Below are 562,866 nucleotides of genomic sequence, written 5' to 3'. Positions count from 1 at the left end.
AGTGTGTCGATAAATTAGTCAAAGTTGGGTGCATGTGTTCTACTTTGGACCCCGAGACAATGTGAAATAATTTTATGTCTTTTGAGGCAGCTTTTGACACATTTCCTTCGTATACCTGAGATGGATTACTTTCACTGAATGTAAACCAAGAGGCAATATTTTACCTATGATACTCAAACTTTTTACAATAAAGTCCTATGAAATAAAATCACTTGTACATGTCTTTATTTATTATTATTGTTTATTTTAGAGGGGGAGATTTTTTATATCATAAATTATCTGTCAAACATGGAGTTTGTTTTTATTTATTTAAAGCTACATATGGTGATTTTTGACCAGAAAAATTCCAACACAAATTTATGGAAACAAAGACCAAACCAGTTTATCAAGTTGTTACCGCTAACCTATTAGCAAGCAAACGCCTAATTACATACTTATTTGAATTCATGTTTCTGCCCAATCGACTCAATTCCAACATTCACTCTCCTTTCAGCTTTGATTTGTTCCACAAACTCCTGAGGAAAATACCCAGGTCTTAGCCTGTTGGATGATGTTCCATTTTCTTCACGAGTCACTTGTTTATTTTGGCTCTTGTTCATTTAGTGCTGGGTGGGTAGCGTACACAGTTAGTTAGTCTAAAAACAGATGGATACAGTTTTATGTGGGTGGTTGGTGAAAGCCACAAGACTCAACCGCACAGTCTATGTGGATGTTTGAAAAAAAAAAGTTAAAAAAAGGTACAAGATTCATAGCTGCTGAGTCAGGCAGTGGTTTTGACACTGTGAGAGGCCCTTTGACGTTACAAGGTTTAATGTTAACATCAAAATATCTGTTGATGCAGTTTTGCCTGGCAGAAGTCTCTAGACAGGTTGAGAAATTTCTCTCTTTCAAGAACTGTCATGAGGAGTTACTTACTCACTTTGATGGTAATAAAAACTGTCTGTGCCACACCTCTGACAGGTGGGATAAGTTCTACTACAGACCATGCAACCTCACTGTCCACAGGGTGAAATAAAACCAGACTTGCTTCTGGAGGTTCACCAAAATAAACCAGCTGAAACAAAAAGCATCACCAGGCCAAAACCTCACACAAACAGTTGTGCATTGCATTGGAACAACCACTTTGAGGCTCAATGAAAAATTCAACGAGGCTATCACTTAACATTTTCCACCTTAGAATTGAAACCTATTCAGAAAACCTCTTTCCAGTGTACGGGTAAAGAGGAAAGGCACATGTAATGCCCATTAACATCCCTGTCTGATATTTTAACACCTGAGGTTTCCAAAGTATTCATTTGTGCTGGTTCATTACTTGTGCTCAGCACCAGGGAGTCCATTTGGCTTTACAAAGCTGTCAACTCTAATAAAGTGGAACCATGTAGAGCGGATTAATTTCATGGTACGGCTCTCTCCTCTGACCTGTGTGTAGATACATACGAGGAACATGAGACATGGTTTGGATGTGGACCAAGAGGTTTAGAGGGTCAGAGTTGGATGTTTGGGCCTTTTGGGCACATTCAAAAATGATTATGGGATTTCTACACTGTGCTTACTCAGCTGAGACCCGTTCATGATGGAGGTGGCAGACACATGTACAGAATGTTTATTAATATGTGTTTTAACTGACACAATGCCGCTCTCATCCAGCTCAGCTGAGGAATTTGTAGTCTTTTACAACAGGAAAGAAAAACCAACCAAACACAGAGAGGCCTTGGGTCAGTGTGTGAAATGTTCTTAATAAAGTTAGATAAAACATAACAAGCCAGTTGTGTGTAATAAAATGTGTCCAGTGGGCCAATTAGAACTCCAATCAGGCATACACTGTCCAACTGAGTCTAGTAAAAGCACAGATTGATGAAGACACATATCAACAGAAAAAGCAAACCAGTAAATTTTGACCTAAATGGCACAGGACAACTGGACCTCACACACAGTTCAAGGAGACTGTGAAGGATATGAGATGGAGTGCACGGCACTCTGCACACTTATTACATAGTAGGTCATACAACCCCCTTGGAAGTTTTTAAGTTTTATTGTTTTACAACATTGAATCAAATTAGATTTAATGTGAGACAGAAAAAGAGCCTTGAATGTGTCTACAAAGTGATCTAAATTAACTGCAAATACAAAATCTTCAGGATGAAAGTCATCACTGGTGCAGCTAATTGGTTTAAGAAGTCAGGTAATTAATTAAATAGAGATCACCGGTGTGTTGTCAAGGATGATCAAAAACATGTGTTTCTACTGTAATCATACAGTAGAAACACATGTTTTTGGAAGGCCCAACTTTTTCTGAGAAAAAATAATAATAACCTACACCATGAAGACCAAATCTACACTATAGATCTCACCTTGACATTAAATGATCTTTCTGTGTTGATCAGTGTCCAAAAGGCCCTATTAAATCTGCTTTGATTCAATGTTGTAAGACATTAAAACAGAAATATTTTTTATAGGCACTGCGTAGCAGATGCATTGGTCTGTATGGTGAAGCAGAAACTCTTTAGCCTGCATCATCCAATTATCTTTAAAAAAAGTTATGGACCTTCAATGACTTTTATTGACTTAGACTTTTAACAAAAGCATCCCTTTTTTTCTAAAATATTTTCTATATATGATTGTAGCCACATAATTGTATTTATTGTATGTATTTATTAGTGTAGATTCTGTCTTACTTTCTCTTTGAGGATCAATAAAGTATCATATAAGGCTAATCATTCATTGTACCTTTGACATATCAGAACACAATGCCATGATGAGGACAATAGACTTTTTAACATATGTAAATAAAATAAATAAGGAGTATGGATAAGTGGATTTAGAACAAAAAAAAAAGTATGCTCTAGCAAAAGGGGGAATCTGTAAATAAAGCATACTATTCTGTGTCTATTTGGGGATCTGTCTATTTGCTGCAAATGAATTCACCTCATTAGATTGGTTGTGTATCAGATCTGACTACATAAAGGAGTCTTCTGATAAACATATACAGGTGGTCTAGTTTGGCTGCCGGTGTAACATTTTAACACCAGAACACTGTGGCATCGCATTTAGTCAAAACTGAACTTGTGTTAATCACTTAATAATCAATTAAACGGAAAAGCCTATGATTGACAAAATAGAAAATACAATTAAAAGATAGTTTATAGGGAGGCAGAAAAATGCCGCATTTCCTCAAATAAAAGATGGTAGTGAATTAAAAGTTGGGTCCGATAACGGCCGGTGGCATGGATGACAAATACAAATGAAGACCAGGCCAGGGAAAACCCAAGGGTGGATAAACTCCTGGAGCGTGTCATATAATGTGCATGCCAGTTAAGCATAAAAAGTAGTTACCTGGATGTAACTCCAGTGCTCCAGCCAACTGTCAAGAGAGGGGAGGGGGACGGAGGATTTAAATAGGGGGATAACGGCACATATTTTAATAATACAGCAGTACAGCAGTAACACTCATGAGAATGGGTAACCAGGGTAACCAGGGTAACTTGGCTAAGCCAGTGAGCATCTATCCACGAGCATGTCTCTACAGCTAAGTGCTGCACTGCCAAAATGTTCCGGGTGAAACTCAAGCACTAGAATTATTGTTCCGGACATCAGAGTAAGTGGATTACCGGTAATACAGTAACAAAAATTTAACAGAGCAATCAGAAGCAGACCAAACAAGAAGACTTCATACTAAAATATGAGCAAATATACTCATCAAACAGAGGGAATTAGAATTAAAGGCCTCTCTTTACTATAAGCCTGCTTCCAATAAAGGACTGGTACTCTCTTCAGTTGAGCAGAGGGTGCCAACCACTATCAAGCCCTGGCCACTGTTTGAGAAAATACAGTATTACATTATAGATCCACATTCAAGGAATGTAAAAATGCAAGTAGGTGTGGTGACTTTAAACTTGAAACTCTACTGTTTGCTTACTCTGCTTTGGCACCTGCAGTGAATATGATGGTCATCTAATCACTGGAACTGTAAAGAGATATTTCCTGTGAATCTCCTCTCAGCTTGAATCAAGCAGTAATCACATGGAAACAGAACTGCTTTGCTCAGCACACAGCAGCCTTCAAATCAAATCACCTGAGACAGAAGACATAACCAGGTTGGACAACAAACTGCGCGGGTGATTTGGTCCTGGAGGTTGTGGGTAATCCGGTGTGATTTGAGGCTCTTGACTGTACATCTTTGAACAACTTAATACGCAGCCGGCTGAATGGAAGTTAATAGGAAACATGTTGGCTGCAAAACCACATGGGACAGTCTTGTATGTGTGTGTGCGTGTGTGTGCGCGTGTGTGTCGGTGGGATAGGTTAAGAATCTGAGAGCAATTCTTTCAGTTTCCTGAAGAAACTCACAGTATGAAAACAAAGCCAGAGGAAGAAGATACTAACATGATGTTTCCTGCTCAGGACATGTGGACATGAACCTGATGTGGAAAGAGAAAGTCAACATGAACACACACACACATGCACACACACAGACATGGCTTAGGAGGCAAAGTGTGTCACCAATTAGTTTGAGAGTTGGTGGTTCAATTCCTTGCACACACTAATCACACGCTAATCCCTATTTGCTTCCCATGTCAACTCACCACATGTTCAGTGCAGTCCATTTACAAAACTTGAGAAAAACTAATATACAAAGCTGTGAGAACTGAACAGCCTCAAACACATGCAGGAATATGTTGTCAGCCATTTGGTATGGATGTAAAATTTATGCTTAGAATGAAAATTGGAATAAGAAGACACATACAAAAGCAAGCACATGCACATAAAGTTGTGACTTTCAAAATATAAATATAATATCTAACTTAGAGACAATTTTCAATTTTAATCCTAATTTTAAATAAAAATGTTGGTATTCAGCTGTGGTCAAACTTTAATTTGGCACAATGTGTTCACACACATCAGCGCAGGCTGTTGTATTTATGTTTTTTCCTGTCAATGTTACTTTTTTTTGCTTATGAAACTACACAGAAACATATGAGACTGTAGCAGACAGCACAACTGGCTAACCTCACCTACGAGGTAATTAAAGAGGTATTTATGTAGCACTTTTATAGAAAAGCGCTTTATGAGTTTGGCCTGGTTATCAAGAGCTTGCCCAAAGAACAGGATTAGCTGAGGATCACACCAACAACCCTGAGATAAAGGGACAACCTGCTCTTCCTCCTGAGCCTCAGCTGCTGCAGCGTTGATCACTCAGTGATCTCTTCATTCACAGGCGCTCGAGCCCCTCAACGCCCTGACTGTGTGGTGACCCCTCCACACACATGCAAGCCATAGTAACCCCCCACAGATAAGCACCTCCAGGCCCAAACACATGAACTATCAACAATCGCCATCAACAAACACGGGGTCAAAAAGACAAACAAGGTTTGAGGTGCGTACAGCGATCACTCTTTTTTTGGGGGGGGAGTGAAAGGCATTGTGGGGGAGAGAAATAAGGATGAAAGAGTTCACAGTTCCTGCCGCTACAGAAACCACATATCCCACAAGACATTTCTTCTCTATCAAACCGACAGGCATTATCGTAAACAGCTCCAGGGGGTTTTGGAATGTCCTCAGATCCATCATGGCCAAGTGTTCAATGTTTCCCTAACCTCACAGTGGAGAAAAGGGTCACGGTCATCGCTATTGGAAACAGGTTGATCACTGTTTCCATATAGGCAAATCCCATATGTTTGAATGAAAGACAAGCAAGAGCAGAGAGGGGGAAGAAGGAGAGAAAAAGATAAATATCAGCAATGAGTCCCAATTGTTCCATAGCTGATAATAGGATGTAATGCATCTTAGTTTATTAGCATATTCTGAAAAAAGTCTGAGCAAGAATGAGGCTGAGGAAGAGGAGAAACAAACGGATGTCATTATTCACGGCTCATTCTGGAAGACATCACGTACAAAAGGCACACAATGATCCCCGTTTAATGAGTCATTCCTCTGTGCAGCAGGACGAAGCAGACTGTGTCTTTGTTGCCTGGTTATCAGACGCCTCTGTTGGCATGTAACAGACAAGCATCATTAACTTAGTGGAGAGTTGACTTCTCAACTATTTCCTTTTGTAAGGAAGTCATGTCCTGCAGGCAATTATCACTGAACCACTCTGATTCCACTGCAAAAAAGTATCATCTGCGAGGGTTTAATAGAGCTGTTGATGAATACAAAAGAATCGTTCAAATTTCATGCATGGTCCATTTTGGAGCAAACATTTCCATTAAGCAAACAAGCAGAGTCACATTTTCCTCACAAGACAACAAATAACAAAGTAGAACTTGTATCTATTATGTAACAAATAACAAATAACAAATACTACATATTACCAGTGGAACATCACTCAGTACATTTTTACAAAAGTACAAATTTGATGTATTTGTACTTGACTTTTTACATTTCATGCTACTTTATACTTTTACTCTTACCTTTCAGAGGGAAATATTGTACTTTTTACTCAACTACATTCATTTGATATCTGCAGTTACTATTTAATTCACAGATCAGGATTTTACGTACAAAACATATGACATGCTTCAAAAATACGATGCACTATTACAGTTTAAACTACCCAGCAGTGACTAAAATAGCTCAGATTAGTTCCACCATGACCAACTACTAAAATGCTAACTAGACATTAATGTATCAGTAATAATAATCCAAAAACAGGCCTTTAATATATCATAGTGTAACACTCACAGGAGCCATTTTCTGCATTATGAGTACATCTACATTTGATACTTCTATTCAATTCAAGTTTACCGTCATTATACTTGCGTACAACAAAATATAGTTTTGTCATTCCAAGATAGTACAACCAACAAAAAATGTAGTTTTTTTATTTTGCTAATGTTATTTACATACTTTCACTTTAGTGACTTGTTCAATGCAGGGCTTTAGCTTTAAATTAAGTATTTTTATATCATATGAAATATGACTTACAATAAAAAATATGATCACCATAAATGCTGAACAGAGAGATTCCTTAATCTGCATTTCAAACATGTTTTTCTTGTTTTTGTTTATATTTATACATGACATGAGAACTTTTACCAGTTTTAGGGATTAAAGCCTGACTGATATTAGATCAAACCTCTTGAGACATTTTTTATAGTGTAATCATTTCAGAGCCAGGCCTTTGAAAGAGACATTTCTCTGCACTCTGATGAACCACAGAGAGCAGAGTTCAAGCAAATCCGCCAACGTTTCACAACATCATAATTTGCTCCCCTGATTCTGCTTTCTCTCAGCTTCCTAATTGTTTACCATTACTCTGCGTGTATCATTGTATTCACTGTCTGATGTGTCATGTGTTTGAATTTTTTAACACATCTGTAACACTTTCTGGTGACAGAGGAGACGGTGTGAATTTTCTCCTTGGTGCTTTAGGAAGCTCTCCATCACTGGGGTTTCTGTGGGAGAGCAGACAAAACAAGTCCTTTTTACCAAAGAATTCAATCTTTCAGCAGGTTTGAGGAATGATGATTTGTTTTTAAGAATTTAATTGCAGTGGTATTTTGAAACATTTGGCTTTCCCCTTTATATATTATTCTGCATTCAAAACAGTATTTGCACAAGAAACTGCATCGGAAACATGTAATGTTTTCGTTTTACAGGTACAACAAAATCATCAGACATTGCTTTGTGTAATTTAGAAACATTTTGTAATCAGAAAGCTTTTAGTGGTTTGGTCTCAAGTGAGATCTGGTTTAAAGCCAATGTAAATGAATGATAATGTTACCAAATGTGTCAGTTCCTGTAAAACCAGCAATCTGAGCAAGGTAACGACAAGCTTTTCCCATCTGCACAGTTTGTAAGGCTTTGGCCCAGAGTAGAGAACAAACAAGCTCCCAACATTTTCTTTTTCAGTAGGGTTACTTGAGTAAGCCATCAGATTATATTGGACTGGACTTTCCTGGCTGACCCTTGAGAGGTTAAGTTTTTCTCATACCCAGTATGAAGTCCAGATCATGAACTTTCTCTACTTGGGAAAAGGGCAAAGTGAAATCCTCATATGTGTTTCATAAGTCTGTGTCTCCTATGGCCTCATTTCATAGGTGTGATGTTAAATACGGTGTATGGACACATGGGCGGGACACAAACACCAAAGAAAGTGACCAAACACATATAACTAAACTTCTAGTCTCATTTGGACATTGCAGACATGGGAGACACTGTACAGAAATTCTCATGGCTCAGACAGGAGACAGGGTCACTCAGTGTGTTAGCCAAGAATTCAGACAAATCCTCAACCACTTATTCCTATGTGAACTTGAACCATAATTATGTAAATATAAATGAATAAATCTTACATGGATTCCTTTGGCATTACAGCTGTCTTCTGACTTGTTCCAAGAGAGGTAGCAGTAGCATCAAGTTAAGAGATTCAGGCTTATTAACTGTAAGGTCACCAGTTCAAATCCCCAGATGGGCTGAGAAATGTGGATGGGAAACATACTGACACTTTTCCATTTCCTCAACAACAATACTCTTAACCCCCATCTATTACAACAGAGCTGGTCAGTAGCCAAAATGTGTGTTGTACAGGGCAGCTTCCAGGTGTGCATGTGCTGAAATTAATGACCTGCAGGGATCACAAGAATATTTCTGTGATTTCATTTCTGTTCCAGCTCTATATTTTTATTTCTAGACTCCACTAGAGTAGTTTTGCATGATTCACAGTTCAAAAAGCTCCTTCTTTATCTTGTACTAGCCCGTTATGCAGACCCTCAGTTCAGCCTCTGTCTGAACAGGCCGTTTTAGCTCCTGTCCCTTTAAGGCCCGCCTCCCAATGCATCCACTCTGTTCTGATTAGCCATTTTCAGGAAGTGTGTCGAGGCGCTGCCGTATCAGGGTCATGTTGCTGTTGCTGTTGCATGTTGCTTTTAAATTACTAAATAATTGGAGACTTTTATTGTGAGGAATTTACAGGAAATGAAAGTGTTCCTCACTGAATTAGCAGAGCTTCGTTAGCGGCGCTAAAAACCAGTCGAAACAAAATATAAAACAAAAAACATATGGAGATATTTGGAGCTCTTTGTTCAGCAGATCAGTTAGAAATAATGCAGAGAGAGGAATAGTACAAACAGAAACAGCCACAGTGATGATGATGTTTGATGAAGAGCTGCAGATAAACAGAACACCTCCAACAAGTAAACTAATCATTATACTTTGCTGTGCTGTGTAATGGAAAAACACTCACAGTGCTGATTATGCCCAAAACAATGGAAAAACATCATAATGTTAGTGGACCGGGGCACTGAACAGATGAACATATATAGAAATCCGTCAGGAACCGACATTGGCTTGGGCTGAAAGTGTCACTTCTACGTACGTTTACCTACGTTTATTGTGACACTTTGGCCAGTTTAATATGAACATTCACCATTGTAACATTATATATGATTGAAAAGAAAACCATAAAAGGTCCCCTTTAAGAAGCCCTGCAAAATGAATCTGTATGTGCTGTTGCATCTTCTATGATGCATTTAACAAAATAATTATTAATCATAGTGCCATTACAAAACACTGAGGAGAACCACACACATTTACATTTTAAAGCTTTTATTTGTGTTTATTGCCCAATGCTGTCACTTATTTGAGCCAAAATTCCAAATTTGAGCCAAGTGTGACAGGCTGAGACATCTGTCAATCAAAAAACACACCTCCAAACATACCCTTAATTAAGTCTGTTTTTTGATGAAACTATATTTCTTAAAACTCATACTATGGAGACAACATAAGCTGTTGAAAGCCAAAAGAAGGCAACATAAACTTTTCTTGACAAGAGGTGGAAATCATGAATCACTTTGTTAATTCAAATCATTTCATTTGGTCCAGATTTGTAGTCACTGACTCTGTAGTTTGTTCACTTTTTTTGCATCACCATTCAAATGCACTTCAGAACATAGTTACTCAGATAGCAGATTTGCTGTGGCCCAGATCCAGCTCACAGCCAACACTGTTGGCACTTTCATCCGGCCCACGTACCATGTGGAATGATGACACTTCAGCGGTCCGCTCCTGTTCCCAGATCTGGACCACAAGCAAGCTTTACATCACCAAAGAACAAACCAGATAAACCAGACTGGCCCACATCCAGAATACACATACCTGAGAGCACCGCATCTTTACCAAAAAAGTTCCACATGTTGGGATTTGGGATATTTGGGCCATATTTGCTATTTTACATGTGGGCCATTTCATGTTCACATCCGTTTTGTCCAGGCCAGAAGGTGGCCAGCGGTGCCGCATCATTGCCTGAAGTGGCCCACTTCAGTATGGTATCTGGGTGATGAAGTATCACCATTCGTATGGCCTGATGTACAAGGGTTAATTTTGACTGTCTTCAGTTCAGTAGTGCAGCAAACCCAGCAACATGACACTTCAAGATCAAACTATCTCAACTCATTGTCTGTGGATTTCATTTCACACCACATAAAAGACTAATGTCAATACACTTGGCAATTGGTTCTCCATCTACAGGGTTAAATCTCTATCTAAATATTCTCTGGTTGTCTTTTGACTTTACAGCAACAATGCAGAGGCACCTCCTTACATGGCAGCCAACAAATGTTAGCTAAAAATAAAAAAAGGGCATTTCCCTCTTTTGGCTTCACCCCATGTCAAAGAGAAGAGACATTTTCTCATGACTGATGGCTTGACAGTTTTATATTATAGACATTAAACTGACAACAAGTGAAATACATGGACCACTGGCCTAGTTAGCCAGCCTTGATTGATAACATGGAAGTACCTCCCATGAGAAAAATTTGTTCACCAAAGGACCCATTCAAAATACATAGCCACCCACATACAGTATGTACATGAACATACAGTTGTAAATACACAGCAGCCTCATTTTACAGTGTAATTTTGGGGTGCAGAGTTTATCAATTTGCAGGTAGTGGACAAATAAGCCAAAGTGCTCACTACGGGTGGGAAAGTACAATAAAACGCTACAATGAACAGGAACTGAGCCGTGACTCCCTTCTGCAGCGAGATAGGTCACATGATTTGACAGCCAGAGAGGGATGTCACATAGGTCGAAGGTTGTGGAACTACCTTGGGTGGCATAGTTTAGCTTTCCCCTGCAGAATCCTCCCTCAGGGAGCCATGAGGAGACTTATAATAGATGTGAATACGGCAAACACATGCTGAGCTCCGAGTACCCCGCTGTGACTTAAGTCTAAGCACTATTCCCCTGTTAAACATCACACTGCACTGGGAAAGAGCTGATGAGAGATTTTGATGATGAATGTATACATTTTATGGCAGGCACATATAGTCATGGGAGACTTGCAGGACATCTCCATGTTAATGTTAGGTTTAGTAGAGCTTTATTTTACATTTTATATCAATTTCCTAGAAATTTTTGTTTAATTTTCAGGTATGTAATGGTTAAATTTTAGGACATTTTACAGAAAGGGTGGTGCAATTTAGTACAAATTATAAGAAAAAATTAAAGAAGCGTTAAGTTGGTTTATATTTGGGTTCATATGTAATTGTTAATTAGCAAAAATCCTGAATAAATTAGATTCTTAGCAGCCACTTTGATATTTTCTTAATGATATTGTCCTTGCTCCTAAGTGTCTGTAATACTGGATGGAGTTAAGTCACTGAGTCCATTTAAGTCTTCAATTATTTATACAGTGCTTTCAACAATACATGCTTACAACAAAGTACTTTTTAGAGAACACAGGACATAAACAAAACAATTATCATACAATCTCTCAGATATTGAATAGACATGAGGGGAGGGAGTCTGCAGGCGGGGTGAGGTTGGTCTAAAGGGGATTTCAGGAGGCCACAGGAGGCCACTAAACCAAAATAAAGCCTGTTGCTTTCCCCAACCCGTCAGTGCTTGCTCTGTCTTCATTAGATTGCCTGATAGCCACTTAGCTTATAAACAGCTGGTATATCCATAACTCGAAGCAAGGGCCGTCACTGGGGCTAGACAGAGACAGTATTAGACATGGCCCACTGTCGCCATATATAAAGCACTTTGATAAATTTTAGGGAGGACCAGATTAGGTTGGGAACAGCAAATAGAGATGTAAATCTGAATGAAAAATTAGAATTCAGGGTCTCGACTGCCTTAGCTACTAAAACAGTGCATTCTTTGTTGGAGAAATAAGGTCTTTTGAAGTTGAGATATGCATCAGAGTCGTGTGTAAGTTTGCATGGTGAGCAAAGATAGGATCTGGAAGTGTGTGAGTCCAATAAGTAATCTGTCCTTTTTCTAAAATGGGACTCGCTGTGGAGTATTGTCCTCAGCTGATTATAATCATAAATCTTTTACTTCTACTGAAACATTCGAGATATATAATATTGTTCATACTGTTTAAATGATTCCATCTGTTTGTGTTGCTGTGCTTGTCACAAGCATCAATTATCAAGTTGCCAGTGGTTGAGTATCACATCTGGGAAGCATCAGTTGCAAATCCAGAGGTATTGTATTGGTCAAAGAGCCGGTGCACTGAGATGACCATCAAGGGATGAATAGATGTCCAAGTTGTCCTAATCTTTAGATTTACTGGGGGGAGCATATCAGCAGAACTTTTAATAAAATGTACATAACCTTTAATCGACAGGGTAAAGCTGTTGTATCAAGAGTTGTAAACATCAGTATGTACCTCAAATGTGACACCTCAGGTACATTAACTATATATATATTTAAAAAAATCAGAACATGTTTGAGCCAGTTGAGCCTCTTTCTATATTGGCATGTTATTATGTTGTTTTCCATGTTTGTATTCCATAAATCTTTATTCTAGAAAACACTGTACTGATTCCTGTTTTGTGTCATAAAGCAATATACACAAAGCAAGAATTATTGTAATGATTTTTCAGGGAATATGTATTGGCACACAATTTAAAATGCAGGAAAACTGTTGCCAATCTTATTCAATGATGTCCTCCAGACATTTTCAAGATTATTAAGAACCCTAACCTTTATTAGATAGGAGAGGCACACAGGTAACAAGGGGTGAGAGAGGGGTGTGACATACAACACAGGTCCCCGGCTGGGATGTTGCAGTAATAGTGGTGTTATGTGTTATCATTTGTCTATTAGGAGCTTCTTCAAACATGTTTGAAAACAGATAAAAATATTCTGATATGTTTTTCAACTGTCTAGTTAAATATTCCTAACATTACATCTACTCCTTCTCCATCTTTGAGCAATATCTGTCTCTCAAAATCTATTAATATGTAAATAATGTTAATTTCTAAAGTTTAACTGCTGGATGTGAGATGTTGTTCTACTTCACTGAAATGTTCATTCCCATTCTTCTGTACACTGGAGGCTTCAACTTTGCACATCACACTTGTGTTTGTTGTATTTTGACCACGTTTGGCCTCCAAACTAGCTGTGATGTCACAAAATCATGCTCATATGTTAAAACTCAGATCTAAGGTGAGCACAGAGACACTTTCTTACTTCAGCAGATGAATGTTGAAAACAGCCCTCTAGGTCAAACTCTGCACATACATCATTCTGCACAGTGAAGCTCAAATATCAAAGTGAAGAAATAATAATTCAAATGTCTTAATAAGTACCAGCAGTGATCAGTTACTGGTGTTAAAATGCTACCACTATTAAAATACCACTAAACAACTTTTTCTAGCAGCAGCTTGTTTTCACCAGCGCTGCTTCCCAGGCCAATTACACAGTGATTCATGTGTTCTGGTATCTCAATTCAAAGCAAGGGGTCTTCAGACACTGGGGAGGTTAGATGTGTCTGTGTATACATGTATGCATGCGTGTGTGTGTTAAGCATATTACTGCCAACATGACAGGGCGTTTAGCCATATGTTGGGCGTCTGCCCAGGCCTCAGTGTCTCCCTTGATGGGTCTGTCAACAGAGCATGACTATTCACGCCACATGTTTATCTGTTGGCTATGGAGGGAGTGATCCCCTCCGAAGAGTGAACCCAGTGTTAAAACGTCATTAGTCTTGATTAGCTATCTCTGTAAATATTCATTTTAAAATGAGTAAAACCAAATGCTGCCATCTGCTCTGGCAACTGTTGACCACAAAAGTGAATCAAAACCTTAAATACAGAACAAACTACTCGCAGGCTGTCTATACAAGAGACACACTGTAGTATGAATGGAGGGCCAGTGGGGGAAATTTTCTCAGGCTAGAGAAATAAAGGCATCATTGGCTGGTTAGCATCATTGTGGTTCAGATATAAACAAGAGGAAATGGTTTGGAAATTCTAACAAATCACCAAAGAGACAAAAAGTAGAGAGGATGAGTAAAAGATTGGTTGGTTGGATGTTAGAGACCACTTTTAATTGGGGGGTCCGAGCAGTTTCCTGCCTTGCATAATGGTAAACTCCATCCCGGGAATACTTCTGCCAATAAGTTATACATACAAAGTTAATTTTAGATGCACTTTAGACAAAGGACAAAATCAAAGATAGAGGTCAAATACCAAGCAGAGATTAAAATGAAGAGAAACAATAAAGGTACAGTAAAGTATACAAGAACACATGAGATAAGTTGGTGTGCTTTTGGACTGTTTTTACCCACGGTCGTGCCATGCTGCTGTGCCAAAGTAAGTATGCACTCCTGACACAGGCTTTTCAAATAAATAGTTCAGCAAGCCAATTCAAACCTCTTAACATGTTAACAAGACAAGATCAATTATTTTATTACATCAAGTACAACATGATAAATGTTTAAATAGATTCCTTTGCTTTCTGGTTGTTATTACATGTATATGTATGCTATGTCAAATATAAGTACTAGTAAGAGAGTTTGGGGATAATTGCTGAATAAACTTAAGCTTTGACATAATGAGTTTTCTCAGACAGATTTCAAGTAGTGAGTGGTTTGGAGAGCAGCAAATTAAATGTGCCCTCACTTTAAGTGTTGTGAAACCCAAAGCCAACATTTCTCTCATTTTAAAATCAAAATGTGTCTAATAACATTGATATTCACATTAAACTTTACCGTATACCTACACGTGGGAAACCTTGAGTGTTGAATCTGGGGCAGCGAAACTGTGCACTTAAATTGACTCTCAAATATCATGAGCACTACTTTAACTTTGCTCTTCATGATCTCAAAACACTAAGGTTCACAAAAGCAGCTTTCTTATACAGCATCCTTTGTTCCTGCTTCTCCTGGGAGTGCTGCACCCTGCTAGTTAATGCAAAACCACTTTATTCAAACAAAGGGCTCATATCCACTGACGGCAGATACATCATGTCAATTCACCCCGGACACTGACGGAAAGATCTAAAAACTAAAGAGGGTCAAATTAAATTAAAATGCATTTGCTGAGGATTGTTCAGGGGGAACTGGGATGGTTATGTTGACGGTATGTAACACATGCTCTGCAGAAATGTATATTTGTCTTCATGTATAATGAGAGACCATGTAAGTAATTCATCATGGTGCATTCCTGTTAGCCGTATTTGTGATTGTTTTTGATTGAACTGACTGATGTAAGGTCACCTGAGGATCGGTGCTGGAGGGTGTAAAGCCTCAGGGAAAAGTTCTGTTCACTGTCAGCCACAGTGAAGACAGCAAAGCGCTCAAAGGCCAAAAAATGGCCTGTGGTGGTACCCAACGTTAGTATACTGGTCAGCCAGTAAGATAAATAATAGGAAGTTTAAGTCTGGAGCACAGCTTTGATTTTGAACTTCTTTATATTACTTTTTACACTATATGCAGCTCACGCCATATAGAGGTGTTCAGTACATGTGCAGCACATGTGTGAATCTGAATTGAACTGACTATTCTGAATCATCGTTATTACTGAACAATCAGTTTCTTTTAGCAGTGGAGCTCCCCACTGGTGACTGAGAACGCTGTGGTCAGTTCAGCCATGATACACAGTCTTTTATTTTTTGTTAAAAGGTTACTAAAAGTCCATTAAAGCCACACAAACGATATAATGTGATAACTGTTGCAAATAGTTTGATGCTGAACTATTAACCTTATAAACAGTACTTGTATTAGGCTAGTTTTATACTGAATGGAACAAAACAGCTTGAGTCAGAAACCAACTGAACTAAAGACAGAATCAGCGGTGACTGTCATGGCGGTATAAACAGTGATGTTTTCACTTACTGATCAACATGATGAAGTGTGTTTGAATGCTATCACTTAGCTTGGAAAAAGTGACTAGGAAAATTTGAACTGATTCGAATGAAATTTGTATTTTCCACCACTGACGTCATAGAGAATCTGTGCTAGCATGGCTAATTTGAAATGGTTGTTGTTGTTGACCAAAAAAAATATCTTAACTCAAAGTCAACTTAATTTTTTCCAGAACTTCCAACTCTGTCTCATAGTCTTCATCCGCAGATGGCGATCGCTCAGTTGACCTAAGTATGGAAGTTTGGTCACATGATAACAAGTCGTCATAGGTCAGGGGAGAGGGTGACGTTTGGCATCAGATCTTAATCTTTCCGTGACCATCCACTTTGAAGAGATGATGCTGATTCTTTTTTTTGGCAAACAACCAAGGTCAAGATTGAACTTTCATGGTCAATGGTTTATGTAGCTTACAAGAAAGTCTCCTCAATGAGTCAGCATTAAAAAACTTGGCAAAAATTGACTTAAAATGACCAAGATCTTAAGAAATTAAATGCATTTTTTGAAGTAGGATGTAGACCTTTTCACTGCAGCAGAATCAATTATTTCTTGTTACTTTAAAAACTGCTCACCTACTTAGAGAATGATGTTTGGAATCCATTACAAAGTGCAACAGAATCCACTATAATCCAATATTATTATTTACCTTTCCATCAAACACTAATTTTGATTATATATTCACTAGGTTTTCACCCTAGTGTATAACGATGACTGTTGATTTTACCAATGAGGATTATCACAATGTGTGTATAGTCGATGAGGAATCACATTAAATGTCCTCTGAAGACCCAAGTCCCCCTTCAAAAAGATGACATATTAGTGCTCATGACTGCTGTGTGATCAACAGGGGATTGCTAATGTCATAGTAAAAACAAACCTCTTTATCATGACTGGAATCTATCACTAACACTTTGCCTCTGTTTGGACAAACTCACAGCCCGTGAACGGTGAAACTACGTAAGGCCTATGGAGTGTTTCCTTTCCTCATCAGGACCAGATGGCATCAGCCATTAGTTAAGAACTTGATCTCAGCTGGAAAATGTTGGATTTCATGGTCAAAGCCTTTGCCTTATGAGACTTAGCTACCTACAGTTGATGTCAATACAACACAGATGCTCTTTAACCCATGTATAATAGTCACATATTGAAAATAGTAAAGATATGCATGCCCTACAGTGCTTATCATAGAGATATTAATGACCTTTGGAATAATTTTCACAGAAGCTACCTGACCCATAAAAAGAAGGTGGTATTAGGCGAGATGAAATGAGCCTAATGTGTGTTGAGGGTGCAAAAGAAAATATAAAGCATGCCTTAGTGGAGATGGAGGACAAAATAAGAGCCTTTCAGATGTTGATCAGCATAACATATGAAGCTATTAGGGAGTTGTGTGGGTCTACGTAGCTTGGAGTCCAGGCGTCTGCTGCCAGCTGAGCAAATAACACCACAGGAGGAAAGCAGAGGGTCAGAACATAGAGTGAAGGTAGATAAAAGACATTTATATTGATTGTTTGCATTAGTAGAGATGGAAAGGTGGATGGAAGACTGGGTGGGCATTATTCCTACTGTGTAGTGATCATACACACTACATGGCCAAAAGTATGTGGATGCCCAAACATTACAGCCATATGTGGATGTTAATCAGCTCATTCCAAAACCATTAATAAGCTTCAACTCTTCTGGGAAGGCTTTCCACAATATTTTGGAAACTGGCCACAGGAATTATGCTCCCATTCAGCCACAAACGCATTAGTGAGGTCAGCCACTGATGTTTGGTGATAAGGCCTGGCCTCCAGTCTGCGTTACGGTTCATCCCAAAGGTGTTGAATGGGGTTGAGGTCACAGCAAACTAGGAAAACATTTTTTTTATGGACTTGGCTTTGTATACAAAGGCGTCGTCATGCTAAAACAGGAAGGGGTCTTCCTCGAACTGTCATAAAGTTGTTTCATAAAATCCTAGAGTGTCCAAATACCTTTGGCCATATGCGTAAAGAGATTGATTTAAGGCAGAAATGAGCAAATCCATTTTCAACCTGGCATAGTTTTGTTTATGATCTTTGCAACATATACCTACAGTATATCACATAGTTGATCAATATCAATACTCTAGATGGAATATTTCTGTTTTCATTAAATAGGACATTATTCACTCAAGACATATGCTGTATTTATTATATGTACGGTATGTAAATCTTTAAAACCTTGCAATCTTGCAGCTCTTTTATTGTTGCAGTATACAAGTAAAATCAATATGCAGTAAATAGATTGATGTTCCATAGTTCCAGGAAGACTAGCTGTGCTTTAGGGCACAGCTAACGGGGGTCTTAACATGAAGCAGGGTCATGATAAAAAAAGAATAAGTATGGTCAATGTACCCTCCTTGGATGAGTAATCATGATAGACCTTTAACACTCAATTAACACAGTTATCCCAGTGATTTTTTGAAAAACAATAACTCATGACCCATCATATTACCCCATTGAATTTATTTTTGGAAGATGAGGAGAGCATGTACAGTAATAGTGAGCATGGTGGATATGCCAGTACAAATATCATGGTAATTTGACATGTAAATTACCCCAATTTACGTTCTCTGTGAGGTGAGAAGACTGTATAAACATACTATTCTGAATCCTACAGAGCTGCCAAGACACAGTGGCAAAGTATATCTGTATTTATAGAAAAACCACTGCTGGAATTTAACCAGATACTGCACTGTACAATTCAACAGCACACATATAGTATAAGATGATGATGAAACTGGAAAGATATGCAGCTGACATTTCATGGATGGTGATGCACAGGACATGGCCAAGGTCATGTCATGGAGCTTGAGAAGAGAAGAGAAGAGAAGAGAAGAGAAGAGAAGAGAAGAGAAGAGAAGAGAAGAGAAGAGAAGAGAAGAGAAGAGAAGAGAAGAGAAGAGAAGAGAAGAGAAGAGAAGAGAAGCACACAATAGGAATGAAAACAATCAGAGTCAGGTAGAGTTGCTTTGAGTTCAGCAGAGCAGAGTTAGAAAGAGTAGAGTACAGTAGAATAAAGTTATATTTTCACCCCCATCTACTCTCAATGTGCAGACAGAGAGTCTGTTTACCTGTACAGTGTTTACAAGAAAACCTGGAATCCCCCTGCTGAACAATAAAACGTGGACGTGTGCATGTGCGAGTGAGCTGTGTTTGTTTGTGTGTTTGTGTATGCGCATGAGTGTGTGCCTACAAGTAAGTAACAGCGCCTGTTCTCTGACTGCATCTCTAATTCATTTAGGTGTGACCGGCTCCGTTTGGAGTCGTGCCTCCTGCTCTCTCCCGGCTCCCCTCCCTGTGCTGGGCAGCGAGGTCGAGAGAGGGAGCAGCCCTGACCTCCGGCGCTCATTGCGGAAACAATGGCGACGCACCTCGGGTGACAGCGGGAGACAGGAACAGGCACAAACACAGGAACCGTCCATTCTGCCACTGAGACGGATCTGCAGAGCCCTGAGAATCTGGAGGAGGAACTGTCTCTCTCTCTCTCTCCCTTACTCTATTGCTCTCTCTCCCTTTCTTGATATGCCCTAATAAGACAAAAAAGTGACACACTTGCTGATTGTATGCTGTTATTAGCCAGTGGTCCCTGAGGGAGAGGCTCCGAGCGCCACAGAGTCGTAGAGGATGGGATAGAGATATTTTAGGATACAATGATGGTCTCTATCAGCTCACATACCTTCCATAATGCCAATAATCTAGGAGCAAAATAAATTCAAAAATAAGGACAGGTTTGTTTGTCAGAGGTCTTTACAGTAAACATGAGACAGAAAAACACAAAAAAGAAAGGTAGATCGAGTCTATGTGCCCTACACATACAGTATATGCTTGCACGAATGTAGATGGAAATACCAGACAATACCCTGTCAGTCCACAGAAGAAATAATAAATGATAGGCTCCGGTTGATAGTGAAAGCAGGGTGTAATCTGTGCTGAACAAATGAGCCTTGAGTTTGCACTGAAATACCAAGATTGTATCTGATTCCTTGAAAATATAGCAGATTGTACAAATCAACTCGACCTGGACAAAAACTTTGAGCACTGAGAAGGGAAACACATCATGATAATTGTGATGAATTTAAAGCCTGAGCTTTACTTTATTACACCATCCAGCAGTTGTAACTTATTTATCACATGTGCAGCTTTATGAAGAGGTATAAATGTCATACATTAATCATTGCTGTATATTTTCTGTATTACTGCAATATTCTTCTTCCCAAAGGTCACAGGTATTTAAGAGAGATGATATTGGAAAAAAGAATTTGTTCTCAGCTCATTTGTCAACAGCTTAAGACGTTCGCTTTGGGAACAGTTAAAAAAGTGTCTGTAGTTTTAGTTGCTGTCTCAAAAGTAATGAGGTATTCATTTACACATGAAGCATTTCCACTCGGTCCTTTCAGCAATCTGTTGCACTGTCTCATTACTATGGGTTCTGGGAGAGCCAATAGGCTTTTGATGGATTATCCTCTGGCAGAGATTTCTCTCTATAGATGTAAGATAACTAACAGTAAGTAGAGTGTAATGTAAAGTGTGCACTGATAACTGACCTTGCTGCAATGAACTCTGGATAAAACAGGAGCTGACAAAAACAAATGACACATAGCTTTCTCTTTCTGTTGGAGGTTTATCAAAGCTTTTTTGTTGAAAATGTATTTATCATGCTGATGAGAGTGTTGAAACTGAATCAAAACAGCAAAGTTGCAGGCGGTCAAATCAAAACAGTGACTGGAAAGACATTAAAACAGTCCATAAAGCAAAGAGTAGAGTTCGGTGAGTACTGGTGACTCTTTTCAGATTACAAATTTGATTGATTATTACACACAGAAATATTGATAAGTGCAGATTTGGATAACATCCACACCAGATGGAGATCATTTTTAGTTGCAGGTGCAGAGAACTGGTTTAAGACCAACATTTTAACCAATAACTTTACATTGTCATAATGAAAACATGGTTACATTCAGGTATAGTTAAGGTTAAGGTCAGACAATGAGGAGTCATGAACAAGGTTGAGCAAAAATTTAAATTTTCATGCACACACTACAATGATTAAAGACAAATACTGTGCTTCATTTTGGTGACAAACGTGCCACTTTGTTTTTTTTATTATTTATATTTGGAATAAAATGAAGGGACAGGGTGGATCACTGGGTGGCAAAAACAATATGCTTAAAAAAAAAGAAAATGCAGCCAGGCATAATGTCAGCTAAAAATGTATGCTGCCATATACTGCACATATTGTTTCTGTGCTATAGTTTATAGCCTATAAGTGACTTATCTTCACAGTCTATTTTCACTGTATGGGCCATAGCATCTCATAGACTGTAGTTTACACAATGGGTCCACTGATAATGGTATGATTGAGCTATAAACCTGCCAAATGTTGATATACATCAAAACACTGACTTCCTGTCTTGCTCATTGTGCAGGTAAGTACTTAAAGCCTCAAGGGGCAGCACTACAATAACTGACCAGATTACATCACTCCACACCGAGAGGGCACCTAGCACCCCACACCACGCTCACATCCGACTGCTACACCCCTCCCTCCGTCCAGTAATGTGGCATTGTTCAGTATTGATGAGATTGACCTTGAGGAAATCCCCCACAGTTCTACAGTGGAGACTGTCAGTCTGATGAGTGCTGCCAAGGTAAACACAGCTAATTAGCCAGTCAATCATGTCCATATGCATCTGACACCTGTCTAATGAGGAACCAGGTTTCAGCATTTGGGAATGTAATAATGGGATTGGGAATGGCACTGGGAGCCTTGCTGACATAATGTCGGGAGCAGAGAAGTCGTCCTCCCTCCATCCTGTATTAGTCTCTGTGGCTGAGTCTGAGCCGCTCGTCTCTTTTCAGCAGGAACCCCCCACTGGGTGAGGAATCGCTTTCAAAGTATTCAAATGTGTAGTGTGGCCTCTATAGGTCGGGTGTGAGAACCTGTCCTGCATGCTGGCCTCGATGTGTTTTTTTAGTGAGGGAAATTATACAACAAACATTCAGTCCAATGAGGGGAAGTACCGCCCAGCATCTCAAATGGGTACAAACGTTGTACATTTTAACCCATGAGCTTTGCTGGGTTCCCTGTATGTTGCCTACAGGTCCCATATCATATGCATTTTGAGCACTTAATTGGTCCTTATAAGGATAAATGGAGCGTGTATTTAATCCAGTGTCATCTGGGAATACTGAATCCAAAAAGGCTGTGCACACGTTATCTCTTTCTCCTTAAAAGAAATCAATTTTTCAATGTTCCCTCAGTGCTTTCTAAATATTCAGACACAAAAATAGAACATTTTCTGTTGTGGATTCCCTGGTGAAAGAATGCTGCTCTGTTGGGGGGAAAAAAAGAAAACTTGGTACCAGTTCAAAGGAGAGAATATTTGGGCTACGTGAATCAAACTAGGAGACATTTCACCCCTGAACACAATGGATGTTGTGATGCAGATTATCCATTGTCTATTGTCAGATTCCCCTGGCCTCACCCTGTGTTACCCCACAACATATCCCCTCTACTATTACTGGAAAAAACATAGGGTGAACCAGTGAATCCCTAACTCTTTTTGTTTTTAAACACATCCCACTACCGAGCGCTTTGTCTTGTCTTGGCCTGGGTTGCCAGGGTGGTGGGACTCAACGCTATGTAAAAACAATTGATGAAACAGAAGATGGCATGAAGCGTGTCCAAGAACATGGCTTCCCAAACTAGTGGGGCTGTACGGAGCACGTCTCCCTCTAGTCCTCCTTTTTCCTTTCCTTCAAAAGAAAAGAATCCTTTCTTTCTTGTTTCTCATTAGCTCATGAAAGAAACTTGGATGGATGTGGAAAAAAATTCACATCCATCCAAGAATTTGATATGATGCATTGTAAGCATTTTTCTTTGCAGAGAAGCAGCACAGTTTAAGATATTTAACAGAATGTGCTGGATCTGTTTTCCTGTGAATATTATGAATACTCTTTTTATCTCTGCCAGGCATAAGCCTGGAGGGGATCATGCATTTGGTTGTGTGTGTGCATGTGTCCATGTGTATCTGTCCACAGCTAATCTCACATACTACTGGACCCGTTGGCCTTATATTTTTGTGCACGTTTATGACTGTTTAAGGACTTCTCGTGGTTGCGATGATTCAAAATATTTGGAAAACCTATTGTATAACACCATTGACTGCTGACGCCTCGCTCCTCTTAAGCGGCCAGTTGGGGCTGCAAGTGATCAACAACTGCTTCAGTTTGGAATCTTGTTTCCACTAGAAACAACCAATCATGTCTTGTTGCCACGTTAGATCAACCAGTGCCAAATTTCAGTACCTTGAGAGCAGGTTATGTTGTGAATTCAAATAAATATTGATAAGATTCCTTTTGAGCCCATCATAAAGCTTAGACTTCTGTCTTTTTACATTTTATGATATGCGTTATGACATAGCAAAAGGCCTTTCTTGCAATTGGCTAGGCTAAAAACAAGGCTTATTTAGTCTGTTGTAGGCCATATTTTGGCCTTTATCGTGGCTCAAAAACTGACATCCATAGAAAAGTTTGGTCTCATCTTGAACCAGAGCATGTGCAGATTAATTCCATATCTGATATGTTATGATTTACCAAAGTTAGGCACAATACGAGATGAATAAATCCCCACTTTGGTTATCTTGGCCGCCATCTTGACTGCACACACCTGGCGGAGATCTGCACTCTACTGAGTGCACTCTTCTAGTTCAGTATGTGTTAGACTTTAGTTTCATTTAACTTGTCTGTTATTTCTCTGATAATATTTCCAAAGTATCTATGATTTTGTGGGACGTATGGGCAGTTTGCTATTTAAAAATATAAAGCCTACGTGTTTGTACAGTTTAACTGTATGGTCTACAGTGTTGCCGCTTTTACAGACTTTGCTTATGTCTCATTAGTTCAATAGAAACCTTGAGACTACCTTGCAAGTAAGTGCGTGTTTAAATTTTTTAGTTACTTATTCCTCAATCCAACTTTCATAGGAACATTGTGTTTTACATGGTCCAATATGTGCAAATTGAATCTGGGCAATTTGTATAGTGGTGAGTACAACATACAGAACTGTAAGACTGCTGTACTTATCAAATAACCCAGACAAAGAGCTGGGTGTATTTTATATAAGCATGGATCAGTTGAATTTCCTGTCTTTTGTGGCTTTGGACCAAATGTAACTGTTTTCACATACAGCATAGGATTTCCCATCAATAATATATAAGGTTTCTAATCAGACTTAAGGTTTGTCCCAGCCCCATGTGTTTTAGATTTCCTTGGAGACACAGTGGATCACAGATATAAAGGGGATCAGTGAAGTTGGGGGTTGGAAATAGCAAATATCCTACATTGCAGAGCTAAGGAGAGCATCCTCCTCATAAGCAGAACTTTCTGAGTTACAAGAAAACAACTTCACTGATAGCAAAACAAACATTTTCTATTATTATTAAATGGCTAAAGGACACTATATTCAACATTCAATTTTGCTTTAATTGTTTTTTCATATAAAATATGCATGTTCAGCATGAAAACAGATCATTAAATGACATGGGTTACATTCAAAAGCAACATAAAATTGTAGTCCCTCGCTGTTCAAAATAGCACACCCTTTAGCACACCCTTTTTCATAAGAATTGTCAATGCACTGTAACAATCAAATTCCTGTTTCATGGCTATGAGTCAGCCTGCAGAGCTCAGTTTTTACTGTAACTCCCCAGTTTAGTGAAATTCAATTGAAACACACAATACAATATGGCTATTTATTTCCCTTGTCTCACACGTTCTCTCCATCCTGCCCTCCAATCCACCTGCACATTCTAACGAGGTGATTGCAGCACTCAAATACCAAACTATGATCGCATCACATGCCTGCCTCATGTATACGCTTTCCTCTCTTTGTTAACCCACTGCCTCGCACACACAGAGGCCTGGGCTGTTTCCTGCCAGCAAATGCAACAAGGTATGTTTCTAATTATAAACCTGATCCAAGGCTAAGCCCACTCTCTGCAGGCCACCACAGCTACCAGGATTTATAGTACGAAGGTCCAGGCTCCCACCCCTGAAACCCACCAGAGACGCAAAGCTGTTCACCTTCTGAGGTTATAAATCAGACAAGTATGGCTGGTAGCTGCGGGTGTATTGCAAACCGATAGTGTTATGTCCTGCAGGAGGTGAGAAAACAAATCTGCTCCTTGCCCTCTTGTTAGATAAATGTGTCACTTTAACACCTTTAGTCCTGTTGGCTTCTCAAATTTGCCTGAACGTCATTATCTTCAGTAATCCATCTCACATTTTGTAAATAAAAAGTTAAATCTCCAGCCTTTGTATGGCATCCAACGTCCTGCTTAGAATGAGGGTGAAAAAATGTATGAATGGGAATCAATCAGCAGGTGCAGAGTCCAGAAATGTCCCTCAGTAGCTTCATGATATGTGGGATCCATGCTTATGAGCTGTATGTCTGCTACAGTATATGCCAAGAAAGTGGTCAACTCTGAATATATTAAAAAACACAATGGAGTTGGACTTCTTGTTATAAAGGATATGTTGTATTTTATGTGGCAGAAATAGCTAAGATCAATCAAATAATTTACTGCCTCTTTGAGGAGTTGCACATGAGCCCTATCAGCATGCAAACAACACATTTCTCCAAGCAACACTTGTCCATGCCTTTAAAGGGTCACTGCAGCACTTATTAACAATGGAAAATTTGCTGTGTTCGTCATTTTCAGCACATAACTCTGTCTAATTAGGGAGCACATTTATTAAAGTAATACATCCACATTTATTATTCACCTCCTTGCTGAAAGTGTGATAAAAAAGACACCTCCCTTGCTAAGTATGAAGCTAGCAAGCATAAAGACTAGAAACAGGGGGAAACAGCTAGCTTGACCCTCTCCTCACTCATATAAAGTTAAATAATTAATATGTTGTATCTGTTTGTTTAATCTGTACAAAAAATAATGCAAGTAATTAAAAAATATCGTAGTTTGACAAAGAGCTGAGTTTAGAGTCATTGGTAGGCGTATATTTGATCTTTTGGCAAAGACTGTTTCCAGTCTTGATGTTTCACTAAGCTAATGGACCTCTGGCTCCAACTCTTCACTTAACACAGACATCAGGGTACTATCAACCTTCTTGTCTAACTCTTGGCAAGAATGTGAATAAAAGTACTTTCCAAACTAACCAACTAAACTGACAAACTAATCCTTCAATGTCCATTCACTGAGAAAAAACGTACTAATCCACAGTAGTGATGCAAGACGGATGTAAAGCAGAGATGTAGATAAAATAAGTCATTAAGTCTGTTATTCATACCATTTGTTTTACGGCATATTGTTCATTAATGTTAGTCAATGAGGATATGATCCATATATTCTGACCAAGGCAAAGTATCAATGAAAAAAGGCAACGCCTGCACATTTACTCCAAGCCACAAAATTTAATCTGGACAATGTTTTGATCCTATTCGGATCTTCATCAGGTCAGAATGTTTGCAGGTATTACTTTTTGCATTGATAATGCTTTCTAATAGCCTTTCACCTACATGATGTAGGTGTAATTACTCTCCTTCAAGGCCAAGTATCCCAAGTACTTAAGTACAATTTTTTTATACTTTGTATAATTTTCACTGAAAGAAGCAAATAAAAAAAGTCAACCACTGTTGCTGCTTTTGCCACAAATAAAGACTCTGCCGATCTAAAATTTTACCTGAGCTAAATGAATCCAACTCTGGATTATTTTAGCCTGAGCCTTCTGATTAATGAAAACAAGAGGAAATCCTTTGCAGACAGGAAGGTTTCCCTTTTGTGTAATAAAGATCCAAAATATTGTGCCAAAACAATCTGGAATGTGGTAAACAATATAAGGGAACAAACTACCTGCATGATAGATTTGTGATTACCAGGATCTGGCATAGCTGCACACTTCATCATACCAACGTCATGTAAACCCTAAGGGAGCAATGGCCTTAGTTTAGCATTTGTAGGGAGTGATATAAACATGATGGTATCCAGGTTGTACTGTGACAAATGCTTTCTTGGGAAAACACAAACGGTAAGGCGTACTTAGAGTATTACACAGAATTTGCGTGTGCCTTCCTATATATTGTTAATGATTAATGAGTCAGAGAGCAGCAGCCAAATTGTTCATAATCACAGGAAATTGCATTCAGTATAAAAGCAAAATCACTTGTGCAGCAATGGAGTTGAGGTCAATGCAATATTGTTGATCATAGGAAGCTCGTCTCGGTTATTAACAATGACAAAAACAAACAGAGGTGGGTCTGTAGTTGAACGTTGTGGAGCAGGACAGCAACAAGTAGAAGTGGGGTTTTCCTGCAGTGGAGCAGAGCTCTCCAGGGCCCTTCAAGACATGAAAGAAATCCACAGAGCTGCCAGAATCCCATTCAATACACAGAGGTTTTGCAGAGGAAAAAAAACTCCACCACCAAGACCTTTGTTCCTTTGTTATTGTTCTCAAGTGTTCTTCTGGGAGCCCATAGGTGAACTGAGGGTGTTCTTTATCTAGGGTGTGATTGCAACCACACAATAACAACCAGTTCAGTCTCAATCTGCTGGATGTTTTAGTAGATGTATAGATTAACAGAACACAACACTGTAAACACAGGGCCATGGGAGGACATAAAATATGACAGTGACATGTAAACCATACAGTTCCCGTGCATTATCAGTCGGTGACAGAGCAGGATATGTATTCATGTCTTTGCATCCGTGGCATCATGCAGAGGAAGGAATGAATGACAAAAATGACTCAGCGTCACAAACAATGATGAGGGATGGCAGTTATAGATAAGGGTAGTTGCTGCAGATTTTAGTCAAGTTATATATTATTCCAGCACATAATACTTATATATTAGTTAAAGGGAGCAAGGCAACAGTTACTGGCTGGAAAATAATCACCAGTCCAGCTTATGAAGTAAGCCAACAGACTACTGCTTCATCTGCATTGCTGACATGGGTTACTGACTTCTGTGCTAAATTAAATTGTCTGTGTGGGCATTTGATGCACATTATAAGTACATTACATGGAGTTTAGTGCCATCTAGTGGACATACTACAATATGCAGTTCTGTGATACCAGAAATTGAATAAATTGAACTACAAGCAGACCTGTGAATGTAGGTATGGCCAGGAGTCATAGGTTTGCATTTTGAGAATTACTACAGCAGTCAACTCTGCTGACAACCACAACTTCAACCAGAAAGGAGGAACTAAGTGAAATAAGATGAATAAGAAAGATAATGTTCTTCAGTATGGAGGAAAATCTTTGGCACTGGAAGTCTTCTATTGTTTGACTTATTGTAGGAAGCATTTAACAGCCAGAAGGCACAAGTGTTCATGCCTGACCCCTTTTCCTCGCTCTTCCTTCCTCTCTGATCCATTCCTCTTCCATCAAGTCCAACTGACCTGAGGGGACCAAGGAGTCCCACGACAGAGCAGAGAACTGCCAGTTTGTCAAAGATTTCCTCAGAGGCCGCATCAAAAGGGAGCTGTTTAAGGTTGGCTTCCAAAGCATCTTGCATTTTTGTTATACTTAATAATTATAAGTCCAACTTCTAATGATTGGAAATGGTATTGCCAAAGAAATGTGCAGATTGTTGGTTGTAAAACCACATTTCACCAAGCACTATTATTTGATATGTAACAATTCCAAATTAATTATTTTTTGTTCTATTGGGTCTGCAACTCCTATCTGTGTGTCATTTGGGGTTTGTGTGTATGTATTTAGCATAGCTACGTAGGCGTGAGTCAAAACTTTTTCCAACTTAGAGAGAAGTAGGCTGTAAATGCGTCAACTGAAACTCCTTGACAAACTTTTTTTTAATGCTTTAGACATGATACTAATATGTTCCAATGGTTGCATCTTGTTCTATGCCTGCGAAAATCATATTTGAGATCGCTAACCACAATATTTGAGATCACTAACCACAGTTTTTAATTAAATTACATTTGGAGAAACTGGGCTACCATTAGAGTGCTGAGTTTGTTGCCAAGCCAGCTTAACTACTCTGCTGTATTTGCAGTCTTTCTTTGTTAAAGGAAAACACTGCCAATTTTCAACCAGCACTGTATCATTACGATGTGGATAGTATATACAAATGAACAATGTTTAACTTCCTTCCATGTATGCAAAATGCGTCATCTGGCGGACTTTGGAGATCTGCCTTAAACTACAAACTTCATCTCCTCATTTTCAGTAGTGGTGCCTTCAAGGACGGTAAAATGTGGGTCTCCCTAAGCACTCATGTCTACCATGTTTCTAGCGACAGGGAAAAGCAGACACTAAAATATAATACTAATAAATACTTTAAAATATCAGTATATTAGGAAGAAAACCATTTTCATGATACAAGGCTGCTTATAATAATACTGCACTGCTGAATCAGCCACAACAGAGTCTGAAAGAGGAAGTGACACCCCGGACTGGAGCGACGTTAATGTTACAGCCACAGCTAAGCTAAACTCAGCTGCTACGTTTCTCTGTGATTCAACCAGAAGAGCTGAACCCAACACAAAAAAACAACTAGCTTTGCAATATAATGTCGGAGCAGAGATGTGGCGCCACTATTACAATTTATGAGACTGAATATAGTGCTGTGTAATAAGACAAAACAGAGTGGGGAAGAGGAAGTGCCCACTGGACTGAAATTGACTTCAGCTGGTCAGTTTCTCTCTGATCCTAACACTAACACAAACAAACAACTAGCTTTACAATATAATGTCAGTGCAGAGATGTGGCGCAACGATTAAAACTATGAGGCTGAATACTGTGGAATCAGACAAAACAGACTATGGAGGAGGAAGAAACCATGGGAGCTGTACCAGCATCACCTGTGTAGCCGCGAACGGTGGCTGCACCATCGACTGGTGACCAATGAGGATTGTCAGGTAGAATGGAAACAGAAAACCCTGCTCTTCATTAAATGAACAGACCTGAGAATGGAGTAAGTGCAGAAGTGGAGCAGTTGTTTTGGAGCAAGAAGAAATACTGCTTGTTTTAGATGGTAATTTCTGGTAACTGGCAACATTACTGCCTCGTTACTACTTCGGACCAGCAGTGGAGCATGGGTTGGATGTCAGTTTCACAATGTGTTGTCATTCTGTGGAGACTGGAATCCCCACCTCTGCCATATTCCTTTCAATGAGAGTACTAAATATCAACATTGTACATTTTCTGTTGTACATACATGTATCGATGCATGGAATGGATGACAAAAATCATGTGATTGTTTTAGCTATCTCTAGTTACATCTTTCCTTATCACAACACACCACAACTCACAAGCTGGACAACATTAAAGGACCAGTTTGTAAGATTTAGTGGCATCTAGTGGTGAGGTTGCAGATTGCAACCAAATGAATACCCCTCCCCCTAACCCTTCCCGTCCAAGTGTGTAGGTGTACCTATGGTGGTCATCTCCGGTAACAGCAACATTACTGCTACGTCACTACTTCAGACCAGCAATGGAGCGTAGGTTGGATGTCAGTTTCACAATGTGTTGTCATGTGTCACATGTGTCCGTCACAAGTCTGTTTAAATGTAATCTCTCTTCTCAGCACAAAACATAATAAGCACATGCAAATAATTACTTCTGTCAAACAGTCAAACAGTATTTGCTTCATAATGGCTACAGTATTAATTTTGATTACTGTTGAAACAAAGCAAATGAACATCATGTTATAGTCATACGATACGATCAATACAAATGATGCCTTGTTGCTCTGATTAAAGAAAAGGCAGCATTATGTTACGCAAAATGTTGTCGTATTAAATATAATGACAATAAAGTTTCTTATGTCTTCTTTTCACTGACCTCCACATTGCACATGCTGCTTTTGGCCTCTAACAGGAAATTAAGTTTTTCTTTTCTTTTTTTCCCCACGCACTTCACATTGAAGTGTGAAAGCACCAACACAGCTTGTCAAGTGGTGGGAGTCAAAACTGCCCCACCACTTGACAATAACATAACTACATAATATTCTCTTTAGTGGATTTCAGAAGTTTAAGCTTAGCATCGTGACATTCACATTGTAATATATTTGAGTTAATGTGGTCCAATTTTAAACATCCAACTCCTTAATCCCTTTATGGGTTATGTACCAGTTCAGTGGTACATACAGTTGGGGAACAAAATTACTGGATTCAAGAAGGTTCTGTACAGTATGTTTTCAGGAAGTGACCTTTTTGGCTTCATGTGCCACTGAGCAACTTTCATAGGAATGAACGAGGCCTTGCCTCTAACTCTATCCAGTTCTCTTTATACATCCATGATCTAGCTTCATCAACAGCAGCCCTAAACAGCTGTGAACGACACACTCCCTCTCACCTGACATTCAGTCACACCTGATTTTCATTAGTTCATCACTTGTCGGTCCAATGGTTTTAAGTTCAACAATTCACCTTACCATTCACATCACAATGCTTTCCGTCCTGAAATGGTCTAGCCAACGTCCTGTCTGACCCGGACGTCTGTCAGATGTCAATGATCATCAAAAGTATAGCTTCTTGTATATAATCTAACAATTTGAATTCTTAACTCTTTTAATTCCATCTGATGCATTTTTCTCCAGTTTCCATCGAGGCGCTGCAGCAGGCTAATGCTAATGCTAACTCCAGAATGTAGCCTAAACAGCAGCAGCTGCCAACAATCCTTGTCGGAACTCTGTGAGGAAAACAGAGGCTCTAAAACAGTGGACTCTTTATCTACATGAGCGTTATAGAACATATACACCAACATAAATGCAAACTTACCCAACAGCATAATTTAGGTGTATGGAGTCTAAGTAGGGTATAACTGTGTTTGTTTACTGTCTAATAAAGAACATATTTCTGGTTTTTGTCTAATTTGATACAAAGTACAGCTTATTACGTCTTATCAGTGTACTGTGAAATAAGGTGTGACCGTTAGGTGGCTAATTAGCGATAGCCTACAGCAATTTGGCTAAGCTAATTAGCCAGCTAGTTAGCCAAACTGACGAGGACATTAGCATGACAAAAAAATAACTTACCTCAAGTTGCTTCTTCAAATTAGACGTGGAGTCTTTGATGTGGAAAGCAGCTTGGTTGATGGCAAGCAGAACTTGAATTGCACCGTATATTGCTACGTTCTTGATCACGTGTGTAAGTAAAGTGTTCTTTATATTTCCGTGCTAAATATGCATCACACCTGACATTGTCCTGGCTGTATGTCTCCTCTGCCATTGTGCTGTGGTGTGTGGCAGGTCCACTGCATGCGCACAAATTCTTTCACTTTTTAAAAAAGTGTTTATGGGAAATGCTTGCTTCATATTCATTTTGTAGCAAATTTAAAAAAAAAAACGAATAAAGTAATCCCTTCAAGTAATCTATTTTTAAAGACAGTAACTGGTTACCACTAATTTAAACTGTAACTGTAACGGAATACGGTTCCTCATATTTTGTATTTTAAATACATGACACTGTTACTTGTATTCGGTTACTCCCCAACCCTGGTAAAAGAACAGCTAAATTTTCTTTAAAAGGATACAGCTTGCTAAAATCAAAACCCACCATCTTAAGAACATGCAACACACAAACATGCAAGTTACAAACACACACTAATCAATTCAAGCATGTGAAAATCACTGGAAATTCTTCAAAACTGACAAATATTAACAGTGACGGTTTACACATATACTTTGAACATGTTGCTCAGAAATGATTCTGCACTGAAAACTTCAAGTCAGAAAAAAAGTTTTCTGAAAAGACATTAGCTAAATGTTCTTAATGTGCAGATCAATCACATAAGCCAAACCAAATCTTGCTTGGCTCAGTAAACTCATTGTCAAGCGAGCACCAGTGAGCATCAGAAACACAAAAGACATCACCATTCTGTATCTACTTATTTCTGAAAAAAAGAAAAACGCTTTGATGGACCCAAGTCTATTTCACATCTTCAACTTTTATTTCAGTTTGCGGTACTGTAAATGCGTTAATTTTGCAAGTTTTACTGTTTTTGAGTCTAGTTTCAATGTGCAGTTTTCAGGCCACAAGACGGCAGTCAAGCTAACAGGTTGTGCTGAATGAATGAATTTAGGTAAAAAGATGCTTATTAATCATTATTAGCAGTATGGTATGTAGAAGTTGTGTCAGGGGCAGGGATTCAAATGTCGCTGAATCCTGATTGGTGCATGGAAGTACATAACATCACGTTTTTTCAACTGAGACCTGCTCACTTCAAACCAGTGACAAGTGCAAAGAGGAAAACGAAGAAATAAAGAAATCTCTCATGTGCAATCACCAAAACTGATAAAGACTTTGGCACATTTTGAGCATCCAATGGAAATGGAGTGTGGACTTTTACTAAAATTAAAAATGTTCTGAAAACTTTTATTTAGTTTATGTCTCAACAAACCAAACATCAGTCGAGATAGTTTTGCAAATAGTGGATTACATTCCATGACAAATAGACAACATTATTGGCAGGACATAGCCATAAAGTAATCTAGCCCATTACAGACTGAAAAATAAATACTTTGGAGATGATCAAGGAACACTTAACTCTCTGGTCTTGGTCTCAGATTATCTGACATGATCACGTTTTATTAACACCATGGAGAAAAGCCTGGCATTGGGAGGCCTTGGTGGGCAAGTTAATTAAGGCTCACCCATACAGAATTAAGGAAAATGTTACAGGTATGTCCTTTTCATGTATTATGGAACACATGATATAAATCTAATCTAACCTAAACATTATTTAAGCAATGCCAGGTATGGTATAAATTTTCTAACACAGAGTATGCTATAATTGCATTAGAATGTGTATTTCAATCAGCATTTAAAAAATGTAGAAAAAAATTTGAAAATATACCAGACAGATATGTGAATATGAAACTAATTAGGAAGAATATGAATAAAACCAATATGAGCCTTGACAGCAAATGCAGGTTCCTTTCTGTAGATAATAATGTAACCATCACGTTCTGTAAAGAGTGTGTGGAAATGTAATATTAATTGTAAAATTAACAAAACCTAACCAGTAATTGCAGTATATGGTGTGTGTGTTTCATATACTTGCACACTGTGCGTGCACATTTGTTTGCATTTTTATTGGGCGTGCTGTCAACACAAGAGGGTATTGTGGCTTCTCACAGGAAATGAGCTTAAACCCTGCTAAACAAAAGACATGTATACTATATGGCAGCTTTGTTTCAGTCTTGCACATGCAAACTGATTCATCAGTTGTGGTAAAAACCAGTCCCTGCTTGAAACTCCCTTACCACTGTGCAATGGCATGAATAACTTCAGGCCCCTTTAGTGGACAGGACATAAATCTAATCTTGAAGGTATTGGACTCACCAATAACAATTATAACACCATTACAGACTCTATCAAGAGTGGCTTAAAGTAGGTTATTTATAAAGATATTTTTTATTAGTTCAGAATTTTTCATGATGAGGGGCTACATCTCTGATCACTGGCTGGAAGAAAAGGACTGTCTTAGGTCAAGGTTATGTAAATCCATCATCCAAAACACATGGCAGGCATCTGTACTTCAGAGGAGCTATAGCTTTACCTTTGCAGAAACACCTGCTGATCCCTGTACTGACTGAGGACAAGCATATAGACCTTAAAGTGTAATGAATACCTCAATTGTCAAGTAGTTCTGAAACTGCATAACAGAACTGTTGATTCTCTGTTGCTATAGTATATGAGGCCAAAAAGCAGTATTTGGCATATTGACACATCAGACACATTATTTTTTTAATCATTTTTTGCTTTTCTTTTGCTTTAAAAATTCAAGTACTGTTGTCTGCTTTACACACTATTCACAAGACTCACAATATGTTTGATTCTGAGTCTGTGGTTTTGATGTGTCAGCAGTTGCACAGGTGAATTAATTCGTCTTGCATTCACAAATACTACATATCACCTGTTTCATTAGACAGTAGTTTTAATTGTTATATAGAAATCCTTTATGTATAGGTATATACTCTTCTTATACTGCCTTCTAATTTGCTGCAGTTTGAACAGTTAAAAATGACATGGTGAAGGTGGGGAATGAGTCAGCTGGCTTGTAGAAACAACCACATTTCCTTTGTTAAGCCACAAAATGTTCCTTGCAAAACGTTCCATCTCCTTGACAGTAAGGTAGCACACGCAGCAGACCGCAGTCTGCTACGTGTGCAGACATGACTTTTCTAGCTGCTGTGGACAGGTATATATACAGCACATATGTGACCACTAGTCTTGAACACATGCAGAGGTCCTGCTCTATGATCAAAACCTTTGATCTGAGGGATTCACTTGGCACTCAATATTGAAGACCGGTGAGTTGATCTTTCTAGACTACTTTTGATTCTAAATTAAAACTTGTGTTTTTCAGTGAAAGGAAAATAAATAATGTATTTTGAATGTTTGATACATTTGTGATACAAGTACATGGTGAAGTACATTATTCTTGATGTAAAACAAACGTTTGTGTTTTCCTAACTGCAGTGATGAAGGGTAACAGGCTGACTCTTGCTCCTCTGTGTTGGCTCCTTGGCTGGATGCTGCTTGTGGACTCTTTCAAGGTGAGTGGAGCATTCTGGGATTAGTTCCGACGTGCTGTTACATATTGTGAATATCAGTAGACATTACTAAAATTTGACAAATTTTAATGTTTACAGATTTTTGTTTTAAACAAGTCACTCAAGCTTAATCTGAAGGGATAACAGTTTATTAGAAGTTGGATCTCATTTTCATAGGTTTTGTCATTGTTTCTATTGATTGATGGCATTATATGACATTAAAACTCATTAAGTTAATGGTTGAGATCTTGGAACACAGCAAAATCTCTGTAAATACTCAAAGTCAGATGACATGAGGAACATTAACAGTCAGACAATCACGCAGGTTTTAAACTAACCTACAGGTTAGCCAAACCTATTTAGAAGAAATAAGTTCTGAGATCTCAGCAATTAAGTAGGTGAGTACAATGTTATCATAACTAATAGAACTGAACATTAAACCCACAAAAGTGAGATCCAAGTTATGATTAACCAGGGTCCTCCTTTAAAACTTCTAAATTGAAATTGAATAACTAAAATCTTGCTTGTCGTCCACAACCTCAGAGCAGGTGATTTCCTGTCCCTGTGCATTCTGCAGTTATGTATGCTCCACAAGATTTAAAATAGGATTTTGTTTGAGAAAGTAGCTTTGTAATGGTCTCCTAATGACTTTTACTTCAAGGTTGTTTTTTTTTTTGTTTGGTTTTTTTTTGCCTTACCTCACAATGAGTTTTGTGTTCACTCACAATAGATTTTGCATTACACAACCAATTTAGGACAACACTCCTAAAGAGTGAATGGAGAGATTATGTGACATTTCACATTATGCATTTATTCATTGTTACTCCATACTGTGTCTGGTTTATGACCTTTCCTTTCATCGTTCTCTTCTTTCCCCTGTAGATCAGTGTTATCCTCACTCTACCAGAAGAAAACCAGGTCATCCCAATGAGCATGGCTGAAGATGCTGTTGATGACATGTACTTTATGTGCAACAAAACTATGTTAGAAAGGATCCATGAAACATACTTTGCTAAAGAGAACACTGAAACATTTGCAAAGGTCTGGAAAAAAGCACAAGGTTGTGCAGAGCGGAAACTAAAAGAAAAAGACAAGGAGGATGAGGCTTTAACCATTAAACATATGCAAGCAATATGTGTTTATACCACTGGATATCAAAAGTTTCATAAGACGTTCAATGATGCAGTCCAGAGCAGCAGGAGCACTTCCTTCCCATTTCACTCCTTACATTACTGGCTGACATCCGCCATACAGATCCTCGGTAAGAATAAAAAATGTCACACCACTTATCGTAGAACCAACGCTGTGCTTAGTGGTGAAGTCAACCAAATAGTTCGGTTTGGTTTTTTTGCCTCCAGCTCTTATGACACAACACTGACCCGTTTTGGTACGAAGACCTGCTTTAAAATTACAACCTGTTCAGGTGCTTTCCTGAAACATTATTCTACTGTTAATAAAGAAGAGCAAGAGGTGCTCATACCCCCATATGAGAAATTCAAAATAACTGGGAAAAAGACGGGTGTATCTGAAGGTCTACAGAAATGTGATGTTGTCTATATCCTAGAAAGCACAGGAGTTCAAAGCAATCAAAACTGCAAAGCTGCATACTCATGAGAGACCAGTGTTTCTTCTTCAGCTGGTGGAGCAAAGTGAAAACATTTAGTCTTGTATTGCAAACTGTGTTCATTTCAACCTTTTAAAATCCAAGCTCATTACCATATCTAATCATTTTCCTTAACCCCCTACATTCATGCTTGTTTGTTGTTTTTTCCTTACTATTGCAGATATATATTTTTATGCTTCCCCAAAATGCTATTCAAAAACAGGAGCAACAACTCTGTACAATTTCTAGAAGCCATTTGTGTCTGCATTCTCACTGTAACAAATATGTTTGTTTTTGTTTTTTTCTCATGAAATCAATAAATTTGTCATACAGCAAAAATATTGATTTGCTTTTGTTTTGTTCTCTTAATTGATAGTCAATCTACTAACTAAAAGGTGAATATCATCTGGATTCATATTCACATAGTATGTTATCTTTCCACCTCCTCAGTGTCACCAACAGTTCCTCTTAAGTCTGATTCACAGAGCTGCTGAGAGCAACTTTCAGTAAAGAACTGAGAGAACTCCTTACCAATGAGAAGGAGTGACGTTGACCCTGTTGCTATGGATGACATCATGTTTCATGAATGAACTTAATCACTGCAGTGTTTGACTGACAGGTTACTGGTCTGTGTCAGCAATACACAGGAGAGAAAAGAATAAATTAAACTGAATTAAAACAAAAAAAAATCATCCGATTTACATGAAATTTACATGGTGTGGTCAACACATGATATACAGCAACATGGTGTATAATAAGTGGGTGTTCTCTAGCACCACCTGGTGGACACAGTGAGTGATAGTTATCTCCTACATGCAATGTCCAATATTTATGAAAATGTGTATCCATGTCAGTTGCCCTCTGGTAAATGTATTGCTGCATTAATATTTCACTTATGTAGTATTGCCTGCAGGCAACAGGAAGTGAAGCCTAAATGACACATAGTTCATCAAATGTACACACAATTTCCAATATGCCATCTCCAGCACCACGTACTGCACACAGGAAATGACGTTTTACCCTTTCACACAGTGTCCGATAATCCTGAAAATTTACAGCCGTGTTAACAGACCTCCAATAGTGATACCATGGCTGCTGCTCCCTCCAACACGCACAAGGTGCGAGGACCCGTTTATCACCGCTTTGCAACTCTAATTACATGTTATGTATGTTATGTTTGCTGTCAGCCATTAGTCCTCAAGTGGTAGAAGAAGCCTGTGGTGAGATAAACAAAACAAGACATTCATTGTTTTCAGTCCAACAATGCAGTTTATGAGTTGTGTGGTAGTTTCACAATGTATTACCATCCTCCATCGTCAGATTCGTTAAACACAGATTATTTTCTCTAGGCATGACTGATTTTGATGGCTGCAAGTTTTTTGCACATTAGGTTTCTGACTTATCCAAAATGACGGCAAGAAAGAGGATACTGATCCACTGTATTAAAGATGCAAAATGTTCAATTTGAAGAGGCAACACAAGTCAACTACTGCATAAAAAAATGCAGTCTCTAAAAGCTGATTAAGATGACAGAGATGATTTCTATCTGAAGACGCTCTGCAGTTATTTCTCATAATTTATAGGCACATCATTGTGGGACATAACTACTTATGGACAGTTATGGACAGACTGCAGATTGCATTAAACAAGGCAGCAAGAATGGACATACAATGTGGATTTGAAATTGGAGTAAGTGAATTGAATCATGGGAGCAGTGAGAAAACAAAACACTCAGTTGCACTATTTGGAGAAGCATGAGCTGTATTTTATCATTCTGATATTTGAGTACTGTTGAATCAGAGAGAATTTGCTTCTTTTGATAAGCACCATGAAATTAAATGGAAAATACTTTCATTGAGCATTAACACTGCTTTTCTGACACAATATAAAACATTATATTAGTGGGAGTGGGACACCATTTTGCATAAACTAAAACTAACAACACATGGACTGCATGAACACTGCATCCTTCTCTCACAGATTGTTAGGTTTACGGTTGGGGAAAGGTTTTGGTTAAATACTGAAAAATGTCCCATTTGAACTGAGGCATGTTACCACAGCTGTAGCTATAGCTTCCCTTTTCAACCACAGGGGGGCACCAGAGTCCACATAGTATTACCCAGAATTTGCCAAGAACAGAGCCAACACACACAGTGAGTGCCCTAGCTGTCAAATGACCTTCAGATTTGAGTTTTGCAAGCTACATTTTGCTCAGTGTAGTTCACTCACAAGGCATGTTTTTTTTCTGAAAAACATCCTTCCTCAAAGATTTTGGAAAAATTGAGCAGTTTAGTCTGGGCTGTTACATTTAAATGCTGATCCTTCTTTGCTGCAATAATACTTGTTAGTTAATGTAATTGTAATAACCCTTCAACACAGTGTGACACAGTTCAATCCAAATCAGAGCAGTGGCAGATTTTTGAGATCTTAGACCAGAGTATTGTATGACATACAGTGATTTTCAATAATATTGTATTTTTTAAGTTTCCATTAAAATGTTGCATATATCATATCATATATCATGGGCCTGTGTTGTGAATTTGAGTGGCAATGATGGTTGTGTGCTAAATTACCTCCCAGACTATCATGTTTTGCAAAGAAGTGGAACCTTGACTGCTTTTCTTATTTCATATTTTATTCTTTGCTCAAATCGAAAAACACACAACGGCAGTGATACCATTTGAAAAGTATAACTGCAGGTTGGTTCCCTTGCCTTCATTTTTCAACTATGAATAAATTGCTCTGGCTGCTGTCATTCAGTTTAGGACACATGGCCTCAGCTGCCCCAACAGAGCTGCAGCTTTAAGTCTGCAAGGTAGCAAAAGTACACTTTACACCTGTCAGTACTTAATATTATATACAACAATTATTAGCAACTAGTGTGCAGCTTCTAGTTTAATGTGCAACAAATTATTATTTTCTTTTTCTTTTTCTTTCTTTCATGAAGTACATTTGTCATATGGCAAAAGCATAAGCGGATTAACATCAAACCATCTTTAGTCAAATTGATTGTACACATATACAGGTTTTGCATGGCACTGAATTAATCACGGACATAATTTGGTTACTGAGGATTATATGATGATAGCACAGGTTTTGTGGATGATGTGATCAAAGCTGGAGCGCCAACTGTACAGTTGGGAATCAACTTCAACAAACTCGGAGCAAGACAAGGTTTGTGCTTTCCAATTTCTATACTTTATTGACCTTTTTATCTCTCATTTTGTCTTTTTTCATCAGTTTTGTTTTGTTTTTTCATACAAAAATGTGTGTATCCATCTTGTTAACTGTAGATCGTAATTATAATCAGTCTTAACACCTTCAGAGCTTTAGTGCAGACTAGTTTTGATAAGGTAAACCCAACATAATAGGCATTTTTTTAAAAAGCAATTCTAAAAAAAACACTGGGGTATCTGCAAATAAATGAAAAGAAATTGCCCCTCTTCTCTCACAAAATTAAGTGTATACACAAAAAATAACTTTCCCCTTGATAAATAGAATTAAGAGACCCCAATGATCTATTATAGTCAATAGGAAATAATTCAGAATTAAGTTAGTCAGAATGTTGTACATGCACTCCTTACAACATTTTGTTTTTTCCACATACTTTTCAGGAAACATGCAAAACCTCACAACTTTTGATTGTGGTTTCTGTATGGACTCTCTCATCTTGTGTTTTACAATTCTCCCCTATATCCTGATCTCTCTGCCAGCTGATGGTCTGGTGCTGTGGCTGATTTTGAATTTTCTCCAGTCTTCTGGACAGACAGGATGGAAGTGTCTGGGTTCCACTTGGTCATCAGAGAGCTACTTTTTGAACTCCTGTGGCCAACTTTCATGATGATGCGTAGAACAGTCCCTTGCAGTGGTACACCCAGTGTTGTACCTCAGGTATAAACCCCTTAGGTACAAGATGAGCTTTTGTTGTGTTATCTGGCTGCAATCCATCCTGATTTCTGTAGTCCCAATGTTCTTGTGCATTGATGATCCAACATCAGTGGGCCTGTACGCAATGTCTTTTTCTTCTGTCTTATTGTCATCTCTTTCTGCTGCTTATCAATTCTCAAGGCTCTAAAGCAGCCCTCGCCAGGGGAAGGAGAGAAGGAGGGATCTAACATGATCAAGAAAAGGGCTTTCAATATAGTCTTGATCTTCCAGGTCACTGCATTTATTGGCTATGTACCATTGATCACTACAGACTTACTGAATGGGAAAATAGATATGGAGACATGATGTATCGCAAAGACCTTAGCTTACTCTTTAATGGTTTGGCTTCCTCCGCAGGGCTGGGAAAACACCTAGTGATATGTTATGTTATTGTTGAGTAATTTTTTTCAACTTCACTTGAAATTGCTGTCCCTGTCAATTACAAATCCCAGCACACAGCTGTGAGCATTGTAGTGCTTCGTTGACACTTTGCCTTTAAAATGGAAAAAGTGTGAAAACATCAGCCCAAATTTGAGATTGTATTACTAAGAAACTGCTGTGTGTATATTGTAATGCACAGTTTTCTTTATTTGTAACTTATTTGTAACCTTTTGGTATCAGATGAGCTACTCTATGGGCATAGTAATTTTGAAATAAAGTACAATAATGCACATTTCTGCATTTGCTTAATATTTATAAGTCAGTGGTACATCTATCATATCAGAGAACTCAGATTCAGATTCAAATAGATTTTCTTCTGTTTATGTGTGGAAGATATACTGAGGGACCACAAAAACAGAAGTACATTATAGTGCAGTATAACAGCCCTGCAGTAAATACTACCATAGATTAAATGTTCAGTTGTTGTGCTAGTGTACATCAGTTGTTTATGTGCTGACTATATTCTGTGGCTGTACTCAGTGGTAGTGGTGAAGTGCATTCAACTGAAAGATGTTTCTAATTTTTGGTCAACTTCATATGGATAGAGAAGCAAAAATATTAGAAACAACTGATAATATCTCGCAATCCAATACAACACAAACTACATATTCCAAAATTAACACAATTAAAATTGGGTTGATTGTCAAAAAAGGTGGTATTTGAGTTAAGTGTACACCACTGTGCTACACAGGTGCCATCTATTCATACTACATACTGTACTAGACTTTCGGGCTAATGCAGTGCAGCTGTATAGACAGGAGTCCCAAGGTTATCAGTAAACATAGTTCTGATAAAGCTTAACTTACAATGAAAAGGACCCGAAAATGAGGTGACAGATTTGTGATCTTCATTGAACTGGAGAAGTTGGCAAAGATGATGCTTGCATAGGGACTTGGCCTCCTCAGGTTGGAGTAAAATACAGTAGTAGAGAGAGTACAGCATGATTGATGAGGTTGCTAACATATGCAAAGTGATTTGGCTTAGTGTGACTGTAAATGCTCTTTATAAGGAAACCAACCCCAACCCTATGGAGGTACTTCTGTGTCTTTATTATGCAATAAAACAAAATAGGTTTGCAATCAAAAAATATATATAATCGCAAGTAAAATAAATTTGTGATCAAAATGCCGATCAAAAAGTTTTGTTTTCAAATCCAAAAGTTTTGTTTGCAATGATAGATGCCACTAAATTTTTAAACGCCGCACTTTTAAGTGTCAGAAATACATATTTTTATTAAAGTTTTTTAAAAAAAGGTTTGGCCCATACAGTGTAGTTGCATATGAGGCATTTGCATGTTTTAAATTATGGATTTCATGTTCCAGCTCATTTCAGCTTTACTGTGAAGAAACACTTGTGAGCTTTACATTAGACAGACAAATTAGGCCACAGAGAAGGAAATCAATATTAAGTCATAGAGGGGTAAACCAGTGAGCCAGAGAAGGTGTTCAGGCCCTCGATGTTCCCACATAGCTGCCTGCCACTCAGCAGCTCTACATAGACCTGGCTTCCCTGCTGCAGTGACAGGAGTACTGTCTGGGAACTACTGTCTTCTGAATCCTCCCTGTTGTCCTCCCAAATGGATGCCACCACCTCCCCGTTTCTCATGAGTTGCGCCTTGTAGTACATCCTGTCGCCAACCATGCTCATCTTGGAATAGACAGTGTAGGAGAAGGAGTACAGCCCAGAACGAGGAGCCGTGAATGTACCTGGAAGAAAGGCATTTTTTAAGTTGAATTTGCATCAGACACCTCTGCGTTTTCACGATTGCAATGAAAATGCAAATTTCAATTAGGGGTAAACGGAGAAGTAACTCCAATAAAGTGAAGACGTAACATGAATCATGGTTGGACAACAGTTTCATATGGTGTTGAAATTACTGCTTGTGAGCGCTCACCCAGGGCGGGGTTAAATCCATTTCCGTGATTTAGGTTGATGACATCATAAGGAATGGGGTTGTTCCTGGTGAAAGGTCCGAAGCAGTTTGTTCTGGGGCTCAAATAGGCGGTGAACGCAACCTTTATCCCCCCTGAGACAGAGGCAAGCCAACAGGAAAGGAAAAACACTCTCATGTTCTTAAGGTGTATGTGTAACTTTGTCCTTCTTTTCATTTTGTAATGTACAGTTTTGAGGTTCAAAGTTGGAAACAGCAGTTGACAGAACAATCTCACCTTGAGGTCTATTTAGTAGCTATTCTGAAGCTTTTGATCATATCAAAATAATCCTTATCACCAAATGTAGTTTGTTCAGTTGTCGTGGCATTATAGATGTTTTCTGACCACTAGGAGGACTTCTCCAGCCTGGTTCTAGACCTCTGAGGCCCAATCCCAATGCCCCCCCTAAACCCTGAACCCTCACAGACTTAATTGATGTCACCTGGTAAGTGATTGAGTGTGAGGACTGCAAGGGCTCAAAATGGTTTAAATAGGAATGGGAAAGCACATATCACACATATCACATTACCTGTATGATTATGGGTTTGGGACTTTTTATTCAATACTTTATTACTATATTGACATGATCGATTGGAATTTGTCTTAGTGAGCCCACTTAAACAAAAATAGAAAAAGACAAAAATAATAAAACCACTCACTCATAAAGCACATAATACATTAAACAAAGTATAAAACAGATAGCTAATATCCAGCTCATAAATAATAGTTTGTTTACTGTTTTGTTTTGGGTTTTTTTGTTTTGCTTCTGGGCTTCCCCTGGTAACCTTGTATTTAATGCTGATTTAACGTCTCAGCGCTATGAACTGTGGGTAATTCCCTCAGGCATAGTCTGCTGAAATGTGGATTTACAGAAAGTGTGCAAAAAGGGCTCAAAATTTCTGTAGGAGAGCCTTCATGCTCTTCACAATTTGACAGTGGGACAGTCCTAAGCCCTCGCAGACTTTGCAGGAACATGCCTCAAAATCCGTGAGTATGGACATCGGGAGATTTAGATGTTCACCGATTCAACTAGCTCTGGTGTTGTGCCTGCTGACAGCTATTCCTCCACTTTAGTACAACAGCTGACTAACCAGACTTTAGTAGGTGGGATTAAGAATTCATAATTCGATTCATCATCCTCCTACATAGCAATCTAGCTACATTTATTAAAAATAGTGTCAGGAAATCGACAAGCGTGGAAGAACACAACTGTAGAAGCTGTTTTAAGTCAACTTAAAGAGATGACAACTCTTAAATCAACCAATAAACATATTTCTTTGATCAATGTAAAAAAAATAAAATAAAATACTAACAGTACTTAGCAACCACTGAGGCAGTCTTGTTGTATTGACTGATAATGCTGTAGGCCCAACATGGTCACTTGCTACTCATTGGTTAGGGCACAGCCAAAAAAATTACACCCCCCACCCAGAATTTGACAAACACAAACAAGTCTTTAAAAAACTCAAATGGAAATTTCAACAGCTACAATTCCATGAGGTGAGATTGTTTTGTTAACATCCAATTTCTCAAAACCAGTTTCTTAAATAAATGATCAAAACAACATAAATAATTTATACACAGCTATAATGATATGACTATGTGAATTATAGCATCTTGATTGTGTGGACTGTATCTACCAGTGTACCTATGACTTCAAGGATGCTGTCGCCCAGCTGCGACATGCTCTTCGACAGGTCCATCACCCTTAGGAACATTTGATCCTCTATTTCCTGGAGCTCAGAGCTGGCACAGCAGCAGCCCCGCTGGCGCTTGAACGCACACTCACAGTCCCACTTTGTGCATGGCAGCTCCCCCTCCCACGCTACTACAAACGTGGAGGGAAGGAAAGGAATAGTGTCATTGATCTTGAAATCAGATGCTGTATTGTATTTGTATATGGCTCACACTCCATAGACAAAGATAAATATATGCAGTATGTGCATGTATGTATATGTAGCTTTAGCAGGCAAATGATGACATCTGTGCATCAAAATAAGATCTACAGGTCTCACTGGATGAATTTGCTACAATATCAATTTCCAAAATATACAGTAAAAAAAACATATTCAACATAGATTGTGATGGGGACACAATACGGAGATCCTTTTCTCTTTCCTCCTCTGTACCTGGCCGGCCAGATCAAATATCTCTGTCACCTGTCCTCAATGTGCAATAAAAACTCTCCTAATAAACATTTTTTGACCATGTAAACTTGTACTTAAAACATATTTGAATAACAGTTTAGTTTACCTGCTGCCGCTCGTAGGCTGCTGATAGTGTTTTGGGCTCTCATGCTGTCCCACAGCAGGCCCAAGACAAACAGAGTGCATAACATAGCTCTCATCTCACAACACCAGGAAATGTCTGCAGACAGAAAAGCTTATGAGAATGAACATTGTTAAAATTATTTCTTTGCAGTCACTTTTATTTTTACAACATTTTACAGACAATGTAGGAATAACCTGGAAAGTGATTTGTTGTAATTATGCAGCGCAGTAAATGATTAACAAAATGTCTCAATCAAGTAAAGAGTTGCAAGTAAGTCAAATTTTCCAATCTGCAGATATTGATACATGTATTGATTTAGAGCACTATTATGTTTCACAAAGTGTGGAATGGATTTCATGTTAGGTCATACCAGAAATTATAAAATGAACTTTTCTCCACCTTTGCAAAATATAGTAAACAAGTTGACTAAAATACAGTCAGTTTTAATGTTACAAGAACATCCTGCAAAAAACTGCCATAACAATTTTATTATTGTATTTGTCTCATATTTTTGTAAAAATACTTCACTCACTGTAGTACCACAAAGAATCTCAGATCTCACAGTCTCTCCAATCTGTATCCACGTAAAATCTTTAGTCCAGTGTTTAAACCACCAATAATCCTTATGAGCAATAAAAGACAAAAAAAATGTAAAAAAAATAGTGAGGACCTGAGGGTCGTGCAGCGGTGTTCACAATGACAGTTTGTAAGAGATGCTCCTTTTCAGGTCAGTTATATTTCCAGATGGGTGGAGAGATCTCTGTGTCCAGTCACCAATGTCTCCAGTGAACTTGTGATCTGTTTCCCTAACTTTGTTCCCCTCCCATACACACTTTCACCCCATGGGCTCCTCTGGTTTGGTGTGACCTGTGAGGGCAGATTTCAGCAGGGACCATCCTGGTAAGCTCCCCAGTGTATGTCAAAATCTCCTAAAGATTGTATCTAATAGAGCCTGTGCTGGTTAATAGGTCAGTGGTGTCAGGTTGGCTGATAGGATCGCTCAGTTTGTTGTTTATGATAAGCCAGCTCTTACCTGCCTGCTTCATCATCCCTCTGCACCTGTTACTCTATTGGAAATGGATGACATTAGATCAAAGAATGCCCTAGTTCAGTTTAGGCTTTTGTTTCAAATGTTTATGTGTGTGTGTGTGTGTGTGTGTGTGTGTGTGTGTGTGTGTGCATGAATGTGTGTATTACTTTCTGTCAACTGCAGTCAAATGAGGAAGAAGAAGAAGAAGTGTTGAAGAACTTGAATATTGACACCAGGCTTGTTTTAAGAAGTTCTAAAAAGTCTTTGTGAGCGTGTTAAGACTGTTTAGCTTTTTAAACTCGGTAAGGAGAGTTGAAAGATCTGTTGTAGACGTCATTACAATCACCAAATTACATTACTGCATGAGACACTATTTAGGGTGACGTTACTGAGCGTCACAGTAACCTCACCGGGTTTTATAATATGTAGTTCAATGGGTTAAATCTGTGATCTTCTGTATAGCTGCTACTGTACAGGGTAGGATTCTTTGTTCTCGCAGCACAAATATGCTGACAACAACCCTGTAAAAACTGATTTCTTTATTCTAATGTATGTACAATGGTGCTAGAATTGAAAGACTTGAAAAATGGAACCTGTACATTCTTGATGTAAGAGAGTTGAAATATCCACCAAAAAAAATGACAAGACGTTTCACCGTCAGATAGTCAGAAGAGACATGAAATATTATTTTAAAAACTGTTACTATACAGCTCCACTATGTGTTCATTCATTCATAGGGAATGTATTGAGATCTCAGTGATTATGAATCATGAGTTGAGCATGACAATACGGAGAATACAGGCTCTGTATTATGTAATTCAATGCCAGTATTCACACAAAACCCAGGCGATGCTTATCAGGTCAGGCCTATAGTGTGAGATATAGAAGAGGAAATCTATCTTTAAACATGTGGACCATATAATAAGCATTTTTAAATGGTCCCTATGAATCCTCCATAAATGCCATCAGTTTCACATTACAAGGAGCGTTTATTGTTCTACGAGGACTCTTTATGTTGTGAAACTGAATCCTGGCTATTTCTGGAAATGAGCAGCGTTTAGATGAAGGTTATTTTATGTCAGAGAAGCTATAACCTTCATTGCTGTAAAGAGTAATTCACTGAGAACATAGAAATTGTTTTATTTTCTGTTCCTGTAAAGCCAGCTCCTGTTACAGTTTTTTTTAATATAACCTATTATATCAGCTCATGCAGCAAAATGTGTGACAGGAACCAGATTAGTCGGTTAAACACAAAACCCATGAAAGTCTACAGTGTTATGTGTAATACGGTTACAAAACAGACAAGAATGGGTATACTGTGTATCGCACATAAGGTTGAGTAGATACCACACAGCAAGTTGGTTTTGAGAAGATTATATTGTACTCACAATGATGTCTTATAATATTTCCCCAGATACTGTATGATCAAATAGTGCAAAATAAGGATTTTCTTATATCATCTTATGTCATTTTATATCAACACTCCAAGGTCCACTCCAAGTATAATATAATTATATATATATATATATATATATATACATAAGACCATCAAGTTGGTGCATTTTGTGATATTTATTTATGTTTTTATTCACTTCTCTTTAGATGCATTTTCAGCCTTTCATTCTGGAGAGTATCCTATACTGTTTAGCTTCATCAGCACAGTATAAATACAGTCTTGCTTGTTACATTTTTCTATGTACGGTACTTGTAAACAAAACTTTCATTTCACAATATGAATAAATTACATGGCAAGAATTATAATGGACACAAATTGGTCATGTAGCAAAAGGCACTGAAAGATAAATTGATAAGCTTAGCAGGATCAGGGGTGACTACTGAAGTACTGTCATATCTGAGACCAAATTGCATCACAGCACATTATATCAGAGCATTCAAGCTAGCGGCTACATCAATAGTAAGGCACACTGTTAATCTATAGTACAAAGCAGAGTTAGTTTCTATAAAGCATGCTTGGCAGCAAGTATAATTTGATCTTTTGATCCCATAAAATTACTGAAAATATACAGAACACTAACAGTCGTTCATGCCCAGACTCATTATTTTATGTATTTTAAGTAGTTTCATCATTTTTGGATTATTTTCAGGACAAAGTTTCTTTAAATCTCCCATCCTGCTTGGCACTTATGAAAACTATGAAACTCCAATTAGTTTTTTTGTTGAAATGTTTTTTCATGAATCCAATAAGTGTTATGATCTGGCCAACTGTACATAAATATTTCTTTAAAAAATAGAGGAGCCAATGAATTGATTCAGTTTATTGATGAAACAAAGTTTTCATAATCTGTCAACAGGATTATGCTTCTTTCACTTTGTCATCATAAGTGCCTTTGCCCTTGTAAGCAGACACATAGCCACTGGTGTCGGGGATGTTTTCACGGCCAGCTTTTCCTTTTCCTTTGCCTGAGTCATCGAACCGCTCCTTGTGCGATCCAGTGTACTTGCTGGTATCGGTCAGTCTGTCCACTGCAGCTGCCTTTGCTGCTTTCTAAAGACGGAGACAAACAAATGTTAGTATTTTCTACATTATAACAAGTTTATCCATTTCAAAGTGTAGACATGATAATTTAGCAATCGTGTACCTGGACTCAAACCTCCTGTGGCCTTCACAATAACTTTGGAGGGATCCATACAAGGGCGCCAGCTTGTATCTAATCCCACAAGCACTAGTTAGCTGCTTTGTGTTTGGAATTATACCGCCACTGTGGTGCAAGCAAGCTATATATAATCCCCGCACTTCTGAAATGAATCTAGCGCCCCTGGATCCACAGGTGCAGTCCCTAGATGACAGGTACTTGGGGGTAGTAAAGTGAGTATGTAGTGGTTTATGAAATACTCACAGTGATTCCGACATTGGCAGGCTCCTTCCCAACAATGAGACCGTAAAGCTGCTGTAGCGCCTCCTCTTTGCTCTTGCCTTTAAAACGTTTAGGAGCTAACTCCATCAGGGCCTGGTTGAACTGCTCAAATGTGACCACACGAGCCGACTTTGCCCTGAGGAAACACACAGTGTTGCCAACTGTTTTGAGGAAAGGTTATGTTTTGTGCTTATTTGCATATTAATATAATGGGATGGGGTAAACAAATTATACGCAAGTTGAAAAAAAGGGCAACGCTAAGTAAAAACATTGCACAAAATCCCCAAACTTTATTAATGTACTTTATAAACATACAGGAATGAGAGGTAAAAGGAGAGACTGGAGGGAAATGACAGAAAGAACCAGAGTTTCAGTCCCACAGTTGGTGAACCTTACAGTTAACATCTGTACAGTCAGCTAACTGGCTTTTTAGGGCAAATAAAAACAGACTGCAATGGTCCAGCTGTAAGATTAACGCGAATAAGAAGAGGCAAAAATTCACTTTGCTTTCTGTCACAACTACTGAAGGGACAAATATTTGGCCTGTAAGTGACACAATTTCCAGTCCAGTATGCATGTTTATTTCAAATCAAAAATGAAAACATATCTAAATTAATTAAAATTGATAATCATACAATGATTGACACCGACACTGAGCTTTTCCTACACTGTGTGGAAGTTGGAGCTTGAATAAAAATCTTACTTGACTTTGCTGAAGACGATGTCAACATCTGTGGTAGTGACGTTCTTGCCGTCAGTGATATGGCAGTCTTTGCAGAGCTTAGCGAAGTTCTTGCCGTTCATTTCCTTCCCCGTGGCCTTGGTGTCACCGTGGACTGCAAACTTCTGGAAGGCGGTTTCCACCTCTGCCACAGACACTGAGCCCTCAGCCATGCTGACAGACACACACACAATATACATGCATCTCTGGTCAATTCAAAATGTTGTGTTGAAACTTATAATGTTCAACATATGGTCGCATTGTCTTAACTCTAATAACCCTTCAAAAAGTGATGACTTACTTTGAGTGATGTTCATTTACTTTGTGAAGTTGAAGACCTAACGCAAATTCGTAATGACTCCATTAGTTGATTGACTGCCTGCCTGCCAAGAAATGTCTGCAGTGATGATCAGTCTAAGTGAACATTTTCTCTCTCCCTCCCTCTCACACACACACACCCACACACACACTTTTACATCCATCACTGTTATGCTTGTATTACTCAGACTGCTCTTAGGCCCATTTAATTCAATCAGCTCAATTTCCAAATGGCTGCTCTGGTGTTCGACCATATAGTGAATGAACAAACACTCTCCTTCTCTTTCGCTTCTCCTCCTCTACTCAGTCTCTCTCTCACACACACAAACATACAGACACAGACTTATTTAATTTAATTGTTACTGCTGCCTGGTGGTCAAGTTAATTAACAGTGACATAAAAAAGATGATTTATAAGTAGATTTTTATTAAAAGAAAAAAATATTTGTTTAAAGGTTGACATTTATACTAAGATTGAAATTTGGTACTTTTTTACATAGCAGAGAAAAGTGCATCTCGCATGCTTGAAATAGCAGCTTGCATTAAATTTTAAATTCACTGGGGTGACATTTTATGGGTTGGCAGCTGGATAAAAAATTTATCAACGGAGAACTGTAACAGGCATTAAACCACAACGACAAATAGCAAACATGTACGTAAATAACATTGTGGAACCAGTGCTGTATTTATGCATAGCTACTTTGGGGAATAATCCTGAATTTCCTGTTACATCTACAAATGTCTATATAAATATTACAAATTAGTTGTCATAAGACATCTAATCCTATGATTTGTTTTCTGCTGCCATCTGTTGCCCCTTTGTTACATACTAGGACAGTGATGCTGAAAAAGAGAGAGAAGAAAAGTGTACCTGCTGCCGTAAACAGAAGGATGCGGTGTAAATATTCAGGAAAATCCTGATTCGCGTACAGCTGCCTGACCTCTTTTCGTCGTGGTCCTCCTCCTCTTTCTTCTTCTCCTTTCTCTTCTGTCTCTCCTCCTTCCTGCCACTCCCAGGCTTTCTCACAATGACGACAGAGATGGAGAGATGCAGAGAAGCAGGAGGAGAGAGGAGAGAGGGGAAGGGAGGAGGGAGAGAGTACCAACCAGCACAGTCGATGACATCATAGGCACTCAGCCTCTCTTGTGTCTATTCAGCCTCATTTAGCTCTGCCTCTCTGTACAGATTTGCTTCTCTGGTGAGAGTTATCATGTTTTGTTTAATAATTTTTATTATTTATTTTGTGATAAAGATAATTATTGTCTCCATTCTCCCCAGCAGTTGTTGTTGTCATCAACTTAACTCACAGCTATCTGCCACGCTCATTCTCTTTTGACTCTTTTTCCGTTTCTCCCGCCCTCTTGCTTTCTCTCTCTTACCGCCATTGTCACAAGAGCCCTCTTGTCTGGACGAGGATGAGAGTGACCCTTCAAAGAACAAAGAGTACTGACAACGTAGCTGTCACATTACAGGAAAGATAGTCCCGTTTTACAGCTTCATATACAGTAAGTTGAACTGAATATCAGACCAGGAACAACAGAGCACATTTGTACTTTTAGTGCACAGCAGTATGTTGCATTTACTAAGTGCAATTTTGAAAGTGCATGTCAAAGAGATTGTTCTGATGGGGAAAACCAGTTTGCAGACAGTCCTGCCCTGGAATTTTCCACACATGAATATAAATGTGGGATCAAGAAAGTATACAGTGGTTGACTAGCTGATAGTAGCCTCATCACTAACTCCATTATTCCTCAGAGCAATATTGTTAATTTTACTTTTAAAGGCACATTATTTGCTGAACTATTGGAATGAAAGCAAATTAACTTAAATGCTGTACTGTGTAGTTTTAGTAGTGTCTACTGATGTGAAAGTAATAGAGAATGAAAAAAGGTCACCTTGTACCAACTTTGTAAATAAAGTCCTGATTCTAAATATATAACTATAATATCAATTTATAATTTCCAAAACCATTTCAATTTTAAATTTCTATTTCCTATGCCTGCCACTTTTATGATATGGCAACTCTTTTTGTCATGTAATGCCATATCCATCTTTTCCAGCCATTGTTCTCAGCTCCTCCCATCATTCCTCAGCACCTAAATTACAGATGAAAAGTATATGTTTTTCAATTTACTGAAAACTTATTAGTTGAAAAGATAGATAGAAAAAGATTTTTTTTCTTTCCTGGGTTTACACAATAATTGCTAAACTTAATATCATCAGATTTAGTTGTTGTGTGTTAGTCTGTCAATGAATCAATAAAGGAATGATAACTCTTGTGATTTATGCCTTTAAATAAAAATAAAATTAAGACATTATATTACTGTGTCTGCATTGTACACTTACACTGCAGCGTTTTCACCTTGCCTTGCTTTGTGGTATACCCACACACTGAGGCTCTGTACTTTGTTCACAGGATAAACAGAACAAGTTGTTTTGACATCATGCGCCATCATGAAACTCACTGCCCAGTCAAATGGAAAGCTGAGGGATATGTTGTTCCCTGGGAAAGGTCACAATGAATGAGAGCAGAAAGCAATGAGAGAGCAGCATCAAGGGCTCAGTTCATGTTAGCTAATAGCAATCATGGAACATGTTGATACTTCTTTAAATGAGATACAAAATTCTAAACTTTAAGTAACCTCAAAAAGCTTTGTGAAATCAATCTTAAATACTTGACATGGAGCTGTAATTAAAACCTCCATGTTAATGCTGGATATTAGCTTTTAAGGTATTCATTCATGTTCCAGGTAGTCAACAATAGTTTCTATTTTGCTGAGAAGTGGACTTTAGTGTGTGACATAACCTGAAATTCCTGCCTCATAAGCAAATACCATCATGGTTGCAGACGAGTACTTTCACTCAGATGATAGAAAAAGGTTCTGTGGGAAGACATCACCTGTTTGATTACAGTATAAACAAAGCCTTGCCTTTAAATATCAGCAGAAAACAGCATTGTCTCTGGTTTGAGAGGATCACAGGCGCTGGTAGTTGGACCCTCTTTGGACCTGATATTGACTAACACTTGACTTTCCATCGCCTGGCAAATTCTAGAAACATCTCAGGGATTCACAAATTGACTAAAAGCTGATCTGATTCTATTTCTTCCCATATTTGCTTCCTCCAATAACATCATGGCTGAGTCTAGTTTCCCTTTACCACCAGAAGCCTATTGTCCACTGTGTGTGGATGCACTGAGAGACCCGGTCACCATTGGCTGTGGTGACACTTACTGCCTGGAGTGCATCAAAATCTACTGGGACCAGTTCGACCACATGGGTGTGTACAGCTGCCCACAGTGCCGCGCAACCTTCACGCCGCGGCCTGTGCTGAGACGTAACCTGCCCGACGTAAACTACGAGCCTCGGCGCCAGCTTCCAGAGCTCACTCCTTTCCCCTACATGCACCGGGAATCCTTCTGCGATTTCTGCGTCGGCCGTCGCAACAAGGCTGTCAAGTCGTGCCTCATGTGCCTGGCGTACTACTGCGAAACGCACGTCAAGCCACATTATGAGTCATCCACCTTCAAGAGACACAAGCTGGTGGATGAGACGGGCCACCTGGACAGGAAGATCTGCCCCCAGCATGAGAAAGGCCTGGAGCTCTTCTGTCGCTCTGACCAGATGTGTATCTGTGTGTTATGTACTGTCAGAGAGCACCGCAGCCACAACATTACCTCAGCAGAGGAAGAACGCACCGAGAAACAAGTGAGTCTGAATTGTCTGAGTCATCAATATGTCTGACTGATTTTTAAGGAGAGTCTATATTCAAATTGATGTCACAGACTAAAAATATGTCTTGTTTCCTTAAGTAACTATGATTTACAAAAGCTTGTCTTCTTATTGTCATGTTCTTCCATCAGAAAGTCCTGGTGGTCACACAATCTGAAGTCCAGCACATCATTCAGGAGAGGATGAAGGAGCTGCAGGAACTGAAGCATAATGTGGACGTTCTCAAAGTAAGATCAGCCGTAATCAAACATAAATGATTGTGCTTGAACATTGTAAGATCTAATTGTGACATTGTCTATATGTGATGAGATACAAATGTGACATTCAGGTGCAGAAAGTATCCTGATATGGCACCATCCAGTGGTAGTATCAAGAATGACACTTTAAACCTTCTGACAAACTGACTTTATCTTTTAGAGTTGCGCCCAGCGAGCGCAAGCAGAAAGCGATAAGACGTTCCACGAAATGCTCCAAGCGGTGGAGCGCTGGAAGGCTGAAATCAATCAGATGATAATGGCCAACATGCAGTCAGCTATGTCACAAGCTGAGGGCTACGTGGACCGTCTGGAGCAGGAGATACTGGAGCTTCAGCGCAGAGATGCAGAGCTACGACAGATCCTCGAAACAGAGGACAACATTCACTTCCTGCAGGTGCTGAAGGATCATACATAGCCGCACGAAATATTACCATTCTTGTCTTAATACTTGTCAAGGAGTACCACATTGTTGCAATAATTTATACTCTTTCAAATTGAACCCCATATCCACACATTCAGGATCCCAGTAAATTGCTCACAGCACACTCATGTTTTTATACATAAGATGATAATACAGTTTGTGTTTCTGACTTGTTGACTGAAATATGGAGCTCTTTTCTCTCGGTGAATAGAATTTTCCAACCCTGTGCGTTCCTCCTGAGGCCATGGTGCCCAAAGTGCTCATCAACCCTCAGTTCTCCTTTGGTGAGATGAGCAAGACAGCCACAGAAATGAAGGAACATCTGGATGACATCTGTAAGAAGGAACTGAGCAAAATCTCCAAGACAGGTTTGTTCCGGCCTATTGTATTCAAAAAAAGATATTTTTACTGTAAAACTATAAAATGGACGAGTAACGTAATGTTGTATCATCTTCACAGTTAGTGAAACCCCTGTGTACATACTTTTGCCAAGAAATGGAGACAAACGACTCAAAGGTAAGTGTCTGTCAACTGAAATATGAACAACTTTCTTTAAAGCACACATGAACATTGATTCGATTTGATTTTTTTGGTGGACAGCAAAGGAAATGGAGATAGAAAGTTTTTCAAAGGCATCTCATTTGATTCATATAAGTATTTGAAAATAAACAATAACTTAAAATGCATCGCAAATTAACATGTCTCCATGTTTTCCACATCTAAACAGTTCCTGGAAGAGTGGATTTTCAGGAGCCGAAAACAAGACAAGACTTTTTGAGATGTGAGTATTGTTTATGGTTCAGTGCATAATAAAATACATTAAAAATTTGTTAACGTTTCTTATTTATTAATTGCATTTATATTTATTATATTTACAGACCCTGACACATTGAGTGAATGGAATGGATGATTTTTTTTTCTTTGTTGATCAGTGATAAAGAAATGTTTATCGTGTGTGTCTCTCTTTGCCCAGACTCCTCTAAGATGTCCTTCGATCCGAACACAGTCTACAAAGAGCTGGTCCTGTCCGAAGGGAACCAGAGGGTCACCCGGAAGAAAACAGTCCAGTTTTATCCAGATCACCCAGACCGCTTTGACGGCTTCTCCCAGGTGCTGTGCAAGGAGCCCCTGACTGGCTTCAGATTTTACTGGGAGGCAGAGTGGAACGGGGAGTTTTCCATTGGGGTGGCCTACAAGAGCATCAGTCGCAAGGGGAAGAATTCACACAGCCTGCTGGGCTACAATGACAAGTCTTGGAGTCTCCTCTGCTCAGACTCAGGCTACTCAGCTTGGCACAACAAAGTAGACCGCGACCTTCCTGATTCTCCCAGGGCTACACGAATTGGTGTGTACCTGGACTATGCAGGCAACACAGTGGCTTTTTACTCAGTCTCAGAGACGATGGAGCTTATCCACAGATTCAAAGCGCAGTTTAGTGAGCCTTTATATGCAGGTTTTGGTGTGGGCTCCTCAGTTACCCTCTGCCAGCTGAAGCAGAATCCAATGCCTTACTAAGACGAACTAACAGGAAAATTAACCATTGTAAAGTGTACAGTACTCAAGTATGAGAAAATTGGCTGAATATAGACTGTACAGTGAAATGTAAAGTTATTTTATGCAATATTCAATTTTAAATGCCTCTCTGACTGTCTCAACAAAATTTTTTACAAGTTTCACAAAGTATGTACCGCACAGTTGCTGCACTATTAGATTGCACATATTTATATGCTGTGACCACACACTGAATGTTCTTGTAAAATATGATGATAATGCTTCAATGAATGTTATTTCAAGGCTATAACTTAAGATCTGTATGCCAATATGTTCATCTATATGTATGTTGATTTAATATAGGTACTGCAGATAACACAGTAGCGGTAATGCAATCCTGTAGCACTAATAACAGAAGACTTATAATCAACTGTAGTGTTTTTATGAGCATTAGTATGTTGTGGCTGAAATAATCTGCAGACGGATGTCAAAATTATTCATACAGTATGTGTATGTTTGTATATATGTACAATAAAAAAAGCAAAAGTCTACATCTTGTTTCAACATTAACACATTTTTATTGCCCTACAGAGAGCAACATTCACAATTAAGATATGAAGCAATAAAAAAATACCTTTATAACATTTTATATAAACTGATATGAGTAAATCTGTTATTTAGTTACTCAACTAAGACATTAAAATATGATCATGTTACATTATTAACACCTGCATTTTTAAGTAATTGATTTACTGTGTTTTATTGACTTATTTCTCTGATCAAAACAAATCAAAAAGTCTTCATGATGAGAGCCTTAATGCTTATAGACAAATGCATTTACTGGACAGTTTCCCCACCCGATACAGATAGAGGGGAGGTGGGAGAAAACTTGTTATCACAAAGATAAAGACATTTACAGAGTTAGCAGCAAAAAACTGGGATGTCGATATGGTTCCCATCAAGGATAACACAAGTGCCATCGGGAGCTGAGACACAATTGTAACCACCAGATTAATCAAAATGATCTTGAAAGCCCTTTTCTTCATGCTGTTACCCCTGCATTTGTCCCTCTGCCCTTCGCGTGGCCTCGGGCGTTTCAGAGCTATAAGAACCAGCAGAAAGCTATCAGCAGAGAGAGGAACAGATACAAAGCTGCTGATTGTAAATTGAAAGCTATGCCAACAATGGTAACCATGATCACTGTTAGCCAAGAAACACAGCAACATGCCACCCTGTACGTCAGAGGTTTACACCTGAGGAATGTCACAGGATGGATGGTTGCAAGGTACTGTTACAGGCAGATATAACTCTGGACCAAGGGTCGCACAATAAAAATACACCAGAGAACTTAAAAAGCTTTTTGAAGACATCGATTGAATCGCAATTGGCCAGGAAATAGCAAATGCCTGAGAGACAGAGAAGGCTCTCCATCATAATCTGGTTGAGAGGGATGAAATCAGAAGCTATCTTCTCTCTTCTTCCCCTCAGTATAAGCCACAGGATGTAAACATTGGTGGGGAGACCAAAGAGAAGGTTTGCTGTTCATTTTCTTCCTGATGATAAACACAATATCCTAAACCACTTCTGTGATGCAACAGTTTCAGCACCAGGATGGAGGCATGTTATTTACATATTATACAACACATAGTTCTGACCAAGCATTTAGAATGTGCTCAAATCAGCATGACAGCACACCTAGTCGTGCTCAAATGAAAAAAAGCCTCATCACTAACCCCTGGGCCACACTGGATGCGTGAGTAGCGCGTGTGCATTGCGGAACCTCTTGCTTTTCATTTCGGCGCCCATGTTAACAGCTTAGAGCGGCCACACTGTTGCAACAAAATTTCCATTTTATAGCCTGTTTAGTAATTGTTGTTGTTGTGGCGCATTTGATTATGCCAACAGTAATCTGAGAGGTAAGAGCAGCAGGTGAGACTATTTTCATGTCAGTGTCAGCCGAACTCTGCATCAAGTTTGAATCCAAGACTGTGTAGCTTTAGATTAAAGAGGTGAATTTGCTGGTAAATTTTGTATGTTTAGTATGTGTCACTGTGCACTGCCTCTCAAGTTGTTGTAAAGGCTTGCTGTTGAGTTACTGAGCAATCTTTACCTTGTATTAAAGGACAGGTCCACAGTTTTTCAAGTCTGTCTTAAAACAACAGTCAGGTGACCATATGAATACTCACTGTAATTATTCCTCCTGTTCATACTGGCTATTAAAAGATCCCCTTTAAGTCTTTTTAGCATCAAATTCCCTCTTTGTGTTTCCTCGGGCAGTGTTTCCCTTTTGAGCTGCAGGTGGAAGGATAGTAACAAAAAGAGGAACTTTGGCACTAAAAAGACTGTAACGTTGAAATATATCTACTTGATTTGACTCATTTGGATGACTGAAGTTTCATATTAGCTTCAGAAGGAGACTGGTGGATTTTGACCCCCATCATTTACATTGTAAGTGCATTATGAAGGGATCTTCCAATGGACAGTATGAACAAGAGGAATTATTATGGCAAGAAAAACCTATTTCAATGTTCTTTTGGGCTCCTGACTATTGTTTTAAGACAGACTTGAAAAACTGTGAACCCGTCCCTTAACATGCCTGGTAAGATGAACAAAGTAAACATTAATTTCTGGTTATGACTTCTGAAAGATTTCTTTTCTTCTTTAGAGGCACAAAATGAACACTACCACTGCGGAGAATGGTTCGTCAACCCACCCCTCTGTTGTTGAATATGATCATTTGGCTTTAAGCAAGGCTGCAATTTCAGTTAACATCGTCCTGAGTCTTCCATTAAATGTTTAAGTCACGTGGCTCATACTGACCGGAGCCAGACAGACTTTGACCTCAGATAGCTTATGTTATTCCCATGTTTAGAAGCCTTCCTGTTCTCACTCGGCATCTCTTTACAGCCCGTCCTGTCTTCCAGTGCTGCATCTGTGTTACTACAGTGAAGAGAAAAGCCTTTAAAATCATGTCACTGATCATGGTCTCCATGGCCATTAATTTCTTTTTGTATGTGGCTGCTATTCCACTGCAATGTTGCTTGACATTTATTGAGTTTACCTGTGCTGAAACCATTTGCATAAGCTTAGCTTTAGCAACTGGGTTTATACAACCCCTTCTCTACCTCCACAGGAACGGAAAACTTACCTGCTTCAGGAACACTTTTTTTAAATAAATGTGTTATTGTGAATATACATTCATTATATATATACATTCATTTTTATATGTGAGCACCTCTGTTGTTCTCTTTTTCTTTTGTATTAAAACTGCTTTAACAACAGTCTATGCTCATGACTCAAAAATGGTGTAAATTAAGCTGCCTGTAGTCTACATTGATTCTCATTGTGACATCTTTCTTTTTTAGAATTAAACAAATTAACAACATTTTTTAAAAAATCATATACATTTCTTTGATAAGATTTCATGCATGGCAAATAATGTGAGGATGTTGTGAAAGGCTTGATTCATTTAACAATCAGTGCATTATAAAGAGGAAGAGGACAAAAAGCACACATACAGCCGAATCAATCCACAATGAGGTGCACTTGGCCAGGGAGGAAGGGTTAAATGCTCCAGGTTCCAGTTGCAGAGAGAAGTTTCTTGTTTTGGGACTGCTGGTCTTGTTATATATATATATATTGCTTTCTATAATATTTGTGTGTGGAAACTATGGTATGATTCAAGTTAGAGAAAGATTGCGGTTGTGGGAAATACATTATTGGTTAAGGTTAGGTAACTAAAACATTTGGATAATATTGGAAAGAGCATGTTTTTTTCATATTTTAAAGGAACATTAATAGCAGGTCTGTGATGGAACATGAACCCTGGTATCCTGCATGTAAATCTGTTGATCCCCTGCATGTAAATCTGATGTCTTATACCAATAACCAATCCAAACTCCACACCCTTCCACCTCTTTTGTCTGTAATGTTTTGATAATCTGTTGATGAATGAGTGACAGGCTGATGTATTCAAGCATCATTTGCATGTTTAGCTACTAGAGAGACGAGGCTGGGCAGGAGATGCAGTACAGACATAAGGGGCCCTATTTTAACTGAACAAGTGCAACGACAAGCGAAAGGTAGTAGAGCGTCACGAACACACATCACGACAAATCTGCACCCAAAATACAGATAGAGTAGGTTTTTTCATCAGTTAGTTACTATAATAACAAAAGAAATAAAAACATAAAGGAACTGATTTGTTGAAGACATTTCAACAGTAATTATACTGTATCTCACCTTGTACATGTTCACATAGTTTAGTAGCCTGATTAATGTTACACAATGTGTTTCAAGGATAAAACATGAGATGCTACTTTTGCTAAAAAGAAAACTGGAAAAGAACCCGACGTCTCCCTCATAAAAAAGCTGAATATCGACTTATAACCGACCGGTCTGATGTGTGTAGAGGTGTGTGTGGTTATATTGTAACAGCCTGGTATTATCAGATGGTTTAATGAAGGTAAGCACAGTTAACGGCACTGCGCTCTGGAGGCTGCAGATTTATCAACATATCAGTCATGCTGCCTTCAGATGGATGGATTTAATGAACTGAAGAAGTTTTTCTTTTTCATACAGTAGTAGTGTTTAATTGAAATACATTATTTATAGTCTATTTTAAGCATTAATCCGTTGTTGCAGCAAGTATTTAGTTTGATCCTGCTGATAAAATCACGAAAGCAGCAGCGGATTGACATCTTGAGACGTCTGCTTTGAGCGCGACATCCAGGACCAAATTTCAACTAAAATACTACAATTGTCTTCATTTGAATGAATCTCCCACCTGTCTGCGCCCCTCCTCCCACCTGTGCATCGTCACCAATATATCAGACAGATGCACAGAGCAAGTGCTGCTTGAGCTGGTCGTTGCCCGAGGACTTCACATCAGATATGGTCATTGATATATCTGCACTGAACAAACAGGAAAACAGAAATAGGAAAAACTGTGTATTTATTTCAGGTAAACATTCAAATATATTTCATTATTATTATTATCAGTTTCAGTTTTGACTGTGGATTTGTTCTCATTGTTTTCTTTTTCTGCTTTCTGCTCAAAGACTTGATGCTGAAAAGACTTTTTGAACTTTTTGAACCAAACTTCACGGAAAATGAACTCAACAAATGCATCTCCGTCCCCTGATGTCAAAATTCTAACCATCACCTCAAACACCATCAACTTGGTGCTGAGTCTGCCCACCAACAGCTATGTTGTGTGGCTGATAGCGACCGGAGCAGGGGGCACACTGGTGGCAGAGTTCTTCCCGCTCAACCTGGCTGTGTTTGAGATTCTCTTCTGCTTATGTTCTCTTAGCAACCTTCTCAAATTCATCATCCCCTCAATAAAAGTTTTTGCAAGATTTTCAAATGGTTTCCTGTGGTGTGGCCGCCCTATACTGCAGTGTTGTATCTGTATAGAGCAGTTTCTGGCCGTGGTGCATCCTGTGCTGTTCCTTAGGTATAAATCATTGAGGTACAAGGCAACTTTCTCTGGTGTGGCTTGGGTGGTTATCATTGGATTGTCTGTATTTTACATGGTCTCTCCCTCGACAAAGCATTTTGTTTTTGTGAGTCAGTGTGTGCTTTTAACATTGGTGATGCTGTTCTGCTACTTTGCAGTCCTTGTGGCTCTAAGAAGAGCTGGACCAGGGGAGGGAAAGAAGAAGATGAACAACATGAAGAGAAAAGCTTTTATGACTATCTTAGTGATCATTGTGTCATTTGTGGGGACTTACCTCCTTTGGTGTGTTGCTATTCTTCTTAATTTGAACAGCTGGTTTTCATACAGTAAGAAAATGTTCATGAGAATTTGCTCTTTTATTACTTTTGCCACTGGGTTTGTTCAGCCGCTCCTTTACCTGCGAAAGACTGGAAAGATTTCTTGCAATAAAGCTGTGTGAGTTATGTACATGTTGAGCTTTTCCAGACATTCATGATAGTCTGTGTATGGATGTTCTTTCTTGACCACTAGGAACAGTAATCTTATTACTGACGATTCTGGAGTGATTTATAGTCACCAATTGATCGTTTTTGCTTTAAATTGAAAAAACGAAATGTTTATTTTATTAAAAGGAGATAACCATGAGCTAGTTGACCAGTTTGTGTTTCTATCTACTTAATTTTTAATTATATTAATACCAATTGAACCTTTTTTTTTTTACTAACAATCTCTGACATATATTTTAATTATTTTTCACTTCTTTTTTCAATTTTTGAATTTCATTATATCTCTATATTGTGGTAGTTAAATGACAGATGAGTCACGTGCCAATATTCTGTCAATAAGTATGAAAGATTGTTTATATATACTGAATGTATAAATGGTTGTTATTTTGCTCAAATAAAGTAATTAGAAGTATTTTTGTTGTTGTTTTGTTTTGTTTGTTTGTTTGTTTGTTTGTGTTTGCTTTTTCAAACAAAATAATGGACAACTGATGACAGTTCTGCAATTTTCTTTGTTTCCATAATAAGAAAGTTTAGATAACAGACAGTTACATACAGTAGATCTGACTTGAGAAAAGCTGAAAGTGCAACCAAACACAACTGATTGCCTTAACTAAGTTATTTCACAGCTATTCAGTTTTGATGTGGAATCACTAAATCAATGATAAAATGTTCAAAACGACACACCAAACAGATAGCAGAGCTACAAAGTGTGATGTTGGTGAGTCATCTTTCTCTAAATGCAGACTTTGTTTGTTCAGGACAAAGTCTGAAGTTCACTGTTTTGATTTGTTTCTTCCTGTCGGCAAGGAAGCAAGTGTCCATATCCGACATCACAGTTTTAATTGAGAAAATACAGAGTCTGTTAATGTGGATGGTTTCTCACTGTTGCAATGGCACTTTGTGTTTTAGGCCTGTAGGACTGGTGTGTTTTTAGTGTTGTTTTAATGTATTAGAATGAGCCCGTATTGATTCTTTATACTATTTAGCCTCCTCCTCTCATTCAAATTCCAAACAAGTGTGGCAGTATGAATTATTTGCCACTGGGTGGCACTGTTTCCTTTCTCTGTTGGTTTATCAGTTCATTCTTTATTTAAACATGTTAGGTTATGCTCATGAGTTGTTCTTTTACACAAAAACGGGTGGGTTGCTTTTGTTCAAAAGCCTATTGTCAGTATGGTTTGGTTTGGTTTTGAACAGTAATGTCCTGTAAAGAATCACAATCTGGTTGTCTCCCAATATATATATCCTTTTTTATCAGTCGTGGAATCAAGCAGAAGTGTTGTGTAATGAATACAGTCAGTATTTGCAGGATTTACGTTTACACACATCCAACTGTATCTCTCGCACTTGGTTTTTAACCCTTGTGTTTTGTTCAAACTGGCTTTAATTCCTCATTTTTATGAACCCACATACCCCACTGCTGTTATGTGTAAAAATGATAATTAAGTTACAAAATCAGACTCTTTTTTTTTTCCTTTTTCATATTTTTTCTTATTTTTTTCTTTCTTCAATATATAGAAAAATATCAACATGGTAATCCCTATAGCACATTTGATGAAGGTGATGAAAAATTAAGCCTTGTTATTACACTAAATAAGGAAATATTTCATGTTTTTTCTATATATATAGTAGATATGGTATATGGGCTCTGTATTAACAAATCAATATTCCTTTTGTTTGCCAAAACAAAAGGAACATCACCATGTAGCATGTGAGACCTGTGAGACCTGACAGACATTCAAATAAACTCAGTGCTGTAAAGTGCTATATAAATAAAGTTATCATTTAGTGACTGAGAGGGTATAGTACACTTTTATAGTACACAGTTGCTATAATAAAAGGAAGTCACATATAGGGTGTCAGATCAAGTTTTCTCTACAAAAGTAACACTAAACGAGATTCTTGAGATTTTCTGTGTTAATTGTTTGATTCTTAGGGACCATGTTTGACTCTGTTACCTTCCTCACTGCTTAGCAACGCAATTAGGAGGTAGGAAGGAGGTCATTAGGTTATAAAGGCTCCTTACCGTCTTTATTGCCTTGCTTTATTTATTCAATCACTAACTTTTAAGTCAAATGTACATTCAGTACCTCCCAGGCTTAATTTGAATGGGTTTGGAATCTGATCAAGGAAATGAAGAAATGAGGACTTTTAGTTACCTTAATTTATAATCCTTAATATGGTGCATTCTAATATTTTATTTGACATGTTTTGGTAACATATACTGTAAGTAAAATATGTGGGATTGCTGGGAGATGTTTGCTCCTAAGCATGTGACAATCTCAAAGCACATCTTGTCTCCTAATTTGTCACAATGGGGATACAAGCCCAGTGAGCTGGAGGTAAACAAGCCAAAGAGAGTCTCCTTGTTTTAAACATTTTGATTGACGCGGCTGTTCACTTTACGGAAACCAGTCTGTGGTCTGAATGACCACCAGAATGTGGTCTGATAGTTAGATCTCTGGGTTCAAACTGCCTTATTGAAATCAAGATATACTGTATGTTTGGTTTATCCAGGGGATAGACAGAAAGAGGCATGGCCTGTTCTTTCCCCAGTGTGGTGGAAGGTCTCCTCTTTTTACGCTTCCATTTATTGTTGTCATGTCTCTGCTTCGTCCTAGGCCTGTTTGAACTTACTGTCATTGTTTTTCTCATTCACTGTTTTCACTTCAGACTTCATGTCATCTTTGCAACAACTGCACATGTCATCAACAGTGTTTTGCACCATGTCCAGCCAAATGCAACCATTTGATCCAGGTTCAGCAGAGTGCTATAAACAAAACGATAGACATCATAACAACTGATGATATTGTTTCATTATCATTTATTTATGGATATCAATACATAGCAGTAACACTTAAGCCAGCCATCATGTAGTATATACACTACATTTGCAATTCCTGTTGAGATTCCATTGTGATTAAAACCACTGCCGTCACAGCTATCTTCCACTTGCGTAGAACCTGCACACACAGTTGTTAAAAAAAGAAACTCTGTTGAGTCAAACCAAAGCGTCCTTTAATATGTGATCAGGAGAGCACAAAGCACTGTGAGACTGTGACAGCAGTCTTCACTGACTGAGAGGACAATACATCAATTATAGTAATTATAGTAATTATAATAAGACAGCTCATTATTGTCATTCAATGGAGACGGTTTTGCAAAATAAACATGTCCATAAAAGGAATTTATGAGGGCTTCTCTTTTAGACTGTAAGCTTAGAGTAGGGTGAGACATCCAGAGCATATGACAATCCAAAGTACAACTTTTCTCCAAATCTGCCAGCGGTGGGATAGCAACCCATTAAGTTGGAGGTAAGAGAGTCAAAAGTCTCTTTGTTGATTTTACGTTCACTCTACGAAAGCCAGTCACTTATCTTTCGGCTTAAGGTCTTAGAGCATTAAGAATTTGAAAGCCATCGAGTGAACGATTTCATCTGTAATTTTCCACCAGCTTTGCATGAGCTCAAGCAACTCCCATGGGCTTTCTCATGTCTGTCATCAGTGTATGGCATTTCTAATCACAGGTGTTCCACAGATTCTGCACATTTTACATGTCTATGAATCATGCATGCAGAAAAAAAACTAAAGATTTTAGACAAACAAGCACAGTTTGTGAAACAAGTATATTTTATTACATTTTGTACCCTTTTTTTTTTACACTTTTGACAGGATTTTTTTAACCATTGTTACAGATATTTAAAGAATACATTTTCATAAACTCTTCATCTCCGGGTATTTGGGACTTCCAAAGTTTATTAACTGTAACTGTATATTAAAATATTGGCATTTCCTGTGCATAATAACAAAATTGTCAGAATATCACTATGCCTTTATTTAAATCTACAAATCAATATACAAATAAATTTTTGAAAATTACGTGCAATCACTCATCAGGTGCAACTCAACATTCAGTATTATTTGCATTTTTTTTATTGATATGAATTGTTTCTTAAACACTTGAGACTGGTAATTTTAGAAAAGAGCACAATTCAAAGTGGACAGAGTTTTTCCTATGCTCTTCACTTTATAGACCACCTCACATGGAAGATTCTTCCGGTCAGATCTCTTCTCTATCTTTGTCACTTTAAAGACCTCATAAGGAGGAATTAAGGCCTCCCTTTCCGACTCTCCAAGCTTAGAGTACAGCGAGATGTCCGCTCCGTAGCATGTGACGATTTCAAAACATGTTTTGTCTCCAAATCTTTCAGCACTGGGGTACCAACCCATTGAGCTGGAGGTAAAAGAGCCAAAGCGAATCCCCTTGTTGACAACATCTTGGCTGAAGTAGCTGTTGACTCTACGGAAGCCAGTCAGACATCGTTCTGCTTCAGGTTTACGAGCGTTGAGAGTTTGAAGGGCGTCAGTCAGGAAAAAGTGAAGTGTGTGATACATGAACGTGGTCTTGTACTTAGGTTTCTGTGTCCGCACTGCGTTATTGAAATCCAGATAGATTTTTGGTTTATCGAGGGTATAAATATAAAAAGCCATGATCTGTTCTTTCCCCAGTGCAGTAGAAGGTTGCTTCCCCTTTTTACGCTTCCATTTTTTGTTATAGAATTTCTCTGCTTCAACCCAGGCCAGTGTGAAATTCATGTCTTTGTTTTTCTCATTCGCCAGATATTCATTCTTGACTCTGTTCTCCATTTTGTCTTTGCAACCAGTGTACATGTCATCAACAGCGTTCGGAGCCAAATCCAGTGGAACTTGACCTTTTAACCCAGGTTCAACAGAGTTCTGCAAAACAATTTTAGCAAGCATGAGGAAAAAATAGATAAGTTTACCTACAGATGTCAGTACAGAACAGTCAGCTTGTACAGTAAACTACCTTTGCAATTCCTATAGAGGCTCCATAAGTCATTAGAATTGCCATCCAAACTGCCATCATTGCCATCTTCACCAGCCACCAGAGACCTGCACACAGAATACCTCTTTCAGTAAACACAGTTTGTTTGTTTGTTTGTTTGTTTCAATAATCATACCTGACTCATTGTTGAGTAATGAACATTCCTCAAACACAAAAACAATGAAGTAAAACTTGTTTGGATAGATTGAAATCAGCCTTGAAGTGGACTTCAACCCCTTTTTTTTTTTTGACGTCATCACTTGCATTCACAAAGTAAAAGCATGTATTTCCGGGTTTGTTTGGAATCTGATCAAAAACTGTGAATGTTAAGAGAAGAAATCAAGACTTTTATTCACTTACCTCAGTTCAGTTCTCACACACTGTAGTGGTTCTTTGGTGACATGTGAAGTATTAGCTTGTGTGTGTCTTTTACCAGCTGCAGGTCATTCCAATCAGGAGCAGGACCTTCACAAGGTCTTTCTCAATACAGAGTACATTCAAACCATTCCTCTTTGATTTTAATGAAGCATATGGGTTTGTGTGTCTGGAAATAAAGTGGTTTCAAACTAATTTAAGAATTCCTTAAGAAGATTCTGAGCAAATTTACCATTGTTGAAGCAAAACTATCCGTCTGCATTACTATAATAACTCATAAACTTTCAAGTCTATTTCATGGATGCAGGATAAATTCTTTCAAGATGGATCAAATAGTGAATTTTAATAGAACTGTATCAATGTCCTGTATTTTTTAATATTTAGAAATATGTTAAAGGTTGGACATGGGGGTAATTTTGATATATGCAGAAACATAATCTGTTTATTTTGTTTGTAGAACTGTATGTGGGAATAGACACAATGAAGGCACAACAGGACTCCACACACTGGACAGAAAAATGTACAATAGAGATACAGTATGCAGAGAGGGTCCATATACTGTATGATGTGTTTATTAAAACAGCTAAAACAACACCACAAATATTGTTCATTAATGACATTTTAAGTGTGAATATCAGTGACACATTATTAGTGGGTGATAAATTATAATATTACATTTCATACAGTAGTGTACATGTTGAAATTGGAAATGTAAGGCTATGATAGAGGGATACTTTTCTGTGTATTCAAGCAGTGCTTCAAAATTTAAAAATCCAGGTAATTTTTTTTTTTTTTTTTGGAAAACGCTCTCTACTCCTGTTAGAAAATGCACCAATAAAACATAAATGTTCAGGTATGAACAGCCAACTTGTGTCTTCTTTCTGAAATTTGTGAAGCTGCAAATGTTCAAAGATTCAAGATCAAGCAAAGATTGTTCAAAAATATTTTTGTCTACTCCTACTGGTACTATTATATAACAACCAAAGATGAGTTTCCTCCATGGAAATTTCCCTACTTTGATATTAGTTATAATGGTTTATTGAGCATAGTGTGTCCTCTGAAAACAAAGCCAACACCGGTATTATCTTAACTTTAAAAACAACACTTCTGAAGTCTCTTGATGATGTAACACCACAAGATAAAGTGTTCTTTCCTGTTTGATTCACTGGATAATTCTCCATATCACCATAATGATCACCAGCACCAGAAGAGTTCCCAGCACCGTAGCCACAAAATGCTTTTGCCTCTTTTTTATGAGAATTAAAGAACTTATTATCCACAGTATTATACATGCTGACATCGTCACAACTCTGCTTACATGCCAGCGTGTTAAAACAGCTCCAAAATATGTTTCCATTTGTTTTTCATTCAATTTACAATTTAAATCTCGCCTTGGTGTTTTAGTGCTCTGTAGCTTGTAAACCACATTGCACCACTGGTCATTTGTCAGGACATCAGTGATTTTGAAAACCTCATAAGGAGGAATCAAAACCTGTCCCTTTTGGTTTTCAGCAGAGTAATATGTTATTTCAGCACCAAAGCATGTGTAGATCTCAAAACAGGAAACATTGCCATTAAAATCAAACGACTGCTTGCTTGAAGTTGCCCAAATGAAAGTACCAAAACGCATGTTGGTGTTGATGACATTGTGGTTAAAATTTTCCAGTGATCTGTGATAAGTGATTCTGCAAGATGTTTGATTTTGACGCAGAATGTGAATGGCGTCTGTCAGGTAGAAGTAGAGGTAGTTGAACTTAAAGCTGTATGTACTGTATATGTGTTTCCCTGCTTTTACTGCTTCGTTGAAAAGTTGTCGGATTTTTTTCACTTTCGTGTACATGTACATAGCTACAGCATGGTCTTCTTTCAGGTGCTTGTGTGCAGGTTTCTTTGCATCTTTTTCAACGGAAGCCCAGGCTAAACTGAAGTTTCTGTTGTAGTGCCAATCAAACACACCAAACAGGTCGATCACAGAGGCTGCTTCGGATCGGCAACCATCATACATGTCATCAATGGAATCTGTCGCCATATCCAGAGGTAAACTATCAGTTTTTGTTTTCTGCAATAGACAGATAAGAAATAGCTACAGTGAGCGGAATCAACAATTTGGTTATATTCAGTGTGTAAACTGTACTATATTATGTGCATCTGAAAGAAAGTACTGTTCTCTCACCTCAGCAGGTTTCTGGGGCCACCAGGGTATTAGAAATGGGTCATAATACAATAGTAGCACCACCGCCAGCATCACACAAAGGATTGCCCAGTTTCTAAACTAAAGAGATATATATGTGTTTTACAAAAATACATCAGACTGTTGTATTATTTAACTATTTTCATGTACATCAACTCAGTTTGTATGTTTAAAGCTGCAAGTACTGTACAAGTGGCTGCAGTGTAAAAGATAAATGATACAATATCAACTATAATCAGGAGCCACACAATATTTTCTTTGTTCTCTGATCCATCAATAAAAATCCTCATCATGTCCGTCAACAGTGTATACAATCTGATTGGCTTACCTGTCCTCTGTCAAGTGCTGTCAACAGCATGTTACTGTATTCTTTTGAGGCAAAAAATCAAATGAAGAGAGTGCAGATGCAATGTCGTTTGCCAGTAAGGTGGTTCCAGCTCACAGGATTTACAGGTGCAGCCACATAGAATTTCTTCTACACTCTTGTTTAAAGCTGCCGGAGTTAACATCTTATCTTGCATTTGATTTTTTTCACAGTGTTTGATAAGAAACCACATGACAAACAGTTTCTACATTTAATTTTATTACAGACGTTTACCTTTTCTTCATATTATCGTGTTGGTGTTTGTGTGTTCATTCTGTGCAAATGAAACCCTCGCTTCACATTGGCTCTGTCATTTCATCGTTTGCATTGCCATAGGGAGGTTCCACATGTGGTAACAGTAGTAAATCCTGTTTGGCAGCTCACTCAGGTAAAAACAAACAAAGGTAAGTCATCAAGTTGCAAAACACTACAAGCAGAGACTAACACGGAAGATTTATTTATCTATTTATTCTGACAAAGGCCTTATTACGAGAGCTCATCTTCACAGATAAAAGATGAAACTTTACCATAGTGCTGCTCATGATGTGGTAAGTTATACAGCAACACAAAAATGTAACATTTTCAAGACTGCTACTTTTCAAAATGTTAATAATTTACTAAATTTTGTGGTTAGGAGTCAATAACCAATCAAATCATTTTGATAATATTGCCAAATCTTTATTTACAGTTGAGCATGATACGCTATGATGAGTCTTACAGGGATAGTCACATTTTAAGTAGTATATATTTTGTTATACTGTATATATTGCATTATGTTATCTACCTTCTATTATCTACATTTGTGGTGCTCAATTTCAGTGTATGCCGCAGACTTTTGTTCCTCTAAGAATAAATGAGTCACACCTGGTCAGGTAGAGGTTACAAAACACAGCATTCAGAAGTGCTTCATTCATTTTCATCCGTTGATATATTTCCCCTTCATGAGCCTCCCAGTGATGACATATGTATAAGAAGTGAGGCACATTGTAAATGAACAGAAGGTATATACATTTTTAGTTTAGGAGACATAACATTTTGCGTGAAACCAAACACACTCTAATCTCATTTCCGCGGTGTTAAATGGCATATTTCTTCTGTTCCAGATGTACTATGCCTTCCCTGCAGAGGCAAGCATGTCAGAGAAAAATCTTATCTGCATGTGCCATTACTTCTCTTGTTCTTTTGGTTGGGGCTGTTGATGTTTGTTGTCATATATCAAACATTCAACTGGCAGGATATTGTTGGAAAGGTATTTAACACTTTGTATTATTTAACAGTATATATTTGATATGAATCAAAATATTTAGATTTTGATATCTAAATAAAATTAGTTTGACTAAAAATGTTACTTTTAATTAAATCAAATTCTAGAGGACCTAACTATAATATTATAACAAGAACAAAAACTGCAATTTTCACATTTCTAAGTATGCACTATTAAAGTGATCCAAAAAATCTGATTGGTTTGTAAGGGAAAACAGTGATGTGGACTGATGTGGACATACTGCCATCTGCTGGATAAATGCTGAACAATCTGTTTCTCTTCATTTCAGGATTCTAGTCAGGATCTGTCTTATGACCAACAGTGATAACATGTATGATGACTGCAGAGCCAAACCTACAGTTGTGACTGATAAAGCCATAACGATGAGACGGGATCCCAGTACAAACTTCAGTCGAGCCTGGAGCGATGCGGAGCGAAAAAGCCAGAGAGCCTGCACACAAGTACATGGAGAAACAACATTCAATTTCCATATACATGCAGCAAGAACTGAAATACTCAGTGGTGAAAAGGAGACATCTCTAACAAACAGGTTCGCTTCAGCTCCTTCATGTTCTGACAAGTGGGACTTAACAAGGAACCCTTCATGTTTTGAGGTATACACATGTTTACTGAAGAGCAACCTGAACTGTGTTTATGATAGAGACAGCAATACATTGCATCCAATATCTGCATTACCAGCAGATGGATTATGGCCCATTTTCATCATCACTTGTGTGATTATTGTATCTCTTCTGCTACCCTTTGTCATTGTTAAGGTGTTAGAATACCAAAACTGCTGTTTAGAGTATTTCATCTAATGGCACTCACTACCCTGCTGGATTTGTCATTTAAAGGGCAAAATTCAATGTTAAATAAAGATTGTATTGTTTTTTTATACTTTACTGTGTTTGTAACCCCCAATCATCATGCTTAATTGTTATAGGAGCAATAGTAAGAACTACAGTCAAACAAGAAAGACAACACAAAAGAAAATAAAATAAATGAATAAATAAAGATGTGTTCTTAATATAGTGATGCCCAGTAAGTATTTACATTCCTTATCAGGAAAGACAGAAGAGATATATGTGTACTTGTACATACTTACACAAGCATATACATCTGTGTTAGCATGCATATTTAAACTATACACATAGTTATACTGTACACATTAATTTTATCCATTGCATCAATGATTTCATTGTATGTAGTGAAGCCATTTAGCCTATAATTTTTTCCATCAGTTCTTTCCATTTTTACCATACTTGAGCTTCCCTTTGCCTCCAATTTCTTGTAATTACCTTTAAAGAACTTATTCTCAAAACTATTTCCCTTAGAAGGTGCAGATGAATTATACTTTTCATACTTACATGCTGCTGCGTCTGTACCTCCTGTTTGAGTCAGAGACAAACTTCCAAAATGGCATATATAGCTTCTCACTTGGAGGGTTAGGGTTAGGGTTAGGGTTAGGTTTTTTAAAAAAATGGGAATGAGGCAAGTCATATTTAATTTTAGGTTCTTCAAATGACTTTATGCATGTATTATCTAATAGTTTTTCAAATATGTCTGACCCTTTTTCTGTGAAATATTTCACCCTACTTATTCCGGATCAAGTCAGGGTCAAATTTCTTCATCCAGATGATGATGACACCTGACTGTATTCCAAGTCTTCAGTGTATTTTTCACCCACATATTTTCAATTTTTGATTGTGATTTGAAATTTTTAATCAGAAAATGGGTAGTTCTTATCATGCCTTTCATACTAATTGACTCTACTGATCTATATCTGGATTGTGTTTTTTCCATTATCCAGGCCCTAATAACTAATATCTATGCTGCTATACAATAACATTGTAAATTATTGAGAGCTAACTCACCTTTCTTTGACATTGTATCCCATTTCTTAAATGTAGTGGAACTAATGATCTAACTAACTTCCATCTATCTATCTTTTGTTTGTTTTACATCTATATCATTTAGAGTGTAATAGTTTTGGTATTCTGATTCCTAAACATCTAATATACAAATTTTACTTCTATGTTTCTCATTTCTGTATATTAAGATCAAACTTCCAACTGAACCCCTTGATACATAGTACATTGCTTTCAGTCATTTAATGAAAACTGGATGAAAACCCAACCTTCTACATGTTTCGATCAAAAAACTCCAATGTAGCCGATAAAAAGCTATCTCTGCAGCAAAAATCAATACCTGGATATTACATTTATTTGAACGATCTACAACAGATGGATGGTCTTGTGAGCTTTAAAATGGGCAGAAATCACATTGTGGCCTGGAGCGGCACTGACTGAAATTGCTATGTTTTAAAACTCCAGGCATAGAAAAATATGGTTATAGTGTTAATCACAACTAACATGGCATATTTACTAAGGGTGTGCCCGAATACAAATAGGTTATTTGGCACAAATTGTGGGTATTTATGAATATTTATTTTGTATACATATTTTAAAAAGTATTTGCTTTTGGGAAGAAAAAAAACATGTCAAATACCAGCACGCAGGTCGGTTACATCACTATCTCAGTCTCTCTCCCCTGCTCCGCTGTTATGTCTATCAGCAGGTCTCAACAAGGGAAGTCACATCCACCTGCTACATGATGCACATTTCCTAATTTGGACATCACTCCTGGAGTTGGGGGTGTTCTTCAGGGATAAAGCTGAGCTACTGACACACACTAAAGTGCTCTCAAGGGACTCTCCACAACCTGTTGATCCCCTTCTCCTTTCCACAAAGTTAGTTTGTAAAAAAAATAGGCAATAAATGAAAAGTGCAAAGCATTAATTGCCTTTGACATTCTTCCGTATACATTACACGCTGTGTTGTCTCAGTGTTATGGGTGTATAAATAGGTAGAGGTCTGTCCACAATGAGTAAAGTTTTAGTGCAGTAGTCAGCGCAGTGATCTATGGTCTGGGAGACTCCAGTTCGAGACTCGGTGAGGGGACCTCCTTTGTAAGGTAGTTTATTCATGAACACTAATTGTAACACTTTAATTTCCTAAAATTAAAAGCGTAATAAAAACAAAAACAAAAACAGGATTTTTAAGCCTCTTTCCACTTTTATTTGACTACAAATACAAATAATTTTGCTTTCTCAACAAATATAGATACAAATACAATTACTGGGCTCTCTGCACATCCCTAATATTTACAATGTATGTATTTAGGAAATTTTCATAATTTCATGAAGTAATATTTACAAATGGTGTTCATCATTATCTTATCTTATCTTATCTTATCTTATCTTATCTTATCTTATCTTATCATTATTAAGTCCACATTTCAGACTTATTCTCCATGTTGTAATAAAGTGTTTGTTATTGAATTCACAATAGAATTTAGTAGAATCTAGCAGAACGGACTTGGCAGAAATGGAATAAAACATTCATAAGTATGTTTTAATTAGTGTATAATCATGTGAAAATAAGAATCATTGCGTTTTTGTTATCTCAGAATGAACCCTTTATATCTACATAAGGAGCAGGTCCTCTTCCACAGAGGCTGCCATCTTGTACTGCCATGTTTTTACAGTAGCCCAAAACGGACAAACCAAACACAGGCTCTAGAGAGGGCCTTTCCCATATTTCACAAGTTTCGCAGCCACAGAAGGTTCTGCCGTGTGCTCAGAAGGAGAGGGTGAGGGGAGGAGTATTCAGTTTGTTGCAATGTGCAACCTCACCACTAGATGCCACTAAATCTTACACACTAGTCCTTTAACAGAGATTAATTTTGTTTAATCAAGAAAACAAAAACAGATAAGGATGGCAGATGGAGATACTGCCAGACTAACAAAGGAATTGTTAAATTAACTATACAGAAAATCAAAACTCCAACGTAAATTGGTGCAAGGGGACAGGGAATCTCCTCGCTGCCAGAATAGAGCAGGTCTTTTATAACCTAACGGGAGACAGTGGCCAGCTGCCTCCACTTCCCTGATGGCCTCCAGCTCCACCCAACCAGAAACATTTAACACTAAAACACACACACAACACAGCAACACCATAACAAACACAAGCAATGGCAGCCCTGGGGCGGCCATGGGGCCGTCACATTGTCAACATACTGACAGCTTCTAGTGTGTTGCAACTCACAGCAGCAGTGTTGGGTGTGGTCTGAAGTATACAATACGCAGGGATTTTTTTTTTGGAGAGCTTTCGCAAAAGCCAATAATTTTTCACAAAGACGCAACATAATGACACATTATTAGCAAGATTTCATTATAGCAGTATTAAATTGCATCGTTAAATAAGCATTGTAGACCAAATCACTCGTAACTCAATGGTTGAGAATGTTTAAAGGCAAAATAAAAATGAAATAAAATTTGTAAAGAAACATCAGTAAATGTTAGTAATATCTAAAAATATCTGTGAGGCATATCTTAATATCTTTGAGGCAACATTTTACTGGTGGTAAGTACAATTAATTTTCCTCCAAAATATGACTACCATCCCTATCACATGTTGAGTGGACCCTCCTCACTCTTCACTTTGCTCCTATACTCAAAAGCACACTTGAACACAGGCTATCAGTATTTGCAGGACAGTGTTCAACACAAATGCTAAGGAATTTTACTGCACAGGTAAACCTTTGTGATCAGCATACACACACGCTCAACCAAAGTTTCACAATCACTTGTGCGTGTAGTCCAACACAGTTGAAAAATTCAGCTCCTTTAAAATGTCAACAGCCTTTTTGAGGGTGTGGGGAGCTGAAAGTATGCAAACATGATGGGCATAAACAGAGCGAAATTTATCTTCTCATCTATGTTGTTTTAGTTTGTGCACAATGACTCACACATACTGAACATGTCGAACGAATGTTACTGTGGAAAATAAATGCACTGTTTGAGCAGGATTTTGGAGGTTGACATTCTTAGAGCCTGTCCTTCCAAGAAAAATGACCCTATAGATTGTAAATGCAGTCGCCAAAAACAACCTACCAGGTTGGATGGATGGCTAGATAATAAGTTAGATGGCAAAAAATGGCAAAAAAAGTGGACATAGCTGCAGGAAACCGCTGTCCACTTCCCGTTTCCAATCGCAACTTGGGGCACTTTTTTAAAAAAACGTACCCAAAAAAGGTTGCCTAATTTTAAGGAAATAGTAACCACATTTCAAGTAAACATTTTAACACAAACCATAATCTTCCCTAATCCTAACCAAGAGTTTTTTGTGCCCAAACCTAACCAGACCTTAACCACAGCCTTGTCACATCATAAAACATCATTATTTTTTAACAGTGATTTGTAACAGCATATTACACTCCAAGGGGTTGTTCTGGAGTGCAGCTACAAACGACTTATGTGGTCATTTAATTCTGTACCATCAGAATAATTTGAAATGTGCTATAATCACATAAAAATCTACACATAGTAGCTTTAAGATAGATGTAGAAATAGTACCAGTCAAAGGTTTGGATACGCTTTCTCCCTCAAGGTAATGGGAAGGTGTGTCTGAATCAGCGATTACAAAATACTGGCAGTTACATCAGTAACCTCCGATGTAATTTGTCGAACTGCCATATTGTGCAGAGTGATATTAGTCATTTTAAGGCCACATTTAGGTGGAGTCTAAGAAATGCTTCAGCTCATACTGAACAGGTTTTAAGTTTCTTGCGAAACCTAGTATTGGGAAATCCTGAGGAAAAAAACTAGAGCTGCAACATCCCCAGTGAAAAAAAGCCATGAGAATCAGTTTCTTGCCCCACAGTGGTGGTTATTGCCTCATTATTCAATGACCTTGACCCACTATGAGGTTTGTGAGACTAACATAAATTTTCCCAAAAATGAAACATTTCTTTTATTACAGAAACTTCAGTAAAGGCAAATATGTGACAGAAAATGTGTTCAGGCACAACAGATGAAGGACTTTGGTTGCACCTTGTTGGGAATAGTTTATGACCATGATTGTTATGCCTGCAAGAGAACAAATAACGAGTGACAAATCTACACAAATGCATCATCAACAAAACATTGATAGTATTGATAATATCAGGTCTGTCAGAACAATGTATGCAATGTAACACAAGCACGCCATATGCGGGCATACTTCCACCTTTGCTGTGGGCTGATGATATCAAAGAACAGATGCTATCATAAGAATGAGGTGTATGGGCAGTATTGCTGCCATTTGTTGCACAGTAACAAAAAGCTACATTAATAAACACAAATATCTCATTTTATGAAGCCTTTATCCATATTTGCTTATGATAAGAGATTAATTCATTTGTCCCTCTGAATTATTGTAAAGGTATTCCACAGGGGCAACACTTCAAGACAGTGTTTTATCTTGTTCTGTTCTAACTACACTTTGTAGACTATATTGGCCACTGTGTGTGACCATGTATCACTTTTAGTCTGCTGAAAATGAATGTGTTCTTTTGGTTTCAGAAACTCGGGTCATGTGGGTCCTCATCACCTCTTCAAGGCTGTCTTTGTGGGTAAATCTCCATGACAGATGGGTGTGCTTTGAGAGAGGCAGGGGGAGAGGAAATGGCATTTACTGAAGACTGTGTGTATCAGCTACTGAAACATCAGTTTACCTACATATTTTTAATAATGGCAAATCATTGATAAAAGCTGTTATTGGAGCTCAGTATTTGAATCTTCTATTGATCATGTTTTCCTTCTGTACTCAAAACCTTTGTTTGTTGGCTAGATCTCTGTTTTTTGAACATCTTTCAGTGAAGCATTGGCAAGTGGATCTTTACTGATTTCAGTGGTTTAACATGGTCTAATAAAGGCAGCGTGGTAGCTCATTGGTGAACACCATCACAGCACAAAGGTTCTGGGTGTGTTTCTCAAGTCAAGTCAAGTCAAAATTTATTTAGATAGCACATTTAAAACAACCACAGTTGACCAAAGTGTTGAACAGGCTTAAAATACCAGAAACTAAATGACAAATAAGAATAAAAGAAAACAATAAAAATAATAAACACAATAATAATAATAATAATAATAATAATAATAATAATAATAATAATAATAATAATAATAATAATAATAATAATAATAATAGTTTCGGCACAATAGAAGATGAAGTTAAGGGGTCAAACTCAACTTCTATTGAATGCCAATGAGAAGAGGTGAGTCTTCAGCAGTGACTTAAAGGTCTCTAGGGTCTGAGCAGTTCTTATATGAATAGATAAGCTGTTCCAGAGATTAGGGGCAGGCACTGCAAAGGCTCGGTTTCCTCTGATTTTGTACCTGGATCTCAGAACATCCAAGAGCATCTGGTTGGTCAACCTCAGTGCTCTAATTGGAGTATGATGATGCAGAAGATCTGCTAGATAAGGTGGTGCCAACCCATTTAAAACCTTAAAAACAAGCAATAAAATCTTAAAATGAATCCTGAAATGGACAGGAAGCCAGTGGAGAGACGCCAATACTGGTGTTATGTGATCACACTTTCTTTTTCCAGTTAGAAGACAAGTGGCATTTTGTACTAAGTGCAGACGATGAAAAAATGACACCAACATACAGAGAATTACAATAGTCTAACCAAGAGGTAATAAAACTATGAATAACTCTTGAAATCTTTAGGAGAGAGATAGGCCTTTATCTTGGCTAAAAGTCTTAACTGAAGCTAGTTTTGACAACTGAACTAATCTGTTATAAAATTTGAAGGAGCTGTCAACAATCACACCAAGATTCCTCACAAAAGATTGAGTGTAAGAAGCTAATGGGCCAAGAGTACCATCAGAGTCATCCAACATACCAATCCCAGTCTTATTTTCCTTAAGACTGAGAAAGTTTAGATCCATCCAAGTTTTGATATCTTTTAAGCAGTCCAGCAAAGGCTGCACTGAATCTTTACTTTTTGTTTTTATAGGCAGATAAATTTGTATATCATCAGCAAAACAATGAAAAGGAATATTATGTTTCCCCAAGGGCAGCATATACAATGAAAAGAGGATGGGGCCCAAAACGGAGCCTTGAGAGACCCCACAAATAAGTGGGGCTGCAGTCAAAGAATATTTTCCTAGGTGAACCAAGAAACTCTTTGTCAGGTATGATTGTAACTGTTTGAGGGCAGTACCTTTGATACCTACACACTGTTCAAGATGTGATAAAAGGATCCTATGATCCACAGTGTCAAAGGCAGCAGTCAGGTCTAAAAGCACCAGAATAGCAGAGTTCCCTGAATCAACAGTTAAGAAAAGATCATTAAAAACTCTTAAAAGAGCTGTTACAGTACTCTGGTGTGGTTTAAAACCAGCCTGAAACATTTCATAAATGCCAAGGTTATCTAAAAATGTTTCCAGTTGAATAAAAACTACTCTCTCCAAAACTTTAGACAGAAAAGATAGCTTAGAAATTGGCCTGAAGTAAGAGAGAACAGAACAAGATTTTCCAGATTTTTCTTTTTGATAAGAGGCTGCACTACATCATGCTTAAAAGCAGCTGGAACACACCCTGAAATAAGAGAGATATTTATCAAAACAAGAAAACTTGACCCAACAGTATTAAAAACTTATTTTAGTAGACAAGAGGGAATACTGTCTGGGGGCATTCCCATAAAATTGCTAAGGAGACTTGAAGCTTATCCTTCCTCTACTTTCTTTCAGCTCATCTACATGCGTGTCTGAGAGCGCGGGTAGTATTTAGCCATGGCTCTGAATGTGGTTCACACACATGAATCATCACAAAAGCCATCCAGGGTATGAAACATAGAGTCTTTGAAAGCAATAAAAAACTGCAGTGAAGGTTAATCACACGCAGGAGCACAAGTTGTAATCCTATTCCTTTAAACTCTTGGGCAACCCAAAAGCTCATGCACAAGAGTTTGAAGGAACAGCACAATTTTTGGAAAATATATTTTTTTGTTTTCTACAAGAGTTGAGAGGATCAATGTAAATCTCATGTCTGTGTGTGAAGAACAGCTGGAACCAGGATGTGGGTAGCCTAGCTTAGCATTAAGAGTGGAAGCCAGAGTAAAAAAAATAGCCTGGCTCTGTCCAAAATGAAAAAAATGAGAGAAAAAACATCTACCAACACCTCTAAACTCACTAATTCTTGTTTAATTAATTCATACAAAAAGATAAATGTAAAAATGACAATTTAACAGCTTTACAGAGTCTTCTTCTTACAGGGAGATTCCATTGTGGTACCACTGTGCCAGCACAAAGAACTACTCCAAATCTGTGTTCACCAATTGTATCTGGCAACCTGCGCTGCAATTGGAAATGCTGGACACAAGGGCTGAGCTGACTGATACTAAACTGTTGATTGTTGATAAATAATTACAGCACATTAATTGCCTCTAGAATCACAAATTGTCATTTTGACATTTCTCTTTGAGTCCAAATTAAACAAATGAGATAAAAGAGGTAATTAGCGAGCTTTAGAAGGTGGCGCTGGGCGTATTTTTTTAATTTTGGTGAGAACCAGGCTAGCTATTTCCTCCTACGTGTTGATGGGTGGATGACATGACAAATGAATCTGGGGTTGCTAAAACAAAAATCATATTCGTAATAGAGTACATGAATGTTGTGACGAGTACAGTCACACCCATGTTCTCATGCAAACAGATGCAAAATTCACATGCATCCTGCCTGTGATTTTTGCAAGAACTACTCTAAATCTTCAGGAACTATTCCAAATCTGTGCTAACCAACTGTATCTGGCAACCTGCGCTACAATTGGAAATGCTGGGCGTATTTTTTTAGTTTTGGTGAGAACCAGGCTAGCTTTTTCCTCCTACCTGTTGATGGGTGGATGACATGACAAATGAATCTGGGGTTGCTAAAACAAAAATCATATTCGTAATAGAGTACATGAATGTTGTGACGAGTACAGTCACACCCATGTTCTCATGCAAACAGATGCAAAATTCACATGCATCCTGCCTGTGATTTTTGTAAGAACTACTCTAAATCTTCAGGAAGGCTGAGCTGACTGATACTAAACTGTTATTTGTCACTAAATAATTACAAAATTAACATTAACATTAATTGCCTCTAGAACCACAAATTGAACATTTTTACATTTTTCTTTGAGTCCAGATTAAACAAACAAGATAAAAGAGGTAATTAGCAAGCTTTAAAAGGTGGTGCAGGGTGTACTTTTTTAACTTGGCTGGCTATTTCCTCCGTGGAGATGGGTGGATAACAAGTCAAATGAATCTGGGGTTGCTAAAACAAAAATCAGATTCGTAATAGAGTACAAGAATGTTGTGATAAGCACACTCACACCCATGTTTTCACAAAAAAACTTGCAAAAATCCCATGCAGGGTGTGTGGGAGTTCTTTGTTGGAACTCTATTCACCAACCAAATCACTCAAGCGAGACGTAACTAATCCATAAGAGGAGGGAATGAGGGCAAACTCTCACTGTCTCTCAAATACAGCGGTACACACACACACAGTCATACACACATACTCAGACAGGTTTCAGATAACACAGGAAACACATAGGTCCACACACAATACAATCTACCTGTGCGTACATATTGGAATACTGACATAGTTAAGACTGAAGCGGTGCAACATCTGAATAAGACTGCTGGTTAAGTGCAGAACACATTAAGGTAAGTAAAATTAATTTGTATCATTTGTATATTTTTAATATTTGCATTAGCAGTGATCTTACACATATCACTTTGTAACTTTTGTTTTAAAATTATTAGTGTTGTCCTTTTTTGACATATGTTCTTCAGATTAAATTAAATTAACATTTACTTGAAAATATTTAAGTGTCTGAATACATGAGATGCTGTTAGTCGTATTTTCATGGGGATCATGTTAAACATTTTTGAAATAGAGATTCTCATATTTGACTGAATTATATTTCATTGTGTCTATGCAAGCTCTAAAATTTACAAAAAAAAAACTTCTCAACATTTAATGTATGAAATGTCTATTTGCTATAATTTTTTGTAAACATTTTTAAATTTCCTTTTTATTTTGCCTCTAGCTGCTGTCTGTGCTGATTGTCACTTTCCCTTTCTTCCTTAGGTGTTTTCATTTGTTGCCTCATTACACCTGGCTTACTGCCAGTAACCACTCTGTACCTGACTACACACACAGATAGATTACCTTAATTCCCTTATTTGTGTTCAGTTGATTTGTGGTGTGGGCAATAGCATTAGAGAGAGTTAGATCAGGTGAAGGTAAGAGTTGAGAACAGGCAGAAAGAGGAGGGTTTAAAAACAGTATCCATCCAGATTTCTACTTCTTCCAACTTCACCCTCCTTACCCTCCTGCTCTTCCACCACCATGACTGCCAGACAGACAGTCATGCTCCTGGTGGCAGTGGTCCTCTATTTCCCAAGCCTTGCTCACAGCTTCCAACCACTTATATTTAATGAGAATTCCATCACTCACCGCCAAATCACGGAAAGGGCGGTTCTCCGAAAGACAGCTGAGGTCTGCCGAGACTTTGCTGCCTCCGCAGGACAGGACTTCAGCCTGGTTGTAAGTTGGAAAACCACACTGAAACACAACAGGAAGGACTGTGGTAGATTTACATATCTAGGTTATATGTTTTGCATATTTCAATTTAGAGACATGAGTTCAATCATATGTTTTATGTAACACAATGTTTCCCCTCAGGAGGTGAGGGTATCAAACACACAGTCAGTTAATTAGGGTCAACTACTTGCACCTGATGCTGACAAATTATAAATAAATAGATAAATACTGATAATTACGGCTGACTTTTGAACACATTATCTCATTCATTGGGACAACAGGGACATTACGACAAGGGACATTATCTCAGGTACTGAAGTTGTGATGACACTAGGGGGTAGACTTTTTTGCTTTTTAACAACCTGCCCTCTTTTTATTTTTAAAGACCACAGGGACACAAAAGTAGAGTGTTAATGTTTTAAACAGTCAGTTATTTGTCTCTTCTTTGTCTCCAGATTGATAACAGCCTTTCAGCTGGCAAGGTACAAAGGGCGTGTTCCTCTGTAGGCACCTCCACTCTCCTGTCCACTGCCATCTTCCAAACTTCCATTGCCCAAATGTACTTTGCAAATGCAAAGGTGGACGTAGAGTTTATACTGAGTGACACGCACCATTTTGTTGATGAAGCCTTCCAGGGAGGACGGGATCTCATCACAGAAGGTACACTTCATGTGTTGTGTTCCTTCATAACACCTCCATAATCCAATAAACACGATATTAGAAAAAGTATATTGGATCCTATATTTAGGATGTTTTGAATACAAAGGCTCAAATGTAGTTTTAGAACAACTTGTGGTCAGTTTATCTGCCACAAATAGCAAATGTGTAATATGCACAAACCACAGATGGCTAATATCACTTCAGTAGCCAGACAGTTTTAGATATAGCAGAGGAAGAGAATTAAATAATCTGCTGTAAATAAATGAGAAAAGTCTGCGGTCCCAAATATCAACAAGAAAAAATAGATATAATCTGCTTAGAGTCAGGTATAGTGAATGTGAAGAAGACATTTGGACAAAATTTCTATAAATGATTTTACTCTTTCACTTCAATCTTTCCTATGATAAAAGATTTCCCAACAATGACCAAACCAGACACCAAAATAAACATGCTTAATTAAGGACAATCTGATGTATTTTAATAAAATGTAATGGGATACTTATTTTAGTATAAACAGATGACTATATTTTCATATCTTGCCTAGTGCAGCTTTTGCTTGCACCTAACTCTGTCTTCTATTGTGCTGTTAAGGTGTGTCTTATGTGAAAGCCAGTGTGAAGCTGGAGAACTTTGCTGCAGGGAGGTGGACTCTTGGACAAATCTGTCACCCCCTACAGGTGAGGGTGATGATTTTTTTGAGGGATGGTGGTGCCATTTCTAGAGGTGAGAGGCATGATCAAAACAAGTAATGGTGGTGTTGTTAATAATATGTAATGTTTTGTGTATTAAGGACTTCTACAGCCACAGCAACTGGGTGGAGATGGGGAACACTGTCCCTTACAGCACTCTGATCAGACCTGACCAACCTTTTGAGAACCTGGCAGGTAGGATACCACTGACTGGTTTCAACAGAAACTCTTGTCCACAAAGACTCTTGCTTGAGCAGAATGACTGTATAGGCTTGAGTGAGAAATCACACAAGACACATTGTCACCTTATCTGTCACCTGTCAGTTAACAAATACCCACCCTGCAACGGCTCGTAACTCACAAATCCACATATGAAAATGGACACATTATTACTCAAAATTTTTAGCATGTTTCACTCAACACCTATAGCTTAGTAAATACACTATATGTTTGCATTTACTTACCTACGTCAAACACATCATACATCACAAAAAAGTCCATTAGTGATACATTTGAAATATAATCTATCACACACATTTGTAAAACTATTGTTTTTCTTTCAAACGTATTTTCATTTATTTATAATTATATTAGGGTATGTTTATTTTTGTCTCATTTGCTAAATTTGCTGCAGGCCCAGATACTCCAACCTGTAGAAACTGTATAAATGGGAATTGTGATGACAACCTTCTGCCAGAACTACAGCAGCAGGGGCTTCTCACTACAGGCTACTTCAGTTTCTTCTCCAGATCAAAACCTGCAGGTAACTTAAAGGAATTGTGTAAATTTGTGTTGTGTTCCATGATTAGTCCTCAGCTAACATATCTATGCTAGCAATATTTATTGATGTTTAGCTTCCACTCAAAAGAGAACCAAGTGATACAGTAGTAGTCATCAGATATATTAAAAATGTAAGAGCTGGCCTAGAGCAGGGGACCCCCATTATTAAACCATCATTAAAAGGTGTATTGTCTCACATGAAATCTCTCCACACCTGAATAAAGTTTAAAACACCTCAGCTTTGATATTGTTAAAATATTCTCCCATGATCAGGTAATCTTGCTCTCCACTGATAATTGATTACATCTCTGTCGTCCCAATGAATGTGATGTGGGGTGGTACAGAATCTAAGCTTGTATTTATCTCTCTGCTCAAAGGTAAATGCAGCCATGGAGGTTCATTTGACCAGACAAGCAAACAGGACCCAGTGGGCGGCATCAATAAGGATGACGTTACATCCGATCATGGCTCACTTCACCGCAAAGCAGCTAATTTGGCTGTGGATGCCACTATGGAGCTACTGGAGGACATCAGAGTAGCTGTCGGAGACAAGAACTTCCTGCGGTATGACCCAAATTCACCTTAGACAGGCAGTTGCAGTTATATGTATAGTATGATAGGTTTTTGAAGTTCTGGTAACAAAATTAAATGATAATCACTGATTCCTGGCAGTGTGGCTCCCAGCAAAATAATCCAGATAAGATAACTTATGTTTTGTCTCTTGTTCCCGCAGATTGATGGGCCTCTCCCAGTCCACTGTGCTGTGTTTTGTCATTGACACCACAGGCAGTATGAGCGATGACATAGCTGAGGCTAAGAGAGTTTCCTTTGAAATCATTGACAGCAAGAGGGGAACCATGCAGGAGCCCTCTGCCTACATATTGGTACCTTTCAATGACCCAGGTATGTAACTCACACAGAGGTACAGTATTTGTAGTTCTTTATAGAGAAGTATGGACTGTTGTTGTTGTTTGAGTGTAATTTACTCATGCATATGCTGCCTCTGACTCCATTTAGGTGTCAATTTCTTGCTTTCATATGAAGTAGGCTTAGTTCCATTGTAAATATGAAAAAATACTGTAAAACTACATATTTACCATTGTAAACTACATGTGTATGCTTAATGTCACAGTAGCCACAGGACACTGCATATAATAAATTGCATGATTGGAATCACTTATCTATTCTATATCCAGGTTTTGGACCTCTAATGAAGACAACCAATGCAGACATCTTCAAAGACAGCATCAACAAGCTGACTGCTAGTGGAGGAGGAGACATCCCAGAGTTGTGCTTGTCTGGACTGCAGGTGCTGATACAATGATACGAATATGATGAACCCTTATGCAATAATCAAATGTTCAATTTGGACAAGTAACAACACATGATAGGATTCCACTTAATGTTACTAACCAATAAAACTGAAGTGTTGCCCAGTCATACTTATCACTGAACAAATTGATGCATAATTGAACAAAATCATTTCTCATTCAAATTTATCTCATTTCTAGTCTAATATTCTAATGAAAAACTGCTTTTCCTGTTTTATATGTGGCCAACAGCTTGCCTTGACTGCGGCTCCACCCTCCTCTGAGATCTTTGTCTTCACCGACGCTCCAGCTAAAGATGCTCATTTAAAAAGCACCATCACTGCCCTTATAGAGAGCACCAAGTCTGTGGTGAGAGCCAATTCCATCACCATTCTTGCTCTTCAAATGTCAATGCATCCGATAGAAAGAAAGAGATGATAAAACAGTATTTAGACTTGTGGGCTCATATAAACATGCTGTAAGTCACAAAATGAGTTTACTTTTATGGTAAATAGTGTTATTCATGTATCATTCTTATATGACCTTTACATTCACATTTTTTATCTATCCTCACACTTTTAGGTCACTTTCATGTTGACGGATGTCCTCCCCAGTCGAAGGCGCCGCAGAGACATTGGGGGTGCGCCTTCGCGCTCAATGAGCCAATCAGATGCCCAACTGTACCGTGACCTAGCCCAAGCCTCTGGAGGTCAGGCCATTGAGGTCACCAAGTCAGACCTCTCTGTGGCTACAAGTGTTATAGAGGATTCATCAGCCAGCGCTGTGGTAAGACTTTAAACAAAAAACTCATGCCTGACTGAAGACGGTACTGTATGTGTATAAATGTGCCGTTTCTGTCCCTTTCTCTTCCAGGTGACAGTTTTTCAGGTAGTGAGGAATCCTGGAAAGCCTGATAGTTTTACCTTTACTGTTGATGACTCACTTAGGAACATGACCGCCTACATCACAGGAGCCTCGACTCTCACCTTCAATCTCACCAGCTCCACAGGTGTTGTTATTGTCTCTCAAATTAGGACCCATTTTGATTGCTACAAAACTCATTAGCAGTGGGAAAATCTGCTTTTGATAATGGTAGTAATGTCTTAAATAGTGCTTATTGACATGCTAAATGTTATAGCAATTAACATGTTTCCTTCCCCACCAGGTGTATCTCAGAGTTCCAGTCAGTCTAGTGGTCCTCTGGCATCTTCCACCACAGCAGGAAACTTACGCCGTTTACGCCTCAACACTGACAATCAAACAGGACTTTGGGAAATCAGTGTTAACTCTGATAACCCCTACTCTGTTAAGGTCATAGGTCAGTAGTATGGTGGAATTGAAGGTGTTAATTTAATGGTTCAACCAAAACATCATTTATTTTGCAGGTCTCTGTCTACAGCTGTATATGCTATTGTGAATGGTAGCACTACTAATCTGTTTTGTGTGTGTACATCAGGTCAAAGTTCAGTGAACTTCATTTATAACCTTGTGGAAGCACATGTGGGAGCCCATGGGGACTTCAGTCTGAAGGAGGGACGCCCTCTTTCAGGTCAGAGCACTCTTTGGTTATTGTTGTCTTCAGCATAATCTTTAAAAGACTGATCATTAGACTTGAAAATCTTCTTTTACATTCCTGAAAATCCTTGTGAATGAAAACCCATCAGCCCTGCTATTCTGTCTGTTTCAGAACCCCTCGGTCTTCTTCAGTTGTGTACATTTTGTTCAGGTCTAAATGATACTCACCCACTTTATTCTTCTTGTCAAACCTTTCAGGGGGGAATTCTAGTCTCATGGTGTCTGTGACAGGAAGTGACACAGTAAAGGTCACAGAGGTGACTCTGTTTGACAGCTCAGGGCCAACAGAGGTCAACGGATCATTGCAGGCATGTCATGTGTTACACTTGATAAACTAAGATAACCTAACCTAGTACTTACAAATACAGTGAATACTTTATATCACTGCTTACTGCTCACTACATTTTCCAACAGGTGATTCTCATATGTTCTTATATGGTATATGTCCTGAATGCACCGCCAGAGTTTAAAAGTGTTTGATAAAGATTTGGCTGGCAACAAGATGGGTTACAGAGATGAATTACCTGTCTCAAGCAGGTTTTATGTCTATAGAAGTTGATTTTCATGCTGTGTTGAAATGAACTGGAATTAGTTGTTTGCCTGGAATATAGGAACTTTAGATAAGCTTTGGATGACTGGCAACTGATGTATTCATGTCTTCAGTAGTTAAAAGGTTAACATGAAACCTTCTGTGTGATTCTTTGACCATTCTCATTCATTTCAAGACAAAACATGGAAGGAAATTTGAATAATTTGTGGCATTTTATGATACAGTGGGCACAGTTTAATTCACAAAGTAGGTCTGCAACATAAGAATGTTCCTAGTCACAACTAGTTGGCATGTTGTAGACTTTTGCAATATTGGCAAAGTGATGAGATTGCAGACAGTTAGTCAACAGTAGTCAAACTCTTACTGTTGTGTTCATCTCATGTTCCTGTCTATGACAACATTTGTCTTTCTCTCTGTTCATCCACAGGAGTTAGGAGGTGGTAACTTCCTGGTAAGTTTCAGTAATGTACCAGCAGGTGAGTTTGTTGTTCGCCTGAAAGGACAGGACAACAGCTCCACCTCCAGGTCAACAACAAGCAGCTTCCAGAGGCAGGCCTCCACACAGATCAAGACCTCCAGCATCTCTATTACTGTGAGCTCAATATCTTTGTTTTCTGTCTCAGTGAAGTGAATATTGTACCAATATGATTATTATTTGAAAAGCCAAATCCCTAACACTACTATGCTTCTTTCAGCTCCATGCTCAAATCAATATCCATCAACATATCATCTTGTACAATATGAAAAGAAATGTTTAACTATCTCTATCTGCTTTTCTTACCGTCATCCTTTGCTGCCACCTTTCCAGGTCCAAGCCAACAACACCAACATAGAACCAGGCTCCACCATCTCCATCCCTTTCACAGTCACCACAACGACCAACGGAGTTGTTAACGACACCGCAACTGGGACGTTGACTGTGCGAGCAAACAATGACCGCAGCTATGCTTCCACTTCACCCAGCACCATCACCATAGAAGCAGGCAGTGGAGGTAAAGCCAACGGTACTGTAACCTTAACAGCGCCAGCCAGTGCTGCGTCAGGAACAGATGTGACCCTTACTATTGAAGCAGAAAATGCAGCTGCCACTGACATCAACTACGCTGTCCTCAGGTTTTCTGTTGCTGCCAAGGTAAGAGAAAAGGATAAGGAGCTGGTTTAGTGACAATTAAGAGCCTGATATGAGTTTTGTACACAAATATTGGCAAATTAGTCAAAATGAGTAATGGTCAAATATATATAATGTATGTTGACTGCAAACAAATGAGACCAAAGGACAGATGCTCATGTTTTTTTTTTATTTGATATTACTGTCACCAATATTTTGTGGTTACACTAAGTAAACTAAAGTGTCAAAGTTTGGCATAACAATTATTCATGTTAAATTACCATTTATAGCTGCTTAAATGAATTGCCCAGGTCTTATTGCTGTTTCTGTGCCTCCAGGTGACAGATATTAACCGCCCAGGGTGTCAGGTTGTCAGTACATCAGCCAGCTGTCCATTCTCTTCATCGCTCTGTGCTTCCTCCCGCTGGGAATTCATCGCTAACCTCACCGATGGCATCAATGGGACCGGCATTGAAAGAATCACCATCCGAAAAGGGAATGGTACCCTCAACACCAGCACAGCTGTTGGAGCAGGGGGCGAGAATGTTACAGTGGCTACCTACAGCGCCTCCTGCTGTTCACAGGATGTAGAGCTGGCTGCTGTGGACAGAGTAGGAAATGTAGGCACATGTGTGGGACAGGCGAGAGCAGTTACCACGGCTGCACCTGCGACTACAGCGTCTGCAGTTAACACAACATCCACTGGAGGGCACTCTTTGAGCATATCACGTTTTCTCTGCATCAGTGTTGTGGTTTCTCTCCTTTGGAGGTGAAAGGGATGAATGTAATGTAGAATACACTGATAACATGAAATTGTAGCACATTATTTCACATGGTTTCATTTGGTGTTTAAATTTTATTACCATTGCTGGAAGGAAATAGAACATTTCCTGCATTTCTTCAACTAATAATTTCTTGATGTATAAATAACTGTATTTTACTTTGCTGCCTTGTATTTTGGATGTGTGAAAAATCAGTATTGTACTTTGAAAGATTTCTTTATATTCTTGGCAGTGTGTAGATTTGCAACACATTACAGCCATCATAGCTGAGAGGTGAAGCCAGTGTAGAAGTGCCTAAAGCTGAATTTTGTGAAATTACTGCTACATGCTCATGAAATCTCAGACTATACTCACTGGAAAGTCAATGGGCTCATCAAAAATCAAAATTCTCCAACCTCTCTCTCACTAATAATAATATATAGTAATAATGATAAGTTTGAGGGTTTCTTCTGATGTGTGGCTTTGTGGCAAATTTAAAAATCCTTGTTGTACAATGGGAATACTAAAGCTTAAATAAAAGTGTGTTCTTATTGTTTTCCTTAACTGAGAGCTGTAGTGGTTGCCGTTTGACTGTAGTGATGGTGGTGAGCAATAAATACTGAAAACTTCCCAGCAGAAAAATCATGACATCGGACAAGATATGTCAAAAATATATCAATAGTATTCACTGATTCAGGTTATTGTAGAGGATTGATAGTGTGTGTGGGCCACACAGGGACAGGGGAAAAAAACAACCCTATTAGTCGTAAATTCAGTCGCCAAAAACAACCTATAGTTACATTTGAGTGACAGACGCCATCTAGCAGCCATAGTATTTATGGTGACACAGTTCAGATGATGTCTACATAAGGTGACTTGCTTATTAGGAAGAGGCAGGTTGGGTGTAGGGCTAGATAGACAGTTAGATGTCAAAAAGTGACGATAAATGGACATAGCTGCAGGACACCACTGTTTGCTCCCCATTCCAACTGCAAGTTGGGGCAGTTTTTTTTAAAAACCATAACATGGTGTTTAGTGTTACCATGACAACAAAGGTTGCCTAACATTAAGGAAGTTGTAACTATGCTTCAAGTGAACATTTTAATGCAAACCATGATCTTTCTGTGGCCAGAGCAGGTGGAGTTTTTAAAATAGTGTCGACTACACCACCTCGGGGAATTTCACCCCAAGGAAATTGCTGAACTTAACCACTTTGAGAAAAGTTCAAATAGGCTCAAACAAACAAACAAACAAACAAACAAAAGATGAGATTCCAATAACAACAATTTTATTAAAGTGGCAGTCAAGAGCCACAAACTACAAAATGCAAAATAGCACTGTAACCAGTAACACCAAACTACATGCAAATGCCCCTCAGTGGTTAACTGTAACTAAAACAAAGCAAATACCCACACATCACACACAGTTGTCCAAATGGAAGGCACCAAAACTAAAGAAAGAAAGGCACCAAAAAAAAAAGAAACACACACTGCTTATATTATGACAGTGGAACAAGTAGCATTCCCAGTGTCCTGCATGGGCAGCTCAGTTCACTCCCAACTAAACTGAGCGTGGAGAAAGCCACGGAGCCAAACTGGTTGCAATGCGGAAACAAAACATCCAAAAAAAACAATACAAGTAAAAACCGGTCCATATACCGACAATGATCGCAGAGTGGAAGTGTGGAAACAGAGAGACAAAACAGCTGATGAAGAGATGTAAAGACAGAACAAAACAAGCTGTTGTAGAAATGTAGATCTATAGAGACAGCTGATAGAGTGATGTAAAGACAGAACAGCAGTTACCCATGGAGTAGGGGCCAGGGGTTTGGAAATGGCCACCCATCATAGTCCACAGCCTGGCTTCAAAAATGCCTGCAAAGTGCATGACACACCAACATTACCAACTGAGAACTACACCTGAATTAAAAGTAATGCAAACTCACGTATACATACCAAAGAGACTGAAGGTGCAGCTTTCTAGCAGCGGGAGGTTGAGCTCAATCACTATCACAGCAGATCAGAGACCAAAAAGAAAAAGTTACATGTAGCTGGAGGCCAAGTAAAAGTGGCTTAAAGTTAATGAAATAAGATTAAGCCAGCCTACCTTGACTAAGACCAAGCTGCATTAAGCAAGGGCTCAAAGTGAGGCGATATTACTCCAGGTATGCAGCCAGGAGACAAGCAGACCATGCTGTAAAATAAAGGAGCAGAAGCAGATATGATGCCAACGGCACACACTGAACGTGCAGCACAGGAAAACTAAAAATATACACCTTACAATTGCTGGGAGACCAGATCGTGAGGAAACACAGCAGACACGCCAGTAACTAACACCAAACTGTGCACATGCCAGCCACACGGCAACCAGGCTCCAAAAAGAGTTAAAAATGTCCATCTGAGGAGCAGTCACCTGCCTAGATATATATCGCTGAACAGCGCCACAAAGTAATTAGAGCACAGATGAATCATTGAATCCAGCCCGTTAAGTGGGCCGGAAGTAAAAAAAGAAAAACCTAATCTGCCACATTTCCCTAACCAAGTGGTTTTTGTGCCTAAACCTAACCTGACCTCGCACCATAAAACATCATTTTTTCACAGTGATTTGTAATGGTTTTGGAATGCAGCATATTATGCGCCATTGGGTCGATCTGGAGTGCAGGTACAAACGACCTACGGAACCGTGACAAATAAAAGTGCATGAATAACCAGGATGTGGTTAGCCAAGCTTAGCATTAAGACTGGAAGCCCAAGGGAAAAAAAACCTGGCTCTGTCCAAAATGAAAAAATTAAAGAAAAAACATCTACCAACACCTGTAAACTCAGTAATTAATGCACTGTGTCTTGTTTACTTAATCCATACATAAAGAGAAATGTAAAAATGACAATTTAACAGCCAGCGACAGTGATAGTACACAACTTTACAGAGTCTTCTTGTTACAGGGAGGTTCCCAGGTTTGGTACTGTTGTGCCTGCACAAAGAACTACTCCAAATCTGTGCCCACCAATTGTATCTGGCAACCTGCGCTACAATTGGAAATGCTGGACACAAGTGCTGAGGTGACTGATACTAAACTGTTGTTTGTCGATAAATAATTACAGCACATTAACTGCCTCTAGAACCACATATTGTCATTTTTACATTTCTCTTTGAGTCCAGATTGAACAAACAAGATACAAAGGTGTAATTAGTGAGCTTTAAAAGGTGGCGGTGGGTATATTTTTTTAACTTTAGAGAGAACTGTTTCCCCCTGTGTGTTGATGTGTGGATGGAAAGTCAAATGAATCTGGGGTTGCTAAAACAAAAATCAAATTCGTAATAGAGTACAAGAATGTTGTGATAAGCACACTCACACCCATGTTTTCACAAAAAAACTTGCAAAAACCCATGCAGGGTGTGTGGGAGTTCTTTGTTGGAACAACCAAATCACTCAAGCGAGACGTAACTAATCCATAAGAGGAGGGAATGAGGGCAAACTCTCACTGTCTCTCAAATACAGCGGTACACACACACACAGTCATACACACATACTCAGACAGGTTTCAGATAACACAGGAAACACATAGGTCCACACACAATACAATCTACCTGTGCGTACATATTGGAATACTGACATAGTTAAGACTGAAGCGGTGCCAACATCTGAATAAGACTGCTGGTTAAGTGCAGAACACATTAAGGTAAGAGTGTGTAAAATTAATTTACATCTTTTGTATATATTTAATATTTGCATTAGCAGTGATCTTACACATATCACTTTGTAACTTTTGTTTTAAAATTATGAGTGTTGTCCTTTTTCGAGATATGTTCTTCAGATTAAATTAATCTTTACTTGAAAATATTTAAGTGTCTGAATACATGAGATGCATATTTTCATGGGGATCGTGTTAAACACTTCGAAATAAAGATTCTCATATTTGAATAATATTTCCTTGTGTTCATGCAAACCCTAAAATTAAAAGAAATCTCACATTTAATGTACTATTTATTTAATATTATAATTTGTTTCTTTTTGTTTTACCTCTAGCTGCTGTCTGTGCTGATTTTCATGTTCCCTTTCTTTCTCAGGTGTTTTCACTTGCCTCTTGTTGCCTGATTGCACCTGGCTCACTGCCAGTAACCTCTCTGTGCCTGACTACACCAAGAGATAGATGACCTAAATTCCCTTACTTGTGTTCAGTTGATTTGTGGTGCGGGCAATAGCATTAGAGAAAGTCAGATCAGGTGAAGGTAAGAGTTGAGAATGGGCAGAAAGAGGAGGGTTTAAAAACAATATCCATCCAGATTTCTACTTCTTTCAACTTCACCCTCCTTACCCTCCTGCTCTTCCACCACCATGACTGCCAGACAGACATTCATGCTACTCGTGGCAGTGGTCCTCTCCTTTCCAGGTCTTGCTCACGGCTTCAAACCACTCTTCTCACTTTATGGGAATTCCATCACTCACCGTCACATCACGAACAGGGCGGTCCTCCGAAAGACAGCTGAGGTCTGCCGAGACTTTGCTGCCTCTGAGGGACAGAACTTCAGCCTGGTTGTAAGTTGGAAAACCACACTGAAACACAACAGGAAGCACCGTGCAATGTTTTGCACCTTTCTATTTAGAGACATGAGCTCAGTCATGTTTTTCTTTTGTTCCAGTATACTACCACAATGTTTTCCCTCAGGAGGTGAGGGTATCAAACACACAGTCTTACAGAAGTCGGCTTCTTGCACATGATGCTGGCAAATTATAAATAAATCGATAAATACTGATTATTTATAATTATGGCTGAATTTTGAACAAGGGACATTATCTCAGATACTGATGACTGTCTTAAGGTCTACCTTTCTGTCTGTGCAGAAGTTTTTAGAACAAAGACCATAGTGACACGAAAGTAGAGTGTTAAATGTTTTAATCAGTCAGTTATTTGTCACTTCTTTGTCTACAGATTGATAACAGTCTGTCAGCTGACAAAGTGCAAAGGGCATGTTCCTCTATAGGCACTTCCACTTCTCTCCTGTCAACTGTCATCTTCCAAACTTCCATGGCCCAAATGTACTTTGGCAACGCAAAGGTGGACGTAGCGTTTATGCTGAGTGACAAGCACCATTTTGATGATGAAGCCTTCCAGGCAGGACGGGATCTCATTACAGAAGGTACACTTCATGTTTTGTGTTCCTCCATAAGACCTCCATAATCCAATAAACACAATATTAGAAAAAGTACATTGGATCCTATATTTAAGATGTTTTGAACACAAAGCCTAAAATGTAGTTTTAGAACAACTTGTGGTCAGTTTATCTGCCACAAATAGCAAATGTGTAATATGCACAAACCACAGATAGCTAATATAACTTCAGTAGCCAGACAGTTTTAGCAGAGGAAGAGAATTAAAAAATCTGCAGTAAATAAATGGGAAACATCCACGAGACAATTCAACAAGTTAGTAGTCCTAAATATTAATAGAAAAATAGATATAATCTGCTTAGAGTCAGGTGTAGTGAAGGTGGAGAAGACAGTTGGACAAATTTCTATAAATGAGAATAAACATGGTCAATTAAGGAGAATCTGATGCATTTCAATAAAATGTAATGGGATACTTATTTTAGCATAAGCGGATAACTATATTATCACATCTTGCCTAGTGCAGCTTTTGCTTGCACCTAACTGTCTTCTATTGTGCTGTTAAGGTGTGTCTTATGTGAAAGCCAGTGTGAAGCTGAAGAATTTTGTCGCAGGGAGGTGGACTCTTGGACGAGTCTTTCACACCCTACAGGTGAGGGTAATGATTTTTTGAGGGATGATGGTGCTATTTTTGAAGGTAAGAGGCATGATCAAAACAAGTAATGGTGGTGTTGTTAATAATATGCAATATTTTGTGTATTAAGGACTTCTATAGCCACAGCAACTGGGTGGAGCTGGGGAACACTGTCCCTTACAGCACTCTGATCAGACCTGACCAACCTTTTGAGAACCTGGCAGGTATGACACCACTGACTGGTTTCAACAGAAACTCTCGTCCACAAAGACTCTTTCTTGAGCAGAATGACTGTATAGGCTTGAGTGAGAAATCACACAAGACACATTGTCACCCTATCTGTTACCTGTTAGTTAACAAATACCCACCCTGCAACGGCTCGTAACGCCCAAATCCACATATGAAAATGTACACATTATTACTCAAAATTTTTAGCATGTTTCCCTCAACACCTATAGCTTAGTAAATACACTACATGTTTGCATCTACTAAATTTGCTGCAGGCCCAAGTACTCCAACCTGTAGAAGTTGTATAGGAGGGAATTGTACTAACAACCTTCTGCCAGACCTGCTGCAGCAGGGGCTTCTCACTACAGGCTACTTCAGTCTCTTCTCCAGATCAAAACCTGCAGGTAACTTAAAGGAATTGTGTAAATTTGTGTTGTGTTCCATGATTAGTCCTCAGCTAACCATGAATGTGATGTGGGGTGGTACAGACTCAGAGCTTGTTTATCTCTGCTCAAAGGTAAATGCAGCCATGGAGGTTCATTTGACCAGACAAGCAAACAGGAGCCAGTGGGAGGCATCAATAAGGATGACGTTACATCCGATCATGGTTCGCTTCACCACAAAGCAGCTGATTTGGCTGTGGATGCCACTATGGAGCTACTGGAGGACATCAGAGTAGCTGTTGGAGACAAGAACTTCCTGCGGTATGACCCAAATTCACCTTAGACAGGCAGTTGCAGTAACAAGATCAAATGGTAATCACTAGCGGTGTGCCCGAATACAAATACGTTATTCAGCAAAGCACAAATAGTGGGTTTTTTCACGATTATTTGGTCGACACAGGTCGGTTACATCACTATCTCAGTCTCTCTCCTCTGCTTCACTCCCGGAGTTGGGTGTGTTCTTCAGGGATAAAGCTGAGCCACTAACACACACTACAGTGCTCCCAAGGGACTCTCCATAACTTGTTGATCCCCTTCTCCTTTCCACAAAGTTAGTTTGTAAAAAATAGGCAATAAATGAAAAGTGCAAAGCAATAATTGCCTTTAAAGTTCTTCCCTACACGTTACACAGTGTGCTGTCTCTGTGTTATAGGTGTATAAATAGGTAGAGGTCTGTCTGCAGTGAGGTGATGAGTAAAGTTTTAGCTCAGTAGTCAGCGCCTTCATCTATGATCTGGGAGTCTCCAGTTTGAGACTCGGTGTGGGGACCTCCTTCGTAAGGTAGTTTATTCATGAACACTTATTGTAACACTTAAAAGCACAATAAAAACAAAAAAAGGATTTTTAAGCCTCTTTCCACTTTTATTCAAATACAAATAATTTTGCTGCCTCAAAAAATACAGATACAAATACTGGGCCTTCTACACACCTCTAGTAATCACTGATTCCTGGCAGTGGGGCTCCTAGCAAAATAATCCAGATAAGAGAATCCCACTAATAGCATGCAGAAATACGTTTTGTCTCTTTTGTGTTCCTGCAGATTTATGGGCCTCTCCCAGCCCTCTGTGCTGTGTTTTGTCATTGACACCACAGGCAGTATGAGCGATGACATAGCTGAAGCTAAGAGAGTTTCCCTTGACATCATTGACAGCAAGAGGGGAACCATGCAGGAGCCCTTTACCTACATATTGGTACCTTTCAATGACCCAGGTAGGTAATTCACACAGAGGTACAGTATTTGTAGTTCTTTATAGAGAAGTACGGACTGTTGTTGTTGTTTGAGTGTAATTTACTCATGCATATGCTGCCTCTGACTCCATTTAGGTGTCAATTTCTTGTTTTCATTTAAAGTAGGCTTAGTTCCATTGTAAATATGAAAAAATACTGTAAAACTGCATATTTACCATTGTAAACTACATGTGTATGCTTAATGTCACAGTAGCCACAGGAAACTGTATATAATAAATTGCATGCTTGGAATCACTCATCCATTCTATATCCAGGTTTTGGACCTCTGATTAAGACAACCAATGCAGACATCTTCAAAGACAGCATCAACAAACTGTCTGCTAGTGGAGGAGGAGACATCCCAGAGTTGTGCTTGTCTGGACTGCAGGTGCTGATACAATGATACGAATATGATGAGCCCTTATGCAATAATCAAATGTTCAATTTGGACAAGTAACAACACATGATAGGGTTCCACTTAATGTTACTAACCAATAAAACTGAAGTGTTGCCCAGTCATACTTATCACTGAACAAATTGATGCACAATTGACCAAAATCATTTCTCATTCAAATTTATCTCATTTTTAGTCTAATATTCTAATGAAAAACTGCTTTTCCTGTTCTATATGTGGTCAACAGCTTGCCTTGACTGCGGCTCCACCCTCCTCTGAGATCTTTGTCTTCACCGACGCTCCAGCTAAAGATGCTCATTTAAAAAGCACCATCACTGCCCTTATAGAGAGCACCAAGTCTGTGGTGAGAGCCAATTGCATCACCATTCTTGCTCTTCAAATGTCAATGCATCCCATAGAGAGAAAGAGATGATAAAACAGTATGTAGACTTGCGGGCTCATATAAACATGCTGTAAGTCACAAAATGAATTTACTTTTATGGTAAATAGTGTTATTCATGTATCATTCTTATATGACCTTTACGTTCACATTTTTTATCTATCCTCACTTTTAGGTCACTTTCATGTTGACGGATGTCCTCTCCAGTCGAAGGCGCCGCAGAGACATTCAGGGTGTGCCTTCACACTCAATGAGCCAATCAGATGCCCAACTGTACCGTGACCTAGCCCAAGCCTCTGGAGGTCAGGCCATTGAGGTCACCAAGTCAGACCTCTCTCTGGCTACAAGTGTTATAGAGGATTCATCAGCCAGCGCTGTGGTAAGACTTTAAACAAAAAACTCATGTCTGACTGAAGACGGTACTGTATGTGTATAAATGTGCCGTTTATGTCCCTTCCTCTTTCAGGTGACAGTTTTTCAGGTAGGGAGGAATCCTGGAAAGCCTGATAGTTTTACCTTTACTGTTGATGACTCGCTTAGGGACATGACCGCCTACATCACAGGAGCCTCGTCTCTCACCTTCAATCTCACCAACTCCTCAGGTGTTGTTCTATTTCACACAGGCTCCGCCCTCTACTGGACTCTATGGGTAATACTTTCCTCCAATCACACGCACGCAATCACCCACTGAAATTTGCATGTACTTAGCCGGCCATTCAGGACACACCTACTGATTACGTGTGTCTCATACAGTATAAAAGGAAACGTCTCACCACAGCTCTCATCCTTCTCACTCCAGTGATAGCGAAATCAGCTCACTGATCTTACTTCTCTATGGATGGAGTCGCTGCTCTAAGGACATTCCTGCCCGTCATGCCCCGGTCTAATTACTGCCGCTGACGGGCATCTCTTCTGCTTCAAGTGCCTCGGACTCAACACCGGCAGCAGTGGGACCATTTTCAGCTGTCTGACATCTCACTCTGCTGTGATGAGAGGGAACCAGAGCTCAAGATTGATCTCGACTGACACTCTCCAAGCGGCTTCACCAATGGATGATGACAACAACATCTTGTTTGTTTTTGCAACATCACTGACCGGAAATCCACCACCGACTTCAGTTCGCCATGATTTCCCGCAGAGCGTGTAGAGCTCTCCCTAGCCCCCTATCCTGCCAGAACCGGTCAGCTGGCTTCGTGAAGGCTTTTACAGCCTGGCTTGCCCAGCTCATCCGGCTCAACCTGCCTTTGTTTTGTCTCCTTTCCCACACATTTGGCAGTGTGTCGAAGTGTCCTGGAAGGAGCCGCTGAAAACGAAGTCACCAGTAGCGGGACTGGTTTCCTTCCTGAGAAGGAAGTCCATCTTTCAGTGGAGTAGACTCAGTTAAAGACAAGCGAGGCTTGTTATCCTTCATCCTCCTTCTGCAGGGAAGGTGAAGAGTGCTGGGTTGCACCGTGATCTTCAGATCCAGTAACGTGCTTGGTTGAACACAGAGAAATCTCTACTCATCCAGCAAGGTTGAGATTGTGTGGTCTAGTTACAGTCAAGTACGTAAGGGAGTTACTTCCTTACATTAGCTGGTGAGGAGCTGGGAAGCGCTGTTCAAGTAGCAGCTTCGGTATTTATACCCTCAGTGATATCACAGCGGGGAAGAGGAAATCTGGCGGGTCTTGTCCAATGGGAGCCAAGAGTTTGACTCTGCCAGATTTCACACCTAGGCCTAGGTGTGAGTTGAACAGAGCATGATGGGAGTTGAAGTCCATTTGAAGACCCTTTGTTTGATTTGGCACCTTTATTTCTTTGTTATCAGGCTTTGTGACTGTGTGCAGGCCTGCCTTTGTCTCATGTACATATAGTATGAGGCCCTACAACAGAAAAGACCTCCTGGGACCTCCCATAGCTCCAGATGGGCTTTTTGGGTTGTTGCTCAGTGCTTCAATAGGCTGGATGAGGAGAAGACACAGCCGACACAACACCACAACAAGGAGGAGAGCATGCAGGCAGAGTAGAGCACTGCCAGCCCCTGCCACTTTAGTCACCTCCCAGACCACCTCAACGGAGATACTGCAGCACTGGCCCTCCCATGTCCACGACTGGCTCTTTCGATACCAGCTCCCCATGGGCCAGTCTTCCATTTATGGAAGGTTTGGCGAGGGAGAGGGTTGAATCAAAGTTTCACAGCTTCCTGGCCGCTGCCCCCAAGCTGGCCACTTGTCCTCTGACACGGTTTTACAATGAGTGGCGTCACAACTGCATGTTATTGTGTCCATCTTTCCTACTCATGACAAACAGAAAGAGTTTACTCTGCTTACTTCCTGGTTCCCAAGAATACGGGAGGTTTCAGACCTATTTTGGATCTTCACATTCTGAACCAGTGTATTGCCCAAAAGACGTTCTGCAAGCTAACCATCAGGAGATTGCTGGATCTGGTTCAACCAGGTGACCATCAACCATCACCACCATCAAGCTGAAAGATGCTTATTTTCACGTCGAGCTGGCACAGGAAGTTCCTGCATTTTTCCTTTCAGAGGATAGCCTATGAGTACAACAGGCTACTGTTTGGCTACTCCCTGTCTCCCCGCACATTCAGCAAGTGTGTGGATGCAGCACAACCAGGGCATGAAGGTCTTCTTTACCTAGACGACATAATTGTCATGGCCAAGAGAATGGGCCATTTTCCACACAGCCAAGTTGGTGCTGCACCCAACCTGATTAGGCTTCGCCATCAACTGGAAGAAGAGCATCCCCCAGCCATGCCAGCAGGCGGAGTATCTGGGAGTTGTGCTTGACGCCAACCTCATGTCAAGAGGCGGCCCCCAGTCCGGGGGAGCGGAGATGGTCCTGTTTGCCAGTCGAATCACCACCCACTGCCCATTCTGGTTCTCCCTATGCTCCAAGATGATCCACCCCTGGGGGTGGACACGTTTGCACACACACCTTTGCCAAGGAGGCTGCTTTACACCTTTTCTTCCTCTTTGTCTCATTCCTCCTCTGCTGGAAAGAGTGTCCCAGGAGGTGTGCTCAATAGGCGCGGTGCCCATGTTGGGCCAACTTCTCAAGGTGGCTCCTGAGCTGGACATGCTGATGTGGGCTTGACTGTCTGCTCAGGTGGTGCACACCATCCACACAGTGAGAGCAGGATCCACTATTGCCTGCTCCTATGAGCCACTGGAGTGCTCCTCTCTGAAGGCATTGTCATTCAAGACAGTTTTGCTGCTTGCACTTACCTCAGCTAAGAGAGTGAGTGAATTGTGTGCCCTGTCAGCTCACCCCAACTGTCTGGTGCTTCGTGGTAACCACAGCAGTGTTACTCTCAGACAGAACCCCTCCTTTGTTCCCGAGAACATGAGTTCATTTAGGTCAAGAACTATGTTTGGGAGGCATGTCAGGGAGGCAAAATTGCATCTACTGTGTCCAGTACATGCAGTGGTATGTTATGTTGAATGCACGGCCCCCTTTCAGCACATGGACAGCTGTTCATGTACTATGGAGAGGGAGTGACCAGTAAAGCCCTATCCAAGCTGTGTGGCTTTGTGAATACATTTCTCAAGCCTACAGGCAGGCAGGTAAGGACCCCCCACCATGGCCTAAGCACATTCCACGCATGTTGTAGCAGCATTTATGGCCTTATTCAGTGGGGTGAGTGTCAAGGACAAATGCACAGCAATGTCTTGGTCTATGCCTTGTCTGTTCATAAGGCTCTATCTCTTGGACTTGACTCCTTTTCGAGGTCCGGGCTCAAACAAGCAATTCAGGACTTGTAAAAAGGGTGGTGTGAGTGTCAGATGTGGTACACCTGACCCCACCTCGGGCAATACACACCTGCATTCGGGGAATGAGATGTGCAGGGTGTCTGTTGTATGGTTTTGACCCGTGCGAGGTTAAGCCATGGTTACACCCAGTTTCATGTTCATGTTAACTGGGCTGGGTTGGGCCCCCTACTGCTCTTCTTAAGCGGCTGGGATTATAAAGTAATAGGAGGGCTGCGGAGACTAACTTATAGCCGGTCAGCTCAGTGAGGCAGTCTCATGACATGTCGCGGCAGGGCAAACATTCAATGGGCTCCACCTACTGTACCCATAGAGTCCAGTAGAGGGTGGAGCCTGTGTGAGATCGAACGAAGGTTATGATTTTGTAACCCTAGTTCTATAAGCACAGGCAGAGCCCTCTACCTATAGACCCTAATGCTCCTATGCCATATGCTGAAGTTGTTTCAGGATGAGAGCTGCAGCGAGATGTTGCCTTTTATACTGTGTGAGACACACGTAATCGGTAGACACATCTTGATTGGCCGACTAAGTACATGCAAGTTTCAGTGGCAATTGTGTGCATATGATTGGAGGACAGTATTATCCATAGAGTCCAGTAGAGGGTTCCACCTGTGCTTATAGAACTAGGGTTACAATATTGTAACCTTCATTATTGTCTCTCAAATTAGGACCCATTTTGATTGCTACAAATCTTGTTAACAGTGGATTCATCTGTTTTTGATAATGATATTAATGATATGCTAAATATTACATTTAACATGTTTCCTTCCCCACCAGGTGTATCTCAGAGTTCCAGTCAGTCTAGTGGTCCTCTGGCATCTTTCACCACGGCAGGAAACCTACGCCGTTTACGCCTCAACACTGACAATCAAACAGGACTGTGGGAAATCAGTGTTAACTCTAATAACCCCTACTCTGTTAAGGTCATAGGTCAGTAGTATAGTGGAATTGAAGGTGTTAATTTAATGGTTCAACCAAAACATCTTTTATTTTTATTATTATTTTCTGTCTGTATTTGTTTTGTGTGTGTACATCAGGTCAAAGTTCAGTGAACTTCATTTATAACCTTGTGGAAGCACATGTGGGAGCCCATGGGGACTTCAGTCTGAAGGAGGGACGCCCTCTTTCAGGTCAGACCACTTTTCGTTTATTGTCATCTTCTTAAGCGTAATCTTTAAAAGAATGATCATTAGACTCTCCCTGCCTCGAAAATCCTCTTTTACATTTCCGAAAATCCTTGTGAATGAAAACCCATCAGCCCTGCTATTCTGTCTGTTTCAGAGCCCCTCGGTCTTCTTCAGTTGTGTACATTTTGTTCAGGTCTAAATGATACTCACCCACTTTATTCTTCTTGCCAAACCTTTCAGGGGGGAATTCTAGCCTCATGGTGTCTGTGACAGGAAGTGACACAGTAAAGGTCACAGAGGTGACTCTGTTTGACAGCTCAGGGCCAACAGAGGTCAACGGATCATTGCAGGCATGTCATGTGTTATACTTGATAAACTAAGATAACCTAATCCAGTACTTACAAATACAGTGTATACTTTACATCACTGCTTACTGCTCACTACATTTTCCAACAGGTGATTCTCATATGTTCTTACATGTTATATGTCCTGAATGCACCGCCAGAGTTTAAAAGTATTTGACAAAGATTTGGCTGGCAACAAGATGGGTTACAGAGATGAATTACCTGTCTCAAGCAGGTTTTATGTCTATAGAAGTTGATTTTCATAGTGTGTTGAAATGAACTGGAATTAGTTGTTTGCCTGGAATATAGAAACTTTAGATAAGCTTTAGATAACTGGCAATTGATGTATTCATGACTTCAGTAGTTAAAAGGTTAACATGAAACCTTGTGTGTGATTCTTTGACCATTCTTTCATTCCATTCATTTCAAGACAAAACATGGAAGGAAATTTGAATACTTTGTGGCATTTTATGATACAGTGGGCACAGTTTAATTCACAGAGCAGGTCTGCAACATAAGAACGTTCCTAATCACAACTAGTTGGCATGTTGTAGACTTTTGCAATATTGGAAAAGCAATGCGATTACAGACAGACTCTTGTTATTGTGATATCATGTTACTGCCTGTGACAGCATTTGTCTTTCTCTCTGTTCATCCACAGGAGTTAGGAGGTGGTAACTTCCTGGTACGTTTCAGTAATGTACCAGCAGGTGAGTTTGTTGTTCGCCTGAGAGGACAGGACAACAGCTCCACCCCCAGGTCAACAACAAGCAGCTTCCAGAGGCAGGCCTCCACACAGATCAAGACCTCCAGCATCTCTATTACTGTGAGCTCAATATCTTTCAGTTTTGTGTCTAAGTGAAGTGAATATTGTACCAATATGATTATTATTTGAAAAGCCACAACCCTAACACTACTATGCTTCTTTCAGCTCCATGCTCAAATCAATATCCATCAACATATCATCTTGTAAAATATGAAAAGAAATGTTTAACTATCTCTATCTGCTTTTCTTACCGTCATCCTTTGCTGCCACTTTTCCAGGCCCAAGCCAACAACACCAACATAGAACCAGGCTCCACCATCTCCATCCCTTTCACAGTCACCACAACGACCAACGGAGTTGTTAACGACACCGCAACTGGGACGTTGACTGTGCGAGCAAACAATGACCGCAGCTATGCTTCCACTTCACCCAGCACTGTCACTGTAGCAGCAGGCAGTGGAGGTAAAGCCAACGGTACTGTAACCTTAACAGTACCAGCCAGTGCTGCATCAGGAACAGATGTGACCCTTACTATTGAAGCAGAAAATGCAGCTGCAACCGACATCAACTACGCTGTCCTCAGGTTTTCTGTTGCTGCCAAGGTAAGAGAAAAGGATAAGGAGCTGGTTTAGTGACAATTAAGAGCCTGATAAGAGTTTTGTGCCAAATAGTACTCAGTATGCGACTATTACAACATACACATAGTTTTAAACACAAATATATTATTGGCAAATCAGTTGTAATAAATAATGGTTAAATATATATAATGTATGTTGACTGCAAACAAATGAGACCAAAGGACAGATGCTCATGTTTTTTTTTGTTTGATATCACTGTCACCAATATTTTGTGGTTACACTAAGTAACTAAAGTGTCAAAGTTTGGTGTAACAATTATTCATGTTAAATTACCATTCATAGCTGCTTAAATGAATTGCTCAGGGCTTATTGCTGTTTCTGTGCCTCCAGGTGACAGATATTAACCGCCCAGGGTGCCAGGTTGTCAATACATCAGCCAGCTGTCCATTCTCTTCATCACTCTGTGCTTCCTCCCACTGGGAATTCATCGCTAACCTCACCGATGGCATCAATGGGACTGGCATTGAAAGAATCACCATCCGAAAAGGGAATGGTACCCTCAACACCAGCACAGCGGTTGGAGCAGGGGGCGAGAATGTTACAGTGGCTACCTACAGCGCCTCCTGCTGTTCACAGGATGTAGAGCTGGCTGCTGTGGACAAAGTAGGGAATGTAGGCACATGTGTGGGACAGGCGAGAGCAGTTACCATGGCTGCATCTGCAATTATAGCATCTGCAGTTAACACAACATCCACTGGAGGGCACTCTTTGAGCATATCACGTTTTCTCTGCATCAGTGTTGTGGTTTCTCTCCTTTGGAGGTGAAAGGGATGAATGTAATGTAGAATACACTGATAACATGAAATTGTAGCACATTATTATTGGTTTCATCTGGTGTGTTTAAATTTTATTACCATTGCTGGAGGGAAAAAAACATCTCCTACATCTCGCTCATTAGCTAATATTAATTTCTTTTATTAATTAATTTAATTATTGTATTGAACTTTGTTGCCTTGTGTTTTGGATCTATAAAAATTGCATGCTTCAGCATCAGTAATGTACATCTTTGAAAGATTTCTTTATATTCCTGGCAGCATGTAGATTTGCAACACATTGCAGCCATCATAGCTGAGAGGTGAAGCCTGTGCCTGAAGCTGAAATTTGTGAAATTACTGCTACAAAAATCTAAATTCTCCAACCTCTCTCTCAACAATAATAATAATATATAGTAATAACGATACATTTGGGGGTTTCTTCTGTGTTTCTGTTATGTGTTTCTTTGTGGCAAATTTGAAAGTCCTTCTTACTGTAACAAATTTCCCTGTCAAATCACAGTAAACTACTGGCAGCTGTGGTCGCCAGTATTTTAATGTTGTTGTTTTTTTACAGTATCCCTACTGTAATTTACTTCAACAGTTAATTAATGTAAAATTATTGGAGTATTCTGCTGTAGAATATGCAGTTTACAGTTTGATAGTATATCTAAGCCTGCTAGTAATATACTGTATTTTTATAGTGTTGCTATTGTAATCTTTAACAGTTTCTAACTGTAAATGTTACAGTAAACAACTGAAAGTTTTCCTCTTTCTAGCACAAAAGAGGATGAGACAAGTGACAGCTTTATGGAACTTAAAATTAATTAAAGGCTCTCAAATATGGCATTGTGTTTGAAAAACTAATTCTCAAGGTTCATGCCCTGTCTCGGAGGTCAATGTAAAGCTGTTAATTATACTATCCCGAGCAGTCAGCAAAACTTAGTCATGAGTCTAAACAGCAACTGCTTTGCAAACTACTGTTCAAAAAAAATATAAAAGCACAAAAACGTGGATTGAAAATTCAATTTGTAATGCCTTCAAATTTCCCTAGTTTTAATCGGCAGAGGGTTGGCATCAGGCTTCCAGGCTCACAGCTCACTGAGTGAGAAATGTGCCTCTGAATATTTCACATGTTTAAAACACATGTGAGTTATCACATGTGAAACAGCACTTCACATGTGATAACTCACGTGTTTTTTTTTCGTAAGGGAAAAAACAAAAATGAAAATCGAGGACAGAGTGAGAGAAAGAGAAACAATTGAACGCCAGAGGGAAACATTTTAAAGAAGAGGGAACTTATCTCTATTACAGTAAAATTGAAATGCTGCATATTTCTGAGTTTATTTGAATTTACAGTAACATTCTGGTTAGGGGGTTGCCAATAGATTACTTTAAATTCTCACTGTATTCTGTAGACAGACAGTAATTGATAATATAATAAATAAATCTTCAATGCCATTAACATTAGAACTTTATTGTTCTGTGAGCAACAGGCATCTGCTTAAAATATGAATTAAGAATTATGAAAATTATGCAAAATAAGCAATAAACAATTTAGAAAGGATATAATTAAACTTTAATTTAAAAAGGGCAGTGTATAAATATTGCTACTATAAAAAAAAAAAGTTAGTACATTGTAAAAAAGGATTTGAGGTTTTAGCTACCTCAGCTCATTTTCCTAAGTCAGTTCAACTAAAATGTTCAGTGAACTTGAAATATCAAGTTAAACTGTGCCCAACTAATCAGTTCAATCAGAGTAGTTCAGGCAACATGGATTTCTTAGTTGTCTCAACTTTGGCCCCTGCAAAAATGCATATAAAACCCCACACAGTCATCAAAGGCTGTCCCCTCTTACAGCGCCATGTGCCACAAGAAACTTCCATTTCGGATGAAGAGTTTGCAAGGTAAGAGCAAACTTCTACCCTGCTTGTTTTTGTTAAAATGCTTGTTAAATTAATTTTTAAACAGGTAAACTAGATAAATGTTACACAGGGTTGTCAAAGTAAACCGTGCAGCAGCAGTTTTAGTAACTTAAAAAGCCAAACATTGTTTACGGCTAATTTTAGAACTTGTGTGATTTTTAGCTCTAACTGTTTGATAACGTAGCTAAACTACAGTATGTGTGTTAAGTGTGAATGTATAAAGAGAACTTCTCTTTATACATCCATGGTGTAAAGGTGTTACCGGTGTTAGTTATTTTATACGTATTATTAGTTACTTTATACATTTTATATTTATATATTTTCTGAGTGTTCCAGAGCGGTTATGTTCAAGAGCACAAATAAACACGCCCACACCCCTCACACCTCCGCTTGACCCTGCGGCTGAACACCACACCACCTGATTTGGTCTGAATATGGCCATACACGGTGTTTGCGCATACACAGATTACATTACTTTCTCACCGTGGTTTTGCTATTTTATAGACATAAAACCCTATTAGTTCATTTTCACATATCAGCGCCCACATTCATCAAATTAAAAACTTTAAAATTTGTAAAATACTGAGCGTGTTATCAATAATTAGTTGGACGACAGATGCTACAATTATAAATTGAAGGTGTCTGCTCCATGACCATCTGCAGCAGCAGAGTCATAGCACAGACTAGCAGAGTGACATCTGTCCCCCTTCCTGCTAGCTGTTAGTAAGTAGCTGCTCTCATGTCTCCCAGGTTCTCTGTGTTTGTTTTGGGCAGAAACTCTCCCACTTTCTGCCTGCTCAGCCTGCTCTCAGATGGTAGACGGGCTGCTCCGGTAGCTGCAGCCTCACCGTCACACTTGCTATGATGGTCTTTCTGGCTGCTCCAAGCATATATATGGCTCCAAGCACCGGCACTGTGACAGCGAATAGACACACATCAAAATCCAAGCGGTTAACAGCTTGCTACTGTAGGTAGCAGTGTAGTGATAGCATTTCAATATCAGTATTTTGTGTTTATTGATTTGGTCTGTTTTTCTTTTTGCAATTTAAATTTTAATCAATTTTCCCAACTGCAGAATTTTACATTTTAATGGCCTTTAAGAGCCAAAGCCAACCCAATGTCGACCTCTTTGCTGAACCTAATACACTTATCTACTGACCTGCTGCACTTAATTTTCCTTTTGGATTATCCAACTCCCTATATATGTACTGTCATACTGACCTACAGAGAAAAATCCAAGCAAATCTTAACTTAACTTTTATTACACTACCCAATCACTTACCTTACTTTCCATGGTCCTAAAGGACACTATTAATAGAGTAACGTAGTTCCATGTTGTAATGTAGTTCTATGCTGATATGTACAGTATGTAAACCATATAGATATATCTCATGGCTCAGCTTGTGTATGTATGTATTTTATCGGTATTTTATGTTGGAAACCACTGACAAGTCATTTGTTTTTCTCATTACAGATTAGGGCAGAGTTTATATGCCTGGTTCCTACTGATGTCCTCTGGTCTTTCTTTGATGGACTTGAAAAGTATGTCCCAAGACTGCTTGAAATGTACAGGGTGCATCTGTATCTGTGCAGTCTGCTTCAGCTCCTTGATGTACAAGTAAGGATAGTCTGATTTTTACCCAATCCTTTGATCACAATTTCTCAACCATCGACAAAAAGGTAGTGATAAATTTACAATTTTTATGAAAACTTATTCAACATTCACTGTTAAACTTTCAGTGCAGAACTTTTATATATAAATGAATGTCTGTTACATTCAAGCCCTTGCTAAACAGGTTCAATGCTAATTAAAAAAAATTAGGCATGTTTTCAATTTATATCTCCATTGGTCTGGTTTTGGGAACAGTGATACAGCCTACTACTAGACCAACAAAAAATGACATTGAATATCTATTGTCTAATAACTAATATCTAGATGTCTAAAAGTAGGATTTTCCTATTTAGTTAAACTGGTACCATGTCATTTGGTGTTATGCAGAATGTATCATCATGCTGCCTTTGTTGCCATTGTGTCTTCCCCAACATAGGGTGGTAAATTAAGTTTAACATAGGGACAGTATATGCTTTTGTCGATGTTGCTGTTGTACTGGAGGAGCACATCATTCTGCACGAGCTAAGAGATGTCATTAATGCCTTTGCAACACTGATGGGTCTTCTTTACTGCCTTAACATAGATTATCCCGAAAGACTGAAGACTGAATTCTATAAATTTTAATATACAAACACTCAAAGACACACTCAACACAAGGCCTATGATAAAGTGAGAAAGGTCTATAAAAGTCATAGAAAAAATACTTGCACGTGTTTTAAAAATGTTAATGTAGAATGTTGTGTGTATGTACATTTTGTTCAGTAAAGAGACAATCTTAAAAGTTTGTGCAATTTAACTATACCACTTCAAGCAGTAAGCTTTTATATTTCACAGTTGCTCCTTTTATACCTTAGCAGTTGTTCTTGTATTGTAAAAGCACAGTACTAAGGCTATTTTGAATACAGTTTTATTAGATAAATGTTAATAAGTACAGAAACGTTAAATATGTGGTATTTCTCATAATATTCAGTTATGCCTCATGGTAAGTGTTTTAATATGAGGAAGATTCATACCAAAAAGGCCACTGTCAGTTTTGAAATGAAATAAAATTCTCAATGTTCTTTGATGTTGATGAATCAATTTTATGTTGTACTGTTAGAAGTAGTGTAGTGTTAGTAGTGTCTCCTCAAAACCATGGCAACAAACTAAAAGTCTTAAATTGCATGTCAGAGACTGCCCCTTACCAAACGTGAAAACACCTGAGACATAAAGTGTAACTCCTTCCAGATTATGGTTATAAGTGACTTATCTTACCAAACTGGAACTTGACCTTGGATCAAACAATTGGGCTGAATACCAAGGCAACTAATACAGAGGAAATAAGTATTTAATCTATACAGAATCCTATGAGAAAAGTGCTTGGTGAGAGTAACCTAGAGGTAAGAGAAGTGGACTTCTGAAGAAAAGGCCATCCATTCAAAATCCTTAACTAGCCGGGAAAATCTAACAATGAGAAGTTAAATGCTAACAAAGTTAAATGCTGTCCCCTTCCTCACCAATTACTGTCACAATGCCTTTAAGCAGGCAATGAAGCCCTAATTGCTAAAATGGAGCTACTCACTGGCCAACACTGGAAGCCTATCATTTTTTAAATTGTTAAACTTTTTTTCTAATGGAAAATTAACTTAACTAACAAACTCTGACAAAACAGTCATTTTAGAATTAAAAGACTATGCCAATTTATTATCATACTTCTTACCCAGCTCCAACATTCTCTCTGCAATCCGAAAAATACTGTGTGCAATATAAAACTGTTGTGCTAATGCTTCAAATGGGCCAGCCCTCAATATATTGCTAACTACAGTACAAAACCATGTCACATAAATACAGTAGATTAGTGATGAAAATTGGCTGCAAATTAACAGCAATAGCTTACGGTGTACATATACTAATGTGTTGAAGTGTATTTTCAGACTTACAGATTTTAAAATGCTTTTCATGACTGCCTAAATAAACTATCCAGGTTTTGTTCTGCTTTATGATTTGAGTGGTACCACATTCAAGACCTCATGTAACTACAGCTAGCCCTGTAACTTCAGCTGCAGTCAACACTGTATCCACCAGATGGTATACTTTGAGCCTATCATACTGTCTCTGGATCAGTGTTGTGGTTTCTCTCCTTTGTAAGTAAAATAGATAAATGGAAATGGTACCACATGGATCAAATACTCTCTGAGAAAATCACGACATCTTTTCATCAGGTGTGTTTAAAATGAATTACAATTTTTTACAGGAAATACCATATTTTTTATTTTCTTGAATGAAATCATTATCATAGGCATCTCTTAAACTCTTGTTGTAAAACAAATTAAAGTAGTAAGCTAATGTAAAAGTGCCTGAAGCTGAAGTTTCTGTAATGGCTGCAAGGTGAAAACTCATACTATATTGAACTCAATGGAAAAACCATCCAAACATCACTTACAAATCAACAGTCATTATTTTTTCCGTAACTGTAAGTTTGGTGTACCTCTCAACTTGCCTTGTCTACTTAAATGTAAGTTTGTGAGAAGTTCTTTCAAAAATCAACAAGAGAAATTACTTTGAAATGAAAACACTGTGACAGCAACAGAGCAGGAGTGGTTCTGCTGTCACACTCTAGTATAGCTGTGCAAATACTGTATGACATACTATAACCACTGGTACATTTACTTAGACAGCTGTAATTAAGTACAATTTTGAGGTTTGTGCTTTGAATATTTTCATTTTGTATTACTTTATACGGTACTTCCACTCCTATACATTTTCAGAATGAAATATTGCGCTTTTTACTTCACTACAATTATCTGACAGCTAAAGTTACATTCGGATTTTACATAAATAGCATATGATCAGCTAAAATTTGATGCATCATTGTATATTTAACTACCCAACAATAAAAAAGCCATTAAATTTAGCTTAACCCCCACCAGTTACATCATTAAAATTATCACACAACGATGCATCAATAATAATAATCCCACAATATAATATTCCTCTCTAACAGGGGCTATTCTACCACTGATTGATATTCTATGTACATGTTGCTACTGATACTTTTGAACTTCTGCTTAGGTATAATTTTCAATGCACAGCTTTTACTTGTAATTGGATATTTTTGCTGTGCAAATTTACTATTTTTACATAAAAAAAAAACATATTATTACAGCCTCGGGCACTGATTATAACATCATACTGTAATGACTTGCAATTTTACTTTAGCCATTTATTGACAGGAAAGAAAAATACACCTGAAAAAAATTTGCCCAAAAATACATCACTAGTAGCCGGGCCAGATCCATGTTGAGTGAAGAATATCATCAGCTGGAGGTGAAAATGGCAAAGCATCTGGCTTAACAAGGGCCTAAGTTTCCATAGAAAACCATTCATTCCCTTATGTAAAATATGCATGGTGAACAGAATCAACAATAACACAGTTGTAATAGCTAGTAAACTTTATTTGTCTATTTCAGAAAAGGTAAAACAATAATTACAACGAAGAACCAAATGAACCTCAAAGGGCAGTAAAAATATAACAAATACAATAATAGTTAAAGTGGAAGAACTCAGAGCGACTTCCAGCAGCCGAACAAGAATGGCACTTCTGTGGCCTGTTTCACAAAGCAGGATTAATGAAGAAAGCTAGAACCACACCATCCTCTCTCTCTCTCTCCAACACAGACTGCAATGCTGCATTTGTTCCTTGTTTGACTGACTTGAGCGCAGTTTTCCAGCTAACTCAGTGATTCTGGTTAGTGAGACAGGTCCCAGTTATCAGGAGACAGCACGACAGCCTGGCCGAATGCTAACTGCATCAGGAGGAGGGGAGAGAAGTAAAAAGCTTGGTCCTTTTATCCAAAGAAATAATGATTAACTAATTTCGATTTTCCTTCAAACAATACAGCAACCACAAAATCATAGTACAGCAGGTTTACTACAAAAAAAAAAAAGAAACAGAAAAGCCAATCACCTCTCAATTAACATGGCAAGTACACGTCAAAGCAGCCACCCCACTAAAAAAGAAAAGCTTCATTTTGTTTTACAACTTGTACAAATAATTTTGCCCTGCAGGGTCAACGAAAGCAACTGGGGAGTCAAAAGTGCACCACTACAATGAGGAGTCTTGATATTTGATTGAGAAGAGTAAACTTAACTGAATTTAGTATCCTCAAAAGATGACAATGACTTCATAGATACACAAACATATTAAGCCTACTCCTAGATTAAAACAAACCTTTAATTCATTGTCTGTGAAGTGTGTGTCATCCTTATCACACAAACACTACAGAATATCCTTCTATCTGACTATCTGAAATCTTTGAGCACATTCATGCCACATCAGTAATGTATCTCGGAACAGATTCAATGTAAGAAACCTACTATATTAGTCGTTGACAACAGTATTTACAATACCTAATATGTTACTCTTTTAAACAGAGCAGAGCTTAATGTTACACAATTGGATAGTTTGCATTATTTTTAATAGCCCATGGTAGATCAAACATATCCCTGGATCTCTGTGTTCCTGACAAGAGAAATGGTCAATACCAGAGTTGTAAGTATGTATAATCTATACATAATAGATCAACAAAGAGGGCCAAGATCTGGTATATAACATATTTATCCTCAAAAGGCAAAAGACAAAAGCTACAGTTACAGATAAATAGCTACAGTTTGTTTTGTATTTTTTAACAAAAGCAAGTGAGAAACTGTACATAATATTAACAATATTTTATGGCAAGACCATTGAGGACTCTCCCTTCGAAGTCACTATGCTGTATTATAGGACTTTGGTCCAACAAACCAAACAAGACTGTAATATAACACATTCCTTCATTGTCAAATAAGGTGTCAAAGACTGGAAAGTGCAAAATGCATTTGCGCTGTCAAGTTAGAAGTAATTGGTATGAATTGGGGAACAAAAATGGACTAATTCCTGAAATATAATGACAAGTTAGCCCTGTTACTCGAAAGTCTGATGATGCTGTTTGATATGATTCATTTATCTGATTATGTTGTAGGTCAGCTACTGTATGTGAGGCTATAGGCCCATTTTCATTCTTAGTTAGAGATAGAAAACAGGCAAAGAAATGCAATGACATTGTGTGTTTCTATAGCTGAAATATTTTGGTATACATACATGTAGGTGACGATGCAATTGTTGCATGCAGAGGCACTGAGTTGAAAGAGTTTTTTTTTTTCTTGAAAGTTGAGTTTTTCTCTGGGCATGCTTACGTTTCACTCAAAATCTGCTTTTCTTTTATACAAAATTAGTACAGAGCTTCCAAAGTTGGCATTCACTTTTTTCATACAGTTGCATCACCAAATATACTGTACCAATCCATCCATTTACTGTATATACATAATACTTCACATATGTATATATGCTATGAACATTCCATGCAGCATATAAAAACCCTTTCTCAGAATAATAGCATTGTATGGAAAGGGGGGAATTTTCCATCAAAGAATAACTTGCTGTCCTCATATAATTGTTTCTGCCGTAGGGTTTTAAATGGCAACTAGCAGTACAAGCCCAGCACGAATAATGGGCCACTGCAAAGGATGTTTCGGTTTCAAAATCATTTTCCGTGCCCACCAAAGCACTGGCTCAGTATTACCAACCAGCTCTGGCAACGTAAAAAGTATCAGCATTTCTGCTATGCAGCTAACAAAGCACATACTCAAGTCAGCTTGATGGACGTGCCCTTCTCCTCAAATCAAGCTTTGAGCTTTAATTACCTCCACTGTGCAAAAAGACCAGTCAATGCTTAAGAACTCCCCAAAATGGCCTTTTTTCCTACATATGATATTAAAGTGATGTGCTGATTTGATAAATTGAGTCACATTTATGTAACATGAGATGTCCAGCATTAGTTTCAGGCAACATTTTTAATTGTTATACTGACCTCTCAGTCAACTTGAATAAGATATATGCAGTAATAAACAAATTCAGTTTGAGTATCATTACACTGTCATGCTAATATCGCAAGTGCCGATATAACAACAGCTTAACCTAAAATATTACCCCTAATAGGCAAATGTTCCAAGGTTTCTGATGTGTAAACATTCCAAGGGTTAAGTAGACTGGTAGAGTACATACAATAGTTGTTGTATTCTAATATCTGTGGAGGTATAAAATGTGGCTGTTTGGCAACAAGCAGGGAGAGAAAGGAACAGTAACATCCCTGCCTTTCCAAAGTGTGAGCCCGGTAGAGTAGGGGAGACCTGAGGTGTAAATTCTCTGATTGTACTGATCTTGCATCTGTTGTGTAATTGGAGTTCGGGAGTGAAAGGATGGGTGCAATTTGATCTGCAGGCCAGCCTGGATGGCTCAGGAAAACAGTTTTAGGTGGTTCTTTTATGAGAGTACTTGGCTTTCTGGTGTGTTTTACTCTAACATATTAGATCTACTGTGCTACTCTAGTTTGTGTCTTTGATTTCATTTCTAAATTTAATACATAAAGCCATTTTACAGACTGAAAAACAGGGCGATACTCATCAGTCATTAATTTGCGCACACTGTCAAAACTAATAAACACCACTGGCTTTGTGGTGCTAAGGCAACTACTTCATAGTTCAATAGCCTAAAGCAATCAGCTCCTCTGATTGAAGAAAACATAACTAAGGAAACACTGAGAATTTATTAGTCATGTAACATAAGGGACTGCTGCTCAACAAAAATAAATATTGATGCTCTTTGTCTTGATAAGACATCACAGGTGGTTGTTATAATAGATGAGATATGTGGTGGGCTAAACTCACAGGAAGAGGAAGTAAGCCACGTCAGGGTGGCTGAGCCTACAGCTGCCTGGGTGGTATCAATGACACTGATGAAGAGTTCTAGAGTTATTGTTGTGTGTCCAGAATTATGGCAGGACTATATCATTGGATATGGCTAGAGAACTTGAACGTCTGGGCACTGGTGTTTGGAGGTTAGACTAGTCTCATTGGGCTACTAAGACATCGGGGTAGGGGGAAATAAGTAAAGCAAAGGGTGGGGGAAGACATTCCAAGGTCCCTCTACTGTTCTCCCATCTCAGCAAGATTACAGTTGGAGGAGGGTGGTGCGGATGATTGGAGGTGATTTGAAACAGGTAGTGGGCTCAGAGCAGAGCTCTGGGATGCGCCACTTGGGACTGGGTCGGGTAGGGTAAGGGTTTCTGGAGCGGACTTTTTGCGGGGACGGTCCTTGGGGACAGAGAGGGACTCAGGCGCATCAGTGCACATGGGGGTGGAGGGGGCGCTGGCAGGGCCGGTGAGGGCACAGGAGGACAGGGGCGTCTCGCTGATGGAGATCGATGGTGGAAACATCCCAATCTTCTGGTTGGTGGCCTCCTGGATTGCGCGCTCAAACTCTCTCACCTCATCCATTGTCATGTCTGGATTGGAGAGAGATTGGTTGAGAGCAATGAGAGGAAGATATTGGAAAGTGGATAAAACTTATAACTTCTGTAGAAAACTTAGAGGGTTAGAAGGCTGGAACTGTAGCTCGCCATAACCTGTCATTAATGGAGCCACGGGTATACCAAGAAAAAAAATGGTCAGTACAATGCTAAAAGGAAGACATTTATAAACCACAAATAATATTTTTGTCAGCTCACTTCATGTTTTTTTAATAATCAAGATGTTTATACTGTTCATTTGTGTTGCCTCTAGATTTTTTCAAACCAGGCAGGTTAAGCAAGTACAATACAGCAATTTGAATCATATTCTTGACACATTTCAACAGCTCATCAATTCATGTTTGCATAGTTTCATTCATTGTAGCACAGAATGAATGGAAGTGTAGACAGTTATATGCAACTGTGACTGCCTCAGGGGAAAGTCATCAATGGTTCAAACATGAGAGAGTGGCAATGAGGTAAAGAAACAATGAAGAAGACACATACGCTCGCTTTGTCATGGATCTGTATGTCATCCAGTGAAGATGGGTTTGTTGTGGAATGCTCTTGCTGCTCATGGCAAACTTTGATGTTGGTTTTCTCATGCATTTTTCTCTCGTAATTCCGCACGTCATCCAAAGTCATATCTGGAAGAAGGGGGGGGGGGGGGGATGGAACGAGGGTCGAAATGTTGGTAACTCCTCTATAATGGCACTCCAATTGAGTGACAAGTGGGGAAGGACAGGGTTAGGTGGCAAAGGTGCATTCCGTGGGTGAGTATAGTGCTTTTAATGGATGATTAGAACTTTTTTCAAGTTAAAGCTTTAGACGCCAAAGTGCTAGCTTCCCATGAACCACAGCGTCTACAGGAGACAGCTAGACTAATCCAAGCCACACCAGGAAGAAGGAGGGTAAGGAAGGATGAGTTCAGGGACGTTTCAAGATTAAGCAAAAGCACGAATAATCCAGACCCAAAGAAAAGGTTGGATTATTGGCAGCACAAGAAAGCAACACCTGGAAGGGTTCTCATGTATAAAGATTGAGAGAGAAGTGGTATAAAGGTAGGAGAGAAAAGGAGAGGAATACGTTTCACGGCAAAGATAATGAACTTGTTATCTGTACGCCCTACAGCTACAGAAAAAGCTCAACATTCGAGAGTCAGTGGATGTGTTGCAGCTACTTATGGGTGCAAACAGGGCCGACTCTTGTGCAACCAGACTCTCAGTGAAACAGACAGAGGCAGCTTTCATGTTTCAGTAAGTGCATTACGCACTGATGTAAATTTCCAATTATTCCTTTATATAATTTCAGCCAATTCACGCAAATGTGAGTGAATGCAAAGCCAGGCATTTTGCCTTGCTATATTTGGCTTCAATGTGAAAAATAGTGACAAATAGAGTCAATAATAGTGTAACAGTTAAATGAATTTGTCTGCTTGAATGAATATGTATCAATTTCTCTGACATGAAACATGAAAGGGTGCTGTTTAAAAGTTATTTTTTATCATACAGGCTTCGTTTAAGATAAACACTGGAAACTAGAGTAGTGTTGTTAGTGGGTTAGTGGTTACACCAAGAGGAAGATCCATGCTGTAGGAGAATGAGCAGGGCTGGCAATGACAGGGTTAGATACAGTGGTGCAGGTGGAGTGACTGTACATGCACACTGATTGGTCAATGAACAGTAATCACACAATAGTGATTTATACAAGTATATAATATATATAATATGAAATGTAACACTTCAAGAAAGGTTGTAAATATATGTGCCTATAAAACCTCTGTGAAAGGTTTTATTGGATTCATAAAATGAAGATGTTCTATACAAATGCATATAAGATGTGTAGACAATGTAGTCATGATAACTTGGTGAGATTAAATAGTTGATGACTGACAGACTGAAATGTGCCAATGGCTGTAAATTAGCAGGAGTGTGTAGACCTACCAATCCACTCATCCACCCAGGCAAATGCCTGCCTGTGTCCCAGCAGCAGCACATCCCGAATCACCTGTAAGATAACACCGTGACAGTCAGAAAATAGTGACTAACATAACCGACATGATCTTCTTTGTTATTCAAAGTTTTTATTCTTGTTTAACATCAAAATATTCAAGATTCAGACGTTGGACTCATCTAGTCTTTGGAGTTTAAATGAGATTTTTAGCTCAGTGGCAAAAGTAATCCACCAGCACAGAGTAGATCAGCACATTGCAGAGCTACATATAAATAACAGTGACATGATGGTATTTAACAACAATGAAAAGATATGAAATAATCACCTATTTCGATTTAACAATATATCCAATTGGCAACCAAGAGATGAAGCAAACATGTTGAACTAGTCACAAGTTGTGACTGATCATGTATGCTGCCAAGTATGTGTTTAGTTTGTTTGTTAGTTTGTGTTTAGATTATTGTCTTGTTCCATTAAACTAGACATAAAAAGGTGCATTCTTTGAGACATTCAGGGCAGCACAGACAATAAAAAACTTCAGTCAGCTGAAAAATGCATTTTATTCATTTTTGTGTTTGGTGTCTGATTGAATTTTTAGGAATTTGATTACAGGATATCTCTGGTGATATTCTCAAGTTTTTCTGTTGATCACAAATCAAATGACAAGACCAGAACCAAAAATGAACTGATCCTACTAACAAGTACTGCCTGTGTGGCCAAAGCCTGATACAGCTTACTCATTCATTTTTGTCCAAAAACTAATTAAAATCTCATCAATGAGCCACACTGTTGCGCTGGGTGATACGTTACTTCATTACAATGAACATTCATCCCATGGCTGAGCTCTCACCTTATGTACAAACTGCTCCACACGTGTCTGCAGACCCCACACCTCAAACTTGACGGTGACCAGTTTGTATGAGCACATGATGGGATCCTGGGTGTCCCTCCATCCCTCCTGAAGCACACCCCGTGATGTCTTCTCTGACTTGAAGTATCGCAAGTCCTGTAATGATTTAAAATGAACACACACACACGTTTAATGTTTTAATAATTAACTCAAACCTTCAGGCATCAATGTTTCTGAACCTCAGCGGAGACAGACTTAAGGGAGAGCCTAATATTAGAAGCATGCTTGTATTAAATAAATTCACATTAACCCCTCCCAGTCCTTGGAGACTCTCTATCCGGGCTCATTAGAGCTGAGGCAAGTTGTTATCAAACAGCTCTGATGACAATTATCAGCTCTCTCACTTCACAGACTCTGAAGTATGAAAGGCTTTCAGACTCCAGATGCATGCTGGGTGAGATGGGAGAGGCATTTAAAGGAGCCAGTGCAGCTGCTAGACAAGTGGGATTGAAGTCTCAAGTCCCCAGAGTTTGTTTTGGAGTGACTGTTTGGGCTTCAGCAACAAATTTAACAGATAATATATCAACTATATTATTATTTTCCTTATGAGGATCCTCACAGGGATAAAAGGACATTATTAATGAATTATTATAGAATATAAAACAGTTTTGAGACAGAGAAAACAATCTGACAAAGATCACAATATGACAATATTTAATCATCTAAATAACACCGTTTTACTGATGCGTCTCCAGATTCCTTACACTTCATCCAGTGCTGTTCTGTTCTGTTAATGAGCTGTTGCTGTTAATGAGCATCGACACACATACACACCCACACAAACTCACCTCAGACTCTTTATAGTAGCGGTCGGGGATCTCATCATAGGCGATGTCGATGAAACACACCTCCCTCTCCTGATCCTTCAGCTCAGTGTCGAAGATCTGGAAAACAGCACGGTTCAGTTTGCCAAGTCATACTGCAGTCTGAGGCTGCCAATCAGATCAGTCTAAATCAAACGTGCACTTCAGAAAATTGGTATTTTTCAAATGACATCATCAGATGTGTCAAGATACTGCATGTGGCTAGCAAACCTACTTGCTTGACTGAAAAGTTGAAAATGGTTCACATGAACTAAGGTTTGACTGTCACTGTGTGTCCCCTCATCACCCCACAAGCCACTAAAAACACATTGTAATTGTTTACACAACCAATAGGGGGTGCTCTATGTTCATGTCTTCTATTTGTTACTTCGCTCTAAATGAGACAGTGCTGATAGCGATTACTGTGTAATATGTTGACAAGAAAGTCAGTCAGCTGATTGTACAACCTTCTTACTTCATTTTTAATCTTTTTAACTTATTCTTTTTTCATATTGTCCAAATTCATTCTGCTATTTGAGTGTTTTTGTCTGTTCTCCTGTGAAACACTTGTTGTGTAAAGTTCAGTACAAATATAGGTTATATTTATCATTTTATTATTCTTATAATTCTTTTTTTAAATAGTTTTTGATTAAATGGAATGTTCCAGCTTAAAAGTATACATTTTCACATTATCACATGCATCCATCTATCTGTTTATCCGTCGTCATAAACAGTCATAGTGAATGCAATCTATTAATATACATTCACACTCATAAATACACACATATACATAAAAACACACACACACACACACACACACATCATACACACACATATCTCCTGAGACCTTCACTCTCTGCCATATTGCCGCGAGGGAAAAATCTGTGCGCGCAATTAGAGTGAAGATGGAGGCCACAGGCTTCATTTGATGGATTCGTCTTTAGTTTAACTGAAGGCAGACAGCTGGGAAATTTAAATGAGTAAGACAGTTTTCAAGAAACAGATAAAAAAAATATTTTATGTTCAGGAATTCAGGCTCCTACCAAAAGTTTAAGATACATATTCCTCTCTATGTCAAGATCAAGACATTGCTGATGTCACACATCGTGGGCTAGATACAGCAGTGTGGGGTGATCACCACTACCAACACAGTGCTGCAGTTCCCTCCGCCATTCCAATCGCATTCTTTTATGTTGAAGAGTTTGGTATTGTTGATTTAAATATCAGGAAGCAGAATTCCCCTCGTTAATCTTTGAGAGCGCCCACAAAGAGCAGAGCCTATTCTCCTCGAATCTAATACTGTAAAAACCATTTTGCTACAAACGGCCGTGTCAAAGTGTCTGTGACTGAAATGAGGTAATGTTTGATTTCTGAACATCTGTAAATCTTAAGTTCTCCGTCATGCCTTATTGGCCGGAGGTTTGAAAGCTATCATCAGCCAGTTTCCTTTCTTTCAAATGAGCAGTTGCTTGTGTCACTCTTCTCAAAATTCATTATTTCCTGGGTTGTAAATTAATTCCTCAGCAGGCAGGAGAGGTTTTTCAGCAGCTGACAGTTGAAAATTAGTTTAAGTAATAATGTGACTCTACAGGGGCGTCATTCTCTCCTCTGTTGTAACCTCCCTTTCTCATTGGGAGTTGATACGACTGGAGCATTTGACATAAACATCTTGGCTAACGTAGCTTCTGTTTTTATTATTTACATCATCATCAACTTTATCAGTCGCTACATGCCCTGCCATCTTTTTGGAGCTTTGCCACCGACTGAATGTGAACTTTTTCTCTCCACAGATATATTACCTTCAATACATCTCCCTCTTTCTCCCCCGTCCATCTCTCTCTCTCTCCCTTCCAAGGGTTCATTCTATCATTTGCAGTGTGGATGTGCACTGCTGGCACAATAATGGTGATATGTCAGCGTGCATGAGTGTAGCCGAGCGACAGGAACGGAGACAGGGATTGAAGGGAGAGGTGGACGAGAGGAGAAACCGAAGAGGTAAACAATGAAAACGAGATAATGGGACGGAGGGGAAGGCATGAGCGAGATAGTGTGTAAGACGAGATGGATGGAGTCACAGGGGGGGGAAGAAAAAAGTGGAAACGCAGACAGAGACTGGCAGAGAGAAGGAGGGAGGAAGGAATGATAGTGAGGAAAGGCGATAAAATTGGAGAGGAAACAATGGATTGTGTAATTAGAGATGAGAAGGAAAGGGGAGTGGACAGTTATGCATCACTTAGTAAGATTGATTTATAAATGAATGCACCCATTAAATGGAAAAATCCTTTATGGTAAAATATAAGTCACTGCAGCTGGGAACATCTTCAGTAGCCCTCTCATGTATATGTCAAAACAAAAAGAAGAACTTTAATAGACACAACTTATGTACGCAGCCCTGGAAAGGTCATGCTGGTGGTACCTTTGCGTTAGATTGCAACATTTTGTGTTCTCCCCGATCCACAGGAACCTTTTATATGTCGGGCCGGTTCCTGAGAGAGTTATAATACACTGCCAGGTTCGGGTTACACTCTGCAGATGTTGCAACAATCCAAGTTACAGCCTACAGTCTACATCACAACCACTGCAGCAGCAGCAGCAGGCCATAGCACAGTGTAGAAAACTAGATAAACTAGCCCCCATTAGTTATCTTAACTAATTAGCTGCAACGTATAAACTTGCAGCTTCACCTGCCACAGCTGAGGGTGTTGCTCTACATATCAGCGGGTTGCAAAACAAGCAAAACATTGCAAGGGAAGTAATTTAGGAAAAAAAAAAATCCCACTGTGACTTTTAAAAGGGGCTCTGTACTGATGTGTTTGTTAAAAGGAAAACAATATACTAATGACTTTTCCAGTGCAGAAACAAAGAAAGAGGCTGAGAATGAAAGAGTGAAAGAATGAAAAGGGAGAGACTAATACAGGGAGAAGGCCAACAACTAACAGTGAAAATCATTTAAGGAATGGATTGAGGAGAGGAAAGAAGGATCTCGGGCAGTGTGGACTTCACTAGTTTTAAGTTAAGTTAAGTTTGCAGATCTGCAGGTGTACACATGAAATCATAGTTCATAAGTATCTTTAAAACGTTTTGAATGCTCAAGACATGTACAAACCCTGCGAGCGAGTGATGCAATACATCATCCAAATCTGACGGCCCGTGTTGTATCATGTGTGATACACCGGTAAGAGAAAAAGAAAAGTGAAAAAGTCAATTATGTTATAAAAGTTGAAAATGTACACACATGTGTCCTGTGTGAAGTTCAGGAGCCCTTTGAGAGATTACACAGTTCAACATGTGCCTCAGGACACATGTTGTGAGTATGAGTGTGTGCGCACGTGTGTGTGTGTGTGTGTGTGTGTGTGTGTGTGTGTCTGACATTGGATAGTACTGTGGAATTCTGCATGTCATGTGCTGTTACTGCACCCTCCATTGAAATGGTGCAAGATGTCCACTCGCACTCCCACTCATTTCCTGACCACACATGCACGTCTTCCCCTCCCTCACTTGCACCGTTCCCCCCCCCTTTACCTTTCTACTCTCGGTCTTTTCCTCTCGGTAAGTTTTCCCTTCCTTTCTTACTTTTGTGTCTTAGCTGTTCTTTTTTTTTTTTAAGGCCTACAAACCCACACACACTGTAAAGACACCTTGACAGATGTATGTTACACCATTAGAATGCACATGGAGGGAAAGCACGTTGTTATATCAAATTTTCAAAACAAAGCTGCACTCACAGCTGGATTCATATTATTTCACAACATTCCTTTAGAGCAAAGACACGTCATAAACTCGTGACCTGGTTATACAATGTCATAAAACATGCAAGGCCTCTGTTTGCTTGCCTTGAGGATGTGACACAAAGTAGTGCAGCTGTATCATCAATTGTGAGTGTGTGTGTGTGTGTGTGTAGACGATGAAATCTATGTGGTGCTTGTTATTTCGCTCTTATCCACAGGCTTCTCAAACTGTCTGGCATCTAATAGAATAACACACACACACATGCACAGAGGAACACACACACTTGTGCAAAACAAAACTGTGATTTGTCTTAGTTTTACCCATGAAGCTCATTTGCTTTCGGCGATTTCTGTTCTTTATATTTCATTAAAAAGTCTTTGATCTGTCGCCTTGTCTTGTCAAACCAAACAAGCATCAATCCATAACATCGCTACATGTCTAATGCACACTGACAGTCTGTCCATTTTTGTCTCCTCCTGTGCTTTATGAGTACATGTGTAAACTATTCTGAGACACATCAACGTGACACTCGAGCCAGAGCGAGCCATTCGTCCGATATACAAATGGCAAATCACTGACAATGTGAAGCAAAATATGAAGACACTGTAAAATAAACCTGCTGGTGGGCCCGCCATGATATATTTCAAGCAATTTGTCTGTTGCACAGTACCCTGCCATTCGTCTTCCTCACTGTCCAGGCAATGGCAGCCTTTCATTTGATGACTAATGCCCCCATAAACTGGAGAGTGGAGTAAAATATAGAGAGAAAGAAAGAGAGTAGGCCAACAGCCCAAATGAAATTAGCTGTCCAACAAGTGGAGCAGTTTTTGGCAGACTCTCAAAGCTCATGTATAGTTGGCTTTATGATACGAATGGATCGCACAGAAGCGTCTATGAGTTGCCAAAATTTGCTCGGATGGTTTTACTCATGTAGCCTCTGTAGAGGTCTTGTTTACTACCATGTGTCTGCTATGTCAGATTTTGTGTTTTAAATTGATGTATTTTGGTGTACAGATTTCTGTATAGCAGTGTTACAATTAATGATTGGCTGGCCTGATATTAGCTTGTCACAGATATATTGGTATCGGCGAATACGTTGGCTGAAGGGAAACAAGAAGAGATGTTTGAGATAGTTTAGACAAAGTGTCACCAGCGAGCACTGACAAGTTTATTTTTCAGCTGTAGAATGTCACGTCCAGCACATACCTTCATCACAATTCCTTAAAAGGGATGTTTTTTATGATTATCTGTTATTAAATATTGTTAGGATGTAGGATGTCTGTCACACATGGTCAAAGTTCCAAAATTTGAGATGAACGTATATAAAACGCTTCCTGCAAGTCAAAAGCCAGGGTTTCAGCCTGTTCTGAACACTTTGTTTGCAATGTTACCTCTACTTCCTCCTTGTTATGATCATCATATCATAGTTGAACTGGCCATTGGAAGCACCAGGAGAAATCCCAGTGGGCCGGTAGCACTAGGTCAAAACTTAGTTTATGGTTGGACCATTTATGAAACACTAGAGCACTTTTAATTTGAAAGGATGGATACAGGAAGTGGTGACACTCGGCCGAGGCGACTGAGTGAAGTTACACCATTGGTTGGCCAACCAATGGTGTAACTTCACTCAGTCAGTCAGACTTTCATGTATATGGGCTGCAGTCCAGCCAAAAACAAGAGCAAGAAAGATGCGTCATCAGCTCACTATTATGTGCACAATTATGCACCGGCCCAGCCCACATCCTCCTCCTGGAAATGTGCCTCATATGTCCCCTTTAAACAACTAATTTAAGGCATCCTTAAATGTTTATGTTATATCTTTATGTTAAAAAATTAACAATTGGCCAATATAACATTATTAAACTCGATTAATCTCTCAAATATTAATAACAGCCTCAAAGATCTTGTACTGGTCGTGCTATAACAGGATTGCCCACTGAACCCAGTTGCATGAACTGTCACTGATTGTGCACTCCTCGTCAGAGCGTACAGTATCATTGAAAAAGACAAGACAGTCACACAAAATCCCAAGAATGGCCATTCAAAGCTCCTTTCACGAAAACAAAGTGTACTCACGTTATCATTGCATCCTTTGTTGTCCTCGTATTTTGTCTCTATGTGGATGGAGAACTTGGGCAGGAATGAGCACTGTGAATAAAAAAGAGAAATGTGTACAATTTGTAAAGGAAATTAGAAGCAACTAATCTACATAACACATCATGTCTATCTTTGTTGTTTTCAGATTCTTTAAAGTATAAATGCAGAAGTGGTGGACAGAAAGTAACGACTCGTTTACCTCCTCCTGCTATAATGCAGAAGTGGTTAGTTGGTGTGGTTACTTTATGTTGGAACTGTATTCTATGGAAGAGATGCTACTTTCAACACTACTGTTTGAACTTTCTGTCTTCCTGTATAGTGCAAAACAAAAACTCAAGACTGTGACAGAACAATATTTCAATTTCCATCTCCTTGTCAAAAAATGACAAAAGCAAAAACAATTCTTCAAGACTTTGTGAGTCCTTTACTTAAAAAATAATCTCAGCATGGGTGTATTTACACTGACTCATACATGATCACAAGATGCTCCCACACATAAACAAAGACAATATCGAGCATTCTGCCGCTGTCACAACATTTTCCTCTTCCCCACCCTCATCCCTGCACCCTAAAGCGGTGTGACTCATGCCGTCGACATTTCTCACTCTGCGTTACGGACGTGCCGGAGCTAAGCCTAATTGCTTGTGTGTCTTGTGTCGTAAAACTGTGTCAGCTTGTTCTGCTACGGCTTCATGTGTTTTCAAGGGTTAATCAAAGGTCACACAGGCAGTTCTGCTTATTAGCACGGACATGCCCACTGGTGTGTGTGTGTGCGTGTGTGTGTGTGTGTGTGTGTTCAGGGATATAATGAGTTGTTTTGATCATTGAAAACATAAAGATGCAGGTTTTTCAACTAACAAACCTAATCCCTTTGTGAAAAAAAAATTCTGTAACAGCAAAATACTGGAGCTACACTTCAAACAGCAGCAGCAGCAGCGTGCATTAAACAAATTTCAAAAAGCTTCTAAAAAGGATGAACCACAAAAGCTTCAATATATATACATTTTTTGCATTTATAGAGCGAATACATTTGTATTATTTGACACATTATCAGTTTGTAGATTCTTTAAACTAAAAACAAGCTGACTGAAATGTATTATTCTTATTGTGGAAGCACTTACGGGGCTTTAGCAACAGACAGACTAAACACAAGCTCTCTCTAACCTCCACATGCACATAAACACAAATATACACAGACATATACCATATCTGTTACTATCATGAAGGAAATGTCTGCACTGAAAAATTTTGCTGCGAAGCTTTTGCTCAGAAATATTGTAGCAAAGTCACACTAGTTTTCACACTTAGTTTCTCAAACATCTATTGTTTTTGTGAAGTCACTTAGAATGATGAACCAACCAACTCTGCAGACCTCAACGGTGTTTTAACATCTTTACGCTCATTCTTTTGGTTTTCCAGGATGCTATTGTACCATTTGGTCGAGTCTTGCCACTTTTATCAACCTGCTTCCACAGCAGGCATCAATTTTCTCTGTGATAAACCCACTGTACGCTAACCACCCAGCACCAAAGAGCAGGCAGAAAAGCTAGCGGCTAGCTGGTGAGCATAGTGGAGCATTTAGCAGGTAAAGGGCAAGGTATTTTCCCCCTTTAGGGGTTTCTGTGTAGATAAGAAGACTGTTTGCTAACACATTCACCATAACAGCTTTATAAAGGTGATAATATGAGAATGTTGTGTTCACAGCTTGTTCCACTGCACCCACATAACCAAAAAAATCAGTTATTGCTGCAAATGTTACGCGCTATATATAAAAGGCCCTACAAAATTTCCACAATGGAATGAAAAACTAAGTCCACAGTCAAATGCGGCAGTCTCCATTTAGTTTCACTTTTTAATGTTATGTAGGACTGCAGTTGAGTAAAGCAGCTTGTGTCATGTGTGCATCCATAGTTAAAGTGAAGTGGATATTCTTCTTTGAGCTACTTTTGATGATCGGATGTCTTACTTTTATTTCGTTTTTTTTGCACCCACGTGCCAGACATACTGAAATCATAAAGACATTTGAGTATTCAATGTATTTTCTTATATTTCTTCTAACCTCTTCGATTAGCTCCAAAGATTTCTAAAAGCTGTCGAGTCATGTCAATTTTATTTATGTAGTGCCAAATCACAACAGGGGTTATCTCAGGGCACTTTTCACATAGAACATGTTTGACTGGTTGTGAAAAAGTGTGTTTTGCACTCTGTACTCATTCTCACAAATAACTCAAATGCAAAAAAGCAGACAGTGAAATATGAATAGATACTTACCGTGTATTCTACAGACATGCGGTGTAGGTGGGTAGACACATCATGGACATCAGGTTGGAGCAGAAGAGGAACAGAACAGAAACATGGTGAGTTATACATCCTCCTCAAATTTTCAAAAGGCCAGAAACTGCCAGCATGAAGTAAAACTGACTATCACATATGATACCTCATATCACCCCCCTCCTCAGTGACTTGCTACTGTCCTTTCTCTAATTTGCTCTCATCAAAAAGAAATTCCCTTTCATCTATGTTCCTCAGCTTGTAACACTTCTCCCTCAGATCAGGATCATTAAAGCATCATAGAAATATGTTCCGGGCGCTGCAGCTCTAATCGTTGCACCACTAGTTGCTTGTAATATTGGCGATTTACAAATTAAAGCTTATTCCACCATTGCTGCGATCGTTGCACGTAGTCAGTGTGAGAAGAGACCGTTTGCTTCATGACTTCAAACTGTAAACATGTATAAACAAAAAATGTCAGCTTGAACACATTTCCATACCACTAACATGTTTGCGTTCTCACATCATGTCTTCACACATCGTGATGATGAACAGAAAGCTGCAATAGTGTGACTGACAGTGTAACTGGTGCGTCATCACACATATGTATCCGGTCATCTTTAAAAAGGTCCCACAAATGTGAATCTAGTGTTTTTTTTTTGTTTTTATGACCTTGGTGATAAAAAAGATAAAAGGTCATCTTTTATTGATCCCTGTTGCAAAAGCCTCCCTCCTCTTTTTGCCCAACATTTCACATTTCATTTACATTTTTCTTAGGATGCTATAAAAGCTCTTCTTTTGCATCTAGTTCAGGATGCATTCATAGTTAGGTCATGCTGTGATAAAAACATTCATGCTGTATGTCCTTCAGAAATTACATACGGAGTAGCTGAAAACTGAGCATCAAAGCTTCCTGAATTATACAACACATCTCTGAAGTTGCGTAGGGACTGGATAGGGTGGAGGCGTGTTTTTTTTAAAACATATGTTTAAAAATGCAGTGGGAATTAGCAATATCTGACTGACCGGATGCTAGTAATGGCTCTTCTTTATGCATCTTGAAAACCTGCATCCTTTCCCACAACTCCAACTCCATAAAACATCAAGTCAAGTGTTTGTACCCAAGTTGTGAGAAGCTGACCTTTCAAAAAGTGCTTTGCTATGTTATTCCAGCTTGAACTCCATTTCTACACCAAACAAATGTTTGTGTTGTAATAACTAACCGGATTAGAAATGATCGTGTGTGTGTGGTGAGCGAACATGTGCGAGATCAGAGAATCAGAAGTTGCATCACATTGATTGAATGGACTGTCCAGCTAAAACTCTGTGTCTCTGTGTGTGTGTCTGCTAACACGCTCACCTGTTATGGTGTAAGGGTAATAGTTCCATGCCTTCTCCGTCACGTAGAAGATTTTAGGAACCACCGCTCGAGCCCAGCTGGGTAATTTACTGTGGAGAGACATTGAGACAGAAACAGATGAGGAGGTGCTGTGAGCATGTAGCAGCAGCCAAGTAGGGACGGGGGGCGAAATTGCTTCCAATATTGTAGCAATCATCAAAAACTTGTTCCACTTGTGAAAGGAAAATCTGCTCACAGTATAGATTACTGAAACTGAGGGAAGATGTGAGCAGAGAGCTTCCTAAAAGGCTGGGAACACACATTTTTCTGCACATGAGGCTCTATGTTATTCGAGGACTTTACTGAACATACCTGGAACTAAAGACTGGAAACCAACAAATGATCTCATATCTTATAATCCTGAGTTTCATACGTGTTAGTATTGAATGTAATTTTAGAGGACTCAGTTTGATCTGCTAGCATTTGCAGGTTAAAACGATAGGTTCAGATTTTGTCTTAAAACAATACTCAGATGCACATGTGTACATGGAAATCATAACCGGTTGCTGTGATCGTTCATCCTGTTCATTCTGGATGTTACAGGGTCTTTTCTTAAAGCAATTTCAGTGCGAGTGATATCTACAGTGCTGGTTTTGTGCAACCTATTATTTCACTGTCAAAAATATGATCTCTGGAAGCTTGTATTTAGATATTTCAATACTTTTTGTGAAGAGTTGAAAGAGTTCGTTTTGTTGCATTTAATAAAATGCAGAAAAATAAAAGTTTTTCTGCTTTCTTTGTCATATAATATATTGAATATGTTTGGGTTTTGGGGAGAATTTTCTCATTGTTTTTGATATTTCATTGTCTACTTCAATCAACTAATTGAGAAAATAAACAAACAAGATATAATGTGTTAATTAATGAGCCTTGGAGGGGTTTGTAACCTGATATTTTTTACCTTTGGACATAGCCAGGCTAAATGTTTCCCCTTGTTTTCAGTCTTTATGCTAAGCTAAACTAACCAGCTGCAGGCTTTGTATTTAGCGTACAGACATGAGAATGGTATCAATCTTCTCATCCAACTCTTGGCATGAAACTCTAATCCTCTATTCCTCTAGTTGCAGCCCTAGACTTGGGTTATTATCTACCATGTGCTCATTGTTCATAGAGGTACAGTGTACTGCCAATATGTGCACTCAGAGGACTTTGTGTTTGCATGTTTGGCATTCTCTGATCTTCATCTAAAGTCTCTGCTAAGACTATAACTGAGGCTGCATTGAGAACTCATAAGACTTGTCAAATACACAAGTACACAGGCTTTCATGTAGTCTGCCTTCATCTCCACTTCCTTTGATTGACAGAAAAAAAAAAAAATTCTTAAGAAGGACAAAAATGGCGCCCACTGCATCGTGACGGCTGCGAATAAAAACAGCCTCCGACGGTCACATTGTGTGTATTGGCAGACTCTCTCTCTCTCTCCCAACAAAAGAGACTGACACTCCTCCTACACCTCCATCTGTTGATTCTCCCGTTCCCTCCTTGTTCTTTTAAAAAATCTTTGCCAGTTATCTGCTGCGACAGAGTCCCTGTTGCCAAGTGTTCAAGCGTGTAAGCGTGGTGGGTGGGTGGCTGCCCAGTTTTTCACGCAAAAGCTGGCATTTGTATTTAGAAAAAAAATAAAAATAAAAAAATAAACTAGTTTAGTTGAACTCATCCAAGGAAAGGCAACACTTTATTCAATCATAAAATCAACCGTGCCCTCTCTACTCTTAATGAAGGTTATTGACAGAACAAGCTTGGAATCAATGTTCAGGTCGGATGGGATCGGGCCAAATAGTGACGTACAGCGCTAGGCAGATTGTGAGGGCTAATGGGGTGGTTGAAGCGTGACAGAACGAGTCCAGATTGACTTCCCTGCTGGTGAATCAAAGCTAAATGTTTAGTCGTTGCAGAGCCAGATGGATAGCCAGTTGAATGGGGCAGCACAGTAGTTAGATATGATAAAATCACTTTGTTCATTTCATTAATTATCTTACTTGATTTTACAATATATGATGTAATCGCACAAATATTGTTTAATTTACTGAATTTCATCAACATGTCTTAGTTTGGTTATTTTCATATGCTGCGGATGTTGTTTTTTTTCTGCTTTGTGTATGAAGTTTTCCTCCTTTTTTGCCATTCAATAGTGAGTATTTTTGATTTGTAACAGAGATGGATACACTACTCTAAATCTCTAAATGTACCGCTTTCATTTAACCTCCTTCAAAAACACCTTCATACCTTGAAACCCGTCCTAAACTGTGCACAGACAAAAATGGATGTTGTTTTCGAATGCAAAAAATATTGACTATGGTAGTTTTGAAATTTGTTCTGTTAATAACACCATAATAGATAAATATCTAGGTGTTTGGGTTGATGAAAAACTTCATTTTCCATATTGACATTTTGTTATCAAAGCTAAGATTGAAATTGGGCTTTCTTGTTAGAAATAAATCTTGTTTTCCTTTTATTCACAAGAAAAAGAATTGTTGAATATATGTATTGGATTACGGGGATATTATTTATGGGCAGGCGGCCAGTTCCACTCTCAAAACCTTTAGATGCAGTATATCACTCCACATGAAGATTCATTACTTTATTACTTTATAGTTATGGGACACACCATTGTCTAATTTACCAAAAAAAAACTGGCCTGTCTGCTCTGTCAACGAGGAGGGATCAGCATTTGTTCCTATTTGTTTACAGAGCTATTTTACAAAAGCCTCCACATCTCTCAGCCCTGCTCTCTTGAAATGTTGGTAGCCATTGTACCTGCTCACAGATATAGCTATAGAGTTAGGAAGATCTGCTTTCTGCTACTGTGCCCCACATACTTGGAATATACTTAAAAAAATAAACTTCAAGTTGACCTCATTAATACTGCTGAGTCAATTCCATGGTTTAATTGCTAATTTTATTGATTGTAATTGTTATTGCTTTTAATCTTTTAATTGTTCTTATTGTTTTATTTTATTTATTAATTTGTTTGTTTATTAATAGAACCTACACAGGAATAAGAGACCGTGTCATCTGCGTAAAGATGGAAGTTGCGATTGTACAATGAAGAGATAATATTGTTTATAAATAGTGAATAAGACTGGTCTAAGGACAGAACCTTGGAGAACTCCCTCTGCAATGGGGAGAAATGAAATGAGGACTGCAGATTACCTATTTTGACCCACTGTGACCTCTCAGAAAGATCATTTTGAACCCACAGGCAGCTAGCATTGTTAAAAAGCCAAAGAAGAAAGTTGGTGTAAAAGCAGAGAGTGGTCAACTGTTTCAAAAGCTTTAGTTAAATCAATAAAAATGGTAAATGGACTGCATTTATATAGCGCCTCTCTAGTCTTCTGACCACTAAAAGTACTTTACAGTGCCTGCCAACATTCACCCATTCACACACACATTCATACACTGATGGCAGAGGCTGCCATACAAGGTGCCAACCTGCTCATCAGGAGATATAATCTAATCTACATTTATACACACACTCACACACTGCCTGGTGCAGCCATCAGGAGTAATTTGGGATTCAGTATCTTGCCCAAGGACACATCGACATGCAGACTGGAGGGACTGGGGATCGAACTGCTGATCTTTCCGATTAGCGGACAACCGGCTACCTCCTGAGCAGCACAGTGTTGTTTGTTATCCAATGCTGAGATTGTTAATAACTAAAGAAAGTAGCAGAAATAGTGCTATGCTTAAGCCTGAAACCAGACTGAAATGGAGTTAGCATGGAAAGCGAAGAATTAAATTATGTGACTCAAATGTTTTTTGTAAGACAAGATAATTTTGAGATTGGACAATAATTATTCAATTCAGATTTGCTACCACCTTTATGGAGAGGAAGAACATTGGCAGTCTTCCAAACTGTAGGAATGATGCCAGAGGTAATGCTACGATTGAAAGTTTGAGTTATATATATATTCAGAAATTAGCTGTGCTGAGAATTTCAAAGCAAATGCTTTCAGTTTGTCATCACCCGTTGATTTCCGCGCATCAATATTGCATAAAGCATCAGCTCCCATCCTACTGGAGACAGGAGATAAGCTTGAGTGGTTTACTTCAGCAGTAGCATTAGAGAAGGATGACCTATGTTCTTCCACAAAACCGTTGGGACCAACACTAAAACGATAAGATGCAGCAAAATGATTTCATGGCTATAAGTTATCTGAGTAAAGCCATTAACAACATAGGCAGATAGAGGAGTGCTGGTATTGTTAGAGGTAGATTCAACTATTTTCCAGAATTTACTGAGGTTATAAAAGGAATTAGTAAAGGACTCAACTTTCTTAAGGCAAGCCAATGACAAGAGTCTTTGGTGTGTCTAGCCAGAGCCTATGCTTTGTTTAAAACTGACTTAAAAACATTGGTAAAATAATTTGCAGCTAGATCAGGATCAGGGATTATGAAGGTGTCAGTGATTGGACTGGAGTAAAGGTCATGTAGAAAGACCTGGTCATTAAAAGTGTCTTCTGACCATTATGTGTGAGTTAGTTTTCCTCTGTTTCACTTTGCTAATGCAAAGAATCAGGCAGTGCTCACTAACACCAAGGTCAAAAACACCACAGGCAGGAAATTTCTCTGGTCTGTTTGATCATATTAAGTCAATTATGCTTGACTTCTGCAGTGGTTTAATGGACTGGAGGATTAGCACCATCAGGACTTTATTTCAACGACCAACTCCTAATATTCCCTTAATGGCAGTGGATGGAAACACACATTAATTTGCAATTTCTTTTGCAGATTTTCTGGAAATTCAATTAAAACTAAACTAGCTTATAACAAGGGAGCTTTTTCCCTTTTCATAGCAGGACTCAAGCCAAGCCAAGTGAGTGTTATTTATGCATCATCTAGTGTCCCCCCCCCCCCAATCCTGAGATTAACATTTTATCTTCATAGTGTCAGCTAGTCTGGAAAGGTCAAATGCCTTTTTCTGTGTACGCTGCAGATGTAAATGGACATGAAAGCAGAGTTTGGGTGGTTTGGATTCACCTTCTCTCTATTAAAATTCCTTCCATGTGTAAAGAGAGTTTTAGTTAATCTGTTGAATTTTGTAAAATTTGGTCATATATCACAAAAACAAAGTTTAATACAGACCGTTCAGACTTAAAAACACAGTGGAGACTTAAAAAATGCAGGTATGGTGGTTGTAGAACATCTAAATCTACTTTTTAATTGGTGCAAAAAGACAATAGTCCAAGCCTTATCCATTATACAACGACTTCAATGATTTCTCTCGTGTTCAAAGCCTCAAGCAGGTGTAAAAACATTTTCTGTGAAATTGAGGAACTTGTTAACAAAATGTTTCATTCATGTCCTTACTTCTCTGATTCAATGAAGAGCAAACTGAATGAAAATACCTGAATGGAAACCCAATTTGCCTCTTTTTTGCTATGCCTGCCTTCTTTCTTCCTCTGCAGAGGGGAGCTATGCTGACTCAACATAATTAGTTCCCCAGCATAGCGAACGCTGACACAGGTATTTGTGCCTCAAACAAATGGCCTCCAGCATCTCTGCCGCCCCTCTCTCTCTCTTTTCTTACTCTCCCGGCCCTATTTTCTCTCATTCTGTCATTTCCTTTTCTTCTCTCTCTCTCTCTGTTCTTCACACATTCTCCACCCTATTCTCTGTCTTCTCTCTTTGATTCCTGCGAGTCTTGTTTGTGTTCGTTTTCTGTGCTGTTTGTGTAGGGGTCACACATTTATTTGCATGCATACACAAACACACACCCACACACATATACACACATAACAGTTCCAGACAGAGGCTCACAGGATGCATCAGTATGGTTGATATAGCTGTGATGGATAAGAAATTCAAACAACAACCTGCAATTTACATCCTTATCAAATGGCTGAATGTAATCTTAGTCTGTTGATATGCAGATATCCACTATACTTTGTACTTTGACTTGTACACTTTGGGAAAGGTCATGGCTAAGTCCTGAAATAAAAGAACAAGTCCCCAGTGGTAAACAATCAGATTATGGACCAATGATATTTTTTTCATTAACTTATAAAAACCTTTTAAGTAGCAACATGAAAAGTCTTAGAATAATGCCTTTTATCATGAATTTACTGTTGACATTGTCTAAGTTTCTGTAGGCAGTGTTCCTCTCTAACCTTTTAGCCATGGTGGCAAAACAGAGGAACTGTTTTGCCACCAATAAACACAGCATGTCATGTGGGTCAGAGGAGACATAAAACTTAGAAGCTGCCGTTAAAGTGTAAGGGGAAACCCTGACGCCATGAATTAAACACACACACACAGACAACGAAGTAGCAGAGACGTGTTCGGCTGACCTGTTGAGGTAGACTCGTTTCTCTGTGAACTGTCCTTGGCCGTGTGTCGGGTCTTCGTAGGGCTCGTTCTGGACGACTTCCACCCCTTCCCCTCGATCACTTTGCTCATGGCTGTGTTTACTGATCATGTACAGCTGCCCGATCTGGTACTGGAGGACAAAACACACAGAGAGGAAGGATGAGTTGCTATTATTTGGCAACAGGAAACTTTTATACATTAGTTCATAGCGTAACAGGCAGGAGACGTACTGCAGTCAGTACAGATGCCCAGATGTTCATAGGTCAAGTCGAGTGTCAGGTTGAGAAAACAAACTCACGACAACATCCTTTTAATGGCTGTTCAGGAGCTTTCCATTATATCACATGGTCTTCATTAGCAGATGGAGTTTGCCCGGTTTGTCGTGTAATTGTAAACGTTCAATTTTTTTTTTCTCTGAGCACTTAAAAGGAATTCTTGTCTAGATGATCACCATGTGCACTGCCAAAGCCCCAGAACAGTTACTAAATGGATCTAATGAGATTGTTTTCTCATCTGTTGTTCCAAAGGTCAAGAATGAACTTTATACCTCAAGTTTCAAGTGTTTACGGTCTCAAGTACTGAGTCACCACAGTCTGCATCGAGTCTTGAAAGACATTGTGTAAGTGTTGGACGTCATTTAAATGGAACTAGTAATGAAACACAGACTTTGCGCCGCAGAAACTGGCCTGCTTTTTTTTATAGTTAATTTTTTGTTAGCAAATGTCAAAAGTGGACTTGTAACATTGAGATACATGAATATCAAATGCAAATTTGTGTACTTGTTTGTGCAACAAAGCCATTCATTTACAGATTACAGATAGAGTCAACTTGTACGTGACTTAAGCTTTAATTATATTGTCATCAGCTGAAAAAATTAACACCCTGTCTGAATATTATACAATACTCTACATTCCACCTGTACCTTCTTATTTTTAGTCTGAATACTTCTCATTGCTTTGTTATTGCGCAAAATGGTGACAGGAAGTATATTTGTTACTCAAAACAAGTAAGTACAGTTCAACTGTGCATCTTTATTTCTGCATGTGGGAAACTTGACTCCATGGCAACGGAAAAAAAACAATATTTAGTTGAGTCTGACCAAGAATCGCCTGTCTGCTTGGCCCCGAGTCAACTCGTCCTTTATTTATTGCCTCATTTTCTAGATTTAGTTGTGAAAAAGGTCAGAAAACAAACTAAAGTCATGTCAGCTTCCCTTACAATAATACTTCTTCAATAAAAAGGCCAGACTCACAGTTCGCTACCTCTATTTTAATGAATGTGACAGTGTTGCATTTGTACACATCAGACTGTGTTCGGTTAATTTAATACTTGCCGTGCAATTTAATACTTGTCAAGCAATAAACTGTGGACTGACTTGAATGAATGAATGAATGAAAGAAACTTTGAATGAAATTTTTGATCCCCACAGAGGAAATTCACTCATTACAGCAGCTCAGAATTAGAAGGAAAAGAGTGAGTGAGTGATAAATAAAAACTCAAGTTTATCCAGTATACACATATATACACTATACACACCTGTCACATACACAGATATGACCTGCAGTGGTAATACACACATGGTTTGTTGCACTGTACTAAAATATTGCACTGGATATTGGATAAACGGCGTTGTCAAAGACTGACAACAGCTTGACTAACATCCTCCTCTCACACACCTCTGTGGAATCAGTCCAGGACAGAGCTAGACCTCTTAACCGGTTTATTGAGTCTTTTTCTGTCCCTCTCCATGCTTCCACCTCCCCAGCAGACCACCACAGTGTCATTAAATGTTCTTAATGTCCTGCTCGCTCCAAAAAAGACTTCACTCTCCTCAGCGTATGAAGACAACTTTGTCCCTTGAAGGTAACACTTCTGTCCACTTTTGATCTTTAATCTTCAAACTCTAGCTAAATCCAACCCTTCTGTCACTGACAAAAAGACCCAGAAAGGTAGAAGTAAGGATATGGAAAGGAATGAATGATTTTAAAGGATCTGAGTGAGAGTGAGCATCAAAGGAGGGCAACTTGAGGAGTTATAATGAGAAGGATGGGCTGAAGTTAAATCAAAGACGGAGAAAAGAGACATAAATTTTTGACAACAGATTAGAAGTAGGAGGATGGGGAAAATGAGGAAACAGAACAGAAAAAAAAAAAAGATGGCTTAATGATGGCCGGTGATGCTTATAATCCTTTTATCTGCAACAGGCGGTGAACAAGTGAAGCAGCACTCTGCTTCCTGCTCAAACACCATATGCTTTCTCTTCCCTCTGTGCTCCTCTCCTCCACACATGTGCTTCAGTTTTTTCAGTGGTAACGAAGGCAAGCTGAATCAACTATATTCCCCCGGATTCCACACTCCCTCTTCTCCCTGACCTTTACCTGTCACCGCTGTTGGCTGAGCTGTGAAACGCTGTCAGAGGAAAATGTGAGGTGCTCACCCAAATCAGCTCCCACGAGGGGGCACGAAACGGTGTCAGCACCGAGCTGCTGTTGCGAGTCTCTGATGTATTTACAGGTACTTGCTAAAATAAATGAAACAATCAGGTCATCAGATCAGGCCTGGTGGAAAGATGCAAAACCGTGCAGCTACACACACAACAGATCCTATCGCTGGGGATTTGCATAGCTTGGGCGAAAATTGTCAATGCGCCATGAAACTCAATAGAACAAACAACCAAAAAAAAGAGAAACAGTAAAAAACAGATTGTTGCCTGTGGAATTCGAACAATTACTCAAACCCTTACACTCTTGCACTATTTGTGAGCCACATAGTTACTGTTGTTGTCTAGTTGTTGTCTGGATGTACATGTATCCATTTTCACACCTATTTGACTACACATAATTAAATTAATCAAAATTACTACACTGAAAAAAAGAAAAATCCATCACCTGGTGAAACAACATTCAATTTCCAATTATCTTTCACTATAAATCACTATACATGTAAATTCTCAGGATCTCTTAGTGTTCCATCGAGGTGTAGTAGTGATGGTCATTATTATGCTCAGCAGAGCTTTCATTGGCCAATTCTCCCCGAGGCACAAAGCTGTAATCATCCGAAAATTAGACACTCCCACCAGAGTGAATAGGCTTAAACATACTGTAGGACAAGGGTGATGAATAAGAATAGCTTCTGATTTATTTTGATTAACGTAAGCACGGGGGGGGGGGGGGGGGGCTGGTGGGGATGGAGGGGGGGTGATCTGCCCTTGGCCGACGGCTCTGCGTCCTCTGAGGTAGACGAGTTTGACTGTGAAACTTAAACAGGGGCAGCAACGCAATGACTCACTTCCTCTGTATCTGTTCGCTCCAAGTCCCCCCCCCCCACCCGCTTGTCAAAGGCATCTCTAGACAATAGTATACGTGTAAAGATTGCAGTGTCAGAGAAGGACACACACATTTAAGAAAGGAAACATACACACATACCAAGACAAAACAAAAGGTTGTTCCGACACAAAATCCCCTGATGAGAACGCCTGACTCAGCCACACCTTAAGATCAGAGATGAACAGTTATCAGGATGTGCTGCGACCTTCTGCTACAGTGAGACATGTTATATAAAAAAATGTTTTCCTTCTATTTCTTGACACTTTCTCCCACTGTACGACGTGTTTTTCAGGTGTTTACTGCTACAAGTTAATTACACAGTGACGGCGATGAAAAGCCACAGCACCAAAGAGAAATCTCTGCAAGTCAAGTAGCTTATTAATCAATCAAGAGGAAATGTCACTATTTTCTATCATTTCACTCATTAAAAAACACCAAGTTTTATAGTTGCAGCTTCTCAAATGTGAGGAGATGCAGCTTTTCTGACAATAAGCTGACTATCTTTGGGTTCACGCCTGTTGTTCAGACAGAAAAGCAATTTTAAGAGATGACTTTCAGCTCTAGTTTTCCCTATTTTCTGATGTTTTGAAGACAAAACAATTCATTGAGAACATAACCATCCAATTCATTGATTATGAAAGGAATTGTCAGTTGGAGGCCCCCCCCCCCCCCCGCCGCCTCCTCTATCCACCTGATGCATGTAAGCTCAATACTCACTCTCCTTTTAGCTCTGTTTTTGGTCTCCACCAGCTCCTGAGGAAATTATCTGGCTCTTTAGCTGCAAACCTTTGACTGGTACTGTACATGTGATCAATTGTTAATATAAAAATATTAATTACAGCCACTTTAAGAGCCACGTGCACAATGTCCTACACCAACGTGAGCAGCAGTAAGCGGCAGAACACAGAGCCAGCCACTGAAGTAAAAGTTCAGTAAGTGCAGTGCAGTGGAGGACTGTCAAGTTGCAGGATTATGAAACGCATCACCTAAAAGGACATTTTGAGTGTCGGCAGATTCAGAGCTGGAATGACCCGTACACAATGTGAGGCCCGGCGCAGCACAGCGAGTACTACAGCTCTGAAATTAATGACCAATCTTCACGTGTTATAAAACACCGGACCGAGTGTAGCCGCATTCGACAAAACAAGTAACTACATTTATTTAACATGAATAGTCTGTGATCGGACTTGAGCAACCTACTGGTTTCATGTAGTCTGTCAGCAGTGTATTCACTTTTGAGACAGTTCATACTAAGTCACAATAAATTAATTACAGAGAATGTCAAGATAGAAAATGCACACGTTTTCAAACATGGCCGAGGTTATAAAAGCTTATGTAATTCAGTGTTTAAAATGAAAAAAACACCCTGGCCATTTGTGTGTTAATTTATTAATGCAGCATATAACTGAAGCTGAATGAGCTGAAATTATTACATCACCTCTCTTATCCCTTAGCGAGTATACAGTAACAGCCAGAACTGATTGCACAGCAGGCTCTTTTTCTTTCACCTTCCACCAATTCAGTTTCTTTACTCCTTTAAACAGCAGCCACATCTGCTCCATTAATAAAAACTTCACCTTTTTATTGAAGTCTCAAAAACAAGGGCAGCATTTCTAAAAAGACAGCTCTGAGCTGTGATGAGAGCAACGGTGCCATGTTGAGAGCAACTGTAAATAATGCAGATGCTCTCCACATACTAAATGAGGGAAGTGAGTGATGTGGATTGAGAGACACTGAGGCAGAGGACGAACCAAGGGGAGAGGACAGAGGACAAAGTTGCAGAAAATGAGAGAGAGAGGTAGAAACGGACCAAAAATAAAGACTTGGGACACAGGGTAGCAGAAGCAGTTAAGTGTGACAGCCTGATTTAATGTCCGTTTAGACTAGAGACGTCCTTTTCCACTCGCTTTATCACGGATAAGCTGTAGCAGTTGTCATCTTCTAAAAATGTCAAGGATGTACATATATTATCTAGGCTTCTTATGAAGGCCGGTGTGGTCATTTGAAATGTTTGAGAACACCATGATGAATGTATTCATCCACAAACAGGCCAAAATAGAGCACTCCATATTAGGGAAGGTTTGCACAACAACAAATAAAACCTTGTACTAACTGTTTGACTAGCCCTGTTATTTTCCCCCCATTGAAACAAAACAGGCAATCACTTCAGCAAGCGCTGCGGCAATGAAGTACTACTCACTCGCTCTCTTGTCTGGAATCTTCACAGCGTGATCGATCATTTAGCTACATGACGCAGCCAGCACAAAGAGGCCAGTACTTGCCTTGTCTTTATTCGATTTGTCTGATGACAAGGCACTCTGGTTTGATGGTGCTCGTTAATCAGTGTCAATAAACCAGAGTGTGTTGTCATCATCACCCCCTATTACAGGGTTCTGGTCTAGGTCGTTGAAACCCAAATCCACAAACGGAGAGGGCTGCATTCTGATAGGTGTGAAATCACAACTGCCTACTGAAGTGTCTCTACTTGCAAACAGCTTCTAAACAAATCTCTGAATGCAACTTGTGTAAAAGCTCGCTTTGCTGCATCCTTTTGTTGTACAAATAGAAATGAGAAACAGAAAGCATAAAGACTCAATAGTTGCCGCTTTAACAGCCTGTTATCCTGCTGGCTTAGAGATTTTTTCATCATCATCATCATCTGGGCTCTTTGTAAAGTGTTAATACCAGTTAAGTATGTAAGAAAGAAAAAATTTCTTCTTTCAACCTGGTGAAGGCCACCTGTTCACGAGTAGGTGTGCCTTTGTGAAACTAGATCTTTAGCATAATAGACGTTTGTGGGCAAGTTTCATTCACAAGCGTGTTGTCTTGTTATCCAACAGTAAAAAAGAAATATTTCACATTGCAGAACTTCTAGTCTATAACAATTCAGCCTGAAGGGATCATGTACGTCTGTACCAAATTTCACGGCAATTCATCTCATAGTTGTTGAGACAATTCACTTAAACCCACAGATGTCAACTTTATGGTGGCCAAGGAAAAGTCAGTAGAGGTCTTCACTGGTTCAAAATTCATTTCCAATAAAGAGAGACCCGACCCAAGGGGGACTGAGCCAGACCTGAACATAAACAGGCCCGATCCAAGATGTGGTCGGCCCGAACAGAGAGAGAACACAAACACCAGCGGCAGACTGATGCGCTATCAATTAATTCAATCAATTAACAAGCAGCCGCTGTGGGAAAGAGCAGCAAAATTATTATAATAATGCCTTAAGTAGAATATAAAGTCATAGAAATGAAAATAATTTGTATTTATGCTTCAAACACAGTTTTATAACCTATAATAACATGTAATCCTATTCCACCTGCTGTACCAACTGGGTGATGTTCTAACCTATTTACTCTGTTTTATTTAATATGAATTTATGATAAATGTAATATCTGTGAATTAAATTCCACAGCAAAATCTTCGGACTGATGTTCCTAAAATAAGTTCAGCAGAGACCAGATGATCAGAGCTGAGCAGCGTACACTAGGCTCCGTTTGGATCCACTCAGGTATTGGACATATTGACATACAGACCCAACCCGATTAGACTCGGGTCTTGGGTCAGGTCTCGGTTCCTCAGAATCAAGTGGACCCATGACACCTGAAGTGTTCCTATTTAATAGCACAGACCTCGCCCGTCAGTGAGAATTCACTGCATCCTCACTCAGTAAAGCCTTGAACACAAATAATTCCAGCCGTTATCAAAATACTACTGCTCACATCTTAAAAAGGGCTTAAAAAGGTCTAGACTGGCTGTCAGACAGCCAGACGTGCTTCTAGACTGGAGAAACACGATACGAATAACCAACATAGCAACGTTAAGCCGTATAGATCAATAAGTGGTCTATCTGGACTCCCTCAGCATTTCTGTGCAGTCGATAATGCTACGGCACCATCATGAAGGAAGCAGAGTAGTGAGGTGAAAGAGGACTCATTGCATGGTCTCGTAAAGCTACGGTGCTGATGCTGAACGACGGAGAGAATGGAGATTAGAGGATGAGGGAGAAAAAAAAGGATGGACAAAAGAGGAAGTGAGTTAAAACTAAGTAGACAAAGGGATAGAGGGAGTTGATAGAGAAGAGAGGATAGGAGGAAGACAGAAAGGAAAGAAACATTGGAGAGGGAGAGGAGGAGGTATGATTGGTGGTGTAAACGTCACTGTCAAAAGTTTGGACACACCTTCCCATTTGTCTGAATGAGAAAGCGTGTCTAAACTTTTGACTGGTGTTGTATATCATCATTTCCAGGCCTCTGTGGACAAAAGACGGGGAGAAAAAGTTCCAACGAGACCAATAAACCAAGACAGGCAAGAATGATGGAGGAAAGAGAAGAATCATTTTCTGTCCACTGAGAGATGACCTCCCTCATTATTCAGTGCAACAACACTCTTTAAAAGATATGGAGCTCAAGTGCTCTGGTTTTACTGGCACAATGATGGTAGCATTTCAACTTGGCTTTTAATTGTATATGGAAATGGGACATTGGCTGAGAGCCAAACACTTTGCTCCATTTGCAACCATTGAATTAGTTTAGTAAGAGTAAGCAAAGAATAGAATGACTTCAATTTATGGCTCAGATGCAGAGAACAGCTAACTAAGTGTTTTGTTGTTTTGTTTTTTTTTCCTTTACTTTAGCTGCACTCCATTTGACTGCTGGTGTGTCACTTGTTCTATAGCAGCAAGGACAGGAAACATATTGAAACAGAGTGTAGGAGGGATGATAGTTATGACTGTGAATCCCCTTCACAGCTAATAACCAAACAGAAGCAGGTGGAATATATAAATATGCACTGTAAAAAGGAAGTTTACAGTTAATTTACATACAATGTGCAGTAAAAATTTCACATAATTTTACACACATTTCACATTTTTGATGAATATTTAGTTTTTTAGGGTCTATAAATTTATAGTTAATGGCTGTTTTTACAATAAATAAAAATAAATTCAACATTTGTTATTCAACAGCATGACTGTATTTTTTTTACAAGATTTTATGATTATAAACTCATTAAACTAAAGCTTCCTGTTATAAATAAGTCAGTGCCAGTGATCATATAACATGAATGTATTTTTACAAGGTTGTGTTAATAAAAATACTTTAAAAATCCCCTCAAGACATGTATTAAGACATAAAAATACACTGCTTGGAGCGATAATGTGTGTCTGATATGGGGTTTCCACAAAAAAAAAAAAAAAGTATAATTATCACATCCTTAAAATGACATCTACTCCCTCTTGCTCATAAGAAATTCCAAATGATATGAATATGTAAATATATTTCATCTCTAAAGTTTAATTGCTGGAGACAAGATGCCTCCTACTTCACTGTAAAGGTCATTCTCAGTGTTTGTGCGCTGGAGGCTTCAAGTTTCCACATCACACTCACGTACGTTGGCTTCCAAACTAGTCGTGATATCACAAATCATGCTTGTAGGCCCAACCCTTAAAATCAAATTTTCAAGAATACAGAGAAACTTTCCACTTTCAGCAGATGAATGTGATAACAGCCTTCTAGTGTTAAACTCTGCACAGCGAAGCTCAAACATCCAACTGAAGAAACAAGAAGAAAAACATATTTTTGAGTGGAAGGGGACTTTAAAAATGGAAAGTGTTGGCAGGAACGGTACAACCTGTGTGTGTTTACCAGTCTTTCTTATTTTACCATACGGTGGTTCTTGTGGTATTTTGTTTACTTGCTGTCGATTCAGGTCAGCATAAGTAGCATATTAAAAGTTGAAATGGTGTGAAAACCACACCCATCTGGCAAAAAACAGCACTTTTAAGCATGTGTGGATATGAACACTCCACTGGATACTACAAAGATGTCCAACTATAATCGCACTGGTGACATTTTTAAGCTTGTCTTTAGATTACATGTTGAATGTTGTGAGGATATCCTGGTTTGCTGACCTTCATTATGTAATTCAGAGTTGACATTCCATCTGATAACCCTTTTGCTTTGTTTTGTTCTGTTTTTCCTAACTCTTATCATCACATTTAGTTGCTCAGATAGGATTTTTTTTTCACTGATATTTCTAGAGTTAGGCCAATCAATCTGTCCAGCATTTCATCCAGCATCACATTTTACTGTGAAAATCTACTAATGTAAATGCCATTACTCAATTAAGCTGCAAGTTTTACCAGCTAAAAAATACACAAACACAGCTAATTGGTTACTTTTAGGGCAAATTCTGTTTTACTTAAGGGAACAAAATTTGCATTCACAAATGAAACATATTGTGATCCAACACAAGCAGAATTGCAAAATTGAAATATGTAGCATTCACAACCAGAAAGGTCCAACCAGAAGGAGCTAGCTACATTTGCCAAATAAATAAAAGTAGAAGAAGGAGATGTTCCTCAAAACAAGGTTAGCACTTTCTATTCAGTTTGTGAGTATTTCACTAATTTATTACAGATCACTTTCAAAGTTAACCCTTAGCGACACAGGATTAATGACCTTCTGCATACAGAGGTCCTCGACATTAGGCAGAGACTCTTGTGAACAACAAAAGTATCGGTGAGGGCATAATTAACCTACACTCAAACAGCACTGCTCCTCAACAGCCAGGTCAGCACACCTCTCTATCTGAATGTCAATGTGAAGTAATAGCTACACTAATAGCTCTGCTAATCACTGTGCTCCACTTGTAGGAGGGTCATATTCATGCCCTCTAGGAGCACTATGGCAGCCCAACAGAGAGACCATTTTGTGTTGGGCAGGTACTAAAACACTGACAACTTGTAAGGGCAACTTTGAAGGGAAAAAAAGAAACCTTTCACGCCCCAAAGCTCATGTGATTGTAATTGCTCAATTTCTGCCTGAAAGAGTGAAATGGCTATGGAGATGACAGCGAAAGCATAAAAATAGTCCTTGGCTCACAGTTTGTATAAATGAGCTCAGTGTGCTATCCTTGGTTACCGAGTGACTGAGTCTGTGTGGGAGACGTGTACTGTATGTACATAGTGCTATTATGGTCACACACTGAGTACCTGTAGAAGTGCAAGGAGAAAGGTGGGCTATTCTTAGATTAATGGCTATTTTAAAAACATGACCTAAGTAGATATTTATTCTTTAAGACATCACTAATAGCAGTCCACACGTGAGGAGTGTTAGACCAAACATGTCTACATGGAGATAGGGTATAAAGAAGAAGTACTAAAGGTTCCAATGAACCTGATGAAGATAAACATCATAAAGTTGTTAATTAAACATCTTCTAATTGTTGTATTAGGCTGAACAAAAAGCAAAAGTAAAAAAAAAATGGTGTGAGTCACTGCGTAACAAAAGAATAGAACCAACTACATACATAAAGCACATGTACCAAGCATCCAGTTTGCCGTTTGCATGCCTGTAGTTGCAAACCATCCAGGCGGACAGAAATGTTGTGTAGGCCCAGGATTGAAGCTCGGGCAGTTCATGACACCCATTAACGAAAACAAATGGGTAAATAAAATTCTGGGGAACATCGAATAATGGGAGAAACCTGACTCTTTGTTACTTCCCTCGACTAATCAGCTCCTCCCCTCTCACCCCCACAAACACTCAGCCCTTCATACTGATGGATGGCTGCATTAACGGGGCAATAGTGGCTTGGGGGGGGGGGGGGGGGGGGGGTTGGTGGGTGTGTGGACAAAAGGTATAGGACCGATCTGAGGAAACAACTGGGAACATGAAGAAGAATGAAGCTTCTGTCATGGTTGAAACCTACCAATATTTCTTCATGATTATGATTCACTTTTGGCATCTACACAAAAGGTGTCCAGTTTTTAAAAAGTCTGTTCCCACATGACCTGACTGTTTTGGATAGATGAGAGTTTTTAATCGTAATCTCCAACAACAGCAGCTAGTTAGAAAATGGGGGCACCACAGAGAAATGGATTAGGAATGATGGATTTTAAAACTTTTCATGAGACATCCACTCACTTTTATTCAATAAAAAATGTAGCTAGGATAACTTAAACGCATAAATACACGACCCCATAATGCAGGCACAGCTATGGACACTTCACTTTGCAGTTTGATTACCTATGAAAAACAAAAAAAAAAAACGCAATCTTCTTCTTCTATTCTGTGCACATTTAATCAACTGGGTGGCAGTGTGCAGTGCACTGGGCTGCTCTCTCCAGATAAGATTATCCTTCAGCTGTAGGCCTGGCAGTCAATAAGAGGACCAGGAGTGCAATTAGTGAGTGTGTGTATGAAGGCAAGAGAGAGTAGAGAGAAGGGGCAAATGAATAAGACAGAAAAAAGATAGTAAAGATAGCAATTGGGTAAGTAAGAGAGAAACAAGACAGAAACAAGTTATCGGTGTTGGCCAATCTGAACAAACTGAGCAACACAAATGCAAGAAATCAACATGCAGGACAGAAGAAACATCTCAGTCCTGTCCTCCACAAGAAACCTGATGTCTTTCCCACATTCCCTGCAGGTACACATGGTGGAGTGAGGGAGAATTTACAGTTTGTTTGTGAAATAGAAAGTATGTGTTTGACAGTAAAAGAAGACATTGGTTGTGTTACAACATGCTTATGAAAGAAACACACATGCAAAACTGGTTTAACTGATGAAACAACAATGTCTGGTTGGAAGATAGTTTTCTAATGTGCTTCCAATCTCTGTTCTTGACATTTGATTGTTTTACTGATGATTTTAGTCAAAGTCGCCCTTTTATTTGGGGCAGTCAAACAAATTGCTACAGTATACGTGAATCAAAAGCTTAAGAGCTTCTATTATGGTGATTAATCTCAAAACAGGAAGCCAACTGTGCATTTTTTTTTACACTACAATAATCAATGTTCATTACAGGCCGATACAATATATGTATAGACTGTAAGGTAATTACTTTTTATACAGCAATTTGCATTTTACCATTAATTTGGGGTCATCAGGCAAAATTGACTAAGACATAATTAGGGCTGTAACTAATTTTTTTATTATCGATCATTTTATCAATTCATTTGTTGATTATTTTCATAAGTAATCAATTCATTGTTTAATCTTAAAAAAAAAAAAATCAGAAAAATGTCCATCCTGTTTTCCCAGAGTCCAGGGTTACATCTTCAAATGTCTTGTTTTGTCTGACGGTCTAAAAATAGTTTCTGATCAATTTTCTGTTGACCATCTAATTGAGAGATTAACCAATTGTTGGCAGTTCTTCACATATTTGGTTTTATTCCATATGTGGGGAAAAATTCTTATGTATTACACCTTTGTCTTTGTATTAGATTCAGCATAAATATTGTCTGATAGCATATATAGTACACCATATAGATTTATAGTATACCATATAAGCTATTACACAATATTTAGGCTGCTGATATAGGGAAAAGGTATTGATACACTTAAAAACAGAAAGCACAGAAAACTGTTGAATCCCGCAGACTATTGATTACTTGTCAAAGTCAATTCAAACACACACAACTCCATTTTAGGGTCATATAACTGCTGGAATATCAACAAAACTAATTTCAAATGGTTGTATATTTATTCGGATGGCTGCTATCTTGACCTTTAAGTGAAGCAAACTGTGCTGATGTGTCCACCTGTGACTCAACCTGATACCTGTCAGCTTCAAGTTCCTGCTAATGTGGGGATCAAGTGCTGGCCAGCTGAGCCATACACCCGGGACGCACGCCTCGCCTCGCCTAAGACACAACTATTTATCACCTGAGCTATTATTATTCATCATATCATCACACATGCGAACAGGCTTGCGCGCACACACACACACACACACACAGATTCACAGTACACATTTATACATACAAATCTAATGCCATGAGTCAGATAGATGGATGTTTTCCTGCGACTAAGATGTTGGGAGATGACGACATGATGACTGAAGAATGGGAGGAGACACAGAAGGAGGAGAAGAGGAAGTATCATTCAAGTGAGAGTAAAGTTTAATCCTGTATTTAGATAAGAATGTATTTCACTGAGGATTTAACCCAACAGAAGTGTCAAAAACCGCAAAACAAAGCAAAAAACAAATGAAAAAACACTGATTATTACATTATTATACCATGCTTATGGAAAGTACTTGACTCTGATAATCTCAGATAACTCAGATAACTACACTACCTACAGGTTGGTAGGTCTACATGGAGAATAATACTGGAAGCCTGCTGTTCCAGGAGCAGACGCTGAGCATTTTAGACATGCCAGGCAACTTGGCTGATACTTCCACATTAAAAGTTCCCTTAATACCTAATTAAAATGTTTGATTGTCAAGGAAATTGAAGTGAAAAATGCTAGTGATATCAGAGGAAGTCGAGTCAAATCCAACAGACTGTATGGAGCTGTGCTAGAACCCTGTTAGCGGTTGCCATTGAGGTGAAGGTCGCGGTAGTGTGCTATGAATTGCAGATCGGAGCCCACAGCTGCTGCAGCCGGTGTGTGTCACAAGAGAGTGGTGTAAAGAGCACTCTGTAACATGCCATCATGGTGTGTGTGTGTGTGCAAGAGGAAGGGGGGGCTGAACATATGCTCTATGCTCTGTGTGTTAACCGGCTTTGTCTTTTCATAGTGGGCAGATATACATACTGTACATTGACTGCTTGTGTTGTTTGTGTGTTTGATCTGTAACCCACTGCATACCCGCCCTCCTCGAGCACAAACACAAAGCACTCAACACCTTTTTCCCCCCTCAACAACCTTCATTAATCAGCCGCACAGAAACAGAATTTGGCAGATTTTCTGAGTAATTTTCACAGTTTGAGTGAATATTTAATTGACTGTATTCATTAACTGAACGCTTAGTATGCATTCAGAACAATTAATTCATGCCTGCCTGCATTTGCTAAAAAAAAAAAAAAAAAAGAGATGGATGTGGGAGACCTTTGGGAAGAACATGAATGGAGGTACGCGGTAGGTCAAAGCAGCCTAATTAATAGCCCACTGCTATCCAACTGTACGTGGGTTTCAATTTCATTGCTGAAATGAAAATGAACATTGCGGAATAGTTACAGATAAATTACATTTCTTAACAGTTTTGTCATTTCCAATTAAAAAAAAAAATCAGGTTTGAACATAATGATGAAGAGTGACATCCAACTGTTTAGCATTTCCTGCTGACTTTTACTTTTACTCCATAACACACTAATCAACAGTTTCATTTTACCTTCGGAAACACTTGTCAAACACAAGTTAGTGGAACAAGCACTGCCTGAAATAGGCAGAATGGATCTGACATGCAAAGATGTTGGATGAAATTTCAGTAATCTGGGAGAAAACGGGATCAGTGAACAGCTGGGAAATGATGTAAAGGGTTACTCAATTGTTTTTTTATTAACACTATAGAACAATAACAACATCTGGAGGAGTGCAAATAGTCATCATTGCTAAAAAAATACATCCATTAACACATATGGAGGGTCCCGAGAAGACATTCTTCAATTTAAGTGCCAAAAAGTTTGAGAACGGTTGTATATTGTAGTATATGCAGACGTTATAAGATAAAAACATCATTCAACAACAATATTTTGTGAATTGTCAATATCCCCTATAAGAGCTGCAGCTGTCTCTGTGGGAGCTTGTTAGTGGAAATCATCTCATGATGAGAGCTCTCAAATGGACTCATCTCCATTTCATGAAAACATGTTTAATTGAAATCTTATTGAAGGGGCAACAATGATTATGCTGCAGTAAGAATTTGGCTCGGGTGCCGGGTGCATTGTGATTCGAGAAGAGTGTGAAAACGGAGAATGGGCTAAAAAACATTTAAGCGGGGCTCCCGTAGAGGAGGAGCAGAGCCCCGAGCCCATTAAAAAAGAAAAATGGATACGAGGACAGAGGGAGACACGAGGTAATATGAAGAGGGAGACAGGACCCAGCCAAAAACAGAGTGAAGACAAGGAGAGAGGGAGGTAATGGAAGATAGAATAAGTGAGAGAAAGGGACTTAGACCAAGACGAATGGCAGGAGTGATGGAGCGAAAAGGAACCTGAAAGACGGACGGCAAGAAAGAGAGACTATTTAATGAATGGAGAGAGAATAATAAAGAGAGGTGCTCTACATGAAGGTGGCAAACAGTGAGGAAGTAAGTATTTTTTGTGGGGGAGAAGAGAGAGGAAATGACAGAGAGCGAAGACATTGTGTGGGAAGGAGTAGATGGGAAGATGAAAGAGTAGGAGAAAGACTGAATAAAGCATAAAGGGGGGGTATGTAGAGAGAGGGGGCGGGGGGGGGGGGTTAAAGGAGAAAACCAAACCAAGAAGGAAGAAGAGGAGTGATCCTGACTGTAGATCCTCCCTCCTTGTCCTCGCTGGCCGACACAGGGACTGTAAATCCCCCCGAAATTTGAGAGGATGTAAACAAACCATTAGCCCTGTTCTACCGGAGGGAAAGCTATCCTCCACACACACACACACACACACACATATACACACACACACATAAGCATGGTACACTGACACACATGCAAACAGGTGCGAATGTGCAGACATGTTCGCCTTGGTGGTACACGTATGTAACCGAGGGGTGAACGCCGCCTCGCAAGAGCAAACACACATGAATACATACTGAACATACGTCCCGTACATATAAACACACACACACACACACACTACCAATACAAGCACTCCACATACCTTCTATTCCAACCCTCATATTTTTGCGAATGGGACCATATTCTTGGGTGGACGCCCATTATAAAACCTCCTCATGTCCAGCCACTTCTGGACTAAATGACTCACAATTTGTCCTAGAACACAGTGGGCCACCAGCTCAGAACACAATGTGTACCCGTCAATCAACAACACACACACACACACACACACACACAGCGCACATCGTGCCCTGCTTGATTCGTCTAAAACGCTTCCAATCGAGTCCCATTTTAATCATTTCCTACACGTGACTTCTTTTCCCCTTTTTTCACGGTCATCCTCGAGGTATGAGGACCGAGCATCTGTTTGATGTTTAAAAACAAAAAGAACCCAAAAATACAACATTTTTGATGTAGTCTTGAAGAAGTCTTGAGTAGACAAACAATGTAATAAAGATGCTGTTTCTAAATGATCTCAAATAGATCTTTGACATTCCTGAAGTGACATCATATACAGATATAACTGCAATAAGCTAATATCGGCCGATATATATCATCCTCGTCAGTGTAGCCGTCAGACTGAACAACAAATGTTAGGAGAAAATGTAGAATACGAGGAATAAATGAGTAAAATATTTGTCTTTGGTGTTGTTAACTAATCAAACAAACCTAAAAACAAGTCCTCATGTCACCGCTTTTATAGGATTTCTACTCAGGCTGGAATATTTAGTAGAAAACATCAACCAAGAGGCAACTACCAAAGCTGTGATTTAGATGGAGACAGTGGCCAAGAGTGGCCACCAAATCCCATTAAAGAGTCATAAAGCCTGGTGAAGAGGGGGAGGAGGAGGAGGAGGAGGAGGAGGAGGAGGAGGGGATGTCATGGGAGCACTCAGGCAGCCTGCTTGCCATGCGCTGAAGGCTATTATATGCTTTTACACAACAAAAACACCTCTAAGCAGGCTCTGTTCAGTTATGTCTATGTCTCAAAGTCTCTCTCACTCAACTCTAATCTGTCATCCGTCTTTAATCTCTCACTTCATTCGCTCCTTTAATACGTCCATTCACTTTCACCCTCTCTCATCCTCTAATTTCTCTTTTCACCCTCGTGCCATTCCCCAGGGCTCTCTGACTTTCAATCTGTCTTTCAATTTCACACTTTTTTTTTTTTTTTTTTTGCCAAAACACTCCCTGAGTTTTCTCTTCCCGTCGTCACTGTGACCACAGATGGTCAGATTTCTCGGACATGCGATCGTGTCATGAATGAGAGATGAGATGAGGAGAATGTGCCAAACTAAGATATTTTCTTTCTTTTCTCTTTCTTATTTTCTCTTCAGGATTGAATTTAGACTTTCACGCGTCTCTGTGAAGTAGCGATTTAGAATACGTGAGGTGTGAACACGTGCGGCCACTTGAAGCACTTCCTGTCCTTCATCTCACTGCTTTAGAGGTGCTCACACACACACACACACACATGCACACAACAGAAAAACACACACCCACACACACAAGAAATGTTAGTGCAGAGTGACCACAGCAGGCAGGAAACAAAGAGAGCTTGGACTGAGGACAATGCACCACGGTTGCACGAGGGCTTGCAAGTACATGTGCACTTGGTGGTTTTTTTTTTTTTCAACCTCCTTTCCTCCACTTGAAATACGTCATACTGGTCTTTTTTGTAATAATAACCACTCTCATCACCTCTGGGACTATCTACATCCTCCCCTTCAACTTTATATAATGCTGTGGTTTTCACTAACAAAGGGATCTATTTTTGAACACTCAGAGAGCGTCACACCTTCCGCTCCAAGTATTCACTCTCAAGTCATGACGAGGGTTTTTAATTAGTGCAAAAAGCAAAAAAAGTTGTGTGTTTGTTTTTATCCACAGATGTGATCTGAACCACCTGGGTACGTGTTACAAAAATGATTTCTCATCATCATTTGGGGTGACTCCTTAATTTAATTAAAACATGGTGTTACTATCAAACATCACCTCGATCATGACTCCACTCTGAGGTGATGAGAAACTTGTGATAAATGGCAGTCATAGCAAATTAAAATTAAAAGTGTTCCCAGCATGCCTGGCATGTAAGCCCAGTTATACACTCTGGAAACATATACCATACACAGTAGGACTTGATTTACAGGCTGAGAAGCACATACAAAACATACAGAGTCACAGGCTGCAGTATGCTGGTATAAAGGCAGGTTGTGTGTGACCTGTGCAGAATGTGTGGGGAAGTGTGTGAATAACAGTGTGTGTGTGTGTGTGTGTGTGTCTTTTAGTTTCTAAAAGCATCTTTTGAGTTTATCAATGTAAGAGCTCGGTGCAGGAGTGCGGGTGAATGGTTTATATCGCACAGGGAAGCTGTGAATGACGGAGTGAGAGAGTGAGTGAACATAACTTAAATGAAAGGTCAGGATGGGTGAAGGCAGCTTTGATGGGAATCCCCGCTGGGATATGTGTGTGTGTGTGTGTGTGTGTGTGTGTGTGTGTGTGTGTGTGTGTGTGTGTGTGTAGCAGGGCCGCTACTGTTCTATTTTTAGCCGGGCTGGTTGAAGTTTGACTTCATCATCAGGGACTAAGGGCAGTCAATTTTCCTGTCTCCTCCTCTTTCCTTCCTCTTTGTCTTCCTCCCCTTTCTCTGGATTCATGCCTGTATTCTCTTACCCTCTGCTTCCATCTTTTTTTTTTACATTTCAACCTGGTGATTAAAATTTTACACTATCATTTGAGAGTGTATCGGGACAGGGAGAGCTGGAGTGTTTCAGAAATTCTCCGAGGAACTCATCGACCCGGATGAACAGCTTAATTTACTGTAAAGTCGAGCTTAATGAGGGGAAACACATAATTATTCCAATTATATCCAGACTTTCGATATCACAAGTGATGAGAATAAGTTGGATCAGTCTGCTGGATCTATCTGATCAAGTCTGGGCTGGTCGCTGGTTTCTGACCTCTTGCCTTCCGATCTAGTCATTGCCAGTTGATAGTGTCCAGATCATCTGTTTAATTTTTTAATGAAATCAGGAAAATCAATAGCCATGTTTGATCTTTTCATAGCAGAGAAAGCAGAGGTGAATAAATCACATTGATACTGGCTTCATTTCTATCCAGTGGGTCACAGTGCACAATAGTAGGGTCCTGGAACTGCTAAACCTAAATGAAATGCAGCCATTAATAATGTCAGTAATAACACCACCTGTGGTTTTCTTGCTACAACTGGTCCAAATGTCTGCTGTGCAAAAGCTAATAAAAGCTCAGTCAGAGTAAAAATACTGAAAACATTAATCATGAAGATGCTCTCATCTCCACTACTCTGCATTTTTTGAATACCTGCAGGGTACTCATTTCACACATGCTCATTCTCATCAGTCTTAAATATGACAGCAGAGTGAACACAGCTGAAATTTATGTAATGAATGATGGGTAACTTTGACAGCCAACACAAACAGTAATACTAACTATTGTACTGACTAACTTACTCATAAATCCGACCTGGAAAACAGCCATCAATACGCACAAGATGGCGCTGTTCAGTGGCAACATGGTGTCTGTTGTTTGTGTGTTTTCGTGTGGATTACATTGAAGGCTTGCTCAGATATGGAAGACTGGATCCACTACACATCCAAGACAACATGTTCAACTATCAACCAGAGCTGAACTTTTATTCAAGGAGGAGCTAACGCCAGCCCCAAATGCCAGCTATGGCCGAGGAAGCATGGCAAAAGAGCTGGCACGCTGGTTTAGCTTAGGAGACAGAAACATCGCTCCCTACTGCCGAGTATTTTACCCTCTAATGGACGCTCCCTGGTTAATAAGCATGATGAACTGGCCACCCTTATCAACAGCAGACAGGATACTGCAGACTGCTCCATACTGTGTTTCACTGAAACCTGGCTGAACACGGGCATCCTGGACTCTCTGCACCAGGAAGGTTCTTCTCTACACCGAACCAATTGCACCAAGGTGGAGGTGTGTGTTTCTTTGTGAACGAGAGGTGGAATACGGACACAACATTGATCTCACAGGCCTGCCCTACAGTGTTGGAGACACTCGCTAATAAATGCAGATCATTTTACCTTCCAGGAGACTTCACTTCTATCATATTAGTCGCTGTTTACATAACTCCACAAGCAGCAGCAGCAACTGAGGCAGCCCAGCAGCCATCAGCCCACATAATGGAAACGGAAAACTCCTACCCAGACTCGACGGCGCTGGTACTCCGGGAGTTCAACCACGTTAACTTAAAGAGGACATTGCCAAGGTTTAGACAGCAGATTCATGCGCCCACCAGGTACTGGATCAATGCTATAGTACTACTGCTAACGCCTTTCATGCTGTAGGTTGAGCTCCCCTTGGGCAGTCAGACCATAACTGGATCCTTTCCATCCCCGTTTACTGCCAGAGACTGAAATCTGTTAAACCAATGACTTAAGTAGCAAAACAATGGTCTTCCCAGGCAATGGGTAGTCTATCTGGACGATACTGATTGGTCTGGTTTTCAGAGTCATGTCATGATCTTGATGAATATACTGATGTGGTAACTTCCTACATTAACTTCTCTGAACATGTGTGTGTTCCATCTGAGAGCGTGGACTATAGCTCTGCTTTTAATACAATCTTACCTACAAAATCTTTTGATAAGTTATGGCAACTAGGAGTCAATTACTCTTTATGTCATTGGATTTTTGATTTAATTAACAACAGACTCTCTAAAACCTGGTGCGTAAACACTGGTGCCCCTAAGGGTTGCGTACCATCACCTCTCCCGTATTCATTGTACACAGCGTTTCACGTTGTGACTCTGTCAAAATGTTTAAATTTATTGATGACACAACAGTAATAGGGCTGCTTTCAGTCAACAATGAATCAGCCTGCAGGAATGAGGTCTTGCCTCTGGTTGACTGGCGCTGTCTCTACAACTTGGAGCTGAACATCTCCAAAACTAAAGAGCTGGTGGTGGACTTTCAGAGAGATGGGAAGGCTCTCCCGCAACCGACCATCAATGGCCTGGAGGTGGAGAGAGTGGACAGCCTTAAGTTTCTCAGATTAACGATCTCCTCCTGTCTGAAATGGGATGACAACTCGATCTCGAACTCATTTGGGGTGTCCAGAGAGGGGATGCTGCAGTTCGTCAGAGCTGCAATAAAACATGTTCTCACCTTTTCTATATCTGTGTGGTATCTGTGTGGTATGACAACTCCGCAGCTCAGCAGACGACGCAGCTAGACAGAATTGTTTGCTCCGCCTCAAAAATCATCAGCTGCAATCACACCCACATCTCTGACATCTACGAGAGACACATTCAGCGCAAAGGTCTAAAAATACTACAGGACTCCACGCACCCTGCCAACCCCCTCTTAATAACTCTCCCCTTAGGAAAAAGACTCAGGGCCATCAAAACGTAGACATCCCGTTTCCTCAACAGCACTTACTGCAGAACCATTCAATTACTAAATGGCTGCCCAATTCTGCATCAGCACTTTACAGAAGCAAAGCACTAACTACTACTGTATTTTAAAGCACCAGACATTTTATTCTTATTTTGCACTAAACTTTCCTCTTGGACTGTTAATATTTTACATGCACGGATGTATGTAATGTTTTATGGGATGAGGGTTATGTGTTATGTGTCTTGCCTGTCATGCTGATTGTTTGTTGTTCTGTCATGAGCATGCTGAGGCAAATACCTAACAACTGAGTTGTATGGCTATAAAGTATTGAATCTTGAACTAACTTCATTAGCCGCAGCGGTGTGCTCCATGCTGTGAGCAACACATCCTCATAATTAAATGACAATATAGATCTACAATTCAGCTAGTAAAAAAAACAACCTATAGTTAGGTTTACGCCATCTAGTGGCTGTAGTAATGCACTCCAGAACAACCCATAGGACTGTAAAATGCCGCTTTCCAAAACCATTACAAATCACTGTTAAAAAATAATTATGTTTTATGATGTGACAACGCTGTGAATAAGTTCTGGTTAGGTTTAGGCACAAAAACCACTTGGTTAGGGTTGGGGAAAGATCATTGTTTGGGTTAAAATGATCACTTGAACGTGGTTTATACTTCCTTAAAGTTATGCAACCTTCGTTGTCGTGGAAAAACTGTGTTTCTGACTCGCAGCTAAGTCCACATTTGGCTATCAAACTATCTAGCCATCCACTCAACCCGCCTCCTCCTTATAAGGCTAAATCATCTTATCAAGTCACTTCCCCAGGTCATATTTACTACAACCACTAGATGGCGTAACCATAAGTATAGGTCTTTTTTGCCAGCCTAAATTTTAGACCTATACTCTCATTGTTCTTGTGAGGACTGGCTGCTGTGACACCTCGGTGAAAAAGGTCTTGGTGAAAAGCTGTACAGTTATATTTGTACAGTTTTTCATGAGATTTTCATGGCATGTTACATCTTGGAATTGTCATTTCCGAATCACAAGGACTCACAACACTGTTAAAACACTCCCTTTAAAATGTGTTTATTATTACACTGAAAAAGTAAACTTTCAAGCACAAAGTAGTGTATTTCTACAAAGTAGTAAAATGACTCAGGTACACATAATTGAATAAATTATGATAAAAAAATAAACACCTCCAATGCACACTTCAAACAAATGCAGCCATTTACTATTTAATGTGATAAACAGAAATTTTAAACAGTGTCATTAGTCCATGTGAGGCAGAAAATACAATGACAGTTTATTTAACAAGAACAGTTTTACACACTGATGTCTTGGCTTTGGGCCACAGGTCTCATCAGTGTCCCGCTGTTCATTAACCAAAATACAAATCAGAGTAGCCATTAACTGCTTACTCCATAAATCAAGGACAAGTTTGAGACACACCCCATGCGGTATCTAATTGGACCAGCTGTGCAAACATCTGCAGGACAGGGTTATTTTAGGATTTGGTGTAGCCAACTGCGGTAGCTGACCTCTCTCAGCCCAATGGAAGTGAAATAAAGACTGTCCGTCCCTTTAGAGATAAACTGCTGTGATCGTGTCATGTTGGATAGAAGGGAGAGATTCTCATTCACAACCTCCTTCACACCTTCAGACAACTCAAGATGGTGATTGCCAGTGTTACTGATGAAGTGCAATTTATACATTGAATAAAGAGTTAGCAGTTGAACTACAGGTGGATGATAGACAGTTTTGGCTGTGTGGAGTTAAAAAATAATTAGAATTTACTATTTGACTCTGAACTCATTATTTAGTGCCAATGCAAATATATCAGAGCTTTCAGAAAAATAAAAGATTCCCATTCATAATTGTCATGAGCAGTATTTACAGATCAGAAACTGATAAATACAGTAGCTTCCATATGAAAAAACCACCTCCTCCTCCTGACCTCTCCGTCAACTCTCCTCTGTACCTTCTTCAATAATAAACAGGCAGGTGTGGTTGTTCATACATACGTTTCTATCCTTTCCCTCTATATCATTACACACACACCCCTCCCTAACTCTTCCCCTCTAACTTTATCATCCGCTGACGTCTGTGTCACCCTCTCATGACCTGTGCATTACTGATGCACTGATGCAATGTACTTGTGAGTGGCACGCTATTGCATAATGACAGCTCAGATAGTGTTACTGTCCATGGTGGTGTAATTCTACACGCTCGAATGATTCTCAATGTAACGCAACAGCACCAGCCAGTCAGCTGAGGTCGATTTCGCACCAGCCGTGTGCTCACAATCACTCCTCTGGCATCAAGCGCATTATTTTTGCAGTAAGGAGAGTAAGGAAAAGACCGTTTTCATGTAAATGAATAGTAAAGTGTTTGAACCTCCTGAATGAGTTTGTGGTTGATTAAAAAAAAAATGACAAAAGAACATTTAAAACACTGTATGTTTGGCTGAATACAGAACAGCACTGACATAGTGCTTTATTGATATCCAATAATATATAATTGATTTTTTTCAGGTTGTGAACTTTATGAACCCTGGTGTGAAACAGGCCTGTTTACAACAAAAGGTCTGTCAAGTTGACAAGCTGAGAGAAATCAGAAGTTTATTATTGGGAAGTATTTATGACCCATAATCTATACAAATTTTACTATGTGGCCAGGGTTGAATATTGGTTCAGAAAGACTATAATATTATTTGAATAGATTAATAATTACACGATAATTGAATCGTCATCTTGCCCACATTGTTAGATATCAATAAGACTGCAAACATTTTGCAATTCTGACAGTTTTGGCCTCATAGGTATCCTAGTTGCCCAAAGTCCTTTAAAGAAAAAGAACATAAAAATATAACATGAAGCCTTAAACCCAAATCCAAAGGGCAGAGTAGAGGACATTTACTTAGGTAAAGTAACACCACTAAGGAGTCACTACAGCTAATCTCTATGGACATATGGGCTGTTCACTCGGCTGTTTATGCACCCTTATCACAGCAAAGCAGCAGTCACTGCTGAGCCAAAATTAATTCAACCGTTCTCCATCACAGATGGTTTTCAAGGGTTCCATAAACAGGACAGCGTTACGTGGGCGCAGGTGTACCGAAGCTGTGTCACAAATGGTAAGCTGTGTGAACACATGGAGATGATGGAGATGTATCCTGAGTAACTAAAGTCTAAGTGTTCTTGAGATAGGAATCTAATCCCCCAAATGCTCCAGAAAGGCTGTCGAGTGATGAACAAGCCTATGGGCTCTATTTCCGTAGCGGTACAAAGTCTAGTGCAAGAAGCACATGACATATTGGTATTTTCCTGACTTTGAAATGTACTTCGGCTGTCCTTCTGATATTTTTGTGCCCAGCACTGCAGTGCACATGCCACTGAGGCAACAGATGTTGGTATTTTGGTGAAAACTTCTAACTGAGGATCAGGTCAGGTTTCCACTGTCAATATCACCAAGTTGATGATGTTGGTGAGAGGATTTACCACCACACACTTAACACTGTTCACGTCACATCTGGTCATTTCTAAATTCTGCTGGTTTTATGAGTGACATCCTGAGAAGCAATGGATGCACAGTTCACAGTGCTCAAAACTTTCTCTTCAACTGTATTTATCACGACAGCAATGCACCAAACCATCTGATCTGCACTGGATACGTCATGAATACGTCTTTAAAAAGCAAATCATCTGCCTCTTCCTCATGTTTGTGTGTTGCAACCAAACAATCTTCCTACTTGGAGAGGTCAGTCAGGATTTTCCTCTCCATTTCACGAGCCCTTCCTGTCATGCACAATTGCAAATAGCACAGCTGTTGATGAGGCAAGAAACCAGTAAAGGATAATTATCACCACACCCTTCCAATTTATATCCCACTGTACACAACCACTGATGCATATTGTGCTTCACTTAACGAAAATACACTTTCACTAACCTTGAAAATATGATCCACTGCTTTGCACTGGTATATGCATCTGCACCGTTAAAACAGGGGCCTGTAAGTGTGTATGTGACAGAGACATCCTGAAAAGCTGAAACCCTTTAGAGAAATGTGTTCTTAGTGAAACTACCCATTACTCAACTGTGTTTACAGCAGTGGATATTCTACTTTTTTTGTTCATTTTACAGTCAAACAGTAGCATTAATAAATAATCCCACATAAACTCACCAGCAGCAAATGTAGAGAACAGACTTTTGGCAAACTGTCGACCTGCCAAAAAAGGATAAAACAAAGCCGCCTCCATTTGCTGTAACTTAAACTAAACACATTAGACTGTCTCATCTGCATTGTCTTTTATGTCGTCTCGGTGTTCATATCAGGCAGAAGACAAAGAAATGACTGAGCATCACTGTTAAGCAGTTTCTGAGGAGCTGCTGGCTGCTTCTCATGCTTCAACATTGGTCTTGTAAAAGCCCATGTTACAGATTGGATTAGGTTTTACTCTTAATGAATGCACTGCAGTTCTCTTGGATGAAGACTGAGAGTCACTTTTTTTTTCCAGGCGCCTTGTTGCCATGAAACGCCACCTGAGTTTAAATGGCACCGCTCCCGTTGAAGTAAAGCACTAAATGCTCCAGAATTCAAATAAAACGCTACAAAGATTACTGATGAGAACGCATTCATTCCATTTTATTTAGCCCATGGAAACAATTCTCTTTGAATCCGTTTAATCTAATTTTGTGCTACTTCTAGCTGTTGTTCACATGAGTGGCATGTGATGATCTTGGAGCAGCCCCTCTGTGCATTTTAGGCTCGTGTAACTTTGTCCAAATGTATCCCTGTTGCCACATCTATGCAGCAATGCAGTTGACAGATAAGGGAAAAATACCACTGTGCACTTGTTAAAGGCAAATTCAATCACACATTCACACATACACACACAGTCACAAGGACTTTGTGGCGCTACCAAGGCAACCAAAACACAAGAGCTAATTATAGTTATAGCTGTATACTCTGGGACACAAACTCATACTCAGGCACATACACATGGACAAACACACGGAGCAGCTGGGTAATTTATCTTCAGTGAACTGTCGATGAATCCACGTCCTAAAGGGTTTCGTCTCAATGGACATCATGTTTAGATAAAAATTAACACACCTGCTCATTCTCATGGTATGTAGAGGTGCGGACGTGTGTTGGGAAAGGTTTTCATGATTGGGTGCATGAAGGAGTAAAAGTATGCCAAATTTTGTTTTATTTCAGTAATGGTCCTGATTTACACACATCTGTTTCATCATCACACATGTACAACTGGGATACATGCCGATAATTAGATATTATTTGAAACTAATATCACTCCACTAGAAGTCTCTACCCGATTATCAAGCGTCTGTGTTGCAAACAGGCGTCTAAATATAGCTCCTTTATTTCAATGGAAGCAACTTTTGTATAAAGAAATGCAACACGAGGCCTTGTACTGAGGAAAGAAGTGAGACTCACTCTAGTAAAAAAAATAGCTGTGGAGATGTCAGCTATAAAAAAAAAAAAAAAAAAAAAAACAGTCTACAACCAAAATGTTGTGATGAATATGTTACGAGACAGAGTCTTGGTGTTGGTGTCTGGAGAACACAAATTTATCACTGAATTAATGAGATGGATCTGGTTGCAAGGTGTTAATGCTAACTAAAAATCAATGCCAGCCAAACAAGAGGAGATGTAAATCGGAATGAGAGCTTTCAGTGAGCAGATGATTGTGAAAACAACATTTCTTCTTCACAGTGAAGCTCAAACATCCAACAGAGGAAACACTTGCCTGTCACTGCTACCCAGAACCGGAGTGCAAGCTAGCAGAATTAAAAAGTTTCGCCCTATTATAATTAATGTTACGAATCTGATGTTCGAATTTTTATTACTTATGTAAATGCTTGATATGATGGACTGCCTTGTGCATGTTTGCATCTTTCTGTTTCTTATGAAATAGACTATGCAAAGTGTTTTCATCGAGATGCTCTGCTATATAGAAAGGTTCATCACCTGTTCATCGCATTTGCCGAGTCACACTCGTTCCGGTAGACAACGCCGCTGCCATCTTACTTCAGTAAATAATCAAATTATTTCACAATCTTAATAAACAAGTATCTGCTGTTGTGGAATTAAATTGGGTAACTTTTTTTATGATACCAGCACAAAATACAGTACACTGCTTTTTCTATTAAAAAGATGAATAATATAAACATACCTAGAGGCTTTCTGCAAAGTGTGCAGGGAAGATTTCAGTGTGTGCGCGCTGAGGATATACAACACACATTACACCGCCTAACTGACACAACAAACAGTGCTCTCAGTATTTTTACAACAACCCAGAAAATAGTTCAATAATCAGGCTTCTGCTGTTGAATTCGCAGAAGTATTCCCCTGGGTGTTGCACCGACAATCATTCTGCTCTGTGGTTTGTGGTCTGAAGCTCGCCGGGGAAGAGAGAAGAGAGGAAGAGAAGCTGAGAGCGACAATTAAATATACGATTAGCTATTGTGTAGCGCTAAACAATTCTCGGAGCAAAAAAAAAAAAGAAAGTCCTGCATGTTTCATCAGCTGCGCATTCCTGTGTTCTGCCTCAGGACGTTTAATTGGTCTTTTGAAGGATCTTGCTCACATGTATCTATAAATAAACTCTCTTTATTTCTGCAAGTGAATCTCTTTCTCCCCGGCTTTCATTATCTTCTCTCTCTAAATCCATAAGTTGACCTTTTCTAGCCTCTTTCAACTCCTAAATCCTTTTCCATCCCTTCAAAAACCTGAGCAGCACACACTGTAAAAACACCCCCTTTTCCACCTCTCATTAAAAATACAATATGCAACAGTTTTGCCTTGAGGTATGATGTCTAATGTTAGTCTTCTGCATCAGTTGGTCAAGTTTCCATCCCTGCACTTGTCAATCATCTTGATTGGCTGAAATGGTGTCTCACCATTGGCTAAGATATCTGGAATATCTAAATGCACCACATGCAACAAGGAAGCAGAAAGGGGAAAGCTACTGATCTGTGATTCCCGTACCTTGGCAAATACATTGGTGGGTTTAAACTCTAAACAGATATTAATTATGATAGGAAGATTGATGATTTATCTACATTAGCCGTGTTTTTTCTATGTAAAAAAGTACTTAAGTTGTGCCCTTGTCATCTTGATATCAGTTCATTACTGCTTGATACTGCTGGTTCATATCACACAACCTTGACAAATACTGTACGCATAAGCAAACCCACAACACACATGCAGATACACAAACACATCTCTCTCTTGCACTCCCACATGCCATTGCTTATAGCAATGAGCAGCTGCATCATGTGCCCTGCAGATGCTCTGCACTAGAAAGAAGATAAGGGGGCAGGGCAAGGAATGTGAAAATCTTTCTCTCTCACATGTGCACGCGCACACACACACTGCCACCAGAGGTTAATGGTGTAAGAAAAAAAAAATCATCTGGAAGAAAAGGATAGACGTACTTCACATGACACAGTTGGTTAGCTGGAGGCTCAAAGAAATGTAGTTGTCAGCATTTCCTATAGATGTGTGCGTGAGTGAGAGGGAGGGAGTGGTGCCAAGGCCAACCACTTGGGCTGTAAACACACTTCAGTACCTTGGACAGCTACAGTTTCCTCACAGAGGGAAAGTGGGTACAGTCATTCATAACCTGCGTCATAACACTGCATTAACTTCCTCTAACCTGTACATGACCCACTATCACATATCTGATCAGTTTTTTTATTTTTAAATGTGTTATTTGCTAGATAAACAGTAATAACTTCAAAAGCTACACATAATCAGCAATTATTTATGGAAGGATAAATCTACAGCGCTGTATTCCAATGAGCTTAAAGCTCAAATTGAAAACATTAACACTTCTATCTATACACACAAGCTAGGAGGACAATGTGCTGCTTACCAGGAATACAACACATTTCTGCATTACAGAGAGAATCAGTTTGATTGCACAGCTATTACCAGATGACCTGTGAGTTCATTGAAAAGCAGCAGGTAATTTGCTTTAGATTTGGCATGGCAGATGGATAGAGGATTACAATTGTGGATGGATTGATAATAATTAGAATTACAGAGCCTGCCACTGTCAGTCTAATCCTGTTTAAATTGGACTCAAGCCTGACAGTCTACTGTTTGGCGCAGAGTGTAGCTAAACAGCTGCTGGGGGAAAAAAAAAAGACAGTAGAAATGTGAATCCTCTGGCAGCAGAGTGCTGCGCTGGGTGAAGTGCAGTCATGCAGTTGGATTAAATGAGTAAGGGGATAGTAAAGTAAAACATGACATTACATTGATGGATATCTTATATTAAATGTATCAATTAACAGAATCCTGAAGCGACGAGCAATGTAGCTGTTTTTAAAGCGCCTTCCTGTCTTGCTCTTAACATGCTACTGTTACCAAATACAAGTACACACACACGAACGGTGTGGTGAAAGGCATTCTGGGAAAAGTAGAAAAAATAAACAATTTGAAGACATGATGAAAGTTCTTACAATGTTTGTGCTGAAACAGTCAAGTATTTGATAAGTTGAGCAACAGAAAAATCAATGTTTAAAGTCCACCTCTGCTCAGAAATGTGTTTTTCCTCCTTCTTCTTCCTTCAGTTGGATGTTTGAGCTTCACTGTGCAGAATGATGTATGTGCAGAGTTTGACACTAGAAGGCTGTTTTCACATTTATCTGCTGAAGTTTCTCTGCACTCACCAAAGATCTGAGTTTAAAGGGGTCGGGCCTACGAGTATGATTTGTGACATCACAACTAGTTTGGAGCCAAGTATTCAACTTATGTGGAAACTTTAAAACATCCAGTGCACGTACACCAAGAATGGAAGTTCCAGTGAAGATACATCTTAAAACATGTCTAGAGGGGATCTTTAACATCAATCTTTTCTTATTTATCTAACAAAATTGCCAAATTTTTGGTGGTGTTTGCTGCACGTCTCTTTTTAATATCCCTGAAAATGTACTATCTTTTCATTTTTGGTCTGTTGGCTGCAGAGAGGGCTCTGGGCACTTGGACATGGACAGTTTTTACAATTTAATGACATTTTACAGACTAAATTATTCCTTCATTAGTCAAAAAATAATATTCAGAATATTCATCAATGCAAATCATCATTCATTACAGCCCCCTTTAAAAGTATATTAAAACATTTCATCAAACACTGCCCCAGAACACACAGAGCAGCACAGACTGATGATATCCAACAGGGTGAGAGTATCTGTGGGGAAGCAAAAGCATACTCGTGTTTCTCTGTGGGATCCCAGCATACACATTTGTAAAAAAATAAGCTTCTATCGCAGCGTGCATCTTTGTGAATGTGGGCACAGGATATGTTGTGTGTAAAGAGCAGGAGGTTGTTTTAAAAATAGGTCTGTACGTATGATAACACAGGCCGTCTTTCTTTAGCTACACGCTGTTATGCTTCGATGTTCCCTGTGGAATTCAACAAGGACGTGTCAGCAGTCATCGGCGCCGAGAGGGGAAAAAGTGCCTTTGAAAAATATGAGACAGGTGGGGTCTCGGGAAGGTAGTGAGTCGAACGGTGATAAAGTTCCTACAGACAGTGACACACAGCAAGATGGACACAAGCAAACGGCAGCACAGTATAGACTCACATAAGGATGCCACAGTCACGCGCTCACACATAGACATTTTGTTCTACCACTTCAAAACTATTTCTTCACTTATCCACACTTCTAGGAAGAATTTTGGATCAATAAATACAAAAAGAAACAGCAACCATGAAGGCCTACATTCTTATCCCAGTGCTGCATTATTAAAAAGGTTTGGTTGCCAATATTTGGCAACCATTCACCAGACATAAGGTGTTTGTTGCTATGTTCAGACAGTGATAAACCATCATTACATCTTATTGCGTATGTTATCTATCCAAGACAGAAACCAACCTGTTATCTGGATGACTCGACAATCACTTGACTTCACAATATCTCTTTAGCCTCCTGTTCATTTCTCTCTTTAACATCTCTTGGGTTGTGAGGCCATTATGGGCAACGTGCATGAGCAGGACTGCTAAATAACAACATTGGATTTTCTATAGTATTTGTGCCATTTATGAGAAAGGGAGAGCACACAGAAAGATGCAGAGAGGAAGAGCAGAGAAATGATCCGAGCTGACCTATTCATACTTTTAAGCTACAACATCTCAAATTGTCAACTCCATTACAAGTCACACCGCTTTGGCAATGGAGCTATAAACACATCAAACAGTACAAACAAATCAACTATAGAGTAAGGAATAAAAATGCCTGAAAGCACAAGAACAGTGCAAGCATAGAAATTCAGTTTGGCACTGTGTCAACACAGGAAGTAAAGCGTTTCCAAATCGCCCCTTCTTTCTTTCTTCATGATTTTCCGGGAACCAGCTGATTGGAGGTTGATGGCGATTGCCATGGTGACGGGTAAAAGGTCAGAGGTGAGGAGAGGTACCACGAAATGAGTTTGAACATCAAAGCGAGGACGCAGAGAAATGCCATTACAACAGCGAGCAGCTTTTTGAAATGTTTTGGACCATTACCTTGAACACTAATCATCAAAAATTCTGAATAATAAAACATGTAAGGGTATGCACACTACTGCAAACCCACATACACACACACAGACCAAATTAATGGCAGTCAGCAGAGCTACAGAATGCCAGGAATGTTTAGCAACAAGATAATTTTCTCCCTTCCCCGTTTTCCAGATTTCTCAGCTCTGACTAGACTCATTGTTAGTTGCCTTTACTCTAACAGGCCACTCAGAGGCAAATGTTTGTCTGTACGTTGTGGGTTAAACTACATCAATCCCATGACCCCAATTAAGTCCAAATCCTCTAGTCCGAGTGATTTAATCTGGGATTTTCATGTTCATTTCCATCAAATGTATCAGACACATGATTATGTGGAAAAACAAAAACACAGCAGTGACCGTGACTCATAGAGTATCATTCGCTCTCAGGTTGCAAAGTTAACTTCTGAATGCACCAGCCAGTTCTTTTCCAGTTTCCTTCTCTTCAGCAATTACAGAAACATTTAATGGAACATAATGGCTTCCTTTCATAGCAGTAAAAATCAACCCTAAAAGTTACACAGGCTTCATTTCTATTAAAACAGGTTCTGCAACATTTAAAAACAGGGCCAAAAAATAAAATACTTCCTGAATGTAAAAGGAAACATAAAGACCACTAATGTATCAGATAATAGCAGCCATATGCATGCAAAACAAAGAAATACTTGACAATATTTAAATTAGATGTGTAGCATCTGAGCATGTGCAGCTGGGGACCTTTGTTGCATGTAACCCCCCCCCCCAATCACTTCCCCCTTCATTTCCTGTCAACTATCCATTACCTAATATAGACAAAAATGCTCAGGATACTTTTAAATAGTGACTTATTGTATACATGTTGGTGTGTATGTCGGCATATAAGTAACAAATATAACATATAAACATGCTAAACTAGATTTGAGGTCATTTAAAAAACTATAAAATGGTCCACTCAGTACTCTCACGATATGTCTACGTCTGTCTATTGATTTTGGATATCGTAATATCATGATATGGCATAAGTTTTGTATTCTCTTGGTTTTAAAGGCTGTATTACAGTAACTTACCAGACTGTTCTAACTGTTCTATCATTTGCCTTTATCTACTTAATCATTATATCCATTTTTGTGAAAGCACCAATAGTCATGTTTACAATATTGTTACGATATAGATATCAAGGGATTTGGTCAAAAATATTGTGATATTTGATTTTGTCTATATCGCCCAGCCCTACCACTCAGTATGTATCTTGGTCACAAAAAAATAAATAAATCAAAGTTATGCTTATCTAGATTGTTCTGTGTGGTTTACGCCTATGTTTTTAAAAAATGACTATTGGCCCAATATATCATTTTTTATCAGTACTGGCCTCAAAAATCTAGTATCAGTCCAACTATACTTTGAAACAACAATTGGCAAAAATGCCCCAGAGATTCTTTCAGCTCTGGCCATGACTGAGGCAAATGAGCCTTTAGAGTCTCCAGTGAAATAAAAATGACTTTGTAAAAACCTCACTGCGAATAGCTTGAAGCTTTCTTGGAACTTAACATAGTAAAAAAGTACCGTGCTGATACGCTGGTAGATGTATGTGTTTCAGTGAGTTCATTCAGTCAGCCGGTGCAGTCTGGTGTGGCAGGACAGGCTGAGGGTTGCAGAGCCCGTATGGCAGGCTGACACGGAGGAGAGTGTGTTATTAAAGCAGTAATGGGCTCTCCTTTACCTCACCACCTGCAGGTAGATCAATAGAGCTCTCCTTATTGAGTGTCCATTGCAGCGGCTCCCTGAGGGAAGATGACTGTGTGTCTGTGTGAATGTGTGTGAGCCAGAATGAGACAGAGAGACTTGTGTGTGTGTGTGTGTATGTGTGTGTGTGTGTGTGTGAGTGATTGGGATGTTTTGTGCGCATTTCTCTCAGCTGTCTCGGAGTGAAAACTGATGCAAGAAGAATCTCAGACATTTCCGTCAAGCCGCAGCGAAACATTGCTGAGTACAGAGCCCCTCTGACATACTGCTGAGTAACAGAAAAATAAAAAAATAAAAAAAATCACAAGTCTGCCTCCATTCCCTGCTGACCAGTGTTTCCCCCAGGGACTCACAGTGGATATGCCACTGAAACTCCACTGAGACCTTGTGACTCTAAGATTATCCAAACACAGGGTAGTCATGTGATGTTCATGAAACAAATCTGACCATTAAGGATCCACAGTGAGGTCTGCATGCATCGAAATAACTGACTGGTTGGTAAAAAAAGTCGACTCAAAGTGAAGAAACTCCTTAAACGTACATGAATCAATATTTGAGAACATGAAAAAACAAACAACTAAATATTTCAGCTTGTTTTGCATCTTTGTTTCAGTTTTCTCACCCACACACATCGTTCAAATAGTCAAAACGATCGTAGAAACGCTAGAACATCTCTGTGCCACCTTCTGTGTGCTGAAATCACTGCAGCCATTTTTTTCCTGACACTTTAATGAGACAGTGAGAACAACAGCTAATTTCAGTGTAACTTAAGCTGCCATTATCACAGGGGGACAGACAGTACAGACCCTGCAGAGGCCGTTTCCACAGACAGGCTTACTTGTTGAGAGACAAGAAGATTAGGTATGCCCTCTTGAAGACATGGATGCATTTGCACCTTTTCAACATCTTCCTCGAATGCATCTCCAGCCACCTCCTGAGGAGGTTTGGATTTCAATCTATTTCCGACGCTTCTTGGATGCATTTACACTGAGCCATGTGATTCGCCGAGGTGTATGATTCGTCAGGTAGCCAGAAACGTGACTCCTTGTTCCATATCTGCTGGATGTGTAAATACTCAGCTGTTTGCTGTTAGCATCGGCCGTAACAACATTATAAGCCTGTGAGATGATGGTGGCTGCGTATCTGTCAGCTTGTTTTGATGTGTTGCTGCCTCTGATTTGCTAAAAGATCATTTAATAAAAAGTTCGCTCCCCTCTTTCAGGCACATTTCATCCACTGAAGATATGAAGAACGAACAGTCCTGCTGTGATAAGGTCCATATATGGCATCGACAGGGGAGAGGGAGAGAAAGAAAAGGTGCACTGCCACCGAGCAGACCGCTACTGGAATAAATGGATTAAAATGGACTGTAATGAACTTACGCAACTAAACAGAACTGCATTACAGGTCTGCAGAAGGCCGTTTTTCTCTGGAGGAGTGGAACTTGGTGTCCTGTGTGTGTGTGTGTGTGTCAGGAAGAAAGAGAGGAAAAGAGAAAGCAGCAGAGAGAGAGAGAGAGATGAAGGCATGAGGTGGTGTTGCCAGAGATGTAGCCAAGACAAGACAAGACAAGAAATTTCAGTCCTTATAAATCACTCAAGAGACATTTATTACTTACGGCTCGGCATTCAAAGCCAGCGGGAGCCTGGGATCGCTTCTACAGAAAGGAAATGTTGGCTTCGGTCCCGGGTTGAGAGGAGAGTTTTTAAATATTTGAAAAACTGTAACTTTTGGAGATGTCTTTTTATGCTCAGTTCAAATAATTATACACATTATGAGACCAGTAAGAGCTTGTTCAACCAGTACCTTTTTACTGGGAGGATTTCAGCTTCTTGTAGTACTTGTTTATCCGGATAAAAATAGCATTTAATGTATTCATGCTGCATTGCTGTCAACTGTTCAGGCCTTGGAGGAATTGGGAAACAACAGCGCTACTCACATAGGAGTAGAATTGAAGATATAGTGTTGATCCAGAGAGAGTGAGGGAAACCCTTAACGAGAGCGCAGCGACAGCAACGAGCCCGGATGTGACGTTTCTGGCCTTTAGGCTCTTTATTTGCGTAAAAGCGAGGACAATAAAAAAGGACAAAGAAGGGGAACTTTCCGCATTTTCTATCTCACTCCAGGAACCTGCGTCAGCCGATAGGTCGGGATTCTCAGCTGTCTCCTCTTTGTTTGGACAACAAGCAAAAAAAGAAGCTGAGTCATCAAACCACTTAAAGTGTTCGGCAGACAAAACGGCAAACAGCTGGTGCAGTTGACTCAACAGGTATAAAAAAGGGGATTCTGTCTGACTGCTCTTGACCTTCTGTCTGTCGGTGTTTCTGTAGCTAAAAGGAAAACTAACTGTGTTTCCATAACAATGCCGCTGACACGGACTATCGATCCAAGGCCAAACACACACACACGGCACAGAGGAGAGAATCAGACAGGTGCGTAGTCCAAACAATATCAAAAAGGAGAACAGAGTACATGGACTAGAATATGGAGAAAATATGAATTCTGTGTCAAAACACCAAGTGAGGATTTTCACTAAACACAACACAGGAAAAACCGAATGTCTGACCTTTGACCTGTGCGAGTCACTCACACACGCAAACCACCGAGTATCTGCAAACACGCTGCAAAATACGGGCATGACATTTCTGTTTTGGGCTAAAACAAAAGGCAGTGATGCAAAAAGGAAAGATTTTTTTTTTTTTTTTTTCCACCACAGAGTGCAATTTCCCTCATTTCCACTCAACAAGTAAACAAGCCGACAGACTCCAAGACTCCACTGTGTATACATACATGTTTGACACTGAGATTTCTTTGTGGTCGCTGCTTGCAGGATATGCGACGGATGATGTTTATATGAGGGTTTGAAACACAAGAGTGGGGTTTTTGAGACCAAATTTAGCAATGTGTACAACAATATTCGATGATTTTGACACGAGGTCTACGATCATGGAAAATTCTGCTAAACGGAGTTCAACCTCACAACTGATCAGAAACAACATCAGCAGTTTTAACTGTGAGAAAAGTCTCCTATCATTCATATAATACATCTTTGTGTATATTACAATATCTTTCATCAGTTTTACAGTGTGTTAAAAGGCTACAATTGCAGTGCATACACTCTGGTTGTCTGGTGCTACATTGAAAAAAGTTGATTTAATAAGATAAGTTGTCAATTATTAATTGAGGACTCTGTCATTATGTAGGTTACATTAATAGTTGATAAAGTCTTTGGAATAAATCAACAAAAACTCTCTCACACACATACAAAAAGCTTCACACGTACAGTATGTGCTCACACCCATGTGCACTCATAACAGATTTTCCATGACGTTGAACCAAACTTGCGGCTTCGTATATGTGATCTTAAATACGAACAGCGCATCATAACTTCACAGCTCCCCTGTTTCAGTTTTAGGCTGCATGATTGCATCTGACAACCACAAACAAACCGCACACAGACAATGATCGCTGAGAGCATATATATCTTCATTTGTTTTTTTTTTTTTGTGTTACGGACAGCGAGCGACTGATGTGGTGAGTAAAACCTCTCGAGTCTTTTTAGCAGCACCTGAAGCGAAACCTTTATCGTGGCTGCAGCTTTATATCGGACTTCCCGGCATCACTTCTCCTTTCTGAAATCTCCCTTTCCACGAAGGCGAGATGAGTGCCTGCTGTGTTTGTGTGTGTGTGTGTGTGTGGGGGGGGGGGGGGGTTGCCATGCAAAATTCAGAACAAGAAAGGCTCTGATGGATTTAGCTGCTACCTGTCAGACAAAAGACACATTTAGGGTAGAAGGAGTTGCTTCAATGTGCTGTTTTTTCCAATTTTCATCATTTTTAAACCCATATTTGGTATATTTGGTGCATTTCAGGTGAAGAAGAACGGAGGTCCTACAAAGGGAGAATCAAGTTAAAAGCTTCTCACATTGTTGTACGCAGGACAACTACTTCCTCACGAGTTCAAGCCCGAGTCAGAAGGGCTGCAACTCATTTTCATCTCTCTTTTTTCTTCTTCTTTTCTTCCTCCTTTCTCCGTCCTTCCTTCCCTCTTTCGCTCAGAGAGCGGCGAAGCCACCCAGTGAAGGAAGGGGAAGGTAAACAAACAGAGAGGAGAACTCGCCGTTCAGCCCTCTGGATCGGTTCCCACATCCCTGACCGGCTGCTTGCGTCAACCATCTGCAAACACGCTACAAATGTGCTTTTCACACACACACACACACCCGTGACCAGGGTCAATCCAAGACGCACATACAGCACATTTATGTACAATGACGACCGAAAGGTTAATATTAATCAAACTACGCATGCAAGTTAGCCAGAAAACTCCCAAAAGGATACAACACGTTATCAATATGAAGTTATTAACTGACATAATTATTAGCTCGCTTACTTCTGCAGTTCACTATCATCCAATTCCATCAGATATATCTTAGTGTTAAAAGATTAAGTGTGACGTCAGTGACTGGTGAACGGTTGTCATTGAAAGTATTCAGTGTTTTTACACTTTGGCTTCGCTGCGTAACGCACTGAGAACATTTGTCAAGCACAAACCAGTGAGCCCCAGAGGGTGCCAAGTGTGATCAACTTCACAGTCCCAGTGAAAAGAGGGAATGCAAAACGTCCTCTATTAGGGCCTCTTGAGTGAAGCTTGCAGAAAATATGCACCTCAGTCCACTTTCGCCTCCCACTGACGTCAAAGCCCTATTAAGACCGAATCAGCCCAGTAGCGATGCCTCTCTCTCTCTCTTCCCACTTTATTCTGAGGAGATCACTCAGCTTTTTCCAAAATATCTGCCCGGTTGAGTCTTGGCTAGTGCGCGCGAGTGTGTGTGTGTGTGTGTGTGTGTAGCTCTGTGTGATGACATCACTAGGGGTACAGAGGGGAAGGAAGTTGGAAGGAGAAAATGTTTGGAGTTAAGACAAGACACAAGACAGAAGCATATCTTTCTTAATTACCCAGAAAACATTCCTGTCTGGGAGAGAGGTTAAACGCTGGCTTGGCTCAGTTTAACTAACGTCTCCTTCTGTCTAACTGACGAACCCTTCGATTAAACTATAGCCTTGATCATTAGCAGCCTATAACGTGTGCTACGTTTCATATTGTGATCCACAAGGTCAGATTCAGCAGGAAATCTACTGTGTTGCTATCAGGACAGAACAAGGTGAATTACTTTATAGCAAAAAAAAAAAACAAAACAGGAAAAGGCGTCTGTTCCTCTGAGACAAACACAGCTAAAATAAGTTTGTCACAATTAGAGAAGACAGAGCCAAGGGGAAGCATATTTGGGAGAAATTACTCCTAATATGACGACAGCAAACTGCTTGTACTCTGCTCACTTGTGATAATCTAAAAAACATTGAACAGGATTCCTGCTCATTTACATTCAAAAAGCAATCCTTGTAACTCTTCTGTCTTCTTTGGTAGAATGAAAACTGAAATGCAAAAAAGACATTTAAGAACATATTTCAATACTCTGTTTAATAGCAAACATGGCTTCCTTGTTTTTGATACTGGGGCTATAAAACAGGGTCATTTTTCCTGAACAGCAAACAGTTGAAAGAGAATAGTCTTAGTCAGCAAACTGACTATGATGTCAGTTACAAACAATATACCATATACCAATATACTATCTAAGCATGCCATGAGCTAACATTAGCTACAATATACTACTGGTCAGGCATATAGCTTTGAGCACACTGACCTGAGCCAGAGTTCATTTTATTGCTTAAGAATTCAACTTTTTTTTTTTTGGTAATGAAATGAATGTGTTATTTCCTCTTTTAAACCATCGATATGTGCAGAATCATCTCAGTGAAACAACACTCTCTCTATCTGCCTTTCTATCCGTCACTTATCCCGTGTGAAGTTTGCTGTGTCTTGTTTTTTAATGAGCCTTTTTTGAATTCCCAGATAACTCCGGCCAAAAGCTTTAGTGTGACACTGCTGCAGAAACTAAAAGCAGCCAACAGAAGCTGCTGGCTGGTCTTTTGATGTGCTTAGTTGAACTGAAATTGAACACATGCTGGTAAAAGTGACGTAGTTTGCAGAAACACTTTGCTCAGATGAGATGGCAAAATATGAGATAAAACCTTTGAGGAAACAGTCACTGGAAAGCAAACACTCACACACCCACATTAACACACACACACAGAGAGAGGAAGAGCGATGCCATATAGAGGTCAAGATGGAGACGAAAGGTTAATCTGAGCAGGGAGAAGACATAGTTTTGTACTTTTCTGTGTGTATGTGTGTGCACGTGTGTTTGGATGTAGTATGTATATGGACAGTTATATCTATACTCCTGTGTAAGAGTAGTATTGTATACTTTCTATGCAATACTCTCCAGAAAAGGCACCGTGCACAAGAAGAAAAGGATTCAACATCCCCCTCCGGTGAGATGTTTTGGCTTTTGAAAAGGATCGTCCTCAGGAGAGAAAGATGTGGGATGAAAGTGATTCATATGCACAGAAAAACATGCGAGCGTGTACACTGAGGGAAGAAATGTGCGTAGGAAGTGATCGGCGATGTGTTAGCAACAAACAAACCATACATTTTTGGTTAGAAAGCAACAAGCGAGAGTAGAAAATAAAGAGAGACGGAGTAGAAAATAAAGCACAGGGTGATTGATTTGGGATGTCAGTGACTGCACGTAGCCTCCAGGAGCTACGGAAAAAAAGGCTCTGAGCTTAAAAAATTACAAGGAATTCAATCAGCAGGAACAAGGGCTGCACAAAAAAAATAGACACTGATTCTAGCTTCTGTAGTTTTTTTTTCCAGATTCTGAAGCTCCCATCCCCCCTTTCAAATGCAAAAAAATGCAAAAGTGTTGATTGGTTTGTGTATCAGATCACTCTACTCTTGCAGGATACACATATACAAAGAATAACCACATATAAATAAGGGACAATAAAGTACACAGAATAAAATGAAGTCATTGTATGTGATTTGTGGATTTCCTGAGGGGTCATAAGAGACAGGCGGACTTAAACTGGAGCTGAGCGAGCCGCTTGTTAAGACCTCTTTAGGTCTATTTAAAGAGCCGGCACATCTGCCCCCTGTTTGCCTTTCCAGGGCTGTAAAACCTGGAAAGTGAAAGGAAGGTGAACCGTGATGGAAGCGAGAGGTTAGATAGTCCTTATGGAGATGCACACTTAGATTGTTTGCACCGCGGACTTCAGATAAACACAACGGGACTTGTGCATACGGATCAACCTTCTCGAGTGTTTTCTCTCTTTTCTCCCCCTGAGCTGGTACACTTGAGACGGCTGTCAAGAAACATTACGCTGTTGTTACGGAAACTCGGTGAAACTAAAGCACACACACAGTAAGAGACTTAAAGCTGCAGTTTTCACCTCAGTGGCCCCCGAACAGCATCTGTTTGAAATTTGAGGACTTTGATACCTTGAAATCCTCTATTACACGACACGAGTCCACTGCACACAGCTCGCACATGTCCGCCGAGGAGGAGGCTCGTACTCGATGCTTTATAATCGAAGGAGGAGGAGAAAACAAACAGGCTTTTTTTATTTTGATCCTTAACTTTTCACACCAGTGGTCGGTTCATGATGAGCTCATACGGCATCCAGCCATTCATCACTAGACACTAATTTATACAATGAAAATGGTCTCCAACACAAACAGAAACCACCTCAAGATGTTGGTTATTTTTAATTGATTCCAGGTCAGATCCAACAATTCTGCTTCTAATCAAACCCTGCTTTTCATCTCTCGGGATATTATTTAAACAAATTCAGAATACTGTCAATTTTGGCATTTAAAAAAGTTGAAATGACCCTGTTTCTGTTTCGCTGTGGGGTCGATGATTCCTCTAATGAGGGAGAGACGGGAGCTAACGAATCCCTCTGTCATCAACACAGAACTCCACTTTGTAGAGACACTTCAAATTCTTGCTGCCTCATAACACACATCACAGTGCCTATTGGAGTATTTCATAAGTTTTTCTACTTTAATCTCAGATGTCACAGCTCTAGAAGATCGGCCCCTCTGCCATCCAGAGATCAAACCAGTGGCCCCAGAAGTCAAGAGTTAAACTCTCTCATCAGTGTGTTGTCAAACTCAGTCGGACTGCAGCGTCTCTCAGCTCGGTGGTCTGAGAGGGATCATAAAGGCTGCACTCATGAGACGCAGAGACAGAGGGTTACTGTCAGTCAGACCCACTCTGGGGTGAGAATCCTGTCCGTTCACACACACATTTCTGACTGAGCAGAGCTAATCAGAGTTCTCAGAGTAAAAAAAAAAAGGAGCATTATGACTGAGAATAAGGGCTTCGGGACATCAAACATCTCAGGATGTGACATTCAAACACCAAAGAAAAACAGTACGTTACTCTGGATAATTGGCCACCAGATCTGCCCTTACTTTGACGGTCTGACAAATAAAAGCTAAAAAAAGAAGAAAGACTTGATCCTTTTGTAAAGGACGAGGTGACTTTGCCTTCTAAGGATTACTATAATTATGTTTTTAAAAAGAACCCCTGGGAGTGGAGGGATCCCTTTGGGTCAGCGATGTCATGTGCGACCCTTATTACACAGTCAGGTGATTCAACCATCACTTCACATTTCAAGTCTCTCCTAAAGCTGCCGTAAAGTCTTTACAGGCTCTCGCTCTGGTGAGAAACTGTTGGAGGACCTCGGTGGAAAACTGCTAATCTAAGACCGTGAAATTTTAATTTCAGTGTGTGAGGACATTTTGATACTAGTTCCAATAAATAGCTCCAGAATACCTCATCCTGGTCAGGATCTCTTCAAAAAAAAAACAAAAAAAACAAAAAAGAACATACCTTTTATCCTTTTATATAATTGAATGTCTAGAACCTTCAATATGATTAACGCTCCTGTTATCTTAGTGAACAGATAAGTACGTCTCTCTTGTTGTTTCTCCAAGTATTATTCCTCTCCTCCCCTACGCTTCTCTGTGCGCACACACACACACACACACACACACACACACACACACACACACACACACTTCCTTTAGTCAATACATCTTAGCAGGCATTTTTGCTCCCTAATCCTCTAAATCACACTACAAATCAACCACGGTTGGGGCTGACTCAGTTGAAGAGGACACTAAAATGGGGAAAAATACACACACACACACGCTACACACAGGCTAGTACACACACACACACACGCTACACAAACACACACACACACGTGTACCAATGAGGGGGAAAATCAATCCTCACTCTTATTTTCCAGAGGAAGGGTTGAGAATGTGACTTCCCTTTACTCATCATGTAAGGGACAGTAATTCTGCCATGACACACTCAATATCTCTCTCTCTCACACACACACACACTCGCTCGCTCTCGTCCTATCGCTCTCCCGCCAGAGGCCAAGACCGACTGAACATCCACCTTAACTGCGAAGCTATTAAGATAAGATGTGGAGTTTATTAGCTTCATTTCAGCAGCTTTATTCAGTGACTTGATGATCTTGGTGTTCTTTCACCACGATTCCCCCCCCCCCTGTGGAAGTGACAGAGGAAATATTGACCTTAACATCTTTCTCAGGCTTGTAGAACACCGAAGCCCAACGAAAACCTTGTATTTGTGAACCTACTGGGAACAGAGACAGACGCTGACATCGGTGTAGTTCTGAATCTGTACAACTGCCCTCGAACGGCTGTCGTTAGTGTCATTGGGTTTTATTTGGTAGATGGTTTTACCGTTGCATGCGCAATGATATCAAACTTATCATCAGTTGAAGGCTATGTTATCTTTCATTTCACATCCGGATGAAAGCTCCTACTATCTATTAGTCTATTAGCTGAAATATTTCTAATTAACATAACTTCGTTCAAAGGTATTGAGAGATCCGTGCACCGATGACTCTTGGTGTCTTTGTTCTCCTGATTTAAATCCATTTGCTGCTGCTGGCAGGCTAATTGCTGCACAGCAGGTTGAGCCATCAAGATATTAAAAAAAAAACACTCTTTGGCTTCCCAATAGGAATCTTTGGAGAAAAACAGAGTACTACCTTATGTGACGTTTAATGGACGCAGCTAGAGACAGCTGTAATCTTTTATTAGATGATTCTTAAACATGGATTAGTCTTTGAACAGAACAAGTACACAAAGCTTAATCCTCATATTGCTGAAACACAAGGGGGATCATATTCTACAAGAACTGAGAGTGTTTGTCAATTAATCGTTTAAAAATCACTCTTCAAGCAAAAATGCGGAACCGAAACGATTAGTCGATTAATCGATTGACAGAAAATTCAACTGTTTTGATTTTTCAAGCCGAACATCAGCTGATTTCACCTTCAGCTGATGAGGATTTAATGCTTTTCTTTGTCATACGTGATAGTAAACTGATCAGCTTTGGGTTTTTAGGGCTGTTGGTTGGACAGAGTAAGATGTGAAGATGTAACTTTTGACTCTGGAAAAAGACATTTTACAGATCGAAGAGTCAAGAAAATAATCGGCACATTAAGACAATAATGAAAATAACAGCTGCAAAAGCATGAGGGTTTGCAGTTTTCTCTGTTTTATATCATTATAAATTGAATTAATTTGAATACTTTTTGGGTTTGGGGGGTTTTTCTTGGGCCATGAGAAATTGTGATGTGTCATTTTTCACTATTTTCTTACAGATTAATTGAAAAAAAAAGATTAACCTAATAAAAAAAAAAAAAAATCATGAGTTGCAGCTCTGTATTCTATATTGTCTGCTGTAATGGAGAAAGAAAAGAAATCCTCAGAGACGTTTCACTTGCATGACCGTTTTAAAAATTCATTGTATTTTAAAAAGATGATAAACAGAAATCAAACGGTTGCAGAGAAAATGCAAAGTGATAGTCGACCACCTGAGAGCAACACATCAGTAATGATGTTTACCTTCAATATCGACACAGTCTGTTTAGTCTCACATTAATGTGTCAACGCTGGGACACTAGAATAACACACTGCCAGGCAATGATTGGTGCTAAATCCCAGGCTTGAGAGAAGGTAAGACTCCATCATGTGCCTCATTATTTGACAGTTATCCTAGGGATGGTCTAACACTATAATCACTATAATCCACTCCGCTATGGGGGTAATGGTAGGGATGGATGGCACTGGTTACCATAGAAACCAGAGATGATAATGAAGTGTGTCAGCATATAGCTATCTATAGCCTGTCTAATTTGTGTGTATGTGTGTATGTGTGTGTGTGCGTGTGTGTGGGCTGAACTGATAGTTCTTCCAAAGATGCGTTGCACCTGTGTGTGGGCTGGAGGCATAGCAGCACAGCGTGATGACCAGTGTGCGCAGCAGTGTATTCTTATCCTAAGTGTAAAAAGTATCCTTGGTAACACGCGGCGGAAGCGAACCTTTCCAAACTTTCTAGCAGTGAGCATGAAACAGCCGTACTTATGAATCACAGTCGCGTTTTGTTCACACATCGGCATTGACGAACCTAAAGACTCGAGCCTGACCTGCTTCTATTTACATTTATTCTCATGAGATCTTTTTTTTTTAAAGCTATTGGAATTACAGTGGCAACCGTTTTAATGCACCTGAGAGCAAGCAACAGTCTTCCTGACTCAGTGTTAAAGAGCTATTTAGAAACCACTGGCTGCATGAAACCATAGATGACTTTCTTCTTCATATTTCATACAACTACTCCAGCTTCTTGCCACTTTCGTCTACCTTCTTTCTCCTTCTCTTCACTTTCCATTTGCATGTATTTTACAATAAGTAGATCTCATGAAAGCATCTGCCGGACCTCATCATCTCCATCTGTCTGCCCTCATCCTGTCTCTGGTAAATCTCTGGTAAATCTCTCCTCCTCTGCCTCTCATTCTGCTGCACTTGTATCATCTATGTCTCTCCGTGAAGTTAAAGTGAGGACCCGGCAGCTACCGTACAAGTACAGGTTGTAAAAAGCTCTGTGCCTGTGAACACGTACACACGGACAAATACACACGCAAGTGAAACTACAGAGGGTGAGAATAGACCACCAGAACATTAAATTAAATTTCATCAACTCACACTTCATAGCCTCCAGCGGTAAAAGCTGGTCAGAAATGAAGGCAAACGCTTAACAACACAGCCGAAGCCCTAATCAGCATCAGAGCACACAGTACATGGAAGATACCTGCCCGCTGATAGCGCGGCCAAATAAACACAAGGCCACTTTAAAAGTCATTTTCCCGCTCAAGTGATAGCATTATCAGCGCGACATTTGCTGAAGTAATGGAGATATTACGAGCCTGAATCAGGCTTTGAGCACCACTATGTTTTTATATGGAACTTGTGATAATGTTTCTCTTCTGTCTCTTCAAAAGAAGGTCATATTCTGGGCTGACCAGAGGATAACAGTCCAATAGGAAGTCTTTGATGAAAACAAAAATTGGGCACTGGAGACCAGTAGTCCTGGGTAAACCTCCACATGTAAGTGAGCAGCCTAAAGCAAAGAGAGAAAAACACTGTAGCAGCTACGTTATGATAGCATGTAAGTTATTTTAAGCGACCAAAATTGGAACGATTGAAAAAAAATACAACATAAAAGTCATATAAAGTAAGTAATTGAGCAATATATTAAATTTTAAGACACAATGTGGCTTTAAAAGATAGTGGCATTGTGTACACTCAGGCAACATTAGTCAGTTCCCCGTTCTTTTGTATTGCTAGATCAGCAAACTGTTATCTATACAAGGCTTTATGGCACCATATGAACAGTGTTTATTGCCATGCGATGCTATAAATACAATCAGGGACTACCATCAGGGGAAACAAAACAACCTCCCAATCATAATAGCACTCATAATCTCTATTTCTAAACAATTTCTCTGCATCACAGCCGGAATCCATTTTCACTTATTGCTATGTTTTGTTGTATTGTAATCTCTAACACTTTATTCTGACAGCAAGGAGATGTGTTAACTCGGTTTATTGTGTTAGAACCTCCCATCCCCCCCCCCCCCCCCCCCCCCCCCAACCCATTCTGCCTTTGACAGGAATCTGTTCAATAATTCATGAAACACAAAGCGATTGAGGAAATTCTATTGTGGCAGGACATATAATAATGGGATGGCCTGCGGAGTGATCACCAGTCAGTTAAGGCTATCGCTGCTTAATGCAGAAGTTGTTTTGGAGGGCAGAACCCCCACTGAAGACCGCGAATTTGGAGTCATTAGTGGGCAAAATGATTTCAACAGTGAAAAATTACTATCAATCAATTTCAATCATTTAGCCTTTCACAAACCGCCAGCTTCATAGTTGATGGCTCGCTTCTCACTGAATGTGGATCACTCAGGATGCTCCAATTGTGTGAAAAAAAACAGATATAGCATCTGAGAGGTTTCTCGCACGCACACACAAACACACACACACACACACCAATGGACTGAACCAGAGTGAGGCCGGCAAGTGGGAAAATTGCTGGCAGGCTGTGCTCAACAACTTGGTAACAACACCAAACATACATTATGTCTCTTTAAGCCACAATATCTCCGTAATGAAACAATGATTCTCAACAGTTTCACCAAGACACAAAAGAAATAACCGTTAACATCCTGACTTCTTGTAGAAACCAGACTAAAAGCCACACTAGCAGCGCTTTGAGGCTGTAATGCTCATTACACACTAGAAAACATGATGTTGGGTGGAAGAAAAATGAAGAGAGCTTTATATCCTTACCACTAGTGGGACAACATGAAATGTTTGGAGGATGCCATTAGAGGAGAAGCCATACAGAAGTCATTTAAGGACATCTCAGCTCTACATTGTCAAAATGATCTCAGCTTATATCAGCCTGAGCTGCATCCCACTTTAAACTCAGCTGTGCATTGAGCAGAATGTTAACGTTAGCATGTTAGCATGTAAGTTAACAATGAACTTATTATTAACATGCTAACATTAATATGTAAAATTTAGCATGTTAGCATGATAACATTAGCGGTCTAAAATGCTCCCAGTTTGCTAACTAGCTAATGTTTAGTAGATAGCCTAACCTATACCATTTTCCATGTGAGTGTGTTTATGGTTTATAGTTTAAATCACGGACACACCTTATATTTAATCAAACATTATCAATCAGCAGATGAATCGATAATGAAAATAATCTTTAGTTGCAGCCCTAACAAGACATACTGCCAAAAAATGTTTTGGGCAGTGTAGAGCTATTTTCAGCCCCACACTAGTCTGCTCCTATGTGTGAAGCTATACTGTCACTGTACGTATGCACAGCTGGGCACTGCTCACACAGACAGCGAGTCTCCACAGGTGGAGAACTTCACAATGATCGATGAACATTCAATATCGCACATGACTAGGTCTGTTTTTCCTGCGTGTCTCCACACGGTATTATTAATACAGAACATGCATATCATAGGCTATCATGACTTCATCATCGACTCACCAATAGTCCTTCATTTCTGATGTCGTATCACTTTACTGAGGGAAAACACAAGCTTGCTGCCATTGGCACTGGCTTATCATTCCACACGTCACTGCTCAAGAAAAAAAAAAAAAACACATCCAGACAAAAAATAAACTATTCCATGTAATTCCTGTCATCATTCCTATCAGAGTTGCTGAACCACATCCTGTGAAATCTCCTCTGATAAACAACAAAGAAACGTGTGTGGAAGACACTTATAGGTGCTCGGCTGAGTGCAGCAAATGAATTTCTGTAATGTCAAGTACTGTAAAGAGGCTGTGAAGCCTCATCTTTCACATAATTCCATTAACTCACCCTCATCTTCTATCCAGCCTCTCAGCCTTTTTCCATATTTGTACATATTAGGGTGACATTCATTTTATAAAAACAAAAAGGTCCATTTGCAATTATACCGAAAATTAAATATGAGACCGATCCTTCAAATTTCTTGCTCGTATTGATGTGCAACAAATAGATAAGTGGAAAGTTTTGTTCTGATCCTAGCGTGCTGTTTCACCTGTTCCTGAGCTACAGCGTGAACCTGCTGTGAAGTAAACAACAGTAAGCAATTTCAGTGAAGACGTCCGTATTGAACGGAGTCTCAAGAATCTGCAGCTTTGTTGCTATTTTCAGCCTCATGTTACAGATTTAGCAGCCGTGATAGGTAGAAAACAGCACTTATTCCTCCTGATATTTATCGGTGCAGTAGAGAAAGATGATGGAACATTTCTTTTTCTCCATACTTTTCCAAAAAGCCATCATCAAGCTTTTTTTCCCTCTTTCAGTGTGTTAGGAACCAGCGTTACACCTCATCAGCTCATCACTACTGGAGAGGTGGATACCGCTATCAAGTGCAGGTCAGCTGCGTGGTTTAAAAGACGGAGACAATGGTGATGTGCCCTGTGATGTTTGTTTGTGTGTGTGTGTTACTGTTAAATAATCGAAACAAGCACACTTATACTCAAAGTGTGGGTGTGTACAAGAGGGAGACAAACAGAATTTGTTCCACTGATGAAAGTGAAACAACCTCTCCCGACAGTTGGAGAGGTGTGACCGTCTCATGAAACTCTCATGTTATGAAACAGCCTCTCTGACATACACTTACACAGTCACACTGACACACACACACACACACACACACACACACACACACACACACATAGCCATCTAGGAAATGAGAATGGGCCTCATTGGTGGATAATGGTCCATCACAACCCATGATGGTTTCCTCTAGAAAAGTAAATGGCAGTAAATGGGATGTTGATTGAATCACAGCATTGTCATGTGTACCAGATGGCAGAAAGGCCTTGCACCTTACCATGACACCAAAGAAACAAATAGTATCTAACAGGCCCCATTTCCTAAACAAACCCTGGAGTGGATGAAAGAGGTCTAACCATAAAGAGAGAAAACAATGTTATGAATGTAAAAAGCGGCAGTGCTTGTGAAAAACGATGCGGACATTGTGTTACTAGCTTCTATTCTAATGGCTGCGAGCCATCATAGCACTTTAATGTCATCTTTAGGCTCAGTAGACGTCCTATAGATGGCAGCGAGTTGGTATAATGAGTGAGGAGATAGTCCTTCAAATTACCGTCTCCTCACTTAAACCCAACTGTCGAGCCTCAGCGTTGGAAAACATCCACCTAACTGACCACAATCCCTGCCCTCCCTGTGTGTATGTGTGTGTGTGTGAATTCTCATTTTACACACCTTCATATTACATTTCATTACATCACCCTTTCTAAATGCAAGAACACCCAGCCCTCCAAGGACACTGTCTTCTTTAATTACCATGCCTGAAAAAAAAAAAACAGTTTGATTTGTCTGGAAAGAAACCTCAATGTCCTCACTGAACTACAGCGAGTTTGTTCTCACTGCTTTTCAGCTCTCCCGGCCTGTGGATACATGAAATTAACCGCTGCCGTCATGGAAACATGCTCAGGGATTGAACAATGGCAACCAATCTTGTTAGGGGGTCCTTATTAAAAGGGTTTTTTTTTTAACAAACCAGCAAATGAGTTTTTCTTTTTTTTTTTCATCCCATGTGAATGAAGTAACCAGGAGAAAGAGACAAAACAAATGAAATCATCTCATGTCTTTCACTATACTTTAAAAACTGTTTTCATTCACTTACTGTTAAGCTGTGGAAGGTAGCGTTGCATAAAATGGTTCAAACGGTCAATGTCATGCTTGAGAGCTGATACAATGTCTGTACAACTTGTACAACATAAACACTTGCATGAATATCTATGACAGATAAGCCCTCCTGGGCAAAAGCACAAAATGACAGTTTCCATTCCTATTACAGCGGTTCATGGGTCCACAAAACTACAATGCAACTACATCAGGTGTGTGCCAGCTGCTTTTACACTAATTGTTTTTTGGTTGGTGTGTGTGTTATCATAACTGGATAACATTAGCTGACCAGAAGCAGGTGTGCAGCTTGCACCGCACAGCGCAAACCCCCGATGAGGCTTTAGAGAGATGAATGAGCTGTATGTGCTTTTTGGAAAAGTGTGGAGTGCACTACATTAGAAGATATTCATTCCCCCTAAATCAATTCTGGCAAGGATGAGACATGCAGAGATGCTCATGCCCCGAAAAATGCCAGTGTGAGCCAGCGACCCAGGTGTTCTTGCTGCAGCCATCCATCCTTCCATTTATACAGTCATCTGTCCCAGAGGCAACTCACCCGTTCATCCATATTACCTGGTTAACCTTCATTCAAACACAGAGTGGAATCAGAGGAGCCATCTTTAATTCTGGGGTTGAGCCACCTGTTCTGAGGTCTACTGAAAATAGTGTGCACGGTGGTTAAAAATGGTTACACTTTTGGGTTTCCGGTGCGTGTGACAGCCTAGACCCAGAAAAAGATGTTCTCAGAGCAGACTACAGTCTACACCACCTCATCAAACAGACATTCAGCCGATGAGTGCGACCGCCTGTCAACTACCTGAGTCAAATCGACTCAAAAAACAGGGTTAATTCAGCTTAGAATGGGTGTCTTTTTCACCGGCCTTCTCTGAATGTCATTATGCTTTGAGGCACAGAAAAAAAAAACAGAGGCTGGCCTTTTGTGCTGAAGACCTGCTTCAGTTTTCTTTCCCCCCCCTGAAGGTAACCATGCTGCTGTGAAAACCTTATTCAACCTTATTCCCCCATGAAAGTATCCATGGTGCTGTGAAAACCTTCTTCACACACACACATACACACACACACACACACCACCACCGTCTGGGTCTTTGTAAGTCTGAGCACAGTTTCAAGCAGTTTCTGGAGCTCTTTTCAGCACACAGACGAAGCTATTCGAGCGTGAAATCGAAGTTGCCATGAAAATTTCAGATTCATCGAGCAAGAACACGTTAAGGGTGAATACAGGTCCTGAAATCAGATGTGCTGCTGGAGGCGCACGGTGACTCAGGTCAGCCGGCGGTTGGGTGATGTCAGCGTTTTTTCTTGCGAGCTTGAAAAAAAAAAAAGGGCACGTCAGACAAAGACAGGGGAGGTGTAAGCGAGAGATACTGCAGCAGAGAAAGACACAACGGTAGACAGACTGACGGACGGACGCAAGAGAAGGATACATCTGTCTGTGTCTGCTGTGACGCATCACCTCGCTATCCTTTCCAGGGGAAAAAAAAAAAAAATAGGCGCGGTGGCTGATGAATGGCTGTGCTTACAGGAGAAGGAGAGAGGAGAGGAGTTCTCCCCCAAAGACACTGGAGAGGGGAAATGATTATTTCTTTGCTAAGTGTTTCTGGTTGGAGTTACATATAAATCTGAGATGTAACTTCAAACTAATACTAAAAAACACAGAAGCTACACTGAGACGACTGAACTCCTTTAATGTCATCCAGACCTGAAGTTCTTGAATCGGCATGAGTTACACTGAGTCATCTTTGCCCTACTTATTACACAATGAAGATAACATGTTAATGGGAGCAAATGTTTTCATATGTCAGATGTCTGGGCTTTTACAACAAGGCTTAGATTTGTATTGTTTTATCAATTTCCAAAACTTTATTCCACCAGACTTTCCACACATGAAAGACCTTCCTCCAGGGAGAAATAAATTATGTTGGTAAATTTGTGTAACTGTAAATCATAAAGGCATGAAAAGTAACAAAAAACTGCCTTTGAATGCACAACTTTAAAAAGAGTAAGCTGATCCAAATCACAAACTCTTTTCTAGAGTTCAAGGTACCATGAATCCAAATATATTCAGTATACTAGAATATAAAACAATGAAAAACATTAAATAATCACATTTGAGAGACTGCAGACAATGATTTGTTGCCTGGAAAATGGCTCAAAGGATTCATTGATTATTAAAGTTCAATGTTTTATTCAAGGTTTAAATTTTTTATTGTCATTCCAACACATTGTACATGTAAAGGAACGGAATTCACATTATTCAGGTCCTGGTCCGATGAGATGTATATAAAAAAAAAAAAAAAAAAGTATGAAGAAATGACTTTTCACTTACTTACGTCTAGGGGCGTGGATTGGTGGAATGTAGAAATGGAAAGCAGAGGTATAAAGGCGGGAGGGAGTAACAGGCGAAGGGGATGACTAAGATTCCGGAGAATCAAGGTTCACGGAACGACTCACGCAGTCTGGTATTACTAAATGATTTCTTCGGTGCGTGTTAAACTTGTATAAACACTGTACGGATAGTCTGTCCGACATCTGCAGTAGTAAGACTGTGATGACGCAATTCGGCAAAGCAGCAGACAGTAATCTCTTCCCAGAGACAATACACAGAGAGACGTGACCTTGCATGTCCCCGTGACTCCGAATCTAAGCGCACGCACACAGTGTATTAGTCCGAGACCTTGGGGAATTTCAAAAGAAAAAAAAAGAAAAATCTCCCACAACTTCCCACATTACCCCTACTCCTCCCCTCATCTCTTTCCGTCCGCTCTGCCATCCTTTCCCCCCTCAACCCCTCAGCAGTCAGCCCTAAGTAGTTTGTCCTTAATCACCATCCATCCGTTCCACCCGTCCCTCCCTCCTTCCTCTGCCCTTGGACAGGCAGGAAACTTTGATACAACTTTAGAAGACGAGGGATAACGCTCGGCTCAATGTGTGCGGTCAAGATAAGAACAAACCCCCACCTGACACGTACGTTTTTATGGATGACAGCTCTCCTTCTCATTTGCTAAAATATGTCAAACTAAGACTGCTTCTTTTTTTTACAGTTTGACAAAAACAAGGTAAAAAAAAAAAAATCTGCACCAGCTGGTGAACAGCAGGTTGTATTAGCTTAATCATAAGTTTGATCTGTATATTACAGTTTCAGTGTGACGGAAGTCTCTTTCTCAGTAGAAAGTTATAGCAACAGGAGGTTGCAGCAGCAGCAGCAGCAGGCGGGGATAAAGTAAGGCCTAATCTCCGATTCAGCAATTGTGCGTTCACGAGTATAACTGAAGAGATTGACTTGACTCTTTATTCGAGTGTTTCAGAACATCCCAAACGTACAGCTGATACAGTGGTAATCCATGTATTAACAGACGTGTCAGTTTTGGAATGACAGCAGCAGCATCCAATCCTGTGTTTTGAATTTTGGCGGTGGGAGGGTGACACTTTTGTTCAAATTTGTTCACAGATTGCAGCTTTAACCCGACTGCTCTCGTGTTTTCGTAACAACCATCTGTTCACAAGTTCGAGGGATGTGACAAGAGAGCTTTCTCTCTCTCTATTCCTTCTGGGCTTCCAGATGTAAACTGTGCATGAAAAACAAAGCGTGATGTCACGTTCGCTGCAAAGGTATTCGGCAATGGATGCAAGAACGGCGTGTGTGTAATATTCTCTGGTTGTGTCAGCGTATGTGGAAAGATGGTTAGTCAGCTTTATGAAACACAGTTTAAGTTACTGAGTTCTTTCTTCAGAAACAGCATTTCCTTTTCTTGACCACAGGGTTTTATATAAGTTTGTGGTGTAACGCCTTTTTCACTGCCTGTTGATGAGAAAACATCACATGGGCAGTGGCGACAAGATTCTGACGTTCACTAATGTTTTCTTATTTGGGATTTGTTCAGAATCTACGCACACACAAGAGCACACTTATGCACATTTGAGAGCTGACATGTTTGTGGAAAATAATTCATTATTGCATTTTCTTCAATTCTACAGTTGTATAATATTACAGGATTTAAATTATGGTCTTCTAAAATAAAGAAACACTACACTAACACTTCAGTTCACCACATCAATTATGCTAATTGGGAACCATTCCATCCAATATTCATTGATTGATCATGCTATTTATAGGCTCAAAGTAGGCCTGTTTCTGCACCATAGGCCTACTCGTGCAATGGCATATTTACTGCTGCTGCAAGATGTTGCAGATGATGCCCTGAGGAGGGAATGCATCCTCCAGAACCATATAGATCTATTTGCAGAGAGTGACAAGTACCTCTTGGGATGCTTTAGCTTACCGAGAGCTGTCCTCAAGGAGCTTTGCAATAGCACTGCGGAGCCATACCAGACGGTCTAACCCTGCACCACTACATGTGCAGATACTCTCCACCTTGGGCTTTTTAGCAACTGGGACATTTCAGAGGGAGCTAGAAGACAAGGTGGGTATAACACAGGCATCCATCAGCTGTACTCTCCTGTGAGTCGGGAATGGAATAAATCACAGGCCACACAATACATAAAAATTCCCCTAAACAGAAGAACAAGTCCCAGTCCAGAGAGGATTCCATCCCATTGCTTGTCTACACAACACTATCGGTGCAATAAACTGCACACACGTGCACATTAAAGGCATCCTCTCCAGATCCGTTCCCATATCTCAACCGCCAGTAATACCACTCCATAAATGTATCCGCTACTCCCAGAACCACCATCTGAATGTGGACCCCTGCTTCCCAGGAGGTGCATACGACTCCTACATTTTACAAAACAGTTCTCTAGGTATGCACCTCCAACAAGGAGCTGCAGCAGTGGGCTTCTATTCCTATAATGACTTGTTTTATTTGGAGATGGAGAATATGCCCTGGCCACCTGGTTAATGACACCAGTCCCCAACCTCAGACTCACCAGGGGGTGTCCTTCAATCAGCAGCACGCACACACTCGCTCCACCATCGAGCGCATCATTGGCATCTTAAAAGGACACTGGATGTGTTTGGACACAGCAGGTGGCACGCTGCTTTACAGACCGGAGAAGGTGTGTATAAAGAGAACAGCTGAGAAATTGTGTTTTATTCTTGCAAAAATCATTGGAGAGCCTACAGACTACTTCAGCCAAATTCTATCACAGTTTTGTTGCATTTTATAATCTTCTTTTCATCATTTGAAGTTTTGTGGGATAATCATGGCCTGCTGTGTATTGCACAACATGGCCATGAAACATGGTGTACCACTTCCCCCTCAGCCACCACAACAACAAGAGGATGTGCGTCCTCACCCACTCCTGGGACCAAACAACAGACCTGCTGTCCAAGTTCAACAGTAAATCATTGCTTGTTTAATTTGACTTTTACAGTGTAATGATTTATAGCTTACAATTAATCTCAAGAAAGAAATCACTTAAAAAAAAAAAAAAAATCAAACAAGTTTCAGTGCATCTTTATTTCTTCAAGTGTCTGGGAGATTGTGGCCAGCGTTGAGGCTTTCTGTGAAAGCGTTTGGACCGTTCTCTGAGATCAGATATGGGGCAGCTGAACGGGAAGTTCATCTGCAAATAAATGATAAAAATCAAACCACTGTAGCAACCTTTTATTTTTTATTTCAATTATGCAATGTTTGGTCTATACTGTAAAAGCAAATGTTTAAATTTTGAATACAAACTGAGCACTTAGGTAACACTTTGCTTTGAATCACCTGCTTTTAGGGTTTAACATACTGGTGTTCACATGTTCCACGGTTTTACAGCTACGGCGAGATCAAACGTACCGTCAGATTGTATTAATTCTGAAACACTAGCTTATCTTCTGATTCTGAGATGGCCTAGGAGATGAAACCACTGACACGGGGCCCAGGTCTGTATCCAAATACTCAGCTGACGGCACACCCGAGAGTGCTGTCTCTCCAATAATGACCCCTATTGTATGCGCCGGTCCAGCTCAGCTAACTCTAGGCAAGCCTGTCCCCCTCCAGTGGTCAGTATCTCTCTTCTGTGTTTGGATCTCAGATTTGAGATCAAACCATCAGTTGTGCGCCCTTCTCCGGATACAGCGTTCACTGAATGAGTAATATCATCACATGCATTTTTTGTTTTCCTGTTATTTTATATCTTCTACTGATGGTACTAAATATAGCAGTTCATTTGATGTTCACTTCCTGTAGCAGTACCTCAACTTCAGACCTACTGAAGATTTTTTTTTTACGTTTGGAATCCGGTGCTCCACCCTCAACTTTTCTTTTCAATTTCAGTGTGTGATTTCCATGTGCACACAGCCTTGCAGTCTCATGCCCTTTTATGGGTTGACTGGTCGGGCTTTTACTTATGCTTATTAGGATGTGTTTTGAATTTACAAGGACAATGGGATTCATCATCATAAGAAAACAGGTGCAAAAAAAATCTGCATTTTAAGAACACGTCGTGAATCTGACGTAGACCTTTCTCGAGGACAAATTCGAGAAAAAACATAGGAAGTTATTGGTCAACGAGGCCCAATGTTCTTATGTGCAGCCTATGTTGCAAAATGGAGATGCACCTCATTCCACTTCAGTGAGAATCCCTCTACACTTCATTGAAAGCCTGTACCAGCCCCCAGAAAGTAGGCATCAACATGATGCAGTCATCTGTAGTTTACACATGTTGCTGTGAGAAACCAGAGTGCCCAATAAAAGATCTGAAAGCAACCAGTCACTTTTCTGCTTTCATCTCTCCCCCTCTTTTCTAAAAATAACTCTGTTCAAATCAAAAAAAAAAAAAAAATGTCCTAGCACTGCTATTTTAGGCTTTAATATTGTGTTTCTTCCGCAAGGACCAAATCTCATCTGGGTTTAGGATCTTAAGATATAAAACTGAAAAGATGTCAGCGCTGCAGAGAGACCGTTATTCCACCAGGCCCTCAGCTATAAGAAAACCTGACGACGACGACACCCACGCATCACAATACAAGCAACGGAGATGAGTACGAAAACAATGACATGAGTGATCATTGAATAAGGTGCTGTCCTGTATAGTACGACGAGCATGCCGGGACAAGAGAGCAATCATCTTCAGCTTCTAATTTTAGACTGAGTCGTGAGACCTCATAGACAAATACGCTGAATACAGACAATGGTCCTTTCTGTCTGATATCAATCAGTACGACTATTAGTATGAAACACCACCGCTCTGCATTGTGTTAGAGTGTGTGTGCGTGTGTGTGTGTGTGTCTGAACAAGGCTGAAAAAGGATCAGAGCTAGAGTGCTTATTGCTCTATAATGTGTCTGTGGTGCTGAACAGTGAGGTAATAGTGATAGATTTTTACTTTATATACATCCAGACATGTTTCAGGGTGTATGTAAAACACTTTGAATAGTAATTTGTGTCTGTTATAGTTTTTCCACAAAAAAGGCAAATTATCTCCTTAAAAAACAAACATCTGTTCCTTCTCCCTCATCAAAAAAAAATCCCAGAATCAAGAGATATGTGGCTTAAAATATATTTCATCTCTAAAGTTGAACTGCTGGAAACAAGATGTCTCCTACGTCACTGTGAAGTTCATTCTCAGTGTTTGTGCACTGCAGGCTTCAAGTTTCCACATCACACTTGCGTAAGTTGAATATTAGACCAGAATTGGCTTCCAAACTATTTGTGATGTCAAGTCATGCTCTCGGGGCCCACCCCTTAAAATTGGATTTTCTATAAGCACTGGAGGAAACTTTACACTTTCAGCAGATAGATGTGAAAACAGCCTTCTAGTGTCAAACTCTGCACAGACATCATTCTGCACAGTGAAGCTCAAACATCCAACTGAAGGAACATGCAGAAAAAACACATTTTTTGAGTGGAGGGGGGCTTTAATTGTTTCATGGAGTCATTAGTGAACTGACTGTTTAGTATCTTTTTAAAATAGGCTATATTAGGATTATTAGAATTTCTTTTTTTCTATGGGAGGGTGTGTTTAAAACAAGTAGTCTAGTCAGTTTAGGCTAAACAGAATACTTTAAAAGGACTCCAGTGAAATGTTAGACTTTGTAGTAACAGAGGGAGAGAAATAGGGAGAGATGAGAGAATGGAAGCGCTTCTTCAAGTTCACCTGAATGTATTCACACACTTCATGTAAACCTCCTGCCGCCACATGTAAGGAGCAGCAAACCCAGCGGGTTTAGCTGTCAGAGTCGTCTGAAGTAGCGGTCAAAGTGACACAAAGACTTATAGAAAAAATTGGTAGGAAAACTCACCTCCTCCACTGTGAGGGGCATGCATATCCTGTACTCCTTCAGCAACATCCTCCCCCCTCTGCGCGTCTCTCTAGTATGTATTCACAATGTGTCAAAAAGCAGCCAAGTAAACGTTCCCCTCCGCCGTCCGACGGGATGTGTGTGATATCTGCGGTCGTGTCAGCGCATGTGGAGAGATGGTCAGCCCGGCTTATGAAATACACCCCAACTTACTGAGCTCTTTCATCGGAAACAGCGCTCACTCTCTCCGGCGGGGAACGTGAGAGCAGAGAAATGAGCTGGGGCTTCAGGATAGTCCCCTCCTATCACACTGACGACGAGTCAAGCCGCGCGCACGCAGCGACGAACCAGACCGGAAAACATGGGATTCGGGGCTTCAGAATAAGAGCGTGAAATTTGGAGAAAAAAAAAAAACACAATATACAATATACAAATCTACTTGTTACCCCGGTTATCTATTGTTTTTATCTTCACTTCTATTTTCAAAAAACACGTTAAATTGGGCAGAATATTTCACCTGAAGCTAGCCTTTATTCAAAGCTGGATTGCCACCCGAGATCCAAAAGGGACCCCGAAGGCCTCAGGTTCAGTGTGTATAAGAAATTTGGAATTAGGACTGCTATTGTCTTATTTTTGGGCCCTGTGTAAAAAAAATCTAGTTTCAAAGGACCAGTGTGTAGGATTTAGTGGCATCTAGCAGTGAGGATGCAGATTGCAACCTACTAAATACCCCTCCCCCTCCGCTTCCTAGTGTGTAGGAGAAACTATGGTGAACTTGAAAAGCCCCCTCCAGAGCCAGTGTTTGTTTTTTTTTTCCATTCTGGGCTACTGTAGAAACATGGCAGTGCAACATGGTGGGTTCTGTGGAAGAGGACCCGCTCCCTATGTAGATGTAACGGGCGTATTCTTAGGTAAAACACAACTGTTCTTAGTTTCATGTGATTACACATGAATTAAAACATACTTATGACTATTACGTTCAATTTCTGCCAAGTCCGTTCCACTAAATGCCACTAAATTCTACACGCTGCACCTTTAATGGCTTTGATATTTTAGTTTACAATGTGCTCATATTCCTAAATAAAGCTGTGTTTGATCAATTTGACAAAAAACTAAGATTCCAGAATAGGAGTGCTGGTTGCGCCAGGGTTTTTGGGAATTTGGAGGCGGCAGAGATCCATATAGCTTCCCGCCCATGGCTGTGTCCTGGAATATTAGATTTTCCTAGTGGCAGTGCCCTTATTTAGTTTTGTTTCAAGATATGGACACTAAATTATTTCTATTGGGAAGAAATAATCTCACCCAATTGTTTACCCCCCTTGTTGAAATTGTTTTGTAGGACTGAATAACAGACAATTACAATATGAAGAGTTGCTGCAGAGTAGTGAAGTAGTGATTATATTAAACATATTTGTATTTGTATTATCTCTTTAGACTAATAGTGCAATTAATTCCGCATTCATTTCTAACGGTAGTACAATTATTCAGGCATAATAAAATAACCAGGAATAAATTGCATTTGAACCTGATCTGGTCCACAAAAGAGTCATAATGGAGCATTGAATAGCCGACTCTTTTCATGATATAGCTTAGTTAACATTTGTCAAAATGCTATAGCTTATCAAAGCTATCCACACAGGCTTAGAACATTAAAGAACATTTTTACAACCAACAATTTCATTGGGCTGCAGATAGCCCACTCTGACATAAAAATGTCTTGAAATTAGTAAAATGTTGAATATGCAAGTTTTAACAATTGCCAGTGGTGGAAGAAGTATTCAGACCCTGTACTTAGGTAAAAGTACCTATCAGGCAATGTAAAAATACTCCATTACAAGTAAAAGTCCTGCATGAAAAACTCTACTTAAGTAAACGTAGCTACATAAGTACCAGCAGCAAAGTGTACTTAAAATATTGCAGTAAAAGTAGTGGTTTGGTCCCTCTGACTGATACATTATTATATGTTATATTATTATCTGTATTCAGTTTTGGATCATTTAAACATTTATTGAAATTAAAGCATGTGAGAAGTTTGGAGGGAAAAATCACTTTTTGGTGGAGCTGTTAACAACTTATAGACATCTGACATGTGACCCCGACTACACACTACTTTTTATAAGACGTCAAAAGCCAAACCACCGGTTTCATCTTTAACACTGTGTCCATCGTGTCAAATCTTCATCTGAAAAGTAACTAAAGCTGTCAGATAAATGTATATATTTCCCTCTGAAATGTAGTGGAGTGGAAGTATATAGTAGCATCAAATGGAAAAACTCAAGTAAAGTACAAGTATCTCAAAATTGTACTTAGGCACAGTACCTTAGTAAATGTACTTATTTATTTTCCACTACTGGCAATTTGAAGTTTATGTTTAAGTTGTACCCTATATCCTCACGTAAGTGGTATAAATAAATGATTGGATTACATTGAAAAATATTTTGAAAAGTGTTTGACCGGATGTGCACTGCCGTATGACGACTGCCTTCAAGACACCGTTAGAAGTAATGTTCAAATTGCTGACAATGAAAATGTGTTAATTTCACATCGATGTCCCGTGAAAACCTCATGTTGTTGGTTTCACTATCTGAAGCTTTAAAGTTTAAACATATTTCTTGTCTCTGCAGATTCGAGGAGGAAATAAGGCAAACCTCTCTGCTGTCTCTCCCTCTGCGCGTTAATGCAGCTCGCAGAGGAATCGGAAAATTTAAGTGGTTAATATAACGTGACATAACACCCCCAACGCCCCCCCTCCCCTCCCTTTCCTCCCTGTGCTAGAGCCGCTGAAATACGACGCGGTAGTTGTTGGAAACATCGTTCGGCTCAACCACAGCACAGGAAACCTTACTGCTACACGCCCCCTGCATCTAAGTAAACCCCTCACACACACACACACACACGCACACACACGCACATACACGCACATACACGCACACACACACCTCATTTCAGAGCGCTTGTCATGGGTGTAAGAGTTAGACAGTTGGACAGTTTTATACAGTTTCTGTTCTTTTGACTCTACATCAGCACTGTGGATTTAAAATGAAACAGTAATAAGGTTAACGCTCATCCTAACAACATATTTAACATATAAGGATTACTGTAAACTACTGTAAGAAACAACCATCATTGCAAAATAGTATGTAATTAATGTCATAAAAAAGCAGATTATTATTAATATTTTAGGAAAGTTACAGTTTGTATATTGTTTCTTCTATACAAATTGCAGCTTTTATCCCAAGTTCAATCTTTCCACAACATCCAACTTCAAAACGGGGTACCTACCTCTGACGTCTGCAGGTGTCCCAGGTATTAGGTTAATGTGCTGACTGTTGACAAGTGTATCAATCAGTCTTTTTTTTTTTTTACACATATCCTACAGTTCTACTCTATTTTCGATACAGACTCCTACAGTAGCCCTTCACCCAGGAGAATGCAGCAGGATGACAAACGTGGGCGTACAAATAGACAGGGCAGCCAAGGCATTTCTATGACTGCACAGTGAAATGTTCTTGACGAGCTGTCACTCGACCTCAGTCCAGTTGAGCAAGCATTTCACATACTGGGAGTCTTAAAAGGAAAGGCCCCTAAAACAAACAAGGAGTGGAGATGACTGCATATAGGCTGGACTAGAGCATCAGGGAACATACAGTTGTGTTATAATTATGTGTACAACTTCTTTCTTTTTGTTCATTGGTCCATTTACTTTAAAATTTGGAGACAATGTAAATAAAAAAAAAGTGAGAATTCATGATTTGTTTGATATAGATGTATCCTTCAGATTAAAGATGTACTTTAATCTCTTAGTCATTGTTTTATTTTAAAATCAAAGTCCAGAGCCAATACAACAGAAATATATGCAAATGATCGCACCATGTACAGATAGTACTACTGTTGTTCATTCAGGTGAATGATTGATAGAATTTACATGTAGTAAGCAAATAAAAATGACATCAGCTGACATTGTTGCAAATATTATTCACACCCTCTGTTGTCAAGGCCTGGATATTGCACAGTTTGGGATTTCCACTTGTAAAGAAACAATAAAGTTAATAACACAGATGCTGCTGTCCGAGTATGAAAAAATACTTACTTGCTTAAAGAGTACAGCTAAGTGACAAGTGAGACAAGCCTGTATCTGTGACGGCAGCGCTCTTGTGAATCAAAATAGTCACACTTCTTCTCTTTAGTCCCCTTTTTGCTTTGTCGAAAACAGAGAGAGAACAATGTAAACCCCTCTAATTAAAGTAGGAGTTGTGCTGCTGGCTTCATTGACACCTGTGATTTATTTGGTTCTACTCAGCAAAAAATTCACGCTCATATTTCTGTATTGAAGATGCTGACAAACAGTGTTTTGCGCTGTCAGCAAGCATTCAGCGTTTCCTCCCTAGAAATATATTCATGCTGCCAGAGTAGCAAACCCTGTGAAACAGCGTTTGAATTTAAACACCTAATCCTCAAACTGTGTGAGCAGCTCCTTAATGGTCACCCTCATTATCTACTACATTGCTGCCTTTACATGAAAAAATCATTTGCACAAGAATTTAATGAATAAATTATCTAATGCAAATAAGAGATCTTTGGTTTCACTAATTGTTTGTGTGATGCACAATAATGGAGAAAGACCACAAAACATAATGACATTAATTAAATTAAAGGCTATCTCCCTTTTACATTAGTGTAGCTGACAAAGGGAGAAAAAAATGGAGTTCTTAGTTAAATGTGAAATTACAAGCAGTTGTTTGGGGATAATCAAACAACAAGGATACAATAACATTTACTTCATGTATTTCCTCAGGCAAACTATTCCAAAGCCTTGATTGACTGACTGACTTGGCTGTTTAATGATTAGTCTCATTAACAGCATGTCAGTCTTATATTAAAGCTTTCCCATGTGTGTCCTTCAGAATGATCTAACATTGTGTAGCAGTGCATTAAATGGACATTATGCATTACATTAGTCACATATTTCAATTTAAGAATTTACATAATAGGACTTTGGAAAGCTACCTTCATTGCCACAGAAATGTAGCAAATAGCAGAGCGCCACACAGACCTCGGGAAGCTATTATTAATCAACTTAACTATATTCAAACATTTGGTTTCAAAACAATTATGGTGTGCTAATGGAGGCAAACACAAAACCTTATGGACTACAGCCACGCTGTCACGATTGCTTGTTATATGGGCTAGCTGATACAATATAAAGGTCTTACTGGGTTACCTTGTCAGATACAGTACTAGATATGTTGTACTAGACCACATAGATGGTTTCTGTAGAATACTGTGCAGCCTACACATGTCAATGATGGCTGTGTGGTACATCTTTGCATGTTTTTTTTATTATTATTTGTTAATCAAATAATAATCAGACATTCTTTTTATTCTAAAGTCTGAGCTAAACCTGATTTTCTTTTTTTAAATAGCAAGTAAACAACTTCAAGATAGGTGAAAAAAGGGGGAAAACCAAAGCAGTTGTGAGGTCCTTGGACGTCTTAAGGTGCCAGCATTGCAAAGACATCCTAAGGCGTCTTGAAACTGTCTATGAGTTTTACAGACATGTCTTAGATGAATAACGAATATCTTAAGACATGTCTTAAGATATCTCAAGACACGATGAAAGCTGGATGTGCAATCAAACAATGTCTTCATTCATTTTTCTCTGACGTGTAACACAAGAAAGAGTCTTTTAAAACACTATGCCTGTATTTCATTCCTGACTTTCTGTGTTTATCTTAACCTAAAACCCTGAAGCTTAAGGGGGCCATAGGACAATGACGGGCTTTCATGTGAGTGGTATCTCTGAACCAACTACCCATGACCTAATGATGACCTAACTATTTCAGTAAGGTCTATGTTGATTGGAAAGGGGATTAGAGCCTGATGCCATCTGAACTGCTGCGTCACATCAATAATACCAAACAAATCAGTAAGACCTGAAATAGCTGAATAGGCCTGCCTCTGTCCCACTTTTCAGCAGAGAAGTGAAAACATTAGCAGGGGAAACATTCAGTTTATATTTTGCCTCAGTGTGTGTTGTGTTGGGAATGATTCTGTCTGTCTAAAAATAGCAAATTAAGGTTAAACCAGAACCTCAGATGCATGTTTGATCTTGGTATCAGCCTCTTTTTGTCATCAATCGTATTGAGGAGATAATATTGATGGTCATGATGGTGATGATGGCCATTTGAGTCCTCTTCAGCTGAGCTCTTCCTGATGTTTTTGAAGCCTGAAAAGTGTGCTCAAAGCACTGAGAATATTTTCATACCTCTGCAGTCAAAGTTCTTGTTCTATATTTGATTTTCCTCTCGGTGGATCCGAGTCATGTTCAGTTTTTCAGGCCTCCAAGGTCTAGATGCTGAGCCTGCACTGGAAAGTGATTCAGCTCAGGGCTTAGGGGCTTTCTCTACCATGAGCAGGAAAATCACTGACCCACATTAGCTTTATTTATGGGGGCACTGGAGCCTTTCAAAGCAGTGAACTGTGTGAAGTGAGGAATGCACAATGCAGACATTAAAGGGACACCTACTGGTGGATTGTAGTTATTGCATGCTGTATCCATTCATATACTCAACGCTCATTCACAAAGTGTTTCATTCACTGATTGACGCGTGCAGGACAGGTGTAACACTTCCAGAATTTGTATATGTAATTATTGTCTTCATCTTGTTTTTACTGTCAGTCTCCTCTTTCATCAGCATCACTGTCATCATTGCCACAGTACTCCCATATGTTTGGTTTTTGATTCAATTGGAGCCCTATGTGGGAACTCAAGGGTGATAGGACGCAAAACATCCACCAAATAACATGCACGTATTCCTCCACTTCATCATCAAAATCGTCCTTGTCATCACTGAGATAACAAAAAAATGCAAAACTGAGTTTTAAATCTTAGTTTTTGCCTTTCTTTAGTTTCCTCATATCCATTCATCTAAACTTTTCATTACTTCATTTTATGTGCTTGCAAGTGGAACAGTTATGTCAAAGAGGATAGTGTCTTTCACTTTGTGGATAAAAATAAGGTACCTCTTTTATTTTACAGTTATTGGCTCATTTATTTCAGCACTGAATTTTAAAAAAGCATTTTTCTTACTTTGTCTTGAAGCCTGATTTACAAATAGGATTAAAGGTGATGGGAGAGGTGACTAAAGATATCAACTGCATGTCTACAAATCTGAAAAATACAAATCCACGTGTTCAAACTTATTAAAATGTGCAGTGTCATCAAAAGTCATTATTAAAATACGTGTAGGTCATCATTACAGGGGCATTCATAGGATGTAATGTAGCCTACATATCTATGGTAAAATCACAAATTTAACACCATTCTTCTCCATCTCAAGGCCAAAGAAAAATCCTAATTGATCCTAATTCATTTAACATTAAATGCCACAGACTGTATATAAAGTATACCGTATATATTTATATATTTGTATATGTATATTTGTTTTATCTGGACTATATTATTTCTGACTATTTTTAATATCAGATTTTTATTTATTTATTTTTATTTTTATTTTTTTGCAGTTTACTACTATGAAAGGTTGTTTTCAGTGGTTTCGTTTATGTACTTACACAGTCAGCATTTGATTATGATGCATTCATATGATTTGATTATGACTGATAAAGACACATTGACCAGCAAATTCACGGTGAAACGCAGGCTTTTGAAACGGGTGATTATTTCGGGGGTCCTCTCTGGGTCCTTCAGGCGCCCCGGACAGCTGTTAGGTCCCTCCTGATTGGTCACCTTTCTATTCCGTTCATTTGACAAGCAAAATAGTGCTTGGCTGAGCTTTGGTCTTAAGAAAAGAGTGAACCGCGGCACATTATCTTCGACTCTACACAGCAAACATGTCTGAGGAACGATCTGAAAGATCCGATGGAAAGATTGTGAAGATGGAGATCGACTACAGTTCAACTGTAGACCAGCGTCTCCCGGAATGCGAGAAAATGGCTAAAGTAAGCGGGCTGTGAAGGAGGCCAGCGCCGGCTGAGTCATGGTGCATTACAAGCAGTGTGTTAGCATCTAAGCTAACATGTAACGTTACTCGCTTTAGCGCTACCCGGACACCTCTTATAGTCACTATATGAAGCGTAAATGATTCCTCAGTGTTTGTTTTTTTCCCATTTCACCCATTTTTTGCTATTATTCCCACATGCACTGTGTTTATAAGCTCGCTAGCATGCTAGTAATCTTAGCAGTCTAGTCATTGGCAGCATCTTCTGCTAACTTGCTAGCCCGGTGTTGGGGTTTAACTTAACGAGTGACCGTGTTACCTGATGACTTTTAGCCTAATGCGTTTGTAGTTGTAGTGACGGCAGCTCTTTAAAACACGAACATAGCACGTAGGTGTCCTCCTAAAAGCCTTAAATTCACTTAAATTGAATCTTCATTCAGTATCTATTCGTCTAGTCCTTTTTGTCTTAACGTTACAACAAAAAGCGCTCATCTTTCTTAAAGTTACTTTGTGGGGAAAAATGTAGATTCACAGAGCAGCTAACGTCTTATGAGGAATTTGACACTATTATATAAGTTAATTGGTTGAATATGGGCCACATTCCTATTGATGATAACGGCATAAAATCCTAAGATAGGCTATATAACTGCACTGCCACTTTATAGGTTTAACTGACGCTAAGTTTGTGTGTTTGTCTGCTGTAGGAGGGCAAGCTGCAGGAAGCCGTTGAGAGCTTGTTGTCATTGGAAAAGCAAACCAGAACGGTAAGTGTCTCTGTAAGGTACCGTGTCAGTATAATCTATAGATAGATGGATATTACTTTATTGATCCCTGAAGGTGTCTAATTTCCCTGTACTTAAACTTTTACACCTGTGAAATTGAGCCCCAAATCAGAATATAATCATCAGCCAAAACAAGCCTCATTGTTATATATTCTTATTAAAAATGTAAAATTCAGAGAAGATCTTTGGTCATGCTTTAGTCACAGAGATGTCCTGTAACCCTGAAGCAATCCTGGGTCCCCAGCATCAATATCTAACATGAAAGAAAAGTTTAAAGAGTTGTTGTATTTATTAAATAAACAATGAACATATGTAGGTGTGTACACATGTGTTGTAGCCTCTGTTTTTACTTATTTGCCTTCAACTCCTGCTCAGGCATCAGACATGGTGTCCACCTCCAGAATCCTCGTGGCTGTGGTCCAGATGTGTTATGAAGCAAAAGACTGGGATGCCCTGAATGAAAACATCATGTTGCTCTCCAAAAGGAGGAGTCAGCTCAAACAGGTAAGATACCTCTTTTTACCCCCTGATGGCTCATTTCTACCAGTGATGTCTGAACATATTGATGTGGTGCTCCCCAAAAGTAATTTTGCAAGCTTCACTATCAGATACCAAACAATGTTGTTTTTGTGCACACTTGTCTTAAATATTCACACTGTCTTCTACTTTGAAGCTTTGGTCTTTCTCCTGAATGTTAGGAGTTAGGACAAGCCACTAAATTTAGAGGCTTTTAAACAAACATGATCACCTTGATGCAATTCTTTGTCAGGCTCTTATTACTGAGACCCTAATTCCTATTTGTGATCTGCTCTCTGTCTCATCAGGCTGTTGCCAAGATGGTGCAAGAATGTTACAAGTACGTGGATACCGTGACCGATCTGACTATCAAGCTGCGACTGATCGACACGCTTCGCACTGTGACTGCTGGCAAGGTCTGGAATATGTTTTATGTGTAAAGGATAACCATAAGCTAGAGACTCTTTATTTGTAATCACTGACGTTGTTCATCCTTCATGCAGTAAAGGAAACAATGGCATTTACTAAGGTTTTTACGCAGTTTATTAGGGTCTGTTTTACTCAAGATCTAAGCCTCCTTCTCCGTGTTAATACACCAATCATGTCCTCCTCACAGATCTATGTGGAGATCGAGCGTGCCAGGCTGACAAAGACTTTGGCCAGTATCAAGGAGCAGAGTGGAGAGGTCAAAGAGGCGGCTTCCATTCTTCAGGAGCTGCAGGTAAGAGACTGATGGGCTTTATTTGTTTTCCATGTTAAGATGAAAGAAAAATCAGTAAAGTGTTAGTGGGAACAAATGAGGACACATCTATGTTTGAAGATGTTTAAAGAATTTTCTATTTATCCTTTATTTAAAAGGGACCTATCATGCTTTTCCTTATTTTCAGCAGTCATATATAAATAAAATGTTGGATGTGCATATAAAAAATGTAGCCAAAGTGTTGAATAATGAGGTAAACGTATGTAGAGGTAATCCCTGAGAGCAAAAGCAGCTTCAGACTGCTCTGAACGCTTGGTTTACATGGTTCTCTGCTCCACACACAGTGTGTGAGTTCATTGCTCTGCTAACATTATGGCGTTTTTCCACTGTTTTGGGAGGAGTCACACCGAGCCATGACTCAAGTCAAGCTGGCATGCAGCGATTGGTCTTCCATTACACAGCACGCAAAGTAAAATAAGTTTTTTACCTGTTGGAGGTGTTTTGGTCATCTGCAGCTCTTCATCAAACATCATCATCAGCACTGTGGCTGTTTCTGCTTCTACTATTCTTCCCTGCATTATTTCTAACTGATCCTCTGAACAGAGAACTCCAAATATCTCCATATGTTGTTGTGTTGACTGGTTTTTAGTGCTGCTAATGAAGCTCTGCTAATTTGGTGAGGAACACATTTAATTCCTGTAAATTCTTCACAATAAAAGTCTCCCATTATTTAATCATTTAAAAGCTTTTCATTTGAGGCAGTAAAGCAGGAAATGTTGGGTTTGCATTGGCGGTAACTTAAGACAACTTTGATATAGCTGCCCCTTGGCAGGCTTCTGGAAAGTTGGCCAATCAGAACAGAGTGGGTTCACAGGGAGGGGGGGTCTGCCTGAAACAGAGGCTGAACTATGGGGCTGCATACAGGGCCAGTATAAGATAAATAAGGAGTTTTTTGAACTGTGAATCATGCAAAGCTACTTCAGTGCAATGGCAATTTTAGGGGGTGGCCCGGGGGTGGCTACGGCATCAGCCAACCCTGTGGCCAACCCAGATCTGATAGGTCGTTGGTTAAGTTCATCAACACAATAATGCGGGACAAACACCAGTCAATCAATGATGACAGCTGATGAGCTGATTTCCAACTACTACAGTAACGGTGGGACTGAGGCAGTGAGAGCTCATCTCTTGTCAGCGGACTTTTGACCACGAGTCAGAAAAAAAGCAGATCTTGAATCGAAAGTATGAGCCGGCCGTCAGGACACAGGACTCGGTTCAAAGTGACCGCAAGCTGAGCAAACGCCACGATGATATGAATAACACGCTGGCAACTGTTTTAAGTATGTTTTGCACAGATATGAAACATATAATGGGACTGTCATGGTGACAAAACAGAGTAAACTCCTGTAAATGATGTGGACGTTGGTTTGGGGTCCCATAAAATGTGAGTTTGAATGTACAAATGGGGCCGGGATCTGTGTATGTGCTGGAAGGATTAGTGTTTTGCACTAGCGATTAGCATTAGCTATAAGCATATATAATTCAGTCTAATGTGTGTTAATAGATGGCATTAATGGCAGTTTTGATACAACAAAGCCCATGAAATGTCTAGTTTATGTACACCAACCACAGCAGTTTGTTCAGTTTTGTTGAATAGCATTTTACTGTCATGTAGGTAATGTTAAAGGTAATGGTAGAGCTGATGCAAGCTGAGCTAACACCACAGTGATATGAATAACGTTGCCCACAACTGTTTCAAATATGTTTTGCACAAGTAATCCCTGTGGGTCGATGTATCGCACCAGTTTGGACACATATAACATATTTATACTGTCAACCAATGTGAAAGTCTGCAGACATATAGAGACGGCCACTTAGCAGCAGTGTACAGTGGTGTACAAGATCACCACAGCAGTAATAAAATGTAAAGCACAATGATATACAGTATCCAACTTTTTTGGACACTAGTCAGGTGCATGAATTGCTCAGAATTTTTTTGTCCTCCTGCTCAGGTGGAGACATACGGCTCCATGGAGAAAAAGGAGAAGGTGGAGTTTATCTTGGAACAGATGAGACTTTGCATCGCTGTCAAGGATTACATTCGCACCCAGATCATCAGCAAGAAGATAAACACCAAATTCTTCCAAGAAGAAGGCACCGAGGTAAGAGGCAGCGCCAAAAAAGTTGTTTTGAACACTGTGTCTTTAGAAGTTGAGTTTGAGCTTTAATAAAATACTGTAATTATTCCCTCGCGTCGGCTTGAAAGCCACTGATTTAAAAGCATTCGGTGACCTGTGTTCACTTTTACAACAGGAGTTTAGAAGTTGTTCGGTGTAACTGAACGCTGTGAATTTTCCCTTTTTTTTTTTTTGAACAACTCAGGAGTTGAAGCTGAAGTACTACAACCTGATGATTCAGGTGGACCAGCACGAGGGCTCCTACCTGTCTATCTGCAAACACTACCGGGCCATCTATGACACCCCCTGCATCCTGGAGGACAGCAGCAAGTGGAAACAGGTACACAGGCTTTCTCTCAACGCACCATACTATGTGACTATGTGTGTGCAGAATACAATTAAAGATTTACATTTTTTACTCATTCAAACTTTGGTGATAGGAAACGCAGCGTTCTCACCAGTTTATCGAACACGGAGAATTGAAGCTTTTTCCTGTTGTGTAATTGGAAAGTGTTTCCAGTTCACTACTTAAAGTTCCTGCTTTTGAGAATCAATTATGATCAAACTTCATTCTTTTGAACCATATTTCTGCACATTGCCATGATTACAGTGGAACCAGTATGTTTATTATTACAGTAGATCACTGTGTAACCAACTCTGTCTTAGACTTTGTGATGATAAATGCTGCGTTTTTTTTTTAGGAGGTAGAGGTTCGCCTTTAATATTGGCTTAAAATCAAGGCATCTGCGCACACTGTGGTTATGAAGGGCTTTTCAATCAGACCAGCACATATCCAAGATGTGAACATCCTTTTGATCAGTGCTGTTTTCCATGAACTGTGAATAGTTGGCGATATCTGTTCCCAGACTTTTACTTTTGCTTTTGCTCGTTGCCATGTGAGTGTAACTGTGTCTGAGAACCAGTGAACGTCTGTTTCAGGCCCTGAAGAGTGTGGTGCTGTATGTGATCCTCTCCCCTTACGACAATGAGCAGTCAGACCTCGTGCACAGAATCAGCGCGGACAAGAAATTGGAAGAAATCCCTAAATACAAGTAAGATATGCTTTGTCCTCCCTAGGCCTGTTGGCTTCACCATAAATAGAGTAAACAGTCCTCAGACTTGATCTTAAAAGAGGATATGCATCACTTATGACAATGTATATCTCTATAGGAAGGCATTAACACAAAGGAACCTTTTTAATATTTAATATTCCTCTTCCATTCGCAGGGACCTCCTGAAGCAGTTCACCACTATGGAGCTGATGCGCTGGGCCTCCCTGGTGGAGGATTATGGCAAAGAGCTGAGAGAGGGCTCGTCCGACAGCCCCACCACAGACGTCTTCTCTTATTCAGAGGAAGGGGAGAAAAGGTGGAAGGACCTGAAGAACAGAGTGGTGGAGCATGTAAGTCCAGGAGTCAAGTGTCGGGGTCCTCTCACTCGGAACTTGTTGTGGCAGTTTACCTCTCGCACTTCAACGGGGAAAGAGAACAACTTGCGACTTAGTGTTGTCACACTTTCTTTAATGCTCAGAGCGCGGTAGACTCACACTCAATACAGACATACAGCTTGTGACTAGTCTATGTGTGATTATACCCAAACAGACACGGCAGGATGTGTTTCAGAATAAACAGATGTTCTTTGTTTCTCTTTCACACAGGAACATGCTGTTGTTCAGACGCACAAACATGATTTCTGTGACTATCACTAAGCATTTTAACATTTCACAAGCATTTGTACATATTCATCTGTAATTTTCCTCACAAACTTGACACCATGCTTGGCATCAGGGAGAGTCAAATTTATACGTTTTCTAAGATATACTCAGCTGTATTTTAGTTATCCAAACCTACGCTGCAACATTCAAACTCACCCTGTGCAGATTCAGTGTCTAAACTGGCAGACATTATTATGTGCAATAATAGAGTATATTCTAATTAGATTGGTAATAGATGGTTGAATTTCACTCATGAATATTTTTTTTTTTCTACTGTCGCTGTTGATGTGACCTGAAAGTCCCCGTGTTCTATCCATAAATAATTTAAGCAATTATTCCGCTGCAGATATGTATATTTATGAAATTATCTTCCTTTTCTCCCCCAGAACATAAGAATAATGGCCAAATATTACACCAGAATCACAATGAAGAGGATGGCTGGACTCCTCGACCTTTCCATTGACGTAAGCACAGTTTTTAATAATTGTCTCTTGCAAAATGAAGCTCACGTTTTTACAGCACAGAAAAGAAATCGCTGTCAGATCAAACGGTTTGTCAGTCTGTTTTTGTCTTTTATTTTGTTTTTTCTTTGGGTAAAAAGGATGTATTATGATGGGTCGTCTGACATGATGTCTGTTCTGCTAAAATATATTCATCAGGAATCAGAGGAGTTCCTCTCCAGCTTAGTCGTAAACAAGACCATCTACGCCAAGGTCGACCGTCTGGCTGGAATCATCAACTTTCAGAGGCCCAAAGATCCCAACGACCTGCTCAACGACTGGTCGCACAAACTCAACTCTCTCATGTCTCTGGTCAACAAGACCACACATCTCATTGCCAAGGAGGAAATGATCCACAACCTGCAGTGAAACAAGAACAAAGTGCATTATTTTATGTTTTTTGGTTCATATTTGTTGTCTTTAAATATACAGTATATTGGCGGACTGTGAATGCGGTGCAACACATACACACAACACCCCAACTATGTCCTTTTTTTTTTTTTAAATTTTTTTTTACTGTCAAGTAAAACATCGACAAACGCACGAGCACCTCCCTTCTTTGCATACCTCTTGTTGTCATTTACAGACTGGATCATTTCCTCCCTTTTTTTCTCATATATTTAGTTCCTAGATTATATCATAGTCGACCATTTCTTTGCTGTTTAAAAAAAACCTGGGTGAAAAACTTTTAAATGTATACTTGGCGATATAAACAATAAACTCCTCACATTTGTGTAACAGATGTATGTAAGTGTAATATTTAACCTGACTGGGATACAGTCTCTAATGACAAATATTAAGGTCCTTGTAAACACGACTGTATCACAACATCCATGTGCTCTGTGTAAACGCTGATGAAAGAAGTGACAGAAATCTGAGGTTCACACATAAAATCCAATACAACTGAAACCATGAATATTGATGATGAGATTTTAGTTTAGCAGTAATAAATGGTCTTTGTATGCTGTTACTGTAATCTTGACTTATGTTTGGTCCAATTGCTAGTTTAGTAGTCTCTTGAGAAATTGACTCTTAAGTTAATGGAGTGTTTCAGTTCTATTGTGGTGACAGGACAACAGTTCACTGGTAATACTGGTGATCAAATTTGAAACACTTGAACGACAATGAAAGCTTGTATAATGTGGTTTTACAGTAACAAAGTGAGGCATTACAAGTGCTTGTGGATGCATTTCGCCTATTATACAATTTTTACTTTATATTGTCGTATAATTTTTTGGGTATAACGGAGCACAGTTTCAACAGCTCAGCCTTAGGCAGCCTGGCTCAACTCCCTCTCCTGTACATGCCAGTCAATTAATCAATTAATAACATAACATTTTTTATAGTGGAATTACAGCATGAGCTCCAAAAGAAGTTTCGACCGTCACCTACAGGCAGGTGACAAATTCAAGGAAATAAATGTGTGTAGAAATAAAACAAATGCAGATGGATATTATTGTTATTATGACAGAAAAAGTTATCTGATGGAAATATGAAACCTTACTTGAAAACAGGGCCGCAACTAACAATTATTTTCACCATTGATCCGTCTGCTGATTATTTTCTCAATTAACTGATTAATCTTTTGTCATGAATTGTCAGAAAATTATGACATGCACGCTATAACTTCCCACAGCTCAAGCAGATGTATACAAATGTCTTGTTTTGTCTGACCTACAGTCCGAAACCCAAAGATACGATGTTTACGGCCATATATGGTAAAGAAAAGCAGCACGTGAGAAGCTGGAGCATTTGGGAATTTGGGGTATTTTTGCTTGGAAAAATTATTAAAATTTTCAAAATAGTTGCCAATTAATTTTTATAGATCAACTAATAAAATGAATGCTTAAGTACACCTGCTTTCATTAACAATTTAAATTTCAGATCAATCTGAATTACACTTTTGAAATATCAGTTTGTTACCCAGTTTTCCGTGTGTCGATTTAAAACGCAGCTTGAATCTTTATCATTTGGGATTTCTAATTCCCCACATCATTTATAACCCTGCAAACACACACACCTCACACACTATTGTAATACCCATTGTTATTGAGTTATTATGATTTAATTGACTCTGCTTTTCTTAACATTTATATCAGCCTTACTGATTCTCCTGTCTATTTTAGTCATTATTATTAGAATATTAGGGAACTTTTAACATTTTCTTGAAATTATTCTTAATCATATCAGTCCCCACACTCTCAGACCACTAATAAACTATGTATGTAGGCCTTTTTGCTGTTTGGTTTGAAAATGCATGGATCATTATGGATAATGTCAGCCTCATCACTTGAGTGGCCCCACCAGGACTCTCCAAGTTGTGCTAAGAGACAACTCATACTGCATTGATCACAATGAGTTTAATAGGCTTGATAATAATTGGGTGGTTGAGAATCCATGTATAACAAAAGAAAAACAGTTAACTGTATCATTACCTTTGGTTGCTCAACATGTTTGAAGTGGAAACAGAACAAGGTTTGGCTTGAAGAATTTATTGCCTCATTTTTCTCAGTTCTCATGCCAACTTAAGCCACCATGGCTGTGGGGCAAAGGTGCGCACAGAGCAAAATGTCTAAGTTGTGTTTTTCTAAATGTCATTTGTACAAATAAACATTTTTTATTTGTGTACCTCTATTTTTTCCATTAATTCAAAAACGATGTTATCGAAACGCACAGTAAATAACAATCCCTCAGACAAACAGTTTGTGACAAGGAAGCTCCCTGCCATGAGATGACACACACACGCGCGCGCACGCACACACACACACACACACACACGCGCACACACACCAGTCCTCTCAACCTTCAGATCAGTACATCCCACTATGCTTTGCGATGGTCTGACAAGTGGATCCAAGATGGCGTAGAAAGTAAAGCTAGGTAAGTGTTGACTTCCCATTTTCAGACCTTTCAGTTGCCTCTTTCACCGCAAAGCCACTGACACGAATCCCCTCCATAAATCATTAGGATACTGACGAATGCTTTGAGTTCATGCACGGATAACAGTACGATGTCATATCCATTATATGCGCCTAAACACCGTGGCAAAATTACAGGCCCGAACCCGTTTTGTTTCGGCGAACCTAGCTAGCTAGCTAGCTAGCCTGCTAACATGAACAAACCAGCCTGCTATTCTTGCTGTGAGCTTGCCAGTTTGGTGCCAGGAAAGGCCGTGTTTTGGCTAGCAAGCTAACTGTTAGGTACGCATACTCTGGTTAGTGGCAACTCTTGTTTACCCTGTGCAAACGTGAACGGTAAGTTAATAAGCACAGTGGAGACATTTTTCAGGGTTTTGTAAGTTAACGCTGCCGTCATCGTTCTGACTTGCAACAGTCACAACAAGTTTACCAGACAAAACAGCTAGCTGGAAGTATAAGCTAAAAGACGAAACAAGTCATTCCCAACGTTTGTGTTTTTAAGTGTATGCTGTCTTGATAATCTATTGATTTGGGCTCAGAGAAATTTGCAAGTTTTGTAGCCGTGTTTCCTACACATTGCTGCCAAATAACGTTATGTCAGGATGGTAGCAGGCGATTTGTTTTTACCATCCAGAGCTAGAAAATCCGCTATTTCCTCCAATGTAGTGCAGTTTAAACAGTAGCCTCTGTAGGTGGGATCCCACAAATAAACACTAAAAAAATAATAATTATAAAAGCGAAACAAAAAAAACAAGTAGGAGTCCACTCACTGAAACCCGCCAAACTATTTGTTGTTGCCCCCAAAGAAGCGACTGGCTTGCAAGCTCTGAACATTAGGTAACGTCTATATACGTAAGTGTGAAACGCTGCCTAGGTTTTTAGACTCCTCACGTAATCTCTTATTTGAAGAAATGACTGCTTTGATATTAGATCTATGTTTGGTTTCATCTTTGACCCTATTTCTCCATTTCCCAGAAACAGTCCTTGTCTGCTTACCCAAGCAATTTCAACCCTCATTTTGCATGCTGCACATACCGTAAACATTTGCAAACTAGATTTTAATGATTGTGTTGTTCCTCAATGTCATAACATAGACACATCTGAATATGTATTAGTAACCACTATGGAAATAATACCATAACATGACTGTCCGTTCGTGCATTGCATATATTTCAACTATGCACCAAGTCCACTTTCCTGCATGCACCTTAACTTTATGTATGAACAGGAGCTGGACCAGTGTTTCTTGTTTAAGAGAAGCTTTATGTGTCATTATGGTATCACAGGTGCAGTGGCGTTTTATTATAACTAGCTAGTTGCTATATGTGCATAGGATACACTGACATGTAGGCTACACATAAAATATAGTATTGTTCCTCATCTGAATATTTGAACTTTTAGAGGAAGTGAACTCAGCGGCAGTTCACTTTTTTTCAATGTAGAAAAAAAAAAGATTATGGAGAACAGCGGATACTGTACATGAAGCACCAAAGTGTCCACTGCATAGGACTTGCATCATGCTCAGTTTGGTCAAACTCATGTATTGTCTGTCTGAGGAGATGCACAGTCTTCAGCAATACTGGATTTAGGGAAAAAAAAAATATTGTGCAACGTGGTGCAAGTGTGTTTGATTTTTGTTGGCCTCAGTGTTGATTCTTGGTGGAATAAAAACTGTTAAAACCTATAATAAATGCACCAATTTCGGATTTAGCGTGCGTCATGTGTGCACCTTTATATTTACTGTACATCAGCTGAAGAATTTATCTGTATGTTGTGGTCCTAACAGACAAGAACAGGGTGACTCAGAGGCAGTGCCAGTTGGGCTAGCGCAGCTGTTACAAGCATAGTTGCCTGTTGCTGGTTATTCAAGAAGTAACTATCTGAAACACTCGTTGAAGGGTTAATATGCTGTTTATAACAAAATTAAGACAAAATGGCAGATTTACTCAGTTTTTCCTCAGTTCTGACACATGAAATGTCCTGTGAATGTTCTTTTGTTGAAAAGCCAGATTTCTGCCAGGAGGTGACATTCTCTGTGGTTTGATGTTGTCATCATGCTGCGAATACAGCTTCAACATACAGTAGTTGTCTACTGTGTCACTTTCAAGGACTAGCAGTCACAAATGTAGCCCAAACTACTGGGCCAGAGGCCACAATTTCACTGTTCTTTGTAAACCAGTCGTCATCAAAAGCTGAGTCCCAGGCTGAGGTGAGTGCTAGGATGGAAATTCTGCATCAGCTAATTGATGTGGAATTTTAATTAGCAACCAGAAGTTTGTTTTTCCAGCCATCTTTGCACATAATAACCATAATGGGGCTTTTGGGGCAGCATTTTTTGTGATAAAAGGTCTTTTTCTGCCAGCCTGAGATTAGCTGCAATGCAACTGGTGAAACCAGTGAGGTGGAAATAGGTCCAAAAGTTACTAGGCAATTGGCCAAGGTTGAGATTTTCGTGGCCTTGGTGTTCCCCAGCAGGTCATGCTGTACCCTACCCTCCCTATTCTGATCTGTGCGGGTTGGTGTGTAGGAGGTCACGCTGCTTCTTTTAATCTCAGACTGAGGTTTAGATTCTCATGCTGTAGCCTGCTGCTTTTTTGTTGTTTGGCAAAGCTTAAACCTATTAATGAAAGATTGCTGGTGCTAAAGAGACAATAGTTGGATATTGGTACACATTTCCAAGTTTGCTAAAGAGGAAAATATTAGAATCTCCTTTCAGATCAAACCAAGGACCTTGGATAAAGCAGATTTTGTATCAGTGTTAAGCAGTCATCGTACATTTGACCAGGCTTCATGATTCCTCTCCTGAACAAGGCTTTAATATGTGTCTGACACTGCTTGGCCTCAGTTTTTGTGGTAACTATTGATGTAGAGTTCATACAGTGTAATGCTTAGTAGGCTTGATCTTTGTCTTGCCAAGTCTTGGCAAGATGAAGATGCTACTTAGTGAATTGCTTTTTGTTGCATGTGATTTGAGTGTTGCAGTAATGGGGTAATTGTGGTTATTGGAACCCAATTTTAAGACATATTACAATTACAAACCTTCCTAAAAGTTGTTTTTCAGTGGAGGTTTGTCCGGGTGTCGGTGAAAAGCTGCAGAACTATTTTTGATTGAGCTGTCAAGTTTTTTCTGACAGTGAAAGGTCCCTCCTGTTGAGTTTTCAGACACTCGGCCTAAACTTAAAAACTCCTCGGTCGACATTGACAGGTCCAAAAACCGAGACAATTACACGTTTTGTTTTTTAGATGTAGTCTCTTGTACTAGTTTCAGCCTTATGTGCAAAAAAAGTAGCTCGATGTTGTATCCTCCCACCACCTCCTACAACCACACACAGCCTCCTCCTCCACACAGCAACAACAAGACTATTCCTTCTTACACTTGAATATAAGCGTGTGTTATGATGTGAATTTATCAGTAACACACTCCTTTTGAATCCCGGGATGGTGGGGCAAGAAAAAAAAAAACAAAAAACCTCACACACAACTGTAATTAGAAGAAGAGGAGGAGGACAGCAGGTGCACTCCAGAGGATGCTGGCGGTCCAACACGGCCTGTCGTTGGCTTTGTCGAAACATGTTGAGACTGACTACCGGCCATGCTGATTTTCATTAGTGTGATGCGTTAGGCCGAGCCTGTATAAGTCCTGGCTTTGCTATTTTTTTTTTTTTGTTGACCGTATATGCAGTATACTGAGTATTGTGTGCATTTTTGAAAGCGGTTATACATAAAGTGAAATCAGTAGGTATATTCAACAGAAAAGTATGAAGAAATCACAGTGTAATTGGTTGTAATATACATACATTTCATACGGATCCACATGAAAAGAAATAATATTTGCTTGTCTAATTCAATCGGGTGGCGATCAGTCGGTCTGTTGGCTTGCATCAGTGCAGTTGAGGATGATGTGTTATATAAACTATGACAGCAGTAAATGATGCTCAGAATCACAGTTAGACCGCATATTAGCATGTACATTACTGTTGGCACATAGTAGGATGTTGACTGTGTGGCTATGAATATCACAACACACCCATTTTCTTCTCCATACCGCCCAACGTGTCATACTGTCTAGTCTCAATAAAGTCCTTTATATTTTGCATGATTATTTATGATAGTGCCCTCAGTCTAAGCAGTCAGACTATGCCAGGCGGTTGACTTCAGAGCTTGAGATGATAACATAACGCCTTACACTTCTCATATGAGCGCTGCTTTTTCCCAGCTGGTTGTAAATGTGTTTTAATGTACACTGTGTGAGACACAGAATATAAGATATTTAGGAGCAACCCTTAGGGGTTTTATCTTCTCCTCCTGTTGATTTGACACAGATCAACTACATGAGGCTCCTGGTGAGCAGACATCCACATCCACACGCTACAGCCAATAAAAAAAAACAGTTTCTTTTGGGTAGAAACTAGAAACTAGGGCTGCATCTGACAGTTATTTTAACGATCGATTTAATCTTCCAATTTATGAATGATTTGGTGATGCGAGATATTTAATTTACGATAAATATTAAATATTAAAAATAAACAAAACAAAAAAAGCTAGAAATGTTCGTGCTTGAGAAGCTGGAATTACAGGATGTCCTTGTCCTGTAAGTTTTGAGAAAAAGATCTTTCATCGTGTAGCTTCCAAGAAAAATAATCAGATTTTTCATATGTCTCAGCCAGTTGATTCGAGTCTAGTCGGCAGGGAAAGTCCTCGTCAAAGTCAAGATTGAACTGAATTATCAAGTGATCATCATGGCGGTCATTGTTCCTGGAGGGAGATTCTTCCCATCTCGTTCCTAAAACCTGAAGAACTATTGACAAATTGTATTTGACACAGACTTGACTTCGTTCTGGGTGACTTGTGTAGTTTTTTTTAATGCCTTTGAGTGAAGTTTACAGTGAAGTGACTGGTGGCAATTAGGTTTGGTAAACTTTGAGATGTACAAAAACCTATACTCTTTACTTATAAACAGTTGTCACCTCACCGGACAAGCACTGAAAGATGCTTTGCTGTAGCTCCATGACATATTCATTATCATTTACTTTAGTTTAGTGTGTGTGTGTGTGTGTGTGTGTGTGTGTGTGTGTGTGTGTGTGTGTGTGTGTGTGTGTGTGTGTGTGTATGGAGTTTGATTGTCAGCTGAACAACAAGTGTCAACAAATGTCCCACTACCCACTAGACAGAAATAGAGTGGAGCCTTCTCTCTATTTCTCTGATCTCCCCTTCTCTCAACATTTCAAATGATCTCTCTCTCTCTCTCTCTTTCTTTCTCTCTCTCTCTCTCTCTCTCTTTCTTTCTCTCTCTCTCTCTCTCTCTCTCTCTCTCTCTCTCTCTCTCTCTCTCTCTCTCTCTCTCTCTGGGTGAAAGTGGTAATTAAAAGTTATTAAGTTAGTTTCCTGTAAATTCCTCCTTGAAGTAGAAATTCAACGATAAGCCAAGGCCGAGTTGCAAAGCGAAGCAAGCGAGCAAAATCCGGATGTTTTTCACCAATAGGTGCGTGTGTGGGAGTACTGTTGTTTTTATTTTCTCAGATTGTATAACCTGATATGCACTTACAGATGGTCAGTATAAGTTTGACCTATTTTCATGTCCACACACACACACACACATACAGTGAGCATGCATGCTTAAGGTTACAATGGAAAAACAAACTTGTCTTGTTGCACACTGCCTGATGTCATGGACAGAGAAGTTGATTTTGTGAAAATGACCCAGTTTTAGATTAATACAGCACATATGAAAACCTTTTCTGTTATCTACATCATTTCATATGATACACCATTTCAGTTCCTGTGGAAAGAACAATGTTTCTTATATGCTAGTGTTATATTTCCTGTGTGTTGTGCACAATCTATAGTGAGAGACGTGTCTCGAACGCTCGCAGAGAGCATCTCTTCATTCTCAGCATGAAGACAATTGAGTTTTGAACTAATGGTTATAATATGTGGTGCATGTTGCTGAACTGCAGGCAAAGGGACAAAGACAAAGCAGCTCTATGTCAGAGTTCATATCTTAAAACTGTTGACTGTTGTTTTTTTTGTACGACCGCTCGCTTGCAACACTATATTAGGAAAGAGTTTGTGTAGGATGTGTAAGTGTAGGAAAGGATTACTATATATAGACTGTGTTCTTAAACATTTAATCAGCTAGTTCTCTCTTTTCCTAATACTGGTCATTTGTTCTGTCAGAGCATGATTCACAAAATTCACACTTCACTTTGACACATTATGATGGTGTCGTATTTTATATTTATTTTTAATACAGCCAAATTAAGTGTCTAAGAATGGATTTCCATTTCCACTTTCAGTCACAGCATTCAGTGTCCTAAAAGGCTAACATGGAAGTATGTTCCATTTAAAGGACTGCTAATCCCGTTCTACGCTGCAGTTTTGTAGACATGATAAGCACCTTCCTCCTCCCTACATCGGCTGTAGCCAAATCGAGTAAAATATGAAAATTATGTGAAATTGTCCAACCATGCTTCCTGGAAGATGTTCACACTATGTTTTTTCCTTTTTCTGCTTCCAGAAGTTTTGTCCCTGAGTCATGGCGGACAGGAGAGCGGAGAAGTCATGTGAAGAAGCCAGCAGATCGTTAACCAGGCGGGAGTTCGAGGCGGCAGTCAGCCACAGCACGGACGCCCTGGTGGTCCTCGCACCCCAAGCCCAGTCCTCCGGTGCCCCTGTCTCGCCGAGCCCTCCATCCCTTGTCGTCGTCGCCTCCGGACCCCTCCGCAGCCGTGCCCTGCTTTACCGCATTGCTGCCTTCCTTCAGCTGGTGAGGACGGTGGTGGTCCAAAAGCATTGTCGTTGCTTTAGCAAGCATGCAACCTATTGTCCAAGTTAACTAAGTGGCTAGTGTAGCCAAGAAGTGGTGGGGGGGGGGGGGGGCAGCATGCCATGATGAATCAGACTGCTGCTCTGAATCTTATGTGCAACTACATTTTTTTTTTGTTAAAGAAATATTCCTGCTGAGTGGATTTAGTGTTCGAGGCTCCTTATAAATTATCTCCTGTTTGTATTTGTGTCGTACGGAGGAACAAAGAATAACAACCACATGATCTTTTTGTCCTCCTCCTTTTTTGTGGCTCGCAAAATTCTTTCCATTGACCATTATACCAGGCGGTCACAGTTACATAATATGTTTATTATAGATTGAAATTTTCAGGGTTTTTTTTTTTTTTTTTTTTTTTTTAGAGCAGAGATGGTTACCTTTCTTTGAGAAGTATAAACATAATTTCGAGGGCTAATTCAGCTCTGTCACATAACCATCACCAAACAGAATATAATTTCCTCCCCGAGCCCCTAAATTAATACATTACACCGAAATTACCGAAGCTGATCGTTATGCTCAAAATTCACTGTCGTACTTCTAATCACCGGGTGAATTACCCAGAGAAGAGAAGGTTAGAAATGAGAACAATAAACCTTACTTTTCTCCTCCGCAGTTCTGTTATGTTATCTTCCCAGAGCACTAAAATTACACCAGTTACTTAAGCCCTAAGATTATGGAAACTACTTAAGTCCTATAATGATAGTGTGAGGGACTCCGCTGTGAGCCAAAGATAGCCATTCTTGGAGCTTATGTGAAGCTTTGACCCTCAAACATAAAGTATTCCCATTTGTTATGGCATCATATTTCTACTCTCTTTTTTTTTTTTCTCCTTTTTCCAACAGAAAAACTATGATGAAGCAGATGAAGACTGCAAACATGGTGAGTCGTGACTTAAATCGGAACCATCTGCTGATATTGTATTGTCTGTTTTTTTTGTTTTTTTTTTCATTATGTGGTAGACAAATATGTGTTGTTAGGGTCAGCGAAGAATTTTAAACATGACTTGGCCTCTTAGTAATTGAAGAAATCTTAAATTTGGGTTTATTTTATTCAACTTTCAGCTTGAATAAAACATACAAAACCTGCGAAAAGTGAAATTTAACATCTTCATTTACACAATTATTAGCTACACCCCGATTCATTTCATTCTTTTTCTAGACAACAGCTTATAACGTACAGTATATTGGAAGAAACTTAACTGAAGTGATTTCATCCTCTCCCTACCTGTTCCCTCCTGTGTTCTTCATCCTATCCCAGTCCTGGCAGAAGAGATTGCCAGGGGAGACGGTTCGCTACAGGCCAGCTTGCGCTCCATGCTGTTGGATGGCAGCCTGCAGGAGGTGGCCAGCATCCTCTCTAAAGCCTTGTATGGAGAGCCAATGGTATGATTAATGAACAGTGTATACAATATATATACATACAGACAGTCAGTTTACACATAGACTGATGATTAAAATGTCCCGCCGAAAATTCTGCTTGAATGTTATGCTATGATTTTTCCCAACGAGAAGGAACACAGACGTTTTCAGGGTTTAAATGTTGATGAATAACGACCTCAGAGTGACCTGAGACGCTCCAATCATATGAGATACGGTGCGATCGATGGTTTAAGTTGTCATGTTGCTGTACTGGCATACATAACATGCAGGATCTTCATCATCATCATCAAAATGTGTTTGTAAAGTTATAGTGGATTTGTGAAATAAGCCTAGAAATAAGAATTTGGCAGCATATGGCCTATAAAAAAAAAAATAAGTGAAAAGTGTTTCAGACTCATCTAAACGTTTTGTGTTCCACAGCAATAAAATTTTTAGTATTGGAAAAAAAGTTTTCGATAGACGTGGGTCTGTCATATTTAAAGATTTATCCAGGAAAATCCCAGGAACACCAAAATTTAGGAGCCAAAATATGCAAAATTGTCTCTTTTTTTCTTGCTAAATGAAATCATTATTACTATACAGGAACCTAACGTTGGAGTCCTCAGGGTTTGGATCTAAAAATGGGCCCCGTCAAAATAAAAGTCTAAGATGAGAATCGGTGTAATGCCGTAGCTGTAACACTGCTACTTTTTTATGTTACTCCTTTTTCCCACTTTTCCTCCCGTCCGACTTCTCCCTCCCTTTACTTATCCTGACCGCTGTCTTCATGCATCAACACTCAGTACTGCTGCCAAGGTGCCTCCTCCAACTCTGCCTCACTCCACTCTGCTCCTGTTTGCAACAACTGCTTGTCCACCCCAACACACACACACACACACACACACACACCCACGCACAGAAAGGTTTAGTTTGGTCCCAAGGTCATTCACTAGTTTATGAGTGAGGACAGCGCTGTTTACACGGCAGCTCGCCCTCTCTCTCTCTCTCTCTCTCTCTCTCTCTCTCTTTTAGAGATACACAAATAAACACATTTTTTGGACACACCTTTCACTGTTTATATTTTCCTCTCTGCCAGCGCCCATCTCTTTCTTTTTACTCCCACTGGTGCACCGACATTTTTGTGTTGCTCTTTATCCTCCCTTTCTTCACATTTCACTGTAAGACCTTATGGTTGAAGCTATTCTGCTGTACACATACATTCCAACAATTTCACAGTGTTTTCATTCTAAAAGTAGATAAAATGTTTCAGCAAAAAAAAAAAAAACTTTTTCTCATGCACACACAAGACGAGCCCTTCAGAATCAAAGCAATGAAACTAGAGAAGGAATTTTTATTTGCCACTTCATTCTAGGATGTGATGTGATGTTGGCACTACAAACATAATGTAGGTTAGCTGTCCTGTGGAGTGTCATGCAAGTGTGTTGTCATTTGGCTATTAAGGTTCAGCCAAAACCGAATATTTCTTAGATTTCATTCAATAAATGAGTGACACTTCATCTCAATATATTTTTTTTTTGTCATAAACGTGATTCACAGCAATCAGGTATCTGTATATGCATTTAAAAACCTGAGTAAAGAAGCTCTGCTGGTATTTGTGCTTAAAAAAATGAGACCAGAAAATGGTCAGTAGTTAATTAACAAGAGGCCCTATTAGACATATCCATATATGTAAAAATCAAAAACATACCTCGTCACCTGGAACTGAAACTTTTTGACATAACTACACTTTGACTGATTAACCAGATCTGCCCGTTATAAGGGTCAGACGACAAATGAACGTCTCTATTATGGCTTTTTGATATTTTAAAGTAAATACACTCGTATCAGATTTTGTGGTGTCAGGTTCAGTTGCTGGTAGGAAATCTATCACACAGATGATCAATTAAATTGAAAATGGCTATTTAGATAATGCAGAACATACCGGGATATAAGTTTTTGTCACATGTTTCCTTGATGATTTAGCAGTTGAGGAGTTTTCAGACAGTGAACGGTTGCCACGGCCACAAACCTGTACATCTAGGCTGCTGCTGCCGCTGCTATCCACCTACTATCATAACACAGACTGATAGAGCGGGTTGTAGCTTATATTAGAGGAAATGGCTAGCGATATACAATAATCTAGGACACTCCTATACCAGTCAAATCAGCTTTTGTTTCCCCTCGCTGTGGTTTCTGTGGTCGCCATGGTCACACGGTGAGCTTTTTCTGTGAAAAAGTTGAGCCATCATAAACTCTGACGACTGCGGTGTTTATGTTGAAAACAATGGAGGCTGTCTTTGGGTAGATTAAATTTACTGATGTCACACTAGTTGAAGTTTCAGTCTCTCACTGGAGAAGACAAAAAAAAAAACCATGTGGTTGTCGGTATAGTGCAGAATGCTGATAGATTTAGATACGTTTCATTCATAAACAAAAGCATAACAGTGTATTGTTGTAATGAAAATCCTATTTTTTTTCTTTCTTTCTTTTTTTTACAGAACGGCATTGTCGCAAAAGACCTGTCCAGATTAAAAATGCTCTTTTCAGAAATAGAGGTGAGTGCCTGCGGTTGTGTGGTTACTGTCCTCCTTTTGTTTCATGCTTTTTGATGCTTGTAGGTTTCATAGATGATGCTTTAATGCTCGCAGGCGAGAGTCATAAAAATGACTAATGGCCTGATTCCAGCACTAACTTAATTGCTCGGTGCTCCTCTGTCCTGCTCGTACCTTGTTGTGGATTTATTACTCATTTGTCTGTAATAATTCCAGCGGTCCAACATGCTCGTATGCGGTATGTTAGTAGTTGACATAAGACTAATATTCTCTCTGCCTCTACCTCCACCTACCCCCCCCCCCCCCCCCCCCCCCCCCCACCCCCCCACCCCCCCCCCCCACCCCCACCCCGTCTTTGTCCCTGTCAGGCAATAAATAGGGAGATGGCACCAGAATACACAGATGACCAGGAGGAAGGTGAGCATATCTATAGCATGATTTCTGTTTATCTTTTAACTTGAGAGTCATTAGAGCTGCAGTGATTCGTCAAGTAGTCGTCAACTATTCATTTAACCGCCTACTATTTAGATAATCGATTAATCGGTTTGAGTCATTTTTATTTTCTCTGATTCCAGCTTCTTAAATATGAATATTTTCTGGTTTCTTTCGTCCTCTTTGACAGTAAACTGAATATCTTTACGTTGTGGACAAAACGAGACATTTGGTGACGTCATCTTGGGCTTTAGGAAATACTGATTTTATAGACCAATCAACCAATTGATTAATTGAAAAAAATAATCGTTAGTCGCAGCCCTAAAGATTCCTGCGCATGTATTTAAGTACAGTAGATATTATTAATGCTTAGAAAGCCTTAGCTTAGCCAGCTGGCAGCGTGAGCACATTCTGAACAGGTTACCAGCTGGCTGAAGCCCATTCTGTGGTGTTCTTGAAAGCTTTGGCTCAGTGTCGTATTGACCGCTTGGCTGTGTGTGTATTGACAGAGGTCCAAGATGGCTGGCAGTTCCGGCCTCCTCCCCGAGGAGTCACCAGCAGCGAGGAGTACACCCTCTGTAAAAGGTAAAACAAACCGCCCGGTAGTTTGAACACAGGTGTTTTTTTTCATTGTGTTTCTCATACAGAATATTGCAGTAGAATATTAAAACGTCCACCGGTCTGGATTATGTGAATGATCGTAAAGTGACTAATAAATACACTGCAAGTTGATTGTAAAATGACCAATATAGCTTTCAGAAAGTAATGATGGTATTCAGTTACACTCAAGGCTATAAAATAATGATTCATGGTAAGTTAACTGCCGTAAATTTGTAATTTGATCTCTCTGCACTCTGATGAGAGCCTTTCACAAACATTAGTATACATCAGAGCCTCACACCTCGTCCTACGCACTAACTGTACTGTACGTCCCTCCTCAGCACCACCAGCACTGTGAATGTAACGTTATTGGGTTCGACAGTTATACTGGTCTGCTGTTATGTCAAGCTGGCGTCGGCTGCTAGTCGGCTGTCTGCATAATATCCCTGTGATTGTGTCAAATACATACATGTCTGTCATAGGTTCAAAATCCAAAAAATATTGAATTTACTATCATATAAAAATATCACATTTGAGAAGTTGCAACAAGCAAACGTTTGGTTTTCTTACTGAAGTGATTTATTTATTTATTTATTTGTTTGTTCGAGCACTAGTCGAGCACACTGTCTGCTCTCTCGCCGTAGGTACTTGGAGCAGGGTCTGTGTCGGTACGGGGCCCAGTGTACGTCAGCCCACTCGCAGGAGGAGCTGATGGAGTGGCAGAAGCGCTACGCGTCACGCCTCATCCGCCTCAAACAGCAGCAGGAGAGCAAACACTTCACCGAAAACTACATGGAAACCCTGATAGAGAAGTGGATGAACTCCCTCTGCCCAGAGAAAGTGGTGAGTGCCTCCGCGGCGCATGAACGCTTGAAAAAGTGGCTCCATGGGTAGAAAAACGGCGTTAATTCCGTGCCAGGGTCAAGCTTCACTTCTTAGTAGAACCTTCCAAACATGAGCGTGTTTGGTACAGTGTTGGGATTTATTAAACAACTTTTTATAACCCTCGCTCTATTAAATCAAGAAGGGCAGCGGCAACACGCTAGTACAACCCAGTGAGTAGATTTTTGTATATAAACACACACCAAACGTAGCCAAGTGGTATTTTTTAACTTTTTTTCTGTGTATTATTAATTCATAACTGAAAATAATGAAACGATAGACATTTAACACTGTATTATATTTGTTCAGCAGGAACTTACTGACTTTAACTCCCTTCGGATTTCAGATTTATGACATTAAATATGTTCCTGAACCACTGCAGCTGTATTGACCACAAACAGATAATAAAGACTTGCAAGACTAACACATGTTTTTAAGGGTGGCATTGAAGGAGACACATTATACAAGCCATTAATAACACTATAAAGCTCTTAAACTGGCCCATGACCATTGTGTGTCATGCACTATGTGATACAGACGAACTTTTCCAAAGGCTGCATTCCTTTCTCTATAATGATATAACTAAGCATGTTTGTTTTGTTGTTTTTTTTCCTTCCTTCTAGCTAAGTGACTGTTTAGAAGGAGTGAATGTAGAAACCAGCTCCAGCCTCTCTGTTACTGTCACCACCAAAAAGTCCTCCCACTCCTGGACCTTCTCCTTGTTGTGCAAGGTAGGATGAAGCGTTGAGTAGCAAGCATGTGCATATTCAAATCTTTTTTCTATGTGTAACCAGACAAATAAAGCAATATTCTGCACTGTTTTAATCATCTTTTGATTATGTCTGTCTTATGTCTAGCCGGCTAGAAAGCTCTACCGCATCGCCCTGCTCTACGATGCCCACCGACCACACTTCTTCATCACGGGCGTGTCTGCTGGCGAGCGGCTCCAAGCCCTCCCCAAAGGCTGCCAAGAGTGGACTCCAGGAGAGGAGACAGCAGGTATGTCGTATATCCATATGTCGTGACCAGAGGAAGAAGTGCTTTTCCTTGCTTTGTTGTTCCTGTTTTTACACATCTGTCGTCACACGTAATTAAAGTCAAAATTATTTGAACTTAAACCTTCATCACTTGACCTTTGATCTTTCAAAACTGATATAGAGACATACAGAGTGTGTGTGTGTGTGTCTGAGTTTCAAGATATATATATATATATATTACCTATTTCCACACAGAGGTAACTGACTGTATGTGATAATATATTGGCATTCTTGGCACTGACGCTGCACCCACACCAGCAGCAAGCCGCAGCTCAGACTGTTTATTGTGTACTCAACCTAGCATGTGTAAACAAGTCATCAAAGAACATCTGTGTTTACACAGTTTGTGCATAAATTAATGTTTTTAGGATTGTATGACCTAAATAGGTTTTTGTGATTCTGTTTTGAGCTCTTAATGTTCCTGTGCTGAACAGACTTTTTTTTACTCGGTCATATTTGATCCCAGAAAAGGCTGTGAACTGTCTTACATAATACAAATTTAAGATACTGAAACATCTTGTTTACAGCACATTTCAAACCAGTTTTCTTGTTGCTTGCATTGATCTTTTGTTTCATTCGCAACCTTTGTTTCTTTTCATTTTGCTCAATGTCAAAGTTCTTTACAATAGATTACAAGTAATTGAAATTCTGACGTACGTACACTTTAAATAAACTTTTCCATTGTGACAGTGGCAGCAGACAACGGCATGGACCACTGCGTCTACAAGGTAGCGGTGGGCTTCAGCACAGAAATCTTTGGTACCTTCAGACAGACCGTTGTTTTCGACTTCGGCTCAGAACCTGTGCTGATGCAGCGGATCATGGTGGATGCTGCTTCTATCGAAGGTATGGTATCGAAAGTCTTTGAAAAGTTTCATCAATGTATATAAAATGATATAATAACATTTTATGTGGATGTTTTAATTTCAAAATATTGTCCATCCATACGTCCAGTATACTGTATATCTAAACATATACGTGTTACGTTGCTGTCAAGATATAAATTGTTAACTGGGGTTATAATAAACAGGTGAAGAAACTGACTTAGAACCGTCTTAAACATAAACCAAGATACATCATTGGTTGTTTTTTTCCTCTTTACCATTTGAAGGTGTAGTTATAGCAGACAGTGCATCTTATGTATCATAATGTTTTCAGGTATTTTGTTAGATAGCTCACATTGCAGAGGGAAGGTACTTGGGGGGGGGGGGGGGGGGGGAGTGAGACAAAGATCTCTAGCCAGATTAAAACCGGGGCCGACGCTGCTACACAGCATGGCTATTTAACCATCAGGATGTTTCAAAACTGGTATTTAAGGGGTTACAGTAATTAATGAATTTCAACCACCCTCTCCTCCTTTTGTTTTTCAGACCTAGAACACCTGATGGCGGCCAGGCAGCAGCTCTTGATGACTGCGAAACGCTGGGACTCTTCCTGTAAAACCATCGTAGAATTCAGTCCCAACGAGACGATGGCCGAACTGGAGCGCAGCCTCCTTTCCCGCTATCAGATCCCTCTGTCGGCCGACCAGCTCTTCACCCAGTCAGTCCTGGACAAGACTCTGACCAAAGACAACTACCAGGCCCGACTGCACGACCTGCTCTACATAGAGGAGATTGCACAATATAAGGAAGTTAGCAAGTGAGTATACAAGTTTTCATAAGAGAGATTTTCCATAAATTCTTATCAATAAAGCCAGAACAATACTGATTGATATTTGAGAGTTTAAAAGCATCTACTAACGATATATCAGTTAAATTATAACATTAAGGATTAGGAAAATTAATTATTATAACAAACATATTGTATATAAATACCGCACACCTCTAAAAATAAGTCGAGCAAATTTCTTTTGGTTTCATTTGTTGCAGACTCAGTAACACCCTGCTCGGTGATGTTACACATGATATGTTTATATCTGCATGTGTAACTACGTATGATGCTAATTTAAAACCATAGCCCGGCTATCTTAACGTTGACAGCAAGAACTAATGACGGGTGCAAATGCTAAACTCGACTCTTGACAGTACAAGGGAAGTATCACGTTGCAAGCTGATTACTTACCGCAGGGAAAAGTAGGAACTATTGCATCAATAAAATAAAATAAAAATGTCATATTAGAAGTGTCAAACAAATTTAAAACACAATTATATTTATCAGAGTTTGTCAAATGTATCTTTTAAATTGAAATAATTCAATTTAAAGGTCCACCTGCTAGTTTTCCTTCCTAGAGCTTTTACCAGGACCTTTCAACACTGGAATGCAGGTGTGCAATCACAACAACTGGACAGTCAAGATAAATGTCAGTGACTGGTCAGACCGGTCTACATAATGGACCTTTTCTTTCAATTTAACCGCAAATAGCAAAACAGTACTCTAAAGAATACAGTTTAAACAACTGCTTACCTTACTTGACAACTACTAAACTGCTGGTTATGCTTTTAATGCAGTTTTCTCTTTAATATATTTTATTTATTGACTGTTTTTTTAAATCTGACTATTGAGAATAAATAGCAATTATTCCAGTATATTTAGGGTCGGGTGGTGTAAATGTTTTCTGTTATGAGATGTCAACCTACCACAAGGTGTCAGACTTGATCTTCATTGTGAATTCTCTGTGTGTGTGTGTGTGTGTGTAGAATATGTATCTCACACACAGTTTTACTCACAGTGCCATTTAATAACTTAGGTGATTCCTCGGAGGTAGAGCAGGAAAATGACTTCTCTAGAATGGGCACAGACCTTTTTTTTTTTAATTCCTTACCTGACGTTCCACTGGTTTAGTGTGAATCTGATATCAGAGTAATGGTTTAATCCCATATTCTGTGAAATAAATGCAGAGCTCCCTCCCCCACTACTCTATATGTTTCATCTTTCCTCTTTGGCTCTTAATTTGGTCTTGTCTGTGTGTGTCATTTGACTTCATCTCAATTACCTGCAGTTTGAAATGTTCTTTTAATCTGTTACATTTCCAATGTGCATATGAATAATCTCTCTGCCTGTTAAACCATCTATGTTCTGGCAGATTCTAGTGCTTTTTATGGCTGATTCAGTTTCAGCAGGAGGTTTCTAGTTAAATGTGTATTCCCCATGGATCTGCAAATGACAAGCAGTCTTTAAAAGTGTCACTTAATGCAACCTAGATGTTTAAAAACAACTATTCTCTATAAGGATAACACTCTGAATTATCTCACACTAGATTTATTTCTTGCTTAATAAGAGTGACATCTTCCCATTGGCAGTATTTTATCTTATTATCTAAAGTGAACATGGAGTTAGTCATGGAGCACCAAGAGAGCTTCTCTATCTTTACTTTCTCATTTATTTTTTATTATTTTAATTTGATCCCCTCTGAGAGTATAGCCAGATAGCTGATGCAAACCCCCCCCTAACAAGAAACCTCAAGAGCTCTTTTGGTTTGTTCCACCACTGGTTTGTAAATAAATGCAGACTGTGTTAACTTATTTGCATATGTCAATCACCCATCAGAGTTCATCACCAATATTGCTTCCTGTTTCATCATTTCAGATCCAGCAGAGCCCAGAGAGTTGTTTTTTTTTCTCTGAAGGGCCATAATTTCCTACTTTAGAAATGCACACACTGCCAGATGCAGACCAGTGTGAGCTTCAGTGCGAGTCATCAAAAGTAAAACATGTTTCACAACGCATTTCCACTACACCGTGCTTAATTCACTAGATGTGTTCGGCTTTGATAGCTTTTTTTTTTGTCGGATTTGCTCTGAAAGGCCGACATTAAAAATAATTTTCCTGCTTTTTAGGTTCCTCGCTGGAAAGGTTTTTAGAGAGGTGGTCATCTTTCACCTTCACAGATCTAGGCTCCCATTAACAATGTATAATTATAGTTTAAATGTCCTGCCAATATCAGTGCATGGTGTACAGGACACTGCGGGTCTATTTTGGTGAAGCAAGCCACAGAACGCTCCCGAATGCCCAAGGCACACAGTACACGTACAGTGCACTTGGAAATGTGGCGGGACTTAGAACAAACCTATCATCATAAATTAGCGGTGGTTTTGTCTGGGATCGGTTTGGCTTCTTATCGTGTTTAAAAGCTGCCCTTTTTCTATGTGATGCACAGTTTGGCAATTGAAACGAGAGTCCAGACCAGCTTCTCTTAAAGGACCAGTGTTGAGGATTTAGTAGCATCTAGTAGTGAGGATGCACATTGCAACAAAATGAAAAGGAGTGTGAGAATCGTCAGGGTTAAAATGTCTGCAGTAAATGAAAGATGCATCTGTACCACAAGACAAGGAATTGTAATATTTGTACTAGTTTATCTTTTTTTTTTCACCAAATGTCCATGTGTGTGTGTCCCCCAGGTTTAACATCAAAGTGAACCTCCAGCTGGTCACCAGCTTTATGTTGACTGGCATCTCTGTTGGAGCCAAGTATGCCCAGAATGGACAGCTCTTTGCACGTTTCAAACTCACAGAAACACTGTCTGAGGTAACTGGATCGGCTACAATGGCGACCACAGTACACATGTGCAATATTGCTTAATGCTTTTTCACTGAGATGAACTGTAACTATTATTTGGTGGCCCTGGAGCCCCAAAGTGGGGTTTCTGTTAGCTAGCTATCCTGAACAGCGTTTTCATCTCACCTCAGGACACACTGGCTGGGCGATTGGTGATGACTAAGGTGAATTCAGTCCTTGTGCTGCCTTTTGGCCGTGAGGGGTTCACCAGCCAGCCACCACCTGGGGTCAAAGAGCGTGTTTATGAGGCTGTGATTGAGGAGAAGACCAAGGATTACATCTTCCTAAGGATCTGCAAGGACTGCTGTGAGGAGCTTGGACTACTGCCTGACAGAGAAATACAGGTACGGGCTACACTAAAGGACAAAGAGAGAGTGTTGTGGGTGTTTTATTGAACAGATATTCAGTATGAACAGCCTGCAGCCTTCAGTTTCGATCTCTTTTTAACCAACCACATTTGAAAAGTGACTTGTGTTAACTTTAATAGATTTATTCACGTTTGGGTTGAAGCTCCACTACATAAATGAAGGCCCTTAAAAAGTATTAAAAAGTCTTAAATGCCATTTTCCAAGGTATTACATTTACATTTTATAGCTTGTTTTTAATATATATATATATTTGTCCAAAAAGGTTGCATGCTAAAGTTTGCCTGAATTGAATCATTGTGTAGGTATGTAGTGGGATTCTGCGTGTTTATGGAATCCCACTGGATTTGATGTCGTCTGTAAAGGTCAACCGCGCGATGGCCTCCTTACTCCTGGTTGTTAAACAATATAGTTGACTAATGGAGAAGTGTAAGTACAAATGGTACAAATGGTGAGAGGATAAGCCAAAATTATGGGACACAAAATGCAGGTCTCTACCCAACACCACTGAAGCTCCAACTACAGCCACCTCTTCATCATCTAATGTCACCGCTGACCTCCGAGTGATGATGGCAGCCACTCCAGCGCTGCAACAAAACACCAATCTCTCAACTCCAATGACGGGATTACAGATATTTTTCAAGCTATGTTCCCAGATTCTGAAATAGTCTATGAAAAACGACAAAACCGGGGAACATAGTCGGATTTGGTTTAGCCTCATGAGGAGTTATCATAAAATAACTGTTGACAAAAATGTCTGTTTAGTTGCGCTACCTTAAGGCTCTTTAAAACGGAGATCCCGCATTATAGCAGTAAAGAAGATCTGTCCGCCTTTGCTTTTTTACACCGAACCAAAGCCGACATAATGCTGCCCCCGTGTGTGCTTTTACATGGCATGCCGGCGTGACGTGTAACACGAGTGTCAGCTCCCTGTCCCACAGTGCTGGCAGTCCCTCACACAGATGTTGATCCAGCTATGTGACTACCTCTGTAGCGCAGCATTCCAGCCTTCAACAGACTGTGTAAAAGGGGCTTTACAATAAAAAAGGCTATATAGTAAATGTAGTGTGTCACTAATATAACTGGTTAGAACTCAAAGTGGCGATGAGGTCTTAAAATGTATGGAAAGGGTCTTAAAAAAGGTCTTAAAAGGTATTAAATATATCTTCAGGATTCCTTGCTACCAGATATTAGATAAGACTTGTGGATTGACAGCAGAACAGAGAGGGCAGGTGAATGATTTAATTTAACATGTGCAATTTTTTTTGTACCACATAAGTCAGTTAGCATCCAGCTTGCAATTCTTTCCACCCTGATGTAATAGCCTTGGAAAAAAAAAAACTTTAGCAGGATTATAGGTTAACCTATTAATAAGCATTTTGACAAAATGTTACTGGACAGAAGAAGAACGTCTTTCCAGGAAAACGTGTGTGTGTGTGCAATGACTGCACTGTTCGTCTCAGGTTCTGCGGTTCTGAGAAATTTTCCTTTTTATTGAATGACTCTACCTTTGGCAGCCTCCGCTTGATTTTTCTCTCCCCTCCGGTCTGAATGTCGGCAGAGGAAACAAGGTTCTGTGTTAACAGTTATCAAAACAACCCTCATCCTATCACTGTGGGAACATAATCTTCTTATTCTGCATACGCTGCTACCGCCTGCAATTTAATTTTCCTATCTCCTCTGTGGGTTCTTACAATATTCAACACAGCCTTGATGTTTCATGTGCATCTTGCTCTCGCATATCTCAGACTTTCCTGCTCTTGTGTTTGTTGTTTATTTCACTTTCTTTCTTTGTTCTCCTTTCCTGCACTTTCCTCCTTACTGTAATCACACTCGCTTCACACTTCCTTCTGATTTTCACACTCTTGTCCCAAAGGCATCGTGTACTTTACAGTATACCTGTTAGGAGTCTGCATCTGTCTTTAACATCATTAGGACCTGCAGATAGCTGACATTCAACTGGTCCAAGTCAAGAAATTAAATAGAAATGTAAACGGACCAAGACACTAAGGTAAAAGTGGTTAGCCATCGTGACATTTTGGTGGAGGTGTTGCAGTTGCTACTGTCCTTCCCAGTCTCCCAGTCTTTCTCACTGGGAAAAGTCTCCATAAGATGATGTTGCCACCACTATGGTTCACTATATGAATGGTATTGTTCCAGAAAATAAAACTACCTAGTTTGTGACAATAATTTTAAGATCTTTTTCTTTCTTTTTTTTTTTTCTTGAGATGCACTTTGATGTAACCCTAACGCCCTGATGCCCTAACCCTAACCCAAGCCCTAATCCTAACCCAAGCCCTAACCCTAACGCCCTGATGCCCTAACCCTAACCCAAGCCCTAACCCTAACGCCCTGATGCCCTAACCCTAACCCAAGCCCTAACGCCCTGATGCCCTAACCCTAACCCAAGCCCTAACCCAAGCCCTAACCCTAACCCAAGTCCTAACCCTAACGCCCTGATGCCCTAACCCTATCCCAAGCCCTAACCCTAACGCCCTGATGCCCAAGCCCTAACCCTAACCCTAACCCAAGCCCTAACCCTAACCCAAGTCCTAACCCTGATGCCCTAACCCTATCCCAAGCCCTAACTCTAACGCCCTGATGCCGAAGCCCTAACCCTAACCCAAGCCCTAACCCTAACCCAAGTCCTAACCCTAACGCCCTGATGCCCTAACCCTAACCCAAGCCCTAATCCTAACCCTAACGCCCTGATGCCCTAACCCAAGCCCTAACCCAAGTCCTAACCCTGATGCCCTAACCGTAACCCAAGCCCTAACCCTAACCCATTCAGGTGGACATATATGTATGTATGTATGTACTCAGTTACATTTATGGCAGGTGGACACCATTTAATGTCAAGAGACATCTCAAAAAAGAGTTAAGAACAGAATGTGACACATGCAAATAAGCTTTGATTTAGAATCTTAATTTTGAAGCAGTATGAGTATCAAGCTCCAGAGCAGCTGGAAAGATCGTCTTGATTGGTTGAATTTTAAAATTATTTAATTTGAGCTCTTGTGCTTATTAAAGTTTCTGCAAGGAACTTTAATTTTGTGTCAATTTTGACAGCCCCATGTGAAGAAAAGCAGTAATAAGGCATTTAGAGGATAGAAATTGACCGCTGTGTTGCCTCTTGTGTCAGGTGGAGCTCCAGTTCCAGTTGAACAGACTACCACTGTGTGAGATGCACTATGCCCTGGATCGCATCAAAGATAACACCATCCTTTTTCCTGACGTGAGCCTCGTCCCCACCATCCCCTGGAGCCCGAACAGGTATTCAACCACGTACACAATCACACACCGTCTTCATCAATATCTCATCCTGTTACACAATATATATTTTTGTTAATGTTTATGTTGGAAAAAACAGGATTAATTGTTAATACATTGAAAGCTTTTATGATTTTTTTCACCTCCCTCAGGCGAGGTGTCTCATTCTATTGATTCATACGTTACTGCCTTTAAATGATGAAAAATGTGAAGCAATTAAATGAAGTCAGATAAACTATTCTCTCTGAACAAACCATTTCATGTTCATACTGCTGATGGACAATCTTTCATATTGTTTTAAAAGGGAGGAATTGGCACAGTATACACACACATTCATGCATGGTAAATACCGCTAATCCTAAACACGTTTATTACACAGAAACTTCTTTAATACTTGCACATCATATTAGCTTGACAAATACCCTCACAGAGGGGACGCCGCATCAATTTGAGAGTTGACCGAATATCCCCTCGCCTTGCCGACTCGGTGGCCGGCACCTCCTTTCAGCTTTAGATATCTCTCTCTGAAGTTGAGACAGGTGAAGCGGTAATCTTTATTGACTCGAACCAAAGTCAAATATAATCCCCCCGTGATTTCAAGGCTGCTGCTTTATCTCTGCTCCAGAATATGATTGATGTGGACTTTTGTTTTAATTGGAATTTGGGTAAGTGAGGGTGTTTCATTGAATGTCGGCCAGGGAGTTAATTTAAGTTGAAGTTGAAGCTCACAGTTTCTTTATGGTCATGCCTTAAAACTATACTAGATTTGTTTTTTTTTATATAAATACTCATTTTGGCACTTTAACTGCAAAGTATTCTGAAGTCTACCAGTGGATGACGGTTTGAGATTGCACTGTGGTACTGATTTGGCCGGTGTGTTTTAGCAACCTACAGCCAAATTTATTTATCTGCAAGTTATCCTCCACGGTGGTAAAACGTGTGTCTTTGCTCACAGCTTGCATCAGAGAATTAATTTCACTTTTTGAATAAATAAGCCTAATAAGCAAGCTGTGACAGCATTACTTAGCATTAATAGGCGAGCTACTATGCCTCTCACAACAGTCAGTGATTGAGAATTAACATGTCCTAATTAGTCATGTTAAGGTAAAGGTATAACCCAAACAAAATATAACTGGAGCCATATATATATATATCCTTTATGATTCTACACCAGAACAGTCTGATACCAGTATAGCTGTCTGCCAAAAATGCAGTATAGAGAGTATAGAGAAGACTGATATGTTTATCTCGCCCTCCGTTCTCACTCGAGGAGAAAATATAATTGGTATAAAAGAGTCGAGGCTTTTTGTCACTCCTAACTGTACCCCTTGATCTCATCCATTCATCTTTGTAACACACATACACACACACAAAAGACCACGTCTCAGTCGGAGCTCAATCAGCTGGTGTCGGTGGATTCACAGCTTTTAGAGGATGCGGTCTTCGTAATGAGGACCGTGATGCTAGCAGACAAACACATTCGCTACAAACACATTAATTAATTCACACTTTCACAAGTGTTTGAAATCACATATACGAGTCATTCCCTCCTACCCATCTGTATTGTTTGAACACATATACCCACCTCTATGTATTATTTAATAAGGATTTGTCTGTATTTTTATCTGCTCTGTGCTGCCAACGCACTGTTTTTTTTGTGGTGGCAGAATATCAATGTGTTTTTTTGCTTTTTTTTACATCCTTTCTGCATCTCCTTTGCCTTTTGGATGTTTGTTTGTTATTAAATAAATAAAATAAGAGGGAGTTTGCTACATGTAAACACACAACAAACTGTAATTTATCTTTCACTTTATTGTGACCTGTGCTGACCTGACCTGCAGGCACGCCAGCACGTCTCCACTACTGTAAATGTCAAACCTACACATGAGTCAACTGCATAATATAATATATTCATAATAAATATATTTACACAAGGTAATTTTTCCACTATAGTTAGACAGACTGCTGCTTGCTGGCTCTCAGCTTATAGTCTGTTTTTCTGTCTTTTGATTGGTTATGTATGACTTTTGCTGAACTGCCGTCACTTCTTACGTATTCTTCGCCCGTGTCGTTTCCCTCTCGCCGTCTCTCTTCTCGCCTTTCTTTCCTGCGCTTCCATCTATCCCGTGTCTTTAACACATCTTTGCTCTTTCCCCTCTCCCTTGTTCATCCACCCACCACACCTTCTCCCGAGTGACACAATGTCATTTGTCATCTTGAGTCTGTGTGAGTGTGTGTGTGAGCATACGTTTCCCATCATCCAATGCAAGAATTTGTCTTTCTTACTCCTTCTCTGTCCCGCTGAAGTATGTTTGTTGTAGCTACTGTAGCTACTTTGACAAAACAACATAATTATTCTAAGTTCATTTCATTAAAATTTTTCTGTCTCCTCCCTCCGCCCTCAGGCAGTGGGACGAGCAGCTGGATCCCCGTCTGAACGCCAAGCAGAAAGAGGCCATCCTGGCCATCACCACCCCCGTCACCATCCCTCTGCCCCCGATCCTCATCATCGGACCCTATGGCACCGGCAAGACATTCACCCTGGCACAGGCTGTCAAGCACATCCTTCGCCAGGACCACAGCAGGTCTGTTTGTTGTTTTTTTTTTTTTTTTTTTCTTGTTTTACAACCCCAAACCTCCCTTCTCCTTAAATTTCTCCCGTCCTTTTTTTCATGGTCATGGTTTTGATCTTGATTTTATTTAAATGTGACAGTACTTTTAAATAAATATGGTATATTTTGGCCTTCTTGTTTTGTGTTTCTCATCTTCAAAAAGTCTTTATCCTACCTTTTTATGAAGTTTATAATGGTTAGTTTTTGTTGAAATTGTTTCAGAGAGGTGCTGAATCAACTTTATGGTCATAATGGAGACTGACTTTGATGATGTATTGTTTTATTCTGTGAGGAGTTTTTCATTTTTAGTGTACCCTCGTTGATATAAACGGTGTAGACAAAAATAGAAGAAGCATCTCTTCGTATGATATTGCGGACTTTTCTTTTTTTAGCCACATAACATAAAAACTCATATATGAATCTTATCCCACAACCTTGACATCACAAACCTCCCTCTCCACCTTGTAGGCTACTTGGCCCCTAGGTGGTGAAAGAAAAGAGAATGTCAATAGGGAAAGGAGTGTGTGCATGAAGTTTGTGTCAGCGGTAAACGCTTCAGATGGTAAGAGAGGTCAGTCAGAGGGCGCGATGGAGATGGTAGGGGGGGGGGGGGGGGGGGGGCGTACTGGGGTGTGCGATGGCCTCCGTTTTAGCTCCGGGGCAGTGGCAGCCTTGGGTTTGACATTTAAAGATTAAGAGAACACTGAGCTGCAAAGCGTCAAGCTGTGTGTGTGTTTGCACTGTGTGGGCGTGTACATACTAGTGTGCGTGTGCTTTTCACTGGAAGGCAAAGTTTTGCTGGTCATTTGGATGAATTTGTGTCATTTGTGGTGGATGCACATGGTTAGTTTGATTATGAGTGCATTTCTTTGGCTAGAATGGATGTTCATGCAAACCATAATATGATCAATCAAGTTATGCCACCACAACAGGCCACACAGCGTTGAGTCACAATAAAACATTGCACAATTATTCTCCATTGTCATTTTTCATCATTAGTGAACTCCCTCACTGTGTGCAGGCACCCACAGGAGATCCTGCAGTTTCTTGTGTTAGAAGCAAAGCGATGTAGCAAAAGCACATAAATGGTTCCTCGGTCTTTATGAAAAATGAATGCAATACCTCGGACAGTGTCCCCTTAACACACGCTAACGTTCTGTTTCTTAATAAGGGAGAGAGGCTCGTATATATGTAATGTAAAAGAAAAAAAAATGTCCTTGAAAAATGTGTAGCAATGTAATATTCATTCCTCATTTCACTCTGAATACATTTAATATTCTATGTTTAGGATGAATTATAGATATTTTAAAAGCCGAGACAAGGGAAAGTGACCCCTCTGGACTAGTGCTGCCTGCTCATCATACTGTTGAAACGGTGATGAAGACGTTGTATAGACCCCGGTCAGGTGTACCCGGTATGCTCAAAGCTGTCTCTGCAAATCTGTCGCTATGATGTTTAACAGACATTTAAATGGATACCTATAAAAGACAGTTTCACACAGCTTTCACTTTGAATAAGTGTATAAAACCTCACTGTCCCCCCTCTTAACATTGCAACTGCAGGCCTAAAAGCTCCTCCTTGTAAACGAGCGCCGTGTCAAATAAATCTTATATTTTATGTTTTATAGTATTAGTCGGGTGTGAGATGAAGAAAGTGTGAATGGAATACAACAGATGTTCAACAGGCCAATGTGAACCCGTAGTATAATGAATATTTTCTTATCAGAGATGAATATTTGATTCAATCTCTTGAGACAAAAACAAAACCCTGAAGCACATCTTGATGTTAGAAAAACATTTTTGTATTCTGGTGATATAAATGAAAGAAAACCAGCGACTGTGGGTCATAGTTTGTATCTCACATTGTCTGTCTTTTGTCTCTACAGGGTCCTGATCTGCACCCACTCCAACAGTGCAGCTGACCTTTACATTAAGGACTACCTTCATCCTTATGTTGAAGCAGGCAATCCGCATGCCAGACCTCTCAGGTGAGGAAGCACACACCTACTTAAAGAAGATGTGATGGCTTCATGTGCCCTAAAGCAAACATTACACATATAAAGTTTGTTTGATTTTTATGTGATAGAGCTGCTGCAATATTTGATTTTGAGAGACACTGGTCAGGTTCATGTGGTAGCTGTAATTGTGTCATTACAGATCCACAATGATAGTATATGCAGTAGTGGCATTAAGACCCCCAACTGACCCCCAGTTGACAAAAAATGAAATCCTGAAAATACACAACTTGTCATACTTTTTAGGCCTACAGATCCCCAAAAGCACACTCTTGTCTTGGAGTTAAACACATTCATGCCTCAAAGCAGCCCACAGTTTGTTCACTGTCAGCCACAATAAAGCCCCTGATCTAGTCATTTCTTTGGTATACAACAGTAGAACACCAATACAAATGATAACATATACTGGCCAAATACCAGACAAGTTCAGGTTTTGAAACCGCCTACAATAACGTCTTGAAATTAATATTATAATGTATTATTGTTTGAATTAATATAGCCAAAAAGAACCAGTTAATGTCAATTTTTTTTGGATCATTCTTTGGACTCCAATTCAGTTAAATTTGTATTCAGTGGCCTCACTGTCAGCTGAAGCCAGCCAAGCTACAAAGCATCTATATGACACTCATGCATCTATACATCAACTGGATTAGCATTATTGGAAAGCCTGCAGTCAGAATGATAATCCATATTATACAGATTGTTGAGTGGCTGGGCTGTTTTTTTGCCCCACAGCGGTGACACAAGCAGATACTAGTCTGACTTTGGAGATGTGACCTCAAGAACACCCCCTTTCTTTTAGAATTACACCTGGAGGCAACAAACACACACACACACACACACACACACACACACACACACACACACACAACTTCTATACACTGCATCAGTGACTTCTAATCACATTTCAGTACCCTCAGAGGTCACAAAGGACAGAAAAGCAATGTCTGCCTTGACCAGCCAGGGCTTAATAGGACAGCTGTGTGTCTGCACATACACAAGAAGCCTCGGGACCATATGTGCAATCAAATGACTTGTTTCACATGAGCAGACAGTCTGATTTCAACCGGTTCCGGTGTGAATTCCTCCATAATCGCTGTAGCAACGTCTTCACTCAGCTCCCCTTGTCTCTTTTGGGGATGAGCGGACGCAGTCAAGAATAAAGACCCTGTATGAATATTTAGCGCCCTAGAGTGGGAAGGGTACTGACCAACGTCCCAAGAAAGCAATCTGTAAAGACTTTTCCTTCCTAGCTGTATTTGGCGGTGAGTTTGCTGCAGACCTGAGATACACAGACATATTTGTTTCTCTTTACCGCTCACATAAAGAAGAATCCATTCTGTGCTTATTCACCATTAACTTTTGATTAACCAATTTCCCGTCTGATGTTTATCATTCTCGCAAAGTACACATTAACAGTGCCACTTCTTTCCTCTGTCTCCAGGGTGTACTTCAGGAACCGCTGGGTGAAGACGGTCCACCCAGTGGTCCAGCAGTACTGTCTCATCTCCAACACACACATCACTTTCCAGATGCCCACAAGGGAGGACATCCTCAGGCACCGTGTGGTGGTGGTCACCCTCAGCACCTCCCAATACCTCTGCCAGCTTGACTTGGAGCCTGGTGAGTCATATGAGCGGATACTTAGTCATCTCAAGGATAGTAAGGCCGTCATCTTTAGAAGCATTCATTTTCTAGAAGAAATGGTGAACATCTGTTAGGGTTGCAGACGGATGAAAGAATATTACAGTATCTTCATATGTCTGGTGGTAGCAGTCACAATGAGGACCTTAATCTGGCACTGTTTCCAGTGTTCAGATAATATTTGAAGACTGAGCTCGGACTAATAGTCTGTCAAAAGGCACATGCTTAATTAGGAAAACACACAGAATACACCATAGACCAGAAAAATGGACACTGTTATACAGTTAACCTCTTAACATCCACCGGGTCACTGGTGACCCGCTTAAGCCAGTTGTAATCGGTAGCATCACACAGTAATGAGTAAAAGCAATTGGCACAGTTTGGCCAATTGGAGATAACTGGAGAGGTTCAGGGATACCAGTGACACCACACACTAAAAACTCCCTAGCTCCAATAAGGTTAGACCTAGAGGTCTGGAATTTTACACATGTTGACAAGGTGTAGAAGGTATGTGGTGATTTGCATGGTTCTGGCATAAAGCATGTCCTAATTATTGTTATTCAAATATGACTCATTATAAACGAGGACCAAAAACACTTTTTTGAGCCTTATTTGAACTGGTGTAGTTTTGTTTGTGTTTTAGCCAGATGCTAAACAAACACATTTCCAGAAACTAGAAGATGTCACTAATACATGCATCATGGCCTTACAGTTCTCCTGTTATAAGCTTTTCCATGTGGGTGTGCCAAATAGGTGAAAATTCTATAAAAAGGGTGGATGTTAAAGGATTAAATACAACAATCTGTAATAATAATTACTCTTATTAAACTCTAACTATAGTTTCTGTGTCAGAGAGAGGCTGATTCATATTCTCATATCTTCCTTCTCTGTACAGTATATGTACATTAAGTGGACAAATATAAGAAACACCTTTTAGTATAATCCAGTCCCAAAAAAATCACCAACTATTTACCATATAGTCCGCTATATTTACTCTCCACCGTTTTAATTTAGTATCTGAATTGTGCAAAAAATCTAATCTGTACGCTACTCTCAGCTAACAGTCCTACAATGTGATGCATTTTATAGATGCAACTCTACACCGGTCAACGATGATGCAAAATGATGAAATGTATTACTCACACGCTATTGAACATATGTTATATAGGAAGTAGTGAATGAGTTCACAAGGGAGTGATGTTGAACGCAGCCAGTTCCACCAAAAATTGCAAAAATTTCCCATAAAATTGAGTCAACACAGAAAAACAATCAATATAGTCTCATCAAAAGGTGAACATTTTGAGTAAGGTCAATGATATATTAATCCAATTTAAAAAAATATATATTAAATGTACACAAATGTTTACACAAAAGATTATAACTATCTTCTGAAAAACACACCTCAGTGCTCTCAGTCTCCTGCTCTTTGGTCATCCCCGGTGACTGATCTCCAGAGTTGTCAGGGGCGCAGCATTTAGAGAGGGATGGAACTCATTTAAGTTGTGTAAAAGACACGGAAAACAAACCAATTTGTCAGCGCAGGCTAATAACTGCCTCTAATGTGTCAGCGGAGGGGGCTTTGTCTGTTGCTTGGGAACACCATCTGCCTGTTTTTTAATGTACTTTACATCATTAGCCTCCTCCCCACGTTTCATCTCTCCCCGCTCTCCTGGTGTTCAACGGTGATGAAAATCGCTAGGAAATGAGGCAATTGGGAGCCGACGAGTCTACTAAGTAGCGATAACAAATCCTCCATCCCAAACACACAGGTGCCCCCAAAAGGATGGTTAGACTGCTGTCTGTTTTATGTTTGGTTTGTTGATACTCCTCTTCCTCTATGGCCTAGACAGGGGATCTGGCATGTGGATACTATACATACTTGAGTTTATGTGTATGAGTTTTGCTTATTCCAGCATTGTTGACCCAGGAGACCCAGGAACTTAATTGTCTGCCTATGTAAACGGTTGAGCTGCACAATAACCCTGTATAAAGCTACGCTAGTGAAGATTTCCTTCCATAGTTGAAAGACACATGAATCGGGTCGCCCACTCGTAGGTGTGACCTCGGAAGTTTTCGGCTGTGTTGGTCCCCGAAAAAGAATCTTTACAAAAAGAATAAAGCTGTCCAATGACTGAGAGTAAAGCCCTCTGCACACTACATCTGTTATTTCCTCTGACAATGTCGGAAGGTAAAAATATACATAATAAAATGTGATAACCTCATTGAGTAAGATTGTATATATTTATATCGTTGAGGCCGTTATGTTTACACGTCCAAAACTGTCTTCTGTTATGATTTGTGTGGGAGCAGTATCAATTTCTGCCTTTTTTCCTGAAGTGTTAAAAGCTGAAATGAAGCAAACTCCATATTTGTGAATGAAAATCAGCTGTCATGAGGTACGAGATGTTTTTTTTTTTTTTCTGGATGATATTTAGTTCTATGTGTGAGTCTTACCATGCTGCTAGCTGCTGTTCATTATCAGCTGCGCCTATGTAATTGGACAGTCACAGGACAGTAATACAGTGATCTTTTAATGACTATAATGTCACATTTAATTATTACCCACCATAGAAACAGAATACTGTAAATGAGCCAATTTTAAGGTTCAGGAGAGACGCGGGCTCTTTTTGAAGATCATGTGCGCTGGAGCTCAGGTGAAATGTGATCTATAGCTCGTACTGTAAACGATAAGGGAACGTTGTTATCTGAAATTAAGTTAAGCTCCTAACGTGGTCGCATTGTGCACCAGAGCACATCCAAGAACGACGTCAGATGTTCCGTCACTGCTTTGAATAGGATCGGACTTCGACAAAGCTTTCAAACCTGATTTTTTTTTTTTTATGAGTTAGCGGTACCTGGATCGACCCATTCACACTCACAGACGACAGATATTTCAAGTCGCTCTTACAGCGTGAAAACGTTCGAAAGAGACTGTGAAAGGGTGAATGTGAGAGACTGGGTGTGCGAGGTGAAGGAGTCGCCATTTATTATTAAATGGTCATCTCTTCCCCTCCCCGAAATCACTTCTGCAACACACGGCCTCTGATCTCTTTCACCTCTGCTTATTATTCCTCCTCCTCCTCTTTCTCTTTCACCGCTGTTGTGTCCGAATTCAAACACCATTATTAGCCCGATGACGGATAGCAGCTACAGAAATGTAATTTGGAGCTCCGGTTTAGAGACAGGCTCCCTAAGGCGAGCAGCTATGTCCCAGGTGAAACATTAAACACCATATTCCTTCATGTCTGCCTCACTCGCTGCTAATAAAGACCATCTCTTCTTCATCGGGAGGATGATGAGCAGGTTAGCACCTTGCACAGCAGCCTCTGTCATCAGTGTATGAATGTGTGTGTGAATGGCATGTAGTGTAAAGTGCTTCGAGTGGTCAGAAGACTAGACAGACGTTATATAAACGCAGTCCATTTACCATCTCTGCCTCCCTCCTAATCTCTGCTTCCCTGCACGGGGAAACATTCCCATTCGTAACGACCCACGTACATCATTTGTGAGCGTTTATTTGGCTGTTACATATTCATGTGGATCGAAGTAAAAGAGCAAGCAGGCAGGGAAGCAGTAGGGATCCTGTTGACTACAGTTTATAGGAGGGGTCAAGAAAAGTGCCTGGCCTCAATAATTTAAAAATGCGATACAAGGGGAAGCACATTCACATGACTTCAAGTCCCTTCGGCTGCATTGTTAAGCAAGTCATATTCTCTGCAGTGATGAAAACCAGGGGAAAAAATGAAGAGCTCAAAGCAGGCTTGACAATAACGTTTGAGAATATGTCCCTGCCAGCGTTTCATTGCTCTGGACACAATGAAACACGGCGCAACTTGGATGTTCATTCATCCTGGTATAAAAACTAGTCAGAGATTACTCAAGTGCACATTTATAAGTACATGCTTGTTATTCCAGGCTTACTCGTGCGTAACATTGCGCATATTAAATGCCGTCTTCGCAAGTGTGACCGCGGCGTTAAGCAATCTTTCTTTATCATCGAACAAATCATCACCGTTAAAGGAGATGATTACAAAGCGGAAAAGGAGGCAAATTCCATATTTTGTCTGTTTTTTAAGTACACAATCCATCCATGCATGCCTCTTTTTGAGTATGCTTTTGTTTTGTACATCACTACTTCATAAGCTCTAATAGATAAACTCAATTATACACATTTTTGCAAATATGGATGCAGAAACATCAGGCAATTGTAACAAAGTCTATGCCTTTTTTTTTTTATCAGGAACACAGTGGGGGGAAGAGTGCCAGCATATTCTTCAATGAGGTGCACACAGTTCAGAGAGAGAGAACACTGGTTTGAGGCTTTATAGTCGGAGGGGAGAAAAAATCAATACGTTTTGCAGGCATTTGTTCAAAGGCAGATGCTAAGGAGTGAATGTTGCCTCGAATCAAATCGCTCCACCTCTTTTCTTGCCAGCCAATGTTTCTGTTGTTTGTTTACTTTTTTTTTTGACAGCGCCTGAGTTTATTTTGTTATTTCAAAACTGTCATATTTCATATCTGCATTTACTTTTACCATTGAAATGGTGTTAAAGCTTCAGAGGCTGTTTGCTGGTTGTTATTCAGCCTCTCTCTCTCTCTCTCTCTCTCTCTCTCTCTTCCCCCGCTCACTGCTCCAACACTCATTTGCCATGCCGTTTCATCCCCTCCCCTCATACTGCCGAGCACCGTTTGAGGTTTTTTTTTTTAAAGCAGCGTTAGGCTACTGTTCAATCCCTTTTCCAAGTGTCCACAAAACCTCGCCTTTGGTTTGCAGGGCTGGTTTTAAAAGAGGGAAGAGGAAAAACTGACTGAGAGGAAGGCACATTAGTTACAACAAGGGTTTTATTTATCCCAGTGAACAAAATAATTGTTCATTAATGTGCCAGTATAACAACGGTAAAAAAAAATGTTGCCAGGTCTGGTTACTGGCAAGATTTGATTCACTGGGCTTAGATTTTATTTTGATGCTCAACGTGGCAGCGTTTTTATATATGAATTCATAATGTACATCGTCAGACATTAAATATGAGCAAATGATGTTGGCATGTTTGTGTTGCTGCAGTATTTCAACACTTTTTTACGCCTTTTATAAGATAGCAATGGTCGAGAGAGATGACGGAAATGATGGATGGTGTTGGGCAATAAAGGTGGCGCATATGCTTGGAAGTTGAGTCTCATTTTTGTTATCAACAGGATATTGAAGTGTGCATTTTTGGAGCGTTACAACTGTATATTCAGCATATGTTTACTTCAAGTAAGTTAAGCAAACTGATGTCTGTTTTGTCAGGGCTGTTCACTCATATCCTCTTGGATGAAGCAGCCCAGGCCATGGAGTGTGAAACCATCATGCCTTTCGCTCTAGCTAGCAAGACCACCCGCATTGTGTTGGCTGGAGACCATATGCAGGTAAGTAACGAGAGTAAAGAAGTTACAAAATGTCTGTTTCCATTCAGTTTCCACTTTTAAAGCTGCGAGTTCCTATAATGGAAAGAAACTCATCATCAGATGCTGTAAATGCATGGTTCACTCTCTTTCGGATTTTTTTTCATGTTTCATGAAATAAATCAAAATGAAATACTTAGGAAGGATGCAATACTCGCAGATGGTAGCTACGGTATTTGTGTATTTGCGCTTGGCTGTGGATTAGACTCCATTCAAATACAAAAGAACAGACAGCAGCCACTGTAGAGCTGTGATTCTGAGACCACTTCAGCCACAGATAACACAAATACGAACTCACGTCAGTCAAGCTTTCCGAGCCAAACACAAGGATTTAAAACCTTATTTCCTCCTCTCCTGGTTTTCAGACAGCGCGCAGGATTACCAGTATGCAGCGGATGAGGATGAGGCAGGAGTCTACCATGCAATAATTGCTTTAATTATTTGCTCTCTCTGCTATTTTTAATGGGGCCTAGAAAAATGGATTTAAAACACAATGTACACTCGTGTATCCATCTGTCTCTTTGTCTCCTTCGACCCGTCTGTCCTGTGTAACAGTTTAGTCATTCTACGGCCCAAGGACGGATATTATCCTTCATACAGTGTTTCGTCATCTCCTCACGCTCTCCCCTTCTACTCTCACTGTAACCTCCTCCGTTCAGCAGCGGAAGAGGCAGCTGAATAGTCAATGGAGGGCTGAGGCCTGTATTGATCGTTTGCTTTCTTATTGACTGTGCGGGGCCTCATTAAAGCTAGCTGACCCTCTCCCGCTGGCAGCCTTAAATTAAGATTCAACTTAAGATACATCGCTGTCTCGTACATGGCAGCGGTCAGCAGGGAAAAAGTAAATGAGTGTGTGGGTGTGTATGCTTTTGCCTAACCTCATTCGAATCAAAGCGCTTTTGGATGATGGTCACAAATGTGTAGTTTGGTACAAATTGGTCAAATGCTATTTTGCCAGTATTGGAGGAGATCTGTGACTAAGACTAGATAGTGCATATATACCGCAAACAAAATTGAATTTGGCATGTTTTCAAACTGCTGTCAGATGTAGGACCGTAAGTAAATCCCACCATAATCACTGCGACTGAGGGTCTGTTTGTTTATTGACATACGCCACAGATGGAAGAGATTGCAAGTCACGGTGGGGAAAAAACCACCGCTTCTCAAAACATAGAAGTTACCTCAACACAAATCAATAACCTTTGGAGTATACTACAATATTATCCACATGTACGTCTTTTGTTTCTGAGGGATTGTTGTCGACCATCCTGTCGAAACAAATAACAAGTAACATGAAAATAACCAGGAGAGTTTAGATGTAGATATGAAATTTTAAGCGCATAAGATATCTCATAGATCTGACTTGTCAAGCTAATTTGCAATCAAATGATGTGTTCGGTCAAAATGGATAAACTTGCCTACATGTGTGCTACACGGTTTGACACCACAGTGTTAGACTGGATTGATGCAGGATACTACACTGAAATTCATAGTTTTCTTTGAAACTAACTCTGCTTTCCATCCCTGCCTTCCTCTCTTTGTCTTCTTCTCTGTCTCTTGATTTGCAGCTCAGTCCGTTTGTGTACAGCGAGTTTGCGCGGGAGCGTAATCTGCACGTGTCACTGCTGGACCGACTGTATGAGCACTACCCCCCTGAATACCCCTGTCGCATCCTCCTGTGCGAGAACTACCGCTCCCACGAAGCTATCATCAAGTAAGTGTGAACTCTCGACGCACCGGCCTCGTGCCAAAACTGTGGGAGGAGAGACTGAAAAGGTGGAGGAAAGACGACACACTATTCATTTCACACGGAGCAGGTCTAGACCCTTTAATTTACAGAGACCCAACAATTCCATCATGAGCGAGCACTTGGCGACAGCGGCAAGGAAAAACTCCCCTTTAACGATGTTAAAAGTTGTAAACTTTAATTTGTTTCACCTTTTGAGGTTAGTGCAGCCACATGCACTGACAAGTCAATGCTGTGTGTTGCTGGGTAACGTTGGATTCGTGCTGCAGCAATAATAGAGGAAAAAAAAACCCACAAACAAACTGATACATAAAGCAGCAAATGGACATAATCAGGTTTTGAAAATGCTTACTGGTAGCACACACTGTATCCAAAATCAGGCTGTGGCATGAAAAACAAAGCCCATTACATCTTTAAAACCCACAGATCTTTAGACAGGTCCATCGTTACAAACTCATGCTTTGAGAACAAACAATGGTCATACAGACTGGCTGAATTACAAGGAAATGTGTATAAAATGTATATCAAACATTATCAGTTTTGTTTGGCTTAAATGATCCTCATCAGTGAGACTGACTGAGCATTCGGCCTCTTCATTCTTCTTTGTATCAGGTGGACCAGCTCTGCTTATAAATGTCAAAAAACAAAACATGTCCAGCACCAAAGCTTTTCAATTATCAGTCATTTCTGGGGGTTTTTTGCATGTCTGCTCTGCTTCCCTTTCTTCTTTTCTTCTTACCTTTTCCTCTTTCTTCTCATCCTCCAGCTACACGTCAGAGTTATTTTATGATGGGAAGCTCATGGCGAGTGGGAAGCAGCCGTCTCATAAGGACTTCTACCCTCTGACCTTCTTCACAGCCAGAGGAGAAGATGTCCAGGAGAAGAACAGCACTGCCTACTACAACAACGCTGAGGTATTGTCTAACACAAAGTATAGTATGAGTGTTACATACCTCTCCTATATTTCCATAACAAGTGTCAAAAAAAAGCTGATTATACAGCAGAAATTATTATTTAATGTGGAGTTCTGCTTTATCAGTGGCTCTGAAATGCCTGACCAAATATGAACCAGCCAATAATAATAAAACACAAGTTTTGGGCTGAATGTTGTTGGAAAAATTGAGATCCGTCAAATATTATTAGCATTGATATGCACTATTCATGCTTCAAGGAAAATTTTAAAATTACTCAGGTAACAATAACTGCATTGCTGCAATACCGCGGTCATGTGATGCCTGTACGTGCATTGTTCATTTGGATATTATTATGTTATAATAAACATAATTTAAATGCGTATATTTCAAACATCACATTCTGTTTTTCCACATCACCATGATTCGGAACGTCCTCCGTGTCTTAATTATAATCGAAGATGAAACTCATAAACCTAATTAGGAAACCAACCAAGAGCTGCATTTGACATCCATGATGCATGATACACTGACTGTCCTAGCTTTTGATTGGTTCCTCTCTCTAGACTCCCTTAGTTGTGGTCATTTGCTAAGGCTGACCTTTGACCGTTCGCTGACACATTCCAGCCAATTAAACCACGGATACTTCTTGATTTTTGTTCCCAAACTGTCAGCGACGCCAGATGAATTACCTCGCATCTCTTTGATACAGCACCCATGTCAAACCGTTAACAACATTATCATAATCTTGCGGGATTAAAACGCATTGAAAAAAAAAAAGCGTGTCCGTTTGATTGTCGTCGTGTCTTTCTCTAGTGTCTTTGAAGGGCTTAGCTTCAAGCGGAAGACAATATTTCCATGACAGTTCAAAGGCCCCCCTGGCAGTACACTAAACCTCTGAACAGGAATGGAAAACCTGCTCATACAACAAAGAAACAACAGAGAGTCAAAATACAAACTTGCTTTAATAACTAATATCTGGGCCAACTCTTACTTTGATGTGACAAAACAAAGGGCGCAAAAAGTTACTCAATGTGACACTGAAGTACAACAACTTTCTTACTACATTTCCCCAATAAGATAAAGAGATATAAGTTGTTTTATTAGGTTTTAATGAGGTGGATTTACTTACTGTATATTCAAGTCTATTCAAAGGTCTCACTTAGTCACCTCTCATCTATGAGAGCTAGAAAACCAGAACCCTTTTCATCATGTTGCTCCTCTTTCTAGGTGTTTGAGATCGTGGAGCGGGTGGAGGAATTGCGTAAGAAGTGGCCCGTGGCCTGGGGGAAGCTGGACGAAGGCAGCATCGGAGTGGTGTCGCCGTACGCTGACCAGGTGTTTCGCATCCGCGCTGAGCTGCGAAAGAAGAGAATGCATGAAGTCAGCGTGGAAAGAGTGCTCAATGTCCAAGGTGAGAAAAAGTTTTAACCATCATGCTTTGTATCAAAAAGATGCAATTGCACCTACATATGTGTGTTTACTTACTGGACCAAACACCAAAGCTACTGTAGCACCACATTAATGTTTCAGTAGATTGATATTTTGAGATGGAGAGATTTATTGAATGAGGAGCGGCAACTGCTGGTCAATTAATAGATTAATAGATTAGTCAACAGAAAATAAATCCACAACTATTTTGATCAATATTCAGTGGTTGCAGATTCTTAAATGTGTTGTTTGAAAGCATTGCCTTGAGCTTCAGGAAAATGTTTCTCTATTTTCTGACGTTTTATAGACAAAACAATTAAACAATTAATCGAGAGAATAATTGGCAAATTAATAGATAATGAAAATAATGAGTAGTTGCAGAATAATTCTTCATTTAAATTAAGATGCACAAATTATTCTAAGTCACTGGCTCGAAAACAAGGAACCTCTTTATTTATTTTGTAAAACACCTGCTGTTTAACATCATCATGACCACAAACCTCTGACACTGATCTACTAGTTATGTAAGTGATATAAATCACCTTGTTCATATACTGCAAATGCAACAAATGCAGGTTATTGTAATTATTTCTGGAAATAAATTTAATTGTTGAAATTGTAAAGGAAAAAACAATACAAAGGGTACAATTTGTATCAGTTAACTGTGTTTAGTTGGTAATTGATTGTTGATATTGTTGATCGCACTCGATGTCTCAGAATTGAGGCGCTCTGTAACGCCTCAGCTGTGATTCTTCAGCTGTCAATTACTCGTGTGCTATCAGAGGCCGTCATGGTCAGGAAAATTAAAAACACAGCAGTTGCAGAAAACAAATCCAAAAACTTAAATCCCCAAGTGCCTCATTAATATTTCTCCATGAAGTTTGTCCCGAATGTTTCTGTGTGAGATGATGTTAGTATCAGTCTACAGACAGATTGATGCTTCAAATGACAGCTCCATCACTCTAAACACAAATCCCTTTGTAGTTATCAGTCTTCATATTACACTTCTTATCTTCAAGTCTCAAATAAGGAGAGTGTAAGGACTTCTTCTACCAATCTCTCCTCTGCTTCAGTCTAATGCAGCTGCTTTCCACAGGTCATTAACTCATGAATCACACTTTGCATATGTGGACAAACACAAGTTAGAGCTTAGATTTTGAATTGAACACACATGGATGATGTTTGTTTATGTGTTATATCAACAGCCTACAGAGTCATAAAATAATAATTACTAATAATAATTGATTTTATTTGAGCAGCACTTCCCAGAACACTCAAAAACAACAACAACTTTTGTTTGTAGGTAAACAGTTCCGGGTGCTGTTCCTCAGCACGGTGCGGACGCGGCACACCTGCAAGCACAAGCAGACGGCCATCAAGCGTAAAGAGCAGCTAGTTGAGGACTCGACGGAGGACCTGGATTATGGATTTCTGTCCAATTACAAGCTGCTCAACACGGCCATCACCAGAGCCCAGTCCCTGGTCGCGGTTGTGGGAGACCCCATAGCACTGTGCTCTGTCGGACGCTGCAGGTAAAAACAAGCATTTTTTCAATGGTGAATTTACAGTATCAGCCGATAGGAGCACCACACTTCACAAACGACAAATACAGATGTGGGGAACGACATGCGACTAAGGTTCCTGGTTGGATTTGAATTAGTTAATATAAAGTTTAAGAACAATTTACAGCATACCTTTAAACATGAGTTTCTACAAGTATGCAGTTTTGGTGAAAACAATTCTCTGATTGTTCTCATGGCTGTATTTGTCAAAGCTGACTGCTCGTTTGTTGCATTTCTGCTGGGAAATTATTGTTGTGCTCTTTGTTCTTTTGGTTCTTGCTTTCCAGCTACTCACCTGCACTACACATGCTTTTTAAAACAGGTTTGATCTTTTATATTCAGCCCCCAAAAGGAGTAATTTGTTACACATGCCAACAGAAAAAAAAAATTCAACAACATAAACCATGAAACACTCAGTCCAAACAAAAGATAAAGGAGAATAGAAGTAAAACATATATCCATCAGCTGTTTCCCCTTTTTTTGTCCCTTATTCAGGAAGTTCTGGGAGCACTTTATCTCCATCTGCCACGAAAACTCAAGTCTTCATGGCATCACCTTCGAGCAGATCAAGGCTCAGCTAGAGGCCCTGGAGCTCAAGAAGACCTACGTCCTCAACCCTCTGGCCCCAGAGTTCATCCCCCGCGCCCTCAGGCCCATGCAAGGCCACCACTCTTCATCGCAGGCCCTCCATCCCCACCATCATCCACATCCTCAGCACGCACAGCCCACCTCCAACAAGCAGGGTCCACAACAGCAGCAGCAGCAGCAACAGCAGCAGCAGTCACCTCCTAAGGTAAGGAGTTCCTGATCTGCCTCTGCTGTTTCTTCTATAAAGACAAAGTGGTGAGATAGACAGTAAAGACAAAAGGTAGGACATTTAGTGTTTTGAAAAGGTTAAATGTCGTAGGGTTTCGACGTTGATGTAACAGGTTCGGTAATTGCTTATCGGTTTGCAGGTCTGGTAAACAAATTAACAGGAATAAATTGAGTGCTTCTTGTTTTTAGAGAGGAAAAATGATAAAAGGTTTGCACATCCAGGCACAAAGCATCTATCAAAATAACTCGGTGTAATTTTCACCACAGGAAATTACTTTATGGCCGTTCATTTTAGCTCCAGAAAAACAACACAGATAGGAAATTAGCATGGCAGGGTTGGTGAAAGGATTCGTCGTTTGATTGTTTAGCTCAGGCTTGAAATGTATTCGTGTATCTGTCTGTCCTCCCTGTCTGCCCTGAGGTAAAGGTTAACGAAATCACCACTGCTGCCATCACCCACTGGGCCTAATGAGCCACAGCTCCGCAGCAGCAGCAGCAGCAGCTGGCTTTAGGGACACACATACACACACTTCCTCTCTCTCTCTCTCTCTCTCTCTCCACAGTCATACTATGTCGCTTACAGCCACACTGCACACACAGACATTATTGTACCAGTATGCAGTATATAATATTCTGTTTCTTTCAATATGTGTAACATGTTGCTAATTTAAAGGTCAGACCGATCCAGGCGTCTCTGTCCACAGTTGATGCCAAAATAATCCATACTAATGTAATTTAATATCTAAATGTGTAAAGATGGATGAATTCCCAAACTACCATAGCGTCTGATACAACCTGTGCTGTTTGGTTGGAGGTTGTTCCCACAATGCAACAGATCTATGGTGCACTAGTACCTCACTTTGTGGTTTGAGTCTCTAAAATATTCATCCACACTAAATATGGACTCGAATCAATTATTTTGTAACTGTATATCGTTATTAATTCATATATCCAATACGTAAAGATTATTCACTATTCTCGTTGATCACTGTCCAAAAATGCTGATTAAAGCTGTTCGATTTGGTGGTAAAAAAAACAAACAAAACAAAAAAAAAACCATGACGAAGCAAGCAGCATGTTCACCCTTTGTTATCCGTTTTCTCAGATATATATGCTCCAGTTCACTGCAAAGTAGGAAATGCTGTTCTGTGACACAGATGGTGTTTTGGTGCAAGACTGTAAGCCAGAATGTTGGTGAAATATGTCTCATATTAAACAACTTTTTTTGTAGTTTCAGCCTTAGTGTTGTTTTAAATGGGAAATGATTTATGTACGATCGCCACTTTTTGAAAATAATTACTTATATTTAGACTTTTGTTGGTGTTGTTTTCTGTTTGTATCATAATTGAAAATCAGATCTAATGCTCGGGGTGCTATTGAGGGTGGATCACCCCGAGTCTGGACTACTGTTACACTGTCTCTCTAAAAAGATTCAGAACGCTGCTGCTAGAGTTCTCACTAAGACCAGGAAAGTGGATCACACTGATGATTCCAAAGTACTACTGTTGGTTTATAAAGCACTGAATGGTTTAGGGCCTAAAAAAACATTTCTAATATGTTGTTCAGTATGAATCATCTAAACTAAACATGGAGAAGCAGCTTTCAGTTTTTATGCTTCACATGGTCTGCTGCTGTTCTCTTAAATCAAGGCTGAAGACTTTTCTGCTCACTGCTGCCTTTTATTAAATCTAATTTGAGGCCTTTGATTCATATGTTGCACTGCACTGTCATTTTTATTCCCCTGTTTTAACACTTTTTCTATTTTATCTACTTTTTATTTACTATTTAACTCTTTTTAATTGTATTTAAATATCTTTTTATGTTTCCTCGTGTTTCTCATACATTTTGACTTGATGCCTTTTATGTTTTATGTAAGGCACTTTGAATTGCCCTGTTGTTGAACTGTGCTATAATAAACTCTCCTTACCAAGTATCAGCTCTGATTCCCAATTATGAGAATCTCACTTTTCATTCTCAGCAGACACCTGCTGCTTGTGAAAATTGATCATATGAGACAAATGTTCAGCGACATCCTTTAGGTCTTCACCACTATTCAACTCATACTTCAAATGTTCTTCAAAATATGTTTTGCGTCAGTGCATCTGTCACTATTTCAAACAACCACAGTAATAAACCATGAGCACCAGTTCAGTCTTGTGTATCTGGCGTTGCTTAGTTAATGTTACGCCCAAAAATAGCAGCCAAGCGAAGCAGCTTCTGCTACATTATCTAAGACCTTGGTCACTTTCAAGAAGGGGATCATGACTGCATTTTGCAGAGACTGGATTTTATATTAGACAGTGTTGTACTTAGTCATTATATCATGCCAATACTAATCATGCAACGTGAGCTGAAATCCTTTTTTCAAGTGGAACAAAATTTTTGCAAACTCTCTTCATGATGGTGGAGTTTGGCTGCTCCTCAGCTCAAGCTAGCAAACTCGCTCCCTCGCAAGTAGCCTATAGCCTCATAAACATCGGTTGTACTGTGTGTAATAAAGTGAAACTGGCAGAAAAGGAGGCTTTGACAGATTTGACTTAGTTTACTGAATTGACAGCACATGGACTTAATAATAATGAATACCAGCTTTATGTAACATCAGCATAGCAACATGGCGAATGTCATTCATTTCTGCCTCCTCCCACTGTCAGGAACTATCAACCGGGAGAGACCGCGTGTCACAAATCCAGTCACTGAAAGAGCACAAAGTAGATTGTTGTGTATGCATGCTTGTAATAATTAATAGTTCAGCAGCTAGGGTCCACCTAAATCCAGGTATGGGGGGATCTCATGTGAGCTCAGTGTTTGTGCATATGTATATATATATATAGGTGCTTGCGTGTGTGTCTGTGCGTGCCCCTGCATGATTAATTGTTCTGCTATGTGTACATTCATGGATGTGTGCTCAGACTTTATGTACTCATACAATAACAGGAGCTTTATTGTGAAGCCCCCCTGGAGAGAAAGATTCTCTCTGATAGGAGGAGAGTAGCGAGGGAGTTTAGTTATTGTTACCCAGTTTTTTTTTTTTTGGAAGACATGTTGACTTGTTGTAAATCTTTGGATATAAAGCAGCCAGGAAAGTGTAATTCTACTTGGATTTGTGCTGTTGATTTAGATAAATGACATCCAGTCTGTGACCTTGTAGTGATCTGACTGCTCCTCTGCTACCAATGATGAGCTTTACTGCGAGAGCAGAAGACGCCTGCATCACTCAGTGATATTATAGATCCATATAGCTCATTCTGCTGGCCAGCGTAATTCCTGCCACCTCCTATCACTGATGAGTTGTTGCTCCTATAGCTGTTGTGACAGATGTGGGACAGTCAGGACCGCACTGACTGCTGTATATCCAGATCCTATATATCTATACAGTTGCTCAACTTGTGTATTTACACCCCAACCCTCCAAGACCCTCACCCACTTTCTAATGATTCTTTTGTCTTACAGGGGAAACATGCAAACCACACAGAGCATCTTCCACCTGAAGGATATGGTGAGTGTTGACTACTGTCCGTTTTGACTTGTGTGGATTATCTAAATATTAAAGGTTCCATCATGAAAAATCTTTTTCCTGTATTGTTATGTCAGTTTTTCTATTACCTGTCCTCAAGTGGCAAAAGGCAGAAGTATGGTTTTGTTTTTTTCATATCCATGTGTGATATCCAGTCCTTTCTCTTGCTTTAAAGTGTCAATTATTATCCATACTGCACTCTGGGGAAATTACTTTTGGAAAACTGTTAGTAGTACTCTTTATGGCTTTTTACTCTTTATGGTAGATCTAATTTACAATTTAGGAATCTGGCATGGTTTTTTTGTCAGTTTTAAAAGGCCTTTAATTTGCAAGAATCCAGGGACCTGCAATATAAAAATGGTCCGCTCTAGCTTCTCCCAGATGTGCAAACAGTTGTATTTGAAAGGGAAAACATTGTACAGAAATGTCCCCTCCAATATAACGCAGCACTGTCAAGCTGTATCCACTCACTCTGTGCAAGCATATTTACCAGGACAGGGTTGACATTGTTTACACATACAAACATGCATAAAAATAAATTCCATCCACATAACATATTTGTCCTTATTATGTTTTTATATTATGGTCAAGTTTCACAACAGAGCAACAACACAAGCCTGTCTATTGTTTTCGTTTTACTTGTATGTGTCTCTACACACATACAAACGCACATCTCGACAGCTTGATATGAGCCAGTCTAATGCAGCGGCCCAGATGGATGCATGAAGGCCTGAGGCTATTGAAGCCAGCAGAGCGATGCAGCCTTGAACAACACAGCAAGGAGTTGTTAATACGATGTTTACTAGGGAAGACAATCAGCCGCTTACAACTGCAGATTGTCAGCCAGCTACATTAACCTAAACTGGGAAAAAAAACTGAATAAATTCTGGGCAAATTACTTCATTTGGCCCACCATGACAAGATTAATAGGTTGGCTATCAGCTATTTATATGGTGCTTTTCTCTCTTATATAATCACACTGCGAATTATCTAACATTCTCCTAACCAATAATTAGATAAGCTCCGTGCTTGTGTCTTGCCTGCTGTAAATGTGTCACCACATAAAGGTTAAGAACCATTTTACTTTTAACTCGTATTACTTTCCCACCTTCTCTCTTTGCAGTCCAACCCAGCCCAGCTGTTCTGATGGGAAACCCAATTCGGGCATTCACACCACCCTTGGGTGGCACACCAGCTGGCATGGGCAAATCACCCAGCCCTGTTCAGAGAATAGATCCTCATACAGGCGCCAGCATCCTCTATGTTCCAGCTGTATATGGTGGAAACATGGTCATGTCCATGCCCCTGCCTGTAAGTTTTACACTTCTAGTAACGTACTGATACATAAATGTGTAAGCCTGGATACCAATGTGAAAAAAAAAAAGGCCAAAGTAAATAACTTATATCAGCTTCTGCAAATGATCCTTTCAAACATTTCTTTTTTTTTACTCAAAGTGTAAAATTGCACCTTTGAGAATACGTGTAAAATATGTGCATATTTTGTCAAAAACCACATTTATTTTACAATGCAAGTTCACAGGTTTTTTTTCCCTCCGTACAAAGTTGCTAGCCAAGGTTAATTAACATTCCACAGTAACAGTAAGCAGCTTCTGTATTTGCTTCTGATTTATAATTCATTGCATAAAGCATAAACCCACAACCTTGATGTAATTTTTTAAGCAGGATTCATTGCAGCCAAGTATTGAAACTTGTTGGTGAATTCCATGGACTATACACATCTGTACAGTTTGAGATGAAGTAGAAAGCAGAGGTTTTTTAATATTCAGATGGACGTACAAGAGTCAGCTACTTTTTAAATGCTACTGTATTAGCATCAGACTATTATTGAAACAATTTAGTGCCTAGAAAAAACCACTGTAGTAAACTGAAATATTACAGTATGTATTTTAAAATGTCATTTTGTTTCTTTTCTTGTTATGGTCCATAATTTCTTGCACAAATAAACTTGAGTAAAAAGTATGTATAGATATGATCATTCAACCTTTTAATGCAATGATTCACACTTCCTACATGGTTCGTGCACATGATCACGTGCACGAACCAGTGACCGTGTATAGTGGATGTTATTAACCAGTCAACTAATATGGCTTATGTAATAAACCATACTAATTGTAAAGTAAAACAGGAAAAGCAACCTGGAGAGTAACTGCCATGTAGTGATTTGAAGGATTTTGGTATCTGCCTTTTATATGTCACCATTATCCATAATGTTCTGTCCATAATCCACAGTATGCATTTACCCCCTTGTCCTTGTCTTTGTTTCCTCTAGTTGCCTTGGCCGGGTTACCAGAATCGCTTTGCTGTGGACCCTCGCATCATGAGCCATCAGGCAGCCATGGCCTACAACTTTAATCTGTTGCAGGCCCAGAATCGAGGCTCTCCCATCCCTTACAGTGGGGTGGCCCACCCCTCTCCTCTAGGAATGGGCCAGCCCAGCCCTGACAAGGAGCTACAGGCAGACCCCATCAGAAATGGTATGCCTTGATTTTAATTCCCATAAACCACCACAAATCATAAATGACTGCAATTCCATGCCCTGAGATAGAGAGAGGTAACTATATAGAATAGCCAAGCATATGATACTAAGTTTGTTGTTGAATTTGACTTCTTCATAGGTAAGTTAGAAGGATGTCCAAAGTCAGAGCAGAACCGTCTTCAGACACCAGAGAGGAAAACCACAGACATGAAGGAGAAACAGGCAAGTTTTTGACTTTTATTGGTTTAATTCATTTTTTTTTCAACCAGAAGGTACTATTTTTTCAAAAATGCATTGCCAAAAACTGGAAAATGTATGGTAACTGACCAATCACAGTGTCTTTGCTCATGGTGTTTGGCTTTATTCGTTTTGGTTCCAGGGAGATTTAGACACAGGCCAAAGTCGAAGTCTAGACTCGCAGACAGACGGGCTGGTTGGATTTCCCAATGCGCTGCTCCATCGAAAAGACCCCTCAGCTGCCCAAAGACCCCTCAACTACCACCTGGCACCACCCAACCCAGCTTTTCCTCCACATCCTGCCAGTGGGAGAGCCTTCCCCCCACAGTATCCAGTCTCCAGGCTTCCTTATCGGGTCAACCAGCCTCAACACCCAGGGATGGCCCAACAGAGTCAACAGCAACAGCTCAGCCCTGCCTACACTGGTGGTAGCCACAACGCTTCCTTCTTCAGTGGCCCCATAGCCCCTCATAGGGCTGTCCAGTCTCCCACTCTGGATGGGCCGGAGTCTGGAGGGGTGGAGGAGATGAGTAGGACTCCAATGGGCCACCCGGGGGGCCACCACCCAGGTCTATCACAGCACAACAGGGTCAACAGCTTTGGCGAGGATGGACAGGATGGAAGCCTGGGTGATAGTTTGGGTGAGTGGAGCACCAGCATTTTTTCCTCCGTTAGGTAGAAATCTATCTCCTAGAGCTAGCTTTTAAAATAATTGGAAGTGTTGAAAGAAATAGTTTCAGATTCTTTGATATTTCTGTCTGTTTTATTGGGAAATTTGAATCAAAAGTACTAAATAAAGACGAAAAAGACATTCGATATGTTTGGAAGAATTGATCTGATTTAGTTTGTAAGGTTTTGTTTTCTTAGAGGCGAATCAGTAGCTGCCTCCGCTCGCTCTAAAAGTAAGTCCAGGTGCATTGTCACTCTCATGTTCGCCCCTGTAATCACCTGGTGTTAAGGGGGAATAAAGGGAATAAACCTAATGTTGTTTAGTTCACTACTCAAGCAATGTTTTCTTTGCCAGTAAAAAATACATTTTCTCTGATTAGCATGTGAGTTGATTGGATTAAAGAACGATAACATAGCCCATTACATTAACTTAAAAGGCAATAATGGAAGTCAAACCAATGCTGCTTAATTAATTTGCCTTTTTAATTTTTCCTTGTTTTGTTTTTTAATTATCTCAGAATAGGAACGATGCTCGTCGGAATAATACGAACTTACAAACGGTCGCTGGTTAGCTGAAAGTTTAATTAAACCACTAGATTCGGTCATGTCGAGTCATGTGCATGTAAACATTTCTGCCCATATATACATATACAGTATGCACATGTTTTGTACATCTCCATCCTTGTCATACAGTTCCTGATTGGCTGAGTAGTGGGCGTAATAACAGGAGAGCATGAAGACACATCTTCAGCGTTAAAGAACTATTAGTTCTTACTTGATGCAAGTGATTGAAGTTATTGCCTTGGATGTCCTGACTTAATACTTGGCTTCATGGACTCTGCTTGCAGTGTCCCACACCTTTGCAGAGTTCTCCTGGGCAGCAGTTTTAAGATGAGCTCCGGAGTTCCTAAACATAGTGTGCAAGCATTCAAGAATAGCTCTTTTTCTCCAGATATGGAAGTTTGATTTACCTCAGCAGGACATCAGACTGCCGAGATGGGGAATCTCATGCAGTGTGGTTTGATCTTACTAGGAGACTTTCTATCAGTCATGGACACAACTTGTCTGCATGACGCTCAACTCTTCACTTTACTGATGGATCCACTTTAGCTCCCTGCTTGGCGCTGCAACTGCCACCACTTCCTTGTGCCTTTGGCGAGTCTCTGTTCTGGCTTTTTTTGCATGCTGTTTCCCTCCAATCTGGACTCCGATTCAACCTCCAACCACCACAGGCGCCCAGCTGCCTTCCTCAGAGCAAACTTCAATTTGTTTAGTCCAAGAAGAGAAAGTGCTGCTACGGCATTTAGTAAAATCCATCTATTTTTTACTATGATGACTAATCTTGTTCCCAGGATTTTATTCATGGAAAGGGAGAGCTTATCAAACACATAAACTCGGACACACATTTCAGCATCTTTCCTACGTTGACTCATACACTAATTAACTCCTCTCTGTACTGTACCTTAGGCCCACAGAGCCACAAAGACAATACCAGTCACTCTAAAACTAACCCCATGGTTTCCCTTTCAGACCTCCAGGGTCCCTTGGCTCTAGAGGCCCTGAACCAGCAGCAGCAGCAACAGCAGCAGCAGCAGCAGCAGGCAGCCAGGCTCGGCCAGTGGGGAGAGGCAGCAGGTCCGTTCCTTCCAGGCAGCGTTGCCTTCCCTCTGCCCCAACAGATCGCCCATCTCGCTCAGCCCGGCATGGCTCGTTTCCCCCATCAGCTGCTCCGGGCAGCTAGTTGGGGCCTTAGTGCCAATATGGAGGATGAAGCTGTTCCTTCTGTTCCCACTGGGCCACCTTTCACCAGGTTAGACTGAACACCAGTTTGTATTTAAAGTCATTCCCGTGATAGCTCCAGCTGCATTCTTGCTAAGATGCTATTGGAAAAAATAAAATTCTACTCCTTTCAGCTATTTGAAGATGCATAGAGACTAAATATTTAAGATAAATGACAGTTTTGTGTAAAGAAGGTCAAGATAACTACTTGAACCTGGACTTCCCAAATTTGTTTTCATTTCCCTGCTGTTGCATAATAACATGATACGACATTGAAGTGTAAAGAAATCCGTTTTCAATCCCCAGGTACCCGGGCCTCTTGAGAGAGATGCCCCCACAGGAGCAGCCTGAACCCAGAGAAGCAGCTGAGATGCAACCCCCACCTCAATCTCGTCTCCTCCAGTACCGCCAGTCCCAGTCCCGTACCTCAGGTGACCCTTCATCCTCAAATCATGCCGGCCCTTTTCCATCAGGACCTTACTCCCATGAAACCGGTCGTGATATCCTTAACGACAACCTTCTCAACAACCCAGCTCTGCAGCAGCAGCATCACCCGGGGAACCCCCTATACAACACTGGTAGCTACCCACATCAGCCACCAGCCCACCCTGCCAGCCCCCCTCCCTCCCAGGTCAAATACCTTCTGCAAGAGGCCCAGTGGTCCCACGGTGGAGCTGCATCAGTGAGCCCACCGCAGCAGAACCACCTGTTAGGAAACCAGGGCCACGGCCTTCCTTACGGACTGCCCATGATGGCTCACCCCAGCAGGCAGGAGCAAGTCCACTTGATGCAACTTCACCATCAGCACCAGCAGCAACAACAACAACAACAACAACAGCAGCAGCAGCAGCAGCAGCAGCAACAACAACAGCAGCAGCAGCAACAGCATCAACATCAACAAAATCAAGGTCCAGACCAGGAGACCTACCACTCACTGTCCCCCAGAACATCAGCAGCCACAGCCCTTCACAGTGTAGATGAGGTAAGAGTCACTCATAACAAGAAAACTAAAATCTCTACACGAAAATAAAATGGCCAAATTAGAGGAGCTAGTTTGTATGCTTGAAGGAATATGCCCATAACATCCTGAATAGTGTTTTGTAGTATTGAAATGACATCAGCTCTGACTTAAGACCTGCTTGTTCAACATATTTGCAGTTACGGGAGTCGTATGTCCTGCAAAACATGAAGAGGATTTTAATTGTCACATATCTGCTTTAAAATACATTAACAAGATAACTTTTCTATCACTTTCTACTTGTCTGACACTTACTGTGAAGTAGGAAAATCAGGCATCAGTTGCACACCCTTCTTAAATACCATAAGTGGTTTAATTTGCTTCTATACCGTATCAGTGTGTAAGCTTTATAATGTGATTAGTCTGGTCAAATATTCAGGTTACATGCAGTAGAGATTTCAAAGTTACTGATAATATCAAAATTATCTTTTGCTGGCAGGCAAATTGGGATAATTAGGGGATTAAATCACCCAAATTTGATTGGAGATGCAAAATGAATATTCAGATTAGTAGCAGAAGAAGAAGGTGGATCACATTTGTGACTTTGCGACTGCGTTTACTGTGAGAAATGTATTAAAACGATTAGTTGTTTGCTGGGCTAAAGCTCATCTCAGTGTTATTTCTGTTAATGGCAAGAATGATTTGATTTAAAAAAAAAAAAAAGATTGGAAGTTGTGCCAACAGATACTTGTGGGCTTTTATTTTAAGGTCACATATCCTGTCTTCCTGTCTCCTTCTCAATCTCTCTCTTCCTTATCCAACTTTACCGTCTGTCCAGTATGAACCCAGAGGTCCAGGTCGGCCTCTCTATCAGCGCCGCATCTCTTCTAGCTACCCAGATGAATTGTCTCCAGCCAACACCCACAATGCCCTGTCCCATCAGCCCCAGCCCTGTACATCAGACCCCCAGGACCACCCCCATCCGCACATACAACATCATCAGCACCCACACGCCCCCTATAGTTACCCCCCACATGACCTCTGGCCCAGTAACGGCGGGGGTCCCGGTCCGTTCCAGAACATTCCATGTAACGGAGCCGGCACACTCGCGCAGCACCGGGACCTTCTAGGTAGGTATCACTGAAAACGCCGTCGTTGGGCTTCTTTTTGAGTTTTTTTGTTAATCCTAAAGGACTAAATGTTCTGTAAAAGTCTCATTTTCCTCTCCTGTCTTTTTTTGGGGGCACCTCTTCAATCATCTCCGTGGGTCCCGCAGCTTCTAAGGCCCTTCGTCAAACGGAGGAGCAGGTGAAGGCCGAGGCCACGGCAGCACAGCAGACGCACCCGCACTCCCTCAACTCCCTTCAGCACCTTGGACAGTTTCCTCCTCTCATGCCCAATAACAAGCAGCAGCAGCAGCAGCAGCAGCAGCAGCAACAACAACAGCAGCAGCAGCAGCAGCAGCCGCCGCCTCCCCCGCCACCGCAGGCTCCCACGGAGCCCAACCAGGGTGCTCCGAATTTAAGCAAACCACCCACCATGTCCTACGCCAGCGCCCTCCGTGCTCCACCCAAACCCCGAGCTGTTCGCCCCGAGCAGGTCAAAAAGAACAGCGACCCGCTCTCCCTCCTACAGGAGCTGAGTATAGGAAGTTCAATTGGTAGCAATGGGTACTATTCCTATTTCAAATGAGTGTCACCTCTCCCACATAATGAATAAGTTAAAAAAATATAAAACTTTAAAAAAAAAAAAAAAAAAAAAAAAAAAGTAAAACTGTTTCTAAAAAAAAAAACAACAAAAAAAAATAGTGCAAAGTGCATTTACAAATTGTTTCTATCAGTAGGTTTGTTTTCTGCATTTTGTTTCATTTTAACTTTTTATTTGTAACAGTCATCTTTTCTCCTGTTTCACATATCTGTGAAGAAAATAAGTATATATAATGAATGCATTACTGGTATATATACATACTCATTATGTATATATGAATATATACTTATATTATCTACACTTGTATATGTACGTAATGCTAAAAAAAAAAAAGTTATAAAAAAAAAAAATAAAAAAAGGCGAGATTTGGTTGACCACTTAGCTACCTGCATATTTTTACCTTATTGAAGTTGGTTTTTGTTGGTTACTAAATACGTATGTTGAAGTTGTTTTTTTTTTTTTTTTTTTTCTCCCCATTTTGTATTCCTCTGTTTTGAGTGGACGTTATGTCTTGATTTTCATACTACTGTAGTTGTGGTAACAGACAAAAGCTAAGTGGTCAACTGACACAGAAACTACATGGAACAGTGTATAGAAGTAGATAAATTTTCCTCTAATCTGTACATATAAAGAAAATAAATGACTGAATTGTATGCCACAGACATGTCCTTAAATTCCTGTATCATGCTAGCATTTGCATTATGATTGCTTTTCCCTTCGTTGGCTTCTGATCATTAATTCTTAGACATTCTTACCTGGGAATCGCCTTCAGTGATTTTTAGTAGTAAATGTGATTTTATTTACTGAAAAATAACAATACAAATATTGATTGCATATGTTTTACTTTTCACCACAATGTCTCATCAGCAACAATAGATACAGTGTGAAAAATGTCAAAATAGCAACGACCATGTCAATTCATCCTTTTGTTTGCTTTAAGGATCAGAGAAAACCAGACATTGCTTTCTGTGATAAGATTATCCCGAACTGCTTCGCTTGTGGCCGATGCTCATTTTTATTTCTTATTTGTTTGTTTTTTCCTTCTTTGAGAAAGTCATTGCATTGTGACCGTTACTTTTCAACTCGTGTCGAATGGGTTGTCAACAAAATCTTCACCGGGGAGATTGTTTCAATAACTTCTGGGGATATTACACGTGTTGTTTGTCGCTAACGAACATGGAGTTTGTTTTTGTTTGTTTTTTTTTTTGTTTTTGTTTTTTTTGAAAAGGTTGCAGTACTCTGAGGGTTTGTGAAAGTGATGAGAGAGAGAGAGAGAGTGGTGTGGCATGATAGGTAAGTTGAAACTGAGGGTGTGATCAACACTGCCAGTCAAACATTTTTGAACACATGTTAGTATTTTTGGTTAAATCTGAAGTATAAATATGAAACTGTAGATTCAGAGAAAATCCCCTGAAATTTGAAAACGCAAGTAAAAAGGTGTGAAATGCTTTTTTGTTTTATCGGAAATGACCCGGATCTTGGTTGCCGTAGCAAACAGTCGACTTTTTTATCCTTTTAACACACAGTTGGTCTCACAGATGTTCGACAGTCAGAGATTTGACCAGTTTCTAAAAGTCTTTTGGTAGCGTAAAACCAGATTGCCCCAAAGATCCTTTTGCCATTTTTCTCTGCAAGACAATCTCTCCATGTAATATGAATCTAATAACTTTAATAACTCTAATAACCACTTATCTCTTTCCTGAGCTGATGTTTGCTATCAGTCCCACCAAAAAAACATCGATCATTTCCCATAAAACAAAGCATTTCCTCCAATTCTTCATCATATTTTTTCCAAGTCCAGGGCATTTAAAGCAAATAGTTCCCCATTCCCCTTTAACACACTGCTTGATATTTAAAAAAAAAACAAAAAAAACCTATAAAAAGCAACTATTCAATAAGCTGTTCAAAGATGTAAGACTGATAGTGTGTCAGTTTTTAGACTGTGCATCATAAGAATGAATTGGTAACGTCATGGAAGTTGTTCCTGGTCATTCAGAGAATTCAATTATCCACTTTTTCACTCGGATAGGTATATTAATATTACAGCAGTAGATGGATCTCATTCTTTTTGATTTAATTGGAAAAAAAAAAAAAAGCTCTGACCATGCCTTTCATCTACTTTAGCCACATTTTTCCCCTCTTATGTCCTTAAAAAAAAAAAAAAACATCTTATAGTGTAACACAGGAACCTTCATGATTGCGTTCCAGTCAGTAAGTTTCTTGTTATTAATTGATTGAGGCCACACAATTACACGCACATGAATTTTACCGCTCAAATACCGAAGCCCCATGTAGGTAAAATATTTTTTTAAAAAAGATGCTGATAAACTAATATCTGCCAATGTTTTTTTTTTTTCCTTTTTATGATAAAAAGCAATACTGGAAACAGTCATCCAGTGCTCGGTCCTGTTATATGTAGTTCATGAATTGTTAAAACTCCACTGCCCCGCCTGCAAATTGGTAAAATTATTAAGAAAAAAAAAAAAAAAAAATCATCCCGCTGTGTCATAACTTTCATATATGACAGTTGGTGACTTCCTTTAGATGTATTCTGGACAGTCAGCGGAGAGCCTCATGCAGCAGCTACGGTTTTATTTCGAGTTTTTTCAACATTGTAATTCAGAGGTCCAGATTTTTTGACTTAGCGGAGAACAACACATACTTGTAAATATGCATTTTCTAGGTATTTACAAACAAGAACTTTGGGAGCGCCTCAATTTTGTAGAAGCTGTTCAAAGAAGAGGTATGCCCTTTTTAATTATGCAAATTCACAAAAAAAAAATAATAAATAAATAAATAATAATAATTCTAGAAATGGACAACAACAACAACAACCCAGTTGGTAGTTGCAGCCTCTCGTAACTTTTTAGATATTTTTTTTTTTAAGATGGTGTCCGGCTGATTTGACAAAGAGGAGAATTTATGTTGCAGCTGTAACTTTACTTCACTGTACAATACATATTTTTAAGTATATGTTGCTGGATTTGTCCTGGTTCTGTTTTCTCATCACTTCACAGCTATACAACAATCAACATGGATTTTTTTTTTTTTTTTTTTTTTTTTTTTCAAATGTGAAGACTCTTTTTTTCTTTTAATGCATGTTGAGATGACCAGCTGGTTTTTAATCCCTGTTTTTATCAGTTTGTATTGATTTGTGGATGAAAAAAAAAAAAAAAAAAGAAGCTTTTGTTCAACCTACAGAGTCAAATTTTGGTATATTATTTGATGTGTACGATAACTTGTGACATTATCAACAAAACTATTATAATATTTTACTAACATGTCAATCAAATATGTAATGGTCATGTAAGTTCTTTTTATTTTTGTTTTCCGCGGTTATTTAGCAGGGCGAAAGCTGAGGTTGCTCCCTGGTGGTGTGCGTCGTATTTACAGAAGCTTCGTACGTGTTCATTTCGGGGGAAACAACAACAACAACAACAACAAAAAAAAAAAGTCGTTGGCTAATCTCTGAAGTCGTGCAATACTAATATTTCACCGCTTCTTCAGCTACACTTTTATTTATTTTTTTAAAGCAGAAGAGATTGAGCCAAAGACATTTTAAAGGGATTTTATTTTACAACTTTTCTTTACCTGCTCATTTATTTTTATTTTTTTCCGGCCTTGTTTTTTTTTTGTCCCGTCAGGAATTGTTGTTTTCAAAAAAAAAAAGAAAAAAAAAAGAAGAAAAATCAGTTTGACAGGAACCTCGCTATGAAATTAAGTGTCTTTACACTTGTAATGAAGTTGGATTTGCATCATATATCACCACATGAATTTGATATCATCTTGAAAACATTGTGTTGCCTTTTTTTTTTTTTTTTTTTTTTTTTTCTCAAAGAAAACAAACCCAACTTGTGTGTGGCACATGTGAAGGGAGCAACCTTTTGCCCAGCCAGTAGAGAGCACTGTGTTCAGCCTTCTATAAACGCCACATCTCTTCCTGTTATCTGTTTGCTCTCCTCTGTTCTTCCCTCGCTGCAGTGAATCAATGGCACACCTGTTCACCCAGCCCCCCCCCCCCCCCCCCCCCCCACTCCTCCCCCTCCTCTCTCCTCCTCCCCCCTCCTCCTCACCCCCCCCAGTCCCATTGGTTCCTCCCTCGTGGGTACAAAAATAATGAATAGATCTGTTTTACTCTTCTTCATTTCAATTGGTGGTGGTTATAATAAAGGATTTAGACTGTGTTTCAAAGGTTTATTTTTTTTTTATTTGTTTCTCTATTAAAGTGTTTTTATTGAAACTGCTGGAATTCTGTCTTTTTTTTCCCTGATCATCCTCTGCTGGAGAAGGTTGCATTATAGAGAAGCTTCTCTGTCTAACCTGAATATATCAGCAGGATCAACGCCAGTATCAAAGCGTTTTACCAGACGGTGTTTCCTTGCTGAGTAGAACCAGAAAGAGGGATTTTTTTTTTTATACTAAAAAGACCAAAATGTTGGAAGATTTGCATAACTCTCACTGCTTGATTCAACAACAAAAGCTTTCCACACTCTTACCTGGAAAATGACGTCTCAGCAACAACAGCCTGTGCTTTCATCCACATCCACTCACCTTCGCACGTTTTTTCTTTGGTACAGAAAATTTCACAAACACATCAGAGCTTTTCAAGATTTAATTTTCATTACAAAGTTATAGCATATAACAAACACACACACGAGATCTACTGCATTCCAAAACTTATTTCATTGCAAGACAAAGTAAGAAAGACTAAGAACGTACAAAGTTCATGTTAGCAGTAGCCATTACTGCTGATTTTACCGTCTTTTACCTAATTGTTTCAAGCGAAAGTCACAATCAAGTCAAACAATATGTATTAAGAAATAAACTAACTGGACTTTTGTCCTGAACAAGCTCAAGGCATGGATGCTTTGCAGCTCTCACAAGCTATTTACTGCATAACAGAGCGGTGAAATCCACCTTGACGTTACACCAGGTTCTGCACAAAAACTCTGTTAACTGCAGAACTGCTCACCTGTATTTCATGGGCAATGCCGAGTATAAACAAATGTCTGATTCAGAGACTTAAAGTGTGCCAGAATACCCACAGCTGCTATGTACAATACAACGCAACCTCGAGATCATACAGAAAAAACATGCAGAGCCTGAAATTTCACAGCATTTTCTATCATGACACATTTCTAAACCTGCTGCACCAACTGAACAGCTGTTGATGTTGATTGTTATGTCGCACGGTCTCGGTTGCACTGTGGAGGCCTACAGGTTATACTGCTTCTCAAACCCAACTGAACCAAAGCAGCTCAAACAAGCCATGTGTCGCATTTTCTTTTAGTTCTAAAACAAAACAGCATGATGTTTTTTGAGGGGTTTTTTTTGCAAGTCTTCAAGTCTGAATGTTCTGTCCTTTCATGAACCTCATAAAAAACCCCATAGTTCTCTCTACTAGTAACATGGAGGATAAAAAACCAATTTGCAACACGTATCAAATAGGTCGTGACACGTGAAAATGTGATTTTCTTTTTATTTTTTTTATTTTATTTTTTTTCAGTTCGGTTTGGGAAAAAAGTAAAAGGCCTTGTATGTGCACCTGCTAGAACTGAACCTTTTCCAACATGATCATTGCTGCAGACTGTGCGGGTGTTTAGCATTCAGTCTGACACACACACACACACACACACACACACACACACGCACACACAACCCTGCTTTGTGCTTGTATTCTTCTCTAAATCATTAATTTACCCAAGAACTTTGTAATGTAATAGATATCTTATCGTTAAATTTTCATTATAAATTTTTATAAATACACAACTTAACATTTTAATATACAGTACATATATATATATCTTGAGCTCTCTTACTTAATTGCCATTCCTTGTAAGTAAGTGATTCCTTGAGTGATCCCATACAAAAAATAACAGACAAACATTAGATATGTACAAGATATCATACATAATGCAGCACATATATAGGACATACAACTGTATGCACTATATTCTCAAAATGCATATAAATCTAAAATATGATGTATGTTTTTTGAACTGCATAATGATGACATTTGGTGGACCAAACCAGACCAGGGTCATGTAACAGTGACATGTGAGCAATATTGTGTTGTAGAGGGAAAAAAGTAAGCGTACTGAAAGTACTTACAAATTATTACAAATTGTATTTATCTTATGTTTGCTCTTTCTGTGAAGCATAGTTGTTTTAAAGCCACAGGTCAGATTTGAGTCCTGATCTCCATCATGAACCAGGAGGTGTTGTTTATTTTTACACTCTGATTGGACATACAGGATAAGGCAAACATATGAAACTGCCCATGTTCAAGTCGCCGTATTATGGTCGGTAAAGGTAAATTTACCATCATGGCTATGGTTGATCCACACAAGAACCAGTTCCTTATGGGTGGCTTTTTATGGGCCTCTTGTTCTTGAAATGAATCTCTAACATCTGTACTTAAAACAAAAGACACAGCCGCTCACATCCTGCATTTACTGAATCTGTCTTGTCTAGCTATCACTCTGCTTGATCCGGCTCAGCGTCCATGCATGTCTCCCATGGATTCCTGGGCATCTGGGGCATGGAGAGGATCAGGAGGGCGATGCCGCAGAGAAAGAGGAGGACAAAGCCCACGCAGGCGCAAGCGAAGGACCAGGCGTAGTAGTATTCGATCCAGATCGTGTCCTCGCTCTCGATCATGCGCTTGACTGACTGACGCATCACCTCCAGTGAGATGAAGGAACACAGTCCTGGGAATGTGAGAGAAATGTGTAAACTCCTAACATGACAAATGATGTGACCACAAATTCAAAATGAGAAAAAAAATAACTGATCCCACCTGCAAATGCGAAGAACATGCCAGCAGGTTTGAGGAGATAGTCTCTTCCTTTGCCTTTACCGGTACATGATCCCACCAAACAGAGAGACCCCAAGATAATGAAGGCCAGACTGAAGATGGAGATGGCCGCAGCGGAGATGTTGTACTCTGGAACGAAGGAGACCAAGACTGTTAACATGATCTGGCTCATAAATGCATAAAATTTTTAATTAAAGTATTTCTGAGCATTTTTGCCTGTATTAAAGCGTCAGCATTACAGAGATAACATGAAACGAAGGGAGAGAAAGATGGTGAATAACATGCAGGACTCAAACTGGGCACGGTGTGATTCACAGCAAATGTTTTCAACCCCCTTAGGCCACCGTAAGACTGCACAAATGCTTTAATCAGACAAGAAACCAAGGTCTGAATGTGCAATTAAATGTTTTTATTTAATTCATAAATATAAAGGAGTCATCTGGTGATTAGGATAGCACATGAGACACATCTCAGCTTCTACAATCAATAAGAAGACTTTGCTTTAATAAGCAGTGATGAATTATTTAGTAGCCACATGCGCTTCCATTTCAAACTGAGTAATACATGCAGTAATACAGGGACTGCTATGTACTTGCCATATATTTGGGCAGTTTGGCCTTTTGAAATCAGGCTTTAGTTGTTGTTTAATATAAAAAAACACTGTATGTGGATAATTGGGAACATCTAATTTGTTGTTTAATAGCTTGAAGCCAAAATTACTGCACATTTTGTCTAAACTTGAGCCACTTTTGACATTTTTTGTCACACCCTGATTTATTTTATAGTCGTGGGACAGTATGTTATCCTGGATTCTTTACAAATTAGCTGGTTTTGCACACCAAACAATTCCCTACTACTGTATGTTGTTGGAAATAATCCATGCATTTAACCAGTCGTTCGTGTCAGGTTACGTTTAAAAGATAAGGTTGACCTTATTCTTTATTTTTCATGCTGTGAACAAAATCCGGCTTTGGCTACACAGGCAACGCTTGTTAGAAGAATCAATTAGATTAGACTTATCCTTTTATGCTTTTTGCTGTAAATTCAGTCATCTTTACGTTTACAAATGTACTATATGAATGTAATTTGGTCCTTGTGTTCACAGATAGAGCGTGTCTGTTTAACAGGAACAGCAGCTGGTTTGTTTTTCCGAGCAGAGAGGTGGATAGGACGCGAGGCCTTTGATCTGCCGCCTGTTCGCCTGAACCATGCCCAGGGGAGAGGCACTCTTCTGAGGGAGAGAGCCTTCATCTTGTGCTGGCAGGGAGAGGATGGGCCGTACCCTGAACATTGTGTGTTCTCTGAGGTACTGTGTGTGTCTGTGGAGCTTGTTGGCTAAAACAGTCTAAAACACCAAAGTTTCTTTACACCAAGAGCGAGGTAGACATCAAAAAGACACCAGCGTTTCAATTATACGGGGCATGTCATTAGATTACAGGACTGCTCAGTCCTCAAAAATGTGAGATTACATGTGAAAAAGGTCAACCGTCTAATTCACTAAAGACCGATATTTGAAGCACAAAAGCTGTTTGGTTTTGAAGTCATAGTATTGCAGCATATGTGCTGATTTTGATCTCTGTGAAGTCGTGTTATATAGTTTTGTTTAGTTTTGTGTATGTACATATCGTATATGTATGTATTCATACTGTCCATCCACGTGCATGTTTGTGGGATTATTTATGTGTATTTACTGTAGAACTATGTAGATATAGATTTTTTGGGGGGAAGATTAGAGGGAATGAGATGAAATGAGATGTCACATTAAAGTTTTTGGTGGCATTATGTTGGTAAAATGTATGAAGAACCAGTCCTGAACTGGCAATGTTTACATTACACTTCATTTATTTCTTACTGGCAAACTCCCTATGGCAGATAGAGACTAACTGCGTGGATGGATGGGCCTGTGGTGACATACATTTACTATGTTCATTCAACCTTATGCACCATTATGGTATAGCCAAATGGCTCACTCAAGAGTGAATAATACAACAGGGCACTTAGGTCAGTGCTGCAATCATTCCAGCAAACTTGCAGTGTCTCGAGGGCTAGCCAGCAGCACTGGGATGCTGCATATATATATATATATATATATATATATGTATATGTATGTGTGTGTGTGTGTATGTGTGTGTGTGTGTGTGTGTGTGTGTGTCAGAGGATGGGGGGAGGGGTACCCATGAATGCTTGCATTAGCCGCTCTGAGTTTAGGGTATGTGGGTATGTGTAACTTAATGCACAAGTCCATCCACACTTACACCCCAATAACTGAGTCTGACAGTGCTCCACATGCGCTCGGCCCCCTCACACACATTACATGGAAGGGCTGTCATACAACATGCATTGGCTGGATTCACAACAGCCATAGCTGGAACGGGAGGGAGGGCTGGCTGAAATGAACACAAACAGCTATGAATATGTTGACTGTGCTGCACGGTATGTACTGGACTGTCTTGGACTGTTGCTAAGGCACTGAGTGTGATACTCTGTCAGCCTCGTGCCAGAAACACACTGTGAATTCTGGAGACTATGACCCCAGCTTGTGACCATCAAAGAGAAAACAAACTCCACCAAAAAGTAGTTGCAAAAAAGTATTAGTATATCTGTCAAAATCTCACAATTCTTGACATAAAATGTCCAAGATACATTATCATACTGTAACAAGACTATGAGTCTATAGTCATGCCAGCAGCTCTGTGGTGTTGTACCTAAAATGTCATTGTGAATGAAAATGGAAACATGCTGATGTTTAGCAAGAAATAATGATGATGTTTACTGTTTTAGTTTAGCATGTTAACAGCTGATGCTGTTGGGAACAACATTAGATTTGCAAGTATTTGGTCATAAACCAAAATTTTGGAAAAATTGAATTTTTGATCTGATGATAGAGAATCTACAGTTGTTGAGACATTTCATTAAATACCAAAAATGTCAACTTCATGGTGGCACAGTCATTAGGCTTCATCCTCTAGACACATAATTTCATGGCGATCCAGCTAGTAGTTATTGAGATATTTCAGTCTGGACCAAAGTGGTGGACTGATAAACCCGCCATTACCATCTGAAAAATGTAAATATTTCATAATGCACTGTGATATATGGGCTCTTTTTTCCAAAGCGAAGGTCGGTTCACGCAGTGCTACCAATTATGATCTGTGCAGACACAGCCACAGTTGGACATAAGGTTGAGAAAGTCAAAGGGAAATCCAATTGCCTGTCACTTAGAACTTCTAAATGTCCTATGATGTGTTTGGTCATTGACAGATGGTCAAATATATCTACTCTGACATCACTGGCTACGGTCAGAAATGAAACATGATTGAAAATCTGAGCTCACAGACAGCAGAGCAGCAGAAGGTGAGGTCAGCTGGGAAACTGTGAGGTAGTCGGTTTGGCTGGTTTGATGTTCCACTTCACACAGACTGGGATTTTACAAAAAATCTCTCTTTTTTTGTTTTTATACAGCACAGACTGAAAGTAACCAATAATGGAAACTTACCTTTTTGTGTTTTGTATTCAAATATCTCAGCATCCTGCCCTGGAGTGAAGTGCCTGAAGTAAGTGCAGTTTTCCTCTGTGAAAAGAAAGAAAATTAGGTTAAGATCATAGTTAGACCTGCATTCATTGTTTGTTTTTTTTGACCACTTGGATGCAGTACAACGAACTGTAAAAACAACACTGACATATCATCACCATATAAAGTTGATATGGTGAATGTTGTAGCAAACGGTTGCCTATTTACACATTCAACAGACACGGAGCAACATTAGCATTCATTTGGAGTTGTGTTTGTGTCCATCTGCAATCTCTACTCTTAAGTTTCTTCAACTCTTGAAGGAGATATCTGGCTCTTTAGCTGCTAAATGCTGCACTATGTTAACCAGCCAGTCGTTAACTTTTGTTTGTCTGCCATTTGACGCTTGGCAGGTGCTGGAAATGGCACTAATGACAGTGGTGACAGTGAACTAAAACAGAAAAGCTACTGACCGTAAAACCAAAACAATGAGCTGAAGATGCTTCAACACTCACACAGAGCTGAGAGGAACTACAGAGTTGGATGACAATTCACAGTGGGATCTAAAACAATGATGATTTAATGATTAAAACTTGATTTGGTTTTATTGATCTCTATACACTGTTTGAAAAGTTTGACTTTGTCTGATTAACTTTCATGAGATTAAATTTAAATTTCTTTGAATGTAAATACATTCTGAAGCAAGAGAACCATCAAGTGGAGGAGGCATGACTGTAATAATTAATTAGCTAATTAAAATTGCATCAGAAACTTAACTTAACTTTAACCGTTCTCAACTCTAGTGACCACTTTCAATTGTGTGTGGAAGATTAAGATGCCTAAATTCAACTGAATTTTAGTTGCTGGCGAATTGGCATATAAACCAAATCATTATCAAAGTTGTTTCACCTTATCATATAATAAATAGCTGACAATGGTGCTTCATTCATTTTTATTTCACAAAATAATCTGAAGTTGTGTTTTTAGGGTCATATCACTCAACCTCTGGACTTTTTCACATCTCCCTTCAGGCTTTACCCCAAATACTTCCACATATTGCACCACTGCTATATCTCGGTTATATATCTCTATCACCCACCTCTCACACTGTCTCAGATCTTGCTCACTTTGTTTCTCCAAAAGCATCTCACAGTTTGACACTCTGAGGATAACGTTACCACTAAAATGGTTGCGTGATGCTGTGCAGACCCTGGTCTGCTTTGTGTGGTTTGACTGTCAAAAGTAAAATTGGTTACAGCAGACATCACATTGACTTTTTTCCTGGACAGATGAGGTGTTAAACCTTGGGGATTTGCACAAATAAAGGCAGGCCATTTTATGTGATCACAGGGTGGTTTGGTTGAATAAATACTCTTTGATGCTCTGCCAAGTGTCTAACTAACCATTTGAATCAAGTTTAGAAACAGGCTTGGTTTCCTGTCATATCTTCATTACATCTGACTTATCTCATACCACCTGCTTGCTGTTGGGGTTTCAAAATGTATACATGGTACTTGATCACACACTTACAGGGCAGCTCACACTTACATGTGAGACTTTACTTCATGTAACATGTGTTTCTGAAAGCAGAAGAATGTCTTGGCATTAAAAGGAAACATGGCGATGGTTCAGATTAACGCTGATGTATGTAACACCAGGCTACTATGACACTTTATCTCACGCTAAGTCAAGTGCACGTAAGTGATCTTGTTTATGTTATGTTATGCATGTGAGGTCTCAACTCACACGCAATTTCCTAATTCCTGTTTCCATACAGTCTCACCATGGGACATCCATGAAATGCTTTCATGTGGAAATATGTAGTACTGCATGTTATCATATCACAGTAAGAGCTCAGTGACCCATGCTGAGACGGTAGATCATTTCATTCTGTCCCCTGGAAACCATGAAAATAAGCTAAAAGGGATGTCAGGTGGCTCTGTAAGGAAATAAAAGTAATTTGATATAATGGGAAAAAACAATATGTCTGAATCAACATCACAGTATCTACAAAAACATCCTTTGAAATTAGAAGCTTTCAATGCTGTGTACCATATGGTGTGGACCCACATACAAAAAAGATGTTTTTATGAATGAGGACAGGGACTGGCCATCAAAAAACCCCACAGAGGTTGTTACTAAGCAACAAGCTCCAGTGTTTTTCACTGTGGAAGGCACATTATGATAGAGGCTCATCAACTACAGTATTTGTACTTCTAAGTCAAACCCTGAATTCAAAAGGCTAAAGAGAGGCTAAAAGATATCTTAGAACTTCATGCATTTCCCATAACGGTGAATATTCATGTTTTTAACAAAAATGCAAATTCATCCCTCGGTCTGCCTTTGCTGTAACACAACACAACTCTTTCAGTAGCAGGAAACACGGTCTTTGGCTGAGCTAAGATGTCTTTTTTAGGTCTCGGGTTGAAAAGTGTAAGAACTCCCGGCAGGCCAAGTGGCTCTTCCTTAACTAAATCCATATCTAGTTTATTATGTATTTTTAAGTGGAGCTACTCAGCATTTATTAGGCCTTGGAGTGGATGCTTTGAGCTCATTATCTGTATCAAGCTTTATTCCCACATGTGACCGAGTGTGTGTTGGCTAATTACACCTTTTTCTAACATCTTTATAGTGCAAGCTCCAACAAAAATATAAGGACAAGTTGGTGGTCATAACATGCTGCCACAGGCGCACACACACCGCCGCACCACTTGTTGTTGGTTGTCATCCTACTAGGCCGTGCTGACAAGCTCTGCAAAGCCTTTCTTGTTCCTAATAGAGTCATCTGTCATCTCTCCAAAGATCAGGTGAGGACATTGGATTAGCAATATCTCTGTACATTTTCATGCCACAGCAGCACCTTTTATAGCTTTGAAGTCCACCGTCAATATATTTTGTCGACGGCAGGAGCTAAGTCTGGCCCAGATCTCTGAACCTGTGCTTTTACTTTGTCAGTTGTATTTGGCTGTTGTCATCATTCCTAGGTCTATCACTTCAACTTCAATTATGTTGATGCAGGGTCAACACAAGTGTATATGCCACCAAAATTACATTTACTGTAGGAACATTAGTGTCTTTTGGTCTTAATGTTAAACTTTTTTTGACAAATCATGCACAAAATGCATAAAAACGGAAAACTGACTATTTTTAAACATTTCCCCCTTGATACCAGTCAGGCTCTCGACATTTGAGCACTCACACTCTATATGAGTGTTAAAGACATCATTGGCACTTCTTCATCCCCATATAGAGCCTATCCCTGGGTTGGTATGTCATTTGAGTGCTAAATACCAGTGGTTCCCCTTGCTTTTCGGACTATACATCCCACCCCTTGGGATTGTGAAGTAATTTGAGTGTTTATGTAGGCTGCATGGCAAAGGGAAGCTGTGGGAAGGTCTCGTGGGAACAGTGTGGTGAGACAGCAGACCTTAGAGCTATGCCTGACTCTACCAGACGGCCCCGTCAATCAGAGCAACGCTGGACTTGGCATGAGCATTTGACCCTCACAGCTTCCACCCAAGACAGCTGAGTATTTACATGGCTTATATTTATATCTATAATGGCTGCTTGCTGAACACTTTGCACAGCATTATTTTAAAAAAAGTCATATGATCATCTTTGTCTGTGTAACGGGAACCATGGTGAAAACATAATAGTAATTGCTAGTCTCTGTATAATGTGACATTTGAAACTTCCAAAAGGTCATCAGAGCACAAAATTCCAAATGTTTTCCAGTTCCTTTAAAAACAGGAAATATGGAGGAGATCTGATGCTGCTTATGTAAAGCTCACTGCAGCTCAGAAGACCAACATAATATGAGATTCCAATTTGAAAAGAAAGCAACTCAGATAGCTCCTAGAACTAAAGTAGCCCTCTGGTAATTTCTGACTTGGATGAAACTTAAGTTTCTTTAAGCTGAAACGACAGAAACTATAAGTCTGCAATACACACGTAAGGTTTTTCTGGGCTCATCTCACCGTCTGAGCTTTGTCAGAAGTCGACTTAAACAAAGACTCAACCCAATACATTCCAGATGAGTGTGTCACAGTGACCGCCTTCACACACTGTATTAGTGCTGCTTTGGATCAGTGTTTGACAGCTCTCTCAAGATGTGTGGCTATGATAAACAATAATGTTCCTCACCAAATACAGCTATTGTGCCTGGAGGAACGGCTGCCAGGGCGACCTTCACAAATCACATGGATGATTTGTTAATAAGAAGTAAATGGCTGGTAAAAATGGCTTTAATATAATATGTATGTGCAAACTAAAAGAAAAAAAATCACAGATAAAGTCTTCATTACTAGGAGGGTTTGCCACTTGTCATTACAAGCTGATGAATTCGATGCATGTCTGGGTGGGCTGAGCTGATTTTGTATATTCAGCACATGCCTGCGATGCCTGCAGAGATGAACCACCCTGAGGCATTTCATCTGCTCCAGGAATGGCCTGCAGACAGTGTTCGGGATACCCCAAAGTCTAACAGTCACCATCAGTTACAACATATTTTCTGAGTTTGTAAGCCGGACAAATTCGGTGGAAAGTACCCGTCTTAATTACATGCACTGATATGCAGGGTCTAGTAACAATAAACAACCAGATAACAATCCCTCAGACAACAGTCAACTTGCTAGCAGAGTTTCCACCATTTTACAGATGAGTAACTCTCACCATAACCCATCGACATTTGAGTCACTGCTACTCAAAAACCACTGCTTACATCCATTTTATTCAGTTACAGTCTGAAGAGCATCTGTTATCACACAAAGTGTTTTCCGAGACATCCATAGCAAGGTAAGCCCTTGTCAGGATACACATGACAGTTTAGCTGACCACACTATTTCAACATCATTAAGGGCAGTGAAGAAGTATTCAGGTCCTTTTAAAAGTATTAAGTGAAAACACACTCCATTACTAGTAAAATTATTGTGTTCAAAGCAGCAAATGGCCACTTTTAGACTATTGTAGTACATGTTATATTAAATTATGGGACTATTGTTACTGAATAAAAACATTTAAGCAGCATTTTAATATTGTAACTGATTTTACTTTACATACTTAAAGTACTTAATTCTAAAAAAATGTAGCATATTTTATAAGCTTATCATACGTTTTGTATATGAAAAAATCAAAATCTGCAAAGTCACAAGTCAGTCATATAGTAGTAGTAATACTCAGGTTACAAGTAGAATTTCCTCTAAATGATAGTGGAGCAGAGGTATAAAGCAACATAAAGTTGGAAAAGTAACACTTTATTTTATGGGTCCTGTATTTCTTTAAAAAAAAATTGTTGATATCAAGAGGAACTTTTTGTGATCTCAATCACAAAACTGATTGAGATCCATTTAAACTCAAGTAAATATTTATTTATTTTTTGAAAACATGATCCATATTTGTGTGCTGTTTGTAACTTATAACTACACAAAAATATATATATTTTGCAGTTTTGAGTGCTGACTACAACGTGGTTACTTTGTTTACATTAATAATTAATTGAAATGAATGGAAAGTATACCAAACACTTTCTACATTTCCCCTGTAATTGGTACCTAATTACATTGTACTTCCAATTAAGTTAAATCTGAATTCATTCCTCAAGAATTATTAGGAAACTATGTGACCTGTAAAATAAACTGTTGTTAATGGAAATACTCAAGTAGCTCAAAATTGTCCTTTTAATGCCATTTCACTTAGAATGCTCTATAGGTTGTCTGTATATGTCTGCAGGCTGTACACCAGTTGTCTTCGCTAATAAACACATTTTTAATCAGGAGCCAGTGCAAATCAGATATTTGGTCTGTGAAAATCTGCAGCCAGTTGGCACTCCATGGCACATGCTTGGCCCTGTCTGATTGATGTCAAATACTTCATGTGGTCTGGTTAATTCTGTACAGCTAAGTGATAGCCAAAGCATCCTCTTGAGGCCTTGTCATGGAGCCTGATCTGCCTGGACGTTGATTCCACCCTCACCCTGTTGTTTGCCCCAAAAGAAGTTGCAGTGCGGACCATCGCCCAGCTGACTGTGACTCTATGACAGACCTGCAAACCACCATGATAGCTCAAACAAACCCTAAACTCAGACACAAATGCCTTGTTTAGACCAAGTCATTGTCATTGGAACACAATGGAAAAAGTAGTATTTTTCTTCAAGTGTGATTCTGAAGTCAAATCAAGCAGTGTCAATACCTCAAACTGTTTCAAAAAACAGGTGGTTACATTATAAAAACTAAAGCACATAGCTTAGAATTGGTTCTTTATTCCATTTCACAAGGTAGTTATGTAAGTCTATAATCTCATATGTCTAACGAACCTGCATCAGTAGCTCTATTCTTAGAAGCTTCATGCCTCATGAGCACCAGGCTGGGTTGCATAGAGGCATCTCACAGTCATAGACAAAAATATTTGTACAGCACAAGACCAAACCTTTTAGTCTAAATGGTACAGCTGAAGAAACAAAAAGTGACATGTACCTTTTTAATCTGATGTTATTTCATCTGGCAGTTACAAAAGCTTTTGCTCAGATGTTCTCTTACCTCCAGGCAGGCTGATGGGTCCGCAGCCATGCGCCTCGTCGTAGTTTTCCGAGCTGATGTAAATGTGCTTCTTGCACAGCCTCCACAGGCCAAAGTGGGCTGCCTCGCAGGTCTCATTGAGTTTCTCCACCCGTGGGCTGAGAACTGCCCAGTGGTCCGTTACCACCGCTGTGAACATACAAGCCATACCCACCAGCAGCACGAAAATGGCAATCTTTATCTTTGTGCGCTTGTGCATGACTCCAGGTGGTGAGATTTCTGCTCAGTGAATATTCTTCCCCTGATATAATGAAAAAAAAAAATCTAAATTGGATGTTGTGCAATATGGACTCACTGGTCTGTGTCCCAAAGGCTTCTTTCCTCAGTGACTGCAGCAAGCTTCCTAAAAAAATCTCTTTTCTTTTTCCCTCTCCGCCTAAGACCAGTGTCTTCTCTCCCCCCTGTCGTAAATCTGTGCCTCTGGTTCGAAGGGAAAGGGGCCAGACTGCTCTGCCCTAGTTTCAAGTCCCCTTTTTCTCACTCACTGTGAGTGGCTATACAACTGAGGGGAAGCAAGTTTAGACATACAGCTGTTGAGGTAGATCAGGAAATTTGATGACCCGACCAACTGCCATGGTGGGCAATGGGCGTGGAGGCTGCGGCAAGTGTCGCTAGGTGTTTTGGGGAGGGGGTCAAATGCTATAAATGTGACTGGTGAGTCAAGTTGTCAGGCTGTCTGCTTATCCGGTTACAGCGCTAGTGGGTGGAGATGCGTAACGTACCATAATAAGTGGACTCACGTAAACAGTATTCTCTAATCCATATTTACACATCAAGAGTTTACATGTAAACTTTTCAGCACTGTGGGAATAGTTTTCCCTGCTCCCAGTTTCCATCCATCTACAGAGGCTGTGTGGCTTTCTGTCTCACTCTGTCTGTAAACTATTTATAAGGAGACTGGATATGTTTATAACAAGCAGCAGCTAGGTTTCAGAAGTCAGACAACAGTAGCTTCCCTGATGAAACAATACTGTTTTTAATAATTCCTGTTAGGATGCCAAGTTGACATTTAATTTTGTATGTCTCACCTAAGCATTGTACTCAAAATGGTTTATATTATTAAAACAAATTTTTCAATTAAGATGCTCAATGTTTCATCTCAACAGTGCCAAGGTAAAAACCTTCAATATCTCTGCTCACTTGTGTGAACATCTTGACAGAAGTGCATAAGGACATCCACTGACCATTATTTGTCTACAAATAAAATTTTCCTGCTACAACATATAGTTTATTTTGTTGTACTAGGGAATATTAGTTGGATTAGCCCCAAGTTATCTTAAAGGTGAACTAAATACATAGGTGTTATGCCATGTAAATCCCAACTTGACAGCAAACGAGGCACTGTGTTGCATGGAATATACAGACAGGTACAGTGCAGACAATGGGCCACATATGTGAACCTCATAGTGGATCTAGAGGAAAAGTCAGGGGATCACCAGAGTCAGAGGGATTCATCCTCTGGGGATCATGAATGTCTGTCCAGGATATTTCACTGGATAAGTGAAAATGTATCCAGTGAAACTTCGACCTGCTGCTGACACAAGAGGAAAAGTCAGGGGATCAACAACAGGAGCATGACTGTCTGCACTGACCAACATACTGACATTGCCATCCCTAGAGCTGTAACACAAGTGTGTCTAAAAAAAGCATCATCTTTCACAAGTTTTAGTGGGCATTCAAACCAAAAACAGCCTTGTGTTCAAATAAGGCGAGGGGCTGCACTGGCAGGGGGGCGTGTTGCTTCAGGTTATGGTGAGATGATTTAAAAGGCTTATCAGAAGCCAAATCACTGCAGTGGTTCATAACACTCTTATACTGTTTACTGGGTAAACAGCAGAAATATGCTGTTTATGACAAAAAGTAATCCACAACAGGAATGTGCACATGTGTTTGAATGGCCACCACAGCATCTAGCCAGATGATGTCGAGTTGCGTTGTCTCAAAGGTTAAGCTAGGTTAACCTTTTTTTTGCAGGATGACCTTACATTTTTTTGCTGAGCCGCTCTGCGTTTGCACCTGCTGTGTTGCTGGACTAGTCTTGTTCAAATGAATGAGAGGGCTCTGTTTTTTCTTGCAGAGCTACAGTTAGTCTCTGCACTTTCAGCTGTGTATAAAGGCAAAAAAAAAGCCAAACAATAATAAATCCCCTGGTAATTTAAAGAAAATTCATATTCAGATAGTGTTATAACTCATCGTTCTATAAGGTTCAATACCTATCTGCCTAGTTTGCTTCAGTGATAGTAAGGAGAATATGCTTGAACAAGCTGATGTACTTCACACAGCAGAGAACCATTTCATTTTTGATGGTCATAGCAGCGCAAAACCCTTTTTATTCTGAGTCACTTAAACTAAACCCTCATGCTTACCACAGATGTGTTAGATAGCTGCTGGTATCAGGCTACCAATACTGTAGGACCTCTGTATCTCAGCATGGCATCATCTACTCTACATCTGGACACCTTAAAGAAAAAAATTCAACAAACAACAAAACGGTCACAGAGCAAGATTACTGATAGCTGTATTTTAAAAGATTTATGGGGCTTTAGGGTGTTGTACCAATCAATCAATCAAGCTAGTCTATATACTGTTCTTGTGAAAGCATAACGGAATATTCTTAAGGTAATGAAACTAAGTGGAGGAGAAAAGAGACAAAAAATGTACTGCAGATGATAAGAAAACCCAAAAAGGTGTGCTAATCCCTTTTAACTCCCCTACAGTAAATCACAGTGGTACATCTCTGTTTATCTTTTTTAAGCCTTGGCCCACTTTGAGTCTCTTTATAAGAATTGTGACCCACTTCCCTCCTGTGTGAAGACAGGCGCCAGTGAAAGTCAAAAAGTAGAACTTGAAAAACCAGTGCAAACCTGCACGCGCACAGATAGATTAGATTAGATTAGATTAGATAACTTTATTAATCCTCATAAGTTTGGTCTCCCATGCACAGTGACAAAAGACACACAAATCAGACAATATATGAAAGTCTGCCACAACAACTAATACACAGACTAACAAAAGGAAGTAAGTGAAATAATATCATTGTGGGGGAAATAACCGTTCCACAAGTCATTATCTGATCATTTTCTATTCTGGGAGCACTAGTTCTTGACCTGTCTATTTCATCTCTTTGTCTACTGAGGTTGGCTAGGACATGCAGCTGTCTTGATAAGGCTGGCTGTCTCCTATGGTAACCAAGGTTAGGTGGAGATACACTGTGCTTTGTGCAGTCAGTCAGACTGGTTTCCTCTTTGAATGCATCGCAAGTAACCCGTATACAGACTATGTGACTTCAGTTAACTTCAATCACTATATTGTCTTGTTCATAGTTCAATAACCAATAGAGGCATAAATGTGTGAAGAATAACCTTATTTGGAGGTAGTAAGGGCAAGGATTAAATACTATTATCTGGAGGTAGACTGCAGAATTGAGTAGCATTGCAGTGTTTCACTTGTACTGTAACTCTGTAACTCTGTCCTCATCAATCAAGCTTCAATAAATGTTCCTGCGTAAGACATCCCGATCTCCTGACAAGCTCTTCACTTTGGGTTAACCAGCCCCAGCAATTTCCTTGACAATCATCGTGGTTTATTAAAAACAGACCCAGGTTTTCATTTAATGCTAATGAATCGATAGCTGTATCAAAACTTGATCACTGGAAGTCTCAATCAAGATACTACCTTCCACTGTACCATAAACTATATTTTGCCTCCCAACTGTGATAGAAACATCACAGTGTGCAGTAATGGACCCATTGCAAATAGTCTAGTCAATGCAATAATTATATGTATCTTGTTTTCAAAAGGATTTTTGAAACCATTGGGAGCCTATGACTTTAGGGAAGGTGACACAGTGTACGGTTTGCACTGTCACCTTACAGCAAGAAGATCCTGGATTCAACTCTGGCTAGCTGGCTCTGTGTTAGTTCTGTAATAGAAGGTGTTCTGCAGAGTGTGCCTCACGTCAAGCTGGGATACCTTTACTTCCTTTGAGCTAAATTTGGGATAGAGAACACTAATGTGAAAAACAACTGTACCTTGGCTTTCTGCTTGATGAAAATATCTTTAAAGGGTCATGCCCCTGAAGTGCTTCGTAAGCCTGATTTATAGAGGGTGTATTCATGAGTGTGTGAGGACTTACCATTGGCTTACCATTATTTCATAATAGTAAGCCAAGTAATTATGTATCAATTTTGATGTAATTGCTATGTCCCTATAATTTAAGCTGAGGTATTATGAGATATTTTATTTGATATAAGATACAATATATAAAAATATACAATTTTATTAAGTTTTACCTTGAATTTATGCAACTTAAACAATCTACGTGTTCTACAGTGTTTCAGCAGTCATAAACATTCTTTTGATCAAATGTTTACTGATAAAATAGTGTGGATGCGTGACTCAGTGTCTTCAAGACACTGAATTTATGTGTTATATCTTTAATGGGCAGTTAGTTAATATTATTGAAATAAAAACCTTTGTCATATAACAAATGTAAGTTAGCCTGTTATGTTTTATCACTTTTACTAATTCATTTTCAAGTTTGTTAATGACAGATTGAGGTTTAAACTCATCATTTCTCTTTTTATCTATTTTTTTATTGATTATCCATTGATTGTTATTTGCAGTAAATCAATACTAATGTACAGTACATCACTGGATGTTGGAATGCACGTATTACTGAGGAGATTAGAGAGGAGGCAGAAGGATAATCACAGGTTTAAATTTGAAATCTTTTACTGCAACAGTGTGTGTGTGTGTGCTTGTGCGTGTATTGAGGTGAGTGGGAGAAGTGCATGTATGTGTGTGTATGCTTATACCTATGTTTCACACCACATAAACAATCAGTGAACCCTTAATCAATCCAGTTCTTCCCACAGCTCACCATCATTTTGAATGATGGCACTGACATAATGACATCCGAAGGAGCTACAACCCCTGACCTCATGGACATTGGCTGCTTCAACCTTTGACCTTTGTTGCATTGAAGCAGCCACAGTGGAGCTGTAAGTGTAAACCTGAGTCCTCGGGAGGCTTCTCACACTTCAGATACCTTCCACTTCCAATAACATCATCCTGTGGACTAATTGTGTGGACAGAACCTGAACCACTGAACCCTATTGATTGTAATCACAGAGGACACAAGGCTACATTGATTATGGCTTATCATGACTGTTTCTCAATTGCAGGGATAACACCCTAATGTTAAGGTTAAAAGACACATTGATCACTACCTGGAAAAGCTCATGTGTATTTTAAATCACAGTGCGGTCATCTTTGGTCTTAGTTGACCTAAATGGCTTTGTTTTGGCTTTTGCAAGGTTAAGAGGTGTTGATACATCCACATTTGATGGGTCCAGTCCAGCTTTAAACTTGAAGTATATCAGTGTTTATGAACATTCTCTACAGACCTAATATGTGTGTAAACCATGTGAAATTCATAAATTGGTGATGTAGTGGTTTAATTCCATGTGCCAGATGAAAGACTGCCAAGAAGCAGGATGACAAGACCATTTTGATAGAGCAACTGTTGAGCTACTGTTAATTTAAACATTTTCTTTGGACTTAACTTGTGGCAAAAATTGAAATTTGAGAAACATTCTAAATTGAAATGTGTTTTGGAAATGTATTTGCAACTATCAAAGAAAGCAAAAACACATTGATTCTGGTTCATGATATGATGAACTTTCTTTGATACTTTTTAAATGAGAGCGTGGCTACTATTTTGTTTTTCCAGCTGTTATGAAGATGTAACATACAGCAACCAGCCATGTTTTGTTTTCTTGTGTATTGTTAATCCAGAGGCCTCTGGTGTGTGACATCCTCATTTATAAAAAAAGTTAAGTTTCTGCAGAAATAGTTAAAATGTACTATGTTCACTTTTAGGTTACTGATTGAGTTTGCACTGCGCATGAACATGACAGGAGTTTGAAAAGTACGGTAATTGTTGAAAGTCTTTCCTATGAATTCTTAATAATGAGGGAAGTACATTATCTGCTGGAGCTGTCGCCTGTGACATGACACTGAGATAAGCCGTCAGTTTGAGTTAATCCTTATTGTGTTGAATGGAAGCTGTGAGTTCTGCTCTAACATGATGTATTTCGACACAAACACTGGCATTGGAGCGCACCATTCTCATAATATAGTTTGAACATCATGCAAAATAATGACTCAGATAATGAGTCAATATAAACAATCCTACACTTTGATTGTTGATCCAAGATTTGTGTTCCTTCTCTTTGCTGTTGTGGGCCTGCATAGTCTTGGTTGTATTTGATAGTGAGCAATACAAATACACTTTGTTGTTGTTATCACGGTAATAAGAGAAATAGCATAATAATCAAAGTAAGACTAATTGTTTTAATGTGCTTTAAATCTTAGATTTTAGGGTTATTTCAGTGGATCAAGCCCCTGAAAATGTGTCTTTAAATCTAAAGTATTTTGCCATAATATCAAATATTCAATGATAAATGTACAACAATTAAAGTAAAAGACTGAAAAAACATGGTTAGGTCTCATTTATAAAGAGTTTAAGTCTAAAAAAAAACTAATCTGTTTCATCTGGGTTGAGTGAGTGTCATTTGATCAGATTTGATTGACAGTGCTGGTAACACAAAATGCAGAAATGTCTTATATGTGAAATAACTAAAATTAAAAACAGTATGTTCATGTAGGATCTGCATCACTCATAGTAAGAAGCTGATTGAGAAAATGTGATTTCAGGGACTTTAATACGAACAACCTTCATGCATTTTAAGCAAATCAAACAGATTTCTTTAGATTATGTTTCACTCTTTTGAGTAATTTTATTGACATTACAAAGCAAAACAAAATATTTTCAGTCCTCTCATAGGAAGTAAAGACACTTTTACAGGCATTTACAGGCTTGGTAGTACCATACATTATAGATAACTGATATATGTTGTTATTTCACTGAAACACAGGTTTGAGTGTTTATGGAGCACAAGAGAGAGACAGATAAAATGATTTAAGAAAACGCCACTCTGCACCAATCTCACATTTATGACTTTTATTACAACATTTTTTTCATCTGTATTCTAATCTCAGACTTCAAATTGGTGTCATGGTGTCACTCTTTTCCGTGCCAATTTACTTTTGCAATGTTGAAATCTTTAATTTCATCCTTTCAGTTTATTTTTAATATTTGTATGTGTCAGTTTAATGAGGGAGAAGAGGTGCAAAATTGTTCCACTGATGGTGACAGCTTCTTCTGTTCATCAGCTAAAGAGTTGTTTTACCGTCAGTGGCGTTTGCTTGTTAATAGATAAATTGCATTTCTGTAGATGTTGTAGAATAATTAGATACATTACACTGCACCATCATGATGTGATGCTTTTCATGTGTCATAGCAGATGAAAAGGGTTACTGTAAGCTCCGACTGCTCCTGGCCAAATGCGGCTTTAGGACAGTGACAGATGTCATGCTAATGGATGCCTGTGGTTCCTGGATCGGCAGTATTGCATCAATATCAACAGGGAGCAAGGAATCAAGCCCCCTGCCGGGAAAAATGTCAGCCATTTTAAATTTTCAGAAAGAACTTGGGAGGAGAGAGAGCGCCTGTGGAGAATTTCTCAGGAGGGAATCGCATCTGGCTTTCACATTCATCCTGTAACCTGTGAGTACATGTTGAGCTAATAAACAGTATGAAGATCACATAATATTAAATTCACATGTACTGCTGATGAAACAGTGATTCCCTCATAGAAATCAATCAAATATCTCTCCAAACATCAGCATGGTGTATGTTGTTGCTCTCACCACAAGCGACATGCTCACAGTTAATGACGGTGACATTATGACTGACATTCTCTGTGAGAAGACACACACACTGGTTTCAGAAAAGAAAATAAGCAAATGTGTGATGTTTTCTCCTGTGTCAGATAACACAAAAATGTTTTTCTCTGTCTGTTGAATATCAGGAAAGCCAACAGGTTAAGTCATTAATGTTAAGAAGTCTGGCGTCAGTCGATGTCTCTAATTTATACAAAATTGATTCCCAATTTGCATATAAATGGTTTTAACATTTACACCTGCCTATTATAGTTGTAATTTTGTTAGTCCAACAATGAACTTTCATCAGCTCTCCAAGTGTTATTAATATATCTTTGAGTAGCTTTTAATTACTAAACTTGTAACTCCTAAATTGCATTTTAAATAAGCCAGTGCTGGCTGTTTATGTCTTGTTATGCAATGGTTGTATCAGGTTAAAGATAGCTGAAGTATACTGTATCATCTACGTCAGCATATTAGGTCACAAGGACAGAATCTGAGTTGACACCGCAAATGGTTATTTTATCCGTCCTATAAAACGAGGTGCTGATGCTAACAATCACATAACTAGTTCTGTGACTGCATTTAGAGGTGACTCTGCCATTCTCCCTTCAATTACCGGAGAGGATATTTCACTGGCGCACAACAGGAGGGCCTGGGCGCGACTTTATTGTGGATGAAAATATCAGTGAGGGTCCATGGCATTCAAATTCACAGGGCTTAACAGCCCGGGTGATGGACGGAGGAGAGGGGGGTGAAGAGGAGTTGCTCAAATTCAGGGCTGGAATGGGAAACAAGGTCATCAGACACAGTTTGCCATAACATAGATACATCACACACATGCAGAATGAAAATAAGTTGATTCTCATTCGAGGCTTCCCCCCTCTCCAAGTCAGTGACTTGAATGACAACTGTAGCTGGGAGAGCAGAGAATTTGCAGAGACTACACGCCCTCTCACGGCACTGTTTGTTTATACACGCATGGCAACCGCCGTGTCACTGATTCACAACGCAGCAACCAAATTAAACCGATTCTGACTGCTGCTAAAAATATTCAACTGGGAAACAAACCATGAAGCTGACATGGAAACCAGTCGAGCGTGTGCTATACCAAGAATGAGTAATTTGAACTTCTACTAGCCCGGCACACATACACAACACCCATTTTGCTCAAGCTCGTGCTTGGAGACAAGAGGACAAGCTTTTCCAAGTCTGGGTGAGCATTTGGGAGCCTGTTAGTTCAATCAAGCATTAAGTTGGCTGATGCCGATTTCCTTTAACACCCTGTGGTTGCCCGACTGTCTGCCACGCAGTTTCATAGCAGAGCATAACAGGACCATCAACCCTGCATCATTAGCTAAATACTTCTCCTATGAGCAAAAGCAAAAGGTGTGAAAAATGCGATGAGTCGCCTCCATCGACCAACTCCCGGTTCATATGTTGCATTAAAAACACAAGCAAAGTGAAGTTAACTGTAATTACAGAGCTGAATTTTTGAAGGTTTTGTCTGCTCATTCATTATTTACTGTTGCTGTTCTTTAATTCTATTGAAATAAAAAACACAGTATTTTATTCTGAGCGTAGAGCGCTTTGACCAAAGGTACTTTGAGACCTTTGTTCTTGAGGAAGAGAACAGAGGACTAACAAGATCTGCATAAAAATGTAGCTGTCAGTGCAATTTTCCAATATCCATCATGCAGCAGTCCAGTTCTTAAAAATCACACACAGAATTGTTTCTTGTTTGATGAAAATTGGTTGGTGATGATTGGTTCCCCCCACAATTCTTGCTACTTGTAAATACTTTAAATATGAGTTCTGCATCAACTACAGCTGTATTTTTTTGTGGCATGACTGAAAAAAAATCTGTATCAGACACAAACCCCTCTGAACACAAAGGCAGTAAATACAGAAACGAGAGTCGTATTAATTAACAGCAACACATACAGCGTGATCTCACCTCTGTTTTTACACACCAACTGTAACAGTCTGTCTGGCTTTAGGTAAGGAAACCAAAACAACTTAAACATATTATTTCTCTCTTATAATAAGCTCTACGTCGCTAAAAGTGAATTAATTTGTTCCCTACACTGTCCCTGAGCAAACAGAGAGCAAACTAGACAACACTTACACATCATGTTCTGACATTATTGTGCGTCATTTTTCTTGATACATATTTGCAGAAATCCATATTAAAACTACGAATATGTGTCGTCGTGTGGCAGTGTTTCAGAGCCGTTACACACACATTTCACATACTGCAATGCACATAGTTATCACATGACTCAAATAGAAGCTTGAGAGAGGTTATTGAGATACAGTAAAAGTATTTAAATGGCAGTTGAGAAGGCTTAAGACTATCAAAGGTGTACAGGTTAAGTTAGCACCAGTTGTGTTAAGGTAAACCAATACAAGACACAAATACTCTCAAAAGTTTATACAAACAATCACATAAATCACTTCATTGTAGCAACCACTTTGTCAAACATATTTTTCATTTCAGAGTAATAGAAAGAAAGTTTAATTTATCATACTGAGTATCAAGTCTATAAAAGGTTCCGTTTATCAAGCAAAGTCTTATGTGGCTAACCTTCAAGTACATTTTTCAGCCTCTCTGTGAGAGTAAAAGTCACTTTTTTCAAATAGTAGGTGTCACATTTTAGAATGAAACTCTTCAAATATTGCTACAAAATGTCTGCATTCACTTTCTAAAGAAGATACTGAGCCGTATCACAAAAAGTATCAGTTTTCCTTTTCCTCCAAATGAAACACAGATTGGCACTTTTCTGTCACAGAGGGACGCAAGAGAACAATTTTGAGTTCTGACCTTTCAACAATGTTGAATAGCCCCAGGGAGGAGCTGTCCTTTCTCATCAACTTTACAATATCTAAACGTTCCATCAAGCTTATTGTTTTATACAAACAACACACTCTCAAGCTCATACCGGCGTGGTCCTCCTGCTCACTCCATCTTTAAGATCTTTCTGGAAGCAGTTGTGGACTTGCAAAAACCCAGAGTCCCTCTCAGGACTGTAGGGCCCCGCAGTCCCACTTCCACCCTTCAAAGGGTCCCTGCTGAGGGCGTACAGAGATATATCTCCCATGGGCAACCCCATCCCCAACCCTCCTCCTCCGCTGCTTCCTCCGCCAATCTTCATTCCCACTGGGGAGGGCTCACGGGACGGGTCAGTCGATCTGGAGCTGGAGCGCGAGCGCCTTCGTCGGTAGCGGTAACTTGGGATGCGAGAATATGGCGAGGAGGAGGAGGTGGTTTTGATGAAATCACGTCTGGCTCGGAAGCGCGTCTCTTTGTTTTTCTCGATATATATGTTGACAGCAAGAACGCCCACTGACTCGGCCACGATGAAGGAGAGGGCGCCGAAGTAGAAGGACCAGCCGTAGTTGTACTGGTTTTTCTTGTCCTCGTCTTTCTTATCACTGGGATCGCCGGCATTGCTGGAGATGTAGACGATGATGCCAATGATGTTGCTCAGGCCTGAAGAAAGATAGAGGAGGTTAGGGGCTCAAAAACAACATAAAAATACACACCCACGAAAGACATAAAATTACATTAAAACACAAACAATTCTATAAATAAATAATAGCAGCTGTGCAAAGATGCATTAAAAAGTAGTGACAGTCTATTTGGCCTTGTTTAAAATGAATATTGCAGTGTGAAACCAAACTAACAGTTCAACCAAACTAATTTCACAGCTGAAAAACAAGCAGCTGATGTTGTGCAGAAGCGTTAATGTGTCATTTCGGATAACTAGCGCAATGTGTGCACCATTAAAAAAGGCACCAACACAGTACACCAGAGCTGACATCACGCTAGCTTGCAGCATGACAGAAGTTAGTGCTACCAGTTGGGTGGCGTTTAATTGCAGCCCAGCTGTCACTTTAACATGATGTGCAGCAGGTGAGCTTCCTAAAACTGCTGTAGATTTCATCAGCAGATTGGAGACGTGGTACAAGCCGCTCGCCACGTCAGTGCAGCTACCCGTTAGCCTCCTGCTAGCAGACTGCGCTCAATCACGGAGCTGAACTGATGCAATGTGTACTGTAGCACAATGCTAACGATCTCTCTATAAATGCAGCTCATGGAGACATTTTAATCATTCACAATCTAATAACGTCATATCTCACACCGCTACCTTTAACACCTGAGAAAATCATTTTTACAAGTTAGGCCTCTTAATTATTGAGTGGAAAGAAAGACGTTTCCATCATGACAACACAACTTTCCTGTAGATTTTCACCATTCTTCCAACATTCCTCTTTGCATATGAAATTAGAGCTGTGGGCAATTCATTTGTTTCACCATGCATGTATCTCAAAAACAACAAAAAATTCCAAAGGCACATATGTTGTATTTTTTGTTGAAATACAGAAAAAGTTTGTATATGTTAAAAAGAATGAGGCAACAAAACTTGTCTGCCTGTTCCTTCATTTACATCCCTCTCCTCTTTTCTATCTGTGACACCACACCGAATATATTTGTTGTCGCCCCAGTTTGTGTGTTTTATCTGTGGTGCACTGTCACTGTCAGCCTTGTCCTACCTGCAGCCACAAACAGGATGCCGGCACTGAGCAGGATGTTGTTCTTGCTGCTGTAGATACGTCCAACCCCGACACACAGGCCACCCAACATGAGCAGAATGGTGCTGAGGATGGGGAAGAGGCTGGAGGCACGCACTATACCTGTGAATATCAGATGGAGAGACACAGCTTGGCCTTAGTGTCAATACAAACGGGGAAACACAACACTTCAAATATATAGCATGAGAGCTAAGCAGTAAAAGCAGTAAAAAGTTGTAGAATTAGTCACTGATAACATTAATATTCACTCTCCTTTTATCTCTGTTTTAGTCTCCACCTACTCCTGGGGGAAATATCTGGCTCTTTAACTGTTAAATCGTCCACTATGTTCACCAGCTTGCTTTGTCTGTCTGTTGTTTGGTGCTGGGCAGGTAGTGTACAGTGGGTTTATTAGAGCCTTTTCACTGAAAACAGCAGGTGGGAACAAGGTTGATGAGAGTGGCGAGAGTGAACCGACACATTACAGCTGCACACTGAAAAACCTCTGCAGAGTTAGAGGGGAACTGTAGAGTTGGGTGATAATTCTTTATGGGTTCTTCATTACAAGCAACACCTTTCGCATTGCCTACAGTAATTACATCCTTTGTTAATTCAAAAATATTGATTAGAGCAGCTTTAATTGTATCGTATTCATTAAAATGCACTGTGCTTTAACATAAGAATTATGTGTCTAGCAGAATTACTTGTAGAGGAAAAAAGGGAGTGAGAGAGGAGCGGAAACTACTTTGAGTCTAAGTGATGAATACTTCCACAGATAGAAAGGCCTGCTTAGCAGACGCTCTTGCCTTTCCATGACACTAACCAAGTGAGTGCAGGCTTTAATTTTCATGAGCTTATTGAAATTCATCAATACAAGCAACAGCAGAGATGGGAACAGTTGCTTAGGGGCACAGGGGATAAACCAAATGTGGTATAGCGAGTGAGGCTGATCTTAGACCTCAAGCAAAATGATAGTTTAGACAATTTTCAGTCTAGTCGCATGAGGTGACTTTTTCATGAAACTACCTTGTCCAAATGTGAGATGTGCTCTTACGTGGGTGAAGTCATGTTTTAGACAAGCACTATTACACAACAGCATCCAACACACTTCATCATCTCTTTAGCTCCAATTACTGTCATGACATCAGGCTTTTATGGGGGAGGGATAGAGATGTCATGACACGTTAAGTACCCTCGTGATAACTCCATCACCCCTTGGAAAAAAAGAGGGCGGATTAAGGGTTGAAGTGTTTGAAGATGAAGATGTTGCATTGACTTACGTAAGATGTACTCTGAGCTGTCTGTATCGTAGTCGTTATCCTCTGGAAAATGATTGATCCGAAAACAGCTTCCTTTGTTGATACCTGGGGAGAAGCCAAAAGCACACCGTGTGTGTGAATGTGACAAATGGCAATATCAACCAACAGTTAAGAGAAAATACTGTGTCTTGGAGGTCGACGTGCTCCAATTACGATAGAGGTATAAAAGGAATTACGTGCTCATCATCCACTTCCTGAGACAAATGAAATGTAGAAAATTGGAGTCTCTCTTTTTTGGTAAAGAATATCTAAATGAATGCTGATCTGTCCTGTTTCCATCTTTAACCATGTCAGAAACCATTTGAGGACAGGCTGCTCTGGATCTGTGGTTCTGAAGTTCTCGAGCCCTCGGGCACCTTCCATTCAAAGTCTCTTCACTGAGAACATCTTCCCTCCACTTTTAAGAGAATAAAACATTGGAGCATTATGAATATTGAAAGGTTAGACTTTGAATTAAGAGTCTGACGCTTGATTTTTTTCTCACCACATCCCATCATTTCTGTCTTTGTTACTGTGTTAGCTGCTTTGGAGATATGCTAGACACCTGCAGATGTATCAGTCAGACATGGTAATCCTCCACTAAACACATAAACTAATCCTAACCCTAAACACAGCATGGATTCTCACTTCACTATGCAAAAGAACTTTTGTTATTCTTTGTGACAGTGCAAAAAGTTTGACAAAAGACAGTGCTGACATTTTTTTTAGAAAATATGCATTTCAGAGGAAAACATTCTACATACTTCATGTTGAAATTTCCTAATTTTGATGGTAAGATAAAAGTCATGCTGCGTCATGCTACCTAAGCCAAATAGTGCCTCTAGCTGTTGGACATGTCCGGGTAAATCAGAGGAATTCCAGACAGCTGATGTGAAAAAAGTTAACACAGGAAACCTAGAAAAGCTGATGTTATCCAAAAATGTTATTCCAGCCAATGGTCAGGCTTTCACTTTCTCAGTATAACTTCTGTAAATTGACTTTTGTTTGTATACTGTACATAATAGATTAAAGATGGATCCAGTGATTTGTTTGTATAAATGAACTGCAATTACATCATCAAGAAATCTGAAGTTTTACATATTTCTTACTGGACAAAAGTCATCTATCGAGTTTACAGCATTTGACTGTTCTGCATATTAGCCTTATTTAGAGGTATTGAGTTTTTGGCCACTAGTAGTTCTGTCAATTTTGTGACAAGCGTATCCCTTGTTTTTATGTATCACGTAAACGTTCATGAGCATTCAGGTGATGCGACGCAAGGTTTTACGCTACAGCTTCAATGATTAATCAATTGATCGATTAGTTGATAGAAAATAATCAATTATTTTGAAAATCGAATAATTAAAATGTCATTTTTCAAGAAAAAACTGCATCACATTACTGTAAATTAAGTATTTTGGGAGTTTTGAACTGTTGGTTGGACAAGACCTTGAGGACATCACCTTAGACTCCAGGATGTTGTGATGAGCATTTTTCACCATTTTGTAATGTTTTATTGACCAAATGATTAACTGTAAAAATAATCGATTATAAAAATAATCATTAGTTGCAGCCTTATATACTATTCTGCAAATTGACAGACAGTGGCAGTAATGCACCAAGAAGTATAGCGATGCGCCTTCAAAGGTATGGAAGAAGAAGAAAAATGCGTTAAACAGGTTTGTTCTTCATCAATGATACATACAATGTGTTTTGGTGAGAAACGGGGAATGTAAACATAATTATGTTTATTTAGAAGAAAACTCCACCTTTAAAGCCACTTACAGTCTGTGTGTGGCCTACTGTTGACATTCAGCCCCACCTAAATGTGTTGTTGCAAACAGCTCTAAGTGGCATTCCAGTAATGTTTGGGGGATGTTCACCATTTGCTGTGGGTGTGTCCCATGGTGAACTGGGCTGTGACTACAAAGATCAAAAGCAGTGTTAACATCGGCTTATTAACTGCTCTCACTTGCTGCTTCTTTTATGCCTGAGTGGTAGACAGCTCAACAAGATAAGTGACACATTTTGGGCTGAAAATGTTTTATGAGGTAGGAAATATATTTACCATGTATGTTAGGCCATCAGGATGCAAACAATGTGAATTAATGAATGTAAACAAAAGACTGTATAAAAGCATCTACATCTTTATTGTATGTTCCCAACTTAGTACATTGACATGATTTCATTTAGTCATTAGCACATTGTTGTCTGCAGATTTTACAGTCTTTACAGTCAATGTCTCAGACTGCTAGGAAAGAGAATGACTCAGTCTGTCTTTTTTTTTTTAACACTATTACCAGTATAGATGTCTCATCACCCACTTCTCTCCCTTCTATGCCCTATAAGGTTTTCCTCTTCAACCCCCTCTCAGTTTCCTTTTGATTTTTTATGTACCAAGCACCCTCTTTGGATTGATATAGATGCACAATCACAGTGATAAAATGTTCAATATACTGAATATATGTGTGTTTCAAGATCTGTTTCAGTATAATTGGATGTTTTTTTTTCCAACAGGTCTAGGAAGAAGCAGTAAAAGATAGCAAGATTTTTTTTTAAGTTGTATTTTTTAAGATCAAACAAAAAGTGAAGATGTCAAAGTAAAATTACTCTATCAATAAATAACACACAGAAGGCCGGCAAGTTAATAATGAGAGGGATGACGGTGAGAAAGATAGAGAGAGAAAGAGAGTGAGCTCAGTAGGGGAGGAATTTCCCCAGAGCCTATCTGTCTGAGAGACCGGAGCCCATCTTTTATTACTCAGCATAGCTTCACCATGGCAACCTCCCCCCGGCAACCCAGAATCACATTTCTAGCTCCACTTCTCAGAGGACGCCTTTGACATCTTACTAATGTATTCACCAGGCTAGCACACACTCACACACACACACACACACACACACACACTTGGATGCTTCACAGAAACCTAAAACACATTCACACACAAACACAAACACAAAGTCTTGCCACAAAAGACCAGAGAGCAGCCTTTAAGATACAGAGAAGCTTGAACAATCACATTTTAAGAAAAAAAAAACAAAAAACTTGAGACGGTGGCTCACACCACATCAGCAGGATTTGTCCATTTGAAGTTGGGAAAAAATGTCTGCTTGAAACACATCATATCTTTCATTGCCACTCATGCATCTTCACTGATCAGTGGTGAGTGGCTTAAGTGAGAGTTCTTGTTTTATTTCAGCATGACTGGCTGCAGAACAAGACTTCACTTTGTCTCCTTTAAAAGCTCGTTCTCCATTATTGCTCACCTTCAGTCAACCTCCTCCTTGTTCTAAAAGACACGACACTCATACAGACGTCTGTTTGGCACGCAGAGACAAGCCTTATTTCTTCTACAAGGTTAGCCAACGTGTCCCGGGGCTTACCCATTATTTATGCCATTCATTTGACCTAATACAACCGGTTAGACTCCATCTTGTTCTGTGTCTCTTCCTAGAAGAGATTTTCTCCGAAGTGGACAATAAAATGAGTGGACAGTTAGGGCTTCAAAGAAAGCAAAGTGAAGTTAAAGCTGTGATCCTTATTCATTCCTTTAAAAAAAAAAAATCAACCACAAAGGGAAATGTATACATGGTAGACTGTAACCCAAAGAACAATCTATCCAATTTCCTATTTGTTTGAGGTCCCTACAATTTTAAAAGTAAGCCTATGATTGGATATTATCAACTCCTTTGGCCTCAGATAGCTCCAGTGGTAGATATAGGTGTACCACCAGAGAACAGCTTGGTCCAATTTCACAACAAATGTTTAGGAATACAGGCGATATGATGTGTGTGTGTGTGTGTGTGTGTGTGTGTGTGTGTGTGTGTGTGTGTGTGTGTGTGTGCTTTCAGTTTCAGCTCAGCTTCCAACGAGACAAGCAGGGAAAGAGAGGATGGTGGAAAAGACGACAGATGTTTAAGAGCAGCGTGCACTCCTCACTCTCACTCTCACCGATGATACTCTCGAGGGTTTGAAGCGCAAGAGAGGGAATTCTTCTTTTGAATAACTTTACAGGTAATCCATAAATAGTAATGCATTTTTAAAAAAAAATAAAATTCCAGTAAGAATAGAGGCAGTACAGAACAAAAGTGCATGGAGTGTGACTTCTATAATGGCTACAGCATATGAGACAGACTTCTGGGAAAGTGTTGGACCCCCACAGATCTCTTGACATGTCTCAGAGATATTGGTTGCCCCGACAAGTATTCTCTTGTGATCAATATGGAAATTATGAATGTATTTCAAATAATGATTTTCCTTGAATTATCCATCTTTCTGTCATATGCTTATAATCATCATCTCACATATCACGGCAGCATCTGTTTGGTAAAACAAGAACAAGCAAACATACACATGCAAAAGTATCACATATAGGCAACTAAAATCTGCAAATCTTCACAAAGAGAATAATTTACAAGTCAGCAACTGACTAGTTCCAACTTACAGTTGGTCATGATTGGTCCTCTGCATCTGAGGTTGTCTTTCAAAGGTACACACACATATTTACTTATACATGTTAGTTAATATGTCAGTTAAAAGGAACGAAAGAGTGGAGATTTCAGCACCAGCAGGAGTGGACAGCGCCACAGCAGCAGGGGCTGATGGAAGACGTCATTGATGACAACTTTCACGGATCAAGTGATTGACTTCATTGATTTTGCTTCTTTCTAATGAAGCGATTGCGCGCAGTGATGTGCAAACGTACCCGAATAATAACAACAACAACAAGCTGCTCTCACAACGCAAGAAGCCCATCCCAAAACTCCTCAGGATCAGGGATATGCAGCAAAACAGCTGAGAAAATGTTGACAGGATTTCATGAAGCAATAAGTCAATCCCTTGCTAAAATGTTACTTCTGAACTTATTTCATCAGTCTAAGCAATTTCATGGAGGGAGTTGCCAAGCAACTGTATCGCGTTAATGAGAAAATCAGAACAGATTATTTCATTAATACCAGGCAACATTTCTTGCTTGATAAACAAAACGTACATCATAGTCCACTAGTTTCAGCTGTATGTCATGATCAAACCGCTGTTTCGTCTTTTTCAGTGAATAATTTACGGGGGAAACTGGCGCAAACGTAGCATTACGCATGCCTTTGCGCGCAACAAGCAGCAATTTCCCTCCACTTTGTCTTGTACAATTTAACGTCCGTGTAACATTCGAAATACCATTTCATGCATTTAACAACAAAATTTTGACTTCTAATGGTTTTATATTGCTGATTTCCATAACTGTTGAAAATGCTTGTGTACTTTTTTTTTTTTACAAAGCGTTTCTGGGATTTTGACGCGGAGCTCTCATGGGAGCATTTGTTTAAATTCTGTTTTATTCCACTCACCAAACGAACAGCATCATGGCAATTTAATCAACCATACTGCACATAGTGTCACCTCCCAACCGTAAAATACCGAGTCAAAGTCAATAACCAGCAGGAGATCAACTGGCACATCACCTGTGCCAATATGAGCCCTTGTATACAATAAAAAAAAGTTTGTGAGATAACGGACACTAACTTATCAGACTGTGTTTTACCTTCGATACAGCAGATCCTCCACAGCCCGGAGTGCGTCAGGTCGCCTTTGACTTTCTTGGTTTGCATCTGGGTCTCGTCTGTGGTGACATTAGTGGTGTTGCAGATGTACGCCCGGGAGTAAAGCCAGTAGTCGGTGCCGATGGCGATGGTCATGAGGCTGAAGGCGGCGAAGGCCCCCACGATGGCCAGCAAAGTCTGAACCCTTCGGTCACACCATGCCATGGCGTCTCATAATGTGTGGATCCTCCAAGGCAGCTTACGCACACGGCGAGGAGCGCATGGTGCCCATCATCAACAGGAGAAGCGCTTGCGTCTCGCGGTTTTTCCCTCTCATTAAGCCAAGTCTCGATCCTTAACTGCTTGATTTCTGCTGCTCTTCCACCCAAACTTCAGTCGGAGTTCAATCCATGACGCCGAGTTTGACCACGATTGCAGGTTTTGTTTTATTCCTATGTCCTCATTCCTGCCACAGGTGGAAATTTCAAAAAAACAATCTGGGAACGCGTTCATCGAAGAAGTACACTTTTATCATTCATTTGAAGGAAGTTAACGATATTTATATCGATCACACACCATCATGGCTTCTTTTCAGTTTACAGTTCAATAGTAAACTGCAGGGTTTGACAAAAGATGCAGCATCGTTCATGCAGACCACACCTTCCACGGCTGTGGCCAGGCCAATGGGAGACGGCGAGTTGAACAGCCGGTGAAGAAGAAAACATTAGACCTGAACATATACAGTAATGTTAGATACCAATTTGACATACATACATACATACATACATACAATTAAGAAACAGTTAAGTAGGTCCACTCTGCAAACGACACCTCCTCCACCTATATATAAAAAAAACCCAAAACACGTACACAGAACATACACACATCATCATGCATGCAGTTCTGGGTGTCAAATGTTTTCAAAAACATCTACAAATCAAGAAAAAGATGAAAACCACCACCACTGACAGCAGAGTGGAGATTAGAGAGATTTGATGTGCGGCAGAACTACTGCAGCAGCAACTTTAAAGAAGTTGAAAGCATCACTACTGATGAAATATTTCTTAAAATCATCCATCAAAACCACTTTGAAGTTGGAGCAGTCTGCTTGCAAGATCACCCAGCTCATGCAAGTAGATAAAACAGACATAAATCTTCGCCACGAGCAGAGACGCAGATTCCATGTTCCTAAATGAATGCAGTCTTATAACGTCTAAGTTAGGACCGGGGCCTGTCGCTTTAAGCCCTCAGCTTTTCTGTCTTTTCTTTTTCACACTGACACAGAGAGAGAGAGAGGCAACCGCAGAGGGCCTGCAGGGTTTGGCCCAGGCTGTAACTGCACTGTATGTACTGTCCCATCTTTGACTGGGGGCCCTATCCTATGATCCCAGGCTCCGAATCACTTCCTGGCTCCTGCAAAGAGAGAGCAAAAACAATGCATGTATGTGTGTGTGTGTGTGTGTGTGTGTGTGTGTGCACGCACGATGGGAGAGACTAGATAAGCCCGAGGATCATGAGGGAAGAAGGAGGAGAATGAGGATTAGGAGATAAAGTGAGGAAGAAAGGAGAGAGAGGTGTGTGAGATGGATGGTAAAAATGAGATTATGATCAAGGAAAGGGACAAAAAAAAAAAGGGAGCATGCAGGATGAGTAGAGAGAGGCAGGATACGGAAAAGAGTTCACTAGTTTCACATTTTACATATTAAGACTGGAAAGCAAGTGATGAGAATGCAGTTCTGCAGTTTGAGTTGGAATACGTCTGCTGCACTTAAATCATCTTTCCAAAGGGGTGAGAGTGGGGAAGTCACAGCAGGTGAGCAGAGAGAGGCCAAGAAATGTGATCTTTCACATTACATCAGCAAACAGAAAATTTAATCTGGCAGAATAAGTTACACTGCTCATAAAGACTTTATACCACCATATATGTTATTTTCAGCAATTTTAGATGCTGCCTTGTCTCTACTGTAAGTCCCTAACCCATTGCGTATGACAAGGGTGACTTGAGAAACTCTGCAGTGTAGATTTAACTATGAATCTGAAACTCAGAACTTTCTCCTGGTTTTCCAGCCACGCTGTCCCACTTTATCTCAGTCAGTGTGTCTGTGATTCTTCCCTTCATATGCCCCATTTGGTTTGGCAGCCAAATATATTGTCCTTGGGCTATTTTTGCATCCTGAAAAGATTTTGAGTGCTGCTTTTTATTAGTACAAAGGACCTGTGGGCTTTTTACCTAGCCTGTGTGTGTGAAGTGACTGTGGTAATAGGAGTACACAGAAGTCACTGATAATGAGTTTAATTCTCATCATCGCAATGTTCCAAACTTTTTTTCTTTTTTTCCAATTTCACTTCTTCTTCATCTCTCCCATCTCCAGCTTCTCCATTGCCCCTGCCTAACTTGAGAAAGTGCCGTGGCGCAGCTTGCAGTTTCATTCTGGCAACTGATGTCTAGTCTGCCAGCTTTCTCTTTTCTCATGCTGTTCTCTTCTTCCATGCAGGTTTTGGCCAGTGCCAAACACAATTCCTCTATGACCTTGCTGAACTTGCCTTACAAATATTACAGCTTAAGAGTTGAGAGTGTTTGTTAGCTGTGGTTTATTTATGCTGCCACAGCCTGGCCTATCCAGTGAAAGAGAACACTGCTGTATGACTGCATGATGCACAGTGTTAGTGAATGTGCCAATGCGCCAGAGCTATTTAGATGGGAAATTGGGGGCCCTATCAAGGAAGTAATTGGTTTTTGGCAAAATTATAGGGTAAAGGAGGAAGCATGTGTATGCGGTTTCTCTTGAAAAGCAAATTTGAGAGACCAGAAGGGACCAAGTAAGATAGGTCTGAAAGATCAACTGAGACAAGGAGAGAGGAAATATTAAAGCTTCGGACCAGATGTGGTAAAATTTTCAGCTCCAAATGAGAGAATGAGAGAGACTGAGATTTCTTTTGCAGATAAAAACTCATTAAAGTCAATAATCCCATGTTTTTATTGTTTTGATATGTTTTGTTTATCTGACCTACAAGATTGCAAATTTACAGGTTCATACAATCTAGTTGTTTTTTCGCACAGGCTCTGAGTTAGAACACAAAGCATCAGGAAAAATCACAAGTGTCATAAGATCAGAAGTTGTCAGCCTCGTATTAAAAATCAAGCACTGCATTCTCATGAATTAATAATTTAATTAATTAATAATCCTCTGTTGTGGAAAAAACAACAAAACTTGTGAAGAGGGCGGGCCATACTCGTAATATGCAGTGTCATGTTTGTGCTTATGATGAAGAGGCTCCAGAGAACTCAAAGGCTGAGCTTAAGTCATTCTCTTAATGCATGATTTCCCTAAAATATAAACATAATTCAAGAGAATTACAGAAAACACTTGTGAACCTCAAATGGCTTAATTTAAAGCTTATAACTCAGTGAAGGATAATTATAATCATCAGTAGAAGGCTGGGGTAGTGCTGTGCAGCTCTAAACCCTTTGCTAGATGAGCGAGGGTTTAAAAATGTCCACAAAATAATGACCAGTAGGAAAGAATACCAGTTACTGTATATACCGACATGACCAGATACTGTATATCTCTTGCCTGTCTCTCTAGTGTTGTTCAGGGGTGAAATGAAGCAAACACACGGCTGCTGCCTGCTGCAGTCATCAGTGAGATGTTGTGTGTACAGACAGTGCCTGGAGCAGAAGAGAGAAATAAAGAGCATTGGGCTAAAAGAACACAAACACAGACTCTGCCCTTAGGCTGCCAGAAACTAGCTGTGCTATCATAAGCTGTAGTAAAATTTTACTGTTTTTTTTTTCCCAATTTCTTAATATTAAGGCTTTAAAGGGAAAATTCAGCTTGTTTCAACTGGGGTCTTATTTTTACAGTTTTGGTTATGATTTCTCAGTCATGTTAGTAAGATAGAGCAAAAAATGAATGGCCACCATATTTGGAGATAAAACAGAAAGTGATGGTTGCACCTAAAATGTTCACAACAATCCCTCATTGTAACAATATATCTGTGTCCATGGAAAGTTTGGCTCATATGTTTGTTTAAAACTCTTGTATTTCCCCTTTTATCCTCTTTTTATCCATGACTCTGTGTTCTCAGATCTCAGCAGTTAACTTGATAAATGCATCAGTATCACTGAAAGGATCAATGGACAAAGCTTTAAAAATAAGACCCACATAAAACGATCCTCTAACATGTGACATTTTTTAACAAAGAGATGCACTTGAGCTCGACTGTCACACCAAATGGAACAAGCTGGCACAGACAGAAGAAGGAAAACAGGAACAGGCTTTTCAGTTTTCTAATTTTCCTACCCGTTTAGCACAGAGTGGTGTCAGCAGCACCAAGGCATTCAGCCCCTCGGTGGTTTCATGACCCTCAGTGTGGACCATCTGTCCCCCTGTGCCCGCTGACTTCTCGAAAATCCTTTTAGTTTGGGTCAGTAGAAGCAAGTAGTCAGTAGGCTTTTGGGTAGTTTTTGAGTGTTATGAAAAGGGGTGCATGTTGGATGGCTGATCTTCAAAGGCTAATTTTCAAGTCCCTTGACTCCAATCAGGCTTTGAATCATGCTGCGCTACATCACTGATTAAAAGCAGGGAGTTGTCTCTGAATATTTCAGGGAGCCAAGGTGTTGTATCTTCAAATGAAGTTGCTTTGTTGGTAATTGAACAGGCAATCATTTTGGTATATTCCCATTCAAAAAGCTAAAACTGAGCAAGCAAATGAATAAATCCCATTAAATAGATATAGAATAAGACCAATTTCTTATTGACAGGAACACTGTGTACCTCTCTGCTTTCCTAATTTCTGGGTAAAGGAAGTGAATAAAGTGCAGCTGTGAGAAGATCAATATCTGTCCTGCCATCACATCACATCATCACATGCAAACAAAAGCATGTATATATGTGCAAACACTTGCCTCATCCTCATCACCGAGGCACATGTAGTTCTGTGATGTGTTCTCAGCTGTAGTGACATGAACAACAATGCATCCATAAAACTGAAAAAGAAAGAAAACAGTAAGGTTCAAAGATGCCTCTCTTTATTCTTTCTTTCTCTGCAGCTTTAATGGGAACCACAGTTGTTTATTCCACAGTGTTCAGTGTACTGAAACATTCACGGGGCCACTGTTCTCATTCACTATCAATCAGTTAAAAGATGGAAGCTGTACAAGGGCCCAATCATGGCCCAAATGTTCCAAAAGTGTGTGTTTGGTGCTCGTTAGCAACGTCCCACATGGAACTGAACCCCCTTGTTTGTCCTTGATTTTCATTAAAGCGTTCAAGTAACAGCTTGAATTTAAGCAGTAAACCCACTTCTGCTTGTCTGACTGACTTCACCCTGGGCCTTTTTCTGTTGTTGTTGGGGTTTTTTTTTCTCTCTTCTATGTTTAAAATAGATTTAGAACCATGTTGACAATTTCTAAATGAAATGATAATAACAATAACTTAATAGCACCAGAGCTCACAGTTGAAGCAATCCAATTACAACACTATATCACAAAATATGGTCACAAAAAATAGTGTTAATAATCAACACACTCATTATCAGCTTGTTTAGGCTAGTGAAGGTTGCACAGTTTTTATTTTGTCCTCCCTTTGTAACATTTAGAGTGAAGCAGCCGAAAAAATTGGATTATTAGAATTAGATTAGAAAAAAATAATTATTCAGTAATTGTTCAGCAATCTTAGTTGTTTTTGCTTGAAGAACAGAACAATTTAATTCTAAAAAAAAATGTTCATCTCTGCACAATATCTTTTAAATTCTATATATCTTGGTTACATCTTAAGATCTTCAGTTTGTTCTGGCCTTTGACTTGAGAAGTAGGGGGCTCACAGTTGGAGTGAACCAATTTGTTCAATTACTGAGTGAAAAAGAGCCGATCAGTTGCTTTAGTGTAGTTTAAAAATACACACACACACACACACACACACACACACACATATACAGTGCCATCAGATCATGTAAAGTCAAATTCATCAATTAATCACTCTTAACAAAGCAAGTAACCTAGTATATGTCTGGACCATGTATGGTCAGTGTGCAAAATTGTGGCCAATTTGCTACATGGATGGTCAATTGTAGTGTCCATAATGTGATTTCCTAGATATTAAATGTTCATCTGCAATTTTCTGTAGTGGTCCCAGTAATATTTGTTGTTAAAGTGTAATGAAGTAGCATATCACATGACATGGTTAAACAACGTTAACGTAAAAAATTAATTATAAATTTAGTTATAAATGCAGCTGCAAGAACAATATCTTCCTCTCATATCTTGGGATGTTTGATTTGAAAGAGAATTTATTTCATTTTAAATTATAACTATTCTAATTGTCTGTTAACGCTCCCCGCTCTTTCATCTGTTTTTATCTACAGATGTCTGTATATGGTCTCATCCATAAGTTTGTTTAGAATTAGCATGCTAAGCTAACAGTCCATCGGCTCTGTGACTTTCTATCTGTGCCATGACATCTTTCAGAGCACAAACACCATAAACACACCTGTCACATGCCCAGCATGGTTCTGTTAAACAACACCGCAGCTACACCTTATTTTAATACAGTCTATGGGATACACACAGCAGTACAGCATGGCTATGCTAACGGTGCTAGCCATGCTAACTAGCTGCTAGCCGCCATGCAGGCTGGTAAAATGGATCCGTTGCATATCTTTGTATTGTGGCTTAGTGCTCCTGTCAGTGCAACAAATGTCATCATTAATGAGACAGTCTGGTGAACACACAGAAGCTTGGGCGCCGCACTGCCATGTGTTTATCCTCCAAAAATCTTGTCTGGACTGAATGGAGATGAACTTGCTGTATTTACAAATAACTTTTTACATATAACCTCTTCCAAAGTTGGGGAAATTACAGAAAACAGAGAGATGGAGAAAAGAGGATGAAATCAGACAGACTGAGGGGAGAAGCAGGATGCAGAGATAGAATAAGACCATGAAAGGAGTGTGTGTGTGTGTGTGTGTGTGTGTGTGTGGGTGTGTGTGTGTGCGCACGCATGTGTGTGAAATGGACTATTGATACATTATTCATCACCCTCTTTCCTTGGTCCTGTAAAGCTAGACTCATGGGAGTTACTCTGTATTTAGATCATTATGATAATGTTGCTACAACATAATTCAGCTGACCACTAGAGGTTTTCAAAGCTATTTTAAGTTAATATTTCATATATTCAACATTAGAGTGTGTGAAATACTGATATACGAAAAGGAAGTCATTTCATTTTTTACTTTTACTACTACCTGTACTACCTGTCTGCTGGACCCAATACCATCCAACCTTCTACAGACCGTTTCCCCTGCACTTAACCCAGCAGTCACACACATCATCAACTCCTCGCTTACAACAGGTGTGTTCCCCACTGCGTTTAAGCAAGCTCGGGTCACCCCCGCTGCTCAAAAACCTGCACTCAACCCAGCCCAGGTTGAAAACTACAGACCGGTTTTACTCCTGCCCTTCCTATCAAAAATACTTGAGTCTTTAACCAAGTCTCTGAATTCCTCTCTGAGAACAACCTGTACATTTTGAATGAGTCTGGCTTTAAGCGGGGTCACTCTACTGGGACTGCACTCCTGTCGGTAAAGGAGTTCAACTCGAGCTGCTGATCAGTCCTCAGCTCTATTGCTACTAGATCTGTCAGCTGCCTTTGACTCGGTTAACCACCAAATCCTTCTTGCCACACTCACTGAACATGGTATCTCAGGATCTGCCATCTGCTGGTTCATATCTTACGTCTCAGGGAGATCTTTTAGAGTATCTTGGAGGGGAGAAGCGTCCAAACTGCATGGCTTATCCACAAGGGCTCCACCTCACTTGGTGCAATCATCCGCTCCCATGGTTCCTCATATCATTGCTTGCTAACGATACCCAGCTCATCCTATTGTTCCCGCCAAAAGAACACACATTCTCGGCTCAGATCTCGTCATGCCTTGCCAATATCTCAGCATGGATGAAAGAACGCCACCTTCAACTTAACCTCTCTATACCAAGCTCCTAGTCATCCCAGACAGTCCCTCTAAGCAACAACAGAACAGTATTCAGCTCGAATCAACCCAACTCATGCCCACAAAGTCTGCCTGAAACTTGGGTGTCTTGATTCATGACCAACTAACCTTTAAGGTTCATGTGGCCTCAATTGCTTGTTTGTGTCAGTTCGCCCTGTCCAACAACAGGAAGATCAGACCCTACCTGTCTGAGCATGCAGTACAACTACTGGTACAGGCTCTCGTAATATCATGCATTGACTACTGCAACTCCTTACTGGCAGGTCTATTTGCATGTACGTTCAAACCTGGCACGGCTGGTCTTCAACCAGCCCAAAGCAGCACGTCACCCCACTGTTTATATCCCTCCAATGGCTCCCAGTTGCTGTCCGCATCAAATTCAAAACCTTGACACTCAATTATTAAACAGCAACTAAAACAGCCCCTGCCTACCTAAACTTCCTCATTCAGGTCTACGCCCCCCCCATTCACTATGCTTTGCAATGAAAGGCGCCTGGTACCACCACCACAACAGGGTCCTAAGTCACTAGCTTTACTCTTTTCTTTTGTAGTTCCCTGTAGAGTCCCTCTCAATCCAAGAAAAGTCTGAAGACTCAGCTCTTTTGTGAACATCTCTGCACTTGATGGACTGAAAAAAAAAAATGCTTCTATGCATTGTATTCACTCGATGCATTGCCTCTGTGCACAGCCTGTTGGCATCTACATCCTATCAGACTCATACTTAGCTTTATGGCACTTATTTGTGTTGTTCTCTCCTGACTAGATCCTTGCTTGTGTTGCTTGCTAAATTAAATTGTAAATTGTATTTTGCACCACTTCATGCCTACATCCTCCACTCTGTAGCTTCAGCTAAAAGATAAGACTTTAAGACTGAATATAAGATCATAATAATTATGAGTTTTAGAGAGAGAATGAGAATTAAGCATTCATATTGATATTTGTATGGAGACACAGCCACACCAAACTGCCATCAGCAATCTGACAATTTAATGTGGTTTTAACTTTTAGTAAACGTCACAATCCTGAAAATCAAGGTCTCATCTGGCCTGATGCCACTTTTAAGTTCCACGTTAGCCAGGAAGCACACACACTGGAATAAAATACCAACTGATTATCCTGCTTTTCTCACACTATTCTTCCACAAAAATACAGTATACCACTGTGAGCAGAACCAAGCAGAGAGAACCACCTCTGTCAGCTGAGATTAATAATAACATGGCGTAAAATGAATCATTCATATTATCTGTTCTATCATTCATATTATCTGCTCTAACATCACTGCAGATACATAAACACACTGCTAATAAAAGCTCCTTTATCCTTTAATTTTTTGAGATTTTTTCCTGTGAATTCAGCCTGACCACTAATATTTTATCTGTAAGAGGAGCAGCATATGTTTGAAAAACTCATATGAGTTGTGTCTTCTGACCTGAGAGAGTTTTAGGCAAAGTTACATGTGTTTCACAGCACAACTGATAGCCATACCCCTTAAACAGAATACATAAATTAAGTTATCATTCATAAAAAGGAAAGATTTAATAAAAATGTACATACATAGATATATGCTTCTTGTATTGGAGGCATCTAACACAGGATGAAATGCACCTGGAGAAACAGCTTTATTTGGAGTTTACTGTAATGTATTCATCAACCATTGACACATTTTGTTTAATTTTCTATCTTTACACTGCTTAAAAAAGGTTTATGATTGGAGCATAAAATAGATGAAAATCCAGCATGCTGATCTGTTCAGAGATAATGAGAAATAGATTTTTGCCTCATGGTTTTAGTTAGCATTTGGTGACTAAAATGGTTAATAAAACATTAAACAATAAAAATAGGTTTTCTCTCTATGGAATCATTGTCTCATTTGCAGTGCAGTTTCTAATCTTGTTCAGCCTGTGTAATTTCCCATTTGTTACTGGCAGAGAGCTGACTGATATTGCTGATTTAAATTTCAAGACCACGTAATCTGTTCTGTTCCTGTTATAAGACTTTACAAAGACTGAAAATGAGATTCCAACAGAGGGAAATCAAATTTATATTCATAGTCGAATATGAATATGTTCTTGTATGAAAACGTTGCCACACCTGCCTTTGACATGGCCTTGTTTTAACAAACACATAAACCGCATTTCAGTGACTGTTTGACATGATCTTCTTTACTTCACCTCTTAGTATTACAGAGCATCATATACAAAGTGGTCACTTAAAACGAGGGGGCACCGGGAGCAGACCTACTCATTGAGCATAATGACTGATGATGATGATGTGATGAGGAATAACTGAAGATTTGCCACTTTACTGGATATCTAAATAGCGTTTGTTTGCTAACATTTGCTTTCTTTTTCAACATTTTTTTATATTATGCAGAAGAACTTTTGAAAGATCTGCACCTTCTGGGCATAATTTTCCAGTCAAGTGTTCACTTTCTCTTTCAAGGTTTGAAAGAGTGAGTGAACACTTGACTGTCACAAAAGCCCCCATGAGTTTTCAGAGTACTTGAACAACACTAAAGATGGATTATTCAAGGCAAAGTCAGTCAAGGCTTGTTGAGCCACTGTTGAAATATTGTTATTGTTGGAACCTTTTCTGTCCTGGTGCCATCTTTATATTGTCAGTCTTTACATAGAGCATTTGCATAACCATCCTCTATAACCATCATTCATTTATTTAGTATGTAACATTTGTCATAACTACAAAACTTTCGTTAAGTCTCAGTGTGGGAGGCAAACCACAAAAAAGAGATATTTCTCATCTCATTCCAGCAGCTGGACTAGCAGTTATGAATCTGTATTTCCTAAAATACAAACAATAAATGCTACACATGATGAATAGGTAATACAATCCCATTCACACTGTTTACATTTCAGTTTATTGGTTCAGTATTAAAACCCTGATGCCATCCTGGATTTTAACTCTTTCAAGTGTAGAAAAACACAGAAATGCTTCATTTTTAACCTCAAGCATTAGAACCCCTATGTTTAGTTTTGTAAACTAAACATTTTCACATCCAATCTCACTATATGTAAGTTTTGAAAAGCAAGGAATTGACCATGAAGCAGCAGTAAGCTGCTCAACCTGTTACCTTTTTCATCAGTTCTCATTCAACATCTCAATAAGTCTAAGATCATAATCAAAATGAAGTGTATAAAGTTGGTAGAAGGTTAAATATCTTTTAATGTGCTGCATATTTTGATGTGTGGTGAGATGTTGGACTTTCTGTTTTATATCTGGATTCCACAAACAACAGGGAATGAAAAAGTGGGAGATACAAGAAGAGAAAGCAACAAACATCTGACTCGCTTTTTCAGTCAGAAAGCTGATTCAACTTTGCCCCGTATAATTTATGAACCACTTCCCAACTGAACATCAAGTGAGAAATGGTTAGCACCTTTAAAATCTAAAAGAATCACTCTTACTCTGGAAGAGACTTAAAGGTATACAATTCTTTTTTACATGCTGTAAATCTGATCTCATGGGAAACTGTGTATCTTTACTTAAGTGACACTAGATGGAGCTGTTGTCAAAAGACACTGGACCACCTCTCATCAGCAACAGCCAATTTCTAACAGACAGAAGATTTTGTCCACTTGGGCTTTTCATGTGAAAATAATAAAACTAGTTATTTTCTTCTTGGGAAATAGACTGTTAAGAGCTTAAATTAAAGTCAAATCACTAATGAGTATTAATTATCACCAACAGTGATATTGGCAACATGTGGTTTCATCGCTGGGAGTAATCAATTTGGGGACGTGCCAGCTCATCAGGTCAACAGTTTGGGCACATCAGTACTTGATGCGGATAAGCTGTTTCCATCCTGCTGATAGCCCCCCATTACATCTCATTCACCCAGATGGATGAGTGCCAGCTCTCACAGCCAGAGCAGCGCTGGGTTCATATTGGCAATGTGTCTGAATCTCTGTGAGTGTCATCGACCCTATTACTGTCATGTGACAATACATAAAAGTATCTACTCTGTGTATAAAGTATTCCTCTCTTGTTTAAAGAGTTTTTTTTTACAGTGCAAAGTAGTGGGAAAGAAATGTGACATTACATGATGTTCATAAGAGATAAGAGACTCAAAAAAGAGATGAATGTGATCAGTAGTTGATATTTTTATTTATAAGTTACATCTTCAGTATTCTATTGATATGCATTTCAACTGTGTCTCAACAGAGGGTGACGCTGAGCTACATATCTACCATAACCGGAAGTTAATGAAAGATGGTTTTCTCATGTAACTCAGACTGTTCAATGTAACATAAAGTAATAGATTGTTACATCACATGTTGATGGCATTGTTTCCACTTCCCTAATGGCAAAAAGAAACCGAAGTGTCCACTGTACGAAGCCTATTTACTGTCCTGTGCTCTTGGTTAAGTAACAGCTACCCCACATAACTTGTTTTTATACATTTATTTTATAATGTTTTCTGTTTTCAGGGTCTCTTTTATCATGTAACTCTGAGTTTTTATTTCATATTATTCATAAAAGGGTAATGTAAATAATAAATAATAAATAGATACTTAATGAGAGAAGAATGAAAAAATGGTAATATAAGATTGGATGTTATTTTTAATTTAATGTGGCTGTAAAATCAGGTTCTATGATAAATTTCATGTCTGTATAATACAGACAGTCGACAGAAGTAACCAGTCAGACACAGTTATAGAAGATACAAACTTATTGTTTATCAAAACCTATTAGACTTTATTTCATTGAGTATACATACAATACTTCATTGCACATTTAACATCATGAAAATTACTCTGACTGTAAAAATACACAGATATTGACATTTCATATCTGACAATGACACCATCTGAATACTTTACATTTATATAACATGATGCAAAAGCTCACATTCTTAATGTGATGCAGAGGCAAAGCAGCCGTCACAAATATTGCAGATGAATCTACCCGATGACAAAACAACCATAATTTTATATTTACTGCCATCTATACAAAAATGAGTCTATATACACACTGATGATTTCATATGTACAGTGTTTTCAATAAACAAAATGTAATCGGTCTATATACTGAAAAACAGTGCTTGAGAGTGAAAGTTTAGCTTGGCGCAGTTTGTGTTTACTCGGGTTTATGTATGTTTACATGTACTGCAGGTGGAATATCATTGATCCAGTGATGAAATGTTGCATGTCGTTAATAATATGTGGAGTTCACACCATGCAATATTAAATACTAACAATAATTTTAGTAATATATGTCAAACTAACATAAAATTGTTGCACAAGACAAAATGTTTCCCTGTAATATGTTTACTCACACTTAATGCTGCATGAAATGTATATATTCAATACCTTTCCACTTGGGTAAAATATCTTCCTTGGCACACTAAGGACTGCGGTATATTTGTATGTCAAACATCTAAGAATATTCTGTCAGTACAGGGGGTAAATTAGAAAAATATGTACTGTATCTATAATTTGGGTTATTATATCTCTGTAGGAGAGGTATTTTACTATAATGCAGAAAAATCTCATTTAGCAGTGTTTCCTTCATCTCATCTTACATTCACATAGGCTTCATATGAAAATATTCTTTCATACCACCTGATGCATTCACATTCTCCATCAAAACCACAGAAACTCCATTTTCTTTACTTTGGCCTTCTCTTTTTTATCCTATAAAAAGAGTTGTGCACTTGAACTATTTGTTTTCTTTTTTTGTCCTTTTTGATTGAACACACCTTTTTGTCTTTAACTGTTTTATCTATTTCTTTTACAGGAATATACAATAATACTTCCAAAATGTACATAGCCATTAAATATTTAGGTTCAGACCTTTAAAAGGTGTGTATTTCTGGACAGGTTATGATGGGACTAGCAGCCTAAAATACGGTTGTTTCCTTTGGTGTCAATACTTAAACTTCTGAAAGGGACCAATGGAACCAAGTATTCAAATAAAATAAAAAAAAAAGAATTTCAATACTTGATAAAGACACAGTATGATTAAACCACAAATACTACAAAACTGTGAATCCTCCCACTTTCAGTTACAGCTTAAAAGGTTATATAAAAAACCCTGTGGCTAACATGGTCTCTGTACAACGGACTTAAATGGGGAACATCAGCATTTCTAGCTGTTAAGTGAAGGTCGGTGTGGTCTGTAAATTGTTTAAATTCATACTTGAAATACAGTACTTAGAGGGTGAAACACGGTAGGATGAAGTTCTCTCCCAGCATGTATCCCTGGTCAAACTAGTTTGTTTATAGGATGGTATATCAATTAAAATAATCTGTTTGAATGGTTGAAATTCACATTCATCATGTGTTTCATAAACTCTGCGCCTGAACACGAAAAAGGTTCAAGGAGTTCTAGCTCCTGACTCCACTGACACAGCATGAGAACAGCTACGGTATATCACAACAAAAAGATTTTCTGACCAAAGTGCAGCTGAGGAGGAGGAGCGCCTCGATTAATGAAAACTGACTCAGGATGTGAGTAAAATTTGTTTGTTTACACTCAAACAGCTGGTGCACATGTGCTGCTCATAGAAGCAAAATTCACTTTTATAAATTAGAAGTTTGCACAAATTGAGTATTAATTTCAGTATTATCTTATTGATTAAAGGAATTGTGGACATTTTCTAGGATAAGCAAGGTAACTTAGAGCTTTTCCTTCAAACGAAACTGAAGTTCCTGCTCTCTGGCTGAAATCACTTGCTTTAGTGTTAGCTTGTGAGTGAAAACCTGCAGACTTGCAATGATTGCCTATCTCATTCTAATCCCTACACTCTCATCTACAGATGTGCAGTATGTACTCCTGTAAAAAAAAACACTATCAGGATTATGGCAGCACTACGGGCAAATAGTTGGACTTGCTGATTGCAGGTTGAAGCTACTCAAGTTCTTCAGTTCAGATGAGCCACCTCCAGCAGGTCACCAATCACTAAAAACTAGAGGAAAAGCAGATAAAAGTAGAACTCATTCCTCTTTCAACAGCTCTCCCTGAAACATGACAGGTTAGCTGAGAATAAAGTGAACTGGCTAACCTTCAACTTAAGTTTTTCCTCCCCACAGAACCAAAAGGTGTAAATAAAAAGAATTGGCAGTAGGGAGGGTAGAGACAGTCAGGTCATAGTCAGGACACTTGAAGAGGGGGCATGTAGTGATACAAGCTGGATAATATCAAATTATTGGACAATTTTATGCCAAAATCCAGGCATATCAAAATGACCCATATAGTAGTGCTCACATAACCACTCATCGCCTGCCTCAGCAAGGTGAGGAGGACATCTGTTCATATTCTGGACACTTGAGGAGGGCAGGGTAGTTGGAGGAGTTCATCTGGAGGGAGGCCTCAGAGGAGATGGAGGAGGGACTGCGGCCACGCCCGGCCCAGGCGTCTGGATGGAGGAACTGGCCGGAGTAGTCGGAGCAGTTGCTGAGGCGAGGCCGGTAGAAGCCCTGGTGGGGCCGGTACATTTCCTCTGCTGTGTAGCGCTTCATGAACAGGTACACTGACATGACGCCTGCTGTCTAAAAGGGGAAATGAAGGAAAATGGTTCCTGATTAGTTCTGTTTTACCTGCTTTTGATCATCTACTAGATTCTGCATCATTTTCAAGGTTTGTTGTTGACTAGAGTTGACTAAAAGTAATCTAAACTAAACATGCTGTAGTATTTTTCACCATTAAGAGCATTTATTTCATTAATTGCTTAAAGGATTATTGAAGATTATTGCAAAATGGGAGTAAATATTAAATTATTTGATGATTAATATTTTTGCCCCAATAATCAGCAGTAAGAATCAACCCCCTACAGCGAACACTTGAATCATGACTCAGTCAAATGTGTTCATGCAAGCGCTCATGTGTGTATGTGCTCTATGTGTGTTGAATATTTTCTTTCTTTCATTAAATGAGATTAATAATTCTTCTGTTGATTAATTTCCAACTTCACTGCACGCAAGTCAGAATTTCACAGAAAAAGAATTTCACAGACAAACGCACATTTAACATTTTGTGAACGACTAAACTGCATCAAAAGTAACCTCCACTGCTTTGTTGAAAGGCAGGATCCATTATCCACAATAGAAATAGAATAAACACATGAATCATAGCTTATTAATCCTAAATGATCATGTTTTATGGGGACTATTTCTTACAGCACAATACATTACAGTTATTTACATCTCAAGGATTAGATTTTGCAAAATGAGGATGCTAAAAGACTCAATCTCTTAATGTTTGATGCATTTATTTTCTACCCTACAATGATTCATACATCTCTCACACAAAGAAAATTGAATTTAAGATGAAAGATTAGTGTCTTTAGCTGTTAATTTAAGCATTAATGAGAATCTAAAATACTATGTAAATCATGAACGCAACATATGAGAGATATATTGATGCTAGTGCTGTCTTTAAGCAAGTCAACCTTCCCTGGGATGTCTCATGTTGATGTACACCTGGGCAGCAAGCAGAAACAGGCCCTTGACGCACATTTTGGTTAGTTAAGAAAGCTTTAAAGGACTGGCTTTGATACCTGCTAGTGAAACCAACCATGTGAGATATATGATTACATTATCCACATTTGCTGTAGTGAAGTTACCTCAGTGAGCAGGAAGGAGATGGCAGCGAAGGCAAACGACCAGCCGTACTTGTAACTGAAATAGGCTTCGTTAGTTTTGGTCCTGTTCAACATTTCGTCATTAATATTGGAGATGTACAACACCAGACCAACTACCAGAGACAGACCTGAGGAAGGCAGAGAGAGGAGAGGACAGAAAGACAGATTTCTAATGACTACGGCTAGAAAAGGAGGATTGTATGACAACCATCTCTCTTGTTGCCATAAATTATTATGAACCATGCAACAGGTAAGAAAACAGCAACAGTACATGTCACTGTACTCGAAGTTAAATGAGTTGGAGTTGGACCAATAGCACAACATGACAACTACAGTATATATACTAATAACTATTGTCCAATAAACTATTTAAATGCAGGTTCACCCTCTTAAATGTACAGTATGTTTTAAAGGTATTTCTGTCACATTTTGTATGTGTTTGTTGATTTATTCTTTTGGATGTATGTGTGTAGAAGCCAAACCCAGTACCTGACAGGATGAAGAAGATTCCAGACACAAAGGCCAGGATGGTGCGATGGGGTCGAATGTGTCCGATGTTACTGAGTACAAAACCAATGAACATGAAGAAGAGGCTGACCAGAGGAAAGGGTGTCGCAGAACGGATCATCTCTGGAAGAAGAAACGAGAAAATTATGTTTTAATTTGTAATTTGAGATGTGCTGATTACATAATGGTTGTTACAACTTCATCCTAATGCAAACTTTTGGGTTTTTTTTCTTTTTATGCATTTTTTTATTGACTTTCTCAAACTTTTAATAGGAGTTTTCCCTGAGGTTTTCCACTGGGGCTAGTCTTACTCCTAATGGGTTTAAGACATGGTTCTTTATTTATATTAAGATGAAGTTGGACCTCCCTACCGTGAGCAAATGGTACAGTACCTCCCAGAAGTACAGGGAGTCTGTGATACTTCTCCCCAGACCCCCATTGTGTTCTCCATTATACAAAATGTTACCCTTCCAGCTAAGTGGAGCAGATGTCTAAGGCCATAACCTCAATGGAACTGGTTATTTAATTAGTTGGGTAAAGTTAGGACCTATTACAGTCTACTGTAGATATCCAGCACCACATAAACTCTTGTTTAAATGAAAAAAACAAAGTACAAGTGAGCCTTTTTTATTCACATTGAGTCTGAAACATTTGAAAATTCAGGAAAAGTTTTGGTTCTGAAGCAAAATGGTGACAGAAGATCAAATGGCAGGTACAGTCATGGCAAAGTAAGGTATTACATAGATGCTACGTACTTTAAAGTGTCATTTTCTATAAACATGAAACGTGCCATTATATATATTTACATCAATTACCTTATGCAACTGAGTTACTACTAATGCACACAGTATGTTCATTTAATTTTCCCAGTGTGCCTGAAAGTATATTTTAATTTGTTGTACACCCATTGGGCAACAAACACTTTTTAGCAATATCATTTTCTGGATTTTATTTGTTATCACGTTTTTAGAAAAAATGACAATTAACTATTAATATCACTTTCCACATAAATCTTTACTGTCTTTATTTTACTCATTTCAAGGAGTCTTCTTATTTCTTTCTCACATGTACACTTCTTCACTCACTGTGCTTCTTTCACATTCAACTTTCTCTCACTTCTCTCTTCTTCACCTCCATATCTTCACATTAATTCTCCTGTCTCCCACTTTTTAACTTCTGTTTCTGTCTTTCTTCTCTAATACAGTACTTAAAAGAAAAAAACATCTTTGGTGGTTTTTATATTAGTGTGTTGTTCATTGCATTACAGACATGATTGCTTGTGTACTGATGGATTTTATAAAATTTTATCATTTTTTATACAATTTCCCTCAATTTTCTCTACTTCAGTTAATGAGTTCCCAAAATGTGATATGACAACCGTCGGAGAGAGTTGTGAGGCATATACATGTATTCAGATGATCAACTAGATTTACCTTTGGGAGAGTTCATTATCATTGCTGTAGTTCTTCTGATTTTGGCACCAAAGAATGAATGTTACAGACTGCCGCTTGAAGGCATGAGGGATATGAGAGCTGCAGTGGCTGTCTTGGCAGAATTTCTTGCCGAAGTTCCAACTGCTTGTCTGCACACTAATAGGGCTTATGTGTATCCATGCATGTTTCCCCCTGCAGGGGGTCTACAAAATGAAAATAGCACTCTTAAATTTTTCATACACAGCTCTTATCTGGAGTGAATAGGCCATGGAAATTGGACCAGGAATAGCACAAACCACATGTGATGGGAAGATGACAGCTTAGTGTGGAGGTGTGGCTCAAGTCACACGACTTTTATTTGGGTCAGACGAAGGTCATGTAATGCGTGTGTGGACTTTAGACTCTGCCGATGACTCTACTGTTGGTCTGGAAAGGACTACAGACAGACATGCTACCTCAGTGACACATGGTGTTGCCAATTGTTTTTTTCACCTGCCTCTGATGAGCTTCACAGGAGGTTTGTAACACGTTGGAGGTCCATAGTATCATCCACAGTTCCACCCCCAACTGTGCAGGTGCCCCAACCAACCAGCAGGAGTTGAGACAATCAGGAGACACCTCACCTGGCTTCCCATCCGTGAACATGAACAATATTGTTTGATGGACTGCACCTTTCCGCTAAAGAACACTTGATATTTGCAGTGGGCACTGGAACTAAACCACTGTACCACCTGAGTGCCCTTACCTGCCACTCGAGTAAACACTGGAGACTTTAACAATTTCACAAAACTGAAGCATTGCTCATATAATAGTAAAGTGTGAACAGTTACTTACTGAGGACACTAACAGTGGACTCAGAGGTCATCTGGACATTAGTGGGCATCACATACTCTATGGTAAAACATCGACCTTTCTCCTCCCCTGGAATGAAGGAGAGGAAAAAACATATTCAATAAAATTCACATAAACCTAGAATAGAAACGAGGTTAAGCGCTTTACAGAATTGATTAAAAAGTTGATTGGTCCACTGTGACAAAGGAAAGTCAAACGCAGCAGCATGTACAGTATTTTACTAGAATACATGGAAGTCTTGTAGCCTTTGGACTATGGTTATAGCTATCATTGCAAAAAGTAATGACTGTACTTCAAAAACATCAAGTTTTCAGGAACTGGACAGGATTTATTTTCATATGCTGGAATGAGTAGACTTTCTATGATGGCTGTGAAACATTTTGTTATTCCAGCAGATTTCATGTGGGAAGCTGTTGAATGCCAATCAGAAACAACCTCACAGCAAGTTTCAAGTGAGCGAGAATCAACAACTTGTTTGATATAATACACTACTTCTGCTGTCAGTATTTGGATGAGGAACAACCAGCGTTACATGTTAGCAACTTTCTTTTTTATCACTTTGACAAACACAGGCACCAAAACACAAATACACAAAAAATACACACACTTGCAACTGATGTCTTTCTCAACACTTCATTAGCTCAACACACACTATGAAGTGTAAGATTAGGTGATATTTTGTAGTTCAGCATATGTAATGAGCTTTCATAATGCCTGTTATGTGTTGAGACAGTGCATACTGGGGGTTTGGTTCAAGTGAAACCTAAAATATAAATATATACATTAAAGGCATACTATGTAGGGTTTGCCAGTTGCTGTTTGTAAACATAACATTCAAAGATGGCCGCTCTGGCTCAATGACACCAGAGCAAGCTGATAGCACAGGGAGAGATTGGGAGCAGTGGTGGTCTTGCAAAGTAGAGAGTGAATGAAGAGAGGGAGCAGCGGTAGTGAAAGCAAAGCAGTGAATCAGATAAATAAAACGTTATTTTCTGATTGTTTCATGTTGGTTATGTTCTAAAGCACAAATGAACACACCCACACCTCCGCACAACCCTGCAGGAAGACGCCGCATTTGGTGTGAATGTGTACCGATTTGGTGTGAATGCAGCTGAAGTGTACGCTTCATCCTGTCCGTTGTGGCCTCTCTGCTCTGTGTCTGTGTGTGGACCTCAGCCCTGCCCTCGGTCAGACAGACACAGACAGTGACTTCACACCTGCACGCTGTAATTGGCTGTGGGCTACACACCCACTGCCCAAAGGTTGACGCCCAGAAATGTATAGGTATAAGTCTTTGTTTGTTTGCTTTTTCAGGAAAATCTTGCGTAGTATACCTTTAAACATTAAATCTTACTATGAAGCATTTTAATGGTACATCTATTACAATGCACACTGATAATGTTTACTGATAAACAGCTAATCCATCTTGGCTGTGTTTTGAATCATTACTCATCAATAATATAAAGAGTAAAATATGTAATGGCTGCTAATTTTTCAAGTTCTTGAGGTTCAGCTGGTTGTTGAGGAGTGTAAACTTGGCTTTTAGTCTTTGGTGTCTTATCAAATCACATCAATATGATGGATCCCTTTTGTACAGTCTGTGCACTAGTTACATAATTATGATAGACAGGCTAATATAACAGCAGACTAGACCATGTCTTTACTGCACTGTTTCATTCGATGCATTTTTAGACTATAACCAGTCGATATAACGTGTGTGTGTGTGTGTGTGTGTGTGTGTGTGTGTGTGTGTGTGTGTGTGTGTACTGTGTTCAAGACAGAGACTAAGAGGGAGAAAGAGAGTCAGAATTACAACTTTTGCTCGAGGCTCTAGTAGGGTAGTGTTGAAAAATTTTGTTCACTGTGGTGCCCCAGCCTGGCACAGCCCGAAGTTATTCTAGGAAAGAACTAGTTCATGTGATGTGTTTACTGACCATGTCAGAAGGCAAAACTGTTCTGAATGGCCACACTCGAACATGGGATGCCTGTTGTGCTTAAATGTTTAAATATGGGGATAATGGCGTTTAGTATCAGATAGTCAGTTTGAGAAAGATTCCAGCATCAGAAAGGTGTGAGGCAAGGAATTCTCCAAGGCTTTTCAACCATCTGACAAGCAGTTCTGATGGAATATACAGGTGCCTAAAATGACCAGCCCAGGTAAGGCTCAGGTCAAAATTTCAGGACCGTGCTGTTACATATTATACATACATGAGGATATAGGATCTCATAGTTGTATTCCCTATAAGCTTTCTAGTTCAAGCACTTCTTAGCGAAAGGAAATCAAGAGATGATCTGAATGCATCATGAAGAAGGCTAAAAGCATCAGAAAGTGTAACAGAGATGTAACAAGGTATGAAGGCAACCCCAAAACTGTCACTTTTTTTTCTCTTTTGCTTTTCGCACAAAGTCAAAATTTAATCTCACTGAACGAAAAATCCTTACGGTCAACATATATATAGGGATAGTGTAAGGGTAGGTCTCCCTGGAGTTTCTCTCCTCTGGGTTGTTAAACCATTAGTTTGACAGTCATGCTTGTTTTAGCAAAGCTTGTTTTTTAAAAAAATGTGGCAACTCATTAATGTTAAGTCCATTCAAATGTAATTGCAACAGAGAGAAATAATAACTGTTACTGAAAATGGTTTCATGGAGCAGACTTAAAGATGCCCTGAGGAGTTTTCTTGTAAACGAACAAACATTATGTTTCCATTGAGAGTTACTAACAAAGATACTGAATGCATTTCCTTCCTCCTAAAACATTTTCAGCGTCAGTTTTTAAAGTACTTTAAATCCTGCATTGTTTACATCCACATTTATTAACTTGGAGTCTTCTTCTTCCCTGCCTTTGCTGGTGTACTGCTGTGTTTCTTGGTGCATTGAAGCCACTTGTGGAATTGTAATAGTGTGAAACCATTGACAGGTGCATCACGCCACCCGCGTGCATATGCATGTGCATATGCATCCCAGTGTGTGTGCACGTCCTACAGTAACTGCTATTCCAGTCTTGTAATGAAAAACGTTAATAGTTGAATACATTAAACTACATTAAAATTTATGCAAATGCAATTTTAATGATGCTATGTAGCAGCTGCTGCAAAGCTGAACTGACAGTATAATTGTATGAAGGGGAGATTATGCTATAAATGTTACAAACAAGATGTACACTAATTTCCAAGGACAGTACATCCAGCTAAAAATAAATAAATAAAACAAGATGAATCTACTCAGTGTCCAGATTATACTTGATGACATGAATACTCTAACAACTAGTTCTGCTAAAAGCCTTGCAGCCAACAATAGATAGGCGGTGAAGTGCCCTATATCGGACATGATTACAGCACTCACAGTGACAGAATGTAAATGCCGGCTGTGTGGGTAAAGATCCTCTATGTGAGCTCATGCAGGAATGAAACTAGCAACACCCGATGAACTCTAACCAAAATCAATACTGACCAAAACAACACACAACCTCATTCACATTCTCTGGCATAACAGCATACTGTGATAGTGGGCAGTAATTGTTTCTGGGTCAAACACTGTGCACCACAACCATTAAGTGGGCAATAAGGCCACTCAATTGCCCTTAAAATACACAGTGGACCATTAGTTCCTTAATAGCAATTGCCTGTTACACAGCAGGAAAACATCTGTTATCTAATCACAACTGGATTGGCCACATATTTGCCATGACCGAACAGTTAATTGTGGGACATGGGTTAATGGAACATTTCAACAGAAAATGGGATAATATTGCAGGGTAACATTCAACTATTAGCAATATTTGCAGAGCCACCTTTTTTTTTTCAGGTAAAAAAATGTCTCAACAGAAATATAATTGAGAATGATAATGAGAGCATAAATAGAGTTTAGCATCTACACATTTAACAACAGTAACAGCATATTGATACAGTCTATTGTTGCCATTACCAGAGGGAGCAAGAGGGTAAGAGCAAATGTTGATACCTGGTTTACTCTGGGACAACGCTTGTCTGGAGTGTTGTGTCTCTACGAAAAGAATAAAATCTAACAGTTAGTGTTTCTTTTCGAAATCAAGACCTGCAGGCATGCCTTTGTGATGTTGAAGCTGGGAAGGAACAATATTTTGATAGGCTAAAAGGTGTTTAAGCATGCAATGTGGGACGACGTAAGGTTTTGTAACCTTATGTAATTTTTCATATTAAGTGCTGTGGTAGAAAAAAAAGATGCAGGTCAAAAAGAGGGAAAAAGAAAAAGGTCTTCTGCAGCAATCCATGGTGCCTCTACAGCTACAGAGAGTGAATCAGCCCTTGGGTAAGTCATGAGGGACGATGTCTTGCAAACTCATCTTTCAACTGAAATAAAATACTTCACACATTCAAGGATGCAGCTTAGAATTAAAGTAGAGTTCACATACAAAAGGAGAAGTACTGGTCCCATCACTGCACAGAGCTAAATGCAAAGTTAAAATACTCATGCTCCAGTATTCAAACACTAAGCAAAAACTAGAGTAGTAGTAGTAGGAAAGAAATATAGGTGAGTGAGCAAGTGCAATATAGAGTCTAGTGAATGAAGAGATTCAGGCACAGATTCACAAAAATTGGTGTGAAAGTCAAGGTCCACTTAGTTGCTTTTTCCAGAGCTTTCAACAGCAAATGCAAATGGCGTTTGCTCAGTTGTTATGGAGCTGGTTAAGTTGTCATCATGTGACCAATGTTCCATACTTAGGCCATGTGATAACCGGTGGTCTGACAACTAAATTAACTCCATGACAACTGAGCGAATTTGAATTTGCTGATGAAGGCTGCTGAAAGCCCCAGAATAAGATTATAAAATGACTTTGTCAAACTCTTTGCACCTCATCATAGATGTGACATGTGAAAATAAATTATATGTGCATTTTAACATTTTTCAATGAATTCTTCAATATAAAGATCTGGTCTAATACCATACAAATATTTCCATTACCTAAAATATTTGTGTAGAACATGCATGATCCTTTGAAAGATGGCATTAAGATTTTGCATGCAATGTTTCCACACAGAATGGCTAAGACAAACAGCAATGGTTTGTGCCACAGGGTTCCTCTACAGTAAATACATTTCTTAGTGAGTAACATGGCAACTGCATAATTATGTGCAAATGACCCTGGCACAGGAATCTTTGTGAATCTGGACCTTTCCATGGAAATTTCTGTTTGGAACTAAATTTTCAGTCTGATTTTGGAGCTCATGTCTGAACAGAAACCTTATACATCTATAATATTAGTTCAGTTTTACTTAAAACACCATACCTGAAGAGTCAAACGGACACTTCAGTATTTGCCACTAGTGATAATCAAATTAGTGGATACACAATTTTGAGCAGATCACTCTCCAGATAAGTCTTGACTGAAAGAAGATACATCTTGTTCACCTTACCTTGATAAGCAAGGGATAAAATAAATTGTTTAACTTTGTATAGGTCTTGATTTATGGCATCCATTTATTCCAGACTTCATATTAACTTACCAGCCAAGAAACAAACCCTCCAGAGGCCAGAGTGGAGGGACATGCGTATCTCTGTACTCTGGTTGAGGGGAAGGATGACGCCTTCCTCCAGGTAGAGCCAGTAGTCGGTGCTTACGGCGATCCCCAACAGGCCCAGGCCGCAAACAGCGAACACGCTGCTCAGCAACGTCAGCGCCTTCCTGCCACATAGGCTCATACCACAGCCTCAAGAGCAGAGGGCGCCGCCGGCAGAAAGGGGAGCTGAAAGAGAAAGAAAAAACATCTTTAAAAAACCAAAGTAAAGGGAAATAAGTTGTTGTGAAAACTGCCCTTGAGGTATGAAAACAGGAAGATTGGAGAAAACAAATGAGGAAAACTTCTTAAAATAAGAAAACTACAATGACTTTTTTTTTTGAAGTAGATGGATTTTTTCTTTTTGACTACATGCTGTCTCCTAAAGGAAAAGCAAAAGGAGAGAAATGTTCTGAGTCTTCAAAAAACAGTGAAACCATCATCTAATCGCTGAAATAGAATCACTTGTATATAAAGAAAATTAGCTGGATTCGAGGATCCTCTTGATACTAGTGGAATTACTTATATTGCTATCTTTCCCTAAAGATACTCACACTGGTTTCAGAAAAACTCTACATGCTATGTACCTGAAGGTATTTATTACCAACATGTTTTTAATTGCTTAAAGAACAACTTAAGCTGGAATATGTGATTAACGGCTTTGGGGGGTAACTGAGGGTTGCTGTGTGGACAGTGTGGGTGTAATATTTAAATATATTACAGTTGCTACCATAGGACTGTACACCAAACACTTTATATAAATAATTGCTGTTGACACCATTCAGAGATGAGTTGGAAATTAATGGAAAGTAATGAATGGGAATATGATAGCGAAGGGCTTTCAGCTGAGAAAGATCCCCTAGCCTCCAAATCTCTCATTAGAATTTAAATAACCACTTTATGGAGGACCAAAGGTTTAGTGAGGCGTGTTAGAAGATACATTATTTACATTTATTATTAATACATTTGTTTTAGTTTTTCAGATAATTATTTTTATTTGCTAAAGTTTCTGCTAAAACCATGCACAACTCCTAGTATCTGATAAATCCACTTCCTCTCTGTTACATCCAGTGATGCAGAAGCAGCATTGCAGATGGTTTACATTATGTGTCAGCATATGAATGTGTGCGCTCATCACACAAAACGATGGATCTGTTCGTATGTAGCCGGTGCCCACATTCGCCGGAAGCTGGAGCACTGGGGAGCTTGGCATAGGATACGTGTTGAAAAGAATTGATTTCATATAATGAGTTCTCAGTGTGCTGCCACATTGAGCGCTCACTGGAAGACTGGAAAGATGGCAAGTGAATATGTGAAAGGATTTTCAACTTTTCATAAGACTTTTTCATCTTCATGGATCAACGTCATGACTGGATGTAAAGCCTCGGGAGAACAGAGTGGAGAGATCTCCATACATCTACCAGCTCGCAGCTCAGAAGTGGTGCTTCAATATACGGGACAAAGGAGGGATAATGGAGATAATGGTTATAAATAAAGCTTTTAATAATGATACAGCAATTAAAGTTTCAACAAAAAGCAAGCCTCATGGATCGGGTTCTCATACAATAGAAAGATTCTGAGTGTTTCTTACATCTAGCCATGTATGCAATGCCATATTTCCACAACCTACAAATATATACATTATAAATACAATTGGATATACAATTGGAAAACAATACATGTTGATCAGGTAACATTATTTATATGGTTTGTGTTCAATGTAAAGAATTTATTGTGTATTTTTCCTTGTGCAAGATCATTTATAACCATGTGCTCCAGACCTCATCCCTCTAATGGATGTAAAGCCAGTTGCCCCACTTCTTAACACAAAGGGTAAAACATCCTACAAGACTATTGCTGTAAGTCCAATACATACTATTAATAAGATACATTTACAAGTTGTTGTTGCAGTTACTTTTTTTATTATCTTTTAATAGTTAGTCTTAGTTATTTTCTGTTTGAAAGTAAAAGTCTAATGAGGGACGGAGGCTGTGAATAAGCTTCATCTACATGGCCTACATACAGTACATTACACCTCTTGCATCTCTTCCTCCTATCTAACAGTGTTTATTGTGTTGTCTCTGTTAACCCCTTAACATCCACCCTTTTTATAGAATTTTCGCCTATTTGGCACACCCAAATGGAAAAGCTTATAACAGAAGAACTGTAAGGCCATGATGCATGTATTAGGTTTCATTTGACAAGTGACATCTTCTAGTTTCTGGAAATGTGTTTGTTTAGCATGTGGCTAAAACACAAACAAAATTAAACCAGTTCACATAAGTATTTTTGGTCCTCGTCTATCATGAGTCATATTTGAATAACAATAATTAGGACATGCTTTATGCCACAACTATGCAGAACACCTTATACCTTTTACATCTTGTCAACCTGTGTAAAATTCCAGACCTCTAGGTCTAACCTTATTGGAGCTAGGGAGTTTTTAGTTTGTGGTGTCACTGGTGTCCCCAAACCCCTCCAATCATCTCCAATTGGCCAAATTGTGCCAGTTGCTTTGACTCATTACTGTGTGATGCTACCGCTTACAACTGGCTTAAGCGGGTCGCCGTTGACCCGATGGATTTTAAAGGGTTAAGCAAAACCCATATTTCAGAAGTTGAAATTAAAATGCACATTTGATGCATACAATTCTTCTTTCTTTCCTTTTTTCTTTCTCTTGCTTCACATGTCAAGCTATGAACTAGTTTATCTTGGTTGTGCATGTGTGTGCGCACAGGTACGAGCATGCATTCTTGGAGTATTACTCATCTTATTTAGATGACCTGAGAATAGCAGGCAGAGGCATATTTGAAATGACATTTCTAAGATATGTAAGTATAACATCTATGATTATAGTCACATAGCAAGAAAAAATCGAACTGTCTTTTATAATACCCATATAACTTCCAATTCCAAAGTATTGTAAAAAAGAACACAAATCCAATCTGGATGATTTTTAGCTTTAGATAAGTGTCCTTTACCTGTCTCTTGAGAATGAACCTGCTTTTGAACTATGAACCATAGGTCAGCGTATTGGACCAGAAAGAGCAATGGTGATTGGAAGCAGATGGGATGAATGCATAAGCAATCAGAGTTCACTAAAGCACAAAGGAGCAGCATTAATGAGAAAGGAATATCATTAAACCTCAGCTATTCTTGACTATGGTGCAATCAGTGGCCATTCATTTACAATATCCATGTAAGGGTTCTATTTTCAGTCATTTAGCATTAAGTTACAAGTTGCAGACAATATGTATGCTTTCCACTCACTCCATTTTTTTTGTGTTTCTGTGCTCACCAAAGATCTGTTTTTGGTTGTACAGCACAAAAAGCACACATCCAAGTGCTGATTGCACCTAAAAGTGGGCTTCCATGAATAGGGTGTCATTACAGAAAGAGAAAGAAGCGGAGCTATTTAGGCTAGTTACTTTTCAAGCATCTACAAAAGTAGACAAGGAAATTGTGATGATCATCATTAATATTTATGTTACACAACATTTTGCATTTGAATCTCAAATAAAACATTCATGATAAAGTTATATATGTATTTTCATAGAATACAGGCATGATTAGACATGTTTTTCTGTGACATACAGCTTCTGAAACTTCTGTAACACCATTGCATGACTCACACTATTCATAGGTTGTTGCAACAAGCCAGATGGTTTTGACACAGACATTATTCAAATCAAGAGCAAGAAGGGGCTCCAGAGAGATTGACACCACATATGTAAAAGTGACAGATATCCAACTCGAACGCTTGAAAAAAATTGCTCTGTAATATAAATGGTTGAGGAAAGACACTGTGTAGTATAGACATACTATGAAGTTTCCACAAGATGGGAAGAATTAGTCCGCCGTAGTGTTAAACCAGAAAATTCTATCTATTTTGAGCACAATACACAATAATGACAAAGAGCTACTAAACCTACATTTGGACATTTTTTTGTTTTGTTTTGTTTTGTTTGTTTTTATTGTAACACAAGCAACTGGCTAAGAACGTTAGCTAGACACAAAACACACACACACACACACACACACACACACACATTAGCACCAGTCCTTTATGAATATTCATAATTCTACTCAATGCTTTGGTCTCTAAAGGATTATAAATGGGGACTGATCTGAGCTGAGCAAAAAGCTTTTATTTTTATTGATAAATATTACTCATTAGATGTTCAAAGCTGGGACCAACAAAAAAGCCTCGGAGTCCCTTCCTGCCTGTAAAGGGATACACAAAACAACCGCTCTCCTGCATAAACATAAGTGTTCCCTTTAAAAACCTATTTGAATCTGTGACATGAATCCGCTCCTGCTTTACATGATGATGAATTCAGCAAACATGTTCCTGTCATCTTAAAATATGTCACAATTGACCAGAATTGTTTCAATTAAATTATGTTGAAATTACAGAAATATTCTATTTTCCCGGTGTTACACTAGTTCACAAAACATTTTTCAAAAGGCAGTGATGTAATACTCAACAATACCACTAGGAGTCTAGAGGCCATGTTGATATCTGGTAATGTCATCACGAAAAGTGGGGCATTCCTCTTCTGTCTACTTTTGTTAACATGCACCTAACCTTTTGTCAACCTTAATTTAAGCTGGCTCACTGCCAAACATACCACTTTCAGCAAGAACAATCACACAAACACAGATGTCTCCAACCTTTTCAAGTGTGTAGTATGTTGAAAGACAGACCTCCAAGGTAGGGCAAGTAAATAGTTCACCTGTACTGTAACACAAAGGCCTGCAAAACACAATTATTGGCTTAAGAAAAGGATTTGCACAAGCACATGGTGGATTTTTACCTCACCTTTTCCTCACTTGACAAAGTTAAAAGGAGAATCTCTAGTTTAAAGGTAAAAAAAAAATTGCAAATACTTTTCAAAAATATATTGTCCACCTGCTGAATTAGTGAGTATGGCCCATGGCTGTGCTGAGAGCACTGAGCTTCAATGAGCTTTAATACAAAACAACACCCTAATTCGAATTTGTGTATTTGTTCATCTCTGTTGAGGGTTTGTCAACGTCATGGCATGGATCTCTCTCGTTGAGCTTATTGACCCACTTACTGTGTCTGTAAGAGCGTGGCAGTGAGTGCAATCCCTCTGGTGCCTTTGATGTGGACAGGCAACTAACACTGTGGGATTTAGTTGCTGTAGCTTGTTGCTAGGGTTGGCTGGAGGAGCCTGAGGACAATAGCAGTCCAATGGACGAGAGGAGATATGTCATCAAGCCACGGACACAGCTGGACGAGGCTGGCGGCCCCCCATCATCGGCCTGCTGAGATCTGCTATTGTACAGTTTCAGCATACGTACTAAAGGGAGAACACTGCACATGCCTACAATACAGTATGCATGCACATACGCATACATACATCCTGTTGTCAGTTAATTGTATAGAAATTCACATCCTTCACATCCCGTCAAATAGCTCTTAAAGGGCCATTTCACCAGTTCGTTAACACCATGTCAATCTTTTTTTTTAATCTGTCCTTTAAGAGGAAAAACAGATTGAAATACACCCAATAAGGGATGAGGAAATTACATTTTTCAGTCCACAGTGTCAAGTTCAGACTCTGCAACGCCCAGTTTTAACAGAGACTATCCGCCTCCTGCAAGCATATCAAGCTAGTCCTTTCATGGTAAATATTTAATGTGATTATGTGCCGACTGGAGCAAGTGTTTGATTGGGTCTTATGTTTATACATAATATTTCATGTCCAAATAAAAAACACAACAACTGAAAAATTATTTTGTGCAGTTGGGAAGAGTCTGTTAAACCTACTACTAATTTATCAAAGTTATGTAATTAATAGAAGCAGCTAGTGCTACATTAACAATTTAGCAGAGCTGTTCCTTGTAGCATTGTTGTTTTGTCCCTTAACTATATGATTCTATTAGTTAGCACTATGTCACAGAGGACATTTTTCTCCCCAAATGCTCTTATATATCAGCCATAATCTTTGACCTACGCTGGCTTCTGGCATTCGATGGAGATGTCAAGAAGTCTAATTCTGGAGAAGCATTAGCGCTCCCTTGAAGGCATGCCTACCAAAAATGTGAAAATGCAAGCTGTAGAAGCCAAGTCCCTGCTGTAGGCGAGACGACTTGTAAAGCATCATCTGGCAAAAAGCAGAGAGAGGTGGTGGTGGCGAGCTGTCAAGACGGAGAACGAAGTGGAAATTTCTTGTGTCAGATTCTCACCTCCTCTCCACATTAGAATCACGGGATTCAGGTTCAAACTAAGTCATCCAGCTCTTGACTGACTGTTAATGTTGCCACATATTTGATCACAGTTGAACCAGATGACCTAATGTTGGAGGTGTTCTCTTCCCTCAAGCACAAGACTCTAGAGCAGCACGCATCTAAACGTAGTACTCTTCTGTAATGTCAGATCATCTTAATTGGATGGGGCAGCTCTGCCTTTCATGCTGTTCCAATGGCAGTTCCCTTATGTCTTTTAGCAAATGGTTTTGGCTTTGAGCAGTGTTTTGAGCATTTTTAAAATATGCAACTTGTTCTCTGCATTTAATATCTTCTGATGAACATAAATGAGTACTAGATAAAGATAAACAGTGAAATTACATATCTTCAGTGCAAAAGACCCTTCAAAGACCTTTTTGTTTGACCAAAACTTTGCGTACATGAGGAACAATTATCTTAAACTGCTTTATTCCATGTAAACATATTTGTAGCAAAGATGGCAGACAGGTCTATTTAATCTAATACAACCAAACTGAATTCAACACCAGTGATCTCTAAAAGGGTTGACACTCCATTGATTCTGGCACAAAAAACAGTGACCCACAGAAATAGCACTAACATCCATTTACCCGTCTTTCTTATGAGAACAAGTCTCCCATTTATAAGTGCTTGACTTGGCCCTGTCGCCAGGCAACACTATACAGAGAGGCCTCCGAATTAGTCAAGCATGAACGGACTGATGAGCGAGTCCCAAAACAAGGCTTCCTATTCGGCGGTGCATTTTACATGCTGGAGTGGGGATACAAAGGAATACAGGAGAAAGACACAGAGGCACAAATACAGCAAAGACAACTTTAAGGAACATATAATATGAAACACACACACAGATCCACAAATATAGAATATAAAGAATGATAGAAGAACCATTAAAGATGCAGTGGATGCTATTTAGTGAAAGTTTCAACACAAATAAATTATACAGTATGTTCAGTTATGGTATGTATATGTTCTTCCATTGTTAGTCCACATCCAGAAGAACTGACTTTAATAATGACTACCAGAGTCTGCGTTAAGCTGCATGGTTCTGTATATTGTCAGTTTAAATTAAAACTGAGAAAGTGGATCACTGTCATGCTAGAGGGTGTGAGCACCTCTCTCAGCTGTGATCACTGAGTTTACTTTTTTGAGGATATTCCCACCAGGACGTTCTTCAGAGGTTGAGTGATCACTGAAACAAATGAAGTGCAGCTGAGAGACTAGGTTGAGGCTTTTGGGAATGTTTGTTTACTGTATTAAACAGATTTGTTTTACTGTTTTACAGTTCATGATATAAAACTAAACTGAAACTAAATGAACTTACAATTGTACTAACGATAAACATTTTCTCATACTAACTAATTTTACCATTAATTGATATTAGACAAGCTTTTATCACAGCTGTCTGGCTATTATTACACCAATAACACACTATAATATAGAATACTATACATGGTGTATAGGAATACAGCAGTCCAATATACAATTGAAGACAGTGAACATATTTCTCAATATGAAATTTGTATCAGATTTTTCTAGTAATGATGACCTGTTTGTGTTTCCATGTTGGCAGGAGTGACTAATTTGTATGAACTATGGTGTTACTGGGTTAACAAGACACACGGGTGGAAGAGAAATGGAGGAAGACTGCATGATTTCAGTGACATATGGATGTATATGGCTGTAAATCCCTTTGCAACAAAGTCTCTGGATCCTTGTGCCTTTGAAAATTGCTATGAAGCTGCACACACCAGACATGAAAAACGCAAAAATTCACTGACTGCCAGGGGTTAAATATGTGATTCACATCAGTGGTTTAGCTTTTGAAGACATGGATAGGATTCTGCATGAATCTGAAAGCAATGCCTACAACATCTTAATGATGGCATCAGTTAAATACAATGTCTGATAATAACAGCAGGGTTTAAGTCAACTAACTTTCAATTAAATCAGCTAAAGCTCTTTAAACCTCTTGAAAATCTATAAATCTATCTTGGATCTGTAAAAAAGTGGGTGGCCATAAGTATAAATGTCTTTTTGAAAGACTGGATTGAAAGTGAGCAAACCTAAAATCTTTATAGAAGTGAAACTTATTTGTCTTTGAATCACAGTCAGAAGTACCACACTATTATGTCCAGATAATGTGGACTAAATTATGTTAGTCTGTCTCATTGCAACAAGCAATTTATCATCCAGGGAGGGTGTGAGTTGCCAGAAGGCTGCCTGTTTTGAGCCTCTACAGTGACAAGAAGTCATTTTTTTCTTCTAAAATTGCAGAAAAATAATCCCATGCAGCCCACACCACTGCTGTCTAAATTGGTGTTATAACAGTATTTGTCTGGCTGGCACACCGAGAAATGGCTGTCAGCCAAGTAGGCCTGTGGGCTGCACAGTGCTGCAATTAGAGAAATCAACAAAAAACCCAGATAAATCTGAATTTTTGCAATAAGGACATACTGAAATTGCAATTGAATCTTAAACTCAGTTTACTTTTTATAATTGCCACTTCTGTATTACCACTTACATTTGATTACTGATCAGATTACAAGGTATGCAATTATAAATCTCATAACAGCAATCATTTACACATTTTCCCCTCACAGGACCACATCCTTTAACTAACTACTGATTACAGAGTGAATGTAGGCGATTACTGTGCCTCCAGCACATCTGTAGAAGTAAATCCCAGAATGTCATTAGTTTTCAGATACCTAAAACAAATGTTATATGTGTATCTTGGTCAATGGTTAAGTAAATTAGTGTGTCATATAGTCAGAATCTAATCGTTGGCTACCTCCTCTGGACTATAACCAAAGCCAGCTGTTTGCTACGCCTGCCATGTAATCTTTGGCTCGAGCACAAGTCGCTGTCCGCGGTGCTGAAACAGTAACAAACGCTCTCCTGCTGAACAATCAATATCAAAGCTGTTAGTGAGCCTTTTGAGCCAGTTGGATTCTAGGAATGAAGAGGAGGAAAACTCATCTAAACTCCGTTTGCCCACGCTTTTATTGGCGCTGTATAAACCATGTAAATCCCAAGTGGGCGTAGTGTTGAACTAATTTAAGTTATGCGATGATATCAAAAATAGATATGATTTTTTTTTTAAAAAAACATAAAATATAACCAATAATTCTTGTTCCTTAAAAATATTTTGATATCAGCGTCATTATCCCTCTAACCGACTGTAAGAAATCGTTATTTAGTCGCGCATATCACATATTCTCAACATCTCTCTTTTTTCTCCTTCTTCCCTTCCAGTTTCTTTCACTTTTCTAAATGTAAATGTGTCATATTATTACAATGCATTAGGGTCTATCTCGATTAGCTTACCACCTGCAGCCAAACACAATATTAGAAGGTTTTAATGACAGAATTGAGTTTAGCTTTGTATCTATTGTGTCTCTAAACTGTAGATTCGCGGTGGATGCATGCATGCGTTGGAGGGGAGCAAAGGATGACAAATAGTAGATAAAAACCTGTCAAAGTCAGATAAAAATGTAATTTGTGTCTCCACTCTTTCTTCAAACAAGTTTGTCAAACAAAAAAAATAGAATAAACTCCATTCTTCTCATAGAAATGTGAGTAAATTGAGGTAATTAGACGCTTCCACCCTGATTATGAGGGTAAGAAAAATGTCTATTTTGCAACTTAAATATTCAAACAAGCGTCAGATTAACATCATGAAAAGGCATGGAAAGGCATGGAAACAATAAACATACCGCTCCCTGGTATGTTTGAAACTGTCAACAGCGCGTTTCTCAAAGCAAAAAATTATTATATTATCTTCACAAAAAGCACTTAAGAACAACATGGATAAAATAATTTACCTTCACGAAGAAGACTCGTTGAGGAAAGCGATGTTCTTTCTCTGCCTCTAGTCTTTCTCCTCCTGTTTCTCCTCCTGTTTCTCCCCGGTCAGTCGGTCCGTGTTGTCTCGGGTTTGGCGCGCGGAAGGCTTGTGTGGCGGGTGGGACCCGCGGCTCGCGCACCGCGACTATCCAAACCAGTCGGCTACTGAGCGCGTGGCGCGTGGCACGTGGTACCCAGACTCCACACTCAAGCTTCTCGCCAGGTGTGCGGAGGAGAGGGGAGATGTGGTGATGACAGTTTGAATGATTTAAAATCATATACATCCCTGAAGGCTCCATGACTCAATGTTCTTTTTGCAGAAGTTAGTTTTCATGTTCACGGCAAATCAAACACTTAATCGTTTGTGCTTAATGTGATGTACATCATGCCAACATTCATAAGGTGCACTGAAATTCACAACATATGCTTAATGCGTCAAAACTCATTTATACGCAGTGCTCACCGAGTCAGCTGCTTTTTGTCCAAAATTTTAGATCCAAATATAATGTTACCAGCATTACATCACAGTTATACAGCCTACATTTTCTTTGTTTCACGGCAAAAAAATGCGACTGTGACACTGGACATAATGCATAGATCTGGATTAACCAGGCAAAGCTGGTAGCTGCCCTCAGGGCCCTGGAGTTGTGATTGTGTCATAATCTTATAAGACCTTCACCGTTTCAGTCTTATGTGTGCTTATATCTTGTATATTCCTAAGTTAATCACCACACAGCAAACCTAGCCTCCAGGTAGTATTCAAGCATAAAAAACCACACATTGCAGTGTCACAGTGTGACAGTGGGAGCAATGGGAGCACAGGTCTTTCATCTGCAGAGGGATTATTTGTAAAACAATTGTTTCTTGATGACTCAAACTAAGATTGTAATCTTCACCAGCAGGTGAATTTAATACATTTATTACAAATCACATGGATAAAGGAAATGTGGCTGCACTTCCTGTAGTTTTTTTTATGTTGCTTGTCACTTGTATGCAAGATGTTATAGTACACCATTTTAGAATTTGTTCATGATGTGCTAACATCATAGACTGTATGTCATTTTGTCAATATGCAGTTTTGTCACATCTACTGTCAGATGTTGAAAATAAGTACTTTTTTGTTGTTGTTGTTTATGTTGAAGATGTAAGAATTTCAGGAATGTATAGACTTGTACTTTCCCAAATCTCTGGATCAACCATATTGTTGTCAAACAACTGCACATGAAAAAGTGACTTGATAAAGTGATTTAGTCATGCTGTACAGTATTGTTGTGCCAAAACCACAAAACGTTTCATTTCAGCCAGTTCTGAAAATGCCAAAAAGCCACCATCACTTTTCTGTACAATAAAAGGAAATGCTTACATCCCAACATGTAACCAGTTTTCCACTACTATAGTAACTCAGTTTAAGAAAGGTGAGTGTGCATCTGTTTCTAAATGCAAATATGAACTGCAGTAGAAGCAGAAGATACAACACAATGTCTGTTTGGCTCTTCCCACATTGTTCCCCTGTCCATTGTTGAAATGGCTTCCCTGTTGAGACACAAACTGTAGTTTTGTATGGATTTTGTAAATCTGCCTTTGCAAGTTGAAGGAAAATTCTGTTCAATAAACCTAGTGTTAAACATGACAATCTCATGATAGAATATGACATGTTAAGGACGGCAAAGATTTACACAGCCTGAGCTGCTGTCAGACTGAATTTAGCACAAACCATCTCTGAGCATGTGAACATTAATTCAGTCACTTAGGAGCATCTGGCGAATCACAGTCTGACTAACCACCGCATTCTGTTCTCAGCTGATCAGAGGCAGGGGTGAATGACGAACTCGTCATCAGCTTGGCCATGACCTGGCCTATCACACACCCTCTCATTGACCTCACAGGAGGACATTGAGGTACTCTATCATCCCATTTTATATCACCTCTTCTCACACAGAAGCTCATTTCTCACACATTTCATCATTGTATACTGTTAAAGCAAACTTATTCTCTCCTCTTCCATTTTCTCATCTGCTTTGACAAATGTCAAAGCCTGAAGCAAGATTTAAGCTTCTTCAGGAACATGAGCGTTCCTGGCATCCTTTGGAAATACTCAGCCCTTGCTGACCAGAACAAGGTGAAGCAAGAATCTTGTAAAGCTTTTCTCCCATAGAATTTAAACACCACAATTGACTATTTACAGAACAAAGCATGTCTCCTCGTTCACTGCGCCTCCAACATCTTACCTTCAATGTCCCCTCAGAAAGAAAGGCAAGGAGGCCACAAGAGTTTGGACTCCTCCAGAATTGTGACCACATGCAGACTCAGAAAAACATGGTTCTGTCATTTTTTATGTTTCTGTCTTCATTTGTTTCTTCCTCTCTTTATATAACACAAACATAAATCATTCATTCAGCTTCTGTAATGCACTCCGACTTAGTCATTATTCACAAAGATGCTAATATGTATCAGACTGTAACAGTAATGCATCTGTTTTACTTCAGGCCACAAAGGCTCTCACAACAAAGCAATATGGCCGTATATATATTGTAACTTAGCTCTTGCAGTTTCATAACAGACGAAGTTATGCCGAAGATGTGTGTGTGTATCTCTGTGTGTATTCGTCTATTCGTGTAATAGAGGGAGAATCAGATAAACCAGTGGACTGAAACATATAAGTGTTAAACAAAAGCTCACACACCAGCTGGGTCCACAGTAAACACACCGCAGGGCTTTCTCTAATCAGATGGCAGCTATGCGTCGTCTGAGAACATGTGAAGAAGTGAACATACGTTTTTATTCTATGTAACCAAACTGAATTTATTCTAATCATATGCTATCCGAACTACTGATGCATGATGTCATATTCATTTCAAGTGTTGTCTCACTTGACTTTAAAGAACAATAAACATTGGGAACTTTGTCAAATAGCATCAATAAACTACAACTGAGAGAATTTTACAAAGCTTGGACTAATTGAACTGTATGGACAGTTGTGGGTAAAAACTCATATACGTCTACTGCTGAACATTTCACCTCTTCAAAATGCTACAGTAGGCACACAGTATTACTCCTGTACATGCACACAAAATATAATCTATGCAGCAGAGTTGGAATAATGCGTAAGACATTGGAGGCTTGTGTCACAAAAGAATAGTAAAAGACAGTAGCAATATTTCTACTAACGCAATGGCTGTTATAGCCCACTGTAAGAGATAAAAAATGAAATTCTCCACCTAGACACAGGAGCTGCTGTTCTCAATTGATCAGCATTTTAAGTGCATGTGTATTATTAGAATTTCTCCAGCAACCTTGGCTCCTTTGCAAACTTTTAAATGAGAAAACCTGACCGTGATATGTCACTGCAACGTTAGGTGATGCCACTGACACATCTCTCAAAATAGATCAAAATACACCTGTCTCAGTTTGGGTGAAACCAAAAAACTGCACCAAAAGGATTTAATTAGGCATATATTACAGCATACACTCAGTTACCAGTTTCATTAGGTACACCTAGCAAAAATTATTAGCATGTTGAATTGCATTGTGTTATACTGACAGGTATTTCTAATATTTTCTTGAGTATGTATTCATGCTGTTATATTATAATGTGTTAAGTTTAAGTTTTGAGTTCGACATCACAAGCGGTTCCCTCAAAGATAAAAGAAATACTATAGGTATGGACCTCATTTTCCTTTTTTTTATTTGCATTATCATACATTAGGTACAAATGACACAATCAATTACAAGGTAAGTAGCTCAGACTCATTTTAAAGGTTTCAGGCTGACAGGGGAAGAAAACAAACATACACCATTTGCAAAATACAATATATTCTTTCTTTTACAGTCTATGTAGATATCTACTGTAAGTCATTTATGTACAAAGACGTGGGAGATTATAAATGAACATAGAGAGGAGAGTAAGAGACCATGTTACTGTATGGGTTAAGAGATAAGGCATTCCTGCACATCATTGATCCTGTGCTCTTGTACGGCCAACGGGATGGCAGTTCACTTCAACTCTCTCAGTTCACAGCGAACACACAGGACACGGCGGAGAGCAAAGACTGACTACAATGAAAAGGGATGTTAAACCAGATGAATCTAAAGCGAACAAGTACATAAAAGCAGTATTGTAAGAAATGCCAATTTAAAAAAAAAAAAAAAAATCTCTCTCTCAAACCGTACATTTAAGATTATATCTTTACAGTTACTTCATTATTATCTGGCCATCCTAATCAATTAAACTAAAAACAAAATGGTGATGACATCGAATAGAATGTAAACAAAGTAAAACACCAAATACACGTGGCTCCTATAACTCCTTTCCCATGGTGCATTGGGGGGAGAACCAGTAGAGGAAAGGGTGGAATTGATGCCAACTGCGGGTGAATTACACAAGACAAATCAACTGCTTTCCTGACCTGATGGGATTTAATAGGTGGAAGAGGGAGGACATTGTCGATAAGATGATGGATTGACTTGGCCCAGGCACTGAGGAAGGAGGGACAGGTAGAGCGAAAAGAGGGCAAACAGGAGACGACAAGGGAGGGGTGGTTTAATGCGACGAGGCACAGGGGTCATCCTCCAAACAAGCCATTGTCATCTATCCTTTTATTCATTGAACTAAACCCCATCAATCACCTGTTCATTGTCCCTTCACTTCTTTAATCACTCAATAAATTCCTTTGATATTGTCTACACATTAATTTATTAACTCACTACATCATTCAGTCATTAATAGGCACAGGGAGGTAAAAGGTAAAAGCAAGCAGACACAGAAGGATGAGTCAAGTTGTAGTTTTAGGACTGTAAAGGTTATTGGCGTCAGTCAACAAAACTCTGATTTACTGAACATTTGTGTGAACAAAGTGAACACATTCATGAGAATTAGATAAGCTGAAACACTAACATGTAGTACAATGAAGGAAAATTGAGTAAATTAACATAGTTTGAAAATGAATTAAAAATACAACATGTGGAGTCATGCTATGCTGTTAAAATGGAGAGTTGAGAGCAGAACAAGAAGGACGACGGTAAAGAAGATGTATAGTATATCTGTTCAAGTTGGGAAAGGCACACGAGGGGAGAGTAAGTAACCTTTTTTTTTCATGCCCACACTGACTGTGACTTGACATATTGAAAACATTTCTATAAAGAAAGAAGATTAGGAAATGAGTCATCGGAGATTCTATTAAAGGGATGGACTTGTAAGTAGAGCTAGACTACTATGTCAGCACATACAGAGGTGCAAGTTAGGCTCAGACAAGCGCAAGACTGTTGCTGAGTAAACTCTAAGTATGTACAAGGTATATTTTCTCTCACTTCTGTGAAATTCACTGTGGATGTTAAAATCAAACGAAATGTTTTTCAGACACAATTATGCCCAAGGCTAGACAGGCTACATGGAAGAGAAATTTGAGTACCGTGTGTATTGTTTGTATGGTAAGTCAACTATCAAACTGACTGGCATTGTAAAGTGTACTGACACAATGTGCACTGGTATACTCATGACAGCATGCTATATGTTATGTGGCCAACAGAGTGTACAGCAGGTGTGGCTTTAGGCAGATCTCAGCCTGTAGACGGAAGAAGCTGCCACAAAGAGTCATTCATTTGACTACAGCTAGTGCAACGCTGCTATTGTTGGGTTCTGGCATTTCCAGGTTTGGCACATGCAAAGGGTTATATATACGATAGGAAACACGGTAGACGAGTGCACAACTCTTAGAAAAACGTGGAGAAAATATTACAAACGTTTCAATAGTTCCTATCTAAAATCAGTCAGATATGAGTTTTCCAATGTGATATATATATATCCTTTGAACATTCCTGAATTTCTTGAGCAGAAGCTGGAGAAATAAACCTCACAACATCGACAACAACTGACAAAAGCTAAAAAAAATAAACAGCGAAAGGAAAAAAAAAAAAAACAAAACAAAAAGATTTTACAAAGAGACGACAACACAACATTAAGATTATAACATAAACCCCATTAATGAGACACTAGAGAGTGAGTGGTCCCATAGGTCTACCAACGAGCATCACAACTCACCACAGATCTGCATTCAGTGTTCCACATCACCCTAAATAGGTAAAGGCAAAAGGAACAAGGGGCCATAATGTATATACTGTATATCAAGCATCTACAGAGAAAGAGTACTGATCTCGAACCAGCGACTAGGTCTCAGGAAAGAGTCGTTTCAAAAGGAGTCTATTAGTATCTATTTAAAAGTAGAATCTAACAACTGTACTGTAGATAAATGTCTCTTCTGTTATCTACAGCCCCCTGCAATCTCCCGTCTTTTTGGCAAAATCACTATTTTTCTCCTCACTTTTCCTTTCACACATGGCTTACTGTGCCAATCTGCCTGAGCATCTGAACTTCTGAATTGTGATTTGTGGGTAGTACAGTCCCGAAAGAGTCTTAAAGAGCCTAGCTGGTGTCAGATCAGCACTCCCAAGTTGCCTGAGTGTGATGTTTAATGACCCACCTAAAATTTGGCCAATTGAGATCTGTGCTTACAGTGATACTACACCCTTAATCAATTTTTTTTTTTCAAGTATGCAACACTCACAGACATTTTACCACCTTGAAAAGTTGTTACTATTCGAATTCATCGCAATCGATGTGAATTCCAGCAGACGCTTAACTCTAAACTTACGTTTCGAGCGGAGTATCACTTTTAAAGTTATAACTCGTTGAGGTTTTATATTTAACAGCATGCAGCATTTAATGGATCACGTGCATGAATGATGCCTACCGACAGCATGCAGATACACAGGGACAGTCAGACACTCATCCGGTCGACACACGATTTGCAGTCATTGAATATGATTAAAAGAAAACAAAACTAACAACAACGACAACAAAAAAAAACTTTGATAAATCTGCCAAAACAAGTCGCACAGCTATTTCTCACAACTTGCTAAATCTGGATGCTGTTAAAGAAACATCCAGCTGTTGATCTATACTGGGTACTTTCCTAGTTTCATTTTTTTTTTTACACATACAAATATTGGTTTATCTAATTAATGTAATAAAAGCACATTCAGGTGTTGGTATAAAAACTGTAACTTGCTATACTCTCTTTAAATAACTCATGATTATTTACAAAGGAGTTATACACTGATATTTGATACATCAAAATATTAATCTGATCTAATGGAAAAAAAAATATGTATGAGATCACAAAAAAAGAGGAGAACTAAACTATTTGGAAGATATGAAAGAAACAAAAAAAAAAAGGGAAACTAAAAATGATTTAACAAATAACGACTATGTTGACATACTCCTGATGAAGGATGAGTTTGTTCTCTGGACGATGAAGCGTTTTCAGAAAAAGATATTCCTTTCAGCAAAAGTGTTTCTGATTCGTAACGTCTGTATCCAAGAAACCTGACAAATGTGTTTTATCTACTCTTGAGGGCATGATACTGTGTGCAGTATAACGTTGCATGGTTAATACACAATGACATCATGTTATATTCTAGAAAAAAAAAAAAAAAAAACAGTTTATCAAAATGTCTTTACTGGTCTCGTTATGACATTTATGGGAAGCTTTGTGGGCGTATAGTGGAACAGAGACGGTGGTTAACACTGACTAGTGTTAGAAAATGACAAACTGTAAACTTTAAGTAGATATGAGAATGTTCTGCCACTGCCCGTGAACTTAAAATGATTACCGTTTACTGTGTGTCCACATAGTGTCCACAAAAAATGATTGATAAGGGAAGTATACAATCTGCAGCTCAGGTTAAGGGCTAGGAAATAGGTGATGTGTGAATTTATTTTTAAAAAACCAGGCAAAATAGGTAGATAACAGTTAAGCAAAGTTAAGTTTTGACAAATTGGAACCAACCCTGACACACTTTCATACCTGTGTGCCTCATACGGTATATTTGCGTTTTTTTTTACAGGCTGCATATTATTTCATTACAACAGCGGTTCATTCTTTAGTCGATTTGCTACGCGCACACTGGAAATTGAGACTGGCTAGAATCAAACTGTACTAAAATTATTATTTATCACCGTCACCATTAAATCAAATTGTAAGAAAACTGTAAACATGATACAGGAAACATTGAAGTGCTGTTTCAACGCCTGCACCACCTGTCCTTCATAATTGGCTTATATCACTGCCTTGTATGGGAGTTTTTCAGGTCATCACATTATATCTATATAACAAGCTGTGAGCCACTGACTAGATCTGTAGACTATACTGTTATTGAGATTTGTAAGTATGAACAGTTGCACAGGCGTCTTTTTCCAGAATTAGTTACTCCATGCCTTAAATGCTATCTTAGCTGAATGCTCCTTAAATATTCTGTTGCTTATATCTTATACAGGCATAGATTCATTCATTCTCTTAATTTCATCATACACTGGCATAGATAAATAAAGCCTCTCAGTGCTCTCTCAGTGCCTTCAGTATAAATTGCAGGGATAAAGAGGGACATTATTGTCTACAGTACATGCTCATCATTAAACTAAAGGAAATTATTTCTTGTGGTGGCCAAGAAACTCTAATCTATATTATCTATACTGGAAAATATATTGTACAGAACAAATATGCATGCCTTAGAATCCTGCTTATGAATAAAACATAAAGGTTAATGGTGTGCCTTGATCAAGTTGTGGTCAGATGTTAGGTTGGCTGTTGGTTTAAGTGGGTGGCAGTGAGCGGGGGGGCGGGGGTTCTTCAGGGAGGTTTCCACCATCCTTCTCATGCGCTGTTGTGGAGAGACGGGTGTATAAACTCCGGGTTGATGAAAGAGAACCCTGCAAACTCAGCCTGGTCGATGTTGGCGATAACCAGCTCGTCGGGGGGTGTGAGCTGGGGCTGAGTGCGAGTGAAGAACTTGTCAAAGTTCTCGGCCGCTTTGCCGCACTGTAGAAAAGAGAGACAGAGAAAGGGGAGAGACGTTTAGACACAAAGTTTATAAAAATGATGTGAAACAGAGATGTGAACTAGACAGAACAGACATGGAAAATTGGAGCGTTTGCAAAAAAAAGTGCGTGCGCGGTGCACAGCAATTCTAAAGCAGATTTTTGTTTTTAACCTCTTGGGAAATTTTGACAAATGAGCCCAAAGCAAAGCTCACACATCATCATCATAGTCATCATCAAACATCATCAATCACTACCATTGTCATCACTATTCAAATTGCTAAATAAAATCACACTGGGCTGTGCAGCTAGGCGATGTGCATAAACAATGCAGCAAGCACTATGTTTCACCTGTTGACTAATTAAAATGTAAGCGCGCCACATCAAAACAGGCCTTCCTCTTCTTCCTTATTCCTGACTTATTCCTCTTCCCCCTGGCCTACATAGAAACGGAGAACATTGACTCATGCATGACACCTGATCCCCCACTTTTACTCTATCCACATCAGATTACATGCTCTACATCTCATTCACCCTAAACTGCAAGGGACCCGATCACTGGCACAGCTGTGGAACAACAACACTTTCACAAAAACAAGGCCCAGGATTGATTCTCTGAGAGGACGCGGTGTCAGGACCTCTGCATCAAGGCGAGCTGTGTTTGCGCTGACCTCATCACCTGCTGTAACGCAGCTCTTTTATCCCGGCTCAGGTGTGATATGTACACACTTTTGTGCATTTGACCCCCAAACTGTCAATGCTAATTATGTTACAAAAGAAGGAAACGATTCCTCAAATAAAAAAAGCAACAGCGTCAAGGTGCAACAAGGTCGCAAAAGGGTTAATTAGTGTGTTCATAAGAGGGAGGCGAGGCTGTCGAGATTTAAAACGAGACATCGAAATGTTTTCATGTTTCTGTGATGGGAGGATAATCAAATTAAATCAAAGACATGGAAACGGATCATGTCACATAGTGGATTAATTAGCACTTCAGAGAACTTCTGAGCAAACGAAGGTCATGTACACGTTCGGGAGATGTGGGTGTGCATCTCGTTCTGTTGCTGCAGTGATATTCTATATGAAAAACTCTGTTTGACCACAGCTGCTTTAAAGATTAAAAACAAATGTACTAAAATGTAGTTTACATAGCGATGATTGCAGCTGCCTTTTACACTTGGTTAAGTATAACTAAAGTATACACAGTGAAGTGCTATTGTTTCATACTGGTAATAGGTTGTACTCATTCTTGTACCCATTTTGTGCAGTGCAGGGTGTTTCTGTGAATCAAGTTGCATATTGCAAATTTGATGTCAGGTCAGCTTACTGAGATTTGCATTTTCTTCACCAATTAGCTCAAGTTAGAGAAAAATAACACAGTGCAAGGTTCAGTCATCTCATGTGCTATTTTAATTGCTTTACCAGGAAATGCAAAACAGATCCTGTTGAAAAGCTACTTCGATATCTGCTAGGCTTTTCTGTCTAACATAATAACCACTGCCAATACTAGGCAATAACTGTAAGAGCTGAAAACATGGAAACCAGCTGTTTTATCTCCTTCCAAGCAAATCTAATATATGCTACTGTATATTTCCTTGCAGTAATTCTGCGCCTCTCACTCAAGGCTATCAGTGTGCTCTTAGAATTTGCTTTTGGAAGATCTGCTCTGAGTGTAATCTCTAACACAACACTGCCAGCGTGCCACGCTCCCTCTTGCATCCTTTTAAAGCAGCAGAAAGAAGATGATTTAATCTGTCCTGGTCGATTTCTGTCCTGATCTTGTGAATCAAGAACTGTAAGTACCAACGCTTTATGTGCTGTCAGTCACCTTACACTTTAAATCCTGCGACACACTGGCGTCAACATGCAAAGGCTTTAATTTGTCATGTTGAGAAGTGGTTTGCAACTGGCTAACCTTTAAAGGGCACCTTGACTTCAGATTGTGACCTTCAGGTAAGATATAGAATATTTAAAGCAGAGAATGTGAAGAGTTCTCGTCTCTTTTAAGTTATGAGAAATGAGAAGAAAAGAGTGTACAACAAGAAAGAGAGAAGGCTGCGCACTATCCTTCTCTATCCTCATCAGCTAGTCCACCTACACACTGGGCTCACCTACATGGATGCATGCATTGGCAAACACACTCACACACTCAATCATACATCTGAATACACAGAAGCACTCTTACGCTAAGACCTCGTGCTCCATTTGATAAGCTTTCGTGTTCCCTTGGGAGATACTGTTCTGCAGCTGGCTGTGAGTCTAACTGGCTCTGTGAAGCCAAATGCCATGGGGCTCTAAGAGAGGACTTGCATAGAAAGGAAGGATGATGGCAACCGTCGCACTTTTGGCACTGTTGTCATAGAAATAAATATCAGTGCATTAAACTCAAAGGTCTGTTGTGACTGAAAAGGCAATATTTCACTGAAAATTACATCAGCGATGTAATGTTCGGTGCTATTTACATACAGTACGGGGCACTGCTTGAAAGAAGCAGATTATAATGTTACTCCACGATGTGCCCTTTCTGTCCGATGACGGTTGCCCACTAAACGTGTTCAGTACATGTATGAATTAATGGTTATCAACAAATACTGAATTGCCTTTGTCACTGACTGAATCAGTAGCTTTTAGCTGTGGAGCTCCCATCAGTGGTGACTTCTCAGCTCAGCCATGATTCACAGTAAGTTACCTTCTCATTAAAGCATATTAAAAAGGTCACTAACGCTACAGAAACAATCATAATCTGATAACTCTGCTGTAAATAATAGGCTGCTGAGCTATTAAGACTTATGTACAGCGTGTGTATGGGCTAGTTTTGTACTGACTTTTCTTTTTTTTTTATGAATGCTGCTATGAGCAAAGCCCTCTTGGCATCTACTAACTTCTGCTTCACCCATCACATTTACTTCAAAACAAGCAGAGCAGAGAGAAATCTCCTCTGTCAAAGCAATAAGTGGGTCTACTACTAAATGACTGAACACCATTGGTTGCACTTTGGCCACATGGCTCTTTTTAGAGTAGAACTGACTCAATGACATGACTACATGTTTTGATCCAGTTCAGGACCTGTGTCCCTGGTTCTGGACTGGGAGATCCACACTGCTATGTCACTAGAAACAGGACAGCACATACTCCATTTGTTTAGGGAGGATGCTTGAAGAGAAGTAAGGTTATATAGACAAGACAGCCCTTGGTCAGCCATTACACATCCTTCCTTCCTCATCTTTCAGTCCCTTCCAATAAGCTTTAATCATTAGTATTAGGGCAGATTGAGCCCACAACCAACTGTGACCTGGCATTGAAACTCTTGACTAACTCATGACTAACTGGCCTTATCTACTGCTGCCCTACATTCACAGACATGACATCACTGTCTTTGTAAGTGTGCGCATGTTTGTTTTAACGTGAGTGTCAATGTGTATGTATGTACCAGCGAGTCTTTGTGTGTTTAAGGAGTGTCTGTCTGTGTTTGTCATGCAAACACATTGTGGTCTACAGGTACAGACATTGCTATTTGTTTTCTTCTTCTTCTTTTTTTTTTATTAGGGAGGCTAGACGAAACATGTCAGGTGATTTAAAAGAACTGAGTACAACAGAACATAAATACAATGAGACACAGTGTGTGTTCATATGTGTGTGTGTACGTGAGGTTTTTTTTTTAAATGTCCCTCCATGACTGTTGTTACTGACAGGTGGCGTTTGCTCCGAGCCACTACCACCCTGTCAAAGACGATAGAAGGCAGGACACACACTCTTCAAGATAGGGGGCAAATGTTGCTTTTTGTGTGGGTGTGTGTTGTCTCTGAATGTACCCTCCCCTCTCTTTCCCACCCAGCAGATACCTGATGGGTAATACCCAGCATCCTTCAACTGCTGCCTCTCTCTTGTCTACTTGTCTACATCTATCCATTACTGACCATCCTTCACTTGAGCAAAGGATGGTCACCAACGACAATCACCAGAACCAAGATGTCCCCTTCTGGATCACGATTCGGTTACTATTCGTGACACTGGGCTTGTGCAGTGTGACCACAAAGCATATGCGGGATGAGGCTGGTTAGCATGTTGTGGTCACTACTCGCAGTGCTGAGGGCTGAAAGTTTGAGATGGAGGATCACACTTGCAATGAGGACCTTGAATAGACTATTTCATAAGAGCAGCTCTCAGAAGATAAACGAAGCTGAAAAGATAAGCTCAACAAGAACAGAAGGAGAAAATGAGGTTATGAACCATGTTGTTATGAAAATCTGGACCACCGCTTTGGGAACCCTTCTGGAAGAACACAGGACTGGTCTTCCATCTTCTCATTGGTGTGATTCAGCGAAACCTTATGGGTTGAGACCAAAGCTATTATGCTGTTGATACATCATCCCGTACACAGTGACATAGTGTCCTACATGGGTTTTTGACCTACTTTCTCGCATCTTTAGTCTCCCTCTCTCTCTCTCTCTCTCTCTGCACACATACAGGCATACACGCCTCTGCACGCCAGCACATTACAAGAACACTCAGCTACTTAGGATGATAAATGAGCTCCTGCCTCCATTAAGAGTTGTGCCAAGACTCCCTCTCTCTCTCTCTCGTTCTCTACCTCTCTCTCCCTGAAGCCACAACCATCTCCCAAACATTATGCTTTGTTTTGTTGAATTGTTATCTTGTTATTAGCAGCTTATATAAGGCATCAGTCATCTGAAACAATTCTTAGTTTAAGTAAGAAGTGGGGAAGTAATGATTTTCATGAACTGAATTTGAGACATTTAATTTTGCTTTATATTGATTTATCTACTATTTAATTTCCACTGTGCCCTATTTCTTTAATGTTTCATGTGACTAAATCACTAAAACACAGTTAAACCAATGGATTATTGGTGCAGAAAGTCCTGACACGACCGACTGTGCTTTGGCTATATACACTAAAGAAGTAGAGTTAAACAGATGCAAAAGTTCATCATTTCAAATCAACAAATCTGTATTCAATGTGACTTTTTTAAACAAAATCCAAAAACCAGCAATTACAGGTTGGCCCACTTAATACATGTATCTGCATCTGTTGAGAAATGAACTATGCGGTAGATTTTTACAGAAAACATGATGGAAAATACCAACTCTCTTGACCTCAAATTAGGAAATAAATAAATAAATAACTGGGGGAAAAAAAATAAATTCACAAACAAACTGAAAACGCTCCCTCTTTTGTGTCCCGTAAGCTAAAAGAAGAATGAGACATGCTCAGATGCTCAGTCAAGTTGCAACAGTCTGTGCCTCTCGTTTTCTTACAGCTACAGTGACTCATGGACTCATCCATATTGCCATCATATTCTGTATGCTTGTGTGTGTGTGTTCATGTATCCCGTCAAGCATGTGCATCCCTTCCTTGGACGATGTTCCCGAGACTTCCGCGCGGTGACTAAGTCCTCCCACTCTTTCTTGCCCTGCCTCCCTCCCTCCCTTCATTCACTGCTCCCATCACTATCAATCAGCAGCTTTCCTGTTTGACCTACTTTTTCCATCCCTTTCCTCTCCCTTCAGCCATAAAGACGGTCGGTCATCCACAAGTGGGCGTGAAGCGTGTGCGCGTCGAGTGCGTTGTCTTCTCCAGAAATTAGCCTCCTTTCATTGCAACACCGCTCGCTGGATGTGGCATTTAAGTACGTGCTGTGTGCTTATTTTTGTCACCTGCGGTAGACGTCTGCACGGTGACAACATCCAGCGCTATGAATATGGATCAACTCTTACTGAGCCTGTGCCCTGACACTCATTCTACCGCATAGACTTTGTCCCCTCTGTGCTGTCTGAAGCCTTGGTCCAATAGATACAGATGGTTTGAATCTCTCAGCTGGGTGCAGCCAGTGTATTGATTGCAATTCCACAGCTGTCACAGGCGGATGAAGTGAGATTGAGCAGGGATAGATGCACAAGGAGAAAGGAAAGAGGAGGGGGAGTGGATTAGAGAGGCAGGGTTAGACCTAGTGAAGGGTGAGAGGGAGGTGTATAATAATAGCCATTTTTTGGTGGTAATGGACTCAGAAACATCGCTGTATTACATGACATAGTAAGATGGACGTGGTGGATCATTATAGAGTAGGCGATGGTGGTCACAGGGAGCATTCGACAATGTTTTCCTTCCCTCCTTCCATCTCGATCACCTTTCATCCGTATCTACATCTATAACCAGACCCATGCAAGCATGCGCTGTGCAAAGGACATGCATCTACCTCTCTGCAACTTCGGCGTGGACACATAACTCACAGAAGCTTTCATTTCTCTCCCTGAACTCGCTTCCCCATCCCTGCCTCCTCTACATATCAAAAAACTCGCACTCGTATGCAGCAAACAGACACACAGACATGCAAGGAAATCTTCCTCCCCTGCTCTTCTTAATCTCTGTTAACCTTCACTTTCTTTAACCTTCCCACACACACACACACACACATACATTTACTCACACACATACACACACAAAGCACACACAGCATTTCCAGCACATCCACTCAGCAGGAGACCACATGGACAAAGAGGCCAGGCTTCACCTTATAAGAGGAACTGGAGCCCTTGAGGGTTGAAACAGAAAAGAAATACTATATTTAAACTGAATATGTAAGGGACACACACACACACACACACACACACACACACACACACAAGTCACTGAGTGACCTACTTCATCTTTGTTGCCTGTTGACTCCTGTTATTTAAAGAAATTCAGTCTATATGAACTCTATATATGTGTGTGTGTGTGTGTACAGTACCAGTCAAAAGTTTGGACACAGTTTTGACTGGTATATGAGAGAGAGAGAGAATGATAGAGAGACAGGGAGAATGTGTGCGTACTCTACATGATCATGTGTATACTCCAAGGACCTCATACTGTGCAGCAAAATGTGAGCTATATGAGAAACGCATTCATAATAAATGGACGTTACATTAATTATACATCGAGATGAGAAGCTTTGAAATTACTTATGGCCCATATAACACATGTATGTATCTTACGCCTGCAGCTGCGTTCTGACTGCAGTAAAGAGCATCAAGTCAAGGCTGTATTATATTCCATATCACGGGTCACTAGACATCAGAGTGACTTCAGTGTAGGGTTAATGTACCGATCCTGTCTCTTATGCAAAGCTGAAAATTTAGAGCTGAAACCTTTAGTCCATTAATTGATCAGCGGATAGACATAGAAAAAAGTATTTTGATGTTCGATTGATAATTTTTGTTCACTTTCAAGCACAAATCGTCAAAAGACCCAAACCATTCTCTGGTTCCCACTTCTGAAATGTGAGGATTTGTTGCTTTTTCTCTGTTTTGTATGATTGTAAACTGAATATCGTTAACTGTCGGTCAGATAAAGTAAGGCTTTTGGAAAGATGCTCTTGGATGCTGGGAAACCGTGATGGATATTTTTCATTATTTTTTTGGCATTTCATAAACTAAAGGATTTATTGAGTAATCGGAAAAATGATCATCAGACTGATTGATAATGAAAACAATCATTAGTCGAAGCCCTAAAATTTTGTTTACTGTGAAGATGATACAGTAATGTTTTTATAAAACTATATAACACTGGTGTAGTTTTGCTGTCACTGAGAGCAGATTTAAATCAATGATGCTCCTGACACCTTCATGATGAGACACAGTGTGGTGGTTTACAGCGATGGTATGAGTTTCATTTCCACTTTCTGCATTCACCTTCATACAACAAGACCTACTGCAACAACACAGGTCTCATTTCCAGTAAATAACATCAGTTATTTACTATACATCTCCAGCAACATGTGGGAGTGCCAACAACACGTCTGCTCTAGAGCCTGTGTGCTGTTACTTGTGTGTGATGTTATTTTATACTGTAGCTTACAAGCCTAGTGATGGACTATAATGGCCTGCTCACTTCTCTACTCTTTAGTCAACATTTGTTGTTTTTCATTGAGTTCTATAATTAAACTGACTTGGTTTTTCATGGACTGGTCTCCCGGATGATCTGTTTATGTTGAAAAAATGATTATTCATATATTGAAGGGTTTACCTAAATCACAAAATAAGATGTTTTTTCACTTACAGCTAGTGAGCTATGCAGGTAGCTTTGATTTTATTTATTAACAGCTACAGCTGGGGGGAAACCTTTGTAAAAGTCTCTTCTTTTTCCCAAGGAGTTTTACCTATTATTAAATTTCAAGTAAATCCTGCTAGAATTATTAATACAAATACTATTTTGAAAAGGACTTAAAAGGTGCATGCCAAGTACAACAACATTATGCTCTCTTAACTTTGTTGCATGTCCTCTTCTGAATTTTTCCCATTACTGCATCAACTCCAGCTGTACACTAAAAAGTAGTGGCTACTGCATGTTCCATGTGGAGGCTAACAGAAGATGATAACTAGCAAAGAAAACCTGCTGGCAAATTCATTTCACTATTTCACTTTCGGGTATACTAGATGTCACACTGCCCTGACAGCAACATGACTGGTTTGGGGTCTGTAGCAACACCGAGCTTCAGCATGAGGACAGCGTGTGTGTGTGTGTGTGTGTGTATGTGTGTGTGTGTTGGTAGGATATGTATGTATATCAGTAAAATAAGGCCGAAAGGGAGAAAGAGGGAGGATCGGGATGGCTTGCGGTTCATTAATTTTACTGCCATAAATTGTGTAAATTCAAATGTAAAATGTCATAACATGCATATGTTCTGGTCACGCGTCTGTTTGGATTGCAAGTTTTATAATATCAACAAGAAGTATTTCCTGGGGTGATGAGTTTTAGGTGCATTAAATGAGATTGGGTGATTAATGAAAACCTTAAGGAGAAAGTCCCAACCAGAAAATGTGGTGAGCACAGATAAGGATTAGCTGACTCCTGTATATGTGTGTGTGTGTGTGTGTGTGTGTGTGTGTGTGTTTTTATTGTTTGGTGGTGGGGGTCCTTGGAAACATCTGAGCAATTTAGAGATGAGCTTTAATCAGCTGTAACAGTCAAACCAAGAGCATCATTTCTATAGAGAGGAAAGGACAAGAAATAATTATGTGTAAATCTGATCTTAAGTATTGATATTCCAAAAAGCATTATATAACTGGAAAATAACCTAGATTGTTGTGTTATGTACCACCTGTTTGAATTCTTTTAAATTGAAAACTGAATACCTAATATACCTAACACTGCATGTTGTTTAAACTTCCATACAAGCGTCTTAAAAGTTCATCAATACTTTCAAATTTCTATCACTTACAATAAAAGTGTATTACTGTACTTTTAAGTTTTAACTAGTGACTTTCCCTTTGTTGTCTGTATGACAAACGTCTGACAAATGCAACTTGAGGGCTGACGTACAAGTTGGTAAACAAGCAGCCAAGAACAAATATTCCTCGAGGGAGTCGAGAACACAGCAGAGGGACATAAAACGTCTCTTGCCATTTTGATTTGTCTTGTAGTGATAAGCGCATCTGCTCTCGGTTGTTCGGATAAATGCTGAATGTTGCATTTGTTCCCTTGTCTTGTTTATCTATATGGTGTTTGTATGTGAAAACGCGCTGCTTGCACTGTGCTGTGAGATACATTCTGTCAACAATAGACATACAAGAACGCTGTCGTTGAACACGGTGTTGAATTTGGGGACTGGACTAATCGCAATGAGGCAAAGGAAAGACAAAGGATGCCAAGTTTTCAAGGTGCATGGCGCAAAGTGCAGTTAAGTGTGCACTTTAGGTATTTTTAGGGCGATGTCTAGATGCCTGTTGGCTTTAGATGACCTTAGTGCTGCCCTTCTCCTACGACTGTCATTAAAATACTGCACAGGTTTAAAAAAAACATCATCTGCATCTCAAGGAAATGACTCTACGCTGCACTTTGCGCCGTGCACCCGCATGAGAATAGAATCCAAAGAAGCAGCGCTCCCTGTGTGACAGGAACAGATGAGTGTTATAGGAACTGTGTCCTTATTTTAATGAAGGCTAAACTCGTATGACAGAGGCCACCAATCATCTCGACCTTGGTTACAGTAATTATACAAAGCGGTATCACACTTAATCAGACTACGGGGGTAAAAATTAAACCCTAAGCAAGTTCATCGCCAACTATAAAAGTCTATGTGCACAGGACTTACTACTTTGGGCTTGAAGGGCGGCTGTATCTCCCTGTTCTGAAGGCGTTCCCAGTCGATACGTCTGAAGAAGGCGTGTTCTCTGATGTCCCTCTCTCCCTCCGGGCCGCAGCCCAGACGCTTGGATGGGTGTTTGGTCATCAGCTGTTCACAGTTATAAAAAAAAAACAATGGAGTCAGAACAAAGGAATCACAGCGGTTATTCTACTTAAACCCAGATCACGCTGTTTTTAACAATGTTGTGAGAGGACGTCAGATGATCAGAAAAAGAAAAAACTCTGTGTCGACTGCATGATTCAGGTGGAATGGAGAACATGTTCAGTTATACACAGTACATAGATTTTGGCAGAACATGGAAAAACTGTTTGGATTTAACTCTCTCAAAAGTACTCAGCGTTGGTTCATCAGGAAAACTCTCTCACTTTGTTTTCTCCCGCTCCGGTGTTCTCACTGATGTGTTTCATAATGTGATTCCGTCTCTTTTCTAGGTCAGTAAATGACAGCTAAACAGATGGGTCTGTAAAAGAGTGATATAATTGTTTTTTTTTTCTTCTTCCTCTCCCTCTGCTTGTTCTGACTTTAGAGAACTGCTGCCACTTCCAATCACACTGCAGACAACATGAGGACACAGTTTGCACAAAAGCAAACCGTGATCTTAAAGAAAAAAGTACCCACAGGAAATAAAACCAACAACAGAATTTGTCCTTGTTAAATTATGTAGAAGCCCACTGGCGTAACTTAAACATAATTGATGACATAATGTGTCAGACATACAAGTCAAAAATGAAAAGACAGTATGAGAAGAGATGAGACATGACATCTGTAGTTTAGAATAAGATAAGATTTGTCTTGGACCACAAAAACTGTGGCTCACAATACAAGTGTCGATAACAGTTGAACAAACTAAACTTACAGCTGGAGAGCATTTGAATTCTCGCTGATTGTATAAACAGAAAATGGTCTGAAGAAGGAAACAAACAGGGCAATTTTAAATGCATTAAAGCCATGTCAACTCATAAAGGAACATAATCGCTGACTTGCTACTTGGTTTTTAAGTGTGTGTATGAAATTTCACCAGTTATACTAAATATTTTGCGTTACCTCTCCCACCTCAGTGCAGGGATTTGTCCTGGTTGAATCGCTAAGGAAGATGAGGAAGTCCTCTGGAGAGGAAACCTACTGGATTTCAGTATTGACAGTCCAAGGACAAAATGACTTATTCATGCACAGGAATCTGAAATGGAAATTATCCTTCTTTTTTTTTTTAAACTGAGTTAGTTTAAATGCTTAAATAGGCTGGTTTCCATGCTTTCTAAGTGGTGAGTGTATGCGTACGTACACAGACACACAAAAGCCCACAAGACTCCAGCGCCTCATTTAAATCCCTAATCTGTGATGCACACCTTCACATTGCAGCGCAGTCACCTTCACAGTTCTCCTGCAGTATATGACATGTTTAGCAATCACGCTGTGTGTGTTTAGTGTTCTTACACAAAGGAAGACTGTGTAACCGATGTTTATCTCTCCAGCTACAGTTTCTGACTAAAGGCGGATACATACTGTTCACCTTGAGTCTTACAGCAGCCTGTCAGTCATTATTAAACTAAATTCTGTTTTTTAGTAAACTTGAAATAACTTCCTTTTACAGTCCCCTAAGTATTTACCCAGTAAATATATGATAACTTATGGTATATTATTGGGTAATTACCACTGGTAATAAGTAGGTAAATACAGAGAAACTACAGCTGAAATAAGAAAACCCTCCACTATTACCCATCAACTCAAATACCATGCAGTTGTGATCGTTTTAGCTTGGTAATAACTCAGATATAATTGCTTCTCAGGAAAGCAGGCAACCAATTCTTAGAAACACCTCCTCTATTACTCATCAATTCAACTGTAGTTATCCAAGGTTTATGTTGCCCAAGTTTTATACATCTAGAAATTAAGATAGTACTTTCCAATAAATTACTTTTTTGTATATAGTTATTGTTCATGGCTACAAATAACCCAAAGGGTTTATTAGATTTACCTTAAAGTCACCTGGTAACAACCTCCGCAGGAGCAGTTTAATATACTATAATTTACTATATATTTACCAGGTAAATACAGTAATTAGGGGACTGTGAAAGGAAGGGTTACCATGACATTTGTTCCTTGTATGTGCTCTTTATCTGAGGGTGCTGAAATCACACCATAAACGCACTAAATATGATTTAAGAGACATGACAGCATTAAACGACATGCTCAACTTTTATGAGCGTTGGATTTGTGATTTCTGCAGGCCGGCTTCCTAGCTGCAAGCCCCTCAACATACAGGCCATGCATGGGCTGAGCCAAATCTAAATGAGCAGAGTGCATCCAGCTGGCAGAGTACATCAGACAGCTGTTGACGAGGAAGGAAAAGTCATTTGCAGCTTTCTGTCTGTTCACAGGACTGTCACTGACGGTGAGAAGTCATCCTCCTGCACAAGGCTGTCACCATTAAACAGCTCACACCTTGAAATGTCCTTGAAACTGACTGACTGCTGTCCTGCCACCGTGTCAATCACACGCCCAAACTTTTTTTTATTTTTATTATAACTTGATCACTTGAATTCATTTGCATAAGTGTGACGGATAACCATCTCCTGAAAAAAAGAAAAATGCGGTGTTGACGTTTCACGGTGAAACATTTGATTATTCTATCTGCAAAACTGTTAGCACTCGAATCTCAGTGGCTCCACCGTGTCATGAAACTGTCAGCGAAGTGTTCAAGAAGTGTATAACTTTGAAGAGACCCTGCTGTTTCTGCTGAGAATGTCAAAATGTTAGATTTGACAGGACGGCGGGTAGGGAGCGAGCGAGAGTCAGGGAGACGGAGAAAGAGAGAGAATGATAAAGTAAAAGAGAAAGCAGATGGGGTCTCTAAGTCAGCAGGGCTTTCAAAACACACACACACACACACACACAAACACCTTCATCATCCTATAAAGCCCCTTTAGTTTACTGCGGCCTGAGATAACATATACATAGTGAGGCAAAACGTCTGATCCCATCCCATTACTTAGATGAATATGTATCTACATCTGTGACCTATTTAAAATGTAATGTACTGTGCGGTATGTATGTGCTCCTTCAGAATAGAAACAGTTGCAGGTATTGTAAGATAATACTCCATCTTCTGTTTGCATACAACCAATATATACTGTATAATATGTGCACAGAATCACTCTTGCCATCCTCTGCTGCTATCGTCCGTTTCTGTATTAGCATCAGTTTTCTGTCAAAATCTGTTCTTCTCTCTCAGCATCACCACTCCTGCTCCTCCCTGCACCCTGTTATTCTCCTCCTCTTCCTATCTCTGTTTTATTTCCCATAAAACAATCTTTCTCTTGTTTCATATCCTTATCATCATCTTTCTCTTTCTTCTGTGGGTCACGCTACTGGCGAGCACTATGTATCCATTAAGAGGAGGTGCTGCAGCCATGCCAGACTAAGGTCGAGACAGGGACTTGGGCTGAGACCAGGATACACACACATACACACACACACACACGTGCACACTCAGCCAAGAAAAATTAAGGAGAAAGAAAAGGATGGGAAAAGGAAAGAGAGAGGACAAAGACAAATCAGTGGAGTTGAGGTAGGAACAAGGAGACAAAGCGTGTTATTGCACAGCTCATTGAATTTGCACTGCCTCTGGACAGAAATAAAACTGACACTTTCACTATTAAATTCCTTCTACATACACACACACACGTCTCTGTTACCCTCCTGAACATTCAAAATAAAGAGTCTCTCTGAGTCTCTTCTGCTAATAAAATAAACCACTTGAGGAATGTTCCTGCAGTAATTCTCATCTTTTATTGACCAAAGAGTCCTTAGTCGAACCTCATGTCATCAGTGACTGTGAATTCATCGACAGCTGCCAAAATTCATCCATATTTCATGTCCATCAGCTCCTCTGAGGATGAACATGTATTGACATACCAGTGTTTCTTGCTGTCTTCTGAAGAGTGCATACAAAGTGCCAATGAAGGTCATACACACAGAGGTTAAAGGGCAAATGAGTGATTGTATGCAGAGTTCCTGCACATGATTTTTTCCTTGTTGTCTGTACTGTGAAGCAATAAAGTGAGTTCCGGTGAATACATTGGGTAAGTGTACTGTGTTCTTCCTGCGTCCCTTCCTTTTTCATTTTCTTTCAAAACATTCTGTTGTTAACATGAAACGAGACAAAGAGTTACTATATTCCAGTATTTGTCTGCTTGACTTGCACTGACCCACTGTACTGTTCAGTTCTCACTGTCTCTGGAGATCCAGCATCCATGTACCCATGGTAGCTGACACAGCATCTCAGGAGACTGTTGAGTATAAATACTCCTCTGTTCTTACAGAGGAGGGGGTAACTGATGGAAAACAATCTCATTGCGACTCAAAATGCTGGACTGTTTGGTTCAAAAATGATTCCCAGCTTTTTTTAAACCAGTCCTGGTAAAATGCAATAAAACAAATGACTTTAAATACAATGAACACAAACAAAGTCAGTACTGGGCTACCACAATAAATACTAAACCATGCACTGTTCTGTAGTTTTCCAGCAGCATTAATAAGTTTGTTTGCACAAATGAAGCAGAAAAAGACAAGAAATATAAGAGAGAGCTACAGTATGAAGACCTTTAATATCTTCTATCTTCTTCCAGCAGAGGTTTCTCAGCTCTCTGCTCAATCACATACATTTCTGTCAGAATCCTAGATTCAATCATTTTGTTGATACTTTGGTCCAGAAATTGTTGAGGAGTAACACATTTGTTCAAGACATCTGGTAGATGTTTTAATGTCTGGCATATTTTGCTGATTAACAGCACAGAATTTCATATTTCCTTCATCTGTGTTGCCCATTTTTGGTTATTTATCACCACTTGAAAGAACTTACTTACTGTATTTCAGTCAAACAAACGCACCAAAGAATTGACCATTTATTGCAAATGGTTATACAGTCAGATTTGATGGAAAAGGCAATCAAAGGTGGTGCTGGGAGAATTAAGCCAGTCACACTAGTGAGGAGTAAACTGGACAACAGGTTTCCTTCGATGTTTTAATGATGCATATGTCAAAGACACAGGCCCTGAGTGTGGTGAGAAGAGTCCAATAATACATAGATGAATTCCCATAAAGTATTTTTAAAAAGCTTCATTCATACAGCAAATGGATCTAGACTAGATCTGTCTAGATCTGCAAGGCTAAGAAAAGCTTTACATCAGTCTGTGACACAGTGTGTCTGTTTTTATTCCTTAAGTTGAACAAGCGGGAAGAGTTTTGTAGTCCTCTTACATGAATTTCAGTTATCTTGGCTTCAGTGAAGAGCGTGAAAGACACCGGGTTTAAAATGCTGATTTACAGGATTTTCATCCCAGACGGGAAAAGCTTCTGGGGAAAACAGTCCCTGTTAAACAGGACAGTAGATGGAAGATGTCTATTGCTTCATATCAGACAGGTGCATTTTACTGAATATGTTTGTAAAACAGAAAAAAAAGCATATCTTGATGTTGATTATGGATTTTGCCTGACAACACCGACTGATTCACTTGCACTCACCCCTTTGCAGACGGAGACAGCCTCTTTGGACAGGGACTTAGGGTAGGAAACGTTGTGCTCCATAATGGACTGGAACAACTCATCTTCATCCTCTCCATCAAATGGAGGCTGTGGATAGAAGGACACAACAATGAGAGTGCTAGTGGTTCATCCATTAAAACACAGCGGGTGAATACGTGGTTACTGTTCTGAGACCACAAACAACTTTGTACCGCTAAAAGTAAAGTGTCACCATGTATCACCGAAAGTATCCACCAGTGGTACATTTGTGTTTTTGTCTCTCTACCTGACAGGTAAATTGGCCACATTTGGTAAAAATAGTTTCCCCTACTGAATAAACATGGGATGGGAAAAAACTGGACAAAAAATTGACAGTACAGGATGCTAAAGAGAGAGAATTGAGGAAGAAATGACAGAAAACGGAGAGAAAATAAGGAAAAATGGACAATTTGTGCAAACAAGTTTCACAGGAAGACCTTGCAGGGCAAATGGAGTGGATGACCCAGCTTTTTTTTCCCCTCCTCACTGGCTGGTTATCATCAGTAACCATAATGTGGGTGTTTTGACAGTCCATAAAATGAATTATTCGTCATTTCCACTCCACTGGCCCCTTCAACTAGAGATAGCCTGTCTACGTCATGCCCCCTTTACCTGATTTCACACACAGCAGAGAGATACAGAGGAAGGGAAAATCTGAATAAGTAAAAAACTTTTCTTAATTGTTTAACAGCTGACACTTCTTCTAAGTTAATTCGGGAATGAAAACATACCCATCTACATGTTTTGCTTTGCTGCGGAGGAGCTAGCTTTTGCATTTATCTGCACTTTGCTTCTAGCCTTTTGGAATAGGGGTCTCTAAAAATATATCTTAATAAGTCATTTAGTGCTGAGGAAATCTTCTGATGTGATGAGTTTTGTTTTTTACTTTCTCAGCATCTTCAAATGAGAACATCTTTCAGAATTCTCTTGAAGCTATTTACATTAATAGTATAATGTAGAGATGAGTGATGACATTGTGAGTGTAGCCATAATAATGTGGTGATAATATATGTTAAGAAGTTATCTCTGACATGCTTTGTTTCCACTATTTGCAACCACTAGAATGTGTTTTTAGGCTGATTTTGCACAGATTGGAGACACTGTAAAAAGCTATCGCTAGGCTAACCTTTAAACAAGTCATATTATTCCTATGTAAGCAACACGTGGAGCATCTTTAGCTTCCGGCTAATGCAACGCTAATTCAACAAACCTCAAAGAAACGGAAGAAAATAAGCTTCTTTAACAGGTCAATGTAGAAAATTACAAAGGATCAAATCAATTTTCACACGAAAGCAGAGACTAAAGGGGCATAAAAGGCTCAGACAGACAGCCGCTCTGGTTGTAGGGTAGCATACAGTCTGGGGAAGGGTGCCATGTTTTAAACGTGTTGCAACAAAATATGCTGCCAGTCTAGTGCCTTCATTTGTGCACAAGTTGAGCAAATTAGATATCTAACTTTTCTGCATCAAACGGCAACCTCCAAAATATATAAATGGGCTGTTTAACACTTAAGCTCACTGTTTTTTCAGGAATTTGAATGGTGTCTTGCTACACTACTCATATCTACCACAGGGAGACTGTATCCAGCCTACGTAGAACTGCAATCACAATCAAAGTCACCCAGCTCAGGCAGCGTGAGCAAAATCTTACATCTGTTTAACCAGATCCGTTACTGAGACGGTGAAATGTTGATGAGTAAATAATACGAGCTGTGAATGTAATGTATGTAAAGAGATACCGCTGGAATCCATGCTCCTCATACCACTTCATGATTGATCAATTAGCTGCTACTCTACATGATGACACACTTAAAAAAAATCCGCAGTGAGGTTTTAGAGTACGCTGTAAGAATGTTTCCGCTAATATGCTGAACACACACACACACACACACACACACACACACCGGTCAAACCTGAGTCAATAGTAAGCTCAGCTGACTGCTTGAAAGAAGGTGAGAGGTTACACCAACTCGGATATGCCCTATGATAGGAGGAAAATGGAGGTTATGTTTGTATATGTGTCAGTGTTTATTATAAGCACTGGTGGGAAGGTCTTACGGGAGAACCACCTGAGTACATTTAAGCTGCAGCACAGCCTCGCTGCTAGGGGGACTTTTAATGCGGGTGTGAGTGATCTGTGAGAAACTCTGTGTCTGTGTAAAGTTGTCGGCATAATATGTAGAAGTTATTACATAAGCAAGTACCACTGTGTGTGTGTGTGTGTGTGTGTGTGTGTGTACACCACTCACCTGTCCTGCCAGCATTTCATAGAGCAGCACTCCATATGCCCACCAGTCAACAGAGCGTCCATATGGCTGATATGCAATGATCTGCGGAGGAAGGGAGAGAAAAAAAATTCAGCGTAACTCAAATAATTAATCTTTATCTGAAAGTAGGGCGACACAGGTAACAGTCAAACTATAGAGAATTATTTGGCTGACTAAATTGCCGTCGTAATGACCCATTTTAAAACAAGCAGAGAATGTTACACTGAAATATTTCCCTGCCTGGATTTCATAACTTTGAAGATGAATGAAGTTTCATAAAGCACATCATGATAAACTGACTCAAAACCAAAGACACTTGCCGTCCCACTGAACTAGATCACAGCATACATGTGACCACTTTGGATCTGTGGATTAAATATTAAGCTAATAACAGAATCTATGAATATTTCAGTACATTATTCATCCATTACATGTTTCACCGCTCGTCCTATAATACGTTGCCTCTGTCTGCGTTAGAAGTGCATATCTTTAGATCGCAGAGATATAGCACACAATGAAAGTCTTTCTGAAAGTAGCACACAGCAAATCTCCTCTTATGTTAGAACCTTCATCAGGTCTCCCATAAAGCAAAATGTAGGGGGGTAAAGACTGTAATGTGTAACATGTAGGTGCTCTTCTGTAAATCCATGACAGGATCATTTTAGAAAGCTTCTGCAAAACAGTCTATGGGCCTCTTCCCAGCATGGTTGCATATCTTTTCATGCACACTTGTCTCATTTTATGTGAATCTATGTGACACTGATGTTGTAGCAGTTCAGCAGTCCTAAATGATCAAATTACTCAACGTAACAAATATTGACAGGAAGCCGGTATTTGGTGCATGGGAAGGGAATCAATCAATAAATCGTTTTACAAGACACAAGAGCTTCAAAGCTACGGCGGTTCTCGTAGAATGATGTGGCTGCAGCTGAACCTGAAAAACACAGTTCACACATTTTCACGCAGACGTGAGTTCAAGATGGGAGTAAACAGCATTTCAGCCACTGTGAGTAAAACTCTTGCTGACAAGTGTTTTGCGCATTTGAAAGGGCCATCTTGACATTCACACTTTGTTAACGTCCTTTTGTTCAAACGTTCAGAGGACTGACAACACCGTCTCTTGCCTGAGCTGGTGAGTCTTGGTTAAAATGCTTATGTTTCATTTTGAGTTGTAAAGCCTTCTTGCAAAATGATCATTGATCTGGATTATATGGCTGCAATAAGTATTCCTGATGATTTGTGAGCCTCATTGAGCTTTACACATATAATGCTGTTGTGATAAAAATGTATGATGTCTGTAGCTTATATGGACTTTTAAACAATATATGCAACAAATATTTCTTATCAGTATGTCATTGACCAGTATTAGCAATACCAATGTAAGAATAAAAATCCTAATATCTCATGTCTAATATCATTACTCATAATACAGTCGGACAGTTTTATTGCAGGTACATCTACATTCAAACGCAGTAACACAGACAGAAACAAAAAAAGGGATAAAGACATGGAAAGAATTTCAACAAAAAGAGCATATAATCCCCCACTGAACAGCCGAGGAAAGCTCTTTCGACTGTGACATCTTCTCTGGCCACAAAAGGATTTCCTGTGGGTTGGTGCTTTCACCCTCTCTGACCCTGTTCACACCAATCTGAAGACGCACGTATTTACACCTCACACATACACCTATACATCTAACCTTTTCTCTGGAACTTCTTCTGCCATATAACAGCAGTTGATGCTGCCATATGCCTATAAGCAATTCAGGCTCATGTACAGTAGAGCACACACGTGCATATGTTAACACCACGCATTCATGCAGGCATGCACGCAAGACAAATGCGGAGCGGTATAGTGAGACACACACACAAACAACTTTAGGTGTGCAGCGGAAACCCTCTATGCTCTATGACCTTTGCTGAGTAATATCTGATCTCTGCAGCCCACGGACACTCCTCCAGCTCTTTAACGTACACACACACAAAAACACACATGCAGCTATGCAACATATGCATGAATGCACACACACTTACATATGAAACAAACACACCAGAACGCACAGAAATATAGCACGCACACACTCATGCGTATATATTTAGGTGTCTGAAAGGTCCTCTATCTCTCTATAACCTTCCCTGATTAATATCTGACCTCTGCCTGATCCACAGGAGCCCAAATACACACACAAACACACACACACACACAGGCGGACAAACACACCTCCAGCTCTGCACTACACTGTCATGATGCTGTCCTGAGGGGTGGTGGGAGCCGGCTGGACACGCACTACATCCACGTGTTTACCCACAGACACAGAGGCAAGCATGCGCACAAACTTGCATGCACACACATTAATGTATCTTTGAATGTCACCGTAACCGTGAGAATTATAGTAAAAGAGAGCAGTCGTCGAACAGATACATCATGTAACAGGCTGGTCAATTCTTACCAATACAATTCAATTCAGTTTCAATTCAGTTTTATTCATATGGCGCCAAATCACAACAAAAGTCATCTAAGGGAACTTTTCACATGGAGCAGGTCTAGACCATACATACAGACCATAAAAACAAAAAAAAATGTCTGCTATACTTTCTATGTAACCATACACTACCTATGTCTAATGCATGTCTGTCATGCAAAAATGTTTGAAGTGTAAAATGGCTATAAATGACTATAGTGCGGTGTCACTTTTGGAAATAACATGTTGGATGCCAAACTTTTATTGCAAAATATCTCAGAGCTGCACTCTGATAAATAGATTTCACACTCTCAACTATCAAGTTTGGAACTGAAAAGAGGTTTCATTAGACCACCGACTACATATTTACAGTCATGTCATTATTTTTCAGTGGTCATTTCATATGAGAAAGCCTCTTATCACGACGCCTCTACCCTTGACCCAAATGGACATGTTGTATGAACTTTAACTGGTCAGTTACATGTCAACAACATACAAACCTTGCATAACCTTTCACACGGTCACCTAACGCTTAAAAGCCCCTCTTGCAAAGCCCCTAAACGTCACCTCTCTACAGACCAGGAAGATGAGGGTTGTTTTACTCGTCCTGCTCGGCTGCTGCCTGTCTGAGGCTAACGTCCTGGGACAGAGGTTCACTGCTATCACATATACTCAGGATGACCCTGCAGGAGGAGATAGCTTCACTCTGCTCAGAGAGATGATGGCTGTTTTGGATGAACAAAGAAACGAGCTGCAACGTACCAAACTTCAGCTTCAGAAAGTACACGGTATGTGCGGAAGGTGGTGGGAAAGTGGATGAAGGATGCAGCGTCTTCTGTGTTTTAACTTCACATGATTTGTGTAATTAACAGAACAGACGACCGTGCTGACAGTCAGAGACAGCCTGATGGAGGAAATATGGAAACAAGTGGAAGCACTGAAGAAAGGCTACACAGGTTAAACATTTTTTACCTGTTTCGTTTCCATATGATGGGTTTTATTGGGGGTTTTTTTCAAATATGTTTATATAACTATAGTTTCTGGTTGTCTTAAATTTTTAAGTCAGCTTTTTAGGATGTTTTTTTTAATCACTGCATAAATTTGTTTCACATTTCATTATTTCAATTCTGCAAAAAAGACCACGAGGCCAGACTGAGAGTCAGTGAGATGCAGGAAGAGGAGCAGAGGAAGCAGGTACGGCAAGTCGTACGGCAGTACACAGGTAACGTAACGCTATCCACGATATGAAATGTAAGATCAAACCCTTCTAAAAATACTTATAATCAGAGCAGGAGTACCTGATGAGATAAAGAGGCAGCAAGAGAGCTGAGTTGACGCTTGAGTTGACTCCTCACTCTTAACACTCTCCCACAATGGCTGCAAGCTGTGTATTCAGTTTGCTATCCATCAATCTATTTTTAGTCACCCTAGCGGCACGGTTCTATGGATTCAAGATCCCCTTTTGCTGACTTTTCCCTAATATTTCCTCTAGCGCCATTAGGAGGCTGACCTTTTTGTTTTTTTAGACACTCATGTTCTCTACAGGATGAATTGTGATAACTTTGGTGATCCCTAAACTTTTTATCTAGCACAGTGCTATCATCAAGTTAAACTTTGAAATTGTCCAATACTTTGGTTTATAACCTGAGCCATTAGCTTGGCTGTAGAGTCTGAGTCTTGCAGAACTTGTTTGTTTCCTTTTGTTTTCATTTGTTTACTACGTAATCATCTTTCTCTCATCCTCGTTGATCAGAACTAGAGGCCAGATTGAACGCCAGTGATCTGGAGGGCCAAAGCAGACGAGTGGAGCAACTCCACAAAGAAAGTAAAGGTGATACAACAAACAAGTGAATTATTAACGAGCAAAGCAAAGCAGTTTTCTTCTCATCTCAGCTCATCTAATTTCACCTCATGTTTTATATTTGACTGAATGGTGGAAGTCGTGCAGTATTCATACCTTCATTTTTTACCACACAGAGCTGAACGCCGGACTGACAGAGCTGGGAAATAAGCTTGGAGACGCAAAGGCAGAAATGAAGGTACTGCAGACTGCTGATGAAGGTAAATGAACAACATTCATACTGTGTGATTATGTACATCAGTATGTATAAAATATATGCTGAATGAAGGTTAGAGGGACGAGTTTTTGCTTTTCAAAAATGAATGTTTTTTGGTGGAATTATCTGTGTGATTAATCATTTCATGTTTTTATTACTCCATGTAATGACCAGATCTGCAGGCCAGACTGAACGCCAGCAATGTTCAGGCAGAGACGCAAAAAACCCTGGTGGCAGAATTACAGATTGAAATTAAAGGTACACTAACGCAAATCAGATATTATTGCATTAGCGCGATCACATTGTGAGTAAATAAGTGAACAACTCGAAGCCAACGGACAACAGACTGCTGATCAAGATAAATTAATAATAATGTATTCTCTTTCATCATTTTAACTGTCAGAGTTTGAGTCCAGACTGGAGTCCAGCCTGTATTTGCCTGATTGATGACTTGAAGTTTTCCAATAGATCTGGCAGCCAGACTGGGAGTCACTGAGATCCTGAGCGAGGAGCTGAAGATCAAGACTGCAGACACAGAGAGGGAGGTGAAAGCTCTGATGACGGCGGATCGAGGTAGCCCTTCTGGTGTTGAAATGATATTTAATTGTGAATGGGTAATGAGTTCATTAGGAGTATGTTTCTCATTACCGTGATTTAAATTAGACATAACGGCTGAATTCATCCTCATCTCTTTGACTAGAGCTGAAGTCCAGAGTAGAAGCCAGTGAAGACCTGGCAAAGCAAATGAACACACACCTCGGAGTGACAGAAAATAAAGTGGAGGCACTGGAGGAAAGAAATGAAGGTCATAAATAAATAAATAAAACAATCAGTATATACTGTAGCTACTATTAATCATTTAATAACAGGTACGCTACTATAAACCAATAATGTGTTTTATCTAATCTTTGAATTCACCTCTCGATCTCTTCTACTAATCCCGCAGCATTAGAGATTAGACTGAACGCCGCTGAGATTCTTGGCCAGGAGACGAACATAAAGCTTGAAAAAACAGAAGCTGACACAGAGGCACTTAAAAAAGCCGATCAAGGCGAGCAAACTATTATTGATCCATTGCAAATTTCTCAAAGTGCTCATATTTTTGTATAGACGGCACGATATCAGGTTTTAAAGGTTATTATTTAATAATAATTGCGTTAATAGCTACAGTAGCAGTGTGTAGTTGAGTATATTGTATTGTGTTATTGCATTTTCATTACAGAGTTAGAGGCCAAACTGGAAACAAACCAAGTTATACAAGAGGTCTTGAAGAATAAGGTTGAGCAAACAGCTGCAGCAGTGGAAGAGGTGAAGACAACAATGACTGAAGGTAAATAAGCAATGACAGCAATATAGGAAGGCTACTTTTTATTGTAGCTCCACTTTCTCCTTCCAGACAATAAAACAACAGTAAAATGTAAACATAAAAATATTAATTGAGGAAGAAATATATATATATATATATATATATATATATTTAACATTCTCAATCATGATCATTTCTTTGTCAGATAAAGTCGCCTTCTCAGCTGCACTTGAAGAGAACCAAACGCACATCGGGCCATTTGACACTGAGACCACTCTTGTCTACAAGAAAGTAATCACCAACATCGGTGACGGCTACGATCACACGACAGGTAACGTATTGCGGTAACCATCTTGTGTAATCATTGAATTTATTTATGTTGGTGGACAGCTTCCTCATTGTTCACATGTGGGTTTAATGCCACATACATGCACTCAGCACAGTTCGACAAATGGCGATTGCATGTTAATATAACAATGCAGTGATACTTCCCTTTTAGCCAATCTTGTCACACTGTGTTGTTGCTTTGTGCCTTTTTGAGAATACAATAATGAAGTGAGGACTCTCCCTACATCATTTATCATCTAGTGTGAAGAACATTATTATTAAAATGTCTTATCATCCTTCTCTGAACTCCCTCTTCAGGAGTCTTTACAGCTCCAGTCAGCGGAGTTTACCACTTCACCCTATACTCCCACGCTAACGGAGGAAACCCTGGTTTTCTATTGCTGTACAAGAACGGCGAGGTTGTTGTGGGCACCGCAGAACACCCGACCGCCTCTGACGTCACAGATAACGGTTCTAACGGAGTAGTGTTGCATCTCCAGAAAGGAGACCAGGTTGATGTGCACATGGAGGCCAGGTCCTGGGTCTGGGCTGACAGCGATCGCAACCTCTGCACCTTCACTGGTTTCCTGCTGTACAGTATGCCCAGCGATGTTCCCAAAACCATCCTGTAACTTGATTAGTGCAATTTGAATTTCATGACTTGCATACAGTCATGCAAATAAAGTAAACGAAATAGATAATTTCATTTGAGTTTCATACTGTTTCTTCGCATGCAATCGATGATCCATAATATTTCAATTTAGATTGAAAATTAGCTCACATTAATTTATTCAAAGCTTTTATTATGATGTGTTTCTGATTTATGATCATTTTCTCAGTTGAATCTGAATCTTTGCTGTATATCTTTATAAAACATGAAAGTCACAACAACTGTGCACATCTGCTTAGCATGCAGCTAACGTATCAGTAACACTCCTTCAGCGAATGTGTAGAGCTCCTACAGATGAAACAGAATGAGAACGAGACCGTGACCCGGAGTGACAGCATGCTATTAAAGCGAACACATACATGAGAAAATGTGTTTAAGGCTCCACATCCTTCACGTGAAATTGAACACGCCGCTTCAGGAAGGTGAGAAGTGTTAAGCCTTAATCCTCGGCTTTCCTCAGCTCTTTAGTGAGGATGCGGAAGGATGGAGAAGGGAGAAACCCCTTTCCTTTATCTTGCTTCTATGTTTTTAATTAGCTTGTGGGTCAAAGACTCCTTGGTGAGGGAAACCTTCGGGTGAAATCCCTGGGCTACGCCTGTTCAAATCCCGCTTCCTCCAGGAATCATGACGACCTTCAGTCTGACCTGACAGCTGCCAACAAATTAGCGACGCACTCTGAAGATTTGTTTTCACATAAGATTTGCAGTGCCACTGTTGAAATATTTCAATATGTATGAGAGGGAATAAGTCTTTATGCTTTATGACAGCAAAACAGATATATCAGGCACAGATCAGACACTGTACAATACAACACAATATACTAAAACAACACCTTTGGGCAGCTCAGACATGCCACATCTGTAATGAGCAGAGACAGGCTGTTTAATACTCTACTGTTCTGCTGAGAGGAAACAGTTTTACCATGACAGGGTAAACTAGGCCAATGCTAGACAGCGACTCATTGAAGACCTACTGTAACATGGCATATTTGTTTCGCTGTGTCGCTGAGAATTGACCTCACGGTCTCTCTAGCGAAACCGTGTGCAATGAGGAATTTAAGAATGGAAAGCATGTAGACACATCAGGTCAATGTAGCAAGGAGATCTGCAGCCCCATGTCGCTTTGTGTCACGGGGATGAAAACAGAGAGGAAAAGAGACAGAAAGAGGCACAGAGAGAGAGAGAAAGAGAGAGAACTGGGAGTATGGAGGGAAGAGACTCAGATGCCATGAAAACAAAATAATGAGATAACACATTTTCTTTTCTTAAGCTTTAAACACTAAAAGTTTCAATTATTACCGTATATATAAAACAAATATTCCTGCACTGTAGCATTCTATCACAAATAGAGAAAACCAACAAGTCCTCCAAATCAAACAACCACATACGTCGTTTGACCAGAACGACACATAGGAGCGTTTTCTAATCTGGCACCCCTAGTGGCAGTAATTGGCAGTACAACATCATTTGTCTTTGTTTATGAGAAGCCAGTACAAATCACTGTTAAATAAAAATAATAATGATGTTTTATGATGTGACAACGCTAAGGTTAAGGTTTGGTTAGTTGGTCATGGTTTGGGTTAAAATGGTTACTTTGTTAAGGTTAGAAACGTGGTTTGGGTTAAAGTTAGTACTTCCTTAAAGTTAGGTGACCTTAAGGGATGATCGTTGTTGCAGTTACACTTAGGGTTAGGTTAGGGTTAGGGTTAGGGTAATAGCCTCCATTCACCCCACCTCCTCCATATGAGGAAGTTTGTCGACATACAGTATATCTACGTCATCTGAACTGCACCACTGCTCCGGGTCATAATTACTACGGCTGCAAGATGGCATCTGTCACTGAAACATAACTATATTATCTATGTCGTTTTTGGCCAATGGACCTTTTATGCCAGGTGACTGTGGCTGAGGAGGTAAAACTAATCAAAAGGTCGGTGGTTCGATCCCTGACTCCTCTTGTCTGCATAATGAGCTGTCCTTGGGGAAGATACTGAACCCCACATTGCTCCCAACGGTTGCGCCAACACCCGGCGTGGTAGCTTGCTACCATCATTGTGTGTGTGAATGCCGTTTGCTTGGCACAAATGCTTCAACAACAGAAGTTTTGGTTTTGACTAAAATCTCAATAACTATTGGAAGGGTTTCATGGTCCCCAGAAAATGAATCCTAACAACTTAGATGATCCATTAACTTTTCCTCCGGCGCCACCAGCAGGTCAAAGTTGTGAAATATCTTATTTATATGTGGACTGACACAAAATTTGGCAAAGACCTTTATGGCTCCCAGATAATTAACCCTAATAGTTTTGATGATTCCCTGAAGTGTCATCTAAATCCAAGAAGGTTGAAGAACAAGAAGGTTGACATTTTTGGTTTAGAGTGAAAAGCCTTGACTTGACATTTGGTGACATTCATTATCCCCACAGGATAGATTGTACTAACTTTGGTGACCCTTGTTCAGCATCTGTTGCATTTGTATAATACTTTGGTTTATGACCAAATACCTGCTAATATGCTATCATTTTCACTAAAGGTAGACAGGGGAGGAAAAAAAAGGCAAAGAGGACAATTAGAGTTCAGCAAAAAGCAACTGCTAAGATCAGTTTCAGGCCATCCTGCAGAGTGCTGTGCTAACGTGACGCTGCTGTGACTCGCTGCCCTTGCCACCCATCTGCAACAACACCAGTGGACATTTACAGTTTCAGGCATGGTGACCTTCGTGCTCTGAACCAGCATGTTGAACCTAGATATTCAGTTATATACTTATTTATTATGTACAGAGACGTATGTTTGTTTTGCTGCTTGCGTGAGGCTTATAAATGCATAAAGTGCTCTCTCCTTCGGCCAGGTTTCAAGTGAGGGAAATAGACAAGTATGACCTGTGCCTGACATTCCCTGCTCTCATCCTGTTTTCTTTTTTACTTAATAGTATGTAAGCCTCTGGCCAGCAGTGCTTTGCTGATTCACTGCACCACACACGTGTGCGTATGTGCCAGTAACAGAAGGTGGGAAGGAGAGAGAGAGATAGAGATTTTCTTTGTGTACATGAATCTTTATATGCAGTTTAAGAATGATTCTGAATACATTTGCAAAAAATATGTTTTATATGCCCTAATATGTGGGTGTATCCATGTTTATTTGTGTACCTGTGCTTGTGGTTTGAACAGTCTGCGTTAGTGTGTTTGTATGTGTTTGTGTGTGGGCATGGCCGTTGCTGCAGACATCTCTCCCCCCGTTAGGCTTAATGCTACATGACAGTTCTGGATCAGACTGCTAGCTATTCAAGGCTACTCTCCTCACACACACACACACACACACACACACACACACACACACATGCAAATGCACACACATACCCATGCAAACAACACACGAGCACCAACCTCTACTCCTGTAACCCTTATCCTCCATACGGAGAGAGATGAAAATCAAGTCAGTGTGGTTTGAACACTACATCGTACAACGCCGCCCTTATGACCAACACTGTTACAGGGGTGCTACATGAATATCTGCCTTGCTGCTGTCATCGGATCCCTCTGAGGATAGTGTGTGCTGTGGAGCAGATACAGTGTTCATCAGGCCATGCTTTAGTGGTCTGTTTTTGAAAGCATTTCTCAGCGCTGTATGCGCATGCTGTGGTTGGTTTCATTCACTGATTATATTAATGAGCAGCCTTGGGGTTTACATGAGCATCCTACACTGCGAGTAGCACAGGAGATGAACAGCACCTTTTTACATGTCATCAAGACGAATTGTGCAACTCTAAAGGGGGAAATCGACTTTATTAAAGCTGTTCTGCCATCATTTTTTTTTGTTCATGCAGTTCGAATAACTTTCTGCCAGAGCAGAACATGACGACCAGGTGTTATCAAGACGACAGATAACATAACATAAAGTTTATTTGTTTTGGTATCTACACACTTTGAAACAGGGCAAACTAAAGGTACAGTAAATTATAGATAAATACAATTTCATATATAGGCCAATATGTCATTACAAATGCCAATACATAACTGAACAACCACAGTATATGATGTATTGTCAGTGACGGTGTAAGATATTTATTTGCATGCATCACAATTTTACTACCAGTAGGATAATGATACAAGCTAATGATGTCCATTAAAAATAACCCACTCGGGAAAATACTTTGTTGTCCTCCACAAACGCAGCACAGCATATAAATGAACTGTCTCCGAGAAACAAATTGGCATTTTTAGCCCAGGGGCAGAGAGGATAGAACATTTATATTATCAAGCTGAGTAGTGAGGCATGTAAAATAAAAAGATGAATAATAAACAATTTCTCTTTATCACTATATGTCAGAGAAATGCAGGACGCTCGTTCTCTGTATATCTGTCAATCCCCCTGCTCTATCTCGTTTGCTGCTTCCTTCTCATTTTTTCAAAAACACTGGCTCATTGGTTGAAGAGCTGCCACTGAAAGAGCAAATTGCTCCATGATGACTCAGGGTTGCTATTCCTGGTCCTCAAACTTTGTGAGAAATAAGGAACAGTCTCATTATCCAGCAACAGAAATGGAATCACAGTACATCTCTGCATCTTTAACTACCTGCATGGTCGAGACGCCTGATGCCAAACGACTGTCTGATTTTAAATTAGTAAAATGGTCTTCAAAGTTATGAGCCTGTGTGAGAACTTTGTGGTCTTTTTGTGTCTCAGACTATTATCACACATTAATATTTTCAGAAGAAACACCAGCTGAGACTTTAATGGGTATCTAAAAAGTGTGACTTCCTCATAGACTCCATCATCGTGACACCACAAACATCCCGAATGCTGTTTTAGCCCACAGAGGAGCGAGCAGGGACGAGGACACCCGTGCCTCCCAATGCCACACTGCAGCGGGGATCAACTAGGGCGTAGAGGGAAACGGCCTGTGTCAGACAACTCAGATGTTCTCCTGAGATGCCGCAAAGAGTCATGAGTAGGCACCTATTTCTTATGTCAGTTCCAGCTTTCTTTCGCTTCTTTCCTTCAATATTCAGTTCCTCTCGCCCCTTCTGCTCTTTTCATCACAGTTAATACCTTATGTCTCCTCTGTTTTCTCTTCCTGTTAGCTTTCTTCCTCACTATCTCTTTCTCTCAGTGTCAAAGTCACTGAGGTGTAAATTCACATTAGTGTGAGCATTCCTCCCAGACAGGAGCTACCAATGACTAGCTATGTAGGTCAGAGTAAACACAGCGAAAACTGTGCGCATCTACACGTCCGTGTGTGTGTGTGTGTGTGTATGCGTGTTTGGTGACTAGCAGCGGGAATGCAATTGCATTCTGTCACATGTGTGCTGACAACCAGGGGACCCACTGCTACATAGAGATGTATTCCCTCACTTATGAGCATGTTGGCAGGTGTGTGTGAGAAAGAAGAGTGTGAAAATATTTCTCATCTCACAGCTATCTCACACATACTGAGACACAGACACGCACAAACCCACCGACACATTTATGTGTCAGAAGTGACCTCAGAGTAGTTGCTCACATACACAGAATCAGAAAGTCGGAGGGTTTAGATGAAGTTTCTCAAAAGTCGAACGCCTACGAGTCTGTTTAAAAGTCAGAGACGGACCGACGGCTGATGACAAAAGTTGAAGGGGAGCTGAATGACATCATGATTGACATGAAAATCTCTCAGCGCTCAGTGAGACATCAATCATTAGTATAAAACTTCAAGTTGAGTAGCTCAATAAAACACTACCCAATCTGCAAAGGAGCATCAGTTTACTGACAAATCAATAGCAAACGAAACCACAGCACAAATCAACACAGCTTAGGATGAGAGGAATACTAGTTACTATTTACATGTCGACTTAAAGCACATTCAGTAAGATAGGATACTTGAAGAATATTGAAAAAGTTACTCTTAGTTAAATACATGAAGCAGGTGTTGAACCTGTGAAGTCTGATTCATCTAGTGGGGTTATTAGTAGTTGATAAATCTGTCACAAACAGTTTATGGAGCACTTTCACTCGATTATCTCTGAAAATGTCATCGCTGTTAGTCTATTTTAAGGTCAGCCTCCACTTAGAGGAGTTTTTTGAGTGTATTTGTGTGTGTGTGTGTGTGTGTGTGTGTGTGTGTGTGTGTGTGTGTGTGTGTGTGCACGCGAACACTTGAGTTTTGCATGATTGGTTTCATATTGAAAGCAGATATTTGGAAGGAGGCAGAATTGTGTGCTGTCATGCATATGACTGTGTGACATCATGTTTGTGTTAACTAGCATCCAGTGTGTGACATTATATTTGTGCGCTAGCTCACAGTGCATTGGGAACAGTAGCTGCTCCCACCCCCCCCCACGCCCCCCGCTGTGTCATCCCTGGCTGGCGCATTAGTGTCAGTCTGACTCTGAACGGTCACAGCGTGTTCACCCTGCGTCCGTGGGGCGGAATTAACCTCACAGTCTGTCAGAAGGGGGTTTTAGAGAGAATCAATAACCCAACCCGCCATTAAATAGAAATAATGGCCAGAGAGTCGGACAAACTAAATCAGTTTATAAAGTATGAACTGCGGCAAGCTGCAGAATCATGTCTTTCCTGTTGCTATATTAGGTGAAAGTAAGAGACGCTGATAAATAGATTAACAGGCACCAAAATGGCGTTGAATTATGGATACAAAGCCTGGTTTCCAGATCCCATGAATCACAGGCAGTGCTTTTGTTGTTTCATCGGGGATGGTACTGCTCCTCTTTGAGATGGTTTATTTGTGTCATCATTCGCCCCAACGGCTCGGTCAGAAAGAAAACAATGGAGAAAGCCTGAGGCTAACACTAACAAGCTAAAGTGAATAAGACATATTTCGCTTTAAAGAAATTAAAGCTAAATTGAGTGTCATTTACTTTCTCAATGTCTTTACATTTATGAAGGCTGACAAAACTGAAACATGTAGTTTAACCCCCACAACGTTTTACCAGCACTATCATTTCTTGTTTCATGTGTGATGATGCAATCAGTAGGAATCTGTATATGGTTATCTCTACTGAACTCTGGGTAAAATATCAGGTTCTAAAAGTCGGCACCAAACACTCGCTTAGTCAGACTTGTGGTCTTATTTACTTATTCTTTTATGTGACACATCCTGATTGAAATGATCATTTAGTTATTGTTTTATTATATTTTATTTAGGCTTGTTCAGCTGTTGTTAAAATAACATTAAGCTTTGATGAGCTTACAAAGTTAAGTTGAGTGTTTTTTTATATTTTGTATGAAAATGTGCAAGTATGTATGTATGCAAGTAAATCAGACATCATAATGGAATGATAATGTTATTGAAATATTTCTAGTCATCAGTGGGCTTGTTGACCAACTAATCAGTCACCTTGGACTTACTACATCCTGTCCAAACGTCCTGCCATAAGTAAGGCAGGGTCAGTCCTCATTGACTGGGAACAGACCCAGTCTAGCTGATTTACAGTTGTTGCTTGCCACATGAGGTGATGAACATTCAGATTGTTATTATTATTAACAATTGTAATTGAAATGGCTAATAAATGTATTAATGTTTGTGTTTGACTGGTATCATTCAATTGTCCTTGGACCAACATTTTTAACTGAAACAGAACGTTACAATGTGTGCACCACTTTCAAAGACCACTGTATTATATGGTTGTTATCAGTCAGCAAGGACAAAAACAAGCAGAACATCTACAATGACCTCTTGTCAAATCATGCAGATTTCTTTTGAATGAAATAATTAATGCAGATACTGATTGAAACAACATTCTCATATGAACAGATGAACTTTAATGGTGAGAAAATCCATCGGGATACACAGAGACCCCAGCTTGTGCAGGTATGTTTGGGTTAAGTTTGGACTTGCCGGCAGACACACTGGGTGTACGTCTGACTTACGTCATTAGAGAGCACTTGTGTATGTATGTGAGGGTGAGCCCTCTGTGTGTGTGTGTATGTGGGTGAGTGAGTGTGTGTGTGTGTATATCTATCCTGCGGCAATGACCTTAATCTGGAGCACAAGGGTGACACAGGCTCAAACCAGACAGTGACAGAAGTGACCTAATGCAACAAAACATGCACAAGCCCGCATCTCTCTGTGTTCAGCCTTACCTCTGGGGCTATATAGTCTGGAGTGCCGCAGAAGGTGCGTGTGGTCACTCCCTCCGCCATGTTCTCTTTGCACATGCCAAAGTCAGCAATCTTGATGTGTCCCTCAGAATCCAGCATCACATTGTCCAACTTCAGATCCCTGAAGAAGTAGACAAAACATCCTTGAAGATGGTTGACTTTCTTTTAGAGTTAGATTCAGCAGGTGGATTTCATTATTAATGCCTATTACCTAACTCTAAGACCTAATGAAACACTGGGTGCTTCAGAAAAATACTATATTCACTATAGCATGACTCACTACTGCATGGTTTTTAGCTGACATTTATTATATCACAACATTTCTGATAATTAATTTAAATACAGTCTCTGTATCTGTTGCATTAACTGTGCACACTAGGTAATATTCACCTGTAGATGATTCCTTTAGTGTGCAGGAAGAAGAGACCAACAGCGATCTCTGCTGCATAGAACCTGCAATAACAACAACACATTTTACAGACTTACAACACAAGGAAACTTAACCATTAAAAAAATAGAAATCCCACTTTTTACATTATGACCATATTCCTGCCGTAGCTGCTGCTTCACTGTCAATACATACTGTAATCGATCGTGCTAAAATAATGAAGCATGCATGAAAGAAGTAAATGAAAACGTAATGTCTTTTTGACAGTAGAAAATGATTCACTATACAGTACGATTACAATGCCAGCTGCTTAAACAAATGACATGTCTTACACTGCCTGAGGTTCCTTGAACTTGCCCACTTGTTGGATATGGTACATGAGGTCTCCACCATTCACATACTCCATGACAAAGTACAGACGATCCTGTGAATATACAGAGAGAAAGAGTTAGAAAACAGTAGCGGGGCACAAATGCAAATTTCCACAAAAAAAACTGTGAAATTACAAAAACATTTCTACATTTTTATTAACTGACAAAGCCTCCCTGCAGCCTTCCCTAACCTTGCTGTCTGAGTGGTTCCGTCGTTCCTGCTACACTTTCCGTGACAAGGTGACCTAAAAAGCGCACAACAAAGCGCTTCACGGAAAAAAAAACACTCAACACAGACATCTGTCAGGAAATATTCTCTTTGTGTAATAGCGGTGGTCCGTTATGACAAGTGTGTGTGATGGTCCCTTACTAGCAAAACAAATACCAACTTTCTCACAGAGCAACGGACCCGTGCTGACAGTAAAGCTGACCTTCTACCAGGTTTAGCAAAGTGTCACTACCCACAACAAAGCAGCATGACCCCTGGACTTGTGAGGGCTCTGACCCTCGCTGCACTACAATGATGAGCAAAATGCACGCTACACCTTCTCTCTGTACCTTCTTCTTCTCTCTCATCTCTGCACCTCTCACATTGAACTTCTCTGCAGTCATTGTCTCTTAGACATAGAGGTTTTTTGGGTCACAAAAGATGCTTCAACCGTATTTCATTCTAATGGATGCTGACCTGTTGTCAGTTCCTTATGATGCTTCTGTTCTAACATCAGCTTTGGTGATGACTGAGAGTCTTTTAAATGGGAATTTTGTCTTAAATCTCAAAGCATTTGAGTAACATTGCTTTGACTGACCTTTATAGAACGGTAACAGTTTCTTACGACAAAAAAATAGATCTGCAACTGCAGTATATGACCTGCTGAAAATAGAATGAACTGTTATTATTGGGCTAAATCCACTTGATCAGAGACAAACATATGGATGAAAATAAACCAACAGAATACCAAAAATAAAAGCAAACATTTGAGACAAACATTTGAACTGCAGGGATGTCTTTGCCAGACAAACAGTGTCGCAAATCTGTCTCGCTATTGCTAGGAAAACGCTATAGGTGCAAAGTTTTGTACATACTAAGGAAGTCTGCAAAGAAACAGAGTAAGGTAGTCCCTTTTTGTATGTGGGAGAATGTATGCGTGTGTATATTCATGAATATGCTATGAGCAATGCCAAGCTGCATCTCTTCCTATTTTCTCTATCTGCCTGCTGGTGTTACAGCCTTAATCAGCTGATATAGTTCAGCTGAGCTTCTCTGAGAAATCTAACCGCTAATAGACGTTCATTTGCCATCCAGCTCAAACCAAGGGCTGGAGTAGATTTTCTGAGAGGCATTCTGATTAAGGAAACTGTTGATTTCTTTCACATTCAGACTAACATGTATGTGAGGGCGTAAAAAATTCATGTAGCTGCCTTTCTGTATATCCATGTTGGGTGAAAAATTCAGCATGACAAAAATATGGTGGTCCCTTCTGAGAGCATCAAAGTTACTATTTCCTCAATCCTGTATCCTTACAGAACAATATATTACAATTTTATCAAACCTCTTCATTGCCTAATTCTACAGTAGACAAGGGAAAGAATGCTTTTAAACTTAATTTGTCCTCTTTTACTGTCCTCTTTGTCCATCTTAGTCTGTGCTCAAGTAGCTACATGTCTCAGTATGTGCTCTCAGGTTGTGTAGCTTTTGGCATGAATCAAAGTTAATACACATGTGCATGCAAATACAGACATGCTTTTGTGCCAACACACACACACAAACCTCAGCCTTCTAATTGGGGGTTTGTTTGTTTCCCCTTTTCTTGTTTGTAATAGTACTTGTCATAAACGCCCTCTACTGCACTCTACAAGCCTTTATGACTAAGCTGTTTAGCTAAAAGCCCTTTCATGAATTAATTTGACCTGACCTGGAGTGACTTGCCCTAATGTATGTCCGGGAGCATTTTTACCTACCACAGTCTGGAAGCACGAGTGCAGCTGTGTGAGGAAGGGTGGCTTTTCCTGTTGGGCCAGGACTCTCTTTTCCACCATGGTACATTCAACGTCATCGTCCTGGATCACCACATCCTTCTTCAGGATCTTTATTGCATACAGCTCTTCGGTGGCCCTCATCTCCGCCAGCATGACCTTCAGAGTTGACAGACAGAGGGAAAGATAAAGGTAGATAAAGGTCATTTCTATGTACAATATAACATGTTTTTCTTGTGCCCTTGGATTTTATGCTCTCTATAGGCGCTTTCAGACTGGATGAACTTTTTCATAGTTCTAAGAACTGTTAGAGGAACCACCCCTCTTTTTATTGGGTCACACTGCAGGAACCGGGAACGATTGTAGTATTTAGAACACTGTTTTGAGGGACTTTTTTAGCTCCTACTTCAGGGTATGTACTCTCCCAGAACAAGAGGAACCTTGTAAGTATACAATCGGTCTTACATGAAGGTACGATCACGGCATCCTCCATCTTATTGTTGTTGTTGTATCTTGTGCAGAAGTGACGTTGCTATACCAACCGCCAGCTGGTTTACGTCACTTCAGCATTTCCATTGACGGTACGAATGCAAACTGAAAAAAAGCCCTTGACGGTATGTAGTGTAGCTCCCCAGTTGGTAGTTCCTCTCAGGGAGTGAAGGCACCTTATATAACCAGTGACACTAAGTGCTTCACTTTGTTTTTTTAGCAGGAGGAGACACAAAAAAAAAAAGGCTTCAAACCTACCTTGCCAAAGCTGCCTTTCCCCAGTACAGCCAGGAAAGAGAAGTCGCCGAGTTTGACCTGGTCCAAGCTGTTGGACGGCAGCTGGGTGGAGGGGCTACCATCCGTCTCGGTGATCACCTTCTTAGTTGGGCCTAGCTTGGCTTTCTGCACGCAGGGAACAGAGGACAAGGTGTGTAAGAGATACACATCTTAAAATGCAGATTACAGTAACACGCACACATAACGTGTACACTACTGCTACACACTGTGTAGCTGATACTATAGCACAAGATACCTAGCTGCTATTTCTTAAATGCAGACCTTATTTGAAAAAGTTCTTACATGCATGAAATACATTTAGGAGAAGTTTCTTTGTGGTGGATTCTTCTTGTAGTAAAATGACTCAACTCACTCACACTGCTCACTTACCCACTCACAGCCACGATACACTGGTTGATAAGGAGAATTCAAAATAAATGGAGTGAAATGAGATTGTCATCGTGGAGCGGATGTGATACTCACAATAATGGCTCCTTACAAACAGACACAATTTTTGAAGTATACCGTGCTGTGGCAAACACAAGGATACATTTTTATGTGTATTTTATTTATTGTCAAATTATCAATAAACTCATAAACAAATCATCTAATAATCGACCATCTAATAACATATCAACATTTAAATTAATCAAAAGCAACCTCAATACTAGCTTAATGGCTTAAAGAGGGAAAGCTGAGAATAATAAACTATTGCAGTGAGCAATACTATTCACTATCTATGAAGTTTCTTAAATTAGGACCAAAAGAATCTTCATGAAACAAACATGCTTAAAACCATTTGTAATAAGACCACTAAGAAACATTACATTAGTGTGTTGCATGTCATATGACTATTTATGTTTAAAAGTATAAATGTCACTGTTTTGTTGATTATTAATATAATGCAGGAGGGTTATTCCAGTGTTTTTTCTAGCATCTATTGCATATAGTTTCACATATTTGATGCACCTACATAACAGGCAAAACATGACTTTTAACTTATGTGTGTCTCTAAAATGTATTTCTAATGAGGCTGCACTGATGTTCTTTTCACTAACAGACAGTTACATGGCTTCTGGAGTAATGAAGAGGAAGATGTCACATTGGCTTCGCTATGTGCATGCATGTCTGGTCCAGACAAGTGTCTCTCATGTTGACCTGTATTTTTAAAAAAATTACTTACTGTTAGCACAAATCATGACACACATCTGAGAGCAGACACAAAAGACTGTAAATTAGATACATGAAAAATGGATATCTCTTGCTGCTTTGGGACAAAATTGTCTTCTATGCACTTTCCTTCATGCCAAAGTCATGCTTATTCTCCCAGTACGGCAAGATGCTTAAAGGGAAGCTTCTAGAAAACTACAGTGCCCACGTCACTCACCTCTGTAGCAGTCTGAATACCAAACAACCATCAAATACAATATACATTTCCACACATAAATGTCTGTCAGCACAAAAACACAACCAAGACTGCCATGTCCAGTTTTCAAACTCAGCCAAGGCCAAACACAGATCCAAACTCATGCTGAACCGATCCTGCAGGTGTAATCTATGTCCACATGCTACACAGAGCAACTTGTTCAGCTTCAGCAAGGACAATAATAAGATCACTTTATAATCACACTTGAACATCTCTCCAAAAAGATTTAATCTCTGATTAAAACAGACTGATCTCATTTGGCAATTTATGGCAAATGTAGACCCATTACAGCATTAAAACACTGGGTCAAGTTTCACCATCAGGAATCAATTAAGCATTAATTAAACCTCAATTCACTTTATTTCAAACTCATCTCAATAACAACTGGTGTTTAACTTGCTATGCTAAACAATGCCGAGCAGCTTTAGTGTGGTTAATGGCATCTACCATAGTCTGCTCTTAATCTGGGAGAGCAGCAGAGAAACGCAAAGCAGAGCAGACCGCACCAGATCACAGCACACCTGTAAGCTTTAGCTTTTATTGATAAGAGCCTGGCCGAGCCAAGCGAGCAGAAGCCTTACTTCCTTTCTCTCAGACGCACCTTATCTTTGTCTTCCACATGTGCTTGGTCCTGAAACCACAAGGAGAAGGGAGCCAAAAGCGCCAACACACTTAGTACACTTGTGTATAGGTGTGAACCACAACAGCTGACTAAACCAAGAGACTTAAACACGCAGATAACTGAGGGGCAAAACACTGAGTCCAGCTCATATACACAGACAGACACAAAGAAGAATATCAATGAAGATACAGGAATCATATCAGAACTATAAAGCTTGAGCTTTAGCCTTTGAACTGGTTGATTTCAATCTATAGGTAATTAAAATATCCCTTACTATGTTTACCGTGCTGCCAATTGTAATAATCTACCGTTAAGTACAAACTCCTAGTGTGGCAGAATCATAGAGAGAACGAAGAGCCAATATAACTGAGTGAAAATGACCTGACCTCTGTTATTTTCCTGATCAAGTAAAACCACATGTTCCCTTCATCATTTAGATGTTAAAAATAACTAGTTGAATATCACCATGAAGATGAAGGGAAAAACAAAACAGAACAACCACAGGTTTAAAAAAAATAAATCTGCAAATGCCAGTGAGAATCAGGAAAGTTGGTGTAAAAATCAAAACTTAAAGAAGAATCAGGGTGATAATATTTGGTTAAATAAAGAACTTATGTTACCTCGTACACTCTTACACACTAATGAAGGCCTTGTGAATTACTCACGCACACACACACACACACACACACACACATACACAGGAACACAATTGCTCATTATGCTCACTGCAAATGGTCTTACAATATATTTCAGTTCACTGCTGACATCTAGTGGTCACACTTACTGAATATTCTCCTGGGGTGGAACATTCATTATTCTTATATTAGTAACATCTGAATGTGACTGAATGTTTGATCCAAGCTTACAAAGAGATGCCGGCAGATAGAGGAAGTAGAAGATATGACAGATATAGCTTATGCAGGTTCTTAGATGAATGACATGAATGGTTGTGTACTGTAAATCCAGGTTTCACCTGTATTGATGATGATGATGTAAGTACACATAGACGTAGACAGGCAGAGTGATCCACAGACAAGACACATACAGAATACAAAGACACACATGCAGACAAATGTAGCTATGAGTTGTGATCAATATGGCATCAGGTTTTACTAACAATCCTCTGACAGACTCGGAGGAAGCAGTGAAGACACAGAAGAGAAGACTCAGATTTACTGTACACACAATTTACCAAGGGCTCAGTGTTCTTTTCTTGATTTGTGCTGAAATATCTGTGGTCCTTCTTGGTACAAAAGGGAGCAGCCTGGATTCACTGGAGGAATGTGAGTTTCCTTCTTATACATTTGCTTGAATTTCTCTTGCGAATACCAACCCCACATCCAGAACAAATTGTTAGTAAACTGGATCTATTTGCAGTAGCATGGAACCACATACAAATGATCAGACATGAGGAGAAGTGAAGGAACATGTCATCACCACAAAACAAGACAAAAGAGGAGAGGAGAGGAGGAGGAGAGGAGAGGAGAGGAGAGGAGAGGAGGAGGAGAGGAGAGGAGAGGAGAGGAGAAGAGAGGAGAGGAGAGGAGAGGAGAGGAGAGGAGAGGAGAGGAGAGGAGAGGAGAGGAGAGGAGAGGAGAGGAGAGGGCTACCTTTAGATTAAAGTTAATTTGGCAGTCCTGAGAGCAGGGGCAAGAAGGGGAGAGAGGAAGAGAGAAACTCTTGCATTAAATATGACAACGTGACACGGGATGAAGAAGCATTTGTACAGTAAGTCTCACCAAGCACACAGGAGGGAGCAGGAAGCTAAGGGAAAAAAAAGGGAGAGAACCACAGAGGGGTTTATGAAGAGGAAAAAGGAGACAGTAAAGTATTCTCCAGCGCAGAGAGTCCAAAACAGATTAAGTCAGGTGGATGAACGATTTTGAGACCTACTGTAAAGATGCAAAAACATTTAAAAGTGGTTGCATATTTGTACTGTTAAGTCTTGTGGACCCGTTACCATGACAACCCCATGCAGACAGGTGATGGGAGCTTAGACTCTTTGATTTGTATCAACACTCCTATTCTTCATCTCGTTTCTCAGTCTTCCCACCTTCCTCATCATCCTCACATGAACCTCACCTTCTGTATGAAGACCCGAAATGACCTGGTGTCATGTGACCGCTGGCTTTGTTGTTGTTAAGAACAACAACAACAACTTTTTAACTTATTTTCATTTACTGGAAATCTGTTTAAGGCTTTAAATTCACAGTATAGTGTCATTTTTTTTAATAACTGTTTTTCTCATTAGTAAAAGAACAACAAAGCTTTAAATTCCAACCTTGACCTTTCTCACATCTTGCCTTTTCATCTTTTCTTATTTTTCCCCACAAATCTCTATTTGTAGCAGGAATGTAGCAGAAAACAACCTTAAAAAGTCTCCTCCAGAGACCTGGGTTCCTCCCGAGAGGCTGAACAATATGGCAGGCAATCAGAGGGACACAGAAAAAGCTGCTTCAATTTCAGCGGGCCAGACGCAGCAATTTGGACGAAAGAAAAAGAGCACTAAGTCGTGTCTCATCAGTGACCTCACCTAAAAGTAGTCTTAAACAATGTGTGAATGTATGTGTGTGTGTGTGTTTGGGTGGCATTCAAGAGAAAAGACTTTATTATTTAATTATTATTTTAGACACTCCAACACTGTTCATACAAATGTCTTTTTACATAACTATTGGAAAGGTGCTATGATCACCATCATCCAGTATCCAACAAAGAAGAAAAACTTCACATTAATGGGCAGAGAACGATCATATGTTAGTGATTATTAAAAATAAGTTTACAATCATCACACGTCATACAGTGCAGTGATTGTTATCGAGTAAAAACAGACTGTAGTTGGGGTTCAACTTTTTGAGTCTGACAACTTGAAACATTTTTTCAAGTTCTTAAAGGAGACTAATTTCTTGCACGCTGAAAGTTTGTACAGTTAAAATAAAATCTTCAGAGAATACAAGAGTGCAGCTTTGAGATACAGAGCATCAAAGACCCAATATAACAGCTGTTATTCATTGATTAATTCATTGGCATTTAACCATAAACAGTTGAATGATTTTTAACTGAATTTTATGTTTTTTTTAGCAAAAATGTGTAAAACAACTGTCCCATGCTATCAGTCTTAACTATATTGATGATACACACTCACTCTTAACCAGGTCTATGTCCAAGAAAATGTCTCTGTAAAAAAGCACAGCACACATGACACACACGCTCGTAGTAGAAGTGAACTCTCCGACGCAAAGCAACCACAAGTTGAAGAGGACTTTGAAAACAGCACACTGTCATTTAAGGAAAGCATGTGACCATTTGATATCATTTCCAAACTTTACAGGACATGTAAACATAACAGTGAGAATAACCACCATATATATTTAACATGTTACCCAACAGAAAAGTCTCTTTGGCAGCCAATCGTGGCCAGGGAAATAAAAGCATTTCCACTGAGCTAAAAGAAAGTGGAACAAAACAATCAGCACTGAGAAACTGTAGATATAATAGTGATATTGTCTATACACCTCTGTGTCATAGCCACTCTAGACAACACGATTCAATAAGTCAAGTCAACAAACAGACGAGGTGGCAATAACTCGCAGCGGCGCGGTTACACAATCCTCACCTCGAATTTCTGCCTCAGCTCTTCATTCCCGTCATCCTCCTCTGAGATGGGAACATTGTAGTACTCCCCCTCCTCCTGGCACAGTAACTTATACCTGGAAAAAGAGAGAGAGACAGGAGGAAAGGGAAGATGGAGGGAGAAAGACAGATTAGTTCATATACCTTCCCTTCTTCTTCCCTACTAGTCTACTCTTTCACTGATCTTAACCTACTGTGGCCTGGACTCAGCTCACAGGTTTCTTTGCCTTTGGCGTATTTGGAACCATCCTTACTGACACACGTCTCAGAGCAGACACATGAAAAATGGATATCTCTTGCTCCTTTGGGACAATCCTACTGGTGCTGCAGCTTCAAGTGGCCATTAATCAATACTGCATAAGTTGTTGCCCACAGCAAAACCCCAAACTTAGCCTATGGTTTAGGTGCTGTGTTTGAGGGAACCCATCATGTAAGCTGTGATAGTGAGATGTGATATATATATATATATATATATATGTATATACAGAATTAAATTACTTGGTTATTATTGAAGAATCATTATTTTTTGAGACACCATTTGATCCTGAAGAAAAGTGAGTATTACCAGCCACAGACTGGAGCCTTCATGAGCTCTGACACGCCAAAGGAAAGGGCTCCCATGAAGTCATTCCTGGTTGTCCGGTCCCAGTCCCACACCTCCACCGACAGCCTGCGGTCCTTATCTGCAGGCCTGAGCTTGCTGCACGACACAGACGGTACACATGATCATTATGAAAAGTTCTGTGTTCAGAATTTAAGCTTCATTTACAAAACCTACGTCTACAAAAAAAATGTAAATGTCAAACTGAACTGGCTGTAAAACAGTGAAACAGTAAAATATTATCATTACAGGTGTATATGTCCAGTGTATAACATACTGTAGCCTGTAGATGACAACAGCTAATTTACTCACAAGTTAAAGGTCTCATTCCATGTGGGGTTGAGGCTGGAGCGGATGGTTTTGGTCTTCTGCTTGGTCTCATTTTTGGGGTCTGGTATGAGCTTGAGCTTGACATATGGATCAGACAGACCGTTGGGGTCCATGGGTATCATGTTTTTGCCTTCAGACACTGAGGGAAATAAAAAAAAAAAAACAATGTTAATTTGTCTCTAGAGACACAGGTGAACTTTAAATTTTGTGTCTATACGTAAGAGCAACTCTGTAAAAGCTTTTGCACAACTGAGTCTCGCTAATTGAGATAAAGCAAACCGGTCTCAGCACACCTCAAAAACACAGAGCTGCCAGCTAGCCCGCTAATGACTGATGGATTTTTTTAAATTGGCCTTGTTTGAATAGCTAAATGAACACACCGTCTTTTATCTACACTGAGGTCTTCGGTTTCTGCAGTGCAAATTGTTTTGGTCAGAAAAACAAACGCTTTATTTTAAGCAACAGGTGAACATCAATAGAATTAAATTGCAGGTGTTCGAGATCAAGCAGCATGTCATAGCCTGAGAGGATTGTCTGTGGCGCCGAGCCATACGGGGAGCAATTGCAGGAAGTGTTGTGGGAACGGTGATTCAAAATTGCAGGCTGTGTCATGCTTAAGTAGGCGAAGGCTCTCTTCTTGTCCTCCTGTATTTAGCTGTTCAGTAAACAAGGGCACACCAGGGACATTAGCACTCCATTAGCCCTGAGCAATGGAGCACTGCCAAACCTGAGCTACAACACAGCGCACAAACACACACACAGTTACACTCACGCGTACTGTGTTTATCCACATACGACGCACCCAGCGTCCCCGCTGGGAGAGGGTGAATGCCAGCCTTGCTTGGCTAAACCTCAGGCCCCCCCCAGAGACCTAGAAATCTCTCCATGTGGTCCTGTCAGTCACACTACAAAGGTGGCATGAGTAGTGACGATGCTAACTGACCTTTGACCTAGAGAGGAAAGCGTTAAGCCAGTAAGTTAAGACCGCATGAAATGGCTGCTAAACCCACTGTCTTAGCTGGAACACCCTGAATGAGATACAGTATTGATAGGATTAAGAGGGATAAACAGACAAAATCAATGAGGGATTGTCACCACTGAGTTAATACAGCAACTGTTGTAAATGGCAAAGAGAAATACAACGAGACACTCTTCACAAAAGCCACAAAAACTGTAAGATTCTCTTTGTAAGACTAGTTCATATTACGATGCTATTCTATAATTTGAGTCACCAGTAAAACCTTCTTTTTTTTTTATCACTATGGTTGCACCAATAACATCAAACGACTATTTGATAAGCCAGGAGTAAATACCTTCCAACTGTTTGCTTTTATTCTTAGCACCTGTGGTGGAGGATTTGGGTGTTGAGTGATGCTAGCGAGGTGTAAAGTTAGATGAGTGATGGAGTGAGCTGCTTTAGAGGACACACACACACACACACACACACACACACACACACACACGCTGAGAGAGAGAGAGAGAGAGACAGAGGAAGAGAGGGAGAGCATACTTGAGGTGTGGGAAGGTATTGAGCGATCTTGAGCTGGCAACCCTCTGCTTTCTCAGAAATCCAATGGGAAAGCGTTAAGCCAGTCTGCAGGCACCAAAGACTTAATGTATACTGCGTGTGAGAAAAAAAAAAGCTTTCTCTCCTCCATTTCCCATCATCCCATAAATTCAATCACAGATCACAGGTTCTGTCTGTTTCACCTACTTGACGAAACAGCAGATGGTCCCTGCTAGTCTGTACATTCACCACAGTAGTGGCTGTAAATGGGATAAATGTTTATGTGTACTGTATCCCTGGAAAAACTGCTGCTACTAGGTTGTATATCAAAGGAATTATTTTTAGTGTCACCTCTCAGTGGACTGACATGATGCACACGGGGTGATTTTACAGTGGCTAGATACCAACGTGAACATAAGAAAGTAGCGCTGATCATCAAAGTGATACAACAATACAAACCAAATAAAATGATATAGTATGATTTGGATACTTGCACGATAAATATTCCTAGTACTGAAATTAGTACTGCAAGGGTGATAGCAAATAAAAATATAAAAACAAAATGAAAAAGCTCTGCTCTGTTTTTATACCCTTAAGTATCGGTTTCAGGATTTGCGTGTGTGTGTGTGTGTGTGTTTAGGGGGGTTAATTAGTTTGCTGTGACTATAACGGGCCCTATTTTCCTGCCAGCACAAGGCCAGCGCCGGGGTAAACGCAGTCTTTATGCAATTTTCCTCGGGCGCGAGTCTATTTTTTTTTTTTTGCGTCCGTGCCTGTTTGGTAATTTCGTTCTGTTGGACGAGTTTCCCACAACAACTTGAGGAATGTTGAATCTTTTCCATGTTAATTTAAACAGCTGCAGTCGTCACACAGCAGCAGGAATGATACACATGTTTCATCTACAGTCTTTGGTTTCAGAGAGGAGCTGCGCAGCAGAGGAAACTTTACCAGTTATTTAAAATCTTCTGAAATAGTGACAAGATCAGTCAGGATTTACAGTAATTAATGTTTTGTATTTTTTTAACATCAGACTGGAAAACTCACAGATTCCAAGTTTAATAATATTGGAATGTACCGCAGTCGTCCTCCGGATGCGTCCTGAGCTCCATCAAATCTGTCTGGACAGTTTTATTAAATAAAAGTTCTAACTGAGTTTAGAGGATCTTAATATTTTCTGTCATGTCACGAGTATCAATTTATTTAGTTATTTAGTTATATTTAGTATATTTAGTTATTTAGTTTTTAGTTTTGCTACTTGCAGTCAAGTCAGTTCTGGGTATGGACATATATCCATATAATCTACATCAATATCCTATAAAGAAATATCCTTACATCCTATCAAATACAACATAATTCATGAAAACACCTTCAAACAGGTTTAAAGTAAATCCTGTTCACATTACACACAGCCAGCACAGCACGGATACCTTCACTCATCATTTAAATATTTAAACCAAACAGTGTTAGAACTAACCAGCACATTTCCAAACTGTGATTTTGTATTTGTTTATTTAAGGATATTGTAAAAGCATAAATGAAGACTTGCAAATATACAGAGGAGGAGAAAAACTGTGGAGTTTAAATGTATTAATTGTCCTACAGTATATTAACACATGAGAACACATCAGCTTTATTTTCATTCTTCCTTTATCAGCATTAATGTTGGAGGTTTCCTGAAATTTGTCTTTTGGAATTTCTGTTGCTTCACAGAGGTGAACTTTTCTCTCTCTGCCCCATTTCACCTGTTGCTACATTTAAAGGGGATGAGAGGAGCTCGTGTGATTGGTCGTTACTGAAACTTGCCCAGACTCCACCTGCTGATTCTGTATTCCTCCACACTAATAATGTATTCAGTCTCTCTTCCACATTGCGCCTTGGTTGCGCCACCGCTGATGGTCACACTCACATGGGCGATGCATCAGGAATTAAAACTTGGATCTGTGTTATTGACTACAGACAATGAACCATTAAGTAAAACACCACCTAGATACACTACAAACTGTACTTCCAGTTCAGGCCAGTAGGGGGTAATCTAGACTGTCTAATGCTGGCACAGAGCCTCCTTCCATATAACTGTGGCATAAACGGAACAATATGTGTCTGTGGTCCTAACTCCTTTCAGCTGCACTGCAGAGACTGAAGCTGACAAACTAATCAAACTCATATGTGCTGTTGAACATTCTTGGTTAAAGTCAAATTATTTTATTTCTTAATGAAAAACCTGAACATGTTTTTGTAGTTTGGGACATGTCTATGAGTGAACTGTGCATACTGTGAGTTTAGAAACACATGCATATGCAAATAGACACACATACACACACACACACACAAAGGAAGCAGGGGTGTGTGTAGGGGCATTGTTGCTTGGATACCAGTTTAGCCACTATCTTGGCTTGCCTTTAAACAGCAGCAGCGTGCCAAACATGGTGCAATGCCTCCAAAAAAAAAAAAAACTTATGGAATTCTGTCTTATCTAGCCGTGCTCTGACTAAAATTAACCTAAACCCTGGAAAATAACATCTGTTGACCTAATGAGATTGTAGAAAATCTGAGCAAAGCTGAACAACCTCCAAATATAACATATAGTATTTTAAGACTTTGTATTATCACATTTTCAACGCAGCTGAGCCTCACTGAGGTTTCTGAACTTATCGCTGCTAATAAGCACCGAGTGCCTCGTGAAATATGCTTTGAGTGAAGTTTGTAACTTATTACTGCAAAGTATGGAAGTTAATATTTCTTTTTGTTGAGTCACAATCACAGGTACAATGAGTGCTCCGACTTCTATCTATGATACATGTTGCCAGGTGAGCTGTTAAGCCTTTATTCACTTAAGGTTTGCCAGATTTCAAGATTATAAGCCTTCACATCTCTCTAGAAGGCTTATATCAAAAATAGACTGCATGGGAAAAGTAAATCATGCTGCTGTTTTCATACTTTGAAGAAGGCCAGCAGACCATGAAGATGCACTTCTACAGATTTCTCTTTTGGAAAAATGGGATTGCATGAAAAACTAAGAAGGAAAGAAAGCGACGAGAGGCAGAGGCATATGTTAAAACTGCGAGAAGACAACAGTGCAACATGCTGAGGGGAGGGAGTCGATTCAGGGCAGAGACGACAGACCAGGAATACCAATGACATGACTTCTGCTAGTCTGGCAGCATAAATCCCACACAAAGTTCAGCTGTTCTATGAGGCACCACAAAGACACTGAAAGAAGGGGAGAGTCTGTACGTGTGAGTCTTGATATCATAGAGACAAACTGCAAAAAATGTCAAGGATGTCGTCGTTACACACTAGGAATGATAAGAATGTAGTTACACAACTTTTCTTCAAATCTTGTCTTTGTTATGTATGTTGTTATGTATGTCATTTCTCCACATCCTCTCCAAAATTTCAAAATTTGTTCATTACTGTATGTAACAGTCAACAGGAAACCAACCAAACGTCCAAATATAAAATGCAGGAAATAAGGTCTTTGAAGGCTTTGAATCTAAAAAATCTTTATTTATTTAGTTTTTCACACAGACTTTTGTGTCAAAGGTACAATCCGAGACTGATATTTTCAGTTTTTCAAGTTTCAGTGGTTTGACTTTCATCTTTAGGATGTGTCTTACTGCACCGAGCAAAAGGTTAGAAGTGGGTGTAGGTGGATATGATAACATCTATAATGTTTTTTGTGACATTATAATAGCAAGCTACTGACTTTCATTCATTCCTTCATCCTTTCAACAGTTTACATGATCCATGAAAACACACACAAAGCCTTGTCATCAGCTAACACCAGATGACCCTGTCTCAAAAATGAGGTCAGTCGTGTTTATTCTTCACCTCCCTGGGTAAACAGTCTATAAACCTTAAACCACGAGTTTCACTCTCCACCCTCTCTGTGGAACTCTGTTCTCCTTTGAGAGTCCGCAAACTGCTCTGAGAAAAAACTTCACATTGACAAGCAGGAGTTTTTTTGCTTTATAATGTGATATTATATCATCATAAAGGACGTGGAACGACCAGCACGTCTTCAGTATGACATGAGTTTTTATGTTTATGTTCCCACTTACTAGTGAGCTGACCGATGGGATGATCTCAGCTAAATGTATTTCTCTATTGGAAGCCTAATGGGGGCTAAAAAAGGACTATAACTGGGTTTATATATAAACTGTCTTACAGATATTTTAAAATGATAATATATTTATATCAATTACAGTACTGTTCTGATGGATTGTATCTTTATTATAAGAGCTGACGACAGAACATTAAGACAGAAGACACTGTTGCTCCAGTGGCTCCTGGAAAAAAAAACACTGTCAACTGTATCTTAACTCTGATTCATAAGGAAAATGTAATAGCAGGAATTTTAAGTCAATTTTCACTTGGCAAGAGTCTGTTGGCTTTTCTGTACGGTGAGTCACACATTACAAAGAAGTGGAAATGACTAGAAGAAAAGGCTACAGAGTGGAAGCAATGGAAGTCAGCTGCGTTCACATCATCGGGCAGTGATCATCAATCGGCAACCCGCAGGTTGCATCCAAAACCCCAGACAGAGGCTCCATCCAACCCCGACTCCGCCTTCCAGCGAGTCTTCCCTTGACTCAGAGAAGCCAGTAGTGAAAGGTGGAATATATTTATTTTGTTTCAGTGATTGGCTAACTGAATGAGACACTTAGTGGTAAGATGGATGTAATTAAGAGTATTATGTAAGTACAGACACTGCGATGATCAACATGGTTAGCTCGATGGGCGTAAGGGCTGGAAAGAGGGATGTGCTGCACTATTGAGCAAGAAAAAGGAATGTAAAAAAGCCAATATACTGGAAAACAAAAGTACTTAACATGGATGAAATCCTGAACTAGGGTAAAGTAGTCCTTCTGCAGGCTCAAGTCAAGCGACTGACTTTCTCTATTCGCTATACTGTACATGTGGAATACTGTATATCAACTGTTGAATTCAGTTATTTTTATGAATAGGTACAGTATTAAGTGTTCAAACTTGACATTTGACACCGCCTCTGCCTACAGTGAGTGACCTAAAATAGCCTTAAAAAGAAGGAAACTAAGACGGTACAGAGAGAGTGATATGAGTGAAAACAGATGAAAGAGTTTAAGACAGAGAGGAACACATACAACTACAGTCCTGCTGCTCACAATATAACACACTAGACTTGTTGTAACACATTGTTAAACACCTCGAAAATAGAAAGCGGACTTGTTTTTTTCACTTTGCATCTCCCAGAATCTTCCTCATCAACCCAGAGAGGACAGAGATTTCTGAATGCAGACATAAAGGTATAAATGTAATGAGTTTATCCAGAGAAGAAAAGCAAATGTACATAGAATATGATGATATACACCATCATAGACATTTTTCACATGGTATGTCTGATGTAGCACCGCTGTAAATATCTCTGTGTGATGTTAAATTTCCTACATTTAGCCAGTTATCCACACATATACTTCAGAAACAGCAACTGAGAAATGCGAGGTAGACTGCTGCTACTAGCAGCATCAGCCAGAAGTTAACAGATTGATTTTGTCTTTTACTGTAAAACCACTACACCTCCAGAAGGTTCAACAGTAAAATCCACCCACATCTATATCCACTCTCAGCACCAATCTGACCCACACACACCTACACTGCACCTATACTGCACCTACATATGAAACACACACACACGCAGCATTGGTGTAACAAATAGCAGAGACACATTTGGACATCGGGGCAACAGTAAAAATCTAAGGAAAGGCAGAGAGAAAGAGGAGGGAAGTGAGAGGGAGAGCAGAGTTAAATGAGGCCTTTCTGCAGGACTGGATGAGTCAACGAGGGAACAAAACAGAAATGTAATTATTACCACTGTCTCTCACACACCCCGATAGGACCTGCAGATGGCAAGGGTGCATGCACACACACACACACACACACGATTGCACACAGTGATAATAGTAATAAGTATAAATAAAAAGAACACGGGACATAAATGACCTCTCCCAAGTGACTACGAATACTTCCACGGAGTCGTCGAACAATAGGGTTGCAGAAACAAACAGGAGGGTGGCTTTCTCAGCACCAACGGACAGAAGGGAGCTGTGTGTTTGCAGGAATGAGAGGCGGAGGACAAGGTTAGCGGTCTGTGTGTGTCCTTTAACAGACAAACAGAAACCATTTTGTCTCTTTCTCTACCTCTCCCCTCCCATCTCCATTTCACCACCACAACTGACAAAAACACACATTCTCTCTACTCATGTTTCTGGAAATACACACACGCATACAGTATCTCTCAGTGTTTCGTAGGAACTCATTATCGTTTTGGTTTTTTCAGCAGAAAGTCAGTTTGTTTGTCTCTTATTAGTCTGGTTGGGGTTAAATGTCTGGTTCATGTATGGGGTTAAAGGACAGCTGTTTCCTCTGGCTGTCGTGTCATTTTCTGTTGCACATTTCGCCTCTGACCGTTTGTGAATTGCAGGAAATTCAAGTCCCTCATCACTCAAAGTACGCTGTGCGTGCTAATCGTCTTCACTCGTTCAACCTTTCACCTTCAACTTTAAGGCGCCATGTTACATTGCTTATTCCAGACATTGAAAGTCTATCCATTTGTTTTGTTAGATTATAAATTTAATAGGGTTGCATAATCTCAAAAAATATAAGAAATACTGAGAAGTCCTGGTTCCATGGTTTTGAAAATATGAAACTTAAAAACATGAATTTGGTTTCTAACAAATAAGGCTCTTTTAGAAGAAGATCTGCTTGTGCTTTGGTAAAACTCATTTAAGTGAAGGAATTCAAGGAGAGAGTGTGTGTGTGTGTGTGTGTGTGTGTGTGTGTGTGTGTGTGTGTGTACATAAAGGAAAATTAGCCAATAAACTAGTTGCAGAATTCAAAGAAGCTAACCACTTTCCAGGGACCAGACCAGATGTCAGCGTGGCACTTTGCTCTTAAACCTCATTTGGGCCTCCTTCATTGGAATCACGAGGAACAGAAAAAAAAAAAAAATCCTCATTAGAAGCCAAATGAAACAAGTTTATGTAACTGAAGCGGTTGTTTTTCAGTTGACTCAGATGGTTCTGATGAAACTTTGCAATATCTGGCACAGATAGAAGGAACTACAGTAGGGGGGTTAGAGGTCCGTGACAACAGCATCCTTTGTTTCAATGCAAATATCGTTAAAAGTGTTGGGCAAGTTACATTAAAAATTAATTCAATTCATTTTTGTGGTTTCACAAGTGGCCAGTCTGTGGTTTGAAGGTATTTACAGACCATCATCAGCTATATTAGCCCCGGTGACAACACACACAGCATTCCAATGTACAGAATATGAAAGTATAAAGATTCCCAACTCAAATAACTGCTGTTTTGGTACACTCATGCATATATTCCACTATACAGACACTCAAAATTGATTTTTATTGACAAAAATGTGACACTGGGTACATACACATCCTAATAAACAGGATCACACACGCTGCGGAATGATACATATAAAAATTATGCAAAGTTTTCTGTCTTCCAGCCGTCCACTGCTCCTTCTTGTTAAACTCTACAGTGTGCAAGTAACACAGCTCTGCTTGGGAGGTTGTCTGCACGGCGTCTACAGCAGCTAATGTAATCTTTGATACAATCCGGCCTGAGTTGGCTCCAGGCTGTTACAGCAGTACACACACACACACACACACCTACACACATCAGCAAGAGAACACATGCAAATGATAACACGCATGTTGAATCCGCATTAGGAACTGGCTACCATGCACCGTGGAGGGCCAGGAGTCTGCAGGGTTTCCCTCAAACCAAACAGATCGTAGGTGATAATGGTGGTTTCCCATCCCTGGTGTATACACTCACAAACAGATACATACAAGTGTGAAATATGCACGCATTTTCATCACATACTGTATACACAGATCATTATCATGAGTTATGATAGCAGTCTGTGGTGGAACGCAGTTCAGCAAAAATGAAAGCAATACTGCACCGGAGTGTTTCTAAAGCAGATATACCAAATTATACTCCAGTAGTACCAGCTCTGTAATCACAAGGAGGTTGTATTTACTCTATCAGCTGCATTAATTACAGCAATAGCTCATGCTTTCAGGCAGATGACTGGATGGTGAGAGATGAACGCATGTCAGGATACAACACCAGATGGAGAGGGGGAAATGCAAGGTCTCATCCCAAAATCTTGACTAAATATTTGTGCATTATTGGACCAACTCAATATGTTCTGTGTTTAGACTGTTGTCACTGTTTAGGTATTTAAACACTTAGCTATAAAAAAATCACTCTAAATGCTACAGTGCTACTAAAAGAAACACACTTTCTGGGGAGTTAAACTAGTTTGTTTCTGTGATGCAGACAAAGAGACAACCCAACTTGCCAAAAGTGAAAGTCAAACATTTGGCAAGATCTTGGATTATGTTAGTTGTCATCAACCATGTAAGTGCTTCATGTAGTCGCGAGTGTCCGCAAGTTTTTGTACATTTTTAGAACATTTCCAGAACTTTACTGCCCAGAAAATGTAAACTCACCACTCAAAAAAAAAGTTCCCTAACCTTTTTGTTGTGTTAAGCGTGCATGTAGGTGTTGCACCACTTCCCAGCCCACATTCACTGTGTGTCTTTCGGTGATAATTTGATAAGTGAGGTTCAGTGCCAGGGTCTTGCAATACGCTGACCCCCGTTAGCCAGCTAATTGAATGATTATGTGCGCCTGCTGTCAGCTCCCTGCAGTCACTATTGTTCTAGCAGATGTGCTAATGCACTATCATTACAGCCAGGGGGATTTACAGCATGCCTTGAAATACAAGACAAAACTGGCACCAATCAAAAATACACTGTTGTACCTCAGTGTTTCCATGTATAAAAAGATCATGCGACAATACAGTGCAGCTTGGCTGATATGCATAGTGCAAATTCCAGTGATTCAAAGTCTTATTGCATATGAAGACCTAACAATCAGTATTTGCTGTTTTAGCCAGTTGTAGCCTCTGCATGCTCCTGCGCAGAGTTGTATAATTGTGCACTACCATCCATGTACCTACGTTACTTTATCATCATTGCTTTAATTACACTATAAACTAGTGCAAACTGTCACTATCCATGTCAGCGCTATGCCCAGTGATGCAGCATCCTGCAGCAGTCACGTTGGAGGACCACAGCCCCTCATTGAATAGTCAAAACTGACAACTCTGCACTCACAGCAGCATCAAACAAATTTCTGCGCTACTTTTATCTGAGGACTCAGAGAGCCACGACAGATACATTTGACAGATTTTTTTTATTTTTTAACTTTTATCTATTCAGGGAAGTTTCACAAAGGAAGCCTCTCTTTTGTATCACATTCACACAGTTACACACGTTCCCACCCAAAAGCTGCCCAACAACCACAGTCTGCTCTGCCAGCCACTGAGCAGTCACACTGGAGCAGTTTTTGGGGGGCCTTCCTTGCTCAAGGGCTCCACAGTAGTGGTAATGATGGATGGGCAAGCGCTGCTTTTTCACTTTCCCCACTCAGATTTAACCACCAACCTTCCGGTCACAAACTCGCTTATGCGTGAAATTATCTCAGCTTAACTACAGCAGCCAGTCAGCCGTTATTTGCTCTGAGAGGATTATTCAACACTGTGTGCAAAGCCAACAATTGTGAACTGTCAAATAATTTGTGGTTTATCAATATAAAATACTTGTTGTATGTATTGCTTGTATTCGGAAAATGGCCAAGGCATGCAAAGGATGAATAATCATAAAAAAATAACAACAGATAGTAGTTAAAATCTATTTAAACATTTCATTGTTATTGTGCAGAGACTGTATGTTGCAGTGGTATAAATATTTATGCATTAATGTATGGGTTATTTAACATAACAAGCATAATCAGCATCTTTTTGCAGCAACTCTTTTTTTAGCTCTTCATACAAAATTAACAAATTGCAGCGAGAGGATTTCTGATGGATTTGAACGGTCTCTGGAATATTACATCACCATTTATTACATTAATTAAATTCTATTAATAGTATCTCATTACATCCTTTCCTGGTCTCGGTAGGCAAAGACCAGGTGTTTCTTTGAAACCGGAGGTATCGGTAATTAAAATGGCCGGAATAGTAATATGCTTGTGTAGAAGAGCCTTCTGATGAATAGTGGTAAGAAAGCGATTGAAAAGCCACGACCCCGCTCCAGAGCAGAGCGCTTGGATCTTGCGTTTATGGTGTTCTGATGAGACATGAATTAATATATCAAGCATTCAATTACGCTTCACAGACACAATCCAGTTACATCAGAAAGTCCGACAAACACGGAGCGAGTCGTGACTGTTTAAAAAGAGTAACGACTCGAGGCCCACACAGTAAACCACACAACACTGCAGGGCTACATATTTGGTATGGGATTGCCTTCCAAGTGTGTTGTAACTGTGATTTTTTTTTTTTCCTACAGGCTTTATCGATCTGTGCGCCAAAAGGGAATAGTCTTTGCAGCATACTGATAGTCACAGGGCCAGCCATGCAGTTAGCAGTTGGATTCACTGCATCCCAAGCAGGCAGCATTAAGGCATCGCGCCTCGATCAGTTCAGATATATCACAGGTGGCGTTTTTTTTTAAGCCCGTTTGATTGGGTGAGTGCTGACAGAGAGGGAACCATGTGAGGCCTACCTGTGACCTGCAGCTTATCCCCGCTGACCTCACACTTGAGGTAAAGACGCCCCCTCCTTTCGGTGAAGTCGGTTCCACACAGGCTGGGGACGTTCATGACACACTGCTTATGGACGTTCATTTCGCAGGCTGGAGGCGGAGAGAGAGAGAGGAGATAAAAGACATCAGGGAGGAGGACATTATACAGATAAAGATGAGCTTTATGCATTTGATCCAAATCAAACTAAACTGACTTTGATGCTCGTGGAAATTTACTGACAAACACACCAATAACTACTTTATTGATTGTTTATATAAAGTTTTGATATGTTTATGACAACATAATGAAAATAGTAATGATCTATAGTTATGATAAAGATTCATTATGGTGACATAATGTTTTCTTTTCATAAAACCCTGTGCACAGCCTATTATGGCTTAACGTTCAGATACAGTAAGCTGCTTTAAAGATGTCTTTCAGATTTACTGGATCTATATGAGGAGGACATATTTCAATTTCATTTCATCTATCATACATGTGTGGCACAACATCAAACGGTTTCTGAAAGCTGTACGAGCGAGGAGATGAAAAGGTTATGACCCAGATTCAGCTTCATGATGTCATGAATGCATGACCTATGTGTCAGCCAGCTGAGCCACCCTGTCATGGATTGGGAGCAGTTACCAATAGTTACATCATCATACCAGCAGGTCAGTAGGTGACTAATAATGAAAAATGACTGTACGGCCGCGTTATTCTCCACGAGACAAAAATACCTTTTATTTTAAATGAATTTCTATGTGCCTCATCTGTAACAATCCTGCAGCTCACCAGTGCTTAAAAATACTACAGTGTAAATCTTACTGTAGTGTGATTAGGAGGTGCCAAAATAATTTGCCACGCCATCCGCATCTGTATTCATGTACACCGTGGAGCAATAATTTCCATAACTGGTGGTCTGTAGTAGGTGGAGGATAATGTATTTAGGAGCTAATTGAGACTTTCAGACTTTAATCCACTAATACAAGATTAAAGGAAAGGAGAGCGAGGGAGAGATATATTAATAAACACTCGGTAAAACGGGCCTGTTCGAGGTGCTGTAACATAGCTGCAGACTGAAAATAGACAGTGTGGGATTTTAATGAGTGGAAGTCAAGGAGAAGGGTAAATACATAGGCTTATGATATTCACTGGAGAGGAACAATAGTCTTTTTTGTCAGGAGACTGATGCTGACAAAGTGGATCTAAAACAGAACATAATGTGTGTGGAGCCACTTTCAGCAAAGCATGATATTACCTTATGCATGCCTCACTTATGACTCATTTAAACCCATAACGGAAAGGTACAAGCATCAACTTAAATGTCTACACCACTTGATATGCTTGATTAAATTCTAATCAGCCACTTGAACTACTGATGAAGCACAGCAGCTTAGATTCATTTTAAAATATGATTCAAATGTTTAAAACACAAATAGGGCAAAATTTTAGTGGCGTATGATGCGATGCTCATATCTGAGTGAGATGTTGCATGAATTAAATGAAAATACTCACAGTCACATTTCATGCCCTGGTGAATGAGGCCATACAGCAGAGAGCCACAATGGTCGCAGAAGGTGGGGCTCCCATAGGTGTGGATCTTGAATTTATGCTTCGTTCTGGGATCCTGGAGGATAAAAAAAAAAGAGCCTTAAAAAGCCTGAAATACTAAAATATAACTGAAACATATCTGAAACCACAAACCAATCAATTTACGTACAGTTTATTATTCGAGCCTATGAGAAAACACTGATTCATTCTAATGTATCAATTCCATGTTGGAAAGCCAACGACAGTGATTTGAATTATTATGATTTGTAATTTGACCCAGTATTTTTAGCTAAATTTTGCACTTTATATTAGGAAGAGCTGTCATACTGTTTGGAAAATGAAAAGAAAAAAAATCAAATGGATAGACATAGACATAAGATGTTTTGTACAAGTTGGGAAAAATCTTTTTGTTCTTTAAAGAAATCAATCTTTTGGCTGTTAAATACTATTTTAAAAGGCTTCGGCATAAGGCTATGAATTCAAAATATCATTCGTGAAAAAAAAATGACTCCCAGCATGTACGACAGCATCCTTCATCCTCTGACACTCACACTCGTTGAAGGAAAAAAATGGAATGAACATACTTCATCACGAGACACCACTGTGTGTAATGAAAAGACACTCAGGAAACAATTCGTCTCTGATTACCGACGGACCGCAATCACCACTTATTTTTTTTCTCGTACAAGTTCCGCACAACTTGAAGTGGAAGCCAATCAATCCTCATCAGCCTTTTACTGAACCGATGCTTTTGAGTTGCGTGACCATCTTCCTCTATTTGTACTCGATGGGCGAACAATAAATCCAACGGTGCCAAAGCGAGAAATACATGATTCGCTTATAAAGATGTACTCATTTAAGTACAAACGACACATCTGGAAATTACTGCACACATGAAGACCTCAAAAACACCCTTAAATACTATCATTTATTACCATGAACACCACTTCTTTATTCTCATTGCTCTATAACATGTGTCAGAAACTATAACCATTCAGTTAAGGCTCTGTGTATGTGTTCGGATGTGTAAACAGTCATCTTAGCCTTCAGAGCTTCTCATTCATCATTAGCCTCCTATTATCGCAGTTCATTGCTCCAGGCTCTCTACATAAATATTATATTAGTCAAAGTGTGAAAAACATTAGGGTTTAATGGAAAGTATGACGCTGTAAGACCGAGTAGTAGTAATGGAGCCACTGGTTGCAGGAAGCTGAGTTATATTTTTGTAAAGATAACACACTTATTGTTGGCTCCTGCTATGTTAGACTGTTCTCCTTAATTTTTACAGCACTTAACATATCACTCAGTAACATGCATCTATTGTATTCAGTGGGGGTTTTTTCCCACTTGATTTATTTGTCTTAGATTGAGGATTTCCAAATAACAGGAAACAGATTCATTGGCCAGTTGGTTCTTACAGATGGTGATGCATTAGTCAACCACATGAAGAACATCAAACACAACACGGCAGCAATGTACGGCATTAACAGGAGATTTCATAACATGGAAGACATAACATGGAAGAGATATCAGCCAACCGCGATAGTTTACTACTGTCTAACCACAGGCCCCTTGTGTTTTAAAGTATATCTGGATATTTAGATGCAAATATCTCTGTGACCAATGCTGTGGGGTGTAACAGAAGAATTTGTGGCTTTTTTTTGTGCCAAAGATAGAAAACCATAACATAATCAAAGCCAATAACTCCTACAGGCTGTCTACAGTTTCTAGGCTATCGGTTGTATATATCACATTATCTATATTACTGTATTTACTTTAACCCCTAACCATGTAAAACGAATCACATCAAATAGGTTGTGTAATTAAAAACCTCTGGATATATTAGAATTGATCAAGCTTCCCAAGTGGCAGTATATAATCATAGGGTTTAGAGTTTTGATTATAGATGATGGTACCAGACAATACGTTTTATTTTGCACTATAAAATCAGTCACAGTATACTCATACTGTTATGTGGACTAGTATTGTAAGACAGCGTTAATAAAACAACCCATCTGTCGTGTTTTATTTGCATTTGTCATTCCTGAACACAGGTCTGGGATTTGCATGAGCAGCTTCCTTCTCCCCATTTCAAGTAAATGCAGGATCCATCTTCTTTTTTTATCAGGTTCTCATCACCACTCACACTCAGCCGGCATCCACTATAAATTTGGATAATTTGGATACTCAAATAAGGTAACATTTAGCATGCAGAGTGAACATTTATATGCAGACAGAACAGGAAGAGGAGGAAGACTAAACAGAGTTACAAAGTCCTCCAACTAAGCTGTCAGAAACCGGTTAAGTTAAATTAACCTATGTTATAGTGGTAACACACCAGGGAATAACTCTGTGGATTTAGCAGAACCAAAAGCGTGACTTTAACTGGAGATAATAATGCTGCACTTTAAACTTCATCCATTCTCCTTTTCGGCATCCCAGAAGTCAATTCAATTCAACCCCAATGTAAGATTCATGAGCAGAGTTCATTTCACTTGGCACTCAGTTCGTCTCTGCAGAACATTTACAATTCAATATAACATGGTGTCAAACAAATGGCACCAGGCGCAAACTCTACCTTCAGTAAATATTGGTAGGTGTTAAGTTTTGATGTGATCTGTTGAACAAGCAGAACCAGTTATAGCCCTGTTTTAATCTTTTGTGTACTGAGCATGGGATGAAAAATGTAAATCATCGTGGATGTAAAAGCATATGGCTTACGCTACTACGCTGTAATATCTGAGTACCAGCGAAGGTGAGTGTGTCTCTGATATAATACAGATAGATCACAATGCCACTGTAGCACTAACATACATTATGCATGGCAGGGTCTCTTGTCACATGCATACATACATTCATTCATTCATTTTGTGCACTCAACCTGTGGCTTACTGTATGAAGCACTCTCTCTGCTGGAGTGAAAACTGGAGGACTGCCATTTCTCCAAGCACCCGTTCAAAGTGCTTTCCTGCTCTTTCTCAAATTGTGCTGTACTGTAAATCTCTTTCAGAGTTAAAATCCCTCTAAGTGGATTAGCATTGAGAACATTATCCAGGCTAGAGTCCGTTTTTTTATTTAATTTTTTCACTGCATTAATTTGAAAGAACACCTGTCTACGTATTCCTTGCAAACAGGAGTTTTATTCTCTCGGGAAAGAAAGAAACTTATTCTGACTACTGAAAATGAAACAGTGCCAATAATAGCTCCCCTATTTTTTTTTCCCAGTATTTTGAGAAATACAGTGTCAAATGTGAAATGAATGAAAAGAGCTTGACCCAGAAGAAATAAATCATCAGCGAGGGGAAGAGTGCGTCATTTATCTCAGTGAGAGCTGACAGTATCACACGGTGAGGCGCCACGGTGATCAATGCTGCTATTTGCCATTTCAGTCAGTTTGACACCGGCCTCTGGACTGATGCAACAAAGACTCATTCAGTCTCCTCAGATCTTGCTTCGAATCTGCCATTTCCCTTCCTGTCAGTCCGCAGAGGCTTCACACCTTTGTAGAACACAGAGAAAAGCTTCCTTTGTCTGTATTTCAGCTGTCCACTCGTTTAACCGCTAAGCGAGCCCTGATCTGAAACAAAGAGTTGCTGTGATTTTATTTTAGCTGCTTTGAACATCAGTATATATTTAATTTGAATATACTATAATAATTCCTAATATAGCCTACATGAAAGTCAAATGTCAAAGGGGAAGTAATGTGTTTTGTTTTGAACACCAAGCAACTGAAACAACATCAACAGGTCTTAGACTCAGCTTTCAGTGGTCTGTGACTGAAGTTACTGCACTGAAATGCAGAAGTCCTTTATGAAGTAATCACTGTATCACCATAGTTAATCAACAACAACCCAAACCATCAATATAGATTATGGTCATTTGGTGCTAAAGGACAATAAAAACTGGTCTTATCCCACCTACAAATGTGTCAAAAATATTCAAAAGTGAACATTTATGACAAACTCAGTCGGCGTTTTCTGCTCTCCTTTTTTGGACGGGTCTGTGTTTCCTAAGAATATCTCAGCAAATTGTTCAGTATGTCCCAGGCTGCCAAACCATCATACCATGAGCAGTTACAGGCTGACGGTTAGTTTCTCTGAAACGTCCATCATCTTGAGCGACTTTAAAATTCCTCCAACATCACATTTATGATTCTGCAGATACACAGTAGATGATTAATAACACCCCACAGCTACAATAATTGTCAGCAACAATGATCCATATCCCAGAAGCGGCTGCGGCTCAAGAGGTAGAGCGGGTCATCCACTAATCAGAAGGCCGGGAGATGGATCCCCGATTCATCCCGTCTGCATGTGGAAGTGTCCTCGGGCAAGATACTGAGCCCCAAATTGCTCCTAATGGTTGCGCCGGCACCCTACATGGTAGCTGGCGGCCATCTGTTTTTTACCATTTATGAGTATCTCATGGAGTATTATTACTGGCTTAGATTAATTAAAATGTAAATGTGTTTATGCGTTATCTAGCTTTGGCAGCACCTCTGAAAACTTCCCCTACCTGTAGCGGCTAGGTAATCAGGACATGTGCAGAATACAATGCCCAAAATATTTAAACTTGGCCATTTTGTCAAATGATCATATTCCTGCAGAGATCGTACCTTTTATGCACTCACTTACAGTGCATATTGTCTAATTAGCCGTCCTGACCACATTGTGCACAGGCCAGCAGTCAGTGTGTTAGTTAAGGACAGACAAGAAGACGAGAGAGGTAGACAGACAGTAGAGAGAGAGAGAGAGAGAGAGAGAGAGAGAGAGAGAGAGAGAGAGGGAGGGAGAGGCTGTGCCAGCTGCACTTACTCATGTCCACCCACACACAGCTGATCCTGAAGGATTATCCCCTTGTCCCTCCTCCCGCACCACCCCACCCCGACCTCCTTTACTTTGTTCCCTCCATCTATGGCATGAATGAGCGATGGCGACTAACGGCCAAATTCATCTGCAGATGGATCATGTATTTTTATCAACTCTTCATCAGCTTTTCATGGTTGAAACATGGCTTAAATGTTCCTAGATAATGGAAAATACTCGCAACAGAGAGACAGAATGATAACAGGTCAACCAAGGTGATGGTGAAGAGTTTTTCGTGGAGTCAGCGAACGTGTCCGGTTCCTTCCAGAGCTTTGAGAGATGCTTCACACTCGGGTGCTTGTCAGAATCTACGAAGTGGTCGACCATCGCTACAGATCATACAGAAAATGAACACTCCTGAATTGGCTGAATAATAGTAATGTCTGAAAGAGAGAGTGCAGATATCTGTAGCTCTGTTTCTATTATTTGTGCTGTATCTCCATTAATAAATGTATTGATTCTCTTTTTTCTTTTTTGCTTATGTTTTCTGATCAACAGTAAAACAAAATCTATGGATATTCAACTCAAAATAAACTTAAAATTGACCTTTGGCAGTGGAACTTGATGTATCAAAATGAGTAATTAATTATTAATCATGCTAGTGACTGAATAATTTTCTGATGTTTGACCACTTGCAGCTAATTGCTCAAAATGAATTTACATAAACATCCAGTCAACCTGGCAGGTGTAAAACGTCTGACCGCTCTGACTGATTTCTAAGGTGCCACTTAAAGATTCACTAGAGCGAGCTGTAACGTGCAGAAAATGAATCCTGTAAACGAGTGTACCTCACTACACATCACTGGACACATGAGGTTGTCCATTAACACGTCCTTTCTGCGAGCTGTGAGATGGAAGGGTTAACCCCTGTGGCTTCTATCCCTTATTACAGCCTAATTGGGTCTTAATGGGAAATTCAAGACAGACTGGGTGGCGCTACCCCACCAGAACAGCAGGGGATCCAGTGTGTAATGCCGAAGGCAGTCATGAACTCGATCACTAGGCTGAACACAAGAGGGCCGTAATGGAAAAAACACAGCCAGGGGATGTTACAGACTGACTGCATGAAGCAGCGAGGAGGACGCCCTCTCGTTACTACTAATATGACAGCCAGTAGGATTGCCCAGATGTCACATGTCAAGATGTGGAGCAATTTTGCATCATTACACTGTGTTTTTCCAAACCAACAACCTAGAGTATTGAAGGTTGCATAGCTTGTGCTGGCATGTGTGGATCCAGCTGTTACCAAAAAAAAAAAAAAACAACTGGATTGTGGTTCTCAGAAAACTAACAGATCAGATCAAAATGTTCTGAAGTAGCGATTTGAAATAAACACTGTTAAAATCTGAATGACAGAAAAATGAGAAGGACAAGACGAACTTTAGTGAAGTCTTGTTATCATGAGCTTGAAAACGTCATTAATGATATGAAGTAAAAATTCTAGAAACACATTCCCATTTTGGATGGAGAGTAAACAATTACTCCCATTTCATATTAACTGCTGATAATAATGATGATGGATTATGACCAGGATGAGGATAATAAGGAGGAAACAGATCTGAGTCATGTTTTCTTTCAGTTTGTGGCGGCCGAACAGATTCCTCCACTGTTGTGTTTTCTATCAGATACATAAAAAAGATCAACAAAACTACTGTAAGCTTGTTCTATTGGTCATATTTTACCCTGGCAACTAATCAATCAATCTCCTTCCTTTGATCAGTAATACAGAAGAAACCCTTTATTCTTATTATTACAAGTTGCACAAAGATAGGGCTAACACAAACTTTCTCCAGAAAGCTTGCCCAAACAATTAATTTAATTGAAGGTATTGATAACCTCTGAGTAGATTCTCCTTCAACTACTCTCTAAAATTATATTTGGCATTTGCCCTGTAGTAATGCCAGGTAGGTCTGTATGTGAAGCTATAGATCAAATACAGACACAGGGCAGAGGGCTGATCAAAAGACTAAAGGCTACCAGGAGCTAGCGATGAAAACAGAAGCACAGGGGGTCAGCCCAGTGATGTTGGCTAATTAGCCAGGCTCTCCAATCCAGTTTAATTAGCAAGCAGGACGCCAGGCAGCCTCTGTTAATGAACAGCTTGGCAGGGTGAAGCTGAGCAGGGGCTTCCCAGTAGACGGGGGGGGGGGGGGGGGGGGGAGGGCAGAGGTGGTTGATGCTAAGTACGGGGGTCACTCCTCATCATGCATACACGCCGTTAAAGTCACAGTGAGATAAATAAGGACAAAATTATACATGAATCTAAATTTGAAAAAAAAATATCACATTGCTGTTATACCCTGGTGGACGGTGCATCTTTAATAACAGGATAATAACAGATTTTACTACTGCAACTGCATCCTTATTGTTCAGCTAAAGCCTTGTATCTTGAAATACTGACATTTATTAATGGGCAGTCAACATTATAGCAGCATCCTTGGTTTCAAAGCACCTGGGAACATTCATTTTTTATACATCAATATTCCAGTAAAAGCAAAAATTCTTAAAAAAAATAATCTGGACCAAAATACAACTGTAGCATTAAACAGATGTCTTGGAGCTGCAGCTACAGTATACTTAACTCGATTTCAGTTGAAAGGACAAAAAGTCCTGTAAGCCAGACTATGTTATTGCAGTGTGCATCTTGCATCTGGTCAGCCTCTGTGAACATGAACAGACACCTGCGGCAGTGCTTGGTTTATATTATGCATTAAACCAGATCAGAGCAGCAGATTGGAAAGAGTGCAACAAATTACAACAACTAAATGAATGTGCAGATTCTCATTACAATGAATATTAAAGCTAGTCACTAACCAACAAACTCAGCAAATTTTTCTCTAGCTTCACAAGACAGGAGCAGTGAGAGGAGCTGATAAATTGTAAGATATATACTCCGGGGATTTAGGTTTAAATTCCTTTCTGTGGCAGAGAGTCTCCCCTCAGTTTCATGGACCTAACAGGACCTCTAGGCCACTCCGGTGGCCTTTTGGAGGTAATAGGTGGAAGAAGGGGAAAGAGGGATTCCATCATTCAAGGGTAGATTTTTGGGATACTTGTGGTTTGTGTTTGCTATGTGGGTGTTAAGTGTCCACTACTGTTTGTTGTGTTCCCACTAATTGTCTGTATTGGTTTATATTATTAGTTGGATTACAAGATGACTTTGTTGTTTGCTCATCTGGCTTCATTTTGACACAAATGAGTGATATTAAAATTGTTAGCCTTAACATTAAAGGTTTAAACCATGTAATCAAACACCAGAAATTTCTCTCTTTCCTTAAAAAAGATGGATTCCTTCAAGAGACTCTTTTCAGATCTTGAACATGTTAAATTACACACAAACTGGGTAGACCAGGTTTTTGACTCATCTTACAGAACTAATAGTCAAGGAGTGACCGTTCTTACACGTCAGGCACTACTCTTTAAATCAGAAAAAGAAATTCAAGATGAACAGGGATGCTATGTTTTCATTTTTTCAAAGATTATTGGCTACTGTATGTAATATTAGGGGGTGATTTTAATTGTACTCTTTGGACCCTAAGGTTGATCAATCTCCCCAAAAATCTAACCAGTCTCAGAAAAGTTCACAGCTATTGGAGCTCTGTAATAACATAGAATTATTTGACACATGGAGAATTTTAAACCCTAAGGGAAAGGATTATACTTTTTTCTCAAGTCCACATCAATCTTTTTCCCGGATAATTATTTTAAAATCTCAAGAGAAGTTCTAGATAGAGTTACTGAATGTTCAATTGACTGCCAAGGTTTATTGGATCATTGTCCCATTAGTATTATTATCCAACCCCCACATTAAAATCCTTCATGCAGACACTGGCGTCTGGATCCTTCACTATTGAGTAGTCATTTTATAGAGTATGTGACTAAACATTTAGATTTTTTTTTTGACAGTTAACAATACACCAGAAGTTAATCCCTCAGTCTTGTGGGAGACAACTAAATGCTATTTAATAGGTATAATCATTTCTTCCGATACACCTCAAAAGAAAATGGCTCTCAAAGCTCAGTAAGACCTTGAGAATGAGGTGAAACTTCTAGAAAGAGAGTTTAAGTCTAGCCCTTATAAAGACCGAGTGAAACTATTAGTTGCAGCATGCACTGCTTTAGATTTAGTGACTACTAGGAGGCCTGAAACCTCTTTTTTTAATGCTAAACATAGATTTTAGAAAGGGAAGAGGGAAATAAATGTTATCCCACCCATTAAGGACAGTACAGGTAATACATATTATACACCCCAAGATATTAATGGACTTCCGAACATTGTGCTCCTCTGAATGTATTGCCTCAGATGAAACGATGAATGCTTTCCTGGATAAAATGTATCTTCCCACTATGTCTTATCTGCAGGCGTATTACAGAGGTAGAAGTTGCACAGTCTATTAATTCATTGAGGGGAGTTAAAGCACCTGGCCTGGATGCATTTTGCTCAGGGTTTTATAAGATGTTTAGTCAAATACCACTAACAAATATGCACCAACATTACTTTGATCAGGGTCATTTACCGCCTTCTCTTAATATAGCTAATGCATCTCTTGTACTAAAAAAGGGCAAAGTATTTAACAAATGTGGCTCTACTACCGCCCAGTTAGCTTAATTGGGGTTGATAGCAAATTATTATCCAAGGTATTGGCCAAGAGACTGGAAAGACTGCTACCAAACCTCATAAATCCAGATGAAACCAGATTTATCCGTGATTGAATCTCGGCTTATTAAAATTATCCAGTTCGCTAAGCAGACAGGACGTAAGTTCCTCGCTGTATCGTTGGATGCTGAGAAGGCTTCCAATAGGGTGGAATGGATTTATTTGTTTAATGTGCAAAAGAAGTTTGGGCTTGGAGGTAATTTTCTGAGATTGATACAAATAATTTATTATGCCCCAGTGGACAGCATAATTACTAATGGTCTGCGGGAAAAATCTAGCTCGGAAAATCAGGTTTCTTTAATCCCCTACCCCAATTTCGAAGACCGAGCTCCTCTTAAATCAAACGACTGCAGGAAACTGTAACTCATTAACGGAAGTGCATGTCAACACACTGAGTGAAACACTGCGTCTGCTTCCCCCATCTTTGAACTGATGTTATTCTCATTTCCAACCCAGCAGACACTAACAAGACAAAGGCTCGCTAGTGTCTGCAGTACCCTCAAAATCTGTTTTAGGCTGTGAAACAAAGGCCATTTAGAAACAACACTGAAGCTTCTATTTTTTTTTTTATCATATTGCATAGCAGAATGTGGAATGACCTGAGTGTAACAATCATCAAAGAGGATGGGTAGCTAATACAGTCCACTTGCATCCCACAGAGTCAAAAGAGATGCACCTGGTGTGACATTTGCAGCCAGAGAGAGAGAGAAAGAGAGGGAGAGTGTGAAATGAGACACACTGATCGCCTCTGTCATGTCCTAATTCACTTATCTCTTTGACCCATCTGTTCCCTACAGACCTAAAAAAAAAATTGTTACAGTGATGCATGAATGTGATCAATTCCCTTAATGTCCAGCATTAGACAAGCATTGACTACCATCAAATTCCCCTCTGAATCCTCCGTCTCCCCACTTGTTACCCTCACCTAATACTCGCCTCCCTTTTTTTTGCCCATCATCCCTCACTGAGAGGTGACATTTGAAATGGAGGTGGCAGGAGGCACTTCCTTGTGCCAGTCACTCTAAATGTTCTGGTTAACCTGTTTGTACACTTGTGCACTGTTATACTCATAAACACACAAATGCAAGCATATTTGGAAAAAGCATGTGAAGGTCTTTTTCTTTTACTCCAAATACTTGTGTGGAAAGTACGAAGAAATGTATGACAAGTGTAGTGGGCGTGCATATTTGACAATCTCGCACATGTTTGCACTGAGCAAATGCAACTAAAAGCTGTAGGTATATGCTGACTGACACGCATGATTGGCAATTTGGCTGATGTGACGTAGTGAAACCATAGTCTCACTTTCTGACAAGGACTATTACTGTATTCTTAGTAAAACCAGGAGAGTAACTTTACTGCAGCTGTGTTGTTTAAGGTTACTTTTTGAGTAATTCTGCTAATTCTGCATGTTGTCTACAATTAAACGCCAGCTGATGATACTTAAAATAAGTCTAACCTACAGTGGCACCTAAGGACGAAGCACATACAAAAGCAGCCCGTCCTCAAAACAAAAACGACAGTATAGGTTGAAAAATTCAGCCGGCAAAAACAAGCTATACTTACGTTTGAATTACAGACGCCATTTAGCGGCTATAGTAATTGTGACCTGCAGTGACAAAGTTCAGATGATGTCAATATGAGGTTTTCCATAATTGGAGGTACTGGGTTGAGTGGATGTAAGTAAGTAAGTGGACTTAGCTGCAGGAGACCACTGTTCGCTTCCTGTTTCCAACCATGAGTGTCATGCTTCCAACCAAATGTCGGGACAGTTTTTAAAAAACCATAAATAAAATTGTTGTGGTTTACTTTTGACATGATGATGAAGGTTGCCTCAGTATAAGGAAGTAGTAACTTTACCCCACAACATGTTTCAAGTGATCATTTTAACCCAAACCACGATCTTTCCCTAACTCTAACGCAGTGTTTTTTGTGCGTAAACCTAACATACCTTAACCACAGTGTTGTCACACCATGTAATATTATTTTTAACAGTTTGTAACCGTTTTGGAAAGCACCGATAGAGGCGGCATATTAGAAAATGGTCCTATGGGTCATTCTAGAGTGCATGGTACAATCGACCTATGTAGTTGTTTATTATGAGGATGTGTTGTACAAAAGTGATAGCACAAACATTAAGAAAAATGCAATCCAAATTGAGACATACCACAATTACCAAAACACATACACTGATTTGAACAAAACATTTACTTCAAAGCTTTTTAAATTGGCTATTTCTGCTGATTTGGGTGCCTTCTTGTAAAAAAATTAATAACAGCGCTTCTACCTGTGCTACATATTTCCCTACTCTGCCCAGCTTCTGTTACTCATTTTCATAAAGTTATTGTCAAAGCCTCTTCAGATGGCACTAATGACAGCCTGACAATGTGTGTCACTGTGTCACCTAATTCTGTCACTGTTATTACATTTTAGCCCTTCAACTTTCAATTATATTTTACATCATGTTAATCACTTTTCCCCACTCCCATATTTTTTAAAAAAAAACACTGCCACTCACACATCACAGTCACACGGATGAATGCACACCCAGGCCTCTGTATTAAAATGCTTAAACCAAGGTGGAATGCAATATAGAGCTGGAATGACAAAATCTACAGCAGCTACTGTGGCCATCACCTTATTCCTCCAAACATATACAAGCAGAAAACACTTTTTCCTGCTGGCTAGTTTCTAGTGAAGATCTTTATCTTGGCCTACAGCTATAGGAGTCAAAGCTGCGTTTACCTACAAAGGTGAGGCTTTGAAGAGAACAAAATGGAGCTATCATTTATCCAGAAATGAGGTGTTAGGCTAGGCAAGGTTACTATTTTTAGCGTATAAATCACCACCCTGATTCCTCTTGGCCTTTCACTAAGCTGCTGAGTGCTGAGAGGGAGGGCAGGTTGCCACTGCAGCTCACAGGGGGTTTTCCTTGCCGTGTGCTATCTGTTAACACATCTGTCTGCTACGTAGCAGAGCAAGAGATAACAGTTGACATTTTAATCATCATCTGGGCCCAACTACCGACTTTGTATTCATTAATACACTCTATCACAGGACTGTTCAATGGTAAAAAAAAAAAAATATGTGACGGTATGACTTGCACACACTTTACTGGTTCAGAAGCTTGTTTAACTGTCATGCGTCATTGTTTGCCTGGCAAAGTGTCGAAGTTCTCTGTAACACTGAAATTTAAGTGGGAGGTAATAACACATTGTACCATTTTGTTTAAATGTTTTGAGGTCACACAGACGTTTTGGGATATGTATGCTCTTCTGTTCATATAACAAGCAAGCTCTTCGTGAGTTGTCTTGGTAGCTCAACCAAAAACCAAGACATCACATGTGGTGTGCCTCAGGGGTCTACCTTGGGTCCACATCTACTTAATCTCTAAATGGAGTACTTGAATTAGATACCTGAGTCAACCAACCTGGAATGCAAAATCACACAGCCTCTGGTCTTGAGGGCACAGGTTTTAAGTCCATTCAAATTAGTCCAAAAACCACTTACTCTCAGGGGTCATGAGTGGTTGGAGTGTATTCCTACATAAACTGCGGGGAATGATCCCAGTGTATCAGGTCCATGTCATGAGTGTCAAGTCCCAAGTGGGCTTGAATCAGACTTGAGTCAGGTCTATTTCCTACATTTGCACAGCTATGCTAGCAATATTTACATTGCATTCCCTAATTGAGGGTTTTAGCTTTTAACTTTCCATCAGCAAGTTTTTTGCTTTGAATGTCAACTGGTTTCTAGCAGCTGAGTCATACCTTAGGGGCGTTAACTCTTTTAGTTAAAACAATTTCTACACCATTTCTATCAGCCAACTGTCCAACTTTAACTCTGTTCTTCTCTCTCTCCTCTCACTGTCAGCTGACATTTCAGTGTGAATCGTCACGACCCTCCTCCACCCCGTTCACCTGCAGTTCATCACTTCAGCACCCAGGTCTGAGCTCACCAGAGGCCCGCTCCTCTTCTCATCATCCAGATCTCAGCATTCTCTTTATTTATCACCATCACCAGTGTCTAGACTCCATCGAGGGATATCCTACTCTACTCTCAGCTTCGCTACTAATATCTAATCGCCAAAGATTTTTCAAAACTAGTATCTCATTGATGCAGTTTATATAAATGGACTGCTTAGACTGAACTCAGTTTATGGCTCAGAGACCTTAGAGCCCTTTGAACAAACTCTCCTGATTGCCTTTACACAGCTGGAGAATATTGAGGTCCTAGTTAATACAGCATGAACGCTGCAGAGATCTGTTCATTTGCAGACGCAGGCTCATTAGCATAGCCCACGCACACATGCTGTGAGTGATATCTACAAGGTCAGGAGAGGACAAGGGGGTTTGTCATGGCAGTCACAACAGCTGGTAGACGACTGCTCTGTTTACTACCTTCTATGGCAACCTTTTCTCCAGCATGTTAACAGGTAGAAAAAAAACGAGAGGGAAAACTGAAAAAAGAAGACCTACTGGTTCATTCAGTCATGTTGCAAACGCCAAAAGCCATAATAAATTGGCTTATCAGATGCAGGCCATCTGTCAGATGCTTAATAATTAACAGAACTTCACAAGATGTGTTCGAAAAAGTTACCTAACAGCTAAAGTCTTGGCAGAGTCTTTTTTCACTGTAATGAGCCAGCTGACAGGGGCAGCGGCTTGGCTGTTCACCTCTGCTTTCTGTGATCTTTGCTAGATTTACTCTGTGCTTTGCTTTACAGAAAGCTCAGTAAAAGTAAGCTTTTGTCCATACGATCAATTTAGTGGCTGCAGCTGTGTGTGTGTGTATGCATTAGGGGTTTAATTATGGACTGCAGGAATAGATACTTTGGCTCCTTTAGCCTTGTACTTTACCACTGCAAAACATCAGGCAGTCCAGAAATTCAGCAAACACATTGCCTGTTGTGAAAGGACTTTTGTGTGCAAAGAGCCCCAGGAGGAGAGGGAGGAAGTAGAAAAGATTCTTCTCTCTAAATTTAATGCAGAACCAGATCGATGCTACTCCAAACTCCAACTTCTGCCAACTTCTATGGAGAACATCCAGCAGGCCTCACACATATTTCTATAAACAGAAGTCAGGTTCAGGTCTGACTGAGGGAGAATTTCAGAAAATACCTGCTGTGTAGATGCTGGTGGGTTGGGGTCAGAAAGCCCACTGGTTAACTGCACTTTGTTGTGCAGCAGATAGGTGTCACACTTTGCATATGCAAGGTTTTTTCATTAGTACGCTTATATTTGATCCAAAATGTAAGGTTTTACAGTTTGATCTTTTTTCAGTTGCAGTGCATGTTTTGCATTTATTTGCTCTGATGTTAATATTTGGGTTGGCTGCCATCCATGTAAATTTTTGCTAGATTCTATGATGTGCATAACCAACATTCATTTCTCTGTGACAGATTATGTAATGGCATCAAGCACTGAAAATGATTTAGAAATCTACAGTTGTCATAATGACGTCGGACAGTTAGTGAGTCAGTGTTCCTTCAAATCATGCTGCCAACACATGAAATGAATAGAATCCTAGCTAGATAATAAGTACTTTTGTTATAACATAACCAATATCAAGTCATTATCATAGCGTTGTGAGCTCAATGTTATGTTGATATGTAGGTTTATACAGCATCTACCAAGATTCTGCTGAATTAAACTGCTGACCTGTGACTGGAAACTTCACTTTCCAGTTTCCAGTTAACTGATGTTTGCTTGTTAAGTGCTCAGTAAATACATTTTTTTTTCTTTGTCTTGTAGGAGTTGCAGTGCAGGTAAGCCTGTAGTTATTTACCTGTGATAGATAACAAACACAAATAGAGAAAGCTTTAAGTTCCTTGAGATACAGAAGGAGAAGGAGTGAGGCAGGGTGACCTATCTGTAACTTGTATCATTCTATTTCTGGGGTTTGAGCTTCAGACCTACTGCTGGTTCAGCTTCAGGGCCTTGCATGCAAGGTCAAGTATAGACTTCAGAACCTCTCAGGCTTCTATTTCAAGTGTTTTTGTGTGCACTCATAACGCAGGACAGCTAGAGCATGTTTGCCAGAATCCTAAATAAACCATGCCTTCACCTTTACACCACCATTGAAGGTATTAGTTTGCTCTGAACACAGTAATAGCGTCAGTCAGACTACAACAGCAATGATTACAACTCAGTGATAGTCAAACTTTGGAGATAAAACTGAGACCAATAATATCCGGAATGATGGATCACCAGTCTCAAAATAATATGATTTCCATGAAAGTACATTTTCTGATATGTAGCTGCCTAGAAGATATGAAATCAAGATAACATATAAAAAAATGTAAACACAATTTCTAATTAATAGGCTAAAACACGCAATTCCACTCAATACAGATACCAGAGTAGTGGAGATGGATAGGTTTTCTAGTGCGCTGGCAGGCACTGGTGAGGACAAACTCCCGTCCTGCGGGATCTGTGACACCGAGTTAATTCAGGGTCAAGAGTAGATCCAACTCTCTCATGGACTGGTCATTAGTATTAGTATGTCTACCAGATACTTGCTGTAAACAAACCTCAGAGGGACTAGTGGAATGTGTTTGTGTGTGTGTGTGCATATGTGTACTTTGGGTACTGAATTGTGTGGGACTTTAGTGCACTGCAAATGTTGTATGTGTGTGTGCCTGTGTGTGAGGTCAAGGAGACAGGAATTCTGATAAGCTGTGGTTCCCATCAAACTGAACAAACAGGGATGTGACCATTGAGCCTTGAGAAGCCCAGTGGGTGCTTCAATTACACAGTTAACCAATCTGTGATGTGGAGATTTCTTGACAAAGTGTTGTGTGTCATGAATAATTTCCTTCAATCTGCCTTGAATATTGAAGGCAGGCTAGTGATTTCTTGGCATCCGGGGATTTTTTATTGATTTAGTTACAAATTACAGGTATACAGAGTAATAATATAACTGCGATGCAAAAGATCTTCCAATTGAGAAAATATCAGTGAGAGCTAAGCAACGTTGTGGTGTGTGGTGCCTGGTTGTTCAAATTACAATACAGCTGTCAAACAAGGCATTGTGTGTCTCAGTCCCAGTCCAGTGTCCTCTGAACTGTCCATTGTGCAGTAATCAAACTTGTGCTTAACTGGAAACAGATCAGCTGCCTTTTAGCTGAGAAACTGGCTCTCTTTAGACGGATATCTTCAAATTATTACATTATTCATGTATGCACAGTAAATACCTCATAGGGCTACCCTTTCCAAACCCTTTCATTGTATAAAACACATAAATTGGAAACAAACTATTAAATAGAGAGTGGCAGCATAGTGGCAGTCAGGGGAACTGGCAGATTTGGGAACGAGCCAGTTTTCATATTTTTAAGGTGTAGCTAGCGACAGATATGTTTTTAACATATTCTTGGCTTCAGTGTAAGCCGTTGACTTTGTATTGGCCCAAAATAGACCAAGCTGCTGCAATATACCAAACCTTGAATATTGCAGAGCCAAAGGATTGAACATTATCTCTTTGATCGCTTCACCAGGCTTCCTGTTAAGCTAGCCTCCAGATAAAGGTTACTAATCTCTCAAAAGTGGGCGAATGAAAGGGTTGAAAATGAACACTTAATTTCAGGCACTGGTGATGACAAACTTGCCCTATCCACAGTACAACCTATAGAACTGCATGGCATCTAGCAAAGAATGAGGCAAAATATCTTTTGCTTGCATCTCGCCACATAGAAGCTTTTTGTTTGTATGTTTGTATGTGTGTGAGTGATTGAGTGGAGGGTGAGGAGGCAGGAAGGTTAAAATCATGTCCTTCATAAAGAATTATTTTGCACCATTGTACAAACTTTAAATTAACAAATAGCATATCAGTCATATGGGACTGTAAATACGTAAAAATGTGTATTTGTAGTAATGAGATTAGAGTCTACAGCCATGCTAGCAGCTCTGAGGCTGTGCTTTGAGTTACATGCTAACGTCAGCATGCTAACATGCTGACAATGACGATGCTAATATGCTTGATGTTCACATCCTTAGTTCAGCATGTTAATATGCTAACGTTTGCTAATTACTGTTGCACAAAACACTGAGGCTGAGGCTAATGGGAATGTAATTAGTTTTGCCAGTATTTAGTCACAAACCATAGTATTGGACAAATTAGAACTCTGATGAAAAATAATTATATTTCATTCAAAACCTAATTGCTAACCGCTTTGAGGAAAAGTCAGGGGATCGTGTAAGTCAGTGGGATTCACTATCTGGGAACCATGAATGTCTGTACCAAATTTTGTGCCAATTCATCTGCGATGTTAAGAATATTTCACAGGATAAGTGGAAAGCACAGTCCAACCAACAAAGGAACAGAGCAACCGATAGACCAACACTGCCATCCCTAGAGCCATTCGGCTAACGCTGTATCCACTTTCTTCTTCTTTGAGAACACAAACACAGCGACGTGCAGACAACTGTGAGGATCAATGCGAGTCCACCAAAGTTAAAACACACATAACTCATACACTATGCTTCATTCACAGAACATGTTTGCATATCTCACCTTCATCAGGCTGGTGTCTGAAGCTGAATCCGTTTCCCTTATATACAATAAATTAATTCATCATGTGACAAATAACTATAAATACTATATATACATAACATCATAATAAACCCCTTCTTCAAAATGGCTATATCCAAAATAACTGATACAAAATTTTGATTTATTACAATACATCCAGAACATATAATAGTTTTACAATCATCTTTTTGCAATATTCTTTAGCAAATGTACTGAATCATTTCAAGCCATCAATGAGTTAAAAAGCTGAATATCCATCTTACAGTTATTTCAGTTAAACCCAACTAATTTTAAAGTCCATCTGCATATTGAACTAAATACATACATCTATGCACAAAATTAATCAACTAACAATTGATTATTTAACAAAAATAACATCAAGTCCACTGTACTCTGCAGCTGAACCAAAAAGTAATTTATTTTATCCTTTGTTTTCTTCCACAAATGTTTACCTTCCTCTTCTATTTGCCTAGATGTTTGTATCCAGGCTGAGCAAAAACTACTTTTGTCTGTTTACACTTAAGACTTGTTTGACTTGTCTCTAACAGTACGTACATTACATATACAGTAAGGTAAAGCAAGAGAAGAGTGATAACGGCCTCAATTCACTATGCAGCTAATCAGAGATCAGAGTACATATATATATATATATATATATATATATATATATAGTATGTATATAGAGAGTATAAATAAAGTGCACATAGCCTTCATAAGTTTTAACGTTGCATCTCTATGTGTGTGTGAAAAACAGTGTAGGTGTGATGTGCAGGAAATAGAGTCTTTGATTGCTGTCAAATAGTTTTTCAAGAAATGCCTCAGTTTCAAAAGGTCAAGCGGATTACATCGCAGGATTTGAAATGAAATTTATTCAAGACTGTGGAGGTTTACACAGCCCAATTTAATACCACTCCAATGGGAAATTTTCACCAGGAAGTGATTCAGCAGTTCCCAGTCAACCCACCCACCCTCTATCCTCCACCAATACCAAACACACACACACACACACACACACACACACACACACACACACACACTTGAATGCATGTAAGCACTTACATCCTTCTACTATCGTCTCCCCCCAGCAAAGCCTTGATCAAACCTCTTTTTAGACAGGCACGTCACAGACTATTAACAAGAGAGACTCAAGATCTGTTAGTGTTCATTAGGATCCCAGAGCGTATAAATACCATCAGCGGGCAGCCCAGGGGACTCTCCACTATCACATCAACCATCAGTCAACACTGATAATCATTGGAAACGATGATGTATTTCTGAGGAAATGTGACAAAACATTATCTTTTACGCTCTTAAAAGGCTGTTTTTCTTGCAACTTAAGTTCCAAAGAGATCATTGTTTGGGCTAATGTGAGTCAATACAAAAATCAATATCTAAAACCTGTTCAAATAAGTTGATGATTCAAAAAATTAGGCATCAGATAAACTGGTTTCATCTGCACTTACACAACAAAATGATCTCCCTCTATTCTGACAGTGGTAGACACAAAAAGTACACAACTTTGAGTCCAGTGACAGCTTTACTGGGTCAATTAACATATATTATCAATTATCATAATGTTACTAATATTGACATGTGAAAATGATTAATTAACACACTTCAAAAGGCAAATTAAACTGATTGGAATAGACACCACAACAGTTGGCATTTTCTTTAGATATGACACACTCAGTTATAAAGGGCAAATGTCATTTTAAACATTTTAAAAAGATGTTAATATAAGCAACAAAATGAAAGTTGAGCTGATGTCCACAGCTGCTCCCTGCATTGTTTGTGAGTCCAGAGTAATACATTTTCTTCAGATATCAGTTGATATTTTTCACAATAGCAGTGCTCCTCTGAGCTGACAGTAAACATCCAAGCTGTACATATATCAAATTCTTGTTGCCTCTGAACCAGGAACAATCTTTCAAACGTATTACAGAAATATTACATCAAATATTGCACATACTGGTGTGTAGTATGAAAGAAACGTTTTCTGTAAGATGGCTTGTTTCATAAAGATCAAACTAAACTGATTGCTGGTGTAATTATTTGGATTTGGGTTGGACTATGTTGGAACTGAACTCACATAATGAACTACTTACTGACCTTGAAGGTTTCAATGAAGCATACAGCAAAAGGCGACTCTGTTAATATTACTCTTTTCAAACCAACAATGTTCCTCCTGTCAAAAAAGTACAGCTGTGATGTCACCTGATATTCTTACTCCTGAGTTTTCTTAAAGCTATTTAAGATATGTGCACTGTTGAGAATCAAAGACACTAGGTGTCAATAACTTAAATAATGTGACTACTTACAGAAAATGAAGCATTATATTAGTTCATACGGGACACGGAAGTCATACGCCTCAGCTGTAATCAGCTGACAACATGCTGATTCAATCAATGTTTCTAATCAGTCACACACCAATCACAGGCGTTCTCTCAACAAGGCAGTCCATTTAAATATGACTCCTTTCTACATTGATCCCTGCTGGCAAAGCTTTGCCTCCACCACCCCAGGCTCCACCTTTTTAGTTAAAATTCTTAACACGGCTGGTAGCCTGGAATCCACGTCTTGCTTTGGGGCCCGTTCTTGTACACCCAGGTGAGTTTCTGCATTGTGCCCCCTGGTTTAGCTTAGCGTGCTGCTTGTCTAATCCAGGGAGCATCTTAGAGCCGTCAGTGCCGAGCTAAAGTGTATTTCCATTTGTTGCAATAAATGGTTTAATCTATGATAAGAGTGTTCCTGACTGAATCACAGTATTTGAATGTGACTCTCATTAATTGAACTTAAGTGAATCAAGCAGTTGACAGGAATCGTGTCTTAGCAGCTGTATCCTCATAAAGATAAAGGTACTGTTGCGCACGTAACGTAATTAGGAATCACTCTCTGTTATTGTTTTTTTTCTGTATCTAAGGAAGCTTTCCTAAACAAAGTACTCAGTATTTTTTAGCAACACACACATACACAGACTGTGCATAGTCACATAGTCAAGCTGCCCTATAATAATAGCAACCAAATCTGGCTTTAATTTGATACCTACTGCACATGTCCCCTGCCAAGATAAACAGTGCCAGTCAAAACTTTTGACTGGTACTGTACGTGTAAAGTAAAACCTCTACCTTTTTGTCTGAAATAAAAATGCAGGGTGTATTATGGTTAAAACAAGCATATTACATACAAGCAATACTTTAGCATCATTGCGTGTCATTAAAGCAATAACTAGTCTAGTGTTTATGATGCATAATTCTCTTGGGAAAGAAAGTTCAAAAGACCTATTTAGATCCATCATCCGATTGTATAAACAGAATAATAACTGCTCATGTTCTTATTTTTTTATTTATTTTGTCTGTCACAGAGCATGGGAACTCAAAACATCATCTATTCTCATCTGCCAGTGGCCGACTCTGCTTTCAGTGACAAAATCTTGAGGTTTTATGAGCAATCTAAATCGTGAGGACGGTAAAATATCTATATATTTCATGAAGTGTGGGTATAAAGTACGCTCAGGGAACGCCTCTGGTGATCCTCAACATGTGTTTATATTAGTCTGAGTTGCCTCAGGAGACAAAATTCCTTTGGGGGTCTAAGTTTGAGGAAGTTTACGATCCCCTGTCGAATCAAATAGAGTTCACTGCAAGGAATAAGCGACAAACATCCAAACATGATGCATGGTATAATAAAATATGAGGGAGTGTACATCAGAAACATTAAAATGTATAACCTACAGCACTTTGGACTTCGAAAAACAAGCTCGCTCTGGGAATATGATTTCTCATAAATTAGTGATCTTTGTATTCAGATCCTGGTGTTGATTCCTTATTAATCTTTGTATTGTTGTACACCCGGTCTGTCGTATTGTTTTGCCTAAAAACACAACATAGCCTCAAGACATTTTTGTTAATAAAAGAAGAAACAGTTCCAGTGCATCTACAGTAATCAGCGGGAGGATTTTCCAAACAGTGGAGCGTGGAGCAGTACATTACAGCAAACAGACTTTAAAATCAAATTCTGCAAAAGATTTGGCATTTATGCAACGTGTCTGCTTTATTATCCGGAAACGATGTGCCCTTTCCATTCCCATCTCCTCCCACTTCTTCTCTATCTCCAGCTCTCCCCCTCTCATTTGATTGATCAGTAGATGAACAGCAGTGGCTCACAACTTTTAACTTCTCACATTCTTTCTTGATTTCTCAGCTGGAGGTTTATGCAGATTTCAGCTGATGTGCTTTACACACAGTGCATTCATTGAGCAGAAAATTACATCACAGCAGTATTTCTAAACAGAGGGGGTGGCTCATCTACAATACGATGAATACAGCTCGGTGGAAGAGGCCAAACTTCATTTGACACACTATATGAGTGGAGTACATTCTTATATTCCCAGTGGAAGAACATGAGTAGCTGTTGTGTCTCCTCTCATGTGTCCATTCTGCAGGCTGCAGCTCTAGCTACCAGACATCAACATAATCCTATCTGGCATTTATTACAGTGCAGTTTTATGTACATGTCTTTGTGGGCATGCACGTTTGAGTCTACAATGATGTCATTTTGCTAAAACAGTGCACCCTGACAGAACTCTGCAGGACATGTCAGCTCTAACACACCAAAATAAAATCAGTGCACTAAGCACAAATATGCAGCATCAAGTTTCTTTGGGACTATGTTTCCTTGGAAGCCATGCTTGTGCCAAGGTTTGCACAGGGGCGTGTGCTAAAAGCATGCGCTGGGATTCGACTCACTGAGGGGTGGGAGGCTGACTTATGTGGACACCGATACAGAAGCCATTACATCACAGAGCCATACGCAGCTAGATTTACAATGAGAAACGCAAACACTGAATACTGCTACACTGTGAAACGGGTCACACATACAGTAGTTCTCACACTAAATCTTTTTGTAAATGATGTAAGAGCATCAATCATTACCTTTCTATATTTAGAAAAATGAAAATTCAGATAATATAATTAGTAAGTACATAATATTCATTTTTTTTCAGAAAAAATAAATCATGTAATATATCAGCAACAGGTGGTTTCACCCTCCTGCAACATAGTTTGCACAAGCAACGCTTCATCTCTAGAGTCAAGACACCAAAATGATTTTCTTTCTTCCTCTTAAAAACACAGCCCCCAAACTAAGTGCTCTGTTCTTCACTGTTATAAAAGTGTAAAAAAGAAAAACCTTCTAAAAGATTTTTTTTTAGAAGTTTCAACATTCCTTCGTACTATAACAAAAAACAGAGTGCACACACTGACACCTATATCTGAAACCCCTTGTTTATCGCACCGCTATAGTTAGATAGCTGATTGGAGCAGCTTGCCAATGTCCACTTTGACTGTGTGTGCTATGAATACAGCAAAATACAGTGATGTGGTGATTCATGCTGGAAACTAATGTTAATGGAAGACCTAGCATGCCACATCACTACTAACAGAATCGTCTTTCTAGGAACTCTGCCACTCACAAGAGGTGTTTAAGTGGATTCCCTGTGGACTTTTCCTCGCACCAGTGGCTTCCTGAACGGTGGAACCGTGGACACCATGACAAGGTGTTTATAGACAACTCCTAGACCAGAACAGGCTTGTTTAAAAGAGATGGCCAACACCCTTGCTTTAAGGAAATGGACTAAAAATACAGATGAAAGGCTCCATTGGTTGTGCCAACCCAAGATGCCTGTGGCACAGATGATGTAATTTAGCTCCACTCCAGTTTAATCTTGTTTTCAATTCTCAAGCAGAGTCCTTATAATGAGATGGTGTGCGTCCCAAGCCTTGTCACCAGAACACCTATTTTTCCCAGACCTGCTGGAGTCTGCCAAAACCATCTCCTCCTGTGTAATTTGCTCTTTTAAATATTAGATCACTCCTGCCTACGGCATTACTCATTAATATGACAAATTAGATTTCTCTTATATTAACTGAAGCACTGCTTACACCTTGCATCCCTTTAACTCAGTAATTTAGAGGCTGTGTTTCTGATACCATTTTACTGGAGATCATCCTCACATACAGTGTATTACCATCCAAAATGGTACTGGAGTTTTCTCTGGGCGTCTGTTTGAGCTCTGCCAGGCTGCCATGTCACCCTCTGGTCAGTTCTGTCTGTTTCCAAGCAGAGGAGACAGAAAGGGCACTGTGCTGCTGCTTAACTCTGTTACTCTGTCACAGCTATCTGTGCACAAAACAGCCCCGAGGGGCTATGTGTGATTGTCTGAGTGTATGTGTGTGTATGTGTGTGTGTGTGTGTGTAAGCAGAGGGGAAATCAGTGCAAAACGACTTGCAGATTGCCCCAGGTCATATGTGCTGCACTGGTTAAGTGGACATCAATGATGCAGCAGCCACACACCCACACAAGCACATCAAACCTCTCAGTTTCATCTGCTGAGCCCCTGTGGTGAAATGGGAAGCTCTTGCATTATTGATGGTCTTGTCCTGTAAAGCACTGAACTTACTCGAGCTGCTGGTAACGTTACATCCAGCAGTCAAACGAAAACATTTTGTTAAATTAATCGCTTTAATCAGAGAAATTGATACTAGCATGGAATGTACTTACTGCACCAGTGATACTATTACCCGTCACTACTAGCGAGGAGCTTAATTTTGCTGACATTATTTCAAACGCAATTTCATTTACAGTAAGTAAGTTTATTTAGACATAGTTGTAAAAGTATTAATAGTAATGTATCTGCTCCTATCACTGTGAAACTGGGAGATTAATCAAGTATTGTTGTTGGGTTTTTTTTCTAAGATTATTTTTTGGGCATTTTAGCCTTTTGATTTGATAGAAGGCAGTGAGGAGACAGACAGGAAACAAAGGGAGAGAGAGGGCAAAGGTCACTGGCAGGAATGGTACCAGTGGTGTTGCAATTATGGGGCATCTGCAGGAACCATTCAGCTACCAGGGCGCTGCCTCAACTGTTGTTCTTTCTTGAAAAATGGCACCCTCAAATTGCACCAATGAAAGTGCTTTTTTGGCAAACCACTAGACCGGCTACACAGAGCAATTCTAAGGTGTGATTATGTGCATCTGAACCTGCCCTTGAAACAACACCCTGAGGCCTGGGGGGGGGGGGGAGAGAACGTATGCATGGTAATCTTACCCAGTCAAATCAAGGCTACCCCTTCAAGAAGAGTTGCTACTAAAAAGATCTGGTGGCTCTGGTTGGCATCTTTGTGCACACTTTCTTTCTTCCAGCAGGGGAGTTATAAAACACAGACATGAGTCATAAAATGTAGGTAGCCTAGATATTGTACTGTAGATCTTCAGGATATTTGCTGGCCATGGGAGTTATTGCCTTCCTCAATTGCACGCCTGGGAGGCAGCAAGTCATGTAATATGTGTGGTTGCCCCTAGCAACAGTACTGCTAAGTGCACAGAAAAGTATACTAAAGGGAGAATCAAATATTTTGATATGGCAAGAGATAACATACCCATGTATCTTTAAAAGAAAAAAAGACTTGGTTCATGTGGTGACAGGAATTTAACAGCTATGGAGATTAATTTAACCCTCCGGCACTCTGAACAAAGTCTGACAGATTTCTACATATTGATGCCTTTTCTGTTAGGGCGCCATTATTAAATTGTAGCCTATTACATACAGGGGCATACAGTATGTCTTTACATCTGAGTGTGGAAATGGCATTAAAGGAAAAGGCTAAATAAGGTCTGCTAGACCACAGCACAAATGTATAAATACACTAGAGATGGGTTATGAGAGGAAACTGATACTTGATAAGACAGAATTAATAAAAAAATAACCTCAACTGGGGAAAAATACAACTTTACAGCGTTTAAATAATAAACCTTTAATGTATCAAACAGCAATGAATGAATGAATGAGCTTCAAGTAGGTCATTTAAAAACTGCCCTGCTGATGATGAACCTGATGTTCCTTCACTATTCTGCACCCCAGTGCCCAGCTTCAATCAAAAATCACCCCGGCGTATACTATTTTCTGCTGTTACGGCTTCCATGTCATCCTTGGCGTGCTCTATTTAAAGAGTCTGGATTGATGATCTTGAATGACACACTGACATATCTCCAGTTACAGGGGCCAGACTGTGCTTCTGTAATGCTGAGAGGTTATGCGTGCCCGGCGGGCAAGCAGGCATGTAAATGGAGTTTCACACGCAGGCGAGCAGTGCTTGATGGCATATAGTCGGCGCTGGCAGCTGATGAAGAGGCGAACGGGAGACCTCATTGAACGTGTCATACAAGAGTTGATATCTATCAAGCACCGCAAATGATTTTGATGGCCTAGTTGTCCTTTTAATATGAGTAATGCTTGTAATAGAAAACTGTTGACTGAAAAAAACACATCAAAAGTGGCAGAATACTAATATATGACAAATATATATGACTTGAAACATGTATGATGTGTTTTGAAAGCAGCTTCATTGACGCCTGCTGATTCAATCAATAATATCAAAAAGCTAAACCTATCTGGAGTCTAGTGTGTTATCATTCATTCAAACTGTTGCAGGCAACCATCTGTTATTACTGTGACTTTCTCTCCACCTGGCCAAGACAGATGTGGGCTCCTACATTTCACATCTGTCTGTGGGCCAGAGCATGTCACTGCTAATGGTACAGTAATCTGCCAGTCAGCTTTTTGTCTGAACTCAGTCCTGCAGGATGATTTAAAGTTATTATAGAGTTATACCATGAACTCCGTTCTGTAACCCATCCGGGATGAAGGTCACTGTCGGTATGTTATGTCTGTTCTGTTATGTCACAACTTGTTTAGTTTGGAGGAAAAAATATTAACTTTGATAGCAAGTTGCATTATTATTGGGAGAGAATAATTAGTTTGGTTCTTCTTACGGGGGTGGGGGTGGATACAGTGACTCACTAAGTGGAATATTTTAATCACTTTTCCTAATCGTGACACCCAGCTACTCGACTGGAACACTGATATTGAATGAATTGAATTAGCCACCTGCTGCTGCTGTGATTCAATCATGAGTCAACTCAATATAACATTTGAATGTCCTCCTTTCAATAGATACTACCAAAGTAAAAGATAGGAGCTCTTCCCTTGAGAATTATCAATGAAAACTTTTTTTCTTTTTTCTTTTCTCTCTTTTCTTTTTCTAACTTTTTTCATTCGTCAATATATATGTATGACGACATCAACATACGTCTAAAGAAGGATGATTTTGTGATTTTAACCATCTACACATAGTTCAAACAGACACTGAAGTAATATGAACAACCTTGAAGCTCTAGGTGCTTGGAAAATTGGTAACACTGCATGTGCTTCAGTGCAATGACAGGAAAGGCACCTCTCACTGACAAACACGTGAGAGGCAACAGCTGGGCTTTGGTTACTTACATCTGTGTCGGGCCCCTTATCAGCCCCGGGGCAGGAGAACGTGACAAATTCATGGCACCTCTTGTGGACCACAAAACAGCAAACTGCAGGGAAGAAAAGAGGTGAGAGGAGAGTAGAAAGAGAGGGGAGAGAGAGATTTGATGCAGAAAGACAGAAAACAAAAAGGAAGAGAAAGAGTGAGACGGTTAAAATACAGTGTATCATTGTTGATTGATATGTAGACAGACAGCAGAAAGACACAGATCTCAGAATACTGAAAGGGACTGAAAAAAAAAACAAAAAAAAAAACGACTGATGTCTGGGCTAGGCTCCTTATCATGTATCCAGATGGCCAGTCCTGCCTGCAGGCTAGCTGCTCTTATTGCACAGTACAGTGCCACCTCCTCACTGACATGACAGGAGCTGAAGCAGACACCACACACACACACACACACACACACATACACAATTACACTTCTGCATGTACGTGCAACCCCGAGCTCAAAAGCAGACAAATGCATCCACAAACTGACACAATTACTGCACATATATCCACACGATGCACATCCAGGCCTGCATACTTCAATACATCCGTGCCTACATACTGTCAGAGTGCACAATGTGGATCTCACGGTCTAAGTGCCGGTCACTGAGTGCACTGCAGTCTGCAGCCAAACAAGCAGCCGACTCGAAGAGGAGGAAGGCGCCTGTTACTGGCTCTCAGAAACTCGCTGACACCAAGACGAGACAGGGTGAGGGGGGCTAATTGTGTGAGCTGGCCATCGTAAATTACAAATACTGTATGTTCTTACTGTTCAGTCGTTAAATGTCCAGACTGACACTTGTTCACCATAGATGAGTCTCGATAAGTGTCATTTTTCCGCTTCTCTCTCCATTTATCAGACAAGTCCGCCCCTCCCTTTCTTCCTCAGACCTAATATTTTCAAGGCTAACACTTGCTGCATGAGATGAAAGCGCCTGAATTGGTGGTTTTCAATAGTCTTCACTTAGCAATGAGTAACCATAAGCAGACTCCATTAGTGGTTAAGGCTGCATCCGTGATGTGATGCATTTTCAGAGGAGAACTTGCTTGAGTTTCACAGTTTCACTGCTGTTTCAGCAGTAGAGTTAAGGGATGTGCGGTGTCTCTCACTCTTACACTGTACACGCATCCACCTATAGATCACCTCTCTCCTTTCCACTGTATCCTTCTCAAACAGCTCCACCCAAACACAAACAACAGAGTGCTTAATATGAGCTGTGATAAGCACCATGACTGAACAAATGTAGAAATAAAGCCTCTGACAGAAACCCAGACTTCACCAGCAGAAAATCCAAGGAAAAATGAGTCACAAACTGTTTCCCTGATGAGTAATATGCAAATGGACTTATCGGAGGATCGGCGCTCCTCCAGCCCGCATGTTGAAGTGTCCTTGGGCAAGACACTGAACCCCAAATTGCTCCCGATGGCTGCGCCAGCGGTGTATGAGTGTGTATGAGTGTGTGTGTGTGTGTGCATTAGATTAGATCCTGATGTTTTGCTCCCGATGAGCAGGTTGGCTATCTGCTATCAGCATATGAATGTGTGTGTGTGAGTGTTGACATGTAAAAGCGCTTTGAGTGGTGAGAAGGCTAGAAAGGCACAAATCCAGTCCGTTTAACATTTAAATACTCATTCACGTGTCCTCATTCAGTCAAAAAGTCAAAATCGTTATTCACATAGTTCAGACATGCAAACGCAACCTGACTAGTGACAGCGCTTCTCTTAAGATTATGGTTATTATTTTTGACTTCTGAACAATGATTTTTTGGCGTGAGTCAAACTCGGTACCATCCACCATGCGTCGCCTCTTCTAAAATCCTGAATAAAGACAGCTAGTTATGAATGCAACACTTCATTAGCATATCACATACATGTAAAATGTGCCGAGCGCTTATCGCGCCTTTAAAACTTTATTAGAGTCCAATAAAATGCAGCTCATAAATCAGGTTGATATGACACTTTTCATATTTGCTCTTCCTTTGTTCTTCCTCCTGTGTCCTTAAGTTTAGTGCTACATTTTTTCTCTGGCACCTGCCCAGCAGCAACATTTGTATCACTAACATAGCTGGTTGCTGTTCTGTTTCTGCTCTCAGACTGTATGAACAGACAACAGCAGTTCTGCTTCTATGTAACCGTATCACTACATGGAGATAAAATGCATTGTTAGTAGTTCCTCTGTCATATCAGTTCTCAATGAACAACATATGTTTTGATGGAGCAGATTGCATAATAATACACATGTACATGCTCACAGCTATAAGAAACAGGCCCTATTACTACAAGTAACATGTTAAAACATGAAAATGTACTATATATTACATGTATTTTCAATATTTACATAGCAGTAGTAGTACAAATATGCTGTATTTTTTCTCAGTAGAGGGTTGTTTGTTATGTGGGTGGCAGACACCCAGATGTCACACACAGTGCTTTGATCAACAGAACGTGTATTGTTTAGATTTCCGCTCCAGCTACCGGTAACATAGGTGCAATTCACCATCAACAGCAGACCTAGTACTGTAGCACAGTGTATTGTGGGTATTTGGTTAATGGCTTGCAAAAGGATAAATCTAAGCATTTGACACTTTTTAAGAACTTGGCAGGACATATTATGCCAGTTCTCCACAGACAGGTTGTTCTTTGGAGCATGAATGCTTGTTCTTCATGCCTGCAGTTGTAAATATTCACACAGAATCTCCAGTTGGAGTGAAATGCATTGTAGTCGTGCCTGTTGGTGAGAAAAACCCTTTTTCATCACCCAGAATTAACAAGTAAGGGACTCAGTTGCTGCAGAATTTTAGTCACAAGCCAGCTTCTCTACCCATGATGCTACAATTTGAAAAAAAGAGACTATGCTGTGTTTTTGACCAGATCTGTATTGAGACAATATAGATTTCTAAGCTATACATACACCATACCAACCAATAAAGAAATAGCTAGGGTTGCCAGCATGTTGGCATTCACGTGTACTTTAATGATGGCAAATCAATACAGCCCCCACACACAGACATATCACCACCATCACCACAAGTCAACCCCTACTACTCTCTCATGCCTCCCAGGAGCTGTTGGACAGTATGGTCAATAACCAACATGAAACCATGACCCATAACTCAAACCACCGCCAGCCCACAACCAGACAGGTCCTGAATCTCAATGATTCATTACCTCCATAATTCAACTCTACAATAAACAGCTGATGGTAGTTTGAGTCGCCTCGATTCAATCTGAACACTTTGAGGACCGAAGGGCTACAGAGATACACGAGATGTTACAGTGAGCACCACTTGCACCAAACCTTTGTCTCGTTTCTGTTGATGAACTTTTTGAGTTTCTGTGAGGGGTGCTCGTTTTTCTTGTCCGTTTAGTTGTCATTGCTCATCATAACTACAGAATTCTTCTCCTATTTATTCCAAACAATGTGTTTAACACATTGCTTTCTTTGCAGCAGTGGATTTCTCCTGTGAAAGGCCTTCCAGCCATGTATATGACAAGACAGGATATTAGCCCGTAGAAAACAAAGTTGCTTTGTAGCAGTGCATTCTGGTTTGTACTCCACAGAAAATACAAAACATATGTGCTGAGCAGACTCAGCAAATATCAACATCTGATTACGATCAGCGGTTAAGTCTACTCTATTTTGGCACTCCACCGGTGCTTCATGGGCTGCTTATATTTAGTTTCTCTCGTTCCTGCTGCTCAAGTTAAACTCCCAATACCTAAATCAGTGTTTAAATAATCTGGATAGGAAATATGTTTTCTTTAACATTGAGATTTGTGGAATGGTCTTGCTGTTAGAGAATATGTAACAGACAAAGAAAGACAAAAAGAGGGAGGAAGTGTAAATGTGAGATGGACTAAGATCGAAAAGGAGGTCAGTAGAGGCAGGGCTGAAGATGGATGAGGTCACAACCCGTCATCTTCTAGTGTTCTCATTAGAGCTTGGCTGCCTGTTAACGGTTGTCCCAGCGGTTTTGTTCTGGAGCAACACTTGGAGGTTCAACACATACATCACCTCTGACACACCATCTTAGAGGAACATCTCATAGGAGGCAAAGACACCGAGCTATCTTCATTGTAACTGCATTAGGATAATGTACTCAATATTTCAGCAGTGATGAGCGCTGATTAGTCTAGCAAATTATCTTAGCAAATCATTAGGGAAGCTACTGAGCAGCAATCCTCATAAAGCACCAAAATAAGACTGTCACACTCAAGGCATCAGGATCGGGTTTGCAACTTTCTATTAACAGCTGTTGCTGTATTAAGAACTATTGGATTATATATAGGGAGTCTGGGGACTGGAAATTTATTAGATAAAGCAATTTAGGTCAGGACAGAGTCATGTAAGTGTTGTTAAAATTCTGCAAGACATGAGACTTAGAGGGTGTGAGGTGTTACCTGTGTCACCTTTGAGCTTAGTCACTGTTTTTGAGAGAGGAAAGAACCAGAGTCGTGGTGATTTCAACAGGTTTGTTTAAGGTAGCTGGAGCTATTTGTCTGCCTCTGACCTCATCATTTCCTTAGTTTCTGGACAGGATTAATTATACAGCAAGTGACAGTGTAATGAGGGTTTCCAAATCAATACTTATTGCCTCCCAGCACAACACACCACAAAATCACTTTTCTACCCGGAAGATAATGTAGCACAGCCCCTCTCCCACTCCCACTCCGGCAAATCAAATTCTCCCATTTCTTCTCCAAGTCACAAGTTCATCGGAGCAATTTCCTGAAGTTTTGTCACTGAATACAGTCGAGAAATGAGAAAGGGGCGATGATGTAATTCTCCAGCTCTTATCCTAGGCACCTAAAACAAAGGAATTGTTGGAGAGAAAGCTTTTAGATCTAACAATCAAGAAGCTCTACAGCTCGCTGGTGTCCTTGACAAAAGCCTCTATTCCCAGGGTGGGAAGCTCTCATTATTCCCCTTGAATGCCTGCACCACTTTAACCACTGTCACCAAATAAAAGGTCCATGACCATGAAAAGGTGAATGAGAAAAAAATCATTATACAGGGACAATATAGATCGGACCACAACAAAACTGTATGCATGGAAATGTCTTGGATATAAGTTTTCTGGTTACACATGCCTATCTTGCAACAATAAAACTGCATTACAAACTGCAGGATTGTATCTAGAGAGGAATATACCCCCATCCTGTAAACAGTGACTTGAAAATTTAAATTAAAATCTTAAACCTTAGAATTTAAACATCAGTAGATGTATGCCAGCAGGTCATAGAGCACTCTCTCACAGGAAGGGATAGTGTTTACATGGACATATGAGGGAGTAAAGCAGACAAACAATACAGAATAATTTTAAGATCTTATCATGTCTGTCATACAGCAGATCAGTGTAAAACTAAATCCCATCATCACCTCTAAGACTATCAGTAAACCGTATCATGTGTAAGAAAATTAAATGACATATTATTCAGAAATCATGAGCAAAAAGTAACAGAGCTACTAAGGCCATCACCTGCCACGATGATGATAATAGATATTTAAAGGTCAACAGCACTCAGTTGGCTGCCTCACCATCACCGACTTCTATTTCCCACATGATGGGAAAGCTGTATTCACTATCATCATATTAAGGCTCACAACATTGTGTAACGCCGTGACATGAACCATAGCCTATCCCTAACAGGAGTAGCATTCATCATCTGAAGTAACACCGTGGCAGAAAATGAAAAAAAAAAGAAAAAAATAGAGATGTTATTGTGCTATTTGATTTATTCCTGCTCAGACTTGGCTCTAATATGCCTTTTGAGTAAAAAGGGATAATTTGGACAAGCGTGAGGTATTGTGAACATTGATTTAACTCACTCTCCATGTCTCTTTAAGGCCATCCATCTCACACTAAATAACAGTGATTACTGCATAAATCAATGAACCCTGCACCTTAAAAGTCTGAACTAATTTTTTTTATCATCAAGCAAATAATTAATGCATTAAGTGGAGTGACTTGGCTCCCTCTAAAATTCTGGATTTATCTTAAATAAAGCTTCTTTGGCAGCAATTTTCTAATCAATAATTATAGTATAATGCTATTCAGTCTCAAGATTACAGAGGGCAGAAGAGACCACAAGGCTATACTATGTTTATGTGTATGAATCTGGCCTCTATCAACAATCTCAAAAAGATAGTTTGAGGTATATTGAGATTACAAAATATTTTTGAGCATCACAAGAAAGCAAACTCTTATGTCAAGATCACAAAAACAAGAAGGACACGAATACAAAAACATAAGTAAATCTTCTAGGGTGAAGGTAATCGATTATAGTAGTGCGTTCAATCTATTGTATCTATTGTATGCAGTATCTTCACAGCCATCTATTACTGTTCTGTGGTTAACACAGATGACATGCATTCCTTAAGTCTCAATCATACACCCCGCCCTACCTTTAGGCTTAAATAACACTGGAAGCGAGTACTTCTGTGAGCGGTGCAGACATGAGGGCAAACAGGAACTGCAAAACCATGCCATATAACTTGACACCTATCAGTATATCAGCATTTCACTTGAAAAAGCCAGCTTGTCTAAACATTATCAAAACAATGTCAAAGCATTAGTTTTGGTGTGAAATTACAGAACATGGCATGTAATGTGAGTTTTCTTTTGAATATTCAGGAGGTTGAAACAGTGCAGCAGAGCCATAATCGCACATTTTATCACAGTAGTAACTTTCACATAGGGGTATTCAGCTACAATTACAAGTAAGAAGTTCCTCCCCTTTTCTAATGTTTAAAATCCTGCCATACTGTAAATACTACAACCCTGAAGGATTGAAATACAAACTGTTGGGGAACAAACTGTAACACAGCTAAAAGTTGTAAGAAACCTCATTATTTACCACAGACCCACCAAAAAAGTCAAATAAAAAAAAGTAAAGAATGATATTAACATTATGTGACATGAGTGTGTAGTTCATCAGTTATTGTCTAAAGGTAATCATGAAAGCATATAAGGAGTCAGCGTGATAAGATTTTAAAAGACAGTGAGGGTGAGGATCAGTTTGTGTACTACCATATGCATCTGAAACCCTGTTTCTGAGGGCTTTGGGGGATCCAGTATGGAGCTGGTTCTGCCTTTCTAGAATCAATATATATATATATCATAGCAGCCAAACAAGCCCCATCTGTTTTCAACAACTCCTGTACCTATGTTTGGAAGACACAACTGGTGTTTCATTTTCAGCCCTCAGTATCCCACAATCCACTGTGCTCTGGTCAATTGTTTAATGATACATTCTGCAAACTTGTAGGAAACATTTTGTCTATTTTTATCAGGTATTTGCATTAAGGTACATAAACTCCACAAATAAAAAAAGTCACTGAAGGTTGTAAATACTAGAAGTCAGCAATAAACATCACAGTTTGTTCTTGTTAGCAGACTGCAGATATTGTTAATCACAGGGAAACTGAAGTTATATGGACGTTGTAATTTACTTTTTGCCAGTCATCCATCATATGTTGAAGTTACTGTAAACACCAAAACGTGTACTGTAAACTAGGGTACCAAAGAACCTGCACCATTTCCCCAGTGATATTTACACTTTAAACTGGCATGTCCTGGTCATAAACTTTGAAAGTTTATGGGGCCAGCACTAGGTACCGCTAGTTTTGTTTCCTGTGAGGCTGGACCATCTTTTATGGAGAAGGTGAAGGTTACAGAATACCATATAAAGAAAGAGTAAGAGAAGAGAAATGTATACTGATGAACTGATGATACTAATGAATCAAATGGTTACAGGTAGGGACAGAAAAACAGTCCACCACAATGCTTTGGCACTTAACTTTAAGTGCCTGCCTTGAAACACTAAATGTTAAGAGAGGCATGGGCATGCTGGGAAAAAGCAAGAGTAGTTACCAAGGAAACAAGCCATAATGAGTTTTTTGTAAGAAATCAAGGAACCTATCTTATGGTAACAATTGAAGCCTTGGGCATGTAACTGAAGTGAGCCATTCTCATTGACCTGAGAACGACAGTCGACATTATGAAGTAGTCTCACTGGGCATGTAAACATATAAAAGTTGCATTTTATGCTCTATGCTATGGCTGCTAGCGTTTATGGTAATTATCTTGTAGTAGATAAGAAACCTTTTTTTTCTCCCCTAATAGTATTTTGAATTATTTAGTAATTCTGCATTTACACTTATTACAATTTCTATTTTTATACTACCTGTAGTTGTACTTCATCTTTATGTAAGCCCATATATATATATATATATATATACATTTAGTAAGGTCTGCTGTGATCTGATGAATTTCTTATTTTTATTATTTCCTCACATGCTCAACATACAGTATTCTTGGGAGCTGCACAGTGTCGCCTCGAGGGGAACACTGTCACTCACACACCATTACTGTATGTATGTGTTCATTTGTGTGTAGCGCAGTGTGCTTATATGTATGTATATATCATTAGTATTTCATGTTACATTTAGATTTCAACTGTGTCAGCACTCAAAGGTCCAATCAGTACTTTTTGTATAAATGACAAGTATTATCCTCGTATATACTTGAAAACTTATAGATTAATTACGTGTTTCTCAACTGATAATTGCTGAAAATTAATATAGTAAACAAACCTTTAATAGCCCAAGAAAACATTATTACAGCCATTTATGAACATAATAGATAGTAAGATAGTAAACATTTAAAAAAACGCCCAAAGCGGCTGCACTCACAGACACTACAGAATATACACAGTATCGGGCCTTTTAATCGAGTAATGATCCGGCATTTATCAACACAAGTCATAAGTCAGATGGTTTACAATTAGTGTTGGTGTTATCACATCTAATGATGTGATCTTTCTTTCATCTGACTAATATTAAAATGAGGCAGTGGAAATGAACAGAGAATAAGAACATTAACTCACACCACTAGCAGAGATATTATTCAAAAAATCCATCTTAAAAAGTAATTTAGTCAAATGGACATGTTTTTCAATGCCCTGAGAGAATTTCTAACAATGTCCAATCATATTCTGGCTCATCAGCTATTCAGTGAAATGGACCTCATGCTGCTTTCAGCAGTCATGCTATTCACATTCACTTTGAAATGAAACTGAGCTCAGTTTGATGTAAAGCTCAAACACCTCAACTCAGAGTCATTCCAGCTTTGGCTTGGTCTTTGGACATGAAATACTTATTAAATATTAAATATTCCCATCAAAGTTGGATGTCTTTGCTATGAGAGCTGAGGCTGATCTGCAATATAACTGTAATATGCACCTTCCAGACAGATATTTATGTAACCAAGGTCTAAGAGAGAAAAGGTTAATTTGCTACAGACAAAGAAGCGACTGAGGTTCCTTTCAGTTGTATCAGTATAAACGCTGTTGTGAAAACACTGACGCAGATAGCAGGCTGAAACCTTGGAGAGATTGAGTTTGAGAGTGTGTGGGGAAGTTGTTTTACTGAGCACGCTCTGTTGTATCCAACTTGTCATAAAGACTTCAATCCAACTACTGTCATTCTTGTTTACGTGATTGGCTTACTCCCCCATAAATTCGTTCTCCACGCTATTTTGAGCATTTAACAGGATCCAATTAAAATCAAGCTCTTCATATTTAAATCCTTGCTCAAAGATCTTCAGATCCTAAACAAACGTCTCCACTGAGCATCCAAGATTTTGAACCCTGATCCAGTCCCACTGCTGTCAGAGAGCAATTATTCTGGTCAGGTTCTGCATTATGGCAATTAGGTTCCATCTGTTATCATAAGCTCCTGTGTATAGTGACGTTTATGAGTATTTAAGAGGCTTAATCAATGCTCATTTCAAGAGACATGGATAGCAGATTGTATAAGTGATATTTCTATAAAGAAAATGCATAGGCGTTGTCTTCTGTGGTAATTGGCGGATAGTGAGAAGGAGTCTTGCACGCACTGCACACATAATGGGTACTTGTAGGGGAGCGCGGTCAAGAGGCATGGCATTTAATGGAAGGATGTGGATTGCTGATCTGAACAGATCACACAATGTGCCCTCAAGTGGATGACTTGTAGGTATAACAATTACAATCAACCGTAATGGCAGACGTCTGTGTGACAGGTAGGACATGAACAATATGGCATGAAGAGTCAGCGGTACATCAGTTGTATGGAGTTGCCCTGAGGTGAACGCGGCTCTTTGCACATGTATCATCTTATTCTCCAGTCTACATAGCAAAGGTTATGGAAATAATGGCGCCAAGATAAAGTCCTAAAAAAGGTCAACAGCTAGCATTTATGAGGAAGCAAATCAGTAGAAAGAAATTTATAGCACCTTTCAAAATATTATTATTAGGACTGCACAAACAAATATTTTCATGATCAACAGTACATAACCCAAAAATATTCAAATTACTATCATATGTAGCAAAGAGCAACATCAAACCCCCGAATTTGAGAGCTGAGATCAACAAAGTCACATAGTGTTTCACAAATGGGCATTTAAAGAACACAAATAATAAAACACAGATAGAGGTACAGTAAAACTAGGAATGGTAATGACAGATCTGTATAATCCAAGAATTTAATCAATCAACAATTTATTGGCCAGTAATGTGCAACACTGCTACAAATTGTTATATAGTCTTTGTCCCCAGAATACTGTTTAAATCTATATTAATGTTTTCAGTGTCTGGGCTGAGGGATTTCTATCCATTTGATATACAGTAACTGTTCAAAGTGCATTATGAACAACTGTGACCAGAGCCTATATGTGTTCAAATGGTTTTTCATGTGTCAGGAATAGAACAGAAAAGTATTGCAGGTGTGGAGGTGTGAGTTCACCCAAACTGAAACAAGTGCCTTTTGCCTGCAGCTCTTCATCCAACCTGTTCGACCGCAATACTTTACAATATTATCCCTTGAAAACTAATCCAGACAAAGTGGCCATACTGTGCATACCGCTCACCTCTGACCACATAGGTAGTCTGTTGTCTATAAGCTACAGCCTTGTTAGAAAATTTCTCTAAATGCCTTATAAGTCCCATCCTATTTATGTCTTCCAAAAGGTTGCACAAACTCACTATATTACATCTTGTTGTGATGCAGAAATATCCCATGTCAATATAGTTTGAGCACAACTTTCATGCAGGGGAAACATGCAATATGTGTTTTATACTTTTTAATGATTCATTTATTAGTGATCATTAATGTGGGAAATAGGAAATTGCTCAACATTGAATTAATTCAAATTAGGACAGAAAGAATCCAATCATGGCAACGTCTTCATTCATTTATTATCTATCCTGCTGATTGAACTAAGTGATCCTTGCAAAGCACACAGATGGGTTTGGATGCAGTGAGATTTTCACTTATCTAATCAAACTGGTTTTGCATGCTAAATGGCTTGTGAATGGTTTTTGTGACAGTGTGAGTGTGTGTGTGTGTGTGTGTGTCAGTCTATTTAAAAAGACACCACAGATCTGTGCTAACCGGCCCTTGAAAAATGCCTGATTGACTCCTTTGAGGTAAAGAAAAGCCTTTTCACACATAGCTGACTAGTTTTGAAGAGCTGTGGTGCTTTGGGCTTTGAAATTAATGACTCAATAGCTGTGAACAGCTTCTCCAAGAGGTAAATCAACAGATAATGAAGGTTTACTTGGATAACACAAATGAAACAACCAGTGCAGAAAGAGAGTATACACAACTAACAAGTACGTCTATAAATCTATTTGTAACAGAAGTGGTTGTTGTTTTCATTTTCCCTGAGACATAATTACACCTTGAAGTAAATTATGGCAAAAGTTTGGGATGCACATAACCTCATCAGCCTCTAAAATGAAGAGTCAGAGGACTAAAACTGTTGTTTATGATGTTTGGTCAGGTGTAACATTTACATCCGAACATAGAGAAAGGCAGGACAAACAGGTTTCAGCATTGATGGGCAATCACTTTAAATACTTAACTCATCCAGTGCATGAGTATTTAATAGTATAATAAATATCAATACTACACATGGATGCTTTCCCCCACCAAGTAAAGTCTTTGCAGTCAATAAATGTCATGATCGTGACATTATAAACCAAACAATGTAGCCTATACTTTTTCATCTGGCACACTGAAGTCAAGGTCACTTTAGGTGATTTTAAAGCAGACTGTAAACCCAGGACCGTAAGGAACAAAATGAGAAACTCCCACGTAGCAGTCAGCGCAGATCTGTTCTGTTGTGTGAACAGGTTCAAGACAGCACTTGAAAGGGACGGAGGCCAAGTGGGGACATTTGTTCTCCCATGAAGACAGCTCTGTGAGCCTGAGAGAAATTTTATATTTGGCCTGTGGGGGAGATTGTGGATGAACTAGGCTGTTCTCTTCAACGACTCAACACTTCCAGTAAAGCACAACAGCGGATTAACCTGACCTGGCTTTGTGCCAACTCTCCTACTGTGTCTCGTCAACCACTTCAGCTTCTGTGGCTATGGACGCTGTGTACCATGAACATCCCTGAGGACACCGTGTAATGCCACAACTCAGTCGTGTGGAGCAAAAATAGAATAGGATGAACACAGTCCTGGGCATTGTTGGCTGGAACATTAACAATATAAATGAATAATTCACTGATACCAAAAAAGTAACATCCTTTTATAAAATAAAATATCTTGCGAGCAAAAAGCCCATTAGCAACCTTGGCAGAAAAATGAAATCGGAGAACTGTTAGACTGGAATTATAATGTCTTAACTATCAGCACGCTAACGTATTTGGTTATGTTACAGCAGCTTCTTTCACACAAGCAGTTGTTGTGAATCTACTGTATTAGGGAAATAATGTAAATGTGCGAGTCAAACAGAATACTTGTTTTATTTTGTATTTGCATTGAAAATATGTTTACTCTCTGCAAGTGTCACCAACTTTGCCAATTTTAAGAAAAGTTCCCAAAAATTGAGATTGGGGTGTTTGGTTTTCAGGGAGAGCAGTTCTGCTGGCGGAAAGCTTCAGCATATCCAATATTTCAGGGACGGCTGCACAACAGCATCGCATTCTCAAGCAGTCACAGCACCTCACCTGTCAAGCTTGGCTGTCAGGCCAGAGGGTGATGGGCCTGCCTGGCTTTGACAAGGAGGTACTCTATATGGAGGCCACAAAGAGAGACAATAGTGAAGCAGGGCATCTATCCAAATGATAACCCCAGAGGAATGTGACAATAAAGCTGGTATTATTACTTTCTGGAAGAAAGTTACTGTGTATTTGCCAATAACTCCTGAAGTTAGTATCTATGTTTTCCAGTTATATGTGGAAGACAAAGGTACTATATCTGCCTGGAGCGCAGATGTCAGATATGGTATTGACCAACTACATGATGAGTAGTGGATCTGATCCCGACTAGAGTCAGGGAACACGATAAGGCCGTTTTCCAGGCTACCCGACAGTGTTGCATTGAGCTTCCTGGTCTATTGTACTGAGCAGTACCTCGGACGTCCTGGACCAGAGTTGTATGAACCATTACCAGAACTGATGGTTGCCATGACAGGGCCACCTTTTCATATGGAAGTCATTTTTCTAATCTAGATGAAAGTCTAAGAGGAAACCATTTCAACAATCTAAAATATAAAACAAATCTTTTTGAGCGGGTGCAATCTATTTGAATAGCCCATACAACCTGTATATATGGGAAACTCTGATGTCTCTGTGTATCATTAGTTAGGTGGGACCAAATGACATTTGCAATATCATATTGCTCCAAGTAGTCTCCACACAACCAGCACCTTTTAGATGGGAGTTGCACACATTCTGTCACTTACAACAGCTTTTGCAACAGAAATTAATTGAATAGGTGACTTCATTTTTACGTCTATTTTGGTAAAAATAAAATAACATTAAAGTAACATAAACACTTCTCTGTGATTCTTATTTGATCTTTAGACATGAAGTGCTTCATGGAACCAGAAAATAATTCACTATAATTCACTGATTCAAGATAAGATAACATGTCAAAGAACCTACATGTCACTCTGTAAGAGGGTGACTTCATCTTGATCCTGAGCACTGTACTGTACCACATGATCATGATGATGCCGGCCTCCTAGCAATGACCTCACACACTTAAACACATATACACAAACACACACACACACTCATCCTTCGTCTATTTATGCAACAAAACCAGTCAGTCGGTGCCAGTTTGGAAAAGAAAATCTTTCACTTTTACCCTTATTTTCGCCCAAGTGGGAACCCTTTCACACAGAGCCTTTTTTTTCTTCAACTGCGTAGAAGAAGTTCAAATGACTCATATTTCTCGACCTGACTAAAGCCTGCAGCAGATGAAAGAATGCCTTTTAAAATGCTGCAGTGTTTGTCCAGAGGGGGATTTCATACCAACCTTACAGCCCTCCTCCCAGCAGGCTGAGAGGGCTGGGCCCAGCTTCCTGTTTCAAGCCCCGGGCTTGCATGAGGCAAAACACAGCTGGCCTTCGTTTGGACAGCTTTTCCACAGCATCGACGCGCAAGATCTTATATTTGCCAAGCATTCAAATCCTGTTGTCATATCCAAAGTTATTGATCATTTTGATATTTGTATAGACTGAGAATATTGGCACACCTTTAAAATAAAATGACAATATTGATCTCTGACAGGACATCTTGGTACTTGTCTGAGACAAACAGAGCTGAGTCTACTGCACCGTTCATTGTGTACTGTCACCGATTGTGAGATGTGGATGATGTAATGCTGTAATATCCTGCATACTGACATTGTTTAATTTATACAGCAGCTAACACAGCTGGCCCGTCTTACAAATGCACTTATATACTGCAGATTTCACAAAAACTTTAAAAAAAAAGGTCCATAATTGGTGTTTACATAATTGCCAGACATGACATTTACTTAAGCGAAAGAACCCGCCACACATTTAGGACTCATTATTCACTTTTTTTTATATAGCACAGTAATTTGCAGATACATTATTCAAGCTTGCCTTGCATTCAGTCTTTACAGACTGTTGAACTTAATGCTTGGTCATGGAATGCCATTTCTATCCACTTCAAAGTACTTCAGAGTCGTGCTGAGGTTCCCCGAGGAGAGCGGTGTGGGATGAATCATAGCTATGAATTAGCACATACTTATGAAACTCTTATGTACAAACTCTGCACCAAGAATTCAACAATCAAGCATTCGATTAATACATATGCCTGCAATGCTCTGCAATAATTGAAAACTGTACCTACACTGTGCTGGCATTTAGCTGTTAATTACATTGGAAATAACAGGTTGTTGGTCCACAATAGAAAATATATGCTGATGGAAGACTACTAAGTATATGCTGTATTCAGCCAATTATACTGTAGAGCTTAACCTGGATGAGATCTGAAGTAACTGATAGGGTGGAGTCTTAATAGGATTCTGAAAAGACAAGACTAATCCAAAGGACAAGGAAAACACAACCCAGGGAGGAAGAAGCCGACATCGATGTGTTTATTGACCAAAAGCTACTTCTACTATAGTTCTGAATACAGCTTTTAGAGCAGAAAGGACAAATAGCTGCACATTAACAGAGCAGCCTTATGATTTGGGCAGACCGCCCTCTACACAAAAAAAATTCTACAGAGACACAATTTTCTACGGCATTGATTTTGGAGAAGCTAATGCTAACTGTTAAGATTTACAATCAAATAATTAAGCACTGGTATCTGGCTGGAATGAAAGCCTGTCTGAAATTCTACAAGGACAGCACAGTGAACATCGACAAGGCTTCTTGTTGATCATATGTGAGCTGAGTTGTAATATATATGAACCTTTGAAACTAGAAAATAATCTCACCAAAATGAATTTATTCTTTCAAGAGACAATTCTGGAAATAAGTTTATGTATTGTATGATTTTTTTATAACCATTTGCTATTAACACTCATGGCTGACTGGCTTTCAGACTCTTTTCAAACCAGGTTCTAATAAAGGCTTTTGTCAAATCCCAGAAGAATCATCTTGACATTTTCAGCCCTTCTCAAAGCAGATATGTGAAGACAGAGTTTCAATGAATTTTTATTTTAACCATCCATTGACAAATGTGAACCATTTCCCTTGTCTTGATAATAAAGGGATCAATTTTTATCCCCATCAATAATTCACCTCCGTGCGGTGACATTTAAACCCTTCCATAATGGGTGACACCTTAATATAGTGACACAGAGGGACACCTCTGTATCCAGACACATTTATGTGGCAGAGAAAGACAGTTTTAAGGTTGCGCTCACAATAAAATTCGTTTTCTAAACCATTCAAGGATTTTACCATAAAAGGCCAAAACCCTGACATCAACACCATACTGAGTGTTGAAAAAGCACCCTGCAGCTAACATTAACATAACACTGCTGCAGCGGAGAGCAAGGAGGGTAATAATGCTGGAACGGGTTTTTATTGTTCTTTATTATTTTATCTTTAGCGATATATTATAATTTAGTTTCATGATCCTCTGATGCACCATGTTTATTTCTGGCCCTCAGTTGCCAAAGTGTCGGGGTGGGAGATATATATCAGCAGCAGTATGTCAGCTGGGCCCATCTAATTTATCTGCCTGACTAATTAGTCAGCTCATGTCTGCTTTCTGCAATTATGGCTCAGGAAGAGTGTCAGCAGCAGCCAGTTTTCAAGTATCATTAAGTTAATCAAGAGCCCAAGGGTATGGTGCTGTAAGAGCGGGCAAACATCAGCCTACTTTTGGATAAATGACAAGGTTTAATACGGGGGAGGAGTGAGGAGACAGAAAAATGAAGGTGAGATAATGAGGATACAGACAAAGACAGACCAAGAAATGAATTTGAAGCTTTCAGCAGGTTTCTGGATCTGCAAAAGACGACAAAAGGCTGATCTCGGAAGCACAAAGCGCTCACGAAACAAAATGTCTCGAGGCTGAAATTGGACCCGCAACCTGCAATTGTGAGGTCACACATGATAAGAACTCAGGGGCAGACAGTTTAAAAGCACCTCATCAACTCTCACAGCTCCCCAATTACATTGGACAGGGAGAGGTTCAAATTAGGGGGACCACTCTTTAAAAGCAGCCACGCAAGAAAGGAAGGGTGTGCTAATTGATGTATAGAGCAGAAAGAAAAAAAGTCTACTGGATCCAACAAAGAAAATGCAACGGAGCTGTAGCCTTTCTCTGCTTCACACAAGAGGCCTAACCTGTATAGACAGCGATTTAATACAAGCATCCGAGGGATGTGTTTTTGTGTCTTCGAGGATTATTCAAAAATAAATGATGCTCGTTTATCAGGAAAGAGGGAGAGGATTTAGTGAGATAGATGATAGAACACGCAAAGAAAATAAGATTACAAGAACATATTTTACCAGGAAAAACCCGGCGCTGCTGCATTAAACTGCCACGACTACGATGTAGAAAGATTTCCCTAAATGAGCAGAGCACAGCAGGACTATCAAGCACCACTGTACCAGCAAAGAGGCCCCCTAAATGTGTGTGCGGGCCTCTGAACAGCATGCACGGAATAACTGCTGCGACTCTTGATTTACCTGAATGATGGACGGTGTGTGTCAAATATGGGTATGCTACTCATTACCTGTTACTGCATCCTAATGGAAACAAACCCCCTACTATTGATGTAATGGTACAAATTTGACTAACACAGGGGAACCTGGAAGTTAGGAGCGAGCACCGAGGCGCGCTCTGCCCTCGCTCGAATCTTCTCTCTATCTCCGCGGGCAGCACTGACGATGCTTCTCACACGGTGGATCTTTTCCAGCTGAGTTATAGCTCCACATGGAGCCGAATACATCGATCTCTGATAATGTCTCTGCAGTTCCTGGTATTGCCTTAAGTTATAAATTATACTCAGCGACAGAACAGGCTAATAAATAGAAAACACTGAGACACCATTTCAGAGAAAAATAGTTTTTTATTGGCAGCACTCTGGGATTTCATTACTTCCAATGCCCCCAGAATGCCTGCAAACACTTCATTTCTGTCAGCTGAGGCCAGGAACAGAATAACTCATAGGTGTGAAAGCGTAGCCTTTGGGTTTAGATTTAATGATGGCAAATTTAACTGTTATCACAGGTCAAAATAGGAAGTGTAAACTGAGCTTTATTACACGGTGTAAAAACAGCTCACCTGAATTTGTGGTATTAATTTCAAATTTCAACTCTCTTCATGTCCTTGACTCATTCTATTGACCCTGCTGCTCTCTCTGTCTCTCTCTCTCTCTCTCTCTCTCTCTGTAGTATTGTAAGCCTTGTGCTTGGTTAAGGTTTTATTAGCGCATATAACTATCCCTCTCCACTATGTGCTTCTCCAGAGTGCACTGTATATGAAGATTCCTCAGGAGTGTAGAGGGGTGTGTCTGTGTGCACTCTGCTTGTATTTGCACAGGGTTTGTAACCCCCTCCCACCCCCCCGCCCTTTACCCTGAGAGATGAGGCATCCCCACCCATGAGAATAGTAAGCCAGACAACAGCACAAACCAACATTTAACTGCTCTACATAATTGTCTGCATCAATGCATTGTGCAAAGACTAACGCTGATCATACGAGGAATGCAAATTTTACTCTTTGTTATGGTATGGTATTCTTAATGCATAGTATTCATATTTTGAAAGCAAGTGTATACACATAGAAACACACAAAAACATAGATGTGTGTGTTTTAACACCCCTCTACAAAGAGTGCACACACACACACACACACGCTGTTACACAATGGTTTAAAGCTCTCCATCCTCCCAGGGGGTCTAGCATTACGGCATCTATAAATAATCTTAGGAGATTACTGGGTGTGGTGGCAGACAGCCTGATTCATGTCACTACCTTTATCAAACGCTGCACTAGGTGTGCATTAAGCTATAGCTGCACAGTCCAAAAGAGTCAAAGCTTTTGGATTACTTTCAAAAGCGTGCAAACAAACCTGCAGACGGAGGCTCAGGTCCATGTGAGGTTCACAAGACTCATTTTTATTAAAGATGAATCCACAACATATTATCCCAGCGAGGGAATGTGCAAGAATGATTGTTCTAATAATAGATTTGATTCTCATCAATAATATGTGCAGACTAATTTTAGTGTTATGCTGCAGGCATTAATGGATTAAGAAAAATAACTGAAAAAAAAAAAATCCATATGCCACTTTGCCTCACAACCTTATTGTTGCACGCCATTGGTCTTACTCATCATGTGTTCTCGTTTCTTGCCAAACGCTGAAAAATAACTGCGAGGAGGAAAGAAGAAAACACATTTGTTGCATTCTTGGATTCAATGTCGTGCAGATCATAGTGTGGAAAAAACAAGATGCAAAACAAGATATAGCAGAGGCATTCATTCATCACGCGGAAATGCAATGTTTACGTTTATTCCAGGCAGAGGTGGCCGGATGTCTACCTTTAAACTGAAATAACAGGATACGGTGTTCAGGTGTCACTTTCTGTAACATCACGCTCAGCAAAAACACATCACAAGCAGCACTTTTACACAGAGCAACTGCATGTGTGTGTGTGTGTGAGTGTGTGTGTGTGTGTGTGTGAGTGTGTGTACCTTGAAGGCGCCAAAGTTGGTACTTGAGAATTGTTATTATAATTCACATTCTCCAACCAGACTATATGGTTACCTGTTACACCCTTCTCTGCATAGCTTTGCATTTTATGTTTATACACATTCCTCACTGCTGCGACTAATATGCAACTAAAGCACAATACACGGCTCTGAGACATGATCATTTTCACTGTCATCCACAGTGTGGTGTAAATGCTGGTAATGCGAAGTGAGCATAAAATCCCTCAATTTAACAATGTACATTCTCATTTCAGCCTTGAAAGTCATAAAGGGGGATAAATGTCAACAGACGGTGACACAAGACAAGCTTCCTGATTCGCAAGTCAACTGAAAGAATTACATTTGCACTTGAACGAGCAGACAAACACAGAGCAGGTTATGTTGAGCTCTGCCAGACTGACAGAGTGTCATAGAAGAACATTCCTCTTCATATACTATGAGTCACAAGCATATGAGGATGAAAAGGGAGAAACAAAAAAAAACAAAAACGGATGGAAATATTAAACTCCTGACCTGGAACAGACAAGGTGAGCAGGGAATAAAATACAGCATGAGTGTAAGTCTAATAAGAGTCACTGCAAGGATGAACACAACTACTTGACCTCTAGAAGAAAAGGTTAGCTGAGAGGAAAGAAGAGAACATAAATGGGAGGAGACGGAAAGAAGGGGTGAAAGGAAAAGACAGTAGAACATATTGTGGCAGAAACAAGAAAATAATGGCCAGACATGACGAATGGGGGGGGGGGGGGGGGGGGGGGATAAAGGTACCCTGTGGATAAATTGGGTAATGAAATCCCTGGAAAAGAGCAGGTGAGAAGATTATGAAGAGAAATTTAAAACATGCCATCGCAGCTTAATTACAGCGGCCTGTTTGAGTGGATGGGTCCGCCCCTTCAGACAGTATTTCCTCTGTTCCTCCAACCTCCCTCAGCTGTGGTCAGCTGGCCAGAGAAACTGCTTATTGTGGTTCTCACAGCCTGCAGTCAGACAGGACATTACTCTCCACAACCCTCCACTGAGTGGGTCTATGTGGGTGGGTGTGTGTGAAATGTGCGGGGAGGTGCACACCACAGAGCTGGCAACGCTCCAAGACATTGCTAGAGCATTATTGCCACTTACATAACTGAGCCTTTCACTTTCTTACTTCCTATACTTTCTCTCTGTCTTACAAAATTTGAATCTTTTCTTTCTCTTTTTTTCAGTCTCCACCTCTCTCTCCTCCTGCTCCGTCAGCAGGTTTATCTCAAGCATCTTGCACAGCTTGCGAACACCGGGATAGAACAACGTCTACTGCATGCATCGAATGCAGAGGCAGCAGGAGCTCTAACAGTTATTCTGCGGTTTTGAGAAATTGCACTAGCCTACAGAGGCGAAGGGAGCGCGGCGGCTATGAAGAGGCCTCCTCGTGGTGTGCTGCTGAAATCAACCACATCCTTTGTCAATGCTGCAAACAAAAGGTGGAATAAGGAAAGCAGATTTGCCGATGCAAATAACAAGCTCACATGACTGTGGTACCTTGAATGCAAACAGCCCTGGGCTAATGTTTGCTGCTGATGCTGAGCTAGTAATTGAATGACATGTGTGTAACATATTGGTTTTCCACACATGAACACAATAGTACAGTAATAAAATTTGGACATGTATTTGAGTAACAGTTTAATATTCCAAAGCCAATTGTACTGTCCTTCTAGCAAATAAAAGTACATCTACCTGAGTGGATGTATGTTCAGTACCAGTCAATAGTTTGGACACACCTTCCCATTCACTCGAATGAGAAAGTGTGTCCAATCTTTTGACTGCTACTGTACATCACTAGATCTGAAAGGAAGCAGACAAGGGCAGATGGGAAGCAACAAAAAAAAAAAAACAGTCTACTTAGAAACTTTTAGCACCCAACAGATTGCATTAAGGACATGTCAGTTCAGAGCAGATGATGGATGAGCTGGATAATTTGAACTGTGTGTGTGTGTGTGTGTGTGTGTGTGTGTGTGTCAGTATTTTCCCTCTGTGTCAGCTTGTTTGGATGTGAACTGAAGCCACTGACACACACACAGTTGTGGCCATCCATATCGGCCTATAACTTCCTGTTGCAGAAAATAACAACCAATAATGGCAGAGCAGGAAGAAGGAAATTGGTGTAAAGGAAGCAGTGACTGATTACATGTCAGGAAATGGGCGGGTTCCAGTTCATCTTCATAACAGCCAGCTGCCAAAATGCCACACTGCCTGGATAAGTGGTTGACATTAAAGGAAGATCAATGGGGCGATATAGTAGCGTGATATCTAGCTGCTTAGTCGATGATGTGCAACACAAATGAGCCTGCTCTGAAATTAGGAGGCTTGGAATATGATCAATATTTCAATATCATTTAGAATTGACCTGTACGCTATCACAATTACATTGACATGATATATCTCACATTAAATCTGACATTTACGGAGTGAGTGATGAGTCAAACTGAGGTCTTAAAGGTAGAAAACCATTATAGCCGTTTGGTGGCAGAAATTAGTTTTGTGGAAGTCCCCGATGAAACAAAATAGAGCTGCAACAATTAGTTTGATCGATTGACACTGGCGTCAGAACATTAAACACCAACTATTTTGATAAACCGATAAATCTTTTTGAGTCATTTCTTTACTCCTCTATGATAGTAAACTGAATATCTTTAAGGTGTGAACTGATGGTCAGAACGACGTCACTTTGGGCTTTTGGAAAAAGTGATCGACATTTTTCACAATTTTTGGACAATTATAGACCAAACAACTGATCGATTAATTAAGAAAAGATGAATCAACGATGATAATCATCATCCCTATAACGATATCTGAACAAGGAAACAAACCTCTGCAACTTCAAACAAAAATCTGACCTAAAATGTAATTGATTTTTTATTGTTTAAATTATCTAATGAATAATTTAATCTATTAATTGTCAGAAATAGTAAAAATGATTATCAAAAATTCATAGAGCAAAAGCAAAACTGCTTGTTTTGTCCAACTAGTGGTCCAGTATGTAAAATGTACAATTGTATAAAACAGAGAGAGACGTAAACCTTCACTTTTGTGGAGCTGGAATTCACAAAAGTTCAGTACTATTACTTGATTAATGACTTACACGATAATCCTTTTTTGTTGATTGATTAATTGATGTGATTCATTGATTGTTTCAGCATTTGTGCCCTTAAAAAAAAGTGTTTGCAAGCTGCAAACTCTGCAAATTGTGTAAGAAATCTGCACGCTGTAGAGACCAGTTCTGTGTTCTCAAAGCACTTTTACAAGCAATCCACATTCTGTCAGCATCAAAAGCCAACGAATGGAGTTCATCAAAAGAACAAATCATTCATCCGCTGTCGACAGTACACCCTCGCACAAAGCTTCAGACACAGTCACACAGTTTGAAAAGATACAGGCACACGTCACGATAGCAGAAGTCATTCACAGAACCTGTGAAGTGATTGACAGACACACACACACACACACACACACACACACACACTCACGAATTAGTTTATGCTGATTCATGTCTGTGACACAAGCGCTACAATATACTTTTCCTTTTTTTTTTCCCTAAAAGATGACGAGAGCAGTGAGGCATGTAAACAGTCTGAGCAACAACGGTCATGAGTTCACACCCCCTGCGCACCATGTCCAAGCGCACACTTCTCTCTCACTCTCTCTCTCTCTCTCTCTCTCTCTCTCTCTCTCCGGCTGTCTCACACACGGACCCAAACACACACAGTCAGCGCTGTCGGAACGTGTCACCCTGGTGTAACCACCAGCAAGTCACGGCTGACACAAAGGGAAGCGTGCAGCGGCTCGCGCTAAGTAGCGTGATCGTGGGGGGGGAGCAGGGAAAGAGAAGGAGGAGAAAGATGAGGGTGATGATGCTAAAATTAGCGCTCTGTGAGAAAGTGACAGATGACCTCATGCTGGCTGTCACCTCCCCTGCAGAAATCAGGTCGTCTGGCACAGCCCTCTATCCGCTCCTCTGTCTTCACCCTCTCCCCGTTATTTTTCGTCATGTGTTTTTTTTTTCTCTCATCTTCTGCTCAAAATATCCAGTTTTATCTCTTTGTTGGACTTCAAATTGGACCATGTGAACAGACTTGGCTCCAAATGTGCAATTGTCCATCCAGCATGTTCATAGATGTAGAAATCTAAGGGAAAAATAAATATACACTGCAACAATTTACTTTTTTGTTTGAATGATTCAGCACAAAAAGGTTCTTGGTCAGTTTACTGTGTAAAAAAAGTTACAATTCTGAGCAGATGAGTAGTTTCTCTCCTAAAAATAATTCCAAGTATATCTTTTCCTCTGTCATAAAGTAGTCTTCACAATTCAATAAGGAAGTACATCACTGAACAAACCTGTTCTGTTAGTCACTGTATGTTGACCTTTTCCTACCCTTACTACTACACACACATACACATAAATACACACATCATTATCACCCCGCCACCTCCCTGAGCAAAGTTCATTTCTGAAAGGAGAGGGGCCATAAAAATCTCACAATACAGCAGATATTTTCTAGGCCCAAGATGCCTGGGGAAAGGCCAAAGCTCTGCTTTTGCCTTATTCTGTTCCCATTTCACTGCTCCTTCCTGTATTATATAGCACTCATCTGTGTCCCCTCAGGCAGAAAAATATTCAATATCCGCATTAAAGGTGCAGCGTGTAGAATTTAGTGACATCTAGTGGAACGGACTCGGCAGAAATGGAACATAATATTTAGAAGTATGTTTTAATTAGTGTATAATCACCTGAAAATAAGAATAATTGTGTTTTCGTTACCTTAGAATGAGCCCTTTATATCTACATAGGGAGCGGGTCCCCTTCCACGGAGGCCGCCATGTTGCACCGCCATGTTTCTACAGTAGCCCAGAACGGACAAACCAAACACTGACTCTAGAGAGGGCCTTTAGTGTTTTTCGTGAGCTTCGCGGCCGCCGTAGGTTCACACTCTTGGAAGGGGGGGGGGGGTTCAGTTTGTTACAATATTCAACTCCACTGCTAGATGCCACTGAATCCTACACACTGCCCCTTTAAGGTGCAGGAATAGAAGTGGCAACAGCAGACAGGGCAAAGCTCCACCATTCCTGTCAACGTGAGGATGTGCACACAAGTGGGTGAAAGAGAGACAGCAGGCTAAAGGTTTGCGATTGTGACATCAAGATTAGCTGTGGGAGTAACAGAGATGATGTAAATTACTGTTTTTCTTTTTGTAAATTATGTGAAATTCAATAAAGATCTTTTTTAAAAAAAAGTAACAGAGATGAAGTGCATATGTTTGTTTCCTGATTACATGAAGAGTAATTGCTGACAGGGCAGCTGAGAGAAGCTGGCAAAGTTCCTGCGAGGAAATGGATGGATGGGGAAAGGAGACAGAGACAAGTGGGTTAAGGGATGAGTGTTGCTCATCTACAGCTTCATCACACATGAGGAATGATACAAGAAGACCTAAACGAACATTTTATACCTAAACGCAGTCCATCTTTGTCCATGAAGTGTTGCTTTTGATTTTTCTTCCCAAGTACCAATTTCTTAACCTGACACACCAGATGATTTGTTACACAGAACGATCTGAGAAGTTGTTATTGGAAACTTTTTGGAAAAGGGTAGGCACTAAAAAATACTTGGCAGATGATTGAATGAACCATCTATCACAGCTGACTTCAACCAATCAGATCAAAGAACCATATGATCACCAAACACAACACTCGCGTGATCTCACAAATCCAGCTGCCTCGCAAAGTAACTGATTTCCTGCTCTTAAACTAAATTCCATCGTCTTCGCCTGATTGTCTTTACTCCTTGATGCAAATGCGATTGCATGCAAAAATATATAAAGTCATCCAAGTTTTCTCTGCCTCCGAATGAACATGTTTGCTCAAGAATGCGTGAGCTTTAGTTAAATTAGTGCTGCGGCTCAGGACGCTGCCTCGAGGATTCGCTCAGCAGCGGAGGAAATGTTAAACTAATATGTTCTGATAGCTGCGCTCTGTAATGAGTTCATGGGTGGCCATTGCATAAAATAAGCACAGATTTATCTGACACACTGAATGAATTACACAGTGAGAGGAGCACTGAGGCAGTCCAAGATTTAATATTGTGTGGCGTGAAGAGTTTGCATTTTCACGGGTATTGTTGTTGTTGTTCTTCGCCCCCAAACTAGCAGCCGTGCTCCCATCATTATCTTCTTGATCGTTATCACCCTCTTTATCAGTCTCAGGGATGTTGGCATGCTGCTGCTGCCACATCAAGAAAGTCTTGACAAGAGTCTCGGTTGACTGCTCGCTGCTGGCAAGCGTTTCTTTCCTTCCTGCCTTTGATTCCTTTCTTTATTCATCTATTTAAATTGTTTTATTCTACAAATATGGATTTAAAAGAAAGCAGAAAAGGCACACATAACTGTTGTGTTGCAATGTGGACTTCATGTAACTGTTATATGAGTTTGATGAATGAATGAACACTGAGCCGGCTGGTTCACAACTGGTGACAGCGAATATAAATTGCTCTAAGCTATCTAGTGTTCTTACTCTCATGCCCCAGGGTGAGTAAGGAATATTTTGTATCTGCCTTATGCACAATTTAGAAAGTATTAAGAAAATGGTCTATTACCAGTATAGTTGACCTTAGTCATTGTTCATTGTCACTTTTAAAACGGGCAACAGATTCCAGACAGAAGACTGGATAGAAGCTAGAAGCCACTACTGCTGCATTGACAACATTCCCTCAATGATCAGAATATTATGTTTATTATGTGTTCAGGACTAAGCTTCAACAGCCTCTCCACCTCACAGAAATTAAAACCTCTGATGAAAAAATTAAAAAAAAAAAAAATTCTGCCTTCACTGATGCTGTAACCATGCCGTTATGACGTTAGCCTCACCTTTTAAACATTATGTAAGCAACACTTACATCACTTGCCTGATTTAGACCCTCAGGCAAGCAATTATATTTCTGACATGTCACTCTATACCATGTCTGCTGTACCGCTGCGGCCGTTAACTTAACACATGAACAAGCCCCGGGTCATTCAATGAAAGCTTGTATCACTGACTTCACACAACATTAACACTGGTTGACAATTTTGACCAATAAAAATGTTGAAGCCTTCCAGCCAAAGATCACAATGAACTTGAAAGTCCAGTTCTCTTTAAATCAATACCGGGCGATGACGAGCTATACTGCAGATGGATGTACTCATTCCTCTTGATTGATTGCTCACAATGGTATAAAATCTTTTATGTGTTGAGATAAAATCATGAGGACACCTGCACTCTTGTGCCTTCTCTAATTTACTTTACTCATGTATTTATTACTTTTACTTTTATTGTATCAACACAATATCAATAAAATGTATTTTATCTCATCAATATACTTATCTGACAGGTGCTTTTACTGTCATATTGTATCATATCAAGTATCATTCTGAAATGTATCACAGGGTTAGTATAAATAGTTGTCAGGTGCATAATTCAGCCAAACACCTCTTATTTCATAATGATAAAGATGAGAAACAGTCTTTCAGGAAGGAGTATTACCAGATACAACAACAGCAGAAATGGAGATGGATGGGTTCCAACCACAGATACAACCAAAGTAATCTACTATCTATCTTTGTTATCTACAAAGCTTCACCAACAGCATGAAAAAGACACGGCTGTGAATCATATCTCTGTATGTCAGTCAAAACCACAAGCTTATCAATGGTTAACGGATAGCTCGTCACACCTTAAACAAATCTTGTGTCTTAAATTTAAAGGCGCACCTAAAGAGCGACAAGCCCGACAGTGCAGAGAACAGGTTTAGGAAAAGAAGAAAGAAAGACTAAAAAGAGACCAGTTGGAAATCATGTTTAAGTGTCAGAGGACTGAAGTGAATGAAAGAAAGACTCAGTTTTCTCAGTCAGCATGTACAGCTCTCTGTCTCCACAGACACATCCCACCCTTGTGTCTACACACCGTGCTAAATGATCTACCGTGAAACAGCAAGTACATGAAAGTGCCATGTGTTCCTAATTCGCAGCAGTGCTAAAGCACAGCAAAGCCTTACCCTGAGACCTCAGACTGACCAGACTGTGCAGGACACGTCATTAGTTAAGTCAAACGTTAAAGGAGAATGTCACACATGACTAAACTGCAGTACAAATTACATGAAAGTCAGGCCAATAGAGCAACCGAGAAGCTTTATGGAATCGCCAATCATGATACGTAGCAGAAAATTTGATTCTGTTTTTCTTCTTTTGTCCTCATCTGCACTTTTTAAATTCTCTTGACCATCAGGAGCTCATCAGGGGATAAAATCCTCATAAGATGTCTGATTGCCTTAAAGACGAGTGCGCTAGAGCCGAAGGAACAGGCCGTGGGCTGTGATTTTTCATAGACCAGTGGCCCCAGAAAATAAAATTACAAGGGTTATTATTAGGACACGGCTCTCGACCATGTGTGCCCAAAAAAAGGAACGGAGGACAGGTTGAGAAAATTACTAAATGGATGGGAAAGCAATAAATAGAAAAGAAAGAAAAAGAAAGTGATGGCTTATTACTGGACTGGTAACTGATGCATGAATAAAAACAAACAATTTTGAGCAAAGAAAATCATCAAAACTAAATCAAGTGAGGTCTACTTGCAAGACTTTTTGACAGTTTATAAAATGTCCTGTTTTTTTGAACCCAAACTCAAGGCCAGAGCAGGAAAGCTTCAAAACATTTGATCTGTGATACTTCCTCATGATAGCACGGTATCGAGAGCTGAAGCACAAAGTAGAGTGTGGACAATATCCAAGGAATACAACTTGGAATGTTTTGTTTGGCTTGGAAATATGCTGATCTAAAATCACAACCAGAGGGGAGGTAGAAAAACAAATTCCAGTTATCCCTGTCGTGTATTTATAGAGGCATTCCTCCACGCTTTAAATCTTTCCACAGAGATTTAAAGTCAGTGGACGATACGAGAACTTATCTCAGTGGGAGTCATGTTTTAATTTAACAACACTTGTGTGGTTTCCACAACCTGTATCCAGCTGTCATGAAGCTGCAATCACTGAAATCAGGAAGCCACCCTGTGCACTAACAAGTGCTGAAAAGATAAACATCCCTGAGAAAAGACACACAGAACTGATTTAATAGCAAATAAGTTCATTAATAAGTTTGCAGCTGTTTCCATCAAAAAAAACAAAAAAATTCTGAAAGCAAACTGCTTGCTATTACATATTTTTGCTGTCCTGTGTAGTCATTGAACCTTATGGCAGTTCATGATCATCTTTTACTTCTCTGACAACCAGGTGTCTTCTACCTGTTTCCAAGGAAAAATCCTCTGGTTCACAGGAAATATTTACTTTATTGTTTCTGTCAGCAGCAGCAGTTGTTTGACTGAAAAATAGAACAGGACCAAAGTAGTTAGCCTTGAGACATGCGTGTTTATCTAACAGAACGGTACCTTGAGCACGTGCTGACTTGCTATGGTGCTGAATACAGTGGCATAAAGACTGAGACATGTCAAAACAGAATGAAAGAAGTAAAAGAAAAGTTATTAGAGTTATTAGCTGTGTGAAGAACTTGTGGAGCATTTAAGGTGAAAATATTAACACCATTCAACAGTTACATTGGTGACTGGCACCCTACCAACCTCCAGATGTGTCTTCCTAAATAAACCTTCCTTACCCGAAAGAACATTGTTCAGGTCACAACAATGCACTCCATCAGCCTTAATCCTCAGCAGTGGGGATTAAACACAGGGATTATACAGTCATACAGACAGTAAACAACAGAGACAGCAAGAAGCTGCTAGCTTAGCTCAAAGACACACACTGCTGTCCACTTTGTGAGGCTCAGGAGTGTTCAGATGTTCTCTTACCAGAGTTATGACAGGAACATCATATATCCGCTACGACTCATCCCTAAAGGCCAACTATCAAATTTATCCCAGAGCTTTCAGCATCACTCCTGACTCACAGTGTGGACAACAACAAGTGCTCTCATCATCTCGCGTTAGGAGTTTGTTTGAATTTCAGGGAGCTCATCAACAGAGACGAATGGTCTGCGATTGCACCTGATGTGAGACAGTGATCCATTTACACCAAGAGTACCTTGAACAATAGGAAAAATGATCAAATAAACCCTGTGGTGTCTCAGTAAATCACTGCTGAGAAACATATTGCGTTTGGTGTTACACACAATAACTTTTATGCCAAAAAGAGCACAATGTTAAGGATTTATATCTATTAACTTCGCATTAGGCCTTTCAACCACTAAAATTGCTTGAATTCAATTCTTGTTGAAGTTAGTCGATGATGTCGCCCAGGAGTCACACCATAAAAGACTGGAAAATAAGAGCAGAGAAGAACCTCACATGCACTACAAGCAAGACAAAGGATCTTATGACAAACTGAAGTAAATAAACACACCACAATACATTGCTATATGATCACCCTTGAATAATATCAGTCCCTCGCGTGCAAAGAACAACAAGGCTGATGGACTGCAAAGAACAAGATTGAAATAAGAGGTTTAAAATAAGCCCTAGCTAAAGGGATATATACGACATGGCCTAAGTTAGGGTTGATGTACTGCTAAGAAAACTGTTGGTGAGACCATAAAATTTATGTCCCGGAACAAGGAAAGGTCATTCAAAACTCCTCTTGAGTAAACATCCATCTTGACATCACAAATGTCTCCACACCAGGTCAACACTGCAACAGGGCTGTGCGATATGATGATAGATATCTCGTGTGATGATAGAAAAACGTCCATCGTTTCAACTTATGCTCATCATTTACTTGTGTTGTGTCTCAAATCACACTCTTCACAGCAATATTTTTCGTCACTTTGACGACGCTTTGGGTTCTTCCGCACCACACGGATGTAGGCAGGAGATTTGCATGAAGGCAACACAAACAAAATAGAGGAGAGCGAACACGACACAGACTGGGGTAATTCTGAACAGAAGAACGACTCCAACCAGTCAAGAAAAAAATATTTTATACATTAAAATAGCACCTAGCAGTACGCCGGCTCAGTGCTAGCACTGTTGCCTCACAGCAAGAAGGTCCTGGGTTCGATTCCCAGCTGGGGCTCCGGTTTCTTCCCACCATCAAGAACATGTATGCCAGGTTAATTCTCCTGTCAGTACCCTCGACCAAAGGCACCGGCATAGAACTGGAGTTGGTCCCTGGGTACTGCACGGTGGCTGCCCTCTGCTCCTGATACTTAGGATTAAATGCAGATATCGAATTTCACTGTACAACTGTATGTGTGACAAATAAAGTATCTTATATTTTGTTACACGCTTAATTGAAAATATGCACAAAGGTTCTGAGTAGAAGGAGAAAAATAATCAAATAGGCATCTTAGTGCATTTCAATACGTACTGGACTCATATGCTCAAGAGTTTAAACAAACTTCTTCTAACAAGCTTTCTGTAAAGTAAGTATAACTTTCCCTAAAGCAGGGTAAGTCTCGGTGGATGGTTCGGTTAGATGGATGGCGGTTGCTGTTTGAAAGAAACCTCTGCAACATAAATGCTGCAGCTGCTCTTTTAAGCGTACACATTCAGCAACAATCACTATCACCATCATTTTTCCGTGTTACAGATAAGTCTCTCATAGATGTCTGACAGCCACCTGTCCTCTAAGCCACATGACACACTTGTCATGTTTTGTATTTCTGGTTTGGTTAAACCACCTGCATTCATAAAAATTCCATGTACGACACATGTCACAATAAGTACGTAAAGAGGTTTGCAGCTGAATTGAAGTTGAACCGTTCCAGTTCATCGAAATGTTAGGACAGAACAGGGAGATAACATGATTATTATCCCCATTTATGTCCAAAACACTTTCACCACTTTCACTGCAGCCAGAGTAGCATTAAAGATCACGCTGATACTTTTTTAACAACCATGACAGTTTTTTTTCCAAAGACATTGTACACTTCTATTGAGAAAAAGCATTGTTTTTTTATGTTTACAATATTATATCGGCTTAAAGTCACTCAAGTCTTATTTTGTCTTGGATTATAAAGCACTTTGCAATCTGTGGCAGGATTAAGCAGACATTTAGATGATCTATTTACCAGAACAATTTACTACTCCATTTAGGAACAAAGGGAACTTTTTAGAAAAGGATTATGAAATGCTTTTCTACAGAGTGTGGAAGGATTAACTACTTGTAGACAGTTTATTCACAGTAAAATAATAGTTTTCAGTTTTCTTTTATGTGTTGTTTCACTTCACTATTAGTGTGTCAGTGTTTTATGATTTGTTTCAGTGTTTCATTTTTACTCATTTCCTCCCCCATATCAGATCAAAGGTAAAGATGTCAAGTAAACATTAATTCTGAACAGATGAAAATCCTCTGGTGCCACATCACATCATACATTAAGTCATAAATGTATAGATCATTAACATGTATGTTAAGCATTTATCATTCAGCACTTTGGAAGGTGTGCTACTTTCTGATCTGTACGTTTACACTAACGCTCAGGTCACAACCTTTTGAAAAAAAAGTCAATACTGTGAAAACTGTTGGAATTTCCTTCCCCAAGTGAGGTGTTTCATTAACTAATAGCTTTATTCTCCATAGCCAGCGTTTTACTTGACTTATTTTGTCACTGTGACAGATCCAATCAAGAATGTTGAGTATTGACACCAAGATTTAGTCTAATCCCTCACACTGAATGTTGCTCAAGATCCAAAGATTTGGCAGACGTACACCAAACCGACAGCAAGACAGTGACCTTAATCATGTGCGAGAAGACTGATACTTCCAGAGAAAGGCTCAAATTGTTTATTTAGGCTGTAATATAAACAGACTGAACATTCAACTGGACTCTTGGGATTTATTCAGTGTCCAGTATGAGGATCTGTATAGATTTAAATGGCAGTAGCCGCTAATAAGTTCATTAGAATTTCAGCATACTGCCCCCCCCCCCCCCCCCCCCCCCCTTCACACCATTAAATACATGCAAACAATGTTATCATCCTGTTTAATTAAGCCGAAGCTTACAGCCAGTTATCTTACAGAAAGAGCTTTGCAGAAAGGTTGGTAAGAGGAAAAGTGAGGGATCAATAATGTCTGTCATGTTTTTGATAAAACAAATGTTCCTAACTGTCAGAGTTTAGAAATGTTATCGGGCCTGTGCTTCAGTTCGTATTTTGAAAATCAAGGAAGATGTCAAGGCAAGCAAAGTCAAGCAAAGATGCAATACAATTTCAAACAGACTTGTGAAAGAGGCTTCAGCCTGCGAAACGTCAAGGTAATGACTTAAATGTTTGCAGTGAGTACAAGTTTATATTCAAAGTCTGTTCAGCTGCTGTAGATTTTCAGACTTGCACAAGAAGATACAAATTAAAAAAGCAATAGAAGGTTGCCTTGCAGTATTACTTTGTTGAGGATGTCCCTTTTCAATGCAAGGTCTCTTTCTAATAGACTTTTAAACTTTTCTAAATGATTTTATTACTTCTGGACACCTTGATTTGATGCTCTTAACTGAGACCTGGTTAAAGCCAAGTGAATACAGCCAGCTGGCTCAATTGTGCCCTCTTGAATATGATAGTTTTAGTTTGCCAAGGCCATGTGGCCAAGGTGGCGGTCTTGCTGCTATTTATAAAAGCACTTTAAATGCAGTCTACTGTCTGTTAACAATATCTCAAGCTTTGGGTTACTCACGTTCAAAATTTGTGGTACAGATCCTGTAGTCCTTGCTGTTATTTATCACCCTCCCAAAACCAATCTGTGCTTTTTATGTGTGTTTTCTGAATTTATATCCTCCATTGTACTACTACTTCTATCACTGTTGAATTCAAAGCCCTACTAGAAAACTTAGATCTCACTCAGTATATCAATGAGCCCACACACTGTCAAGGTAACACCCTTGACCTGGTGATGTGAAAAGGCTGTGGCATTGTTAATGTTCTGGTGACTGATATCACTGTATCTGATCTCTTCTGTGTATGTTTTAATGCATGTTTTCCACTAACAAAAAGCACAAAAAAGTTATGGTTTGCAACTTTAATTGTCAGAGTTGGTAAGCCACTCTTATCTACCTGGTATAATTGGCTCATTATAGAGATAGTTGATTCATTTAATAACAACTTTGTGGCACTGTTAAAGGTGAAAAAGAGATCTCATAGCTCTGTCGTGTAGAGCAGCCAAGAGCAGAAGGCAGAATTCTGGACTAGTAGTCCACTACAATGTATACAAGGATAAAACGGCCTCTTTAAACTCTGCTATACACTCTGCAAAAAGAGCCCTTTTCTCCAGGGTGATAACAGAGGGCGGCAGTAACTCCAGAACACTGTTCACAACTGTAAATCGACTGTTGAATCCTGGCCCAGTCTGTGACCAAACATCGCCTGCTAAATGTCAGGAATTTTCAACATTCTTTATCAATCATGTATCTTCTATTACAGCAGAAATTGTTGCAAATGCTTACAATTATGAAAGTCAGCCTAAAAAGAAAAAGGGCAGTCATGTCAAAATTCACAACAATTTCAGACCCTGATCTCTGCAGGACCTGTTGTCTTGACCCTGTCCCCAGTACACTTTTTTAAAAAAATTTAATTGTGTTTTTAACTATGTCAGAGATATTACTGACACATTCCTTGAAACTGGATTCTCTCCAGAACTGTTTAAAACTAGTGCTGGGAGGAAATTTTTTGTTACTATTGGGAACATGTATCAGGAAAATATGATTTGCCCTTTGGTGTTGCTCGGGGAAGCTGTCTTGGTCCACTCCTTTTTTTCTCTATATATGCTCCCTTTAGGTAATATCATCAGGTAATATAAACCTGTAAACATGTTCACAGTTACGCTGATGACATGCAGCTGTATATTTTGGTTGAGCCTGACGATGGCAATGCCCTGTGTTCCCTGACTTATGGGATGGCAGCAGTTAACAATTGGATGAGCAATAACTTCTTGAAACTAAATGAACATATAACTGAAATACTCTTATTTGGGCCCCAAGCTAAAACAAATCTACTCTCCTGCAAACTTGGGCATCTGGCCCCTGAGATTAAATCAGAAGTGACATGTCTGGACATTGTTCTAAATTCAGAGTTAAACCATTCCTATCCTACAGAGATACTCCAAAATTATGGAATACCCTGCCAAGAGCTATAAGAGATGCAGGCTCTGTGAACATTTTTAACCGACAGCTGAAAACCTATTTATTTAATTTGGTTTGTTTTATTATTATATCTCGTCCTGGTCCAGTCCCAGTTTTATTCTGAATATGTGAAATATTATTCCTCCAATACCACTGATATTGTCTCTGGTCTGAGCTGCCTGAGAGTCTCAAATTCCACCTTAACTTTCACAAGCTGTTCCCTCCATCTGAACTCTGAACCAAAAATGCATTGGCAGTTCAGATCAATGCTGCCAACAATATCTGTGTTGATTCCTTACTGGACAAATAGGAAGAATGATCAGTCTCATAGCTTCAGGTCATCTATTTTTTGCTTTTTCAGCCTGTGACATTCAAGTCCATCCCATCTTGTGTAAGTTCACAACACAGGCCACATTGTATTGAGCATCTACCACTTCTGCAAAATCCATCACATATTGTCGTGTCCTCACGCAGAGGTTGACTTCATGTGACAGACCAACTAGATTTGAATTAGAGAGCCACCGGATTGTGAAGGATCAGCAAAGACTCTGACAAATTATATGTTAGGAGAACTGCAAATTAAGGTATTATTGTTTCATTCTGACAGTCAAATGTGGCTTAAATTTCACTCTAAAATAGCGCTTTTGGATCATGAATTTTCTGAAAGGAGACACTGCAATTATATTAAATAGGGGACAGGCAAGTACGAGGCGTTCCTCTTCTCCCAGATACTGACAACAAAAAGGTTAACACACACAATGGTGAACACAAGGGGAATTATCAGACCATGTGCTGACTGGCTTTTCACTGACAACCATGAGAGGGACTGAAAAAAAAAATCAATATTTAGTACTTAACCCTGCTTCTACGGTAACAGCCCTTTCCACAGACACGGATATGTGTGTGCATGTTTCGTGTGAATAACAAAACCAACCACACCAAAAACCAAAACTTTACTTCTTTTCTTTCTCTCTGTTAGTACTCTGTTAAGAGAGTTATCACAAAGCAGAACCTACCAGTGCAGTGTGCACTTCAACATGAACCACGGTATTACTTTTAGTTTTATTAGTTGGGCGTATGTCATTTGATTGAGAGTCAGGAAGAGCCAGCAAGTCTTTACAATAGCTGGAAGGCATGCAAATTGCACGCAGATTGGACCTCTTCCAAAACAAGTGTTACATTTCAATTGTATTCAATCAAAACCCGATGTTTTTCCTTTCTTGACATTTCCGAGGCTGAAAAACAACTGTAATGAAGGGGATCTTTGTGTAAATATGGTAAAAAAAAAAAAAAAAAAAAAAAAAAAAAACTTAAAAAAAACATCTCACCAGTTCACCAGTCTGTGTAATCATCCTAAAGTGAGAGTCCCACATCTGGAACTGCGACTCTTCCCGTTCCATTTCCCCTACCTTTTGTTCTTCATACAAACCCTTCTAGAGCTCTTCCATTAGATAATGCCATTATCACAACAAAACTCAGGGCAATTAAATGCAGATTACACTGTAATTCAGAGCCTGGTGCATTAGTCCGTGCTCCATCATGGAGCTATCTAATACACCTCTAATGCATTCAGACAGTAATATCCCTCTCTAATCCTTGGTAATGTTCAGTGCTGCACCTCCCCATGGATTAACCAAACCCTCTCAGTTTTAAAAGCATTCTGATCCGTACCCAAAGTGGCGTGCACCTCTGGAAGGTAAACCTTTATTAAGTTGAATACATGTCTCTCAGAAAAGCAGTATTTTTTTTTTACCATTGTGCATTATTCCCTCTGTAATACAGTCAGCAAGCAGTAAATTCAGGTCAGCCAGAGTTGAAACTTGTGATGGAAACCATCTAAGAAAAGTACTTTCTATAAAAAAAATTTAAAAAAGCATCTGTTCTCATCAATAAAATTAAAGTGAAGTTGATGAGAAAATTGAGACTTCGCAACATTTTCGACATATCCGCTCTAACCTTTTTCCTCCAAAAAAATCTCTTGCTGAGAAGGAATAAATATCACCACAGAATAAGTCATAAAGGGGAGCTCAAACCCACGAGAGGAAAGCAGAAGTGCATTTCACTGGTCAGGGACACAATAGGGATTGAATTGTATGGTCTGAGAAAAGAAACAGTTATGACATGGACAAAAAAAAAGCACGACTTTTTTCACTTCTGTGTGTGGGAATTTCTCAAGTGATATTTCCTGTCCTTGCCCGTGTTGATTTCATCTGACTCTACAAGTAATTGGAAAATATTTCATGTCTTCCTTCAATTCATCAGCTAGTTAGATTCACTGCTGAGCCGTGCTGTCTCCCTAATGAGCCGCTTAATGTTAAATACATAAGCGGTCAACAACATCAGCATTCCCTTCGATTTTAAAAAGCTTATGAAGATACTATTTCTGCAAGATTATACAATGTGCAACCTTCAGCGACTCAACCTGACTGCAGAACTCCTTATGTAACAGCCTACTTGTATGTGCCAGTACTGCACAGCCAGAAGTAATCATATTTCAAGCTCCAGTGTTCTAAAGCAGAAGCACAGTATATTATTATTATAGCTTTTGTAAGACAGGCTCTAACTATTGTGTGTCATTGTCAGGTGAATTGTGATTGGGGATAACTGACCCGAGCTGAATGAAAGAACAAAACTGTTGATTTTGTTTTGAGCTGGGGGCATTATTAAATAGAAGAAAGGCATCTGAACATACTTTAATTACACATTCGGTTCCATCTGCATTATAAAGACTGGAAGTGTTCACCACTACAACATCACAAGGTGCCTGCTAGGACACATCACAAACATAATGAGGATGGTTGAGAGCCAGAGAAATTCAATTGATCATTCAGCCGGAAGCATTAGTAGGAGCCTTGTTATGATCTCCCCCTCCTGTTACCTGTGATTCACAAAACTATACACATGAAACTGTATAAACAGAAAGATAAAGTGATAAACATACAGACGGGGAAAGTCTACCAGTTGTAAATAAAGGGCTTAACAGTCATTACCTAAAAGAAAAAGCAAATGTACCATCCTCTTCATCTAGAAAGAAAGAAAGAAAGCAAAACACATCCTTCCTCTCCATGCAAATGTTTACTTTCTGAGCTAAAAATATAGTCTTAATTGGCTTTCCTTCGCTCGTCGTGTGGCGTGGATTCACTTCAAATGCTATCTGTCTGCTAATCATCAGGACTTCTTGATAACAGCGCAGCCAAAGTGAGGCTCACTGGGTCCTCGGTGCTGTTTTCACACTGATTTCCAGTTCATTGCATCTGAGGCATGAGTGCCATGAAATGATGAAATGAAAACCACGATGCCCCCCTGTTATTTTATGTGAATAATGATGAACTAATGCTTCCATTACAAAGCATTAGACAGGTGTATTTTGCATGAGTTCGCATTAGTCCATCTCTCTCTCACTGTGAACAAACACATGCATGATGTCCTTTTCTTTTGCAGCTTTTCATGTCACTTTCCATGATGTCCATCTGTATATATATATAATTAACCCTTTGTCTTATTTAGTGTTTCTTACATCATAAGACAGATTCATGGATGAAATCATGGCAGAAATAAATAAAATTCATAATAACTTAATAAGAGATAAAGTAGACACCATATGAAATGATGTGATACATTAAAACAACAATAACAAATCAAGTCACATGCCCAGCGTATGGATTACGTTTACAGCCATAGCTGATCTCTTTCATGGAGCAGATGTTGACATACAAACCTTAATAACTCTTTTAATAACTTCAAACTGATCCGTGCGAATTTATGTGTCAATCAGTCTTTGTAGATCCCTGTGTTTGTTTGTGTTAAGTGTAGCAAACTAATACAACAGAACGGCCAGCATACTGTGCATTTAGTGACACAGGCTTAGCAACCCTGATACGGCTGTAACTACTGGTGATGATAAGAGACGATAGAGCCCAATGAAACTTATCATCATCAGGATTATTCAGTAGTCTGTAATCCATGGGTGACTTCAGTGCAATTGATGGCAGCGATTTTGCACTTTTTCTATGGTGTAATGTACTGGGGGAGCGGGGGGGGTGCAGGTGGGGGGTTGGTAAACCTCCAGGAGTAAACATAAAAGCCTGTAGCCTGTTTAATCAAGAGAAATGAGTGATGTAATGGGTAAACAGACCATACATCAAGACAACGTGTATTCTCCAGTTTCATCTCATCAGGTTTTCTCGTTCACAAATGTGACAAAAGAAATTGATGTTCGAGCAACTGATTTAATTCAATCCGCTTCCTTTTTATCAGTTGTATTACTTCATTATTGCAAAACACTTTTGAGCCACTTGCACCAGACTAAGCTGGTTCTTTCACCAGCATAGCAAAGCAAGTATAACACAAAAAGGCAAGAATGGACAACACAAACATTTTAACAGGTTTCCCAACTGTGTTGATGAGGACCTCTGCAGCTGCCCAGATCAAATTTCAAAGACAAAAAGAGGCAGGGGGGGGATCTGAGTCATATGACCCGATTTCACTTCACCATATTTAGAGGAAAATATGGAGTGTTGTACACACATTCACTGCTCGTTCATATATAAACAATTCAATACAAACATCGAACAAAAACAAGAAAAAATTGTTGTATGTGAACGGTCGGTCTCATAGTTCTGCCTTTTGAGGCGATATTATCAAAATCAGCCAGACGTAAAGGCGTTCCTTTCTCCATCTGTTTTACACCGCCGCTCCCAATCACACTGCCGCTTCTTATTTTCGGAAGGAGGAGAAAGAGTATTCTCCACTTTCGATTTTCTTCGTGTCTTTATGTCAACACTGCCTTTTAAAGCTGGTGGGATTAATCCTATTAATTAAAAGTAAACTATCCAACCTGCAGCTATAGATCCACAATGATACGGAAGGCTGACACTGATCAATAAATCCTGAGACTGCAAAGTCCTTAAAATGGTGACCTCTGGGGATTTCTGAAGATCACCAGCCATTGATGTAAAGCAGCAAGTTAAAACTAGGGGTTTTATTTAACTGCAGAGGCCAACATGAGGTCTGTGTTAAATGGCAGGGCAGACAATCCAGCTTAGAGACACTGCAGTCAGCCCAAAGACCTACTTTGCATGCAGACAGATGTGGGATTTGTGACTTGTCGATGTTACAGCATTGATTCAGAAGTGCAGGGAAGGATTGTTCCCTGCTGCTCACATCCAGCCCAAAAAGTTAATCCCAGTAAGCGGGCACACTTCCTACAAGCAAATATCAGAACAACAGGTGGTCCCATTCACAAAAAAACAGGCTGAATGAGCATTTCATTCAAGTAAAAGCTACTGTTAAGCACCCATTAAGCACCTATGGTACCATTCTGGCCCCTCAAAACATTATCATCAACCATCTGAAAGTAGATTTAACATTAAAACCATAGACATGGCTTTAATCATCTAAATGGATGATTTTAAAAACCATTATGACTGCCATCAGAGATCAGTTTAACAGGTCAAACTAACCTAACTTCAACAAATTAGTGCATCCTGAGAGGACACTGTGTATCTGCAGGGATAATGTGTGCTGACAGTGGATTTACATTGGTTACAGTTAAGTACATCCAGTGTTGACACAGTATCAGCACCAACTATTAAGGTGCGTTCCATTTGAACTGGGAAGTCAGAATTTCCGAGTTCCCGGTTGGAAATTTCAACTGGAACGCCCCCTGAAGACGGATTTCTAACTCTGAAAGTCTTAAGAACGTCATCAACCCCGACCGAATCCAATATGGCTGCCCCACGCATCAGTGTGAAAGCTGTACTAATATCAACTTCAGAGAAAACGTTCATCAGATAATTAGATGAAGTTTAAATTGTGAGGAAGAAGTAGAGATCAGTCTTGAGAAATGAAACACCAATCCAACCACATATGTCTTAATAACGTTAAATAGTCTCAGTGTTCTGTGGTTATCTATCATCAAAGAAGCTACTACGCTGGAATAAAAAACTGGAGATAATTTCCCTTGATAGATATGCTGGCCTTGACAATTTTCAGGCCCTGTAAAACTAGCTAACCACAATAAATATTAAGAATAACCATTCTTGACAAGCCAAAGGGGGAAACATAATGTAGCTGATCCCACAGCCCACTTTGGCTCACCATGCTGTGCCTGCATGCTCTCATCCAGTGCCCATTATTACCGAGCTGCCAAACTCTTCATCCTGCAGGAGCTCAAGGTCCCCGAGCAAACACAGAGCAGACATCATGAAACGAAGCTGCTGGCAGGGTCTTTTCCTTCGTCTGACTCTACGTGGGTACACTGTCCATACAAATGTCATCCACATGCATCAATACAAGCATTCACACACACTCATAACACATCAAATATTTTTTAATTTCTGCCTTACAAGGCCAAGCGTTGAAAACAAAAACTTGTTAAGGGTCGACCTTCACACTCACTTTCACCCAAAATAAGTTATGTAAGATGTTTTTTCTGCTTTAAAAGGTGCATTTAGTAGCATCTAGAGGAACAGACTTGGCAGAAATGGAATATAATATTCATAAGTATGTTTTAATTAGTGTATAATCCAATGAAAATAAGAATTGTGTTTTTCGTTACCTTAGAATGAGCCCTTTATATCAACATAGGGAGCGGATCCTCTTCCACAGACCCACCATGTTGCACTGCCATGTTTCTACAGTAACTGAGAATGGACAAACTAAACACTGGCTCCAAAGTGTGTTTTTCATGAATTTCACTGCCACCGTAAGTTCTCCTACACACTTGGAAGGAGCAGGCAGGGTATTAAGTTGGTTGCAATCTGCAACCTCACTTAGATCCTTTAAATCAATACTCAGTGTTTCCTCTAGGTCGACTACCTTGGGGTGGCACCAGTTGGGTAGGGGGGGTGCGGCTGAGCAAAACTAAACTTTTGACATGTTCAAAATAAAGTAATCCAATCCAATCCAAAAGATTGACACTAAAATGAGAATAGGTGGTCCACCTTAAAGGTCAGTCCACCTTAAATGACCCTGGTTAGGTCAGGCTAACCCATTGTCACTAGCTTTGGAGCTAACCCCCTTCACTTTTCCAGCAGTTGGGGAAAAAACAGATGAGACTTTTTTTGGTCTTGAGAAGCTGCAGCATTTATTAACTGACACACTGTAGTCTGAACTCTACATTTACTGCCAGATTGACAGCTTACTGCTAACCTTTTCCTTTGCTCCGCTCGCATTCATCATCATTTCTGCCACTCACTCAACTACACACTCACTACGCACACACATTACACACTGTCCTATTCCTTAAAGCAGCTATGCTGTTCTTATAACAGTCTTTCACGTAGATGTCCTTTGAAAAACGAGAAGAAGGAGGAATCTGGGATTTTATACACTAGTCAATGACTCAAAACAGTTCCACAATAACATAGGGTGTTACTGTGCTTGCAGTGTGCCAGTGAAAATCATTAGTGTCCAATTGATATCAATGATCATGTGAAATTTTAGCAGCGGCGCTCATAATTTCCATGGCTGCAGAATGAATATACAGGGAACACTGACACTTAAGTAATGTCAATGCTGTTGTTAGAACGTGCAGAAGCTAGAACGGTACATTTTGAGACAGAATGTTGTTTCATTTGTCTTTAGATCCATCCGATAGAGGTCAATGAATGATAGCCCACACGGTTCACATCAGTCCAACAGCATATCAGTAAATCTCAAAGTAGCTGCTTGTGTGAAGTTGGTTGTGTTTAAATTGTTTAAGTTTTAATTGCCCCATATAATTGCTCCAGTAAGGCAAAATTTAATTGTCCCAATAGGCAGTTACATGATATGATTAGTCACACCTAATTTGAATACTTTTCCCTTAAATGCTTTCTCTAATATGCAACAATAACATTAATGTTCTCGCTCACAATTGCACAGCTTGTCATTTAAAAAAGCAATATCATTTTAAAAAGCTTTTTATTAAGGGGGAAATTATACAGACATATACACAATTGGATGACTTTATGACTTTTGCAAACACCTGTTGAAAACAGATTAAAATACACCTCTACAGAATCCACTACTACCTCAATACTTCCCCAACAACGTGAGAAAGATAGAAATTGCACATCAAGATAAAGAAATAAAAAAAAAAAAAACTGCATGTCAAACATAATCTAGATTGCAATTTTTGTGTTACACATTACAGAGACTGCATATTAACAATTACAATTAAAGTCTTCTTCAATTTTGAAATCAATCAATCATTCTAGTCACATGTAATGAGGGCAATACCCAAGAGCTCAGATATGTTGTTGGCTTTATGCAGGCCTGTGATGATTTGCTGTAGCTGTCTTCCAACTGACAGAAACAGAGAAATCTGACAATACAAATTCCATGTGCCATCAACATGACAGCAGGAACATGGACGTCATCCCACCTGGGACTGCTTAGTCAGTCCCCTTCCTGCACTCAAATCCCCTTATCAAACTGTGAAACAGATCTGGGCTACATCATGACAGCATGCAATCAGGAACTGAACAGGGCTCTATTATCTCATGGCATGGAGGTGTCAAAGGATGTATTTCCCTCTATGCAGGAGCCGTCCTGTGACAGGAGACAAGCAGATTTGCATCAACGTGTCGTCCGGGTCTCCATAGAAGCCCCAGAAAGTAATCTAATACACGCTCAGAAGCAGAGAGAAACACTGCCGCATGGGAGCAACAAATACCACAATCCCATTTAAAATATTGACATCAGTGTTTAGTCACGTGCCTCTGAAAGCCATATTTATAATGAATGTTCATCCTGTAAGCACTGGGGTTTACATATGCCGACATAGTCCCTCTTGTCTGACAAATATGACAAACCGCAGCATTTTTCTGTGCAAACACTACCTTATACAGTGCCACAACACATTAGTGCTATGAGGCACGCTTTGAACACAACACAGCATTTCCACCCAAATGCATAGTGGGTATTTAGGTGATAAATAATGCAGACCGCCATGATGGATTAGTCTAATCTTAATGCAGCTGGTCTGAATTGATTATCGAGAGACAGGAAGAGGTGGGAGGCTTTCAGGGAAATCCAAACTGGCCATAGAGTTTACTTTGGCAAAGCTGTTTCTGGTCAGTTGAGGTTTTATCCAGCTGTAGCTTAAAGACAAAGATGTACAGTATGGAACATTTTTTTGCTTTTTATTAGCTTTTCTAACATTTGAAATCATATTTTGACATTGAATCTGTCACACCTCATTTGGAAAGCTGATATCAATCTGTTTCAAAGCATTAAAAGCATGAGGTTGGTTGAAGCAACACACAGTCATGCACTTTTGAACCACACGCACAATTACATCAATTCTATCTACACTGTAACAATGAGCACTTTTGCAAATCAGAGCCCATAATCCACTGGTGCAGACTTACATTAACAGAAAGGATTCCATCAGTAGCAAAGGCAACTTACAGAACCCAGCATTCCCAGTACTATAGCAACACACTTTAATCTAACTAGTGCTATGTCATAAATCAACAACTATAATTATCTCAATTTATTTTTATTGGGTGAGTCACTTAGTCTCAACCCAACAAAATCTGAACAAAGACAGATAAGGGCTAAGATTAACATTTTCTACATCTGCCCTTATATATCCGACAAAACTCTTGTTTTGCTTGTGCTCGTCAAGATTTTTTACCAACTCACATAAGTACAGAACTCTTCCTAAGATCATTTTAAATTTATATATCAGCTATAAGCTAATGCTGCTGCCTGCTACAGGTTGCTACTATCTCACCAGCAGAAGTCTGACTGAGTGGTGACCAGACAGATTAAAATGAACAGCACATAGTTAACAAGGTTTTAGAGAGCTATTGTGGCTTCCAGTGTTTATGTTGCTGTTCATTTTTGTCTGACAAGCTGCCGCTGAGTTCCCCGGCTCGTGAAAATGAATAACTTTGCATCAATATCACTACCAGTGAGTAACCTGCTGTCTCCTTTAAGCTGATTTGACAGTAATGTAAATTAATGCACTGTTTTGTGCTTTTAGTTCAAACAGTAGTGAAGACTGAAGGTTATAAAAGGTAAGTAAGTAAGGTACTTATTATGATAACCATGAATCTAGTTGTGAACCTCTTACAGCTGGAAAGGCTTTAGGACTAAGCGGTTTTACTGCTGAGGATTCGCTGGAGCAGCATTAGTTATTATGGTCACTGTCAGAGAGTCCATAGCTCTCCCTGCATCCCTTTACAAGCAACGGGGAGCATTGCAGGTCATGGTCCTGATCACGGTGTACAATGTAAAAGCGTCAATCACAGTATCAAAGACTTTCTAAAGGGTACAAGTCTCTCTCAATGAGCATGACAGATTTATTCAATTATAAAGGAAAAGGAAAGGACCACACCAATATTAGTACAGTGATATTGTTGGTTGATATGGTAGTTAAACAGCCTTATCAGGGTCAGCTGCATCAGGGTGCACATTTACTATTTTTACACAGTTACAAAGTAACTCTGAGGTCTGAAATTCTTAAAATGATATGAAATTAGAAATTAGAGAAGTTAAGACATATTTTGTGTTTGTTAATCATTTATTGCATGCTTTGTGTGCATTCTTTGCAGTTTACCGCTTCCCCCTTTTTCTTTCTTTTTAAGTGACTGAGCCTGTTTTCTATGTGTACAAAACAAATGAATGTCTTAAAAAAGTTGCCAGTGGTTATGAGCAGGCTAGTAGAGTCCATACAGGACGTGCCGTGTGCAAATATCTGTGACAAAGAGAAATAATGAAAGACCAATATCGCAAAAATGGGTGTTTGAAATGGGTTTCATTTAAGCCAATGTGCTGAAATCAAAACCGCAGCATTAAAGATAGAACATTTCCAGCTGTAAGTTCCTCTTAATTTGTGTCATCTGAGTAGTTTCTGTATTAGCGGTTGTTTTGAGGAAGAATATAAAGAAGTTGAAAAAAACGAAAAAGTGGCCACAATGAGCATAACTTGAATAAAGATGCTTTGTCCAGTCACTAAATTGCTAGCATCTGCAGAACTCCACTAACACGTGTGTCCCAAGACAAAGCCCTTATGTAATCACACAGCGGCCATCTAAAAAAGACAGAGCAAGTGTCCTCCTATAAACAGAACAGCAGCTATGCATAGCATTGTATCTCTTCAGGGCACCAAGGAGCAACTCTAAATATAGCCTATATGACCCTCTGCCCCCTTCCTTCTCTGCCTCATAAACACACACACACACACACAGACGTCATGATGGCTTCCCTCTGCTGTGCTCCATTCAACCCAATTCTAAATCTTGCATCTTGATGTCGGGGCCAAAACAGTTTCAAGCATCAAGCAGTTGAATCATATGAATCCTGACAGAACTGCTACACAATGCATGAAAGGAAGACACAGCAAAAAACAAATCCCTGATTGCTTATTTCCTCAGTTTAAACAGCAAGCGATGGAGGGATTAGATATGTGAGAGCGAGGAAAGAGAAACAGAAAGTAGCTGTTGGAGAAACCCCATAAGGCAGCCGCGCAGGGCAGAGAGGACAATGTAGAGGGCAGTTTTCTGGCTCTGAGCCCAAAAAAAAAAAGGCAGAGGACAAACACAGAAACAAGCGAATAAGTGTAGAGGCGGAGATGAAAGGAGTAGAAACAGACAAAAAAAACTGTCAGAGTACTTATACTTAAAGGAACAAAATTCGGCTGTTAGCATCAAAGCTCTTAGCAATGATTCTGTGTCTTTGTTCTAAGTATACCACTGCATTACAATAGAGAATAAAAGAACAGAGACAAAGGCGCAAAGAAAGGCATGCAACAGATGTGGCAGGGTTGTCTGTGGATTTACGGCCCTGACTGAGGCTGAAGGCTAATTAGAATCCAAGGCTCTGCCCTTTTTGTTTCAAGTTGGCATCTCTTCCCCCATATTTCTGCGGGGAAATAAATAAACACACAAATCAAAATATATTTGCATGAACTTGCAAATGAAAACATCTGTGGAGGACGTTCATTTTGACATTAAAATAACTTCTTTTTTTTTTAGCATGCCCAGAATCTGAAAGGGCACTTGTGAACATGATAATAGTTCTGCTGGATTAGTACTGCAGAATTCCATCACTGAGGGTTTTTGACTCTTAATAGCTTTCTGCTCACAAGTATTACGCCACTAAATTAATGTAATTGCACTTCATTTAATAGAAGAAAACTGAGGGCACTACTGAGGTTTTGCTTGTGTAATATCTAATGCTATCTACTGAAAACACAATTGATAATGGCTCCTTGACTATTACGCTGCAGAGTTACGCCGTTTTCCAGTAATTTCACAGTACGAGTATTACTCGCATCCTCATTGTTCATTTCAGGACACCTGAGGTTGCAATTATAATAAACTCTCATGTCTCTCGTGAAACCCCCTGGAGAAATAAATGCATGTATCACTGCCATGTAAAAGAAATGGAGCTGTAGTGCCTTCAATGCTATATATTCATGACCCTGCAATATATAATGAATACAGGCCAATGGTTAGTTGGATGGTTGTCTGTGTTTCTGCTATCATCAACACTGCACTGATACTGAACCTTAAGCATCATTACCAGGCTTCTAACGAGGGCTGCACGATATATCGTTTCAGCATAGACATCGCACATGTGCAATAGTGTCAGTGCAGGACGTGCAATGTCAAGTAAGGCAAATTTACTTTAACACTTTTTTGCTGCTTCATACAAAAGGAGAACTCACAAGGTTGTCATTTTCCATGTCTAATCTGCAAGAAAAGTCCAGCTGATGTTACATAATTTAGTCTGATTTAAGGGTTCTTGGATACACAGAATTTGATCAGTTCCCAATGTGCTCTGGTGAAAGGGTGCGCTGCATCAATTTGCTGGTTAAAGGTTAAAAAGTTAGGCTTCAGGGTTAAACTTCAGGGTGTAGCGCACACACGGAGCAGCAAAAAACACTGACTAAGAAGCACACGCTGTTTGAGGAGGTTGAACATGAAAAGATAAAACAACAATAAGCCGTTAAAGTAGAATGTGTGTGCCAGACAGCATGGCAGGGGACCATGTACACTCAGGGAGTTTACATTTCCACAGACAGTCAACACAGGCCTTGTTGGGATGACACTGTGGCGGATGTGCACAAGGATATTCTGAGAACTGTCCAAACACTGAGCCGCTCAAGGTTAACAAAGCCGCATCGCATGAATAGGATGTGGCAAATGAAAATATTTGAAGCGGTTATTATTTGTCTGACACGATCAAAGTTGCGTCTAACACATCAAACAATGCGGCTAACCACCACAGACACCGAGGGGCTTAGTTGATTTATCTTTTTGAAATGGTTTCCTTTCTCTAGAGGGCTTCGTAGCGATGCATCTAGTCTGCAGGCTAAAACGGATCATTAATGCATCACCCTTGACCTGTGCATGGCCTCATTTGTATGGCTGGTCATCAGACACTCTGCTCTCTTGGGAGGTAAGGTTCTTACACAACAGCAAAACACATGAGCTTCCTCTCGTGCATCAGAGAACATTGGAAAGCCTCAAGTGAAATTCAGTCGTCGACAGTCTGCTGATAAATGATAAACTCTGAGGTCGTCTTCAAGAAACTACTGAGTGAGCTCCAACCCATCAACTGAGTCAACACTGAAGAAATCATGTGTGTTACAAGCAGCATAGGGAGCAGAAACAATGGACTTCTACAGTCACTATTGTGTATGGGACAGGGATACCATTTCTCCTGGAATACCAAGATGAACAATAAAATCACTTCAAATATTTTGTTCAGTTGTAATTTCATGTTTCCTTTAATTCCTCACTCTTTTCACATCTACTTACCCTTCTAGTCTTTGGTGAAATATGGCCTGTAAGAGGACTTTACTGCTGATACTTTGAAATTATAGTCAGTTTTGAAGCAGCAGTTTATGGGACTACTTTCAGGGTCCAAGTAAAAAGTTCCTGTCAATAGAGATGAGTGAACATTAGTAGAGTTTGAGGGAGTAAAGAGCTTGTTGTTACTACTGTGGGAGTGTATGCTCCATTAATGGTTTCATGTTTCAGCTTACAGTGGCAGGGCACGATTGCCTCTTGATGCCATCTACGTGTCATAGTCATAGCCATGCCTCCGGTTTCTCCCTTGTGTTTCTGGTGTTTCCCTTTCCCCTGTGTCTCCTGTGCTCCCCTGTGTGTGTGTGTGTGTGTGTGTGTGATATGGGCGTGGTGCTCCTCTAACTCTCCCGGTTCCCTGATTGCTGTCCAGTCTACACACCTGCTCCAATACACACACCTGCAGTCCATCAATTCATCTACTCAGCAGTATATCCCCTGTTCTTCAGCCATCGTGGTAGATCACATCCCAGGCCACCGAATCGTGCGTTCAAAGTTTAGTCTCTCGTGTTGTTTTGTTCACTGAACTAACCTTCCTATTCCACAGGATCACTGCACGCCTGCCTGTTTTCCTGCTCATCTCTCCGCCCGCCGACCAGTCAGCTTGTCGACCCGTCTGCTACCTTCCAAACTAGCTTCATCCGGCCACGCTCACGTACTCTGTCTTCATCCCTGCTCTGCTTCGCCAGCCACCGGCTTCCCTCTGCCTCTGCCTGCTGACATCCCCACCTCTATACACCTTCACTCCCTGAGAGCCCAGTCAATAAACCTTTTCGTATTCATTCCAACTCTTAAGTCTGTGTACTACGTTTGAGTTCCCCCCCCCCCGTTGATCGTGACACTACATCTTGTTAAGCCGTTTTGTGGCCTGACTTGAAGAAACAAGGAGTAAGGAATGAATATTATACTATCAAACCCTTCATTAAATGTCTACACAGGTGCCCTTGACAGAGGCTCTTGACCCCCAAAAACACTTAAGGAAGGCTGCTCACTGGCCAACAGGAGACTGTGGCTCGCTATGAATATGTTTAACTGAATGAATGTTAAACAGGTCAGAAAACAAAATTACTGGCTTAACCCTTGAATAACAATTTCAAGAGATGAAAACCAAATGAGAAACCTTAACCCTCAACCCGGGCCTCCAAGGTTTCCAAACACAGTGTGATCTTAACAGGGTCTGAAAGGTAAATCTATTGAGTGACATGGGTACAAATTGCCCGGCTGTATTACAATGTCAACTAAATGGTGATTCCCTGCTGCACTACGGCAGCAGGCCAAAGCCCTGAAATAAGACTCCGCAGGAAAAGCAGCCAGGAGTCGACAGACAGATCGTTCACAATACAGATAACATCTAGAAAGATGGTTACTGACAGGCTCGTTTGTTTCCACAACATTAACTTTGCTCCAGAATTTCATTGCAAGTGTCATACTGAGAGTGATTTGATTTTTTTTTTTCCACCTGCACTCACTTATTGTTAAACACAATAAACTCTGAGGATTTTAATATGACAATGCTCACATTATCCCTTATATACTCACATCAGTATAGAACAGTAATATCCTTATGCTCTAACATACAGTATCATTTAGTAGAGCTGCTACTAATAGTTATTTCCATTACTGGATTAAATGATTAATGCTGTGATTGACATATACAAATTGCTGGTTTTGTCCAGAGAGATAGTTCAAAGCTTTTAGATATTGATTTTACTTTTATAGATGACAAACAAAACAAGAAAATATTCACATCTGAGCAGATAAACCAATCATTAATTCAGCTCTCATCATTACAAATGTGATGCTGTTTAGTTAAGAGATGATGATTATTGAAGATCTGACAACAGCTGGCAAAACTGTTCCGTACTTTGTTCATATATTGAATCCCCCAAATGTTCCTGAAAATAACCACACAAGCATTTCATCATTTAATGAGCTTAAATATGATTGATCAATTTTGAATTGAAAAAATGCTAAACTGAACCTTGCAATTTCAAGCTCTAACACTATAACTCCACCTGTGATGTAATACTGCGTAGTCCACCCTATTCTTAGAAAAGGGCTGAAAATTAAATGTCACTCTTGTTACAGAAATGCCACTCTGCAGTTTATCACTTTGTCATTTTCAAGTAGTGGCTGAGAGGCTCGCCGTCTCTGCTGGAGGACTTGACCCTCATTTTATAGGAGCTTAAGTTTAATAATTGATGGCTAAACAGATAATACAAAGTGGGGACCTTTCTCACTTTGAATAGCTGCAGTGAAACCAATCACATTCATCTTGATATGGCAGACATTACTTATTTAAACATGCTCAGGCAGGGATTTATGATGGAGAATGTGGTCAGCTTTTCAGCCTTCTTCTTTCTGAGGATATGACTTGACACACATGACGTCTCCGATGCGATGAAGGAGAAGAGTTCCAGAGCACCGTTTGTGTCTGAGACCTCTCTTACACCCTACTGCTGTCTCTGACGTCCTTCTAATCATTCCCTTTATCATCTGTGTGAAAAGCTGCGACGGTAACAATGAAGCCAGGATGAAAATGACAACTCGCCGTGAAAGCAGAGGAGAGGGTTGGCGGACACGCTGACGGTAATGTCAGGTTTTGCAAAAACACGTTAGGCTGTCAACACTCCAACACCTTGGACTGACTCACTACTGAGAATGGTTTCACCTAAGTACAAGCAAATACTAGAAGGCTGAGAGCAGCCTGCATCTCACTTCTGTGAGAGGAAGATCACAGAGAAGAGTGGGTGTTGGGTAATTGTTGGCAGTCATGCTCAATAGGAACATGCAGACACGGGCTAATATACACGCTCCTATAGGTGAACATTTCCCAGATACAAACCTTTACAGACACATCAAACACTATGAAGCATCTCAATTTATTAGTATGATGTCTAATGATTCACTTAAGACCTCAGTGTGTCTCACCGTCTCTGACGCTCTCAAGAGAAAAGCTCTAAATCACTGAGATCAAACGCCTTGCAGTGGCAGTGTGTTTATCTTTAAGCCTCCAATAAAGAGACACTGTGTTTTGTTCTACTCAACAGCTCAGTAAGAAGAAATCCACCAAGAGCACCTCTCACCAGGTCATTAACTAGATGTAGATTTTACCGTGGGGGAAAACATTTGATGCTTTTAGCACACTTGATGACAGAAACAGCAATGTAAAAATACTCCATTACAAGTAAATGTCCTGCATGAAAAATCATACTTAAGTAAAAGTACATAAGTATTTGCAGCTTTGGTCCCTCTGACTGATATATTATTATATATGACATCATTAGATTATTAATACTGAAGCATCAGTGTTAGAGCAGCATGTTACTGTTGTAGCTGCTGGAGGTGGAGCTAGTTTAGCTTTTTCTCTAAACTTTGATTTTTGCTGAAATATTGGATCATTTGAACATTTATTGAAATGAAAGCATGTGAGAAGTTTGGAGGGAAAAAAATCACTATTTGGTGGAGCTGTTAACAACTCATAGACATGTGAAATGTGACCCCGACTACACACTGCTTTTTGTAAGACATCAAAAGCCGAAAAAGGTTGGAAACCACTGGTTTCATCTTTAACAATGTGTTGTATTTTAAAAGCTTGTTATATTATCTATTGTGTCAAATCTTCATCTGAAAAGTAACTAAAGCTGTCAAATAAATGTAGTGGAGTGGAAGTATGAAGTAGCATCAAAGGGAAATACTCAAGTAAAGTACAAGTACCTCAAAGTTGTACTTAAGTACAGTACTTGAGTAAATGTAATTAGTTTCTTCCACTGGACATAAACATTATTATCTGATAATAATCATACAACTATCATTTTCAGAAATTGCAGCAGAAATGACACTTTGTAAAAATGCAAATGTCTGTAATGAAAATGTTACAGTAATGTGTGAGCGCTGATTTTAACTCAGTGTTTCTAGAATGTAAATGAGAAACTGAAAAAGCCTGCAAATCACTTTTAAATTACAATGTTCTATATATGTTATATTTTCTCATGTATTATATTATTGTATGTTTTCTGTGTCAATTCAGTAAAAACTTGTTTTAATTAACTTTTAATTAATCTGGATCAAGTTTAATCATTGATTTCAATGATTAAATAAAGGACAGATAGCGATGACAGCAGACTGGGCTTTTAATCAACCACCCGTGCCAAAACAACACAATCACAATATATCTGCGTTCTGCACTGTTACCTGGCCACTGGCAGCCAGAGTCAGACTTTGGCAAGCCCAGAGATTTCCACATTAGATGAGGAATTCTGAGAGTTGATGCATGCTGAAGCTTAAATTGGCAGCCCCCAAAATCACCTTCATCACCAACATCTTCATCGTGATGTTGGTGCTTTGGGAGCTGACGTGAGCAGCGGCTTTGTACCTTTTCTCTATTCCTTCCACTCCTCCTCTTATTTCACTTTCTGAATCAGTTCTTGTCTAAACTAGTCTCACCTGTCACAGTTAATACCCAGCACACCTTTATTACTCATTTTTTGCCCGACTGGCTCGCTTTTACTAAATGAAAACTTCACTCATGAGAAGTCGCTTTACTAATATCACATTAAGCTTGAAATATCACTGTAATAATCAGCATTTTAAATAAAATTCAGCGCTATGCAACAAGCTCAAAGGAAGTGCCTACAGATATCAAATTCGTGATTACAGACCCCAGAAACAAACAGCATAAATCTATCTTCTCTTAGTGCTTTCATAGTCCCTCTCTGTCTCTTACGCTGTACTACAACATAATGAAAGACATGTTATTCAAGACTCATTTCCTTCTGGCCACAATTACACTACTCTCACTGCGGCTGAACAAATACTCCCATGCTTGTGAAATTTGCAAATTTGCGGGTAGTGTTGATACATGAAAATCCAAGTTTTGATCATTTGTACGTGTCGAATAGGTTTGTTCATGAATTTGTTGTGGTATCTGCCATATTTATCCATGATTCTCTCAATAACAGAGCAGTTAATAAATAGCCAGAGATATGCTCGCACAGATAAATCAGTTATTCACACTGGCCATCAAACATTCTTCCCTTGTGTAGGCTGCACAAATGAAATAAAGCTGGTGTGGCTCAAAGAGCAGCAAACAAGAGAGGAGAAAAAAAAAAAAAAAAGATCAACCCTAAATGTGATGTGTTCATGTGACAGATGTTATGACGAAGCAGTGAAGCAGATACTATAGTGTGTGCAAACTTGTCACACTGTACATGTCACACACAAAAACACACGGGTCTCATAACACTTGAATGAGTCAGATGTCAGTTTTGTTTTACCTTGGCACTGGAATCCTTGTTTTCCGAACCCCCTGTAAAAAAAAAAAGAAAGAAAGAAAGCTGAATTAAATGGTTGTGAATACTCTCTCTAACACTCACACACATGTAGAGTACACTCAGTACACACTCATTCATTCAAGAGACAGGGTGTTGCGTAATGTACACCATTACTGAACAATAGCATTGTTGGGCTCTCATCAGTGTGCTTACAACTTTGCGGAGACAGTTTGGGGAAGGTGCTTTCCTGTTTCAACATGACAATGTCCCCCCGTACACAAAGCAAGTTCTGGTCCAGAAATGGTTTGGGTTGGTGTGGAGGAACTTGACTGGCCTTCACAGAGCCTTCAACTTCAACCCCATCCAACACTTTTGGGATGAAGCACTACAACGGCTGCGAGCCATTGAAATGTGTCACCAAACATCAACAGTGGCCAACATCACTAATGCCCATGTGTTTGAATGGGAGCAAATGTCTGCTGTCCAAAATTTTTGTGGGAAGCAGTTTAAAGCCCGGTTTTGGAATTAGGTGTTTGACAATCACACAAAATACAATCTACTGACAAATCCAAGACAAAAGCTTACATTAAGAGGCTACTCTTCTTTAATTTATATTCCAGAGCGACAGGTTGTTTGTGTTTAAGGCTTTGTTCAGACTGCAGGCAAATCAGATCTTCTTTCTATCGGCATGGGCGCAGCGGTAACAACGCAAGTGTCAGTAACTACGTACACCAGCGACGTGGCTTTCCAACACTTTCCTCCACCGCACCAGACAAACTCAGCGACAGAGGAGGCTGCTATACATTGTGATGTTCAGAGCTGCAGTCATTCTTCCGCTCAACTGCTCTGATGCACTTTTCATCACTGTGAATTTGACTTGGTCATTATGTGTCGCGTTGCAAGTGAAGCAAAAGACACTTTTAAATCCAATTTGAGCGTCCAGACCGAGACACATCTGCAGAAATCCAATTGGAATCGCATTTCAAACCACCTCCGAATGCGGCTTGGATCCAATTTGCAAAAATTGTATTTCATGTTTCATTTTATTTTTGCTCTCCAGACTTTCAAAAATCAACCTGGATACAATCTGGATATGGCAAAAAACAGATTTGGGCTAGCAGTCTGAACAAGGCCTTAGAGCATTGCTAAGGAGTGGTGTCTGGTAGGGTCCAGGTCATGCTGTAAAACTGTCATGGTTATGAGCTGCCAGCAGCAACGGGCCTGAGATCACACTTCTACCTGCAACAGTAGAGGTCTGTAAACATGGCTGCAACTCTACCTCTCTCACAGTTAACATACAGTTAAGTTTAGTTATCTCACTAGAAAAAAACAGCATAATAACTAAACATTTAAAAACCCCAAAAGCTAAACTGAAGACTGAACTGAAGTCTAAGAGGTTACCATAAACATATTCAATGACTTTTGAACCTTGAAATACTGACCTCTGATTCATTACATTACAGACTGGGAGAGAAGGAAAAAAACGAGACACAAACAAGTAGAAAGAGCTCTAAACACGCTCTTATAATCAATGTCATACTTTCCGTATACTGTACATTTGCTTCCCATGAGCCACTAACGGAAAATATGCAACATAAAGGCAACATTCAGTAACTCACTGCCCACACCATGTTCATATTTCTGAAACATTACTCTGTAGTGTAGGTGAAATGCTTTTCCATATGATCCCACTGTGCCAGTAAACTGCAGAAACTCCCTCAACAAAAACTTAGTGTGAAACACAATGAATAAATGATAAATGCTTCAATTGTTCTCCACAGTAGCTTTAGATGGGAAGCTTTAGTATGTGCCAGGAAGGGGAACCTATTACTCATTCAAACCTTTCCAGCAGGTCCAAGCTCAAGAACCGCACAGCAGCAAGACACTCATCAGGGAACATGACATGAAAACCAGCAGGAACTGTTGTTATTCAGTTGCCTATCAAGACTGACAGAGTGCCACTGTGGCAAAAATGTGTTAATTTCTATTTGTGCAAGACTGAAGATTTTTTCCAAAGGGGGGGTCCTGATGCTCTCAGGGGCCCCTCCAAACTGAAAATGGCTGCTTTGATTTCACTTTTTCTCACTTGGGAATTTTCCAAATTAGAGTAGAGAATGCATATAAAATCAGCATCCTAAAAGTGTCACTCACTCACTCTGTCGTTTTCCCACCTACAGGGAAGACACAAGTCAATAACAACACTGACAATAAACAACATAACAGGCAAAACCTCCACAGAATTGGATCCCTGTTGTAAAATCTACTTGAGTAATAATAAAGAATTTCTGAAACCTCAGTCAGATGAACGCAGCGGTGAAAGTTGTGTCAGAAGTGTACAGATTGTAGGATTAAGAAGGGAAAGTTGTAGTCAGAAGTTGTGTTACATCATGCAGCAAAGTGTCGGCTGAAGTTATCCAGCATGCAACAGGCAACAGGCAACAGGCAGCAGGCAGCAGTCAGATCAGGGGGGGTGGAAGTGGGAGACGGCAGGCGAACTTACCAGATGAAGTCGGTGCAGTGGCTGCAGAAAGTCGGCTGCTTGAAGAACCGGGCTATGAATTTGTGGTTCTTGATTTCGTGGACGTTTTTTTGCCTCAAAGCACCTTTACGAGCAAACCTATTCGCTACGTCCTCGGAGGACGACTCGTTTAAACTCACATCAGCCATGTCCCCCTAAAGACAAATGAATGCTGCAGCTTTCTCTGGCTGTGTCGAAATGTTTGTCAGTCCCTTCAGACGCGCAGCGCTCAGTGCGGAGCCTGCAGAGTGCGGAGACACTGTACTTACTGTCTGAGGGCTTTCCCTGCCTGTCGATACCACTGGGCTGCTCCACTGACAGCTCTGCACGCTGTCAACTCAGCCTCAGTGAACAAATACTATATCCGGTCCATATCTTCAAAGTAGAAGTCTTTTCTCTTTCTTATGTCCAGTCCTCTTCCACTCAAACGTGCTTTTTCTTATTGATACCTACATGTGTTCTGTCTGTTTTCACCTTCACCTGCTGAAAGTGGAAAGTTTCTTTGTGCTCACTGAAAATCTGAGTTTAAAGATCCCCTCCAGACATGTTTAGGGATAAATAGATACGATACTTTGAATGATAATTTGTGTCTGATATGGGTTTTTATCTCGTTAAAATCTTTAAAGTGGTACCTACTCCTTCTCCCTCAATGAAAAATCTAGAATCTATAAATATGCAAATAGTTTTCATTTCAAAAGTTCAACTGCTGGACACAAGATGTCTCCTATTTCAAAGTCCGTTCTCAGTGTTTGGAGGCTTTGACTTTCCACATCACACTTGTGTAAATTGAAAATTGGACCAGGATTTGGCTCCAAACTAGTTTGGTGAGCGCAGAGAAACTTTCAGCAGATGAATGTGAAAACAGCCTTCTAGTGTCAAACTCTGCACATACATCATTCTGCACAGTGAAGCTCAAACATCCAACTGAAGTAACAAGAAGAACATTTTTGAGAGGAGGGGGACTTTAAAGCTCGTACCTATGAGCCCGGTTTGTGACTTCACAACTATTTCGCAGACTGTCTTGGTCCTTTATCCAAACTTTCAAAGTGTGATGTGGAAACTTGAAGCCTGCAGTGCACAAACACTGAGAATAGATTTTTCAGTGAGGTCAGACATGTCTTGTGTGCAGCACTTTTGAAATTATTATTTAAAGCAGGGTATTTATATATATCCTAACATACATCTGCAGGGGATATTTAAAGTCAGCTGTGAAGAAGCAGGTTTCTACTAATATCCTGCTATAAAATTGGCTACATTCCTACTTGGAAACTGGCCAGTATGATTATAGTCTGTTGAAAAGTGCTTGCTGCCCAATAGGTCAAGTTAATAATATAAGTTTATCAGGACAGTAGCTCAAATTTTAGAAATAGCCTACCATGTGTTGCAATCCATAGTCTAATGGAAAAGGTGAGTATAGTGAATATCTGTGCATCGTGATCAGCAGGTTAAATAAAATTTATAGAAAAAATATTATATGGAACACTGTGGACCTGGAGGACCAGATGACTCATTTCATGGTTTATTATGGTCTAAAAGAAAATGTCAGTCAAAAATACTGTTAATCTTTTAATGCATGAATAAGTCTAAAGTCATTCACGTCATGAAATATTAACTGTGCAGTCTGCACAAGGATTATTATTAGTTTGCTCAGGAAAAATGAGCAAATAACAGGCCGTGGGTTAAACCACACTGTTGTGATATGAATCTACACATGCAACAGTATATACAACTGTTAACTGTAAACTACACTAACTAACTAAACTACTTAAAACTAAAGTATTCTAATACAACAGTCCTTCAATAAATCCTACATTTATGAAGTTATTAGGTTCAGTTTTTGTTTAAGGTTTCGTAAAGTTGTGTTTGAGTGTCCGTCCCATTTATATCAATGACTGTAGACTAAATGTTAGAAACACGTCTCAGTAAAACACATACACCACTAACCACAGCCTCCAAAATGACCATGAAATTAAATCAACACCTTTCTAAAAGTCTCATAAAATACGGAACAACCGTCATGAAGGTAGGATTTCCTGCTGGGCTGTTGTAGTAGACCGCATGTATTTTAGTGAGGTGTACCTAATAAACTGGCAACTGAGAATAGACTCTTTTAATATTGTCAGACTCTCATAAAAAACAACCCTGGTGTCATCTGTGTAGCCCAGCATCTGTAGAGCCTTTAATCTCAGTCACAAAGGGGTTCACAATCCCCCTGTTGTCAAACAATGCATGAAAGCTTCACCCACCAACCTTTTACGTCATCTAAAAGAACAGACAGCATGTCTCCTGTTGAACACAAAATATTGTAAACCAGCAGTTTTCAACTTGGGGTCCGGGGACCCCCAGGGGTCCTTGAGGGAGTTCGAGGGTGTTCCCAGAAAAATGGGAAATATTTTAATTTCACTGTAATTTAATTGACTAGAAGTTAGCCTAATGAGAGAATGAATAAGAATGACTCTTCTATTCATAAGTTTCACACTCTTCATTGTTTATCTGCCAATCTACAGTCTGTTTTATTGCCCAAATTATAACATTTTGTAGCATATCATCATAATCACAAACCTGTGGAGCAACCTGTTAAATAAGAAGTCGACCACAATGTGCTTCTTTTTTTTAAAAAAAAAAAAAAAAAAAGCCTCTTGTTTGGCTGGCACAATTATCCAAAAGGCTCGTTTACCAAATTTATTTTGAAGACTAACTTCCTGGTCCTGGTCTGTGTATCTTTGTGTAACTTGACGCTGCACCGCTTGGCTTCCTCCTTGTCACTCCGGCTGATGTCACGCAACAGGACCCTGTGGAGGGAGGAGGCCCCCCCGGTCCCGCTGGAGGAATTCGGGATAGGGGCGTCATCGTGTGGAAAAATAAAGCATTACACATTTTAGCTGCTCTTTTGGAAATGTTTATTACATGAATGAGCTCAGTTCAGCACTAGTGGACCACAGACAAAAAGTCCATTAAAGTTATATTTGAGTGGCTTCAACTCTTTTTGTGCTTTTTGACTTTATATTCAAAACACTGACAAGGGTATAAAGCAATACAATTGTAATATAAGAATGGGCATCTTTACTATAAGTAAGATTTTTGCTTAATAAAGAGAAAACATGGAATATTTCTTTCCCAGTGTATTCATGCAGTCTGTTAGAATAAGCAACAACAAGTATTTGTATTCTATGAACAAATATGAGTTGTTCTTTTAGACTCTCTCCTTGACCCCCAACCAGAACACTCCCAGAACAACATCAGTCAAGTTCCAGTTTTGATAAAATTCACTTTGTGTCAGCACTGCAAGTCCAACATAAGTTAAAAGGGCATTTCAGATGGGCGCACAGGTGCCAAAAATACTGATTTCCTGGCTACAGTAACAGCACACATGATGTTTTATGGTGCTCTTAGTGAGATTAAAAAGTGCACTTACCGTCCAAGAAATGTCCACTGGCACTGTTGTGTATCAGTCTTTCAAAATCATAATCTATTCAACTCAAGCAGATTCATATCCCACTTGATCAATGATGTATTAGTAAATGAAAAAAACAAAACATTTCAGCTCTCAGTGTTTGTCTAAGAAAATGTGTCTAATTATGTTCTTCAAATTGTTCTTAAAGATCTTTTGTTGTCGTTATGATCATGCCTTTAACTGGACTGCTTACTTACACGTACTGCTGCAGGTGTTTGCTTTGGCTGGATTACATTTGAAACATCTTCTCACAGCTTCAGATGACTCACCCACTCTTTTGACTTGCCTGCTGTTTCTCAAACTTTTCTAAGTTTACTAGTTCCCGTAAGTTCACTGACCAGTAGAGCGGCCTAACCATCTCAATCATTCTTGTGTGAAAAGACAAATATTTGCATTAAATCGGGTTAGATAAACCAGATCTACTTTTCCCTGAAATCATATAATATCAAGCCTAAGACCATTTAAAACATCCATCACTTAAATAATAAAAGAAAAAGAGTGAGTGCTTTTAATCAGCAGTCAGTGACACGATGTATATTTCATTCAAATAATGTAGCCTATCTGCTTAGTTGAAGCCACCCATGAAGGACACACAGTATTACTGGTAATCAACAAATTGTTTGGCCTGGTTAGGTATTGCATAATTTTAGTGATTATGTCTCTGCAGGTCACAGAGTTTCTATTTCTTCAATAAACTCAGCAATCTGCTCTTGTATGTTGATACAACTCCTCAATTTTCCTAATCAAACCAAAAAAACAAGTTTTTATTAAGTCAGTATTGAATCAATCAATAGTAGAGCGCTGTTAGCAAAATAAATTGAGCATTAGAAGAAGAGCGTAGGATGCTCTGAGTGATGTTTATCAAAGATAAGATCTGATCTGTATGTGCATGCATGTGTGTCTTGGAGTCTCTCTGTCTCATTATTTATGAGTTCATATCATGCTGTGTGTCTGCTGTGGGCTGTTGTACCAAATCAAGGTTATCGATCAACTCTAGGTAAATATGCAGCAGTTATGACCTTTGTACTCAATCAATAGAAGCTTACTCTTGCATCTGATTGGAGCAGGCTGTCAGGCGCCTGTTACCCAGCAGCCCTTATTTTTGCCCCATCCCCACCCTGATGCAGGAGACACTGAGGAAACTTCACTCCTAAGAAGATGGCTCCGACTTTGGCTTTGCTGCTCCTCAGTCAAGTAGCCTTATATGCAACTGTCACATCCAAGAAAGGTAAAAATTAGAGCAGGATGATCACTACATTTGTATTTAAGCATGAAATTAATTTAAATGTGCTTAGTATTTCTATTTGACTTGTTGCCAATCACTGTCCTTCATCTGCTTGCTTATTGATTCTTATGCACCTTTTGCACAGAGTTGGCAGTGAAGCATTAAAAGTAAAGTGTGCACAAATTTCACAACTTTCTAATCTACACAATGGATTATGGTGTGTAGAATACTGTTGCTGTATTATGGCAAAAAAAATATTTTTTTGTCCCGTAGTTATTTATGTAATTCATGATATAGCTTCAGTGTGTGAACATTATTGCTGTGAATTCTGCCCCTTTTACATTTGTCAAATTGCATTTTTGGTCTTTAACAAGTATGTGGCCGACCTCCTATCACTGACGGGATTGACGAGACGACACTTAAACGTGTGTATGAGGTTGGAGAAGAGTTGACTCTCTCATGTGAGAGGGGGTACTTGCCTTCAACAGCAAATCCTCGAAGGATGTCGTGCTCTCCCGCAGGAGAGTGGACACAGTCAGACCTGACATGTACCCGTGAGTTTACTGTTTATTTAAACAATTTATTAAATATGTGGCTTTAATACATTTATAGAGTGATGCCCAAATGAATAGTATAATGTTATTGTCCAGAGACTGCCGTGTATTGTAAGGTTTATTTTACCTCATGATGCCCCAACTTCATCTGCGTCACTACGTGATGAGGTCCAAATTCTTCACAGGCTTTTCTACAATGACAAGAGCAAAATTTGGCATTGATTGATATATCATAATAATATTCATGATGTATAAATCAATCAATTTTAAGTATACAAGAACAAGATACTAGTTTTTAGCAGTTTTAACTAAATACAGGCATATTAGTTTTCAAAAATCCATACCATCTGACTGTAATAATATACCAGTAAAAAAATAACATGTTTTGGTGGTCCTAGAATATGTGTGTATAGTGTATAGTCGAATATTGTTGCAGTAGCTAAAAAGAATATGAGCCAGGGAACAAAGAGATCAAAAGATTTTATTTTTTTCCAGAGTAAAGGAGTGTGGTAGTGGTCCTAAACATGTGAAGTGAATTTTTAGCAGATATATTCTAACAAATTCTAGGTACCAAAGCCCAAACTGTTCAGTTGTAAGAACAAAAAGCTGTAATTGCATTAAAAGAAGCTGTTTATTGTCTTATTAAATCCATTCTTTCCTAGCTTGATTACTGAGACACAATCAGTAACGATTGTATTCTATTGTCCAGCTCATAATCCTCTCAGCACATGATTGCTTAGTTTTCTCTCACCTACAAGAGATGTACATTCAGTGTTGTCAATAATGCTACATCTGTTCCACAGCTAAGATGTGCCCAATCCCCAGAGCTCTGCAGCCATTAGCAAAGGGGAGGACAGAAGCTCCATTCAAGAGTGTGATTAACTTCACATGTGATGATGGGTAAGAGTGAATAGCAGTAAACGTCACTTTTCAGTTCCAAAAAGAACCCTAACTACCCTAATTTATATAAATTGGATGGAAAAAAGATATTAGAAATAGTATAAACCAATACATTTCTCTGAAACAGATGAAATTAAAATTGATTAAAAACCTAAAAAGTATGATTTATTATAGCACTGATCTTTTATACTGCTATAAGTGTATCTAATAAACTGGCAACTAAGTGTATTTCAGACTAATGTGATCTTCTGTTCTTCAGGTATGTCATGCAAGGTGCCAATGAAAGTAGGTGTTTACATGATGGCACCTGGAGCCATCAACCACCACTCTGCAAAGGTACTGGAGATAAATATAAGTAGTGGAAATGGTGACATACTTCATAAGTAGAGAGCAAACACAACACTTGTATCACATAGTACACTTTAAAGTAGCCAAGTTTTCCATCTAATTAGGAAACTGCTCTTCTGACCTTTGACGATAAAGCTGATATCAATATAACTCCATCATTTTTTCTTCCTCCTAAGCTGTGAGTTGTCCCCTGCCCAAGCCACCAAGAGATGGTAGAATTGTCCATGATAAGCAGGTTACTGGAACCTCCACCGTGTATGGACAGGGTTGGACATATGAGTGTGACCGGCCCAAGGCACCGAGTCTGGAGAGAGGATCCTGCATGGCTGATGGAAGTGTCCCTGAACCTCCAGTGTGTCGAGGTATGCAGACGATATCAGCGTTCTCCATATTCTTAAATCATCTCTTCCCTTTTATCTATTTCTCTCCTTTGTCATGAGCTGTGGACCAAATCCAAGACACCACTGGATTCAACACAGTTTAGCCGGTCTTCCAGTCTTTTCCTTTCTTAGAAACTGCACAATCATAGCAACTGAATAATACCACCTCACTTTTCTGACCTCATCCCAGAGGTGAGCTGCTCCATCCCACCAAGCCTACCTAATGGATTCATCACCTTTGCTGTAATGAGACCACATGGCTACAAGGAGACGGTTAAGTACGCCTGCAATGACCACTATGTACTGGATGGAGAGGCTGAGGTACAGTGCAAAAACACAGGGAACTGGTCAACCCAGCCAGTCTGCAGAGGTGAGTCATGGGGAAAGTCTGATCTTAAAAACCACCCTGATGCTAAATGTCTGTGTTTAGGTATCACTATGGGAAACGTTTCTGGGTTCAGTTAATCAACAGTCAATGATTAAACCAAAAACATCTATATAAGGGCAGATGAAAAGTATTATGTTGGTAAAGAGAAGGAAAAAACTGCTCTTAACCTTTAGCGTTACTTTCATGCAAACTTGGCAGTGGAGATTCAAATTCGCTTCAAACCAACAGTCATTTTATAACCCACTATCTGGATTTGCAATGTCTGGTGAAAACATACTGCGACTGCTTCATTTTTCCACCCAGCTCCATGCACAGTTGGCATCAAAAGAGGCCGTATCTTCTACAATGGCAGGAAACTCTGGATCGCGGACCTGAAACCCAACAGAGTCCTCCATGGAGAACCTGTAGTCTTCTATTGTCTGAACAAAGCTGACAGGTGTGGTTACCCTGTGGCCAGCACCTGTAAAGATGGGACCCTCACCATCCCAGAGTGTTTTGAGCGTGAGTTCCCTTCACTTTGATCAATCCAATCCAATAAATGAATTCTTAAACTCTTATACAGGTGCAATGTGTGTACCTAGTGTGAGAAAAAAATCAATGAGACATGAATAAAATTACATACTGTAGTGAACATACTGTTGTGACTCAGTCAAAATAGAGATACACAAATCAACAAAGACTGTGAGATTAACTTACCCTTTATATCTACATGCCATAACTGATGGTATAACCCTTTTTCCTGTAAAATGTTACACAATAGGTCTGTCAGATGACTTTTGGAAAAGTCCATAATGCAGTCAGATAAATGCTCTTGCTGTTGCTTCCTTTTAGAACCTGGCAAGGTGGAGTACCAGTTGAGGGCCAAAACCCTTCCGTCAGAAATCCAAATGTGCGCTGCTTCACCCCCTGCAGGATCTGCATAACTTTACACAGAATGACCTGAAACACCATGTAGACTGACAGGATATGAATGATCGGATCATGTATGATGAATCTGTAAAAATATGCTGCAAGACAGAGGCCACCGTTGATATCGGCCACTTTCATCCTTTATTTTGCCTGTCATTGTTAGCTTATAATAAAATGGTAGCAGTAATTATTAATAAAATAATGAAAATGCGTTTTCATTAAGGCTGTAAAGTTAACCGAAGAAGCTGTGAACCTGTATAGTTTTCAATCTGCAAATACATACATACCTGTACCGAGGTTACAATAAAAACTGAAGATCAGAACTATGAGTGTCTGAAATTATTTCTCTGCCAATATTATAAAATGACAAACTGGACAATGTTGTATGTAAGTTAAATAAAGAATAATGTATAACAGGTATTATATAGCAGAAAGAGACAAGACTGAGATATCCAAGCCAGAGGATAATAATAGGCTACTAACAGGAGAGGAGCTGACACAGCTTACAATGTGATCTGACATCCTTTCCTGGAAGATTTCATACAAATTTACACCTTATTTGTGTGTGAATCTATCCTCTTTCATAACTGCCATGCGAGCTTAACCACTCTCATGTGATATCATGGTGTGAACAACCCACAGAGGTACTGGGACTCCCCATCAGACATGACCTTGACCTCAGTGTTACATGGCTGCAACACCGGGCTCCATCTGAAAACTCGAACATTGACACGTTGGGACTAACAAACTGTGTTCTGAGTAAACCACTATCTTGTCACCAGTCGCAACAAAAACCTCAAAATGCTTCATACTATAGCCTCTTTCTCAATGGTTGAGCTCAAGCTCCAGCTACAATAGACAAGGTGGAGGAATAAACAAACTCATTTAAATTGTCAGTTGCACAAAACTAAGTCATATGCTCCTCTCGGCACCATAAACCAGTATCCATGTAATTATATAGACAAGTGCTCAAACAAATTAAAGTGGTTTGGTTTCTCAGAGCTCTGTTTGACGAAAAGTTTACCTGGTGTCAGCACACTGAAAAAGTAGAACGCAAGTGCAAAAAGGTCAACAATACACTGCGTTGTCTGTCGGGGCAAGATTAGGGAGTAAACAGGACATCTCTGTTAAATAAATATTGGGCTCCTATGGGAGCAGTTCTAGACTACGGATGCACAGATTATACTGTCTGTAGCAGCAATAAACCTTAAAAGGCAGGGTGTGGACAAGGCTCAGGCTCTTCAAATTTGTAGTGGGGCATTTAAAACATCACCAGTGTTTGCAATGCAAGTGGAAATGAGAGAAATGCCACTATGAATTAGGAGGGTCAACCTTATGTTTTAATGTTAATCTGCAAAGAAGTAATATATCACACCCTACAGTGTTGGGAGCATTATGAGTCCAATTTTGATAGTCTTGGGTTGATAGGGAACACCAAGTTACAAAGTGTGGGCCTCTGTAATCTAAAACTAAGGTCCACTGTTCCATTATCAGCTATACCTCACTGCAAAATATGAAAGAGAAACCTGAACTGGTGCCAACTTGGGCAATAGCACAAAACCTCAATAGTACTCTCAACAGTTGGTCAATATTGGTACTACAATACCAGTATTGACCAACACTTTTGTGGACAAGATATTCATATTCACAGACAATTCAAAAGACCCTGAGGCTGGTTGCACAGCCAGGTGATGCAATCTTTATCCCTCACTGTGAGGTGGCAGTAAAAAAGAGAGCAACAGGCCATTTTTCAGTATATCCAGCTGAATTACTAGGAATGTTGTTAACATTACAGTTGATGGAGGAAAAATTACCAACACAGTGTGATAATTGCCTCTGACTGTTTGCATTCTCAAGCATTAAGTCTGGAAAGCCATCATGCAGACAGGATATTTTGTCTGAAATCTTTCATGTACTGTAGGCTGCATAATAGGGATTTGGGGATTTTCCCTTTCCTTTGGGTTCCTGCTCATGTAGGCGTGGAAGGAAATGAGGATGAGAACAATCATTGAAATTACACTGTCATTAAGGATCATGTGTGCAAAGTCTGGCATGAATACTAGGAAATTACTGATACAGGAAGACATCTTTACAATGTACAAAACATGTCATTACCCATCTGACGAGAGGACACACAGGACTCACTCAAACACTTCACAGCAAGCACTCAGCTGGACTATGTATTATACTGCAACCAACCAGAAACAGCTGAACATGTACTACTAGTTTGCATCAGTAAGTGCATTGATGATGTGGTGCCTAGGATTACTGTGCGGAAAGTTCCCAAATCAAAAACCCTGGATTAACAGCGAGGTTTATGCTGCCCTCCACGCACGCATGGCAGCTTTGTGTGTGCAGACACACACACACCCTTCCCTACTAGGTATTAATATTTATCATTTACGTGATAAATACTGATACAGCACATTTTATCTACTCATCACCTGTGCAATACCGCATTTCACCAATGTGCAATGAATATAATGTATATTTGTATGTATATATAAAGTATAGAGAGAGAGAGAGAGAGAGAGAGAGAGAGAGAGAGAGAGAGAGAGAGAGAGAAGCTAATATCAGCACTAAAGGAAGAAAAACATAGTATGTATTACAATAGAGAGTCTGCTGGGAAAGGCATCATGGAAAGTACGTAGTATTTTATCAAACAGGTATGGAAATAACAGAAACAGGTATAGATGAGATTTTTTTTTTGCCCGCCAATCTACTGCTGCCTCACACTCCAGTCCAGCAGGTGGCGGTAAAGATCCTGCAAGCTAGTTCGCCACCGCCAATAAAACCCGAAGAAGAAGAAAAAGAAGAAGAAAAAGAAGAAGAAGAAGAATTGTGTAGTTTTTACAGAAGGCACAATGAACATGGAAGAGAGACTCATTGCTGCCGTAACCACCTTTCCAGAGTTGTACAACCCTGCCGTGAGAGAGTATAGAGACATAGGTCGCCGTGCAGTCGCTTGGCGCTTTATCGGTTTTCAACTCGGAATTTCTGGTCAGTATTTGTAGTTTTGCCATCTAGACTGTAACGTTACTGTTAGTTAGCTGGGCTCACTCATGAAGGGCTAATCAAAACACAACGGAGAGAGTCATTTGTGTTGTGTTTCGTTTGAATTCAACAGTTGAAGACACACCACAACAACACGCCACCTATCCCTTTCATCTATGGAAAGCAGATGTGTCTTTTAAATGTTAATTTGCGGACAGTAGCAGCCTCTGTTAGCATCATGGCTAACCAAAACACGACGAAGACTTCTTCCAGTGGTTTATGCTTCACTCGTATGTTGTGGACACTCACACTAGTTGTTGTGCAGCCGTTATAAACACACCACAACCACAAACCACATGTCCTTTTATATTACCAAAATACCCGACCAAAACTCAGAGGAGACTTGTATTGTGTAATGTTTACATCCATTGTGAACCGTGCAGGTGATGCACCGTATCTGATGGGTCACCAGAATCTGATGGGTCACCAGATATGGTGTAACACCGGCACACTGCCAGTGTTTTTCCATCACACATCAGGGCAGGTAAAAGAAGTTGTTTACCTGCTGGAGGTGTACTGTTTGCAGTAAGAGCCCGTTGTCTGCAGCTCTTCATCAAACATCTCACTGTGGCTGTGTCTGTTTGGACTGTTCCTCCTAGAATTATTTCTGTTTCTGTGTTTGTTTTACATGTAGAGGAGGACGCAAAGAGACGGTGGAGAAGTCTGAGAGACCGATACAGGAAGGAACACACACACAATGAAAAAGAGCGTCGAAGCGGATCTGCTGCAGAGCACAAAAAGGTGTGGAGGTTCATGCCCCTGCTTCGGTTCCTCAATCCCTACATCCAGGAGAAATCTACATGCTCCAAGAAGATCTGCATGGGATCTACAGATGTGGACAGTCTCTCTCAAGAAGAACCAAGTCCCATGCAGAGTGATGCTGAAGTATCCTGCAGCCCAGCTACATCAGACCTCGCAACGCCCCTTGAGAGCCCCAGCCTACCCGCACCTGGTTCTTCGGGGCCCAGCCCTGGCACCCCGCTGCACAGAAGGATCCGACCTCGGCCCAAGAGAGCGCGGACAGAGCGCGCTGACACTGAGGCACATGCAATAAATACTATATCACACCGCTATGATGAGCAGGCACTCTTCGGATTGAGCCTAGCAGCCACACTGAGGCGCCTTTCTCCTGTAAGGAGACGACTGGCAAGATGCCGTATAGAGCAGTTACTGTATGAGGTCGAGTTTGGGGAGAAGTTGATCCCGGGGCAAGCAGAGCCCTCGAGTCTTGAAAGCTTGGCCAAAGACGGAGTTTGACTGAACACCTACATCACTCTCTTGCTGTAACAAACAATGACCATCATCCACTTCCATGAGTGGGCACCTTGTAATTGATCCTGAACTTTCGATAGCCTGGATAAAATGTTTGCCATCCATGACTCCAGTGCAATTAGGGAAGTTCCGCAGCTCCTTGATGTCCTTGGGATATACAAGGGGAGTTCATGAACCAGGCCACGGTGTTATCCGACCTGTGTCCTTGCTTGTTCTACATCATGTATGCAACTATGACGTCTACATTAGGCTTGTAGTTATTGATGTGAAATAGCAATAGCTAGTAGCTTTCTTCTGTCTGTTTCCACTGTTCAGGTTTGTGGGCAGAAAAATTAAAGAAAAGGGGGCAGGGTCGAGAGTTAAACTTCAAAGCACGACATCACACAACTGGGCCCTGTGGTGACACACTCACACCAACACTGATCCCATGCATTATTCTGCCACACTATTGTTTTCGGTCTGAATGCTAGTTAAGAGTCTTCAGCCATGGTAGCTGCTCTGTGAGGCTGCAATGCTAAATGCTAAGATCAGCATACTAACATGCCGAGGAAGGGTGTTTATTATGTTCACCATCTTATTTTAGCGTGTTAACACACTAATTAGCTCTAATCACAAAGTACAGCTGAGACTGATGGGTATTTTGTCATAAAGCAAAGTATTCATTGAAACTTTGACCTGGTGGTTGATCTGGATGAAAAGTAAAGGGGGTCACCAAAGCAATCACAGTTCAACCTGAAGGGAACATGAATGTCTGAAACACATTTCAATAAAGTCAAAAATGTCAACCTACTGGTGGTGCTAAAGGAAAAGTCAGAGGCTCACCAAAGCTAGTGGGCTTCATCCTCTGGGGACAATGAATGTCACTACACAATTGCAGGGCAATTCATCCCAAAGTTATTGAGATATTTTAATCTGGACCAAAGTGGTGGACGGAACGACCAACTGACTGACATGGCCATCCATAGAGTCATGCCGCTAGCTTGGCTAGAAATGACCAGTCAGACTCTTGTATGTGCTGCAACAGGTTTTGCCAAAGACACAGGGTGAAAAATAACCCAGAGAAGACTGAAAGGCTGAAACACAAGCTTGCATGTAGGCAAATGTACATGTGGATCATTCAGAGACATCAGCCTTTTCTTTTATACTTGTGTATATGTCCCTCGTCAAAAAGACAGTAAAGCCAGCACCATGTGTAAAGTGCAGGAAATACATATGAAAGAAGCAAATGCATCATGCAGGGAATAATGAAGACATGAGGGGACTTACAAAATATAAGAAAATGTAAGACCATACAGAGAAAGTGACAATCTCTGCATTACATTAATGGAAGAATTATCAAAATGCCATGTTTTTGTTAAATACAATGTAAAATCTTATATTACTTCTTTGTAAATTCTCTCAAGCCATAATAAAATTTTACATATTTTAACTGATTACGTGTGTGTTAGTGTGTATTTAAACAAGCCAATTTGACCCGTAACATAATTTATGTTAAACAATAGGAGGTGTTGAGCAAGAGTCTAAATGGGATGTTTCATAATATTGCAACAACAACGGAAAGTCCACTGCTGAAACTTCACTTCCAGGAAAATGTGACATGGATTGCAAATGGAGGGCAAACGGTAAAAAAAAAAAAAAAGCCAAAAATAAAAACAAGAATCAGCAGTGAGGAGTTACTTCATGCCTCTGTTATCTGTTTGCTTTTAGAGGAACACAAACTGTGACCGAGGGGACAGAGAATCAGTAGTTGAACCAGAGAACAAAGAACCAAGGAACATCTGTGCATTTCTACAAAGGATGGAATGCATTCTGACTTTGCTGCTGCTATGTCCATTTGTGTTTTTTACCACCGTGACCTCAGAACAAGACAATGGTATTTGCTATTATTACTGGGATTTATTTGATGTATTGCTGCATAAACTGCATACATGCATATTTACTTTCTACATTGTTTTTTATGGCTTTAGCATCTGGTAATCTCTATATTTTACAAGTCACAGGTTCTAAAGGCATCTTTTTTAAATAGTAATGATCATGTTTAGCTTTGAGTACAGCGATAAAAGGAAGTTATTTTGTGTGAAATTGCACTTTTAAAGATGTTCTGAACTTTTTTTTTTGTCATCTATATTGAAACTCAGTGGCAGAAATAGAAATACTTGCGTTCTTTAATAATGATTTCTCTCTAAATGTTGCCAAACCTCTGAAAATGTTAAAAGGAAATTAATTGGAAATGACTGAATGTTTAGTTGTAAGTGTCCTGTTTTTTCAAATTAATACTTAGTTTCCTGTTTAAATGGCTGACAGTAACATGCAATAGAATTTAAGGTGTTTTAGGAAGAGTGGGCCATATTTCCTATTAAAATACAGCCCTGGTTACACTCCTTAAGATTAATCATCTTCCAGTTAGTATTGCTTAGTTGCACATTAAATATTTGGTTTGTTGTCAGATAAGAAACAGCATAATTATATAATAACAAGTAGAATATATAACTAAACTCTTCAGGTCAGCACATGACTACATACTTCATTGCATGTGAACGTTAGAGTAAATTATTCATTCTTATACCAATAACTGAGATGTTAATTAGCTTGTTTTATTATAACAGGGTTTGGACTTGAATGAATCATTTTCAAGGAACTTGAGAGTTTATACTTAATTCTCACCAAATCCATTTGTCCTTGCAGTATGTTCCAGGCCTGTACTGGCTGCCAACATTGAATTGGAAGGACTCCAGAGGTACTTTAGCCCCGGTGCAGAGTTAGCACTGTCCTGTAAACAGGGATACACCCCGGTGTCGGGCCCTCGCAAGATTGTTTGTGCCGCCAGCGGAGAATGGACAAAAACCAAACTCCAATGCATACGTGGGTCCCCATTACTTTAGTAAGAACTGAGGGTTTCTATAAAACAGCATTTTTAAGTAAACTTTAGTAACTTCATTTTAATCATTACAATCACATTTAATTATCACATATGTTATACTATATAGTTGCAGTGGTATTCCTATTTTCCTATTTTTAATTCTGTTTAACCACCTTCTGAAGATTTTTTTATGAAGCAATGTGAAGCAAGTCCAGATTCACATTACTTGCATTCTAAATACGTAGATAAGCACATACTGCAACTTTTATACACATTGTGCAGATTTGTCTTTTATGCTGCAGTTTATGAAGAGGTATATTCACAACAAACTTGTCTGTGTGTTGTAACTTAACTGAACAGCACAAACGTACACATGCTCTCAACTTTATTCTCTCTTGTAGCGAAACGGTGTCCGTATCCTGATCTGCTGCCCAATGGAGAACTGTACTATGAGGATACTGTGTACCAGAATACAATCGACTATACATGTTATGAGGGGTAAAACAAGAACATTGTGTTTATTTCCATTGTGTGACATGTCGTTCTGATAGAGCGACGTGACTCCCTGGTATGCTTAAAAAGGAGACACAGAGGCTGCTGATTGTGTCTGAATTGCAGTTTGAAGCCAAATTGTGTTGTTTGCTCTCTCAGCTACTTTGCTCTTCTTAACAAATTGGTGGTATTTTTGATGTGCAAATAATCCAGTAAATAGTCCTGTATAGGTATGTTAACTACACTGTGGACCACTAACAATATCCCTTGAGAAGTTAACCATAAAACCATAAAAATTTAGTGCTGGAAAAGGTTGGTAAATTTGGTATTATTAATTTGTGTGGCCGCACATGTTCTGCTGACCCATCAACATTTGGTTCAAATGCATTTAAGCTGGTTTGACTTCATCACCACATGTTTTGTCGATTTATTTGCAATCTAAGCATAAACTGACTAATGATGTGGCTGTTCTGCACAGGTACACATTGATTGGAGCCAGCACTGCTGTATGTCTAGCCAATGGAACATGGAGCACAACAGTCCCTGTCTGCAAGTGTATGTAATCCATCCTTCCTCAGACCAGGAAAATAATGAAAAGCATAAAACATACAGTATAAAGATTCTCTGGTACAGGGTCTAGGAAGACAGTCACACAATTGTGGAAATCAGTCTCTGAGCCTGAGACAAGGCCATTCCAATACATATATATATATATATATATATAGTAAAAACATAAATAGTAATGTACATATTCTGTCTCTCTAGCTGTGACCTGTGGTCTTGCTCCAATCCCAAAGAATGGGATGATAATTTATGACAGGAGGATCAGCGGGAACACCACTAATTATGGTGACAGTGTGACGTACAGATGCCTGCCTCCATACGCACTCATTGGCAACCCAAGAGCGGAGTGCACTGTCAGTGGCAGCTGGAGCAAGACACCTGAATGTCAAGGTATGGAGGTTGGAGAAGCAGGAGCTGTCGTAATAAGAGCAATCATGGTACTGCAAGAATACTGCTGATCAAAATAATTACTTTGGTTTTGCTGTAGGATACGTAAAAAGAAGCCAAAAATACATGTTAGCATTCTATCAGTCAAATATGTGCATTATATTGTGGAAATTTCTGATTTTTTACCCAAAGGTCCTGTTCTGGAAGCTCATATCACATCAAACCTCGTTCATATCACATGATCATCAACAGATGCACTTTGCATATTTTTGTTTCATTTCTTCTGAGCAAATAATGTAGTACTGACTCTGAGATATTTGGGGTCATCCAGTGGACATCTAAAGGGTTTTTTTCTGCTGTCAGACACACGTTTTGCTGAGAGCATGATAAGTACAGTGAAGAGTCAGCATTTACATTTTCAGCAGTTGGGAAACTAAAAAAACTTTCCATAACCATGTGATAAAATATTCCAATACAACCACAAAATATGTTTCGTTTACACAGAAGAGACTGAATATGTTTTGTGATTTGATACTACAGTCACATTCTCACTCCGCTGTTGGAAAGTAAAATACTTTCCTCCAGTTAGAAGTCATATTAATGCAACAGTGGGAGCTGAGAAGGATAAAGGAGGGATAAAGGACAAAAGACCACATTACTACAATATTAAATGCAACTCTATCTAATTTGGTCTTAACCATCTTCAGAGGAATTTTCAAATTCTCTTCATCTTGCAGCACCATAGAATAATTGGTAAATTTTTTGATATGCGACAAGAGAAAGAAAACATTAAGTCTAGCTTGCTTTTCAAGTAGTACGTCTCTTTAATGACTACACTGCTCCTTTACAGTGGTGACCTGCCCTCCACCACAGAATATCGACAGAGGCTACATGTCAAATGATGAGCAGAGAAACTTCGACTACATGGAAACAGTGAGATATGGCTGCACTGGAGACTATGTACTGGAAGGAAGCTTCCAGATCGTTTGCCAACAAAATGGACATTGGTCTGAAAAGCCATCCTGCAAAGGTAGGACTTAGACCGATGTAACACTCATGCGGTGGCATAAGAGTGAACTTCTCTTCACGTGTTTCTCAGTTTATATGTTCCTGTTCACAGTCCTGTAATTTGCTGGTGCCAATCCCATCACTATAAAACCCAATTCCCTTCCAATCCCAAGAGTCATTATTTCCTATGTTTACTATTAGAGAGGTCTAAATATATTAGGCAATGCTTGAATATTAACATTGTAATTGTAAGGCTTCTACATTTGCCTTGTGCTGAAAATAGATTCATTATTTTATAAAGTTTTTTGAATATATGTTGAACAAATAATCAAACATCATCATCATCATCATCATGTGGAGTTGGAATATTTTTCAATTTCAGTGTTAGTATTGCTACCTAAACAACAAGGTTATTTTGCTGGGTAAATATAATGCAGCTAAGCACTTCCAATTTCCTGCGTAGGAATACTTTAAAAAGAAACTGTACAACACTGTATCTCCTGTTTAATGTTCTTTCTTCTTCTTGTGACTTACAGCTCCTTGCAGCATTGGCATAGAAAGAGGAAGGATATTATACAAAGGTCGTAAAATCTGGGTTGAAGACCTGCGTCCTAACAGTGTCCCACATTTGGACATTGTCTCAGTCTATTGCAAGGACGAGGCCAGGAATTGCGGTTATGCAATTTCAACGCAGTGCATCGATGGAACACTCAAAATTCCAGAATGCTTTCAAGGTAAGGCATATTTCTTTGAAAAGCAAGATATAATGTAAAAATTCAACCCATTAGTCAGAACACATAACACATAACACAACAAAATTTCCATTGTCGTGTTTTAACAACTTTAAATAACATATGTTCAGTAACAAATAGTAAAATAAACCTGGTAAACCTTGGACATGGGAGCGGGTTGAAATTGGGCTCAGTTTCACTCACTGACAGTTGGATATTTTTTATTGAAATATTCAACAACATGTAAAATAAATAAACTGCTGTATCACTGGGCAGAGCAGGTGGTTTAGCAAAACCATTGTCATCTACATATATTTTCCCCATTTGTCCTGGTTCAGATTTTCACAGTTTTTACTTATAGTGTTGTTGTAACACTGGTTCTGCACACACTATGTTGAGTTACAGTGGGTGATTACCGTCACCCAAATTAAGAAGACTGCAATGACAAGGGTTCATACCTTTAAAAAATGAAATGTTAGTATAGGTTACATAGTGACTGTTTCCTACAAATAATCACCAGGCTTCGCCATGTAGCAACTTAAAGTTACTTACCATTTAGAGATGCTAGAAGTACTAATTTCCCACTGAGATCAAGTCTATTATCACCCAACCACGTGGAGAAAACAGCAAACCATAGCAGGACACATGGATGTCAAGGTGACCATCAGGGCAATACTCCGAAGAGATCTATTCCTCAGGTTATAAAAACACTAACATAGTTTTTTGTGGGTTGATGAATATCAGATCATTGTTTTACTTCTATCATAATAAATGTAAACACTGTAACCTGTTCTGTGTGTGTCTGTCTATTTTCTAGAGCCCAGCAAGAGTAAATACACCTTACAATCACGTTCGCTTCCATCAGAAATCACACAGTGCTGAAACAGCAGCAGATCCCTTCTCTGATGATTATTAAACCTTTCCAGTATGTAATGGATGCTGGTGTTCTGGTCTTTAAAATTAAAGAAAATGGTCTGATTCAAGCTGTCTTCTTCTTCTTGTATTCCAACACATTTCAGACATGATTTTATCTGACTGAGTCCTGATTGAGAGGTTATATTGTTTTGCTACCTCAGTTTCTGTTGATGATTCACTAAGACAAGTCAACTTTAAAAGAGGCCAAATACAATATATGATGTATGGCACTATGTTAATTTATTAAATGCGTCCACAACTTCCTACAAGCACAAAGTAATGAGGCATTCTTGCAAACTGGTGAGGTCTTTATCATAATATCAGTATCATTTTTTTTACAGCAAGACTGCAATGAATGAAATAGATGATAGATGTCTTTTGGAGGAGTTGGTTTGAATTACCAGATGTAGTGATCCAATAGCATTGTGTCAGACTGAATTTTGGGGAAATATGCCTAAAATGAGGCACAATACATCACGAAATCTAGAATATTTCCATTTGCTTAAATGGCACAAACGGTGTGGCACAAGATGAGTTTAACAACCTTAAAGGACGGCTTCACAATTTCTAAAAGTGAGTCTTAAAACAACAGTCTGGTGCCCAAATGAACACTGACACATGTTTTTCTTTCCACAATCATTCCTCCTGTTCATACAGACCATTAGAAGATCCCTACATAATGTACTTACAATGTAAGTGATGGGGGACAAAATCCATGAGCCTCCTTCTGTGCCAAAATGTATTTAAAAGTTTATCTGAAGCTAATAGGAAGCCCAAGTTTTAGTGCCAAAGTTCCTCTTTTTGTTACTATACTTCCACCGCAGCTCAACAGGGAAACACTGTCTGAGGAAACACAAAGAGGGAATTTGATGCTAAAAAGACTGTAAATGTGTCAGATATCCTTGATATGACTAACTCGGACTGCTGAAGCCTCATATAAGCTTTACATAAACTTTTGAATGCATTTTTGCAAAAAATGACTGTGTGGACACACTATGGATTTTAGTCCCCATCACAACAAGCGCATTTTAAGGGGATCTTTTAATAGCCAGTACGAACAGGAGGAATGATTACAGCGAGCAAAACCTCTTTCAGTGTTGATGTGGGCACCTGACTGTTGTTTTAAGACACACTTGAAAAATCGTGAACCTGCTCTTTAATGCACAGCTATGGGTTGCAGCGGAACAGGTCTTCTTGTCACAGCAGCGCCCCCCTCCAATACAGCACAACACTAACGTCCCGCTGTCGCTTCTTCTATTCTCGCGAGAGCACACGAGTTCCACGTTCTTCTCGTCCAGCATGGCCGCGCTGTATGAGGGCTACACGTTGTGCGGACTTGTTCCAGCTCAAAATCTGTCAAATTCAGGCATTCAGGGCATCGAGGCGGAGAGAGACAGCGACCATGTCGTCGTCACCGACTCAACCAGATCCGTGACCCTGTACAAGGTAACGTTTAGCGCGCGTGTGTTTTTAAGGAGGCTCTCCTAACCTGGGCCAGCTGATCAGGTCGACCTGCACAACTCGTGTTGGCATCCTCGGCTCTTCTCAGCAACAGTGACAGAAACTCAAAGAATAGATGAGACAGATACTTTAACTGGCTTTGACAGAACTGTGAGACCCTTTTCTGTGAAAATCGACAGGAAGAGTCGCGTAGATTGGAGTAGAGATCAGGCTAGTATACAAATCAGGCAAGTGTTAGCTAATGCCCGCTTTATCCACAGCAAGACAAGCACACACTGCTGCTCATGATGGCTTTAGTTTACTTGTCTCTGCTGCATCTCAGGATCGGATTTCTTTATTAGCAAGTACGCAGCAAACAAAGAATGAGTGTTGGCGTTTGAACCGCAACATAGAGGAATACAAATAGAACAAGAGTACGGTAATAATAATGATAATGAGGTAATATTTAATGGTTTAGGTAATATTAAAATTTATGAAAATGTCAAAATCAATTTACAGAATGGAATAGTAATAGTTTTGAAATGGGATATAAAACTTGAAATGAAATATCGATCGTACAAAGGAAATACGGACTGTGCTATCGGCAAAGAAATGAAGTGTGTGAAATACATGACGGTGACAAGAGCGAAAATAAAATGTGACATATGCAATAAATAATTGAAATTATATAACAGTGGAGGTTGAATGCGATGTACAATGTTAAGTCCATTTTGATGAAATATATGAAAGTGCAGGGATGAAATGAGGGGTGTGAAATGTAAAGTCCAGTTTGATAACAGTACAGATCAGCTATATATGTGTGAATGTAATTATATATTTTATACAGCTGCATATATCGCTTATTCACTAAGCAGCTCCTTTCCTTAAGTGCCGACTTTCAAAATAGCTTAGATCAGCTAACATGTTGAAATAACTCAAACTACTACTTTGTGTTAATTAATGCATTAACTAGTGCAGATATAGTTGAAGAGAGACTGTGTTGTGATTCTTGTTAAGAGTCTGTGATGTTATTAACTGGTCCTATTCTTGTGTTTTTGTGGTTCTGGCAGGTTTCAGACCAGAAGCCGCTGGGCAGTTGGACAGTGAAACAAGGACAGACTCTGACCTGTTCAACAGTCTACAACTCGCAGACCAAGGAATATGTGGCGGTCACAGACAACAAGGTAGACTGTCAGCCATTTTTTTTGCAGTGATAACATGGAGACAAGCACACAGATGTTTTATAATTTAGTTTCTAGTACTTTGTTTTGGTCGCTGACAGGCTTGCTGTCGGCTCAAAATACAGCAAAAATGAACGCGACACAATTCTCACCTCAAGTAAACAATTCTGTTGTTCACTTTCCTATTCCATACAGTTAAAGAAGGCAGTGAACTCCCACTAATGTCGGCACAGCGTTTATGAAAAAACAAAAACAAAACTGAAACTTTTTCAATGAACTTAGTGTTAACTGTTTGTAAGATTATTATGTTGTTTTGCATGATTTCTACTACTGCTAGGTAACAGACAGTATTTCATTAGTCTCGTCCATATGGTTAACCTGATATTCCACACAACTTCAGCTCCTTTCTAAGGTTTCCCCCCCGTATGAGTTATGTTGTTCTTAATAAACTAATTTATCTTACTCTGTCATACTCTGTTTATTCTCTAGATGTCTATGTAGATCCTACCTTTCAAAAACGTCTGTCACAAAATAATGTTTAATAACGTTTGTTTTGTTTTTCAGGTGATCCGAATTTGGAAGGAAGAAGACATAATCTTAGATAAGGCCTTCAAAGCAACTGTAAGTGTGAACGTGGCTCTTCAGCTCTTCTCATAATGCCGTAGGGTGCTTCTAACAAAGCGATTGATCTTTCAAAAAGTTCAGTTTTTGTAGCTCTTCTATGAGAGCTTCACATATTAAAAACAGACAGTCTGAGGTTGAGCTGTGACGGTGAGGCAGAGTTTAAACTTCTTTCACAAGCTCTCCTTCATTCATCACTCTTCCCACAACTATTCCTGTCCCTTTTTTTTCTGTGTACAACTTGAGTTCAAACACATTAGCAAGAGATCAGATGACAAGTTTGTACACTCTACTTTGTTTGAAGCATCTATGAAGGCGAATAAATCAAACACACAAGGGTGGATTGTTTTATTCACTCTGTGAAACACTTTGACAATCTCAATATTTTCTGTGATAGAAACAGAATACTCTGATGAGGTAACTGGTGGTGACCTGGTACTTAATGCAATCCTTTATTCCTGTTCTAAAAGGCCCCTTAAATACTTCTGCAGTCAGTTTTTTTGTGCAGTGATATTTATTTCCAATTTGGTAATTTGTTGGCTGTAATCTCTATTTAGAATACCACCACATTTACCACTAAAGTTGAATTATGAATTTATTTTAGAAAGTCCTTTTAATCTGAGAATTCTGTGTCCGAGTACCCAAACTAAATTACCATTAAGTGCCGCCCTCCTCTTTACAAAACTGGAAACATATTTTCCTCCTATATATTCTCTCTAGGTGTCATCAGATGTCTGGAGAGTCCACTGTGTACCAGGAGGAGAGCCTGTGGCCTTGTTCCAGAGAGGAGCTGTGAGACTCCTTGACTCTCTCCTTTCTGCTCCCCAGCAGTCTATAGAGGAAGTGCTGGCTCAAGAAGAGGCCATCAGGTCGGTAACATGCCTCACTGCTCCAGCGAATCCACTGATTCATGATCGGTATTAGACCGAGGTCAGAATCTTTCCCAAGAGGCGTCAAGCTTTGACGTGTTATGAGGCTACATCTTCCAGCTGTGTTGTACAGACTTAATACAGTGATAGAGATGCTAGACAGTAAATGTGCATGAGGATTGGTGGAAGGGGTGTATGTGCGGGAATACTATGGCAGCTTATCTCTAGATGAAGGGTGACAAGTACAAATGTGTACAGACATTTCTTACAATGAATGATCGCTAGTTCTCTGTTTGTTGGATTTGGTGTCTCTTGTGGCGTGTTGATAATTCTTTTTGCCTTTAGGTGGAGCATCACCGTAGTGGCTGAGACACAGCAGTTTGTCATTTTCACAACTGAACAGGTAACATTATTTGAATCGTCTGGTTTTAATTTAAGACACAAGCACTCACATGGAAATGCACCTGAATGACGTGAATTTTATAACCCATTTACTGATAACGGATTTTGTCTGCCCTTGTTTACACCACGGACATGTGTGCATCTACTCTTAGTTACTGGTATTTCTAACAGCTTGTTTGCCTCCAATGGCTGTCAATGTCTCCCCACAGAAAGGAGATCATTTCCTCTACCTGCAGAGACTGAACCCCAACACCCTACAGAGGTACCGGCTGGAGAGAGAGGAGCCCGGTCTCTCCCCGCTCAGCTTCTCCGCCTCCTACAGGGATAAACACATCCGTCTGCTCTATCTCTGTAAGTCTGAATTTCCTGTGAAAATATTTTTAGCATCAGCGTTTGACAGCACAGTGCCAGCTTGTACAGGATCGGTACGGTTTCCGCTCTGTTTAAATTTGGCACAGTGGCACGACTAATGGAGCTCAGCCATGGACACGGCACCCATAATGCATTTCAGCATTATTGCAGAGAGAAGTGAAGGATATCCTGGTTAATTGTGTTGATTGTATGCAGACATTGTCATGACCACTAGGGGCAGAAAAGCCCCAAACTCCAAACCCATGTGTTTCAAAAATAAATAAACCTTTCCTGCCACCCAGACCCCAATGGTCACGTGTACCAGAGTGTAGTCTCTGTGCGGGGCCTGGGGGCTGACGAGGGGGCCCAGGCTCTTCCGTTGCCCCGTAGCCTGCTGTTGGGTCTTCCTGTCGGTGAGGGCCTGCTGGAGGCGGCATCGGCCCTGGTCTTGGATGAAGCCCATGTGGCTGTCGTGGGTGTTCCACACCCCTCGGCTGGAGCTGGTAAAGGTAACTAATGTTTAATTATGCTGCCTCAGACAAAGTCACGATTATATTAGTAGTAGTCACAAGTCAAAACGTGTTCTTTGAGGAAGTTGTATAATTATTGTTCATCATTATGTTAAAAGGAATGGAGCAGCTGTACTATATTACTGTATATATTACTTCCATTAGGTTATTTTGCTGTCCTTTCCGTCTTGCTTAGCCTGTTGCAGGCTTTTAGTCTGTTCAAAAATATTTTGTTGGCATTGTACAAAAATTCAACTTCACATACATCACATTAAATTTAACAAATAAAGCGCAAATAAAACTCTATTTGGTCAGTCTTGAGTAAGGTTGTTTTTTTTTTTTAATTATTTTGGCAATATTTTCACACAGTAGTAATATTGGGACAATCATCTAATACAAACTAATAGTCTATTTTGAATTTTAAAAACTGATGACTGATAAGACTGACTGACCTGTTGATCCATCCGCGTCTTGTGCTGCGGGGAAATAATTAAAATGAATTTATATGCTGTAATATTTACTCCTTCAGTTATGTTCATGCTGACATATGGGCCTTGTCTTCAGAAGGATGACTTGACGCAATGTGACTCCAGCATCTGATCTGTGGTCCTGAATGGCTCTCTGTCTTTGATTTTTCAGACTTTCTCTGCATCTGGAACACCAATTTCCAGACGCTTCAGGCAGGAAAAGAAATAGCGGGTAAAATCTACGGACAGGTAAGAATGCAAATTAACCAACCAAGCTGATTGCTCTCTAATATTTCTGTTTGTGGGACAATTACTGTTAAAGTACTTTTAGACATGCAAGCAGTCATAGCTTGTTGCTTGTTGCTTGAAGTAGGCATAAGACGTTATTGTTATTATGACTGCAGGCCAATGTTCCCTGTCCTTCCAGCTGCTGAGTGCTGATGGAGGACTGTATGACTTTGGTACAGCATCGTGTCTGCTCTCCACTGTGACAGGGCTCACGGTCCCTACTCACAACTTTATAGCAGTTTACAATCTTGAAATCACCCATATAAATAGATGCAACTCGTTTACTGACTCGCACCATTAATTCTTGTTTGTAATGATTTCCTTTTCCCTCTGATTTTTAGCTATGGAGTTACTCCAGCAAATTATTCATTCCACATGGGAAAACCCTGTCTGTTATTCCATACGAGTGCCCCAAATCTTCCCTTGCATCTGCTCTGGGAAAACTGAGGCAGGCCAGAACTGAAGGTGAGCTAAAACAGCTGCTGTAGTAATAATTTTATGCAACTTCACAAGAGAAACAACAAACATAAGAAAAAAATGTTACACTGATTTAGCATTACATAATTATTGCAGTAACAGTGTATAATATACTTGTACCTTCAGTCTTGTATTCTGTTATTCTCTCTGACAGCGTAGCTCCGATTCAACACGGAAAACTCTTGTGATCTTTCAATACAATGTGTTTTTCTATCTTCTACAGAGTCCAAAGCTCCAGCTTCTGTACCATCTTGGAATAACATTCTTCACGGAGAGAAAGCTCAGCCCTCTAGGACAGTGGAGACCAGGAAGACGGTATGTTGGCGAACTATTTTAAGTGACTTTTCAAGGCAAAATGCTGAGATACAGCCAGGCCAGGCTGCTTGAATTGCTGACGCATTCATCCTTAACGTTGTTGACTTGAAAACTCTTGCAGTGTTTCCCGGACCGGCAGTATATCAAAGATCTTTTTCATCATCATTCATCATTCTTGAAATGATGATTTACAGTAGTCGCTGCCTGAAATGGTAGTGCATCATTTACAAAATATACAAAATTATGTTTTATGGCAAGGGGGACGTTCTATAATGAAGAGTTTGTTACTTTATTTGTAGTTTTATCTATGTTGGCAACCTAAATCCATTTGTATAGAAGTCCGTCTGAACAAACCAGTCAGCTCAACAACACCCACCATTAGAACTTTAATAGCACCAGTTGCTGTTGCAATGTGACACAACTTTTAATGTGACTCTTCCGTCTTTCCATACAGAGAACAAACCGTAAGACCCAATCAGCTCCTGCTTTAACAACGGATCAAGTCCTGGAGCTCATCAAGGTAGAAATGAGATTTTTCATGAATCTACATTCTCCCACTAAAAAAAAACTTCTGTTAATTATATAAGGTTGACAAAAACTATACCAAAGAATTCTGAAAATGTCATATTTTAACAAAATATTTTGTTTTCTCAATGTAGACAGCACCGGTAGAAGAGGTCCAGAAAGAGGTGGAGGGCCTGTTTTCCAGGGCAGACATCCAGGACTTGCAGCTCTCAGTGGGGCAGCTGGCATCGTCCCTTGTGTCGCGTAGCCTAGCTGATCCAGCCTTCTACACCCCGAGCACCCTGGCACAGCTAGTGCACACGCAGTGCCTCTGCCACAGGTCAGTAAGGCAGGGCAGCAGGTTCAGGATTTGTTTTGTTTGTTTTTTTCCTAGAAAGACCATAAACACAAGTCCTCCACCATACTTTCTCCACCTGACAGTACTGTGAAGGATCCTCTTTCTCATTGCACTCATGCTTGAGAGTTTGTAGCACAGCTCTTTTGGAGTCGCTTCGGATAAAAGCATCTGCCAAATTACAAAATGTAAATGTGAAATGTAAGAATGTGTCCTTGCCGGGTGGATACGTGTTCCTAACCAAAGAATGAATGTTACATGACATCCTGAAAGGTGGTGATAGTGACATCAGGTCAAAAAAGAGCTACAGTGTCTTTTATGGGGGCTTAACAGCAGAATTTTGTATATGATCATAACCTTTTTGTCTGCAGAATGTATTTCTGTACATCTGAAATACCAGAACATGTGCATTTGAACGCACATCTAATAATATAACTCATTCCGACATTGATGCGGAAAACATGGTTCAAGTGACCCAAATCTCATCACCGCATACTGGTAGAATAAATCAACCACTGTCGTATCTATCGACTGATCATTTACCATGGTGACCTTCAACAGTGTGTGTCCTGACCTTGTGCTGCTGGCCCTGGAGAAGAAGGATTACTTCCTGTGTCAGCTGTGCTTGCAGTTCTTCCCTGACATCCCAGAAGCTGTGACCTGCGCCTGCCTCAAGGCCTTTATCAGGTAAAACCCAAATTCAACATAATGTCAACTGATGTTTTGAGGTGAACGACTCCCTCAATGACCACTGTAACCTGGACATGAGTTGATGCCACCGTGTCCTTTTGATACAACCACTGGGTAGTAATTATCAACACTATCACTATATTTCATGTCCATATATCGACTTATCGTGCGATATATAAAACAGTCTGTTGTTCTCCCTTTTTGTCCTGCAGTATGCCAGACGTAGACGCAGACAAAGCGAGCCTGGACCCTGACAGCGTCTCTTTCATGGACACTCTCGTCTCCAGGGAGCACGGCCATCTCGGCATGCAGAACGGCTTTAGCCCCGCCTCCATCGAGGAGGACCGCTCAGACGCTCTCAGCGGAGGTGGAGCTGTCACAAAGACCCGAGCGGAAGACAAGGAGAAGACCTCAACTCCACCAGAACAGATCTGTCCAGTGGGAAAACACAAGGCTGTTCTGCTGTATCCTTCCGTTGAGACATACCATGTTCACCATGTAGTTAATCACTGTGATGCAGCTATTCACATTCAACTGTTTTCATACCTCACGTCCTCAATCGCCACACATCTTGCGTATGATTATCAAGCTTTATGTTGTAATTTCATAGTGTTGTAGCAAACTGTTTGAATGAAGTAGGAAAGAAATGTGAAAGTATGACATCTTAACTCAACCCGCATAGAAATGAGGTCCTGCAGACGGCGTACAGCGACTCTTACCTCCTCCCACACCTAAAAGACCTCTCCTCTCAGAACGTTATTGTAAGTAATCATCTCTAAAATAAAACCTGGAAGCACTCAGTTCATGTTCCACAGCAGCACAATTCCATACAATTTATAGATCTGTAGTTCTCAGGTTTTATCCATAGTGTCTGACTGTGATCTGTTTTACTATTTCTATTCACATTAAACTAGTAAATAATTATAGTCGATCTTGTTAATTTTATGATACTTCATCTCATGATCTGTTCTTTATCCAACAATAGCTGCTTCAAAAACCTGCGTTTATTTAATTTTCTCTCTCTTCCAAAATCTCTCTTCCAAATCAGCTTTTCCTCCAGTACTTGCAGTTCCTCTACCTAAAATATTCCCAAGATGCTTTCCCACAGATGCACGGATTGAGATCACCGAGTCTGACTCAGGTCTGTATCAGTAACTAGGATAGTTACACATCACATCAGCGCAGCTTCATTCTGTCTCACCAGGACACATTAAGTGATAAGTGTGACTCGGTCAGACTCATATTTTGACCTGAACTATGTGTGGTCTGAATTCAGTTTAGTGTGAAGAGATGGAGTTAAAGATACAGCTACTTGGGGACACAAAACATTTTGTGCTAAGTGTGATCTTATCTGCCAAAGTCTCATCAACATCATTGATCTCAAAAATCATTGTTTAGTTTCTGCAGTATTTTTTAAAAATATATTGAAACGTCTTTATTTGAAAGTAATGATAGAGAGGGGACAAACATGTAAAAAGCAGTGACATCATGATGTACAGAATTTCCCCAAGATCATCCCAGCAATAATAGTTGTACTTTGTCAGTGAATTGTTTATCACAAAAGTTGGACAAAAAGGCACTCCAGTATGAAAATAATTGAATGAATAACTCTGTGTTTGATTGTAGATCATGGACTGGGTATGCTTGTTGTTGGACGCCCATTTCACAGTGCTAGTGATGACTCCAGAGGCCAAAGGTCTACTGCTGAACCTCCACAGCTTTGTAAAGTCTCAGGTGAGTCTTCCCTTCGGTCCAGTTTGTAAGCGGCTTCATGTTGGATTAATATTCTGGGAAAAAAATAGTATAAATAAGCTAAACATTTTCAACAGATAATTTGTAAAAACTATCAATAACCATTTGGTGTGACTGATAATATAGTTGTGTAGAAACTAAGATGCCCTCTTGTGTCCTCAGGTGAGACTGTTTTCTGAGCTCGGGAAGATCGAGAGCAGCCTCCAAGAGCTCAATAAGATGAAGATGAAGAAGGAGGTCGGACAATACTCCATCGAAGTCATTGAGCTGTTTTAGATTGTGTACAGAGTACTTTTAATAAAACATTGAGCACATTGTCTCTTTCCAACTTTTCACCTGAAGTGGTTTCTAGGTTGTATTCATGTCCCAACTGGTATGTTTTCTACAGAGATGCCAACCACCAGAACTCAAGATGCATTAGTTTTAATTAATGTACATAAGAACGATTCTTGATGTAATTCTGGCATTGAGTCAGTTGCGGATGCCTTTGAAACATGTTTGAACTTGTTTAAGCTGATGAAAATTCATCTATTCAGATAACACGGTTTGCATGACTCTTGTACCAGTTAATAATTGGTTTGTGAAATACATGCAAAATGCCATTGTCAGAGTGAATGGCTGTTTGATTTTTGTTTTTGTTTTTTTTTTTTGGGCTGTTTTTCTTGTATGTGTTCTAAAAACTAAATATTTGTAAATCTGTCAGCTGTGATCTTGAACTGGGTTTTTCCATAGAAAAGTATTTTATGTCAGGACATGAATGCATAAGAATGGGGAAAACTGTGGATCCATGTATGACTTTTCTTTGTTATTAAAAGATATCACATGTCATAGTTCGGGACAGTGACAAAGAGACAGATGACAAAAGTTAAATAACTTTTATTAATAATATAATACTTTATTAGGTCCTTGTACAATACACCTTTGAACCGGTTCAGTAAACATTTTTTTTAGAATAACAACTGTGGTGTGACTCGTCACTCTAAAACCTGAAACATTTTGACTCACCTGGGAGGGTCTTGAGGGGAATTGTATGAAGATAAATACGTGCATGAGATGACCTGCAGAAATACATAGTGCACTATAAAGAGTTAATCCAACGTTCAGTTAACAGTCTTTTCAGCGGAGGAGGAACATTTAGCAAGTTATTTCAATGATAAAACATGTCTAGTGTTATTTTTATATATTGAGCATTTAGCTCAGAAATGAATGAGCAATACGCCATGTGCTTTAACCAATTGTGGTTTTCCCTCCTCAAGTGAATTCATAATACAAACCCCACCAAAAAACAAAAAACATGTCGTTGTCGGCAGGATTCGAACCTGCGCGGGGAGACCCCAATGGATTTCTAGTCCATCGCCTTAACCACTCGGCCACGACAACCAATAAACATATCCTGCAACTGTGCCAATATAAAACTATAAACACGCCTTCATTGTTTGGGTGTTAATGTTATTCTGTCAGAAGGAGAGCTTTCCTTCTGTTTAGCCCGCAGCTAGCTACTTGTGCTGTGTTTTGTCCGCTCTATGATTTGCTGGCCAAATTAACAAAAAAAGAGCAAAAACGATTCTGAAAAATGAACAGTTGACTTTTATCATGTAGTCAAACCGAGAAAGTAACACTAAATAAAGACGAGACACAGTGCTGCACCTCTATCGCCACAAATTGGCCAAACGTGGGCGGCTACGTGCTTACGATAAGTCGTTTCGCAGGTTTGATGAACTCTGCTCCTTAAACTGAACTGGATTACGACTGAAAATCGAGCCAGTTTCCATTGTTAATGAATAAAAAGTAATTTAAAACAACATATAAGATGCATTTAAATATAAAATAATTACAGCCGTTCGCACATTCACGCTATTTTAAAACCTGAACTGTGCGCGCGCTGTTAACTTTTCTCATGACTTATTTAGGTGCATGTACGTTACAACTACTACTAATAATAATAGAGCTCAGTGTCGGACGTGTGCTTATCTTCTCGCTTCGCTCTGCTGTGACGACGATGGCCGCAGAGCCGATAATGTGTTTCACTGCATATGTTTGACACTCCTGCGACTACGACCCGCCATCACAATCAGCCAGCGCTAATGAAGTACTGTTGGCGGACAAGCGTTTGCACGGATAACTAATTTTATGAACTAGCATGGCAATTGCGTCTATTGTAGAATAGTGAGTCACGTGACCCAGCGTCCACCGAGGCCTGCTTGCGTCAAGTTAGAGAAGAAAAAAATAGCACTTCCTGTATTGTTACAATGACACCTTTGCGTTATATATAAGCGTTAAACTGATACAATTGAACCCTAACCCTTATCAATATGTTGGACACAAACCACACTGGCTCAAAAATGATTGTTCTTCTCACAGTGTTTCAAGTTGATTTCTTCATCAAACTCATGCTACTGTATTTAACCCACCTTTAATATATATATATCAATATGTAAATATGCCAACAAACTTCATTTAAGAGAGGTTAATATAATCCACCATTGAAAGATATTCTTTATGCAAAAACTTTTCCGTGGACTTAACAACAGCAAAGTTAATCTGATTGATGACTTTTCTGTGAACCGCAGATAACTTGAGATACTGATCTAAAAAAGCTATTTCCATCCTCTACAATTTTTTCTCCTACACACAACACCTAAGCACCCATATCCTGTTTCTCAAACTCCAAATTAATTCAACAACATTTAATTGTTACAGTTTACAGTCCACATTTAATGTGTTTTTGGTACCCAATGAAAGTCTGTAGTTAGTTAGTTTTAGTTTTATTTCTGCAAAGCATACATCTTCCAGTATTGCATATACAAAACATGGAAAAAAAGAAAAGAAACAAACAAAATGAAAAAACAAAAATCCCAAATGACCTGTTCACATGAAGAATTGTTACATTATCTCAATAAAGAGCTTTTTTCTCTTCTCCTTGGCTTTCTCCTGATAACTGGCTAATTCATATGTTTATATGTGAACAGCCAAGTCTTTCATCATCCACATTTACAAAATCAAAATGTATTTTTATCTTACTAAACAAAGCATCATGCAGTTCACAATAAAGAGAACAGTAGAGAACAGAATAGAACTCATTTTCTATATCATTTAGACCAGTGGTTCTCAAACTCTTTCATGTCAAGGACCCTTAAACTGACACAAATTAGACCACAGACCCCCATCTGATAAGATTTTTGCTTTTCCCCTGGAACCCCCTCAAGAACCCCTGGGGGTCCATAGACCCCACCCCTGTTTGAGAACCACTGATTTAGACAGCTCATTGGACAAATCCGCTTTTCTTATTCTAAATAATTCTTACTGTTCTGACACTTGAGTAAATAGTTATTCTTTAGATTAGTGGTTTCAAAAGTGGGGTCCATGGACACCCAGGGGGCCTTGAGGAGGCTCCAGGGGGTCCCCTACAAAACGGGGAATAATTTATTTTTACTATAATTTCATCCATAAGTAACACAATGAGAGAATGTATGACTGTTATGGTCATGGGTTTCACACACTCTTTGTAATAAAGCATCTAAAAGCCAAAATCTTATAAGATGGGAGACCCTGGGACAAAATCTTATCAGATGGGGGTCCGTGGTCTAATTTGTGTCTGTTTAGGGTCCTTGACATGAAAAAGTCTGGGAACCACTGATTTATATTGTTTTAGTCTGGCTTTGCTTTTACTTTGAAGGGGAAAGGCACTCCACTTCCGGTGCCACCCCTGCTGTTTGTGTCTGACTTGACGCAGCTCTGGGGCCTGCTGTGTTTTCAACGGAGGGAGAGCCGAGAAGAAAAATGGCGTCTGCAGGCGACCCAGAGCGGGACACCGGCCATTCAGTTTGAGCTTTCCACCCTAAAATTGAGACCGGGGCTTGGTTGGGGGACTTTTCGGGAACCCGGTTGTTTGCTTTTTTCCTCCCCCGTTTTTTCCTCCGTTGTGTGTGGCTTACTCAAGCACCGAGATTGAAGCGGAACAGAAGAGTCTCTCTCCTACAATGAGGGGGAGAAGAGGAAGGCCGCCCAAACAAGCAGCCGCGATGCGGGAAGGCTCACCGGGGCCAGTCCGCGGCTCTCGGGGCGGCAGGAGCAGAGGGATGCGTGGACGGGGGAGAGGCAGAGGACGGGGTCGGGGACGGGGAGGAAGCGGAGGCGGTTGTGGCACTGGCTCTGCGGAGGTGGATACGGACATCTCCGGCCGAGAGAACTTTCATTCGTCCCGGGGCCGCAGGAAAGTTGGAGGCTCCGCCGCTGTGGCAGCCGCGGCGTCGCGGAGCAGAGGCGGCAGAGGGAGAGGCAGGGGGTCGAGAGGCGGCCGCGGCGGCAGAGGCGGAGTGAGGCGGCCTCAAACTAAGGTGGTCTACGACGACAACAGCGACGAGGAGGACGATAATTTAAGCTACAGGTCGGACGAAGATGAACTCCTGAACGACAACCCTTCGTCGGATCTTGAAGAAGACGAGGCCTTGGGAAACGACTCTGACTATCTGGAGGAGCTACCAGATGATGATGATGATGATGATGGTGATGCCAGCTACTGCACCGAGAGTAGTTTTCGGAGCCACAGCACGCTCGGTAGCACCCCAGGTACGTTCGTGTGCAAGTGCACGCACTTAAACCAAAAGCAGGTTTGCGGCACTTTAAAGTGCACCTCATTTTTTCAGCTCAGCACAGAAACCAAGCCGCATTGTTCAAAATGGAGCTTGCACTCAGAAACAGGCCTTTGTTTACCGTGTGCTCCGCTGGCCGCTGTCTGCAGATCTGATCCACGCTTCAACCGGCTCTCATGTTTTTGACTTTTGTCGGATCAGCACATTGTTGTTGTTAGTTTATAATGAAGAATTCAATCGGGCCTCTTTTTTTTAATTTATTTTTTACGGGACTTTTTTTTAATCGCGCGCTGCACTTTTAATACAGACGGAGAAAGAAATAGCGTGTATGCACTACGTTTGCCACTTTAATTTTCATTCATTCAGCATTTCTACGTGTGTAAAATCGTAGTCCAGTTTCTAAGTTACGCAAAACACGTTGTTTGTAAACATTAGTTCCAGCTGGCCTCAAATGAACAGTTCATTGGTTTACTTTCCCCCCCTGAAGATCTACTTAAATAAAAGTGTTAACCGTCAAATAAATAATTATTTTAAGTTATTTACGCGCATTCATCAGACTTACGTGCCTTGTCCGGCTCAATTTCAGAAGACATATTTTACATTCATAATGCTTGACAGGAGTTTGACAGGTCCTTGTTTTGAAGAGAGGCGCTCTTTTTTTTGTCACTTGTTGCAAACACCAGCTCATTACACCGTTACGTCCTGTGGTGCACCGTTACCATAGTAACCACTCTTATGTTTATCAGGTGAGCAAATTGGATCCATTCTGTTCCCACTTATGGACAGTCATGTTAATGAAGTTGAGTCTGCAAAAATCAATTGACACATGTGTTATATAATAATGTGATGCACAGGAAACAGCGTGCCAGTCACTGGAAGTAATTATAGATAGGATTAGAAAAACAGTTGTATTTTGTTTATTCCAATCTTTACAAAAAAAAAAAAAAGTCCTGTGAGAATATGAAAATAACCCCAGGAATATGTTTCAGTTGTGAGGGGAGTCCTATGGGAATTGTCCCACAAGACATTTCTATCTTAAACTGAAAAGCTCACTCTTTTGCCGTCTCTGTGGCATCACACTTTTGTCTTTTCTTCCTCTTGATTTTGTTCACCATATAGGCTACCACTTCACTGCGCTCCTGGTTGTTCTTATGCAGTTGCACTTTAAGTGGTTTAGGGATTACACACAACTTCCAATGGCCAGGCCGCCTGCTTTTTCTAAAGACGTGAACATGGCGGGTATTGTGCAGCCGAGTGTGAGGGGTCTTTCATAAGACCGGTGGTGACAGACAGACATTACGGTGCTTTCGCTGTCATGGGCACATAAACGCATGTTTCCATGCTGTTTTCAAACACACTGCACACACACACACACACATCCGCTTACACACTCATACCACTTTCACACACAAACCTTGTGTTTGATGCAGAATAAGGAACCCACTGCCAACCCCGTCTGACCCGTTCACACCAGACTGCTGTCACAGGTTAATCCGCAGCTGTCACCATTCGTGAAACTATCACTTCAACTGCTCTAACTTCCCGCACTATTTCTGTTAACACTGCTAAACCACAGAACACTACCAGACATAATGCATAATACAAATACTAAATGTTGGCTAAACAGTAATTGACTTCCTGTTTATTAGTGGTTACTGCAGTGTTTACACTGAAGACACAACCTGACAGAAGGCATGGAGGAAGTGGTGTAATTCTATAGGATTTGTTTATTTTGTCTCCCTATGAGAAATGGATGCATCAACCGACACGCTACAGTGATCTCAGAGCTTGAGACGAGCACATGAGCAGGCTAGTCCGTGCCAGTATCTATTGTAAGGCTTTAGTCATTTCATAACAAGTGACGTATACAAATCCTACACTCATTATAAAAGTGTCTGTTAACCCTTTCATACCAAACCCGAGCAGCGTCAGACCAGCATTTACCCAGTGTGAGGGGTCAGGAGCAGGTTTTTGAGAGCAGGCCGAGTCCGATGACCTGCATTGACCCTTTCAGACCAGTCGCAAACACGGGCTTATTTCATGTCACCGTGTTGGTTAGGAAAAGGTAAAATACACAGACTCACACAGTCCAGAGGGAATATGCAGGTGCGGTACATAGTCTGCACCATCTGCTTGTACCTCACCAGAAGCAACAAAGGCAGCCTCATAAATCAATCAGGAGCATTTTACTTAATGTAATGGGACAATAATATGCTCTTGTAATGTCACTTCTCTGGTTTTACGCTGTATTCATTCCACTAAATCAAAGTTGTCCTATGTAGTGTTTGAAATTAACGGGGTGTCTGTAATCTAAATTCCATTGGCATTGATATTGTTGTTGTATCTTTTTTTTTTTTATTAGAGTATACCTTGTTAGAGCTTAGTGAGTTAATTAAGGGTGGCATTAATATAGTGAAACGTGCATGCATCATGATAATATCACCTAGTCCATACGTCCTCTTGTCACTTAGGTTCACGGTGGTAACGGGGTGAGCACCCTAGAACACCTTTAGACATCATTTATTCAGCCAGCACCACATCCTGAAGTCCTACCAGGCCAGCTCATCCAGCATGGATGGTCTGCCCGGGGGTATCATCCCAGTCAGCCCCCAAAAGGCATCCTTACCTGGTAGCTGTGCTATCTAACGGGGGGGTGGCATTGTCGCTGAGCTCCTCACCCCAGCACAAAGAGATAGACCGGTCAGCGTGCGGACCTAATTTTGGCCTCTTGTATCCACATTCTTGTTCTTTCAATTGCCTCCCAGAGCTTCAGACTTGTAGATTAGTTATGGTACAAAGGTAAACTAACTACAGTGCTGTGTTTCAGTTCTCTCTCAACAACAGGGTTTGATACACTGCCTGCATTACTGCAGCCAATGCACCCAGCTAGTCGATCTCATGATCCTTCTTAATCTCTCTCATCAGAAAGACCCTGAGATGACTGAACTCCTCCACTTAGAACAGCAAACCCCCCCACCACCCCCCAATCCCCCCCCTCAGGTCTCATTACTGGTTCTCATTCCATTGTCACACTCACCTACAAGTGAGTGTAGTCCAGTGAGGCTAATGCAGTCAGGCATTTAGGTTACAATGGTGAACATATTGTGAACATGGACCCAAGTGTTCTCTGCAAATATCCGCATTAATTTTGTATTTATTGTAAAGAGTAGATTTGACACTACACTATGTTTGCAGTGGTTTATACACATCCTTTTCATTGTTTTTTTATTTATTTATGTGTCTCCCTTCTTCCCTTCCTCCCCCGGCTCTTTTCCTTTCGCTCTCGCAGGCCGGAGAAGGAGTCGGGCGGCGCGACCACAGTCTCCCATCATCGAGGCGAAGGACATTCCTCTCTTGGAGCTTCCCAAGTCTTCTGAGGACCTCCTGGTTCCTACCTCACAGCTCCTCAATGTGTCTGCTGTCTACGAGGTCCTCCGCAACTTTGGCTCAGTGCTGCGGCTCTCCCCGTTCCGCTTTGAGGATTTCTGTGCAGCTTTGGCCAGTCAGGAGCAGTGCACGCTGCTGGCAGAGACCCACATCTCCCTGCTGAAAGCTATTCTCAGAGAGGAGGACACTTCCAACACCACATTTGGTCCCGCTGACGTGAAGGACTCTGTCAACTCCACTCTATATTTTGTGGATGGTATGACCTGGCCGGAGGTGGTGCGAGCGTACTGCGAGAGCGACCCGGAGTACCGGCATATTCTGCCTTTCCAGGAGTGTGAGGATTATCCGTTTGAACCGTTAGAGAGCAAAATAAAAGTTCTCCAGTTTCTAGTGGACCAGTTCCTGGCAACCAACATTGCCAGGGAAGAGCTAATGTCGGAAGGTGTGGTTGCCTACGACGACCACTGCAGGGTGTGCCATCGCCTCGGTGACCTTCTGTGCTGCGAGACGTGTTCGGCTGTTTACCATCTGGAGTGTGTGAAGCCACCATTGCAGGAAGTGCCAGAGGACGAGTGGCAGTGCGAGGTGTGCGTGGCACACAAGGTACCCGGTGTGGCGGACTGCATCCCTGAGGTGCAGAAGAGCAAACCGTTTATTCGTCAACTGCCAGTCGGCTATGACCGACACCACCGAAAATACTGGTTCCTGAACCGCCGCATTGTAGTGTAAGTTTACGATGTTTCATTTATGCGCCAAGATTATTTCATTAGGATTTCACAGTTTTTTGAAATGTGAGTGACTTGACCTTATGACAGTCATGCGCATTAATAATATGCAAATATCACTCAGACATTGTGACTGTGTGACGCATCTTCATTTGATCTTCAAACATTATAATGTCTGAGATTGAAATTTGTTTCTCAAGAGAGTCATAGCCAAAATAGTAGCTGTAGTGACAGTACACTACCAACACACACAGTCGTCCAAATTTCCATAATTTTATGTTGTCAAAGATTAAAAATAAGTATTTTGGCTGCAGTGGTAATAAGCAGAAAAGCAGTGTCCCTTTGAAGCAGTTTAATCAGCTCTAAAGCAGAGTCTCTCCAACGTCGTCACACTATTCAGTGTCAAAGCAAACTTGTAGGTGTTTATGAATGTCACAAACCATCTGCATGTACAAAGAAGAACAAGACTATACGAGATATAGCCACTAATCTTGTCATTTTCTCTCTGCACATTCACTGCACTGTAATTTGGTGTACACAATTCCAGTCAACGTTTTGGACACACTGTCTCATTCACGTGAATAGGAAACTTTTGACTGGTACTGTATACTGTAGCTGCTGTCGACACATAGCTGATGAACCGCATTTCATGTGGGTCAGTTTACTTTTGTTGCAGCCACTAATCTGAAGATTGGCATTTGTGAGGTTTGGGATCTTCTTGAGGTACACCATACACTGTTACAATGTCTGTGAAGCTCTTTGTGTGGTTGGCTTTATACTTGCACTAGCCTCCGTGCTAATCCAAGGCATTAGTAATACCCCTTTAATATAGGAGACCCATGCTTTACTTAACACGTGTTCAGCCTGCGATTGACCCTACTCCAGTATAAGACTGTTGTCACAGGTTAATCCCTCAGCACCGCAGGGACACATGTTTGTGCTTGTAGTTCATTACTCATTATGTCATTTAAATGTCGATAATATTCATGTCAATTACATTCAATTAAATTCCTAACCCTTTGTTGCCCTGTGTACAAAACCAGGCTGTGTCCAACCTGAACTCAACCCGCATCAGGAGAAGGCTCATGAAGCCGGGTCGGATTACCTGCGTTAACCAATTCAGACTGACTGCAAATTAACTGTCCGTTTGAAAAGTGTTGGCCTTTACTGCCAGTAATGAAAGTAGTATTACAGAACAGGTTAATAACACTTAATCAGGACCTAAACCTCAGTTACTGTAAACTACTTGCATATGCTGTATATCACACCATGATTTAGCAGATGCACTATAGAAACTGAATGGTGCAGTTTCGGTGACATTCTTAGTGTCAACATGTAATGAGCTCTTAGGTGCAAAGTTAAACATACCACAACAAGCTTAGTGTCTTGCACATGAGTGCAGCTCTGTATGGTGGTAAGTCTGCTGTTTTAATACACCGAAAATAACCGCACTCCTCATAGGATTTAACATAACCTGACCATCAGCAGTATCGGTCCCATACGTTAGCAAATTATCTTTGTATTGAGCAGACACAGATGTTGTGTGTGTGCTGGGTCAGCAGCAGCAGCAGCAGCAGCAGCAGCAGAAGGCCCGCTACATAAACCAGAAAGGAGCATGGATCATCTAAACAATAATAGATTTAAGAGGGTAGATGGCTCAGTGTTCGTCGTAGCTGCAAGCAGGTGTTGTGTTACTGATCTTAAATCTCTACTGAGAGGCTACATGTGTTTGTGCGTACAAGTAATGTACACTGAAGAAAAAGTGCAGTGAATGATGTGCACATAAGTTGAGTGTGTGTGTGTGTGTGTGTGTGTGTGTGCTCGTGGGTCTCTTGTGCAATCCTGGAAGGATGCTGAATAGACACTACTGTTACATGGCCTCAGGCTTCATTCCCTGGGTATGGACCATGCTGAGCAAAAAGCTGTCAAATATTCCACTCTGTAGCTGCTGCTACCTAGACTCAAGTGTCCTAGAAAAGTATTTCTTATTGTGCTGGGCCTTGCAGAATCTTGAGCTTTCTTCTACTCAGTAAGGTTTAACCCCCTGTTCCCCACAGGTGCACCTATTTCATGGGAAACTTATATTGAGGAGAGCTGTTTTTAAATTCTCCGTACTTTGATTCATTTTGAGTTGTGTAAAGTAGGGACAGGCAAAAATGTGGAATTGTATTGTGACCATATGATCACATGCATAAATGATATAGTATATCTCATATATTGACCTTTGTTGTGTTTTCAATTTGCAACATGGTTTACAGTCGGTTAAATACAACATATCAATTGATTTTCTTCTTCAGCACCATGGACAGCCAACGCTTCCAAGATGCTCTGCGAAGTGTGTGTTCATGCTGTGTGTGTGTTAGGACAGACACGTAGCTTTTTAATAGAAAACACATTTAACCTCTAAAATCAATTGTTATTAGTGGGAAACTGTTGCAGAGAGACTTGGGAAAGACGTATACAGTAGCTTTAATGTTTTTACAATTGCAACATATATATACACCACAGTTCTAATGTATGCATAAATTGTGTATTGGTCCTACGTATATAAAACAGGCCTCCCACGTCTATCTTGTAAACCTGATATCATTTTATATACTGATGAGAAACACTAGGAATAACAATTGAAGAATTCAAAGTCTTATTGTCCTACATTGGCAGTGGCACCTCGCATAGTTTGCACAGCTGTGCACATCTGTTCCTAGTGTTTTGGTTGTGTAGTTGATGTGCAGCTCATTGTCTGTGACAGCATTGTATCACCACAGAGAGAAGAAAATAAGCTTGAACATTTTTGTAAGGTCCACTTTGTTTATGATAGTCAATTAAGCAGGCTTACCATAGAATGAACATAGCAGATTTTCTGTGAACAATACACAGTGACAAGACATGGATAAACAAATAACAATAAAGCACATACAGTACAGCACACAGGAAGCAAGCATATGTAGAGCATCTGCCTTCTTCTCATATTTGTCCTACCCCTCCTTGTTGCGTCTCTTTAATTTTTTTCTCTCACATCTCCTCTCCTGTCTCCCCTACAGAGAGGAGGATGGTGAGCAGGAGGACAAAGCCATCTGGTACTACAGCACCAAGGTAAATGAGACTCATCCCTTTCTCTAACTGAGGATGTTTGCTTTTGGCAATGACTGAGACTCTCTTATTACTCTTCTTAATCTCTCAGTTGGTTATCTGTCACAATATGGCTCTGTGTTTAATTTATCAAAATGCATCTAAACACTCACTGTCAAAGCATCGAACTTATCTCGTAAGTGCTGTTGACTGTTCCTCACCATTACTCTCCCGTCGCTCCGTCCTGTCCAGGTCCAGCTAGGCGAGCTGATAGATTGCTTGGATAAGGAATACTGGGAGGCCGACCTGTACGCAGCCCTTGAAGAGATAAGAGACGAGGTGCACACGCATATGGACATCACTGAGGACCTAACTAACAAGGCCCGTGGCAGCAACAAGTGTTTCCTCACCGCCGCTAACGGTAAATAGCTCTTCATTCTTTCTCTTTTTTATAAAAATAAATAATCAGAGGACACAAGATGCTCTCTGTTACTGCATTGAATCATGGCGGAGAGGGATAGAAGGATCTCTTGTAAGCCCCAAGTGATATTTCTTTCCCCTCTCTCTCTCTCTCTATCGCCGTCTCTCTCCCCGCTTCACTCCTCTGTCTGTCTTCTATCCAGTACTAATGAATGCCACCCAGTCATAGATGGCTGGGCCATAGGAATCAAACCCAGCTATTATGTAACCTTACTCTGGTCCCAGTTTGGCCAGTCTCCAGCACTTGAGCTTCCCTTCAGTCCCTCATCTCTTTCTCTCTCTGTCAGTGGGGCATCCACAAAAGCCATGTGTATGTTTTTTGCTTGCTGAGTGGGAGAGAATTAGAGGATTTCAGCGTATCACATTTATAGTTGTGCAGTGGAAGTTCAAAACAATTAAGCAATGCAAAATAGCACCACACTTGTAATGTTGCATCTATTTGTTAATCTTTGATGCAACAGCTCGAGTGGAAATTAGCAACTCTAACAAGCGTGCACAGATAAGTTAAAGATTCTCACCGACAACAGGCTTTAACCTTTTTTTACCCCAATTAAGTAGATAATGCAGGCATAGAAAAGAAATACGCTACTCGAACGAAGAAATGCAGCTTTTGTCAAACCTTTTGAAACTAGCAGCAGCAGTTTCATTCTGTGCCTTCAGTGTTTTTTTTCTCACTAGAGTGCACAGTACCAGCGAGCTCAGCAACATCTAAAAAGCGGGAAGATAGGCACTGTTTAACACTCTTGATACTGAAAATACATGGTGTGAAATATGCATGTTTTAAGCACAGAAAAAGATTTTTGCAAGCACGTAAATTATATTTTGTTGAGAAATTATCATGCAAAGAAAGAACTTATATATTTCCTCCCTGCAAGCATCATACCAGGTGCTTGGTTAGGAGACGGGCATGAACGGGCGCGTGTCCGCTCTGCCTCTGCATTAGTTAATCAGTATTGATAAAATAATTTTAACCTCACACACTTGCATACTGTACCGTTGGCTCTGCTTGATGCAAGATGTCTTGTTTTGGGGGAAGCAGAATGCACATCTGCAGGTTATTATGTCCAACATAACGTACTGCACATCATGTACGTCATCTTCCATCAAAGCTTTTGCACCACACAGACACACAATAGTACCTGCTTTAGTAATTAAAGACATTTTTTTGTTGTTTCCTCTTTCCCTGACTTTTCAAGATTGGAATTTTTCTGTCTTTTTTATTTTTTTTTATCAGGACCGAGGTGTTTCAGGGACACAACTTCCTCTCCTGCATGTATTTCCTCTATTCTGGCTTCTTTGTGCTGTCGCGCTCACATCCTCCCCCGGTGATTTAATGGAGGATGGAATAGGATAATGAACGAAACAACTGTTTACCATCTATTTTCTGCGTTGTTAAATTTATGCAAATTGCCTCAGTGCAGACAGAGGTTTTCCATCGCGCCACTTTCGTTAATGTAGTATGGTGCTACTGATGAGTCATACTCTCATAAAGGACTTTATAGTCTTCCGCTGTGTATTAATGACCCAATGTACTTACCTCTAAGTATGTGTGTCACTGTTGTTGCACATATCAACACTGGAGTAATCAATCTATAACACAGCATGGTGCCATTGTTCTCTCTGACCACATACTAGAATGTAACTTTATTCTTATAGGGTTTAGCAGCAGGTTAGGATTTCAGTTGCTTTCAATCATGTATAGTTTTCAAACTTTTTTATGCAAATCATGTAAAAAAAAAGAAGTTGGTCAGTTTGAAGGTAATCACTGTTTTTCTGTGATGCATCACTGATTACATCCATTTTTTTTGGACTATTTATAGGCTCAGTAGTTCATTTCTCTCATCTTAAAACTACTGTTTCTTTTTTCCATCCAGAGGAGATCCTGGAGCGGTTGCGGGCTAAGAAGGAGGAGGAACTGGAGGAGGTGAAAAGACGGGCTGCTGAGGAGGCCCAGAGAGCGCGGCTGGAGAAGGAGAAGAAGGAGGCAGATGTGGAGAAGGAAGACGAAGAGGCCAAGCCGAAAGACGAGGGACAGCAGGACGTCAAGGTCAAAATTCCGACAAAGGAGGACGAGACGAAAGAAGAGGCCAAAGAGGAGAAAGATGGCATCAAAACTGGTAATTATGGTGGTTATATTTCACAAAGTACTCTGAAAAACACAACCAAATATATATATCCCAAAGTAATAATGAAAGAAGCATAAAAAGAAGCATAAAAATGTGGTAATGTCTGACCTGAAAAACAGTTTTTCTGGTTCTCATTACCTCCACTCTATTCTGTTTTTGAGCCTTGGAAAAAAAAAAGGACATCATCACATGGTGTAATTAGTTATTGATTTAAGAATCAATTCTGCAGTTATTTGGCTCTTGTGCCAATTAGAAACGCTGTGCTCCGTTTTCAAGACTCAGTTTGGCACTCACAAAGCACATATGTTAATTTATATCGGTGTCTTGCTGGATTATGTGTTATCCAGAGCAATAAAAAGGCTCTTTTACAGAATAATAAGATGTTTATTGCATGGGCAGGGAATATCTTGGCATAAGCGAGTGTAGTGTGAATTTTACAGGTTTGCTAAGGGGCGGCTAATTAGCCCTGAGAGTATAATGAATATTTATGTATTCCCATAAATGCATGATTGCATTATTCTTAAAAAGCAAATTTAAACAACCATAGAAGCTCCAATATATTCTGAAAAGTAATATATGTAGCTTTGCCTTTAGGAATGTCCAAAATTAATTGAATTTTTTTCCTTTTTATGATAGATGTCATATGGTTTTATGATTTGACCATGTTTGTCAACCCCAACCATTACTGCTCCTCTCATTTTCTCAAGTTACCTTTGTGTCATCAACTAAAATCCACAATATTTACAACATTGCTGCTGTTCATCTGTAGTCGTCGAAGCTCCACCCACTGGCCAAGAAGGCAGTAGTGGCTGTAGCATCTCAGACGGACCTATACTCCCAGCAGCCTCTGATCCAACACAAACCATCCCCACCACCGTGAGCTCTAGCCTGGCCACTGAGGCCCCAAAGCCCCCGGCCTCCACCGTCGAGGCTGGGATAGAGGGATGTTCCCATATGGAGGTCTCTAACAGCACCAAAGGTATACTAGGACATTTCTGGATGAAATAGTCCTCATTAAGCTCCTCTTGGGAATCTGCTTTACTGTCACAGTCTGCAACTTTACATGGTTGTGCACCGCACTATCGCCAGAGACAATAACCTTGTTTGTTCCACCGTGTATCCCCAGTGCTTCGGTGTTCCTCTTGGCCGTTTCCCAGCCTGCCTCTTTGCATGTGGCTCGCATTCCATCTGCTGGCTTTTTTGTGTTCAGTCGTCCAATTTTTTTTTTTTTTATTTCTTGAATTTCGGCCCGAGCCTTGGAACACATTCAGATGTTCACGCTCTCTTTCTCTCTAAGGAGCCGAGAAGCTGATTGCACAGATTGATTTGCAATCAGATGGCCTTGTCACTGCAATCAGCATGACTAGAACTGAGCCTCAGTCACCTGTGGACGGCGTTCACTTTTTGTGCTGCAATAACTGTTATAAAAAGCTTTTTCTTCTGCTGCTTGCTTGTGATCAGTACCTTTTTGATTAGATGGCTTTCTGTATAGGTAGTGCCTTTGTTAAAAAAAAAAAATAAATATTCAGAGATGACCTGCTTGTATCCATCCTTAATAATTACATCACTATTTATTGTTGTGGTCATGTGTGCACAAGCTTTGTTTTGTGACAGTTTTTTTTTATCGTCTGTTAGCTGTTTGACAGTTTAGTTCTCTTGTAAGGAGGGCAAAGCGTGGCATGGACCGGTTGCTTTCAAGTGACCTGTCCTTCCACTTGACTGGTTATTTGGTGCATGCATTGCGCATGACTTCTCAGTAGAGGGAGCCACAGCCTTTACTAACTATTTCAGATCTGTCACGATAAAGTCGCTGTCTTTATTATTTACCATGAAAGAAATCTCAGATGATGACTGATGACAACAAGAACACAATCTGGACAAGCTAGCCTTGTTTATGTAACGTTCAATACTCCCTGTGATGTTTTTTTTTCATTTTTGTCTGCAGCAGAAAACCCATCATCAGATTCTGTCCCCGTCAGTGGAGATGGCATCCCCAGCCTGAGCCAACCCTCCCAGCCTAGTGAGGAGAACAGTAACAGCAGCGTGGGAACTGGGGTCCCTCAAAGGGGTCCTGAACCTCCAGACCTGGCTGACAAGTCCTCCCAGTCATCCCTGGCCAGCCTCGAAGACACAGGTCTGACTCAGCAATATCTCATTGTGACTGTCTTGACCAAGTAGAGATTAATAATGTGTATTTGACTCTGCGTCCTCTGTCTGACTGAACCTTGCGATGCATTTACCAGGGGACAGTAAAGACTCACTCAACGGTGAGACGGGTCTCAGCAGTAAGAGGTCTTCAGCAACTCGCATGGTGACACGGCTGAGAAACCCGGAGAGCAAGCTGAGCCAGCTGAAGAACCAGCAGGTGGCCGCTGCTGTTCACGAAGCTAACAAGGGCTTCAAGGAGGGCAAAGAGGTGAGAACTGCAGATGATAATGATTCTGCTCTTTCAAACACTGTGTGTACACAGAGTAGATGCGGTTTGAGACGTTTACCGGCTATTTTCTGACTATGCAAAAGCTTGTCGTCCAGGGGAACAACATTTAGGATCATGAATATAAAGCAGCAAAGGAAGAAAATGGAAACCGTAGCTGATTTCAAAGTTGCAACAAGGTTTCTAGGTTGCAGCATCAACCTGGTTGCAATCATAAATCAGCCTTTTAATAAGACTGAGACTCATATTTTTTTTCTGCTCCTCTACAGGTACTAGTAGTAAATGCACAAGGTGACATCACCCGTGTCAGCACACGCAGCAGCAAGGAGGTGGTGATGAAGGGCACCCTCAGCCAATACTTCAAGATTGGCCAGGAGGGCAAATATCGTGTCTATCATAACCAGTACAGCTCCAATGCCCTGGCCCTCAACAAGCACCAGCACAGAGAGGCGAGTAACAGCTCCGCTTGTTTTCTTTGTCATTTGAGTGTTCCTGATCTTTCAGATTATCAACCTTGATTACTGACTTAACACCCACTTAATGTCTTTTCATCAGGACCACGACAAGAGGCGGCATCTCTCCCATAAGTTCTGCATGACGCCAGCAGGAGAATTCAAGTGGAACGGGTCCATTCACGGTTCGAAGGTTCTGACCATCTCCACATTGAGACTCACCATCATCCAGCTGGAGAACAATGTTCCGGCACCATTCATGCACCCTAACTGGGCCTCACACAGGTACAAACAGACCAGAGTGCAGTATTTACACAATTATGAAATTATGTAACAAAATTCTGACACTTGTGATGTTTGCTATCTGTTTTGTAACCGAGTGCGATTTAAGGTGATAAAACCACCTCACATGTAGAAATGAAAGTTAGAACTGTGGCAGTTTTATCGAAAGTAAAAGCACACCGTGACCAAGCTGAAAACTTTAAACCAAATGAATCCTCAAAGTGAAAGCACCCAAAGTAAAGAGAGAAGTCTGAAAAGTGTTTCTTTGTTTGTTTTGTAGGACCAACTGGATCAAAGCAGTTCAGATGTGCAGTAAGGCCAGAGAGTTTGCTCTGGCTCTGGCCATCCTGGAGTGTGCCATCAAACCTGTGGCTATGCTGCCAGTCTGGAAGGACTCACTGGGCCATACCAGGTACACATACTGTAGTATACAGTTATTCATGCCATGTATTTGTATAAATCTGAACTGAAATGATTTCTCAAACATATACAAATTGATAATTATAATCCCCTCCACAAAGTCTGTTTAAATGCAAAACATTCAAATACTTCAAGAGAGTGAAAAATCGTGCACGGGGAATGTGTGGTCAGGCAGAGTAGTTCAGCAGGCAGAGGCGATCATAACCAGATCAGATCAAAAGGCCCACCCTAGCTGTGAGGCATAATATTTAGACTGCAAGTCCACTACCAGTACCACCCACCTCTCCCTCTTCTACTGCTTCAACACTACAACGCCCCTTTTTTAAAGAAGTGATCGGACAAAATTTCATCTTGTTGGGACCAGAATGTGTGTGCATATATGTGACTCAACTATGAGCATCAAAGTAAGAGAGAGAGAGAGAGAGAGAGAGAGAGAGAGAGAGAGAGAGAGAGGGCTTTGTAAGTTGCATTTCAGCAGAAAGTGTGAATAAGTGTTTTCATAGAACTTTTTCAAGAGCAACTATGATCTTCTCATCTTTTAGAGTTTTACATAATGTAGTTTTACATTTGCCCAAGAAGCTTTCCAACAGTTATCTCCAATTAATAATAAGAAAAAAATCATCATGAATATTGTCATAGATTGGCTGAAGGTTTGAAAAGATGCGAATGGTTGTTTTGAAGTGACCTATCCACTACTTACAGGGTTTTTGCAAGCAAACAGATCACAATATTGTCTTTGAAACACATTATTATCACAACATTTCAGGTTATACTTACGATCATTTAAAAAAAATGTCTTCAGGTTAAATCGCATGACATCCATGGAGCGTGAGGAGAAAGAGAAGGTGAAGAAGAGGGAGAAGAAGCTGGAGGACGAGGAGACGATGCAACAGGCCACCTGGGTCAAGTACACCTTCCCCATTAAACACCAGGTAGGTCACATGACCACCGATGTTTGACTTCTCATTGGATTACTCAAACCTTAATTTCATATATCAGAAGTTGGATCATTTTTGTATGTGTGTGCTTTGAACACACTGTAATTCGTATCAGTTAAAGTGCTTCAGGATGCACACTGAGATTTGGCCACAGATTGTGCACTCGTCTTCATCACTGTTCAGGACGACCTGCTGGTCATAAACAATGCAGGTTGCATTTACTCGGTGCTCTGCTTTGTCCTTTCACATGACTGCTGCTTGTCACTTTGCCAAGATAATCCATCCCCCATATAAATAAGCATTGTACAGTGCACCCAGACATTGGATAGCTTTAATCACAGTGTTGTGCTAAATGTAAACAACATAACCACTGGAAACATCACTGGATGTTCACAGTCTTATGCACTGCACCAGTACTGATTTCCATAACATTATAAATTATTGCCTGGGAGCCACCTTGAGATGTGCCAGTGAAATGACTGACGAGAGTTGATTTAATAAGAGGCTGCTATCTTAACTATTCTGTGCCAGCACAATATTAATTGGAACATTAGCTTGATAATGAGGCAACAGTAATAATATTTCTCTCTAGTCTAGATTGAGACTTTAGTGCCTGGAAAACGGGAGTCATTGCTTTGGGAAAAACACTGGTGTGTATGTTGTGCGTACGTGCATGAGTGACCATCAAGGGCTCTTTGATGCAGCAGGTCGAGCTCTGCTGAGTCATTTCCCTCAGCAATTAGTGATCAGTATGTGAATAACCTCTAAACTTTTAATCTGTCTTTATACCTTCGCTCTCTGCTTTCCCACCACTTTTTTCTTGTTTCTTCCAATTCACTCTTTCACCTCTTGTTGTTTCTTTATCACTCTTTTCCTTTTTTTTTTTTTATCCTCTTCCTCATTCCTCTTCTCCTTTTCTTGTCCTATGTGAAGGTGTGGAAACAAAAAGGAGAGGAGTATCGCGTTACGGGTTACGGGGGCTGGAGTTGGATCAGTAAGACCTATGTGGAGCGGTTTCTCCCCAGGCTTCCTGGCAACACCAACGCTAACTACCGCAAAGAACTGGAAGGTCTGGAACAGGAGGCTTTGAGGCCTAAAAATATGGTTTTCAATCATTTGTAATTTGGTTTTATGTAATTTCAAATCTCTTTGAAACTTTTGAAGCAGTGAATTCGTCTCTTGTTCGGTAATTTCTACGATGTCGATGTGTGTTTTGGTTTTCCCTTCATGAATGATGTGTCTGAAAGAGCTGTCACAATTTGTCCAAATTTTGAAAAGATTTTTACTCATTTGGCTTTTATGAATTGATTATCAAGGTGCCAATCAAAGTATCTGTATCTGCATTCACCCTTAGTTGCTAGTATTTATTTGCAAATGTCCAGTAAAGCTGCAGATTAATTGCAGTGTCAAATTGTGTTAACCATCATGTTTTTCAAGGAATTCTTTATGTAGAACTTAAAAGCTGGAGATGATAATCAAGTGTGTTTATTTTTTTTATTAACAGATGAGTCATGCTCCTAAATTACAAGCTAATTGAAAAATAAACTCTCATTCTGTTTTTCCAAAGATGCTAAACTCGGCAAGAAATGTACCCTGCTGGACTTGAGTCGACGGCCCAGTGTAGCCGCACCAGAAGCTCAGGGAGTCACCGCCTCGAGCGGTGACACAAGAGATCAAGACTCATCTACCCTCTCCGAACCTGTGACGACGGATCGTCTGACGTCTGTCGAGGATTTGGACTCTAACGAGAGGATGGAGGAAGAAGAAGAAGAAAAGAAAGAAGCTGTGGATGAAAAGGAAAAGTCTGAGGAACTGTCCGCAGATGAATCACCTGCAAAGATGGAGGTGGACCCCACAGATGCACCATCGGATGAAGAGAAAAGTATGAGTGTGACTTGGTGTAGAGTAGTGGTTTAGTGGTACATTATTTTAAACTTGTCAGTCTAACCATAATTATAAAATACATTTACTTAAATTTTGTGTATCCATTGCAAACTTTTTCAATTTGACAGAAATGTAAGGTGAATGAGAGTCTAAAGTCTAAACTAATTTTCTCTCCAGGATCCAGTATTCAGGAAGATAAGGTTTCCATGAAGGAGGAGCCTACAGAGGGCCCTCCACGGCCTTTTAACTACGATGTAGTGGATGTCAGCAAGGGCTTCCTCACCCGCGTTGCCTACAAGAAGAAGAAGACCTCCAAGCTGGACAGCCTGCTGGAGCGCCGAGTAAAGCAGCACATTATTGAAGAGAGGCAGAGGCAACAGGTGTCTGCCTCCAAACCCCAAACGCCCACACCAGTTTCAACCACTTCAACCCCAGCTCTGAGCACTCCAGTCCGGCCACGGTCACCACTCAAGCCCCACGCTCTGGCTCAGATGCAGGTCGCACCGGGCGAAGCTGTGAAAGTGGAGGCGAAATCTTCCACGACACAAATTCTTGGACCAGGAGAGGTTAGAGAAGGAAAAATTAAAGGGGAGAGTCAGGCTGAACTCTCTAAAACTGCAGATGAGATTGTCACTCCTCTTTCTTCTCCTGTTCAGGACTCCACACCCAAAGACAGTTGCAGTACAGGTACAGACAGAGATTCAACTTCACCACAAAACCAAACCACCTCCATGCCCCAGGAACTGGAGGCAGACTTACTGGAAAGGACTACGGGGCCAAAAGAAACTAATTCGGGTAGTTCAGGGCAAGAGGGTGTCAAACAACCTGATGTCCATGAAACAGCACAGGGAACTAATTGCTCTTTAGAGCAACAAACAGCCAGCGTACCATCAGATGTTACCAAGGCTGCACATACTGAAAATATAGTGTCTGAGGTATCGAGCATGAAATTGGACTCAGTAAGGACACCTACAAGTGTTATTGACCAAAAAAGCAGTCAAAACACATCTCCTTCTAAACCTCCTCAGCAAAGCCCAGAAACTTTAAGCTCAGCACAGTCGGGCATTGAGGAAAATGGCATGGGGCCAGACGAGAACCAAGAAAATATGCAAAGTATTGGACAAGGTCGAACCGAAGGTGCCGGCACTCCCGATTCAGTTTCTCCTCTCCCTCAGGTAAATGGTAATGATCGTTTGAGGAGTGAAACCATGTTGAATAACTCAAATAACGGTGTGCTCACCAACAGTCCTCAGCCCAAGGTGAACAGTGTTGATAAAGTCGAGGAAGAAGGGCTGGTTGTGTCGCTGAAGGACAGCACACAGCAAAAGCCTTTAGTGAACGGAGATTTGGCCCCTGTAAACGATAGCACAGAGGTTGTGGGAAAGGAACCGAGCCTAGATTCTAAGGTAGAGGTTGAGAGCAAGATAACGATATCGGATCAGGACTACAAACCTCCGCTGAAGATGACGAGGCTGGAGAACAGCATAGACACACTCGGAGCTAAAACTCAGAGCACTATACAGCACAACAGCACATCACCGTTTCAGTCTGCGGAGACTAAACCCAGTCCGGTGGTCAAGGTCATCAGAATGGCGCCCTCTCCTATACCTTCAGCGGAGGAGTCCAGTCTGAGCGACGACTTTGCGGAAGAGAACAGTAACAGTGGGACGACGGAACCGCTCAAGACCATCATCACCCAGGTAACGACAACCTCCACGACGACCACGACGGTGGTTTCTACAGAGATGAGGATAGCCAAATCACCATCGAACGCATCCGGAGAAATTACAAAGCCGGCAGTGTCAACAACGGAGAGCAGTGCGGTGACCACCCTCACGACCATGACGAAAACAACTGTGACCAAAATCTGCTCCTCTGGGCTCGATGGTCAGTCGGAAGACAGCCAGAGTGAAATGGTGACACAAGAGCAGGAGTCAACACTCTCAGCCTCTATCAGTAAGTCAACAACTGACGCCAGCGGTAGGACCTCAGCGTCATGTGTCGCCGTGAGCCAAGAGGACTCGTCCACAAAGGGCCGCGTCCGCCTCGTCAAATTCTCCCGCACCAAGAAGACACGCTCAGACACCGCCCTTCCTTCTTACCGCAAGTTTGTCACCAAGAGCAACCGCAAGAGTATTTTTGTCCTGCCACATGACGACTTGAAGGTGCTGGCGAGGCGAGGCGGATTCCGTGAGGTTCCTGTTTTTAGCTACAATGCCAAGCCAGCCCTGGACGTCTGGCCGTATCCTTCACCCAGGCCCACATTTGGCATCACCTGGAGGTAATCTCTCTCTCTCTCTCTCTCTCTCTCTCTCTCTCTCTCTCTCTCTCTCTCTCTCTCTCTCTCTCTCTCTCTCTCTCTCTCTCTCTCTCTCTCTCTCTCTCTCTCTCTCTCTCTCTCTCTCTCTCTCTCTCTCTCTCTCTCTCTGTAACTGGCTCTCTTTCTCACACACTTAAGCTTTTCACCCACCTACAACCATTATGGAAATTTTTCACTCTGTTTGTGTTATGAAGCCTTAACTGTAAAAAGTTACGGCACTAATGCTCACATAATTATGCACCTCATATGTAACGGAAAGGTCACCGGTTAAGTCGCGTCTAATTGGTCTCCTTGGTGAAATTCATCCCTTGCAATTGAGTCATTATAGCTGCTTGGAATCAGTGGGAAACGGCTTGTTCAAGAGCAGTAGATGTACACGCTGTACCGTATGTCATTTTTGAGCGAGGAAAACCAGTGATCCCAACACTGAATCACTGTGGGTCTTGTATTATTAAGAACCCAAAACTTGAACCCAAACTTCAGGGGAAACTTCAATTTTTTTGATGCACTTTTAAATAGAACATATAAGTTTTATTATTTGACAGTCAGACATGATTTGTACATACCGACTCCCAAAAATTTGTCATTAAAAACCCCGGAATGGCACAACTCCAAATTTCACTTTTAATTAAAAAATTAAGGCAAGACTAGAATTCACTTAGAACATTATTTTATGAATGGCCTTTTCAGGGTAAAATATTTCAAAATGAACCTTAATTAGAGGACACCCCCGTGTTTTTTCCCCTGGATTTATGTTTTGTAGCAGAGCACCCGGCCAGAGAAAGGATCCAGTCTTGAAGAGATTTGTCTTCCACATGTTCAGCAGTGACTTGTGTGTGTGTGTGTGTGCAAGTTTCACATACAGTGTACATAAAGTCTGGATCCCATGAATCAACACACAAGGCTGTGGTACATGGGTAGTATTGTAGAAGTTTTATACTGCATATTTTTTAATTTTAGTGGAGCCCAGTCGCTTATAGACAACTAGTTACTTTCTAATAATGTGAATTTTCAAAGAACACCAATTCTTTTTATCAGCTGACTGAATGAAAACAGCTCATTCTTCACCCTAATGAGGATATTGGGTGACATAACAAGGCCTGCGTAGTTCTGTTTCTTAAAGAATTATACACAAACGGTGAGATATGTTTTAATTTTAAACGTTTTTCATAACATAGTTTTAATTTGTGATATTTACAACAACAACCGTAGGGATAAAGACGCTACTATTTCCTTTCACCGTCCAACCTTTTAAACACTTTTTCCTGTTTATGTCTCAGTGCCGTGTCCTGTTGATTTGTTGTTCTTTATGTTTTCATCCTCCCTGTCTGCCGTTCGTGGCTTTGGCCGCTAGCGACGTTAATGGCTCCGAGCCCGGTGTCTCTGGTTATTCTTGACCGGACCTCAGAGTTCCGAAGCAGACATGAATCATCTAGCGGTCGGAGAAGTGTCAGGATGTTCACTTTGTGCAATGACCCAGCCCTGCAACCCAGGGATATTTTCCCGCCTGTGGTTACACATGGGAAAGGGAATATCTACCAACCCCTTAAGGATACACACATCCTCATCCTGATCAGTGTTTTTATAGATGTTCAAGATGTTTTAAACGAGCGTGTCTTAAGTGAGAGTGAGATGACGTCAAGCAATAACTCATAGACTGACTGACTGACAACCTGTTTGTTACACCCTAAAGTATTCATTCAATTAAAAGGGACTAAATGAAGCTTCCTATTTGAATTTAGTAGTCAGAAATAATATCTGTTCTTCAAACAAATCAACATATAAAATGAATTGCAGTATTAAAGGTGGCAGACAGTCATCCTGTTTCTTTCATGGAAATGGTCATGATGGGACAGAAAATCACCAAAACCTCAGTCTGGTTTTACTCTGCCTCTTCCTGTTCCATGATCATACTGCAATATGTTTTTTGCAACACTGAGCAAGTCACCGGTGGTCAGTTTTTTTTTGTTTTTTTTTTTTCCTGCATTAATGACCTGCATGACACCATGGCAGTAAAGGAACGCCAGCTCTCTACTATCCACAGCTGTGTAACAACTACTCATTCTCTCCATAGCCTTTATATTCATTCTCCAAATATGATTTTAAAGCAAAATGTTTACAGCTGACGTATTTCTATTTTCTCTAATATTCTATAATGCTTGAATCATTTGTGGGTGTTGCGTCCAGGTATCGCCTGCAGACGGTGAAGTCTCTGGCCGGTGTCAGCCTCATGCTGCGGCTATTGTGGGCCTGTTTGAGATGGGACGACATGGCCGTCAAACCATCCGCTGCTGTCGGCACCACGCGTACAGGTATAACAATCAAATAAATAAAGATGCCTTCATTCAAACTTCTCAAGTAGTGTAAGTAGATGCTGGTATGAAAGTAGCAACTGCAGCTTAGTTTAGAAATGAGAGTGGAATTAATTGTGTTGTTTGATATATGAGATTCTTTACTGTGGGTGTTTTTGGCCAAAAGAAACCTACAGGAAAAAGACAGGTTTCACTGTTTTTTTATGTTGTATGGAGTGCATTTCCTCCATCTTCTCGGGCTTTCCTCCTCATCACCATACCAACCCAGCCCTATCCCCACTCATTGCTACAGAGACGTCAGATACCGAAATCACCACCACGGAGATCATCAAGCGCCGTGACGTGGGGCCCTACGGCATCCGCTCGGAGTACTGCATCCGCAAAATCATCTGCCCCCTCGGTGTGCCTGAGACGCCGAAAGGTAAAACACTGAAGAGAGAGGTTAAGAGTCCCAGACCAACAAAAAGAAAGGGAAGCTTTGACCTACCCAGACAAAATTATGATTGTAGCTAATTCATCTTGTCCACCATCCCAGAGACCCACACTCCTCAGAGGAAGGGGCTGCGCTCCAGTGCCTTGCGCCCCAAGAAGCCTGAGCCTGCCAAGCAGACGGGCCCGGTGGTGATCGAGACTTGGGTGGCTGAGGAGGAGCTGGACCTCTGGGAGATCAGAGCCTTCTCAGAAAGGTCAGAGGGTCACAGGGGTGTCGGTCAAGGATGTGATGCTTGTACCTGAAGAGTCAATAATGTAATCTGTCAGAACTAGTTTGAAACACGATGGAGATTGTACTAATATTCTTCTTTTCAACAAATTTTTGAGTGGTTCTTTTCTCTGTTACAGGGTAGAGAAAGAGAAAGCTCAGGCAGCAGAACAAGCCAAGGTAAGTGTGCATTAGTTCAGTAGTTTTTACACAAAAAGCTCAATTTCTTCAAACACTACTGAAAAAGGTACTTACTTATTTTAAACAAGGCTTACCTCTTATTTTTGTGAGCAACAGAAGGCAGTTTAACCTCTAGCAGAGGACAATATTTGATCACTATTTGATTTTTGCTCCAAAACATCTCACTCTATTTTAACTTTTGACATATCTTTCAAAAACTTTATTAATTTACTGACTGACTTATTTTAGAAACGTCTGGAGCAGAAACCCGGCACAGTCACGGTTACTCCAACAGGGACTCCCACCACACCTGCCTCCACGCCCAAAGTCATTGTCGGTTCACTGTCAGGCCAGGGCACCCCCAGCACCAAGGTGGTACTGTCCACCAAGATGGGTACCCCCGTCACATTCCAGCAGAACAAGAACTTCCAGCAGTCGTTCGCCACCTGGGTCAAGCAGGGTCAAAACACACAAGGTATGTAGTGAGTGTTCGAGTGCAACCAATGGCCAGTTTGTTCTACGTTAGCATGGGGCAGCAGGAGGGACGTACAGTGTACTCTTTGTTCTTACCTATATTAAGGGAAAGGGCATGTCAGAACACATGTTACCAAGAGATATGCCATTCAGCCTTAAATTTAACATCAAGGTATCATCTATAATTCTCTTACAACATGCTGTTGTGTTACTTTTTTGTATTTGTTAACTGTGTATTTATTGTGGCTGTCAAATGCATGTGACTCACTGTAGCTGTGCTGGTTTAGACACAAAAGTTGATTGGATGTAATGAACAAGGCAACAATTACACGTTTCACCAACAAAGTTTAAAACTCTGTGGAAATGTTTCAGTTCAGACACTGTTTGTCTTTCATCAGAGAATTAGCTAGATGTTCCCATGGTGGTTATCACATGGTAGTATTGGATTCACAGCTGTAAAAGTATTATATTTGTTGTAATTTTTTTTTGTCTGTTTGCTTTATTAGGAGCAGGCACGGAGACCACTGTGGCCACGTCTGGTGGGCACACCTTTCATATTACGGGAACCTCCGTGGGTGGAAAGGTAGTGACCACCAAGTTGCCGCTGCCAGCCAACAGCAAGATCGTCACAGTCAACGTGCCAACTTCACAAGGAGGTACAGCAGGTTTTAATAAGTCACACCTCAGAGGCAGACGGAGGGCACAAGTTATTCCATGTAGACATTTCTTCTTTCCATCCACCGCCATTTCCGGATGCATGTCATGTTTGTGTTTTCATTGCTTCACCTCGGACCCACAGCTGAGACATTTCAAATATGTTGAAGGAGCCAAATTAGATCTGGCTCGTTAATTGGATGCCATTGTAAGCACTTTAGCGTGCCAAACATGCGCAAGGCGCTGTAGAAGGACCGAGTCTGTCTTCTTTCATTTGAAATGATGTTGGTGCCAGCTGCCGCAGGCCCAAATATTTTGAAAGTCTACAAATTAGATACAAATCAGACATTCCTCTCTTCCTGATTGCCATTAGGGGCGCGACGGTTCAACAAGCCCACGGTTTGTATTATTGCAGCTTTCGGTTCGGTTTGTTTGCCACATTAAGAAGAAGAAAAACATTGAAAAAAAAACATTTCTAATGTTCTCTTATATATTTTGTCTTATTTGCAAAATTAAGATATTTCATAATATATTAAATCAACAAATATTCTTTCAAAAGCAAAAATGTTTTACCTTGTTTGTTTGAATTTGCCTGAAATGACCTCGTTAGGGCCAGGGATATATTTGGGTGACAGATGCCCCATTATGTTAGATGTATCACTATTAGCATACCCTATATGTGGCAAGCAATATTCACAGACAGTCTTTTTTTTTTTTTTTTTTTAATTAATGACCTTCGCTCCCTCACTATTATAGTCAGGGAGGAAACCTAAAATGTTCCCACACGGGTGACTTAAAAGATAATGGTGCATCCTCAAATGTTACGTTTTGTCCTCCACATGCCACATCTCCACCCTGTATTCTCTTTATACATCCAGTTCCACCTACATGACTCATCGTTGGTATACTGATAGTTCATTGGACAGCGACTCTCCAGGGATGGGGAAAGGGAAGGGAGAGTCTTGCATGCACACAACAAAACAACTTTTTATTCCTCGTGGAACTGAAAAAATTGCAGCTCACATGTGCGAAACGGGCGGCGGTTTGTGCAGCGGATGGTTCAGTTTTTTTACGGTTCGAGTTTGCATCCCTAATTGCCGCTGTCGTCGAGCCAAGTACACAAGTATAAGGTTGTTTTTTAAAGGCCCACAACTTAGGCCCCTCGCCTGTCTCTCTGAATCAACTACACAGCTGTTAGAGTGAGTTTTGCCACCTTAATGCAGTTTTTCTATACAACGTTTATCTGGGCTGGTTACAGACCTCAGAATCCTCTCCCACAGCCCTGATTTGTTCAGTAACACCCATTATCGCCCAACACTGCAGTTTCCTTCAGCTCAACGGAGCTTTATAGCATCTTTCAGCTCATTGTTTTGGTTTTCCAGCCAGCAACTTTACTGTTTTGGCTCAGTCTCACTGCTCCCATAGAAGTGTTGTCAGACGCAGAGCGCAGGTGTTTTCAATGAAAAAGGTGTGATAAACCCCCTCTACACTACCTGCCCAGTTCTCAATTGGCAGACAGGCAAAGTTAGCGACTAGCTGGTGAACATAGTGGAGCGTGTGACAGCTTGAGAGCTGGATATTTCCCTCAGGAATCAGTGAAGACTAAAAACAGAGCTAAAAGCAAAGCGAATTTCAGACTTCAATTTGCCAAGTGGACAAAAGATGCTGATCACTGTCTGAGCAAGAGAGGAAGAGGAAAGAGAGAGTTAAATGAATTAATGCATACTTCGAATGTTAAGCTTAGTTAAGTCCGGCCATCTGGTTCAAGTTGCTACAAATTTTAACAGGTGCAACCATTTTAGATGCAGCCAGTCGCTCACTGTGTATGTGCTGCTGTGGCAGCCTGCTGTGCACCAACTGTATTGTGGTGTAAACTATGTGCAAACCCCGTGAGTCAGCAGCTTAGTTTGGCATGGCACATGATGTCTGGTTGTGTCCTGTCGGCATGGTAATCTAATAGAAAGCTGTTATTTTGGTTGGAAGATTTTGGGATGGTAGACTTGTGTAGTCTGAGGTTATAAATCCAGACTGCAGATTTAGAATTGAATCTCAAATTAGGTGCTTTTTAACTTTTTGAAATGTCAATATTGACACCGCGGATGAGGCGATGGTTTGTACTGAGAACCACCTGCCCTGTCTGTGGTCCTGTCAAATTATCGGATGATGGATAAAGCACAACACCCAGTAAAGGTGGTCTGTCATGATGACATGCTCCATTAAAGCTGTTGACAGCTCCGGTTTGGGTCATAGGTCAAATTCAGCTTTCACAAAATCAGTTACTTGATTACATGCTGTAAACAGTAGATATGTTTTTGAATTCAAATGTGAAATTTCAAGTGAAAGAATTTCTGTTAAAATTTGACAAAAAGCATAGGAAAGGTTAATTTGGTAATTCAAATACCTTTATAAGCTGGATCCACATTCCCTCCAGTTGATACAGACTCCATTCGTGCAGATATAAAGCTACAGTAACTAATAGAAATCCCAATTTTCAAAGATGATGCAATGATGACGCTCTTACAAAAATCTCATCATTTGATATAAACTAGCTTAAATAAAACATCGCAATCACCAGATAAAATGAAAAATATTCACCAAGGATACAAAGAAAGTGATTTTTCTTACCTTTTTGAAGTGACTATGAAGGAGAAACTAAGTTCAGGTGGAGTGTAACCATTTAATGGACATGTGTATTTATCCAGCATGACTGTTGGGCGCCCTGTTTGTTTTGGAAGGGCTTAAGGAAGTTAGGCAGGAAAACAAGTTTACCCTGAGGTCTGCTTCCCAGACAGGTAGCCCTCTATAGCGGGATTCCATTTTTCTTTTTTTTCTCCATCTTTTTGAATAAAAGTGTACCTCTCCACTCACCGGAGTCCCAACTCCCCGACCTCTACAAACAAGCCAGTCCATAGAAACGAGTGTTTGATGTGTGCGACCAGAGCAGCAACTCCCCACGTCTTACGACCGGGCTTAACGTCCCTGTTTGAAGAGGGAAACCCTTGATGTATAGGTTTACCTGCTTGGTTGTGGTTGAAAAACCGCAGCAAGAAGGCGAAAAGGAGCAGAGGGAAAAGAGCGACACTCTTGACGGTTTCCATTTCTGCCGTCGACTTCACGTGAGCTCACAGAGCCCGGCGAACAAATATGAAACGCTCCCTTTGTCAGATTAAAGTAGGATCTGAATTCATGCATAATTTATGAGGGCGTTCAAGTATGTTGGGGGAAACCCAACTAAGCTTTCAGTGAGCCATTGAAGATTTTGTTTACCTGCTCAACTAATATTTACCATCGCTGTGATCAAAAGCTGGCCATCTCGCAAGGAGAGAAGCCCACAAATAATGTATTGAGCTGAGTCAATGCGGGACCTCTGCACAACTGCTCACTTGTAACATGCAAACATGTAACCACCGCTTCACATCAGTCATTGTATTAAGACTGTTTAGGCTTAAAGCATTCACTCTCTTGCAGTATTTTTCTTAAACTGAATCGCCTCACAGTGCCATTCGTGTCATTGCTTTATATATTTCTTCTCTCCTGCCGTTATGATGTAATCTTGACTGATTATTAGAGCTGACCAACTGCTTTCTGGAAACTCTCATTGTGACTCTTCACCCTCCTCTTCTCTCTGCAGGTGTGGTTCAGCAGAAGGTGTTGGGTATCATCCCCTCCAGTACAGCGGGCGGTGCCCAGACCTACACCACATTCCAGCCCCGCACTACCACGCTTAACATCAGGCCCAACGCCCCAGGCTCCCAGCAGCAGGTACATCTGTCTTCTCCCTGCGGCGCCGAAGTATTCACATTTTATAGTCTACATATCTGCTCTCCATCTTTTCCCTCTGTTGCTTTTTGTTTGGTTCATGTTTACATGTGTACTGAAGGTTCTCACATTACAGGCTCTGTTGCCTTTTGCTGTTTTCACTTTTTGAATAATGAGTTTTATGTAATTATTTCCATATTTTGGCAGAAAGGAGAAGCAGTAACTGCGAATGTTGGTTTGTTTTTTATTACATCTTGGCAGGAAAAAACCTGCTGGCTTTTGAAATAATTCATTAGTAACGTCTTTATGAAAATATCTATTAGGTTCTAGCAGCTGGTGGTCAGATCCGTCCAGGAATGACAGTGATCCGAACCCCAATCCAGCAGACGGGACCCTTGGGAAAGACGATACTCAGAACACCCCTCATGGTCCAACAAGGTAATGGAACGAGTCAGTATGTTGTTCCCTGCCTCTTCCTAAAATACTAATACAACAACCCTCGAGTGAGTGAATCTGTGAGATTCTTGCATTACCCATCCCGTATGTTAAACTTTCCTTCCTCTTCTTAGGTCAGGGTGGTCAGCAAGTAGTGACGCAGATCATTCGCGGCCAAGCGGTGTCCACAGCAATATCGGGTGCCAGCCCTGTTGCCACAGTCACTGGACAAGGGGCAGCCAGCCCCACCTCAGGGGGACAGGCAGCTGGCCAAACACCACCCGGCACACCGCGGGCGCAGGGGCAAGGCCAGGTTAAACTCACCCTGGCACAGCTCACCCAGCTCACACAGGTTAGTGGGGGGGGGGCACTAAAAACTCCAGGATGTCCTACATCACATAAATAAATTAGACTTAAAGGATATATAAAGTGTAACTTTTCAGACATATTAAATAAATACAGTGCCAGTCAAAAGTTTGAACTGATTCACCTACTTACGAGCTTCTTTCTCTGCCTCCCGTAGAAGCAGCAGTCTGGGTCAGGTGTGGATCGGCAGGCTGGTGTCGGTGGTACCCAACAGGCTCTGACGGTGATGGTTCAGGGTCAAGGTCAGACCACTGGCCAGCTGCAGGTCATACCTCACGGCGTCACTGTCATCCCAGGACCCGGCCAGCAGCTCATGCAGGCGGCGCTGCCCAACGGCCAGGTGCAGCGCTTCCTCTTCACGCCCCTGGCCTCAGCTGCTACACCGACGTCAAGCACAGGTATGAAAAGTATGAATCAGTGTTTGCATTTTAGGACCGATTAGTCCTAAAATATCTTTCCTACAATGTCATTTTCTTTCTCTCTCTCTCTCTCTCTCTCTCCAGCCACCACAGTTCCCGGCCAGCCCAACTCAACTTCCACCAAAACCCCGGCCCAGCCCGCTCAGCAGGCAGCCTCCCCCGTCCAGGCAGGGGCAGCCCCCCTGGCCACCACCAGCACCCCTTCTTCAGCCACCCCACAAGGCCAGTTACCCCCTCAGACGCAGGCCCACATGCCCATTCAGTCTCCCACCTCGCTGCAGGTGAAAACGCAGGGAGGAACCACCCAGTTGCAGCTGCAGCAGACGCCCCAGCTCATCAGCATGTCTGGACTACAACAGCAGGTACAGGTATGATTAGACTAGTGGTCGGTAGTGGAGAAGTTAACCATAACTTCACTCCACAAACTGCAGTAGTTCAGATAACCTTGAGTTATTTAGAAACCAGACACTGCTCAGGTGGAGCTACATGATGTCCAGACCATCTAAATAAATTTCTTTATTCAAGTCAGTAAACAAAAGCATGATTTTTCTTTTCAGTTTTTGTTAAATGTATCTTCTGTGTTGTGGCTGCAGGTGTTGGCCCAGCTGCAGGCCCAGCAGGGTGGAGGCTCTCTGCCACAGCACATCAAACTGCAGCTTCCTATCCAGATACAACAGACTGGGACCACCTCAGCTCAGGGAGGACAGGTAATGCAGCTGGCCCGCTAAACCAGACTCTAGCTTACATTACCTTCACAGAACCTTGCAAAGGTTTTTTTTTTTATCCCACTGGATCATCAGAAAATTAGAATTATTCTGTATTTGATACTGTGGCTACTTTTAGAATACCCTAACCCTACATCTGTAATGGTATAACTGTAATATTTACCAAAATGAGAAGTTCAAATTAAATAAATGCAGCTTCATTGGAGGTATGTTGATTCATCACCACTGCTTCAGACATTTTGGATATATTCTTTTATGCTGTCTTCACAGATCGGGAACGTTGTGACTATCCAGGCAGCATCTGTCCAGGAGCAGCTGCAGAGGATCCACCAGCTCAGAGAGCAGCAACAGAAGAAGAGACAAGCTTTAGAGGCTAAGAAAGAGCAAGCCCTCAACGCAGCCAGCCAGAGCGACATCATTCAGAAACAGGTGTGTGTGTGTGTGTGTGTGTGTGCGCGTGCGTGTGCGTGTGCTCAGGCACTCATCATAACCAGGTCATCCATCTCAGTCCAAAGCTCTCTCTCTCTCTCTCTCTCTCTCTCTCCGCCGGCCATCAGTACATAAACAGTCATCATCCTCCAACCCGTCCACCAAGACTGGGTTTATTTTTACAGCTCAGACTCTGTCTCTGTTTGGTGGATGTAACACTGCCAATACTACTGTGTGTGTGTGTGTGTGTGTGTGTGTGTGTGTGTGTGTGTGTGTGTGTGTGTGTGTGTGTGTGTGCTCACCTGTCTCCGTGTGTCTATTTGACCTACTAATATTCAGCTAATATACTCTGACGTAGGCCTGCGTGTGGTCTTCCTGGTTGCGTTCAATAACAATCCGTTTGTTGCACACATCACAAGTCTTAAAGTAAAGCTATTTCCTCTCAAACTGCTGACAAACATGTTGTTTACTTTTTGCATCACGTTTTAGGTGGTGATGAAACAAAACGCTGTGATTGAGCATCTGAAGCAGAAGAAGACCATGACACCTGCAGAGAGAGAAGAGAATCAGAGGTTAGCTGTGTGTGTGTGTGTGTGTGTGTGTGTGTGTGTGTGTGTGTGTGTGTGTGTGTGTGTGTGTGTGTGTGTGTGTGAGAAAATGTGTGAATACCACTTTGTGGGTGTTCAGAGGTTTCTTTTTGGTGGGCACGAGGTTTATTTTGAAGTGTTCTGGGTCATGAGAAGAGTTAGACTTTTTTTTCACAAATCAAACTGAAAGCGCTGTGGCAACATGTTTTTGAAGCGACAGAAATTGAGGCAATAACAGCACAGACAGGATGTACAGCGTAGGATTATTACTGGTGGGATAATGTCGTCTTATGGAACTGTAACATCACCACCAAAGCAGTATATACGTTATCCTTTCCTCTCTCTTTTTGAGTTTTGTCCAACATCACGTCGGGAGACTCTGCACAGCATGGGAACTTTTGGATGTGCAACCACCAACAGCTGCACGTCCTCACTGTGACCCTACGAGCAAGAACATAAAGACTAATCCGTTTATAAATGAGAAGAGTTTTTACAGCAAAATTGCACAATACCCTTCCAGACGTATACTGATCTGTAGGGATGTAGGGACTTTAAACTTCTAATAAAAAATCTATCAGCTTGACATCATTAGACATAAAATAATGTCTAAAATGGGCAGATAATTAAATAGCCTCACTTTTATTACTAATATCACATGCATTGATCTTAATCTAGTATCACTTCAGTGACCAACTGGCACTGTTTTAACCACAGCGTAACAGTTTTCAGTAGTTATTTCCTGAGGACCAAGTGTCAAAAAGTTTCTATCTTGAAAAAGGTGCAGTTTTATTCTGAAAAGCAGAGTTACTACAACTGTGAACATGCAAATAAAATCCATAAAATAAAAGGCAAAGTAGTGCAACAGTAAGAAATGTTTTCCACCTTCTTCCCTTTTCCTTTTTTTTCTACGTTGTAGATAGATTATACTCTGACCTATGGTTGACCCTGTCAACCATGTGTTTATGTCCACAGAAGGTGTGTCAACACTGAGCCCATTCACACAGACCTGAAATACCAAACCCAGACTAACCTGACATCATTACAGCAGCTCTGTCTGTCGTCTGTCTCTCCGCTCCTTTTTTCCATTTCTTCATGTCATCCTTTTCTCTCGCTTTTCCTCCAAAAAACACAATTCCGTGTGTAAAACCGGGAGCTCTGACATTCAGCTCGCCTTGTCCCGTTTCATCGGTCACCTCCGCTCCCGCGCTGCGTTGGCGGCGTGAACTTCGGGTGGCCCGTCTTTGACCTCAGCAGCCGTCGTGGATGTGCTGGTGTGTCGTTCACACAAACGTACACACCGGAGAAGACAGACACTCTGTTGCTCAACGCGAACCAACAATTTTCAATCTTAGTTGTGAATGTTAGCAAACACAAGTGAACATACTGTCGACGTAGATTTACTGTAATATACTGACGCTAATCTTTGACAAAACGTTGGCAGCCCCAAGTGATATAAGGTCAGTTGGAAAGCGTAGTGTATATATCCGAGTATCTCCCTGCTTAATATCTCTTGTACTACTTTTGCTTTGCAGGAAGTTATGTCATCACACAGTGTAGGACCTCATATGTGACCCTGAACCCCCATGTGTATTTTAACTTGCTCGAATTTGCGTGTATGACGTTTCCTCCTCGCTTTCCCATGTTTACAAGAGCAGTGAGGCTTCCCATTAGTTCTCTATCTGTTCATCTCTCACCATACCTCTCTTCCAACTCTCAGCTCCACTCCCATATTACTGAAGCACACACAAATAAACACCCGAACAACCAAATAACCCTGCAACATCTGCGAGACACGTGGCCCAGTAACGCAGCTCCGCGGTTCTCACAGAGATGATGACACAATCGCAGCCAGTTTTAGGAGGTAGCCATGTTATCTTCGGGATTTCAGAAGGCTATGTTGTTTGATTTGTCGATCAATTCATGCAGAAAGTGTTTACACTCATCTGTTTTTTTTTAAGAAGTTGAAACCATGTATCCCCTGAGCAAGTTGTTTTTGGATAAGGCAAACTGTTTGTTTTTCTTTTTTGTGTTTTAGCCATTATTTGATAGTTCACAGCAGAGAAAGGAAAAAATTTTTAGAAAGACGAGGATGAGACACAAGGAAAACCCAGAGCCAGAGTCAAACCCAGGACCACCAGAACGCCTGGAGGACCGGAGTCAAGAGAAACGCTTTCATTGTTCATTGACACGCACTGCCGTTTCATGCGTGTGGAAAGTTAGATGTTCACATTTCGAAGTAGCCAATAGCCGTGAAGGTTTTTACTCTCTGAAACATTGAAGCATTGTTTGGATTAATATTCCGCTCCTGCCCACCAGTGTTTCAGAGGGATAACTTTCTTCCTCTGTGACTTCAACTGTAGCGGTTCTCTGACCTCTAGATTCAGATATGTGATAATCCTTTCCCTCCCTTTTCTTTTATCCTTCTCCCTTTTCTCAGCAGGAGTATTAAGTGTATTTTATTCCTTTTAAAAATAGCCCTATTACACTCGGGTCCTCATTAGATTCAGCAGAGCTATTTCTTGAGCCGAGTGTCATTTTTTCTACTTCATTTACGGGCCCGTTCATCCTCAACGTGCAGTACAGCACTGTTCTATATAACATCTATTTATGATGCCCTGTAACTTATAAAAGGTTAGGAGGACATAAGTCATTAATTAATTCACCTCCTGTCTGTCCAGGATGATTGTATGCAACCAGGTGATGAAGTACATCCTGGACCGGATAGACAAGGACGAGAGGCAGGCGGCCAAGAGGAGGAAGAAGGAGGAGGTGGTAGAGGCGAAGAAGAGGTTGGCCAATGCCAGCAAGCTCTCGTCACTTCTTTACCGGCACAAAGAGAGCCTCAAGATGGAGATCCTGAAGAAGCGGGCGCTTCTCGACAAGGAGCTGCAGCTCGAGGCCCAGGTACAGAGGGAGGGACATAACAACAGAACAAGGAGGGCGAAATCTGTTTCCAGTGAAATATTATGTTATACATTGTACATAAAAACAGGTACATGAGAAAGAAAATAAGTTTAAAAATAATTATAAAGAAATGGTGCAAGAAACAACATTGAAAACACATTTTTTCCTTTTAAATCATTATTGAACATAAATGAGAGAATCTGGCTTTAGCTCATTAGCTGTTGTATCCCCATCTGTCCCGTCATTACCGTCCTCAGGAGGACCTAAAGAGGGACCTGTTGCGGATACGGAGGGAGAAGGAGAGGGCTCAGGCAGCGGCCCAACAGGCGGCCCAGGCCGCGGCGGCGGCGGCTCACAGCCAGCAACAACACACTCTAGCACGCACACACGGCATCACCACTCAGCACCACCTCACCACGACCGTCACCTCCGCACACAAGAGGAAACGCGAGGAGGAGAGGGAGACGGCGTCGTCGGCAAAGTCCAAGAAGAAGAAGATGATCTCGACGACGAGCACCAAGGAGAGCAAGAAGGACACCAAGCTCTACTGTATCTGCAAGACGCCCTACGATGAGACCAAGTACGATGACGCCATGTTCAGTACTTTATTACCTTACAGTCATAAGCACTTCTAAACACTGTTTTAAATATATGATTCCCGATGAGAAATCTGATTGTCCAGGAACTAGCAGGGTGGAGTTTACAGCTCTGAACTTTGCTGACTGGTCAAACAGAAGCCTCCGTGTGTAAAGCATTCATTCATTGGTTGTAGAATCAATATTAGGACGAGGGATGGAATTTCGTTTAAAGTTGATGTGTAAACGTAAGTTGTGTAGCCAACTTCCTGACTAGTCTATAAAAAAAAAAAAAAGGGAAACCTGATTTGTTAATTGTATCAATGTGGCCATGCATTAAGTAAAAAAAACCACTCAGCAGATCTTTGCATCTGGCCTCTCTGCTGCTTCCACAACATACCGTCTTCTAATGTCAGTTCACACAACAGAAAACGTAATCTGTGTAATTTTCCTGATCTACACGCTTCTACAGATGTAGTGGAAACATAAACACATTCTCTGAAGTGATTTTAACTTCCTGTCTACTCCAGCAGTGCACCCTCGGGCAGAGAGGGAAATCTATAACATGTCATACACAGTAAACACCTCACTGTGGTTATACAACAGCATAACATACAATAGCTTTGAGTCGTTACTGCTCTGATATCAGAACATGTATTTATGTATTTATTGTACCAGGATGTCTCTTGAGCTTTACTGTGAGACCTTAATAACAAAGCTGCTTCTCTCTAAAGGTTCTACATCGGCTGCGACTTGTGTACCAACTGGTACCACGGCGACTGCGTGGGCATCACGGAGAAGGAGGCCAAGAAAATGGACGACTACATCTGTGTGGAGTGTAAACGGGGCCAGGAGGGCAGCACGGAGGAGCTGTACTGCATCTGTCAGACTCCATATGACGAGTCCCAGTAAGGAGTTGCTGTGTGTGTGTGTGTGTGTGTGTGTGTGTGTGTGTGTGTGTGTGTGTGTGTGTTTATGTGCCTCACACAGCTTCTGTTGGTACATGGTAACGTCATATGCACGGGTCGATATGGTTTACATCATCATCAGTGTTGCAAGTTCTTGGTCAAAGTAGTAGTGGAGTACAGATACATTGTACTGTCTCTTACTGTCCTCAGACTCATGTATTTACAGAAGGTCTGATGCAGCAGGTGCATGTAATTAACTGAAGTTAAGCAGCTGCTAGGATAGAAGCACCAATCAATCATTTGAAATCACACATGTGGCTGTTTTTGTTTTTGTTTTTTTTTAAATTCTCTAGTCTTCTTTTAACTCAAACCAGAGAGGTGAGTTGTGTAGATGGTTTGGTTGCTGTATAAGTGATGGAATCTGTACTGCATTTGTTTATTTTGGATGTATTTTTGCAATAATTGCATTTCCTGTATGACATCGCACTTATTACTTTCCTGTTTACCCGAGCAATTAAGGTCTTGTCAAGAAATGTAAAGCTTTATTCGTGTATACTTTAAAAGAAATACAAAGTAGTTTTAAAGGTGAAGAAGGGCAGCATTCAGAGAAACCTTTATATACCCCCCCCCAGAACTGTAACCATAGCAACATGAACAAAATTGGTGATGCTAGCATTCCAGCACAGATGTTTTGTTATTGTCAATAATTAAACAATATTGGGGGAAATTTACACGTTTTGAAAAAAGTGTATGAGTAAACATGAAAGCAAGTGGGTCTGTTATGTAAAAGTAAAAGCACTTCCTGTCTTCCCAGGTTCTACATCGGCTGTGACCGGTGTCAGAACTGGTACCACGGTCGCTGTGTGGGCATCCTGCAGAGCGAGGCCAACCACATCGACGAATACGTGTGCCCGCAGTGCCAGTCGACGGAGGACGCCATGACGGTCTTCACGCCGCTCACAGAAAAGGACTACGAGGGCCTGCGGAGAATCCTGCGCTCCTTACAGGTGAACGGGAGACCCGCGCGGTAGCTGCACATATTACATGTGTTAACTTTGATGTAGCGGATGAATGAAATGCAGGTTGGTGGAAATCAAAGGCACATTTCATTTAAGTCAACCGTGGTCCTGGAGCAGCTGCTGAAGCAGCAGCAGCAGCAGCAGCAGCATTACAGCAGTAGTTTTATTACCAGCGATAGGCCGAACACTAACACAGCTCCTCGCTGCCCCACTAAAGTGTAAAAGCACCAAACAAAAGTCCTCTCTGTCCATCTTATCTGATGGGTTCAGCTCCCCAGAGCGCTAGTTGGACAGCTGCCTAGCCTGAGTCTTTTTTTCCAGCTTCCCTTTCTCTTCTCCTCCTCCTCCTCCTCCTCCTCCTACACTCTCCTGTCATTTTCTCCTCCTCTCTCCACTGCTCTGTGTGTCTGTGTGAGAGACCCAGAAGTGGGGAAAAAGGCTCGAGAGAACATCTGTGTTGACCCACCTGCTTCCAGTGTCATTTTCATGGCGCTGTTTGTTTTTTCTTCATCGGGTTCAGCTTTCTCAAGTGTCTTGTCTTTCTCTTTATCCCTGTTTTCGGCCCCTCCCTCTCTCTTACTCCCCTGCAGGCACATAAAATGGCGTGGCCGTTCTTGGAGCCAGTGGACACGAATGACGCCCCGGACTACTACAGGGTTATCAAGGAACCAATGGGTGAGTGGAGGGATTAGTGCTGCTAAAACATGTGTCTGCATAACACACACACACACACACACACACACACACACACACACACACACACACACACACACACACACACACAATTGGCAGCAATATTTGGAGTTGAATGTTTCCCTGCTACTGTATCTGCTATAATAATCAGAAATCATTTCCATTTCTGTGTCCGTTGAGGTTCATTTTAAACCCGGACACGTTCTGAGTTGTATGACAGCTTCTGGTGTGTGTGTGTGTGTGTGTGTGTGTGTGTGTGTGTGTGTGTGTGTGTGTGTGTGTGTGTGTGTGTGTGTGTGTGTGTGGACGAGATTGAAAGTTCACTCAATACCACAAATGATCTGAGTAGCTTTTTTGAAATAAAATGCATATCAGTGAGGAAAATCTCTTGAAGTACTGTAAATGTTGTTGCGCGTTTTAGCTCATTTACTAAAAATTGCTTATACTTAAGAAGCTATTATTTTCCAAAGCATTTGTTTTCAGATTGAGGGTGGTGTTGTGTTTTGCTTTTCATTCACGGTGGGCTGTATTGTGTTTTTTTTTTTTTTTTTTTTTTTTATCAAAGCTGTCCTGTCGCTGCAGTTGAAAGTAAAAAGAATTTTGAAACCTATTTTGTAATGTTATGTTATGTTTCTAGTTCTGGTGGGAAAGTCCAAGACTTGAGATTTGGCTTCACAGCGCTGAATTTACAAGCTGTATTTTTAAATCCTGGAAGCGACTCCTAAAGCATGTCGCTGTGAGCTATTAAACTAGAAAGCTCCACAATGAAAAAACCATATAAAATAAATAATCACTCTCCCTCCAACTCCCACTTCACTGACCCGAAACATCAGCAAGAAAGGTGAGCAGAGCTAATTGGGCCAAGTCTCTCCAATGATATTATACCAAAAATCCAAAATATTACAGGAAACTATCAAAGGAAAGCTGTGATGCTCTGATACTATATCTTACTGACTCATTAATGTAAACCTACTTTCTGTCTCTGTATCAGCAGATACCAAATACCGAATTACTCAAACTGGGATTGAGAGTAATCCCAGTTCTACTCAGTAACGCTGTTTTCATTCGTCCATCGCTTCATGCATTAGAAGTGACACCTAGTCTCTATATCTTCAACATTAAAACACCACCGTCAGGAGACCAGCAGGGAGGAAGCCCTCCAACTCAGATCAAACCGGCCATGTAAATGGGGACTTACGTCAACGGGGCCTTTTTGAACTTCCACACAAACAAACCGTTAATGAGCTGGTCGGGGTCTGCCGGGCTCCCTGTGGAAAGGACCAGCCCCACACTCAGCTCCTGTTGGCCCGATCCTGGAAACTCTAGTCCTGCCCCCTCACTTCCACCGCAAGAAAAAGACCTTGTTGCTTTTCAAAAAAAAAAAAAAAAAAAAAAAAGGGCGTTTGGCTGCTGTAGCTGCAGCCGTTGGTAGTTTTGGAGGGTTTTGAGATGAAATCTGATGACGGGAGAAGAAGGAGGTCTTTGATATTGACCATGAGGTTTGTAAGCTCCTGGCCAGCTGGGTGGGGGTTAAGGAGGTTAAGAGTCGGATATGTTTGTTTAAAACGCAGCCCCGGGGACGCCGTGCAGAGCAAACCACCGGCAGCAGCAGATTATATGAAGGCTCGGCTGTTGCCAGTTAGCTTCTTCGCTAACTGAATCTCACATTTTTTTCCAGTTTCTAACTGGATATAACTAGGTTAGTAACACTGAAAAGCTCCTTTTCAAGGGAGACCTAGACTTGAAAGCACTGATAACTCATCGGACTGTGGAAGAGTTTCATTTTGTGTGGATTTCGTTCCTCAGGAATGACACATAATGATGCTCTCCTCAGGAATGACAAATCGGTCAGATCTCAGTAACTGATGTGAGAAGCTGAGCAGATTGAGGTTAAACGCTGGCAGAGGTTTCGGATTTTTTTCTGTCACATATAAAGTGATGAACTGCGCTCCCAGGAAACATTTGAACGTCTGTCAAGCACATGCCACATAAGCTGCAATTACTTTTGAAGAAGGCATGCAGAGACGTCGATTAGCGAAGCCAGATATTTATCTACAGTTTCCGCATGTGTGATGTTTGTTTCTGGCAAGAGCTCGCAATCAGATGTGTAGGGTTTTTGGGGTTTTTAAATCTTTTTCTGTTATCATTAACCTAACACATGTTTAAATCCTATTCTCTTAGACCTTTCCACCATGGAGGAGAGGTTACAGAAGCGCGAGTACGTGAAGCTGACAGAGTTTGTAGCGGACATGACCAAAATCTTCGACAACTGCCGCTACTACAACCCCAGTGACTCGCCCTTCTACCAGTGTGCCGAGGTTCTGGAGACCTTCTTCGTCCAGAAGCTCAAAGGCTTCAAAGCCAGCAGGTAAGACTGTGACGACGACGATGATGATGATGATTATCAGCGTTGATGAGGAAAATCAACACAAAATAAGGGCCCTATGAAATCTGTTTATCCCCAAATTCCGTGTTTTCCATTTTAATTTTCCTTTTTTTTTTTTACAATTTTAAGCACATTTTTGTCCCCAGAAAGAGACATTTCAACTATTCAGTTAGAAAGTATTCAAAATGTAATCATACATTGAATGAAATGAACAAATATAAATGAATTTGTAATGATGCAACACCACATTGCACTACTTGTTCAAATCAAAGAAAGTGCTTCAATACACACCAGCATGAAGAAGTGAAACATGTTTTAAGCGCTATGGCCTGAAGTAATCCTTCACATTCTTGTGAGTGGTTGCACTGTGCGCCATAAAAAATAATGATCACAAAATAACATTGGTAAATGTTTAAAGGCTTATAGTTTGGATATCGCTCTGCTCTAAATTTAGCCTAGTGTCGAATTCCTCAGTTTTTTTGGATGACTTAGCCGTGTCAGAGGGCCTCGTTGACATGACTCTGTGTGTGTGTGTGTGTGTGTGTGTGTGGTGGAAGAGGGGTGCCAGTCAGACTCATGTCTAACAAATAATACTTATAAAATAGAAAGAAAATAGCTCCGTCAAACCATACAAAACAATAAAGCAAACAGCAAGTAGCAATGGAATATACTTTACCATAAACCAACACTGCAAAAACAAACAGACCACAACTCAGTTTAGTTTTCAATAGGTGTATTAAATAAAGCAAGCAAAGCAACATTGCTGTGTGTGTGTGTGTGTGTGTGCGTGTGTGTGTGTGTAACTCGTCCCACAGTCTCAGAGTTCTTTAAAGACTCCGTTTTCCCCACAACCCTCGAATCAGTTCAGTTCAGTTTCACAAACATAAAAGAAACACAACTCAGAAGTCCGCTCCAGGTTTTGCCGTGGATCCCTGCCGTCAGTGAAACACACACACATCAGAGGACAGAAGCTGCAGCAGCCTGTAAATGACACCAAAACACGTTAGAGACTCTCAACATAGTTTTTTTTTCAGTTCATTCAGTGTAGGTGCTGTGAAAAATGCTTCAGTGCTGCAGGGAAAACCCTGATTTTTTTTATAAATTGCATCCACATTTTGGCAAATTCCACAATATTCCGCGTTTACAGTTGATTCCATTGTTATTATCAAATTCTGCAATACTGTTCATGTTTTCCGCATCACGGAAATCATAGGGCCCTACACAAAATAGCAGCAGATGACAGACTAGCCCCAGAGTCAGAGAGCATTCACCCTGTTGAATACTTAAGAAAAACACCAAGCCATTAGCAGCTCCAGCTGTGCTGCTCTGCAGCCGGCCCGGACCCCTCTGGAGGCCGGGTAGGCGCAGACGTTCTCTATCGAGAGCTATAAAACGTTTCTTCTCATGATGAAATACTCGTCAGACGCTAGCGGAGTTCATCGACTCCTTCTTCTCTTTGATTTTTTCTGGGTCACAATCTTGTGTTTCTTCGAAACTTTCTATCATTTCAGGGAGAGGTGGTCATGACTGAATGCTCATACTTCCTGCAGGCTCGTTCTGCCTCTAGAACAATAATGTGTGATTTATGGACACAATAAATTTTCAAATCACAAATCCAGTTTTTTTTTTTTTCTGAAGGCCTTGTTTTGCTCGAGGCACTGAAGTGATCCGCTACATGAGCTTTTTCTTTCTGTATGAGCTTTGAGTCACACCCTTCATGCTGTACACTTCCATTATGGTGGTATCTTCATCGTACACACATTTCATTCATAACAACATGTCACCGTCAACTTTCACCATGTAACGAAGGTGCATTTTCTGCTGCTATTTGATGTTTTTTAGTGGAGTTATGGAAGATTTAGACCTCATCTTCTACCAACTTTTATTAACTATAAGGAATAGTAATTCCAAGTTGACTATTCAACCAAACAATTTATGCAACACGAACCAGGAAATAAGAGAAATAGTTGCTCAACGTGGATCAAACCTGTTGGATCAGGTCTTTTTTCAGGTTTTTGGCTGAGAATCAAAACTCTATATCACCCAAATCTATTTCAAGCGATGTTTTTCCATCTTTGTAGAGTTTGAGTTATCACTGCTGTTCTCGTCCGCAGCACAGCAGAGCAGCTCTCTCTGCACAGATGATCCTTGATACAACAAATCAATAATAACTCCACTCCCTGCTTGTGCTTCTGTCGTGCCTCTAAACTCACCTCACCACTGCATTGCCCCCCCCCGCTGCGTGACGTGATCGCTGGGTGGATGTACACTACAAGATTTTTAGCATCATTTGTCTGCAGTTAGAGCGATTTAATATGTGGATATTATACTTTACTGTTCTTGTATTATTTACTGAGGAACAAGCTGAACATTTCTTGTGGTTTGCATCCAGCTGTATGTGCCTACAATGGTGATGTGCTTCACCCGCATGTATTTACACCATCCATTCTCTCTCTCTCCCTCTCTTGCAGATTGTGATGTCAAAACTCCTGGGTGCCGGGGTCACTCTTTAAACAAACAAACAAATAATTTGCTATCCCGGATGTTGCTGTTTTTTTACTTCTTTAAAACAGCAATAAAAAAAAAAAAATAAAAAAAACTTTTGTAAGAAAGTTCATATATTAAGCCACACTGTAGGTGTGATCCTTTTTTTATTTTAGAAGCAAAGGAAAGGAAAAAAAAAAAAAAGTTTCTACTGTCTAATAATGGCAGCCATGTTGGTAATACAAAAAGCATTCAAGGGAAAATGTATTTTCTTACACTTCTTGCAACAGATGACTGATATTTTGTTTATGTTTTGAGTTGGATATAAGGCAAAATATGAAGTTTAGCTACGTTTGTCACTCTCTTTCTCGAGATTCGATTTTGGAGAAAAAAAAACCAACAAAAAAGCTATTGATTTTGATTGTGAAATCTGACTTAAGTTCCACACATGCTGATAACTTATCTTTTAATTTGATAGAACTGTTGTTTATCATATTGGTCATAACATGCTGCAGCAGAACATTTTTACCTCATTTCTTAGCCGAGAATTTTAAGATAAAAAAAAGCATGCAACATTTATTAGTTTTTTTTTTTTTTTTTATTGGCTGTACCCATGTATAATGTTATTTTATGTGCATATTATATCTTTTTGTGAAGGATTATTTTCATGTTCTAAAGGAAATAATGGTAGGATCTGTAAAGATAGATTGGAGAAAAATCTAGTTTAGCTTTCCTGTTTCTAAATACGGCGAGCTCGGCAGTCTCCAGTTTTAAAACAAGTCCTTGTATATACACTGTTGGGCCGACATCACATCATACACTTCAGTTACATTTCACCAACATGGCTGCTTGGTCTATGTCAAAAATGTCTGACCCACTGGCATCCAATACATGTTTTTGTTTTGTTTGTTTTTTTTTTTTTTTTTGTATTTCCCCTAGTGCATATTTTTGTCATATTGTAAAGCTTTTAATAAAAAAGGAAACAACCAAGTTATCCAACTGTTTTCTTCCTCCTCTCTTTGCCGTCTCTGTAGGTCTCATAACAACAAACTACAATCAGCAGCCTCTTAGCTCCCTCCTAAAAAAAAAAAAAAAAAAAAAAGCAAGTGTCAAAAAAAAGACAACAAGCCTTGCAGTTTCCTCTGAATGATTAAAAGCCCTGTGGTCCAAGTCAGGCTGCGTCTGAACCTGAACCCACTCAGGAGAAGAGCTCGCACTGGGTGTCACAGTTAAAGCTCAACAATACCTGACACCCTGACTGGACGAGAGCCCACCACCCTCCAACATCCTCCCCTTTCCATCCAAAGTGTCAGTGGGAAGTAAATGACATTAAGTCCCACCCTCAGACCAGGGGCAGGGCAGCTGTGAACTCTTGTTTGGCTGCCTGTTTCATTCCAACAAGCCCCTCTATGAGAAGAAAGATCCAAGATGGGAAGTGGTGTGGCAGATAAAGTTGTCAGGTTGGATGTTCAGTGGCAGTCTGATCATAAGGCAGCAGCAGACTCTTACCAGAGCTGTGTTTTAATTCTGTAGCTGATCTCTAACTTTGTGTTTCCTATATAGCAAAGTGTCAGCTTCGTTCTTCCTATCCAGAGGTGCAACTTTCATTTCATCCTGTCACTTTGAATATCTCTGCTTACATCTTAAATTAGAATGCACATTTTCATGACACATACATCCCATTAAAACCCTGTTTTTAAGATGTTAATGCCCTCGAGTGAGTATGATCAAAACGCCCGGTTCATGCTTCACATGATGCTTAATGTGCGGGAGCTGCAGCCTTCATGTCCGTGTTGGGAGTTCATTCTTCAAATTTTTTTACGATTGCATGCCTTGAAGCAGTTTTTATCGGTGCAGTAGGAGCATACAGATCTCTTTGTCCCCTACCGAAACCAATCAGCATTCAGATCCACTTTATTCAGTTAATCTCAGGCATGGTGTAACCTTCCACATGCCAAGTTATTTTGACTGTAAATGTATGATTTGGGCTCGACCCACAGGTGTGTAGTTTTGCACAAAGCATGAACCGGCCTCATGAAACCCATTCGAAAGTGAACTTGTCCCTCAGTGGTACATTTTACTACATTCCCTGTTTCGGCATTCTGCTGCTGAAATGCTCCATTTGTAATAGCAGCTATATTTCTGAAAAATAGTCCATTTTTTTTTCTATAGGATTAACATCACCACATATGGGTGTAGACTCACTCAAGTATTTCAGGGGTCTTCATTTTGTCTGAGGGCTGCTTCACTTTCATGTTAATTTCTAGAGGGAAACACCCAGGACAGGCCATTCCACCCACCACATCCTGCCCCTCCTCTAACCTTTTTCCCCCATTCTGTGTATTTGTGATATGCAAGCGAAGAATGTTAACTAGCTCTCCTTGAAACTTGACCTCCTGAAGACGGTCAACGACAAGAAGCGAGGAAATGAGACTGGTCGAAGCATTAGGCCTTCAGGGAAGGTGAAACTTGTACGAGGCTTAACTAACCCACATGTACTGTACCCTCCCTCCGTACACATACTGTCATGTCAAAGCTCTGAGTCTGTAAGTCTCTCTCCCCTTATCTATCGGCCACTTCTTCCAGCATATTACATTGAAGTTGACAGGTTGGCTCACATATGTCTCTCAACTCGCCCTCAAAGCATGGTTAAGTAATTGGATAATAGACTTTTCCACTCATCAACTCAGTTATGTTGCGGTCTGTGGCAACATGTCTGGGAGTATTCTTTGAGTGGGGACTGGGGAGTCTTTGTACCGTGGGGTTTGTATGAAAATTTTATAGCTGCATTTTTAGCATATTTGGGAACATTTTTGTAATCTGTGATTATCAGATTTGTAGGAGGGATGAGTTATAAGACAAAAGTTACAGTCGTCTAAGTTGATGCGTTTAAATTTAGGCAAACGTTTCAGTTTCAATCGTTTTTTTTTTTTTTAATTTTATGTGTGTACAAGCGGAGTTGAGAGATAATGTAGCTTTCTGTCTTCTTTTCTGTGTTTGTGTCTTTCACACAAATTTCTGTGTCACTTTGTAATCTGACGATGTGCTTCATCCAGTTTGTAATCTCTGTTGTATATGATGACTGTCCAAATATGTAGAGATGAGAGATTTTTAGAGCAGTAGAAACTTTTATTTTTCACTCTTTGAACCAGCAACTAAGCCCGCCTGTATATTTTAACTGTCTATTTTTTCTCTTTAATTGAAGTGAACTCTACATTTAGGTGAAATTGCCATTTATATTTAAAGTGCTGCATATTGTGAGCATAAAGGTTTTGAATGGGGTAGAGTGACACAGTAACTCTTGTGAAGAGTTTTTTCTTTTTTTGTAAGAAACCAACCAGTTCAGCATAACTTCTATATTGACATTGCATTTCTTGTATTATTTATTCATATCAATGAAAAGTTCTCAGTTTTTTGAGTAATGTTAAAGAAACGTAACTGCAGATTAAAAAGTACTCTATGTTTTTAACAGATTGTGGCAACTCCGAAGAGATTCTCTTTTGTACTTGATAGGACATTTCATCCTAGATAATAAAGTAATGTTTTTGGCACCAGTTTTCAAAAGAGTTGTGTTTTCTTTAATTGTCTCTGCTCATTACAGACACCCCGGAGTTCATCATACGGAGGTATCCAAGTTTGTTACTGTGCATTGAATTTGTGGTATTGTATAAGTCTTGCAGTATAAGTGAGTGTGTTTATATGGAATGTTTCAATAGCGTATGTCACAAAACTTCAAACTTAAGAAAGACAAACAGCATGGATAGAAATAAGTAAAAAATGACACAAAAGCAGGTGGGTCTCAATCTGCTCTTTAAAGATGTTGACAGATGTTCCGTCTAAAGGGAGAGAGTTCAAAGTTCAGGAAAAAGTACAAACATCTTAAGTTTTAAGGACATTCTCTGATCAGAAGTAATCAGAGTCGTAATTAAGTGCTGCAGTAGGCAGGTGCATAACCAAGCGGGCCTCTAAAAGTGATCACAAGAATCCTAAATTAGATTTTGAATTTCATGGGAAGCCAAGTCTACAAAAACAAAGATCAGTGTTACGAAACCTTTCGCTATTTTGGACCGTTTGTGCAAAATCCGGGGATGTTTTGCTAAAGGAGGTCAAGAGGGAG

General features: G+C 39.9%; 20 protein-coding genes, 4 long non-coding RNA genes and 1 other non-coding gene across 38 annotated transcripts; 13 read left to right on the top strand and 12 right to left on the bottom strand.

The window, feature by feature from the left end:
* The first annotated feature begins 35,139 nt into the window (after nucleotides 1-35,139).
* On the top strand, nucleotides 35,140-37,585 carry LOC122979143 (ecto-ADP-ribosyltransferase 4-like). The gene is made up of 3 exons (XM_044346370.1): nucleotides 35,140-35,420; nucleotides 35,590-35,666; nucleotides 36,546-37,585. Exons 2-3 carry the CDS (start codon nucleotides 35,592-35,594, stop codon nucleotides 37,275-37,277), a joined length of 807 nt encoding a protein of 268 aa, XP_044202305.1. The 5' UTR covers nucleotides 35,140-35,420; nucleotides 35,590-35,591; the 3' UTR covers nucleotides 37,278-37,585.
* Nucleotides 37,586-42,782: 5,197 nt separating this feature from the next.
* LOC122979529 (cerebellin-1-like) lies at nucleotides 42,783-45,903 on the bottom strand. Its single transcript, XM_044347043.1, has 4 exons — nucleotides 45,819-45,903; nucleotides 45,214-45,393; nucleotides 43,529-43,660; nucleotides 42,783-43,340 (listed from the first exon to the last, which is right to left on the bottom strand). The coding sequence occupies exons 1-4, from the start codon at nucleotides 45,901-45,903 to the stop codon at nucleotides 43,039-43,041; spliced, it is 699 nt and encodes a 232-aa protein (XP_044202978.1). The 3' UTR covers nucleotides 42,783-43,038.
* A 3,224-nt stretch (nucleotides 45,904-49,127) lies between these two features.
* Nucleotides 49,128-51,991, bottom strand: tppp2 (tubulin polymerization-promoting protein family member 2). Its single transcript, XM_044339399.1, has 4 exons — nucleotides 51,652-51,991; nucleotides 50,446-50,637; nucleotides 49,725-49,878; nucleotides 49,128-49,372 (listed from the first exon to the last, which is right to left on the bottom strand). Exons 2-4 carry the CDS (start codon nucleotides 50,634-50,636, stop codon nucleotides 49,181-49,183), a joined length of 537 nt encoding a protein of 178 aa, XP_044195334.1. The 5' UTR covers nucleotide 50,637; nucleotides 51,652-51,991; the 3' UTR covers nucleotides 49,128-49,180.
* Nucleotides 49,315-57,222, top strand: ftr84 (finTRIM family, member 84). 2 transcript variants are annotated; one of them, XM_044339387.1, is made up of 8 exons: nucleotides 49,315-49,394; nucleotides 53,947-54,488; nucleotides 54,644-54,739; nucleotides 54,930-55,163; nucleotides 55,402-55,558; nucleotides 55,650-55,706; nucleotides 55,918-55,971; nucleotides 56,164-57,222. In XM_044339387.1, exons 2-8 carry the CDS (start codon nucleotides 54,057-54,059, stop codon nucleotides 56,703-56,705), a joined length of 1,572 nt encoding a protein of 523 aa, XP_044195322.1. In that variant the 5' UTR covers nucleotides 49,315-49,394; nucleotides 53,947-54,056; the 3' UTR covers nucleotides 56,706-57,222. The 2 variants fall into 2 exon arrangements, with proteins under 2 accessions (XP_044195322.1, XP_044195314.1); XM_044339379.1 differs by lacking the exon at nucleotides 49,315-49,394 and having other exon boundaries at nucleotides 53,736-54,488.
* Nucleotides 57,223-66,237: 9,015 nt separating this feature from the next.
* LOC122978859 (NAD(P)(+)--arginine ADP-ribosyltransferase 1-like) lies at nucleotides 66,238-67,942 on the bottom strand. Its single transcript, XM_044345903.1, has 3 exons — nucleotides 67,833-67,942; nucleotides 67,455-67,540; nucleotides 66,238-67,363 (listed from the first exon to the last, which is right to left on the bottom strand). Exons 2-3 carry the CDS (start codon nucleotides 67,518-67,520, stop codon nucleotides 66,602-66,604), a joined length of 828 nt encoding a protein of 275 aa, XP_044201838.1. The 5' UTR covers nucleotides 67,521-67,540; nucleotides 67,833-67,942; the 3' UTR covers nucleotides 66,238-66,601.
* Nucleotides 67,943-68,887: 945 nt separating this feature from the next.
* On the bottom strand, nucleotides 68,888-70,092 carry LOC122979516 (ecto-ADP-ribosyltransferase 4-like). Its single transcript, XM_044347028.1, has 2 exons — nucleotides 70,021-70,092; nucleotides 68,888-69,906 (listed from the first exon to the last, which is right to left on the bottom strand). The coding sequence occupies exons 1-2, from the start codon at nucleotides 70,090-70,092 to the stop codon at nucleotides 69,010-69,012; spliced, it is 969 nt and encodes a 322-aa protein (XP_044202963.1). The 3' UTR covers nucleotides 68,888-69,009.
* Nucleotides 70,093-81,975: 11,883 nt separating this feature from the next.
* Nucleotides 81,976-90,611, top strand: LOC122978856 (von Willebrand factor A domain-containing protein 7-like). Its single transcript, XM_044345896.1, has 18 exons — nucleotides 81,976-82,207; nucleotides 82,635-83,093; nucleotides 83,546-83,750; nucleotides 84,342-84,427; nucleotides 84,541-84,634; nucleotides 85,074-85,202; nucleotides 85,597-85,783; nucleotides 85,953-86,122; nucleotides 86,416-86,528; nucleotides 86,782-86,898; nucleotides 87,112-87,315; nucleotides 87,403-87,538; nucleotides 87,695-87,847; nucleotides 87,986-88,078; nucleotides 88,303-88,412; nucleotides 89,082-89,246; nucleotides 89,463-89,786; nucleotides 90,101-90,611. Exons 2-18 carry the CDS (start codon nucleotides 82,896-82,898, stop codon nucleotides 90,533-90,535), a joined length of 2,919 nt encoding a protein of 972 aa, XP_044201831.1. The 5' UTR covers nucleotides 81,976-82,207; nucleotides 82,635-82,895; the 3' UTR covers nucleotides 90,536-90,611.
* Nucleotides 90,612-91,864: 1,253 nt separating this feature from the next.
* On the bottom strand, nucleotides 91,865-93,010 carry LOC122978860. Its single transcript, XR_006402755.1, has 3 exons — nucleotides 92,630-93,010; nucleotides 92,479-92,529; nucleotides 91,865-92,397 (listed from the first exon to the last, which is right to left on the bottom strand). It is a non-coding gene; the product is annotated as an uncharacterized LOC122978860 (long non-coding RNA).
* A 1,014-nt stretch (nucleotides 93,011-94,024) lies between these two features.
* On the top strand, nucleotides 94,025-106,492 carry LOC122978855 (von Willebrand factor A domain-containing protein 7-like). 2 transcript variants are annotated; one of them, XM_044345895.1, is made up of 19 exons: nucleotides 94,025-94,203; nucleotides 94,592-94,753; nucleotides 94,871-95,060; nucleotides 95,455-95,662; nucleotides 96,197-96,282; nucleotides 96,395-96,488; nucleotides 96,768-96,896; nucleotides 97,010-97,196; nucleotides 97,975-98,144; nucleotides 98,438-98,550; nucleotides 98,804-98,920; nucleotides 99,132-99,335; nucleotides 99,423-99,558; nucleotides 103,501-103,653; nucleotides 103,761-103,853; nucleotides 104,091-104,200; nucleotides 104,856-105,020; nucleotides 105,239-105,562; nucleotides 105,929-106,492. In XM_044345895.1, exons 3-19 carry the CDS (start codon nucleotides 94,881-94,883, stop codon nucleotides 106,361-106,363), a joined length of 2,904 nt encoding a protein of 967 aa, XP_044201830.1. In that variant the 5' UTR covers nucleotides 94,025-94,203; nucleotides 94,592-94,753; nucleotides 94,871-94,880; the 3' UTR covers nucleotides 106,364-106,492. The 2 variants fall into 2 exon arrangements, with proteins under 2 accessions (XP_044201830.1, XP_044201829.1); XM_044345894.1 differs by having other exon boundaries at nucleotides 94,592-95,060.
* Nucleotides 106,493-109,029: 2,537 nt separating this feature from the next.
* Nucleotides 109,030-110,579, top strand: LOC122978861. 2 transcript variants are annotated; one of them, XR_006402757.1, is made up of 3 exons: nucleotides 109,030-109,242; nucleotides 109,750-109,893; nucleotides 110,471-110,579. It is a non-coding gene; the product is annotated as an uncharacterized LOC122978861 (long non-coding RNA). The 2 variants fall into 2 exon arrangements; XR_006402756.1 differs by lacking the exon at nucleotides 109,030-109,242 and having other exon boundaries at nucleotides 109,733-109,893.
* A 2,489-nt stretch (nucleotides 110,580-113,068) lies between these two features.
* On the bottom strand, nucleotides 113,069-195,341 carry LOC122978858 (cytoplasmic phosphatidylinositol transfer protein 1-like). Of its 3 annotated transcripts, XM_044345901.1 has the most exons (10): nucleotides 195,034-195,340; nucleotides 136,704-136,852; nucleotides 130,372-130,460; nucleotides 129,012-129,019; nucleotides 126,720-126,791; nucleotides 120,900-120,995; nucleotides 120,052-120,207; nucleotides 119,192-119,255; nucleotides 117,756-117,895; nucleotides 113,069-117,245 (listed from the first exon to the last, which is right to left on the bottom strand). In XM_044345901.1, exons 1-10 carry the CDS (start codon nucleotides 195,079-195,081, stop codon nucleotides 117,240-117,242), a joined length of 828 nt encoding a protein of 275 aa, XP_044201836.1. In that variant the 5' UTR covers nucleotides 195,082-195,340; the 3' UTR covers nucleotides 113,069-117,239. The 3 variants fall into 3 exon arrangements, with proteins under 3 accessions (XP_044201836.1, XP_044201834.1, XP_044201835.1); XM_044345899.1 differs by lacking the exon at nucleotides 117,756-117,895 and having other exon boundaries at nucleotides 195,034-195,341; XM_044345900.1 differs by lacking the exon at nucleotides 117,756-117,895 and having other exon boundaries at nucleotides 195,247-195,314.
* On the top strand, nucleotides 126,805-129,440 carry LOC122978862. Its single transcript, XR_006402758.1, has 2 exons — nucleotides 126,805-128,325; nucleotides 129,026-129,440. It is a non-coding gene; the product is annotated as an uncharacterized LOC122978862 (long non-coding RNA).
* A 7,431-nt stretch (nucleotides 195,342-202,772) lies between the features above and the next one.
* psmd12 (proteasome 26S subunit, non-ATPase 12) lies at nucleotides 202,773-220,072 on the top strand. Its single transcript, XM_044345898.1, has 12 exons — nucleotides 202,773-202,992; nucleotides 203,696-203,755; nucleotides 204,149-204,277; nucleotides 204,598-204,705; nucleotides 204,906-205,010; nucleotides 206,999-207,148; nucleotides 207,369-207,503; nucleotides 208,103-208,215; nucleotides 208,391-208,565; nucleotides 209,264-209,341; nucleotides 209,537-209,793; nucleotides 220,056-220,072. Exons 1-11 carry the CDS (start codon nucleotides 202,885-202,887, stop codon nucleotides 209,744-209,746), a joined length of 1,371 nt encoding a protein of 456 aa, XP_044201833.1. The 5' UTR covers nucleotides 202,773-202,884; the 3' UTR covers nucleotides 209,747-209,793; nucleotides 220,056-220,072.
* Nucleotides 212,157-266,844, top strand: helz (helicase with zinc finger). Its single transcript, XM_044345893.1, has 33 exons — nucleotides 212,157-212,257; nucleotides 218,813-219,061; nucleotides 219,961-219,997; nucleotides 220,376-220,500; nucleotides 222,975-223,031; nucleotides 223,397-223,445; nucleotides 223,970-224,045; nucleotides 224,705-224,903; nucleotides 225,566-225,673; nucleotides 225,800-225,941; nucleotides 226,670-226,825; nucleotides 227,350-227,620; nucleotides 230,319-230,445; nucleotides 230,607-230,819; nucleotides 233,983-234,113; nucleotides 236,516-236,695; nucleotides 238,608-238,709; nucleotides 240,181-240,359; nucleotides 245,668-245,786; nucleotides 247,391-247,536; nucleotides 248,336-248,483; nucleotides 249,711-249,894; nucleotides 251,215-251,443; nucleotides 251,969-252,266; nucleotides 255,740-255,785; nucleotides 256,927-257,114; nucleotides 258,094-258,298; nucleotides 258,440-258,522; nucleotides 258,680-259,178; nucleotides 260,737-261,016; nucleotides 261,292-261,967; nucleotides 262,782-263,073; nucleotides 263,220-266,844. The coding sequence occupies exons 2-33, from the start codon at nucleotides 218,831-218,833 to the stop codon at nucleotides 263,633-263,635; spliced, it is 6,192 nt and encodes a 2,063-aa protein (XP_044201828.1). The 5' UTR covers nucleotides 212,157-212,257; nucleotides 218,813-218,830; the 3' UTR covers nucleotides 263,636-266,844.
* On the bottom strand, nucleotides 254,120-255,733 carry LOC122978863. Its single transcript, XR_006402759.1, has 2 exons — nucleotides 254,845-255,733; nucleotides 254,120-254,774 (listed from the first exon to the last, which is right to left on the bottom strand). It is a non-coding gene; the product is annotated as an uncharacterized LOC122978863 (long non-coding RNA).
* Nucleotides 266,845-268,247: 1,403 nt separating the features above from the next.
* cacng1a (calcium channel, voltage-dependent, gamma subunit 1a) lies at nucleotides 268,248-281,131 on the bottom strand. The gene is made up of 4 exons (XM_044346637.1): nucleotides 280,512-281,131; nucleotides 273,964-274,038; nucleotides 270,450-270,596; nucleotides 268,248-270,360 (listed from the first exon to the last, which is right to left on the bottom strand). The coding sequence occupies exons 1-4, from the start codon at nucleotides 280,747-280,749 to the stop codon at nucleotides 270,128-270,130; spliced, it is 693 nt and encodes a 230-aa protein (XP_044202572.1). The 5' UTR covers nucleotides 280,750-281,131; the 3' UTR covers nucleotides 268,248-270,127.
* Nucleotides 281,132-287,325: 6,194 nt separating this feature from the next.
* Nucleotides 287,326-300,342, bottom strand: LOC122972681 (voltage-dependent calcium channel gamma-4 subunit-like). Its single transcript, XM_044339932.1, has 4 exons — nucleotides 299,749-300,342; nucleotides 294,194-294,277; nucleotides 292,896-293,036; nucleotides 287,326-291,831 (listed from the first exon to the last, which is right to left on the bottom strand). The coding sequence occupies exons 1-4, from the start codon at nucleotides 299,969-299,971 to the stop codon at nucleotides 291,275-291,277; spliced, it is 1,005 nt and encodes a 334-aa protein (XP_044195867.1). The 5' UTR covers nucleotides 299,972-300,342; the 3' UTR covers nucleotides 287,326-291,274.
* Nucleotides 300,343-314,288: 13,946 nt separating this feature from the next.
* On the bottom strand, nucleotides 314,289-334,894 carry LOC122976318 (voltage-dependent calcium channel gamma-5 subunit). Its single transcript, XM_044344726.1, has 6 exons — nucleotides 334,758-334,894; nucleotides 324,628-324,867; nucleotides 319,127-319,213; nucleotides 316,842-316,982; nucleotides 316,335-316,480; nucleotides 314,289-315,261 (listed from the first exon to the last, which is right to left on the bottom strand). Exons 2-6 carry the CDS (start codon nucleotides 324,821-324,823, stop codon nucleotides 314,998-315,000), a joined length of 834 nt encoding a protein of 277 aa, XP_044200661.1. The 5' UTR covers nucleotides 324,824-324,867; nucleotides 334,758-334,894; the 3' UTR covers nucleotides 314,289-314,997.
* Nucleotides 334,895-338,447: 3,553 nt separating this feature from the next.
* prkcaa (protein kinase C, alpha, a) lies at nucleotides 338,448-484,282 on the bottom strand. 4 transcript variants are annotated; one of them, XM_044345889.1, is made up of 19 exons: nucleotides 483,952-484,282; nucleotides 481,455-481,486; nucleotides 427,750-427,832; nucleotides 400,325-400,436; nucleotides 398,791-398,919; nucleotides 386,626-386,782; nucleotides 386,278-386,412; nucleotides 385,696-385,789; nucleotides 382,062-382,091; nucleotides 380,017-380,160; nucleotides 379,255-379,428; nucleotides 377,257-377,348; nucleotides 376,927-376,989; nucleotides 376,519-376,657; nucleotides 361,604-361,684; nucleotides 359,317-359,424; nucleotides 353,740-353,880; nucleotides 350,179-350,199; nucleotides 338,448-343,652 (listed from the first exon to the last, which is right to left on the bottom strand). In XM_044345889.1, exons 1-19 carry the CDS (start codon nucleotides 484,116-484,118, stop codon nucleotides 343,488-343,490), a joined length of 2,067 nt encoding a protein of 688 aa, XP_044201824.1. In that variant the 5' UTR covers nucleotides 484,119-484,282; the 3' UTR covers nucleotides 338,448-343,487. The 4 variants fall into 4 exon arrangements, with proteins under 4 accessions (XP_044201824.1, XP_044201825.1, XP_044201826.1 ...); XM_044345890.1 differs by lacking the exon at nucleotides 350,179-350,199; XM_044345891.1 differs by lacking the exon at nucleotides 382,062-382,091.
* Nucleotides 484,283-488,539: 4,257 nt separating this feature from the next.
* On the top strand, nucleotides 488,540-492,450 carry LOC122979047 (beta-2-glycoprotein 1-like). Its single transcript, XM_044346215.1, has 8 exons — nucleotides 488,540-488,651; nucleotides 489,023-489,202; nucleotides 490,006-490,102; nucleotides 490,362-490,438; nucleotides 490,627-490,812; nucleotides 491,021-491,200; nucleotides 491,522-491,719; nucleotides 492,050-492,450. The coding sequence occupies exons 1-8, from the start codon at nucleotides 488,582-488,584 to the stop codon at nucleotides 492,139-492,141; spliced, it is 1,080 nt and encodes a 359-aa protein (XP_044202150.1). The 5' UTR covers nucleotides 488,540-488,581; the 3' UTR covers nucleotides 492,142-492,450.
* Nucleotides 492,451-494,952: 2,502 nt separating this feature from the next.
* Nucleotides 494,953-497,886, top strand: LOC122979377 (transcription factor Adf-1-like). Its single transcript, XM_044346762.1, has 2 exons — nucleotides 494,953-495,127; nucleotides 495,816-497,886. The coding sequence occupies exons 1-2, from the start codon at nucleotides 494,992-494,994 to the stop codon at nucleotides 496,436-496,438; spliced, it is 759 nt and encodes a 252-aa protein (XP_044202697.1). The 5' UTR covers nucleotides 494,953-494,991; the 3' UTR covers nucleotides 496,439-497,886.
* Nucleotides 497,887-497,889: 3 nt separating this feature from the next.
* On the top strand, nucleotides 497,890-503,478 carry LOC122979376 (beta-2-glycoprotein 1-like). The gene is made up of 9 exons (XM_044346761.1): nucleotides 497,890-498,075; nucleotides 498,161-498,326; nucleotides 499,139-499,315; nucleotides 499,715-499,811; nucleotides 500,284-500,360; nucleotides 500,571-500,759; nucleotides 501,607-501,786; nucleotides 502,301-502,498; nucleotides 503,313-503,478. The coding sequence occupies exons 1-9, from the start codon at nucleotides 497,983-497,985 to the stop codon at nucleotides 503,375-503,377; spliced, it is 1,242 nt and encodes a 413-aa protein (XP_044202696.1). The 5' UTR covers nucleotides 497,890-497,982; the 3' UTR covers nucleotides 503,378-503,478.
* Nucleotides 503,479-504,672: 1,194 nt separating this feature from the next.
* On the top strand, nucleotides 504,673-513,966 carry nol11 (nucleolar protein 11). Its single transcript, XM_044345887.1, has 18 exons — nucleotides 504,673-504,856; nucleotides 505,921-506,034; nucleotides 506,596-506,652; nucleotides 507,373-507,521; nucleotides 507,867-507,924; nucleotides 508,133-508,274; nucleotides 508,577-508,783; nucleotides 509,423-509,499; nucleotides 509,880-510,003; nucleotides 510,239-510,330; nucleotides 510,785-510,850; nucleotides 510,990-511,174; nucleotides 511,751-511,876; nucleotides 512,092-512,343; nucleotides 512,562-512,640; nucleotides 512,928-513,020; nucleotides 513,506-513,613; nucleotides 513,794-513,966. Exons 1-18 carry the CDS (start codon nucleotides 504,710-504,712, stop codon nucleotides 513,905-513,907), a joined length of 2,190 nt encoding a protein of 729 aa, XP_044201822.1. The 5' UTR covers nucleotides 504,673-504,709; the 3' UTR covers nucleotides 513,908-513,966.
* A 963-nt stretch (nucleotides 513,967-514,929) lies between these two features.
* Nucleotides 514,930-515,011, bottom strand: trnas-aga. The gene has a single exon. It is a non-coding gene; the product is annotated as a tRNA-Ser (tRNA).
* Nucleotides 515,012-516,885: 1,874 nt separating this feature from the next.
* On the top strand, nucleotides 516,886-562,298 carry LOC122978849 (nucleosome-remodeling factor subunit BPTF-like). Of its 6 annotated transcripts, XM_044345883.1 has the most exons (37): nucleotides 516,886-518,200; nucleotides 521,513-522,335; nucleotides 525,377-525,428; nucleotides 525,657-525,825; nucleotides 527,759-528,001; nucleotides 528,780-528,989; nucleotides 529,956-530,144; nucleotides 530,254-530,426; nucleotides 530,714-530,893; nucleotides 531,000-531,181; nucleotides 531,459-531,590; nucleotides 532,401-532,530; nucleotides 533,470-533,605; nucleotides 534,104-534,418; nucleotides 534,598-534,986; nucleotides 535,077-536,701; nucleotides 538,928-539,052; nucleotides 539,345-539,473; nucleotides 539,588-539,738; nucleotides 539,893-539,932; nucleotides 540,182-540,407; nucleotides 540,913-541,062; nucleotides 544,692-544,822; nucleotides 545,143-545,257; nucleotides 545,389-545,606; nucleotides 545,778-546,018; nucleotides 546,124-546,407; nucleotides 546,633-546,746; nucleotides 547,035-547,193; nucleotides 547,683-547,765; nucleotides 550,459-550,684; nucleotides 550,942-551,264; nucleotides 551,994-552,167; nucleotides 552,982-553,174; nucleotides 553,777-553,861; nucleotides 556,061-556,247; nucleotides 558,737-562,298. In XM_044345883.1, exons 1-37 carry the CDS (start codon nucleotides 517,612-517,614, stop codon nucleotides 558,741-558,743), a joined length of 8,898 nt encoding a protein of 2,965 aa, XP_044201818.1. In that variant the 5' UTR covers nucleotides 516,886-517,611; the 3' UTR covers nucleotides 558,744-562,298. The 6 variants fall into 6 exon arrangements, with proteins under 6 accessions (XP_044201818.1, XP_044201816.1, XP_044201815.1 ...); XM_044345881.1 differs by having other exon boundaries at nucleotides 529,959-530,144; nucleotides 534,598-536,701; XM_044345880.1 differs by having other exon boundaries at nucleotides 534,598-536,701.
* The last annotated feature ends 568 nt before the right edge of the window (nucleotides 562,299-562,866 follow it).

The sequence above is a fragment of the Thunnus albacares genome, chromosome 3, assembly GCF_914725855.1.
Source record: "Thunnus albacares chromosome 3, fThuAlb1.1, whole genome shotgun sequence".
Classification (NCBI taxonomy): Eukaryota; Metazoa; Chordata; class Actinopteri; order Scombriformes; family Scombridae; genus Thunnus; species Thunnus albacares.
The sequence above is the reverse complement of the archived record's forward strand: the minus strand, read 5'-3'. Positions and strand labels throughout refer to the sequence as shown.

Coding starts and splice junctions, on each gene's coding strand:
- LOC122979143 (XM_044346370.1), top strand. CDS start 35,592: ATGAAGGGTAACAGGCTGACTCTTGCTCCTCTGTGTTGGCTCCTTGGC. Junction 35,667..36,545: donor TGCTTGTGGACTCTTTCAAG/GTGAGTGGAGCA, acceptor TTTCCCCTGTAG/ATCAGTGTTATCCTCACTCT.
- LOC122979529 (XM_044347043.1), bottom strand. CDS start 45,903: ATGTTATGCACTCTGTTTGTCTTGGGCCTGCTGTGGGACAGCATGAGA. Junction 45,394..45,818: donor CAGCCTACGAGCGGCAGCAG/GTAAACTAAACT, acceptor CCACGTTTGTAG/TAGCGTGGGAGGGGGAGCTG. Junction 43,661..45,213: donor CAGCATCCTTGAAGTCATAG/GTACACTGGTAG, acceptor CCTCTGTCTCAG/GGGGGATAAAGGTTGCGTTC.
- tppp2 (XM_044339399.1), bottom strand. CDS start 50,636: ATGGCTGAGGGCTCAGTGTCTGTGGCAGAGGTGGAAACCGCCTTCCAG. Junction 49,879..50,445: donor ATCGTCTTCAGCAAAGTCAA/GTAAGATTTTTA, acceptor GTGTTTCCTCAG/GGCAAAGTCGGCTCGTGTGG. Junction 49,373..49,724: donor CTGCCAATGTCGGAATCACT/GTGAGTATTTCA, acceptor CTCCGTCTTTAG/AAAGCAGCAAAGGCAGCTGC.
- ftr84 (XM_044339379.1), top strand. CDS start 53,916: ATGGCTGAGTCTAGTTTCCCTTTACCACCAGAAGCCTATTGTCCACTG. Junction 55,164..55,401: donor ACAACATTCACTTCCTGCAG/GTGCTGAAGGAT, acceptor CTCGGTGAATAG/AATTTTCCAACCCTGTGCGT. Junction 55,559..55,649: donor GAGCAAAATCTCCAAGACAG/GTTTGTTCCGGC, acceptor TCATCTTCACAG/TTAGTGAAACCCCTGTGTAC.
- LOC122978859 (XM_044345903.1), bottom strand. CDS start 67,520: ATGGCAATGATGGCAGTTTGGATGGCAATTCTAATGACTTATGGAGCC. Junction 67,364..67,454: donor CCTCTATAGGAATTGCAAAG/GTAGTTTACTGT, acceptor ATTGTTTTGCAG/AACTCTGTTGAACCTGGGTT.
- LOC122979516 (XM_044347028.1), bottom strand. CDS start 70,092: ATGCTGGCGGTGGTGCTACTATTGTATTATGACCCATTTCTAATACCC. Junction 69,907..70,020: donor GGCCCCAGAAACCTGCTGAG/GTGAGAGAACAG, acceptor TGTCTATTGCAG/AAAACAAAAACTGATAGTTT.
- LOC122978856 (XM_044345896.1), top strand. CDS start 82,896: ATGACTGCCAGACAGACAGTCATGCTCCTGGTGGCAGTGGTCCTCTAT. Junction 87,539..87,694: donor CAATCTCACCAGCTCCACAG/GTGTTGTTATTG, acceptor CTTCCCCACCAG/GTGTATCTCAGAGTTCCAGT. Junction 88,079..88,302: donor GGAGGGACGCCCTCTTTCAG/GTCAGAGCACTC, acceptor CAAACCTTTCAG/GGGGGAATTCTAGTCTCATG.
- LOC122978855 (XM_044345894.1), top strand. CDS start 94,860: ATGACTGCCAGACAGACATTCATGCTACTCGTGGCAGTGGTCCTCTCC. Junction 96,897..97,009: donor CTCCAGATCAAAACCTGCAG/GTAACTTAAAGG, acceptor CTCTGCTCAAAG/GTAAATGCAGCCATGGAGGT. Junction 98,921..99,131: donor TAGAGAGCACCAAGTCTGTG/GTGAGAGCCAAT, acceptor CCTCACTTTTAG/GTCACTTTCATGTTGACGGA.
- LOC122978858 (XM_044345899.1), bottom strand. CDS start 195,081: ATGTTGCTGAAGGAGTACAGGATATGCATGCCCCTCACAGTGGAGGAG. Junction 119,256..120,051: donor TGGAGCAGTTTGTACATAAG/GTGAGAGCTCAG, acceptor GTTATCTTACAG/GTGATTCGGGATGTGCTGCT. Junction 117,246..119,191: donor CTGGGTGGATGAGTGGATTG/GTAGGTCTACAC, acceptor TCTCCAATCCAG/ACATGACAATGGATGAGGTG.
- psmd12 (XM_044345898.1), top strand. CDS start 202,885: ATGTCTGAGGAACGATCTGAAAGATCCGATGGAAAGATTGTGAAGATG. Junction 207,149..207,368: donor TCCAAGAAGAAGGCACCGAG/GTAAGAGGCAGC, acceptor TGAACAACTCAG/GAGTTGAAGCTGAAGTACTA. Junction 207,504..208,102: donor ACAGCAGCAAGTGGAAACAG/GTACACAGGCTT, acceptor CGTCTGTTTCAG/GCCCTGAAGAGTGTGGTGCT.
- helz (XM_044345893.1), top strand. CDS start 218,831: ATGGCGGACAGGAGAGCGGAGAAGTCATGTGAAGAAGCCAGCAGATCG. Junction 224,046..224,704: donor GAGTACACCCTCTGTAAAAG/GTAAAACAAACC, acceptor CTCTCGCCGTAG/GTACTTGGAGCAGGGTCTGT. Junction 224,904..225,565: donor CCCTCTGCCCAGAGAAAGTG/GTGAGTGCCTCC, acceptor CCTTCCTTCTAG/CTAAGTGACTGTTTAGAAGG.
- cacng1a (XM_044346637.1), bottom strand. CDS start 280,749: ATGCACAAGCGCACAAAGATAAAGATTGCCATTTTCGTGCTGCTGGTG. Junction 274,039..280,511: donor ACCCATCAGCCTGCCTGGAG/GTAAGAGAACAT, acceptor TTCTTTTCACAG/AGGAAAACTGCACTTACTTC. Junction 270,361..270,449: donor CATGTTCTTCGCATTTGCAG/GTGGGATCAGTT, acceptor TCACATTCCCAG/GACTGTGTTCCTTCATCTCA.
- LOC122972681 (XM_044339932.1), bottom strand. CDS start 299,971: ATGGCATGGTGTGACCGAAGGGTTCAGACTTTGCTGGCCATCGTGGGG. Junction 294,278..299,748: donor GAGGATCTGCTGTATCGAAG/GTAAAACACAGT, acceptor GCTTCTCCCCAG/GTATCAACAAAGGAAGCTGT. Junction 291,832..292,895: donor CATCCTGTTTGTGGCTGCAG/GTAGGACAAGGC, acceptor ATCTTTCTTCAG/GCCTGAGCAACATCATTGGC.
- LOC122976318 (XM_044344726.1), bottom strand. CDS start 324,823: ATGAGCCTATGTGGCAGGAAGGCGCTGACGTTGCTGAGCAGCGTGTTC. Junction 319,214..324,627: donor GAGGGTTTGTTTCTTGGCTG/GTAAGTTAATAT, acceptor CCTTCATTCCAG/GGGAGGAGAAAGGTCGATGT. Junction 316,983..319,126: donor GTCCACTGTTAGTGTCCTCA/GTAAGTAACTGT, acceptor TTCTTCTTCCAG/AGATGATCCGTTCTGCGACA.
- prkcaa (XM_044345889.1), bottom strand. CDS start 484,118: ATGGCTGATGTGAGTTTAAACGAGTCGTCCTCCGAGGACGTAGCGAAT. Junction 481,487..483,951: donor CACTGCACCGACTTCATCTG/GTAAGTTCGCCT, acceptor TTTTTTTTACAG/GGGGTTCGGAAAACAAGGAT. Junction 386,783..398,790: donor GGATAAGCTGCAGGTCACAG/GTAGGCCTCACA, acceptor TATTTCCCTCAG/TGTCTGAAGGCAAAAACATG.
- LOC122979047 (XM_044346215.1), top strand. CDS start 488,582: ATGGCTCCGACTTTGGCTTTGCTGCTCCTCAGTCAAGTAGCCTTATAT. Junction 490,439..490,626: donor TCAACCACCACTCTGCAAAG/GTACTGGAGATA, acceptor CTTCCTCCTAAG/CTGTGAGTTGTCCCCTGCCC. Junction 491,201..491,521: donor AACCCAGCCAGTCTGCAGAG/GTGAGTCATGGG, acceptor TTTTCCACCCAG/CTCCATGCACAGTTGGCATC.
- LOC122979377 (XM_044346762.1), top strand. CDS start 494,992: ATGAACATGGAAGAGAGACTCATTGCTGCCGTAACCACCTTTCCAGAG. Junction 495,128..495,815: donor TTTTCAACTCGGAATTTCTG/GTCAGTATTTGT, acceptor TTTTACATGTAG/AGGAGGACGCAAAGAGACGG.
- LOC122979376 (XM_044346761.1), top strand. CDS start 497,983: ATGTTTCATAATATTGCAACAACAACGGAAAGTCCACTGCTGAAACTT. Junction 500,361..500,570: donor AACAGTCCCTGTCTGCAAGT/GTATGTAATCCA, acceptor CTGTCTCTCTAG/CTGTGACCTGTGGTCTTGCT. Junction 501,787..502,300: donor TGAAAAGCCATCCTGCAAAG/GTAGGACTTAGA, acceptor TGTGACTTACAG/CTCCTTGCAGCATTGGCATA.
- nol11 (XM_044345887.1), top strand. CDS start 504,710: ATGGCCGCGCTGTATGAGGGCTACACGTTGTGCGGACTTGTTCCAGCT. Junction 507,925..508,132: donor TCATTTTCACAACTGAACAG/GTAACATTATTT, acceptor GTCTCCCCACAG/AAAGGAGATCATTTCCTCTA. Junction 513,614..513,793: donor ACAGCTTTGTAAAGTCTCAG/GTGAGTCTTCCC, acceptor TTGTGTCCTCAG/GTGAGACTGTTTTCTGAGCT.
- LOC122978849 (XM_044345880.1), top strand. CDS start 517,612: ATGAGGGGGAGAAGAGGAAGGCCGCCCAAACAAGCAGCCGCGATGCGG. Junction 533,606..534,103: donor CTACCGCAAAGAACTGGAAG/GTCTGGAACAGG, acceptor GTTTTTCCAAAG/ATGCTAAACTCGGCAAGAAA. Junction 534,419..534,597: donor ACCATCGGATGAAGAGAAAA/GTATGAGTGTGA, acceptor TTTTCTCTCCAG/GATCCAGTATTCAGGAAGAT.